This window comes from Eubalaena glacialis, chromosome 18, assembly GCF_028564815.1.
Source record: "Eubalaena glacialis isolate mEubGla1 chromosome 18, mEubGla1.1.hap2.+ XY, whole genome shotgun sequence".
NCBI lineage: Eukaryota > Metazoa > Chordata > Mammalia > Artiodactyla > Balaenidae > Eubalaena > Eubalaena glacialis.
In genome coordinates this window covers 30,855,564-31,432,279 of record NC_083733.1, presented here as the reverse complement: position 1 = coordinate 31,432,279, position 576,716 = coordinate 30,855,564, and the positions used below count along the sequence as shown (strand labels likewise).

The 576,716-nt window shown below is 40.0% G+C and overlaps 3 protein-coding genes across 3 annotated transcripts; 2 read left to right on the top strand and 1 right to left on the bottom strand.

The window, feature by feature from the left end:
- Positions 1-89,507: 89,507 nt before the first annotated feature.
- Positions 89,508-185,001, bottom strand: RPGRIP1L (RPGRIP1 like). The gene is made up of 26 exons (XM_061172844.1): positions 184,981-185,001; positions 182,282-182,373; positions 180,395-180,539; positions 173,817-174,115; positions 170,458-170,560; positions 169,000-169,143; positions 159,960-160,065; positions 157,850-157,996; positions 156,475-156,548; positions 150,435-150,574; positions 145,614-145,720; positions 145,294-145,344; positions 144,434-144,613; positions 143,799-143,916; positions 137,283-137,735; positions 134,321-134,472; positions 129,802-130,180; positions 126,392-126,579; positions 126,196-126,276; positions 124,811-124,912; positions 124,214-124,376; positions 123,099-123,172; positions 106,265-106,448; positions 97,829-97,913; positions 92,370-92,503; positions 89,508-89,891 (listed from the first exon to the last, which is right to left on the bottom strand). Exons 2-26 carry the CDS (start codon positions 182,364-182,366, stop codon positions 89,779-89,781), a joined length of 3,807 nt encoding a protein of 1,268 aa, XP_061028827.1. The 5' UTR covers positions 182,367-182,373; positions 184,981-185,001; the 3' UTR covers positions 89,508-89,778.
- HNRNPA1L3 (heterogeneous nuclear ribonucleoprotein A1 like 3) lies at positions 130,615-131,758 on the top strand. Its single transcript, XM_061173326.1, is given in 2 exon segments — positions 130,615-131,491; positions 131,494-131,758. Coding segments are annotated over 2 exon segments (960 nt in total). The 3' UTR covers positions 131,577-131,758.
- Positions 185,002-185,275: 274 nt separating the features above from the next.
- Positions 185,276-559,301, top strand: FTO (FTO alpha-ketoglutarate dependent dioxygenase). Its single transcript, XM_061173250.1, has 9 exons — positions 185,276-185,406; positions 280,204-280,281; positions 294,536-295,163; positions 310,793-310,936; positions 336,776-336,855; positions 344,385-344,528; positions 350,627-350,746; positions 393,550-393,674; positions 556,952-559,301. Exons 1-9 carry the CDS (start codon positions 185,320-185,322, stop codon positions 557,103-557,105), a joined length of 1,560 nt encoding a protein of 519 aa, XP_061029233.1. The 5' UTR covers positions 185,276-185,319; the 3' UTR covers positions 557,106-559,301.
- Positions 559,302-576,716: the final 17,415 nt, after the last annotated feature.

Genomic DNA, 576,716 nt, shown 5'->3' with positions numbered 1-576,716 from the left:
GGTCCGGCAACGGGAGGAGGAATTCATAGAGAATCAGACTTTGAAGCCTAGTGGGAATTGATTGCAGGACTTCGACAGGACTGGGGGAAACAGAGAACCCACTCTTGGAGGGCGTACACAAAATAGTGTGTGCATCGGGACCCAGGGGAAGGAGCAGTGACCCTGGGGGAGACTGAACCAGACATAACTGCTGGTGTTGGGGGGTCTCCTGCAGAGGCGGGGGCTGGCTCTGTTTCACCGTGGGGACAAGGACACTGGCAGCGGAGGTTCTGGGAAGTACTCCTTGGCGTGAGCCCTCCCAGAGTCTGCCATTAGCCCCACCAAAGAGCCCGGGTAGGCTCCAGTGTTGGGTTGCCTCAGGCAAAACAACCAACAGGGAGGGAACCCAGCCCCACCCAGCAACAGTCAAGTGGATTAAAGTTTTACAGAGCTCTGACCGCCACAGCAACAGTCAGCTCTACCCACCTCCAGAGCCTCCCATCAAGCCTCTTAGATAGCCTCAACCACCAGAGGGCAGACAGCAGAAGCAAGAAAAACTACAGTCCTGCAGCCTGTGGAACAGAAACCACATTTACAGAAAGATAGACAAGATGAAAAGGCAGAGGGCTATATACCAGATGAAGGAACAAGAAAAAACCCCAGAAAAACAACTAAATGAAGTGGAGATAGGCAACCTTCCAGAAAAAGAATTCAGAATAATGATAGTGAAGATGATCCAGGACCTTGGAATAAGAATGGAGGCAAAGATTGAGAAGATGCAAGAAATGATTAACAAAGACCTAGAAGAATTAAAGAACAAACAAACAGAGATGACCAATACAATAACTGAAATGAAAACTACACTAGAAGGAATCAATAGTAGAATAACTGAGGCAGAAGAACGGATAAGTGACCTGGAAGACAGAATGGTGGAATTCACTGCTGCGGAACAGACTAAAGAAAAAAGAATGAAAAGAAATGAAGACAGCCTAAGAGACCTCTGGGACAACATTAAACGCAACAACATTCGCATTATAGGGGTCCCAAAAGGAGAAGAGAGAGAGAAAGGACCAGAGAAAATATTTGAAGAGATTATAGTCGAAAACTTCCCTAACATGGGAAAGGAAATAGCCACCCAAGTCCAGGAAGCACAGAGAGTCCCATACAGGATAAACCCAAGGAGAAGCACGCCGAGACACATAGTAATCAAAGTGGCAAAAATTAAAGACAAAGAAAAATTATTGAAACAGCAAGGGAAAAACGACAAATAACATACAAGGGAACTCCCATAAGGTTAACAGCTGATTTGTCAGCAGAAACTCTACAAGCCAGAAGGGAGTGGCATGATATACTTCAAGTGATGAAATGGAAGAACCTACAACCAAGATTACTCTACCCGGCAAGGATCTCATTTAGATTTGATGGAGAAATCAAAAGCTTTACAGACAAGCAAAAGCTAAGAGAATTCAGCACCACCAAACCAGCTCTACAACAAATGTTAAAGGAACTTCTCTAAGTGGGAAACACAAGAGAAGAAAAGGACCTACAAAAACAAACCCAAAACAATTAAGAAAATGGTCATAGGAACATACATATCGATAATTACCTTAAACGTGAATGGATTAAATGCTCCAGCCAAAAGACACAGGCTTGCTGAATGGATACAAAAACAAGACCCATCTATATGCTGTCTACAAGAGACCCACTTTAGACCTAGGGACACATACAGACTGAAAGTGAGGGGATGGAAAAAGATATTCCATGCAAATGGAAATCAAAAGAAAGCTGGAGTAGCTATACTCATATCAGATAAAATAGACTTTAAAATAAAGAATGTTACAAGAGACAAGGAAGGACACTACATAATGATCAAGGGATCAATCCAAGAAGAAGATATAACAATTATAAATATATATGCACCCAACATAGGAGCACCTCATTACATAAGGCAATTGCTAACAGCTATAAAAGAGGAAATTGATAGTAACACAATAATAGTGGGGGACTTTAACACCTCACTTACACCAATGGACAGATCATCCAAAATGAAAATAAATAAGGAAACAGAAGCTTTAAATGACACAATAGACCAGATAGATTTAATTGATATTTATAGGACATTCCATCCAAAAACAGCAGATTACACGTTCTTCTCAAGTGCGCACGGAACATTCTCCAGGATAGATCACATCTTGGGTCACAAATCAAGCCTCAGTAAATTTAAGAAAATTGAAATCATATCAAGCATCTTTTCTGACCACAACGCTATGAGATTAGAAATGAATTACAGGGGAAAAAGCATAAAAAACACAAACACATGGAGGCTAAACAATACGTTACTAAATAACCAAGAGATTACTGAAGAAATCAAAGAGGAAATCAAAAAATACCTAGAGACAAATGACAATGAAAACACGACAACCCAAAACCTATGGGATGCTGCAAAAGCAGTTCTAAGAGGGAAGTTTATAGCTATACAAGCCTACCTAAAGAAACAAGAAAAATCTCAAGTAAACAATCTAACCTTACACCTAAAGAAACTAGAGAAAGAAGAACAAACAAAACCCAAAGTTAGCAGAAGGAAAGAAATCATAAAGATCAGAGCAGAAATAAATGAAATAGAAACAAAGAAAACAATAGCAAAGATCAATAAAACTAAAAGCTGGTTCTTTGAGAAGATAAACAAAATTGATAAGCCATTAGCCAGACTCATCAAGAAAAAGAGGGAGAGGACTCAAATCAATAAAATCAGAAATGAAAAAGGAGAAGTTACAACAGACACCGCAGAAATACAAAGCATCCTAAGAGATTACTACAAGCAACTTTATGCCAATAAAATGGACAACCTGGAAGAAATGGACAAATTCTTAGAAAGGTATAACCTTCCAAGACTGAACCAGGAAGAAGCAGAAAATATGAACAGACCAATCACAAGTAATGAAATTGAAACTGTGATTAAAAATCTTCCAACAAATAGAAGTCCAGGACCAGATGGCTTCACAGGTGAATTCTATCAAACATTTAGAGAAGAGCTAACACCTATCCTTCTCAAAATCTTCCAAAAAATTGCAGAGGAAGGAACACTCCCAAACTCATTCTATGAGGCCACCATCACCCTGATACCAAAACCAGACAAAGACACTACAAAAAAAGAAAATTACAGACCAATATCACTGATGAATATAGATGCAAAAATCCTCAACAAAATACTAGCAAACAGAATCCAACAGCACATTAAAAGGATCATACACCACGATCAAGTGGGATTTATCCCAGGGATGCAAGGATTCTTCAATATACGCAAATCAATCAATGTGATACACCATATTAACAAATTGAAGAATAAAAACCATATGATCATCTCAATAGATGCAGAAAAAGCTTTTGACAAAATTCAACACCCATTTATGATAAAAACGCTCCAGAAAGTAGGCATAGAGGGAACCTACCTCAACATAATAAAGGCCATATATGACAAACCCACAGCAAACATCATTCTCAACGGTGAAAAACTGAAAGCATTTCCTCTAAGATCAGGAACGAGACAAGGATATCCACTCTCACCACTATTATTCAACATAGTTTTGGAAGTCCTAGCCACGGCAATCAGAGAAGAAAAAGAAATATAAGGAATACAAATTGGAAAAGAAGAAGTAAAACTGTCACTGTTTGCAGATGACATGATACTATACATAGAGAATCCTAAAACTGCCACCAGAAAACTGCTAGAGCTAATTAATGAATATGGTAAAGTTGCAGGATACAAAATTAATGCACAGAAATCTCTTGCATTCCTATACACTAATGATGAAAAATCTGAAAGAGAAATTATGGAAACACTCCCATTTACCATTGCAACAAAAAGAATAAAATACCTAGGAATAAACCTACCTAGGGAGACAAAAGACCTGTATGCAGAAAACTATAAGACACTGATGAAAGAAATTAAAGATGATACCAACAGATGGAGAGATATACCATGTTCTTGGATTGGAAGAATCAACATTGTGAAAATGACTATACTACCCAAAGCAATCTACAGATTCAATGCAATCCCTATCAAATTACCAATGGCATTTTTTACGGAGCTAGAAAAAATCATCTTAAAATTTGTATGGAGACACAAAAGACCCCGAATAGCCAAAGCAGTCTTGAGGGAAAAAAACGGAGCTGGAGGAATCAGACTCCCTGACTTCAGACTATACTACAAAGCTATAGTAATCAAGACAATATGGTACTGGCACAAAAACAGAAACATAGATCAATGGAACAAGATAGAAAGCCCAGAGATAAACCCACACACCTATGGTCAACTAATCTATGACAAAGGAGGCAAAGATATACGATGGAGAAAAGACAGTCTCTTCAATAAGTGGTGCTGGGAAAACTGGACAGCTACATGTAAAAGAATGAAATTAGAATACTCCCTAACACCATACACAAAAATAAACTCAAAATGGATTACAGACCTAAATGTAAGACTGGACACTATAAAACTCTTAGAGGAAAACATAGGAAGAACACTCTTTGACATAAATCACAGCAAGATCTTTTTTGATCCACCTCCTAGAGTAATGGAAATAAAAACAAAAGTAAACAAATGGGACCTAATGAGACTTCAAAGCTTTTGCACAGCAAAGGAAACCATAAACAAGACGAAAAGACAACCCTCAGAATGGGAGAAAATATTTGCAAACGAATCAACGGACAAAGGATTAATCTCCAAAATATATAAACAGCTCATTCAGCTCAATATTAAAGAAACAAACACCCCAATCCAAAAATGGGCAGAAGACCTAAATAGACATTTCTCCAAAGAAGACATACAGACGGCCAAGAAGCACATGAAAAGATGCTCAACATCACTAATTATTAGAGAAATGCAAATCAAAACTACAATGAGGTATCACCTCACACCAATTAGAATGGGCATCATCAGAAAATCTACAAACAACAAATGCTGGAGAGGGTGTGGAGAAAAGGGAACCCTCTTGCACTGTTGGTGGGAATGTAAATTGATACAGCCACTGTGGAGAACAATATGGAGGTTCCTTAAAAAACTAAAAATAGAATTACCATATGACCCAGCAATCCCACTACTGGGCATATACCCAGAGAAAACTGTAATTCAAAAAGACACATGCACCCGAATGTTCATTGCAGCACTATTTACAATAGCCAGGTCATGGAAGCAACCTAAATGCCCATCAACAGACGAATGGATAAAGAAGTTGTGGTACATATATACAATGGAATATTACTCAGCCATAAAAAGGAACGAAATTGAGTCATTTGTTGAGACGTGGATGGATCTAGAGACTGTCATACAGAGTGAAGTAAGTCAGAAAGAGAAAAACAAATATTGTATATTAACGCATGTATGTGGAACCTAGAAAAATGGTACAGATGAGCCGGTTTGCAGGGCAGAAGTTGAGACACAGATGTAGAGAACAGACATACGGACACCAAGGGGGGAAAACTGCGGTGGGGTGGGGATAGTGGTGTGCTGAATTGGGCGATTGGGATTGACATGTATACACTGATGTGTATAAAATTGATGACTAATAAGAACCTGCAGTATAAACAAACAAACAAAACAACTAATACTAAACTTTCATTGGGTTATTTGTATGGAAATATGTTAATATAAATGTTTCAGACATTACATGAAATTTCTAAAAATCTTATATGTTCTGGTATAATGTTATAAGTCATAATCCTAGTTATTACTTTAAAATGTATATCTCAGAAATAACTAATTTTCTTGTCAACTGCATTATTATGAACTTTCATCCAATCTTTAACCGTGGTCATTTTTAAGTCTTTTGTCATTTACAGACAGTTCTGGGTGTACTCTGATGCTTTTGTAAATATGTTCCTATAAAAGGGTTTCATCTTCAGGAAATTCATGGAAAAGACTCTGACAAGTACAGGTTTCTGGTACCTGACTGTACTGCTGAACTGAATGAATAAGCATTTTCAGAACTCTAATGAAAAACTGATGAGCTCATAAAAGTGCTAACAAAAGATCAAGATGAAAAAAAAAATTAATTACATGGGACTGAGTGAACTGATGAGGATGAGTATAATTTTTGTGACTTTCTGGTTGAATTTAAAAAAAGAAAAAATCCCACAAGAACTCAGAGGCAAAGAATATACACATCAATTTTCACTGCAAAGTAAAGGAGCTGTTGCAGTGGAGGATTACTGGACTGAATGTCAATATTATGACATAGTATGAGTGTGTTTCATGTTTGGTAATTGCAATCATTGTTGCTTTTGTTGTGGTCATCCATGTACAATGCTTGGTGTCAGTCTATTTATCTCTTGTAAAAATAAAATACAGTGTGTGTGAAAAAAAAAATAATAATAATTCAGGGTCTGCTGTGGGTAGGACACTGTTCCTGACATAGACACCTTCCTTTCTTACACAGGTAAATAGTGATTTGTGGAAGACAAGAAGTCCCAGTGATTTTGAGAGTCTGCTACCCAAAGCAAATGACATTGTCACCATCATTTATTCCAACTTTTTATTGTAAAAATTTTCAGTCATACAGAAAAGTAGAGTACAATGACCATCCTTATACTCACCACCCAGTTTCAACAACGTTTAATGGTGTAATTGTTTTGCTATATTTCCTTTCCCTAATTTTTTATTCCTGAATCATTTCAAAAGAAGTTGCAGAGAGAGATAAGATGGCAGAGAAGGAGGATGGGGAGCTCACTTCCCCCCACGAACACATCAAATACATCTACATGTGGAGAAATTCTCACTGAAGACTAACTGGAGACTGGCAGAAAGGCTCTTGTGCAACCAAGGCTGAAAGAAAGTTCCACGCAGAATTGGGTAGGAAGGGAAGAGAAGCCATCAGATCGGGACCTGTGCCTCTGGGAGGGGACTCAGAGGAGTTCCCTCGAACTCGTTTTACACAGGTGGAGTTCCTCCCTGGGGAGTAAGCAGTTTGAGCCGCATACTGGCCACACCAGCCCTGGGGGGTCTGACTCCAGGAAGAGGAGTCGGCTTGGCTGGCTGGAAGGCTGGTAGGACTAACAGGAGGGCTGTAGGAAGCCTGGAGTCCACCTGTGAGGCGTGCATAAATGCTTGCTTACTCCCCAAACGGGGGAAAGGGCAGATTGAAACTGCCTGGGATGCTGGGTTCTTGCGACCACCCTGGCACTCAACCCAGCCTGGGGTGAGTGCCTACACCAGCCCTGCCTGTTCTGCAGCACAGCTCCATGCTACAGTGAGGGCTGCAGGGGCCAAAGGGAGAGCTCCGTTGTGAGGGACAAAGGTGGCTCAGACTCAGAGTGGCCTCTGAGTGGGGTGGGGGCAGCCACTATGGGTGCTCATGGAGACAACGCATCAGAAGCGATCAGGGACCCTGGCTGCAACCAGGACCACCACAGCTGTACCCAGACCCAGGCCAAGCACCAGCACCAGCCCCTCTGGCTCCAGCACTGCTCGCCTCTGGGACAGGGGAGCCAGTGCTGGGGTGGGAGGAGAGCACACCCTTAAAGGGAACAGAGCCAGGTCAGACCTGACTGTCAGGGCTTCTGCTCCAGCAACTTGGAACTTGCCTCCGCCCCCAAAATAGTGGTGCTGGCCACTGAACAGAGGAGAAGCCCTGGCTCACACTTGGTGCTGGCTCTAGCCACTTCATCTCCAGCCCCGCCTCCTACCAAGGTGATAGCTGCCAGAACACCCTGGAGAAAGGGGTTGAAAATGTATCTGATGAAATTATGGCTGAAAACTTTCTAAACCTGAAGAAGGAAACAGATATCCAAGTACAAGAAGCACAGAGGTTCCCAAACAAGATGAAGCCAAACACACCCACACCAAGACATATCATAATTAAAATAGCAAAGGTTAAATACAGAGAATTCTAAAGGCAGCAAGAGGACAAACAGACATATACAAGGGAACCTCCACATAAAGCTATAAATGATTTTCTCTGCAGAAACTTTGCAGGCCAGAAGGGAGTGACATATATTCAAAGGGCTGAAAGGGAAAATCCTGCAACCTAGCCTAGCAATAATATCATTTAGAATTGAAGGAGAGATAAAGAGCTTCTCAGACAAGTGAAAACTAAAAGAGCTCATCAATACTAAACCTACCCTAAAAGAAATGATAAGGCTCTTCTTTAAGTAGAAAAGAAAGGGCTATAACAAGAAGTAAGTATAGGAAAGGAAAAATCCCACTAGTAAAGGCAAATATATAGTAAAGGATCAACCTCTTAAATAAGCTAGATTGAAAGACAAAATATTGTAAAATCAATTATAACTACAATAATCAGTAAAGAGATAAACATAAAGATGTAAAATATGACATCAAAAACACAAAATGTTTGGGAGGGGAGCAAAAAGTGTAGATCTTTTGGAATGTGCTTGAACTTAAGTGAATGTGCTTAAACAAGTAGCTATAGTTTTAGGTCAACATATATGAACCACATGGTAACCACAAATCAAAAACCTACAATAGAAAAACAAAAGTAAACAAATGGGACTTAACTAAACTCAAAAGCTCTTGCACAGCAAAGGAAACCATAACATGAAAAGACAACCCACATAATGGGAGAAAATATTTGCAAACGAAAAGACTGACAAGGGATTAATCTCCAAAATATACAAACAGCTCATGCAACTCAATATCAAAAAAACAAACAACCCAATCAAAAAATGGTCCTAAGATCTAAGTAGAGATTTCTCCAAAGGCGACATACAGATGACCAAAAAGCACATGAAAAGTTGCTCAACATCACTAATTATTAGAGAAATGCAAATCAAAACTATAATGAGGTATCACCTCACACCAGTCAGAATGGCCATCATCAAAAAAATCTACAAAAAAAAAAATCTACAAACAATAAATGCTGGAAAGGGTGTGGAGAAAAGGGAACCCTTGTACACTGTTGGCGGGAATGTAAATCGGTACAGCCACTATGGAGAACAGTATGGAGGTTCCTAAAAAACTAAAAATAGAGCCACCATATGATCCAGCAATCCCACTCCTGGGCATATATCCAGAGAAAACCATAATTCAAAAAGATAGATGCACCCCAGTGTTCATTGCAGCACTATTTACAATAGCCAGGACATGGAAGCAACCTAAATGTCCATCAACGGATGAATGAATAAAGAAGATGTGGTACATACATACAATGGACTATTACACAGCCATAAAAGAGAATGAAATAATGCCATTTGCAGCGACATGGATGGACCTAGAGATTGTCATACTGAGTAAAGTAAGATAGACAAAGACAAATATCATATGATATCACTTATATGTGGAATCTAAAACAAAAATGGTACAAATGAACTTATTTACAAAGCAGAAATAGAGTCACTGATGTAGAAAATAAACTTATGGTTATCAAGGGAGGGGGGGAGGGATAAGTTGGGAGATTGGGATTGACATATACACACTACTATATATAAAATAGATAACTAATTAGAACCTACTGTATAACACAGGGAACTCTACTCAATACTCTGTAATGACCTGTATGGGAAAATAATCTAAAAAAGAGTGTATATATGTATTTGTATAAATGAGTCACTTTGCTGTACAGCAGAAACTAACACAAAATTGTAAATCAACTATACTCCAATAAAAATTAATTTTTTAAAAGCCCTACAATAGATACACAAAAACTAGAGAGAAAGTAACACAAGCATACCACTAAAGAAAATCGTCAAACCACAAGGGAAGAAACTAAAAGTAGAAAAGAATAGAGAGGAACTACAAAAACAACCAGAAAACAAGCAACAAAAAGGGCAATAAGTACATACCTATCAGTAATCACTGTGTCAATGGACTAAAATGCTCCAGTCAAAAGACATAGGATGGCTTATTGGATAAAAAACCTAGACACATCTATATGCTGCTTACAAAGAGACTCATTTTGGAGCTAAAGACACACACAGACTGAAAGTAAGGGGATGGGAAAATATATTTCATGCAAACAGAAACAATAAGACAGTGGGGGTAGCAATACACATATCAGACAAAATAGACTTTAAAACAAATTCTATAACAAAAGACAAAGAAGGTCGTTATGGAATGATGAAGGGATCAATACAAGAAAAGGATATAATACTCATTAACATATGTGCATCTAATACAGGAGCACCTAAATGTGTAAAGCAAATATTAACATATATCAAGGGAGAAATTGACAATAATACAAAAATAGTAGAGGTCTTTAACATCCCAATGGACAGATGATCCAGACAGAAAATCAATAAGGAAACAGTGGTCTTAAATGAAACATTAGACCAGTTGGACTTGATAGATATCTACAGGACATTCCATCCCCAAACAGCAGAATACACATTCTTTTCAAGTGCACGTGGAACGTTCTCCAGGATAGATCACACGCTACGCCACAAAACAAGTTTCAACAAATTTAAGAGGATAGAAATTATATCAAGCATTTTTTAATACCACAATGGTATGAAGCTAGAAATAAATTACAGGAAGAAAAATGGAAAAAACACAAACATGTGGAGACTAAACAACATGCAACTAAAACAAACAAACAAAAAAAACACAAAGAAATAATGGATGGAGTTCCCATTTAAAATCACATCAAAAAGGATAAAATACATAGGAATAAACTTGATGAAGAAGGTGAAAGACCTATACTCTGAAAACTATAAAACATTGATGAAGGAAATTGAAGATGATACAAAGAAATGGAAAGCTATTCCACACTCATGGATTGGAGGAATTAATATTGTTAAAATATCTATACTACTCAAAGCGATCTACAGATTTAATGCAAGCTCTATCAAAATACCCATGACATTTTCCACAGAACTGGACAAATAATCCTAAAATTTATATGGAACCACAAAAGATTCCAAATTGCCAAAGCAATTGTTAGAAAAAAGAAGATAGCTGGAGGTATCATGCTCCCTGACTTTAGACTATACAACAAAGCTACAGTAATCAAAACAGCATGTTACTGGCACAAAAACAGACACATAGATCAATGGGACAGAATAGAGAGCCCATAAATAAACCCACACACTTACGGTCAATTAATCTATGACAAAGGGGGCAAGAATACACATTGGAGAAAAGGAAATCTCTTCAATATGTGGTGGTGGGAAAACTGGACAGCTACATGTAAAAGACTGATATTAGAACACTTTCTCACACCATATACAAAAATAAACTCAAAATGGATTAAAGACCTAAATGTAAGACGTGAAACCATAAAACTCCTAGAAGAGAACATAGGCAGAACACTCTTTGACATAAATTGTAGCAATAATTTTTTGGATCTGTCTCTTAAGGCAAAAGAAACAAAAGAAAAACTAAATGAATGGGTCCTAAATTTGTTAAATTTGAAAGCTTTTGCTCATCAAAGGAAACCATCAACAAAACAAAAGGCAACATACTCAATGGGAGAAAATATTTGTAGATGAGATGGTCAAGGGGTTAATATCCAAAATATATAAACAGCTCATACAACTCAATATCAGAAAAACAAACAACCTGATTAAAAGATGGGCAGAAGATCTGAATAGACATTTTCCAAAGAAGATACACAGATGCCAAGAGGCACATGAAAATACACTTACCATTGCTAATCATCAGAGAAACGCAAATCAAAACCACCATAAGGTATCACCTCACACCTGTCAGAATGGCTATCATTAAAAGTCTACAAATAACAAATGCTGGCAAAGATGTGGAGAAAAGGGAACCATAGGGCACTGTTGGTGGGAATGTAAATTGGTGCAGCCACTGTGGAGAACAGTATGGAGGTTCCTCAAACAACTGAAAATATAAAACTACCATATGATCCAGCAATTCCACTCCTGGGTATATATCTGAAGAAAATGAAAACACCTATTTGAAAAGATACATGCACCCCAATGTTCATGGCAGCATTATTTACAATAGCCAAGACACGGAAGCAGTCCAAGTGCCCATCAACAGATGAATGGATAAAGAAGATGTGGTGTATATATATACAATGGAATATTACTCAGCCATAAAAAAGAATGAAATTCTGCCATTTGCAACAATGTGGATGGACCTAGAGGGTATTACGCTTAGTGAAATACATCAGACAGAGAAAGAAAAATACTGTATGATATCACTTACATGTGGAATTAAAAAAAATAAAACAAATGAATGAATATAACAAAACAGAAGCAGACCCACAGATATAGAGACCAAACTGTGGTTACCAGTGGGGAGAGGAAAGGGGGAGGCAAGATAGGGGTAGGGGATTAAGAGGTACAAACTACTATGTATAAAATAAATAAACAACAAGGATGTATTATGCAGCACAGGGAAATACAGCCACTATTTTGTAACAACTTTAAATGGAGTATATAATCTATAAAAATGTTGAATATGTTGTACACCTGAAACTTTTATAGTGAAAATCAACTATAATTCAATTTAAAAAAATAAGTTGGGGTCATCATGAACTTCACTCCTAGATACTTCAGCATGTATCTCCTAAGGTCTAGGACATTACGCTACCTACAGGGCCACTGACACACCTGAGAAAATGCTCTAAATTCGTAGCCTCATTGCATGCCTACACCTATTTAAATTGCCCTTATTTTCACACAGCATAAAAAAAGCTTTTATTGTTACTATTTTTCAAAACCACCATCCAATCAAGATCCATTCATTGCATTTGGTTGTGACGTCACTTTAATCTCTGTTATAGAACAATCCTTCCCTCCGCCCCCATAACATGGACCACTTGAACAGACCAGGATGGATTTCTTGTGAGGTTGTTTAGCTTGATCATCTATCCCTGTATTTCTTGTATACAGTAAGGGCTGAACACTTGATTAGATTTAGCATTTCCGGCAGGAGTACTTCGTGGGGGAGGAGCTTATTTTGACTCCTTGAACTATTGATTTAATAGAATTGCATCCTAATGATGACGGAAGAACAATTAAAAACAGAAACATTGTCTGCTAACACAAGTTACTTGACTGACACTGTAAACAGTAGTAAATTTTGAAGTTTCCAGTTGGATAATTTGTCCATTGCTACTTCCCACTTTTAAGGCTGACTTACTGTAAATGACTTTGTTCTCACAGGAATCAATGAGACCATAAATTGGACTTGCTATCATGGCCACTTGCTGAGCACTTAATGCCAGCCACGTTGAATCCAGTTGAAAAAGAAACTGAACGCGGCTCGGAAGACACTAGGCGGAGAAGGGTGGTTGCTGTGTTAGCGAATGTGAGCGAGGAGAAGTGGGGTCGGCGGGCGTCTTAAGGACGATGGTCATGCATTTTGCACTTGAACGTTTGCTACATCCCACCTGCAGCCAAGCCTGGGCCTCAGGTCCCCACTAAGGGGTACCCTGTAAACCTGAACGACGCTCACTTTTTTCTCTCTCTCTGGATATGACAAGGTACCAAACATGCCTTAATGTGTAGAGCAGAGAAAATAAAGACTGCTTGAAGGAATATTAAAGCCTGCTGCACTGTTGCTTCCTTTAGCAATGTAACTCTGAACAAAGGTGACGGCAGAGACCGTTACTGTATATCCTAACGTGCTCATATGAATGTATTTGTATTTCCCCAGTAACAGGCAGCAGTTTTTCCTGACACCATTTATATGGCCCTTCCCTTTCAATAGACAGTAACTAGCAAACCTTGCCCTGCTGCGTCTAATATGGCTCCACGCCCGGGAAGGCGCAGGGTGAGTAAATTACCGAAGGGGGAGTCGACCTTAACGCCTCCTGGTGAAGGGTCGAGTGCCCTCTGGTGGGCAATGGGAAGAATGCGTGCAGCAAAGCAGGAATTAATTTACCTAAGAATGTTTCTCATAGAGAATATTATATGTACATTTTAAATAGACCCCTGCTCTTAAAATCCTGCACCTACATTTGCATTCCTGAAAAAAATCCACAGCTAAAAGAGTTATATTTCCCTTACACAAAATGCTTAATAGTCTCAAGCAGGGCAGCATCTCCACCAGGGGTTTAAGTACCCAGAGATGAGGAATGGATTCAAGAGAGGTTTTTACTGAATCTTTCATTGAAGACACCTTAAACACGCTGTAAGTATTATCCCAGAAGCCATTCCCCAGGGCTGCCCCACCTAAGAAAGTTCATGCCTTTAACCCCCAGCGTCTCCCCGTTGGTTCTCGCACTTGACTTTATCCCTCTACAACTACCCTCCTCCTGCCCCCATCAAAACCAGAACTCGGAATCTTCATTCCCTAAAACATGAATGACTAATGAAAGCTGAACCCTCCCGCACACTCTACGACCCGAAGCCCGAAGTTAAAGAGATGAAACGCGAACGGGGCGTTTCCAGCCCTGACCCAGAGCACGTTGACCAATTTTATCCACCGCTGGAGGTGGTCTGGGGAATGAGGGGACGGGGGAAGGGATTAGGAGAAACGGGGCTGGGATGAGCAGGCGGCCGCTGCACCCTCCTCCCCAAGGCTCCACACTCAAGCTGTTAGATGGCTGCGACACAGTCGAGGAAAAGGCCAGCCTCGAATATGCCCACGTGACTAAGGATGAGGGCGATCAACTGGGCGTCTCTGACCAGGTTTGCGTTTAGGTAGAAATGCGGGGACAGACGTGTTCCCCGGGAGGTGCAGCACTCCCGGTGATACGAGTCACTTAAGAGTTAGGCCATCGCCTGAGGGTCATGTGATCCAGCTTCTAAGGACAAATATTTACATTAATCACTGATGACTGGAAGCTGTACTGGTTGCCCTGTTCTGCTGGTGTGGGCAGATTAACCCAGGTGATGAGTCCTCTGGGGTCAGCTGGGGAAATCCCAACTTCCAGGAGGGTCTGGGAGAAAGCCCGCAGCCCCAAACCACCATCCATCCACATCTTCACAACCAGTAACTGGGTTTACTGGGGTCTTTCTATCTTAAATCCCAGCATGGGGTGCAGTAGGAGGCCCTGCCTGCCCCCGCTGTGGGAGTCCTCCCCTTTCTCTTCCCTTCTGGAAGAGCCACAGTGACTCAACCCAGCCACTGTCCCAAATGCAGCTCTTTGGCTGATTAGAGTGTGTGTCGCTACTGCTTCCTGACCAGAAATATCACTCAGCAGTAAAATGCAAGGTCACACACACGGAGAGGAAGGGGAGCAAAGAATTATGCCACAATACAGACAATCCCTAAGTCATTCATATGCCTCCACTGCTACCACCCTGGTCCAAGCCACCATGACCTCTGACCTCTCACCTGGATGACAGCACCAGCCTCCTCGCTGGGCTCTGGCTTCCCCCGCCTCCTCTTAGTATGTCCTCAACATGGCAGGTAGAGTGAGCATGTTAAGTCTCAAGTCAGGCCATGTCACTCTCTGCTCAAACCTTCCAATGGTTTCCCATCTCATACCGACTAAAGGCCTAAGAGATTCTAGGTAATCTAGCCACCGCGACCCACTCACCTGTCCCCAGCTCCTTCTCTGACTTAATCCCCTACCACATTTCTCCTCCTCACCCTACTCTAGCCTTGATGGACTCAGCTGTTCCTGGAAATTTCCAGGCGTGTGCCTGCCTCAGGGCCTTTGCACTTCCTGGTTTCCCTCTACCTGGAATGCTCTTCCCCCAAATATCCACACAGTTCATTCTCTTACCACTTCAATTTTTTTTCCTATCCATACCCTAACCCTAGCCCTAGCCCTAGCCCTAGCCCTAGCCCTAACCCTAACCCTATTACATTGTGGGCTTTCAATGAAGATACAGGGAGAATGGTATGGCTAGTTATTTTGTTCTTAAATGTTACAAAGAATTGTGCTAAAATCTGCCTAATCTCTGCTGATACCAGAGTACTACAGTTACCAAAATACAATTGTTCAGAACACTACAATTATTTTTGCAATACTGTATTTCATTTTAGCTTACTTTTTTTTTTAAACTTTGGGTTTATTTAATTTATTTATTTATGGCTGTGTTGGGTCTTCGTTTCTGTGCGAGGGCTTTCTCTAATTGTGGCAAGTGGGGGCCACTCTTCATCGCGGCCTCTCTTGTTGCAGAGCACAGGCTCCAGACGCGCAGGCTCAGTAATTGTGGCTCACGGGCCTAGTTGCTCCGCGGCATGTGGGATCTTCCCAGACCAGGGCTCGAACCCGTGTCCCCTGCATTGGCAGGCAGATTCTCAACCACTGCACCACCAGGGAAGCCCCTGTATTTCATTTTAAAATGGTAAAATGTTTAGCCAGCCAAGACATAATTGTAACTGGATTTTTTTCAGTGTAGGATTTCATTATATCAGGGAACTAGAAATTGTTATATTAAAATTTCCATGAACACATATGCAGGAAAAGTAGTTCTGTGATTTCTTTTTTCTTTATGTTACGTGGTTTCCTTTCTTACTTTATTAAGGTATGACACACAAAAAGTTGTACATATTTATTTATTTATTTTTGGCTGCGTCGGGTCTTTGTTGCTGTGCACGGGCTTTCTCTAGTTGTGGTGAGCAGAGGCTACTCTTGGTTGCGGTGTGCGGGCTTCTCATTGCGGTGGCTTCTCTTGTTGCAGAGCATGGGCTCTAGGCACGTGGGCTTCAGTAGTTGTGGCTCGTGGGCTCTAGAGCGCACGCTCAGTAGTTGTGGGACACAGGCTTAATTGCTCCGCGGCATGTGGGATCTTCCCGAAACAGGGCTCGAACTCGTGTCCCTGCATTGGCAGGCAGATTCTTAACCACTGCACCACCAGGGAAGTCCCAAGCTGTACATATTTAAATTAAACAACTTGATGAGTTTGGAGGTAAGTATACATCTGTGAAACTGTCACCACAATCTATGCCATAAATATATTCTCCCATCCTCTCTCTTATCTATCATAATCAACACTTAATATCTACCCTCTTAACAAAAAAAAATTTTTTTTAAATATTTTGGCCACATTGCACAGCTTGCGGGATCTCAGTTCCCCAACCAGGGATTGAACCCGGGCCACAGCAGTGACAGCACCGTATCCCAACCACTAGGCCACCAAGGAACTCCCTTAGCAAAAACTTTAAGTGTACAAATTTTATACTTACAGCTCTATTGCTAACTACATGCACTATGTGTACAGTAGATGTCTAGGACTTATTCATTGTGAATAACTGAAACTTTCTACCCTTTATCAACACCTCCTTATTCCCCCTCCTCCAGCCCCTGGTAACCGCCATTCTACTCTCAGATTCTATGAATTTGACTATTTTAGATTCGTAATATAAATGGTATTGCGTAGTATTTGTTCTTCAGTGTCTGGCTTATTTCACTTAGCATAATGTCTTCTAGGTTCATCCATGTTGTTGAAAATGGCAAGATTTCTTTCTTTTTTTATGGCTGAATAACACTCCTTTGTATTTAAATACCACATTTTCTTTATCCATTCATCTATCAACAGACATTTAAGTTTCTTCTATGTCTTGGTTGTTGTGAGTAATGCTTCAGTGAACATGGGACTGCAGATATCTCTTCAAGATCCTGATTTCAATTCCTTTGGACATATACCCAGAAGTGGAATTGTTGGATCATATGGTGGTTCTATTTTTAATCTTTTGAGGAACCTCCATACTGTTTTCCATAATGGCTGCACCAATTTACATTCACATCAACAGTGTAAAAGCGTTCCCTTTTCTCCACATCCTTGGCAACACTTCTTATTTATTTTTTGATAATACCCCTCCCAACAGGTGTGAGGCTACCTCACTGTCATTTTGATTTGCATTTCCCTGATAATTTTTCATATCCTGTTGGCCAGATACATATTTATATGTCTTCTTTGGAGAAATGTCTACTCAGGTCTTTTGTCCGTTTTGTAATTGGGTTATTTTGGGTTTTCTTTGCTATTGAATTGTAGGAGTTCCTTATATGTTTTGTATATTAACCTTTTATCATGTATATGGTTTGCAAATATTTTCTCCCATAGAGTACGTTGCCTTTTCATTTTGTTGGTGGTTTCCTTTGTTGTGCAGAAGCTTTTTAATTTGATGTAATCCACGTTTATTTTTGCTTTTGTTGCCTGTGCTTTTGGTGTCATATTAAAAAAATCATTGACAAAACCAATGTCAAGGACCTTTGTTTTTCCTTATGTTTTCTTCTAAGAGTTCTATGGTTTCAGGTCTTACTTTTAAGTCTTTACTTTGAATTGATTTTTGTGTATCATGTTTTTAAGCTCCAATTTTGTTCTTATGCATGTGAATATCCAGTTTTCCCAACAACAGTTATTGAAGAAATTGTCTTTTTCCCATTGTGTTTTCTTGGCTCCCTTATCAGATATCAGTTGACTGTATACGTGTCCATTTATTTCTGACCTCTCTATTCTGTTCCACTGGTCTGTATGTCTGTTTTTATGCCAGTGCCATGCTGTTTTGAATACTGTAGTTTTGTCATATATTTTGAAATCAGGAAGTGTGATGCCTCCAGTTTTGTTCTTTTTTTCTCAGGATTGCTTTGTCTGTTTGGGGTTTTTGTGCTTCCATATGGATTTTAGGATTGTTTCTTCTATTTTATAAAAATTGCCTTTGAGATTTTGATATGGATTGAATTGAATCTGTAGGTCACTTTGGGTAGTATGGATATTTTAACAGTATTAATTCATCCCATGAGCACAGGACGTCTTTCCATTTATTTATGTTTTGTTAAATTTCTTTCATCAACATTTTATAGTTTTAAGTCTTTCACCTCCTTGGTTGAGTTTATTCCTAAGTATTTTATTCTTTTTGATGCTATTGTAAATGGGATTGATTTCTTGATTTCCTTTTAAGATTGTTTGTTGTTCGTGTATAGAAACACAACTGATTTTTATATGTTGGCTTTATATCCTGCAACTTTACTGAATTCATTTATTTCTAACAGTTTTTTTTTTATGGAGTCTTCAGCATTTTCTACACATAAGATCATGTCATCTCAAACAGAGATAATTTTACTTTTTCCTTTCCAATTTGGTTGCCCTTTATTTATTTATTTTTGCCTAATTACTCTGGCTAGGACTTCTAGTACTATGTTGAATAGAAGTAGCAAGTGGACATCCCTGCCTTGTTCCCCATCTAACAGGAAAACCTTTTAGTTTTTCACCATTGAGTATGAGATTAGCTATAGGCTTTTCACATATGGCCTTTATTTTGTTCAGGTAAATTCCTTCTATACCTAATCTGTTGAGAGTTTTTATCATAAAAGGGTGTTGAATTTTGTTAAATGCTTTTCTGCATCTATTGAGATGATCATGTGACTTTTATCCTTCATTTTCTTAATGTGGTGTATCATATTGATTAATTCGCATATATGGAACCCTCCTTGCATCCCAGGGATAAATTCCACTTGGTCATGGTGTATGATCCTTTTATTGTGCTGTTGAATTCAATTTGCTCATATTTTCTTGAGGATTTTTGCATCTATCTTCATCAATCTTTTCAGTTTTCTTCTCAAACACCCCTTATCAATGAGCTCTTTCCTGACCACCATATTTAAAATAGAAACTCCTCCCCACCCTCCATCACCTGCTCTATTTTGCCCCTTAACGTTTATACCAAACATACCTCACATGTTTATTTATGGTCTGTCTCCCCCACCTCCTTCTCTGACCCATGTAAAGCCAGTAAAGGCAGGGATTTTTATTTTTTGTCTGTTTGGTCACTTCTATAGTTCTTTTGCCTATAAAAAAAAAAGCGTGGCACACAGCAGGCAAATAATATGGGTTTAATTGTGTCCTCCCAAAATTTTTATGTTGAAGCCCTAATTCCTAGAACCTCAGACTGTGACTATATTTCGAGGTAGGGTCTCAAAGTGTTGATTAAGTTAACATGAGGTCATATGCATGAGCCCTAATCTGACTAGTGTCTTGGTAAAAAGAGGAAATTTGGACACACAAGGAGACACCCGATTCACACTCTTAGAGGGACAACCATGTGAACAGGCAGTAAGAGGGTGGCTATCCGCAAGCCAAAGGTGGAGGCCTCAGAGAAAACCAACCCTGCCAGCATCTTGATTTTGGACTTCCAGCCTCCAGACTCTGAGAAAATAAATGTCTGCTGTTTATGCTACCTAGCCTGTGGTATTTTGTTATGGCAGCCTGAGCAAACTAATACAGCATGAAATATTTGTTGGCTGAATGAATGTCTTTGGAAGGCCTAAAATAGTTGCTTCCAGCTGTGGACTGGCTTCATATGTTTTTCCCATATTAAGATGAGTGTCCACTATATATCTTTCACTTCTGGAGGGATCTGTTGGCCCCAGGGAAAGCTGGCCTGTGATTAAGGTTTCCCCACATCTGTACCAACATGTGGGGTGGGCCACACTGGAGGTTCTCAGGAGCTAACTGTACAGAGGTGCTTCTAATGATGCTTTCCCCAATGGCCTGCAGCGTGGGTCAGTAGAATTGGCCGTCTCCTACGATGACTCTCTGACCACACTTAAAATCAGAAAACCCTATAAACCGGAAGGGGCCATAAAGATCCCTGTAATAGTAGTAGCAGCTGTGGCAGTAATAGCAGCTATAGTTACTGTTGTTGCTAACATTTAGTGAGCTTTTACTCTGGGTCAGTATGGTAAGCACTCTATAAATCTTAGCTCTTTAATACTTGTGATAATCCGGTGAGATGGGAGCTTGTACTGTCCCTACCTCACAGAGAAGGTAACTGCGGATTGGAGAATGAGGCCACGGTCAGTGTTAATAAGCAGAAATGGAATCTGTTTTTATTTCCCCCCTCTTGCCAAGCTCTGCTCCTCCTCCTGCTAACAGCACCCTAATTTCCCTTGAGAAAGCACCCTCCCTAACTTGTTCTTTCTCCAGGCGATTCAGATGGGACTGACTTCCATGAAACATGCAAGAGAAAGTGGTTAACACGTAAGTCCCTTCCTTGGATGGGCCCAAGCTGGGCTCTGTCAGCAGCACAAGAGGTACCAGAGGCAGATGGCCACAACTTTAATAGTTTGACATGGGAACCTTGGTGAGAAACCCAGGTCAGGAAAGAGAGACATCTCTTTGATTAGGAAAACCTCCCTCTTCCACAGCCCTCTTGGTTTGGCTGAGGGGCTCCCAAAGGCATCCTGACTTCTGTCTCATTTATTCAGGAGAAGGATCACATTTTATTTTTATTTAGCACAGCAAAGCCATGGGCAAGTTTCCACTGTCAGTATCTACAACACAACTTATAAAAATGAGAGAACATCCCACTCGAGGATAAGAGGGTCTGTCCATCAGCTGTGGCCTTCTGTGCATCTATATACATTTTCCTTCAGTTCTGCCACCTCTTCCAGATCTGAGGGAGAATCTTGATGAACGGTTCTCTCAGAGTCAGTGCTTGGGAGGAGTGAATGGGAGCACAGTGGTGCCTGGGTGAAATTTAGTGATGCCTCAGGGAGGCCTCCACCTGCCAGAGCCTTCCTCTGGTTGGGTAGATCACTACCCTTATCTCTGCTTACACAGGAGACAGCTGACTGCATGTTGTGAAAAGGGGACATGAAAGACGTGGATCTCGGCACAAAACAGTGGTCGCAATAAACCCCTTGGTTTGGTTTGACAGTCTCGGGGACACTGAGGATTTTCTTTCTTTTTTTTTTTTTTTTCTTTTAATTTTTATTGGAGTATAGTTGATTTACAATGTTGTATTAATTTCAGGTGTACAGCAAAGTGAATCAGTCATACATATACCCACTCTTTTTTAGATTCTTTTCCCACAAAGGCCATTACAGAGTATTGAGTAGAGTTTCCTGTGCTATACAACAGGTTCTTATTAGTTAGACACTGAGGATTTTCCAGTGACAGCAAATACTTCTGCCTGTCCCCTCCCTTTTGCTAGCTACACACCCAAGAAGCCCACCCAACAGTAGAGGAAGGGGCAGGGCCATGCGTCAAAGGAGCAGCCCCATCTGAAACAGCATCGGGACAGATCACACACATCCTGGCTCCAGAGGACCCTAGGTGGAGCGTCACACATGATTTCTGCATAATTCAGGCCCAGCTGCTGCTTTGGCTGGGCTGTGTCCACAAGTTCGTAACTTTGCAGCTTGACCGACTGAAGGGTGGGGACTCCAGGCTCAGAGGTGTTTTCTGGCACACCCACCCTTGCAGGAGTCTGGCAGAGTTGGAGCCATGCTTCAGATTCTTCCATGGTCAGCCCTTCCTGAGAGCACCCACAGCTGCCTACATCCTCACATGTCATTTGTATTATTTTCCAAGACACGCTGCTTCTTATTCATGTCTCTCCACCCAACCCCTTGCTCTGGCAACGACAGGACACCTGACAACATGGCCACTTGCCTGAGTGTCCCCAGAGAAAAGTCTTTGTGCTTCTACAACTTAGAGTCTTTCTGCTCCTGAGAAAGAGAAAAATAACCCTTGGCTGCAGGGAAGTCGGGGCTGGTGGAGCTGTGGTCAAGAAGTCCATTCCCCATCACTATCCTGCCATGATCGTCACTATCAGCTGGGACATGGGTTCCCTCTCTTGCAGGAGGAGCCTCTGCTTCCCACACTGGGAACCGAGGAGACTCGTTTCAATTCCCTTGCCCCTTCCAGCTCTCAACTCGTCGGTGTTAAAGATCTCAAGTCAGAAAGGACTTTAAAGATAAAACAGTGCAATCCTCTGATTTTGCAGAAGAAATGGGGACCTAGGAAGTGAGGTTTAGTGTCTCCCAGCTCATCAGCGGCACGTGTGGTGGTGTGTAGGCCTGAGTGTGCGTGCCCGGGCGTGTTTGTGCAATGTATGTGCAGTGTGAGTGCAGGGAAGGGGCAGAGGGGGTGGGAGGTGGCGAGCAAAGCACAGAGAGAATGTCTCTTTCCTTTCACAGATCACCCCAGAGATTTTCCTGACTTTACAGGTGGAACTGAAGATAAATGGATTAGCCAGATGAATAAACATGTATTAAAAACTTTCTGAAAAATCAATTTGAGAGAGAAGATTCGGGAGAATAAAATATAACCAACTGTGTCAGGTAGCTTGAATAAATCGATGCCTGCAAGTCTGATAAACAATTTCTGATCTATGGCCACCATGGTCTCCTTGCTGGTGATAGTTACCTCGGTAATTGGACCGTGGGATGAGGCCAGGCCAGAATGAAAGGCATTAAAAATGATGTTTCTTCAAGTGAAAATTAATTTATATACTGACCAACAAAGACCAAAGTAATTTCAGAATTTTAAGGATGGCGAGACATCATAAAATTGTTTACACTTTTCATAGTGTAATTAGACATAGAAATGAAAGAGAAATGAGCCTCTCCATCCCCACACATGCTATTCCAAGCACAGAGGCAGTCAGCTACTGTTTAGAAGAGCATCTGATGGCTCCAGGAGTGGGGGCGAGGGGGTGGGCAGCATCCCACATCGGGCTACACTGAACCAATATCTGTGCGTATGGCAGGAGGGAAATCAACATGGAAAGTCAGAAAGGGCTTTCTCTTCTGCTCTGGACTTTCTCCACACAATAGTTAAAGAGAAGTAGCTTTTGGCCCTGGAATGAATCAGCCTCCAAAAAAAAAGATGAAATCCACTGTTGAAATAAAATTAAGACCTAACGCTAGCTTTTCTATATAGAATGGATAAACAACAAGGTCTTATTGTATAGCACAGAGAACTATATTCAATATCCTGTAATAAACCATAATGGAACAGAATATAAAAAAGAATATATATATATATATATATATATCTGAATCACTTTGCTGTACAGCAGAAATTAACACAACACTATAAATCTACTATACTTCAGTTTAAAAAAATTGATTAAAAAAAGAATCTAAACTCAGTGTTTATTGCCAAGTAATATCTGCTTATGTACTGCTCTTTGGATATGGCTGAAACAGGCCAAAAATTCCCTTGCAATCTTCATAAGAAATATTCAATACTTTTCTTGTCAGTAGAATGAAGTGAATGTATGAATAACTAGTTTTATACAAGTGGATATACTAGTTTTATACAGCATTAAGAAAAACTGTCATTGTCTTTGAAATCTGTAATTTCAGAAGTGTGTATACTTAGAACCTGTTGGAAATATCTAATTTTCTAAGCTCAACAACAACAAAAAGACCTAAGGCACCTTAGCAGAAAAGGAAGGTGGGATGTAAGAAGGAAATGCAAGGAAGTGATAGGCTTGGCCCTGTAACACAGGTGGCGTAGGCATGTGTGATTTCAAGGACTCCAAAAGGTCTATACGGCAGCCAGCATGATCTTCTTGACATGAATCAAAGCATCTCACTTCCCAGCTTAAAACAGTGGTGTGCTGGAGCCCCTTCTTTCCAGCTTGGAATGTTTTGTTTTGTAAAATGCCCTTTGGTACTTTCAATAAAATGAATCCTGAGATGCAAAGAGCTGTCATTTTCACCCAACGGATGGTCTTTTGTGCACACAGCTCCTCCCAGCCTCGGGTCCAGGGACCTCACTTTAGTAGCTTGAAATTGGTCATGATGGGAGTATTTCCACCATTGAAATCTGCCAACACTGCAAATCAGCCCACACGCCCAGCTGACTGTTGCACATTTACCAGTACACCATTGCTAAAAACCCTCCTTACGCTTTAAACTGCAACCAAAGACAATCCAGTCCTTCACTGTGGCCTCGGGGGCTCACCTCTCCACCGTCAGTTGGTATTTCTCTCCCTTTCACCTGCTCTGCGCCAGCCCACGAGCCTTACACCTACTCCTCGGATGTTCCCTGGATAGCCTGTCTCCTCTGCGTGGAAAGCTCCTTCCCCAGATCCTTCTCCTTCAGGCCTCAGCTGAGATGTCACCTTCCCGGAGGCCTTCTCTGACCTCATCCTCTTCACTCACTGTTACAGCATCCTATTTTATCTTTTTTGCAGGATTCACTACTCCCTAAAATCCTCATTTGTTTGCCTAGTGTTCGTCCGGGCTCCTGCTAGGACGTAAGCTTCCTTGAGTGTGGTGATCCTAACTTTCTCATGTCCTCAGAGTCCAGCGCAGTGCCTCGTACATTCATTCCAGGCTCTCGGTCAATAGTGGCTGAGTTGAATAAATGAATGAATGAATAGCACAGAGCCTCCAGTGCCACTATGGACCAGACATCCTTTTTTGGTAAGTATGGCTCCTTGATTACTGTTCTGAAAGTAAATCATTTCAGGGACAATCCCACTTCTAGTCACTAAAACCCTTGAGGGAATAAGTTTCTTGATTTATTTCCTCCTGGGCAAAGGGGCCCAGAACAGCTTGGACCTTTGGAAGAGGCCAAGCAAAGGAAAGGGCACCAAATACAGACTTTGCTCATATAATTCTTCTGCTGAGTGACATTTCTGGGTGCTGTGTTGAGAGCCACAGGCAATCTCACCTGTACTAAGAGAAATGCAAACTAAAAGTCCACTTTTAAAACTCTGAGACTGGAAAAGATCGAATAATTTGCTTACAGACTGTTGGAAAATGTGTCAAACACTCTCATATATATGGCTTGTAGGAGCTTAAATTGGTACCACCTTTGGTAATATCTATTAGAAATCCAAATGCATATGGCCTTTGACCTAACGATTCCACATCCAGGAATTTACCCAAAAGATTTATGTTCACACGGGTGCAAAATTCCAAGCGTACAAGGTTATGAATTGCGGCAAAAGATTGGAAACAACGTAAAAGTCCCTGACTGGGGGCCTGGTTACACAAATGACAGTACATCCAGAAAATGAAATACTACAGAAATAAAAAGAATCACGAAGTTCTTTATGTACTAATATGGAACAATCTTCAAGATACACTAAATGAAGAACAATAGGCCTATGATACCATTTGTGTAAAAATGGGCAAAGGGAGAAATGGGTGTCCGCACGGACACACCGATGCTTGTATATGCTAAGAAGCTCTCAGGAAGAAGGTACAAGGAACTGGGGACCAGGCTTCCCTAGTAGAACAGTGGTTAAGAATCTGCCTGCCAGTGCAGGGGACACGGGTTCGAGCCCTGGTCCGGGAAGATCCCACATGCCGCGGAGCAACTAAGCCTGTGCGCCACAACTACTGAGCCTGCGCTCTAGAGCCCGTGAGCCGCAACTACTGAAGCCCATGTGCCACAACTACTGAAGCCCGCGTGCCTAGAGCCCGTGCTCCACAACAAGAGAAGCCACCACAATGAGAAGCCCGCGCACCACAACGAAGAGTAGCCCCCACTCTCCGCAACTAGAGAGAAGCCCGTGCTCAGCAACAAACACCCAACGCAGCCAAAAATTAAAAAATGAATAAATAAAATAAATAAATTTATTTTAAAAAAAAAGAAACTAAAAAAGAAACTGGGGACCTGGGGGGCTCTGGGTAAGGTGTCAAGTGGCTGAGGGGCAAGGGTAAGAGGGAGCCTTTTCACTCTGCTTTTTGAATCTGAACCATGTAACTATATTTCCTATGCAAATAAATAAATAAATAAATAAATAAATAAATAATTTAAGCTATAGATTTGGCACCAGAGCAGTTGAGAGAACATTCTGTATTTCAGTCATGTTAATAAGTCAGCAGAACTTTTCCACCCAACTTTCCTCCCTGTAAAAGGTGATCCAGATGGGGAACAACTTCTAACCCCACTGGCAACTGACCTGATGTTGTCTTCTTTGCTGGTTTTGCCATGTGTTCCTGGCCTCCTGCCCGGGACCTCCTCTGTTTTCTTCTACACTCACTCGCTTGGTGACCTCATCCAGTTGACACACTGGTGGCTCCCGATCTGAGTCTCCAGCCTGGATCTCTGTGCCTGAACTCCAGACTCCTGCCACCAAATGCCTACTCTGCGTCTTTACCCAGATGCAGTCCTCCACGGGCTTCTCCTGTTGTAAATGGTCAGAACCTTACAGTCATCCCTCCTCTCACCCGTCAGCACGTCTGGGTCACCCCCGCTTCAACTATATGCTGAATCCAACCGCTTCTCACCATCAACCTGGTCCATCCTGGCTGACGCCACTCTTACTGTTCACCCGGGCTGTTGGCAACGCCTCCTAATCGATCTCTCCCCGTTTGCCCTGCAAACACAGCCAATGTGATCCTGTTAAAATCTAACTCAGACCACATCACTCTTCTGACCCAAACTCTCAACGCTTTCCCATCTCAGAGTACAATCCAAAGTCCTTGCAGGGTCCCTTAAGACTTAGACCATCGCCTGTCCTCACCCCATCACTGTGACCTCGCCTCCTAGCATTCTCCCCACCTCGCCTGTGCTGCTCCAGCCATGGCAGCCTCCTTGCTCTTCCTCAGATCTGCCAAGCACAGGGCCTTTGCACATGCCCTTTCCTCTGCCTGGAAAATTCTTCTTCCAGATAACTGTATGGCTCACCCCCTCACTTCCTTCAGGGCTTTACTCAAATTTCACCTCCTCAGTGAGGTCTACCCTGGTCACTTTATCTACAATCGCAACTCTTCTCCCCCCATGTCCACCAACACCCTCCTTTCCCCTGCTTGGCCATTGCCCTTCTCACCATCTACTGAACCATGTGTTTTACTGATCTGTCTTGTATATTATCTGTTTCCTGCTCATGGATATCCACTCCACAAGGGCAGAGATATTTGTCTGTTTTCTTCATGGCTATGTCCCCAGAATTTAGAACAGTGCCTGACACATAGTAGATGCTCAATAAATATGTGTTGAATGATGAATCATCCACTTGATCGGCTGTCTGGGCAGTGAGTGTCAACCTCCTTGAGTTTGTGTTACACTGTCTAAAGACAGAATTCTCAGCAGCAACCTTGATGGACTTAAGCCGCATCCCTGCTTATCACGCTGGTCACCTGTACATCACCTACATCACCGTCGACTGCCCTGACCACACTCAGCAGGCAGAGTCCTGTATATTCCTAATACCTGCTCTTTTTGGTGCTGCATTAAGGATACTGTAGAGCAGCGGTCCCAACCTTTTTGGCATCAGGGACCGGTTTCATGGAACACAATTTTTCCACGGGCCGGCGGCGGGGGGATGGTTTTGGAATGATTCAAGCGCATTGCATTTACTGTGCACTTAATTTCTATTATCATTACATTGTAATATATAATGAAATAATTATGCAACTCGCCATAATGCAGATTCAGTGGGAGCCCTGAACTTGTTTTCCTGCAATTAGATGGTCCCATCTGGGGGTGATGGGACCACCTCGGCTCCATCTCAGATCATCAGGCATTAGATTCTCATAAGGAGCGCACAACCCAGATCCCTCGCATGCGCAGTTCACAGTAGGATTCCCGCTCCTATGAGAATCTAATGCCGCCGCTGATCTGACAGGAGGGGGAGCTCAGGTGGTTATGTGAGCGATGCGGAGCAGCTCTAAATACAGATGAAGCTTCGCTCTCTCGGCCGCTGCTCACCTCCTGCTCTGCAGTCCCGTTCCTAACAGGCCACGGACTGGTTCCAGTCTGTGCCCTGGGGGTTGGGGACCCCTGCTGTAGAGCATTGGCCAGAAATCCACAGAGACTGGATGGGACACAGAAGTGAGGGACTTGAACCAGGCTCGGGCTGGGGTGAGGTAGAGGCCCAGCCTAAGCGGAAACCTCTGCCCATCTCTACCTACTGCTGCCAGGCAAGGAGAGGCTTTACCATCGTCAGGACTTGTGATTTTTCAGAGAAACTGGAAATCTGGATATTTTTTAAAATGGGAGATCTCCAAACTTCATTCTATTTTTTTCCTTTCATTTAGAATTCTTTTATTGAAGTATAGTTTTTTAAAAATATTTATTTATTTATTTATTTAAATGGCTGCACCGGGTCTTAGTTGTGGCATGTGGGATCTTTAGTTGTGGCATGCAGGATCTTTTTTAGTTGCGGCATGCAGGCTCTAGTTCCGACCAGGGATTGAACCCAGGCCCCTTGCATTGGGAGTGTGGAGTCTTAACCGCTGGACCACCAGGGAAGTCCCTATTGAAGTATAGTTGATTTACAATGTTGTATTAGTTTCAGGTGTACAGCAAAGTGATTCAGTCATACACATATATTCTTTTTCAGATTCTTTTCCCTTATAGGTTATTACAAGATATTGAGTATAGTTCTCTGTGCTATACAGTAGGTCCTTGTTGGTTATCTATTTTATATATAGTGGTGTGTATATGCTAATCCCAAACTCCTAATTTACCCCTCCCCCCCACCCCTTTTCCCTTTGGTAATCTCAAGTCTGTTCTCTATGTCTGTGATCTGGTTCTGTTTTGTAAATAAGTTCACTTTTGTCATATTTTAGATTCCACATATAAGTGATATCATATGATATTTGTCTTTCTCTGTCTGGCTTACTTCACTTAGTATGATAATCTCTAGGTCCATCCACGCTGTTGTAAATGGCATTATTTCATTCTTTCTTTATGGCTGAGTAATATTCCATTGTGTATATTTATACACACACACACACGAGATCTCCTAATTTTAAAAGCAGAAGGTTTAAAAACGCTCAAACACTGAGGGTTTGATCCACCCACCCTAGGGGTCACTGGTTGGAGACCTCTGCATAAACCTTGGACCCTGTAGAAAGCCGAACCCAGGAGACAGGGCGGAGAGGGATAGGGTCTATCGGCAGTTGTAACGTGCTGGGAAGCGTACTGTCTCTCCCATTGTTTTCTAGGGAGGGTGGATCCCAGTAACAGAAGAATCTTGTTCACTGAGTTCAGGCTTAGCCTCCTCGTCATCGTAAGGCCATCAGTCCTTCAATGGCCTGTTCTCTACTTACAGAGAACATTAAGTTCATGTGGGCAGCAGGCTTGAAGGAGCTGAGTGTGAGCTCACATGCATATGAAAGGAGCAAAACGAGGGGAGAAAACTAAGATGGATGGAGGAAGGTTTGGAGGGACCAAGAGAGGAGAGAGAATGAGAACAAGGAGGCCAGATGGAGACTTTTGTTCATCAAGCACTGCGGGTGTTCACGGCGGCCCCTTCCTTGGTCTGTGTACACAACCTTTAGTAAAACATACACAGCCGACTCCACGTGTTTGAGGGGATGGAATTTGTTGTTGAGTGGGGGAGGAGTTTGAAAAAGGAGGCAAGGATACAATTGACATATGAATCACCGTGGACAAGATTAATTTTAAATATTGATCAAAAGTTGGTGGCGATGACCCAGTGATTCTACTCCTAGGAATACATGTATCCAAAAGAATTGAAAACGAGTATTCCAACAGAAACTTGCACACGGATGTTCATGGCAGCACTATCTCCAATAGCTAAAGATGGAAACAACCCAGCTTCCCTTGAATGAATGAATGATGAACAAAATGTGGTCTATTCCTACAATGGAGCATTATTTGGTCCTAGAAAGGAATGCAGTACTGATACACACTACGATTTGATGAAGCTTGAAACCGTTATGCCAAGTGAAAGAAGCCAGTCACAAGAGACCACATGGTATATGATTCCACACATCTAAAATGGCCAGAACAGGCAAATCTATAGAAACATAAAGTAGATTAGTGGTTGCTTAGGGAGCAGGGAACCTATGGAGGTGATGGCTTAAAGGTACGAAGACTTTTTCTCAGACGATGACAAAATTCTCAAATTGACTATGGTGATGGTTGCACAACTATGAATATACTAAAATCCATTAAAGGGTACACTTTAATGGGAGGACTGTATGCTATGTGAATTACAGTTCAATAAATTTATTTAAAAATAGATAAAGCTGGGGGCACATCTGTGGAAGATTCACAATATATAAGGTACCATGACTCACCCACAAAAACCACAGCCTGAGACGTGCTCAGGCAGGAAGGAGGGCCTGGACCATGGGGCAGGGCCAGGGGTTGGATTAGAAGTTCCCTTAAAGACCCCCACTGTGACTTGTGAAAAGAACACCAGCCTCTTTGCCACCCCAAAGGAGGGAAGGATGGAGGAACAGGAAAGTCACCAGTACCCTCTCCTGCGGGGCAACCCCCTCTCAGCCCTTCCCCGTCGACTGCAGCATCTCTGTCCTCTGCAAACGTGCTGTATTTCATAAACGGGAGGCATCACCCAAGACAAAGTGTGTGTGTTTAGAATTAAGAGACTTTTAATATTAGAGACTAGGGGGATCAACCAAGAGGAGAGGGAGGAGGGACTCAAAGGTGTGACTTGAAACCTGGGATGGGCATCAGAGTAGCTAGGGCTGTGCATGGTCCGGCTGGGACGGCCCAGCTTAGCAGGGACCGATGCAGGGTCAGGATCTTTCGGGTCTATTTCTAAGCACTGAAACTTTTTAACAAAGGGCAGAGAAAGCCTGTTGGGGTCCCAGCCTTGCCTTTGAACCTTCAAGTGCTACTGACTGGGGTGATGGCTTGCTCTCTCTGGGGGCTGGTCTACAACTGGCTTCCTTGAACGCTGGACCTTCGTGGAGGACAAAGAAAGCCCAGGTCCTTGGTGGCGACCTGGTGGGAACACTGTGGTCCCAGAGCAGCTGATGGCAGCTGCCTCTTTCTCCCAGCACTGCTTGCCCTCGGGCCTCCTCCTGGCAAAGCCCCTTCTTTTGACCCCCTGTGGGCTAGACTTGCTGCTTCCAGAGCCTTCATCATCACAGCCGCCATACACCTCGGCATGTTCATTTTTTTATCAGCAGGACAAACATGATACTTATCCCAGATGCTGTGTTCACGGACATTTAATGAGCAGAGTCACGTAAAGCATCAACTGTAGGGGCTTAAGAAGTGCTCGCCTTTGCGAGGCTATTCGTGGGCAGTTTGTTCCTACCTAACCATTAATACTGAACACGGGCACGTGCAGAGGGGAATACGGTCCTGAGGATGACAGCTGCCCACGTGACCAGGCTCTAGCTACATCGGCCAGATAAAGCTGCCGAATGCACGTTTGTGCTCCGTGAAAAACGGTGTCCTCTGTGGAAGTACCAAAGCATAAGCATGCACAACTTTAACGGTGGTTTCTCCTCTGCCACAGCCTGGCAGAGTCCTGCCTCTTCAGGGGTTACACAGCAGCCCCCAGCCCCACATCAAGTCACTCCATGGCTTCAGCTGGGGCGTCCTCCCTGCAAACCTGCCTCGGCCGGCCACCCGGGGCCCTACTGCATCTCTCCAGGGCAGGTGCCCAGGAGACTCTGCTCTGCACACCCACCTGGGTGTCCAGCCACCATCGAGGTGATCGGGAAGTACTAAGGCTGGGCGCTTTCCCTTCCACCAAAATAATCACCGGGAGCCCCTTTGATTTGCAAGGAAATCGGGGCTTCTTAATGCACTTGCTGTCAGGCCAGCCCTTTGAACAAGCTCACTCCATAATTTAGAGTTGGAATCTCGTTTTAAATGGCAGTTAAAAATTGTATGTGGCAGTTCACAATGAAATTTAGCTTGACAGCTTGGACATAAAACTAAAAATAAATGACTTCACATCCAAATAATAAGTAATAACAATGTTAGGCTGCATAAGAATAGCAGAGCCAGATTCAAATACAATATTAATTTTAGGAATATGAGTGACTGGGGAGAGACAGAGGCAAAGAAACAAATCCTTCATATAGCAATCGTCTCCTCTTATCCCCCAGGCAACTGGCTGCCTTTCACCTCCGCGGCACAGCAATTATGTGGTGTAATGGAGACAGCGCAAATAAGCAGAAAGATTTTATTAAACCAAATGAGCAAATCATCTGCGTATTATTGCGATTTGATTGACACTGACAAGTGTCGAGCAGACGCGGATGTGAATATGATAAAGAAGCTTGCAGAAAAGCTCTTGATAATGTTACTCTTGATAAAGTTGCCCGGCCACCCTCTCTAAGTAAATAAAGGGGAGAAGAAGATGACGCATATTAATTCACCCAGTTTGCAGCCTGCTGGAGGACAGGAGGGGGAAAAAAAGTTGCAGTGGGTTCAGCGTATGGCATTTTATATGAATACTAAAATTGCATTCATGATTCACAGACTTTACGATAATATATTAATATTAAAACTAAAGGTCATTCCACATAACAGTTAAGCTGCCTGAGCTTCAACCTTTATACCAATAACAGACTCTGGAAAGTAAGTGAGAGATATTTGAATACTCTAAAAAAAAATTTTTTTTTTATTTGGGCAGATTGCTGGGCTAACGTTAGCTCAGGTGGCCCCTCACCCACCTGCCTTCTCCGGGGACAATTAAAGGGCTACCAGGAGGATGGCTGCATCTGAGACAGCTGGGGCTGCCAGGGAGGAGAGGTGATTAATTGCCACAGGCCTTCGGGCCCTCGCACACGGCTGCGTTCCGCTAATGATTCCCTTATGAGCTGGCGATGCGCGTTGCCACCGACGGGGCTCCACGGAGTCAGCACAAAACTTTACTCGGCTGCTCAGGGCGCTCTGAGCAAAGGGCCCCAAACGAGGCAGGCTCTGTCGAGGACGATTTACGGGAGACCTGCCTGGAGGCAGGGGGCTGGCTGCGATGACCTCTGGAGCGCCCTCCAGGGGGTGGTTTGCTCTGATTCTGTCAGCCCGGCTGGTTCCAGCAAGAGCATCCTGGCTGGGTGGGTGGGTAGGTGGGTGGGTGCCTGGACGGACTCTGAAGTTTTCTTGGAAGAGAAGAAAACGGACATCTGCTAAACTGAGGGGCTGTTGACATGGGGTAGCGCACCATTTCCATAGAGCGAGGTTAAGCCCGTGTGTCCAGAGAAGGGAGTGTTTGTTGCTGGAAAGTTTATCCGGCCCTTGGTCACATGGGCAGATGCACAGGTCTGGGCAGCTTAGACAGGAGGACAGAGAACCTGATGGCTCAGGCTCACCATCAAATGACCTCGCCGGCAGCTTGAAATCGGTGGAGTCTTTCCACCGCAGAAGTTGGCAAATTCTTTAAATCCGGGCTCCCCCTCCACCAGCCAGTTTGTAAACATTTTAGCGGCGCTCTGCTGGCTGACTCAGGGCAACATATGGGGGAGATTTCACTTCCCACAAGTAGCTGGGTTGTTGCCATGTTTACTGGCTCACATGGGCATCGAACATAGATTCTTTTTTTAAAAAAAATTAATTTATATTTATTGAAGTATAGTTGTACAATATTCTTTAAATTACAGGTGTACAATAGAGTGATTCACAATTTTTGAAGGCTATACTCCATTTAGAGTTATTATAAAATATTGGCTATATTCCTGGTGTTGTACAATATATCCTCGTAGCTTATTTTATACATAATAATTTGTACCTCTTAATCCCCTACTTCTGTATTGCCCCTCCCCCTCCCCCTCCCCACTGGTAACCACTAGTTCTCAATATCTGTGAGTTGGCTTTTTGGTTATGTTCACTGGTTTGTTGTATTCTTTAGACTCCATATATAAGACATAAGTGAGATCATCCAGTATTTGTGTTTCTCTGTCTGACTTATTTCGCTGAGCATAATGCCCTCCACGTCCACCCATGTTGCTGCAAATGGCAAAATTTTGTTCTTTTTTATGGCTGAGTAGTACAACATAGTTCCTTTCTTTTTTCTTTTTAATTTTTATTGGAGTATAGTTGCTTTACAATGTTGTGTTAGTTTCTACTGTACAGCAAAGTGAATCAGCTATACATATACATATATCCCCTCAACATAGTTTCTTTAACGTAGAAAATATCTAGTCTTTGTGAAGCCACATTTGGTGCAAAGCAAGAGGGGGGAAAAGACTAGATTAAGCCCCACCTAACATGATGATTCTAACAACTTCTCTAGGTAGTTTTCTGCCTGTTTTGAGAAAAGAATTTGGACCTCTGACTTCTTAGTCTTCCACCTGCCCAGCTGGCTCCTCTCCCAGGTGGCACTTGAGTGAATGGCATGGGCTATGGCAGGTGTCTTGAGTGTCTGTCTCTCTCTGAAGGTGTCCCTTGACCACTGGCTTCCGCTCACCTGGCTGGCGTTTTCAAGTGTTGGAACTGGAGATCTGGTCTCCCTCGGTCTGCTCAATCTCTCCAACAGCATCATCTTGGGCAGGTAGAACCCGCCTTCTGGCCTAAGTAGGCCTCTCATCTTCTGCTGTGGTGCCTCCTTGCCCCTCCTGGACGAGGGAAGCTCCTGGTGCATCCACACCAGGAGGGAATGGAATGGACGGCAGCTCTGGGAAAGTGTGGTCCTCTGCCTGACCACATACCACCCATCTCCCCTTGCTGTGGCCTCAGCCAGGCTGGTGCAGAGTCAGGTGATGCATTTCTAGGGTCCTAAGGGGAGCTGGGGCAGACGTACCTCTTCCTTTGGCTTCTCACATTCCTGTCCCTCTCCAGGCCAAAGTATGGAACAGGGGAAGAAGGACACACATCTGACTGCTCTCCTCCCTGCTCTGTCTCTCCTGCCTTCTTCCTCCCATACCTGCCAAGGCCAGTGCCTCTACCTCAGTGTCCTTGAAGTAAAGTAAGTGGGTCATGACCAGCATCAATCAAAAAGGCAAAAGCAAAAACAGAATTTTAAAAGTGAGAAAATACCACATGTAACAAGGCTAAGAATTGTTCCTTGAAATTTGTTTTGATTACATACATACGTGTGTGCACGCATGGGTGTTCTGGTTAAAATGTAAAATGAAAAGATGCTCATCATCGCTAATTATTAGAGAAATGCAAATCAAAACTACAATGAGGTATCGCCTCACACCGGTCAGAATGGCCATCATCAAAAAGTCTACAAATTCCATTGTAAAGCAATTATACTCCAATAAAGATGTTAAAAAAAAGTCTACAAATAATAAATGCTGAAGAGGGTGTGGAGAAAAAGGAACCATCTTATACTGTTGGTGGGAATGTAAATTGGTGCAGCCACTATGGAGAACGGTATGGAGTTTCCTTAAAACACTAAAAATAGAACTACCATATGATCCTACAATCCCACTACTGGGCATATATCTGGAGAAAACTCTAACTTGAAAAGATACATGCACCCCAATGTTCATAGAAGCACTATTTACAATAGCCAAGACATGGAAGCAACCTAAATGTCCATCGACAGATGAATGGATAAAGAAATGTAGTATACATATATACAACGGAATACTACTCAGCCACAAAAAAGAATGAAATAATGCCATTTGCAGCAACAGGGATGGACCTAGAGATTACCATACTGAGTGAAGTCAGACAGAGAAAGACAAATACCATACGATATCGCTTGTATGTGGAATCTTAAAAAAAATGACACAAATGAACTTCTTTATGAAACAGAACCAGACTCACAGACATAGAGAACAAACTTATGGTTACCAAAGGGGAAAATTGGGGGGGTGGGATAAATTAGGGATTTATTGGGATTGGGTTGGGGTTGGGATTAACATATACACACTACTATATATAAAATAGATAAACAACAAGTATAGCACAGGGAACTCTACTCAATATTTTGTAATAACCTATAAGAGAAAAGAATGTGAAAAAGTATATACATATATATGTGTATATATGTATATGTATAACTGAATCACTTTGCTGTATACCTGAAACTAACACAACATTGAAAATCAACTATACTTCAATTAAAAAAATGTAAAATGGGGGCTTCCCTGTGGTGCAGTGGTTGAGAATCTGCCTGCCAATGCAGGGGACACGGGTTCGAGCCCTGGTCTGGGAAGATCCCACATGCCGCGGAGCAACTAGGCCCGTGAGCCACAACTACTGAGCCTGCGCATCTGGAGCCTGTGCTCCGCAACAAGAGAGGCCGCGATAGTGAGAGGCCCGCGCACCGCGATGAAGAGTGGCCCTCGCTCGCCACAACTAGAGAAAGCCCTCGCACAGAAACGAAGACCCAACACAGACAAAAATAAATAAATAAACAAATGTGGGGTTTTAAAAAAAAAAATGTAAAATCAATTCGTGCTGTGGGTCCTTGAAGAACACGTTTGGCAGCCACATTTCTGCCTCATGTTCTCCTGCCCCAGGGCAACAGGTCGCACATCCCAAGGCCCATAGGGATGTCCTCTCCACACTGGGAGATCGCCAAACACTGCCACTTCTAAACTTGTCTCTTGATAAGCTAACTGAAAAGATAAAACAACCCAGAAAATCTTCCCAAGACAAGTCTGGCTGGCCATGCAAAACTATTTTTGAATGTCAGACCCTGAGGATGAATTTTTCTCTTGCTTCCTTCTGTAAATAATTGTGACCTCTCCTCTCTCCCTAAGGAAGACTGATGCCTCCAGCCTCCTAGGGAGAAAACACATTTGGAAAGGCCAAATTGATTAGTAATAAGACACTTCTCCTGTCACATGCTAATTGCCTAAGAGGCTATTTTGCTTTGACTCCCATCCACTGGGTCCTCCCATCACTTAGCCAACCACTGGCCCGTGGGTAGTGATGGGCCCTGAGCTACAAACTTTTCAAGAGTTACTCAGTGCTAAACTGATCCTTCTGAGAAGCCTCTGTGATACTTCCTGGTTTCGGATGCCTAGTGAGCCACGCTTGGCTTCAGTGAGCAAATCCATGTGAGATTATGAAAAAGCCAAACCAAAGCAAAGCCTTGGAGGTCCCTGCCATCAGGACTAGGCTGGGGCTGCCCTTGCCATTACTGTAGACTAAGCTTTAGGAGGGCAGAGAACATACCCACTTTACTCAGGGGTGGTCCCCGGTCCTAGCAGAGTATCTGGGGCACAAGGCAGGCCCTTGATAAAACTGTGTAAAATAAGTGAATGTGAACTTATATGGGAGAAATGCCAAACTTCCTATAATTCTTGAAAGCATCTCCATCACGGGTTCCAGGGAATATTGTTAATGGGCTACTCTGACCATTTCACGTCACTGTATTAAGACAGTCAAAAACACCTTTTGGGGAACTTCCCCGGTGGTCCAGTGGTTGGGAATCCACCTTCCAATGCAGGGGACATGGGTTTGATCCCTGGTCAGGGAACTAAGATCCCACATGCCGCGGAGCAACTAAGCCTGCATGCTCTGGTGTGCCACAACTAGAGAGAAGCTCGCGTGCTGCGAGGAAAGAGCCCACGTGCCGCGACTAAGACCCGATGCAGCCAAATAAATAAATAAATATTAAAAAAACAAACAAACAAAACACCTTTTGTGTGCTCTTTGATGGATATGCTAATCAGGCAGAAATTTAGTGACAAATTAAGTGCTTTCTGGTTTGTCTATTAATCTTTTAATAAACTGTTATCACTGCTGTTTGTTGTTATTCCAAAAGAGTCTATCTTAAGGGCTCATCATTTAAAATAAATGTACAGCTCTCAGTGTGATACAGCAGAGTATTATATGCTCATTCTCTGGGTCTTTACACACACACCGTTACTGCTAGTAAAAGTGAGATACACACCTATCAATATATTTTATGCCCTTCTGTTCAAGAATACACACAATGATAACATCATTCCCTGTTTAATTTTGAATACTGGTCTGAGGGAAAAATAAACAAGGCTATATATTTTTTGGAATAATAGGTCTTTAAATTCTAAGAAATTCCAAGGGGTAAAATCAGTCAGATATCTCTTAAATGTTAACTGCCATTTCCCTGTGTTCTTCTGTTAACAGAATTGGAAACCACCACCATCGGATATGCAGTGTCTATAAGATATGTGTGTACTAATTCCTGCTTCCTTTATGGCCCACTGCAAGCAAAACTTTATTTTGAATGAAGAAAATATTCCCAAGTTACCATCTTCAACACTATTTTCCCACGGCTGACACACAGAACCAACTTTGTAACCTGGCTCTCAAGCCTTATATAAGCCGAGCCTACAAGATTCTCCCAATCTTATTTACTCATTCATACAATCTTCCATCAGAAAATACCTAGAAAGTACCAGAACATGTGCTAAGACCTTGGCAAGACAAAGCCTTTCTCCTCCTAGAATTTACATTCCAGTAGAGGAGAGAAAAAAGTAAACAAGCAAGTAATTATAGATTGTAAGAGGTGACATGAAGGAAATGCGGGGGATGAGGGGATAGGTGCGGGGTGGTGACTTTAGGTGGAGGTGTCAGGGAAGGCCCTGGAGAGGGAGGCCTTGGATCTGAGAGCCCGCTACCAGAGGGTCAGGTAAAAGCTAAGAGGAGAGAAAGTGCAAGGCTTTGTGGAGGGGAGCACCTGGCCTATTGACAGATCAGGTGAGCAGGCTGGGAGCATCTTGAGAAGAGGTGGGAGTGGTCAGTGGCAGCCAGCTCACCCAGGGCCTGAGGACCACAGTGAGAAATCCATTTTATGTTAAGAGCATTTTGAAGTCAAAGATCCCTCTTATTTGTCTTTATTCATAATTGCCCCCAAATAGGGAAAAACTCACATATTCCTCAACTACTAAATGGAGAGATAAACTGCGGCACAGCCATTTACTCGGCAATAAGAAGGAACAAACGGCCAGTACATGCAACAAGATGGGTGCATTTCAGATGCATTATACCAAGTGTATCCATTGTCTATGCTGCATAACAAATTACCCCCAAACTCAGCAGGGGCAGGGAAATATAATCTTACCACGTATCGGAAAGGAAAATTGTAAGTATTGGAATGAGTGGGACAACAACCCATTATAAAAGTTGGAGCTATGGTGCTTCACTCCTAGAGAGAAAGAGAAGGTTCTATCATTCTTCACAAGTGAGCCTCATCCATGGAGGTTTGCAGTGTGGTAGAGATAGAACCATGTAATTCATGGTTCTTGTTAGTCACATTACTGGAAGCAAAATGTACTATTTTGTTGGGTCAGCTGGGAAAAGAGAACATCCCATGACATGACATAGCTGTGATACACATGAGACGGCGTGTGGATGACATGATCTGTGGCAGCAGGTACACAGCTGCGGAGCCCAGTGCTGGTTCCCTGCTGATACCTGTGGGACCCCAGACCTTCAATGCTTCAGAGCCTCAGTTTCCCTCACCTGCAGAAGTTGTGGCTGAGACCTAACCTCTAAGGCTCCTTCTCTATAAATTATCAGCCATCATTCTGTGATTTAATGACACACTGCTTTACGTATGATGCTCTCTCCCGCATTCCCAGGCAGAAATGGGGGCTCCTGAAGCCCTTTAGCACATCCGTGAGACTTCCCAGGGCTATTTGGGTACCACCTGCACAATTCCTGTTACATCTGCTGGCCACCTGCTCTACTGTTTACTTGATCTTTTCTGTCAAATGAACTCGCTTTTTAAAAACTTAAATTTGACTACGTTTATTTTAAAAGTAAACTTTATGTCACAATAGCAAGTGGAAGAAAATCAGTGAGACTAGTCAATTTGAAGCCAATTGTAAAATGAATACAATGATGGCAAAGTGATGTTGCCAATCGCAGCTGGAAACTTGGGTCTAAGTCTTTTTTTTTTTTTTTTTTTTTTAAAGGGGGGATCTATGTCTGCTCAATTTTTAAAGTGATTAAAGACAGCACCAAACCGAGATGTCTTCTGTGCTTTATCTAAAGGCTTAAAAGATAATTGAAAAGGGCATAACTTTGTCCTTTGGTGATTCAGTGTTATCTAACGCCATGTCTATGTGCCATCTAACACCATTGCACACCGGTATGCCCTCCATACTTTGGGAAGTGTTGAAATTGGCATGCATTATAATTATTTCAGAGTTGGTTTCCTTGCTTCCCTTGGCTGAGCTCCCGGAGACCAGGTGGGTTCTGGTTTATCCATCTCTGCGCCCTTACCAGACATCCCCTGTTAGCTCCTTCAGAGGGCTTATGGCACCTGGCACAGGTCAAGCCCTCACGGGGTGTGAGAAGGAGGGAATGAGATGAGGGCAACCACCATCACCAGGGTGGTATTTGAGTCCCATCAAGAGCTTTGTCTGAAGTTCTAAAGAGGGGAAATTAGCACACCAAAGGAGGAGTTGGCCCAAGTTCAGGTATGGTTTTGAGGTGATTTTCGTGGGTTTAAGGCTACAAAACAATAGCTACATAGAACTAACCCCTAAAAGCAGTGAACATTTTGGAGTGAAATTTTTTCAAATGAAAAGACATGGGGTTTAGGGTTTTTAATTTTTTTCTTGAAAGATTAAAGCTGAGCCTCCCCTGCAGTGGGACAACACAGGTAAGAGGTGCCTTAAAAGTCTTGAAGGTCCACATGATAACTTGTACACCGGTGCTCATAGCAGCACCATTCACCATAGCCAAGAAATAGAAACAACCCAAATGACCATAACTGATGAACAGGCAAACAAAATGTGGTCTATCCATCTGCTAGAATATTACTCAACTGTAAAAAGGAATAAAGCACCAAAACATTCTATCAATACAACATGGGCAAACTTTGAAAGCATTGTGTTAGATGAAAGAAGTCAGACACAAAAGGTCCCACATACTGTATGATTCCATTTATATGAAATGTCCAGAAGAGACAAATTCATAGAGACAGAAAGCAGATTAACAGTTGCCAGGAGCTGGGAGGATAGGACAGGACTGAAGGGTGATGGAGTTTCCTTTTGAGGTGATGAATATGTTCTAAAATTGATGTGGTATGTGAATGATATCACAATAAAGCTGTTGCAAAAAAAAAAAAAAAGTCTCAGAGGAGCACAGCTTTGTAAATCAGCTGGAAGGGTGATGGGTGCTGCCTGCTGATGAGGTTTGCTTAGAGCTGCGGTCCTCAGCCCTGGCTGCCCGTGAGAATCACCAGGGGAGCGTCAGGAACCACCGATGCCGGCCCCCCTTGGACTGCTCACATCAGAAGCTCTGGGGGTGCAAATGGCCTTCATAGTTTTGAAATCTCCCCAGGTGATTCTGAGAGGCAGCTGAGGCTAGAACACTGGCTCAGGAAACTGGCAAATAAAGAGGTAGACTCGACCCAGATGCATGCCCTTGTTCATTACCAGATTGGCCCCCTTTGTTCCGGATAATGCCCCGTCCCCTCAAAACCCCCTCTTCTCTATTTTGTGACCTTTAAAAATAAGTCAGTTGGGGGCTTCCCTGGTGGCGCAGTGGTTGCGAATCTGCCTGCCAATGCAGGGGACACGGGTTCGAGCCCTGGTCTGGGAAGATCCCATATGCCGCAGAGCAACTAGGCCCGTGAGCCACAACTACTGAACCTGCGCGTCTGGAGCCTGTGCTCCGCAACAAGAGAGGCCGCGATAGTGAGAAGCCCGCGCACTGTGGTGAAGAGTGGCCCCCGCTTGCCACAACTAGAGAAGCCCTCGCACAGAAACGAAGACTCAACACAGCCAAAAATAAATAAATAAATAAATTAATTAATTAATTTAAAAAAATTTGCAAATGAATTAATGGTTAAGTGATATAAGTCCATTCCATCTTTAAAAAAAAAAAAATTAGTCAGTTACCTGAGAAGCTACATGCTCAACATTCATCAGCCATTAGGGAAACACAAATCAAAACCACAAAGAGATACCACTTCACACCCGTTAGGATGGCTATTATCAAAAGGCGCAAAAGTGTTGGCGAGGAGGTAGAGAAATTGGAACCCTTGCGCAATGTTGGTGGGAATGGAAAATGGTGCAGCCACTGTGGAAAACAGTATGGTGACTCCTCAAAAAGTTAAACTTAGAATTCTATGTAACTTTGCAATTCCACTCCTGGGTATATATCCACAATAACTGAAAACAGTTAAGCAAGTATACACATGTTCATAGCAGCATTAGTCACAATAGCCAAGAGGTAGAAACAACCCAATTGTCTACCAGCAATGAATGGATAAACAAAATATAGCATATACATACAATGGAATATGATTCAGCCATAAAAAGGAATGAGATTCTGATACATGCTACCACATGGATGAACCTTGACATTACGCTGAGTAAAATTAGCCAGACATAAAAGGACAGATATTGTATGATTCCACATATCTGAGATACTTAGAAGAAGCAATTTCGTAGAGGTCGAATGTAGAATAGGTTACTAGAGGCTGGGCGAAGGAGGGAATGGGGAGTTATTTTTGAATGGGTACAGAATTTCTGTTTGGGATGATGAAAAAGTTCTTGAGATGGATAGTGGTGATGGCTGCACAAAACTGTGAATGTGGGAGGGAGGGAGATGCAAGAAGGATGAGATATGGGGACATATGTATATGTATAACTGATTCACTTTGTTATAAAGCAGAAGCTAACACACCATTGTAAAGCAATTATACTTCAATAAAGATGTTTAAAAAAAAAAAAAAACTGTGAATGTATAGAATGCCGCTGAATTGTATCCATTAAAATGGTTAAAATGATAATGTTTGTGTTATGTCTATTTTACTACAATTAAAGAATTAGGAACTGAAAAAAAAAAGAGTCACCTACCATGGCAGGCATAGGGAAAGCTTTCCGAACTCCACAGGGAACAGACCCATTAGAAGCAGTGGAGGGGAAGGGCATGCACCACCCTGGAGTCGGACCCTGCGATGGTGGGCTGCCAGCTCCATCTCTCTGCACCTCGGTTCCTTCATCCACAAAAGCAGGATAACAATAAGGGCCACCTGTTTGGGGTGTGGTGCAGAGTGAATGAAATAATAGGTAAAGCACTCAGCCCAGAGGTAAGTGCTCAGTGATGGCTACTGGTATCACCACCACCATCATCATCATTATCCAAACCCACATCGATGTGTCTACCTTGACTCTGACCTCCATTCAGAAGGCAGAGTGTATTTTGGGGGTGATGAAAATGCTCTGGAATTACTGGTGATGGTTGCACAATCTTGTAAATATACTAAAAACTACTAAATTGTACACTATAAAATGGCGACTTTTTACAGATTGTAAATTATATATATAAAACAGAGCAGGGTATATAATCATGTAGTAACATAGACACACAACTGAGTGTAGGAAATACATACTTGCTAAGGGCAAAGTCAGGACCACATGGCAGAGAAATGAATACTTGAGCTGCTGTTTGGGAAGAGCCCCCTGCTCCCTGGTATCAGTGACCAGCTGGGGCTGGAGCTCGGGACCTCAGCCACCTCTGTTCTCTCTAGAGCTGCCCTGTCACAGCCTAGGGGCCTGGGGGCGGGTCTGGCTCCTGAGAGGCACGCTGAGCAGGAAGGGAGGATTCTGGGCCCTTGGGGGCAAAGCTAAGGCAGACCCCCTGGGGAATGGAGCTCGTGCTGAAAGACATCCCAAATCCTCAACCTGTGCCCTTTCCCACGTCACACCTACCACCTGCAGCGTTCCTACTGCCTCCTTCCCGCAAGCTGTCTTCACCTTGGCCATCAGGACAAAAACTGCAGGGCAGAAGGGATGGAGGAAGATGTCGATAACCAGCTCTCCCAGCCGCGCTTCCTTGTTACTGACCAGAAGCTAACAACACTGGCCTTGAGAGCCTGTTGGGAGGGGGAGAGATGACGCAGATCCCTGGCAGAGGGCGGCAGGCCCCAGGTAAACGCTCAGAAGCAGCACCTGCTTCGTGATGTTAAGTAGCCGCATCTGCTTGGGTAGCGGGTGCTCCCCGGGGGCCACGCCTGTGTGGTCAGCGCCTCCACACCTGGCACCTGCTGGCAAGGTAATTCCCACCTGGAAGATGCAGCGGCCCCAACCTGATCCGAGAGCCCAGCTGGAGCGAGCATGCGGGTTCAAACACGTGGCGAGCCGTGGGAAGAGGGGCGCTGGAAGTAGAGGGCAGATTCTCAGGTTTCTCGAAACTCAGACTCTGGAATCCTACGAGCTGGCTTGAACAATTTCCTTTTGGAGCAGGAAAGACAATTCCTGCCATGATGATTGTGTGATAAGGTGGAAACCTAGCAACACCCACCCTGAATCCACCCGGGAAACAACGGATGGAAAACGTGCAAACTGTAGTAACAAAGCCAATGTGCGGAGTCTCAGGAGAGAGGGAGAGAGAGAACAGCCAACAGTCTGTTCAGTCCGGAGGTCCAAAAATAGGAACGAGGGAAAATTGTCCAAAACAATGAAAAGTTCAATGTTCTTATGATTACTTAGGAAAGCAATTATAGTATGCTTTAAATATGCACATTCTTTGTATGCCTATCACATCTCAATAAAGCATTTGAACCTTAAGAGGTTCAAAATCAACTGACCCTTGTAGTTTACTTATCAAGTCTCATTTCCTTCTCAAAACAGGGTGAAAGGGCAGATGTAAGCTACACCTGAGGTCTGAGACTCATGGTATCCAGGTGATCTGTTAGCGGTCAAAGAGCCAGGTGGCGGGGCCAGGCCTCTGATTCCAGCCCCTATGAAGTATCCACAAATATTTATGAGCCTGGACTTTCCTGGTGGTGCAGTGGTTAAGAATCCGCCTGCCAATGCAGGGGACACGGGTTCGAGCCCTGGTCCGGGAAGATCCCACCTGCTACAGAGCAACTAAGCCCGTGCGCTACAACTACTGAGCCTGCGCTCTAGAGCCCACGAGCCACAACTACTGAGCCCACATGCTTAGAGCCTGTGCTCCGCAACAAGAGAAGCCGCTGCTTGCCACAACTAGAGAAAGCCTGCACGCAGCAACGAACACCCAACGCAGCCAAAAATAAATAAATAATTAAAATCAATAAAAAATATATATTTATAAGCCTTTTGTTGGCCGGATGGTGGGGAAAGTGTTGGAAAAAATTACAGGGAGTGTTTCCATTTGGGATTTGCCCCCAACTTGCTGTGTAACTGACCAGCTGACGTCTCTTTGGGCCTCAGTTTCCTCATCTGTAAAATGGGGCCAGCAAAAAGGGTCTCCAAGACCTCTTTTTGCTCCGAGAACCCAGCAAGGATTTGTGAATAGTTTTTCTAATTTCAAAAGCAATGTTTCCTCTCCTTCTCACCTAAGTATTGGAAAGAAAGACCCATCTGTTTCCCAAGTTAAGTGGCACATTTTTTCCCCTCCAAAGATAACTTTGATTCTGCTCTGAAATCAGCTCCCTACTTCTCTTACTCAGGACTCCAAAGTTACGAATTTTCTAATTCCAATGTCTTGGCTATTTAAGTGTTAGAGAATTATCTTTCTATGAATCAAAGCAGGTTTTTGGCTTTAAGACTAAAAGGTTTGAGTATCTTTTTTTTTTTTTTAAGAAAAATGACGGATATCAGCCCTTAGAAAAATCAGCTCACTTCGAGACCTCCATGGCATTATTGCCTCCTTTAATATTGCTGACAGTCTCTTGCAAATGTATCACAAGCTGGCATTTATTAGTGTGAGGCACAAGTAAGGGGCATGTTATTTGATTTGAATAACAGCTCGGAGCTACAGTTTGAGTCCAGAAATATATTAGTCAGAAACAATCTCATTTAATAACACAGAAACTAATAAAAGAAAAGTATTCCAACTGATTCAGAATTGAATTTATGAATATTGCTTTAGCAGGATTAATGATCAAAACCCCAACCTGTTTGTCACGTTATAACTGACTTTTCCATTTAAATGCAAAACCAGAAGTCAATGAGTCCGAAGGATTGTATATTGCTTTGAAGAAAACCAGTTCATTTTACATGTAAGCTTCCAAATTGGCAATAAACTTTAATTACAGGGTCAGATAATCAAATTATAATCAAATAGCCTCACATAAAAATCTATGTTTGAAATTAATGAGATACAGGGCTGCCACTTGGTACCAATGCACCTCTGTAACTTACTAGCAGACATTTCATTTTCATTTAAAAGTCACCTTAAGGACTTTCTCCTCAATTTTCACCGTGTAGCTTAATTTGATTTAGAAAACATTTCATTCTCAGATCATACAGTCCTTCGGATTTTCATACTCATCTCTGCCTTTCCCTCCCCCTCTCACCTCGGGGGAGGTCTGTTTTATAATTGACAACAGGATTTCCAAATTGGCGCTGTTGTAAACCTTTCCAACTGCGGGTGAGTACATATCTATCTGTGTTGGAAAGAACCCTGCCCCGGTGTCAGGTGTCATCTGACAGAGGCAGCATCATACCATGGGGCTGGGTCACCTGGGAAATTTTGCCAGAGGAAAAAAAATGTGTTTGGCTTAGAAATACTTAAATTGTTTTGAAATCAACCAATCCATTGGCAAGTGAATGACGTTAACCCTTACACCTGCCTCCTTGTCTGATTAGCTATGAACAAGAAGAACGCAAAGTTGTGATTTAAAACCTCTGTACTTTAAAATCAGCAGTTTCTTGTATTCATCAGTAACAGATTTTTTTGGGAGCAGGGGGTCAGAATGATGAAGAGCCATCTTCTGGGGCTCCCTCTTCCTGGCAGGCAGGCGAGCTGGGACCAAGGAAAAAGACTGACGAGCTGAGAGGCACTGAGAGAGGGATGCAGAAAGGACAGCCTTCTACCACTGACATGCTTTCTCTTTCTAAAAATTAGGCTTTTCTTGAGCTTTTCCATATTACACAATAAATGAGGTGCATAGCACCTGACCGGGTTGCCAGATAAAAATTAATTTTTAGCATAAGTATATCCCAATTATTGCTTGGGACATACTTCTGCTAAAGATATTCATTCCTTGTTTATCTGAAATTCAAATTTAACTGGACATCCCTTATTTTTTTTCGCACTCTGGTGATCCTAGTCTGTAATGATAATAAAGCTTGGCATCTTCTAAAAAATTAAAGGATTTCTTGGGGATTCCCTCAACATTTCCCAAACTGGTCGGATCACCCAATCACAAGGATCAGCTGGGAGTTTTTTAAAACTACAGTTGCCCAGGCCCATCCTAGAAAAGCCGATTCACTAAGTCCAGGGTTTGGCCTGGGAGTGTGTATTTTGACAAGTTTCCCAGGTGATTCTTGGCATCGACAAGTTTGGAAAACACTGCAAGTATCTCTTGTCATGACATCCCTGAGAAGCAGGTGGTGATGGAGTACAGGAATTAGGACAAAATGATTCATTTTCACTTCCAGCTGGGGAAATCATGGCCCAGAAAAGTACGGGGAGTGCTCAGCTGTCTTCAGAACCTTGGACCTATCGAAGCGCCCGCTTCAAAATATTTTATTTCATTGTGACATAAAGTAAAGGTCATTTGGCTTAGAGGCGGACAGTCGAAGGTGTGTGACCACGTAAGTTAGTTCTGTCTGTGTAATTAGGATCTTTGCTGTTTTGTCTGGCACGCTCAAGGGCCCTCCTGTGAGCTACTTAAGTGTGGGGCATCGATGGTGTCTGCCTTGGCTTTTTCATCTGTAATGAGAACATCTTCCCCGCCTCAAGCCTCCCCCATGGTTTTACCACTAGGACGGAAAACAGAGAGAGAGAGAGATGAACTGAAAGCGTGGGAGAAGCTCCATCCATCAGGGTCCTGCCCCCAGTGTGAGGGTGGAGGGGTGCATCACACAGGTGAGCATCTCTGTCCCCCAGGGGCCCCTCTGGCCCCTTCTCCACTGCACGCTACAGGGACACATGGAAGATGCTGGCCAACACTGCAGGGCAGGTAGGAGAACACCGTTTCAGTGTGAACCAGAACCTGAGTCTCACCCTCACTCTGTGCATGACACTGTAAGTGTGTAAAAGAGAAACTGTAAGGATGTCAAGGTGATGAGGACATTGAATAAAAACAGAGAGGACCTTGGGTCACGCCCGTGCTGCCCTGCTCTGCGCAGTTATCTCCAGGGCAGGAACGGTGGGTTTGAAGTCAACCATTTATCTCCCCCTGTTCACCAGCAGAAGCATGAATCAACACAAAAGAACGAGATCTGGTTTCTCCTGCTCCTGGCTGCCCTCTTCCACCTCCCATTTTGGGTGACATCTTGCTCCCCAAAAACCAAGGCGGTCACATTTTACTTCCATGGTAAAAGCACCCTCTTTTAGGTCAACATGGAATGACCACTGGGTCAGCAGCCAGAAAGGTGGGTCTCCCTCCACCCCATCTCCTGCCATGACCTCGGGCAACCCTTGTCTCTGCCTTGCCTTCCATTCAGATTACATTTGGGTCTAACTTTCTGGAGTTCTCTGCTACATCTTCCCTTTTATTGGTAACTGATGAGAGTCAATTAGGCAGCCCTTAAGATCAAAGGAACGAAGTTTAATTCCTCCTTTTCACCTGAAGCTAGTTATTTCTGCCCCTTCTCTTTCCAAAATTAACCCCTAAATAACTTTTGCTGTGCACTCCTATCTTGTAAGATCTGCTTTTCACCATCCCTCAAATTGTTTCCACCCTATACAAGACCAACAAAGGGATAATAAGGAAAATGTTTCAATTCTAAAAAAAAAATGATCTGCAAGTCCTCCCTAAGCCAGCGCACTGACGCTGCAGATCACACCTCATGTTTGAGGGATGTCAGGATTTTTCCAAAGACCTGATGAATGCCTGATGAATGCCTCTTACACTGTGGCCTCCAGAGGAACCCAGCTCAACCTGATGAGATGTGCAGGACAAGGCAAAGCAGCCATGGGAACAAACTGTGTACAGGATGTGGAAGAAGGAAAAACAAACCAGGGGTGATAATAGTCATGGCAAGTGGTGGGGTTTGGGTGATGAAGATGAATAAAATTATCCTATCTTCCTAATCTGAGCCTTTGGTAATGTTCTGTTGACTACCTACTCACCAGGTCTGAAATGTCTTACTGCCTGTCTTCCAGAGGCATCTGAGTGTAAATCACCCACGAGGTAAGGAATTTATCAAAAACTGTTCTGAACCACTCTGCTCCCTCCACCTGTGATGCTCGGCCAAGCTCCCCTTAACTCCAAGGAGGACCACTCAGCATCATAGCAAGCTCTTTCTGGAATGGTGCACACTCAGGGCCCCTAAAGTTAGATTTTGGTTCAGATGTGATGTGAAATTCTGGGAGGTTGCTGCTGGATGGGTCTCAGAGGCCTCGAAGGTGTCCACCCTCTTTGATCCAGATGTTCCACGGCTAGGGGCTCATCTTAAGGAATATGTGTATAAAGCTTACAATTGTGGAAAACTGGGAATCTTGTATCGAGGAAATTATGGCTCATTCCTATGAAAGAACACCCTGCAGCCATTCCAAATCATGTAGAAGAGCATGCAGGGGCATGCAAGAATGTTCATCTCCTATGGTTTAGTGAAAATACAGTACCAGTTTTATAAAGACAAAAGTCGTGCAGGGCCACTTTAAACAGTTAACAATGGTCATCTTTGGTTGATTGGATTATGAATGCTTTCGATTCTGTATTCCTTTTTTTCTTGTTTTCCAAGTTTTCTGCACAAAGCTAATAATTATTTCTGTATTTTTTTAAATTGGGAAAAAGCTTATTACACTTCGGAGGGGAAAAAAAATTGAACAGGACAAAAATCTTACTGACCCTTATGGAACTGACTTCCAGCTTCCATTTTGTCATGAGTCAAAGGATTTTATGTTCACTGTGTATCGAGCTCTGCATCCACTGGTGACCTTGGACTTTCTCCTTTCCTCTTTGTTGACCCATGTGGAAACATTCCAGCCAACAAGAGGAAGTAGCAAAGTTCTCTCTGATGAGTCAGTTATGGGATGTATTCAGACCTGACTTATCCTTGTGCTTACCATGGAACCTGACACATGGAAGGTGCTGAGTGTTTGTTGAATGAATGAAAGAAAATGCCATCTTGCTCTTTTGAGGGCTTTTATTCGTTCCACCGTTAAAATAGGGGGAAAAGTGAAAAAAAAAAAAGCAGCCATTTAACTCAATTCATAACAAACAGTGGTTTAAAACAGAACTCCAAACCAATTTTGGCTGAAAGCGTTCTAGAATAATCTGAACAGCTGCTGTTGTAGATGCAGCCTGAAATAAAACTTCTAGCGTAGTTCCAGTTCTGCGTTGAATAAATGTGCACAGACGGGGGAAAGGGCTTTATCAGCATTAATTGCAGTGCAGGCCCGGCTGTTGCTCAGAGAGAAACCTCGCGGCAAGGAACCTTCTGCAGGCTGTAGATGGAGCCATAACATTACTAAACAGCATCCCAGCGCGCAGGGTGAGGGTTTTGTGCTGTGAGAGCCAGACGTTGGGAAGTTTTTCGGCTTTCGGCTTTCGTTTCTGAGTGTGAACAACCAGTAAACTCAGACCTTCTTCTTTTCTCCGAAGCTGACCGCGCTGGTCGAAGCCAAGATGCTGGCTTTGGGGTGGATTCAGCTTCCATTCTCCCAGCAATTATCACCTACTTGCACCTCCCTCTCTGACAATTTCTCTGCTCGAGAGCATCCCGGGGCTGTCAGTCCCACCTGGGCTGGTGAGTTCGTTTAGAACAGCAGACCGAGTCCTGCTTTTCACAATCTCTTGTCTTCTTCTCACAAGAGCCACTCACCCGAGGGGCCCGGGTCTCAGCTAGCCTCACCTGCTTACACCTGACCTCACCCGGCGTCCTGGCCAGAGTGGGGCTCAGCGGCGGGTTTCACAGCTACAGACGGGGCCTCCGTGAGCTGGGTGGGCGCCACCTCCTCCTTCCCACCGAAAGGCCCAAATTTGATGAACTGGAGGATCCCTAAAGGGTCTGGCTTCAAAAGCCTCCCTAGCTTGGTTAATCTCTCAGATTTCTTTCTCTTCTGACTCCTGTCTTTTCTCTCTTCACAACACCCCTCCCCCCTTTCTCCTTCTCTCTTCTTCATCCCCCTCTGCCTTCCTCCTCTCTCTCCTGCCTTCTCTGCCCCTTCTCTCTCCCTCTCTCTCCACATACACAGATCCTTGAAGCCAGGGTCTCGATACAAAGGCCATTTCACATTCGCCGCACTGTGTCGTCCCACTGGCCTGCCACATCTTCTCACGTCACTTCTTTCCTCCCAAATATTCCATGGCTCCCGCCCTGCTGTTATGCCAGGAAGTCCCACCTTGGCCTGACATTCCCAGGCGTGTTGATCTCCCTCCCCGGCCCCAGCGCCGTAAGCACAGGCCACGGGAGGCGAGGCCAACCTGGGCCCCCCATGCGTCTGCCGTGATTCAGAGCCCACCTCCACTGGCTGGGCTCTCACTCATCCCTCCAGGCCCACAGCACATGCTCTCGCCTCTTTCACGCAGCCTTCTTTGCTTGCCTCCAATGGGATTCTTCTCTCTCCCGTGAAAGGGCTTCATGATGGCACATATGTTTGCCTTGGATTCTGGCTACTGGGGTGCGTGTCTGTGTGATAAGATAAGCCTTTAAAGGGTTTTCCTGTATTCCCTTGTACACTCTTCCCAGACTCATCGTTGCAAAAGAAGGAGAGCTGTATACCAGGGTGATAAGCTGCCAAGGTGACATCCTACACCCTGTAGGGGATGGGGAGGTCCCTGGCAAAAACAATAGCTTCAGGTCACTGTGTGCTGCTAAAAGAGGACGTCTTCCCATCCCTGAGGTGAGATGACAGGTCCTCAGGCCAGGTGGGGGGAGGGCAGAGGGAGAGGTGAAGAAGATGGGAGTGTAGAAACTGCTGGGGCCTTGAGAAGGGGCCGTGTCCTTGCCCCATAGTAGGTGGGAAACTAGACAGCTTTGTTGGATCTGAGAACAGAGGGCCCCTGAGCTTGGCTTGCTGGGGGACCCTGAAGAGTCTAGAGGCAAACCAGCTATAGGACGGGTCTGGGCAGAAAAGGCCTTAGACCACCTTGCAGAGTTAGTTTCCAGTCTCCCAGCCTGGCACAGGAGAGACTTGGGGACACACAGAGTCAGGCCTTGCAGCAGAAGCAGTTGGTGTCCTCCAGCTCCTGTGGCCCTTGGGCTGTACCTTCTCCTTGCCTTCTGCCTGACCGCCATGCACATGGCAGGTCATTGTGCCGGGAAACTTGACACCACAGCAGCCCTGACCTCATGACTGATGGAGCTGGTGGATCAATACCCCAGCTCTTTCCCCTCACGTGGAATCACTCTACATTGTTTCCCAGAGTTCCCAGGCGAGACTGAGCTCCACCTGCCCGCGAGGTACTGTGATAACATGCTCGGTGTCAGCTTCCTTCCCTTCCCTGTCTCACTCCCGTACTCCCCTACTAGCTTTGGGTATCACCTCCTAATAAACTATCTCGTGGTCTGATTCTGGAGGAACCCAAACTCATACAAGCTCAAAAGAGGCTCTTGGGAAGGAACAAAGAATGCTACAGGAGGAAGCCACAGGAACGGACACCAGCGTGGGAGTGGAACTCTCTCAGATGATTCCATCACAGGCAGGTAACGCCCTGGGCCAGATATGCCCCCTTTCCCAGAGCCTGTGTCTCATAAGCCCTTTCTCCCCACAAAAAACTTCACAGCAACCAGGAAGAAAGGGAATGGGGGCTTGTGCCTTAAATTATATTGACTTGTTGAAAGAGGAAAATTGCATGTTCTTTTCATCTGAGTTTGTGGGCGCCTCCTCCATCTCTTCGTCTGCTTCCCTCTCTCTTTTAGCTGCTTGAAGGCAGGGAATGGGCCTTGCTCAGCTTGTGGTGTTCCATCCACCAGTGTCTCCTGCCAGGAAGGCTTGTTTGTTGAGCCAGATTCAGTCCACCTGGAAGTGTGACAAGAAGTGCAGATGGCCTTGAGGAGCTGAGAGCAGCCCCCAGCTGACGGCCAGCAAGGAGGTGGGGACCTCAGCCCTAGAGCCCCAAGGAACTGAATGCTGCCAACAACTGAATGAGCTTGGAAGTGGATTCTTCCCAGAGTCTCCAGATGAGAACCCAGGCCAGCTGACACCTTGACTTTGGCCTCGAGAGACACAGAGCCAAAGAACCAATCAAGCCCACCTGAAACTGTGACAACTACAACTATGAGATAATAAATTTGGGTTGTTTTAAGCTACTATGTTTGGAGTAGTTTGTTCCAGCAGCGACAGGAAACTAATCAATAGATTATTACGACCAGTGAGTGCTACTGTTTGTGGCAACTCTGATTGAAATACTGAAATGTAATCTCGATAGCAATGTTCTTTGTGCTTCTGTCCATCCTACAAAGCCTACAAAGGAGCCTGTAGGTCACATGTGAACTTCCTGTGAGGATGGCTTGTTAAGGATAATAAGTGAGTGAAGAAAGTTGCAGGCTCCTTTGGGTCTTAAGAAGGGAGAGGTGGATACGTATCTGGGGTGGCTTTAGCTGGCTTTGGTATGATGTGGGGATGACCTCTGGGGTGGCCTTTGTATCGTAGAGCTTGATGACTCTATTCTGACTTTATTAACTTCCTCGGGGTTTTTGGCAGATACAGCCCTGGGATCTGCTGGGAAGTCTGATTGCGTGGGCGTAAGAAGTGGCCCGGGAGCAAGCCTGACAGCACCCCGGCCAGTTCATCTCGCCGTCCAGGAGAGATGACGCCCTGAGGTTTACCTTCAACTTTACTTAAGTTCTCTCGCTCTTCTGCACCCAAGAACAGGGTACCTGGAGACAGGGTCGGGATTTGCTTTTGGTTCCCAATTAAACTCTGTTTTGACAGGTTTTAAGCTAATGGTCGCTATAGCTGCCAACTGGAGCTGTGCATATATGTCCCGGGGGTTGTGGTAGGGACAGGAGTTCACGCTTTGATCTCTGCAAAGAATGTAAACAGCATTTTCAGCCCCCAAGTGGAGGAAGTGGGAGCTGGTTTCCTGCCTTCATCACAGAGCTCTGGGGGATCGACTTCCTGTCTGGGATGGAAAGCTCTCGTCCTTTTGGCTTGACCGTCGTGTCTCTTGCTGCTCTATATAGAAAGACTGTGAACTAGGGAAGTAACCAAGTGTGGGCTTTGGAAAACCACCTCTGCCGAGGTTCAGGGGAGACGACTGACCATGGGGCAGGGTATGTGGACTCCAGTTTGGAGCCCGCCTCACACTCACCTGCCCTCTCTGGCCCTCGGCTCCCTCACAGGTGAAGACACTGGGCCTTAGACAGCTTCTAAGGTTCTTTTTGACTTTAGAATTCTAGGATTGAAAAAAAAATCTGGTAGAACAGACACTAACTGTTGACAGCAGTAATCTCTGGGTGGGGATGGGGAGTAGTATTATAGATGACTAACTTTCCAGGTTAAATTTTTTAATAAGACTTTTAATTAATTAATTAAATTAATTTTGGGGGACACATCGTTCGGGAGGTGGGATCTTAGTTCCCTGGTGAGGGATTGAACCTGTGGCCCCTGCATTGGGAGCTCAGAGTCTTAACCACTGGACCGCCAGGGAAGTCCCTCCAGATTAAACTTTAAAAAATAATTTTTAATAATTTGTGGATATTATGCAACAAAAACATATTACTTTTTATTGCAGTCTTACTGTTTTCCTTTCTTAAAAATATGCTTTCTGTTATGGAAAATTTCAAACATATATAAGAGTAGAGCGTATGGGCTAATATACTCCCATGCACCCATCACTCAGCTTCAACCATGATCAGCTCACAGCCAGTCTTGTTTCATCTGTATCCCCACCTACTCCCTCACCTTCTGTCTTATTTTAAAGCAAATCCAAGACATTACAGCATTTCACTCAATATAGCATGTATCATTTTGGTAATTAGAAATAAAAAAAAAAATTACCTGAGTCATTCTGAAACTAAATACCTCCACACTCTCCTGTAGAAGCACCACAATAGCATGGAAATAAAATGTAACTCTTAGTCTTTGGGGGATTTGGAAGAAACGTGTTCTCTACCCATGATTGTTAACAATGTTTAATCCAAAGGAAAGAATGTCTAATAGTGGATTTCATATATCTGTGGGAGGGACTGTATTGAGGGGCAGGGAATAGGGGACTATTGTCTCCTACTGCACTGTGTAGTGCCAGTCCTGGGAGGGAATGGCTGTCCATTATCTTTCCCAACCTTTCTTGCACTGTATATGTCAAATCCCATAGTAAGTACTGAGAAAATTATTTTAAATGATCTCTCAGGAGTTCACCAGCCTCTCTTCTCCCATCAAACAATTTTAGAATTCCTTGGCTATAGTATGCCATCACCCTTATCAGACTGTGCTGATTAAATGTCCACTTGGACTCACAGCCCCACCTGTTGCACACTGAGATCTCTCTTTGACTTAATTTCGGGGGTGAGTTTTTCTCCTGCTTTGTACCTTTTAATTAGAAACCCCGTGAAGTTCAGCTGGGCTTACATTTCTCCTTTTCGTTTTTTGAAACAATACAAATGTTTCGAAGGGATTCTGGACTACATTAGCTGATCGTTTTCAATTTTCATGTGAGACATATGGAAAGACTCACCTCCACTTACAGCTTATTCCCTGAGACGGTCTGACCCACGGCCGACATTACAAAATGGAAAAGACCTTCCAGGAAGTCAGCATTTAAGCCCATTTCCCTCCCTCGTCCTGCACTGACCTCAGCTCAAGTCAAAACTTACAGGAACGCTGGACTTTGACGATCCAAACCATGGAAACTCAGTCCTGAAGTGTGCCCCCTCCTCACCAAGGCCAGGCCTCCCAAAACTCTTAAAGTGAGATCGGGCCTGAGCCGGGGGGTGGGGAGTGGCGGTGATGCAGGGTTTCTTTTCTTTCTTTTCTTTGGTAGAGGGAGAAAGACCAGGGGGACTTGTTTTGCGTGGCCGGTGGTGCTTCCTTTTTGCCTGCTTGAGTTAATGGAGAAAAGCCATAAATTGCTATCTGCCGGGCTAGTTATGTTTTCCTTGCAAATACAAATGTAAATTGCTCTAGCACAGAGAGTTTTAATGGATAAGTAAATGCTTGACCTTTGGTAAGCTTCCAGAATTGAGGTGTTTGGGTCTTTTTGCATCATTAGGAGACGTGCTTGCACATGACAGGTTAAGGGGAGACAGCAGTGAAGACAGGCAAAATCATAGAAGTTGGGAGTCATGGGGTGGGGAGCTGGGAAATGCAGTGCTTGCCGTCAAGGCTCTTGGGCCTTTTGATATGGGGATTAGAATGGGCTGCAGAAGCAGCCCGCAGTAGGGAGAGTTTAAAGGCAAGATTTTTTGGGTGGAAGCAGATCTGGCGAGGTAGGGAGAGAGGTTTTGAGAGAGAGAGGAGAAAGAAGAGACTTAAGGCTCTTTTGGTGCCTGGGGGAGAAGCGGGGAGGGACGGGAGAGGTGGAGGAATGGATAGCAAGCAGTTCTGCGGTGGGTAAGCCTGGGATCTCTTCGGCTGTTTTTTCCCCAAGAACCCCCATGAAGATCTTGCTCTCTTCTCAATTGCTCTCAGTTGTTGCATGTGACACTGACGGGCTGTGATACCGATGGAAGCCTGGGACCTAAGGTGGTCCAGGTCTGTTGGGTCACAGAAATTGTGATGGTGCACCTTGAGGAGAAGAAGAGGGGAGAAAAGCAGAGAGCATCCTGGGAGACTACGGAGCACAGCTTTCACCAAGAAACGAGCGGTGGCCTTTGGTTGGAAGACTTGACCCTTCTCCTTTTTCAACCAGGAGTGGGTCTGGGATGGCTGCTTGGATCCAGGACCATCCAGTGTATTCCCAGCAACGTGTGGAGAACGGGCATTGCGGGAACCAGCGATCTGGTGGCTGGCTTTCTCAGCCTTGCGTTAAGAGCTGCGTGGACTCAGCTGGCTCTGCTGAGCTGTGGTGTGCAGTGCAGGCGGGGAGGGCGGGGGAGCGGAGCAATGAAGGACAAAGGCACATGTCAGCAAGTCCTTCATCCCGCAGTCCTGGGGGCTTGGCGGGCCAGCCGGAGTTTCCTGGCATTTGGTTCTGAAGTAGGGAAGGCCAGCTGGCTCCGGAGAGGTTTGTAAAAAGCTTATGTCAGTCTGCGTCTTGGAGTCCTGTTTGCTGCCTGGGAGGTGATGGTGCTGGCTGGCTGAGTCCCAGCTGTTCCTTTGGGGCCCACATGGAGGCTCTGGACTCTGATAGCATCTTTCAAGCCAGTAAAGGATGGGGGGCAGGAAGGTAGAGCTGGGGGTAGAACATGGGGTGGGTCCAACAGCTGAAGCTGGTCTCTGGGGCTAAAGCAAGCTGAGGAATTCTCACTGACCTGGAGGACAGACAGCGGGTGTTCCCCTTTTCCCTCCTGCTGTGAAGTATTCTGCGGGAACCTAGCCCTCCCTGAGGCGCTCTTCCTTATGGGGTGTGGGGCACGCTTTGAAAAGGCATCCTTGACCCAGTACACCCACAAAGACTTCTTCTCTGGAAATAAAAAAAATGCTCTAAAGCCCAAGTTTTATGCGAACACTTAAGAAGGCAGGCTTTCTGCCTCTTTGCATTACTATCATTAGACAGACTCCATTCCAGGCCCGGCCTGCGGGCAGGGAGTTTGGGGTTTGCCTCTGAAGCCAGGGATCTGTTTCAAGTGATGTGTGCGCACACTTGACTCCCATTGCTCCAGCCTTAAAGGTTGTTTACACTTGAAAACCTCAAGCTGCTTCTCCTCTGGAGTAGAGGGATCTTTTTCCAGGGGGCCTCCCGGTCTTCTAGTGCTGCTGGGAATGGAAAGACCCCATGCAACCAAGGGTGAATGGGGGAGCACCCCAGCCCCGGCTCTCAGGCACGCTAAGACGACCTGCTGCTCTGTCTGCCTCCTTCACCCTGAAAAATAAAGTCCCCGCCAGGCCAGGAGGTCGCAGGAGTGGCTGACGTGCACGCGAGCTTGCCGTGTGCCAGGCACTCTCCTGAGCGTGCAGCGTGGGGTAGCTTGGTTAAGCCCCCCAGCCGTGGTGGCCGGAGGTAGTACTATTTATGATCCTCACCCTGCAGAGGTGGAGACTGAGGCCCGGAGAGACGATGAAGTGGGCACGGGTCGTGCCGCCAGGGCGCAGGGGGAGCTGGGATTTGAACCCAGGCTCTTCTCTGACACCTGCTCAGACTCGGGGGCTTTGGCTCTGTGCTGTGGCATCAGGAGCTGAGCATCTTCTGGGGAGGAGCCTTGATGTGGGGGAGAGAGAGGGAGCTGGGGCACAAGCAGTACTCAGGGAGGAGGGGGTGGGCTAGAGCCTTCCTGAAAGCCTCTTGGGACTCTGGAACCAAAGGAGCCTTAGAATGAGCAGCATGTCGGCCGCGTGCTTGAGCGTGATTTCCCCCTCCCCCTCCCCCTCCCCTCCCCTCCCCCTCCCCGCTCCCCCCTCCCCCTCCCCCTCCCCCTTCCCCCCCTCCCCCCTTCCCCCCCCCCCCAGGGCCTGATGGATATGGCAGCTTCATCCAGCATTTGCCCTGTGCCAGGCCCAGGTCGTGGAGCTGAGGACCGCGATGAAAAAGACAGCCTTTACTACGGGTGACTCTCAGACCTGTGCACAGGCCATTAAATCCTGTATTTGATTTAACACAGGAGGAGAAAAAAGGTTGGCGCAAAAGTTGCCACTGCTGCAGCCCCTTGGCCCCTTGGGAGAGTTCCACACCAAGGTAAAATGCTTCTGGTATTTGGAGAGACCCCTTTAATGGGCCTGCGGGACTGAGAAAGGCGTGGCCAGGGCCACAGGCTAGATGAGGAGGTTTAGACAAGGAAGAGTTCAGCTGTGCGCAAGTGAAAGGATTTAGGGACTCACCTTGTTGAGAGCTCGAGAAGGAGTTTGGGGTCCTAGAAAAAGAGATGGGAGTGAAGAGCCCCCCCCAGTAACATCTTGTGTTGCCAGGAGGCAATGGCTGATGAGATCTAGGAAAACTGAGGACTAGCAACTTCCAATTTAGAGCTGTTTCTGGCTAGTGCAGTAATTATGGGCTGTGATCACCTGCTGCCTCTCTGATCTGCTCTGCCCAAGACCTTAAGTAAGTAAAAGTTGGTCACATACTATAGTGTGCTTGGGAGATGCTGGTGCAATTCCTGACACGCAGGAGAGGCCCGAGGCCGGAACGGACAGACATGAGGAGATGAATGACAACAGAGGGTCGGGCTGCAGTGACCACTGACAAGGAACAGATTCTTAACAAACCCTGTCTTCCTCCACCACCTGGGAAAGGTGACTTTTGAGAGTGTGGGAGGGTGGATGGGAGGCCGATCCTGTCACTGCAGAGTGTGTGGGTCAGGGCTGGGACAGGGTGAGGTGGGTGAGGCACTGCCTCGGGCACATTTCAGGGTGCGCCCTAAAGATAAATCATATTTTAATTCAACACTTAAACAATCAAAATACAGAGGTCTATGATGAACAAACTATCAAAATTTTAAATAAAGACAGAGCCAGTGTATTCCTTTTGCCTCAGGCTGCAATATGACTGAGCAATGCATTATTCTGGATCCCGTCTTTACTTAAAATGTTGATAATTCATTCATCATGGTTTTTTTTTTGCATTAATCTATGATTCTTAAAAACTTGCATTAAAATATGACTTATCTTGATAGCTGAGTTATTGGCGCACCTTGAAATGTGCCCAGGGCAAGTACTTCCCTCACCTCACCTTGGTCCTCGCCCTGCCTGGGGGCTTGAGACATTTTGTTTGGCTTTAAAGAAAAGCGTAATCCACGAACCATGGGTTCATGGGGAAGGGCTGCTACCTGGGTGATACACTCTTGCAGAGTACCTTCAGAGACTGGTTCACCATTGACAAATGTCTCTCCTCCTGCCCGTTAGTGCTGTCAAGTGACAAAAATTAAACAATTTAGTAACAAGTTTGATTCCTTTATTCAAGGGAAGATAATCCATGCACTGGGGGAGTACGGTGCCTCACAAGAAGTGGGGCACTCTTCCCAAGGGATTTTGGGCAACAGGGAGTTCTATAGATGTTAGAAGAGGCGATGCAGAAGCAGTGCATGATTGGCTGCTCGGGGCTTTGCTTACAAGGTGAGTGGGTCTTCTTTTGTAGGGGAAGGTGAGCTGACTAAAGCTGAGTTGGCGGATTGTGATTGGTGTATGTTTGGTTTCCTTGACAGTGAGGTGTCTTCCAGGCCACTGGGGCGGCCTTGGTACTGTGGGTCCTGGTACACAAATGACCTTCATCAGTGCCCTTACTGGGACAAGCCCATATTCACACATCACTCCAGGCAGCAAGGCTGGGGCCTCCCTGAGCACAGATGGTGGGCACAGAGCCAAGGGGCCCTGTGGTCCGAGAGGGAAGTATTTTGGGGAGGGGGTTGATTTGATTTTATGTCAATGGGAACTTTCTTTGGATCTCTGTTCCCTGACTTCACTGCACATTTCAAAACAACATTCTTTTATGAACAAGCACCAGGACATCAAATACTTCCACACCCTATGCTAGAAGCGCTTCAAGCCATGTTGCTTTTTTTTCTTTTAAATAGTTCCATGTAAAATCAGATGTTAACTCTCTCTGAATAAACCCAAGTGGAAAGGTTTTTTCTTTAATAATGCCAATGACAATCAGAACAGGTGCAAAGAATATGTGCCCCTTAACTGGAGAGCACCATGGCTCAGAAGGGAAAACACTAAGTTGTTACACATGTAACAAACAATTTTTACTTACTGATGGTGAGAAAAATGAACAACAAAGCTTCAGGGAAAGTACAGCGGGAAATATATGAGCAGGAAGCATGATTTATGTCTTTGAATGGGGCCCATTTCTTTTATAGATGTATTTTGTTTTGCATCTTGGTCAACACCAGCTCCGCCCCGCTTTTTAATTATTAAAGCTTGCGTTGGGTCCCATCACATATTGCAGCTTTTTGAAACCTCTTCAGCCAGCAAACCATGAAATAGACAGAATTCCAGGATTTATGACTAGACGGATGTGTACCTACTTCTCAGAGTCCTGCAATTACAGAACGCTGGAGCCAGACGGGATCTTGGAGGTTAACTAGTGCAACGTTACAATCCCCATCTTGGTTCCCCTACACCAGGGGTCCCCAACCCGTGGGCCGTGGCCCGGTACTGGGCCTCGGCCTGTTAGGAACCGGGCTGCACAGCAGGAGGTGAGCAGCGAGCGAGTGAAGCTTCATCTGCCGCTCCCCATTGCTCGCATTACCGCCTGAACTATTCCCCCCCACCTCCCCCGTCCGTGGAAAAATTGTCTTCCACAAAACTGGTCCCTGGTGCCAAAAAGGTTGGGGACCGCTGCCCTACACCACCTCCATTTACTGTAAGGAAAATGAGACTGAGGGGAAGGAGTCCAGGCAGGATCTCACAGTTGGCTGGTGGTGGAAATGAATTATTGTCTAAGAGATGATTTGTGGGAAGACTCAAGACCTAGTCTATGCTATCTCTGTGTTTTCATGACTGCTAGGGCTAGAAAAATAGAAAATGAAGCAAACTGTACACTTCGATAAAGTTTCTGCCACATGTAGACTAAAGCAAGTTATATGACCACACTCAACTACAATAAGTGGAATTGGCAATTCTACCAGATGCCTAAAAGGAGGAAAAGCAGAAATATTTGGTGAAGAGCACCAACGATTATGTAATATTTCATTACCTCCATGATGGTGATGTTCAGTCAGAAGTCTTTTACATTATTAATGGCAAGTTTAATGGCTACTTTCTATTCAGTATTGCTTCCCTCCAGCCGGAAGAACTTCCTTTTGTAGTGCAGGTCTGCTGGTGGCAAATTCTCTTAACTTTTATTTATAGAAAATATTTTCACTTTGCCTTATTCTTTTTTTTTTTGTTTTTTTTGTTTTTTTGTTTGTTTTTTTTTGCCTTATTCTTGAAGGATATTTGTTGATGTAGAATTATGAGTTGGCATTTTTTCTCTCAGCATTTTAAAGATGTGATTTCCCTGTTTTCTGGCCTCCATTTTTTCTAATGATAAGCCAGAGATCATTTGTAGCATTCTTCCCCTGCATGTAATATGTCATTTATCTTTGGTTGCTCAAGATTCTCTCTGTATTTTTAGTTTTCAGCAGATTGACTATGATATGATAGGTGTGGTTTACTTTTATATATCCTGTTTTGGTTTCTTCAAATATTTTTTCCATTTCATCTCTCCTCTATTTTTAGGATTCCAATTACATGTATACTAGATTTTTTATCATATTTTCCCACAGATCACTGAGGCTTTGTTCACTTTTGAAAATTTTTTCACTGTGCTCCATAGAGTAGTATCTACTGATACATTTTTAATCTCACTCTTTTGTTATCTACAATCAGCTGTCCATTTTGAATTTTGGATTTTAATTCTTGGTTCTAGAATTTCCACTTGGTTCTTTTTAATCGTTTCTATTTCTCTGCCTAGATTTCCTATTTGTTCCTTTGTTACACAAGCACACTTTTCTTTACATTACTGAGCATAGTTATAATAGCTGCTTTAAAACCCTGTCTGAGAATCCCAACTTCTGGGTCATTTTAGGGTTAGTGTCTCCATTGGTTACCTTCTCTCTTGAGTATGGATCACATTTTCCTATGTCTTTGTAGGTCTGGTAATATTGGATAATATCCTGAATAGTATGAATGATATGTTGTAAAGACTGTGAATTCATTATATTTCTCTGAAGATTCTTGATTTCTTTTTTGTTTGTGTGTCTACTTAATGAGCAGTTAATTTGGGTGAATTCAAACTCCAAATTGTATCTCTTCTGTGGTGGACAGCAACTGAAATCTCAGTTTGGTTCTTTTATCCTTAGTTGGACTGCTTGAAATCTGCCCCATGCGTGTGTAGGTCAGAGGTAGCCAGAGATCTGAGTAGAGTTTATACACTAAATTTAGGGCTCCCCCTCTGTGGATCACTTCTTTTCATGATGTTCCCCCAACTTCCCGCTTTCTTTTTTTTTTTTTTAACATCTTTATTGGCGTATAATTGCTTTACAATGGTGTGTTAGTTTCTGCTTTATAACAAAGTGAATCAGTTATACATATACATATGTTCCCATATCTCTTCCTTCTTGCATCTCCCTCCCTCCCACCCTCCCTATCCCACCCCTCTAGGTGGTCACAAAGCACAGAGCTGATCTCCCTGTGCTATGCGGTTGCTTCCCACTAGTTATCTATTTTACATTTGGTAGTGTATATATGTCCATGCCACTCTCTCACTTTGTCACATCTTACCCTTCCCCCTCCCCATATCCTCAAATCCATTCTCTAGTAGGTCTGTGTCTTTATTCCCGTCTTGCCACTAGGTTCTTCATGACCTTTTTTTTTTTCTTAGATTCCATAACTGCTGTGGTCACCCTAAACTCCTCGGATTATTCATGCCTCTGAGACTAAGCGTTTGAAGTTTACCCAGATGCATAGTAGCTGACTAAGGCCTGCCCTCAGGCAAAGAGCTCTGTGTGTGTGTGTGTGTGTGTGTGTGTGTGTGTGTGTGAGAGAGAGAGAGAGACAGAGAGACAGAGAGACAGAGAAGAGAGAGAGATATTTCTCTAGTTTTTACCTGCTTTGGGACTTTCTCCAGCGCATTCAAATATTTGGTTTTTTTTTTTTTTTTTTTTTTTTTTTAAACATCTTTATTGAAGTATAATTGCTTTACAATGGTGTGCTAGCTTCTGCTTTACAACAAAGTGAATCAGTTACACATATACATATGTTGCCATATCTCTTCCCTCTTGCATCTCCCTCCCTCCCACCCTCCCTATCCCACCCCTCTAGGTGGTCACAAAGCACCGAGCTGATCTCCCTGTGCTATGCGGCTGCTTCCCACTAGTTATCTATTTTACATTTGGTAGTGTATATATGTCCATGACACTCTCTCACCCTGTCACATCTCACCCCTCCCCCTCCCCATATCCTCAAGTCCATTCTCTAGTAGGTCTGTGTCTTTATTCCCATCTTGCCACTACGTTCTTCATGACCTCTTTTTTTTTTTTTTCCCTTAGATTCCATATATATGTGTTAGCATACTGTATTTGTTTTTCTCTTTCTGACTTACTTCACTCTGTATGACAGACTCTAACTCCATCCACCTCATTACAAACACCTCCATTTCATTTCTTTTTATGGCTGAGTAATATTCCATTGTATATATGTGCCACATCTTCTTTATCCATTCATCCGATGATGGACACCTAGGTTGCTTCCATGTCCTGGCTATTGTAAACAGAGCTGCAATGAATATTTTGGTACATGACTCTTTCTGAATTATGGTTTTCTCAGGGTATATGCCCAGTAGTGGGATTGCTGGGTCATATGGTAGTTCTATTTTTAGTTTTTTAAGGAACCTCCATACTGTTCTCCATAGTGGCTGTATCAATTTACATTCCCACCAACAGTGCAAGAGTGTTCCCTTTTCTCCACACCCTCTCCAGCATTTATTGTTTGTAGATTTTTTGATGATGGCCATTCTGACCGGTGTGAGATGATACCTCATTGTAGTTTTGATTTGCATTTCTCTAATGATTAAAGATGTTGAGCATTCTTTCATGTGTCTGTTGGCAATCTGTATCTCTTCTTTGGAGAAATGTCTATTTAGGTCTTCTGCCCATTTTTGGATTGGGTTGTTTGTTTTTTTGTTATTGAGCTGCATGAGCTGCTTGTAAATCTTGGAGATTAATCCTTTGTCCGTTGATTCATTTGCAAATATTTTCTCCCATTCTGAGGGTTGTCTTTTGGTCTTGTTTATGGTTTCCTTTGCTGTGCAAAAGCTTTTAAGTTTCATTAGGTCCCATTTGTTTATTTGTGTTTTTATTTCCATTTCTCTAGGACCTGGGTCAAAAAGGATCTTGCTGTGACTTATGTCATACAGTGTTCTGCCTATGTTTTCCTCTAAGAGTTTGATAGTGTCTGGCCTTACACTTAGGTCTTTAATCCATTTTGAGTTTATTTTTGTGTATGGTGTTAGGGAGTGTTCTAATTTCATACTTTTACATGTACCTGTCCAATTTTCCCAGCACCACTTATTGAAGAGGCTGTCTTTTCTCCACTGTATATGCTTGCCTCCTTTATCAAAGATAAGGTGACCATATGTGCGTGGGCTTATCTCTGGGCTTTCTATCCTGTTCCATTGATCTATATTTCTGTTTTTGTGCCAGTACCAAACTGTCTTGATTACTGTAGCTTTGTAATATAGTCTGAAGTCAGGGAGCCTGATTCCTCCAGCTCCATTTTTCGTTCTCAAGATTGCTTTGGCTATTCGGGGTCTTTTGTGTTTCCATACAAATTGTGAAATTTTTTGTTCTAGTTCTGTGAAAAATGCCAGTGGTAGTTTGATAGGGATTGCATTGAATCTGTAGATTGCTTTGGGTAGCAGAGTCATTTTCACAATGTTTATTCTTCCAATCCAAGAACATGGTATATCTCTCCATCTATTTGTATCATCTTTAATTTCTTTCATCAGTGTCCTATAATTTTCTGCATACAGGTCTTTTGTCTCCTTAGGTAGGTTTATTCCTAGGTATTTTATTCTTTTTGTTGCAATGGTAAACGGGAGTGTTTTCTTAATTTCACTTTCAGATTTTTCATCATTAGTATACAGGAATGCAAGAGATTTCTGTGCATTAATTTTGTATCCTGCTACTTTACCAAATTCATTGATTAGCTCTAGTAGTTTTCTGGTAGCATCTTTTGGATTCTCTATGTATAGTATCATGTCATCTGCAAACAGTGACAGCTTTACTTCTGGTTTTTTTTAATATATTTATCCAGAGGTTAGTTTAGTTGTTATTCTGCCATTACCACAGTGTAATCCTCTTTTTACCTTTTAAGAATATAAAATCTGATAAACATTCACAGTTCTTTTTCCTTCCATTTCATAAAGATTTTCTCTGTGTGTCTTGTGTTCTAGCTGTGTCCCTTCAGAATATCCATACTGAATCATTCGATTCTTCCCTTATTGGGGAGGAATGTGTGCTTGAGAACCTCTCTGTGTAAATCACAAGGGATCTTCTGTCAGCTCTGAGTCTCCCCTCTGCGGAGGACAGGGTGCTGCCAGGTTTGCTGGCTGATGTCTCTGGTCCTGCAACATCTTTCCTCTTATTTATCCACTACAAGTTACTGCCTGACTTCCAAAGTTAAGTTCTCTCTAGATTAATTGGGTCCAGTGTGACAATGGCCCTGAAACCTTACCAGCTTCTGACTGTGGAAATAAAAAATGGAAAATAAAAATAAAAGAATCACAGTTTCAAGGTGCAGGTGATTTTAGAACCATTTAGTCAAATATGCTCATATTCAGGTGGAGGTGAAATGTCCAGGAAGTTGGCCTAATTACGGACATGTGGTCAGTTAGGAGCAGAAGTGGTGAACCTCGTTCAGTGGACTCAGTTGTCTCTGTTTTCATACAGTTTGAAGCTATACTTTTCTACTGTCACCCAAGACTCTTATATGAAAGAGCTTCTTAATAACTAAACAGCTCCAGGGCTTCAAAGATGCAGAATGTGAGGAAAAAATGGTAGGCTATTCTGTAGTTTTAAAAATAGACTTTATTTTTTAGAGCAGTTTTGGGTTCATAGCAAAATTGAGTGCTAAGTACAGAGTACATAATTGTCTTCCCCCATTCCCCTTGCACATTCACAGTCTCCCCTGCCATCAACATTTAGCCTCTGAGTGGTACATTTATTACGTTCAGTGAACTTACATTGACACATCATTAAGTCCATAGTTTACATTAGGGTTCACTCTTGGTGTTGTACATTCTATGGATTTGGACAAATGTATAATGACATGTGTCCACAATTATAGTATCATACAGAGTAGTTTCACTGTCCTTAAAATCCTTTGTGCTCCACCTATTCATCCCTCCCTCCCCCCCTAACTCCTGGTAACTACAGATATTTTCTCTGTCTCCATAGTTTTGCCTTTTATAGGATATCATATAGTTGGAATCATACAGTATGTAGCCTTTTCAGATTGGCTTCTTTCACTTAGTAATATGCATTTAAGTTTTCTTTGTGTCTTTTCAAGGCTTTCATGGTTCATTTCTTTTTAGTACCGAATAACTTTCCATTGTCTGAATGTACCACAGTTTATTTATCCATTCATCCATTGAGGACATCTTGGTTGTTCCAAGTTTTGGCATTTATGAATAAAGCTCCTATAAACATCCGTATGTGGGTTTTTGTGTGGACATATGTTTTCAACTCACTTGGGTAAATATCAAGGAGCTTGATTGCTGGGTTGTATGGTAAGAATACGTTTAGCTTTGTAAGAAACTGCCAAACTGTCTTCCAAACATTCCACCAGCAATGCTTGAGAGTTGCTGTTGTGTCACATTCTTGTCAGCATTAGGTGCTGTCAGTTTTCCAGATTTTGGCCATTCTAATAAGTGTATAGTGGTAACTTGCTGTTATTTTAATTTGTTATTTTATAGTAACATATGATGTGAGCATCTTTTTGTATGCTTACCTCCCATCTGTCTGTCTTCTTTGGTGAGGTTTCTGTTCAGATCTCTGGCCCATTTTTAAATTGGGTTGTTTATTTCCTTATTGTTGAGTTTTAAGAGTTCTTTGTATATTTTGGATAACAGTCCTTTATCAGATAACTCTTTTGCAAATATTTTCTCCCAGTCTGTGGTTTATCTTCTCATTCTCTTGACAGTGTCTTTCACAGAGCAGAAGTTTTAAATTTTAATGAAGTCCAGCTTATCAGTTATTTCTTTCATGGATCATGCCTTTGATGTTGTGTCACTGGTTTTAGTAACAAAAACAATGACAATAATAAGACTAACCCAAAGTGGGATGTCAACTGCCATAAAAGCAATCATTTTATATCAACTAGAGCTCCATGGTAATGTTTTACTTGGCATTTGAGGATCCTTCCATGCAAATCATTCCCATGGACATGTAATGTGAAAACATATATATTTACAATTACTTTGTAAATACTGTAGCTATTTCAAGTGAGATGTCTGCAGTAGAAATAGATTAGGCTGCATACGTGAGTCCTGACTTGGGATTAGCAGGCAGAAACCACTCTTTGAGCTGCTGTCCCTGACATTTTGCCTGAACTGAAAGCCAGGTAGTTCTCAGCACAGGTGTTTTTCCATTCCCTTGGAAACTAGTAATAGTGTTCTATAGAATGATGCCCTCCTTCACTGTTCCCAGCAGCAGAGACCACAGCTGCTAATGACTATACTCTGCAGACATGTTAAACGTGAGGATTTGTACTAGGAGTGGCTATGCCATGGCAAGAAATGACGAGGATAGTAACAAGACAGTCACATTCCAAGGAGTTGGACTCCAGTGAAACACATGTCAAGGAGAACTTTGGGAAGAGAGATTGGCATTCCTGATCCAAGAGGTACCACAGCTGGGGTGTTTATCAGCCAGTGAGCTCAGATGCATCAGTTACGTGAAGAAGAACTCCAAGGAAATGGGGGACTTCTTAAAGGTGACATCAGGAACCTCCATAGCAGCACCTTCACGGTATTCTCCTGGTCAAAGTAGTCACAGGCACAGCCCAGATACAAGGGGGAGGAAAAATAGATCCTATCTTTATGGGGGGAGTTTGTGGCTATCATTAATCCACCACATTTAGTAATTTCTTTTTCTTTTTTTCTTTCTGCCTATTAAGAAGAGCCCAAAATAATGGCACACTTGTGGCTTCAGAGGGACCTTACTGTGTTGGGTGAAATGGTTCCCCTCTCAGGAACCAGGACCTCACAGAACCTAAGACTGCGGACATGGGAAGCACATATTCTGCAATCGGGTTACGGGGAGTGGTGGTGAAGGGGACACTCCTGCTTCTACCTTTTGGTTTCTGGAGTCACATATTTTAGCCACTGGGGACAGAGGGCCACACTAGCTAGAGATTTAGTACATAATTTGTATCCCGGAGGACAGTACCTCAACTTGCTCAGTTGTCTCCAAGAAGGAACTTCAGCTGGGCCTGCAATAGGGCATTCCTTCGTTCTCGGAGGATGGCTGCCTCTGGGCACTGCAATATTTGGTAGAAGCAGTCACCCCTCCTCTTCTGTGAAAGATATCCCTTGAGCGGAGGCAATGCGATGTGGGATCTCATCTGGTAAATCAGACATTCTGTTTTGTTTTGTTTTTTTAATTGGAGTGTAATTGCTTTACAATGTTGTGTTAGTTTCCACTGCACAATGAAGTGAATCAGCCATATGTGTACATAGATCCCCTCCCTCTTGGACCTCCCTCAACCCCACACCTCCACCCCCATCCCACCCATCTAGGTCATCACAGAATACTGAGCTGAGCTCCCTGTGCTATACAGCAGGTTCCCATTAGCTATCTTGGTAAATCAGACATTCTGTTATCCCTCCAATGGTGGTACTGGTGGAGGCATTGTGGACAGGGAAGACAAACACATATCCAGAGGAGACAGCAATTCCAGGAAGAACAAATTCCTGCCCCCTCCAAAGTGGAAAGAGTCCATCATAAGCAAGTTGCTATCAGTGGCTGGCTGGTCTCCTTGAGAGATGGTACCATATAGAGGGCTCAGTGTTAGTCTGTGCTACCGGCAGCCTGAACAGTAGCCAGGACCAGCTGTGGTGAAGGGAGGCCATCATTTGAGCCCACACACATCCATCCCTGTCCTTTGGGGCATCCTGAAGTGAGGCTTGGTGTGGCAGCAATCTATTTTGAGCTCACATCAACAAACTGGGCCTACTGATCCATAAATCAAACTCAAGATTTTTTTCTCCCTGATATCTGGTAGTAGCAAAGGCCCTTCCTGACCTATGAGACCATAGGTGTGAGTCAAGGACATGGCATTGGTGTAACCCAGTCAGGTGGCATGGGAGTTTGGGCCATTTGTTTGTAGATCTTATGAGCACTCTCTGGATTGCCTGATCCCAAAGGTATCATTTCAATCATGCAGTGGATTGCTGTAGCATGTGTACAGGCTAAGTAAACTCCTACAGGTGTTCACAGCTTTAGAGAAGTCGCAGAGCACACAGCAAAGAACACAGTATACACCTCGGGCAAAATGCTGTTACAGTGAAGTGAGTTGAAGCTGTCACAGAACTGGCCACCAAAGCCACAGCTGGAATCTGAGGTGTGGCAGCACGGATGTGAGGTGGGGCCCCAGAGGCATCCAATGTCTTTGCACCCCATCTGCTTTGGTTCTGATTTACATTCTCTGCCCCTGACTCTATCAATTTTTGGAGAAAACAGAAAGGTCAGATGGGGAAAGCAGAGCAAGAGATCTCGGAGGATCTCTAGCCATTGAAAAACCACATGACACCCATCATACATTCCCTCTGTTAGAACACTTCATGTCAAGTTTTACTTTGTTGTTTGTGGTTCCCAACTTGTGAAGCTTTTATTTCTATATAAATGCCCGATTTTATCCCCTTTTGTATTCCTGTAGAATGATTTTGGAGCTCCAAAGTATACTCTTTTGCAGTTCCTACTGATTTTTCTTTAAATTGAGAAATCTGTTCCATTTACTGTAGATCACTATACTTATCAATATAAAACCCAAGGACATTCAGTTGGTTCCTGACATCAGTCTCCAAGTCTCCAATTCCTCCTTCTTAAGAAACTGATAATAACTCTAAACTAATGTTACCAAGAGGTAAGTTATACATCCTCCTTTAGTGTTTCTCACGTTGGCCTTGTTCTACTCAATGTATGCTAGAATGTGTCCTGGTTTCTGGGTTTAGTTTCTGAGTCCTTAGTTGTGGTTTTAATTAATGCTTCACTCTTATACTCCCACCCACCCGCCTGCCCTTGTCTTCTCCCTCCACCCTTCCAAATCATTGTTAGCACTCTGATGTGCATCCTTCCGTACATTTTCCCCTTCTCCTATAATCTTTTATCTATGTATACATAGTGTCAGACAATGTTCCCATTCTTCTTTGCTAGTAGAATCCTGATTTTATTTGCAATACAATGTGCTTAGTCTGGCAATGGGTCATGATTGGCCCAACGCAATAATGATAATCTTTTCCTAGTATTTCCTGGCTTACCTTGGAGCTAGAGGTAGCCATGTGACCCAATTTTGGCCAATGAAATGTTAGTGGAAGTTAGGTGGGTTTTGCTGACTCATTTGCCCTTTGCCCTTCTCCCTACGTAGAATGTGCATATGCCTGTAGGTGCTATTCGCATCTTGTGGCCTTGCAGTGATAAATCAACATATTAAAGACGGTGGAGTAGACATATAGAAAGGATCTGGGTCTTTCAAGGCCATACTAAGCTACCAAACCAATGCTAGAAGCTGTCTACATCTAGACTACCAATCATGGAAGAAAAATAAACCCCTATTTGTTTAAACCACTGTTAGTCTAGTTTATTGTTATCTTGTATGCAAAAGCATTTATGACTGATACAAGTTGCATATGGGTGAACAAATTTTTTGCTCTTCAATTTATAAAAGTATGATCATATTATATATATTTCTCTTACTTTTTAAAAAAAATTAGCATCTAATTTTTTTTTTTAATTTAATTTATTTATTTATTTATTTATGGCTGTGTTGGGTCTTCGTTTCTGTGCAAGGGCTTTCTCTAGTTGCGGCAAGTGGGGGCCACTCTTCATCGCGGTGCACGGGCCTCTCACTCTCGTGGCCTCTCCCGTTGCGGAGCACAGGCTCCAGACGCGCAGGCTCAGCAATTGTGGCTCACGGGCCTAGTTGCTCTGCGGCATGTGGGATCTTCCCAGACCAGGGCTCGAACCCGTGTCCCCTGCATTGGCAGGCAGATTCTCAACCACTGCGCCACCAGGGAAGCCTCTTTCTCTTACTTTATGGTATCTTGCTTTAGATCCTTCATAATACATAATATAAATAAATAAATAAATAAATAAATAAATAAATAAATAATAAATAAATTCTTTGAGAATTCCCTGGCAGTCCAGTGGTTAGGAATACACGCTTCTACTGCAGGTATGGGTTCGATTCCTGGTCGGGAAACTAGGATCCCACATGCCATGCAGCATGGCCAATAAACAAACAAATACACATAGTGGTGGTCCAATGGCTAAGATTCCACGCTCCCAATGCAGGGAGCCTGGGTTTGATACCTGGTCAGGGAAATAGATCCCACATGCATGCCGCAACTAAAGATTCTGTATGCCGCAACTAAAAAGATTGCGCACGCAGAAACTAATGATCCCGCATGCCCAATGAATATCCCGCATGCTGCAACTAAGACCTGGCACAGCATAAATAAATAAATAAATAAATATTAAAAAATAAACATAATACATAATAGAAATCTCTCTAAGTCAATGGGTATAGCTCTAATTTATTATTTAATAACATTTAATTAATTATTTTGGATAGATAATACTAGCACATGGTTCAAAAATACAAAATGTATAAATGGAAAATGGTGTAGCCACTTTGGAAAACTGGTAGTTCCTCAAAAAGTTAAACATAGTTACCATACAATCTAGAAATTCCACAACTAGGTATATCCAAGAGTAATGAAAACATACCTGCACGGAAATACTTGTACACAAATGTTCATAGCAGCATTATTCATAATTGCCCAGAAGTGGGAAAAAACCTAAATATCTATCAACTGATTAGTGAATAAACAAAGTGTACTATAGTCATACAATGGAATATTATTTAGCAATAAAAATGAATGAAATACTAATGCATGCTACAATGTGAATGAACCTTGAAAATATGTTATTTAATGAAAGAAGCCAGTCACAAAACCACATATTATGATTCCATTTATGTGAAATATACAGAATAGGCAAATCCATAGAGACAGAAAGTAGATTAGTGGTTACCTGGGGCTGAAGGTAGGGAAGCTGGGAATGGAGAATGATTGCTATGTATTGGGTTGGCCAAAAAGTGCCTTCGGTTTTTAAAGATAAAAGACTCATCTTTCATTTTCACCAAGAACTTTATTGAATAACGTATTCACCCTTTTGTTCTACTACCTTCTGCCATTTTTCAGGCAACTTCATAATTCCATCTTCCCAAAACTTTTTATCTTTTTGAGCAAAGAACTGTTCCAGGTGCCTTTTACAGTCTTCCAGGGAAATGAAATTTTTTCCATTAAGAGAATTTTGTAAAGACCGAAATAAATGGAAATCCGAAGGTACAATGTCTGGTGAATATGGCGGATGAATCAGAACTTGCCAGCCAAGCTGTAACAGTTTTTGCCTGGTCATCAAAGAAACATGTGGTCTTGCATTATCCTGGTGGAAGATTATGCATTTTCTGTTGACTAATTCTGGATGCTTTTCGTGGAGTGCTGCTTTCAGATGGTCTAATTGGCAGCAGTTCTTGTTGGAATTAATTGTGTGGTTTTCCGGAAGGAGCTCATAATAGAGGACTCCGTGCCAATCCCACCATATACACAACACCACCTTCTTTGGATGAAGACCGCCCTTTGGTGTGGTTGGTGGTGGTTCATTTAGCTTGCCCCACAATCTCTTCTGTTCCACATTGTTGTACAGTATCCACTTTTCATCGCCCGTCACAATTTGTTTTAAAAATGGAACGTTTTCATTACGTTTAAGTAGGGAATCACATGCAGAAATACGGTTAAGAAGGTTTTTTTTTGCTTAACTTACGTTGAACCCAAACATCAAAGCGATTCACGTAACCAAGCTGGTGCAAATTATTTTCAACACTTGATTTGGATATTTTGAGTATGTCGGCTATCTCCCACGTGGTATAACGTTGACCATTCTCAATTAATGTCTCGATTTGATTGCTATCAACTTCAGCTTGTCTACCCAACCAAGGAGCATCGTCCAGCGAGAAATCTCCAGCACGAAACTTCACAAACCACTTCTGACAAGTTCGATCAGTCACAGCACCTTCTCCATACACTGCACAAATCTTTGTTTTACGTTTTGGTTGCGTTTTTTACCTTTCTTGAAATAATAAAGCATAATATGCCGAAAATGTTGCTTTTTTTTCCTTCCATCTTCAATATTAAAATGGCTACACAATAATTCACCAATTTTGGTAAGTCTTTTTTAAAATGCATGCTGATATGACAGCTGTCACATACAATCTAACAAAATTGTTTCAATGAACTTAAAGACAACTAAGTGCTACTAGAGCCATCTTACAGAAAAAATCGAACAAACCTTTTGGCCAACCCAATATATGTGTTTTCTTTTTTGGAGTGCTGAAAATGTTCTAAAATTTGATTTTGGTGATCATTGCAGAACTCTGAAATATGTTAAAAATCACTTAGGGACTTCCCTGGTGGTCCAGTGGTTAAGAATCCGCCTTCCTTGGGCTTCCCCGGTGGCGCAGTGGTTGGGAATCTGCCTGCTAATGCAGGGGACACGGGTTCGAGCCCTGGTCTGGGAGGATCCCACATGCCACGGAGCAACTAGGCCCGTGAGCCGCAATTACTGAGCCTGCGCGTCTGGAGCCTGTGCTCCACAACAAGAGAGGCCGCGATAGTGAGGGGCCCGCGCACTGCGATGAAGAGTGGCCCCCGCTTGCCACAACTGGAGAAAGCCCTCGCACAGAAACGAAGACCCAACACAGCCAAATAAATAAATAAATAAATAAATTTTAAAAAAGAGGTCTTTTAAAAAAAAAAAAAAAAAAAAAAAAGAATCCGCCTTCCAAGGCAGGGGACATGGGTTCAATCCCTGGTAGGGGAACTAAGATCCCACATGCCGTGGGGCTACTGAGCCCGCGCGCCTCAACTAGAGAGCCCGCGTGTCGCAGACTACGGAGCCCACGCACTCTGGAGCCCACGCGCCACAACTAGAGAGAAGCCGGCACGCCGCAACGGAGAGCCCACATGCTGCAATGAAGATCCCATGCCGCAACTAAGACTGGACGTAGCCAAAAAAAAAATTAAAAAAAAAATCACTTAACTGTATACTTTAAATGGATGAATTTTATGGTATGTGAAATATATCTCAATATAGCTGTAAATAATATACAAATGGAAGCAAAGGAAAAAGTAAGGTTTTTTCCTACCTCTTCCCCTAGCTGCCAATTCCGTTTCCCAGAAGCTACCACTTACCAACTTCTTATAGTTCCAAAGATATTTTATTTATTTACATATGTGTTTTTTTTTAAACATCTTTATTGGAGTATAATTGCTTTACAATGGTGTGTTAGTTTCTGCTTTATAACAAAGTGAATCAGTTATACATATACATATGTCCCCATATCTCTTCCCCCTTGCATCTCCCTCCCTCCCACTCTCCCTATCCCACCCCTCTAGGTGGTCACAAAGCACCTAGCTGATCTCCCTTTGCTATGTGGCTGCTTCCCACTAGCTATCTATTTTTACGTTTGGTAGTGTATATATGTCCATGCCACTCTCTCACTTTGTTCCAGCTTACCCTTCCCCCTCCCCGTACCCTCAAGTCCATTCTCTAGTAGGTCTGCGTCTTTATTCCCGTCTTGCCCCTAGTTTCTTCATGACCAATTTTTTTTTTTTTTTAGATTCCATATATATGTGTTAGCACACGGTATTTGTTTTTCTCTTTCTGACTTACTTCACTCTGTATGACAGACTCTAGGTCCATCCACCTCACTACAAATAACTGAATTTCGTTTCTTTTTATGGCTGAGTAATATTCCATTGTATATATGTGCCACATCTTCTTCATCCATGCAGCCACTATGAAGAACAGTATGGAGGTTCCTTAAAAAACTAAAAATAGAACTACCATACGACCCAGCAATCCCACTACTGGGCATATACCCTGAGAAAACCATAATTCAAAAAGAGTCATGTACCAAAATGTTCATTGCAGCTCTATTTACAATAGGCAGGACATGGAAGCAACATATGTGTTTTTACGTAATTTATTGCATAAACTGTTCTTTACCTTACGTTTTCACTTAAAAATGTATTTTGAACACATAGACACAGAGAGGAGAACGCCCTGTTAAGACAGGAGCAGACTGGAACAATGGGTCTACAAGCCAAGGAATGCCAAGGACTTACCAGTAACCACCGGAAGCTAGGAGACAGGCATGGAACAGATTCCTCCCTGAAGTCTTCAGGGGGACTATGGCCCTGCCAACACCTTGGTTTCAGACTTCTAGCCTCCAGAACTCTGAGTAAGTTTCTGTTGTTTTAAGCCAAAAATCCAACAAAAATATATCTTGGAGAGCATTCCATATAAGTCATCTTTTAAATAGTGGCATAATATTCAGTTTCATGACCATAAGATCCATAATTTATTGGATGAATTCCCAATTGGATATTTAGGGCATTTCCAATTTTTCCTTTTTAAACAAATAATGGAATAAAAAATGTTGTCCAATATTATTTCTTACATTTGCAAGTACATCTCTGGGATAATGTCTTCAAAGTGGAATTACTGGATTAAAAGACGTGTATGTTAAATTTTGATAGAATTGCCAAACTGATCACCACAGCGTTTGTGGGAAATTACCCTCCTGCTAGTAATATGTGAGTGTGCCTGTTTCCTGTAGCCCTGCTAGCACTATAAAATTTTTGATCTTGTCAATCTGGTAGTTGAAAAATTATATCTCATTGTGGTTTTTATTTGCATTTTTTTATTATGAGCATGTTGAGTATCTTTTCCATGTTTAATACCATCATCAATATCATTACATTCAATAATGTTATGTTCACCTCATTAAGTCAGTTGAAGTTTCTTTTCTGTAAACTGTTCATAACATTTTTACCCATTTTTCTACGCATTGTTGTTCTTTTTCTTACTGTTTTTAGGAGCTCTTTATATATTAAGAAAATTAGCTATTTGCTCCACTTTTAGCAAATATTTTTCCAAGTATTTCATTTGTCTTTTGATTTTATGGGTTTTTTTCTTTGGCTATGAAGAAAATTTTATTTTTGTGTAGCAAATTTATTATTATTTCATTTCATAGCTCCTGGATTTTGTGTCCTACTTATAGAGGCTATCCCCACTGGAGATTGTAAAAATAATTATTTATTTACTTCTAGGGCATTTATGGTTTCATTTTTTACATGTATATACTTATAGAATCTATTATGCTTTAACGTATGAGTAGGGATCCAATAATTTTTTTTTACTAGATGCCCTTTCATTGCTTCCAACATCATTACTGAATAGTCTACCTCTCTCCATTAATTTAATAAGCCACCTTTGCTGTGCCAACTTCTTGTACGTATTTGGGTCTGTTTCTAGATATTCTGAGCCACACTGCATTTCTGGAATAAACACCTCTTGATCATGGTGTATTTTATATATAGTTAAATGTGGTGGTCAATTCTATTTGGTAACATTTTACTTGGGATTTTTGCTTCAATATTCATAAGTGAGATTAGTTTCTAGTTTTCTTTTGAGTATGTGTGTGCAGTGTTTATTGGGTTTGCAAAGCAGTGATATATTCACTTCTTTAAAAGATTATGGAAATTTTCATTCTTTTTATATCTCTAAAACAGTTTGAATAGCATTAAAATTATATAGTCTTTGAAGGCCTATGAGAATTCATCTGTAAAACCTTCTGGGTCTAGTGCTTTTTTGGGATTAACTCTTTAATAACTGTATTTCTTCCATGGAAATTGATGTTTTAAGCTTTCTATCTTTACTAGGGTTAATTTTGTTAAGCTTTATTTTCTAGAAAATCATCCACTTCATCTAGGTTTTCAAATGTATTTGCATAGAATTGTGCAACTTAGATTCCTGACATTTTATCAATAGAACAGCCACTGATCCAGTAGTTAATCTCCAGTTGTCATGTTTTAACCTGTACTTGTGCTTTCTCTCTTTTATAATAATTAGATCTATTTTGTTGATTTTTTTCAAAGAAAGATCTTTTTATTTATTTCTACTATTTGGTTTTAAAGTCATTGGTTTTATTTCTGCTTTTATCCTTGCTATTTCCTTTTCTCTACTTTCTAGATTTCCTTTTTGTTCCTTTTCTAATTTTTGAGATAGATATTTAATTCATTTATTGTTACACTTTCATTTTGATTCTTATAAATATTTAATCTATTTTAAATAGATTAAATATTAAATTTTAAAGAGAATTGCATTCTCTTTTTACCTTTGCTTTAATTGTATCTCAAAGACTGATATATAGTGGGGTTTTTTAAAATTTTTTTTTTATTTTTTAAGCTTTCTTTTTTTTAAAAATTTTATTTATTTATTTATGGCTGTGTTGGGTCTTCGTTTCTGTACGAGGGCTTTCTCTAGTTGTGGCAAGCAGGGGCCACTCTTCATCACGCTGCGCGGGCCTCTCACTATTGCGGCCTCTCTTGTTGTGGAGCACAGGCTCCAGACGCGCAGGCTCAGTAATTGCGGCTCACGGGCCTAGTTGCTCCGTGGCATGTGGGATCCTCCCAGACCAGGGCTCGAACCTGTGTCCCCTGCATTGGCAGGCAGATTCTCAACCACTGCGCCACCAGGGAAGTCCTATAGTGTTTTTATAATCATTATTTTGAAAAGAAATTGTTTAGTTTCCATTTATATTTCCCTTTTGACTAAAGAATTGTTTGATAATTTAAAATTTTCCAGATGGAGAAGACCTCGTGCCTTTTGATATTGATTTTCAGTCTAATTGCATTGTGATAACATACTGTTGTTGGCTTGCATTATTTTTATTTGAAAGAACTTACTGATGTTTTCTTGGTGACCTCACATATGGTCAATTTTCATGAATGTTTCTTGTGTATTTGAAAAGAAGAAATATTGTCTTTAATAAGGGTGAAGAGTTCAATATATATTCATAAGATTTACCTTGGAATTATGTTGTTTAGATTTTCTATATATTTATTTATTTAGCCCATTTGCTTTGTCTTCAACTAAGAATGGATCTTACAAGTCTCTTCTAAATGTATTTCCATGTGTTTCTCTTCTATATTCTGTATGAAGGCTGCTGCTATGTTCTTTGATAGTTATTAGTAACTTCTATATCTTCACTGTGAATTATGGCCTTTAGTTTTATAAAGTGTCCTTCTTTGTCTCATTAAGCCCTATTCCCTCCATGAATTTCATCTTGTCAAGATAACAAGTTCACAGTCTCTGATTTCTTTATGTGCATTAGCCTGGTTATAATTTTACCTACCCTTTTAATTTTATTACACTTTGTTTTAGGAGTGTCTCTTACAGTACAGAGTTGAATTTTACCTTGAAGGACAATCTGAAAATCTTTTCTTGTAAGTTAGTTAAGACCATTTACATTTATTGTTACAACTTAAATACTTGATCTTATCTCTGTCTTATTGTTTTATGCTATGTTTACTAAGTGTTTTTCATTCTCTGGGTTTTGTTTTGTTTTTGTTTTTTTTTTTTGCTTTTTAGTTTAAAAAAATGTTGGTGATTAGAATGATTTGTGGTTCTTGTTTTAGTAAGTATCTTTCCACTAATATCTTTATATAATGCCCATGTTTTCTTTATTTAGGTTTCAACTATCTGATATGTCTGCTTTAAGTGATATCTTTGACTCTCACCTATAATCTATGTGAAACCAAAATGAATTATTCTACTTTCCCATTTCTTTTTCCCTTTTCCCCTCTTAAAAAAATGGTGTTATATCTACTTTGTCAGAGCACATAATTATTTGCTACATACTATTCTTCCATCTTGTCCCCACCTGTGGTTGGTCTAAGATCTATAGTTAAATACAGTCAGTGCTTACCACCAGTCTTTTAAACAGTTTCCTCATTCATCTCTTAGTTGGACAAAGGTGGTCTTCCAGTAGATTCCTCAGGAAGGACTCATTAGTACAATACTCCCTGAATCCTTGTCTAAAATTGTTTTTTCTATAAACAAGCACATGAAAAGATGTACAACATCATTAGTCACTAGGGAACTACAAATCAAAACCATAATGAGATACCACCTCACACCTCACAAGAATGACTATTAAGAATTTAATATTTTAAATCTTTGCAAGTGTTGCAAGGATGTGGAGAAGTCGGAATGCTTGAACGTTGCTAGTGGGAATGTAGGATGGTTCAGTTGTTATGAAAAGCAGTTTGTCAGTTCCTCAAGAAATTACGTAGAATTGTCACATGACCCAGCAATTGCACTTCTAGATTTATACCCCAAAGAGCTGACAGCAGGTACTCAAACAAATGTTTGTACCAAAATGTTCATAGGAGCAATTTTCACTTAGCCAAAAGGTAGAAACAACCCAAACGTCCATCAATGGATAAATGGACAAATAGTGGTTATTAACACAATGGAATATTATTCAGCCTCAAAAAAGGAACGAAGTACTGATACATGTTACAATGTGGATGAACCTCAACAACACTATGCTAAGTGAAAGAAGCCAGACACAAAAGGTCACATATTGTATGATTCCATTTCCATGAAATACCCAGAATAGGTAAATCCATAGAAACAGAAAGCAGATGAAGGGTTGCCAAGGGCTGGGGAGAGGGTAATAGGGTATAAATGCTTAATGTATGCAGGGTTTATATATTGATGGAAGCGTTTTGAAACTCTAGAGGTGGTGGTTGCACAACACTGTGAATGTATTAAATGCCACTGAATTGTTCACTTTAAAATAGATAATTTTATGTTATGCGAATTTCACCATAATAAAAATTGGTTTTCTATAGCCTTGATATTTGAAGGATAGCAGAGTTGGATTAAAAAAATCCTTGGTTCACACTTCATTTGAGTTTTTTGATGAGTATTTCACTACTCTTGCTTTTGTGATTTGCTCTTGCAAAATCTAATGCCAACCAGATTTTGTTTTCTTTATAAATGACTCTTTTTTTTGCCTGGAGGACCAGAGGACATTCTTTCTTTAACTTTAATGCCTCCTTGTTTTGTTAGGATATGTTTCAGAGTTGACTGTTTTGAAACAATTTTCATACATGGTAGACCCTTTCAGTGTGTAGATTCAGGTCTTCTTTTATTTCAGGAAAGCTTGCTTATGTTTGCCTGTCTATATTGTAGCTATCATTTTCTCACTGATTCTACCTATTCCTTTAATTTCATTTTCTTGGCTCCTTTCATTTCTATCCACTGTCATCCTTAGTCTATTTTCAGTCATATTTATTTTCCCTTAGGTACATTATAATTTAGTCATTTCAAGGTTAATTTTTTTCTTTTTCTTCAATTTCTTTCCTAACATCAGTTCCCATTTTATAAGTTCGTTTGTCTAGTTTGTTTTTAAATTCCCGATCTGTTTTTTTCCTATCTGCAATTGCTTTTTAAATTATATTTAATTCATGTTGGAATACTGTATTACATTTTCTTTTGCATCAGGCCTGGTTTTCTTTATTTCTTCTGGAGTTTTGCATCTACTGAAACATTTTTCTTAAACTTAAAAAAATTGAAATATAACATAAATTCAGAAAGTAAATATCAATAGCTGATCACCATGCTTCACTTTTTCCCCCACCATCTTAATCCACCATCATTTAAGAATCTATCACATGCTAGGGTTTATCACAACACAACTTACCATAAATCATGTCATCCTTTTTGCCATTTGATTAGTGAGTGACCCAGTTTCAGAGTCCCATCCTGATGTTCCACTTTCTAGGGCCATTTCTGGTATCTACACTTAGCCTGGGTTCCCCCAAAGCAGGGTCTGAAACAAGGGCTTGCATGCAGGTACTTTATTTGGGAAGTGATCCCAGTGAGAGGAGAGAGGGTCTGGGAGGAGTAAAATAGAAGGAAAAGCCAATGCAAAGTTGTATTATCAGGTTGTTCACTTCTATGAGTGATGGGGCTTATTCTTGCTGGAATCCTATAGAATGCACCTCAGGGTTTTCCATCAGAAGGATGAAAAGGGGGAGTATTTATCCACTGGCTCCTGACTCCTATTGGCCAAGAGTTCCCCTGGGCAGTTAACTTCCTTGGTTGTGAATAAAAGATGGGAAAGGAGAACATGAGGTAGGGCCCAAGAAATATTTCATACTATTTTCTAATGGCTTCCACTCTTTCAGTTAAGAAGTCGGCTCTCAGTCTTAGTGTTGTCTTTTGTCTCTGACTTTTAAGATATTGTCTTTGTCTTTGGTTTTCAACAGTTTTTCTATGACGTGCTTCCAGTAACTTTGTTTATCCAGCTTGAGTATACAGGATTAATTCATTCTTGTAACTGTGTAGTCTAGAAAATTCTTAGCTAGTATTTGTTGGAATATTGATTCTAATTCTTTTTTTCCTCTATGGGACTTCAATTATGTGTACAGGCCTACTTAGTTTTTTTTACTGTGCTTTGCAGACATTGTTTTTTTTCTTTTTTAAACAAATTGAAGGTTTGTGGCAACCCTATATTGAACAAGTCTACTGGTGCCATCTTCCCAATAACATCTTCTCATTTCATGTCTGTGTCACATTTTGGTAATTCTCATATTTCAAGCTTTTTCATTATTATTGTATTTGTTATGATGATCTCTAATCCGTGATCTTTGATGTTACTATTGCAAAAAGATTATGGCTCACCGAAAGCTCAAATGATAGATAGCATTTTTTAGTAATAAGGTCTTTTTAAAAAGGTATGTACATTTTTTTTTAAGACATAATGCTATTGCACACTAAATAGACTACAGTATACCGTAAACGTAACTTTTATATGCACTGGGAAATCAAAAAATTTGTGTGACTCACTTTACTGCGATATTCACTTTATTGTGGTGGTCTGGAATCAAACTTGCAAGTATCTCCAAGGTATGCCTATATAACTTTCCACACAATCCCAAGTCTATTAACTGCCCCCTCTTTTTTTCTTCAGTATTTTCCATTTTTCTTCCCATGCATCCAAATTGATATTTTGTTTTTTTTAGTTTCCTCTCTTCAGTTGTGTCTGATTTGCTGTTGGATACTGACCTAATGAATTCTTAGTTCATAGATGAAGTTCCTGGATGATGATTCCATTATTTGAATTACTTATGGGTGTTTCACTTGTCTGCTGTCTTAGTCTTCAGTCATGTGGTCTTGTCTCCTTACGCACCTAGTTAATTTTATATGTGTACCAAGCACTATACATAAAAAATGTAGAAATAATTTGAGCCTGGGGGATTTACTGGGGCTCCTAGTCCTCAGTGGACCCTAAATTACAACTTTTATTCTTCAAAGCCCTGTGAGTCTGTTGGAAGCTCTATTCAGCTTCTTAGCCTCTTACCCATGCTTTTAGATTGCAGTTGCATCTAGGAGAAAATCAGCCTTCCTGACTGGCTCACCTTCCCAGATCTTGTTCCTGTAATTCTATTTATTTATTTGTTTATTTATGTATTTATTTGGTTGCACCGGGTCTTAGTTGCGGCAGGTGGGCTCCTTAGTTGTGGCATGTGAACTCTTAGTTGTGGCATGCCTGTGGGATCTAGTTCTCTGACCAGGGATTTAACCGGGGCCCTTGGCATGGGCAGTGCAGTCTTATCCACTGTGCCACCAGGGAAGTCCCGTTGTTCCTGTAATTTCTTACAGCCTAGGTAAAATGAGCTTTCCAAGTTGTTCTTAACAAGAAGGGTGATCCAAACTATCAAATTTACAATTACTGGGGTAGAGCTCCATCCTGCTGAAAAGTTTTCTCATTTTGTTCTTATGGAATATGGATGCTGGATTCTATTTTTTTTCTTCTTCTTCTTATTTTTTTTGGGGGGGGTTTATTTATTTATTTATGTATTTTATTTATGGCTGTGTTGGGTCTTCGTTTCTGTGCGAGGGCTTTCTCCAGTTGCGGCAAGTGGGGGGCCACTCTTCATCGCGGTGCGCGGGCCTCTCACTGTCGCGGCCTCTCTTGTTGTGGAGCACAGGCTCCAGATGCGCAGGCTCAGTAATTGTGGCTCACGGGCCTAGTTGCTCCGCGGCATGTGGGATCTTCCCAGACCAGGGCTCGAACCCGCGTCCCCTGTGTTGGCAGGCAGATTCTCAACCACTGCGCCACCAGGGAAGCCCCAGGATTCTATTTTTAATTAAAAGTTGTTTTGGATTTTCCTGGACCAGCCAGGGCAGATAATCATATGGGTGGGGGAGGGGTTTGGGTGGCTTATAAGATTTCTTAGCTCAAGACTGTCCTCTTCTGTTGTTACAGTGAAGTGCAGTTTTTAAAATAAATGACCTTCTATTAATATTGACACCATTTAATGATACTATCTTCTTTCCCTGGGGCCCACAGTTTCAGCTGGTTCCTTCTTTATTTTACTACTATGCCTCCAAGGGAGACTTCCCCCTTCCAAAGTGCCTCCTTCTCTTCCAGAAGAGGTGTCTTTCCAAGGCTGCTACCCCTGGTCCTCTGCATTTCCAAGCCCCTTCCATTCACTTCCCCAGTAGCCAGAACTCTGATCCACCAGGCCACAGACCCATCCCCAGCATTTCCTCACTCAGGGTGGACCGTCTCCTGGGAGAAACTTAGTTGATGTATTATCTGTGTTCTGCCACCACTAAAATCTTGTCACAGGCTCCTCTCTTATGCGTAACCCTTGCCTTTCTCACCCTCTGGCGTGGGCTTCTGAGCCGATGTTTGATTATGTTCCCCACTTACACATAAAGTGAAGTTTGTAGGATTTTCTGTCTTCTGGTTATGATGTAAGAGTGGGTTATCCCTTGTCCTATTAGAACCCCAAACAACGATAACACATATTTTTAACTTTTAGATAAAATTATTTTTTAGCTAGCCTTTTACTACCGATTTCTAATTTCATTGCATTTTTCTCAGAGAAACAAATTATAAGGTTTTGATTCTTTGGAAATTGAGGCTTCCTTTGTGGCTGAGTACACGGTTAGTTTTTCTTTGAATGTTCTGCCTGCGTTCTACATCCATTTGAGCTTAGTGATCATACGAAGCAAATCTTCTAGACTTTTTCTTATTTTTTGATCTCTCACTCTCTGAGAATTAAACTATTCAAAAACATGTAGTCACTATAGTTCTGTCAGTTGTTGCTTCATGAATTTTGGGGCAATACTGTGAGATACATTTACTCAAGTTCACTACATCTTTGACCTGTTGCTCCCTTTACCAGTATAAAATCTTCCTTTGTCCCTTGTTTTCCACGTTGGATTCGATTTTGTCTGATATTAAAACTGTCACCCTACCTTAATGTTTACATATTTAATACATCTATGTCTTGTTTTATAGCTTGTCTTCCCTCTCTTGGTTAGAAAAGTCTCCCCAACCTCTAGGTTGTATTGTAGTCTCTTAAGTCTTCTTCCAAAATTTCTCTAATTTTCCCTGTTGTTAACGAGGCCGTGTAAACTGCGACAAAACACATTTACAGAAAATACAGCTTGATTTTAATGATACGTTGCATTAAAATTTCTTAAAAACTCCTTATGCTTCAGCTCCTTACCAGTGATTCCTGAGAGCTTTCTGAGTTTCAGCCTCGGTTACTTCACTGTAAAAAGGTACAAAAGAAGCAAAGACACAAAAATTAGCTTGTTGTTTGTTTCCTTAGTTTCATGATGGCTGACTAAGAGTGTCCCTGTCATGTTAAATTAAGAGAAGTCTTAACACAAAGGAACATTTTGGGAAGGTCACAGATGACCTTCCAAATTTGGGAAATTGTCATAGATGCTGGTATCTAAAGAAGTGGTTATAGCACCAAGAAAAGAGGAAGGAAAAAAATGTGCTTTACTAATAACTAAAAATGAGTAGGGGGATAGACAGGTGGGAGGAGATGTTGCAGCTGAATATAGGTGTGAAGAGAATAGATGACAGAAATATAAAGATCAAGATGTACATTTGGGGGCTTCCCTGGTGGCGCAGTGGTTGAGAATCTGCCTGCCAATGCAGGGGACATGGGTTCGAGCCCTGGTCTGGGAGGATCCCACATGCCACGGAGCAGCTAGGCCCGTGAGCCACAACTACTGAGCCTGCGCGTCTGGAGCCTGTGCCCCGCAACAAGAGAGGCCACGACAGTGAAAGGCCCGCGCACCGCGATGAAGAGTGGCCCCCGCTCGCCGCAACTAGAGGAAGCCCTCGCACAGAAATGAAGACCCAACACAGCCGAAAAATTAAAAAAAAAAAAAAAAAAAAAAGATATACATTTGATTTAAAAAGAAAACTGATGATGTTCAATGAACAGAGAGGTGATGCTGCTACGGGGATGAGAAAGGTGAATCTCAATAAAGAGTGAGAGAGGGCAAAAAGCAGAGGAAAAGCCCAAAGGTATCTACCATAGAAAAGAGGTCATGTTCTAAGTCTGAGGGACCCAGATTTTACTTCAGAAAAACTGAAGGAGAAACAAGGTTTAAACATATTAGTCAATGGTATATGGAAAACGAAAGGGCAAGAACAAAAGGTGTGATGACATCAGGAACACGGGCCCAATTTCCCAGCAGGTCAGACTGTAACGTGCAGTCCACTGGTGGTACTTTCCTTTGAAATGGAAGTGAAGATTCTATCTTGCAAGATAAAAGAGATTAGGATGAGGAGATGTTTTCTAATTCTGTATTTTCAGTTTTTAAAACACTTGTTTCCATAGCTTTGATACTTTTTAGCTTTCTGGTTGACCTGCAGGTTGTTTTTGTTCTGAACAAAGGGGAGGTAAAGCTGCATTTGCTCCCATTCATGGATCTAATTAGGCATGTTGCCCAAACTATAATAAATCATGGATTTAGTTTTTCTTTGTTAAGGTAGTCAGAGGCCTTCAGGCATGAGTGACTTATTAAAATGTACTCTCATAGTTGGGGATGAATGATCACCCTGGTATTGTCAATCACTCAATAATTTTATATCCCCAAAGCTCTCCCTTGGTTGTTCTGTACTACCCAAGAATGACATTTTATTCTCGTATTATTTGTTCACAGACGTGATTCACATTTTGCTATCTAGAGCATAAGGAAATCATTCTAAATTCAGCAATAGTGCCAGTTTGACTGAAAAAAAGTTATTTTCCATATCCACCGGAATGTTAATCGGATTCTTGTTAGAACATGTGTAAGAAGTGGTTTTCATTGTCACAGCTCTTGATGTCAGATTACTAAAACAACTTATGTTTTGCTGTGGGAGCGCGGGTGCACGCAGAGCCTCCCCAGTCACATGAACGCTCCCAGCCAACACTTCATAATACACAGAAATTATTTGTGTTTTGTGGTAACGACTGAATGGCAGGAACAGCAGAATTTCAACGTGGCTGTTCTTTATTTGATTAAATATATTCTCTATTTATTCTTTAAAAAAAACTAATTTAAGTTAAACGGCAATAAACCATGATAATTTAGAAAACATGTTGAAACTGAGAGTGAAGAGAAATGTTCTCTACGTAAACCACACTGTAAACCATAAAACTTATTTTTGTCAACTGCTTCTCATGACAGTGGCTAGGAATTTGACATTTCTACTACAGTAGGCAAAAAAACATGTAAAATATACTCTCCCACATACCACATCACATCTCTATTTATATTTCCAAACTAAAAGCATCTCAGCCCCCAAAAGTGCTGAGTGTACTGTGTACGTTTACACCAAGAGCTGTAAGTTCGTACAAGCCTTACCTTAAACTGGTGTATTTGTCTGGCCAGGCCCCCTGCCCAGCGCCAAGCCATACTTAATGGATCAAGCTTAGCTCACCAAGAGAAAACCATTGCTCTTGGTCCTAAAAGGTGGGGAACTTTTCAGTGAACTCTGGTCAACACAAGACAAAACAAAAAGCTATTCTCGGGCAGATTATGAAAACCATTTGAAGCATCCAAGACCACTTATCCACTTCAAAACGTGTCAGCAGCTATTCAACTACTTATGAAAATGAGTGTTGTGAAAATTCATGCAGTTTGAGGCCGAGTATTCTAAAACTAGAAAAGGAATCTTAAATAATCTGTTATGGTACACATGAAAGTGACAGAAACGTGGCTAATTCTCTAACATTAGCTGAGGTATACATGCTATACAGTTGACTAGATCTCAGAAGATTTATAATAAAAACTTCCCCTTTCCACTTAAAGATCATAAGAAGTCAGCACAATCTGGTCTTCTCCCTGCTGAAAGGGTATTTAGTTTGGGATGTAATGTTTTAAAACAATAATACAAACCTCCTGGGAGAATACCACAATAAATGTCTCAAAAACCACTCAGTTAATCCCAGGGTATAATCCGGCTGTTTTAAATTACTGCAGGGAATATTACGGCCCTTAATGACACTGTAACTGCTTAAAGCCAAAGAAAGCTAGAAAGAGAGGCCAAAAAGATGAGCTCAGAGCCAGCTGAAGTGACAACAAACATGTGGCTGTTTACTAGGATTGGAGAGGTTTAGTCTGCAGATGTTTGTGGTCTCTAGAAGGTTCCAGAGGAATGAGTTGTTATGAAGATTTGCAGAGTTTGATGAGAGCAAGATTCTTCTTGGAGATGGCAGGCCCCAGACAGGGAGGCCCAATGGTAGAGACAGAATTTATAGATTTCTGTGGTCAGATCATACTCTACTGGTTCCACAGTGTACATCAACAAATTAATATTGTACGGATGTCATTTCAAAGCCTCCTAAAGACGAGAGTCATTATTGAAGCCATTAGAGCACAGATGGTTCAAACTATATGCAGATATTCATACTTGCATTTTTGCATTATAGCTGCTTTTTTTTTTTTTTTTTTCTGTTGAACTGTAATGAATTGTCTCATAATCTATTCCATCTTCTTGCCATTAGCAGGCTTTGAATGTTCACAAATAGGAGCAAAGAACTCATTTTCCAGAGCTTTAATCACACAAAGAGGGAATGCCTAATTCTCTAAATGAAATGGTCTGTGATCACTGAAGCAGAGATTTAATATATCACGGCAAATTAGGTAGATTTTAATAAATTACTTATCTCCCTGAATACTTTACATATGCTTAAGAAGGAACATAGCCTGTTTGCAAACAGTGAAAACCCACAGCCTATAAAAATCCTTTGAAGAAAATGACAAATAAAAAAGTAAATTAAAAAATGAAATGCATTATATCCTAGACCTCTAGAGACAATTCCTTTGCAGCATTGATTCACAGCTCCATTAAAAATATCAATTAAATCCTTCAGTGAGATTGAGTAAAAGCTAGAAAATTAACTTTCTGAGCTGCTTTTCGAGGATCTGGTTATCCAGATACACCCTAGCATTGTACAAGCTTGATGTAAATTTAAAAAATGATAAAAAGATACTCCTTTCAGGTCTAACTAAGCATATCAGAATTTGAGGCATATTTTTAATATTTTCTTTCTATGTCATAAGCTAAGTTTTCAAAGTGTAAATTTCATGTATCTGTCTCTTCTTTACATACACACATTCCTGGATCCCATATTACCATTACAAATACATGAAAACAATACAAATAAGAACTGTAATTTTTAAGAAAGAAAAACAAAAAACTTGCAGTAATGTAATAAGTTGGTGCCAAGTCTCATTCTTTATATTTAATTGATAGAAATGGCATGCATCAAAGAAAATGCATACTGAGCTTTAATGTGCATAAAATGGATATTAGCATTTTAAAGAGGAAGATTAACACATTAATCCAAGTAATTTTCATATATTGCTTCTAATAAAATCTTCAGAGTGCAAAACTCTTAATGAGGCTAATCATACACATTCCATTTAGTGGGACAATTAGGGATAACATAAAAGTATTTCTTTTTCATAGGTTTTCTAAGATTTATGCTTTTTGCTTATTAAAAATAAAAATGGGAATTGCATTTCAGTTCTTCATAAGAAAATGTTGAAAATGCAAATAGACTTTCTCATGTTATCATGTAGGTATAAATTATTGAGAAGGTGTTGCCCACTGTGCAGAACTTAAGTCCTGAGGGGGTGGCAGTCATGGGAAGGAGGGAGTAGAAAAATAAACAAATGGAAAAAGTATACAAAACTTGAACACTTCAAACCCAGGCCTCCCCCCTCCCAGCTTCCCATGAATTATAGATTATATACACCAGAGTAATTACGAAAATCTCATCTAAGTGCTTTCATGTGAGCATTTACTCAGGAGTAGGAGGTGCCTCTGGAGCAGTTTCTTTCAAGCCTCCAAGTCATCTCTGTATTGCTCGTAGACAGACCGTAGGGCATGGAGTGCTTCGACAGTTACCCTGAGCTTGCCAATACCTCCACCATCTGCTCGAGCGTCCAAAACTAGGGAGAGGGTAGCAGAAAAGTGTTAATATCATTCAACAGATATTTCTTCAGAGAGCCTAGCTGCAACAGTAGTTGAAAAGATGAAAACAGCTCTACAGAAGTCCAAAGTTCACTGGTGTCTCAGAAATCTAAAAATCAAAGCTTGTCATGTGTGTATGAGTGTGTATACACATTTCAGATGTACTGCATGTATGTATACATATTGCTTGTAGAGTTAAAACTAATGATCTAATCCTGAAGTTTACCCAGTGGAAAGGCTATAGGATAATGATTCCCACAGAATCAGAATTTCTTAGTAGGAAATAAAAGTCTAAAAGGGATCAAGATAAGACAACGAAGAATTTGTTCTAACATACCATGTTAACAAATATCAGAATGGCAACTTACTGTAAAGAAATTACATGATCATAATTTGAAATGGTTACTTATATATTTTTAAAGATTTTTTTTTGATGTGGACCATTTTTAAAGTCTTTATTGAATTTGTTACACTATTGCTTGTTTTGTTTTGGTTTTTTGGCCACGAGACATGTGGGATCATAGCTCCCCGACCAGGGATTGAACCTGCACCCTCTGCATTAGAAGGTGAAGTCTTAACCACTGGACCGCCAGGGAAGTCCCCTGGAATGGTTATTTATCTTTCTAAGGAAAACATTCCATTTAAAATAGATTATATGTGAAATTAGAAAAAGTTAAAATGGCAGACCTAGAATCTTAAGGTCTATGGATTGGCTTTGAGGGTCTATGAACTGATGTTGCAAGAAAGTAGATGTAAAATTTTGAGCGTCTGTGGGCTTTTCTGGGAAGGAGGCACAGCTTTCAGTGGTGTATCAAAGGCAGACAATTTGATAATTCTCTGAGCTCAGTGGTGGGGGCCAATGGGATGCTGATTCAGACCCCAACCCTCTGTGAACAGTGATACCTACTAGTGACTCAAGGCCAGAATTTTGGACTTTGTGTAAGTCTTGACAGCACTTATGAGTCTATATAGTTTCCTATGTATTTTCCTTGTGGTTTTCCTTGAACTTTTAATATGTGTGTGTGTTTAATTCCAAGGAAATTTGTAAGGAAACCTTCAAATAAAACTTAGTATACAAAGACTTAGGTGGAGAAATGAGCAGGCAGGGAGATTGCAGGGGCACAAATGGTCCCCAGCGCACTGCCAAGCCTTCACCTCTTCTTTGGAACGTCTCACTTCTATGTCTGGCACAGAGCAACGCATTAAAAGCCCAACCTGACCAGCGTTTAATTTTCTGACTCTTTCCCAGAACAAGGCCACAATAGCTGTCTCTATCAGACCAATATGATCATTTGTGGTCTTGCAGAATGAGAAGATGGCTTTTGAAACAGCACTGACTGTAGAAAAGATAAAGAATATAAAGCACAGATAATTTTGAACATTTTTGTCAGACTCTCTTGGTTCTGGGTGTTTTTAATAGGATTTAGGTTCATATTTTAATCCTCTCATCTTTTTCTTCTGTGCCTGCCAAAGTTGTGATATGTATAGTTTATAAAATTTCCCAGAATAGGTTTCTAATTTGGTTACTTGGTCTAATTTGGTTAATTATTTGGCTTGATCCTGACTTTTGAGCACTTGACACACATCCAGGACAAGCAGCTTGACATGTGAACAACAGCTGAACTATGGTGTAAGCAGAGTGCCTGGTACTTAAGAGGTGCTCAGTTAAGTGTTCATTTAATGCATGAATAAATGAGTAAACAAACTGTGTACATTTTTCCAGTGATGGATGGCTCTGCTGACTTAAGAAATGAGATTAGGACTCAGCCTCGTTTCTTCATTTATTGTACAGCCCAGGCCATCCCTGATTATTATTTTTTAAAGTCTTGATTTCATAAAGTACAGTGCCTTCAGCACGTTCTAAATATGTTATATAAGGAAAAGGGGTAGAAATTAGGCATTGCTGGGACTCACACCTGGTGAGGTGAAAATCTAGGAGAGCACTTTTTGTCAGGAATCCCTAACTCCTCCCTGAATCCTGATGAGAAGCAAGTGACCAAAACTACTCAGTTATTTGTAGTGACTATATCACGGGACTGTAACACTGAAGTAAAGAGAAGCCTTGCAGAACACGCTATAATGATCACTCAGAATAACATGCCTTAGCTGAAATAAGGGTTGACAGCATGAGGCTTCTATAAACAACATTAAAAAAAATCCAATGTCCACATTTTTGTCCCCCACAACCCCCCCCAATACTAACAAAATGAATAATTCCTTGAGAAACGCAATTAATTATTTTTAAATTTCTGTTGATTCAAAGGAAGGCAGAGAAGGAGGGTAAGGGGGGGATGCAGGGAGAAATTCCAGCCTCGACAAAACATCAGCTTGAGTTGCATAGGATTCAACCAGTGTGTGACTCAACGTCCCTGCAGCCAGCAAAAAGAAGGTTTTAATAAAGAATTGGATTTCAGCAATTGCTGGTTGTACAGATTGAGCAATACTTCCACCCATACCATCAATACTTTGCTCGACGATGTCTCTCCCTTCCCGAAACATGTCAGCGAGGTCAACGTTAGCAATGCCGACGTCCTCACACTCCAGATCCTGCTCATCCTCTGGAGGGTCACTGACCACAGTGAAGCGAACGCTGAGAAGGGAAAGAACAGAGAACACCACTACAAAGTGAGAAAGAAAAACCACAAATGAAACAAAACTCCTGAATGGGTTTTTATCACAAACTGTGAAATCTCGAAGTTTCCAATTATTCCAATAAAAAGAAAATTATATAAGTTATTATATGAACGATTAGAATTATTATAGCACACCCAGACTTCACATGAACACTAATTCACTTTTCTAAGCACTGATTATCATTTATCACTAGAATCTGAGAAAATTACTAGGCGAAGAGAAGAACCAGATGTTCACTCTATTATACATTATCTGATCATATTTTGACATGTCTACTTTTAAGGCTAAAAGGATCAAGTGAATAAAGACCAGGGAGGTTAGGGAAGTTTTTTCAACAGAAATGTAACATTTTCTATAGAAATGCACAACTTTGGAGTTTCTACTAAGCAATTTAACCAACTGTGTTCTATTTATTCTTAATTATGTTAGCTAAATGTTGTAGCTCTACCCAATAGCTATGCGAAATGTTTGTATTAGTTCAGCAATCTTTCAACTTACAATCATAGCATCCAAGTTTTATTTTACTTTTAGACATATAATTGGAGGGTTCTGATGGAACTGATTTGAATTAGTGGCTTGTGTTGAGGCCAAACACACTTGGACTGACCAAATGACAGGAATTTACAGTTAAGTACTCTTTTGATATGTCTTGGCAGCATAGCTTAAACCACGAATGCTTGTAAACGACCATTTTAACCATTTTCAAAATCTATCCATCCCAAATCAGAAACAAAACAAGAAACTTGTTTCTTAGATAACACTGTTAGGTAAAAACCTAAGTCTCTGGGATGTCATGCCTTGAAAAATATGCACGATTAAAATCCTTTCCAAATGCTTACAGGTAAACATGACAATATTTTAAAATAATTTGCTAAAAGTATTCAACATTTCATTTCTTTACTAAGTCTCTGTTTTTCGATAGCAATAAATTCCGATCAGGAAATAGAAAGATGGATATTTTATATGATGCATAAAATAGAGAAATTAAGATTAAGTGGTTAAGGGCATCCGTTCTGGGTTCAAATTTCTGCTTTCCTATTTATTAGCTGTGTGACCTTGTACAAATTACTTAACCTCTCTGATCTCGGTTTCCCTATCTGTAGAATAGTAATGATTCACTGGGCTCTTGTGAGGATCAGATGAGATGATACATGTAAATGGTTCCTGGAACACATTAAGCACTGAGTAAATGTTTGCTCTTTTATTATTACTATTTTTAATCTAGGTAGAGCTCCTTAAGCTTCTACATTTCTAAGGGGAGAGAAAAAGAATGCATGAGAAAGGCTTGTCTCAACTGAAAACCGAGACACCCAAATTATACAATGACTGTATCATTCATTAAACAAGAAGAATGATGATGAAAGATATTGTCCTAAAAGAAGGAATTAGAAGTGATATTTGACGCACATTTTACACCCACAAGACTTACAGAAAGGATGGAGGCTACAAGATTGTAATAATAATGTTAAGTGTTATCCTTATATAATGTCTCATATCTGAGGATAATTATCTATATACTTTACAAATGCATACCATTACCTCCACTGAATATATGAGAATTCTGAGACAAAAAGAAAAAAAAAAACCTTCCAAATGCCAGAGAAAGGGTTAAAAACAAAAAATGCAATATTTCTGGTTTAAATTCTATAGAGAGCAAAATGAGAGGTCAAATACAAAATTAAGAAACTAAAGTTAGGCTCTAAAGGGAGGAAGGTACACTAAAATAATTTAAAAACTACAGCTTGGCTTAGGCTAAACTGTACATACACATACATGGACACACACAGACACATCTTATCTTACCTTGAACCCTGCCAAAACAAAGAGACGGAGCCTTGCTTTACGTGCTGAAGAGGCTTCACTAACCAGCTTAAGTGTCATCTCCTCAGGTTTGCCTTCATGTTATTATTACTTTTTTTATTCCTACTTTTTGTTTTTGGCCACGCTACAAGGCTTGTGGGATCTTAGCTCCCTGACCAGGGATCGAATGTGGGCCTGGCAGTGGTACCGCGGAGTCCTAACCACTGGACCGCCAGGAATTCCCTTTATGTTATTTTCCATTTTAGCAGCTTGTTTAGCTTTCTCTTAGTACCTACTGTAATATGTAATTGGTTGATTTGTTTACTTGTCTGTCTTCCTCAGTGGAATGTATACTCCATGAGTGCAAAGATTTCCTCTTGTTCAGCATTTTAGTTCCTGATACTTAGGTAGGGATCATAAATATTTGTTGAATTACTACATGAACTGCAAAATGGAAGTCCTAGTTGAAGGCTGGCTCATTTGGGGAAGGTTGACTGGAGAAGGCAGGCCTTGGGCTGGGCCTCAAGATTTAGACCTCAAATGTCACCTGCTGTCATTTAGGAAACCAGAAGGCACTGAAACTCCTTAGATCATTTAGCATTTTTGATTCTTTCCTCATTCTGAAATAGTTCGTTTTTATATGAAACAGGATAGAAGAGCCTAAGGGCTCACCTGTGAGTTTTACATACTGGAGTGCTGATAGTTATGTTGGATCTGTACAGTAGAACACTGTGAAAGGGAAGAAATGAAACCAAAAAGGAACCTTAAGTCGGTGTCAAAACCATGACTTCAAATAAATAATTTCCAGACTCCCGTTTCAATGTGTTGCCTCCCTTTTAAAGTGACGCTTGTATATTTGCAAATATAGCATGGGGCACAATGCAAAGGTACTATATGTGATTCATTATACAATGCACATCATCTTATGCGTGTCAGAGAAGATTGGCCAAACTTATCTAACTGTGGCTCTGTAAGTTATCACCAATGTTCAAGGGGGCTACTGTCTGAGGAAATGAATTCTTATAAACTAGGAGGTACTTTAAGTAATGTGACCTCGGAGTACTTAAAAAAGGTGAGAACACTCACTGGAATAACAGTTGTCTTTTGGTTGTGGAAAAATGTAAATGTAAACTCCTTTTTTTTTCCCCTTAAGAAAATGATACTGTCAAGGCAGAGAAGTGGGACAGGGCTATTCTCCCATGATGGCCCCATCCCTCCTGGCAGTCCGAGGAGCACGTGGCCGGCGCTCCAAGCCCTCAGCTGTCATCAGCCCCGAGCCAGTCACTCTGCACCTGCAGTGCCTCTTGCAGTATCTCTCTAAAATTACATGAACATTTGTGCCTCTGTGGGCATTAAGAAATTTTTAGGGAAACAATGATGGGAGAGTGGGAGTCATTACAGCTATGATGGACATTTTTTTTATTTTTAAAGCTCAGCTCTGGGCAGTGATGACCCAGCTTCTTGACCGCAGAGAATCAGATGACATGGCCAGTGCTGTTTAATCACTAGTGACCTGGGATACTCCGGGGGGCTGGTGGTATTTGAGGTGGCCTTGAAAGAAGCTGAAGTATACAAAGTAAGTAAAACCTGAGTGATTATCTACCGTCCTGGGAAAAAAAAACCTCAGGGCAATTAATAGGGTTTTCCTACTCTTTCTTCAGAATCAAGATCCAAGGAGGGACTTCCCTGGTGGTCCAGTGGTTAAGAATCCTCCTTCCAATGCAGGGGACACAGGTTTGATCCCTGGCCGGGGAACGAAGATCCCACATGCTGCGGGGCAACTAAGCCCACGTGCTCTAGAGCCCACACACCACAACAAGAAAGCCCACGTGCTGTAACTACTGAGACTGAGTGCTGCAACTACTGAGTCTGCATGCCACAACTACAGAGCCCGCACGCCAACTACTGAGCCCGTGCGCCACAATGAAGATCCAGCATGCCGCAACTAAGACACGACGCAGCCAAATAAATAAATATTAAAAAAAAAAAATCCAAGGAAATAATACATGTATTTCAAGGAGTTAAAGAAAAAGCCACTGTCAGATCTTAAGAGCTAAGAATTTCAGTTTCATTTCATGAAACAGAAGATCAGATGCTAGTTTGGAAGCTCTTTTGAAAAATATAATGTCATTAACGTTCACTTCCTGACCTCTAGGAAACAGATGAATCTCAGTCTCTTTCTCAGGTGGGGGAGGGGTAAGTGCTGGTTTGACGCAGTGAGAGGCTGTGTCACTGATGGGCCATAAAGGCAAGGAGAAGAGGACAATGGGGAGATAAAGGGTCCACCCAGGCCAACGGGGACAAGCCAGCAGAGGGGCGTTGGCGAAGCCCAGCTCAGGGGTTGATGGGCAGCACTTCGATAACTCCTCAGACTGCATGGATGGGAGCTCACTCAAAAGCACGAACTTATTTATTTATTTAAATTTATTTATTTATTTATTTATGGCTGTGTTGGGTCTTCGTTGCTGTGTGCGGGCTTTCTCTAGTTGCGGCGAGTGGTAGCCACTCTTCATTGCGGTGAGCGGGCTTCTCATTGCGGTGGCTTCTCTTGTTGCGGAGCACAGGCTCTAGGCACATGGCCTTCAGTAGCTGTGGCTCGCGGGCTCTAGAGCACAGGCTCAGTATTGTGGCACACGGGCTTACTTGCTCCGCAGCAGGTGGGATCTTCCCGGACCAGGGCTCGAACCCGTGTCCCTTGCACTGGTAGGCGGATTCTTAACCACTGCGCCACCAGGGAAGTTCAGCAAGAACTTATTAAGATCAGGTTTTTTTCCTTCTCGAAAGGGTGTAATTTCTCTACTGACCAAAAATGCAAAGTGTCCTGTTCAAGTTTGCCCCCAAAAAGCATTAAAAATAACATGAAATGATGAACTATTAAAAAGTGCTAGTGAGGTAAAAATTAGTATGAAAGGCTGATGAGCTATTACAAATAATATTACTACTGCTTATAATGACTGCAATGAATACTTACTGTGCACTTACTCTGTGTCAGGCGCTATTCTATTCATCTTACACATATCATCTCATTTAATCTTTACAACCACCCTGTATTATCTCCATTTTACAGATGCAGAAAGTGAGGCACAGGGTGGTTGTCTGAGGTCAGACAGCTAGTAAGTGATAGAACAAGAATTTATATTCCAGCCATTGAGTCCAGAGCCCCCCCTCCTGGCAATCACTGTTAGGTGCTTTACAGTTATACTTGACTGACAATGGGATACTTTATGTACTACACTGTACAGTCTTTTGGTTTGCAAAGCACAATAGGATCTTTACAGTTACTCTGTATGGTAGGCAGGGCTATGATATTTCTAGGAGGAAAGAGACCCAGAGAGGTCACATACTCATTCAAGGACACTGAGTGAATCAGGGAAGTCAGGTGTTCTGCTTCCTCATCTTGTGCTTTTTTTCCCCCACCACACCAGGCTACAGAGATCTACTTTGTATAAACCACCAGATAATTTAGAATGCTTAAATGTACCTTCTGTTAGGCATCTCTTGTTTAAGTAGTATAGCTTTTAAGATGTCTCTCTTGGCTTGGTTGTTTTCTTTATCCACGTAGATCACTAAACCAAAAAAAAAAAAAAATCTGCAAAAAGTCACTCAGGAATATGCTACATTAGTACCATTCTGTATTTGTATAAATACCTGTTTTTAGAGACACAAGTCATACCACCTCACTTGTATGCATGGGAAAAGAAAGCCGCGCTGGAAACCAGAATCAAATCTGAATAGTCATGTGATCTAATGTCATGTCACTGGCAGGTTTACGTGCACACTGTCAGAAAAGATACAAGCAACATCTAAGAGTGCCACATCACTGTCACTGCCTGTTAATGGCAGTGGCAGTCATGACAGTAAAAGCCAGCGGTCTTTATTGCTTTGTATTTGAGGGATTTACTGCATTTTCTTTCACACAAGAAGCGAGTGATATGATAATGTATGGCAGAGAGCTTGTCCTTCCTGACAGCCCTGGTAATTTAATCCTTCTCTCCTGCCACAACATGCAATAAAAGAGGCATCCTAGCGCATTGGGTTGAGGAAATCCACAGGCTGGCGCTTGCTGGTGGCTGGGTGTGGGGGTACGGGAGAGACCTGTGGTGGAAGCGAGAGAGAGGCTTTTTTAGGGTGTGAAGTTTGTCTTTGGTTTTCAAAGGTTCACGCTGGCATGCAGGAGTGTGGTTAGACTTTACTTGGCTGAAATATAAGATTAGGTAACTCATCTAAAGACCCACCAGGAAGAAGACAGTGAACACATGAAACTGTAAATGTCTGCACTTTGGGAAAATGATATCTCAGAGTGTGAACACTCTAATTTTCATTCTGATTATTTTTTCTCAGCTCGGCAGCCTTTCAGCCATGCGTTAACTTCTGAAGACATTTCTTTTTCAGGTGCCATTTTGGAGTTAAAGTCTCTCCTGTGACCAGATCTCAATTTAGAGATAATCCCTGATCAAAAACACACAAAGGGTGAAAGATACCACGACAGTTCTAAAGCCAGGTTCCGTTGGGAACAAACATATTTCATACTGAGAATGTTTCCCTGGACAATTTGAGTTCAATATCAAATTATGATGCTATCAACTCATTTAATCGTTGGCTAGTTGAGCAAATATTAGCCGAGGGCCAGGGATGGCACATGCTGGGCACTGAGTGAGGCACAAAGGTCTGTGTGGAGGTGGGCTGGTAGTTTAAGAGAAGGAAGAACCACGGTCAAACAGCAGCTCTTAGCTTTTTGCTCTTTGCACGATACCATATTAGTAAATGTGACCGATGATATAGGTTCCTGAGATTTACAGGAATCAAAAAAGACAAAGGGTTCTTGTAAATTTTGTAAATATAGTGTTTTACTTATCAATGCTAAAAAGGCATGCTTTTTAAAAAAGTCATGCTTTTCCACTAATGCTGGGAGATGGGACCTCATTTGGCCACCAGTACACCAAGCTAAATTTGAACTTTTTTTTTCCAAATCGGAATTTTTTGTTTTTGCTGTTAATTACCAATTCAAGATATGGTAGACCATATCCTTTCTGACTTCAGAGTTCTAAAGCTTTTAAGCCATAGTGGCCTACATTTCTTCTGTGATCATTTTTCTCAGTTTTACTGAGATATAACTGACATATCACATTGTATTAGTACTAGGTGTACAACATAATGATTTGATATATGCATATATTGCAAAATGTTTATCATAGTGAGTTAACATCCATCACCTCACATGGTGACAATTTTTTTTACTCTCTTAGCAACTTTCAAATACACAATACAGTGTTGTTAACTATAGTGGTCTACATTGCTTGAAGACAAGGGTAATCTCAGTGATTTAAAAAAAAAACAAGACCGAATTCAACGTCCAGCATCCAAATAGTCTTTCAATTAAACTAGACCAGTTCTGATGAATCTCAACAGCTTGAAAAAATTTTTTTAATGTGATAAAATATACATAAAATTTACTATTTTAACCATCTTTAAGCATACAGCTTAGTGGCATTCAGTACATTCACACTGTTTTGCAGCCATCTCCACTATCCATCTCCAGAACTTTATCATCATCTCCAACTGAAGCCACGCCCACTGAACAGTAACTTCCTACTCCCTCCTCCTCTCAGCCCCTGGTAACCACTATTTTACTTTCTGTCTCTATGACTGTGACTATTCTAGATACCTCTTAAAAGTAGAACCATATAATATTTATCCTTCTGTGTCTGGCTTATTTCAATTAGCATAATGTTTCCAAGGTTCATCTATGGCATGTGTTAGGATTTCATTCCTTTTTAAGACTCAATAATGTTCCTGTATGTGCATGTATATACACATACACACACATACATACAAACACAGCACATTTTGTTTATCCATTTGTCTTTTGATGGATATTTAGGTTGGTTTCACCTTTTGGCTATTGTGAATAATGCTGTGATGAACATGGTGTACAAACATCTGTCAGAGTCCTTGCTTTTAATTCTTTGGGGTACATTTCCAAAAGCACAATTGCTAAATCTTTGGCAATTCTATGTTTCACTTTTTTAAAAAAAATCTTTACCATTGAAATTGGTAAAAAAATGGTATAGTTGTGACACCTTCTGCTTCATCCAGTTGACCAGCACACTGTATATCCTATTCTCTTAACGAAGACAAAAATAGTGATGGCCACCATTTATTGAGCGATGTTTATTATGTACTATGTACTACACTCAATACTTTCCTTACTGCAATCACATCTGTTAAGAACCATGCTGACCCACATTTTACAGATGATTAAGCAGACCCATAGAAGGTAAGTAATTTGCCTCAGGTTACCTAGTTAGAAAGTGGCAGAGCTAGAATTTGAATCCAGGAAGGTCTGCCCCATGGCCTGCCTTCTTAACCTCCATGCTATACTTTCTCCTTCTTCCACATGAAGCCAGAACTCTTCCTGCTGTTTAAGCTGCAACCATGTTGTTAGCACAGACTGGAATGTGAGAGAGAATTCCATCACTGTATCAAGAGAAGCCACCTCACCCTCCTTTCACTCTTTCTTAAAGAGATATTGCTTTAGATATTTACATCTGGTCCAGGTGCGTTAACCAATTCTCTTGACTGAACACTTCCAAAAATTCCTTTTCGACAAATAATAAACGCTGGAGAGGGTGTGGAGAAAAAAACACCCTCCTACACTGTTGATGGGAATGTAAAATGGTACAGCCACTATGGAGAACAGTATGGAGGTTCCTTAAAAAACTAAAAATAGAGTTACCATATGATCCTGCAATCCCACTCCTGGGCATATATCTGGAGAAATCTATAATTCAAAAAGATACATGCACCCCAATGTTCATTGCAGCACTATTCACAATACCCAAGACATGGAAGCAACCTAAATGTCCATCGACAGATGAATGGATAAAGAAGATGTGGTACATATATACAATGGAATATTACTCAGCCATTAAAAAGAATGAAATAATGCTATTTGCAGCAACATAGACAAACCTAGAGATTATCATACTAAGTGAAGTAAGCCAGAAAAAGACAAATATCATATGATATCGCTTACATGTGAAATCTAAAAAAAAAAAAAAAAAAAAAAGATACAAATGAACTTATTTACAAAACAAACAGACCCACAGACATAGAAAACAAACTTATGGTTACCAAAGGGGAAAAGGTGGGGGGAGGGATAAATTAGGAGTTTGGGATTAACAGATACACACCACTATATATAAACTAGATAAACAACAGGGACCTACTGTATAGCATAGGGGACTATACTCGATATTTTGTAATAACCTATAGAGGAAAAGAATCTGAAAAAGATATCTATCTGTCTGTATCTATCTATCTATCTATCTATCTATCTATCTATCTATCTATCTATCTATCTATAACTGAATCACTGTGCTGTACACCTAAAACTAACACAACATTGTAAATCAACTATACTTCAAAAAAAAAAAAAATTCCTTTTCGAAAAAACTCAAGCTACTTACCGATGAGTTTGGTTCTCCAAAAGTGTACCAAACTAGAACTACACAGCTCTCCTGCTTGCACAAACAAGGCCTAGACTGGGGATCTTAATCTAGCCTAATGGTTCTTAGTCTTTAATGCGCATCAGAATCCCTGGAGGACGTGTTAAAATGCAGATTACTGAGCTCACCTTCAGTTTCTAATTCAGCAGGTCTGGGGTAGGGCCTGAGAATGTGCATTTCTAATATCTTCCCAGCTGCTGCTGCTGCTGGTCAGGGTACCATTGAGAACCAACGTTTAGGCCCAACACTCCTTTGCCTGATTTTTGAAAAGGATCAGGAACTAGTAAACATTTTTTTCGTGTTAAACATGTGGGAGATAGAGACACTTTGGTTACCTCTAATTAGGTCATGATCCCAAGGACATCCATTTGGTGTTCTGAATTAGATGGTTAAAAAAAATCTACAATTTCAAAACTTGAAATACATCCTTTAAAAAGCAATTCTGGTGATTATGAAATGTATCAGAACTCTCCAAAAGTTAAGCTATTTACCTTTCATTCTCATCAGAAATCACATTTGTTTAGGACTTGCTAGATTTTGACATAAATTTACTGAAAGCATATGTCTCAAACAAGATACAAGCCAGCAGTCCAAATACTTGAGTTGATCTTGAAGTGTCTACCATTAAAAACACATCCCTCACTTCTGCAGGCTGGAGAAATCCTTATTTTCTTTATCAATGTCATTTGGCAGAAGAAATGCAGATGGTTTAATTATATAGAGGGTTGATAACCTTGAAGATAACTTTTGTGTTAAAGTGTTATCCCCCCAGTCCTTATCTTTGCCAAGTTTTTCCTCCCATTAGTAACAAAATCTAAAGTTCTGCATCCTTTTCATCTTCTGCATTAAACTTTAATTGTTCCAACAGATAGACCGTTCAATGCTCAGAGACTAAAGGCCTAGATCTGTATAAGTCTCATAAAAACTTTGGACGATTTCATTAATCTTTTTTCTTTCCACTGTCAACTCCCTAGAAGACTTTATTCAGCCCAGACAACATTCTGTAGACCTACCATTAATCTTATTCTTTTCCAAACTATTTTCTTGCTTTCTCAGCGTTCTCCAAGCAAATTTTTCAAGCCCAATAAAATACAAGTGTTTTGTTCTTGCTACCAGTGTCTAGCAAGCTAATTCAACGTTGATTCTTTTTTTTTTTCTTCTAGTATTAGTAGCCCTAAGAAGATATATATTTTGTGTATGTGAAACTGGTATTAACACCTCTTAACAAAGAGACTGAATTAGGCTATGAATAATCCTGGGGATCACTAGTCTAAATCTCTCATTTTATGTACCTAATTTAGGCCTCAGTATACAAATCCCTTTTGAATAGATTCAAGTCATAATGCAGGGTAAAAATCATTGCAAGGTTTGGTTAACCTCTCGCCTGGTATGGTGTTCAAATAGGAAACAGCATGTACTAACTGTCCTTTAAATTTTCTGTCTCAATTAAAACATCAGTTTGGAAATAAAACTACTTTCATTAACATTTAATAAGATTTGGAAGATGTAAGCCTACATTTATATTGACCTTTTATATCAAATAACAAGTGAATGGTTAATCATTACAATAATTAGATGAGTGAGATAGTTACTTATTAACCAAAGATTCAAGGAGATTCTCCTGCAATGAAGGAGATGCAAACATAGTAATTTAAAAATAAACACTTTCAGTATGTCCTACTTAAGTGAAAAATAAACCTTCTCCAAGGTTAATGTTATTTCTCAAATTTGCTGATGATCTAGGACTTCATTTTTTCAGATACAGTAGATATAAAACAGCATTAATTTGCTTCTAAGCACAAAGTACATTCCTCTCCCTTCCCACCAGATAAATATCCTTAAAATTCTTTTCAATTAACCTTGAAAATTCTATATAGTCAAATCTCAATACGTAAGAATAGAAGCTGCAGAAAGGTACAGTAAACACTTCTAATGAATTAAATTCTAATGGATTACTGGTTTCCTTGTTGCTATCAAATGACTAATTCATTAGAAACATAAGCAACTCTTAAAATACCATTTAGATAGTAGGGTATCTTGCAGTAAAAGGAAAACATTTAAAACAACCAAATCAATGTCAACCAACCAACCAATAAACCAACAAAAAGCCCCAAACAGACCTAGGTCACCATGTGAGAATGTACAAAATTCAGGATACTTGAGCATGTATCACAGGTTTCATCCAAAGAATGATTTGCATTGCTCCTTAAGCAAATGGAAACCTCTGTTCTGCTGCATGGCCAAGTGTCTCAATGTACAACCAATTTCTAAAAAACAATTTTGTTGTCAGTCCAACCAAACAGTCTACTGCTGCTCTTTACAATGAATAATACAAAAACCAGAAGAGCTTGTCTCTTTTCTTGGGTGGTACCTTCGTTAAAATTAGTTGACTAGGGACTTCCCTGGTGGTCCGGTGGTAAAGAATCCGCCTTCCAATGCAGGGGACGTGGGTTCGATCCCTGGTCAGGGAACTAAGGTCCCACACACCGTGGGGCAACTAAGCCCACTCTCAACAACTACTGAGCTCGCGCGCCTCAACGAGAGAGCCTGTGTGCTGCAAACTACAGAGCCCACGCGCCACAACTAGAGAGGGAAAACCCACACGCCACAACTAGAGAGAAGCCTGCACGCTGCAAGGAAAGATCCCACATGCTGCAACTAAGACCTGACGCAGCCAAAAAAAAAAAAAAAAAAAAAAAAAAGAAGAAGAAATAATTTAAAAAAATTGAGGAATATTTCAAAAAAAATTAGTTGACTAAACAGTTTTTTCATTACTAATAATATTGTAATTATGGCTTACTTTTCTGCTACTTTGCAGTTAAAAGATCTCTAGGAAGCTTAAGAAAATATTTTTGGAAATGTTCTATTAGATCAAGTCAATGATAGGAAGGAGAAATCAGATTCTTGTCCTGACCACGTTACTTATTTCCCATGTGACTTCTCAACCCACCTGTTACCACAGAATTATAGAAACTGAGCTGGAAGGGTTCTTAGCACCTTATTCAATAGATAAAACAGGGAATCATGAAATTGAAACATGTTGCCCAAGTTCTCGTAACTAGTAAGAATTGTAGATACGAGGAAGACTAGAACAGATCTCTGGATACTCATGATTACTGTCTAAAGCAATGAGCATGTTTCTAAAAATGCCAACTGCAAAACAAACAAACAAACCATGAGCATTTGTAATCCTAGTGGTACAATAGCATGATTATACATGTTGATTAAAATGAAATTTATAAAACTGGTGAGAAAAAAATATTGGTGTTCAACTAGCATGAGATGGCCTGTTTTGCTAAAGATAATGCAACACTCCATCTTTCTGGTTTGTTTTAATATAGGGCTTTTGAAGAACTTAATAAGCACTTTTAACTCAGGGTCATGGCAGCTTGATATGATTTTTTTACTCCCCTCTAATTATACACTGATATATACTGTCCTTAAAAACGTCTTAAAGTTGGTTGATCTAAGAATTTACAGGGTGCCTATTGGGTCTATACTGATCTAGCAGACTTTCATATCAACTAGCTGATAGGTAAAGCCCTAAAAGAGAAAACCTGCCTGCTGCTATGAAGGGATGTGTGGGCTAAAAAATGAAAAGGTACTGTAAGAACTTATATCACTCAATTAAAATCCTGAGCATCTAGACACTGGGAGAGATATACATGTATATTGTAAAAACATCTATGTGATGACATTGAGCAGAAACGCAGAAATAATTAGGCCATTAAATTGTTAGAATCATATGATAAAAAAACTAGTACTTTTATTCTCCTTGAAATATCATATTTTTCGATTAAATTCAGTTGTAGACACAGGTGGCATTTTTCTATGATATAGCAGGAACATCTAGAAACATTGTTTTCCCACTGTTTTCGTTTTCTTTTAACTTTAGCATTACAGCTGTCCCTCAGTATCAGAGGGGGATTGGTTACAGGACCCCCGCAGATATCAAAATCTGAGGATGCTCAAGCCCCTTATACAAAATGGTGTAGTATTTGCATATATAACCTGTGCACATCCTCCTGTATATTTTAAATCATCTCGGATTACTTATAAAACTTAATACCATGTAAATAGATGTAAATACAATGTAAATACTATGCAAATAGTTACCGATGCATGGCAAATGTAAGTTTTGCTTCTTGGAATTTTCTGGAATTTTTTTCCCCAAGTATTTTCCAACGTATTTTAGTTGAATCTGAAGATGTGGAACCCATGGATACAGAGGGTCAACTGTACCTTAAATTTAATTTCTTAATCCTTATGCTACAGGTTTGACTATTATTAATCTATTCTGACAACACTTTCATGATTTTATGTGAACATTAGAGAAATGTACTTTTTCCTTGTTCCTTTGGCTTCCTTCCTTCATAGATAAAAGTTTATATTATAAATACCATACCTACCATTGCTATAGTTATAGTAGACCCACTGCCCACTCTTGGGTTTTGGAAGTGACACAGGTGTCTCTTCAGCAGGAAGACTGTAGAATCGGCACTCAATGAATAGTCGCTGGATAGTATCATCTGCAGTTACTGGAGAATCATTAAGGCTTAGAGCTATGATCTCAATCCGAATTTTTTCTGATGGCTGTTTAAAGAGCAAAAACAAAAAAAGATACAGAACAAATAAAACGAACAAAAAATCCTTCACTCTTTTCCACTATCAATTTTAAATAAAACATAAAGGCAGTGGCCTTCACTGATTTCTTTTTTGGAAGGTACTGTACCCTACTGTCTAGTTACACATGATAGATTATTCACGACGGAGAGAGACAGAATGAGCTTCTAATGCCCCAGGGTTTGAAGTTAACAGTGTCATGGCAATAGTCTCCTGATTTACATTTGAGGCTATAAATACCCCACTAGTAGTCCATCAGGAATGAAGATTATGAGATCTTCATCTCCGATTACTTTCAGAATGACATGTATCAGTTGGCCTTGTTTCAAACTATGTAATGAAATACATGTTTATCACTGCTTTTATTTACTCTATGGTACCTGAGAAAGTTTTGGTTATTCAGAGATCAAAGCCTGTTGAATACTTTATAGCTACTATGCTAACATAAGTAGCTATACGAATCCATATTAACTAGGGCTACAGTTCATTCTCTTATATATTCTGCCATAACATATTTCATTCAATAAGTAGTAAGTTTTCAAACAAAAGAAAGAAAATTTTTATCAAATTTAACACATTTTCTTGTAATTTATTTTTATCTCATTTTTACAGAATTAACTAAAAATATATATTTGTGTAATTTTCATCTCAATCCTTATTTAATAGATTTTGGTGTCACAAACATTATATGAGAGTCACATATGCCTCCTTGAGTAATAATTTAAAACAAATGATAGACTATGACTTAAAAATTAGATCATACCAAGATAATTCCTTGGTTAAATGTTTACATTTAATTTTAAATGTTTACAATTTAAAATTTGTTCTTTATTCCCCCTTACTAAATCTCTCTTTATTAAATTCAGAGGCATCCTACTATAAATTATATAACTTAAAATAATAATTAAAAATCCTGATACTAAGACCTGCTTATATAAACAACTTTTAGGAATTCATTGTCAGATGTAAATCAGTATGTAAATTCACCATAGTGATTACTATTTTGATATTTCAAAGTATATAATATAATTAATCAAATTGAAAAGCATAGGTACCCTATTGTAAAAATATTCCCATAAAGAACAATTTCCATTGCTAGCAAACCCCCTCAATATTTGATGAAGTAATTTTACCCCCTTCTTTCAAAAGACATTTTCTTTTATTATGTATTCTAAGACACTTTAACTAAAAACCTAAATCTGAATATTTCAATAAGGTTATTTTATTATTCAGTAGATTCATGGAAATTTTACTAGGATGACAGAGAAAATTCCACACCATTCTGTCTCCACTAATACAGGTACAAGGCTGCAGCTGGCAATATTACTAGGATTAGCATAGTATGATGAAATATTTAAAGGAAAATTTTTTCTAAAACCTAATAAATCAAATGACTGCCAAATGTCATTAAAGTGATGGTCTTTGACTTGAATATGCTTTTCATATTCAAATTTGAAAAGAAAGAGATGAAAGCCTGGAAAGGTTACTCGGTTTCAACTAATAACCTCAAGCCCTCTCCGTTCACGTGCATAAAAAATGAAGTTGGCTCTATTGTCTAATCTCACTTCAGAAAAGCCCTTCTCTGCTTGCCGAAGACTAACATGGTAAAGAAAGTATTTTAAATGATATTATTTTTCCTTAAAATGTATTGTGGTTGTCAAAATAGCATGCACACACATATTTTATAATTCTGGCTCAACTGCAGCACAGTGCATAATTAAGTCTTTTACATAACTTGTAATTTGACAAACTTAGAATTGTTATGACAATAGCATAAAACATTCCTGCTTCTGCACAAAAGAATCATTTTTAGAAAATAGCTATAAAAAGGCAAAAGAGGTATACATGGTTATTTCTACATTGTGAGGAGAGGAATTTAAAATTTATCACAGAACCCAATGAAGAGACAAATTAACTTTTAAATAGCAGGGGAACCAAATTTATTTAAGTGGTTTTTAAATTAATAATATATTAACTGTACAATCCCCATATGAAAACTTGCATTACTGTAAGAACGAACTTGGGCTGTCAAATAAGCCTACATACAAAATATAATTCTAAATAAATGTAGATACTTGGATCACAGTCGGACAAACAAAATACCAAAACCAAATAAATAACCAAAAAAAAAAAAGGTTTTAAAATTATTTTTAGGATGTCTATCTTCTTTCTGGTCTAGATTTTTTTTTCTTTTTTTTCTGTTATTCCCCCCACCCCGACCCAGCCTCATTACCTCTAGCATATGTCCTTTTTAATTCTCTAACTTAACTGACAGAGTTATTAGTTATCATTTCTTTGTTCCTTTGATGCTACATGAATCAAGCTAAAATAAATCCAAAAAGGGATAAGTTCCAAACAGTATATATCTAGGGAAGCACACCCTGAATAAACAATTTCTAAACATTATAAATTTTGGCTAATTGGGCTAGCCAACTTATTTTTCAACACTGGAACAATTCTGGTTGTTCTCATAGCTCTGTGAATCAAAAGTTCAACTAGATTATATATGAAGATTTTCAAGATTAAGAAGCACATCAACTGACTAGCAGACAACTCCAACTTAGTGTCAGAGATGAACTCATGATCTCTTCTCTCTCCCAGTCTCATTCATCCTCTAGATATTCGTTATCTCAGGTGATGACATCACCACCATCCACCTGGTCACCCACAACCAGGAGACCTTGGAGCCATTCTTGCCAATCTCCATTTTCACATCCACCGTATCCTACAGATCACTCATTCCTGTTCACTTTACTTCCTAAATATTTCAATGTTTCACTGAGTTACAGAAAGCTTAAGATATTTCAACATTGTGTCAGCTACTGGAGAGATAAACACAAAACAAGATGCGTTTTTTTTTTTCTTCTCATTTTTATCTCTAGAGAAACTCCTTCTTTATGTTCTCACATGATCTGAGGAAGGAACTAATTCAACAGTTTCCTAGTATTAGAAAGTAGTTTTATAGAGTAAGAAGGGAGAAATCGGAAGGAATCATAAAGAATAACTGGTTGGCAGAACTGTAGGCAGACAGGTGGGTGGTACGAGGCTCTAAGTTCAGTTACAGAGGGACTGTTATCTTGCTTATGGCATCACTGGTGTGGTATGCAGTACACACTCAAAAAATAAGTGGCTCCATTCTCATGGCTGTAAGAGAGGTGAGGCACTCCTGCCTCTCTACTTGCTTGCCTGCAGCCTCAACTCTTCTTCTGGTGGCAGAGTTCTTTCCCTAAAAACAAATCAGATGTCACCTTTCTGCTTGAAAACCTATTACCCTACACTCTCGCCATTTCCCCAGACCTGTGGTGTACTGTTAATATTGCTGAGCTTTTGCATCTGAAATCTTCTCTATCAGACAAAATTCCACTTATTTGAGGCCCTGGGCCATGCATGTACTCCTTTTATGAGAGCATGACTGATTTCCAAGACTGAGTTGCTTCCTCTTCTGGGCCCTCACTGCACTTTTTAGTCACATTGTATTGCATGGATTTGTTTACATATGTGCCTCTCTCTGTAGACTGTGAGTTCCTGGAGGCCAGGACCATAACTTATTCATCTTTTGCTATTTAACATCCTCTCTAGGATCTGGCTCTCAATAAATACTTAATGATATAGAGTCAAGGGACGCTGAATGTCCTCTATCTATTCAGGATATCTTTTATATATTGCCAGAAATATGTGAGGCTGCAATTATTAGTGTTTTCACCTTTAACAAATATTTATTGTATCTACTACGTTTTGGGAGGTTGGTGATTATTAACTGTTGAAAAGTGTATAGAAATCTTGCCATTCTAGATTTTAATTAAATAATACTATTACAAACACTGATCAATTTTGTAGAATCTATGGGTAGGGTACTGTTGTTAGTTCAGCTTCTCTGTATGTTTGAAAATTTTCATAATAAAATACTGAAAAAAAGTTCAATTAGGAGAATTGGAGGGGGTAACAATATACTGTTTCAAATGACAGTGACTGAAGCATAGCCTTTTAGATGGATGCAGAATAATGTCTGTTCAGGATTACTAGAGGAACACAACTGGTCATACCTCTGTATTACACCCTGCTCATACATAGGTTAGCCAGCCAGTATAGGCTTTGGGCTTTTCTTGTTTTGTTTCTTTTCTGTGCGTGTGAACATGTTACTAGGTGTGATGCTACTTCTCAGTACTGTTTTTGTCCTCTTCACCAGTTATCCTATTAGCTTCCCTAGTTAGCGAGATGTCAGCATCAACATATAAAAAGAGCATTTAAAATTTCTGATTGTGGTGAACAGCAGTAACAGAAATCACTCAAATAAGAACTGTGTGCAACTTCTTTTCAGTTGTCTGTATAGATGGACACTATACTTTATGTGATTGAATGATCTAGAAATGTGATGACAGCTTGTATTACTCTCAGAGAAAAAAAACATTAAGAGTTCTCATGATTTTGGCTCAATTCCACTACTGCTTCCTGACTGATGTTATAATTCACATTTTAGGCCATATTTCTCTATAGTATTTACTTGGGCTTTTATTGGCATGCTTAAATTTTTTATGTTGTACTTCAGAAGATCATGCTGAATTCTTCCTCTGGTTTCAACCATCACAGCAGCCACAATGGGGTTGGATTGTTAGGCTTCTAAAAACTAATTCAACTTGACAGCCCTTAAACACAGTATTGCTTAACTGAGAATAGCCTCTGATAAAGGTTTGGAACTTGCTTCAGTCAGTTAGATTTAAATCTCACTATGGTGAGATTGCATGTGAGTTTTATTTCATTCTTAATTCTACAGTGAATAAGCATTTCTTTAACTTTTTAAACTATAAAGAAAATAATTTGGCATATTCAAGTACTCAACATCTTAAACAGATGTTACCTTTTTGCTGTACCTGATTTAAATCTTTTTGCTGTTACCGTGGAAGAAATAAAATATTTCGGATACAGGGAGAAGCGGCCCTCCCAATTCCTTTCCCCTTCTTCCTCATTTCCCCCAGAGGTAACCACTATCCTGAAGTTGGTGTGTATCATTCCCAAACAAGCTTTTATATTTTCTACTATGTATGTATATATATATAAACAACATATTATTTTCTGTTTTTAGATTTTATATGAATGGTATAATTGTCTATTAATCATTCTGCAATTTCTTCACTCAATACTATATTTTTGAGATTTATTCATGGTTATAAGTAAAATCTAATTCATTAATATTAACTTGTATAGAATTCCATTTATATTGTCTATATAATCTCTAGTTTATTTATTTCTCTACTGATGAACAATTAAGTTGTTTAAAATTTTTTGCTATTACGAAGAATGTTGCATTGAACATCCTTTTATGTTTTCTTGTGTATGCGAGTGGTTCTCTTGGCATTGCTGGGTGATAGGTATGAGAAAGTCAACTTCGTAGGATTATCAAGTTACTTCCCAAATGGTATATAAGTTTACATGAGTATTATTTTATCAGCATAAAAATACTTTGTATATGTGTATGTGTGTGTGTAAATAAATATAATTAAAGCCTACCTACAGGAGCAAAGGTATGTAGAACTTGGTACTTTATAACAAAACAAGAGACACAAAATGGAAATGGAAGGTGATGATCTATGTCTATGCCCTTTAAGAATAAAAGTTTAATTGAAGTGAGCTCTAAGACAAGCTCAAAATAGTTGGTTCAAAAAGTCAAACTGGGACTTCCTTGGTGGTGCAGTGGTTAAGAATCCGCCTGCCAATGCAAGGGACATGTGTTCGATCCGTAGTCTGGGAAGATCCCACATGCCACGGAGCAACTAAGCCCATGGGCCACAACAACTGAGCCTGCGCTCTAGAGCCCATGCGCCAAAACTTCAGTAAGCCCGCACACCCTAGAGCCCGTGCTCCGCAACAAGGGAAGCCACCGCAATGAGAAGCCTGTGCACCGCAAGGAAGAGTAGCCCCCGCTCACAGCAACTAGAGAAAGTCCGTGCTCAGCAACGAAGACCCAACGCAGCCAAAAATAAATAAATAAAATAAATAAATTTATCAAAAAAAAAAAAAAAAGTCCAACTCTCCATTGGTACTGACAGAGCCATACGTAAGTAGGGTAGGATGCATAACGATTAATGGCGATTCTTACAACTTCTCTTCTTCAGGCTGGGGGCTGGCACAGTCATCTCAAAGACTCAAAAAAAGTCCCCTAGACCTCACACTAGGCTCCAAAGCTTCTACATATTGGGAATCAAATCCACTCTTCATACAAGTTTTGATTGAAAAGTCTTTGATTTTTAAAAAAATAATAGCTCTTTGGGAGAAATGAGAGTAAAGAGAAATACCAACTGTTGAAGTAATAATTTTTTTTTTTTTACAGAGATTATTCCATTTTAATAGTTTTAATAGTTAAGTATTTATTTATTTATTAAGTGACACCTGAGCAGCTGATAAAATGACAGCATAAAACAACAAAAATCATACATTGCATGTTGAATACTCTACCATTATAAAATTAAAACACAACAATTAATACAGAAGTAGTAATTTAATACATATTTCCGACATACTGCTTACTATTTCTGTGATACTTTAGATCCCTACTTCATTTCCCAAATTGGGAATTAACACACACACACACAAATAATGGTAATAATGTTTTTAACAAACAAAACAAACCTAATCCAGTTTCCATTGGTGACAGTAATCTTTCTTTTCTCATATGTTCTGTTAAAAGATACTATGTTGAACAAATAATATAAATAGTGAAAACTTCAGTAATGGAGATCAGACTCGTGCTAGGGTTAAGAATGCTTATTTTTAGAACACTGTCTCCCTTATATACCATGTAAATTACTGTATCTGTAATGGTCAGCAAATTACAGAAGCTTGTTACCGCATGTTCTAAAGCGATGATTGGAATATTTTTTCCTGTCCTAATACACCTGAGGGATATGACACATTTTCATCATTAAAAGTGGCTTACTATGGCAGTACTGTGAAGGAAGGAGAGAATTTTAAAAATGACCCTCAATTTCAGGTTATTTTGATATGCTATTCCACTTTCACCATCATTGAGAACAGATGTTATAGAACAGTGGTTCTCAATTTTGGCTGCACATTAGTACCACTGGGGGAGTTTTAAACAAAATTCTGATCTAACTGATCTGAGTGGAGCCTGGGCCCTGGCATTTAGAAATGTTTCCTAGGTGGTTCTAACATGCAGCCATGGTGAGAAGTACTGCCTTTCCCTAAAGCTGTGGTTCTCAGATTTTAGCACACCCCAGAATGACCTGAAAGGCTTGATAAGACACAGATTTCTGGGCTCCAGTCTCAGAGCTTCTGATTCATTAGGTCTAGTGTGGGGCCCAAGAATTCGCATCTGTCACAGATTCTCAGGCGATGCTGATGCTGCTGGTCTGAGGACCGCACTTTGAGAAGCACTGCTCTAAACCAGAAAAGATTCACCCTGTATTTGCTGGCCCTTTCTATTTATAGAAAAGCTTCTACAATTCATATTAAACTGTTCTTTTATTTAACATTTTAGTACAGAATTAGCTAACAAATCATTTCCTTTTTAGAAGCAATCTATATTCATCACTAAAAATAATCCAACAATATAAATCCTAAAAAGTAAAATATAAAAGTTCCTTGTTTCCACCCATTCTTTAACTCAGGGATTGGCAAAGTTTTTTCTGTAAGGGCCAGACAGCAAATATTTTTCGCATTGCAGGCTATACGGTCTCTGTTGCAAGTACTCAACTCTGCTCTCGTAGAGTGAAGTGGCCACAGACAATATGTAAATGATGAGTGTGCTGTGCTGCAATAAAACTTTATTTAGAAAAATAGGTAGAGGGCTGGATTTGGCACATGGGCCATAGTTTGCTGACCCTTGCCCTGACCCATGTCCCAGAGATACTCATTGCTAACAGTATTTGGATTATATACTTCCAGACATTTTCTTTGCTTACATAAACCTAAATGTTATATCTGTATGCTCATATAAAAATACATATGTATGGATCCAGTAATCCCACTACTGGGCATATACCCAGAGAAAACCATAATTCAAAAAGACACATGCACCCCAATGTTCATTGCAGCACTATTTACAATAGCCAGGTCATGGAAGCAACCTAAATGCCCATCGACAGACGAATGGATAAAGAAGTTGTGGTACATATATACAATGGAATATTACTCAGCCATAAAAAGGAATGAAATTGAGTCATTTGTTGAGACATGAATGGATCTAGAGACTGTCATACAGAGTGAAGTAAGTCAGAAAGAGAAAAACAAAAATCGTATATTAACGCATGTATGTGGAACCTAGAAAAATGGTACCGATGAACTGGTTTGAAGGGCAGAAGTTGAGACACAGATGTAGAGAACAAATGTATGGACGCCAAGGGGGGAAAACCGCGGTGGGGTGGGGATGGTGGTGTGCTGAATTGGGCGATTGGGATTGACATGTATACACTGATGTGTATAAAATTGATGACTAATAAGAACCTGCAGTATAAAAATACAAACAAACAAAAAAACAACTAATACTAAACTTTCTTTGGGTTATTTGTATGGAAATATGTTAACATAAATGTTTCAGACATTACATGAAATTTCTAAAAATCTTATATGTTCTGGTATAATGTTATAAGTCATAATTCTAGTTATTACTTTAAAATGTATATCTCAGAAATAACTAAATTTCCTTGTCAATTGCATTATTATGAACTTTCATCAAATCTTTAACCGTGGTCATTTTTAAGTCTTTTGTCATTTACAGACAGTTCTGGGTGTACTCTGATGCTTTTGCAAAAATGTTCCTATAAAAGGGTTTCATCTTCAAGGAATTCATGGAAAAGACTCTGACAAGTACAGATTTCTGGTAACTGACTATACTACTGAACTGAATGAATAAGCATTTTCAGAACTCTAATGGAAAACTGATGAATTCATAAAAGTGCTAACAAAAGATCAAGATGAAAAAAAAATTAATTACATGGGACTGAGTGAACTGATGAGGATGATTATAATTTTTGTGACTTTCTGTTTGAATAAAAAAAAAAATTCCACAAGGACTCAGAGGCAAAAAATATACAAATCAATTTTCACTGCAAAGTAAAGGAGCTGTTACAGTGGAGGATTACTGGACTGAATGTCAATATTATGACATAGTATGAGTGTGTTTCGTGTTTGGTAAATGCAATCATTGTTGCTTTTGTTGTGGTCGTCCATTTACAGTGCTTGGTGTCAGTTTATCTCTTGTAAAAATAAAATACAGTGTGTGTGTGTGTGTGTGTGTGTGTGAAAAAAAATACATATGTATGTATGTACAAATATACTATGTATGAACAAATACACCTTTTTGTTTGCTTCTTTTTAAATGGAATCATCAGTGAGATATTTCTTATTCATAAATTTGACAAGAAGTGTGATATGAGGAAACAGTAATTTCTACACGTTTTGTGTAAAAATGTTATGTATAAAAACACTTAACCTGGAAATGTCTGTATTAGCAAAAACTGATAGAAACCAAAGGGTCCACCAAAAGGTGCTTATTTAAATAAATATGGTACAGCTATACAATGTAATATTATGCATATGTGAAAAAAGAAATAGAGTATACTGCTATGGAAAGATGTCCGCGGTATATTAGTAAGAGATAATTAAGTTACAAAATATAAAAAATAGTTTTAAAGGCAATTAATATCAGGAGAGTAATCCAGCATTTCTGGTTATCAAGCTTAAGCTTCCATATGTAAAACAGTGGGAGGGGCTTACTCTACCCACTGATAGGATATCATCTTTGATTCTGAAGTGATTTAACAACGTATAATACACTAGTGCTAAAAGTGGTGAGCTGCTTTATGCATTTTGCTTTTCAAAGCTTTAAAACATATTTTGCTGGACATCATTACTGCGATCACCTGGGAATGCCAGCTCATGTTGTTCAAGAGAACCTGGCATCCAGGTGGAACTGCATTTTAGTCCGATTGAATATGGCAGCTTTTACAAAACTGCTATTAGTAGGAACGGAGAAAGATGTAAATGTGCATTGCACGAAAAAGATCATTACTCTTTAGCCTGTGATCTCCCATTCTCACCTGTGGGCACACTTTAAGAAATCTGTGAGTTGACGGCAATATATTTAGTTGTAAAAATTGAAAGCTGCATTGCTTAAATGGTAAAATTAGGAATAATGTGAAAGAAGGATTGATAATTCTTTTTTTTTTAATGCTATGGCAGATGCAAATTTTCGGTTTTGATGTCTATTTTGAGGACCTAAAACAAGGCTTTTAATCAATGTATTATACATCAAATTGATACTGTTAACTTCTGATTATTCAAATTAATAAAATATTCATAGAGAAATGTCCAAAGTTTTACATTTCTCAGACTCCCCACCCCCAGTAATTATCATGCCTAGAAGCTTTTTAGTAAAAGCAGCAGTCATCAGGCTGACGGAATCTGACAGGCCAGCAAGGCCCAATTACACTGGTGCTCTGTGGCACTTTGATGTCCTGGAAACGAAGAGAGATAGGGGCAAATTGGGTGGCACATTATGTTAATGACTTGATTTAATCCAGCCACTAAACTTTATGTAGCCTGTTAAAAAAGATGCTAACACTAATTATGCCACTTTGGAAAGGAACGGAGGGGACAAGCATTTCATTCTGACAAAGTGAAGCTCATAAATGTTGTAAATGAAATGAAACAAAATGAAGTAATCTATGATTAATTATACATCACAGACATGAAGAAAAGAGGAAGAACCAAGTAATATGTCTAAGTCCTGGGAAATCTGTTAGATTCCTTTTAAGGATCAACATTTCTAAAAAATAACTGTGAGCTGTCAGATTCTGTAACATGAAAAAAAGAAACTGAATAATCTTAAGTTGCTTACACAGTGTAGTAGATAATTGAAATTCATAGCGTAATTGGCATAAATGATGTTTATCTAGGACACTACTCTCCCTCTCAATTTTGTGACATTATAGCTATAGGTAAAGGCAATTTAAAAAATTTCTACAAAGTGGAGGTAACCACAGAGTGGGGTTATTTAATTACTTTTTAACTAGTCCCTGTGCCTCTAATCTATTCTTTACTTTATTGATAGCATGATCTTTTAAAATGTGATCCAAGAGTGCAAGCTCCACGAGAGCAAGAGACTTACTCCTCTTATTCACTGCTAAATTCCCAGTCCCTAGAATAAGGCTCGGGACACAGAAAATGCTCACTAACTACCTGTTTAATGAATGACTGATCTTCTTCCTCCTCCCTTAAAAATCCTCATTGGCCGCTCGTAGAACTTCAGGATAGACTTCAACCTCCTCAGATAATACACAGAAGCCTCAATGCTCTGGACATGACTATCTTTTCCGCATATTCTCCTGGGGCTCCCCATGTGTGCCATAGGCTTGGCCCATCCTAAAACCGCTCTGATTCTCAGAACAAGCCATGCTCCACATTCTCTCAAATTCTTATGCTTTTGTTTCTTTGGCCTATAATGTCGCCTCCTCTGCTTCCACTAATTCCTAATCATCTTCAAGTCTTGGCTCAAGCTTCACTGACTCTAGGTAGCCATCCTTGATGAGGGTCCCTCATGCTGAGTTAGGCACTCCTCCTGAAGGCTCCCACAGTAGCTGTGCATTCCATTCTCCTAGCGCTGACCACTGCATTGTAATTGTGTTTGCCCTAGACTGTGAATTTTTTGAGGCTAGGGATTGTTTCTCGTATGATACACAGTAGATGCTAATGAATAAAGAATTGCTGTGAGAACTATAAGGAGATATTACATAGCATGTGCTTAGCACATATTAGACATTCAGTAGTACCTTCCCTTCCAAAGAAAGCTATGTATTCCTGTCCTGAGATTTCTACCTGAAGCAGTTCTTAAAGAGGAGACAAAAGAAGAAACTAATGAGCCACAAGTATTTTTAGGCTTAAAAGTTAATATCAACAATCAGATAAAATGACATCCTGTGTCTCCTGGTATCATGCACTGAAAAGGACACAGCGTTGCTCCTGTAGTATTCCTACCAAAACGAATAACCTGAATCACACAAATCCAAATTGAAGGACATTTTACAATATAAATGGCCTGCATTCTTAAAAAATGTCAATGTTATGAAAGACCAACTCAATGGACGGCTGAGGAACCATTACACATTAAAGGAGGCTAAAGAGGAATGAAAACTAAATGCAATGTGTGATCTGGATTTGATCCTGGACCAGATTAATAACATGCTATAAAGGATAATACTGGGACAACTGGCAAAATTTTAATAAGAACTGTAGATTCCAGTATTATTGTTCTGAAGTATTTAGGGGTAAAGGGGCATGATCTCTGCAACTATCAAATGATTCATTACAACTATGTATGTAAGAATGTGTGTTTATGATGTATACATACTGCATATAAGCATATATAGAAGAGAGAAGAGAAATGATTAAAAAAAGAGTATAAGCAAATGTTAACAACTGATGAATCTGAGTGAAACGTATTCAGGAGTTCTTTGTACTGCTTATGGAATCTTTAAAGAAAAAGGTTCCATGACTCATATTAAACAATTTGCAAAAGTAGCACACAGGAAAACTGGTATAATCACTAGAAGATGCTATATTTCAACATTATGATGATCTCTTATTTTGTTCCTGTGCTTACAGATTATACTATTTTACTGTATTTGTTATATAATTTAACAAAACTAAATTTCACCTATGAACATAAGATTCTGGTCATTACCTTCTACTAAAAGTAGAATTTTTAAAACCACATGGGAGCTGATTAATGGCTACCAAGGCATAAAGCATTGCTTAAAATAGCTGCTTGCTTTAAATGATATTCACACTTCTGAGACAGCATCTAAAACCATTATAGGAAATCACATTTTGGAATGGTAGTGAAGGCTGTATTAGGCTGTAGCAAAGTAACACAAATTACTTTTCTGGAAGTAATAAGGAAAAAACCCAGTTTACTACAAAGGATAAATATATGTGTACATTAGAATTAATTGAATATTTTAGAAGAATAGCTCTTTCACTAACCTTCTTGGTTAAATCAAAGTTCTTTATTCTTAGTTAAGAGCACTGTATAACCGCACTGAGATGCTAGCAATGTTGTCAATATACACATGATTCTGTTGAGAGTCTGATACAGGACTTCTCAACCTCAGCACTATTGACATTTTAGGCCAGATAGTTCTTTGTCGTGGGTCCTACGCTTTGCAGCATGTTTAGCAGCAACCCTGACTTCTAACCACTAGATGCCAGTAGTAGTCCCTCCCAGTGTGACAACCAAAAATGCCTCCAGACATTGCCAAAATGTCCCTTGGGTGGCAAAACTGCCCCCAGTTTAAAATCACTGGTCTAGGATGACATAATTTAGATAACATTTCTCCATACTTTGAAAGTTACTCTTAGATGATGAATACAATGTTTAGAAAATAAAATTAACTGTTGCAATGTCTCCCTAGTCTCTCTTGGATAAAATCCAAAACATTTAGTCTTCACCATTGTAACTGAAGTCTTCTATCCCTTTCTACAGAAAGGCTGCTCCAGTTAGTGTATTCTTGACTTCTGAAACATAATGTGCATCCCTGCCTGCAGTAAAAATGCACATGATTTTCTCCCTGCTGCCATATATCCGCATCTTTGAGTTGTCACAGTTAAAGCAGGACACTCCTTTCTACTGTGTGACTGGCCACAGCTGAATGGGTCAAAGGAGCACAACTGATAAAGATGGACCCAATCCAGAGGCTAGACGTGGCTCATCAGATCCTTCTCCTTGGGGCTGGGCGTTCTGTGTGGCTATCTTTGGGCAGTAAGCAAGTGAAGCAGAAAAAGTCCGCTTAAAATGAGAAAAAGCAGACACGAAACTATGAGAAAGAGGGTGGGTGAGCCAGCTTGTGGGCATATCCTTAATGAAGTCTATTGAAAAATCACTCCAAATTTCTCCTTCCTCTGAACTTCCTTAATTAGTGGCATGATTGTCAGCAAGTCAGCTTATTTCAAAATCTCAGTTTACTCATTTGGAAAATGAGGAGGATAGGCCCCAAACAGCTTTATTCTTTAGCTCAAATATCTATTAATCATTGGTACTGTCTCCTGACATTGTTTTATATTGTAATTTAACTGCCGAATTACTACTTGACTTTTTCATGAAAACATCTTCCCAATGAATGTAATGTTTCCTGAGGGCAGGGCCGGAATACTGTATCTACCTCCTTAGGGAAGAATGATCACAAACTGTAGATGGTGAATCCCTGGGAATCGCTGAGTTATAACAAGAGAGATGAGTGCTGTTTGTAGATTGGCTAGATAAATATACCCCTTGGTACTAGTCCTGTAGACCCTAGGACTGATTCAGTATCTCATATGTTATATGTTATATGTTATGTTCGAAAGGCTAAACAATATAGCCTTTCAAAAATCGTGATGAAAGCAAGCAGAGTCTTGCAGAACTATTGAGAAAGAAATGTGAACCATGTGAGAAAGAGATATCTGAATCAAGCTTGCAGGCTTACTACTCTTGATGTAATGAATGGACTGTTCTTAGTAAAATGATGTGATGGTTAAATTTATATGTCAACTTGTTTGGGCCACGAGGTACCCAGACATTTGGTCAAACATTACTCTGGGTAAGTCTGTGAAGGTATCTCTGGATGAGATTAACATTTGAATTGGCAGACTGAGTAAAGCCGATTATACTCTCTAATGTGGATGGGGCCTCATCCAATTAATTGAAGACCTGAATAGAACAAAAAGGCTGAGTAATAGGGAACTCTTCCTGCCTGACTGCCTTGAGCTGGGACATTGGTCTTTTCCTGCCCTTGAACTGAACTGAAACATCTACTCTTTGTAGGTCTCCTGCCTGCCTGCTTTCGGACAGGAACTCACACCATGGGCTCTCCTAGTTCTCAGGTCTTCCAACTCAGACTGGAACTAAGCCATTGACTTCCTTGGGTCTCCAGCTTTTGGACTGCAGATCTTGGGACTCCATACTCTCCATAATCACGAGAGCCAATTCCTTTTAGTAACTTTCTTTCTCTCTCTATATAAATATATCTTATTGGTTCTGTTTCTTTGGAAAACTAACTAATACAAATGGCTAGACAGCTAAATTCCACACAAGAGGCTCATTTTCCCATTGATTCCCATTATCAAAAATTTCCAGTAGAGGGTAGAGAATTTCTATTCACTGAAATAATTTGATTTATTTTGATAAAATAATTTAACAATTTCAGATTTGATAAAGCAAACGAATTAAACTGAATTGAACTAAATGCTGTAATTAAGTCTTCAGGCAACCATATGCAAGATTCCTTTTTTAATTTATCAATTCTGAACAATAATGATTCCATATATCAGTACACTATATGTTAGATGATGTTATTATAATTAATAATTATATAATAATAATTATAATACAACTTTGGACAGATGAGTTCTGTTTATATTTATAATCATCTGTTTGTATTTGTCAATCACAGAAACAACGGATTTCTCTATTTTATGGAGGCATCTGTGACAACTGAAACGTTCTGTTTTATGGGTTTGTTCTGCAGAGAGATTAAACTAAGAATGCGAGATTTTAAGAGTTGAAATAAGTATTGCAATTCTTAAAAATAAAGTAGGGGCTTCCCTAGTGGTGCAGTGGTTGAGAATCTGCCTGCCAATGCAGGGGACACGGGTTCGAGCCCTGGTCTGGGAAGATCCCACATGCCGCGGAGCAAATGGGCCCGTGAGCCACAACTACTGAGCCTGCGCGTCTGGAGCCTGTGCTCCGCAACAAGAGGCCGCGACAGTGAGAGGCCCGTGCACCGCGATGAGCCCCCGCTTGCCGCAACTAGAGAAAGCCCTCACACAGAAACGAAGACCCAACACACCCCAAAAAAATAAAATAAATAAATTAAAAAAATAAATAAATAAAGTAGAAATTCTAAAGAAAAGGAATACAATGAATCATTTCAGGAAAATTAATGTAGATGAATAGAAAAAGCTAGCACTTTACTTACATTTACTTTATAAAAACTTTTTCTCCCCTTACAATGAAAAATGCTCTGGTAAGTGGGACACTTCCTATGTAAATTAAAGTATAATTTTCTTCTCAAAATTTCAATTTACATACTACTTTTCAGCAATGTGCTATAAAACAAGCGAAGTATACCTATATGAAATTAATTACCTTCTAAGGGTTTAATTTTTTGGCAGAATGAAATAACTTTAATAGCTTATCAGTGACATATTTAGATAACTTACACATGTGAATAGTCTATGAATTCATATGTGTAAGTTATTATAGTTTTAAATGCAATCTCACATTTTGAATTCTTTAAAGTTCAGATTTGATTTAATACATCTTTGTATAATGGTTCTGAAAAGGAGTCAGAGAAGTCAGCTGGTTTTAGCAAGTAACCATTGAAGCTACTGATGTCAGGTACTCTTAAACATGTAAGCAAAAATAACGCTTACATGTTACGGTCTGTTACATAATGAAAGTGTAAATAAAATTTTCTTGTACTAGATGATTACTTGGATAAGATTATGATAACACATTAAAATTTTTCCAGAAATATTCTGCCTTAAGAGTTTCATATATGAAGATTGATAAACTATGAATGAAAAGCAGCTTTATTTCAGAGCATTTCTGGTTGATATCAGGTTACTGACCTGTTTGATGTTCTTGGCGATAGGACCTGGAATAATACACTCATCACTGTCAGAAGCTGATCTGTCTTCTTCATCTGTTAAAAAATAAAATTTTATTGGTTTAAATCTGTTAAACCAATTATATTTTCACCTTGTGACATGGAGAGAAATAAGCATACATTACAAGGATAACCTTAAAAGAACAACATGGTAATCATGTCTGGATTTTTTTAGCAGTAAAGATATTTATATTACATTTTAGAAAAGAGAAAAAAATGACTGAAAAATTCCAGGTTTAGTTTTAGCAGAAACAAAGGAAATAAGAATGTAGCTTGTTCTAGTACAAAATTAAAAAAAAATTTTTTTAAAGAGAAGAACATGGTAATACTGTCTAACAGTCTAACCAATAATACTGTGTAAAAATCAAGTTATTCCTACTATTTAAAAACATTTTTAAAGGTTTTACAGCTTTGTTGCAGTAAACTGACATATAATAAACCACACAAATTTAAAGTACAAAATCTGTATTTACATTCTGAAACTATATATTTTGACAAATATGTGACTCTGTGAAACCACCACCACAATTAAGATAGTGAACATATCTATCACCCCCCAAAATTTCCTCATGCCCCCTTGTAATCTCTTTCCTTCTGCACCTTTCTAGTCCCGTTCGTCCTTCCCTAGGCAACCACTTAAATGCTTTCTGTCACAACAGATTAATCTGTTTGCCTTTTCCAGATGTTTATATAAATTAAATAATGATGCAAGTTGTCTTTTATTGGTCTGAGTTCTTAGTTTTAATTTTTAAAAAGTGAAGTCCTCTAGAATAACCCAGATAATAGTACTGAACCCAAAGAGGCTATAAAGTCACTTAAAATATAAACTGGGAACATGGTCAGCCACAATACTTGCATTCTGTTGTGGTGCTCCAAGTTGAAATAAGAAGATATGCAACAATTCCACCTGACCACAGCTGACTAGACTGACCTATATATCCCATCATTTCTGTCAAGAAACAGCTATCAGGAAGTACAGTCACTATTAAATGAAGATGTTCTATGAGGCATGCACGCTCTAACAGATTAAATAAAACAGAGTTAAGGAAATAACGTTAATTTAAAAAAGAAAGTCACCTTCTGGTTCCAGTTCTTCAGTTATTTCTGTTTCATCTTCAGAAGAAGTCAAAGTTCGTTCCGCAAGCTGACCCTCAGAGAGTAAAGACACATCATCATCTTTTCCTTGTTGGACTTTCTCTGTATTCTCTTTTACCTTATCTACACTGCTTTCCTGAGAAACCTGAAGAAATAAAAGCACGCTGATATATTATTGCTTAGATCACATTTACAGCATTCTTGCTGAAGCACTTGAATGATAATTAAGCACGTAAATATGCACTACATGCACTATATATATGAATCATTAGAAAATAATCACTGAAGCTGTATGAATGAAAATATGCAGATAAATTAAAATGTGATTATAAACTAAGAATAAAAAAGCATTAATCTCGAAATGAATTTTACATTAAACTTTAATTCACATATGTATTTACTACCTACTAATGTCTGCTTAATTGTAACTGTTATACTTGTCTTATTTTTGACATTTCTATTCCAAGGAAGTCATGTATAAAAATAGGATCAATGATATGATTTCTTGATCCATGTCAATGCAAAGACAAAGTCTTTAAAAAATAAACCTTTCAAGATAATTTTAATACAAACACATACCTCAGGAATATGTGAAACAGTTGGCATATTAATTTCTACTTCTGGCGTATGTTCCACTTCTGGTGAAATTTCCTTCGTATCTTCAGGAGGAGTACAGGTCTCCTTACATTAATGTGAAAACATGCATGTATGTTATTTTGTATTTATTATTAAATCCCAAATCATGATAAGACTTTTTCACACACACACACATGCACACGCACACTTAGGATTTACTCTCTTAATAATTTTCATATATAAAATATAGTAGTGTTAATTATACTTATCATGATGGACATGACATCCCTAGTACTTATTTATCTTATAACTGGAAGTTTGTACCTTTTGATCACCTTCATCCAATTGTCCCTCCCCCATCCCCTGCTTCTGGTAACCAGAAATCTGATCTCTTTTTCTGAGTTTGTTTGGTTTTGAAGTATAATTGACTTACAACACTATGTTAGTTCCTGTTACGTAACACAGTGACTCTCTATTTCTTTACATTTCAAAATGAGCACTACAATAAGTCTAGTTATGATATGTCACCATACAAAGATACTACATAGCTACTGACTATATTCCTCACATTGTACATTTCATACCTGTGACCCATTTATTTTACAACTGGAAGTTTGTATCTCCTTTCCTCTTTCATCTATTTGTTTCTCCCCCACTACCCCTCTCTCCTCTGGCAACCACATTTGCTCTTTCTATCTGTAACTCTGTTTCTGTTTTGTTATGTTTGTTCATTTGCTTGTTTGTTTTTTTGGATAAGATCTCTTTACTTAGATACAGATTGAGAAGAGAAGAGGTCTAGGTCTGAAGCTTGACTGCTGAGGTACTTAAACATTTAGAGTTATGGTCCAGGAGAATGAGAAGAATAACTGGCTTAAATTGGAGGAAAACTAGGAAGGCATGGTATCCCAGAGGCCAAGAGTAAAAGGAGCAAGTATTCCACTGTGTCAAAAGTTACTGGGATATTAAGATGGAGACTGAGAATTGGCCACTGTGAAAAGTGGCAAAGTGAAAGTCATTGTGACCTTAGCAAGAGTGGCTTTAAGGAGGAAAAGTTTTACTAGTGTGAGCAAGGAACAGTATGAGGAAAGGAAGATGGAATTAAGACAACCTTTTGAAGAGTTTTGTTCTGTTTTGCTTTATGGTAAATGGGGGCAGAGGATTCGGGCAGTATCTGGAGAGAGATATGGGGCCAAAGGAGGGTTCAGATCAAAGAGTAAGAACATTTAACACTTACATACAGTGCCAAATTACAAAGGTAACATTTTAAGGGAAGAAGAAGTATTTTATTTATCTGTTTCCATTTAAATCAGGGAGGGTATACTATATCATTTATTCCGAATATTTGTTATGGGAAAAAAAAATTAGTATTTTGAGTGTTTACTACTTACAGAACGCTGATGTGGTGTGATATCCACAAAAGATACCTTCTTATCTTTAGGTGTTAAACGTCTTGGCTTAGGTGTTGGTGCCTAAGATAAACCAATATGTCAAACTGAGAATGATTAACATACCTTTCAGATTTTTTTTTTTCTCTTTTATGTGGCTATTTACTTTTATAGGAAATTCAAAGTCACTGTTACTCACTACTAGTGTGCTAACAGAGGATGTTGGAGGTAGTCTTTGAACAACTTCAGACTCTTCTTTGTGTACGAAATTCCCTAAGTCTTCAGTTGTTATGGATCCACTTGGTGGAAGGTAAGCAAATTTCCATTTCAATATAACATGGATGCTTCCTGCAGGATGCTTTTTATGATCTGTTAACTCAAATATTCCTGTCAAATTACAAAAAGAATTTTAATTAATGCTAGAGTGAAGTTTTATTACCATAAAAATTAAAGAAGAGCAAAAAGAACTACCCACAACTTATTAAAAATAAGTCTGGCTTTTACTCACAAGTCAAATGACTTAAGAGAATAAAATAAGACAAAAAGATCTATGATAGGTTCATCTCTCAAGCAGACTGCTTTCAGAAGTTAAGGCCTCAAAGATAATACTGATTCAAAGATGAGATAATTGACTTATAAATATTTTAATTCACTGAAATTAAATTCAGAGATTCTTCAGAATTCTTAGCCTTCCACTAAGATATTATCTGGATTATAGCTCAGATAACAAGCTTCATTTTGACTTGATATTCTTGTGTGTCTGTAGAAAAATATATTAAAACTTCAAAATTTCAAATAATTTATGTATCCTAAGGAGTCTTTATATTACTACATAATTCTAATTTTAAATACATTTTACTGGGATTTGTTAAATTATTCCAAATTAATAGTAGCACAGCAAAAAAAGTCCATAAAATAAACAAACCACCCAAAACATATAGCAGTAACAAAAAGTATCACCTAGCTGAATACATAATATTGAGTCACAAATTTTAATGATTATACTAGAGTTTTCAGTATGAAAATCCCTGACGTGAAAAAAACAAACCTACATTTCAAGCATAACTTTTGTTTATGGGTATCCATTACTTGGTTCTCAAGTGTTTGACACTTCTTTTAATGGCTGGCTAGGAAAGAAAAAACTAAACAACTCTAGACTTTAGGTAGCAAAAAGGATATAGGTGGAATATAGGGAGGTGAGAAACTTCTACTACCGGCACAGGTGAGACTTACAGAATGGCTGGGTGAAGAGATCAGTAAATATATTCCACAAAAAGCAATGATAACACTGGATAAAATGAACAGAAATAATCATTTAATAACTCTGGAAACTGATCAAAGGTGTACAGCAAATTAAGAAGCATTTATTTAAGAAAATCTACTGAACCTCAGTAAAGACTGTGGGAGTCAGAAAAGACACTAGTATGCTACTGGACACTAGTATGTCCCTGGCTGAATGTGAGACTTGTAGACTGTCTGAACTTTGAATGCATTACCCAAGCCATACACTGATCCATAGGCAAAGGGTAGAAGCCTGACCAGCTCAAGTTGTTTAAACACAACTCTCAACAACCACTGGCTGACCACTAAACTATGTTCAGGCTTAAAACTAAAACAAGAATAAAACAAGCAAACAAAAACTTAGCAGAGACATCAGTGGCTATAGTGAGGGAAAAAGACTACAGAAGTAGTCCAGGCGAGTCACCAAACAAACAACAACAGCAACAGCAACCCTGTGGAGGGCTGCAATCTAGAGATGCTACAATATAGTGTCCTAAATGTCCAATTTTAAACAAGAACAAAAATTCATGAGATATGCAAAGAAACAGGAGACAAAATGTCATCCACAGATACTTTCTGAGGGCATCCAGATGTTAGACTTAGTAGACAAAGACCTCAGAGCAGCTATTACAAATATGTTCAAAGAGCTAAAAGAAACCATATTTAAAGAATTAAAGGAAACTGTGATGACAATGACTTATAAAACAGAGAATATAATAAAGAGATAGAAATTATAAAAAAAGAGAACTAGAATATATTGTACAACACAGGGAATATAGCCAATATTTTATAATAACTATAAATGGAGTATAACCCTTAAAAATTACAAATCACTATGTTGTAAACCTATAACATATAATATTATACATCAACTATATCTCAATAAAAAAAGAGACAGCTAAAAAGGAATTCTGGAGTTAGAAAGTATAATTACTGAAATGAAAAAATTCAACAGAGGGGCTGAGTAGGAGATATGAGCTGCAGAAAAAAGAATCAATGAACTTGAAGAATGATCAACAGTGATTATCCAATCTGAAGAGAAAAAATTAAAAAAAGTCAACAGAGCCTCAGAGACCTGTAGGACACCATTAAACATATGAACATATGTGTAATGGGAATGTAAGAAGGGGAAGAAAGGGCAGAAAAAATAACTGAAGAAGTAAGGGCAGAAACTCCCCAAATTTGGTGCATAACAGCACCCTACACATAAAGAAGCTCAAAAGATTCCAAGTAGAATAAGCACAAAGGGATCCACACCTAAATACATTACAGTTGATTTGTCAAAAGCCAAAAAAAAAAAAAAAAAAAAAAAAAAATCTTGAAAACTGTATCATGTAGAAGGGAACCATAATAAGATTAACAGATGATTTCTCATTAGAAACAACGGATGCCAGAATCAATTGTCTGATGTACTCAAAGTGCTTAAAGAAAATAAACCTGACAACTAAGAATATGATATCCAGCAACACTATCCTTCAGAAAATAAAAGCTAAAGTATAAAGACATTCCCAAATAACAATGATTAAGTGAATTCATTGCCAGCAGACCTGACTTACAAGACATATTAAAAGAATTTCTTCAGGCTAAAAGCAAGGGACACCAGATGGTTACTCAAATCAACATGAAGGAACAGATGTGAATAAAGGTAATTACATAGGTAATAATAAAACACAGTATAAATATGTTTTTCCTCTTAACTGATTTAAAAAACAACTGTATAAAACAATAATTAAAAAATTATAATCCTGGACTTACAACATGTAAAGATAAAAAAATATATGAAATAATAACACAAAAGAGGGGGAGGAAATAGAGCTATTTGGAGTAAGAAAATGACACCAGACAGTAACTCAAATCCAAATGAGGAAATAAAGAATACCAGAGATGGTAAATATGTAAGTTAATATAAAAGTCTCCTATAATTATATATATTCTCCCTTCTCTTAAAGGACAAAGTTATATAAAGCAATAATTATAACATTGTACTGTTGGGTTTATAACATATACAGGCATACTATGTACATATATATGACAACAATATCACAAAGGAGGGGGGAGGGAATGGAATTATACTGGAGCAGACTTTCTAAATTTTAATGGAGTTATTAGCATTAAGTTTGACTGTGGCAAGCTGAGGTGCATACTGTAATCCCTGGAACAACTACTAAGAAAATAACTAAAACAATACAATATTATGGGCCCAAAGTTTAAGATTATCTGAGAAGGCTAGGAAGATTGTTACAAACAGATCATATCCATAACACTGAGGTATAATTTAGGTGGTGTTTTTTTTTTAAACAATTTCATGGATTCAAGAAATAGGCTTACCTGAAATACACCTGTCATGTGCCAGTGAAATCAGAGGCACATTGACTTTTCCTATGTAAATATCCTCCTGGGTATCACTATCATCAAACACATAAAAACTCAGAGACTCTGACTTAAGGTATCGATCCAAATCCATATTCATTGGCACTGGGAAACACATATGATCATCAAACTGTGGATCACTGCTACTGGGAATGATGGCTGTGTCATGGTCTGCAAAGTCAGAAAACTTGTACACAACATATGGGTGTGGCTGAAGGTGGCTTGCTCGGGACTGCAGGCGGCTGCAGCATCTTACTGTAACATGAAGTTCATTTAAGTTGCCATCTGTGGAATCAGTAGAACCGAGCTGAGCAGTTTTGGGTGCTTGCTGACTTAACTGGAAAAACATACATATTTATATTATAGTAATAATACAGTGAAAAGTAAAAAACAGCTGCCAACCCCCAAACAAAATAATTTTGTAGATGGACAAAACGCTGCAGATTTTCACTTCAAAGTGAATTTCTCAGTAAAAGACTCTTGACTCTTATTTAAAACCAATATTCTCTAGAACGTATGTACGGATGCTATTAGCAGCAAATATAGAAGACTGAGCATACATGTAGAGATTGCTGTTAAAACCAAATAAAGCCAAGAAAATAGTTAATCTGATGTTCTTTAATTCTATTTAATAATTAACAGGTAAAGTGAGCAGTTAGGTCCAAGACAAATGTCCCCTAGTTCACAATTTTATTAAGAGCTACTACTTCCTTTCTGCCCGTGGACGCCACCAGGTAAGCATCGTTGATGTCTCCCCCCTCCACTGCTGTCATGTCTAAGTCAGAGTCACCCAAAGAGCCCGAACAGCTGCGGAAGCTCTTCATCGGAGGTTTGAGCTTTGAAACAACTGATGCGAGTCTGAGGAGCCATTCTGAGCAATGGGGAGCGCTCACAGATTGTGTGGTAATGAGGGATCCAAACACCAGGTGCTCCAGAGGCTTCGGGTTTGTCACATACGCCACTGTGGAGGAGGTGGATGCAGCCATGAATGCAAGGCCACACAAGGTGGATGGAAGAGTTGTGGAACCAAAGAGGGCTGTCTCAAGAGAAGATTCTCAAAGACCTGGTACCCACTTAACTGTGAAAAAGATTTTTGTTGGTGGCATTAAAGCAGACACTGAAGAACATCACCTAAGAGATTATTTTGAACAGTACAGGAAAACTGAAGTGATTGAAGTCATGACTGACCGAGGCAGCGGCAAAAAGAGAGGCTTTGCTTTCATAACCTTTGATGACCATGACTCCGTAGACAAGACTGTCATTCAGAAATACCACTCTGTGCATGGCCACAACTGTGAAGTAAGGAAAGCCCTATCTAAGCAAGAGATGGCTAGTGCTTCATCCAGCCAAAGAGGTGGAAGTGGTTCTGGAAACTTTGGTGGTGGTCACAGAGGTGGTTTTGGTGGGAATGACAACTTTGGTCGTGGAGGAAACTTCAGTGGTCGAGGTGGCTTTGGTGGCAGCTGCGGTGGTGGTGGATATGGTGGCAGTGGGGATGGCTATAATGGATTTGGTAACGATGGAAGCAATTTTGGAGGTGGTCGAAGCTACGATGATTTTGGCAATTACAACAATCAATCTTCAAATATTGGGCCCATGAAAGGAGGAAACCTTGGAGGCAGAAGTTCTGGCCCCTATGGTGGTGGAGGCCATACTTTGCCAAACCACGAAACCAAGGTAGCTATGGTGGTTCCAGCAGCAGCAGGAGCTATGGCAGTGGCAGAAGGTTTTAATTACTGCCAGGAAACAAAGTTTAGCAGGAGAGGAGAGCCAGAGAAGTGACAGGGAAGCTACAGGTTACAACAGATTTGTGAACTCAGCCAAGCACAGTGGTGGCAGGGCCTAGATGCTACAAAGAAGACATGTTTTAGACAATACTCATGTGTATGGGCAAAAAAACTCGGGGACTGTATTTGTGACTAACTGTATAACAGGTTCTTTTAGTTTCTGTTCTGTGGAAAGTGTAAAGCATTCCAACAAAGGGTTTTAATGTAGATTTTTTTTTTTTTTTGCACCCATGCTGTTGATTGCTAAATGTAATAGTCTGATCATGATGCTGAATAAATGTGTCTTTTAAAAAAAAAAAAAAAAAAAAAAAGAGCTACTCCTTCAACCATTCCAGTTATTCTGATCATATCACATTCTTAAGCGAGAAACCAATGAATTTGATGGTACCCACCCACAGAGATGATTTTGTTATATTTGGGTTGGCCCTCATCCTGAACCAATGTGATCTGGGGAAGCAGATACCTGACGCCAAGGAACAAGAAAACAGAGTGAGAGATAAACCTTGGAGGGGTAAAACCTTGGATTGGAAGGACATTTCAGAAGAGAGATGAGCAAAGGGAGTTGTCAGGTAGGGTCAGAAACTACTCTATGGCCCTTTTTGGGACTATTACTCAGGCAGTCAGTGCACAAGGGTTCTAGCAAACACCTGCATTGACTAACTGCTAAGCCTTCCATAGCTGATGTGATCTGGGACAAAGAATGTAGTGTTGCAGTGCCTTGTGGTGTTAGATAATTCTCCACCTTCCACACAGGGACCCCTCTTTCACTGCAATTTTGAATCTGGATTGAACATATGGAACTTTTGATTCTAGAGAAGTTTATTGGAGAAGGAAAACAGAACCGAAGTCATAATCTCCTTGGTGGAGACATCTGGTGGTGTGGAGAGGGGAAATCTGAGAAGGGAATCACAACACTGCTTTCCCAGGGCTCGTTTGCATCCGGCTATAGGAGACTGAGTGGAAGGATTTACAAAGTACCCCCTCCGTTTCTCCCCCCCGCCGAGTCCACCCACAAAAGCTGAAATTCCAACAGTAAATGACTCATTCAACCCATAAACTGGGAGTCTAAAACTCTTTAAACCACAAAAATTAATAAATCATGTGGTTTCTCTATCTCTAATTCCCTTTTCCATAACAGTGTTTCCCAAAGTGTGTTCTGAAGAATACTAGTCCAGAAGGATGATCTCTGGGAATCGGGTGCCATTCTTTAAGTTTCGGAATCAATGTGATATTAGTCATGGTTCTTTTAATTGAAAGTTATGGAAACTAATTCCACCCAGCAAATACAATGAAAAGAGACTTTTATATAAGGCTACAGGGTTATTTCATAGAACTGTGTAGCAGAAATGTGGTTGTATCTAAGGAAGGTAACAGGACTGGAAAACTACAGGAATTTACTCTCCATCTAGTTTCCATTTTTCTCTGTACGCTTGCTCATTATTCTCTTTCCAGTCCCATTTTCTTTCCTTTGCCATTTAACATGGTAGCAGATGGCTGTCCCACAGCTCCCAACTTTACACGTTCCAGGCATGGAGAGTCTTGCTTTCTCTTGATCTCAGAAAGCAGAATCTGATTCGCTCAGCTGGGGGCAGGTGGATATTCCTGAATCATTAGTCATAATTGGGTGGAGTGGGAGAGAACAGGATCACCCAACGTAAAGCTGGCCACTGGGGGCCCAGCCCCACGGATTAGAAGAGGGCAGGTCCAAATGAAAAAAGAGAATCATGACTTGAACAGACATTCCAAAATGTTTCTACTATATTCTATCCCTTTGTTACTTAACGTAAGTGTATACTTTATGCTTCCTCTTGAGATTCACGTTATACATGAGAAGCCCTAAAGTCAAGGATCCTATTTAATGCTTCCCAATTCAGTGTTTTCTGCATTTATTGGATCGTGGAATTCTTTTGGAAATATGGCTATTAAGACTCCATGAAACATAGTTTGGAAAATGCTGCTCTGAGGAATTGCATTCATACTTCTAATTCTCAGGAAAAGAATATTCATTTTATATTTTACTCTGCATTTCAGAAACCTAAAAGTTTCTGAAACAGCTTGGAAGAAGTTGGAAACAGTTGGAAAAAAGGAGACTAACTGAAAGTCCAATAATAGCTATCCATTTCCTTAACAGTAGGAATTGTAATGAAAGTCACTTGATGTGTAATAATAGTATTGCAATTCTCTTTTTCGAAAGTGGCCTGGATAGCACAAGGGAGTTCCTTTGTGGTAAAAGAGCAATTCTGTATCTTGATTGTGGTGGTAGTTACATGATTATATACACATGATAAAACTGCATTGAACTCCGCTTCTTCCTACACACACACACACACACACACACACAAGTAGTCGTGCACATGCATGCGCACATAAGTGCATGTAAAAACTTACAAAATCTGGATAAAGTCTGTAGCCTAGTTAATAGTACTGTACCAATATCAATTTCCTGGTTTTGATACTACACTATAGTTACATAAAATATTATAATTGGGAGAAGCTGGGTGAAGGCTACACGGGACCTCTGTACTATTTTTGCTACTTCCTGTAAGTCTATGATTATTTCAAAATAAAAAGTTAAAAAAAGCCACTTGATGGCTGTGAAAGAAAATGATTTCGGTTTAAAGCATGATAATATAAAGAAATACTATAAAATTTCTGTGTCATAAAAGGGTCGTAAAGTCAAACAAGCTTACCCATTGCATTTGCTCTGGCCCCTTAAAATTTGATGTTATATATCCCAAAGCCTTTGCCCGTTCTCGATAAAGTCGAATTGCTTGATCCATGGGAACTCTTAATCGGAACCAGTATTCCACTGTGCCAAAATTGGGGATGTCTCCTTTAGTTCCTACAAACCAATACATAACTCACTGTTAAAATAGTCCCATAAATCAAAATCTATACCAGTAAAAAATACATCAATGGTATTATACATTAAAACTATAAATTTTATACTGAGTAAAATAATATATGACTTGCACAAATGATGTGTGATTGGCAAATAACAGAGATAAAGAAAATAAAGTTACTTCTGCAAGTACGAGTTCCACCGTATGTTAAATATTATTAAAAAACTATGTCAAACTACATTTGAGGTAGTCCGGTTTATACTATTTCAATCTTTCTAAAATATAAAGAAAAATCTAAACATTGAGTCAAATACTCCACGGATTCTTTCTGATGCTTTTTCTTTTTTAACAAGTTGCACTCAATGTAGTCTGACAGATACAAAATGAAACCTCAAAATTATGAATGGAATATGAATTCAACTTTCGAGAAATCTTTGGCACTTTCCCATTTTCCTACTGTGCCGTAAGTATAGGGAAAAACACCATAGCTATGCCAAATCTATACCGTATGTAATATACCCTCGCATGTCTGCCCTGTACACCCTCTTGCTGGGGTTGTAGTTGTAGTACGCCTTCTAACTCAGGCAGCTCTTTCTCTCTCTTCCTCTGTGACGATTTCCTCTAGGGCTCCCAGGAGACTTAAGAGCTCTATGCTTCCTTTGCAGAAACGAAGAAAGATGTCCTCATTAGGGCACTGACTGCTTTGGCACAATTGGCAGTTCACCAGTCTACTTCTCCACCACACTAAGCTTTTTGAGGGCAAGTTCTTCTGAACCATGTGACTATATCACCTATGCAATCAATAAAATAAAATCCCTCCCCAGAACCTGAGTCACCCTCCTTCCTTTTTTTCTTGGTCACTTAAAAAAGTTTTCCTTTTTTAAAATTTATTTATTTTTTGAATTTTATTTTATTTTCTATACAGCAGGTTCTCATTAGTTATCTATTTTATACACATCAGTGTATACATGTCAATCCCAATCTCCCAATTCATCCCACCACCCCCACCCCCGCCACCCCGCCTTGGTGACCATACGTTTGTTCTCTACATCTGTGTCTCTATTTCTGCCTTGCAAACCGGTTCATCTGCACCATTTTTCTAGATTCCGCATATATGCGTTAATATACGATATTTGTTTTTCTCTTTCTGACTTACTTCACTCTGTGGGACAGTCTTTAGGTCCATCCACGTCTCTACAAACGACCCAATATCGTTCCTTTCTATGGCTGAGTAGTATTCCACTGCACATATGTGCCACATCTTTATCCATTCATCTGTCAATGGGCATTTAGGTTGCTGCCATGACCTGGCTATTATGCACCCTCCTTCCTTCTTGAAAAGGTTTCTTCACTTGGCCTCTAGGATACTGTATACTCTTGGTTTGTCTCCCACCTTACTGGCCACTCCTCAGTTTCCTTTGCTGGCTCTTCCTCTTCTTCCTGAACTCTAAATTTTGGAGTCTCCCAAGGCTCAGTCCTTGGTCACCTTCTCTTCTTTATGTATACTCACTCTCTATGTGAAATTATCTAGGCCCAAGGCTTAAAATATATTCTGTATGCTAATGAATCCCGCTTTTATATTTCTATCTCTGACCTTCAGACTAGTATATCCAACTGCTTAGGTGACATTTCCACTTGGCTGTCTAATAGGCAGGTCAGTCTTAACCTGTTCAAACACAATTCTTAGTTTTTTTCCTCAAATTTGTTCCTTGCCCAGGTCTGTCTCGATAAATGGCCTCATCATTGTCCCGGGTGCTCACACCAGAAATTCTCGCCTCCTTTGTTTCCCTCATTACTCTACATTCAATTGTTGAGCACGTTTTCAAGGAAGAGTTAATCAAATAGACACTGAATATAACAAATTCTTATCACTACTTTCATTACCGTCGTAATCCAAGCCACCAACATCTTTCCACAGATTAATGCAATAGCCTGATAATGGTCCTATCTTCTTGCTTGGCCCATACAGACTGTTCTTCCCACAGCACCCAGGGTGATTTTTCTAAAACCTATGCGTGATCACGTTACTTCTCTCCTCAAAACCACCCAATGACTTGCATCACTCAGAGGAAGAAAAAGTCCAAACACCTCACCATGACCCACAAGGCTCTACAGTGAGACCTGGTCCCTGCTTATTGCTTTAATCTCATCTCTGCTCTAGCCACTGGCCTCCTTGCTGTTCCTCCAACATGGCAGGTTTGTTCCTCCCTCAGGCCTTTGTACAATACTTGCTGTTTCCTCTGCTGGAAACATTCTTCCCCTGGATCCTGACGTGGATCTTTATTCAGGTCTTTACCAATGGCACCCTGTAGGGAAGCCCTTATCTGAATTAGCAACCTTCCATCTCTCTCTTTAGCCTCTTGCCCTGATAATTTTTCTTCATATCTAATGATATGTATATTTGTTTTATTGCCCATCTTCCCCTCTAGAAGGTAAGCTACATGAAGGTAGGGGCTCTGTCTTATTTACCACTGATCACTGTATTCCCAGTGCTTAGTAACGGTGATAACATGATAAGCTCCTTAAAAAACTTTGATAAATGTACTACAAATGTTTAATCAAACAAGGATATCAACATGGTAAATAAACATTTGTACTAATAAGCTTTAAAAAATTAATAGCCATTGTACTGACATTATTAGTGACATTTAAGAGAGTCTAATCAACTGTGGGCAGCTATATCAGAGAACGCTGTCCTTACCCTAAAGGCACCTTGAATCTGAGAGAGAAGATACTAATGTGGAACACCATATTAATGTATAAACCAATCAGTGCTTCAAACAGCCAAAGTTTATATGATTGTACTCACCAACCAAACTTGCTGTGCAAAATATTCGACCGCTTTTTTCTAGAATTTCATGGAATCTCAATTGACATGCCGCGATTGTTTCATAATCTGTGCTGTAAGCCTGGTGGACCTCAAGAGTAATAGTATTTTTCTGAATGTATTGTAAGAATAAGTCATTAACATGAACGAGATATTGAGAAGTAAAGTTATATTCTGGGTGAAGGCCCCGCACTATGGGAGTTGTCTGTAGTTCAAAATCATAGAAAGCGTAGGTACAGAAGGTGACAGGCTCTTTATCTCCAGATGCCTGTAAAACTTCAGAAGAAAAGGTTACTTTGTTGATATGGATTTCAAATAGGTTTTCGCCTCGTTCTAAGTGAATGGTTTCATCAAACTCATCAACGGAGTCATCTGGCATGATTTCTGGTTTAAATTTGTACTGCTTGGTGCCATAGGCAATATCCTTTAATTGGGCTGCAAGAGAAGACACACAGTTTAGAGGTTTTAAAGTATTGACATATAAAGATACAAACTGGCTTTTGAAGTAGTAGGAAGTCTGAGTGCTTTTGGTGTAGAGTCTCAATCTTAAATTCTATGACTACACTGTTTTTCTGTAAATGATGCTGTATTATAAAGAAATCATTTATTTTGACATCACTTATTTAAAAAAATTACAACTTAAGGGGTTATTCAGGCTATACCAGAGAAACAGAAAAAGAAAAAGAAAAAAAAAAAGGCCCTTGAATGAACAGCTGAGGTAAATATTTAGATTTCATTGCTCCTTTGCCTCTGCTCTATTATCTTCTCTCCTATAAAGTCAATTTCTCTTTCCACTAGCTCCTTCCCTTCAGGTTATTAAAATATATATTTTTCTACTTTTGGGGAATGATGGATATATTGGTTATCTTGATTATGGTGATGGTTTCACAGGTGTATACATAGGCCCAAACTCACCAAATTGTGCACTTTAAATAGTGCAATTTAAAATGTGTTCATTATACTTCTAAGAAGCTGCTTTTAAAAAAGATATATCTCTTTCTAGATTAGAACATTCCCTCACACCATATAGAAAAATAAACTCAAAATGGTTTAAAGACATAAATGTAAGACCTGAAACCATAAAACTCCTAGAAGAGAACAGAGGCAGAACACTCTTTAACATAAGTTGTAGCAATGTTTTTTTTAGATCTGTCTCCTAAGGCAAGAAGTAAAAGCAAAACTAAACGAATTGGACCTAATTAAACTTAAAAGCTTTTGCACAGCAAAGGAAACTATTGACAAAATGAAAAGACAACCTACTGAATGGGAGAAAATATTTGCAAATGATGCAACCGACAACGGGTTAATATCCAAAATACATAAACAGCTCATACAACCCAGTATCGACAAAACAAAAAACTCAGTCGAAAAATGGGCAGAAGACCTGAATAGACATTTCTCCAGAGAAGACATACAGGTGGCTGACAGGCACATGAAAAGATGCTCAACATTGCTAATTATTAGAGAAATGCAAGTGAAACCCACAATGAGATATCACCTCACACCTGTTGGAATGACTATCATCAAAAAGTCTACAAACAGGGGCTTCCCTGGTGGCGCAGTGGTTGAGAGTCTGCCTGCCAATGCAGGGGACATGGGTTCGAGCCCTGGTCTGGGAAGATCCCACATGCCGCAGAGCAACTGGGCCCGTGAGCCATAATTACTGAGCCTGCGCGTCTGGAGCCTGTGCTCCGCAACAAGAGAGGCCACGATAGTGAGAGGCCCGCGCACCGCGATGCAGAGTGGCCTCCACTTGCCACAACTAGAGAAAGCCCTCGCACAGAAACGAAGACCCAACACAGACATAAATAAAAAAAAAAAAAAAAAAAAAAGTCTACAAACAACAAATGTTGGAGAGGATGTGGAGAAAAGGGAACCCTTGTGCACTGTCGGTGGAAATATAAACTGGTTCAGCCACTGTGGAAAACAGTATGAAGGTTCCTCAAAAAATTAAAAATAAAACTACCATATAATCCAGCAATTCCATTCCTGGGTATATACCCAGAAAAAAATGAAAACACTAATTCAAAAAGATACACGCACCCCAACGTTCACAGCAGCACTATTTACAATAGCCAAGATATGGAAGCAACCCAAGTGCCCACCAACAGATGAATGGATAAAGAAGATGTGGTGTAATACATAATGGAATATTACTCAGCCATAAAAAAGAATGAAATTCTGCCATTTGCAGCAACGTGGATGGACCTAGAGAATATCATACTTAGTGAAGTAAGTCAGAGAAAGCACATAGTGTATGATATCACTTATATGTGGAATCTAAAAATGATACAAATGAATGTACAAATAAAACAGAAATAGACTCACAGATATAGAAAACAAACTTGTGGTTACCAAAGGGGAGAAGGAAGAGGAGGGACAAATTAGGAGTACGGGATTAACAGATACAAACTACTATATACAAAATAGATAAACAACAAGGATATATTGTATAGCACAGTGAATTATAGCCATTATCTTGTAATAACTTATAATGGAGTATAATCTATAAAAATACTGAATGACTATGCTGTACACCTGAAACTAATAATGTAAATCAACTATATTTCAATAAAAAATAAATAAAAAGATGTATCTCTTTCTAGATACACATTTCCCCTGCCACGTTACATCCAAATTTCTAAAAAGAGTAATGTATACTTGTGTCTCCAATTCCTCATCTAACAGACACTCTTCAAGTTCCTGCAAAAAGCATCTGCCTTATTTTTCTCGTGAAACTACTCTAGAAAAGGTCACCGATAACTAACCAGTTTCTAGATTGAATGGTCCTTGTGTTATTTGAGTTCTTTGCTTAATTGACACTGATGACCACATCCTCTTTTGTGAACTTTTGTGAGCTTTCATGTCATCGTCTGCCCTGCTTCTCCTCCTACCTCTCTTATTCTTTAAGGGTTTCTCTTTCTCTGCTAGTTTGCTGGGGTTCTGTTTTTATCCTCTTTTTAGTCTACATATTCTCATGAGTAGTTACATCCCCTTTTATTTATTTGAAATATAGCTGATTTACAATGTTGTGCTAATTTATGCTGTACAGAAAAGTGACTCAGTTATACACATATATACATTCTTTGTAAAATATTCTTTTCCATTATGATTTATCCCAGGAGATTGGATATAGCTTCTTGGGCTACACATTCGGACCTTGTTGTTTATCCATTCTAAATGTAATAGTTTGCATCTACTAACCCCCAACTCCCAGTCCATCCCTCTCCCTCTCCCCCTCCCCCTTGGCAACCACAAATCTGTTCTCTACGTCTGTGAGTCTGTTTCTGTTTTGTAGATAGGTTAATTTGTGTCATATTTTAGACTCCAGGTGTAAGTGATATCATATGGTATTTGTCTTTCTCTTTCAGACTTACTTCACTTAGTGTGATATTCTCTAGTTGCATCCATGTTGCTGCAAGTGGCATTATTTCATCCTTTTTTATGGTTGAGTAGTATTCCATGGTATATATGTACCACATCCTCTTTATCCATTCATCTGTCGATGGACATTTAGGTTGCTTCCATGTCTTGGCTATTGTGAACAGTGCTGCTATGAACATAGGGGTGCAGGTATCTTTTCGAATTATAGTTTTGTCCAGGTATATGCCCAGGAGTGGGACTGCTGGATCATATGGTAGTTCTGTTTTTAGTTTTGTGAGGAACCTCCATACTATTTTCCATAGTGGCTGCACCAACATACATTCCCACCAACAGTGTACACGGGGTCCCTTTTCTCCACACCCTCTCCAGCGTTTGTTATCTGTAGACTTTTTAATTATGGCCATTCTGATCGGTGTGAGGTGGTTTCTCATTGTAGTTTTGATTTGCATTTCTCTAATAATTAGTGATCACAACCCCTTTTATGACTTCTGTTACTATCAATATACTGAAGACGCTCATATTTCTATTTTTAATTCAGATTTCTTTCCGCAATTCCAGACCCACACATCTAGTGGCTTGCTGAGCCCTCTATCTAGATATCCCCTAGGAACAACAAACTCAATATACCCAAAGCAGAATGGCTCATATTGTCTTCTAGTTATTTCTGTACCTTGAATTTCAAGTGATGATGTTAGCCTTCATCCAGCTGCCTAAGCTAGATATCACAGTGTCATCCTAGGTTCCTCTTTTTTTTTTTTTTTTTTACTCTCCCCACATCTGTAGGATCACTGCTATTCAAAAATATTTCCTAAGTCTTTAGCAAATTTGTCCCTGTCCTCTGCATCTCCACTGATGCTACCTTACTTACACCCTCAGTGTTTATTACCCAGATTATTAATGGAACCCAATTCCTTCCTTCCTTCAAATTTTACTCATTCTTCCCAATACCTACAGCATAATCTCCAAAATGAAGTTCTGGGTGTACTACTCCCTACCTAAAAAATTCCTTGGTGCTTCTCTAGGTTAATAAGGTTCAGACTCATCAGGGTGGCAAACGGGGTCTTCAGGATTTGGTTCTTACCAGCCTTAAACCCAGGTTCTTCTCCATTTACTAATCCTGAGCTCCAAACAGACAGATCCACATGCATTTTCTCAAAGGAATGGCAGTGCTTCACATTTAGGGCATTTTTACCTGCTTCATCTACTCCCTGGAAAGCCTTTCATTGTTTTTACTTAGTGGTGAATTCTGTCATCTTTAAAGCTTCCAAACCTACTGTGTAGGGTCTTCCCTGAATCTTCAGGTATAAATAGGCATTCTCTCCTCAGTGTTTCCTTGGTAGCTTTTGCATTTTTCTAACTTCACACTCTTCACAGTAAAGTATAACTGTCTACTTACTTGTTCACAACTTACAAGTTCCTGGAGGAAAAAGCCCGAGCTTTTCCCCTGTTTGTATTCTCACTGCCTAGCACTTTGCTTAGGACACATTAGGAACTTGAGCATGTTTATGGAATCAATCAATGAATTTAGGACACAGATAAAATATATTGGTAAAGACTTAGTGAGGCTTGAAAGGAATGAAAATCTCAAACTATGTGACCTCCCTGTTATTCAGGAAAATTTCATTAAGTGAACTTTTATTGAGTACTACTTGAGATAAAAGGGACACACTGCTCTTTGGCTTTGGAAAACCCTGTTCAGTCAGATGAAGATAGTTACTGAACCCTTCTACTTAGAGCAGTGGTTCTCAGAGTGTGGTCTGGGAACCCCTGAGGGTCCCTGAGACTGTTCTGGAGGTCTGTGAGGTTAAAACTATTTTAAAAATAATACTAAGATGTTATTGGCCTTTTTCATTCTTAGTCTCTTACAAGTGTATAATAGAGTTTCCCAGAATCTATGTGATGTGTGATATCATAACAGATTGACTGCAGAAGCAGATATAAAAACCCAGCTGTTTTCTATTAAGACAGATGCTGAAAAGATTTGCAAAAATGTTAAACAATTAAACAAATTTAAAACCATGTCGCTTGTCTACTTTTTTGGTATGGAAAATATACCTATTAAAAAATAAAACTGTAATTTATGTTAACATGTAATGGGTTAATTATTATTATTTTAGCATGCCAAATATTTTTTAAATTTCTCATTTTTAATTTCTAATATGATAAATATCATGAATATAACCCATATAAACATAAGGGCTTTTGGATTCTCAGTGATCTTTAAGAGTGTAAAATTACTGCTGGCATAGATCACTGAATTTAAGTACTGTATGGCAGGGAACATGAAAGAGAGACAAAGTACTTATCACTGTAGAACTTACTATGTTGCAGTCATAGAGAATATGCAAAACTGCACCGGTGAAGAACACTTACATAATACAATCCCTAAACATATGTTTTGAGTACATGAGAGTAAAAGTGGCAAGTGCTGAGGCAGTGTTTTTCAAAGTACAGTCTTACACCTGCATCTGAATTGCTTGGAATTATTTCTAAATATATAGAATCAGAGACCCCAAGATCTCCAGGGGTAGGGCCCAGGAAGCTACCTTTGAAACAAGTTCCCCATGTAATTTTCTTACTTGCTAAAGTCTGAAAACCACTGTAAGGGCATTTCAAGTAGAGGGGTGGCTAGCAGTAATTGTAGCCAGCTTTCTGGCATGGGCATGCATTTAGTTAGATTTTGAAGCAGGGAAGGGTATATCTTGGAGTCAGAGTAGAAAGGAGGTTCAGATGGAGCAGACAAAGCCCTGGTGGTGGGACTGAACAAGATGAATCTGACAAAGAGAGAGCAGACTTGTTTGGCTGAGATGCCTAGTTTGCTTAGAAGAGAAATTAGAAATGATGTGGTTAAATTTAGTCTGTGGTACTTTATGAAGTACTTTGAAATCTTGCCTGCAACACCGAATTCAAAAAGCAGTAGTGAATTACTAAAAATTCTTGAGTAGAAAAGTATCAGATAAAAACAGCCTTTCTGGTAAATTATTATTATAGTTAATAAATTGGGGAAAAAAAAGAGCAAAAAGAAAGTGTGAGTGTACATTTGGATGACATTTTCAACTGTTGTAAAAATCCACTCCTCTAGTTACTGTGGACAAAGAACTGTGCACGTTGTACCTTCTAGTTTCTGGATGCGTGCAGCCCTGATATCAAGAAGGTGGACATACTGTTCCACTCTGAGTTCATAATCTTGCTGCAAATTTTCCATCTTCTGGGTCACTGCCTCAACTTCCATCTAAAAAAATAGAGATAACAAGTTTCATTACTCAGGATTTGTTCCATTTTCATTTGTTAAAGCAACTATGATTCAAGCATTTTTTAGATCCTGGGGATACCGGGAGCTATAAGCCGTTGTTTCCTGACTTCAAAGAGCTTACAGTTTAGAAAATTATGCTTGGCAGTGTTCATTAACCAGCAGTAAAACCCACAAAACTCTGGGTCCCTTTTAAGGAGTGGTGCCCCATTTGTTAGAAGCTAATATAACAGGCGGCTGGGGCAGGACCAACTGCAGAGCATGCCGGCGGTGGTGAATATGTCGCCATGATTCATTCTCTAAAACCAGGCACTGAAAAAATTACTTGTTTTAGAACTCGTTAGTCGGGAGTATCTAGGTACAAGGCTAAATTCCAGGCATGTGGTAACACATGATAATAGATTATAACAGACGCTAATACATGATACTGCTTTGAAATGTAAATCATCAGTAGAATATTATGGGAAACCTATTCTCCCGATTTAGTGTATTATATTACCTGATAATCTTTATTAATTTTATGTTGCATAATTAGCATGTTTCTTGTCTTTTCAAGCTCTTGCACTGTTTCTGCATGAGTTGCTTGCAGCTCTTTCATGGAGCGTTCTAGATCTTTATTAATTTTACTGTCTACTTTCTCTAAAAAAGAAAGGTCTCCATTTTTTTGTGATTTTTGAGCCTAAAACAAAAACATATTTTATTACCAAAACAAGAGTTTCTAAAATGTAACTGTGAATTAATATGGATATAGTAAGAAACAATCATTAATTGAAAACAGATATATTTCCATTTTCCATTAGGAATAAAGCAGTCCTGATATAGAATACGTATTTGGATAGACATTTGGGACAATTACAGAGAAATAAAAAACAGTTTATTACTTCACGAAGTAAAAAAGAATCATGTACGTTTATTTCTAGTCTTCATTTGATTAAAATCTATACCATGATGATCTAAAAGGAAAGAAATGTACTTTCTGTGTCTTCTTGTAAATAACAGAATATTCTAGAACTGGAAAATATCTTCTGGTGACATATATAATTCAATATTTTACTTAAGATAATAGGGTGCACCAAGGTCTCTTAGGACAGAAAATTGCTGGTTAGTTTTATAGTGGGGCATATAAAAGTAAAATGTTTGTTACAGTTGGGGAAAGTGCTTTAAATAAGAGTTTTTGAGGTCTACTTTAATGTAATTTTGATGTCATTATGAAATATGTATATGCTGTAACTAAATGTCACCTGACCACTTTTCCTGAATAATTCATTCTCCAAGTATAAAGGTTACAGATAAGGGTCATCATTATGCTGAAACAGTTATATGTAGACATGAAATTCATGATGAAGTTTAGAAAGTTACCTTTATAAGCAAGAGAGCTTCACTCAATTCATCAGCATTAATATCACTCTCCTGCAAAAGACAGATAAGTAAAAGCTCACAATGGAAAGTGCAAGAGACATTCCAACTATGTAGATTACCCTCATGGAACATAAACTGCAAGATACCATGAATTAATAAACTAAGTTATCTATTTGTATTCTTTTGCTTTGTGGTATAGTGTTTTCTTTACGTATAAAATATTTAGATAAAAATCTGGAGTTCGTTTCCTAAATAAGAAAATAGTTCACCTATTTAGATAAAAATCTGGAGTTCGTTTCCTAAATAAGAAAATAGTTCACCTGGTTGTAAAACTTCATGCGGTTTTTAAGTTCATCAAGTTGTTGCTTTTGTTCCAGGTACTGTAACTGTAGTTCTCTATTTTCTTGAATGATTTTCTCATTTTGGTCTTAAAAATGAAGTAGACACAATTTGAAAGGTAAGTGAGAATGAGGTATAAGAACACATTTTAAATTGACTTAATTCATGATACACAGCAAGCTCGATCTAGCATTGTTCTGGCCAGAGAGGAAATTGAGCTAGCACCTTAGACTAAGGCAGCAGGGGAATGAGGAACAAATGAACACCATCATGTGTCTACCATATGATTCACTTGCTTATCAAAAACTTAGGACTTAGTTTCACAGTATTAATATAAGGAAATTGTGGCCTCTGGAACTTCAAAGGAACATTCTATCTAAAATACCTAAGAAAATATGTTTCTAAATCCATGATTTTTACTTACTTATTAAGGGTCCTGAAAGGCATGCAAAAATTTTTTTTTCTCTTTTAGTTTTTTCTAATTGACTTCCTTGAGTTATCTTTTCCTAATTCAGCATAAAGTCTTTTTATTAAAACAAGATAATTTCTCTGATAATAACTCTGGAATTATGGAATTATAATCAACCCCATTTTTAATAAATCTGTTAAGAGAGGAGAAATGGATTCTCAACCAGTGCATGGTAGTATCAATAATAATTCATGTGTGTTCTTTATTCACAGAGTTCACACTATTAATTAGGAATGGAGACAGGTTACGTTTGCCTATGTGCTCATTTGCCATGACCCACAAGCAGGCGTATAGGGTAGAGCTACAGAGGATGGCAAATCCATAGAGAGACTAATTTTTCACTCTCTGCATTAAACATGCTTAACTGAAAAAAAAGAAAGCATAATAGCTAGCTAACAAATCTACTCTTTAGTCCTATGTTCTTAAGTGTACTTCTTTACTAGAGTTCGTTGTGGTGGTCAAGTATTCTCCTTTGTTGGCTCCCTGTGGACTGACTCTAAACCATGTTATCCAAAGTGTCTCTACTAATTTCATCCTGCTCACAAAGATTTATGATCATCATTCCTTTTCTTAAAAAAAGGGAAATCAACGTATTTGCCAAGAATTCTTTACATGAATACATTTGCACACTGACTGCATTTTATACAAAAATATGTTTCTGACTTTTATAAAGCTTTGTGTTCCCAAGCCATAAATGCTATATATAAGTAAAAACTGTAAATTACACAGTTAAGAAAAAATGAACTAAATTTGAATATTTTTAATATAACATACTTCTGGCAAACTAAAAAGTAAAAAAAAAAAAAAAAAAAAAAGTTACCCTAGGGTATGTAGAGCCATTTTAATATCAAATATGTAAATATTTTTCTTATTGATAAGAGGTTAGAAGGTTATCCTAGAGTACAAATTACTAATATTCAGTGAATTAAATGAAAGAATTTCCAAATGTGAACAATATTTGGAAATTTTTAAGGGAAAGATCAAACATTTATCTCTAAACTAAAAATTAGGATTAATAATAAATATGAATTCTTATGAGATAAACTTGCTCTTTTGGTTAGAGAGTAGAGTAAGAATGTGGAACCCTTTATTTGATGTTGATGAGGTTAAAACAACATCCAGATAGAATGACTAGGTAACAAAAAAGGAGGTGAATGTAGTCAGCAAGAAGTAAAACCAAGGTCCTGAGGATAATGTAATTTCCTTCTCTGGCTAGTGAAACTTTTAGGGGTTCTGAGGGGAACCAAAAGTGTAAGGACATGACTGTTCCATCTTCATCCAGACGCAGTGTATATTATTTCTATGCTGTCTTCTATTCTTTCAATTTTTCAGAGTAGAGTCCTGAGAATAATATGCTACTGGTATAAATGAACTTACTCAAATATTTCTTCCTTTTCTGATTTTTCGTTCAACAACTATGTTCCCACTTAACTGGTATTTTTAAAACCAGGGCTTTATTAGTGGGAAGATAACTTATTAGTGGGAGAAGATATTACTGAGCACCAGTAACTTTCTCTCTACTGAATTTTATGTAGAATTATCTACTATATTTTTTCTTTCTTAAACTGTTTACTGGGGATGTCACTCCTGGGACTTTAAAAAGTATGGAGACATTATAGTTCAAAGAGGAAATAGACTTGCTGAATTATAATATGAAAAATCAAAGCACCCTGTACAAGATGAAACATAACCTCCTTACCTTATGATTTGACAAAAAGCAGGTTAAGCTAAACAGCATTTTATTCAAATGAGATAACATTTCACTCTTTTAAAATTATGTTCTTCAAGCACACCATTAATAAGCAGAGTGCAGAGAACAATTCAACTAAACAATTTTCAGAGCTCCTTTGTGCTAATACTTCAGCTGTGATCAATATAACCTTATGCATTATGCTGAATTATGCACTTCAGCTAAAGATAGAAAGGAACTTTCAAAAGCAGGCCCTTAAACACATGCAGTTAATTTAAGCATTAACCAAATGCAAACTGCATTTACATATCCTTCCCCCACATATTTGCACAATCTGAAACTAATTTGTACCTTGAATAAAGAGGTGAGTATTCTCTAAAAATAATTTGCCAGTTAGATGAATGACTACAAGAAGCCAGGGAAACATCTTCTGGCAGAGAACACTTGATACATGAAAAGGTAAATGTGTGAAGAGACTTCAAAGTAAAATTAAACAATTTTGAAATCTGTAATACAAAAAAGCAACTTTCTAAATATTAAAAGATTTCCTTAAATAGACAACTTCAATTTTTTGTTTAGTATTTTCCTGGAAAAAATTGTTTAAAGGCTGTATTATTTTTCTTATAATCTATTTTAACATTTTCACAAAGAAACAAAAACTGAAATTATTAGACCTGTAAATTTCAGGTATGCAAGCAAAAATAACTAAAATAACAGTTGCATTAAAAAGAAAGATTCAGTTCTAGCAATTTTTCTTAAGAAAATAATCAGATAAATGTGTAAAGATTTGTGTAGAAAGATGTTCAGGGTACTTAAAAAAGCGGAAGCTATTTAAAAATTCAACAAGAGAAGATTGTTAAACAATCTATGGTACATCCTCACACTGGAAAACTATGACACCCGTTATAAATGATGATGATGCGGATTTATATTTATACTGAAGGAACGATTTCACAATACAGTAAATAAAAAAGCACATTATAAAATTGTATGTATACATATAGAAACAACTCTGGAAGGACATATATAAAAATATTAATAGTGATTACCTTGAGGGTTGTGGGACTGAAAAGAACCCCTAGAATTAATCCAACAGTAATAAATAGGTTTTAAAAATAAAAGACCACCAAGATTCTATCCTCTTAAGAGTTTCTTACCAGAGACCAATTCAAATGTGTAAAGATAAGAGTTTTGGAATTTTTGATATCTAGGGAAGTACAGAAAGCACAGAAACAAGAAAGGTTTATTTCATTTCTCTTTCCTTAAGAAAGAAAAGAGAGAGGAAATACAGAGCACTTCCACTTCGGTGGAAGAATTTATTGAGCAACTACTAAACAAAGCACTCTGTTAGGTATTTAACACTACCTATTAAAGTTAGGAACTAAGAATCTTTGACATAAAAACTTTAAAATATCCACCCAGTCAGAAATCATGTCATCATTTTATTCTACTCACAGTCTTCTGGAGAAAATTTCATAAACCATCTGTCATCATTTAAACCACTTGGTAAATAAATACTGCACACATATTTCATTGAACTTAAGACCCCACTGATTATAAGATGTGTTCCAATTTCAGACTTCTTAAAATGATAAAAAAAGTTACACCATAATTTAAAAAATGTTATCACCTATAAGATGCTTCCCAATTTCAGAGATATTAAAATGGGAAAAAAAATCTTTAGAGTTAACGAAATACGGCATTGTGATCTAAATCAATATAGAGAGTACTGACTAGATATGTAATTGTTTTTTTAACTGAGTCTGCATTAAACTTTTAAATGTTCTCATGCAACTGAATTGCAAGTGTTCAAAAGGAGCAACCTTATTATCACATCGCTGGGTTTACCTACTGGCTGAGCAAACAGATGCAACACTTGGAGTGATTAATTCACTTCCCTGATTGTGCATTTGTGTGTATATGTGTGTATAATATAGTAGAGCAGACATCTACTTTAATTATAATTATTTTACTTCTGTGAGACAAGAAGGGTGAGATCTGGGAATCATAACATGTAACTTGTTAATGATTATTATTTTAGCAGGGACATCTTGACAAGGCTTCTTTATTTAAGTTCTCTGTCACGGAGCAGAATTAGCCATCTCACTATCAGATCAAAAACAGCCAAGCAAGACTTCTGCCGTCCTCGGCTGTCTTACACTGCCTTTGTTTTTCCTCCACTGCACCTGCCACCACCTGATGTATCACATATTTATTTACTTACTGCCAGTTTCTCCCTCTTGCATTTATGCTGCGTGAGGACCAGGTCTTTGTTTTAGTCATTGCTGTATCCCCAGAACTTAGAATAATGCCTAGTTAGCACCACATACTGGTGATTAATAAACACTTGTTGACTCTTGAATAAATTCAGGAAAATTAAACAAATTAAAGACAACCTGAACAAGAGGAACTCTGAGAAAAAATAATTCCTTTGGCATATACGCTAAGCTGAGTAAAGGGAAGTTTAGAGCAATCAATAAACTCATAAAAGCGGATGACTGTTAATATAGGCTGTGTCCCTAGTACGCAGCAAGGTGCCTGGCAAAACAGCAGGCACTGTAATAAGTACTTATCAAGTCAGTGAATAACAATGAATAACACGCATGTCTGAAACGAGTAAGTCAGTAGTCATTTTATATGTACCTCTTTCAGTTTTTAATCTGTCAAGGATTTCAGTTTTGTCTGCTAAATCGGATTTTAAGGCAGTCTCGAGTTGAGCAATCTGTACTTTCAGCTGCTGTTCCTTTAGCTTCCATTGCTCTTCATGGGCAGCACTGAAGGCACTGCAAAACACACGCGACAGGCAAGGAGAGCTTGGAAATCAGCTCCAACCGAAAATAATAAAGAGAAAAGCTTTTAGTGGCACAGAGACCACTATCATCATGTCTTAGGAATTAAGTAAACATATGCTGGTCTGCTGCTGTTGAAACCAAGGCGCCTTTCTCAGGCTGCGGTTAGGGAACATGAAAGAGTTTGTGGGATGAGCAAAGGAACTGGCCTTAATTTAGAGCTCTAAAGTCAGAAAAGTTGGCAGTGTGCAGCTTTTGTGGAACTAGTAAAGGAATTCAGATACTGTACATACTCCAGAGGAATCCACAGTTCCAAACCTCAGCAGCAGACATCGGACAAAACCATTCTCCCCACGAATAAACCCTAATACAGAGAAAAGGGACTCCCCACCTGATCTTTAATTCCAGAATTTGAAACTTTTAAAGAGTCTGTGATAATAACATATTTACAAAATACTGGCCACAAAATGATAGCGTTTTGAATTATAAGACGGCGATTCTGATATTAAGAAGCAATGATCATGCAGTTTTTGTCCTAAAAAGCAAACAGCAATAGGCTAAGGACAAACGGTTTTACTCATAACACATGACTGGGGTGAAAACCCAATAAGAACACCTTGATAAGAATGATGTAAATAGAATTATTATTCCTCAATAAAAGTGTAGCAGTTTAAACTATCATGAAAATCTACTAATGATCAGACCCAGGATGTTGGAAGAATCAGCTGAAAAATAACTAAATGGTATGCAGAAGCTATACAGTAAACATTCGTTTAGGCCAGTGGTTCCCAAATGCTGGCCTACATGAAACACTGGTGCTAGGTTAAAAAATGCAGATTCTGGGGCCCAGGGATTCATAGTTTTCCCCAGGTGATAGCCAGGTTTTGGAAAAACTGATCTTGATCTGTATTTCAGCAGAAAACTATTATCTGTGAAGCTTGATATGACTGAATAATTATCAGCAGCTTTGACCCTTCTACTTATTTTAAACCCAGTAAAGGAACCAGAAATTTACAAAATCTGGTTTTGTACCGATGATGAAGTAAATGGAAAAGAAACTTCTTATTGAAAATTGCTCTTAATGTTGCTCCCAGCTAGTCTGAGGTTTTATTCCAAAAGAGATACTTTTCTGGGAGGCATTGCTTTCAAAAGAACAAAAAACTGTGTATTTATTTTACAGTCTGAATGTTTTTACTGCATTTAAAATAACATGACCTTAAAAATAAATGGAATTCTAGAAGTTTCTCTAAATATGACATCTGTTTCTTCGATCAGTGTTCTCATTTCACGTATGGAACCTTAAAAAAATACATGGATCTGGTATACCAATGTTTTAAGCTAATTTTATCAAAGGTAGAGTTACCTAGGTTTAAATGAAATCCAAATATGTACTTTAAATACTAAAGTAAAGACTATTCCCTTACATTTTCATTTTTTGATAAAGAACAAATATATTTCAAAGTATATATACCAAACACATACACATATATACATACATGTGAGTGTATATGTGTGTATGCATGTGTGTGTGTGTCTCTTATTATTAAAAGTATGTACTACCAGGAAAAAAAATTAGCATGATGAAATAGGCACAACCATACATTATATCAGCCGCTAAAAATTAGAAACAGTAGTGTTCCAACAGCATTAGTACCAGCAAAAAAGATCACCAACAGTTAATCTGGCAGAAACATCAGAAGCTGTATGTGTTTAAATTAAGAACAATTTAGCAGCCTGGTTTTTCCAAACCCACAAAATACTAGTGTAAATCAGCATAAGTCACTCTGAATTTAGTCCACTGCTATCTTCCCTCTAAATTTAGGATTACATTCCACTGGAGTTTCATGAGGAATTCCTTTTGAATTTACTGTATTCCTCTATGCTTGGAGCCATCTGTGTAACTATAAATGGTAAACCACATCTGGCTCCATTTTCTTTGTAGAGGCTGTGTACATGATTAAATCTGCATATGAGAACAGTCTTTGAGAACCTTTTATTCATGAAAATGTTTTTGTACATTGCCTACAGTGACAACTGAGGAGGGGATCATAGTTGGTCTTTGTGCACATTTCATTGTTACATTATGTTGCTGGAGTGATAAAATATCAATCTGCAGTGGAATGCCCATTGGTTCCTGTGGTCATTGGCATGTCCATTGGCAGTCCATTGGCAGTCATGGGTCAGCATACTGTAAATACACACCCTTGATCAACAACGTGATAAGATAAAAAAAAGAGATGAAGAATTCATCTCCACCCTAAGGTCTTTTTTCTTATGGAAAGAATTCCTTTTATTCCAATGTTCAAGGGTATCCTAATGTGAGAGATAGGGAAGAATAAGCTCTAATCATCCATAAAGAAATCCACAGGTACTTTAGTTAGGCCTAGTGGAAATTAAATGCGTATTAACATGGGGATATTTCACTTACTAAAGGAAAAACGATGCCCCAAATGTACTCAGTTTGATTTCTGGGAAGCACGAAGTGCTCATTTAGGATCATATGAGCTTTCATGTCTCCTAGAAGATTGTAGGGGACAGGTGTTCGCGTTACAGCAGCGGTCCCCAACCTTTTTGGCATCAGGGACTGGTTTCGTGGAAGACAATTTTTCCACGGACAGGGGTGGGGGGTGGATGGCTCAGGTGGTAATGTAAGCGATGGGGAGCGGCAGACGAAGATTCACTCGCTCCCTGCCGCTCACCTCCCGCTGTGCGGCCTGGTTCCTAATAGGGGGTTGGGGACCCCTGCTTTACAGAAATGGAGCACAGAGAGTCTATGGGTGGTCAGCAGTGCTCCCTTAAATTTTGGATATTAGATGACTATCACATTGTAAAAACCTGAATCATCCAATTCTTAAAACAGTTAATATCATCTTCAAAAACTGGACCAACTCTTCTTTTAAATAGTTATTAGATTAGTGTCTCTCAGGAGTTAATACCTTAAAATCACCTTTAACAAGAGTCTCTGGATTTAGACTCAAATTGACTGAATCTGAATTGGATGGTATTGGGGGATGGGGAGGAGGGCAGGTAGGGAGGTTTCACAGGGTTGGTGAAACCTCCATTTTACTGTTTTTCAGGTTACTGATATACATTATAGTTGAAGGACTATTGCATTCATCAGCTATATCACCCTAAAACTATATACTAACTTCAAAAATGGGACCCAGCTGTACTATATTATAGTATAGAATTTCTCTCTGACCAAATAGAAAGACTTAATTGCAAAAATTTTATTCTGAGCTTTTTAAATGAACATTTCTTAAAGTTATACTTATTTCTTGGCATAGTATCAAACATGCTATAACATATTAAAAAAGGCTCATACCAAATACTAACATGAAGATTTTACCTTACCAGATGATTCTCTAATATGTCATATGTCAAACAATAAACACATTCAAAATATCATTTGAAAAAGGAAGATGAGAATGCAATCTGCACATCACATTTTTCTCCTGAAAACTAGCCAATTTTGAATAACAAACAAATGCTCTCCTTTTAAAAACATGCTATCACTATGACTAACCAAACAGGGAATACATGTAGTTTGTGATGAGCATTAGTTATTTGGCAATGATGAATAACACTGCCATGAAATACAAGAGCTGTAAAGAATCTTGGGGAGGATGTTGATTTTTGTAGAGTTTTTCCAACTATGCTTCTGAAAACACATTATATATTTAAAAAACTGTATTAGAGAATTTTATAGCTCTATTTACTATCACATGTGCTTGCTGGGTTTTGTACCTAAGTGACATTTTTTTTTGACACAAATGTTTTGACACTCATTTATACACATTTACTTCCATACACCTCACACAAAATTCAAGTGTAAGCAGCATAATGAAGTCTGTTTTTAATGTGACAGGAAAAAAAAGGTTGCTCAAGCGCAAAACATTAAAAATAAAAACCCTTCAAAGTCAGATTTACACTCTTAGATCATCTTCTAATATGGAAAGATAAAGTTCCATGGTGATAAACTAAATATGAGAAAAACATGTCTTTCTTAAAATTTCATTTATGCATTATTCCCAACTAAGTTTAATGTTTTTTATTACAAGAAAGTACTTTCAGTAAATTCTCAAACTGAGGGGAAGTAGAAAATGTATAAGTAATGACCAAATGGCACTTATATTCATGTATTAAGACCATGTTAAATTACTTGAAATTACAAGATGTTAAGATAAATATAAATCAATAAAAATTTCTAAATGTGTGACCATCCTGTTATTGCATGAATGTTTCCCTTTTGCATATACAATCTTCCATTGCAATTAAAATCAGAGATAGGCACAGAGAAAAAAAAATTCAAGTTTTAGAGTCAAAAGAAATGGGTTTTAGTCCTGTACTGGAGTCTCAGCAATGCTGTGTGACTCTGTACAAGTCTCTTAATTTTTCTTGAGTCTCAATTCCCTTATTTATAAGATATGGGGATAACATTATTTTCTCTGCCATATAATATGGTAGCGGTATGATCTCTCCGTATAATGAAATTCTAACATTTCAAACATACAACTACTAACTACTTAGGTATATATCACTATAAACCTATGCATTGTTCTATAGAGACAGAAATACCATAAAATAGGAGGTATAATAAATGCTTTAGGTAAAATTAATCAGGGCCGATGAGAGTGGGACCAGAACAAAGCACTGAGGCCAAATGATCTGTGAGGGGGTGCAAGGCAAATTCCACATAAAGCTGTTTAGCCAGTCTATCCTTGCTGGAGAGCACAGGATGTTACTTTAACTGAGGTCTCAACCCGCTATTGGTAACCCTTAATATAATGAGCCCCTGTGCAAAGATAATCAACACTAGTATAAGCAACATACATGATACATACCGCTGGAATGATGCGTAACATTAATTTAGTTATCTCTTCAAAGTAAATCAAAATAAAAGCCTCTCCCTACATTCTTTGGTATAATTTGTTTAATTTATAAAATGTAAATTTAGTTTGCAAAACATATCAAACATAAAACATGGTTAAAAAGTTAAAGATATAACTGTAGATCAGATGGCTATTTTCTGATGTTTCCGAATATGATCAATTAGAAGCAACTGTTGAATATCAGCTCTAACATATATATTTCAATATATATAAAATTTACTTTCACGTAAACCTGTATTTATCATTTATCAGTATCATATACTGAAAAGACTTAAAAATACACACACATCTGTATCATTTAAGTAAACTTCGCTGTGGAGTAGAATTCTGTTTCTAACATTACCAGAAGGGATTAATTTTTAAAATACCATAATTATGAAGCAGATAAAAAAAGAAAAGTAAAGCAGCTCTTTAAAATTCATCTTAAGATAAAGATGCGTGTGTTTTTCGTTTTAAGAAATAGAAAAAATTGTAAGCAAATACCTTTGCTTTCCACCAACAGAATCACACGAAGCTAATAGGCTGGGTAGCCCAGCAGAAGAAACAAGGGCTTGGAGAGACCAAAAGAGGTTCAAATACAATCTCTACTACTTCCCAGCTTTAAGAATATAGGCAAATTTACTTAATTCTGTTTTATTTTCATTGTCTGCAAAATGTGCATTAATAATACCTACATTTCCAAGCTGTTGTGAGGAATTTATAACGATGTATGCAGAGTATTTAGCATAGTGCCTGCTAGCTTACAGTTTGCGTTCAATAAATGATAGCAGTTGTTACTGACAACAAAGTGATATGGTTTTCTTAGTAATAGACTGCTGCTCAGGTTAAAGAACTTATTACCTATCTCTTAAAAAAGCTTATTTTTCTTTTATAACATACATAGATTTCTTGCAATCATCTGTTGCTAATTCTTTAATCAGTATTAGGTATTCTGATATCCAATGTTTTGATAGAAAAGATCTCAAACAAGAGAAGGAGAGAACACACGGAATCATGATTTACCTGTTATAAAGTTTATCATAGTTTTCCTTTAAAAGTTCCCGTTCCTTTTCTAAATCATTAATTCTATCCTGCAGCTGAAATGAAAAGAAAATTACACATTAGGTGTATAAAACCATGTGGGGATTAAAAAAAGCATGTGAGGAGGCTAACACGTCTTGATTTCTAAATTGCAGCTGTGAACTAGTCCAATTATATCATCTGTATTTAATTTAGCATTGTTTTTCTTCCAAGTTGTTAAGTAAACATGAAATTAATATTTCTGTTTTAATTTAGTAGGAACGTATGCACTGCTTTATGGCAACATGTACCAAAATTCAATAAAGAACGTGTTAAAAGCTTGCTATTAAGTTTGGGGAAACATAATATTTTTTACTGTCCTCTGCGATGAATTCCATCATTATATTCATTTTGTGTTAATTTCCAGTTGGCTCCCCAAAATAAAAGGATTAACTTTTCTTTTGGTTTGTGGTTCAAACAACTTGTGTCAATCACTATTCACTCTGAAAACACAATTTCTCATGTTACTTGGAATTTACAAAGAGCCAGTAGTACATCCTTCAAATGAATGAACAAATAAAATCGTATATCTTGTTTTACCCCAATGAATAATATTTTTTGAAATAGACTCAGGGTAATAATTATATCTTGATAACTAAAATGTAGCTTTCTGTATTTATTTCTAGTATTTAAGTTTCATTCACCAGTATATTTTGTTGTTACAACCTTTTCCCATGGATCAGAGTACTCTTAAAATTCATTCTCTTCTCAAAATTCTTTTGATGCTAGTGAGACACTGTAAAAGATTCTTCCAAGATGAGAACAGAATGTAGACATCTTATTTCATTTCCATTCTGTTTAAGGACAAGTTTAACAGACTGCAGAAAAAGATTGCGCTAGCTGGGAAACATGAGAAGCAACATGAATAGGAAGATGAGTTTTGAAACAACTTCCTAGAAAAAAAAAATTCTCAAAATTGCTGATGTTGGAGGGCAGAACATCCTTCTCCTTAGAGACAGATCTATTCCTATAATTGTTCTGACATCTCAAATGACTAATAAGCTGTTAAGGCTGAGAAAGTTAAGTTCCTCAGGTAATCTGGCATTTGTTCGTTTAAAAATGTTATGGTTTGCTGTCTCCTCAAGGATCCTTAATCCTTTAGATAAACAGTGGATCTCAGCACATTTGCAAGTATTTTTAAGTACTGATTTGCCATGCACATAATATGTTGACTATATTTTGCTGTGCTCAAAGTGCCATGCATGTAGTTTAGGATTTTTAAGTCAATATAATATTTAAAATGTCTCTATTTTACTTTTTCAAAACAGTTACACAGAGGTGTTAATGCAAAGGATGGTTAAACTTTTTGGGAGCTTACCTCTTCTATTCTTCTTTCAGAAAATGTCATGGAACGTAACTGTTTCTCAAGACTGCAGCATTTTAAACGCTGCTCTTTAAGCTGCATGTTTAGCTGATCTCCATTTGCCATCAAGGCATCATGGCTGATCCGGAGAGTTTTTTGCTTCTAAAAAACAAAAGGAAAATTCTTTCAAAACTATTTTTGGATTCTGCTTTGAATGAATGATTACCATTCCATAAATGAATTTACTCCTGAAGTCCATGTTATATTGTTTATTCTTTATCTCACAAACAATGTATATGTGCTACTGTATTAATGTGCCATTATACAATGTATAATGTCTCCATAAAGGATACTCTTGGCCAAAGTGTATCATGAGGAAGAAAATATTTTAGCACAGAGTCACACAATGTAGGCTGTTTTTGTCCTTTATTTTATTTCCTCCTGGTTTTCTGACTTGTTGATGGTGACCAGTGAGTAAATTAGTTTTAGTAAGTAATTATTTTTTCTTTTTGCTGTGGTTACAGTGGTTGGACATGCTGTCTAAAAATGCTGCTGCATGGGTTAAAAATAAATGCTGACCATAGATATTCAAACTGAAAAGATCTGTCACCACACCATATAAATAGCCTTGGAAGGTTAGCTTCTAATTGTAATACAATTAAGAATTTCAATTCAGTAAAATAGTTACTGAAGTCTTCTTAATTTTCAAAATTGACCTATTTATGAATATGTTTTAAATTCAATTTTACATACTTACACTAAAGTCTTTTCATAGAGTCCATATGACCATAACATGTAATGCCTTATCTGCTAATTAAAATCATTAAATTTCTATTGAAGTTCTTCAATTGTTTAAAAGAAACACGGCTATTGAGCTACTTGAGTCCAATTTTTGTTAATCTTGCTTATAATCACAGAACAGTATCTTTAACCAGCTTTCTCTGTGCTTCATATCTCGGTGAAGCTGTTGGTCTGAACCTCTCAAATCTCTACCCAAAAGAGGTACCTGTGCTACCGAAGACACTTGATATTCATGGTATTTAAACAAATACCTGGAGTCACTGTTAAATGGAAATCAAAACAGTCAAAGTGATAAAAGAATGCAAAATCACTTTTTAATTCCTTTCTTAATGCTGCCTTTTAGAGATGGCTTTCAGCTACATGTATTTTTAATCTCCCTCTTCCATCCATCTGCAGACAGTGTTATCAATCCCATTCTCTAATTAATTTCTCTTTCATACACCGTCATATTTATATGGAAGGTAGCGTATTACTTGACATTAAGGAGGTACCTGTAGGATGGAAAACATGACCCAGAGTATGGCTGAGAAATATTTATCTAATTCAATAGTGAATTTAGGCTTCAGATGACCCGCTTTGCATCAATTTACTGTTTTCCTTGTTTCAGTACTTCAAAGAAAGTACTGCTTAATATGAATTCTGCTCATCTGGAATGTTTTGGAGTTCATTAATTCCAGAACCTATGTTAATTATGCAGTGCCAATAAACAGGAGTCCTCTGATGGCACATTCCTGTGCGGCCATAGTCCTTGGTAAAACAACCATGGGGATAAGAGTCTCAAGTACTGTCAACCGAAAGGTTAGGATTTAAAATAAATACACTGACAGTTGACATGAGGGGTATTCAAATATTTTCTGATACTGGTAGTGACAAAACAAAACAAAACACCACATATCAAAAAAGATTTAACAAAACTTGATTATTAATCTATTCTTAACATTGATCTATCTTGGATATTTCAAAATGCTTAGAACTGAAGATATACGCAAATACATCTAAATCTTCAGTGTTATGTGCCCATATGATTCCAGATAAAAGGAGTTAAAAATAAATTTTCTTGACATGAGATGCTTTATGATAAATGTGTTTATTATTTTAAGATGACACAGATATTTATAAAAAGTCCAAGCAGTTAGTTATTTCTTTAGTTATTAAGTTATAAATAGCTAACCATACAGGAAGTGAAATTATACACACTTGAGAATAAAAAGAGCAAAACTACTTTTTAGTGTTATGACCATTCTACTTAAAAAAAAAAAGTTGAACACTATTTTCGAACCTTTGTATCTATGTATCACCATAATAAAATAAATTATCACGGTACCTCTTGAAGCTGAATAAATTTTCCTTCCATTACTGAAAGAGCATTGCTTTTCTCCACTAGCTGCTTATGAAGCTTAATCATTTCTACGTTGTCCCGAATGTTTGACCTTCAATGACGTATTTAAGAAAAAGAGAGAGACAGAATAAAAAATGCAAGACAAAAGGAAAAAAATCTGTGGTGGGACTACAATTTTTCATTGAATGTTACATAGAAAAAAATTTACACACTTGCATATCAGTCACTGAGGTTTTTAGTTTATTATACACTTAGGATAGACTTACTATTTAAAACCAACCAGTAGTCATTCCTGAACTTTCATAAATGCACAGACTCTCAGAGTTTGAAGGGAGCCCCAAATTTGACGACTTTTGTCACTTCTACAACGACTGATAATATGAATTTAGTATCATTTTACAGTGTCCTGAAACTTGGTACAGAGGACATCAGTCTTTAGCACAGCCATTGTTCCACCACCAAACTTCAGACTTATTTGAAGGAGGACTATCATACTATTTTTCACTAAATGAAAAATATGCCATACAGCCACTCATCTTCCCACCACTCCCTCGAAACAAATGGCATCATAAGATTACCATTTATTGGAGTTTCCTCCTGGAGTTCAGACTTTTCAAAATATTTCCAGAAAAAGTGACTTAGCATTTTATACTAATAATGCCCAAAGCTGGCATTTAAATATGTTGCAGATGTGCCTTTAGCTGTAAGAGATCATTTGACGTCCACAGGGTATATAGAAACTCTATATGCTGCAATACTAGTTTGTATTTTTCCTACTGAGATTAAAGCAAACGTACAATTTAACAGGAAGATCTTGTTAAAGGTTAATCATAGATCTAAATGAATACCTGTTTTCAAAAGGCATTTATTTTCCTGACAGAGAAAGGTTCCTTAATTTAATACGTTTTACTTTCAAAAGTATTTTAAAAATTGTGAAGCTTGGTTTTAGACTTCATTTTCTAAGAAAAATAAACATAAAAATTTTAAGTTCGGAAAATTATTTCAGTATTTAAAGTAAGTAATTTTACTTCCAAAACTTATCTAGTATACACATATTGGAAAAATTGTCACAACGCCCTACTGGAACCAGAAAATGGACTACAAAGCTCACACATCTGTAAACCAGCTGAGGACCTGAAATACTTAATTTTCCTCTTTGATATTTGAAAGTTCATTGTATTTTGGCGTCGGACAGTTAGTTGTCCTCACACAGAAGATAAACAAGTCCAAGAACCTGGATCTTGCCCAGGGTACAGTCTTAACACGATGTTAAAATAATTATGTGTCTAAAACATGCTATCTAGTAGTACTGAGCACGCATTCAACAGTACACTCACCAATAGTCCCCTCAGTATTATTTTTACTCACTAAAAAAAAAGAAGAAGAAGAAGATGAAGGGTAAATATATTTTGAGTAGATCTCAAGAAAATATTCATATTTTTTCATATTTATTAGTCAAAGTAGAACTTACCCGTTTTCCCCAGAATTACTTGGTTTGACTGCTCAACAGTGAGTGACATTTACTGATACAGAAGGATAGAATACTATTCAAATAATTTCAAACCTCTTCTTACATTTTCAGCTGTACCTGATATTTTATTTTACTTGTTTTTAAGCATGTTAATATTTTCAAAAAGATATATACATGAGATATGTTTGAATAGTAACTATTACTTGATGACATTAACAAAAAATTAAGCCACAAGAAACCATTCAGTCACATAGGGTCATAGAAACAGCAGGTTTTAATTTTGAATTTTCTTTGTAAGGCAAAGGCCAGTAAGTTGCAAAAACTTTCAGTGGTCTAATTGGTGGATGCTTTCTTGAATATTTTCCTAAAGTCCTCGGAGTTTAAACTTTTCAAAATATTGGCAAGTAAGGTGATTTAGTATTTTATACTAATGATGCCCAAAGAGTGGGCACAGATACAACAGAAGTAGTATTTATAAAAGAGCAATAACAATGCGGTACTTGAAATAAAAAGTCAGTTCGCTAGAGAGCATACCTATTTTGGGATGACACAACACCTGCAAGTCTTTAATAATTATTTAAAGTGTCAGTTTTAGGGCTTCTATACATAATAGTCATTATTATGATGGGATAATTTTGATGGCAACAACGCTGTTAAGTTGAAAGTGCAGAGTCAATGACATAAAGTACATAAAAGTTAAAAGCAACATTGTGATGAATGTGGCCTGGTCTTCAGGAAGGTGTGCAATGAAAAATCATCTCAAACCTGCCAATCAACATTTTTACACAGATGAAATATGGTAAAACAACGAGGGTGTACGTGAGAGAGGAAAGAGGGAAGGAGCTGCTACAGAAAAGTGACAAGGATGTTGGAGGCAAGAGGGAGCTAGAGTCATTGCTAAGTGGCCTGTCCTAGACCTCTCTGCATGTGAAGGAAGGCCTCAGGTTGGTTTCCTCTGAAGAAGAGACAGGGCTAATTTTATGAGCAATATTTTATGTGACCTCCACATAGTATTTTCCTGCCCTGTTCCATGCACTATGAAGGGAACATCAAATCTTCAGGATGATGACATTCGAACAGAAAGAACAATGCACAGTAAAAACATTCAGATGAACTCTGATGGTCATGTACCAATTCATACATGCTGCATTACACATGGTGAAATGATCTGCAAAGGGATATCAAGCATACTAATTAAGAGCTTTGTAAAAACAAATTTCTCATATTTTTCAACAAGGATTTTGAAAAAAACTATAAAAAATTAAGTTGGAAAATGTGGTTTTTTTTCTTTTTCTTTTTTTAACAGACATTATTTAGAATTATGCTCAAATCTTCTAAAACTATGAGAAGAGCTGTTGGCCCATCTCTAAGATTAAAAACAAACTGAAATAAATTAGATTTTATCTTGAAAAAAAGTAATCCAGCTCAAAAACCTATGTGCCAAGTTTCTCTCATATAATTTGAAACAGTCAAGCAATAAACTCTGAAAGAGGAATTTCTAATGGAAGCCTTGAAAACACTTGACTCCAGCTTTGCTACTGGGTGCCATAATAAATCCAGAAACTTAAAACCTCAGATATACTGGAGAAGGAAAAACTTTCAGTGGTGCTATGTAATGTATAGTCTAATATGAAAGCTTAAGAAGCCAAAATCTTTGCTCCAGTGAAAGTTTCTAATACTTCATTTCCCAGGCACACAATTCCTCCCCGCCGCAACCCCCATCAACATTTCATTCTTTGCTGCAGTAAGGATTATGAATGCTAAAAAAAGCTTCTTGATCTTTTTTGAGGCAAAAAATGTTGTAATATAGTACTTTAACACCACTTAGAAGGGAAGGTTTTAGAATACAAAAGGTAGGCTATGAGACTCTGGAAAGTTGTTAGGTAAGATATTTATGAGATAGAACGAAGAGGTTCTTTTTGAGTAACAGTTTTAGGGTGACTAAATTTGGGGGATAAGGTTGAAAACAATCTGAGGATTAAAAAAAACTCTACAGTTGTGTTTTTTTTTTTTGGGGGGGGGAACAGTGGCAGACTCTCTAAGTATATCGTTGAGAGAAGTGTAGGTCATTCATAGCTCTTATTAGGGATACACAGATAACAATAAGGTATCACTTATGAATAGAATTATATGAGGTTGCTAGTGAATTAAATGGAATAAGCTTCACTAAAATAGCCAAGCAAAGTCTATTTGAAAGGTAATGACTTTGCTCAAAACGGCTGCTTTAGTTCACAGATGAAAATAATGCTCCCTGATTTAAGATTGCATAAAGGAAAACGTTTGTATGTGTATGTTTATTTGCCTCTGGATTGTATCTTTCTTGTGGTGTTGGGTCAAAATATAAATCAGAACTCAATATTTTCTTATTCTTAAACACGCGCAAGGAATGGAGGGGGACAGTTATGTAGAGCTTTCTACATGTACATAATCTCACTCTTCTGAAAACGGAGGGCGCGCTCCCGAGGACCGGTTGGGGACAGGAAGAACCCAAATCCTGGCTCATCTTCTTCAGGGGCCATTTTGAAGGTCAAGTTTAATGGATTCTGACTAGTAATGGGAATTTGAGAATTACATTAAAAATATCAAAAAGCCCAATGAGAAATGTAGACTCACTGGCAAGTAAGCTGTAAAAGCGAACTAAAGGTTTTATATTGTTTTTACTTTTGGATAGAATTATAGCAAATCGGTGCAATAATACAGGCTATTTCACAATTATCAGAAGCAATGATTAGCATGAGACAGGTCTTGGATGAAAAAAAAATGCAAAATTTATTAAATTAATACATACTGCTTACTTAGGAGGCAAAATCTTTCAGAATCCCAAGGTCTCTGGGGATAAAAGCATCTGGTTTTAAAAGGTAGGGAACCACTTACTCCATTTCAGCCTCTTCATTTCACAGTTAAGGTAGCTAAATGAGCCTTAGAGAAGTAAAGAATCTGGCCAGAGTTCTTATATGAGAGAGCCAGGTCTAAAGAGATAAATTCTTCCTACTCTTGTAAGTTGCTTCCTTTCTCTGGGATGTTCCTAAGTTTTAGCTTTCTCTCCACTCTCACATACACACTAATACACTAGTTACTATTAATTTTGATAATTTCTGTGGTTTAAATAAAGTGCTTGGGAAACATGCCAAGCAGCTATCACAAAAAAACTTAGATAACATTAATAATAAAAAACTTGGGGATAAAAGACATAGTATTTGAGTGTGATAACTTTTCATTAGGCAAATTCTAAGGTATTCAAAACAACGGTAGGAACTTGTTGGATATATTTTTTAAAAATGACAGATTACCTCCCTGTATAATAGTAATGTCTGCATGGTTATCCCTCGCCCCAGTTACCCTTCTATCCAAGAGCCAGATGTGCCCTCTAAATTAGGGGGCTGGGCAATCAGACAAATCCAAATTGAGGGGCATTCTGCAAACAACTCTCATCAATGGGCTGGAAAAGACTGGAGAACCACTCTAGAATAAGGGAAACCTAAAAGTCATGACAATTAAATACAATACATGACACCTGATTGGACATGGGATTAAAACAAAGAAAAACAAAACAGGGCTTTCCTGGTGGCGCAGTGGTTGGGAATCCCCCTGCCAGTGCAGGGGACACAGGTTCGAGCACGTGCGGCGGAGCAACTAGGCCCGTGTGTCACAACTACTGAAGCCCGCGCACCTGGTGACCATGCTCCACAACGGAAGAGGCCACCGCGATGAGAGGCCCACGCACCGCAGAGAGGAGTGGCCCCCGCTTGCCGCAGCTAGAGAGAGCCTGTGCGCGGCAATGAAGACCCAACGTAGCCAAAAATAAATTAATTAAAAAAAAAGAGAAACAAAACAAAAATAGCAATTAAAAAAACAGCTATAAAGGCCATTATTGGGACAATTGGGAAATTTTAATATGGACTGTGTATTTAGATGATGCTACTGGTGCATTCATTGTGAAATGTCCTGAATGTGTGACAGCTGTACTGTGGTTATGTAGGAAGATGTCCTTGTTCCTAGAAGGTGCTTAGAAATGGAGAGAGGGTGACATGATATATGCACCTAACGCTCAGAGAGAGAGAGAGGGAGAGAGGGGGAGGGAGGGGAAGGGGCCTGTGCCTGAGTGGGCAGAATGCAGAACAGGCTGTGTCATTCACAAACATGCCAAGGGGTGAAAGGTATGTGTGTTCACACTACTATTCTTACAACTTTGCTGTAGGTTTGCCATTTTTCAAAATGAAAAGCTGGGGAAGAACTTTGAGTGCCAGGAAGTAATCCGCGTCTGTGCACAGCTGGAAAGATGGAGCCCCTAAAGCCAAGCTGCTTTGTATACTGTGCGGCTGCAAAAGGCCTCTGTGTTTTATGACTTGACAGTGTGCTGTCAACCAAAGGGAAGGGGGCAAGTCAGTGTCTGAAATATTTACGGGTTAAATTTCCTCCACTGGGACATCATGGCACTTACATGATTTCTAATTAAGAAGGTAAACACCCTAACATTTACTTAAAAAAACACTTAGTACAAACTAGTTACACATTTGGTAAGAGTATAAATATTTTTGGAGTTGAAAAAGTCAGTAAAAGGTAAAATCATCCTGATTTTAATGTTCATGTACATGTGTTCACTGGTTACTGCTTTGCAGTTAATTTAAGATGGCCTTTTTCATAAGCAGAAAATGTGCATTTTTATATTGTTTAAATTTTAATATGGATTTTTGTTCAAAACAACACAGACATTCAGGCTACTTGTAAATGATACAAGATTTTTTGCTAATGAGGCATTATGTAGAACATATGCAAAAATCACAACTCAGTCTTCCAAAATAGACCACAATAACAGGAAAAGACATGATTTTAATAAAAAAGAGCAGCACTGGGTTTTTACTTCAAAGCAATTAAGGGCTTTGGATAACCAAAAGTTTATGTCAAGCTGATGCCAAACCAAACTGGTCTATTAAACACATACTACGAAGAGTTTCTGTAATATTCTATGAAAAGGCTCTTTGCCATAAATATCAAGCACCGCACTCTGAAGATTACAACTACGTTAGGTTCATGTTTGAGAACAAGGAGTCCAACATTCAGATCAGACTTCTAGAATTTCAAATCTGAAATAATGTATCCATGAAAGAGAAGTTTAAATATGTTTTCCATTTTGTGATTTTTCTCTACAGTAAATTATACCAAGTTTTATATTCTCCCCAACATTTTTCAACAGTTTTCCATTAGTCTCAAAAAAATTTCTGTTACACATAAAATTTTGAGCTATGTGTAAACATATAAGAAAAAAAAAAGACTTGAAGACCCTTATTTGAAGTCATTTCTTCAGTTTTCAACAACTGTACTTCAAGAAACAATATGTTATTCACCATAGGTACCCTTCCTTCTAAGCAAATAACCAATAATTTTCAATTTTATAAAATCTGTAAGGTAGGGTACAAATTGCTTTCATTCTTTGGCCTCTGCAACAAAAGCTTCTTTAACCGTAATACTCATTTTGTCTCTGCTTCTAATTCTTGATGTGACAGAAAATAGACTGCTATGGAGTGAATAACATAATCCCCTAAGGTTAGCCTTAGTTTAGTTTTTAAGGTAAACTCTTCTATGTGTATATGCTGATGTCTTCTGCTGAAAATACTTATACTAGAAAATATGCAGACCCATCTATGACTCTAGTTCTTCGGCTGTTCTAGTCCTAGGACTGAAGAACTTTTGGATTTCCCTTTCAATTAACACAACACTCTAGTTCTTAGATGATCATATGCCTTTGGAAGAAGGAACGGCCAACACAGGGTCGATCTTACTCTTTGGCAATTTAAGAAATATAACAGAGAAAGTAGTCTGATAACCTTGTACTCAGCTGTTGAGGAATGGGCTCCAAGCCTGGGCTTGGCCTAATGCAGAATTTTTATATTCAGATAATATTTTAAATATGGCTGTTGGCAATTTATTAAGGTCACCATATTCAGTGTTGGGGTCTTCAGCACTGTTCCTCACAAGGAACCATTTATTGGTTTTCTTAGGGGGAACATGGATAACTCCTAGGTATTTAAAACCCTGATTCAAAGCCAGGGTTCAAATTACATTCCCTATTACAAATATAATTCTCAAAAATATTCATTTTTCTTTTGCCCTGCACTTAGAAGGGTATATTAATGTCACAAAATATATAGAATTTCATTACATAATTTAATTTTACACATAACTTTTTAGGAACACAAATTAGTAGAGATAATATTAACCTTTTAAATCTTTGAAATAAAAAGCTTTTCATATATTTTTAGCCCACTTTATTTTTTTAAAACAAGTCTTCTATTATGCATCTTAGCTTTTTCAAATATTACTATGTAAGGTTTGTTTGTGAAAGAAGAAGTAAACTCTGATTCTGAAATGAAAAAGTGGAAAATCATACTTGGTTTTTCTAAATGAGAACCTACTCACATAAGTATGATATCACACTTGGTAAGGGAAAAACAAATAGAGGATCTAGGTCTGGTTTAAAAAAATGTTAAGAGAGAAATAAAAGAGACATAAAAGATATAACAATCATATGCAATGTGTAGACCTCATTTGGATTCCAATTCAAACAGCAGGAAGTCATCGTTACAGAAGTTTGAATATAAACTAGTTATTAGATGGTATAAAGGAATTGCTGTTAATTTTGTTAGGTGTGATAATGGCATGGTGATTACATTAAAAAAATTCTTTATCAGACAGCGATATATACTGAAGCATTTACAGGTGTGATGACATGATATTTGGCAGGGGCTAATTAATTAAAGAAAATGAAGGTGAAGGGATAGATGAAACAAGATTGGTTAGCATGTTGATAATTGTTAAAGTTGAGAGATGAGTACATGAGATTTCAGTATACTACTCTCCGTACCTTTGAGTATGCTTGTTCCAAACAAAAAGAAAAGGGCCATAAAGGAAGAATATGGTAAAGAAAGAATATGGTAAAAAGATAAAATCTTGTTGGAAGCACAACGTGGAAGCACAAAATGAGAGAAGAGGTATTAGGAACCAACAAATGACAAAGGAGGACGGAAAAGAAAATACTGTATATTATCCAACATCAAAAATGAAGAGGCAGCAAGGAGACTACTGAAGGGCCCCACTGTCACCCATAACAATCAGCAGAATTCGATGCAAACTTTGAATATTAGGAGAGGTAACATCTTTATGGGATGAAAAAAATGGGGACTGTATTATGGAATGTACTACCTTTTAAGGTTGGGAAAAAAACTTAAATAAGGTTGGGCTTATTCACAAGGTATGCCAACAGCTGAGTCCTTGTCACACATATTTTTCTTGGTAGGTACAATCAAATGGTATCAGAACTTCCTACCGGCTTGGTAAATGAGCAGAGGAAACAAGTGAAGGCAGAGTAGGTTAGGGAAAAATGCCCTTAGACTTGAGTTGTTGATAGCAGTTAGTAGGTCTAGAGCAGGCTTATATGAAGAATGTTAAGTAAAAACATGATTTTTAAATAGACTAGGCTTATCCTTCTGTGGCACATGATAAAGTATTTTAAACTAATTTTGACCTTATCAAAGTGATATTTCTGTTTTAACATACCTTTGATCTGTAGCCTGCTGTTCTCGAAGCTGAAGAAGAGATAACTCAATTTCATTTTCTTTTCTCCTCAACTGAGTTTTCAGGATCTCAGCCAAGTGCTCTAACTCTTCTATCTGGCCTCTCTGTGACTGAATAACATTTTCTCTGAAATAAAGAATCTTTACAAGAATTTGCAGCTTGAGGGAAAATCTGCAGTATATAAGAGCAGTACAAAGAAAGTGCTTCATAGTAAAGGGCAAGCAAAAGTTAAAAATTTTAGCTTAAGTGCCCCGGCACATAGTGAAATAGTAGCAGATTAAATGTGATGATTTGGAAGTACATATGGAAGAATTCAAGGTATTGCTTTATATAAGATAATGTCCTAGGCAACGGACTGGACTGTGGTTCAATTCAATGCAGTATTTATTGGTCACCTACTAAGTACTCTGTGATCTGGTCTTCTTCAGGTAATTTATGTGCCTTTGTTCTTTCATATGCACAGCTGCTTATACCACCCAAATTAACACTTCATAGAGAGAAGGCAAGAAATTTGCAAAACATAACTTAGTGGTCTCTGGTTTATATTTTATCTCTACCATGTCTGGCAGCATCCCAGTGTACCGAGCCTCAGGACTGGTCTGAACCCTTGCTTTTCCACTGACTAACAGGAAACAAGGTTAGGTCTAGTCTTTTAGTTTTATTCTTTCACAGGCAATCATTACTGTAACTGGTATTTAAAATATTCAAAAGTAAAAATTTAAGCCAATATTATTCTTAAGCAGCTATCGAAAGTATGATACTCTTTGTCTCATGCTTTCTCTCCTCATTCAGAATTGTTGCTTTTTGATGATCCAGGTGAAGGCCTTATCTTCATTTGTGTGACTTACAGACACTGAGATCACCATGAGGCTTTGATTAACTGGAAAAGTAAGCTAAACGTGGCAGAAGTAACTTTTTTGAAACCACAGTATGATGAAGAATGCGGTACCATAGAATCAGCATGAAACAAAATCTGAAATCCATATGTATTTGATAGCTCCAAACTTTTAAGCCACTCCCTCCAATTCTTTTTTCTTTTTTTAAACCACAGAAAGGCTAATTAATTCATGATCTAAAAAAACCCAAAAAACAAAAAAAACTACCTGTAATTCTTCTGAGAATGAAAATGTTGCCTCTAAAGCTTATACTATTCTAAATGACTGGGCTTTATGCCATTCCATTGAGGGGGAAATTATAATAATAAAGAGGACTCTTCTCTAAACGCTTCCACTGATGCAATTGGTTACGTTTTTCATTTACCTCATTGTACTGGAAAGATGTTATATAATATCTGTTCTTACCTCACAGATCTAGCTGTATTTTAATGGAGCAAATTATTTGTACACAAACCAATTTTGTTTAAAATAAAGGCAAGGGAGGGATCAAAAAAGACATGATCAATATACAGTGTTCTAAAATGACCACAAAAAGAATACATACAAATTTCTTATTTCTCCTCTGGCTTCTTCGAGTAAACTGTTGCCATGTTTTGTAGGCATGGGTTGCAGAGTTTCCGCTACATCTGTATCTTGGAATTTAATACCTAAAAATAAGTTAATAAGATTATTAATTAGTGAAGTTGTTTAGAAAAGAAGGACCCTTGACTTGCTATCGTAAGGAAATATGCAATACAATAAAGTCTCTTAAGTACTGAGAGATATGCGCTCCATAGTACAGAGAATCAGACGTACATTGCCAAAGGAACTGTTAGATCTCAGCCACCAGTTGGCATTAAATAAAACACAGCAGCAAGTATTGCTCATTTAACAAATTCTACTATGGAAACCAAATTACCCAGAAATAGTTTTATTCAACTTAGATTTAGAACTTCCAAAGTAAATTCTGAAAGAACCAAAATTTTAACAGGTCTTTACAATATAAACTGAGGTATGAAGGAAAAAGTTTTCAAAACCGTGATTTTTTTTTTAGTATTTTTGATAAAGGTTTTTTGATTTTTAAATTACTCATTCACACCCCTTGACCTTACATTTTGAACCTTATCTTCATTTGTGTGATTCACAGATATTGTGAGCGTAAGTCAAAATGTTTCCTGTACTTTGATTTATTCTACCTCAATAAGAAAATCCATATTTAAACAAAGGTAATTTGAGAAGAGATCATCAATAGGATTCCTTTAAATAAAACATTTTGCTGCTGCACTTCAATATAATTTTTCTTATAAAAATAATTACAATTTTTTGTAACTTACAATAATTTTGTAAATATTGTAAATTACAATAATTTTTACAAGCCTGGTCCCATTGTTAAAAACGAGACATTCTTTTAATTATAGGAGTTACTTTACACTTATAGAATAATTAGGTTATTAGTTTTAGGTAAATGAAATATGACAAATAATTTAGATTTTTAAAATGGAGAATAGTTCCAGACATAAAGGTACAGAAAAAACTCATTCTCCTTATAAAAGTTTACTTTTTAAAAATGAGAATTTTAATTAGGAAAAATGGAACTATCATTTGCTATTTCCAAAACTTTCAACATTTATTGCTGTAATCCAGAGTAAAGAATGGAACAGGCCCTGCCTAAAACATTACAATAGTTTACCGTGTTAAAATTTGCCAATTATATTATTTTGGCAGTAATACTAATTCCTAAGCTTTTCCTACATAAATCAAGGAAAAACTAAACATTACTACTAGAATTTAAAAAAAAAACCACTTATACTCAAAACATATCTTAAAACTTACAGTCTCATGGTGATTTTCCAATGGCTATATTTAAAATGTATACACTTTATAATCTTTCTACTGGTTCTTCACAATAGGAATTGTTTCTACACTACATTGATCACACCTTAAGCCAGTACTTTCTATCCTTTATCCTGACAAGGTACAAATAGGAAACGATAATATTTGTACAGCAGCTTTCGGGGGCAAGACTGCTTGTGGCCCAAGAGGGTCAGGGTTCTTGCCCAGCCCCTCAGGCTGCGGTATTTCTGACAACTCTGGTCTAAGTCCCAGCCTCAAAGGCGGTCTTGAAGAGTCTATTAAGGCTACTAAGGTAGCGATCTTGATAATGATGCCTCAGGTTTACACAGAAAGATAGAAGTTAGGAAAGTATTCATTACTATTTAATCCTTTGTGCAACTTCTTATGTCCTAGATTCTGTACCAAACAGTGAAAAAGTTCTGAATTACTAACAGTGTAAATATAAGGAGAAATTTAATCTATGTAAGTAACATTTTAAAGGCTCTTCTGTTCTGTGGCTCTTCTACAAGGAGAAACTTCCATCAAACTCTTCTATTTAAACAGCAATTCATAGCACTAGATTAGCTTGCCAATGTTAATCTAATATTTGGGCATCGTTTTTATTTAGCATAAAAGACCTTGCAGACCACAGGGATCATCTTGCCCAACTGTAGCCACAGATGACAAAACTAAGGTTCAGAGAGCATAAATGACTATTTAAAGGTAAAATATATTGTTGTGGACCTACCATCTCCTGACCTTTCTTCTAATCTGGTGTTATCATTCCATTTTACAGGTGCGGAAAATGAGGCTCTGGAAAGTCAAGTGCTCTCTTCCACATAAAAAGTTAATTAGCGGCAGAATGTATTTTTGATTTATAATTCATTATGATTACTTTGGTTATATTCAAAGCCTACTGCCAATCTCACATAGCTAGGAGTAGCCAAGCTCTTTTATCCTGGAGCTGCCTCCTGCCTACCGTGGAGGCCTTACTGACTTCAAAGGAACTCTGTCTAGGGAACATATAGTGTTAACATTTTGGCTTGGAGAGAAAAATAGAACAAATTTTTCTCTTTTTCTGTTCAGATAGTGTTTTTTGTTCCCTCAATGAATTGAAAGTTTTACATGATTTTTTTATTTCCCTAAAGATGTTTGGTCTTTAAGTGGAGCACATTCCAAACAAAGATGAACTAGAACTAAAATTCTATTTCCTTCCCTAGTAGTTGAAATGAAAAAAGTATTCCTTAAAATATTTATTGACTTTTTGCTTCATTATAAATAAAGTTTGTCTGTGGGTGGAGGGAATTGGGAATTTTCATTAGAAATACTTAGGTTCTGTCTACAGTTCTGAGTCTTCTATATTCAATTGAATTGCTTTGTAAGCTGGGTAGGTTTTAGGTGATTCATTTTCAAGATGAGAAAAGTGATTGACCAATGATCATTTTCTGAAGATGGAAGAGACCTTTACGGTCGCTTGCTCAAATCCTTTTATTTTATGTGTAAAGAAAACTCAAGTTCAGAATGATTAGAAGACTTGTCCAAGGTCACCAGACAGCAAGCAGAGGAGCAAGAACCCAACTTTTTAAACCCCTAGTTATGTGCACACTCCACTGTCAAGCTGCCTCCACACAATGAGGAAGATTTAAACAATTCTGTAAAATTTATAGAAGGCCTTTGGACGAAGAACCTAAGTGTGATCCTTCAGAAAAACAGTGTGACCATATGGGCAAATTAGTGGTTTCTCTGTTTGCCTGAGTCAACGAGATTTCCATCCATAATATAAAAAAACCAACTCAAACTAAACTAAACCCGTAATTTATGTAGTTTCATACATGCTTCTTTTATTAGTTAGGATGAATAGTTATGTTCAATGTTTTACTAGACAAATTTGAGCATGATCTAGTGATTCTTATATAAAATGATCTTCATGTTAATGTGATTTTATCAAAAAGTCAAAAAATGATTTCTCTCTTTCTAAAGACACTCAAAAACAAGAATAGTACAGAAATAAAACTCTGTGCGTATGTACGTATGTGTGTGTAAAACAAGTTATTAACTTAAATTTAGGATTTAAAGTAAGCTTTAGTTTACCTTTCCTGGGGCATTCCTGTAAGCCTGCATTTTCATTCACTTTTCTACGCCCAGTGTTAACACGAGATTGCACATAACTGTATGGAGTTTGCCTGTGACCCTGGATCTGAAGTTGCTGTTTGGTTGAAATTAGTCTGTTTTTGAGGACTTCATTTTGTCTTTCAAGCTCATGAACTTTCTCTTGCAGCCGCTCAATCATTTCTTCCATTTCCACATCTCTTCCCAGCCGCTTGGGGCCGCCACCAACCCGTTCATATCTTTTCTTGTCATTAACTAGCCGTATTAACTTGGTGGCCATTCTAGGGAAATAATAAAAAGATGAAAAGGAATGTGAGAAGTCAGCATAAAATGCATTCTGTTGAAAGGAACATAATCACTGTGAAGACTTCAGTGCAGAACCTGAATAATAAATTTCAGGTTTTGATGTAACTATTACTGCCTGTGAAGAATCCTTTGATGATAATTGAAACCACTGGGCAACAATCTGCTTTATAGCACTGACAAATAACAGTTTCCTAAGGCTTATCATTTAAGGTTAGTAAAGAGAGGACACATATTTACTCCATATGTTCCTCAAATGCAATTTTTAACGCATGACCTTATGTAGGAATGCTGTATGCACTTAAATGTAGCTACAGATTGTGGATATGGTGGGTTATATCTGCAAGCCACAGTAAGTTAAAACTTTTCAAAATTGTATTAAGACTATGCAGCATTTAGGTGATGTATTGTTTTCAGTTTCTCTAGGATTAAGACATATTACAAATATAAAAATGTTAAAATGCATAGATACATACATATTAAAAGCCCAATGAAAAATTCAAAAGAAACCCAAATGCACCATTAAATGTTGCTTAGTGCTCAAGAAACATGCCTGTTTAATGGTAGAACTTAATTAGGTACAGAATGTATTATTTCAATGGTACTTTTAAATTTAGACATACATTGTGCTTTTGACATCTCAGGAGTTTATACCTTTGATTCTTTTAAGTTTTGATAAAAACTGGTTAGACAGAACAAAAGACAGAAAGGGCACATGGGGGTGATGTAATATACACGTACAGAAAACATGCTTGACAGTGAATGGAAAAATCTTGGCAGTACAAGAAAGAAAAGGTGGCTTTGATGAGAGACACAAGTTCAAGACTTTACAAAATTGGTCGCACATCTTCAATAGCTGATTCTAGTTTATAGTGAATCTATTTTTATAAAGACCCAGACAGGAGATTGAAAATAAAAACACACTTCATTTTTCTTTAAACGGGGTTTTGCTTTATTTTAGCATGGTTATGGACAGAAGCTTTTACTTAGGAGAACAAAAGTGAAATAAAAAAACCCCTTAATAGCTTTGGGATGTCATAGAACAACCTTTTTTTGCCCTAAGCAGAGTCCTCTGTAAAAGCAGTAGTAATACATGTCTATCTACACTTCTGGCTACTCGGTCTACAGCATGCGGCATCAGGGGAAAGCTATGCATAACATAATCAGTTAAGATTGTTTTCTTTTTCCCTTGAGGCACATCTATTAAACATGCTTTATAAGGGATATAGGATAATAAAAACCAAGATCCAAGAGTACCACAAACACCCTAGTAAAGTAATCAATGGATTAGTTCCTTTTCCACCTAATCCAGAGAAGGATATATCATTGAGGAATCTGGGCAGGTATCATAGCCCAACAGAGCCACACACTCTACCTAGCCCTTTAGGACCCTGAGCCCCACCAAATGGCTTATCCATAGAAAGATGGTAGCCATTTAAATGAGATGTCAACCTAAATATCTGAATCTTCTGTTACACAAAGACTTTCACACAGATAGAGATTACATTCAAAAGAAGGACATAGATTTAAGCAAAGATCAATAAAACTAAAAGCTGGTTCTTTGAGAAGATAAACAAAATTGATAAACCATTAGCCAGACTCATCAAGAAGAAAAGGGAGAAGACTCAAATCAATAGAATTAGAAATGAAAAAGGAGAAGTAACAACTGACACTGCAGAAATACAAAGCATCATGAGAGATTACTACAAGTAACTCTATGCCAATAAAATGGACAACCTGGAAGAAATGGACAAATTCTTAGAAAAGCAAAACCTTCTGAGACAGAACCAGGAAGAAATAGAAAATATAAACAGACAAATCACAAGCACTGAAATTGAGACTGTGATTAAAAATCTTCCAACAAACAAAAGCCCAGGACCAGATGGCTTCATAGGCGAATTCTATCAAACATTTAGAGAAGAGCTAACACGTATCCTTCTCAACTCTTCCAAAATATAGCAGAGGGAGGAACACTGCCACACTCATTCTACAAGGCCAGCTCCACCCTGATACCAAAACTAGACAAAGATGTCACAAAGAAAGAAAACTACAGGCCAATATCACTGATGAACATAGATGCAAAAATCCTCAACAAAATACTAACAAACAGAATCCAACAGCATATTAAAAGGATCATACACCATGATCAAGTGGGGTTTATCCCAGGACTGCAAGGATTCTTCAATATACGCAAATCAATCAATGTGATAAACCATATTAACAAATTAGAAGGAGAAAAACCATATGATAATCTCAATAGATGCCGAAAAAGCTTTCAACAAAATTCAACACCCATTTATGATAAAAACCCTCCAGAAAGCAGGCACAGAGGGAACTTACCTCAACATAATAAAGGCCATATATGACAAACCCACAGCTAACATCGTTTTCAATGGTGAAAAACTGAAACTATTTCCTCTAAGATCAGGAACAAGACAAGGTTGTCCACTCTCACCACTATTATTCAAGAAAGTCTTGGAAGTTTTAGCCACAGCAATCAGAGAAGAAAAAGAAATAAAAGGAATCCAAATCAGAAAAGAAGAAGTAAAACTGTCACTGTTTGCAGATGACATGATACTATACATAGAGAATCCTAAAGATGCCACTAGAAAACTACTAGAGCTAATCAATGAATCTGGTAAAGTAGCAGTATACAAAATTAACGCACAGAAATCTCTTGTATTCTTATATAGTAATGATGAAAAATCTGAAAGAGAAATTAAGGAGACACTCCCGTTTACCGTTGCAACAAAAAGAATAAAATACCTAGGAATAAACCTACCTAAGGAGACGAAAGACCTGTATGCAGAAAACTATAAGACACTGATGAAAGAAATTAAAGATGATACAAATAGATGGAGAGATATACCATGTCCTTGGATTGGAAGAATCAACATTGTGAAAATGACTCTACTACCCAAAGCAATCTACAGATTCAATGCAATCCCTATCAAACTACCAATGGCATTCTTCACAGAACTAGAACAAAAAATTTCACAATTTGTATGGAAACACAAAAGATCCTGAATAGCCAAAGCAATCTTGAGAAAGAAAAATGGAGGAGGAATCAGGCTCCTGGATTTCAGACTATACTACAAAGCTACAGTAATCAAGACAGTATGGTACTGGCACAAAAACAGAAATATAGATCAATGGAACAGGACAGAAAGCCCAGAGATAAACCCACGCACATATGATCACCTTATTTTTGATAAAGGAGGCAAGAATATACAATGGAGAAAAGACAGCCTCTTCTATAAGTGGTGCTGGGAAAACTGGACAGCTACATGTAAAAGAATGAAATTAGAACACTCCCTAACACCATACATAAAAATAAACTCAAAATGGATTAAAGACCTAAATGTAAGGCCAGACACTATAAAACTCTTAGAGGAAAACATAGGAAGGACACTCTATGACATAAATCACAGCAAGATCCTTTTTGACCCACTCCTAGAGAAATGGAAATAAAAACAAAAATAAACAAATGGGACCTAATGAAACTTAAAAACTTTTGCACAGCAAAGGAAAACATAAAAAAGACGAAAAGACAATCCTCAGAATGGGAGAAAATATTTGCAAATGAAGCAACTGACAAAGGATTAATCTCCAAAATTTACAAGCAGCTCAATATCAAAAAAAAAACAGCCCAATCCAAAAATGGGCAGAAGACCTATATAGACATTTCTCCAAAGAAGATATACAGATTGCCAACAAACACATGAAAGGATGCTGAACATCACTAATCGTTAGAGAAATGCAAATCAAAACTACAATGAGGTATCACCTCACACAAGTCAGAATGGCCATCATCAAAAAATCTACAAACAATAAATGCTGGAGAGGGTGTGGAGAAAAGGGAACCCTCTTGCACTGTTGGTGGGAATGTAAATTGTTACAGCCACTATGGAGAACAGCATGGAGGCTCCTTAAAAAAATAAAAACAGAACTACCATACGATCCAGCAATCCCACTATGGGCATATACCTTGAGAAAACCATAATTCAAAATGAGTCATGTACCACAGTGTTCATTGCAGCTCTATTTACAATAGCCAGGACATGGAAGCAACCTAAGTGTCCATCGACAGATGAATGGATAAAGAAGATGTGGCACATATATACAATGGAATATTACTCAGCCATAAAAAGAAATGAAATTGAGTTGTTTGTAGTGTGGTGGATGGACCTGTCTGTCATACAGAGTGAAGTAAGACAGAAAGGGAAAAACAAATACCATATGCTAACACATATATATGGAATCTAAAAAAAAAAAAATGGTTCTGAAGAATCTAGGGGCAGGACAGGAATAAAGATGCAGAGGTAGAGAATGGACTTGAGGATATGGGGGAGGGGGAAGGGTAAGGTGGGATGAAGTGAGAGAGTGGCATGGACATATATACACTATCAAATGTAAAATAGATAGCTAGTGGGAAGCAGCCACATAGCACAGGGAGATCAACTCGGTGCTTTGTGACCACCTAGAGGGGTGGGATAGGGAGGGTGGGAGGGAGATGCAAGAGGGAGGAGGTATGGGGATATATGTATATGTATAGCTGATTCACTTTGTTATACAGCAGAAACTAACACACCATTGTAAAGCAATTATACTCCCATAAAGATGTTAAAAAAAAAAAGTTTGAAGCAAAAAAAAAAAAGAGACAGATTTAATGTGAAAAAGCAGTCATCATCTAGAGAAAAACAAACAACTCCAATTTTTAAGGCAAGAAGAGCACATCCATAGAGAGGCTTAAAATTCCTTCAAAGATATGCAAGTAAACTTTGCCAAGAAAGGTAAGATTGCATTTTTTGTCCAGTAATAGCAATAATTTTCATTTGATTATTTTATATTAATGAAATAAGTGTTCGGGTAAAGTTTGAGTACTTCTTTAGAAAGGTGGTTTATCAAATCTACATTCATACTAAAGTAAGTGATTCTAATTATATCTTAAGGATAAATTTAAAGGTAGTTCTATCCATGTATCTAGGTAGTGTCAGTGGTGTGAACCTGAGAAGGAAATTAGAGCTTTGGGTCATAGTGGTCATTGGATCACTACCCTCAGGGCTGAGTAAAATAAAATTCCAGGAGGTTAAATGGCTTGAACATACCATAGGCGAGTGGCAGAGAGACAAAGAACACATGTACACCACTTGACTCCTAGCCCAGTCCTTTTCCCATTAAACTACATAGCTCATTATTAAGTTGTTTTCTATTTTCTGGCTAGGACAAATTACTAATGAGGTCAAGGCTGTGAATTTAATTCTTTTACTGACCAATTAGGTTTACAAAGGAAAAAAACTCTTCAGTGGTCACAGACTAAATGCCTCATTCAGACAGGGTGACGGCTGTGTTAGTGGTCAGAAAAAGAAACAGGCAAGTGAGTCTTGAAAAAAGCCATCATCACGACTCAAAAACCAACTCAAAGTAAAAGCTCTGCACAAAGCAGGTCAGTGGGTCATTAAAACAAAGTCCATAGAATAGAAACTGACTAGAATCACTCCTTTAGAGGCTAATTTCCAAGCGGAAGAAAAACCCCCTATCTTCTTTGTTCAATCCTTGTCTCACCTTTCCATTGAACCTAGAACATGAATATGAATACAGATCTGTTCATGCTCACAAATGAGAATGAACTTTTAATGCCACACATTCAGAAGACAGTCACTGTTCCTGAACAAGAAGGAATGAAAGCTATCTACTCTTAAGAAATAATCCCTGCAGAAATTTTTTGCATACAAAAGTGACCCTGTTTCCTCAGAAACAATAGATTCTTTGAAATAAATACAGATTCTAGATTAATCCAAGCAAAGTAAAATATGTTCCAGATAGTGAAGTGATGTTCTCATTAGTAAACCCCAAATCTTAAAGGAACATGCATCCTAACAAGTTAGAATAGCTAATTACTTTTTAAAACTTTCATTTTAAAATCAAGACGTTTAGAAAACAGATGTTTTGGCCATTTGCTTATTAAGCTATAAATATTAGAGCAAAAGTTATTTAGAGATATGATACACTCATGGTACTCATAGCTATTAGCTCTTTCTTTCAAATGGCAACTTCAGACATAATAAACACTCATAATCTTCTTGGTTTATTATCCTAGTTTGTAAGATTTTCCATTTTTAAAAACTGTACTGATTTATAACCTGCCTTGCTCCAAAAAAGATTCAAGGTGGGGTTTTCAATTAAGTTTATAGAAAAGCATATCCTCCAAACTTTACAGAGTCAGGAAAAAAAAGCTAAAAGCTTTTTATCATAACCTTTTAATTTTATCCTCTTGCTTGCGGGCATGCTGTTTAAGTAAAATGTTCTCATCATGCAAACGTAAAAATCTGTCTTCCAGTTCCTCACGACTGATACGTGACACTGCCTGGCGAGACTTCATTGTCCGTGTTGTTGAAGTTTCTGCAAAAATGCCAAGGTAGTTAATAGGAGGATTACTTAAAATAGCCTCTAAAAACAATAACTGTTGATATTAACATAATCTCTGATGCACTCATCTCAGGTTTTTTTCTTTGTGATCTACAATTAAGACTGCTTTAGAAAATGTTATAGCATTGTTCACGCCACTGATTGGAGGTAAGAACAAAAGTCTTTGCTATTAATACTTTATATGCAATATTAAGGATTTGAGCAACAATCGTTTCCAGTCAAAAAATGTATTCAAATAACAATGTAAGACGGAACTTACATCAAATAAGAATGAAAGATGCAACTCTGATCCAATAAAGACTTTTCAATTTATATGCTGAATGTTGAAGAAACTAAATAAAAAGTCAGGGTATCTGGAAGTATTTTTTTTCAAAGGTAAGAGTTGTAACAATAACAATATGATTAAGATATTTTTCTGAGCTATGGCTTATAGAAAATAAACAATAAAATCTGCAAGACCAAGCAAACAAAAACCTTCACAAATCATTTATAAGCTATCATATATTTTTAAAGAACTTTTACACCTTTTAGCAGGTGTGTATATTTTTTTTACATATGCTTAAATCTGATATTTTCCTGTGAAGCTGGTCAATTTTCAACAGTCCTCCAAAAGAAACAAGGAACAAATGGACAAAGATTAAAGCCCTATGAGGAGGTTACTGAGGGCAAGAATTGAACTTAGGGTATCAAATACTAAAAAATAGCCTTGTACACTTAAAATTATTTGTATTTTAATCCCTGATACTCCACCAAAGATCTAAAGCAAAGCTTATACATTCTTTTTACTTTTTAAAATTTTTCTTGTTTTTTATTTTTTACTTTTTTTTTAAACATCTTTATTGGAGTATAATTGCTTTACAATGCTGTGTTAGTTTCTGCTGTATAACAAAGTGAATCAGCTATACGTATACATATATCCCCACATCCCCCATTCTTTTTACTTTTAACAATAAAAGCTGTATAGTCAAATTTATCTTTTTCTGTGGTAGTTCAAGGTGGCCACTTGCAGTGTTTTGATTAACAAGTGTATGAAGAAGCCTTAGTGGAATATATTTTACATCACAGCCTTCTCAATGACAAATGCTATGGCATGACAGAATGGCTGACACACTGTACACACAAACAAAAACACAGCTCTACACTCTATATTGTTCCTTAAAGCAGTCCTTTTCTTTCTCAATTTGAAAGTGCTTTTTAGCTCTATAGCAACCACTAAGTGATAAAAGGACAAAGAAAACCTCTAACGTGTATTAATTTGATAAAACAAAGTCAATATCACTTGGCTAAACAAACCATTTTGAGATACTCTACTTGAAAGGCAAAAATTTTTAAATATGGCATTTCCTCCCATATAAAATTTAAGCCTAAAGAAACATTTTAATGGCGAATGTGATTTAAACCAGGCAATTTGGTTTGGAGGCTTGGTACTCTCTGTGTCGTTTCTACTGATGTGTGGAATTTTAAGGAGATGATTTATAACAATTCTTTATCAGAACAGAGGGGGATTTTACATTTTCTATGAGCTGTTGATAATTGATGCAGGCAGTAAAATACCATATGTTGTTCTAAATTCTCCATCCTCTTGTTTAGTCCAATCAAGACTATATAGTTACTTAAATGGCTTTGTTGGTACGAATATCAGAAATACTTTAAATTAAAAGTAAAGAAGTTACTGATCAAAGTTCATAATGGTAATAAATAACAGCTGGCTGTACCTTGTAACCCTCCCATTCCAAAGAGATTTAGACCTGTATCTTTCACAGGCAGGTCTCCTGCAGTCTCATCAGTTGGACCAGACATTGCGTATCTGTGGAGAAAAGAAAATTCAAACAAAATCTTTCCAAGTTGTAACATTAACTATGCAATGGAATGAACCAAATAAAATGAATAAGGCACTAGAACTTTAATGGACATCTTATTGCCCACATGTGCTGCTTGAAGAAGATGAAAGCTTCTATTTTAAAAGTAATACTACATTCAATCATGGAGCCAGTGGTCCTTTCAACAGTATATTTCCTATAGTTTGCTTAGGAAATGAGGTAAGATTATCATTCTTCCTTTTCTCTTCTTCTTCTTCCTCTATCTGAAACAAAAACAAACTCCCCCAAATTTAAGAAATACCTCCTCTCCATCCTCCATCCCCTTCTCTGCTCCCCAAAGAAAGCAGGTATTTGGAAAAAACTCAAGTCAGGAACTTGATTCAAATGGTTGTTTCTATTACTTACTGGCCGGTCAAGTCACCTAATCTCGCTGAGTTTCAGTTCCTTAATTCAAAAAATGGAGAAAACAATTCCTATCTCACAGAGTTATTTTAAAGGTAAGTGAGATGGCAAATTAAAGTCATTTAGCACATTTGCCTGGGATGTTAATATCACTTGAATATTAATCTTCAGCTTGATGCACAAAGGAGTGGGTAGTTCCAAGTTTTGTGAAAGAGGTTTCATAAATTCACCAGCTGGGTTTGTTTTTGTTGTGTCCTTTGTTGCCATGAGGCCTAGGTCCCTACCTCCTAGGAAGTCCCAGGGCTTCCTACCTCCACATACATGCTGTCCAGCTAATTCTGGCATTTTTACAGTTTCTATTCTTTACAGAGATGCATCACAGTAACTTAGTTTTATATGCGGACGTGAGTGGTCCATGCAATGTTTAGTAATGCAAAAAACTTAGGACAATGAAGATGTCCTAAGGCAGAGGTTCCCAATCTCTAGCACATTGGTCCTAGAATGTAAAGTCTGAGAGAGTAGCAAGCTGATTTGTCTCGTTTACCTCTGTATTCTCAGAGGTTGGCACAGAGCTGGGTGCATAGCTGGCATTCACTAAATAGTTGTTGAATGAATGAAAGAATGAACGGAGCCCTTGGGGCTTCAGGGTCTGTGGAGCCAGAGATGGTTTCCAAAATCTTGTATGCATATGTATACATGCATCATCTTTTAGAGAGAAGGTTAATAACTTTTATTATAACTCATCAAAGATTTCAGACCAGTGCATTTTTACTGTGACATAAACAACTAATAGACATATGCCTGGGAGATCATCTACTTCTTTTGGAAACACTGCCACAGGAGAGGTCAATTTAGGAACCAAATTAGCAAGAAGTTTAAACAGAGGACACTTGTGAAAATGATAACTTTTCCATGATAGAGCTATGGTGGCTTTTATAATAACAATGATGATGATGATGGTGTTAACATTTATTGAATGCTTACTAAAACCTGCCAGGCACTCTTCTAAGTGCTCTGCTTATGTGAATTAATTAAATATCTCACAATATCCTTGTGAGGTTGTTACTCAAAATGTTTCCTACTTTACAAATGAAGACACTGATACACAACTTAGGTAACTTGCCCAAGGTCACACATCTAAGAAGTAGTTGTCTGATCCTATTTTTGACTGTCACAGCTGGGAAGCAGGGGACCAGTGTTACTGGCATGTAGAGGCCAGAGATGATGCTTACTATCCTATAACGCACAGGAACCACAAAAAAAGAATTATCTGGCCCCAAATGTTAATAGCGTGGAGGTTGAGAGACCTTGCACGGTGCTGCGATGCCTCACCAACACCGTGTCATGCGATCTCTTCTGGCTCACTGTGTGCCACTCACACTGTTCTCTAGGTTCTTCAAATCCATGGTACCCTTGTCTTGCTCAAGGCCTTTGCACTAGCTGGCTCCTCATTCTTTGGGACTCAGCTGAAACGTCACTTTTTCAGAGAGGCCTTCCCTGAGCATCCTATGTTAGAATACTCTTCCAATTACAGCGCTGTTTATTTCTTTTACAGCAATCATCTCGATCTGCAATTATCTAATTTACTGGTTCATTACTACTTCCTCTTCACTAATAGAGTGTAAGCATCTTGAGACCGGCATCAGTCCTGTTCACAGCTGGTCGGGAACAGTGCCTGGCACAGGGTGGGCGCCCACATTAATGTTTATGGAATGAATAAATGAATACTTGGCACTGAGACTAAAATAGTAAACAAAGTCTCCACCTTCATGGAGTTAAGAGGCTATGAGGTCATCACGATAAACAAATAACTGTAAAAATTAAGCAAACAATAGGTCACTCAAGAGGCTTAGGGTTTCCCAACCAACTCCTAATCCAGGGCAAATAAGCGAACTGTTTGTGTGACCTTCTACTTGAAGAAGGACCTGGAGAAGCACGGAAATTAGCCTCAACGCTCATCAGCTAGGGTTTAGGGCTGGGACAGAAAATTTCAAACCGGTGCTGGGGGTGGGGACAATGGGCGGGCTGTGATTCGGGCCTGAGGAGGTGGAGGTGTCTCAAGCCTGGCTTCTCTTCACGCGAACAGAACTCCAGGGCTTCTCCAGGCCGTAGAGCAGACCCCAGGACCCCGGCCCGTGCTGCAGGTAGAGGGGCAGCAACCTGCGCCCCATCTATTCCCCGGGAGTACTCACCTCCACTCTCTCCCCGCCGCTAGCTACCGTTGCTATAGCGCCGACGGCGTGTGGGGCGGCCAGCCGAGAGGAGCACGGGAAAAACATGGCCGGCCCCGTTGCCTCCTGGGAAATGTAGTTCTCTTCGGGCCCTAGCACGCCAGCTCGCTGCGCAGGGGACTACGCTTGCCCAGCTGTCGGAGCCGGGAAATTCTCTTGCTCCCAACCCCGAGGCGCATTCCGGCGTCGCCGCAGTGCATCCTGGGAGTGGTAGTTCCCGCGGCTACGAGGGAGAATGGCGGCAGGCGGGAGCAGGACGCAGAGAGAACTACATGGAGGAGGCGGGGTGTAGGGCGAGGAATGTACGCGACTAGCAGTGGCGAAGGCTGCTATATCGGCAGCATGAAGCGGACCCCGACAGCCGAGGAACGAGAGCGCGAAGCTAAGGTATGTCGGGCTCTCCGGAGTCTGGGATCTTTCGGGCACTTGTAGCTGGGGGCTGGGAACCGGAAGGGCTTGGTTGAAAGGCAAGCGGACCACGGTCTTAAGCCAAGGGATGACAAGGCCTTGTCAGCAAGGGAGCCAGAGACTTCGGGGGCTCTAAATTCGTGCTGCTCGGGATGCAGGCCTGGTCCTGTTGGACTAGCTCACATGAGAATCAAGACACCATTTCCTTGTCCTGCTTTTGCACCTCATTCCTTGGTTAAATTTGTAGCTACCCTTGTGCCTCAGTTTACCGGACTCTCAGATGCCTGTGATCATATCAGTTGTGCTTTCCACTTCGGTATTGATTTCTGAGGACTGACATCGGTTTAGGTGAAATAATCTGTGCGGTCAGATGTGTGTATTTGAACAGTTGTCTTATGTTGTATCTTCGGCACAGCGGATATGGATCTTTAACTACAATCCCGTTTTCTACTTTTGGGGTTCACCCTGTGGCATTTGCTCTTCCATGAGATTACAATAGTAATAGTCATAGAATTTTTCTTTTTTTAGCATTTATTACGTGTCAGGCTCTGCGTTTTCATAATATTTATATTATTTCATATTCTTATCGCAACAGATTGCAAAATAGATATTATACAGGTGGAGTATCAAGAGTCCTGTTTTACAGGTGAAGACTTGAGGCTCAGAAGAATTGAGTGTTTCCCTCATTCTGCAAATCAGGTCCTATTGATTTGTTTAAATATAGTAATCTGGTCACTTGTTTCCATCTTCACCACCTTGGACCAAGCTACCATTACCTCTTCAATGGACCGTTCCAGTAGTCTCCTTATTAGTCTATATTCACTCTACACCCAAACACTCCTTGCTCCCCTTCTGTCCCTCCTTCCACACAAGACTCTTCTATACACTGTGGTGTGTGAGCTTTTCAAAATGCAAATCTAATCATGGCCCTTTCCTTCCTACATCCTCTGCCAACCACCTGTTTAAAAATATTTCATGGAATTCCCTGACAGTCCAGTGGTTAGAAGTAGGCACTTTCACTGCGGTGGCCTGGGTTCAATCCCTGGTTGGGGAATTAAGATCCAGCAAGCCTCGCAGTGTGACCAAAAAAAAAAAAAAAAAAATCTATCATGGTTTTCTGTTGCTCTTAGGATAAAGAGGAAACTTCACATGCCCTACACTGTTTTGCATGGTCTAGACCCTACTTGCCTCATCCACAGCCTCAGTAGACATGACACCCTCCCTGCTTTCTGCCCATCGTCCACTTTGGCCTTCTTAGAAGTCCCTCTGTCCTGTGCTTTATCTGGTTACAGGGCCTTAACACGTGCTATTTGTTGCTCACTCTGTATCAGGCAATTATTGGACGTGAGAACCATTGGTAAATGAAATAGACACTGTTTGTGCTCTCATAGAATTTAGAGTCCTACAAGTGAACTCACTTTGTCTTAGGGCAATACCTCTATGGAGTTAAAACATAAAATGTGCTCTATTATGTCCTGAGTTATAGCAAAGTTTCACCAGGGACCTGAAGTTTCCATGCTTGAGTCTGTATGTGATAAAGGCAGTGTATAAAGATGGGTACAAAGGGGAAAGATCCTTCTGCATTAGTCTACAGCAGTTCCAAGAAACAGATGTCACACAGTGATATTGTGTGTGATGTCTTTCTTATCTTTTGGGTTTACAATGAAAGTTATTTATTTCTTCTGTAAAGACTTATTTAGCACCTATTATTTGCCAGACACAGGGATTCTGATTTTGGCTAAGATAGAATCCCCGCACAAAGGAGCTTTTATTCTATTGAAACCCTAACTGTTGCCTGTGAGGTAGTTGTTAATGTCATTCACACTTGATGGATGTTGAAATGGAGACTTGTAGAAGTTATAACTTGCCCAAGGCCACTTGGTTGCTCTGTGAAATGAGGTTTTCTGAGTCCAAAGCTTTTTTTCCATTTTCTGCTTGTAAAACATGTTGAATGATACAGCAAGTTGTCTGCCTGTTTACTTTAAAAATTTCTTTGATCTTTATTTAAAATTTATTTATGAAATATTACTGGTTGGAACAAAGTATAGGAAATTAAGTTTTAAATCTTAAATATAAAACGATAAAATGTTCATTTACTCATGAATTATCATCTCTTTTTCTAAAGGAGGTGTAATTTACGTACCGTAATGTGCATCCGTTTAGTGTACAATTTGATGAGTTTTGATGGATAAAAACACCTGTGGAACCACCACCACAATTGATACAGAGAACATTTTAATCCCTTCTAACAGTTTCTTCTTGCTGGTTTGCAGTCAGTCTCTTCCCTCACCTTGGCTCCCAAGCAACCACTGATAGGTTTTCTCTCACTGTAGATGAAGGTTGTATTTTCTAGAACTTCATATAGGTGGAAGTATACTGTATGTATTCTTGGGTCCGTCTGCTTTCAATCAGCATAATGATTTTTGCGATTGATTCATGTTGTTGTGTGTATCAGTACCTCATTTCTTTATATTGCTTATTAATTGTCTACTGTGTGGCTCTGGCCCATTTGTTTATTCATTCACGAGTTGCTGAACATTTGGATTGTTTCTGGTTTGGGGCTGTTATGAAGAAAGCGGCTATGACCATTCATGTGTAAGTCTGCATTTTCATTTCTTTTGGATGAACACCCAGGAGTCCACTTGGTGCGTGCTGTGGTAGTTCTGTGCTTAACCATATAAGAAACGGCTGAACAATTTTTCAAAGTGATTCTCCCATTTGTATTAGTTTCCTAGGGCTGCTGGCACAGGTTCCCACAAACTTGGTGTCTTAACACAACAAAAATGTGTTCTCTCACTGTTCTAGAGATATGTCTGAAATCAAGGTGTCGACGGGGCCTCTGAAGACTCTAGGGGAGAATCCTTCCTGGTCTCTTCCAGCTTCTGGTGACTCTAGGCATTCCTTGGCTTGGGCTGTATAACTTCAATCTCTGCTCTAGTCTTCCATGGCTACCTTCTCTGTGTTTCTGTGTCTTAAATCTCTGTCTCTTTTCTCTTATAAGGACACTAGTCATTGCACTGAGGACCTACCCTAAATCCAAGATGATCTTAATTTCATTATCCTCAAGGTGCTTAACTTAATTACATCTGCAAAGACCCTTTTTCCAAATAAGATCACATTGACAGGCACCGGTGGTTAAGACTTGGACATATCTTTTTGGGGGATGCTATTCAAACCCACTACACCATTTTACATTTCCATCAGCTGTCTATGAGAGTTTTGGTTGCTCCATAGCCTCACCAATACTTGGTATTGTCCGTCTTTTAAATTTTAGCCCTTCTAGTGGGCGTGTGGTGGCATCTCATTGTGGTTTTAATTTGCATTTCAGTGATGACTAATGAGGGTGAGTATCTCTTTGAAAAGCTTTTTTCCATGTTGTAGTATCAGTACTTTGTTCCTTTTTATTACTGAAAAATGTACTATTCCAGTGTGTGAATGTACCACATTTTGTTTAATCCATTCGCCAGTTGATGGATAGTTGGGTTGTTTCCACTATTTGACTATTATGAATAATGCTGCTATGAACGTTGCGTTCTACTTTTTATATGTACAAATGTTTCCATTTCTCTTGGGTAGATATCTAGGAGTGGAATTGCCGGGTCATGTGGTAAATCTGTGCTTAACATTTAAAAAAAACTGCTGTACTGTTTGTTATGGTCTGAATGCTTGTGTCCCCCTAAAATTCTCTTGTTGAAATTCTGACCCCCCAGGTGATGGTATTAGGAGGTAGGGCCTTTTGGAGGTGATTAGGTGGTTAGGAATGGAATTAGTGTCCTTATAAAAGAGGCCTGAGAGACGTCCCTCGCCCCTTCTGCCATGTGAGGGTACAACATTAAGTTGGGAGTCTACAACCAGACGAGGGTCTTCACCAGAACCCAGCCATGCTGGCACCCAGATCTTGGACTTCCAGCCTCCAGACTGTGAGCAGTAAATTTCTTCTGTTTGTAAGCCACTTAGTCTATGGTATTTTGTTACAGCAGCCTGAATGGACTAAGACATTGTTTTGCAATGTGGATGCACCATTTAATATTCATGTTTGAGGGTTCCAATTTCTTAACATCCTCAATCACTTGTTATCACTGTCTTTTTGAAAGTGGGTGTGAAGTGGTATCTCATAGTGGTTTTGCTTTTCATTTCTCTGATGTCTAATGATGCAGAGCTGCTTCTCGTGTGTTGGTTGATCAGGTATATATCTTCTTTAGTGAGGTGTCTGTTCAGATCTTTTGCTCTTTTTTTTTTTTTTTGGTTGGGTTATTTGTGTTCTTAATATTAAGTGTTACGAGTTCTTTATATTTTCTAGATATAGGTCCTTTGTCAGCAATATGTATGGTGAATATTGTCTCTCATTCTTTTAGTTTACTGAATAGTCTTTTGACGAGCAGGAGTGTTTAATTTTGATATAGGTCCAATTTATCGATATTTCTTTTTATGATTCATGCTTTTTGTGTCATATCGATGAAGTCTTTACCTATCCTAAGGTCACAAAGATTTCTTGTTTGCTTTTTTTTTTTGGCTGCATTGGGTCTTCGTTGCTGCGTGCAGGCTTTCTCTAGCTGCGGCGAGCAGGGGCTGCTCTTTGTTGCGGTGCGCGGGCTTCTCATTGCGGTGGCTTCTCTTGTTGCGGAGCACAGGCTCTAGATGCGCGGATTTCAGTAGTTGCAGCACGTGGGCTCAGTAGTTGTGGCGCCCGGGCTTAGTTGCCCCACGGCATGTGGGATCTTCCCGGACCAGGGATCAAACCTGTGTCCCCTGCATTGGCAGGCGGGTTCTTAACCACTGTGCCACCAGGGAAGTTCCTCTTGTTTGCTTTTTAAATTAAACTTCTTACCCCTATAATGGGTAATTGCTTTTGGTTTTCCTTTTCTCTTTGAAATAAGTTAGAATATATTTTCTTCTTGTGATTACTTATGTCATAGATTTTATACAGTTTCCAAGTCTGGAGGGTGAATAAAAAGGTTGGATTAAATAGTTAGCTTTTTATGATAACATTTATTTAATTTGTGTTAAAACATGAGGGTACCAAAGTATATTCATGCATTTTTAAAATGAATTTTTTTACAAGGCATGTAGTGGAATAGTCCAGATTAGTATTTGATAGGCTGAGTTAGAACCATGGCCTCTAAAATTTTTTTTGCTGTTGGACAGAGAGTTGGCACCCTGTGCCTCAGTTTCTCCAGCCAGAAAATGGAGTCAAGAATAGCTGCTTCTGTGAGTTGCTGTGAGAATCTAGTATGATTAGGTTTGGCCATTGTGCCAGGGACAGAGTAGGTATGGCTTTGATTGAGGGTTGCCCAAAGAACCCTTTGCTGACATAAGGCTGCCCCCATTTTTTTTTAGATGATATAATTTATTATTTTGAAATGATTTAAAATTGATAGAAGAGCTGCAAGAGTAGAACAAAGAGCCCTCACAAACCTATCATCCAGATTCAGAACTTGCTCACATCTTGCTACATTTGCTTTATAGCTCTCTCTCTCTTTCATATAAATACATGAACTATTATTATTATTTTTTTATGAACTATTACAGAGTAAATTGGAGACATCAATCCTCTTTACCCCTAAATACTTCAGCATGTATTTCCTAAGAACAAGGATGCTCTCATATATAAACATAGCCAGTTGTCAATTTCAGAAAAAGTTAACATTGATAAAATACTCTTATTTAATCCAAAATTCATATTTAAATTTTGCTAATTGTCCTAATAATATCTTTTATAGCTTTTTTTTTTTTTTTCTGGTCCAGGTTTCAATCCAGGGTCATACGTTACCTTTAATTGTCATGTCTCTGGTCTGTTTTAATCTCCTTCAATCTGGTCTCCTTTAATCTCCTTTAAATTGGTTCCTCATCCTTTCTTAGTCTTTTATGACATTGACATTTGTGATGAGTAAGGCACTGACCTTTGTGATGAGTACAGGCTATTTTGTTTTGTAGAATGTCCCAGTATTCTTTTTTTCTTTCTTTTTGCCTTGCCGTGCTGCATACAGGGATCTTAGTTTCCCGACGAGGGATTGAACCCGAGCCCTCTGCAGTGGAAGCACAGAGTCTTAACCACTGGACGGCCAGGGAAGTTCCCCTGTATTCTTATTTGATATTTCCTTATGATTAGAATCAGAGTATGCATTTTTGGCATGTATATTTTTAAGGAAACATAGGGGCCACTAGAGATCACAGATTTACAACTTAGACATTCATCCTGCCTATGAAGGTGTTTTATTTGGCCCAAATGAACTATGTTTGAAAGTTTCCAAATTATTTTCCAATGTTTAAAAGTTGAGAGATTTCACGTAAAAGTCTGGATGGCTAGCTTTCTTGAAAAACTAGACTATCTGGCAACACTGGGCATACATTTCATTAACTAGAGCTGAACAGTGGCTGCCTCTTTAGATGAGAATGTACTTTCCATTCTGCCACACTCCAGCATTGCCCATTTAGTCACAGTAGAGTGGTTTAGAGTGTGAGGCTTTAGAGGCAGATCCCGGAATAGAATCCTGCTCCATCATTTGCTTTAAGCAACTTGACTTCTCTATACCTCTGTTTCCTCATCTGTAAAACTGTGGTGCTATTTATGATTGTGATGAGGGTGAACTGAGATATAGGTAAAGCACCTAGAACATTGTGTTGTTGTTATCACCGTCATCTCATTGTCATCATCATTACCACCTGTCTAATCCCAGTAGATATTTAGCCTATATTCAGGCCATTCATTCTGTGAACTTATAGTATATGAGTGTCTAATCGGGCAGATTTTCTCTACTGGGGTCACACTAACTTCTTACCCATTCGTCCCAACTGGTGCTAGTGATGTACCACCCTTGGAAGAATTGAGAACATAGTCAAACTATTTTCTGTGTTCCTTGGTTCAGTTGAGGAACCCGGTTAAAAGTGCCAAGTAGGGTACTCAGCACTGGGGACACATGGGTAAATATGGCAGATTTGGTCCCATGGGACTGGCTGCCTTTCCATGGAAGATAGATAATTAAGCAAGTACCAGCAGTAGAGTGGTGCGTTTTACCATGGGAATGGGACATGGTAGCAGGGAGGATCTACTGTTGTATGGGGGTCATGGAATTCCTTCCTCAGGAAGATCTATTTAACGTGGTCTAGGGGTCATGGAATTCCTTCCTAAGATCTCTTTAAGGATGTATCCTTATGAGAGGCCCAGGACTCCTTTAGAGGTTGTTCAGAAATATTAGAACTGTTCTTTAGTTCTGGAATGAAAAGATGTGGATGTTGAATTCCAAGCTAGTGTCAAAGGTTCTTATGCTGGCTTGGGTGAGATCATCATTTTTTAAATTATTGAGAATAGAAACAGTTTAAATTTATTACTGAGAGGGTTATATACTTAATGGGAGCATAATAATTTTGTTTGAGAAATGTACATTTTAACTTTACAGTGGAGAAAACCTGGCAGTCACTACCTCAGTCAGGTGATCAAGGTCAACATCATCAGTGGCAACAAGTCATGTTGATGACATGACCCCTTGATCTGTTTAATTAATAATAAAGTGATTAAAATGGTAAAAAAAATGTATATTTTTATTAGTGAAGGAATATATCCAGAATAGATAAGCCTGCTGTTTCAAATAAAAATCCTTTAAAAAGGCTTCCATTTTTGGTGATAATTGTCTTAAGATCATTTAACAAGATAAACCTTAAGTTATAAGGTGTAATGAGTTATAAATATAATAACGCAATAAAAGGAAGTTTGTTATTTATGTATGTACCCACTGGGTTTTTTTTTTTTAACCTCAATTTATTTTATTTTTTGCAGTTTGGCACTTTAGTGAAGTTCTGAGAAGGTTCTTTTGGCCCCTACCTTCCTCATGGGCCATCCTGGATTATTTCACCAGTTTATCTGATGGTAATTTAGGAAACTAAATGTAGGACATTTTTGGTGGTGGACCAATGACCAAGGAACTTAAAAAATTGAAACTTCGCCTGACAAATTCTACTCTGTGTTTTTTCCCCCCAAATCCATCTTTATCTTTTGCTTGATCTTTCTTCCAGAGTATGGGTCAGCCTTTAATCATCATTTAATAGTTTTGATTACCTTCTCTAGGTAGAAGAAAGGTTAGTATTATTTGCTCATAGTTTTGAAACCACTTTAAATACCTTCCTTGAGTAGTTAAACCATTGAGTCACAGTGAGCTCTTATTACTTTCTATTATTTCCAGGTCTTTTTCTTTCTTTTCTTGTCGTTTTTTTTTTTTTTTTATTCAACTATAATTGATTTACAAGGTTGTGATGGTTTCAGGTGTATACAGGTCTGTTTTTTAACATTCTTAATCTTAGAGTTGGTTTTGAAAACTAAACCTTGTCATTGGAAAAAAAGTCTTAATACACTTTCAACAATCATTAGCTTCTTTGAAGATAGTGCATTGGTGTCTGATTCATCCTTCGATCTTTCCAGTGTACCTGGTAGAGGGTCTTGCACATAAAAGAAATGTATAAGTATCTTTTGAATGAAGAGTGAATGGTCGAGAGCCTCAGGAGTCTGATACATGTTACATGTGACCCTTAATAATTATCATACTGGCTCCTTGGCTGCTGATTGGATTTACTGTGGCTGAGTTTAGCAATACAGGTTTTGGCATTTAGACTGCAAGCATCAAGAAAAGTTAAAAGAAAGTTAGAGACCGTGTCTTTTTACTTTTGTTATCACCATTGTATCCCTTGTACTTAACATGGTGCCAGGCACATAGTAAGTATTCCATAAATATTTATCAAATGAATGAATGGATTCCCAAGAGCATTGCCTGTTATTGGTTGTTAGGCTTTCTACCAGTGAGAGAGGGAACCAGAACCTGAAAGAAATAAGGGAAAATGGTTAAATACTTACGAATTTCAAAATTACTTAGCATACCATAGATATAGGTATTAATTTTGAGAAACAGGACTCTTCAACACATGCAACTTTCAACAGTTGTTTTCTAGTATTCTCTTTCAAATTTTAAATGCTAGCTTACCTTCCAGGTTTAGTGTATTTTGTTGTGGTTAGTTTATTACGGTAGATTTCTTGATTAAAGTTGTTTTTCAAGTGTGACTTTCTAACATCTCGAAGAAAAGAACTTTATAGTTGAGATGGTACTTTTGGAGCCTTAAAAAAAAGGCACAGTTTGGAGAAGGTGAATTTAGAGTTCTGCTAACCTCATTCACTTATTAACCTTTGGTTATAAACTGATTTTGGATTATCTTACAAAATTGTCTCGCTAGTTGATTTTCTAGTGTAAGCTGGGAAGAACCTGGGGGACTGTTGGGTTGGGTCAGGACATGTTCAGGAGATTAAGATGTACATTGGTAGGAACTTGTCTCCAAACATTTGCCCTTGGCATTGTGTTTCTCTGCAAGACCAGCACGTGTTTGAAAGCTGAACCTTGAGCATAGGTTTGAAAGCCTATATAGGCTTGTATTTTTGTTTATGCTGCAAGCATCTGTCCTGTTGCCATGCCCATCATGTATTTGCCCTGTAGTTTTGGAAAGGACCTGCCTGTGAAGTGATGTGCCTTCCTTTATGTTAAAGAACCACCCTGTGGATAAGGGTCTAGGTTGAGACCTTTTACATCTGGTAGAAACCACATAGAAAACTCAGTTTGAAGGACCAAATTATGTTGCATCCGGTCTGAGGAGGAGATTTGTTGCCAGTGCGTGAGTGTTTTCATAACTGTTTGTGATCAGAAAATTCAGAGCTCTGATTTCTGCATTAGCCCTAAGTCTGCCCTTTGTCACCTTCATTTAGCGACTGGATCATTCAAGGCTGAGCCTCAAGGGCCAGCATATCTCCAGTAATAATATAAAATGGGCTGATGTGGCAGCCTTAACTCACTCTGCTGAATTGGGCATGATTAAAGTCTCAAGGCTGCATTAATATGGATTTTCTCTTTCCATGTACAGCAGTCCTTTATCTCACTGTTTCCCAGTTTGCCATTTTTTTGAAAACAGAGATGGAAAATTTTGCTGATGATATTTTTTTTTTCTGTCAGCACGAATGTTCTGCTATTCCTTTCTTTTTTTCCTTTTTTCTTCTTCTTCTTCTTTTTTTTTGCTTGAAAATAGCACCAGGCAAACGAATGCAGGCATTACAGTTTCCGTGGGCTCCAGCCTGTTGTCATGTCAATCTTGTTATTTAGGTAAATAGTGTGCCATTTTTCGCCGACTCAGCAGCCAATATGCTGCGAGCAATTTTTGTTTCAGTCACATGATTGGCTGGGAACACTATAAATGATACAAATAATTGGGAAATCGTAGTCATTGTTCTCATAAAACCTGATCCTGGTGTTGGAACCAGCCAGGCAGAGGAGTTGCATATGCAGCCCCGAAAGGAAAGGATGGGTAGCCAGGGTGCCCAGCTTTTAAATTCATCAGACCCCTGCTGCTTAAATTGCCCCAGCTGTTAATGCTGGAACCATTACAGTAATGGACTCAGCAAATGAAGGGGAACGGAGACACGCACACTTTATTACCAGAGGGGCAATTTTCTTTTCATCTGTAATAGCAGCGGTGCCTCGTATTGATCAGCCCATCAAGATACTAATCCTCTGTAAAATTACTCGTTATAACTGAAAATGTGTTAATCCAAATCAGTCTGTGTCCCGACTGCCTACTTACTATTGAATACAGACTATCAGATGGTTTATTTTTCGTGATTTAAAGCCTCTGCCCTGGAAATGGTGGGCGTTTCCCCGCAACACCAAGTGCTTAATCTTAGCTCTAGCCCAGGGTTGTCTTTTTGTTTTAAACAGAACATCACCCACTTAATTAAGGAGTGAGTGTCTGTCTTGCTGTCTGAGTTATGCTGGTGTTTTACGTTCTTCTGGATTTATTAAGCATCTTGTTTTACATTCCGTCTGTGGTTTGTGCTGTAAATAAAAATAGGCCCATCTTGCACACATTAGAGATTTGCAGGTAGCAAAATGTCAATAAGTAGCAGGGATGGAAGCTTCTTTGATTTACACTTCAGGCACCAGGTTGTGCTTTGTCGATTGAACCCATAGGCAGGATGCATCCTGGTGTCTGCTGTGTAGCAGATGTGTTTTTGCATCGTTATCTGAGAAAGTTTATGGTTATTTCTGCCTCCTTGGTTCGGTAGATTGCCTTTTAGACAATGAGGCATAGCTACTCCGCACCCCCCCCCATTGTGTTTTGTGAGACATGGCTATAGCTAGATATTATTTTATTATAAGAAGACCTGTTAAAACTGAGTTCTGTCTTCCTTGATATTCAGAATTTTAGGAGTTACTCCTTAAAACTTTCATTTTTTTATTCATTATAGTCTTCATGTACATATATATTTATTTGTAGACAGACTCTGATGCCCTCTTGGCAGTATTTTTATTTTCTCGAATATATTGTCATTGCTCAAAGCATTTGTGTGGCATTCTTCATAGAGTTCATTCAGAAATTCTTAATGAGGACTTTCTTTGCCAGGAATTGTGTTAGGGGCTGGAGATTCAAGGATGAAAAAGAGACAGTCTTTGCCATTGAGGACCTTAGCTCAGTTGGAAGATAGGCATGTGAACAAATAATTACAATAATGTAGTATTGTAAATGTTAAAATCCACTTGTGAATGTAGTTCCTGGGAGCAGATATGAGTTATGGGCACAATAGCAAAATCAGCTAATCGATTTTTCTTGCTATGTTACCAAAAGCAGAATTAAACAATTTAATCACACTTTAAGACTTGCATCTGAATGATTCCCAGCTGTTTGAAAAATCTCATCTTTCAGGAGACTTGTTTACTGCCCTCTGGGGACAGTCAAAAGAAGGCTTTCCAAAAATGTTATGCTCAGTGACCGCATCTTTGGCTATGTGTAGAGTTTCCCATGGAGACGACTTTAAAGCGGATAGTGCTTATTTGATTGCTTATGTTCTGGCATTATATTATAAGTCAGTCTTGTTGCTTTAGAGTATAGTTTATCAAGAGAGACAGTAACCTGTCCTGGTTAAGAGCATGGATTTTGGCCAGCCTGCCTTGTTTTTCCCCTAGCTTTCCTTATTAGCTGAGCAATCTTGGGCAAGTCACCTAATCTTCTTGAGCCTCAATCTTCATCTGTAAAATGGGGATAATAATAGTTGTGAGCATTAAATGGTTTAATATATGTAAAGCATTTAGAATAGTGATGGGCATATATAAGTGCTATGTATATAAGCATTAGCTATTATTACCGTGAATGTGACTGTAGGTAATGAAATTATTTTCCACATGTGGCTTATGAAAGGCAACTTTGTAAATGTATGACCACAATATGTGTGGCATATAAGATGGTGAAGCATTTCTTATTTAGAATACTATTTTCTTCCTGATTACATAATTTGTTATTTTAGAAAAATTTAAAAATATGGAAAAATACCAAGCAGGGAAAAAAAAGTCTCCTATAATCCTTTAGAGATAACCACTGTGTTACTTACTGTATTAGTATATTTCTTAGAATATTATTATTATGCCTATTATATATACAATATGTGCAGTATGATCCTAATTTTATCTAAAATATATTTATGATACATATTTATACAAGAGATATTTTAAACAAAAATTGGAATCATAATGTGTATATTTTGTACTCTGGTCTTTTTCACTTACCAGTATCCAGTATATTGTGAATATTTTTCCATGTCATTACAATTTTAGTATAGTATTTCATCATATGGATTTTCTTTCTGCTATTATAAATTATCCTTCAGTGACCATTCTTGCACATAAATCTCTGCGCAAATCTCTGGTATTTTCTGTAGGGTAAATTAAAGGAAGGTGAATTGTCGGGTTAACATTTGTAAAGATTTTTGGCTTGTATTGTCAGATTGCCACCCAGAGGGGTGATGCCAGTTTCCACTCTAACAAGCAGTGCATGAGAATGCATGTTTGGTACATCCTCTCTAACACTGGGAACTGTCATAAGATAAAAATATTTGCCAATTTGGGAGGGATGAGTAGGAGCTCATTGTAGAACTAATTTGTATTTTCTTAATTACTAAGTACTGTATGGTTGAATTTACTCCTATTGTGTTTATTGGCCAGATATAGTTCTTTTGTGATTTGTTTATTTATATAGCCTTCATTCATTTTGCTAATGTATGTCTTTTCTTATTGATTTGTAAGAACACTTTATAGATTAGGGATATTATCATTTGTTACTCATGTGCTGGAAATATTTTTCCTCGTTTGTTTATTGCCTGCCTTTTACTTTCGTATTTTTGTTATTCAGATTAACGGTCACTTATACGTCCTTCTAATAATTTTACATTTTAATTTTTTTCATATAATTCTTGTAATGCATCTAGAATTTAGTTGGTGTATGATATGGGATAGATGTCTAATTCCTCCTAAATGATTAGCCAGTTATCCCCACTGCATTTATTGACTAGATGGAATGCCAAAATACTCAGATCTGCTTTTTATTCTGTTTCCTTTGTTTTGTCCGTTATTCCGACACACCATTTTAATTACCAGAGTTTTATGATACCTTTCAGTATCTGGCAATACAAGGCCCCCATGATTATTCTTTGTTTTGGAAGTTCCTGGACTCTTGCACTGAGAAGGCAACTTAAAATTTTTTTACAGAGAAAGTTAAAAATCACTTTTTCAAGGTCTCCTGTATATTCCACCAACCCTTTGGTATTTTAATTGTTATTGCATTAAATTTAGAGTGTAATTTGGAAAGAACTGAAATACTTATGGTAAATAAATTTTCTTATTTAACAGTGTTATCTGTCTTTACATTTATTTAGGCTTTCTTTTATGATCCTCAGAAAGTTTTGTAATTTTATTCAAGTAGGTACTATTTATTACCTTCTGGGTTTATTCCTGGGTATTTTACATATTGGAGTACTATTTTTGGTTACTATTGCAAATGAGATATTTTTAAATTATATTTTTTAAGTGGTACTTGAGAAAGCTTCTCTTGTATGCTATTTTTATAATTGGCCACAATATAGAATGCATCCTTATCATTCTAACTTTTTTTTTTTTTTGGTTGATTTTCTTGGGTTTTCTAGGTATAGTAGGTAGATAATTTAATCATTTGCAAATATAACTTGGTCTCCCCACTTTCAGTAATTATACTCTCCTCTCCTTTTTTTCTCTTGTGTTATTACGTTGTCTGGAACCTCTAGTGGCTGTAGCAGATAGTCATGCCTTTAATAGTGATGCTTTGGGATTCTAGTATTAAGTATAATGATAGTTGTTGGCAATAATCTTTGATTTTTAGTTTATTTATTTTCCCCCCTAAGGACTGAGGTTGAATTTTTATTGAATATTTTTTTGACATCTATTTAGATGGTAATGTCTTTACTTCTTCTACGGATAAGATATAATCTCTTAATATTGTTTCTAATATTGGTTCCTTGTGATAAATCCTACTTGGTCACATTATATTGGCCTTTTAGCATACTACTGAATTCAACCTTTTTGTATTTCAATTAGGAAAGTAAGATGGGTCTGTAGCAGTGATTACCAAGGAAGCTGGAAGGTGGTACCCCTAGGGGGAATATCATAATCTTCAGTGAGGCATATTTAATATACATGTTAAGGTCATTATTCATACTAGAGTTAGTGAAACTTAATAAAGCTCTTTTGGCTAATGTAGAGGGAGGTAAAATGGGTAAAAATATTGAGAAATATTCCTTTTTGTGGTTTGTTTCGTTAAGTTTTGATGCATAGTTAAGCCTGTCATAAAATGAATTGCACCATTTTCCTCCTGTGCTTTAGAGCCATTTACAGAACACCAGCATTATTTGTCCCTGGAAGTTTGAACTAAATTAACTTGTAAAACTCATCATGTGATGTTGGGGAAGATAATTTTTGGATAACTTTTTCAATATCTTTTCTAGTTAATGGCCTATTTAGTTTTCTTTTTGAGTAAATTTTGGTCATTATGTTTTCTCAGAAATTGAGGTTTCAAATTTATTGGCATGGTATTCAACATAACATTCTCTGGTTTACTAAGAGTTGAGCATAGTTTCATAGTTTAAAAATTCCATATTCATTTTATATCTCCTTTTTAATTATAACTTTCTGTACACATATATTCTCTTCAAAAATTGATTATATTTGTTTTAAAACTAGCTCTTGAATTTGTTTATGCTAATTCATTTATCTCTGCTTCTTTCGTGTGTCCTTCCTTATGCTTTTCTCAAACTTTTTGTTTTTATTTTACTAAATTCTTGAGAGGAATATTTAGTTCATTTATTTTCATTCTTTTTTTAATATGGAAAGCACTTCAGAATCTTAAAAATAATTTTCTGTGTTTTTATAGCAATTTATGCATTTTTTTAAGCACTTGTCATTCACTATTGTACTGATTTTTTTGTTAATCTCTTTCTCCTCTCCTTAGTTTTACAGACTACATTGTATTTACCTTTGTACTGTAGTGCATGTAAAGTCTTGAACACAACACTCCCTAAATAACGTTTCTTGAATGAATATCAACCTCTCCCATTCTCTCCTTCCCCCGCCCACAGGAATTAACCAAGTCCCAAACTTTTCATTGTGTTGTGCAGACTTCAGTAGCTCTTTACATGAGGTAGTAGCTGCTAAAGTGGAAGGAGCACTTCACTGGTAGTTAGGAGGCTAAACTTCTGGTCTTAACATGTCACTTACTAGACATGCGTTACCTGGTGTGAGTCCCTCAATCTCTGTGATGTTTCCTCACCTTTAAAATGGGGATGATCATCCTCTCCCCTCTCTGCTTCATCTGAGTTGTTGTCAAACAATAATGAATGTAAAAGAACTTTGAACATGAAAAAAGTTATATAGATGTAAATATGATTTAAAATAAAAGGCTTTTAGTATTCTTGTCTTATCCACCACTCTACCAGCCCCACTTCCCAACAGAGAAATTATCAAGATTTTTGGAGCAGAAACTCTTAAAAAATATGTGTGTGCATTATATATATTGTATAAAATATATATAGTGTCTTCTGAATTATCTACCACAGAACTTTGTTGGAAAATATAGAGTAAATATTTGTTGATTGAATGTTTTCTGAGGCTCACTTTTCAACTGCTCATTACCGAGTGATCCTTAAGTTTGCGAAGACCAAGGAGCCCTGTACCCAACCATGGAATTTCTAGTTTACTATGAAACAGAAAGCTTCTAGTTTATTGCAGTGACCTAGACAGTTGAATCAACACACAGTTAGTGAAATGGATGTGCATTGTTTGAGGACATAAACTTTTTGTACAGTCCTATTTCCTCTGCAGAAGAAAGCTGCAGACATACTTTCTTCCCAAACTATAGACTAAAAAGCTAGTGTAATCTACATAAATTGATAACAAATTATAAAATTGATAAAAATTCTTTTCCATTTTCATAAGTCTGAGAGAAGTTGTTTTAAAAAAATTCTTATTTGATGGAAAAATAAATGTATGATTATTTCTTCCCTTTCAGTTACTGTTACATTACAATTTCATTGCTTCCCTTGCACTGAGATTTATTTTTAACTTATTTTGTTTATTGCTATGGAGGGGTGATATTGTGTCACCGTCTCTTTCACTTAAGACTTTATCATTGTAAATCAGCTTATACTTCAATTAAAAAAAAGTGAAGTAAGTCAGACAGAGAAAGACAAATATCATATGATATCACTTATATGTGGAATCTAAAAAAAAATGATACAAATGAACTTATTTACAAAAGAGAAATAGACTCACAGACATAGAAAACAAATTTATGGTTACCAAAGGGGAAAGAGGGGGGGAGGGAGGGATAAATTATATAGGTAAATTTTATCTATATATAAAATAGATAAACAACAAGGACCTACTATATAGCACAGGGAACTATATTCCATATCTTATAATAACCTATAATGGAAAAGAATCTGAAAAAGAATATATATTACATATATATGTGTAACTGAATCACATCCCTGTACACCTGAAACATTGTAAATCAACTATACCTCAATAAAAAAAATAGTCTTTACATGTTCTTTGAGGAAATGAACGTCAGCTCATAAGTCAGTCTTAGATGAACAGGTTGCTTTTAAATTGCTAAATGCCATCCAAATACAGAGTGGTAGTATTTTTCTGTGTAATTGTTAAATATTTTCTTTAAAAATAGCACTCACTGAAGGGTTTCATGAACCATTGAAATTTTAGTATCGTGGCTTCTAGTGGAGCATGTGAGCATATAGTACTCCTCCTATGCGCTCCACTCCCCCCCTTTTTTTTAACAGTTCATTGCAGCTGGATAAAGTTCATATAACTTTAAAAACACAGATACCCTTTAGGCTACTTTTAAAGATTCCTGTGAGACTTTATATGTCAAATAATTGATGGCAAATTCTGTTTGGTTGTTTTTAAGCTCAAACTCTGAGGATTTACAAAAAAAGTTTCATGTCGGAGAACTAAAAACTAATGTGATGATGATATATTAGATCCGCCCATGCCTGAGGAATTGTCTCAAGTTCCCCCTCTTTCATGATGCTTTTGAGGATTAATCTCTTCATCTCTTCCTTTCCTGACCTTATTTCCTATGTCAAAATGTATGGTAACAACAGTAGGTATGCCTGTGGTACACTTGTTGGTGTGTGGTACACTTGCTGGTGTGTGGTACACTTGCTGGTGTATGGTACCCGACATCTTGGCATTTGGTCATATTAAATTTGGCATTTTATTATTAATTGTATCTATTAGTGTTTTATGTAATTATCTTTTTCCTAGGGAGATCATAAGCTCCCTCTGGCCAAGAACCATGGTATAAATTTGTTTTATGTATCTCACAAGGTACTAAAGATAGTTGGCATTCAACATTTCTGGTCAAATGGAAGCATGTACGGACTGAAAGGTGAAGTTGTTTGTTTTTTAAACTTTACAGAGCATTTATTTATTTTCACCTCTCGATTTGTTCTCTATCAACAATAGAAAATATTTTGTTTAGAAACGTTTTGTGTAAAACCATATGACAGAATAGATCTCAGGGAATTGTATTTGTGGACTGTAGGAAAATCTCAGAGTTTGGTGGCCCTTTACCTGTCACTGTGTTTTTTTAAAAGAGTTAAATCCGAACCACCTATGTGTCCCGATTCATTTTGCCATTTCATCTACTGCTCTTCCTCCTGTTTTTATTTAAGACTATAAAGTTACTTCAGTGTAAGTGCTGCTGTCACCTTTGCCCTTAGCTAATCAAATAGTTTACCTTGAGGGAAACATTTATCTCCCACTTTCATTATTATTATTTTTTCAGCTGTAAAGATATATATTTTATGTCTGCAGAAAGCTGTAACAGTGAAACGAGGTATTGATCTGCTGTATTTAGCAATTTCTTTCCACCTTGCCATCAATAGCATGTCAGCATCTGTCTGTACCGTGGTTGACCTCACAAATGGCTCTTTATGTTCCCGTTGGATTCAAATGATATAGTATGCTGAAAACTAAATCAATGAATGATTATAAAGTTTTTAGTACTGTTTCATGACCCAGAGGCAACCGGTACCCTTTGCAGATGATAGTTCAGTGTACAATGAATACGGTCAAGTGTGTGTGTCCGGCTGTTGTTCAGCCGAAAGGAGGAAAGCAGGGCACCCGCTTGGGTTAACTCATCTTCTCAACCAAGGATCTCACAGCACTTAGGCTCTTGAGTGAAGCATCTCGCCTTACAGAATCAGACATAGAGAAAGCAGTCCCTCCCTTTAGTTTAATATTCCCTGCCCTCCCGCCTGCATGTAACAGTGTTTCTAAAATTATTTGAGCTTTAAGCATATAGGTTTTTGCTTTCATTTATAAAAGAAAGATAAAATAAAATGGTGTGTCACTATATCACTGAGGACCTAACAAAAAAGGCACATAGTAAGAGGAGGGAGAGTAACCTTGGTCTAGGTCTAATGGGACTCTCATCGGCTGCTATCGGCACCTGGAACAAATACCAGGATACTGCTGTCGAAGCCACATTCTTCGGCCTTCATCCTACTTCTGGGAGGTGTGCTCACCTTCACTGATCTGTGGAACTTTGAAATAGTAGGAGTCACTAATTTGCTTGTGAATGTTGCTGAATCCAGCAACATTTAAAAAAAATATTTTTTTATTGAAGTACAGTTGATTTACAATGTTGTGTTAATTTCTGCTGTGTAGCAAAGTGACTCAGTTATACACATATATATATTCTTTTTTAATATTCTTTTCCATTATGGTTTATCCCAGGACATTGAGTATAGTTCCCTGTGCTATACAGTGGGACCTTGTTCAATATTTTTTTTGAATCTTGCTGAATCTTATTGTATATATGAAAGAACCTTTTAGATATTGAAATTTGGGACATGTGGAAAGGTGGGGGAGGATAATAGGGAGTGAATGGAGAAAGCGGTACAGAGCAGTTGTCACCCTGATCTTTTCGGGATGTGAATCAAATGTATTTCTTTCCAAGAAAATGCCATTTTGACGTATTCCTTTGTTCATCAACCCAGTAGAAAGTTTGACAAAGGGTCTTGAGGAATTCATTTATTCATGCATTCCTTAGACATTTATTGAGTATCTACTATGTCCTGGGCTAGAGAGATTGGAGATGAGGGCGAGTCCTTCTTCTTGAACGTTCGTGAAAGACTGTCATGCTCAGCTTTATTAAACCCAGAATGTGTGTGCCTGCCTTACCCCTACCAACCGCCATTACTCTGCTCTCCCCCCATAAGATATTTGAAGGGGGGAAATAAATGACGGACCACAGGTCGATATCCTATGTGTCATCTGCATGAAAGTGGGGACCCCTTCATTCAACATCACAGAGCAGGAAAGCCTGAGGAGGGAATTTAGCCTAGCCCTCTGAATCTGGGGTTGACAACGACAGATTCAGGTATCACACCCTCTTTTTCCTATAGTATTGACTTTGCTGATATTGTAATAATTCGAGCATTGGACTTATCCATGTAAAGTTTTTCTTGGGATCTGGTCAAGGATCTGCCTCTCCTGAATTCTTAGTTTACCTTTGTTACTCATTGTGAATCTGTGACTGGTTAAGCTGCTAATCTGTTTTTGAAGCCATTTAAATGTTGGTTCTTTATTATCCCTTAAGAATATGAGTGCCATTAGTTGACTCTGTAGAACCTAAAGGAGTATTTCCTTTAATGTGTCCTGTATCAGTTCACATTAAAGTTGGAGATTTGCAACCCAGGTCTAAAATAAAAGGATATGGGGAAAGAAGTTCCTGTCTCTGAATTTAGTCTTTGTGATTTTGTGTACCATACATGCCTGAGTACAAAGTAAGGGATTTTCCCCCTACAATTATCCCTCAGGAAATAAAAGCCATCTCATATTCAAATTCTTATCAAGTCTCTTGTATTGCAGAATGCTCACTTGGTTGCTTTATTTTGAACAACGATAGGTAATTGTGGCTTGAAATATTTTTCTCAATCAGAGCTATATACAATAATTTAAGTTTATACACCATGATTTCTGGTTTTGCCTGGGAGTGGAAGGTTGGTACATGCTCATATATTACTTAAAATAACTTACGTTTGGTTATGTGCAGCTCTGTATTAGAGACTAGGTATGTTCTTGTTGCTATAGAGCAAAGGGCAATTAGTTGACCTCTGTCTGTACAAGCTTTAATATCGGGGTGTCTTTGTAAGCTTTGTTCTTTAGAGTTGATAGGTTATCTCCTCTCCCCAGGCTTCATTAAGGAAGGGTGGGTGATAGTGATCAGGGCTTAAAGACTGACTTTAGTGCTGCAGTTGGTGTAGACCAACACCTTCATAGCAGGTTCATTTTCAAGTTCACACCTCTAAGGCTGTCTCTGATGAGGGCCACTTATGGCTCTATTTGTGGATAGAAATCCTATTGTTGGTGAAAAGGGTGTAAGAAGACCTGTTTAACTTAATTCTTGATCCTAGCCAGTCACTTTTAGTGACAGTCCTATGGCTTCTGAATAAGATGAGACATTTCTTTTTACTCAATAAAGATAAAGGAGAAATTTCTTTGTTAATATGTGTTAACACACACATCTGAGTGGGGTCACATAACTCCACTGTATAAAAAAGCAATAAGATCTCAAACTTAGAATTGTAGAAGGATGTATTTGTGTTGTGTGCTAAACTCGGAATCATTTGTGAACTATATTCTTGGAACAAACTCAAAAAATTATAAAATGTTTTGATAAGTTACTGTGTACTTAAAATTATATTGCTTTCATTAAATAAAATTCTCTCTCTATACAGTTACATTCTTATGCTCTCATAGTAATATGATATTAAGCTGAAATAGTTCCTTTTTAAGATTATTTCCTTTTGTAGACACTTAGGAACTTAACTAGAAAACTGGCACCTGGGTTCTTCTGTGCCATTTTGAATGATATACTTTATTAGAAACTACCTAAAGAAGAATAAATTAATTTTGCATTTTCTTTCCTTTTTATAGGCTCTGAGAGTGTGTATGTGTCTGAGACTACATCGGTGTCTAAAAGCCTAGCATGCTTAAAACCATGGCTGGAGAGTTATGCTTAACTGTATACTTTACATGCATTTGTGATTTGAAATAGGGAAAAAAAGTCAAATCGGAGACAGCTTGAATGGCATACTGTCAGTTTGGAGCTTCATGAATTGGCAGTGGTCTCATTTAGGACCTTCAGATGTGTCTCTGCCTGGACAGAATGAGACCGTTTTGCATGTTCCAGAGGAGACAGTCACTCCTTGCTGCTTCACAACAGGCAGTGGTGCATGACAGTTGCCCTTCATTGCTGGCTTCTTGGAGCTTAACCTCTGACCCTCCACTTAGTCGCTGTGCAGCGGTTGGAGCAGGTTGGAGATGTTGGTGAATGACGGGCATTGGCCTGCAACGTGCTTGTCATTATTTGACTGTCAAAAGGAGCCTGCCATTGGTTTCCATCAAGGTTTGAAACCTCTGTGCAGCAGTCCATTTTACTTAACTTCCAAGGCTGTCAACAGCATGATCAAATGTGCATAAAAAATCAGAGTGCTGAATATATCTTCAATCAGAAGATCGGAAGTTTTTCCCTCTTCTTTTCTCTCTCTCTCTCTCTTCCTCTTTTCAGTTTTCTTTTGGTTAAATATATTCAGATGACTTTCACAGGCCCAAGAGGTTGAATCTGTTGGCCACCGTAAAAAAAGTGAACTGTTGTCTCCGGTGGTCTGAGTTTCATATGATAGCACGATGTGAATCTGAGCAGCTCTGCCAGTTAAACTCTCAGACTTGTCTTGCATATTCTGTCAGCTTTCGGCCATTGGTTTAAGGGAGTGGATGCTAGCCCAGTGGTACCTGGGGTTAGCTGACAGGATGAAACGTTTACGTGTTTATGTAATTTTGGGTCAGTTGGTATGATTTGTAAAGCAGGAATTGAAATTTAAAATAAATAATGAAGGGAGGATAAGACTTTTTTTTTTCTCGTCATGGTAAAGAAGTTCAAACACAAGAATTTAATTGGCTGTGACCAAGTCTTAGAAACTTCAGAGGTCAGTCTTAGGCAAGGTGTTTCTTAGATAGAAAAAAATATGACGGTGAAAGCCATCTTTTCTTATAAATCTGAGACTCTGAATTAAAAAGCATCCTAAAGTGGAGAAGGATAAGGGAAAGCCTAACAATATTCTTAAAGTATATGAAAAATTCTGGTAACTAAACTTGGTTTGCTTCTAGCGTTGTGTAGTGAATGGGGTGGGAATTCTAATTTTGCTTCTGCCATATCCAACTGTGTCACCTTGGAGAAGTAAGTTAACCCTTTAGTCTCAGTTTGTTCATGTGCAGAAATGGGGGTACTAATGTCTGGTGAGGATGAAAGGAGATTCTGTGTGAAAAGTACTTGCTTTTTTGCAGTACTCTGACCACCCCCATAGGTACTTCCTGATTTCCTTTTTGTCCTTTTGTTTGCAGGGAAGATTTATTAAATAGTCCTAAGGCAATGCTTGGGCAGATAACATACTCTAGAACTCAAGACAGTCAATCTTTGTGTTTCAGCTCTTTCCACCCCACATTACTGATTTTAGTTCATAATATCACATTTTAGTCAAGCACTCAAGTCACAGATCTGAGCGGCCTGCCTGCCTTCTCCCTCCTTCCCGCCTTCGCTCACTCCACAAATATTTTTTGAGCTCTACCTGTGTGCTGGGCCGTGTTCTAAGTTCTGGAACACAGCCATGAACCAAGCAGACTGGATGTACTTGCCTTCATGGAGCTCAGATTCTGCAGGGAGAGACAGAAAATAAGTAAGCAAATAACTATTTTTTTTGGTAGTTCTATATGCTGTGAAGAAAAATAAAGCAGGGTTGTTTGGGTTGTCGGGGAAGAGCTCTCAGTGGAGGGGTCTTTCAGCTGAGAACTGACCTGGGGAGGGAGAGGGCCCTGGGGAGATGGGGGAGGGGCTTCCAGGTAAAAGGGGGCCGCACTTCTGTCTCCTGCTCCTCAGCCAGTTGGTCACCAAGTTTTGGCCTCTGTCCTAATGTCTTCCTGCCTCCCCCCCTCCCTCCTTCCCCCCCTCCCTCCTTCCCCCCCTCCCTCCTTCCCCCCCTCCCTCCTTCCCCCCCCTCCTTCCCCCCTCCCTCCTTCCCCCCCTCCCTCCTTCTCCCCCTCCCTCCTTCCCCCCCTCCCTCCTTCCCCCCCCCTCCTTCCCCCCCTCCCTCCTTCCCCCCCTCCCTCCTTCCCCTCCTCCCTCCTTCCCCCCCTCCCTCCTTCCCCCCCTCCCTCCTTCCCCCCTCCCTCCTTCCCCCCTCCCTCCTTCCCCCCCTCCCTCCTTCCCCCCCTCCCTCCTTCCCTTCCCTCCCCTCCCTTCCCCGCCCCTCCCTTCCCTTTCCTTCCCTTCCCTTCCCTTCCCTTTCCTTCCTTCCTTCCTTTCCTGTCTTCATCTTCCTGTCACTCCTGTGTTCACGCCTTTTTTATTTCCTTAGGCTCCTAGCCTGCGTCTCCCTTCCATCAAGTTCCTCTTTCTTGCCATCTTTAGACATGTAAAGTGGCCATAACACTCTACTATTTACAGTTTCTCAGAGATTTGCCACTGGCTGCCTGTTAAAAATTCAGGCCCTTGGGCTGGGCTTGCCATATGAGGTCCCTATTGTTTCAGCCTCCTTCATTATCTGGGCCTGACCCCTGGCTCCCACCCTCTCCCGCTACAACTTCACACCTGATACCCCTGCTGTAAGAACTGTAAGAACACGACACCTCCCTGAACATGCTAGGCCTCTGTGCCTTGACATATGCCTTTCTCTCCCTGGACTCTCCTCCGCCCTCATGGCACCTAGAAGATGAGGAAATGAGGTTTCTTTCAGCAGTTTCCTCGAGTGCCACCTCCCTCTTCTGAGGCTTCTCTGGTTCTGCCGCCCTCAGTGTTTCATATACTTCTTAGCTTTGACCTCTCTATACCTTTTGTCCATTTAGATGACTAGTCTTTGAGCTCCTCAAGGGCAAGGACTGTGTTTTCATTCGCTTCTTGTATTTTCAGTATCTGGCATAGTGTCTGGAACAAAACAGACACTCAGTAAACTGTCATCTGTTGTGGAGTAATCTACAGAAATACTTAGGGACAGATTTATCATGGAGTTTATGTATGATCAGAGTGGATATATGCCTTTCGAAGACATCTTAGGTCCAAATATTCCATTATTTGGAATTGGATTTCTTCCCTCAGTCCTATCTCAAATAACCAATATCATATTAAAGGGAAAGGAAGGTGAAGCATGGACACATTAGAAAACAGAATATTATATTCATTTCCTAATAATTACAGTAATACTAGTGTATAGTGTCAGCGAGTAAGTTAGCTCCAGATAAATTTTTATGTTGCTTTTTTAAATAATCCAACATGCTATGTGTCTTTTGCCAAGGCAGATAGTACTAAATTTAGTATCCAATTCAATCAATAAGTAAATTTTATAATTTATCTAATCCATCCATTTATCTTTACATTTTCCAGATGACACTGCAAAGAGTTGTCACGAATTTTTGCATTTTTTTATTATATTAGAAGCATTTTAATGCCAAAGCATGGTAGACCCATCATATGGGTCTAATAATTAATTAAACAGTTCCTTATTGTTGACCACTTGGCTTATTTCATTTAGTTTTATTAGCATAAATAATGCTGTGTTTGTTCAGATGTCTTTATGTGCATTATTTATTTATCTTTTAATGAATAAATTCCTAGAAATAGAACAATTCGGTCAAAAGATAGGACTATTTTTTAAGGCCTTTTGATGCATATTACCAAATTATCTTCTGGAAAAGGTATATAAATCACTGTCAAGATAGGCTGTAAAAGGTATCTTGTTTGTGTGTAGTGTGTTTCTTAGATTACGTACAAGTGAATTGGGGAATCTCATTGGGGGTTTTAAATTTAAGAGGTGATCTAGAGGAGAGTGCAGTATGGCTATTAAGAGAAGAAAAAAGAAGAGAGAGAATGAAAGAACAAACAACAAAATCTCAAGTTTTACCCTTTTCAAAAGGTGTGTAGGCTCTGATGCACTGATTTGCAGACTGTGTCCTGGGCACTCCTAGGACTCTGCTGCAGGAGGTGGAGGCCTGCGAAGAGCTTGGCTTCTTTTTTTTCTTTTTTTTAAATTTATTTATTTATTTATGGCTGTGTTGGGTCTTCGTTTCTGTGCGAGGGCTTTCTCTAGTTGCGGCGAGCGGGGGCCACTCTTCATCGCGGTGCGCGGGCCTCTCACTGTCGTGGCCTCTCTTGTTGCGGAGCACAGGCTCCAGACGCGCAGGCTCAGTAGCTGTGGCTCACGGGCCCAGTTGCTCCGCGGCATGTGGGATCCTCCCAGACCAGGGCCCGAACCCGTGTCCCCTGCATTGGCAGGCGGACTCCCAACCACTGCACCACCAGGGAAGCCCCCGAGCTTGGCTTCTTTTTATGTATTTTTTATGTTTATACTTTTGGGTAAGATTTCTTTCAAATTAATGGTTCAAAACGTAAAAAGTTTGAAAGCTACAGATTAGTAGACCTCTGAGTTCACTAGTACTATTTTCAGACAAGTGATTCAAAATGGATCTTGTTCCTGCCTCTGCTTTTTTATTTGAGGAGTAAGTGTCCTGATTCACTGTTGCTTTCTTAAAGGAATCATCTTGCTAGCCTAAATGAGAGAGGAGTAACCTCCTGAGTTAGGGTCCCTCCTGCGCTTCGCGGCTCTCCCGATACCTGGTTGACATCTGTGTGGTTAAGGCCATGTGGTGTCAGATCACTTCCTGGTTCCAGCTCCAGAGGAGGAGCTGGGAAATAGCTGTTTTAGTCAAGGTACGGGTTAAGGCACCTTAAAGCCAGTGACATCTTATCTTGCTTTTATTAGCAGTGGTGTCAACATGCACTACAATGTCAGGACCTATCCTCCTTTCTGATAAAAGGAAAATGACCTGCCTGGCCTGGATGGAGAGAGAGGTGCCCGAGGCACACTGTCACCTCTCATACTAACAGCAGGCATTAAAACAAACAAAAAGGCCAGCAGATTTTGTGTTTACCCACGGAAATGTTTGACATTTTTGGCTCCCAGTGAAATGTGCTGGGAGGGGAAGAGGGAACGTTGTGATGGTGGAAGGAATGAATGAACGAGGAAAGGAAGGAGTCTGGCTTCTTAAAGATTTGAGTACTCAGAGGGGCTCAAATCAGAACCTTGTAACAGTCTGTTGGCAGAATCCTAAGACCTCAAACCCTAGAGGGAGTTCCTCTTTCAGTCTGTGTTTTATTTAACCTTCATTTATTTGGAGCCAAGATCTCTAACATGGCTTGGCTGACTTCTCTAAAGATGAACTCAATACAGAGCTACCTGTAGAGTTTACAGCCCTGGAGGAGATGCCCGCCTGGAAAAGTAGACAGCGAAGTACCCATCCTCAGAGAAGGAGGATTTTTTTCCTCAGTTAAATGTATTTTACTTACTTGGGTTTGAGGACAGAATCTGAGAACTCTTGGAAAAAGCTGTAGCTATTTGGAGATGTTTGATGTAATTTAAGGCTTTTTTAAGACAGTAACTGTGGTTTAACCTGTCATCTTGAAATATGAGTTATATGGAGATAACACAAAAAGTGATACGTGACACTTCTAGGTGTCTCGGGAAAAGGCAGAGTTTGTCTCCTGTCTACCACGGCAACACTCTTGAGGTGTTACTAAGAACGTTATATAAGGATTTCCTCTAGAACTTTAAATCTTAAAATGAAACTTACTTAAGCCAGAATAAAAGAGTTTTGTATTAATGGAAGACTGATTGGAAAGAAGGTAGAAAACACACAACAATAACAACAATAAAACAGATAGTACTTAAGCCGCGTAATAGAAGCACAGGGATCCTACAAACTGAAGGTATTTTTGGAAGTTTATTTAATTCCCTCATTTGAATCAACTCATGACAAATCTTAAAAATGTACAGAATGGAAAAGTACTGAAAGAGCATCTTTTTTGGTTTAGTGGTATTACCAGGTCAAGTCTAACAATGAAGTTCCCCGCCCGACCTTTTCTTTCTCCTTAGTTTTGCACTTGTTAACATCATTTGTAAGTGGTAAAAAAGCTGGATAATGCCACAGCTTCAGATTCTTGATTTCTGGTCTATTTATTTAGGTTTCTTATGAATAAGAGATTGAATCTCTTATTTTTTAAAGGAAGTAATTTGTATTCCTAGCACTGTCTATTCTGTTCTTCATGTTATGAGCCTTCCATACAAAATTTGAGAGCAATAAACATTCTGTGGTGAGGTAGGGACTCTTTAATGTTTCCAAAATGACAGTTCTCTTCCCCTAGAATAGATGAGTGTGGTGTTCACTTGATTGCAAATCGCAAATGTCTACAATTCAGGTTGAGTGGCCAATATCACATTAGAGTAGATGTGCGTTGAAGAGTTTTGTGCATTTACTCAGTATGAATTTGAAAAACATTGGCTGCAAGTAACAGAATTCCCATTTAACAGTGGATTAAATAGGACTTGTCTCACATCATAAGCTGTCTGAAAGAAGGAAGTTCATCTGGAGCAGTGGCTTAGTAATATAACCAAGGATGCTGGCACTTTCTAGTTTTCTGCTCTCCATCTTTAGCACATGGACCTTTTGGTCTGCTTAACCTAGTGATCACAGGATGGTTGCACTAGCACCACTCATTGCATCCTCATATTGAAAACTGGAAGAGGGTGGGAAGATAAAAGGGAGTTTTTATATTAGGTGGAAAATCTTTCCCACAAAGCTCCTAGCAGACTCCTCATTATGCCCTTTTGGCCAGATCTGGATTGCTTGGCCATGCCTGGTTGCAGGGGAGGCCAGGGAGTCTAGGATTTAGCAAAAGGGAATGATATTTCCATGTATTATGGGTGAACGTTTGTGTCCCCTCAAAATTTATTTGTTGAAACCCTAACCTCCAATGTGTTGGTATTTGGAGATGGGGTTTTGAGGAGGTAATTAGGCTCAGATGAGGTCATGAGGATGGGGCCCTCATGATGGGATTAGTACCCTCCTAAGAAGTGGTATCACAGAGCTCACTCTTTCTCTCTCTGTGCATACACAGAGAAGAGGTCATATGAGCGTACAGTGAGATGGGCTGCCTACAAGCCAAGAGAAGAAGCCTCAGAATGAAACCTACTTTGTCAGCACCTCGATGTTGGACTTCCCAGCCTCCAGAATGCTAAGAAATAAAGTTCTGCTAAGCCACCTAGTCTGTGGTATTTTGTTATGGCAGCCTGAGCTGACTAAGATACCATGCCTGGCTTGGAACTCTCATGATCCATTTCTTGGAGTTGTGCTCATTGCTGCTCTGTTAGGGGCAAGGAGAAGGAAGAGCTGATGAGGAAGCAGCCATGGTTTCTGCCACACTCAATTAATATATGACTGGGAAAGAGATTTTTATCTTTTATTCCAGAATGACCAAGGGGTGTGGCCCTTGTTACCATATAATATAACCTTTTGGGACAAATACATATAAAACCAGGATTGGAAATTTGCATCAATCATTCAGCACATTTAATTAGCACTTTCAGGGGGTACCAGGTTGTTGCTCAAAGCTGAGGATCTTGTAGTGAATAATATGGACAGTCCCCAAACTCACAGGGCTTATAGACCAGTAGGACAGAGATTAGGAAATAGTTTCAAAATAGTGGCATTAGTGCTCAGAATGGGGGCCAGCAGAGTTTGCTGTGCAGTGAGTGGAAATCAGCTAATACAGGCTCAGGGAAGGCCTCTTGGAGGGGGTCACATCCTCGCCCACGTCCTGAGGCTCAGGACTCAGTTCATCTCAGAAACTGATGAACTGACCACCCTCTTTTTGTGTAGGTTCTCCTGGAAATCAAGGCAAAACAAGTTGGCTGTTCCTGTGGACACAGTGCCATGGAACTTGAGAATTCCATGCACTTCTTGGAGTGGGCGATTCAGTCAGCAGCTCTGGAGGCAGCATAGCACAGTGGAAATAGCATCGCCTTTGAAGCCAGACAGATTAAAGATGCTGCCTCTAACTAGCTGTGTAAGAAACAGGGTTTCCCTGAGCCTCAGTTTCTTATTCTAGAAAATGGAGTTGATACATCGCTGTGTAGATGCCATAGTAGAAATAGTAAGCACCGATAGGGCACTTAATATGTGCAAGACACCTTTCTAAACACTTTATCTCACTTAATACATGTGTTATCCCTATGAAATAGGCCTTGTTATTATCTCTGTCTTACAGATGAAGAAACTGGGGACAGAGAGATTAAATCTTGTGCTCAGAGATCTCCAGCTAGTAGCTGGTAGAGCTGGATTTGAACGCAGGCTGTCTGGCTCCTGAGTCCATGCTCTATGTTGTACTGAGAAAAGTCAGTTGTACTCTTCTATACTCCATTCTATTGGGACAAACCAAGTCAAACCCCTAGCTTAGTGGCAGTTAGTAATTTCTTCCCTTGCCCAAGTCAGTATTGCTTCCTTTCCGGAAATCTTGGGTTACCCTTCCTTTCTTTCGCCATCTATCTTCAGTCCGTGACTGTCTTTCAGTTTGTCAGCAGCTGTAAAATCTGACCCCTCCTCATTCCAACCGCCTCTGCTCCAGTTTAGATGATCTCAAAATACCTCCTTCCAGCAAATTTGCAGCAGCTTCCTAGCTGGTTTTCTTGCCACTCTCCTTCCCTTCTTTTCAGCATCCACCCCCTCTTCTTGCCAGTCCATCTTTTACTTAGCTAACAGAATGGATTTTCTTATTATTTGACTCTGGTCTTAATTCACTGTAGGTCTTAGTTAAATGCATTCCTGTTGCCTATAGGATAAAGTCCAAGTGCCACAGGTGCACGCGTGTCCTTTTACTTCCAGGCTGCTATCTAACTTAACCTTCCCCTCCCAGCTCTGCCCCTCTCTGCCTCCTTCCTTCCAGGCCCATCTATTTACTATTGATTGTCAGGGAGACCCCCTTCAACTTCACTTCATCCCTCCAACCCACTGTCCTCTTCCCTCCCTGCAGTTCATCTGGGGGAAAATCCAGTGCCTTCTCAAGATTTCGTTTGAAAGTTTCTGCCTCTGCAAATCCTTCCTTCTCTTGTGCCCACTTACCAGTTTAGTTTCTGATCACTTTCACTTTGTACTTCACCATTGCGTTGGTGTAGTTGGTGGCTCTTTGATGGTGAGTCCTGGGGAGCAGGGACCCTGTCTGCATGTGTTTCTATACAGCACAGCACAATTTTTGCCAACAGAAGGGCTATCCTGATACTTAGGGAAGGGTTGGTATGATGTCCTGAGAATATATTTTTCATTTTGCACGATGGACATATTTTACTTGTTTCTCTGTGTGAGGGAAATTCATATGTGTACACACACACACACACACACACACAAACACGTGCGTGAGGGTGCTCCTTGTTACCCAGCAGCAATATGACCATTTATTTTATGTGTGTGGTGCCTTCTAGGGAAACATATGTTGTTCTCTTAGGTTGACTTTATGAGGAAAGAATGATGTCTGTACCATTTTGCATGTACTTTTTCCAATGATTTTTATTTTTTCATCTTATTAATAACATTCACATGTAAAATATAATCACATTGTACAGAGGGATTATGATGGAAAATAACAACTCTCCCCCTTATTCCTCCCCAACTTCCCCACTTAGAGATGACTATTCTTTTTAAAGGAAAAGAACTTCGTTGAGATATAATTTGCATACATACAGTTTACTCATTTAAAGTATACAGTCCAATGTTTGGGGTTTTTTTGGTCTATTCACAAGGTTGTACAACTATCACCGCTGAAATCTAACTTTAGAACATTTTCGTCTCCTTTGAAATAAACCCTGTACTCATTAGCTGTCACTCCCCATTCATTCTTTTTTTTTTAATATATTTATTTATTTATTTAGACTGCTCTGGTCTTAGTTGCGGCATGCGAGATCTTTGTTGTGGCATGCAGGATCTTTTCGTTGCGGCATGCAGACTTCTTAGTTGTGGTATGCGAACTCTTAGTTGCGGCATGCGTGTGTGATCTAGTCCCAGGGATTGAACCCGGGCCCCCTGCACTGGGAGCGTGGAGTCTTACCCACTGGACCACCAGGGAAGTCCCCCCATTCATTCTTATATACCACTTATCCCCAGCTCTAAGCAACTGCTAACCTACATTCTCTGTTTATAGATTTGACTGTTATAGACATTTCATATAAATGGAATAATATAATAAGTGGTTTCTTGTGACTGGCTTCTTCTACTAAGCATAATCTGTATGTTTTCAAGGTTCATCCATGTTGTAGAATGTGTGGATACTTCATTTCTTTTTATGGCTGAATAATCTTCCATTATATGGATATACCACATTTTATTTACCCATGCATCACTTGATAGACATTTGGATTATTTTCACTTTTTGGCTATTATGAATCATGCTGCTATAAACACTTGTGAACAAGTTTTCATATAGACACGTTTTCATTATTTTTGGGTGTATACCTAGGAGTGGAGTTACTGAGTTATATGGTAACTCTGTGTTTAACTTTAAAAAAAAAAAAAAAATTAATTAATTTTTGGCTGCATTGGGTCTTTGTTGCTGCGCATGGGCTTTCTCTAGTTGTGGTGAGCAGGCGAGCAGGGGCTACTCTTCGTGGCGGTGCACAGGCTTCTCATTGCAGTGGCTTCTTTTGTTGTGGAGCATCGGCTCTAGGCACGTGGGCTTCAGTAGTTGTGGCTCGCGGGCTCTAGAACACAGGCTCAGTAGTTGTGGCGCACGGGCTTAGTTGCTCCGCGGCATGTGGTATCTTCCCGGACCAGGGTTCGAACCCGTGTCCCCTGCATTGGCAGGTGGATTCTTAACCACTACGCCACCAGGGAAGTCCCTATGTTTAACTTTTTGAGGAACTGCTAAACTGTTCTGCAAAGCAGCTGTACCATATTACATCCCCACAGCAGTGTAAAAAAAGGTTCTAATTTCTTCACATCCTTGCCAACACTTGTCATTGTCCATTTTTTACCTCTCTCATTTAATTCCCACAGTTCTGAGTTAGCCAGAGAAAAATATTCTTACTGTTATTTCATAGATGAAAACTTCAAGTCTAAGGACAGATGGAATGAGATGCCTAGTATGTGTGTGAACAGAGGGGAGGAAGAGGCATGGATAGTTCAAAACAGCAAATCATCCACAAATAATTTAGAAGTTTTTGAATTAGCTACTGCTGTTGGAGATCACATTTCCCATCCCCACTTTTTTTTTTTTTTTTTTTTAATATCAGCATGGTTGTATTATTTTGCCTGTGGTAAAAAATATTGAGGCATAATTTACATAACATAAAATTCACCATTTTAAAGTGTATGAGATGACAACTCTTATTCATGCTTATTTCTTAGTCCTTCTAATAGTTGTCTTGAAAAATATTTGCATATGCTTAAAAATACGTTTTTTTGTATTAAAAAAGAGGGAGAAATACAAGGTGTGATCTCCAGGGAGCCATCCTAGATGTACAGAAGGGACAAGAATAGAAGGACCAGAAGGCAAACAAAAGTCACCTGCTTTGAAGGAAGTTAGATAATTATGTTGACTTTCTTCCATACCTTAGATAGAGCCTTTTCAAAATTAGAGTGAGATGCCTGCCTTGCGTTCTGACATGAATATTTAGCACCGTCATCTCTAACCCCTAGGATCATCTGGTAAATGTTAACAAGAAGCACCCGAACTTGTGTTTTCCCCGTCGTACTGTTTTTCTACAGGAACGCTGACAGCTAGAATGGCTTTATGACATGGTGCCTACAAAGCTGAAAGTTACACGTGTAGTTACCTGGGTAGGTGTAGAGTGTATTTTTTTAAGCGCTGGACCTAGTGACTGGATGTCATTAGTTACATCAGTTTTATAATCCTGAAGAATTTTACATACAGTTTGACGAAAATTGCAAAGAAGAACTTTATCGTCAATTATATTTTCATGTTATGCTTCCACTAAGTGAATAGAATATTTTCTGAAAATATGAAACTTGTAACGTACACCCAGGATTGAAGAAGTGCTTTATGTTATATTTTCCGGTTTTTCTCGTGTTTCTGCTCAGCATGGTAGAGTTATTTTTTGTGGGGACACAGCACATTTCTCGGTAGGTTTCCCCAGTCTGTTTCAATGCTGCATCTCATGTCGTTTGTTTGCAAATGAATACATGGTTTCTCTCCACTTTGGAGAATCACTAGGGCCACTGAAAATGTTACCTCTGGCTGAGCTGACAGTTTTTATTGCTCATCTGGTGGGACCCAGGTCAATAGACTTTTTCAGTGCATTTCAAAGTCCCAGTGTCTCCCAAGAAACTTTGTCCTCCTTCCCCTGCCCACCTCATAGGGACAACATTTACAGATGAAGAAGCTAAGGCCCAATAGTATTAAGTAGATTGTTTAAGGAGCACATTCCACTGGTGTGCCTTGAATGGGTTATTATTGGTTGTGGAGATAATGGTCCCCTTAGCTCTTGGAGTGGGTAGGTGGGGACTTTCAGCTCTGGCCCCAGCAGCCTCTTTTGGTTACTCCAGTGTGCTTTGCAAATATCCTAATTTTCTGCGTGCTTCGTGTTGTGGAAGAGGTTAGAAAGTATTGCTCAACGAGTAGGAGGCAGAGCTGGAATTTGAACCAGATGTGTATAACTCTAGAAACCTGTCTGCTTTCCTTGACTGATTCCGTCTCAATCTGTAGAAGCAGTGAATTTTAGTTAGGCTGATATAGGAGTTAAAATGCAGCTTCATTTAATATGTAAAGTATTATATTTCTTTTATACTTAACGTTTCTCTCTTGCTTTTTTTTTTTATTATTATTTATTTATTTGGCTGCGCCGGGTCTTAGTTGCAGCATGCAGGATCCTTTTTTTTTAGTTGCGGCATGTGGGATCTAGTTCCTTGACCAGTGGTTGAACCCGGGCCCCCTGCACTGGGAGCGAGGAGTCTTAACTGCTGGACCACCAGGGAAGTCCCTCTCTTGCTTTTAATTGTCATATCACATGCTAAAAAGAGGTTTTCTTGGATTATAAAGTTATTTGACATTATTTGCTGTTTAACTGTAGCCTGAATGGAAGCTCACTTGGCCACTAGGTGTCTCCTTTTGGTTCTGTCGCTTCTGTTGCCACACTCTTTGAAGGAACCCGAAATGGATGTAAGGAAGATAGGACAATAAGAACATTAAGAAATGAATGGGACCTGCACTTTGATCATCCCAGGTGCCTGATTTTTTCTCCTCTCTACTTCTGTTTCTCCTTGCTCACAGGCTGATATTTAGTTAATAGATTAATTCTCAGGAATCTGAGTCTTTGATATCTGTTTCTCATTTATAAAAGTAGTAAAGTGGGGGGGGGAGAACTTCTGTGCTCATCTAGATAATAAAATAATTGTAACATGTTTGCAGAGAATTTTAGGAACAATTTTAATATCATGGGAATACTTGTGTTACTAGGCAAATAATAATCGTATTATTAATGTTAATTTCCCTGTTCTTTAATATGATAATACTGGCTGTCACTTACATATATTATCTTCTGTGATCCTCACAGGAACCCTACATGGTTGCAGTTTCCCCCTGATTTTACAGATGAGGACAGTGAAGTTTAGAGAGATTGGTTAATTTGCCCCAAGTTTAATGGAGCTTTGTTACTTTCAGGTTTTTCCCCCTCCATTTGGAAGTTGTTAATTCATTATAGCGGTGGGGAGAGTTTGACTTAAGCACTAAAATTTAAAATTCCTATAGAATAATTCAGCAGAAAGCACTTCTGGAACCATGGTTGTGAGGGCAGAAATCCATTTTCTGCAGTTGTCTTGTAGAAGCGAGCTCCGGATGTGGGCTCCCTTCAGGAAGGCTACAGGCTCTTTGCAGCATTACAAATTGCGTACATTCAGGGATCACTTCCTATCACTTGCCGACAAATGCAGCACCCATTATCATAGAAACAGCTGGGCATTTGACAGCTCAGGTTCAGACCTGGAGCTTCATAGGATGGAACATTCTTCTTACTCAATTAGGGGCACACTGAAAAGATGGGAATGCAGCTAGGCCTGTGGTTTTCTGAGACTGCTGGCTGATAGGATCTCTTTTACCTGAATTTAGATTCCACACTGATTTCCGGAGTTGTCCAATTGTCTTAAAAAAAAATCAGCTCATGCTAGGTTTTCCTTAGTCTCGAATAATTTAATTGTGCATAGTCTCTCTCCATTTGACTCCCCAGTTGTGCTGGTGATTTCTGCAGACCACAGGAAAATGTATAACAAATGTGAGATGAGAGAGGCTTGTCAGGCAGGGAGCACTTTCTCCGGGAAGTTGGAGCTGGGAGTGGGAGCGGTCTCCAGCACTAACAGGCACACCCCCAAGATCTGCCCCCAACACTGTCAGCTCTCTCTCTTTGTTCCCTTTCCCAACTCACTTCCTGCCAGGGATTTGTGACATATTTCCTAGCAGATCAAATGAGCCCCTGACACCTGATTGCCGAGTGCTTCTTGTTTACAGTTGCTTTCCAAGGACACCTAGACAAGATGGAAAGCTTAACGCACAGTAATTAAATTTGCATCTGCTCTGTGACAGGACTCAAAAGAGTTTTTTCCCCCCTCCACATATGAATCTCATTGTAGAGCTCCTACTGTCTTTGACCATACAACATCTAAAAAGGCAAGATGTGGACAGGTAAACAAACATTGGTTCAGTCTACTGCCTGTCATTATAATGATGAATATTAAATAAGATCACGGAGATCCCTTTCTTACTTGACTTTCTACTCTTCACCTACTTGTTTAGCCAGATTTATAACTGGTTTTAAATATAAGAACTGTAGCTTGGAGGTGATTTTTTTTTTTTTTAATATTTTTAAAGGAAAACAAACATTGCTGAACAATCTGGATTGGTTTAACACCCTTTGGGTTGTACATTTCTCACTAATGCTAATGAATAATTCAGCAAGGCCAAACACAATCTGCTGGTGGTATCCAGTGGTATTCACACTCGCTAATGAATAATTCCTTTTGGCTTTTATAGAGCAGCTCTAAGGAGTGACTTCTGAGACTCAGATGGGTTATTATTGGGCTATTTGTCAGTGTCCTTGGGGCATTGTGAGCCAAAGTCCAACTTGACTACCCACTCCACATACCTTCTCTGATTCTTCTGGCAAACAGGCAGCTCTTTCTGTCCCAGCCTTTTAGCTCTCAAATGTTGCTATGAAAGAGGCAATACTGTAACAGGATTCAGCTCCACCATAATTTCATTGATTCAGTTCCTTCAGTATTTCATTCAAATAAAGAAGTGTTTATTAGGCACCTTACTCGATACAAAATACGGAGCATGGCATTGTGTGTAAAGTAGATTTTGTGTGATGTGTCCTCAAAGGGGACATAGGGCATATGGGAGAGGCATGGGGTCTGGTAGGAAGATCTCAGCGTCTTTCTGTCAAAATGATCAATTACCATTTTCTCATCATGTTCTCAGGTATGCATTTCAATGCATATTTGCTGTTGCTGGTGTTGTGTGAAGGTTTTATTGCTTTGGATGAGCCTAAAATTTGATTAATATTGGAACTGCTTATGGGATATGCCCTATAACATCACCCCAGAGCCAACTGGGTAAGTGACCGTTGTTCATTTCTGCTGCACTGAAGTCAGGAATGTGGTATGACTTGGCTTTACTAGACTGAAGAGTCTGAGGATGGTGAATGGGGATTGATTTATGCCTGAGTAGTCTATATACCATACCTCAGCAATCATACTGCATAATGTATAACTGTGAGATCAGTGAGTCACACCCAGCCTTGGTGAGGTTGTCTCTGGCATCCTGTATCTGCTTCAGCTTTTTCTATTCAACTCCTAGTTTTTGCTCTTCTTTGTAAGCGCACTGGAAGGTCACAACTTCCAGCTTCCTTGCAGTTAGGTGGAATTATATGATTAGTTTTGACCAATGAAATGAAGTGGGAGTGATAAGTATCATTTCCTGGTCAAGACATTTAAGGGCTGGTGTGCTACTTGTGTGTTTTCCCTTGCCCTGCTACAGTGACCTTGGGGGCTGTGTATTCCAGATGGTGGGATCTCCATTAGGCTCGGTCCATGAATGACTGTGGAGTCGAGCCCTCATTGGCCCATATTGGGCAGGGAACTTGACCAAGAAAGACCTTTATGTATTAAGTCCCTTAGATTCGGGAGTTTACTCACAGTGTAGCCTAGACCATTTTCACTAACACAGAGGGATTAGTACAGGAAGAGATGTGTGTGTGCATGTGTATGTATGTGTGTGTTACCTAGGGCCTGGTATTCAAGGTTTCAGTTACTTTTACCAAATGTAGTTTCAGTTGGGAATTGAAGGGTAGACCTAATTTAGGGACAGGAAAAGAGTTTATTTCATCAATTACCAAGGCATCTGTGGGAGAAAAAATACTGGTATAAAGAGAGTCGTGGAAATAAAAGGATAATTAGTGAGAGGAGCCAGAGTTGAGTTGAGACTATTATAACTCACAGTAATGAATTTTAAATTGTATCTAGCATGTTTAATTGGTAAGATAGTGAACCTGTCTTACCTGTGTAATTTTCCTCTTTGCTTATAGTTTATACTAGGGCCTGGCTCTTGAGCTAAGAATAGTTTTCACATTTTTAAAAGATTGTAAAGGAAAAAAAAAGAAAAATGAGAATATTCAGTAGGGGCCATATGTGGCCCACAAAGCCTAAAATATTTACTGTCTGGCCCTTTATGGAAAAAGTTTGCTCTCCCTTGGTTGATACCCTTAAAATCTCTGCATACAAAAAAGTGTCACACATTAAAAAAATGTGAGTTCCTAGAGCATGGAAACTCAAGGGTTTTATTAATCTTTGTGTCTTTCGGCCTAGCAGGGTGCATAGAACATAGTACAAGCTCAGAACAAGTTTACTTTATTGAATTGTACACAGAACATGGGAGTTAAGACATTTCAGAGGATAAGAAATGAGAAGAAATCATGGAAGGTCGTAGATCTGAAGGAATAGAACTTTACCTCCTCTGTTCACTTGGCTGGTGACATTTCTGGATTTGTTTAAACCTAATAAGTATGGACATTTATTTAATTTTCATATTCATTTTCAAATAAATGCCATCTTATTTAAAATGTCATTTTAAAGATACTGACGTCTACTCTGTCATCAAAGTACTGTTAAGAGTCTTCTTGTTAATCTATCAGGTGTCAATGTTTTGTTTTCTTTCCTGGGCAACGTTCACATTAAAAAAAAATTTTTTTTATGCAAGTTTCTATCGGTTCACTCACTCATTCACTCATTTGCTCACTCATGGATACATACCCACAAGAAATGAAAACATGTCCACCTAAAAACTTACAAATGCTCATAGTAGCATTATTCATAATGGCCAAAAAATAGAAGCAACCCCAAATGACCATCAACTGATTGGATAAACAAAGTGTTGTGTAGCTATATGATAGAATATTATTCTGCAACATGAAGGAATGAGGTACTGATACATAGTACAACATCAGTGAACCTTGAAAGCATTACGCTAAGTGAAAGCTAAACACGAAAAACTACATATTATGTGATTCCATTTATATAAAATGACTACAGTGGGCAACTGTATAAAGAACAGAAAGATTAGCGATTGCCTAGGGCTAGGAATGTGGTGAGATGGGAATTGTGGGTGACTGCTAATGGGTACGGGGTTTCTTCTTGGTATGATGACAAAGTTCTAAATTTAGATTGTGATGATTGTTGCAAAATCTGTGCATATACTAAAAACCATTGAATCATACATTCTAAATGGGTGAATTTTATGTTATGTGAATTATATCTCACTAAAGATATTAACAAAATTATTATGCAGCCAATTGCTCATTTTCTAGTAATGCTGCTGATTATACACCCTCTTATTCAAGCAACAGTCAGGGTTTGACTCTTGTATTTTACCTTCTTGAATTAAAATCTCCTAGAAACAAGATTAATTTATATTCAAATCCCCTTTGACCCAGCTATTCTACTTACATGAATTTATTCCACTTTCTTTACTGGCACATGAGTACAAAGACATATGAACAAGAATATTCATTGTGGCATTATTTGTAGTGGTAAAACATAAGAAAACAATCTAAATGTCCATCTGTAGGAGACACGTTAAAAATATTAAGGAAGATGTAGCCGATGAACTACTCTAGTACCATTGACAAGAAACAGTTCTATATGTACCAATATGAAACAGTCTTCAAGATATTTAAATTAAAAAAACAAGGTGCAGAATACTTGTTACTCTTTGTGTAAAATGCTTACATAAAGGTAGAATATCTCTGGAAAGATTCAACAATAGTTACTTCTTTAGGAGGGAAAGTTTAGATGTTCAAGTAATAGGAGAGAGACAGACTTTTGCAGGGTTAGACTTTTTTTTATATACTTTTCCCCCCCATAGTAGCAGTATTCATAATCACCAAAAAGTAGAAACAACACAAATGTCTGTCAGCTGATGAATAAACAAAATGTGGTATATCCATATAGGCATGTAAGTAGACGAGCTGGGTCAAAGCGGATTTGAATAGAAATCAGTTTCGATTCTAGGAATTGTAATTCAAGAGGGTAGTGTTCAAATATTATCAAAAAACTTTGTGAAAAGTTGATTTCTATACTACGGCTCAGCAACCAGCCTTGTATCTGTTTGTGCCCATCCCTTTTCAATCCATGTGGAATAATTTGTTTTAAGACTCATTCCCGCCCCCCCCAACCCTACCCCTCAGCCACTAATGATGGAGCAATTATGTGGTTCCACAGTAATTTTAACACCATCTTCTAACCCAGCTGTGTGGTGGCAGTGTATCTGCAGGGCAGGAATGTGGCTTACAAGGGACAATATCAGGTTGCCCACAATTATTTTAATGTCTCCTGTGAAATGATAAATGAAGTTTACAGTTATAATAAAAGTAAACCAAGTTCCCCCAAGGTATAAAGAGTTTGCAAGGAAAATTCATGTAGTCAGATATAACTTTTTTTATTAAAGCATCCTTCATTGGGAGTTTGAAAACCTATCTGCAGGGTTTTATTTTTGTTTTTTTTTAATGTAGGCATTTATTTGATGAAGCCCAGTAAGGATGAATAGAGTATGAAAATGTTATAAGATTTATAGCTCCTCCTCTAGGAACTTACACTTTTTGGGGTTTGGTATAATTGAAAAAATTCTTCCAAGTTTTGCATCTGTGTGCATGCTTTATAATACTAACTTCATGTAATTTACAAAATATTTGCTGGGAATTTTCCTGGTCTTAGGAGGTCCCATAATTTGGCTGTAACTCCTGCTTTTATTATTTAGTGCCACTTGGGTTCTTGTCTTTCCCAATCACTACATCCTCCAGTGAGCCCCACACGTACTAGGTAAGACTGCCATCTTGGGAGGTGAGCGGTTTCCATTCACTGTATATTTGATACAGTGCCCACGCCTATAATTTAGATGTCTCTTTGAAAGAGAGCACATTGGGCTCAATCTCACCATTTCCTCAGCTGGGAAATGTGGCACTGTAGAAGCAGTGACCCTTCTCCCTATATCAGAAGCTTTCTGCTCTCATATAAAGCTAGGCTTTCCATGTTGTGTTTCCTTCTAACTGTAGGCAGTCTGGCTGCTGTGGTTTCATTTAAAAGATACTCCCCTTTCTTCATGTTCCTGCTGCTTGCTACCTACTGACCCACAACTAGAGGCTGCTCTTGCTGTGGTTTATCTGTTTGCATGACAGGGCACCTTCCCTTATGCCACCAATGTCTTTGTTTATTTTTTATATCATATTTGTATTGTTAGTGAACTGAGGTGGGAAGTGTCCATGACTTAAAGAAACCCTGCTGTGAATCCTCTTATAATCCCCTCTTTCAGGTAGGTCCTATTGACGAATTTGATGTTTAGATAATTATTATTGTATTATTATTAAGTGTTATCACTTATGGGTTTATACAAACCCATCTATATGTACTGTTGAGTCTCTAAAGAACCACATGGCTTTTCTGAGTCAAACTTCCCCATAGTACAGCTGAGGCCCAATGAAGCGCAGAGAGTTTGTTGGCTTCTTCAAGATTACGAAGCTGCTTAATTACAGAGCTGAATCTATAGTATGGAATTCCAGATCCAGAGCTTGGATGAATTATGACAAACGGCACTCCGTTCAAATACCTCAGCAATGAAAGACTTTGGAAAAAAATGATGTTTAATTATTTAAAATTTTATTTACCTTCATTATAATCAAAGGAAGTAACAAATCTTCCTGTAAAATATTTCTAATAGTCTTTATCTTTCAAAATTAATTAATTAATTATGGGTGCACCGGGTCTTAGTTGTGGCACGCGGGATCTTCATTGAAGCATGTGGACTCGTAGTTGCGGCATGCATGTGGGATCTAGTTCCCCGACCAGGGATCAAACCCGGGCCCCCTGCATTGGGAGTCTTACCCACTGGATACCACCAGGGAAGTCCCTAATAGTCTTTATTCTTCCAGGTGCCTCTACAACTTACCGATAGTCTGACAATATATTGCTGATAGTGGCTTTTCCTTTTGATATTATTGTTAGATGTGACTGAAGACGAAGTTGGGCTGGAACAGTTGTGCAAACACCGTTTCAGACAGCTATAGGCAAGCCAGAAGCCACATCTTTCCTAAGTTAAAAGGGCTGACCTTAGTTACTACTGCTAGTTGGTGTGTACAGCATGTTTTAGAAGTAGTTATTTTTAGCCGACTGACTATGACCAAGATTAATAGCTCTTGAAAGGGCTATAATGAAAGGCTGCCCCAACTGACTTCTACATTATTCTTTATTTATCCTGCTCTCATCCCTGTCACCTTTAGGCATCAGCCAAATGTCATTTGTGTGAGATTTGCCCCTTGGATGTGAAAGGCCTCTCTTTCTTAATGATGGGAGGTGATTGGGCTGCAAGGCTGAAGTACTTGGACAGTTGACACGACCCAGGGGAGAAGCTTCCAGGTCTGTGGGAGTCACGGGAACAGGACACTCACTCCTGGGGTGGGGGTGGGGAGAAGAACATGAGAATATTCAGCTGTCTGATCCAGATCATTGAGATAGGGCTCCGTTGTCAGGTCCGTATATCTCAGTGGCTCTTCTGTTTGGAGCATTTGCAAGTTCCTTATTCTGAAGAAGATTTTTTGCTTGACATTATCAACTATCTCTAGTTTTATAAAACTAGGAAATCTCTTTGTGGTAGTCACTGCAAATTAACTCCCAAATCCCTTCTTGCCTCCTTCTGTCATGGACTTTTCAGGACAGTTGGCTGCCCGGAATACAGACTGCATTTCCCAGCCTCCCCTGCAGCTCGGTGTGGCCACTGACTAAGAGGATGTAGCCTGTGGTCGTTTCTGGGATGTTTCCTTCAGAGAAAGCTGGTGTGTGCCCTTTGCCCTTTTCTTCTGAGGCCCTTTTTAAATCCTGCTGCTTGGAATGTAAATGCTGCATTTGGATCTTGAGAGTGAGGGCCAGTCCTTAAGGTGGTGAGCTGGAAGGGGCTTGAGTCTCTGAGGACAGCATGAGAACCACCATACCAGCCTGGTGAAGCCACTGCCATTTTGGATTTTCTGTCACTTGCAGCCAAACCTAATCCTAGATCATACACGATTTCTACACATTGCAGAAGAGGAAGAGAAATCCCAAGCCCTTAGATTTCCTTCTGTCATCCTGAATATTAATGTCAAAATTCAAACAGATCCCTAACTCTTCCTTCTTTCAACTACTACAAATTAAAACAACCTGTGACAATGATAATGCATTAATTTATTTAAGAACTAAAGACCTGAGAGATATATGAGTATGAAAGATATATGAGAGATAGGGTAGCACAAAGACTGGAACAGAATGTAACTCATTTAGGAAAGTGATAACCAGGGCTGATCTTAATGGCCTTCTGCAAGAGTCAGGTCAGGGAGTCCTCACTGCCTTCCAGTGTTGAAGCAGCAGCAGCTTCTTTTTTTAGGTTATTGGAGGGCCTTAGGGATGTAACTTCATCTGCTTTCTTAAGGACTTGGGGAGCTTTTTAAAATTTTAGGTTGCAGTGTCAAGTCTATTCAGTGCTTTCAGTTCCTTTGCTGGATACCACTGTTTATATTTTGCCTGACTCATTGGTTTTAGGCCATAAAATGTGCATGTAGCCATCCCTTCTCTAATATGATCTATATTAGATAACATGTACTATATTAGCTATTGTGCATTGCAAATTATTATTAACACACCCTTTTAAAATAGATGCTGAGATGTATAATTACTTTTCATGATTTTTTAAAGTTTTGGAGGAGAAAAAAAACAGCTATTTGGTTCAGTTCTTATTAGCATTTGTAACGTGAACCAAGAGAAAGGTTTTCTGTGCCATGTTTTTCCTTGCTGTTTCTTTCCTTTTCATTTGAAGAATAGCAGGGTCTTGTCTTTTGTTCACACAAGTAAAAGTCCATTCAGCTGGAAAACAGAATAGTGTGCTCTTTGTGTACTCAGAGCATCTGAATGCTTGTGGTCCCACACTAGTTGCTGTTTAACCACAATAAAATTGTGACCAAAGGAGATAAACATTTAAAGGATAAATGACAGGGCTGTTAATCCAAAAGCCAGTTTTGTAGCATTGTTGTTTTTAGCTAATAGGTATATAGCCAGGAGTCACGGAGATGACTTTTAACTCAGAAACAGAGTAAAACCTGTTTTCCAACCAGTTAAAAAACGTCACTGGATATTTTTAATGGCCTATCATTTTGTGTTTTAAAAAGTCACTTGAACATGTCTAAACTGTCTTCGGAAACTTCTAGGAATTTTCCTTATGTGTTTGCTAATCTTGGTCATGTCATTTCTATATATATATATTATGGAAAATATATAAATTCATATATAGTATGACATACTCTATATACATATATATATATATATATACACATATACATATACATAAAATACCAAGTCTATTATCTAAGAAAAGAGACTTTAAGGCTTTTATAAGTCTATGAATTCAAAACTTGATCTGTCTTTACCCCTATAAAGCATGATTTGCCTACCCTTTGGTGAAGGAAAAGCATTTTTGAGAATTTCCTTTCCCTATCAGAATGCAAAGGACAAATCTCTGTTCCTTTCTCTCATGCCTCTCTCTCTCTTCCGTTTCCCCTCTTTCCCTTCCTTTTTTTTCTTTCTGTCTTCTCTTCTCCCTCCCTTTCTCTCTCCCCCTCCCTTCTCTCTCTGTCTCTCTGTGTCTGTCTGTCTGTCTGTCTCTCAGCTGAAGTTCTGCACTTGGGCATATGGCCCTTTGAGAAGAGCTGATTCTGGTTGTGGTGAGGGGACTCAGGTTTTGGAGGGAGGTTTATTTTGATACAGGGTTTCACTTTTCCTTTGTTGCCGAGTGCTGGGGTCTGTTTTGTCTGATTTTACTGTTGTTCCATTGGCTGGATTATTCAGTCAGCTCTTTTCCAGGATATCCCAGAATAAAATAAAGCAAAGTATATTTTACAAATGTATTTTCCTTTTATGCAGTGACATCTCATTATAGCAGGAAGCTTACGCTTTACCTACCTAGGAGGGACAGCAGGGTCTGGTGGTGCCAGTGTAAGAAGTAAGAAGTACATATACCACCTACAGGGGCCAGCTGCAACTTAGCTTCAGTGTGTGAATGTGGGCCCAGTGTTTGCAGATACTCTGATTTTTCGAAGGAAGTTAAAAATGTGGATTTTTATTTGAAAGCTCTTTATTTTAAAGAGCAGTCTACTAATTGACATTTCAAACCATATGGTCCAAATATACCATATTTACTTCCTCAGACTGGAAGCCAATGAGGGTCTGCCCTTTGTGGTCTCTGTTAATTAGAGAGATTATATAATTGATGTCACCAGAGAAGGAGATGTGAGGATTCCTTTTCAAGGAAGTTGACCAGCCCAAAGAAAAATATGTAGGTTGACATTTGGGGATATCTAAAGAAAAGGCCAGATTCCCATCGTATAACCCTACAGCAGGGTCCACCAGTTGACAAACTCATTTTCTGCACACAGTGCTTTCAGTCCCATTTGGTTTGCCTCACTTGAAATTATGAACGGATAGGCAAGGATCACGAAACACTGTGTGGAACGCCTCCAACAAGAATGACAATACAAAGCAAACAACAGAAGGAAGGGAACCCAGAGAAATATGACAGTGTGGAGAACAGAAGACAAAACTTCAAAACAAATGATGATTAATATTTTTAAAGAGATGAGGAAAGATGCTACATATATGAAACAGGAATAGGATATTAATAAAAAGGAGCATTCATATTGTTAAGTTTGTTAGTTGTGGTAGTGTATTGTGATTATATTTTTTAAAAAAGGTTGTCCTTATGTATTAGAGATACATACCGAAGAATTACAATTGAATTATGACGCCTGAGGTTTGCTTTGAGGTAATTCAGAAGGAAAGGTAGGGTAAAGGAATAGAGAAGTTAAGATTAGGAAAATGTTGATAATTGTTGAAGCTGTGTAATAAGTACCTGAGGGCTTATTATTTAATTCTATTTTTGTGTGCTTGAAATTTTCCATTGTAAAATGTTAAAAAGTGGGGGGAGAGCCTTTAGAGACCCAATTAAAAATATGATAGCAAAAGTTAAAATTTCAATAGGATTAGAAAATAAAGTAGAACTCAGAAAGTAGAACAAAAAGACAATGCAATGGAAGATTAGAGAGGAAAGATACAAAATTAGGGTCAGTCCAAGTGGTCCAATATCTGATTATATGGGTTGTAGAGTAAGAACCAAAAATATCAGAAGGGAAGAAATTATCAAAGAAATAATACAAGGTAATTTTCTTGATCTATAAGACTTGAATTTTGAAATCAAAAAAGCCCACTGAGTATCCAGCCCAAGAGCTGAAAAATGACCCTAGCAAGACCTTTCTTCATGAAGCTACAGATACCCAGAGAAGACGAGAAGGCCCTAAGAGCTGACATTCAGGGCTCAGCTGGGCTGGGTACTTAGGCTTCAGAACTCCCTGTACCAACTGCTTTCAGACAATAAACCATCTTTTGCTTGGTCAGGGCTGTGCTGGCTACCTGATGATTGGGATTCAGAGAAAGGACATGCTGTCTAATTTCTGTTCGTAGACTTCTAACCAGGCTTCCTGTTTTCAGCTCCACTTCTGAAATGCACCTGCCATCAGAGGTACCTGGTCGCTGTAATTCCTGAGCCTTTCTGGAGATGGTGGAATGAATCAGCTCCACCCTTATTCATCTTCCCCTTTCCTTCCTCAACCCCTGCCCTGCCAGTAGGCTTCAACTTTTCCTGTTCTATTACATTAGTTAACACTCCCTTTTCATCTTCCAAAATGTGGGGCTGACATCTTTTATCTGCTGTTATCTTTTCTCTCATTCGCTTTGTCCTTGAAGATTTGTGTTGTTGTTTTTTGTTTTTGTTTTTTGGCTTATTTTGTTTTGATTTCTTTACAGGCATTTTCGTGAGATTTTGGGAGGGAGCTAAGAGCATGTTTTGTATCTGCCATGTTCAACCGGAAGTTAATTTGTTGTGTTAATCATTCATCTGGGTATCAGAGTTTCTTTTCCTAAGGTTTATTTGAAAATCAAATTAAGAAAATAAAATGTAATAAGTAGAAAATAGTTTCTTCCTTAGCGTCTTCCTTGACTGCTGTTGCTCAGATTGGCTTGGGTCTACCTACTGTGGCCCTCGAAGACTCCCGCTCAGTTTAGCAATGAATTTCATTCTGTTCTGGGTCTTACTCTATGCACTCAATGTGTGCTTCACCACCTAACTAGGTTTTGTAGCCTGTGAACATAGGATGATGTTGCAGTCTGCTTATGTATTCCCTATGGCTTCTGATGAATTTGAATTCAGTACTTGCTGGTCAAAATATATACTCAATTTTTTTTTTTTATTACTTTGCTTCTATATGTGTTTTATGTGATTCTGTTTCAATGTCCTCTCAACCTATTGCTCAGAGGTCAGTAGGAAGGAATAGGCATAGTGAGTAGACTTTGGGAGTAATATCATTCAGTTAAAAATATCATTGGCTTACAGCTTCAAAAGTATTTCACTGAAATTGCAAATTTTCAGTTGTATTTAGAAAGAGGAGAACTGGAGACCTGACCAGTCATTATACTGAAAAAGGGGAAATCTGGGACTTGAGTTCTGATTTTAGACTTCCGTAATAGTCTATTTCACAGTGCGTTTGCTTAGTGACTGTTACCTGTAACCAGGTACTTGCGTTCATCTTAGCTCATGCCTCTCAGCCTAGGATAGCTTCAGTTGTTGAGAGTATGCCCCTCTAGTATAAGTAACAATTCTGTCATTTTCTCTATAAAGTCACCTTTTTTATTGAAGAAACTCTTTAATAGTTCCACATATTCTGTAGTTATGCATTTCTGTGAGTGCTTACCAACCCCAGCACAGTGTTTAATAAATTACTGAACTTTGAAGAACCTTTGAGAAGCAAGGGCTTTATGTGACTGAGCAGCAGGCATGCAAAAACTCTATCCTCCAGAGAATCTAACGGACAGAAATAGAGGCTTGATCAGACAATATAAGCATTGAGTGAATCATGGTAATGCCATGAAATATTTACATCCGGAGAGCATGCTAGGGTGGGAAAGAGAGTGGGTGGGTTTTTGTCGTTTGGGGTTGAACCTGATGCCAAATGACTCACCACTCTATGATCGTAAAAGCAAAACAGAAAGAAAAAAAAAAAGAGAGAGAAAGGAAGAAAGGAAAAAGAAAATGAAGGGAAAGAAGAGTTGTTGATTTGGTGATATTTTGTTGTTTGCAGTAGCTTTTCACAAGAGCAAGGCTCCTTTTGTAGACAGTAACCTTACAAAAAGCCAAGTTTTAATCAGTCCTTAAAAGAGACTAAAAAGTCATGGTTTCTTTTTTTTAAAAAAAATTTATTGAAGTATAGTTGATTTACAATGTTGTGTTAATTTCTGCTGTATAGCAAAGTGATTCAGTTATACATTTATATATTCTTCAATTATATATATATTCATGACCATATAAAGTCATGGTTTCTTGCCATCACAAGTTTAAATTTAATCAATATCTCATTATTAAACTTGCCTTAAAAGCCCTCATTTTATTAGCTGTAAAAATAGAGACTTGACTAGCAAAGAACCAAATATCCTAATATGTTATTTTCAAACAATATATGTGATTTATCTATTTTTAATGCAATGCTATTTTAAATAGGCTTGTGTTGTATTTATTTAATAATGATCCACAGAGAAAGTTAATATAATGGCAGCAGTATATGGATTACTTAGGAAAGGTTTGGGAGATATTTATCTGAGCTGATATATTTAGAGAATTTCGAATAAGTTCCAGTATAGAAAAGGGCTAAAGTGAACATGCCAAACCAATTTGTTTTGCCACTCTGCCAGTACTTTGCATGTAAATTTTTCTTATAGTGATAAACCTTTTTAGATTTCATGGTATTATGTAGTATTATTGAAAATATTTATCATTGATGATGAATAAATGTTGACAGGAAATAATTTGATTTATTAAATTTAATTTTACACATGGTATATGTAAAAAAAAAAACCCACAGATTGTGTTTGGGAGCTATTTTAATGTAGTGTTTTTGCTTTTGGTTTTTAGCAGTATTAGAATCGAATCATGTATTAATAAGGAAGCTCAGATTGACCACAGACATTGGCCTTTCAAGGGGATCATCTGACTTTGGTATCTGTCATGAGCTCTCTGGATGTTTGAGATGAGTTATGCTAAACAAAATTATTTGTCCCTGTGATCACATTGTCCTAAACTGACAAATTTCTGTCGCTTGTAAAGTCAAGGTAATAATGTTGGAAGGGAAATTTGGTGAAACTTTCCTTTACAACTGTAATATTGTGTCCATAGATTATAAGTAAGGGAACTTTTAAAGGAGTTTTCTATTTATAATGCGGGATTCCATTGCATACAAAGAAGTTTATGGTCTAAGGATCCATTATCAGTGAAATGTGGTATGGACCTATTTGTGAAAGGATGTGTTAATCCCCAAATTGAAACAGTAGAAGTAAGATAATATTGGTATGCTTATTATTTTTGTTGCTAAAATGATGACTTGGCAAGAATTGGGATTGTAGGGTTTGAATGATGTGGATTTAAATCCTGCCTCTGCCACTTATTTGTCTTCTGGCAAATCATGGGCCTGACTCAGTTTTCTCATCTCCGAAAGTGGGGTAATGATAATTTACGTCCCAGTGAAAAAGCTTCTAAGCATTCAGCACAATACTCGGGACGTGGGATATACTCCATAAACATTAGCTTCTTTTCCTTTCTTCTTCAGTTAGACCCAAAAGGTTTTATCTAGGAAGTGAGGAAGTGAGACATTTAGAAGTTCTTGATTGATGGAGGGAGATCGAGATTGGTGAGAAGTGTGTGTGTGTGTGTGTGTGTGTGTGTGTGTGTTGTGATGGACAGATAGGGAAAGGAAGGATTGAATTCACTGATCTGTAGAGGCAAATGTGATATTGGCAATTTGAGACTTCTTCTGAACTTCCACTGTCATATTTGCTGCTCAGAATTGGTCTAGAGAGCATATGCACAGTTGAGAATTTATTTCTTTGTGCGTCTTCTTGAACATCTCACTCTTCACATGCAAAATGTTAGAAATGTACGATATTTCTATAGGGCACGTATAGGGCACGTCAAAGGTTTACCTGTTCTTAAATTCCATCTCTGACCATATATGCTCAGTGCTATACTGTACTCTGGGAATTCAGTGGTGACAAACAGACCAAAGTCCCTCCTCTGATGGAGGTTAACATTCTATTAGAGGAAGAAAGGCAATAAACAATATTTAAGATGATAATGAATAAGGCCATGTTTACTAGATAAACAGTATGGTACAATGACTGAGGGAAGGGACCTGCGGTGGAGAGAGTGGTCTGAGGTTGGCTTTTGATGTGAGATCTGCAGGATAAGGAGGGTGTTCATTCCAGCCACAGGGCCATGGCATGTAGGAGGAACTCAGATGCTCAGTGACCAGACGTTAAGGAGAAAGAGACAAAAGAGGGAAGGAATGAAGCCAGATCACTTTAGGGCCTCTAGGCTGTAGTAAAGATTTGGGTTTAATGCCAGACCTGATGGGAACCCATTGGAGGGTTTGAAGATGGAGTTTGTGTTCGCGTGCGCGCGTGTGTGTATGTGTATGTGTGTGGGGTGGCGGCATCTGATCTGCATTTTGTCAAGATCACTCTGGCTGCTGTGTGGGGAATAGTGGAGGGCCAGGGTAGAATTAGGAAGAGAAATCAGGGGGAGAGCTAAGCTGATAGCTTGGCCCAGGTGGTGATTATAGAGGTGGAGAGAAGGGGGAAGGATTTAGAATATATTTCAGAGGCAAAGCTGACAGGGTTTGAAAAGGTTTTGAAAGAAAAGAGGAATCAGGGATAAATTCCACGGTTTGAGCTCGATGGATTGCATTGTGACCATTTACTGAGATCAGAAGACTGAGGAAGAAGAAGCCGTGGCTGTGAAATCAGGTGTTCTCCTTTGGACGTTCACATATCTGGGGCCATCATTTAGGCTGTGGCGCAGGGAGAATCTGGAGGTCGGGGCTGGAGATAGAAATTCTGAGTCATCAGCGTAGAGCCGATGGGTTTAAGCCTGGGAACCCCTCTCCTCGTGAATCCTTGTTCTTCCTTAGGTTGTAAGGAATTTTTAGGACCTAGCTTTCCTGAGCTAGTGTTACCCCTTCACCTTTCCTGTCTCTGGATTTCAGTACCAGACTGTCTCCAAGCCCCACAAAAGCATTCCTCCCAGGCAAAAACAGAAGATGACACACACCATGAACCAGATTTTCCATGACGGACTTATAAGGAACAAGATCATCTCATTGTTCCTCCTGCTACTTAAAATAAAGGTAATATTGATTTTAGAGTAGCAGTTCAGGTCCTAAGGCGTGATATTGATTAGGTGTCTGATGAGAATTTGCAGGGTAACCTTCCCCAGACCTACAGCTACAGGGCATCTCCCCACTGGGTCAGGCCTCTGTGCTGACCTCCACTGTTACAAGCGGTGTTTTTCTTAGGAATTCTTGGCCCTGTTTAGTCTAGGCACTGTCCAGAAGCATTTATTTTACCTGATGGATGGCTCAATCCAGCCTGTCTCTTACCTTAATCTGACCTCAAAGATGGGAACTCTTTTGTTCTTAGTAAAAATGAAGACTAATTTTGACACTGTTCAGAATTACTTTCTTCTCAGTAGCAGTAGAGTTCATGTTGAATCTTTTGCTGTGAAACTTCTTATTAAAATGCTGTATTCTCACTTTCCTTTTTTTTTTTTTCCTGCTACTTTGGAACAAGGCTCACTTTATCTTTATGGATTTTTTTTTTTTAAACAGGAAAAGGTGCCTCTTTTAAAGATGCCATTATGAAACCCATGAGACTCCTCAATTTTAATGTTGCATCAAGGAAACTAGTTTCCTTGTGGTTATTGTGATGTGGTGGCGTTCAACATACTGCATTTACAGGTTAGGTTTTATAATATTTACAAGTCAGGTTCTGAGGATATTTTGAACAATTTAGTAACAATCAAGGGATAAATTGTTTACTGGCCTAAAGGGTATAAAGAATCCCTAGAAATCATCCAAAAATAATAGTTTCATATTAAAGTTTTGACTTTCTACTGTAATAAGACATGTATCAATATTTTCCTCCTGTGTCTGGAAATTCTTGCCGGATTGTTCATGGGGTTGATTTGAGGTTTAAAAGTGTTAACATAGGCTAAGGCACTTAGTATAGTGCCTGACACGTAGTAAGTGCTCACTGATGTTAGCTGTTATTAGCTGCTATGATGAGATGTTAGCTGCAGAGTCCTTTTCTGTCAGCCCCAATAGCCGGCACAGGCCTAGGCACACAGTATTTAGGCCTAGGTACAGTATTTAGGTAGATGTTCAGTGACTGATTAATGTCTCTAACATTTGGGATTTCCTTCCACACTTGCAGTGTCAGAGCCAATTTTATGTCTTTTCTAAAATGATCTAAGTACCTGACATCCTTGGGTCCTTCACTTGGTTACTCACAAAAGCAGCTGCATGAATTTTGGCCATTTCCATGTCCGCCTGTCTTCTCTGTTAGCTGCCAGGTAGAGCTCTGGTTTCAAATTCTTTGCAGTTAGAAGAGATAATATATATTAACATTTCTAGTGCAGTACTGGGCACGGGAATAGGTAAATGTCACTTGACTCAGCATCATGGCTGCTGGTCAATTCTGCCTTTAGGGAGGCAGTTCTGGGAAGTGGGGTTGTGGCTTCCTTTGAGGTAGAAGTTAGATAGTTATGTCTTATCCTAGTAGTTGGTACCAAGGGGATCTTATACTTCTTTTAAATTCTCTGGTTGTTGCACAAAGGGGCAAATCTGTGCAGCAGAACGTTGGTGGAATGGACAGGCAGCTTCGTAAGTGGAGAAATGGCCTCTGTTTGGCTCGTGAGTACAGAGTCATTTTGGGGGTGGTTCATGAGTCATCTGAAATATGCATTGAATCTAGACTTGTGGCCTGTTGGTGAGGCTGCTGCTTTTTTATGATCTCAAATGTCTTGTCTATGTCAAAACTTGCCTTATTTCTCTGTTTACTTTGAATCAGGAAAATGTTCACGACCACATTTGGAATTCCTCATCAAGTGTGTCTTCAGTCACATCACCCCTGGCTACCACCAGTACATGACTGTTTATTTTGGATGTCCTTTTGTGATGTTCAGCTAATTTAACCCACAATGAAGTTAATCCTTGCTTCTTTGGAAGAGTACAGATTTACTTATTAGCTGCTTCCAGAGATATTTGCATTTTCATGCCAGTGAGTATATAATTCCACTGACTTTTGGACCTATCTACTCACATATGCAGTGGATGGCTTTTTAAAGTCAGGATTTAGATAGAGCAAATCATAACTGTCCTGAGTTATCTGAAGTCCTCTTGAAGGTTAAAAATGAACATGTATGGGACAAACATGGAGGAGTAGTGTTGAATATTCTTTTGGCCCATTTATCTTGCCTTCTTGTGCAAGAGAGAGAAGAAAATCAAGCTACTTTGGAATTCAAGTTTTTACCTCTTTCTCCATGTTTATAGCATTCTGACTAAAAGCATAGATGCCACTTCCATATACTACTTGGCTTTGAGTCCTGGCTCTGCCACTTACTAGTTGTGTAACCTTGGGCAGATTACTTAATTTCTTTTGACCTGTATCATTATCTGTCAAGTAAGGATAATTATAGTAACTACAAGGAGGGTTGTTATGAAGATCAAATGAGTTAATTTACATAAAGCATTTAGAACCAAACAAAATACATGGTAACTGCTATACAGTGTTAAATATTATTTTTATTAGGAATTAGTAACTGCACAAATAAAAAAGGTGAAGATGTAAATCATTAAAGAGGGTCATTTATCTATGAGACGTTTAGGCATTGTGTCTAGCCTTGCGGATTTATGTTAGTTAAGGTAGGTTACCACTGTAACAAAAATCATATCAAAATACTGTATAATGGCTTGAACATAATCAAAATGTATTTCTTGCTGATGTATTTCTATTGCTGATGTAATGGTAATGAGTAGGGGAACGGGTTGGTGGGATGGCTTCCTGCATGCGTTCATTTAAGGATGCAAGCTGAAGGAGGTTCTACCATCTTCAGTACATTGCTTGTAAGGTCACCTGAGGTTATCTCAGGTGACCTTATTCTAGCCACTCAGAAGGGGAAGAGAACATGCAGAAAAGTGCTTAGGAGTTTTGTGTGGACCAAACCCGGAAATGGCACTCATCACTTCCTTTCACGTTCCATTGGCCAGAACTCAGCAGCTACCAGTCTCGGCCCCAGAGTTTTTCGGGGGTCTATAAAAATGTACAAGACTTGAAAAACATGCGTTGACTCCAAATTACAAACATAAAATTGCAGAATTGAAATGAACATGTGTTTCATTCAGTGTTTAAAAAAGGTAGCCTCTGTCAGCTCCATAAGTTGTTACATTTAGTATTCATCAAATGTTATTAAATTTGAGATTAATTTGTAAGTTGGATTTTCTGATTTCTCAAGAATTCCCAAGTATGCCCGATGATTGTTGAGATTATAGTCAGTCATAAATGAGCTTCTCAAAGTCCAATGAATTCAAATGGAAAATGTTAAAAATCCCCTCATATTTTTCTATTGCAAAGAAACTTTAATATGACATATGGTACAACTTAATATGTTTATTTGGCTGTTGAGTTGGGGCCTTCAAAAGTATTAGTGATCATGGCTTAGATGATCTTAAAACAGTCCTGTTGTTGAGTCTTAGTGTATGCTGACACATTTTAGTTGCTTTGAAAAGGTATGTGATGGGGTTGACTAAACACATTTTGCATTTTGAACTCATGTTTTACCCTTAGGCTCTTCTCTCCACCCCCTTCATTTCTAATAAAATATTTGTTGCTGTGATATCTAAGAACATAAATTATACTGTATTTAATAACCCAGGTTCTTGGTCTTGGAGATGCCAGAGAGGAAAAGTGCCTTCTCTTTTTGCCAGTCATATTTGAAGGCTAGGGTTGGATTGGTCTTCCTTTTGAGTCATCCCTGGCCTCTCGGACCATGGTTTCCTCTTCCTGAATTTTCCGGTTCTTCCAAAGTGAGGCACTTCTGAATGGGCATTTGGGAGATGTAGGGTTTTTTTTTTTAATACTTTTTTTTCTTTTGGCTGTGCCACGTGGCTTACAGGGTCTTAGCTGCCCAGCCAGGGATCGAACCTGGGCCCCTGGCAGAGAGAGTGCCGAGTCCTAACCACTGGACTGCCAGGGAATTGGGAGATGTAGTTTCATAAACCACTTCTTATGATGGATCTTGTCATGAGTTATTTCATTGAAGTAGCTTTCAGTTCTTCTGTTTTTTTGCTCAGTCCTGCCAGTTGGAATTTGATTCGTTGATTACAAAAACAAAATGTCCAGAATAGCTCAGAAGAGACTTTGATGTAGGTTGGAGCTATGGTATAGACCTTCTTGAAAGGGATAGGCAAAATAAGAAATAAGGCCGTTGCTTCTGATCAGGCATTGCAGGGACCCCTGTGAGTGGAGCATGGGGGAACTTCCCTCCAGGAAGGGAGTGGGAAGTGAACTCATATTTCTTGTTCCTCCTACAGTCATCTCCACTTCAGTGGATGGCAGTTTCATGCTTCCAGTTGCTCAGGCCAAAAATCTCAGAGACATCCTTGACTCTTCTTTTTATATCCCATGTCTTATCTGTTAGCAGATTGTCTCCTCTGTCTTCAAAATGTATTTAGAATCCAGCCACTTCTCACAACCCCTACCTCTGCCATTCTTCTCCAGGCTACTGGCATCTCTCTCCTGGATCCTTGCCATGGCTTCCTAAGTAGTCTCCCTGCATCTTTCCTTGCCTCTCTCTATGTGCAGCAACCAAAGCAAGTATTTAAAAAAAAAATTCACATCATATCATTCCTCTGCTCAAACCTTTTTATGGTTTCTCGTAATGTTATAATCCAGCAGCTCCACTCCTAGTTACCCAAGATAAATGGAAATGTATGTCCATACAAAACTCACACGTGAAAGTTCATAGCAGCATCACTCATAATGCCAAAAATGCCAATATGCCAAAAAATGGAAACAACCCAAATGTCCATAAGTGATAAATGGATAATCAAAATGTGGTATATCCATACAGTGGAATATTTGGCAGTAAAAAGATGAAGTACTGACACATGCTACAACATGGGTGAATTTTGAAAACATTATGCTAAGTGAAAGAAGCCAGTGACAAAAGGCCACATATTATATGATTTCATATCCAGAATAAGCAAATCCATAGAGACAGAAAGTAGATTAGTGGTTGCCAGGGGCTGGGGAGAGAGGAATGAGGAGTGACTGCTAATGGTACAGGGTTTCTTTTTGGTGTAATGAAAATATTCTGAAATTAAGCTGTGGTGATGATTGCATAACTCTGTGCATATACATTCTGAATTATAAACTCTAAAAGGGCAAATTATATGGTATGTGAATTACATCTCAATGAAACTGCTATTAAAAAAAAAGAAAAACAACCACAAACCCTTCTGGCTTTCTGTATGATCTGTCCCCCTTCCATTCTGTTGTTAGACAAGGCAACTGCTTCCTGCCTCAGGGCCTTTGTACTTGCGGTTCTCTCTTAGAACTTTCTTCCCTCAGATATTTGCATGGCTGGTTACCTCACTTCCTTTTGGTCTCTATTTAAGCTTTACATTCTCAGGAGGCTTTCTCTGATTACCCTAAAAGAGCACTGTCCATCTCATTGCCTGATGGCCTTCTTTATTCCCTTTACCCTGTCTTATTTTTCTTGATGTCCTTATCATCATCTGATATAGTATATATTTTCTTGTTTGTTTTTTGTCTATCTTCCTCTATTAGAATGCGAACTCCAGGAGACAGTGACTTTGCTTTGTTCATTACTGTATCTGCAGCAATGTAGTTCAGATCTCTTTTCACCATTAGCCTGAGAAAGAAATGGATTTCTGTGGCACTGTTTTGGGAATACACTATATTTGTATGGAGTATTCAGTGTATCTATCTGGTACAATGTTAGAAGTTAACAGCCTGGAAACAGTCTCTGTGGGAAGGGTAATTTTGGGTCAGAGGGTGGAATGGAACTCCTCAAAGTTATTGTCAGATAACTCTTCCTATAGATTGGTAAGTTTTCCTACCTTCTTAAAAAATCATTTGCATTATGCTAATATGTTACGTAGAGTATGCTAATATATTACGTAGAGTATGCTAATTTTCCTGTCTGCCTTATGGGTTCAAGGCCTTTGGTTTTATTTGGTCTTAATTTACTACCCCTCTGCTATCTTTTCCAGAGGTGGAGAAAAAAGAAAAGAAAAGAATATATGTGTGTTTTAAAAAGCAAGTATTTAGTTTGAGAGGCCTTCAAAATTCCATATCTTCTATTCCTGTTTCCTTTTCGTACTTCCAAGCTTAGGTTAAAGGTATCGCCAGTTGCCCTAACTCTGCAACTTAAAAGGCACAAGTCACTAGATGGCACTGAAGCATCGTTTTTTCACATAGCAGGGTCCTGGAACCCTTGTGTTATTGCTTCAGCCGACTGGCTTTCTAGGTGTCAGGGAAATTGTTTTATTGGTAGAGGGCATAGTGTAATATATTCATCTCCACCCCTAGGCAGCTATTTAATACCCTGAAACATGGCCCTCTTGTGGCCATGGCCTGTTAACTATGCTTATTTGGTGTAATAATTAGCAGAATTTCTCACTAACAGGGGTACTTACCAACACCTCACATCTTCCCTGTACGTGATGGATTGTACATTCTGCGGGAAAAGTTGGGAAGGTCAAAGCTTAACCTCTTTCTAACAGGGCTACTTTCTGCACATTTGCTCAGAATCGGTTTATATTAACTTGGCTTTTGAGCTTCTTCATACCGGAGTTGTGAGTAAGGTAAACATATTTGAGCTTTTATGTAATAGCCCAGTGACGGTTTGTAAACACAACACTGTTAATTTTCCAACTCTTAGAATGATAGGAAAATAAATGAATAGCTGCCTGAATGGTTGGATGACACTTGCTACCCAGACTGTGTGTGTTGGAAGTGTGTCATAGGAACAGTGGGTCTGCCACAGACACCACATTTTAGGTTAAAATTGGAGAAGAAAATTACACATGGGATTTTAATTTTTTCCATGGTTGTAAGTTAGGCCCCATTGAATTCTCTGCGGTTTTACAAGCCCTCTTAGGCTCCTAATATTTCCACACCAACAATTTTAACATTTACTTTAGGACATGGTTAGAGTTAACTGACAGAAGACCAAACAAGAGAAAATAGGTTTAAAGCAGGAAATACTTTAGTTGGACCAATAACTTACCACCTCTCTGACCTTAGGCAGATTGTTTACCTTCTCTGTGCTTTGGTTCTCTCATTTTTTAAAATTAAGATGATGATACCCACCCTTTTGGTATCCTTTGCCAGGTAAAACGAAGAGAAAACTCTTCAAAATGTCTTTACTCATATTCGAAGCTCCAGATAAATGTAAGATGTTGATATAATTCCTTAAGAAAGCTAAGAGGATTTTTCTTTGTTGATTCCCAAGATGAGTTGTGGAAATCTTAGAGACTGGATTAACATAGTCTGGGATCTCTGACTGCTGCATCTGCGCAGGTAATACCTATTTTCTATGCTCTGCCTGGCTTTGTTCCCAAGTTTTACCTACATTTTTAAAACTATGCATCAAATGCTTTCACTTAGTTGTTCTGCCCTTATTTAAACCCACTTACGTGTCTGCATTTAGCTGCAGGAAGCAGAAATCATGTAAGATAGGGAAATAGATTCTTACAAAGTCATTGAGAGGACCAGAGAAATGGAAGGCTGAACCTCTGGAGGTGGCCTTCTGAAACAGACTGGCCTACCAGGTGGACTGCTAATCTGTCACACTCAAGAATCAGGGATCAGGAAGCCATTGGATAACCTCAAAGCTATTGGCCAGATCCTGGAATGCTGTTACAGAAACCTTCAGTGTTTCCACGACTGTGTTGCCTACAGAAAGAGTCAAAACAGCAAGAAGATGGCCTTCATTTTATTTCTGCCTTCTAAGTCTCATATGGAGCCTTGTAACTGGTAGAGCCATATCCTCATCCAGAACCCCTAGCTGCAAAGGGGAAATGTCGTTTTTAGCTTTCCATCCTCTGCAGCACAGGAAGGCACCGTGATAGGAGATTGGAAGGCTGCTGAGCGCCAGTCCGTCATATCCGTACCCCTCTCCCTCGGCATGTTTAAAATCTCATATCTTTACCTCCAAATGCGTATTTCATTTACAGCCTAGCACAGCAAGAAGTTTAGTAGGCCTTCAGTAGATGTGTTGTTAGTGACCTTGACTTCTTTATTTCTGTGTATGGTACCACCTTTTTTTACACTCTTGGCACCAGATTAGGTTCCAGATTTACCTACCTCGATGTAGCTCTTGGTGCTTTTTCATTTCCATCGCTATCTCCTTGTTCAAGCCCAGCTCATGTCTGTCTGTGCTTTTTAGTCTCCTTATCTGGCCCCCCAGCCTCTTGTCTTGGTTTCTTTTAACTAGACCGTATTAATAATAGATTAACGTTTAAAAAACAAAACAGCAAATAAAATAGCTCATTTCCATTGTGTTCCTGTCCTTCTCAAAAGCCTTTTTGTGGCTCCTCATTACATGTAGGATAGACTCTAGACCAGTTAGCCTAACTTTCAGGACCTTCCATAATCTGGGTACAATCTATCATTTTAATGTCATCTTCCATTTTCCCCCTGTTGAAATGGAATTTTAACCAAAAGGTCCAATTACTGACGTCTGAGAATGTCCTATCCTTTACTAATTTTTCAGCTTTGCTACCCTTAGTGCCTGTTTTTAATTTTCTACTTTCTTCTTCCCATTTATTCATTCCCTTGGTCATGTTGGTGCGTATTTTTTTTATTTTTTTTTATTTTGTCCTTTCTTCACACTTACACAGCACAGTTTACTTGGTCTTTTTTTTTTTTTTTTTTTTTTTTAATTACCGGTATTGTTAGTTTTCTTTCTGTGACCATATATGTCGTCTTTTTTTTTTTTTTTGTCACGTAGACAGTATAAATATTTGTTATGGATTGATTGACTTGTTGATTCTTCATGGTTTAGACATTTACTTGCCTGGGAAAAGGGGGATGGTGAAGGGTTAGTGCGGAGGCTGAAGCAGTGCTCTAGCTGTGTGATTTTGTCCTTTTGATTTCCTATGAAAGGACAAATTAACTATTTGCTTTGAGCAAGCTAATGCCATGTTTTGTGGATTTAATGTTTGAAAAGGGCCCTTGGCTGGAAAGCCCTGGAGCTCTTTCTCCCTGTTTGCCAGGCTGGATGAGCTCCATGTCTATACCACTGCATGGCAGTTTGCTTAACAGGGGGTTGTGAAATAGCAATGGAATTTGTCTGTGGTTTCTTGCCAGAGAGGAGGAGGAGGAAAGGATTTGGAGTAAATCAGACATGCAAATTAGCAAGGCCCATGGGCCTTAAGTAAATTGCACAATAGAGTCCAAAGAAATTCAGTTTGTCTTCTTTCTGCTTTTTGTTTGTGCAGGGTGTGTGTGTGAAAAAGGCAGCTATTATATATTTGTGGTAAGCCAAAAATTCTTAACTTACTGGCTTCAGGAGCCTTTTAGACTTATATAGTCGTCCCTCAGTATCTGTGGGGGATTGGTTCCAGGGCCCCCTGCAGGTACCAAAATCCAAGGATGAGCAAGTCTTTATATAAAATGGCGTAGGTTTTGTATATAACCTAAAAATTTTGCTTTTTGGAACTTTCTGGAATTTTTTTTCCCCCTGAACGTTTTTGATCGGTGATTGGTTGAATCTGCGGATGCAGAACCCATGGATATGGAGGGCTGACTTTACTGCTAAAAATTATTGAAGACCCCAAAAAGCTTTTGTTTACATGGGCTATATCTATTGATATTTACCATATTAGGAACTATAATTGAAAAATATAGACATATTTATTAATTCATTAAAAATAGCAAAAAAAATCCACCACATGTTAACCTAAATAATATTTTAATGAAAAATACATATTTCCAATACAAAAAATTAGCAAGAAGAGTGGCATTGTTTTACATTTTTGCAAATCTCTTTAATGTCTAGCTTAATAGAAGCTGGCTTCTCATTAGGTGTATTTTGTTGCAGTGTGTTGGTTTGGTTGAAGTATATGAACAAAATCCAGCCTTACACAGACACTGATGGAAAGGGGAGCATATTAACTGCTTCCTCAGCTATGAAATGTGAATATTCTTCTTTGATATTACACCAAAATTCAACAAGTCATAGTTTCTTAAAGGTTATTCTCAGCGTAGAGTCTGAGACCATAGCAATTATCGTTTCCTCCTCTGTTATATTGCCTGTTGATCTGTTTCACACTTTGGATGGATCTCTTACTCATGCATGATTTTGTAACATCAGGCTTTAGTCAGTTGGAAAATTACTGGTTCACTAAATTATGCAGATCTTGCACATGTGGACACATTTCATTATACAATGTCAAAAGTCACATTCATTAATATCACCACTGATCTTACCAGAAAAGTCTTTAAGTATTAGGAAGTTGTCAAGGGCAAGGTGAGAAATACAGATTTTCAAAATTTCCAGTTTTTGCTTGAAAACTCAGATTTCATCATTGGCAGCAAATGTGGCCAGTTGAAATGACAGGCTCACTTCATTAATTTTTTTTAATTAATTAATTTATTTTTGGCTGCGTTGGGTCTTTGTTGCTGCTCTCTAGTTGCGGCGAGCGGGGGCTACTCCTCGTTGCTGTGCACGTGCTTCTCATTGCGGTGGCTTCTCTTGTTGCAGAACACGAGCTCTAGGATGCGTGGGCTTAGTTGCCCCGTGGCATGTGGGATCCTCCTGGACCAGGGTTCGAACCTGTGTCTCCTGCATTGGCAGGTGGATTCTTAACCACTGCGCCACCAGGGAAGTCCCTCACTTCATTAATTTTTGAGAAAATGTTTGCCGGATTATAAAGTCTGACTAACCATGTTTTGTTTGTCAGTCATTTTCTCAAGTAAAAATGGTGTTCCATGAAAAAAGTGGCTAGTTTAGTCCACGACTCAAATAATCACACAAGTACTTTTCTTCGAGACAACCATTTTACTTTGAAGTGCTTCTGTATACTTCCCATTTTGTCACACAGAATACTAAAAAGAAAGACAGCTTACTTCACATATGAGATTTAATAAAGTTAATATTTTTTTACTGCTTCATCAGGGGCATTCTCAAGTGAAACTAACTTTCTTTTCTCTTTTTACTGGACTGCATGGTGTGAAGAATACAGTGATTACCAGTGCAGTTTGGTGCTCTTGGCTTGGTTTGTGCTAAGGTACCTGCAGCATTACTCACCATTCTTTTGAACCATCTGTGCAAACATCAACACAGTGAAAAAAGCAAATGATAGTATTATGAAAATAGTATTGATCTTGCAGATCTTTTGTTGAACCATTGCGCTAGAGCAATTAGAAGATATGAATGGTTAAAAATTCAAAGAACGGAATAAGAGTTTTATGGGTTTTATTGTTTTTAAATTTTATTTATTTATTTATTTATGGCTGCGTTGGGTCTTCATTGCTGCGCGTGGGCTTCTCTCTAGTTGCAGCGAGCGGGGGCTACTCTTCATTGTGGTGCGCCGGCTTCTCATTGTGGTGGCTTCTCTTGTTGCGGAGCGCGGGCTCTAGGCGCGGGCTTCAGTAGTGGTGGCGTGTGGGCTCCGTAGTTGTGGCTCATGGGCTCTAGGGCATAGGCTCAGTAGTTGTGGCGCACGGGCTTAGTTGTTCCATGGCATGTGGGATCTTCCCGGACCAGGGCTCAAACCCGTGTCCCCTGCATTGGCAGGTGGATTCTCAACCACTGCACCACCAGGGAAGTCCCGTTTTATGGGTTTTAGCTTCAAGGCTAATTTGTTCTCCACTCTGGAGCTTTGCCTGAGTGAGGCAGTGCAGAGGAGAAAATTTCTCTCCTCTTCTGGGCTTGCTTTCAGCTGAGGGTTTAATTCCTGGAGCTTGAGTTTTTTGAGTTTAGGAAGCACAGGGAGATTCTCTATTTTCGGTGATTATTAATGTTTACCTTAGATCAGTTGGTTGTGGTTTTTGTTGTTGTTAGAGAAAAATATATAATAAGTGCTATTTTTGAGATGACTGAGGTCACCATAGGACTGCCTGTTTGGGACATTTTTGAGGCAAGGCTTCTCTAAAAAGAACCTATTTTGGGCAACATCTGAAAATTATTTCAGTCAGTTGACCTCATTGACAAGCTTCTGATTGTTGTATTAGCTTGTTTGCTTCTTTCTTTTCTTTTTTTTTTTAATACTTGGAAGGTAATCTTTCTGCTTCTTGAATTGCTATCAGGCTGTCAGATCTCCAAAATAGCATCGTCCCATCGCTGGGGTGAATATAGCCTACACTTGAGACAGCAATGAACCGATCCTGTAATAGAAGAATCCCAATTTTCCAGTTTCTTTTTTTTCCTTTTTTTTTTTTAACTTCTTGGGTGGTTGGGGCACATTATTGAGACAATTATTACATTTACTCAAGAGTTTGTCTTTTCTATTAAAAAAATTTCCGTCTAAGTGCCTCACGGTGAAGAGGAGGAGATTGTGTAACTGGAGTCTCCTCTTAACTGGTCTTTATTGTTGAAGAAGACTAGTTCCTTTGTGTTTCAGCTTGGCACACAGAAACGGTTTTAATTTAACAGTCCAGCTCCTTTAATAGATCAATTCTCCATTGTGTTTTGAACTTGGTGCATTCCCAGGGTACTCTCTGAGCTATGGGCTTCTTTGGAGAAATTGGGGCGGGGGTGTCAGGGAGGCTTAGTCATTTGGGGTATGATTTATAGTTTTATCCCAAGCCTCTTACTCATTCCTGTTAGACAGGGAAGGTAATTAACGTATGTAAATGTCTGCTGTGTGTCCGATACTCTACTAGGTGTTCTGTCTGTCCTCATCTAATCCTCATGGCGTCTCTCTGATACGTCCTGAGCTTGTGCACTTTTTCCCACCTTTATTATTACTACTGTAGATCAAGTCATCATTTATCTCTTGCTTGGACTTCCATACCCCCAAACTGGTCTCCCCACTTCAACTTTGCACAGGCTTCTCCTTCTCCACACATCAGTTGGACTCAGACTTTAAAAATGTAAATCAGATTGTGTCACCTCCCCACTTAAAGCCCTTCCGTGACTCCCCATTGCGCACAGAGTGAAATCTTTGTGCTCTGGCCGACAGCGCCCCATGCCATCTGGCTTCTGCCTGTATCTGAGAACTCATCTACCGCACTCCCCAGACTCGTCCACTGTGCTCAGACCCACTGGGCTTCTTTCTGTCCCAGGCTGGTTGTTCCTCAGGGCCTTTGCACCAGCTGTTCTTCCTGCTTGGAACACCCTCTTTAGATCTTTACTCTGGGCCTGGCTTCTTTTTGTGACTTGTGTCTTACCTAAAATGACACCTGCTCAGTGTAGCTTCTCTGACCAGCCAAGCTGCAGCAACCTCCCTCTATTTGTGTCATGCATTTTATTTGCGTTAATTTACCTGGTGTAGGTGTAGAATGAGGTTCTGCTGCTGTCAGATGGTCTGGGTTTCAGTCTTGGTTGGCCCTGCCACTCACTGGCTGTGTGACTTTGGGCAAGTTACGTAACCTTTTGGTCTTCTCCTCTAGAAAATGGATATAATAATCTTATGTCCCTCCATTATGAGAATTAAATAAGTCAAGACATAATAGTTTCTGACACATGTATATGCTCAAGAACCATTAGCTATTATTATTTTAATGTGACTAGTGTTATTAAAATGATTTTATATTTTCTTATTTATTTATTTGGCTATTTTTCTCTTCCACCTAGAATATACACTTTATGAAGGAAGGAACCTTATCTGTTACATTTGCAAATGTACCCCTAGAGCTTAGGACAGTGCATGGCACAAGTAGGCACTCACCAAAAATTTGTTGGTTATTAAAATCTGAAACATCATTATCCCTATTTTAGAAATTGTATAATCAGGGTTCTGACAGGTAATGTTACTTACCCAAGGTTAATCCTGATTCCAAAGACCACGTTCTGTCCATTACACCAAAATACATTAGTGTATGTTTCTTTCCTCCAAATTCTGTCATGTTTGATACATGATTTTCAGGTTGCCTTTTTATACATCCTGATATGACTCATGAAATGAAAACAACCGTTTCTGTGAATATGAGGGGTCAAGGCCAAGAGATGAACCCAGAGGAAAGTTCAGAAGGTGAGATATACACAAACCCACCAAATTCAAGGGGTGGGGAAAAAGTTACCCGACTCCTGCCTTGGGGATGTGCAAGATAGTGACCTTGGGATTGGACTGCCTGAGGAGATTCATGTGCTTTGACTTCTTCAGGGAAAGAATCTCTGAAATCATAAACCCCTACTTTGGGCTCTTGTACTTCTTCTGTCATCTTATCCTAGTGGGGCGGAGGCAGAAGTTGAGAAATGGCAATGTTGGCTTCTGCAGCTTCTAGGAAATTGTGGGCTTGACTCTGCCTTTGCCCCTGACAGAACATGATGATGGTCCTTGGGGGCTTCACTGACTCATTCTTTTCAACAGCCTTTTTCTATTTATTTTTATTTTTGGTAAGCTATGAAAACAGTGTGAGAGTGCATGACATGCAGGAAAAAATACAGACTTTGGCCATGGTCAGATCAAGGTTCAGGTTTCTGCTGGGCCACTTCTGGGCTGCGTCTTGGCACGTTAACTTCTCTAAACCTCAGTTTCCTTGTTTATATAAAGGGGATTCGCATGACAACTCAAAGAGAGACCTTGCCTCAAGTGTCTTGTGTCCTTCTTCAGTATGGATCATCGACCCTTTTGAGAATTTAATGAAAGCTATGGATTTTCTCCTTAGAAATATGCCCAGACACCCCAAATTTGGCATTTAATTTCATAGGGTTCATGGAGCCTTTGAAACCCAGGTTAAGCATGTCTGCACCAGACCAGGGTCCTTATGGTTATGGGAAGGGCGTGTGTGTGTGTGTGCGCACGCTCGCTTGCTTTTTTTCCTTAGGAACCAGACCAGTTTGCTTCCTGCAGTCTCTTATTAATGTTTGTTGAATGAGGGAATTTAACTAATTTCTGAATTCCTTAATCACCTTGAGCTTGATATTTGGTTTCCTTTGCCCTAGGGCCGGTGATAGTGCCAGCTTCATAACTTCGTCTGGGCACGCCAGTAGCCACTGCACTGTGGCAATAAATATCTGAGCTTGTGGTTTTTGCCTTAGGTAAACTGTAGAGGTGGAGTCAGGAAACGCCTAGAAAATATCCTTGATTTATAATAATGTGTAAATATCATGAGCCAACCCTTGAGGGGTGGTACCTGAAAGTATTTGGACACTAGATTGGGCCTGACCATCACAGTATGTGAAATTTTGCCCATACGTAGAATGTAGAATATAAAATCATAGGGCTAGAAAGTCTTAGAGACCATTTAATCTAATTCCTCCAGATCGATTAAGTGATTTGTCCAAGGTCAGTCAACTGGTGTGGTGGCAGAGGTCAGGGCATGAAACTCTCCACCTAAATTCGTCCTCTACCCCCATCAAGAGGGTAGTCTTCACCTCCTCTGAAACCAGTATCCTCCACTGTCTTCCGTGTGGTTTAACAACCTTTGAGACTAAATACAGCCATGTTAATGCTGAGTAGCATCACTGTCTGAAATTGCCTTATTTATGAATGTCTATTCCCTGTCTCTTTCTCCTTCTGCCCCAAACATCAACCCCACATGGACAGGAATCTTGTCTATCTTATTCAATTCAGTATCCTTAGAGCCTTATATACATAGTAGATGTGTAATAACTTTTGGTTGAATGAATGAATAAGGAGTTTTCCTGGCAGTTCTTTTAATAATATCAGAAGAGTTGGGATTTCACCTCATTTTCATCAGTAATTTAGCAAACATTGATTGAACCTACTGTATGTCAGACACTAACAGGCCCACGAATGAATGAGATATGGTACCTAGCTTCAAGAAGTTATAATCTAAATACAGAAATAACAAAGTCAAGAACAGCAAACCAAATTTGGCCCACGGTATTTTTTTTTTCTGAATATAATTTGAATGCATGCTCCATTATTTCCTGTGTCTTTTACTCACCTGCTTTGCTCATTAAACTGCCTGGCTCCTGATGGTATTTGAGTTCACGTTTTAGGTTCTATAGATCAGTAGTTTCTAAGTATGGTAGATCATCACTTTATCTCAGAAACAACACACACACAGAGGTACCCAGACCCTGTCCCTTTGGGCTGGGGCCTTGGAGGCTGTACAGAAAAACAGTAACTCCGTAGGCAGTTGAAATGAGCAGCCAATCTAGCTAGATACCTCTGCTTTACAGGTAAATATGAGCACTTGTCTTAGAACCCAGACCTGATATTCTACATTAATCACATTTCCTCTTCCTCAAAGATTTGTATGTTCTTTTCAGTACATGCTTCTGTTCTAGGGGCCTCTGGAACAGTCAGATCGTGTGTTTGCTGTCTGAACACTTACACTCTGAAAACTCCTTGAAGTCATGTAGACAAATGAATGTAGACATCAAACAAATAATCCCTGAACTGGTAATAGCCCCATTTGACTCTCCTTGTGTCTTTTCATGTATGGGGGTTATCTCTTTGACTAGATGCCAGCATATAAATTGAGCGTGCGTTCGTTACGTGGAGACGTTCAAGAGTAAATCCTTTTTTTGTGGAACAAGGGAGCTGCATTTGTGGTTTTCCAGGATTCCTCTTCCTTGACTTGGCAGTCCTATCTCAGCAGACCTGAGAATAGGTGAGCTGTCAAGGTGTTGGCAGGGATAGGCTCCTCTGGGTGGGACTCAGGGCATCCTACCAGCCAAAAGGAGAGGAAGCTTAAATGATTTCACATTTGGGCTTTACTTATTATAATTGCTGCAAGTGGTAAATTGGGTGTGACAAATCTAACAGGTAATTGCCAAGGGGGTTTCATTACCAGCCATGGAGTAGATAAATGATGTTCCTTATGTTAAAAAGCAAAATCAAACTAAAGAAAGAAAAATTAGACTATATTTGGAGTGAGAATTCAGAAATTGTAGATATGTTCACGCATATCAAAACTGTTTCAAAACTGGTAACTCAGTTCGCTTCTCCCTGGCAGGGTGGGGTGGCGCAGAGAAGTTGTGATTGATGAGAAACTGTAAAAGAGGTTAGGATTGGTAAGCAAAGTTTCTTCTTCTAGGATTGGTACATATTAAGTAGCCTTTGAACAACACTCAGCTCTAAATACCTGTGTTAGAGCTAAGATTTTTGACATTATTATCGGCTGTGTTTTACTTATATATATATATGACCAGTCTCAATAGATTTCATTCATTGGTAACTTGATTGGCTTAATGAAAATATTTTTAAAAGGCATAGTAAAGCACAGCAGTACAGCTTGAGGATCACATGACTGCAATGTTTCATTCATTCAATAAATATTTGTTGAGTGCCCACCTTGTACTGGGTATACAGTGATAAACAAGGCAGGATGGCAGCATATAAGGAAAGGGATTTTTGCCTCATTGGTTTACTAGTAACCTAGCCTTGCACAAAATAGATACAAAATAATTACAGATGGTCCCCAACTTACGGTGGTTCAACGTACGATTTTTTGACTTGACGATGGTGTGAAAGCCATACACATTCAGTAGAAACTATACTTCGAAGTTTGAACTTGGATCTTTTCCCAGGTTAGCCATATGTGGTACGATCCACTCTTGTGATGCTGGGCAGCGGCAGCGAGCTGCAGCTTGCAGTCAGCCACGCAATCACGAGGGTAAATAACCGATACACTTACAACCATCCTGTACCCAGACAGCCATTCTGTTTTTCGCTTTCAGTACAATATTCAATAAATGACATGAGCTATTCAACACTGTTATAAAACAGGCTTTGTGTTAGATGATTTTGCTCAGCTGTAGGCTAATGTGTTTTCTGAGCACATTTAAGATGGGCTAAGCTATGACGTTTGGTAGGTTAGGTGTATTAAATGCGTTTTTGACGTGATGTTTTCAACTTAACAATGGCTTTATCGGGATATACTCCCATCATAAGTTGAGGAAGATCTGTCCTGAATGAAGGAAGAAAGGAAGATAGACTTGATCTCTGCTTTCATGGAGCTTACAGTCTAGCGGGAGAGACAGACAAAAAATAAGCACGAATAAATAAACAGAATATATGATAGATAGTGCCTGGAGTGAGGATGCTGATTTTGATAGGCTGGCCAGGAGTGGGCTGGTTTGGGAAGAGACCGATGAGAGAGAGACAGTCTCGCAAAGGGGAGGAAAAGTGTTTAAGGAACAGAAGGAAGACCTGATGACTGGTGAGTAGTGAACGAGGGGAGGCTTGCGATGGTGTGGAAACATAGGCAGGGGCTGCATCGCGATAAGGGGTTTGGATTTTTTCTGTGTGTACTGGGAGCCCATGAAGAAGGTAGACGATTTTAAGCAAGGGAATGATCTGATCTGATCTGATTTTTTAGAGAGGTTGCTCTGACTGCCGTGGAGAATAGACCATAGGCGGGGAACCAGAGGAAGACCAGGAGGAGGCTCGTGGAGCGTGGTCGGCGAGAGGTGGTGGTGGCTTTTGCCCCAAGGGCGTAACAGTGGAAATGGAGAGAAGTGGGTGGATTTGGAATGTATTTTTGCAATAGAGAAAATTGGTCAGCGGTCTCAGAGAGTTGCATGAGAAAGTTGGCACACACAGAGGCACACATTCTCTTTTCATGATGAACATTCTTTAAAAAGCATTTGTTGGATTATGGGATTATTATTGCCATACATGAGAAAACGACTGTTTTTGAAGTATGGAGAGCCCTAGGAGAGGAGAAAGCTAGCCGTGCGTGTTGCCCAGGCTGGTACACAGCTCTGGTTCTGCGGGTCCAGACATTTTTGACAGCGTGGATTCAAGGAAGAATGGCAACACACACTGTGTATCTTTCGGCAGATCAGAGCATAACGAAAATAAAATCAGAAAATTCAACTCTGGTTCTTGAAGGAAATAGGATTCAGAAGAGATTATCTCAAATCTAGTTTATGAGATAATGTGCTCTCATATAAACACAGACATCGGTTATGCATTTGGAATGTCTGATTTATTCCTCTGGATTCTTTTTGACTGCTGTGAATTCAGTGATCCACTTGGATAGTCTCTGTTACTGTGAAGTTTTAATAGGTAACAGTCAGAAACGGAGGGGGAGAACATAAAAGCAAACTGAAATGCTAATAGCTGGTACTCTGAAACCATTAACTTGAAGCCGGTTCTTCCTGACCTAATGTTGGAACGTAAGGTGGCAGAGAGGCTGAGTGTAACTTGTGCACTGGTTCTTTAGAAACATCATCCTCAAAAGAATCACTCACCTTCAGTTTCCAGGGCAGCAGCCTTTGCTTTACAACTTGCATGTCTTTGTGGAAGAGCTTGAAATTCACACCATCACCTTATGGATCAAAGAGTAAAGGTGAAAACAGCCCTAATGTTGTTGGAAGAGGCAAAGTAAGACAAGGGGTTCCTCTTAATGGAAGATGCAACCAGTATTTGCTACCTAATTTTGATTTTGGTGGTCATAAAAATCAGCCCAGAAGCAATCCCAGATAGAGGTCATCTACTACCACACATTTTACAGATAAGGAAACTAAGGGTTTGCCTGACATTAAACATTAAGTATACATGGACCTGTTGGCCCAAGGAAAATAGAGCAAGTAGAATTTTAAAAACAAAATTAACTTTCTTTTGTGTTAGATTTCATGCAAACCTCATCGTTCATTTCAGGCTGACTCATACAGTTTCAGCAGATTAAATTTGAGACCTAATGCTGAACAGAAAGGGGAATGACATTGATAAGAATGGATGAGATTAATGCTATGTTGGCAGGTGACATTTTTTTCCTAAGCTTTTGAGTTTTTCTTCTTCCCCCTCTTTTAGTTCATCTGCAAGTCTGGCATATTAACTAATCATATAAACATCTTTCATCTTAAGTCTAAGTCTGTATAGTGTGTCCCTAGCAGACTAGGTGAGTCAAGTGAAATTATAGTTCAGTCAAGCCAAAAAATAAAATATCAGAGCGAAGACAATTGAGTCTGGACTCCATAGTTGAGTGGTGAAGGTTCAGACCGGTCAAGGACACTGAATTATTCATTGTTGCTGGTTTATGACAGAGCAAATCCAGATATGTGTTACGCTGATTCCGTGTGATTGGGTAATTCTAGGGCTGGCCCCTCTGCTTCCTGTCCCACTTGAGTCTCCTTGCTTCCCTTAACCATAAATTGTGGGTATTCGGAAATGCCATGCTTTTGTTGAGAGTTAGCAGGATTGGCGTGAAGATCAACAAGAAGCAAAGTGGGTCACGTTTCCTTCCCTCAAGTGATGTTCTGTCAACATTTATAGAATATGTGCACCGAATTAGAGTCAACTGTACAGATTCCTGAGTTTAGGAAATTATAGTCTGATGGGTCTTCTTCAAATTTAAACCTTAACAAAAGTTTGTAAATTCTTTCTCTTTCATCTTTGCTCTTTCTTTACTCTCGACCTCCTTTTACCTCTTGGGCTACGTGCTGTTCTGCTTTTGATACAAAATTGACCTTATTCTCGTTCACCCTCTACCTCCATTTCCCTGTCTTCCTGGAAAATACTTGGTACTGGATGCTTCTTCAGTCTCACGGGGGCAGTTACCTCCCAGGGAGTAGGGAGAGCTTGGGCATGTGTCTCTTACTTGTTCATACACTGTGCTCTCTCAGTCAGTGTGCAAATACATTGTATTTTCCTATTCAAGCCTATTGAGTAAGTAATAAGAACTAGGTGCTGGAATAAATTAATCACAAGCCAGATTTCATTTTGGAAATGAAATATTTTGGTTTAAGACTGTAGTACATTTGTAAAGCTGTAATATATTGCAGTGATGAGAGCATCTTAAAATCTGTTAGAGCTGTGCACTTTAAAAATTGTTCATTACTATTTGTTTTTTGTATGTGTGTGTATGCTTATTTACATACATACAAATGTATGACTACGTCTATGCTCATTTACATACTACATAAATAAAGATATTCTCTGAGCCAGGACTTTATGTGCCAACTTTAAGCCTGAATTGAATTTTACGGATGAGAGAGATACCCTGAAAATGGAACCATTGGCATAACCTTGTGTGTAATCCTACTCGCAGGCAGAGCTGTAATGATCTGTAAAGTAAGCTCAAGATCTACAAAATGTTCAGAGAACACAGGCAAAAGCCTTCCGCCCACTCTGCCCCATGAGCTAGGTTGTTCTCCAAAAGCAACAAGTACTACTTGTCTTTTCAGAGAGCTGTGATGAAGCCCTAAGACTCTTTGTGGTTTAGACTTCATGTGAGTATGATTCCTCTGTACCCTCAGCCTAGAAAAACTTTACAGGCTCTTGGAATTTGATGAAAGTTTCCTAACTTTGAAGCTCGAGAAGGCTCTCATTTCTGATTAAGCAATTGTTAACATTTTTTTTTTCTGGCCTAATTCCATGATGCGAAAAATCATATGTGGTTGCTCTATTTGGAGAACAGTATGTGGCCTCAGATGCTTAAGATCATATCTAGTTTAGAAATCATGTCAACTGAAAATGTGTGCTTTTGGTCCTTTTTTCCCCAGCCTTCCTGAACTTTTTGATTTCTTCAGATTCTCCATATTCTTTTTTTTTTTTTTTTTTTTTGCTTTCTGACCTTCACACATACTTTTCATAGTATCTGGAACACTTTAAAAAAATTGTGGTAAAATACACATAACATAAAATTAACCATCTTAACCATTTTTAGGTGGACAGTTCAGTGGCATTAAGTACATTTGCATTGTTGTGCAACCATCACCACCATCCATCTCCAGAACTTTTTCATCATCCCACACAGAAACTCTGTACCCATTAAATACTAACTCTCAATTCCCCCCTCTTCCCAGCCCCTGGAAATGACCATTCTATTTTCTGTCTCTATGAGTGAGACTCTTCCAGGTACCTCATATAAGCAGTTGTCCTTTTGGAATGGCTTATTTCACTTAGCATAGTGTTCCTCAAGGGTCATTCATGTTATAGTAGTATCAGAATTTCCTAACTTTTTAAGGACGAATAATATTCTATTGTATGAATATATCACATTTTGTTTATCCATTCATCTATTGATGGATACTTGGGTTGCTTCCGTCTTTTGGCTGTTGTGAATAATGCTGCTATGAAAATTAGTGTCCAAATATCTCTTTGAAACCCAGTTTTCAGTTCTTTTGGGTATATACCCAGAAATGGAATTGCTGGATAATATGGTTATTGAATTTTTAATCTTTTGAGGGATGGCCAGACTGTTTTCCATCACGACCTGCACCATTTTACATTCCCACCAACAGCGTACAAGGGTTTCGGTTTCTCTACACTCATGCCAACACTTGTTATTTATTTATTTCTATTGGTAATAGCCCTTATCACTGGGACGCTTTTGACCACCTTTCCCTCTGCTTGGCTAACACCTACTGGTGTTTTGGTTCTCAGCTCAGATGTTACTTCTGGCAAGCCTTCCCCCAGAGCTCTGTATCCTATCTTTTAAGTTAGGTGCTGTCATCTTTGCTTTCTGTATCGTAGGACTTCCTGCATTTGATTATAGTTTGCTTGTTTAATTTTCTGATACTTCTACCATGTGTTGGGTTCCATGATGGCAGGAATATCTTTCTTGATAGATCTGACATGATCACTATTACCTCCTTGGGACCTGGCTCTCAGTAGAGACAGTGGTTGGAATGTGCATCTTTAAGTTTAAAGAAATATTCCCAGTGTACTGTATTATGCAGCCCGGGTTTAGTAGATAAACATGTGAATTCAAATCCTGGCTTTGACCTTTACTAGCTTTGAGATCTTGAACCAGGTATTTTATCTAAGTCTTGGTTTTCACTTCTTTAAAATGGGGGAAATGATATCTGCTTCATCCTCATAAGACTTTTGTAGTGATTAAAAGTTAGCATGCCTATTACAGTCAATAACCATGAATGAAGTGAGTGAGAGGAAGCAGGGGAACAGAACTCCAACATTTTCGGTCTGGCTGGCACTGACATTAAGATGAAAAACAGGAGAAACAGACTTCAGGAAGTTAGGAAAGGAAAACGTTGACTTTGATTTTGAGCTTATGGAATCTCGGGTGCTGGTGGGGACTTTCATGTTGTAATATCCTGGAGATAATTTGATGTAGGTTTGGGTTAGAGATGAGGATTTGAGCGTTATCTGTAATGAACTCATTTTAAGAAGATGAGATTGCCTAAAGGAAGAAAGTTTTGTTGAGGGGGAAGAAGGAGAAGGGTAGGGGATGTCTGCTACTCAGAGCAGAGGAAGAAAGACCTGAAACAGAGACTGAGAAGGAGGGAGGCTAGGCTAGAGGAATAAAAGGGAGGAGATTTTATAGAAACCAAGGGAAAAAGAGGATTTTGAGAAAGGAATGCATGTACCTAACTATGCCCAGTGCTTCCCAGATGACTGAGAGGATGAGGCTGCATTTTAGCAAGAGGAGTTGGTCACTGATCTTGGGAAGAATCGTTTTAGTAGAATGACAGTGGTAGAAGCTAGGTCATAATGGGCGTTAGGGCAAAATGAGACAGTGAGAACTTGGGTCATTTATCTTAAATGGTTCTTCAGGAAGTTTGGTAGAGAAAGAAAACACATTGGGATGGTAGCTGGGGTGAGAAGTAGGAAAAGCCAAGGAAAGGTTTAATTAATTAATTAGCTAAGTAATTAACAATTTCTTAGGGTGGCAGGATTGTTTTTTTTAAAGTCTGAGATAATATAAGCACAAAGGATGAAGAGAAGAGACCTGTGGAGAGGAAGAGGTTGCTTGAGGATATAAAATAGAACTGTGTAGACAGGCACATGACCCCAAGGAAAGCAGGAAGGAATGGGACCATGAGGACAGGCAAAATTGTTGGCCTTTTTAATCTATTTTTAAACTTTTATTAACATGTGAAATTAAATAAAATGTATTAAACACATATAGTGTTTATTTTCTACAAGGAATTGCACACACATTTGTTTCTTTACAAATAATAACCCATTTAATTTAATCTTCATAACAACCTTGTGAGGTAGGTACGATTACTATATCTGTTTTATAGATAGGGAAACTGAGGCACAGAGAGGTTAAGCAACTTAATCAAGGTCACCCAGCTAGTAATTGGCAGGGGCAAGATTTGAACCAATAAGGTTTAGAGCTTGTGCTCTTAACCATTATTTTAGGCTGTGTCTCCCGCTTTTTTGTCTTGTATTTGGAGAGTACTTAAAGAAGTATCTTTATGTCTGAAGTTAAAATCTGAATAACTAAGTAGGAAGACTGGTCCTCTGCTTATTATATCTCAAATTGGAGTTTTATATATATTTTACAGCACAGTGAAATTAACACATGTGTTGGTTAGGTTAGGTTGCAAGCTTTAGTGTATTTGCAAAAGAAGAATAACTTTATTAGAATTATTATTTACTTTTTATCAAGACAAGCCAGCAGTGGTAATTTCTCCTTAGTGATATAATCGGAAAAGGAAACTTGCGAACATAAAATGCACATATTGAAATAAGATTAAATGCATGCTGATGAAGTTACAGAATTTTGCTCAATACCTCAATCAAGAAATTTTGATAATAAAGAGTGTGTATTGATTCTCCGGAATCCTGGGAATTCATAAATGAAAGCAAAAAGAAATATCTACTTTGTATTATAGACCTATAAAATAGTTATTAAATAACTTATTCTTTTAGGTATTTTTTCCTTTACCTTTTCATCACTGCTAGGCAAAACTAATACTTGCTATAGCTGTGTCAGCAGCTAAGGGATTTCTATTGTTGTTGTTGTTGAAGTAATATATCATGTCTTGTATAATTCAGTTGTGGCTACACAAGGGGAAGTGTTTAATGTTTGTTTATGCCGCACTTGCTGTGGAAACCACAGAGATCCAGAGAGGGACAGTGTAGGGCTAAGGATAATTAAATGGACAGTCACTGAGGTCAGTTACTGATGTCTTTACTGCAGCACCATGTACATTCTGCTTTCCCATGGCAGGTTGTTTGATAATGGTTCAATAGTTAAAGCTTTGTAAAATTACAAAGAAGTCAGAAATCCTACTGGTCTCAAGTGTTATTATTTACAGTTGGACTGCTAGCAGGAAAGTGCTTAGTTTGATCAGACCAGTGCTAAGCTGGGCAAGACACGTGGTGAAATCTCAGAGCTCTGTCCTCTGACCTTGGAGTAGACTACTAAGGTATCAAATTTCCAGGTGGAAAGTTCCCTGAAGATTGAAACATGATTGAGAGAATTTGACGTTTTCAACTAAACAGGTGTGGCTAAGAGGAGAGTTTTTCTCCTCTTGGAAATGTCAGGGGTCCATTATTAGGTCCTTGGAGCTAGAATGAAGGTACAATGGCAATGAAAGAGTTTTAATTAATCTGTTATCTCTCTTATGGTTTGGAATGGTATTGCCCTTGCTCTTGTATTCACTTAAAAAATTATGGGCAGTACTTTGTGGAGAAGAATCTTGGGTAAGTGATTATCTCTGTTTTCAGTAGAATATGTGGAGGTGGCTCAAGGAAATTATAGTTTATAAGGCAGCTACTCCAAATGAAGTCCAAAGACGTTAGAATTCTTCTAAGTCATTAACCCTGAGTGAAGAACCCAACCTTTTGTTAAAGGTACTTATTGCTTTGATATTAATGTTATATTCTTCACATGTGTAAACTGCCCTTCCCCCAAAGTTCCAGTTCATTCCCCAATCAACTCCCAACCTTTATTTCTTTTAAGATCCTGTTTAGCTGCTTTTTATCATAGAAATTTTTCTTTTCGGGAAACTTTCTTCCCTTTTGAAACTTGGTCTACATTCTTAAAATTGATGATTATAGGCGGGCATTTAAGATCAAGTTGGTGAGGTAAATAGGTCTTGATATTCAAATTATTATCTGAAGAGCTAAAGTATATATTTTTATACCTGTGGTTTCACTTATTTAAAAAAATTTTGCCTCAGAGAGTAATTTATGAGATCAAGGAATGCTAACTTGGTGGAATACTTGGGAAAGTATGAGGTGTAGGGAAAGGTGCTGTCTTAGGGAGGACATTTAAAAAGTGCTGAAAAATGTAGTTTTATAGCTTGATGCAAGAGAGGTGAACTCCTCTCTTGCATCAATTTGTTAGAAAGGTGCTCATAATGAAAGAATGAAGGAGAAATGAATTCTAACTAATCAACTTGCATAAGACCCAGATTCATTGTCTTTACATGGACACAAGTATAGATTCTTAGATTTAGAACAGCAAAAAACAAAAAAACAAAAACACACACACACAAAAGACAAAAGACGAGCAAGCATTTCACAAAAGAGCTACTGCAAACGGCAATTAACGTATGAGAAGTTACTCAACCTGAATAACAATCAAAGAAATATAAATTAGGATGAACTTGTTTTTTCATTTGTCAACTTGATAAAGATTTAAAAGTTTGATAATAACTGGTATTTGAGTATATGAAGAAATGGTTATTGTCTACTGAGGGGATGAAATGGATACCGTTTTCCTGGAGGGCAGTTTCACAACCTGAATCAAGAGGCTTTAAAAGAGCATACCTTTTGACCTAGTGAATCTCTTGCAAAGAATTGTTATCATAAAGAAATCCTCTGTGCCTTCTTGTTAAATGGTGCAGTGAAGCTCACGGTTTATGTATGCCCTTCTGCTCCAAACAATGTCAATGACGGATAACACATTGAAAGAATAAAGGGTAATAAAAGAGTCATAGCTGGGCTTACAGGGAGGATATTGTTGACCAGAAAGAGAACAAAGCGTAAAGGGATAAGCCGGATTGGAACTATGGTCCTGCAGGGCTTCTGGTGTGGAAACAAAAAGTGAATTTAGGTCCTATGGGTCATAGGGACTAAGCTTTACCACTTGAGATGGGACCAGAACTACGCTTACTGTGTGAAGCCAGGGGTGGAGGTGGAGTTGTACTTCTCATAAAAGGAGACTGAGGGCTTCCCTGGTGGCACAGTGGTTAAGAATCTGTCTGCCAATGCAAGGGACACGGGTTCGAGCCCTGGCCCGGGAAGATCCCACATGCCGTGGAGCAACTAAGCCCGTGCGCCACGACTACTGAGCCTGCACTCTAGAGCCCGCAAGCCACAGCTGTTGAGCCCACGTGCCGCAACTACTAAAGCCTGCGTGCCTAGAGCCCGTGCTCTGCAACAAGAGAAGCCACCGCAGTGAGAAGCCCACAGACCGCAATGAAGAGTAGCCCCTGCTCACTGCAACTAGAGAAAGCTGGCGCACAGCAACGACGACCCAACAGAGCCAAAAATAAAAACAAACAAATAAATAAATAAATTTATTTAAAAAAAAAAAAAAAGGAGACTGAAAAAAGACCACGGTGTCAGGAACATAGCTTATATGGAGCTAGGGATTTTGAGGGACAGAAGATAGGTAAACCTTCAAGAGTAGAAATTGAATCAGACTGATTGATTGTGGAGTGATGGGGGGAGAGAATGTAGTGCTCCAGAGCACCATTTGTGAGGCTTGGTCCTGGACTGGTCATATAGGGTCCTAGCGGAGGAAACTGCTGAACCACTGTGGAGGGAAAGGGGAGCACATGTGGAGGTGGGGGGGAAGCAAAGACAAAAAAACTGTCCACTCAGAATTAGCCTTCAAAACAAAATACTGAAATAATTAAGGAAAACAAGTGCAAAGAGAATCAACAATGTGAATAAAAATTCATTCCAGATGAGATTAATTTTATAGAAAAGTCAGTCAAAGACTGAAATAATCATGTTCAAGGAATTCAAAGGGATAAGAAAAGGCATCACATTGATAAAAATGAAATTTAAAAATGCCCCCAAATGCAGAAATGGAACAGGAACAGCTTTACATGAAAAAGAGCCAGGTACAAACTTTGGAAATGAAAAGTATAGTCATAGAAATAACAAACTCAGTAGATGGGATGAACTTTAGCCCTGATACAACTAGAAAGAGAATTGATGAATTGGGGGAGACTACTGAGGAATTCACCCACAATGTAGCATAAAGAGACAAAAGATTGAAAAGAAAGAGAGAGCAGTTGGGAGACTTGGAGGATAGATTGAGAGATTCCACCAAATGTCTAATAGTAGTTCCAGAAAAGTAGAATGAAGATTATGATGGAGAAACAAAATCTGAAGAACCAAGAGTTGAGAATTTTCCTTATTTAAAGAAAGACATGAGTCTGATACTCTGAGCAATACCATCATGTTGAAACTGGAATGTGAGGGATATAAAGAAAAAAAAAATCCCTAAGAGATTCACACTCCAAAAATGCAGTTTATATACAAAAGGAAGGTTCTTATTAGTAACAGTAGATGCTAGAAGACAGGGGAATAAAGTGTTCCAAGTGCTAAGGGAAGATTATAGTTAATTTCAATTTTTAAAATCCCAGTAGTATGAGGAAAAATTACAGATATTTTCGGCCATAAAAAAGACTAGGAGAGTTACCCTCTGACTCTCACTAGGAAAACTGTTATATGTTGCAATTTAGCAAGAAGAAAAGTGAACCCAGAGGGAAGGTTTTTAATACAAGAAAAAAGGATGAGCATAGAAATTGATAAAACATATTGGAAAATTCACTTAATTATTGGTTTAAAATACTACTTTTCTGTTTTAAAGTAAATACAAAATCAGAACTGTAGGTAACAATTATTAATGAGAATGTGAGAAAGGAGGAAGTAAACCATGTGATCCGATATCAGAGACTCAAAAGAAGACACATTACTGGTATCACTAAGAATAATATGAAAATATGATACATTTGAGAACTAACTTAGGTGAAATAGATATCTAGAAAAATATACATTACTTAAATTGCCTCAAGTAGTGGAAAGTCTGACTAAAGCAATGAAGGAAACTGAATGATAATCCAAAGTTTATGCCCCAGATGACAACAGGTCCAATTTTGCATATGCCATATTATCCTCACTTTCCCCCTTCTCTTTTTTAAAAACATTTTCTTGATAAGTGTTCACACGTGTATATACTTTTTAAACCACCACCAGAATCAAAATGCTGCACATATTCATGACACCCTATAGTTTCTTTGTGCCTCTTGGTAATCCTTCCCTCTTCCTTTCAACCCTGGCCCCAGGCAACCACTAATCTGCTTTCTGTCACTATTGATTAATTTGCATTTTCTAGAATTTTGCATGAATGGAATCATGAAGTATGTAATCTTTGATTTGGCATGGCTTCCTTCACCCAGCATAGGGTTTTGAGAGTTATCCATGTTGTTGTATGTATCAATAGTTTATTCCTTTTTATCACTGAGTAATGAATTTTTGTATTGATATACCACAATTTCTTTTTGTTTTTCAATATACTACAATTTCTTTATCTCTTCACTTGTTAATGGACATTTGGGTTAATCCCAGTGGGTTGGCAGTTACAAGTAAAGCTGCTATGAACATTTATGTACACGTTTTTGTATGGACATGTGCTGTCATGTTGCAGGTATATGCCTTAACTTTTTAAGAAATTGGCAGATTGTCTTCCAGAGTGGTTGGTACATTTTATTTTCATGAGAGCAGTGTATTAGAGTTCTAGCTTTGAGAGTTTTGAAAGTAGAAGTTGGTGAATTTGATGAAGTTTAGTTTATTTTTCTTTTGTGGATTGTGCTTTTGGTTTCATATCATCCAGAATACAAGAAAACTTTGCCTTTGATTACCCTAAAGTCTCAAAGAATTTGTTATATGTTTTTCTACTAGTGTTATAGTTTAGGTTTTATATTTATATTTTTGGTTGTGTTTTATATTGATACATTTATTCATTTAGAGTTAATTTTTATATATAGTACAAGTTGTGGATTAAAGTTCTTTTGTTTTTTAAATATGGATATCTAATTCTTCAAGTACTATTTGTTGAAAAGATTTTCTTTTTCCGTTGAATTAACTTTGAATCTTTGTCAAAAATCAATTGACCATAAATAGGATGGACTATTTTTGGATTCTCTTTGTTACATTTATTCCTAAGTATTTTCCAGATATTTCATTGTTAGTGTAAAGAAGCACTATAGATTTCTGTGTGTTGATTTTTTACCCTACAACCCTACAGAATTTGTTTATTGGTTCTGGTGGAGTGTTTAGGATCTTCTGTACATAAGATCATATCATCTGCAGAGACAGCTTTACTTCTTCCTTTTCGATTTGGATGTCTATTATTTCTTTCTCTTGCCTAATTGCTTTGGCTATGGCTTCCAGTATCATGCTGTGAATAGGAGTGGTGAGAGTGGGTACCCTTGTCATGATCTTAGAAGAAAAGCTCTGAACCTTTAGTATGATGTAGCTGTGGGGTTGTCCTATATGGCTTTTTTTTTTTTTTAATAAATTTATTTATTTATTTATTTATTTATTTATTTATGGCTGTGTTGGGTCTTCGTTTCTGCGCGCAGGCTTTCTCTAGTTGTGGCGAGCGGGGGCCACTCCTCATCGCGGTGCGCGGGCCTCTCACCGTCGTGGGCTCGCTCGTTGTGGAGCACAGGCTCCAGACGCGCAGGCTCAGTAGTTGTGGCTCATGGGCCCAGTTGCTCCGCGGCATGTGAGATCCTCCCAGACCAGGGCTCGAACCCGTGTCCCCTGCATTGGCAGGCAGATTCTTAACCACTGCGCCACCATGGAAGCCCCTATATGACTTTTATTCTATTGAGGTACATTCCTTCTATACCCAATTTTTTGAAGAGTTTTTATAATTCAGGGATGTTGTATTTTGTCAAATGCTTTTTCAGCATCTATTGAAATCATCATATAATTTTTATCTTTTATTCTATTAATGTGGTGTATTACATTTATTGATTTGCATATGCTGAACCATCCTTGCATCCGAGGGGTAAATCCTATTAGGTCATAGTGTATGATCTTTTTAATGTGCTGTTGAATCTGGTTTGCTAATAATGAGTTTGGGAGTATTCCTTTTTCTTTAATTTTTGCAAGAGTTTGAGAAGAGCATTAATTCTTCTTTAAATGTTCGATTCACCAGTGAAATCATCTTTGTTGGGAGGTTTTTGTTTACTCATTCAGTCTCCTTACTTGTTGTTATTGGTCTCTTCAGATTTTCTATTTCTTCATGATTCAATCTTGGTAGATGAATGTTTCTAGGAATTTATCCACTTCTGTGTTATACAGTTTGTTGGCATATGATTAATCTTAGTAGTTCTATGATCCTTTGTATTTCTGTGTTATTATTTGTAATTTCTCTTTTTTCATTTCTAATTTTATTTACATCTTCTCTCTTTTTTTCTTAGTAAGCTAAAAGTTTGTCAATTTAGCATATCTTTTAAAAAAACCTCTTGGTTTTATTGATTCTTTTTGTTTCTATTTTTTTTTCTTTTCTGGTCTCTCATTTATTTCTGCTCTGATCTTGGTTATTTCCTTCTTTCTGCTAACTTGAGGTTAGTTTGTTCTTTTTCTAGTTCCTTTAGGGGTAAAGTTAAGTTGTTTATTGGAGAGCTTTTTGTTTTCTTAATGTATGCATTTATCACTATAAACTTCCTTCTCAGAAGTGCTTCTCCTGCATCTCATAAGTTTTGGTATGTTGAGTTTCCATTTTTGTTTGTTTCAAGATAGTTTTAAAATTCTCTTTTTATAGCTTCTTTGATCTATTGGTTGTTCAGGAGTCTGTTTTTTAATTTGCACGTATTGGTGTATTTTCCAACTTTCCTTCTGTTACTCCTTTCCAGTTTCATACTACTGTAGTTGGAAAAGATACTTGGTATGATTTCAGTCTTCTTAAATTAGCTAAGACTTGTTTTATGGCCTACCATACATCTGTCCTGGAGAATGTTCTTTGTGTGCTTGAGAAGAATGTGTATTCTGGATGGAATGCTCTGTATATGTATGTTAAGTATTAAAGTATACTTAAAGTATAGTTCATGTCCAATGTTTTCTTACTGATTTTCAGTCTGGATAACCTATTGTTGAAAGTGCAGTACTGAAGTCCCCACTATTGTTGAATTGTTGTCTGTTTTTCTCTTCAGATCTGTTAGTACAGTTGACCTTGAACCACATGGATTTGAACTGCACAGGTCTACTTTTATGCAGATTTTTTTCAATAAATATACAATCAGCCCTCCATATCCACAGGTTCTGCATTCACAGATTCAAGCAAGCATGGATTGTGTACTAAGTTTGTAATCTGTGGTTGGCTGAATCTCTGGATGTGGAACCCATGAGTACAGAGAGCCAACTATGGGACTGGGAATACTTGGATTTTGGTTTCTGAGATGAGTCCTAGAACCAATCTCCCATGGATACCGAGGGACGACTGTATTTGTTTAATATATTTAGGTGTTCCAATGTTGGGTATATATATATTTATGATTGTTATATCCTCTTGATGAATTTACCCATCTATCATGGTATAATGACCTTCTTTATCTCTTGTTGCTGCTTTTGAGTTAAAGTCTATTTCATCTAAGTATAGCTACCCTATACCCTAAGTATAGCTCTCTTTTTGTGTTCTTAAATCTTAAGTGAGTCTTTTGTAGGCAGCAAAGAGTTGTGTATTGTATTTTTTTAAATCCATTTGGCTACTCTGTGTCTTTTGTTTGGAGAATTTGATCCATTTACACTTATTTATTTATTTTTAAAAATTTATTTATTTATTTATTTATTTATTTATTTATTTATTTATTTATTGCTGCATTGGGTCTTCGTTACTGTGCGTGGCTTTCTCTAGTTGCGGTGAGCGGGGGCTACTCTTTGTTGCGGTGCATGGGCTTCTCATTGCGGTGGCTTCTCTTGTTGTGGAGCACGGGCTCTAGGTGCGCCGGCTTCAGTAGCTGTGGCTCGCAGGCCCTAGAGTGCAGGCTTAGTAGTTGTGGCACATGGGCTTAGTTGCTCCGCAGCATGTGGGATCTTCCCAGACCAGGGCTCGAACCCATGTCTCCTGCATTGGCAGGTGGATTCTTAACCACTGCACCACCAGGGAAGCCCCTCCATTTACATTTAGAATGATTATTAATAGGGCTGGACTTACCAATGCCATCTTTTAAATTGTCTTCTGGCTGTTTTGTAGTGCCTTTGTTCTTTTCTTCCTCTCTTGCTGTCTTCCTTTGTGAATTGATGATTTTCTGTAGTGGTATGCTTTGATTCCTTTCTCTTCATGTTTGTGTATCAACTGTAGGGTTTGGCTTTACGGTTAACATGAGGGTTACATAAAACATCTTATAGATGTAACAATCTATCTTATGCTGATAAGTTGCATATAAAAACTACCCTTTTATTCCTCCCCTTTTATTTTTCTGTTGTCAAAATTTGCCTCTCTTTGTATTGTGTATTCATTAGTAAATTATTGTAGGTATAGTTTAAAAAATATGTTTACTAAACTATTTCAGTCTTTATATTAGATAAGTGGTTAGCACATCACCATGTTACAGTATCAGAGTTTTGATTTTTACTATGTATGTTATCAGTGTGTTGTATATTTTTGTGTTATTAATTTAGTGTCCTTTCATTTCAGCTTACAGAATTCCTTTCAGCATTTCTTGTAAGGCAGATCTAGTAAAGATGAATTCCCTCAGCATTTGTTTGTCTGGGAAAGTCTTTATTTTTTCTTCATTTTCGAAGGACAACTTTGCCAAATAAATTCTTGGTTGGTAGTTTTTTTCTTTCAGCACCTTGAATATATCATCCCACTGTCTCCTGGTCTGTAAAGTTTCTGTTGAAAATCCAACGGCCTTATGGGGGTTCCCTTGTAGGTAATAGGCTTCTCTTGTTGCTTTTGAGATTCTCTCTTTGTCTTTGAGTTTTGATAGTTTTATTGTAATGTATTTTGGGTTAGATCTGTTGGGGTTGAATTTGTTTGGGGACCTATGAGTGTCATGAATTTGGATGGCCAAATCCTTCCCTATATTTGGGAAGTTCTCAGCTGTTATTTCTTTAAATATGCTTTCTGCCCCCTTCTCCCTCTCTTTCCCTTCTTGGACTCCAGAGGTTCACAGACTGCTTCTCTTGATGGTATCTTATAGTTCACGTAGGCCTTCTTCACTCTTCTTCATTTTTTTTCTTTGCTCTCCTCTGACCCGATAATTTCAAAAGTCCTGTTTTCTCTTCACAGATTCTTTCTTCTGTTTAATCCATTCTGCTGTTGATACTCTCTGTTGCACTTTTTATTTCATTCATAATTTCATACATTCAGCTGTATTTTTCAGCTCCATGATTTGTTTGGTTTCTTATCATTTCTGTCTCTTTGTTTAACTTCTCATTTTGTTTGTGAATATTTTTCCTAATTTCTTTGAATTGTCTTTCTATATGTTCTTGTAGCTTATTGAGCTTCCTTAAATCAACTGTTTTGAATTCTTTATTGGGCAAATCGTAGACCTCCATGTCTTTGGAGTCAGTTACTGGAAAATTATTGCTATCCTTTGATGGTGTCCTGTTTCCTTGATTTTTCATATTCCTTGAAGTCTTAAATTTGCTGTCTTTGCATTTGAAGTAGCACTCACTTCCTCTAGTCTTAACTGACTGACTTCCAGAGAGAAATTCCTACTGTCTGCCATGATAGGGATTCTGAGGCTTTCTCAAACCTTCTTGGATACCCCTGTCCCACATTTCTTGCTCCCTTTTGTGGCAGAATTCTTAAGCTTGTATACCTTCTCTCAGTCCTGCAAAGCACCAGGCTGAGTACTGACAGCCTCCCTTTTGCTTTTCCAAGGCCAGTGCTGAATGCTCAGATTTTGTGGTCTCTCTCCGGTCCACAGATTCAGAATGGCTTTCTGAGCATGCTCACTAGAGAGCATGCAAAAGCTTGCTCTCACCACCATCAGGAGTGTGCATACCTGCCACAGAATGGGAGAATGGAAGTGTTTGTGAGTGAGGCTTATGGAGAACTGGCAGTGCCCATGGTCCAATTGGGGGATCAGCAGATGGGACAACCCTAGTGTCTTGTGAGTGGGCCCCTTGATGGAGTCCATGATGTGGTTAATAGGATATATGTCCCTTTAATACATTCATTCCAATCCCTGGCTGCTGTTCTCTCAGCCTCTCACGCTCCCCCCCCACCCCCCACCCCGGTCATGCAGCTCATGATTTAGTGAGAGAGAAGTGTGCCTCTTTGGTAGCATCCCACACAGCTGGAGGAGCTGGCTACCCACTCACACGGTTTCACTTTTTACTGTGGGAGAAACCACGGGCCAAGACGGATTCTCTTAGCACTGAGCTGTGCTCCCTTGTGGGAGGGATGACGTTGGTAAGTCAAACCATTCCTCTTACTCTCTCCAGTGTGTCCACTCTTGGATATTTTTGCTCAAACACTGTGCTGGAACTTCTCCACTGAACTCCTAGACTTCCACAAAGGCTTTCTTTTCTGTGGGTGATTGTCTAAGTCGGTGTTCCCCAGGGCCTCCTGGACCTTGGCTGAGAGGAGCTGGAGCCCATTCCTGGGCCACTTCAGGGTCCACAGCTGGGATCGAGGTCTATATGCCTATTTCCTGACTCACAGGTTGACAAGACTTCTCCTGGGTCCCTGGAGTGTGATGCTGGATCTCACAGCTCCCACAGAAGGCACTTTTGTCTGTGGTTGGATGCCAAATTGTTTTTGTTGAGGGGGGGCATACAGTCAAGTGATGTCTTACTCGGCCATGTTCCTGACATCATTCTCCCCCAGGCAACATGTTTTTTTTAATGATTTGAATCCTTTTAAATATAGTGATATCAAGATATGGTCTGTCTTGGCAAATGTTCTATGTGTATTTGAAACAAATGTGTATTTTGCTGTTTGGTTAACTGTTATATAAATGTCAATTAGGTCAAGTTAGTTTATGGTGTTGTTCAGGTCTTCTGTACTTTTACTAAGTGTTTTGAATACTTGTTCTGTCAATTATTGAGAGAGGGGGGATATTGACTGTAATTGGGAATCATCTACTGTTGGCCCTTGAACAACATGGGTTTGAACTGTGTGGGTCCACTTATAATGTGGATAGTTTTCAATAGCAAATACTATAGTACTACATGATTCTTGGTTGGTTAAATCTATGGAAGCAGAGGAACCATGGATACAGAAGGCCGACTATAGGTTATATGTGGATTAACCCCTGTGTTGTTCAATGGTCAAGCATATTTCTGTTTGCTAGTCTATCAATTTTTGCTTAATGTATTTGATAGATCTGTTATTAGTTGCATAGATATTTAAGACTGGTATGTTCTCTTGATGAATTGATTCCTTTATGATTGTGAAATGACTCTTTTTGCCTCTAATAATATTTTTTGCTCTGAAATCTATTTTGTCTAGTGTCAGTATAGCTACTTCAACTTTCTTTTGATTAGTATTACTGTGGTAAATATTTTTTTTCATCCTTTTACTTTTTAAAATCTTTTTTTATTGTGATAAAATATGCATAAGACTTTTTAAAGTGTACAGTTTTGTGGCATTAAGTACATTCACATTGTTGTGTCCATCCTTTTACTTTTAATTTGTTTCTTTATACTTGAGGTCAATATCTTATAGGCAGGATATAGTTGGATATTGATTTTTAGAATTTAATCTGACAGTCTCTTCTTTTTAACTGAATTGTTTAGACTATTTACATTAAATGTGATTGTTTATATGGTTGGATTTAATTCTACCAGTTTACTTTTTGCCCTTTGTTCTCTTTTATTCTCTATTTCTGTCTTTTTGGTTTGATTTTTCATGATTCTGTTTTATCTCCCTTGTTGGCTAGTCTCCTATAACTCTTTGTTGTTATATTATGGTTGTTTTAGGGTTTCTAGTATCCATCTTTATCTTAATAGATTCTTCCTTGAAGTAGTACTATTGCACTTCACATGTAGTTTAAGAATCTTACAATATACTTCCGCTCTGTTTTAACTGTTGTGTTATTGTTGTTATATGTTTCATTTCTACATATATTATAAACCCAGCAATGTACTATTATTTTTGCTTTAAATAGTTGTCTTTTATAAAGATTATATAGTAAGGAATAAAGTCTTTTCTATTTCAAATGTAGTTATTATGTGTGATGCTTTTTATTCCCCTGTGAAGACTCAGATTTATCTAGTATCATTTTCTTCCTACCTGATGGTCTTCCTTTATCATTTATTACCATGAAGCACTGCTGGTGTTGAATTTCTACTTTTATATATCTGAAAAAGTATTTATTTTGCCTTTGTTTTTGGAAGATATTTTGGCTTGGGATAGAAACTTAGTTTGACAAATTTTTTTTTCTCTTAGTTATTTGAAAATGTTTCTTCACTATCTTTGGGTAACATGCTTTCCATGAGATATTTCATGTTATGATCTGTTCCTGTGTACTTACTATTTCTTTTTCTCTGACTGCTTTAAAGATTTTCTCTTTTTCACTGATTTTAAGTAATTTGATTATATCATGCCTTAGTGTTATTTCCTCATTTTGTGTGTGTGTGTGTGTGTGTGTGTGTAGTTCTCTGAACAACTTGAATCTGTGGATTTATAGTTTTCATCAAATATGGAAAATTCTTGGCCAGTATTTTTCTTTCTCCCATTCTTTCTCCTCTTCTTTGATGACTCTAATCATATGTGTTAAACTGCTTAAAGTCATCCCACAGCTCACTGATACTCTAATAATTATTTTTTGCCTGTGTTTCCTATTGGATAATTTCCACTGCTATGTCTTGTTTTCACTATTCTTTTCTTTTGTGATATCTAACCTGTTTTGAATCCTATCCAATATATTTATATTTCATCTCAGACATTGTGGTTTTCCTGTCTGGAAGTTTAATTTCTTTTTCTCTATTAACCATGTTCAGTCTTTTCCCAACTTCTTGTACTTATGAACTACAGTTATATCACTATTTTTAATGTACTTGTCTCCTAATTCTGTCATCTGTGCCATTTTGGGGTCGATTCCAGTTGACTGATTTTTCTCTTCATTATCACTCATGTTACCTTGCCTTACAGTCTTGTCTTCCTTTCCATGCCTTGTAGTTTTTGATTAGTTTGATCTTTTCAGTCTTACTTTTAAGCTGTTTAGAAAGGAATAGAGCAGTAGTCCAGGGCTAATTTTATACCACTATTGAGGCAAAATCCTCCTGAGAATTCTTCCTGATTTGTGGATTATGAGTTTTTTTTTACTCTAACTGGATTTTTGGTCTACTACAGCATAGGCTCCCATTATTAAGAACTGAACAAGAAATGCTAAAAAAAAAATTCTTGAAAACATTGTAGAGCTACCAAAGCAACCAGGACTTGAGAGTCCAAAAGTAGTGGTTATAAGCATTGGTTTTAAATTTAAAAAATAGAATTGATTTTAATTAAAATTACTTAAAATGTTTACATTTACATGTGTTTTTTTAAAGTGAAAGATTGAACACTTCTTGAAAGATCAGATTTCTCTTGTTTCAGGGTTGTGTGGTGGAGTGTAGTGGAAATGACCTTTATACTTAGGGAATGAGATTATGAGTTGTGACCAGTAGTGTAATTTTTTGCCAGTCACTTTGTATCTCTGGATGGGGCTTTGTTTCTTCATCTGTTCTAAAATTTCACAATAATTTTTATTTTTATCACCAGTGTAGTTAATCGAGGCATTTTATATATATAAAGTTTTATGGAGAGTTTTTATACAGTTCTGCTGTAGTTCACCCAGGGAAATTAATGTCTGAATTTCTTATGTATATGGCATAAAGTATAATTTGATGGGTTACACATAGGATTGCTTATAAATAATTCACAACTAATAAATAAAACTGTCCTTTTCAGACATGGGTAAATAACAGTAGCAAGTGGTTGCCAAAGTGTATTGAGGGTTTTTTAATGTGCTTGGCAATGTTCTTAGATCTCTACATGTACTACTTCATTTATACGTCACAGGGAGATACACCAGTCCCAAATCATATATGTACGCTGTTAGTACTGGTGTTAGAACTAACAGTTAGGCTTCTTAGATGCTCATGCTTTGTTATAGACCGCTTCCTCCATTTGAATGCCATTTGCTTAATATCTGCATAGTTTATAGTTTATAAAATGCACTAATATATATGATTAATTTTATTTCATCTTCACAACACCCTGTGAAACAGGGTTTTACAGATGAGTAAAGTGAGGTTTGGAGAGGTTGATTCAGGTGTGGTACCACATCTAGGAAGTGATAGAGTCGGGATACAAATTCTACTCTTCCCTCCAAATTCTGTTTATTTTTACCGTGCCATATTTTCAGTGAGTAAAAGAAAGCGAGTGCTCTTTGTTGAGATACTTTTTTTTTCTTTTTAAAAGCAAATATGGAATATGGGTATATGAAATATTTATTTATACTTCTTTTGGCTTAGCTACTTCTCACTCATCTTTCTGGTATTAGTTTTGATGTGTCTTCCTTGGGGAGATTTTCCTTACTTACGCTCTGCCCAAGGACTAGGTCAGTTTTCCTACTTACTATTTGAAACCCTCAGAAGATCAGGTGCTTATTTTTATATTGAACATTCATAAGCCTTTATTTGTGATTGTATTTTGAAGACTCAGACAAAATTAATTTTTTACTGAACCTGACAAAATATGATTCATAGTTTAAAAATTCTGTGGAAAATGAAAAATGGATAAAGAATAAGGGCTGTTAGCATAATCTGACGAGGCTGAAGAGACAGCAGTGGGATGGAAAATACACTTCATCTGTGAAAGATACACCTTCACATTATGAATCATGATCCAGTTAATCTTTTTAGGTAATAACTAAGATTCGCAAACTATATACCTATTTGACAAGATATGGAAGCTCAGATACAACTTAACTTTTCACAGTGAGTCAGTAGCTTATTAGGGTTAAAGCTTCTGACATCCAACCTTTATGGTTTTGAGTTGCAATGTGTTTTACTTAAGGCCTTGTGTCTGTGTACCCTTTCCTTGCAGGAGCTACGGAGGTGGTTGTAGCCCTCAGGGAGGGGTCTTCAGTGCTCCTCCTGCAGGTGGGAGAGCCGAGGCTTTGCACTCCCTCTGGCTTTCTGTGTGGCATGTGTGAACAGCTTGATGTATTTGACACCAGGGTGACAGCAAAGAAGCTGTGAGCAGAGCAGTGTGCTGTAGGGCCCAGCTGTGTGGATTTATCTGCATCTCAGGCGGAGGAGCAGCAGTTAGCCAGATCTGACAGTCAAACATGAGCCCCTTCTGCCTCCACTCCAGAGTGCATTTGAATGTCGTGTGTGTTTACTGACTGCTTGACATTTGACACAAAGAAATTGTCAGAGCTGTTTCTCTTCCCCCTCTTCACTCTTTACTGTGCTAGTCTACAAGTCTACCCCCGAAATACTTTATCATGCATCACAAAAGTATGCACTTTCTAGTGTAAAGCCCAAAATCATGTCATGTCATCTTCATCTTTGTATTGAATTCCACGTGAAGAATTAATAGGTAATATACTTGAGTTGATAATTGGTAATATGTTGAATAGGCGATATGTTTACAGAGTTCAAAAATCGAAACAATACAAAAAGAAATACTTTGTATAGTCTTACTCCATCCCTGGCCCCTTCTAGTTGTTTCCCACCTCTGCCCCTGAGAGAAAACCACTTGAGTAGTTTGTCGCATGTCCTTTATGTTTCTTTATGCAAATACAAGCAGATATTCTTTCCCTTGCCTTTCTTTTCCCCATGTGTCCTGGAGAGCTCCTTGTTTCACTAAAGGGAGCCTCCTCATTCTTGTTTACTGTTGCTTTGTATTTCATTGTGTGGATGTACCAGCATTTATTTAACCATCCTCTGTGGATGGACACTGGCACTGTTTCTAATCTTTTTTTTTTTTAGTTGGGATATAATTCACACACCATAAAATTCAACCTTTTAAGTATACAACTAAGTGGTTTTTAATATGTTTCCAAGCTTCTGGTCTACAAATAGTGGTCCAGTGAGTAAACTTGTACATACATTCTTCAGAACATGGTACAAGAAATTAAAATCCTTAGAAGTAGGATTTTGGGATCAAAGGGAATGCATTTGAATTTCGATAGGAGTTGTCAGTTGCCCTGCATGGGAATTGTACCCTTGTGCACTCCTGAGTATGAGAGGGCTTGTTTCTCTATAGTTATGCTCAAAGTGACTATGCCTTTTTATAAAGCAATCTTAATTTTTAGGAAATGTGTGATGTTCATGAACTACCAGTTTAATCTAATAATCATTCCTGATTGACTTCACCAAGGCAAATATGACCAAAGGTTCTTTTTAAGTTGATAAATAGTGCTATTTATAATTGATCTCATTAGTTAATCAGTAGAATTACAGGTTGTGAATGTTGATGTACAGAGCAGATTTCATCTGTGTGGCCTTAAGTTGAGTGATTTCCTGACCCCATTCTCTCCTGTCATAGAGATATAACAATGCTCACAGTATTAAAATTAAAATTCCCAGTGGAAAAAGACCACTTATATTCTGCTTGCTCTACGGTAGGAACATTCTTGTAGAATTTTATCCTTTCGGATACCTGCACCCCAGTGTTCATAGCAGCACTATTTACAATAACAAGACATGGAAGCAACTTAAGTGTCCATCAACAGATGAATGGATAAAGAAAATGTGGTGTATATATATATATGTGTATATATATATGTATGTGTATATATATATATATACACACACACACAATGGATTATTACTTAGCTATAAGAAAAGAATGAAATAATGCCATTTGCAGCAACACGGATGGACCTAGTAATTGTCATACTAAGTGAAGTCAGACAGAGAAAGACAAACATCATATGATATCACTTAGATGTGGAATCTTAAAAAAATGATATAAATGAACTTATTTACAAGTAGAAATAGACTCACAGTCATAGAAAACAAACTTATGGGTTACCAAAGGGGAAAGGGAGGAGGAGGGATAAATTTGGAATTTGAGATTAACAGATACAGACTACTATATATATAAAAAAGAATTTTATCCTCTTGATACAGCCTTCCAGGTTATAATGTTTTCTGTCTGTCTGATGCACTGGACCTCAACTGAGCTGAGAAGTGGTTGTTTTTATAATAATTTTACTGAAGTATTTATTATAAGTGGAATTTCAGCCTCCAGTGGTGCTTGTTCATCTTTGGGACAGGTCTCTTGCTGTTTAATCTGGTCAAGGTGGAATATGTAATTCCTAATAGAAATCTGTACCTTTGTGTTCCCTCTTATATGCAGATTAGCTTTATGGACTCTCCTGAAGAGATTTTAAGGTGGTATTTGTAAGGTGGAGCCATCTCAAGGTCTGAGATACCATGTACATTTTAATTGTTCAAGCCTTTAACATTTTTTTAAACATTAAAACTTTTTTGGGGGCATGTAAGTGTTCTGTCTATAGAAAGGACTGGTAAAAGATTCATAGGAAAATGCAGGCTTTCCTGAGCCTGAAGTGAAAATTGAGGTATAGGTTTTGTTTAAGTTCATGATGGAGTGCATAAATGTGCAAGTATAGGCATGAAAACATCATTAGTTCTTTCTGTGTCCCAAATAATGGCTAATGTGGAAAACAGATAAACCTCTTAACCAATGATTTATATAAACCAATGGTTTGTGTTAGTATTATAGGTCCTTGTAAAGGAAAACTCTTCATAGCTTAACTGGTAAGCCAGTCTTATCATTACAAATGAGAAAGTACCTTTTAGACAAAGCAGAAAGCTTTAATTATATAAACAGACTAGAATTTTGCATAAGAGTAAAGTTTACTCTTTTGCCTGTCTTAGGTCAACTGGTTGCTATTTTTCTATTCCCTTTTTTCTTTATTCACTTTGGATAATTATACAAAAGATCCAGAAAGGACTTGAGTTCTGCCTGAAGGGGTATTTGCTCTGGACTACTCTGTGATGGGTTGGTGTGAGAAGGCTGCCCAGAGATGCGAGAGGATGGTTCTCAGGGCCACCATGTCTGGTTGAGCAGGTTGTTCACTGCATAAAGACAGTGCCCATTGGGACAGGTTGGGGCTAAAATCCAGTTTGTGTTCTCCAAATCATGCTGTAGGGAGTAGGGGGGCATCAACCCAGAGTAAGGCACACCATTTTCTAATTCTTATAAAAGTGCCTTAGTGGCTGACAACAGCCTGAATAACGCATTGCAGTTTTATTTGTTTCTGCCTTTTCTGTTTTTTTTCTTTCAGAAAATTTCTATAGTATATAGATGATTTCTATGTGTATGTGTGTCTGTGTACACATATATATATGCTATTTATATGCCACGTACACACACACACATATCACATATGCTTGAATATAAGGTTAGATATTCTTTGAAAAAATCCCTTATAAGGAGGGTGTCATCTTGTATGTATTTGGTTCCTTATAAAGTACTTTATAATGCGGGGTCCTCTCTTAGTTACCTTGTTTGAACAGCACGGGTACTATTTGGAAGACATAGTAGCTTGAAATGGCCTCAGACAACACTAGTTGTGGGTGCTTGAAAAGATTTCTTTATCAAATTGGAAAAGAAAAGAAGCAAAGATATTCAAGATACATTTAGTAATTATTCTAGGGATGAAAGGTCACTTTTAAAAAGTAGTGTGTAAGTGGATATGATCTCAAATAAATGTATACAGGATGAATAAATTCTCCAAATACCCTGACGTTATGTAAATGGATACTTGTGGCTTGGTTGGAGAGTTTCAGTGATAGTAAGGATTCGAAAACTGCTGTGTCTCAAGCAGATTATACAGACAGGAAGATTTGTTCTGGAAAACTGATTGGATAACTCAATTTGAGTTTGATTGGATAACTCAAAAGGTGACTCTAGTGATGAAGAAAAAGACCCTGATGTTAAAGATACACGTCAAGAGTGAAGCAAATTGCTTCCTGAAATGTGAGAGTGAATAAAATGATTAAGTCTAAGTTAATATGATGTATAATTTAAATGCATGTAATTAAATTAATACATTTTATAATTGACTTTTGACTAATTTCTCTCTTGAAAAGTTTCTACATTCAAGTTGGCTAAATTTTGGAGGGTAGTCTCTTATGGGAAAAAATAAGGGATTGTCTTATGTTTTGGGTCAGTTTATATTCAGTCACCTGTAATCATTATTATTTTTAAACAGAAACTGAGGCTTCTTGAAGAGCTTGAAGACACTTGGCTTCCTTATCTGACCCCCAAAGATGATGAATTCTATCAGCAGGTAAGGTCTTTTAATATTTGTCAATCGGCACTGATTTTTTCCTGCTCTACCTTATTTTACCTATGAAGCCACTGTGGTCTAGAGAGGTTAAATGAGAGGTGAAGTGGTCTGAGTTGGTCATCCAGTGTCTCCTCACCCCCAGAATATATAAATTCCTGCACAATCTGCTTTCTGCTCTGGACTTAGTGCTTTAGCACAGTCAACTGTCTCTTCTTCCCCAAGCATTCTGAGTTCTTCCTCACTCCTTGCCTCCTCTCCTTCTGTTTCTTCTGCATAGAGTATTCTTTTGCCCCTTATCCTGTTGCCAGATGACTAATTTTTCGAGACTTCACGTAAACATCGCCTCCTTTGTGAAAGTTTCTTTACTTACCTTACCTCCTAACAGAATTGATTGCACTCTCCGCTGTGCTCCTTGTACCTTATAAATAACTTGATTGTACCTATCACATTGTATTGCGGTTGTGCGATTCTGTGTCTCTCCCCCTGAATTAGTCAGCACTCTTTCAATTACAAGTGACAAAATCACAAACAAATTCATTGTGACAAAAAGGGGAATTTATTGACTTACTTAACTTAGATGTCAAGGAGTACGTGGCCGAATCCAGTTTCTCGAAAGATGTCATCTGATCACTGTTTTTCTGTTTCTTGGCTTGGCTTTTTTCTGTGTGGCTTCATGCTAGATAAGCTCTCCCCTGATAGTACAGGAGGACTCTGACAGCCCAGGGGGTATGTGGTCTTAAGCACATAGGATCTTAGAAGAAGGTTGTGATTTCTTTTTTCCTGGTCTGTCTGATTCCCCCAGTAATGGTCTCGTTGGCCTGGTTAGAGGCATGCGCCTATCCCTGAATCGGTCATTGTGTTCAGGGGAGTGAGATGCTCCTGTTTGCCTGGCCTAGTTTCTGCACCCGCTCGTGGCGTAGGGTTGGAGTATGACCATTCCCACTCACATTGCATGGAGTGTGAGTCAGAGATGGATGGTTTTCCCAAAGGAAAATTGGAGCCCTGTTCCAAAGAAGGAAAGAAAGGCATGCTGAGCAGTAAAAATAGTACCTTTTCATCTCTTCTTTCCTACTAGAATGTTAGCTCTTGGGGTATAAGAATTGGGCCACATCAGCTTGGTTTCTCCAGCACCTAGCATATGCTTGTCGTGCGTATAGCTGATTCTCAGTAACCATGGAAAGAAAAGAGGAAAGAATGAGTTTACCCATCTAGGATCCCAGGTCTCCCGTGCATTCTCAGTTCCAGGACATCATCTGTCATCTCCATTGTCATTAGAACTTCACTACCTTTCACCTGGTCAGCCCTTTTATGGATTGCTCTAGTTTTCTTTGCCCCTCTTTCTTAATCCTTAAAGCTGTAGTAGACTTTTTTTTTTTTTTTAAACCAAAACATAAATCCAAGCATGTCAGCCTTCTGCTTCAAATCCCACAATGGCTGTCTGTTGCCCGGCTCCTGCATTTCCAGCCTCGTCTTCCCCATTTTTTTACCTTTTTACCCACACTGGGTTTTGGCAGTAGCTCAGACTAGCTGTGCAGTATTATATTTTGGGTCTTCCTGCTACATCCTTTCCATCTTCCTTCCTTCGTGAACTTCTGTGTTACCTGTTATTAGTAACAGCTCACGTGTCATCTCCTGTAGGATGCTTCCCTGACACGTCTATAGCCCAGAGGTTGTCTCTGCTCCCTCTTGTGTGCACTTGTAGTACTTCATGTGTACCTTAATTATCTCAGGTTATTGTAATGATTTCTTTATATGCTCCTTTCCCTCATTCTCTGTACTGTATATAGGGCCTGGCACCTAGTAGGTATTTAATTAGTTTGCTTGAATGGATGAATGAATTAATGTATGCATTAGCTCATTTAAAAAGCAAGACATATAATAATATCTGGTGTGATTTTAATTTTGTTTTACACACAAATACTCCTCCCCAGGGAGGTGGCCTCTAGAACAATCTGCGGGACTGATACAGAAATGTTATATTCCAGGCTGGTAGACTTTTCTCTTTCGAGCTTTTCTAGTTTTCCAAATTATCTAAATGAACATGTATTCTTTTGTAATCAGGAAAACAATAATTTTAAAAAGTATCCTTAAAACAGGTAAACCCCCCAAATGTAATCAGTTCTTAAATCCTTGCTAATATTTTCATAGATAGGCGCTTTCTGGTACGTGATAATGCACATTATTACAAAGCAACTTCTGAGCCTTTTTAGCTTTTGTATGGTGAAAGTAGTGCATGAACGATTAAACACCAAGGACAGCCCAGGTGCTGTGAGCCAGCCATACGCTGAGCCACAAAAGGAGACTCCAAGGCAAACAGAACAACTATCAAGGCTTCACTTTTTAAAAAATTTTTGAATCTTATTTATTTTTTTATACAGCAGGTTCTTAATTAGTTATCCATTTTATACATATTAATGTGTATATGTCAATCCCAATCTCCCGATTCATCCCATCACCACCACCGCCCCTCCACTTTCCCCCCTTGGTGTCCATACGTTTGTTCTCTGCATCTGTGTCTCTATTTCTGCCCTGCAAACCGGTTCATCTGTACCATTTTTCTAGGTTCCACATATATGTGTTAATATACGATATTTGTTTTTCTCTTTCTGACTTATTTCACTCTGTAGGACAGTCTCTAGATCCATCCACATCTCTACAAATGACCCAATTCCATTCCTTTTTATGGCTGAGTAGTATTCCATTGTATATATGTACCACATCTTCTTTATCCATTCGTCTGTCGATGGGCATTTAGGTTGCTTCCATGACCTGGCTATTGTAAATAGTGCTGCAATGAACATTGGGGTGCATGTGTCTTTTTGAATTATGGTTTTCTCAGGATATGCCCAGTAGTGGGATTGCTGGGTCATATGGTAATTCTATTTTTAGTTTTTTAAGGAACCTCCATACTGTTCTCCATAGTGGCTGTATGAAATTACATTCCCACCAACAGTGCAAGAGGGTTCCCTTTTCTCCACACCCTCTCCAGCATTTGCTGTTTGTAGATTTTCTGGTGATGCCCATTCTAACTGGTATGAGGTGATACCTCATTGTAGTTTTGATTTGCATTTCTCTGATAATTCGTGATGTTGAGCAGCTTTTCATGTGTGTCTTGGCCATCTGTATGTCTCCTTTGGAGAAATGTCTATTTAGGTCTTCTGCCCATTTTGGGATTGGGTTGTTTGTTTTTTTAATATTGAGCTGCATGAGCTGTTTATATATATTGGAGATTAATCCTTTGTCCATTGATTCATTTGCAAATATTTTCTCCCATTCTGAGGGTTGTTTTTTGTCGTTTGTTGTTTCCTTTGCTGTGCAAAAGCTTTTAAGTTTCATTAGGTCCCATTTGTTTATTTTTGTTTTTATTTCCATTACTCTAGGAGGTGGGTCAAAAAAGATCTTGCTGTGATTTATGCCAAAGAGTGTTCTTCCTATGTTTTCCTCTAAGAGTTTTATAGTGTCCAGTCTTACATTTAGGTCTCTAATCCATTTTGAGTTTATTTTCAAGGCTTCACTTTTATCTTGCTAGTAAGACCCACAACAAACCTGATACCAACATCTAATCACTTTAAGTTCACCTAATAATAAGGGAGTGCTTCAACCAAACCTTTGTAAAGTAAATCTGTTCTCTTAAAAGATGAAGTAAAAATACTTTTTAATGACATGAATAAATAAAAAGTTTAGACCTGACATTGGGTCCCTTAAACAGGTCCTAGCCGCAGGAATGCCAACCCAGCTGCCAGTCATAAAAACAAGACTTTTTGCAGGGTCCATATTGGGTCTGTTTATTGACCCTTACGAGGTGCCAGGGACTGTGCTGTGTTGGATGAAGGCTGTCACATTTCATCCTCACAGCAGCCTCATTCATTCATTCCACAAATATGTATTCAGCAGCTACTCTTCTTCAGGCTCAGGGTGTTTAAGGTAGATACTGTCATTCCTATTTTACAAATCTGGCAGAGCTTGAGTTCAAGCCCATATTTTTTGACTCTGAGGACCCAGGCTCTTTCTGCTATACCGTATGCTTCCCAGTATACCGTGCTCAAATTCACAGTGCCTTCAGAGAAGTTTTTTGGTTTCTTCTGATAAGGTTGTAGAGAAAACCAATGAAAGAAAACAACAACAGCAACAAACTCAAAGCAGAAGAGCAGAGAGGACCTCTGTTGGTTTACTATAGAGCACAAGGAAATGAATTACATAGAAAACAACCTCTGGATTCCAGATATAGGAGTGCTACCTCTCTTATCCTGAGACAGTGCCCCCCTCCTCAGCATTCCCCGTTTTGTGCTTTCCATCTGCCAGCTTGTCCTCACTGCTTTATATGTATTTGCTCATTCAAATCTTATCACAACCCTCTGAGGCAGGTTGTTTTTAAAACTCCATTGTAGAGATGAGGCTCAGAGGCACCGAGAGGTTTAAAACTTTGTTCAAGATTTATAAGCACGAAGCGTCAAAGGCCAGGATCGAGGCTGTCTGGGTACTGGGTCTGACTCATAAGCACTGTCCTACTGTATCTCTTGGTGCTTCTGGAATTGCTTTGATTTTATCCCGATGATCCCAAACCTCTGTGTCCATCCGTTTTCGCTCTTGTGACCTGTGGGGCTCCAATTCCAGCTGCCTGCTGGGCGGCTCTACCCAAAAGTCTTGCAGAGACATCTAACTCAACGTGATCCATATGCATTCATTACTTACTTAATTCAACAAATGTATTTAGCTCTCCCACTCTGTGCCAGGTAATGTTCTAGACATTAGAGATGAAGTTGTGAAAACCGACAAAAGATTCTTGCCTTCTTTGGGCTTATTTTTTGTGGAGTCTGGTAGGGTTGGGGGGTGGGAGGGAGAGAGGAGAGATTAAAGAAATAACTGAAAGATAAATATCGGAAGGGAAGACTGGTATGGAGATAAGTAAAGGAGGTAAGGGGGGTAGAGACTATAGGTGGGGGATTGCAACTGGGGCGGTCACAGAAGGTCTTCCTACAGTGACATTTGAATGAAGACCTTATGGAGGTGTGGGAGCAAGCCATGTAGATACTTGCAGGAAGAATGTTCTGGACAGAGGGAACAGCAAAGCCTCTAAGATATGTTTGAGGACAAGCAGCTGAGGCTAACACATCTGGAGGGAAGTGAGAGAGCTGGGGAGAGTAGAAGGAGATGAGATCGGAGAGCAGTGGCCCGACTCTACAGGAACTTGCCGTCTACAGTGAGAACACTGGCCGTGACTGAGTGAGAGGAGAAGACGTGACAGGGTTTGGAGCACAAGTGCGACAGGATATGACTTACATTTTACAGGGATCCTGCCTTCCATTCATTCCCTTCTCTACTGACATCCCTGTTGTCCAGTTGTTCAAATCGGACCCTTGCTGTCCTCAGCTTCTCTCCATGGCTTCCCTAAGCCCTAAGTGGTTTCTTCTTTTCCAGTCCCACCGACACTGTGTGAAATCAGTTCCTCATCTGTCATCTTCCACAAGCACAGTTTTAAGAGTCTCCTAGTTGGTGTTCCTTGTGCCCGCCCCAATGCCATCAGAATTGTGTTCCGATAAATATGGCAGACTTGTCACTCCTTGCTTTGTAAATTTTGTTGGGTCTGTCTTGCCTCTGAGGTCAAGTTCAAACTCCTCTGCATACCCTACAAGGCCATTGACTGTATGGCCCCAAACAACCTCCCTGGTCTAGTCTCCACCCCATTCCCTGACATAGTGTCCAGCCTCAAACTCCTGTCACACAGAGTTTCTCACTACACCTTGGCTTTGCTGTGCCTGTCATCCTTTCATGCCCTTGTACCTGTTGTCCCCTGGGTCTAGAGTACCCACATCCCCTTTTCTGTCTGGTGAGTATCTACTCATCCTTAAAGACTTTGTTTAAATACAGTCCCTTCTGTGATGATACCAGGAAGTCCCACTTGTGTAACTTTCAGAATATATTAAAAATTGGAACGCTTCTCACTACCTCTGCCATGTGCACCGTGGCCAGAGCTACCACCATCTCTTTCTCAAATGGTTGCCATGCCTAACTTCTTCTCCTGCTCCCACCTCCAGACTGTTTTAACATAGCATCAGTAGTAGTGTTCTTCTTAAAACATATATCAGCTCACTAGACTTGCTCAGAGCCCTTCAGTGGCTTCCCATCTTTGCAGAGTAAAAGCCTAGGCCCTGACAGTCACTTACAAAGCAGGGCAAGATCTGGCTCCTGACTGCTTCTCTTCCCTCATTTCCTGCTTCTCCCCACCTCCTCCTCTTCCCACTCTGGCATTCTTGCTCTTCCTGGAATAAACCAAGCACACTCTTGCCCCAAGGCCTTTGCACTTAATGTTCCCTCAGCCTGGAACTCTCTTCCCCCCAGGTATCTGCAGGGCTTGTGTGCTCATTTCTTGCCTTTCTCAGCTCAGATGTCACCTCATCAGAGGCCTTCTCTGCCCATCCTGTGTAAAATAGCGACAATCACCCCTGGCACTCCTATCTTACTTACTTGGGTTTGTTTTTCTCCATAGCACATATCACAATCTAAAATACATCAATACACAGTAATACAACAATACACAATATAAAATATAAAATAAATATATTTCATTAAACAAATAAGTAAATACTAAATAAATAAGTAAAATTCTATATATGTATAGAATGAACTATGTATACTATATACTTTTACTATATATATAAATATGAGCTCCCGGAGAGCATACAGAAGTTTTGCTTTCTCTGTATTCCCAGCACCTTGTGCTTTGCAAATAATATGTGCTCGATAAATATGTATTCAATAAATGAGAATTATCCAGACTCCCTTCCTAATAATTTATTCCCTGCTCCCATAGTAGTATATTCATACTTCTGTTGTGAGAAGTCTCAAATCTCTAACTCTTTGTCCCTATTTCTGTTTCTACTGTTAAACTATGAGATGCTATGGAACAGGACCTAACTTGTTTTTATCATTATACTTACGGCACTTATACAGTGTTTGGTACAAATGGATATTCCATAAATTTTCCATAAACAAAAAATGAACTACTGAATGAATGAGTGAACACACATTTTGTGTCACTTTGTAGCACATGACACGTGATCACGAGACTCCCTGTGAGAGCTGTAGCAAGGCCTGGGCAGTGACTTGGGAAGAGTGCCTGCTTCTTTTGGGAGGCAGCTCAGCATCTTGCAGCTGGGGGCTAGGCCAAATAAGTGTCTAGCCCATTTGTCTTGGGATGGCTGCCAAGTCATAAGCAATTTACAATGAAAATTATATAGAAAATATGATGACTGATATAGTGCGAATTTCTATAGAGTGCAAAATATAAAGTATGTTAACCAGCAAAATCTGTTAACAGCCAGATTAGAAATATACTCCCATGAAATCAGAGTATCCTAGCACTTACATGAAGTGCATTTTCTGGGTCACTGGAAGATTTTTAAATTTTATTTCACTCTCTGAAAGGTTGAGTTCCATTGGGCTTCATTTAGGTGAGCCTCCTGTAAACTGGTATCTTATTCATTTAATGCCATGTCTGGCTTCTCCATATGATGAAATTGTTTCAGAACCATCCCTTGATGTGAGAGGAGGAAGTAGAATTTTTATATAATGATTTAAACTAGGTAGAAAATAAAGCTTATTCTCCAGAGAAGCTAACATTCTGTATCTTTTAGCCATTGATAAAGGCTTGGCATGTTGGCAATTTATATCTAAAATACCATTCCAATTTACAAAACAGAAATAGACTCACAGACATAGAAAACAAACTTATGGTTACCAAAGTGGGAAGTGGGTGGGGGAGGGATAAATTAGGAGTTTGGGATTAACAGATACACACCACTATATATAAAACAGATAAACAGCAAGGACCTACTGTATAGCACAGGGAACTATATTCAATATCTTGTAATAACCTATAATGGAAAATAATCTGAAAAAGAATATATACATATATATGTATAACTGAATTCACTTTGCTGTGTACCTGAAACCAACACAACATTGTAAATCAGCTCTACTTCAATTAAAAAATATACCTTTCCAAATACTTATTAAACTATATAATTGTCATTTATGTCATAGAATCTTTTGTAGAGCTCAAGAAATATATTATGTGACCAGACAACTACTAATATAATTGCATGACTGTATACTCCCTGGAAAAACTTTAATGGGATTAAACAAAAAAAAATTCTAACATATTTGAAAATGTGCCAACAGCTGTTCCAAATTATCATGTGATATCTGATGTTCTACCTGTACCTGTCCAAAATGGAAAGTGAACTTATTTATTAAATAACTAATATTATTTAATGTTCATTTCTTTTCCAGAGTTACCTGCTGTTGTCTTTAAAGAAAAATTTAACAAACACCACGTGGCACTTTTATGTGCCAGGCACTAATCTAATAACTTTATATACCATAAAGGGCATTTAAGCTTGGGGATTTTCTCTCTTGCATTTTTTGGAGATTATGACAAAATTATCCAGTTATTGTTATTGGTGTTCCCTGTGGTAAAATCAAAATTTCCTAGAGCATTGAGCAACATTCCAAGTCACATTTAGACAGTAGCAGAAGTTATCTTGAAATTTTTTTAAAATTTAGAGTCATCAGAAAGAATCTCTTGGCACATACGAGAGATGTCGTGAAATTAAGAATTTTCTAATGTAACATCTTTTCTGATTTAAAAAGTATTCTACATTTATTTTGGAAAATTTGAAAATTATACAGATGTCTAAAGAAGAAAATTAAAATTACACCCAAGTGCATTACCCAGAGATAACCACCAGAAACTTTTGGCTGTATTTTTTTTTCCAAATCTTCTTTTCTATGAGTATTTACATATATACTTTTTTTATTTTTATGAAACTACGACCTTATTGTCTAAGTATGTTGTTACTGATTTCTTGTATAGCAGTAGTTTGTTACTTAACGTTTCTCATAAAACATATAAAAATTCTTCTAAAATGTGTTACGTTAGTATTTCATCACATGAATGTACCATTTTCCTCTCTTTGGGCATTTTGGTGGTTTTCAGTTTTTAATTATTATAGATAACAGTATGGTGAATATCCTTATAGTCTTGGTACATTTCTCTAATTATTTCCCTATGACAAATTCTTGGAAGTAGAATGACTAGATGAAAAGATATGAACATGTTTAGGTTCTGATAGATCTTGTCCAATTGGCCTTAAGCAAGGTTGTAATAATTTGCCTTCCTAATTGCAGACTATCAGAGCATTTGATTTTGTTCTCAGCAACAATGTGTATTACCATGATAAAATTTTGTTTTTTGCAAACTTGATAGGTAAAACTAAACTAAATGTAATATAATACAAATACAATATTATAATACAAATGTAATATAATACAAATATAATATAATATTAATTTGTGTTTTTTCTGACCTGGTGCAGTTAAGTTTTTTTTTTCTGTATTTAATTGAGAGCCTTCTCAATTTATGTGTGATTTTTTCTGTTGATATAAATCTATATATTTACATCAAAGAAATCAGGAAACACTAAAAATCAAGGCTGATTTTTTTTTTTTTTCCCCAGAGAGCCAATTGCTAAAGATTTGGGCACTACTGTATATGCTCAAAATTTGTTACTGGCGGGAGTATATGATCAAAAACATTTGAACGGGAGAAAAGATCCTTCCTATACTGGAATAGGCTGGAAGGAAAAAGCAGATTTAAGTTCAGATAAGATTGTAAATTTGATAATAGGTAGATGACTGAGTTTCAGGGGGTCTTGCAGGGGTGAAGGAGGGACACTTAAGTGAAAATATAAAACGAATCACTAGCTAAGAGTGTGTGCCGATCATTAGGGCTGTTTGCCAAATGGTTCTCCATCCCTCCCCTGTCACCCAGCTTTTGGGTCCCAAAGTAGAATTACAGTTCTGGGCCCTCTCATATTGGATGAAACATGTGACTATTTCTGTCCAGTGAAAAATGATAGCCGTCACTTCTAGCCTGGAGTGTTTCATTGCCAGTGCCAGGCCCTCCAGCACACTCTTTTTCCGTTTGCATTGTAACCATCTGGTGGCTGCTTGGACCCCTGCGTTACTACTTTAATGGGTAGTGACTCTCTGCCAACCCACAAATAATATGTGAAGTGAACAAGAAATATTGTTGGGTGAAGCCACTGAGATTTGAGGGTTGCTACTACAGCATTGTCTAGCCTATTCTGCCTGATCCAGAATGCAAGAAATAGTAGAAAGGATGCAGTAAGTTTGAGGAAGTACAAAGAAGAGAAATGAATTAGTCAAGTCTGAATGTGGGAAAATGACTTTACTAGGAAAGCATAGTAAGACTGCCCTGCTTCTCAGAGTGCCTGTGTGAGATGTGTGATCATAAAGTGACAAAAAGCAGAGTTAGGTGGCACTACTATCAACTGTCATTGAGACCACCAGGGATCCATTTAGGATTTCTGGTTTCTATACCTCTTTCATCCCAGTAGAACAACAGAGACAGAAATATACTTTCTGTTTACACAATTCATGAAGAGTGCAACGTAATCTAGTAGCAAGAGACAGAACATTCTGGAGCCATGAGCAGTAACTCTAATTTTGTCGCTAAACTGGTGATTCTCGGAGCAGGTCCCTGAGGCCTCAGTATACTTGAAGGCACATCTAACTAGCAGCAGTGATTAAAAGGAAATTTCTCCGTACTTTCTTAACAATTCCAGTGTTCTTTAAATAGTCCTTAGTATGAAATATTAAAGAAAAGTAAGATAATTCCCAAGAACTTGGTTTTGAAACACATTCCCTCTGGGACTGAGAGAGGAAGAAGCCTGGAAATAATACAGACACATATACATACACTCTTGCTGCTATTGTTCAGTACAGACTGGGCCTGGAGACTAGCGAAGATATATTTAATACAGGGGAATTATAACTCTAAGGACCTGGGAAAGTCACGTAACCATATGAGTATCACATGTAAATACCTTAACATCAAAAACAACACTCTAAAAATAAAACAATAATAATGACATGGGAATGTATTCAAAAAATTTTTTTTTCACTGATAACTCATGTCCCTCTCACCTCTGACCACATCTGCTTCTTTTCCTATCGGCCTCAAGGGCCCAGCAGTTCAGTAATTCATCTTCAAGGCAGGCTTTCCCCCCCAACTCCATACCTGGCAGGTCCTTCACATCCTCTTGGTCGCTTTCCCAAAGAAACCTTCCCTGAATTTCCAGCCTCAAATAGTTATCCCCCTGCTCGAGACACTCAAGGACTTTGCTCCTGTAGTTAATCACCGTCTCTTCTGTACCATCAACCTCTTCTTCTGGTGTCATTCCCATGAGTATGCTGGCAAACCCTAGAGTACCCTTCCGTCTTCCATTGTTAAAGATCGTCCCTTGGTCTAGCGTTCCCTTGCATCAACAGCTCCATTTTTCTCTTCCCTTTCATAGCAGAATGATGCCAACAGACATATAAATGCCACCTCCACCGCCTCCTCTTTCGTTCCATCATCAGCTGACTCTCATCCCCCTCACTCTGCTGAAGTTGCCCTTGTCATTGTCATCAGTGATTTCCGTGCTGCCCAAAATAGTGGATAATTTCTGTCCCCATCTCACTTGGCTTCTCAGGGGCAGCTGACATAGTTGACTCCTCCATCTTTCTTGAGGTGCTCCTCTCCATTGGCTTCTGCGATAATACACTCTCCTGGTTTTCTACCTCAAAGGTTTCCTCTGTTGAGCCTTCCTCCGTGACTCAGAAAATGGCTTTGGGTTCGCTTCTGTGTTTGTGCTGTTCCCCTAGGAGACCTCAGCCATTCCCAGGTCTTAAATATCAACTGTGTGCTGTGCTGACAGCTCCCACCTTGATTTCCCTAGCCCCACTGTCTCCTCTGGGCTCCAGATGTATCTATCCATTTGCTTCCTCATCTCCATCTGAAGATTTCATTGCCATCTTAATGGCTACAGCTTCAAAATGGAGCTCCTCATTCCTTCCTGTTCTTCTCCCTGTTTTGTTTTGCCCCAGTCTTTCTTATTTTAAAAAATAGTAGGGCTTCCCTGGTGACGCAGTGGTTAAGAACCCACCTGCCAATGCAGGGGACACGGGTTCGAGCCCTGGTCCGGGAAGATCCCACATGCTGTGGACCAACTAAGCCCGTGTGCCACAACTATTGAGCCCGAGTGCCACAACTACTGAAGCCCATGCTCCTAGAGCCCGTGCTCCACAACAAGAGGAGCCACCACAATGAGATGCCCTCGCACCGCAACAAAGAGTAGCCCCCGCTTGCCACAACTAGAGAAAGCCCGCGCACAGCAACGAAGACCCAGTGCAACCAAAAATAAAAAATAGTAAATAAAATAAATTAATTTAAAAAATAGTAAATTGTTTATTCAGTTATTAAGTCCAGAAATCTGGAAGTCATCCGTAATTTCTTTCCCTTCATCATCCCTCACATCTAATTCATAATGTGTCTATTTGCTCTGCCTATAAAATATGTATTTTAGCTGTCTGTTTATTTCTGTTTCTATTTCAGACCATCATCACTTTTCTCCTGGATGGTTGTAATAGCAGCTGATAGAATTTTCCACTTTGACATTTGCCTCTTTCCAATCCATGCCCAATATTTTAACTGAGTGATTTTTATAAAATGTAAATCAAATTGCTCTTTGCCCTTTGAAGTCCTCCATTGCACTGAATCTGGAGTCAAATCCAGATTCCTTACTTTGACCTCCCAGGCTCTGTGTGATCCAGCTCTGCCTTCTTCTTCATCCTCATTGCATGTCACTCTGCCTTTGGCTCTTTTGCTCTGGTAAAACTGGTCTTCTTTTTGTCTCTGGAATAGGCTGGTCTCCATCCTCAGTGCCTTTGTATTTTTTGGTCCCTTTTATTGGAAGGTCTTTCTCTAGTTCATCATGTGGCTGGTGCCTTCTTTTCCTGAAGAGCTCAGCCTAAACGCCAGCTCCAAGTGAGAGTTTCCTACTCTAATGACAGATTTCCCACTGGTTTGTTTCTGTCCCAGTACTTAACACAACTTGGGATTGCTTTTCTTTATTTACCTGATTTGGTAGAAAGCTCTGTGAGGACAGGAACCTTATCTCTGTCTAGTGTTTGGTAGGTGCTCTATAGACATAGTTGAATGAAAAAAAAATGTATGGAAGAATAATGGTCTTGCCCTGTTTATCATATGAACGATTACTGAATGAAGATATAGAAGAAAAGTGTCAAAAATGGTAGGCAGCACAATACTAAAAAGGTACCAGTCAGATTACACTTCATAGGGGTAAATGTGAAATCCTGTGCTTTGGTTTTAAAAAAACTCAGTTTCACTGTGTAGAATCAGGGAACTCTGGCTTGATGCCAATTCACATGTTAGAGCCAGAAATGGTAGCTGAAAAGTTAATGAAGTCCTAAACTGCATCAGTAAATCCCTGTGTTTCTGTATTAGAGGAGGGCATTATCTTATAGTACTCTCCTCCAGTGACACCAGTAGAATTATTACAACTTTCTAAATTGCAGTGGGATACCTCATTCATTCATTCATTCATCCATCCAGCATTTACCAAGTACATTCTGGGCACTAGTATTATAGCTGGGAACAAAATTATCACGGCTGTTGTGTTCATGGGACTCAGTGTCTAACTCACAAAGTGAAGTGATTTCTCTTTCAGTGGAAGCGTTGAAGCAGAAACCAGTTCGTCATTTACTGAGAGGCCATGCAATCTTGTAGTTAAGAACTCACGCTCTGGAGCTCGACTCTGGGGCCCCGGGGCTTCAAATTCCAGCTCTCCTATTTCTCAGCTATGTGTGACTTTGGGCAAGTTTTTAGAATGTCTCTCTGCTTCAGTATTCTCATCTATGAACTAGAGATAATTATAGTACCGCCGCATAAAGTTGTAAGAAGTAAATGAGTTAGCGTGTATAAATCATTTAGAAGAGTACACAGCACTCAGTAAGCACTTAAAAAATAGGTATCAAGCAGTTAATGAATAATGTTGTGTTTTTTTGGAGGACCAAAGGCTGGAAGACAGGTTGAGGTTGGGGAGAAGTGGTCATAGCGGGAGCTGGGGAGACCAAAGACCAAATTATTATCATTTTGTTTATAATTGTTTGCAATTGTTCAAGCTTGGACTGAAAACTCCTGGCTGGAGAGTTGATGACATTTGTTTTATTTAGTTTTCTATTTTAGGCTAGAGAGGTATGAATCCTGTTTAGAAATACCCCGCGACAGTCCTTTTTTCTCCTAAAGCTTACAAAGAAACACATACTTTTGGAATTAGTAAAATTATAGCTATCCATAAATGCATATTTTGCTTCACTTTTGTTTTAGTGGCAGCTGAAATATCCTAAACTAATTCTCCGAGAAGCCGCCAGCGTCCCCGAGGAGCTCCATAAAGAGGTTCAAGAAGCCTTTCTCACGCTGCACAAGCACGGCTGCTTATTTCGGGACCTGGTGAGGATCCAAGGCAAAGATTTGCTCACTCCAGTCTCTCGCATCCTCATTGGTAACCCCGGCTGCACCTACAAGTACCTGAACACCAGGCTCTTTACGGTGCCCTGGCCAGTGAAAGGCTCTGATGCAAAGTACCACGAGGCCGAAGTAGCTGCCGCCTGTCAAACCTTCCTCAAGCTCAACGACTACCTGCAGGTAGAGACCATCCAGGCTTTGGAAGAACTTGCTGCTAAGGAGAGAGCCAATATCGATGCCGTGCCAGTGTGTATAGGTCCGGATTTCCCCAGGGTTGGCATGGGGTCATCCTTTGACGGACAAGATGAGATAGACATGAAGAACCGAGCAGCCTACAACGTAACTTTGTTGAATTTCATGGATCCCCGGAAAATGCCATACCTGAAAGAGGAACCGTATTTTGGCATGGGGAAAATGGCCGTGAGCTGGCATCACGATGAAAATCTGGTGGACAGGTCAGCGGTGGCAGTGTACAGTTATAGCTGTGAAGGTACAGTCTGCTCTGTGAAGAAGCAGCCCCGAACGTAACATGACCAGAGTTGCGCAGGCTCTGGAGATACATGTGGTCGTGTGTGTGTGTGTTTGTGTACATAGGTGTTGAGTGTCCTTCTAAGGTTTGCCACGCCCATATATCTACAGAATATGCCTCTTCCTCATCCAGCTGTGCTGTCTGGCTCATCGTTATACTGTGCTCAGATAGCATATTTTCATGCGTAAGCACTACTGTCATTGTCTTTCCCAAGCCCAGGAGAGCAGCATCTTGGTTTCACACAGCCAACTGCCTTTCTCTAAAGCTCAGAATGGATCGTACAGTTGCTATAATTAACTTGCTGATAAAGGGCCGGGAAAACAAAAATCTGTCAAATCCTTCCAGATTCCCACAGGTGTACATTTCCAGCCTTGCCAAAATATTTTATTACGGTCGACATCACTGTCTTGAAGGGAGTGATTTGTCAAATGTAGACTTGTTCTTGGCTTCCTACAGTTTTCACTACTGTCCTTACTCTCCAGAAGCAGCTGACGTGGGTTTTATAAGCCGACAGGCCTCTATTTTCAGGAAACTCTCCAGCCCCACCTCAGTTCTGCAGTTTTAGACCTGAGAGGGTTGCTGTGGCCAACTCGTTCTTGCAGTTTCTGAAATCTGGTGCCCTTGGAACAGAGATCACAGGCTACCTTTTTTATGGTCTGCCCAAATTTTCCTTCTTTGCTTGCTCAGGTTGTGTGTCCCCATTGCTTTTCAGAATAGGGTTATAAAAAAGGTAGGTGAACATATCAAAGACAGAGTGACCATTGCTGACTTTCTCTGCCTGATCATTTGGCAAAGGAGTACAAGAGGTAATATTGGCTCTTCTGCCTGTTTAATCTCTTCCTGTTTATTAAAAGGTGCTTGGAAAAGCAGAGTTCTGTTGGGTTGGCCAAAAAGTTCGTTTGGGTTTTTCCGTAACATCTTGTGGAAAGGCCCGAACGAACTTTTTGGCCAACCCAATAGCTATCCCATCAGGGAATCAACTGGAACTTTTAAGGGTCATTGTTTTCTGAAAGCTAGTTTTTAATTGGATTTTGTTGTTATTTGACTCTTATTTACTAAAACGACTATTTTGGAAAAGGGATTTTAAATAAGAAACTCTCCTGGCTCTCTCTAAATATCTTACCATTTCCCAGTCTCAAAAACTCTCCTGGCTCTCTCTAAATATCTTACCATTTCCCAGTCTCAAAAATGTTTTCTAACTTTACCTATGTCTTCGGCCGGAAACAAGGAACTAGTTTAGCGGTTAGAAATTTCACCAGTTTCCCCAGCATCTCAAATAATGATGCTGACCCAAGAAAATTGCTTGAAGGGGATTTGATACTGTCCTAATGGAAAGAACCGTGATCCTCTGATCTTTAATAAGGCCTTGCCAGGGATTTAAGAACTATCACATCCAAGAACTCTGATGTGAACGAACAATGGAGTTTGTTAGTTTCTTTCTTAAGGAGGCAACTCTCTGAAACCGAGGTGGTGGTATGTGATAGCCCAAACAGCTACAAAGATGTCTTTGTGCTCCCACAGACTTTCAGCCCTTCTGTTTAATAGTCCTATTGTACTTCCAGAGTGTGGGTGATCAAATAGTTTTTGAAACCTGGAATATCTTGCAGAAAGGAATGAAAAATTTTAATGAATAGTTTCTGTGATCGGGAGTAGTTAAGATTGATAAAGTATACAAATATACATAAATACATAAAGCTTTATCCTTGCGGTTATCACCTAGATGAGGGAACTGCAGAATTTGAATCTGTAGGAGCAGGGTAATTCCTTCGTTCTCTTAACCCCCGAGGGTCCCAGAACTCTATCCCATAATAATAGCAATACTGGGAGCTCTCATTTATTGAGCATCTACTATGTGCCAGGCACTGGTAGAAGCATTTTACATGTATTAACCCATTTTATTTTTACAACAACCCTATGAACAAAGTACTACTGTTATCCTCATTTTACAGATGAGGAAACTGAGACACAGAAGGATGATGAACTTTTCCACGGTTATACAGCTATGAATTAGCATAACTAGGATTTGAATGCAGACATTCTGGTTTCAGAGTCCTAACAGCTAAGGCTAAATGCCTTATGAGCAGGTATTTCCTACCCCTTCAGTGTAGTTACCTGTGGGAGTTTGGTTTTTAAAATGTCTACCTCTGGAAAGGTTACGGGAATGTTCTACTTGCTCTTGTTTGCAGGTTCTGATGCCCTCCCTTCTCCCCGCCACCTCACTGCCCTCTCCCCACAACATCTGCTGTAGCTTTCTGTTCCTCCTCTCAGATGACTGGGATGCATTAGACTACGAAAGGGAACCTCTCTAGGTCTCTGGCTGTGTATGTCATGTTGGGTCAGATGGTTTAAAAAGCATGTGCCTTGAAACGTTTTGCTGGGTGCATTTCTTCCAGGTGACAAGTGCTATGTTTAATTCTCTGGCCTCTTTAGAATCCTGCCAGAGGTATGGTAAGGGTGAGCTCGAAGGGAACCATTTCAGTTAAAATCATGATTGGGGTTGGGAAGGGCCTAAAGGGGGCAAAGAGAATGGAAATTTCAGACAACTGTACTGTCTTCTGCATCCTTGAACATGTTGGTTGAACAGTTGCTAAGGGAGGTTCAGGTAGCTGTTCTAGACAGTATGGAAACCCCAAAGGTGAATCAAGTGCCCTTCTTGCCTTGAGAGGATAGGTGAAGTAAGGTGTGCTCTGGTGGTTATAATTATGAAATGATGAAGTGTCAGATCCGGAAGGGACTTCTGAACTCAACTAGTTCAGCCTCTCATTTTGCAGATGAAAACACTGAGGCGGGGAGAATGGGAGTGATTTGTCCAATGTCACATGGTTACTTAGTGAAAAGGGAGTGTTACAGCCACAGGAGAGGTTCATGTAAAATACACTGGGTATCCAGAAACAGAAGTGATTACTTCCTGCTGAAGTTAAATTCAGTTGAAGCTTAAGATCTTTCAGGACTTTGCTCTCAATACCTTTTCCCAGTGAAGTCTTCATGTAGATTTATAATGAGCCAATCATCCCTCCTTGGTTTATTTCTGCCAGTAGAGGTCATTGAGAAGTAATTGGTATAGGATACATGTATCATTAATTATATACTAAATTCATTGACTTCCCAAGCAGTGCTAGTTAATGGCTACCTCCAGTAGGAGGATTGAAATAGTACCGTTTTTAATCAGGAATGGCTTTAGGGAACCATGTGTAAATAGGCAGAGTATTTGATTTTCCTATTCTAGCTTTGCTGGCAATTGCTTGTTCCTCCGAGATATAAAAAAACAAATCTTGCAGGGAAGATATTAACAACCCATGGTTTAATATAGTCCTACACCTTGTTCTTTGATTTGAACCCCTTCAAAAGGATCACCGAAACAGTTACTATTGGTTACTATTTTTGTTTGTTTGGAAGGAAATATTTTCTGTGATACGGTCTTCATAGAAGAAAAGCACAATTCTTAAGAATTTTAACTAGTGCCAACTATTGCAGATTCTTGGTATAATTTCCCAGGTTTCCCATGAAGGACAAAGGAGGAAAAGGAAGAAGAGGCCCATGACTCCTGTTGAGTATGTAATAGGCTAGAAAGCAGGGACTTGGCAATAATTTTCTTGAAACTCTAGGATTCCCATTTATGTCTCTGACTCCGGAAAAGTTGAATCCACTGAAGGATGGAAATTTGTTTCCATAATTCTTAACTCTATTTCGAAATGAGTAGCTTTATATTTCTTAGCAGCCTTTGAGACCATGAAAAGCTAGAGTGTAATTGCAACTAGAAGTTTTAGAGCACTCATAAGTAAAAAAAATGCTTTTTAATGTTTTTATTAGTTTCCCAGCAGCCCTGTCTGTGGTCCCAAAGCTCATTTGATCTTGTTTGTTTCAGTGTGTCATGCCTTATCTTTGTTATTTTTGAAGTCACTTACACTGCTCAGTAAAACTTGTTTGATAAGTCGCATTTTTTTAACCCCCGTGCAATTATTGATATTTATTCAATTAACAGTAAGCATCTACTGTTTGCCAAGCACTCTTCTAGATGCTGAGCATGCAGCAATGAACAAAAATCCCAGCCCTCATGGAGCTTATGTTTTAGCAAAGCGAGACAGGAAAGAAGCAAGTAAGCCTGTATAACAAGGGTGAGGCGCAGGCTTACAGTTTTAAATAGGAAAGTCAAGCTTCATTTAGTTGGGTAACATTGGAGCAAAGACTGGAAGGAGTGAGTGAGTGAATATTGAAGGCTCAGAGATGGAACATGACTTTGGGATGTTTCAGAAGCAACAAGTGTGAATAGAATAGAGGCAGAGAAAAAGAAAAGTAACGGAAGTGAAGACAGATAGGCAAGACTAGGGGCGGGGCGTGGCGAAAGATAGGGCCTTCTAATATTGTACAGTAGTCCCCCCCTTATCCACGGGGGATGCGTTCCAAGACCCCCAGTGGATGCCTGAAACCGCGGATAGTACTGAACCCTATGTAGACTATGTTTTCTCCTATGCATACCTACCCATGATGAAGTTGAATTTATAAATTAGGCACAGTAAGGGATTAACAACAGTAACTAATAATAAAATAGAACAGTTATAACAATATACTGGAATAAAAATTCTGTGACTGTGGTCTCTGTCTCAAAATTTCGTATTGTACAGATTTAATACCTTGCCTGTCTTAATTAAACATTTATTACGCACTGTCGCCGTAACTTTTGCAGTTTGCGGTGCAACAGCAAAACTAGTGCGAATTTCTTTTTCCTTCTTCACACTTTCACAGATAGAAAATTTGTTCTTACCATAGATGTTAGCAACCTCAGCGTACAGTTCTTTTTCTTTCCATACTAAGTCGAGAACTTTCACCTTTTCACGTAAAGGAAGAACTTTACAGCTTCTCTTTGGCATGTTGGAATCGCCAGCATCGCTACTCTTATGCTTCGGGGCCATTGCTAAGTAAAATAAGGGTTACTGGAATGCAAGCACTTTGATACTGTGACAGTTGATCTGATAACTAGAGGGCTGCTAAGCAGGCTACACTGGACAAAGGGGTGAGTTACTTTCCAGGCAGGACAGAGCCAGATGGTGCACGATTTCATCATGCCGCTCAGAACGGCGCGCAACTTAAAAAACTTATGAATTGTTTATTTCTGTAACTTTCCATTTAATATTTTCAGACTGCAGTTGACTGCGGGTAACTGAAACCACAGAAAGTGAAACCGCAGATAAAGAGAGGCTACTGTAATACAAATACTGGGCTTATACTTGGAGTGAGATGGAGAACCGTTGCAGTTTGGAGCAGAAGGGAGGCAGCAGTAGAAACAGGGGAGCTGCAAGAGGCCATTGGGTAATCCAGACTAGAGATGGTGGACCAGGTTAGAAGAGGCAGAGGTGATGAGAGATGGTTATATCGAGTCCCATATCTTTTCACCAGAAAAGAGTGGCAGTGTCCAGTGCCCGTGAGAAAAGAAGCCTAGCAGTGACATCTCCTAATTGTCAAGAGAAGGCTAGGCCAATAAGAATGGCTGAACTTTTTTCCCCTCTCTCCATAACTTTATTGGGGTATAATTTACATACGATAAACTGCACATGTTTAAAGTCTACAATTTTAAAACTTTTTTTTTCCCCGCAGTTGCATTTTTTAATTAATTAATTAATTAATTTATTTATTATTTTTGGCTGTGTTGAGTCTTCGTTTCTGTGCGAGGGCTTTCTCTAGTTGCGGCGAGCGGGGGCCACTCTTCATCGCGGTGCGCAGGCCTCTCACCGTCGCGGCCTCTCTTGTTGCAGAGCACAGGCTCCAGACGCGCAGGCTCAGTAGTTGTGGCTCACGGGCCCAGTTGCTCCGCGGCATGTGGGATCTTCCCAGACCAGGGCTTGAACCCGCATCCCCTGCATTGGCAGGCAGATTCTCAACCACTGCGCCACCAGGGAAGCCCTAAAGTCTACAATTTTAGAAGTGGGAGGTGAAGTTTGAGGTGGCTCATCAGAAAAGACCAGCCCAGGTGTTCCCTCTGGCGTTATCCCTTCATCATAATCCAGTCTCCTCTGTTGGAGTTTTCAGATTCCTGTATCCCATGTCCGTCTCTTTCCTGATTTGTTTCTTTATTTTGGTGGAGCATATCCTCTAATGGTTTCTTGAGAAAGGGTGCTTAGAAGGTAAATTTTTGAGACCTTGAATGTCTTAAATTATCTTTATTCTACATTAACATGTGTAGATACTTTAGGTATGGAAATCTTGACAGGAAATAATTTTCCTTCAGAATTTTGAGGGCATTGTACCAGTGTCTTTTATCTTCCAGTGTTCATGTTGAGAGCTCTGATTTTTTTGTTTATCCTTTATGTGACTTTTTTGTTGGATTTTTTTCCTAATGTTTTATAAGTTTGCAGTGATATTTTTTTCATCCATTATACTGGCATTTGGTAGGTCCTTTCCATCTGGAAACTCATGTCCTTCAATGTGGGATATTTTCTTGAATCACTGTGTTAATGGTTTCTTTCTCTCCAGTTTTCTCTTCTCTCTAGAATCCATATGGTTTGGTTCTCGAACCTTCTGGACTGTTTCCTCTAATTTTCTTACTTATTCTCTTATTTTTAATCTTTTTGTATTTTTCTAATATACTCTCAGAGGTTTTCTTAACTTTATCTTCCAACTGGTCTATTGAGGTTTTTCTTTTTTAAATTATTGAAATATTACAAACATCATAAACATGTAGCTCGGTGAATTGTCACAGACCGAACATATCTGTGTCACTAGCTCCCAGATCAATAAAGAAAACATTAGTACCCCAGAAATGCTCCCTTCCAGCATATTCTTTTCCCCAACAGTAACCATTGTCTTGACTTCTAAAGCCATGCATTAGTTTTACACATATTTGAATTAGAATTGTAAGCTCTTTGAAGGCATGGTTTGTGTCTTGATCCTTCTTTGTATGTGCGTATAATGCAAAATCAGTAAGTATTTTTTTGCCCAAAATCAGTAGGTATCTTTTGTTCTTGAGTAGTTTGTGCTGTTCAACTACATTGTGGCCACTGTCCAATAACTCTTCTGATTTCTGCAACTATGATCTCTGTTTAGTATTAGGATTCTTTTGATTGCAGATAGCAGATACTTGACCTAAACAAGCTTAATTTAAAAAGATAAGGAATTCTTTTATTTAATACTAAGTCTCACTGGCTTCAAGTGGACCTTATTTTGACAGTAATGTGTGGTCAGTTTCAGACTTCTTCCTGTTCATATTTTGGCTCTTTTTGAGCTGTAGCTTTCTTTTCTTGAGGGAAACAAACTTCTCATGGTCCCCAAATGACCACCTCCAGCTTTTGTGGCCACTCTCTTTTTCAGGAGCTTTGGGAAGGAGAGAAACTGGGTCTTGGACATGTATTTTGAACCCTGGATAAAGCTTTGCCTGAAGCTGGGTTAACAAACCATTATTCTTTTTTGATTAATCCAGTTTGATTCTGGTCTTCTATGCTGTTTACAACATCAGGGTTTCCTCTAAGACTCCATGACTCTCTCTGTACTTTCCTGAGGTTGCCCACAGAATTGCAACCTCTATTGTTCGAAGCTTTGGTTCGGAGAATGTATTATTTGAGAAGTCTTTCTGCTTCCTCGCCTCATTTCATATTTTATTTCAAATAATGTCGTGGTCTTAAAGCTTTAGCCAAGAGCCCCCACAGCAGTTTTTCTCTCCTTTTCTCACTTTCCCTTTATTCCCCCAAGTCCATGAAACATGATATAATGAGGTTCTCCTATGTATGTGAATATTTATATCTTAAAAAAACTTTTTTTTTCAAATGCTTTATCTGAAAACTGACAGAGACAGACATCATGTTGAAAGGCTTCAGATTTTTCAGTAAAGAGTTTTCAATATTTCTCCTGAAATCCTAGAAAACTTATAATTAATTTTATGATTTATCTGTGTCAGGGGACTATGTTTGTCCTGATTGCTTGTTTCGAGACATGTTAGAGCAGCTTCTTGTTATAGATTCTGAGCTGAGACTGATTAGGGGGTTTTTGTTTTTTTTTTTTTTTTTCTTCCAACTTCTGAATTCTCCATTTCTTCAGACCGTTCATTCCTCCGTGGCTGAGTAATATGCTCTGTGTTAGCAGCCAGCTTGACTGCTTGTTCCTCACAGCCAATCAAGGAAAGCGTTTTTAAATGGTAGAGCTCTTTCAGGAAGGCTTCTTCCTGACCCACCCTTCTTTCTAAGGGATAGAATCCTTCAGGAGTGTTTCCCAAATGTTCTCTGGCTTAGGCCATTTGCCATGACTTTGGAAACCTCTCCAGGACAGTTATCCAAAGTCTGCACACAGAAGCATCTACCTTCCCGGGGGATCATTCTGAAAAACAGATCTGACCCTATGAAAAAGTCATTATCAGTGTCTGCCACTGCCCTCAGTATAAGTCTAGCTTGCTTACCATGATTCACAAAACCCGCCATGTCCTGGCCTCTCGCCACCTCTCCAGCCTCTTCACTTGCAAATCCATGTCCTTCATGTAATACTGTTACAACTCAGAATCAGTTATGTTCCTAAACACCCACCATACCATTTCCCTTCTAGAATGTGTCTTCCCAACTTCATACCTTCCCCATTCACTTTCTGTCTCCATTTTTTTTTTTTAATTTTTATTTATTTATTTATTTATTTATGGGTGTGTAGGGTCTTCGTTTCTGTGTGAGGGCTTTCTCTAGTTGCGGCAAGTGGGGGCCACTCTTCATCGCGGTGTGCGGGCCTCTCATTATCGTGGCCTCTCTCGTTGCGGAGCACAGGCTCCAGACGCGCAGGCTCAGCAATTGTGGCTCACGGGCCTAGTTGCTCCGCGGCATGTGGGATCCTCCCAGACAAGGGCTCGAACCCGTGTCCCCTGCATTGGCAGGCAGACTCTCAACCACTGCGCCACCAGGGAAGCCCCTCTGTCTCCATTTTTAAAAATGATTTCTTGTCCCAGGCGCTGGAATGTCATGGATCAGTGCTGGACAGAGAAAGCATCCTTAGGCTCCGTACACCAGCTGACCCTCTGCAACTTCTGGGTTTCTCCTGCCTCAATATCTGTGACATGGATAGGAAGGGACCTGCTATTTAAGCCCCTCTAGGTATAGGGTTAAGGAAACAGAAAATAGTTGCCAGGTCCAGAGTCTTGGAATTTTAGCACTTGGCTAAGGGAATAGGGAATAGGAAATAGGGCTATTTTTTAATGTGTGGTGATGATGAATATATATTTACATAGCAGGGAAATTATTGGCATACATTATTAATGGTATATGCTGTTAAATGTGGTAGAAAATTTCAAGTGATATGTTTTACTTGATTAGAACTGTCATCTCTTCTTTCGTGCCCAGGCTTCTATCTTTGTTTTCTATGCGACACTGTTTGCATACAGCTTTGTGAATGGAAAACAAAATATTTGATGGCATTTATCTTTTATTAAATGGAATTAATTTTTTCTCAAAAACTAGTTAGTATAAATAAATCAAACTGGTTAACTTGGCGGGGGCAGTTTTGGACATTTTAAACTCGACGTTTAAACTTAGTCTTCTTTTGTATTTTGTCACATCTTTCACTTCTTTAGTAGTTTGGTTAGTGGGAGCTGGGAATGCACCAAACACATTGAGATATTTAAAATCGTTTCAACGTTACTGAAGTTCAAAGGCAAGTAGGAGCCAATTGCCTCTGCTTGTTTCCAAAATAACATAGGGGAACAGTAATCAGTTGCAGTTGCTATAGGTAATTACAAGTTGATTTTATTGAGAAAGTGAGCAGCACTGTATTTATGCAAGAAAAAATTTATCAGACGTACAGCTTCCCTCCTCCCTACCCAGCTGACGGAGGAAACAAACTTTCAACAAAACATTATTTTAATGAGCACATTGCAAAGGTGCTGGATTTATGGGAGACATCAGGCAACACTGATTGCAATTACTGTCTCTGTTTGTTGTTCAAGACTTTATTGGTGCCATATTGAGAAGAGTGTGAGGATGAGATTTAGAGGGGAAAGTAGTCAACCAGTCTGTTAGCCTATAAAGATGATCCCTTTTTAGAACGTCCACACTTGGTGGCCTTAAAACTACCTGAAAATCATTGTCTTTGTAGTTTAAAAATCATTTGTTTTTAAAGTTAAGTTGTCGTTGATTTGACCAGAGAGGGACATATGAAAAGTCTTCTTAAAATGTCTCTATTCTTTTTTCTTGGGCTACTTGCTACATCTGTTATCATTAGGACCCTCTAGAATGAAGCGGCCTGCAAGCCTTGGGGTATCACACATATAAATATTGAGTTCTTATATCAATATTCTTTGGCTAAATTGATCTTATCAAATAATTTAGCATTAAACTGCTTTATTATGTTGTATGCTGGTATTAGTCACATGACATTGCTGCCAAAATCTTGGCTCCCTGTACACCAGTGCCGAAATGAGATACGGAGACAGTTTTGGAGGGGAAAGAAAGGGTGGCTTATTCTTTGCCAGGCAAAGGGGGGAACACAGCAGTCTAGCTCCTCAAGAAGTGTGCTCCCTCCTTGGGGAATAGGGAGAGGTCTTATAGTCGGGGCTCGTGGTCAGGGGTATGCAATAAGGATCAAGGCAGTAACAGTCTTGCATTCTTCTTTCTTCTGCAGAGTTTCAAAAGGGTGGGGTTGCTGACGAGATTAGGGTGTGTGCAGGGTCTCCAGTGGTCTCCTAATCTTGATGAGCTTCTCTGGTCCCTTTAGTCTTGCCTCAGGTGGTTTCCTGGCTACTCCTCCCTTGATTTGCAACTGTTTGCATCTGCCCTTTGGAACTCAGGGAAGGTAGGTCATGGAGGCTGGAGTCTTGCCTATAAGAAATGGGGGACAAAAAGGCCTCCATGCCTGGGAGCCCCATAGGGCCCCGCTCGGTTTCAACATTAGTACGTGTTAGTCACATTGCATCATTATTACTTTATTCAGCCTCGGCTTCTTCACTAATATGTGCTGTAGGCATCTCTATCAAATCACAGATATCAAGACTCTAGAGCAGCAGTTGGCAAATGTTTTCTGTGTAAAGGACCAGATAGTAAAGATTTTCAGCTTTATGGGCCTTATGGTCTGTGTCTTAGCAGCTCACCCTTGTTGTTATGTGTGAAAGCAGCTGTGGACAGTATGCAAATGAATGGTCCTGACTCTGTTCCTGTTAAACTTCATAAAAGCAGGGGATAGGCCTGATTTGCCTGTAGGCTAGAGCGAGGTTCATGGACTTGAATGCCTGTAGGGGCTAGGCAGGTACTGCAAAGGAGTCAAGTGGCTGACTGGGGACTGCCACTAGTGCCTTGTCTAAAACGGGCAGCTACTTCTTACCTACAGCCACCTGTGACTGCCCCAGTGATATTTGAGCTTATAATTCAAGAGTAGCTGGAAACTGGTATTTTTACACAAAGCACTTGTATCAGTGGGCAACTAACTTTAGATTTGTTCAGAAAATATAGTGAAGGTCAAGCTATATATCTTCGTGAGCTCTTTTCTGGTCCATAGGATCTAGTTTTGCAAATTCTGGTATTTTCAGGTGTAACTGTGTATTATGTATAACTATATATTATGTACAGGAACTTCCTGGAAAATGTCATCAGACATGGACAGCAAATATCTAGTTCTGATGCTGCTAGCTCCCTTCAAGTGCCTGTGACAGACATCAGTAATCAATCATACCACTCTTTCCTGCTGAGCCTAGAGAAAATTTCAGAGTGATTCTACACCAGTCCTCAGAAAAGCCACAACCAGTGAATTCGTTGTGTCCTCTGATATATAAGGTATTTGTCACTCCTGTTCCAGAGGACTCTCTTTAAAATGTTTTTGGAATTAACCTAGAAAATGGCTTTGGACTTTTTAATTCTGTGACTTTAAAGAAATCTAGCTAAAAATTGCTCTTAACTAAAGAGTATTTGAGAAAATATGTATCAGAAATAACGCATATGACAAAAGGTAAGATTCTGTTCCTACGGCAGTATCAGATTTTATTTTATTTTATTGAATAAATTTATTTATTTATTTTTGGCTGCATTGGGTCTTCATTGTGGTACGCAGGCTTCTCATTGTGGTGGCTTCTCTTGTTGTGGAGCACAGGCTCTAGAGTGCAGGCTCAGTAGTTGTGGGGCACAGGTTTAGTTGCTCCACGGCATGTGGGATCTTCCCAGACCAGAGCTTGAATCCGTGTCCCCTGCATTGGCAGGCAGATTCTTAACTACTGTGCCACCAGGGAAGTCCCAGATTTTAGATTCAAACTTAGAGAATTGAAGATCTCCACAGTTGCATGTGTCCGTAAAGGTTCTGGTAGCATTCCTTCTTTGAAGAGGCCATGAACTTGGATTTCTGGTCTGATTTTTTTTCACCATACCTGTGCAAAGTAATGGGAACAAATAGTTATAAAGGGGAGTTTCTTTTTCCTTTCTCTTACTGCCTCTGACCCTGGTGCACATTTACTGGAGAGTAAGATGTTCAGAATTTAGGGACTCTGTATGTGAATATGTGCCATCTGGGAGCACATGCTTTTGGATTGTGTATGTGGCATGCACATGATGCAGCCTAAGTAAAACATGCTTTATTGTCCATTTTGATGGCATAAAACTTTACATCTTTTGTACTCTGCCCTCTGTGAGTCTAAACCATACTTGTCTTTCAAGTTTGATCTTCTCCAAGAATTCTGCTCTACCCATTCTAATCCTCATTGAACCTGTCTCTTCTCTAGATTTCTTTAATATTGAGAACTGTCCTAATTTAGCAGTGCCACGCTTTATTACATTATTTGATTTAATTTGCATTTGTTTCCCCCCCCCCATAATTAACATTTTCTTTTCCTGCCATCTAGCATAGTAAGGACCGTGAATGGTGTGAACTGAAAGAACATTTTGTTTTTAAGCAGGCAATTTAGTACAGATGTTCATTGGATGCTTTTTACATGCCAGTCACTGGGGCTCTAAATGTGGATGAAACAGAAAAATGGACCCTGCCCTTGAAGACCAGAGTCTAGTGGATTAAAGTCTAATGGAATTTAAAATGTTCCCTTTTTTAGTAATCAGTGATGAACATTTACAACTCCCCTGGAAGGAAAGCTCCCCTGGGCCTAGGTCTTTGTTTCATTTACTGATATACCCCAAGTGCCCAGGTCAGTGCCTTGTATACAGTAACTGCTCAGTAAATATTTCTTAGGTGAACTTTTACAAGTTTTTATGTAAGTGCAGGACTATTAGTGTAGGTGAACCATAGTGTGTGCCTTCCACTTCCTTTACGTCTCTCCCACTCCTCATCCCAGCCATGTAGTTCTCTGCCCAGAAAAGTCAGTCTTGACTTTCCTTCCAGAAACATTATGTGTACGTATACTTACATGCGTGTTTGTATTTTTTACACAAATTATAGCCTATTCCTTTCTTTCCCTTAAAAATATATCCGATAGTTCTCTATCAATGCATACTCATATTACTTTTAGTGGCTATATAGTATTTATTACTTGGACATTTCATAATTTGTTAAACCAGAAACTTATTGATGGATATGTAGGTTATTCTGATCTTTTGCTCTTATAAATAGTATTACAGTAAATATCCTCGCTCAATTTGCGACCTCTGCAAGTAGGAATTTTAGTATACATTCCTAAAAGTGGAATTGTGGAATTCTTATAAGTTCAAAGGGTTTATGTATTTGTAATTTTGATAGGAATTGCCAAATAGTCTTCTACAGAGAATATGAATGTGCCATTTTGCTGCACTCTTACTAACACCATATTTTATCAAGGTGCTTGATTTTTTTTGTGATCTGATAGGTGAAAAATAGCTATTATGGCTTTATATTTCTCTTACATAAATAAGTTTGAACATCTTTTTATATGTTTACAAACTCATTTCATTTTATGTGTTCTGTCTTTATAACTTTTGCCCATTTTTCTATGTGATAATTGATCTTTATCTTATTGATGTGTAGGAGTTCTTTGTATAGTTAAAAAAAAAATTCCATGTCTGTGCTTGCTTGTTTATATTTCTATGTGAATTATAGAATCAGCTTGTCTAGTGACCTGCCCCACTCACCTAAAAAATCAATCCTGTTGGTATTTTTGTTGTGTCTGTGTCAAATTTATAGATGATTTAGGGAGAACCGGCATTTCTATGATGTTTCGACTTATTTCCCAAGAACATAATGTGTCTTTACATTTGTTTAAGTGAGTCATTGTTGTGATAAAGGGCATTGTCTTAACTTTGGGACTGTTTCTAATGTTTCCCTATTAAAATATGCTGGCTTTGGGATTGAGATAGATCTGTACTGTATCATGTTAAGGAACTAGCCACCCATTGCTATCTTACTGAGGTTTTTACCACGAAAGGATATATTTTGTCACATACTTTTGTGTAATTCTGGTGACTCATGTATCTGTTGTTTGTTTGTTTTCATCTATGAATATGATGAATTTTAAGTATAGACTTTTGCATATTGAGCTATCCTTGTACTCATGGAATAAGTTCTACTTGGTCATGGAAAGTTATCCTTTTAATATGCTGCTGGATTTGGATTCTGTTTTCTTATATAGATCTTCCATGACTTACAATGGGGTTATCTCCCAATAAGCCCATTGTAAGTTGAAAATATCATAAGTCACAGCTGCATTTAATACACCTAACCTACCGAACATCATAGCTTAGCCTAGCCTGCCTTAAACCTGCTCAGAACACTTACATTAGCCTGATTAGCTGAGCAAAATCATCAAACACAAAGTATATTGTAATAGAGTGTTGAATATCTCATGTAACTTATTGAATATTGTACTGAAAGTGAAAATGAGAATGGTTGTATGGGTACAGAATGGTTGTAAATGTATTAGTTCTCCACCCTTCTGATCACGTGGCTGACTTGGAGCTGCCTCTGCCCAACATCACAAGAGAGTATTGTTCTGCATGTCGCTAGCCTGGGATAGGATGAAATTCAAAATTTGAAGTATGGTTTTGACTGAATGCATGTTGATTTCACACCATTGTAAAGTTGAAAAATCGTTAAGTTGGGGACCATCTGTACTGTATTTCAGAATTATGCATTGATTTTCAGATGTGAGACTGGTGTGTGTGTGTGTGTGTGCGCGCACGTGCGTGCGTGGGCTTGCTTTGGATTTTGATACGTATTTTGTCTTTATGAAAAGAATTTGGACACTCTTCCTTTTCTGTGCTCTTGAACAATTTACAGTGGATTGAAATTACCCACTTCTTAATTTTTTGATAGAATTCTCCTTTGCAGCTCTCTACTCCTATGTTCTTTGACAACTACCCCTATACCTTCTTTGGCTTTTTTTAGCTTTTCTACCTCTTCTGGGGTCAATTTTGGTCATTAATGTTTTCCTAAAAACCTATCCAGATTTTCTAATTTAGTTACATGGAATTGAACAAAATAATCTTCTTTCATTTTCTTTGGTATCTGTGGTTATTTCCTCACCATTTTCAGATTTTTTTGATTAAAAAATAAATGACATGTTAAAAATGTTCTAGAGAATGTGTTTTTTAAAAAAATATGACGTAAAAAGAGTATATAGTTCACTTATCCATATTTTATTAAAGCCTCAGTTATTCCTAAGGTAACTGTTATGAAACCCAGAACTTTAGATGAAACATTTCCTTTCTGACAACCCTCTTCTCTTTTGACAGGCCCTGACGAGGAAAGTGAGGATGACCCTCAACTCGAAGGCAGAGATCCTGATATTTGGCACGTTGGTTTTAAGATCTCATGGGACATAGAGACACCTGGTTTGGCGATACCCCTTCACCAAGGAGACTGCTATTTTATGCTTGGTAATTGGGAGGATCAAAGCTATACTGATGCTCTAGTGTCTAGGTTTTAGATTATTGGGTACATATTTTGCATATGTCTTTTGAAATAAACTTTTCAGGTTTTTTATAGTGATAATAAAACATCTACATGTGACTAGGTTTTTTTAAAAGGTACTGCTAATTTTTATTTTTATTTTTTTGAATTTTATTTTATTTTTTATACAGCAGGTTCTTATTAGTTATCTGTTTTATACATATTAGTGTATATATGTCAATCCCAATCTCCCAATTCATCCCACCACCACCACCACCCCGTCACTTTCCCCCCTTGGTGTCCATACGTTTCTTCTCTACATCTGTGTCTCTATTTCTGCCTTGCAAACCGGTTCATCTGTACCATTTTTCTAGATTCCACATCTATGCATTAATATACGATATTTGTTTTTCTCTCTCTGACTTACTTCACTCTGTAGGACAGTCTCTAGATCCATCCACGTCTCTACAAATGACCCAATTTCGTTCCTTTTTATGGCTGAGTAATACTCCATTGTATATACGTACCACATCTTCTTTATCCATTCATCTGTCGATGGGTATTTAGGTTGTTTCCATGACCTGGCTATTGGAAATACTGCTGCAATGAACATTGGGGTGCATGTGTCTTTTTGAATTATGGTTTTCTCAGGGTATATGCCCAGTAGTGGGATTGCTGGGTCATATGGTAATTCTATTTTTAGTTTTTTAAGGAACCTCCATACTGTTCTCCACAGTGGCTGTATCAATTTACATTCCCATCAACAGTGCAAGAGGGTTCCCTTTTCTCCACACCCTCTCCAGCATTTGTTGTTTGTAAATTTTCTGATGATGCCCATTCTAACTGGTGTGAGGTGATACCTCATTGTAGTTTTGATTTGCATTTCTCTAATAATTCGTGATGTTGAGCAGCTTTTCATGTATGTCTTGGCCATCTGTATGTCTTCTTTGGAGAAATGTCTATTTAGGTCTTCTGCCCATTTTTTGGTTGGGTTGTTTGTTTTTTTAATATTGAGCTGCATGAGCTGTTTATACATTTTGGAGATTAATCCTTTGTCCATTGATTCATTTGCATGTATTTTCTCCCATTCTGAGAGTTGTTTTTTCATCTTGTTTATAGTTTGCTGTGCAAAAGCTTTTAAGTTTCATTAGCTCCCATTTTTGTTTATTTTTGTTTTTATTTCCATTACTCTAGGAGGTGGATCAAAAAAGATCTGGCTGTGATTTATGTCAAAGAGTGTTCTTCCTATGTTTTCCTCTAAGAGTTTTATAGTGTCCAGTCTTACATTTAAGTCTTTAATCCATTTTGAGTTTATTTTTGTGTATGGTGTTAGGGAGTGTTCTAATTTCATTCTTTTACATGTAGCTGTCCAGTTTTCCGAGCACCACTTATTGAAGAGACCGTCTTTTCTCCATTGTATATCCTTGCCTCCTTTGTCATAGAATAGTTGACCATAGGTGCATGGGTTTATCTCTGGGCTTTCTGTCCTGTTCCATTGATTTATATTTCTGTTTTTGTGCCAGTACCATATTGTCTTGATTACTGTAGCTTTGTAGTATAGTCTGAAGTCAGGGAGTGTGATTCCTCCAGCTCCATTTTTTTCCCTCAAGACTGCTTTGGCTATTCGGGGTCTTTTGTGTCTCCATACAAATTTTAAGATTTTTTTTGTTCTAGTTCTGTAAAAAATGCCATTGGTAATTTGATAGGGATTGCACTGAATCTGTAAATTGCTTTGGATAGTATAGTCATTTTCACAGTATTGATTCTTCCAATCCAAGAACATGGTATATCTCTCTGTCTGTTTGTGTCATCTTTGATTTCTTTCACCAGTGTCTTATAGTTTTCTGAGTACAGGTCTTTTACCTACTTAGGTAGGTTTATTCCTAGGTATTTTATTCTTTTTGTTGCAATGGTGAATGGGATTGTTTCCTTAATTTCTCTTTCTGATCTTTTGTTGTTAGTGTATAGGAATGCAAGAGATTTCTGTGCATTAATTTTGTATCCTGCAACATTACCAGATTCATTGATTAGCTCTAGTAGTTTTCTAGTGGCATCTTTAGGATTCTCTATGTATAATATCATGTCATCGGCAGTGACAGTTTTACTTCTTCCTTTCCAATTTGTATTCCTTTTATTTGTATTTCTTCTCTGATTGCTGTGGCTAGGTCTTCCAAAACTATGTTGAATAAGAGTGGCGAGAGTGGACATAATTGTCTTCTTCCAGATCTTAGAGGAAATGCTTTCCGTTTTTCACCATTGAGAATGATGTTTGCTGTGGGTTTGTCATATATGGCCTTTATTATGTTGAGGTAGGTTCCCTCTATATCCACTTTCTGGATAGTTTTTATCATAAATGGGTGTTAAATTTTGTCAAAAGCTTTTTCTGCATCTATTGAGATGATCATATGGTTTTTATCCTTCAGTTGTTAACATGGTGTATTACATTGATTGATTTGCATATATTGAAGAATCCTTGCATCCCTGGGATAAATCCCACTTGATCATGGTGTATGATCCTTTTAATGTGTTGTTGGATTCTGTTTGCTAGTATTTTGTTGAGGTTTTTTGCATCTATATTCATCAGTGATATTGGTCTGTAATTTTCTTTTTTTGTAGTATCTTTGTCTGGTTTTGGTATCAGGGTGATGGTGGCCTCATAGAATGAGTTTGGGAGTGTTCCTTCCTCTGCAATTTTTTGGAAGAGCTTGAGAAGGATGGGTGTTAGCTCTTCTCTAAATGTTTGATAGAATTCACCTGTGAAGCCATCTGGTCCTGGACTTTTGTTTGTTGGAAGATTTTTAATCACAGTTTCAATTTCATTACTTGTGATTGGTCTGTTCATATTTTCTGTTTCTTCCTGGTTCAGCCTTAGAAGTTTATACCTTTGAAAGAATTTGTCCATTTCTTCCAGGTTGTCCATTTTATTGGCATAGAGTTGCTTGTAGTAGTCTCCTACGATGCTTTGTATTTCTGCATTGTCTGTTGTAACTTCTCCTTTTTCATTTCTAATTTTGTTGATTTGAGTCCTCTCCCTCTTTTTCTTGATGAGTCTGGCTAATGGTTTATCAATTTTGTTTATCTTCTCAAAGAACCAGCTTTTAGTTTTATTGATCTTTGCTATTGTTTTCTTTGTTTCTATTTCATTTATTTCTGCTCTGATCTTTATGATTTCTTTCCTTCTACTAACTTTGGGTTTTGTTTGTTCTTCTTTCTCTAGTTCCTTTAGGTGTAAGGTTAGATTGTTTATTTGAGATTTTTCTTGTTTCTTGAGGTAGGATTGTATTGCTATAAACTTCCCTCTTAGATCTGCTTTTGCTGCATCCCATAGGTTATGGATCATCGAGTTTTCGTTGTCATTTATCTCTACGTATTTTTTGGTTTCTTCTTTGATTTCTTCAGTGATCTCTTGGTTATTTAGTAACGTATTGTTTAGCCTGCATGTGTTTGTGTTTTTTACGTTTTTTTCCCTGTAATTGATTTCTAATCTCATAGCGTTGTGGTTGGAAAAGATGCTTGATATGATTTCAGTTTTCTTAAATTTACCGAGGCTTGATTTATGACCCGACATGTGATCTCTCCTGGAGAATGTTCCGTGTGCACTTGAGAAGAAAGTGTAATCTGCTGTTTTTGGGTGGAATGTCCTATAAATATCAATTAAATCTATCTGGTCTGTTGTGTCATTTAAAGAGTGTGTTTCCTTATTAATTTTCTGTCTGGATGATCTGTCCATTGGTGTAAGTGAGGTGTTAAAGCCCCCCACTATTACTGTGTTACTGTTGATTTCCACTTTTATGGCTGTTAGCATTTTCCTTATGTATTGAGGTGCTCCTATGTTAGGTGCATATATATTTATAATTGTGATATCTTCTTCTTGGATTGATCCCTTGATCATTATGTAGTGTCCTTCCTTGTCTCTTGTAACATTTTTTATTTTAAAGTCTATTTTATCTGATATGAGTATTGCTACTCCAGCTTTCTTTTGATTTCCATTTGCATGGAATATCTTTTTCCATCCCCTCACTTTCAGTCTGTATGTGTCCCTAGGTCTGAAGTGGGTATCTTGTAGACAGCATATATATGGGTATCGTTTTTGTATCCATTCAGTGAGCCTGTGTTTTTTGGTTGGAGCATTTAATCCATTCACGTTTAAGGTAATTATTGATATGTATGTTACTGTTACCATTTTCTTAATTGTTATGGGTTTGTTTTTGTAGGTCCTTTTGTTCTCTTGTGTTTCCCACTTAGAGAAGTTGCTTTAGCATTTGTTGTAGAGCTGGTTTGGTGGTGTTGTATTCTCTTAGCTTTTGCTTGTCTGTAAAGCTTTTGATTTCTCCATTGAATCTGAATGAGATCCTTGCTGGGTAGAGTAATCTTGGTTGTAGGTTCTTCCCTTTCATCACTTTAAATATATCCTGCCACTCCCTTCTGGCTTATAGAGTTTCTGCTGAGAAATCAGCTGTTAACCTTATGGGAGTTCCCTTGTATGTTACTTGTCGTTTTTCCCTTGTTGCTTTTAATAATTTTTCTTTGTCTTTAATTTTTGTCAATTTGATTACTATGTGTCTCAGTGTGTTTCTCCTTGGGTTTATCCTGCCTGGGACTCTCTGCGCTTCCTGGACTTGGGTGGCTGTTTCCTTTCCCATGTTAGGGAAGTTTTCGACTATAATCTCTTCAAATATCTTCTCAGGTCCTTTCTCTCTCTCTTCTCTTTCTGGGACCCTATAATGCGAATGTTGGTACGTTTAATGTTATCTCAGAGGTCTCTTAGGCTGTCTTCATTTCTTTTCATTCTTTTTTCTTTATCCTGTTCCGTGGCAGTGAATTCCACCGTTCTGTGTTCCAGGTCACTTATCCATTCTTCTGCCTCAGTTATTCTGCTGTTGATTCCTTCTAGTATATTTTTCATTTCAGTTATTGTGTTGTTCATCTCTTTGTTTGTTCTTTAATTGTTCTAGGTGTTTGTTCGTTAATTCTTCTAGGTCTTTGTTAAGCATTCCTTGCATCTTCTCGATCTTTGCCTCCATTCTTTTTCCGAGGTCCTGGATCATCTTCACTATCATTATTCTGAATTCTTTTTCTGGAAGGTTGCCTATCTCCAGTTCATTTAGTTGCTTTTCTGGGATTTTATCTTATTCCTTCATCTGGTACATAGTACTCTGCCTTTTCATTTTGTCTATCTTTCTGTGAATGTGGTTTTCATTCCACAGGCTGCAGGATTGTAGTTCTTCTTGCTTCTGCTGGCTGCTCTCTGTTGGATAAGGCTATCTAAGAGGCTTGTACAAGTTTCGTGATGGGAGGGACTGCTGGTGGGTAGAGCTGGGTGTTGCTCTGATGGGCAGAGCTCAGTAAAACTTCAGTCTGCTTGGCTGCTGATGGGTGGGGCTGGGTTCCCTCCCTGTTGGTTGTTTGGCCTGAGGCACCCAACACTGGAGCCTACCTGGGCTCTTTGGTAGGGCTAATGGCAGACTCTGGGAGGGCTCATGCCAAGGAGTACTTCCCAGAACTTCTGCTGCCAGTGTCCTTGTCGCCACGGTGAGCCACAGCCACCCCCTGCCTTTGCAGGAGACCCTCCAACACTAGCAGGTAGGTCTGGTTCAGTCTCCCCTGGGGTCACTGCTCCTTCCCCTGGGTCCTGATGCGCACACTACTTTGTGTGTGCCCTCCAAGAGTGGAGTCTCTGTCTCTCCCAGTCCTGTCGAAGTCCTGAAATCAAATCCTGCTAGCTTTTAAAGTCTGATTCTCTGGGAATTCCTCCTCCCATTGCCCGACCTCCAGGTTGGGAAGCCTGACATGGGGCTCAGAACCTTCACTCCAGTGGGTGGACTTCTGTGGTATAAGTGTTCTCCAGTCTGTGAGTCACCCACCCAGCGGTTATGGGATTTGATTTTATTGTGATTGCGCCCCTCCTACCATCTCATTGTGGCTTCTCCTTTGTCTTTGGATGTGGGGTATCATTTTTGGTGAGTTCCAGTGTCCTCCTGTCGATGATTGTTCAGCAGTTAGTTGTGATTCTGGTGCTTTCACAAGAGGGAGTGAGAGCACGTCCTTCTACTCCGCCATCTTGAACCAATCTCTCCGATACTGCTAATTTTTAAAATTGCTTTTCTTTTCATTCCCAGTGTTTATGGAGTTCCCCAATTATGCTAAACAGTTTTCAAGACTTTTCATCAGTGCTACTAAATCATCTAAGTCAACTTATCAGTGTGAAGTTTTAAAAATATTTCCCTATCTATATAGGTTTTTGGTGAAAGTTTTTTCTAGTTTTGAATTTAGTTTCTTCTCAAAAACAGCTGACCTGACAACACAGCCTCCCTCCCACCCCTCACCCCCCACCCCAATTGAGTTTCCCTCATTTCCCTCATTTAGTTCTTTGGGAAGCAGTAATTCAGCTGTGGTCAGGCTAACTGAAGCTGTGGAGTTTGTGGAGCTTTGCTGTTTGTTTCTTTGCTCTAAGTTTTTTGTTTTATTTTTAGACTTTCTCTTTGTTTTCTGATGCACAGTGTGCAAACAGTATCCTTTTTTCCGCGCAAAGCTTCTCAGGGTTTATTCTGTCCTTGGCTCTGATCTCCTGATTATTTAGGGTTGATCTCACTCTTACCTGCCTGGGGGAATCTACTCATGTGTTTGGTTTTAGAGCCAGGAAGCACCAAGGCTCAAACCGAGTATTTATAATAAGAATTATCTCCCAATTAATAGAGTGTTTGTAGGGGGTCCACTGTGTTCTATGTGCTGCATAAGGTTCTGGAGTATTGGAGATGGATAAAACTTGGTCCTTGCCTTCTAGGAATTATGAGTTTGGAGTGGCCTTTTCGGACATTACATCATTAAGTGTTTTCCAAATTTCAGTCATTCGCACATCAGCTTCATGGTTTTTGCCATATCCATGTGCTACCCATGCTATTATTACTTATGTAATATTTCTCTCTAGATTAACTCAGTTTTTTTTCTTTCGTCAAAATGAATTTATTTTGGGAGATTTTATATCACTATCTTAAATGGAAAACCAGTATCACTTGACATAATTAGAAGAGTTGTTAAAAAAAAAAAGAGTTTATAGAAAGAAAGTAAAACAGAATTAAGTGCCCACCGTTTTTGTTTGCTGAAGGTCCTGAGCCTCAGTCCTGTTCTGTTTTTAGTAACTGTTATGAAGAGGTGTTAACTGGATCATGGTACCAATCTTGGACTTTGTCCTTCATGTCGGCAGGAAGATTGGAAGATCATTACGTAGGGAATTACTTTCTCCTCGTACGATTCAGTGGTAAATTCTACAGTTCTTCTCTTGGATGAGTCCTGCATTTGTTGCACACTGATCTAAGTAAGCCCTAAATCTCTTGCCTTCCATTTGCATGTTGCTTTCCAGTTTACAGATCAATTTCACATAAGCAATTTCATTGAGTCTCCAAACAGCCTTGCCAGGGAGAAGGTGCAGGGATTGTTCTGTTCTTTTGTAATTTGCCGAAAGTCACTCACTTCATGTGAGGCAGAACAGGGACCAGTGTGGGTTGCAGGTTTCATATATGGTGCTTTTCTTGCTCTAAAAGAGACCATTTAGATTGGATCCCAATTCACTGAAATCTCTAGGTGGGAATGCTTTTAGGGTTAAGGTCATCTCTTTGCCTGCCCCTCCCCTGCTTGCCTCAGCATCTGAGTTTGTATTCTGAAGTCTTTACCCTATTGTTTTGAGCATTATTTGTAGATAGAACAGATTATTAATTCATTTTTTAATATACCACCCGGATGTGGATATTTACCGTGAGTATAAACGGGTGATAGTTTCAGCCAATAAACCACTTTCCTTTTGGATACTCTGTTGGAGTTTCTATGAATATTTTGCACCTTTAAAAGAAGTGAGAGTCAGAATGGTGCTATTTTTAATAGCTTTATTAATTTTCTATATACAAAAGTAGTAAATACACATGGTAAAGGCTCAGCTACTTTCTATTAATAACATCTCATATGTTCTTTTTTGATTGAAAAAGTAATACATGCTCATTGTAGAGAAAAGAAACTCTGAAAAGTATAAAATGAAAGAAGAATATAAAAATCAGGTTTATGCCTATTTTAGTACATTCCTTTTCAGTCTTTTTCCTATGTGTGCATATATATGTATCTGGAATAACAATAGTATATGAATAACTGCTATGTTTATTGGGGACTAATGACAAGTCAAGCCTTCTTGGAATCTTCTCAGTAACCCTGAGAAGTAGATGTTAGCTATATTGAGAAAGAAAAATTTAAGGTTAGAACGATGTCGTTACTTAGCCATGGTTACACAGCAGGTAAGAGGCGTGGATTGGAACTTGTCACTTTAGCCCACTTGGGCTCTGACACCTGTGTCAGGCCATCCCCTCCCCACCACCTGGAGTCCCTCCTCACCCCACTGCGGCGCTGACCCCTGCTTTGGGCTTCTGCGCCTTCCTCCCCCTCCCTCAGCGTGATGCCTAAGTTGTTCGGAAGGGCACAAAAGAAGGTGACAATGGTGGTGTGTTTGCGTCTTTCTTTTCCATTTCCTTTTTTTAAAAAATTTTTTTAAATTAAAAAAAATTTTTTAACATCTTTATTGGAGTATAATTGTTTTACAATGGTGTGTTAGTTTCTGCTGTATAACAAAGTGAATCAGCTATATGCCTATGTATATCCCCATATCCCCTCCCTCTTGTGTCTCCCTCCCACCCTCCCTATCCCACCCCTCTAGGTGGTCACAAAGCACTGAGCTGATAATCCCTGTGCTATGAGGCTGCTTCCCACTAGCTCTCTGTTTTACATTTGGTAGTGTATGTTATGTCCATGCCACTCTCTCACTTCGTCCCAGCTTTGCATTTCTTTTTAAAATTATGTTTTTCTTGGCTCAGAAAAACATTAAAAATGAAAATATTAAATAATTATGTTGTCCTTTGACTTATATATTATAATGAATATACATTTTAAAATATACATTGGTTCCCTTTTTCTGTTGTAGGTGATAAACAGAAGAAGTGTGTTATTATTTTATAGGAGCTGATATCCAAGACATACTATCTAGTCCTGATTTCCCAACTCCTGCCCTCAGATATAGGTGAAATAACTGATAACCTACTGAACTGGGCCAAGCATAGCCCACTGTACCCAAAGTTTGTATTTAGAATCTATTTTCTTATTAAGGTGTCATGTTTGATTTCTAAAATGAATTTTCCCACACCTCCTCTTAGCCAAAACAAGACAAAGATAAAAGCAACTGTGGTCGAAAGCTACCTTTTCTCTTTACTTTTTAAAAGCCAAATACTATAAAGAGCCTTGTGGAGGGACCCCAGCCCTGTGCTGATATCTGAAATCTGAACTTCATAGCACTTATGAAAAGGAAACAGTTTAGCTCAATTTATAATAATATATTGGTCTGCAGAGGAAGTGCAGACTGAACCCTGCTGTCTCAAGTAAATACTCCAGGGGTGTCTGATGGGGAACGTGTCGGGTGCCTGTAATAAATCCACTGCCTGTGGAATTGAGTGAAGGCCCTGCTTGCAGTGCCTGAGGACACGCTTAACTGGGGTTGTCACGGTTTTACTTTTAAATTGGAATCTTTGCCCTAATCTCAGAGTTAGACATGACCAGATTTGCAAACAGATTTACAATTTTCACTAATTTTCCAACCAGGACTTCAAAACACACTTAGAGAAGAAAAAAAAACACTCTGGTTTTTCTCAGAGTAGGATGATTTACTTTGCCACAGATGTTTTCCATAGACTGAATGCAGCCAGGGAGTTAGGGACTTAAAGGTGGCTTGGAGACAAACTGTGGGTTTGTTTTTTTGTGGAACAGATTATACAGTTCAAGGGGCATCAGCCAAATTATGTTCATTAACCAGGAGCTGAGTGTGGAGGTGGGATGGTTCAGGACGAAGGTGAGGGCTAGGGAAACATTTTGGGCAATGCCCCCCCCCATTTGTTATTATTTTTTACATGACACTCTTCAAGACTCTGTTCTATCTCCTCTCATTACTTTTGTTTCCTCAAATCCAACTACACCTCATTTTCACATATGTGTCATTACTATACCCATCAGCTATTTCAAAGCTTTAGTTGCCAAGTAAAAATTCCATGGCAAAAAAAAGAAAACAGCAATATAAATTGAAATGCACAGTATTTCTTTTTTGGGTTGGCATTCCCTCACCAGCAGTTCAGGGTAGAATAATGGAAAGGCCATTTCCCATCAGGTGACCAGGTTCCAGACTTCCCTCTTGTCCGTTGGCTGTGCATTGTTAGTTCCCCTCTGAGCCTCTGCCTCCACTGAAAAACTAGTGCTTCACGATACTTGCTTCCCAGGGTTATTGTGAGGCCAAATCAGAAAGTATATGGGAAGGTGCTTTGTAAACTACGACTTGAACATGGAGACTCATTATGAAGACTGGGACCTGGGTCATGACGTATTGGAGACCCAGTGAGGGAGGGGGTGACGGAAGATTGCTGAGTCTTGTGTTCTTACCCTGCTTCATGCCCTGAGTTTAGCCAGCTTTGCGTTCCATGTATATATTTCCATAGCCATATAAAGGAACTACAAGAAAGGGAAATCTCCCCAGTTGGTTCTTGAGGGTGAGAAGAGTTGACATCTGGCCATTGCTGAATCAGGGCTCTTGGTAAGCACAGTCTTACTTTGGTGGGGGCCAGGTTTACTTACAGAGCCTGGCCCGTGGATTTTTCTAGATGAGGTTCACCTTCTCTGAAATACCTGTGTCTTAGAGCAGCAAGTCCCAGCGCACCGTGAATGTTTGATGTGGTATAACCTGAAAATGTGCCACGCTTCTATTTCTGGAGCCAACCCGAGCCCTCGAGTTGGAGCCCGTAGCTCTGCGAGCAGGAAGAACAGAAGCCTCTCAGAGTTTACCTGGGGCTCCTCTGGGACTTCGCTTGGAGACCATAGTATCTTTGTAAATCCTCCAGGTGTCCCTCAATCCTGCCCTGATTTAGACCTTTTATTCAAAGGAAAAGGTTTTTGTTATTTCTTCCTCTGACCCCATTCCCTTCCTCCTCCAACCTCTGACTGACCAACTGAAGTAAAAAGTACCTCTAATATATGGCTTAATCATAAATTCTGAATAATTATACTTTATTACCTCTCATGGGTCTTGAAACCGTAGGTGCTACATTTTGCTTTCTGCCGAGGCACGGGAATAATACAGAAACAGTAATAAATTAGAACTTCAGGCTGCAGTCAGTAAGCTTGAGGAATTGGCATTTAAGTGGAAAGTGCTTGAACAGCCAAATGAGCACCTGTCATGTTTATTTTCGCTTTGAAAAGTAGGAACATGACAGTATAGTTTCAACCGCTTGTCCAATGTGAACTTACTGTGTTCTCCTTCCCTGCTCAGCAACTACAGTATTTGCTTCTTGCTGTTCACTTTTTACAGGGTTGAGGATGTGTCTCTTCTCCTGAAACTTTCGCTCTAAAAGATGCCCCTAAAGGCTGACGTTTTCAAACTTGGGCTTTTTTGACTTGATACCGGATTTTTTGGTATTCAGTTGAATTGGGGAGAGGGCATAGCTGGTGTCATAGGCTCTGAGGATAGGAACCTGAGTGTGTTCCTAGGTACTTGGAAGGATTTGCCTCTCTTACACTTTCTTATCATATCCAGTCTTTTTGCTTATTTCTGTAGTATTTATGTTGTGAACTTTACTTGAAGCGCATGTGATGAGTACCTACTGAGGGTCAGGCACTGTGCTGGAGGTTTTGATATATTTCATTTATTTCTCATAACAAGCCTGTCAGGTAGGTAGTTGTCCCCTTCTGAGCCCCATTTTTTTCCCAGCAAAGAAAATCGATGGGGATTGACTGCTAGTGTGTACCTGGTTTCTTTCAAGGGTATGAAAATACTCTGAAATTAGTCTGTTGTGGTTGCCCAGTCCTGTGAACACACTAGAAGGCAGTGAGTTGTTTGGTATGTGGATTACAGTTCCATGAAGGTTTCTTTAAAAAAGGAAATTGAGGCTCAGAGAGGTAAAACCACTTGTTCAAGGTGACATACCTAGTGAAGCTTGTGTTTGAATCCAGGTTTTTCTGAGACCAAAGCTGTTCTTTCTTCCACTTGGCTAGCTCTACTAATTATATAGTCATGGAATCTTTTTTCGTTAAAAGTGTGGAAAAAAGAATATTAATTGAACGATTAATAGATGAATGCACATATATTCTGCACATACATTCTTAGATTCAAACAATATGGAAGTGTATAGAATAAAATGTGGAACGACTCTTTTACCTTCCTCTATCTGGTCCTTTTGTAAGCCTTAACATAAATATAGTTATGTTAAAATATTTACATCTATGATACTGCTGCTTTTTTAAAAAAAACACAAATGGGACTTTATATGTGTGTGTGTGTGTGTGTGTGTATGTATAGATACATTACTAGAATACTTGCTTTTTTTTTTAACGTAATATGTCCTGGAGATCTTTCCTGTCAGTACCTCATTCATATTATTGTTAGTAATATATTAAAAATAATACATATACTAGGAAATAAAAATTCAAACAGTGGAGCTTGATCTAAAATGTAAAGTGAAAAACTCTTTGCCATCTACCCCCAAGTTCCATTTCTTAGAAGTAACTACTTTTCACTGTATTTGCATTTTATTCTTTTAGTGATTCTCTCCTTCTTAACTCATAAAATATGCTTAATACTTCAGTATTTTCATCCAGCAACTTCAAGGACTATCAGTTTTTTCATGAAGAGAAATGTGGAATCGGCTCTCTTATACTCTTTCTTATTCTCGCTAACTTTTGTTAGTTAACGTTTTAGGGTTTTTTCTGTTAATTGATTACCTTTGTGCCAAGATATAGGTGCTCTCTCTTGACTTCTGGTATTTCAGTCGTAGCATTACTTTCACATTTTTGAAGTTCATAACGATTACGTACTGATCTGTAATTTTGATGGGACGGCCATGCTTCCTTTGTATATGGATTCTGAAATTTGAAAACCGGTACCTCACAGTGCTGATGTGTGTGTTATTAACTGTAGAACCAAATGGAGTGACTGGATGCATACATAGAAGTTGTCATCCACTGTAATTATTAAACCTCTGTCAGATGAGAGGACACGTTGCAAATGTCAGGTCGAAATTTTCTACCTCATCAAAAGCTCGGAATCATGCTCCGTTCTTTAGCTAGCTTTGTATTTGAACTATGACTTTCTTCTGTAGCTCTCCCTTTCCCCGGGACTTCATCATTGCCTTTCTGTATTCTTACTGATGGAAGAGTCGTGCCATAGTGATAGCTCTGTGCCACTAGATGTTTTGTCATACTACTTATTTAATGCTTTGATAAACACTGGCTTCTTCAAACCCACCTGGCACAGTTTTCATGTTGAGATTTCTTCTCGTTGCACTCCTTGGCAAATTCCATTTTTACTTGGGTCCTGTGTCTTTTGTCTTTTTTGGAATTTTCTAAAAATGCCTTCTGTCTACTTTAGATTCCAGAAAATGTGTACCCTCTACAGTACCTAACACAGTACTTTGAATATGGTAGGTTCTTTAATAAATATTGAATCAGTGAGTGAAATGAACGAACCAAGGGTTGGCTTTTCTCCCCTTCATTCATGGCAATACAGGCAAAAGGGAATATTTATTCTATCCTTGAAAGCTCCTGGCTGCAAAGGGTTTTGAAGACCCTCTGCAAAACAGATGACCATTCATCTAATACTCTGGGGTCTCCAGAGACAGCTTTTAGAATCTTCCATGACAGTCTATTCCTTCAGTGACCCATGCTTTACTTCCTTGTGGCTAATCCAAATAACCATGTGGCAACACAGAATTTTCCAAAATGACACAGTGTCTGGGTCAGTCTGTACATTCTCCTTCACGTTTTTTATAAGAAAACCACCAAAGGTAACAAAAATGTGTTTGTTTTTTTTAACTGAGGATGGATGTGTTACTATGAATTATGAGGTCCTTTTATTCTCTATGGTTCATTCAATCAGTCACACTGTATTGAGGTAATTCTACATCTGGGTTGGGTAGGTGGAGTTTTCCCCTTTGGCTGGCAGTCTTAATATGCCCTCTTTTTTTTTTTTTTTTTTTTTTTAAAGATTTATTTTTTTATTGATTGATTGATTGATTGCTATGTTGGGTCTTTGTTTCTGTGCGAGGGCTTTCTCTAGTTGCGGCGAGTAGGGGCCACTCTTCATCGCGGTGCGCGGGCCTCTCACTATCGCAGCCTCTCTTGTTGCAGAGCACAGGCTCCAGGTGCGCAGGCTCAGTAGTTGTGGCTCACGGGCCTAGTTGCTCCGCGGCATGTGGGATCTTCCCAGACCAGGGCTCGAACCCGTGTCCCCTGCATTAGCAGGCAGATTCTCAACCACTGCGCCACCAGGGAAGCCCTTAATATGCCCTCTTTGGCTATTATGTTATCTCTGTAATATAACTCCTAAAAGCACGAGCTGTGGGAAGGAAGTTTTTAGGCTTTTAATTTGATTGCATATCCTGTATGCCCTCTTTGCCACTTCTGTAAAGGCAGTGGAGGAATGACCATGAATGAAGCCTTTAAAAATTTTTATTTATTTATTTATTTTTATTAAAATTAAAAAATTTATTTTATTTTATTTTACTATTTTTTTGGCCATGCCACGCAGCTTGTGGGATCTTAGTTCCCTGACCAGAGATTGAACCCAGGACTAGACCAGGAATGAATTTGACTTTCCTGAATCAGTCAGTCCTTGCAACAGATTTCAAGGCCAGACTGTATACCCTATGATGGCAGATTCATTAAACTCTTCCTGTGGAATAATTCTTCTAGGCCCAATAACCATTTAAAATTTTTAAAAAGATATAAATTATAGTCCTTGGTAAGTTCATTATAGTGGCTTTATCCTAAAATTGGTCCTGGCACAAACCTTTCTCCTTATATTTGTTCTTACTGTTCCTTCCACCTTGTCATGTTTTCCCCTTGTGAGTTTACATGTGTAACTCACCTATTTAGGGGTGACATTAAAAAAATTTAATACCCACAATGGCAGGGGCACCAACTATTCAGTGTGTTTGCCATAACTCTCTTTCCCCTCTGGACTGTAGCAATTGATACAGAAGTCTTATCTACTAGAGCTAAGCTTTTTCAGAGCCAGTATTATATTATATGTATTCTTGTGCTATACACAGCACTTAGTACCTTGTGCAGAATAGGAACTTGCTGAGTATCTGGAGAGAACAGCCTTTTTTTCCTCCCTAAGTGTTAACCAGAAACCATAACTATCTTCCTCAGTTGTCAGGGTAAAATCAGATGTGAGATAAGAGTGACTAAAGAGAGAAGTCAAAAGGTATATGAAGGAACAGAACTTAGAGGTTTAAGTGGCTGCTTCTGTTTCATTCATTAACTTCATTTTGGAAGTTCTGGTGCCCAGAGTTCACTGTAGTAGAGGGTGATGTGATGGTTCTGTGTATACAAAATAGGGAGAGAAGAAACTTCATTCAAATTTTCTGTTATCCTAACCTCTGTTCCTTCTCGTCTCTCCATTTCCACAATCCCCTCTGCCCTCCTGTCTCTTGGGAAGAGTTGCCACCTGGAAGAGTAAAGGCAGCCCTTCCCAAAGTGGGATTAAAGTTCTTTTTGCCTATTTAGAAAGCAAGAATGAATGATTAACCTCAAGAATGTATTCTCTTCAAAGCCTAATTATAAACTAAGCATTCCGTAAAAGTTAATTTCAAAAAAAAAAAAAAAAAAAAGAGAAAGGTGTGTACCCTGAGGTCATCTTCACCTCTGTACTTGTTTTAATGAAAGAGTTTTTAGTCCCCTGGAAAATTATATTGGGGTAGGTTTAAAAAACTAACCAAAACTCTTATCACCCACACTGACTGCAGTGTTCTGTCATTTTTATTTGGGGAATGAATATCTCTTTTCTGAGGATCTCTTCATTGAACATTTCCCTTTGGATTTTTAAAAAATCATCATACTTACTGTTCAAGTTTTTTATTGCTAGGTACAAAAGTAATAATATATGTCATCCAGTCAAAGGTGCTATCAATTTTAAGATGTATTCCAAATTCAGAGATGTTAAATATGAAGAAAAATTAGAATTGATGGTCATTGTAGAAAATTTACAAACTATAAGAAAGTATAAACTGGATAACAAAAATACATCATAATATCACCACAATGAGATAACATCATTCAAAACTATTTGGTCGGGCTTCCCTGGTGGCGCAGTGGTTGAGAGTCCGCCTGCCAATGCAGGGGACACGGGTTCGAGCCCTGGTCTGGGAAGATCCCACATGCTGCGGAGCAACTGGGCCCGTGAGCCACAACTACTGAGCCTGCGCGTCTGGAGCCTGTGCTCCACAACAAGAGAGGCCGCGACAGTGAGAGGCCCGCGCACCGCGATGAAGAGTGGCCCCCACTTGCCACAACTAGAGAAAGCCCTCGCACAGAAACGAAGACCCAACACAGCCATAAATAAATAAATAAATAAATTAAAAAAAAAAAAAAAAAAAAAAACTATTTGGTCTAATTCCTTCTAGTGTTTTTTCCTATACTTGGGAATATATGTTTATTTATTTTTTTAGAAAATTAATATCATGTTAGGTATAATGTTTTATATCTTGTTTTTTCCAATATTTTTATATCTTGAACATTTTTCCCTATTAAATATTCTTTGAAAATGTGATTTTTAAAAAATGCCTTAAATAGTAATCCCCTAGTTTTGTCATGCCATTCATTACCAGTGCTTTGGTATCCTATATATCGCCCTGTGAACACCTTTGTATATACATCTTTGTCTGCACCTGTAAGTATTTCTCTAGGAAAAGTTACCAGAAGTGGGATACCTGGGTGAGGGTGAGAGTGTCGATATGTAAAGACTGTCAGACGGTTAATCAGAAAGACTGTTTTCAGTTTACCTTCCTACCTACAGTATATGAAACGTGGTTATCAGTTACTTCTACCAGCCTATTTATCTCACCCTAGGCAACACTGGGCATTACGATTTAAAAATATTTTTGCCAGTTTAATGAGTGAAAATAACATGAGTGTGACTTACTATACCTACACATATTCATATCTCCTTGAATGGATATAGGATTCTTGAGTAACAAGCTTTCCACCTTAAAACTCTATAGATATTGTCCCCTTGACCTCTGATGTTTGATGTTAGGGAGATGTCTGAGATCATCTTCAAATTGATTATATTGTGGCAAACTGTGTTTTTTTCCTGTGGACATTTGTAGTATTTTATATTTAATTTTTGAACAGAATATGTTTGTATACTTGGTCAGCCATTTTGTAGTACAGACTCAGGCCTTTTCACAACTTTGGAAAATATTCTTCTGTTATTTCTTTGATTATTCTTTCATTTCTCTGTTTTCTGCTTTCTTCCCTAAGATTCCTGTTATATCTGTTTTGGCTTCCAGAATCTGCCCCTCATGTCTTATTTATTCTGTCACTAGTTTTTGTTTTCCCTCCGAGTTCTGGGAGAATTTCTTGAGTTCTCATTTACTTCGGTAATTTGATTTTTCTGCAGCATGCCTTCTATTGTTCACTCCAGCTATTATCATTTTAAATGAAGCCATACGTATTAAAAACAAGTCAGCTCCAAGCAACCTTTCCTGATCTCGTGCTGTTCCATCCTCACAGCTGCTTGCCCCATTTTCACAGGTGCAGTGCCCTCTTGAATCAAGCGGCTTCTTGAAATACTGAGAATTTTACAAAATATTTTTCTGTCCATTTGAGTAACACTTTTTCGGAAGAGACAGCTTCTGTCAAACTGGTTCCTTTCCTTAGAACTGTAATACTTTTGCCTGAGTCTCGTGATTTTTCCTTGTCTGTTTTTCCTTATGGAAAAAGGACTAGCACCGGCTGATAGGCAGGTCGGTGTTAAGATTGGTTCTGTGAAAACTTAGTATAGGTTCCTGACCAAATCCTTCACTTGAAGGAGGAGGAAGAAAATGTATCTTTGCAGGGCCAGGTGAGAGAGTTGATGAACTGGAGTGTACTGAATAACTTGTTTTTGTCTTTGCGTGCTATAGATGCTCACAGTATGAGCAAACCCCTGGCAGCTTTTGGACCATTCCTGGCATACCTGCTCGCTCCAGTTTCTTACCTCCACAATGCCTGGTTCTCTTCTCAAAACGATGACTTGTGCCAGCAACACGTCTGGGAGTCTATGGGTCCCACAGGTTGTGTGCATTTAATACCGTCCTGCAGAGGCTACAGGCCTCGGGGTGCCCTGTAGCCTCTCCTTTCCTTCTGCTCTGCACCTTCTGAGCTAGAGGGGGAGTACTCCTCCCAGGATCTGTTTGATATATTTATCAGGATGCTGCCCTTCTTTTCTTTTTTTTTTTTTTTTTTTAGTCCCTCTTTGTTCCTCCACTATATCCCATGGCCAGCTCTGTTCTAACACTTAGCCAGTTTCACCTCACTCATGTCATGGTAAAATCCTTACGGACAAGATCATGTCATTCAGCTCTGCATCTCCAGAACTTAGTACAGCTTCTGCCATAAAGGGATGCCAGATAAATAAATTAGGGCCAAATGAGTGCTCTTGAATTGGGGTCCCCAAATGATACACAAGCAGCTGCTTTGGTCAGCATTACCCAAGGACAGTGCCCCTCAACCCTCCTCTGCATCAGAATCCCCTGGGACAGTTTCAAGAATACAGTGCCTGGGCCTCAACTCTAGAAATTCTTTTTTATTATTATTATTATTTATTTATTTTTTGGCTGCGTTGGGTCTTCTTTGCTGCACGCGGGCTTTCTCTAGTTGAGGCGAGCGGGGGCTACTCTTCGTTGCGTGGGCTTCTCATCCCGGTGGCTTCTCTTGTTGCGGAGCACGGGCTCTAGGTGCGTGGGCTTCAGTAGTTGTGGCGCACGGGCTTAGTTGCTCTGCAGCATGTGGGATCTTCCCGGACCAGGGCTAGAACCCATGTCCCCTGCATTGGCAGGTGGATTCCTATCCACCGCGCCACTGGGGAAACCCAACTCCAGAAATTCTGATGAAGCTAATCTGTTGTGGGTCCAGGGCGTCAGTATTTTTTTTTTTAATTGAAATATAGTTGATTTACATTAGGGTGCTGCCCTTCTTTAATCTCATTCCACTTATACTGTATCTAGCACAATTCCTTGTAATTTCTGGCGTATTGAGAACCTTTCCCTGATGTTGAGCACTGAAGGAAGTCTTAAATTCTTTTACTATTTCATTGATCGTCTCATTGGGAATCTAGGAATGGGGTAGGTAGAGGCCTGGGTCTCTACTGTCATCTTGCCAGGAAGCCTCCCCTCCCCCCCTTTCGTTGGCTATTAAATTCTGAAAACGTTCTCAGTCATGGATGTCCCCAGATCTAGGAAAAATAAGGTCATAAATATTAAGATTGAGGACTGAGAATGGACAGGTGAGTAAGAATGAAAAGCTTCAGTGATTGTGTGCACCTGGGAAGATTGGATTTCAATATTGGGCTTATTTAGCTCAGGAGTGCATTTAGCCAAGCTCCTGATTGTTACTTTAAGAAATTTGGGGATGCAGTAGCCTCTGGTGACACACTGGACAACAGAACCGGGGAAATAAGGGCTGGGTTAAACTTAGCGTGGCCAACTGTCCCAGATTGTCTGGTGTGGGAGTGGGGATCTCAGGATTCGGGCCTTCAGTGTTACAACCAGGAAAGACCTGGGCATGAATTGATCACCCTAGCGTCAATTATGCCACTGCATCTGTGGTCTCTTATATATGAGATGAGATTTCATGCTACAGTGAACGTCCAGAGTTCTCCCTCACCCACTGATAGAGCACGCAGCATTTAGCCTGCAAAGAGTAAGAGCTTTTCCATTTGTTTTGTTGAATAAATTCTACAAACTCTGATTCCACTTGAGTAGAGAGTCAGTTTTTAGCTATATTCTGAGGTAGCTCTGGAAAACTGGCATTCTTTAGTGTTTTCTTTCTAAAAATTTTTAGCATTAGTCTTTAAAGCTGGGCATGTCTTTAGTGTATCCTTTGAGACGTGAGATGTACAATCCGTGAGGCTTGAGCCACTTTCATAGACTTAGAATTTTAGATAAATGAGAAGCTCTTCAGTGAAAATTACGGGGTTCTTTCTAAAAGTCATAAAGGATTAGAGACATTTGGGAGCAATCTCAAAAGAGTTGTTTGATTAGAGAGTTGCCAAGGATTTAAATAAAGGTACAAGCCTTGGAGTATTACTTCTAATGTTGTGTTTGCCACTTGGCCTGCCTCAGATTAGTGGCCCCTCAGTGGAACAAAAGCACTTAACAGATCTGTTCATTAAGATGATTTGTTTTTCCTCCTTACGATGTCTTTAGAGCCTACTGTTAATAGCCTGGGAGTGATAAGGCTTTTATTTGGGTAAGTGAGAATGGCATCTATGTATTTCTTTTGTTTGTTTGTTTGATCTCCTTTTTAAATTTTATTTTATTTTTGGCTACACCACGCAGCATGTGGGATCGTAGTTCCCCAACCAGGGATCAAACCCGCACCCCCTGCGTTGGAAGCACGGAGTCTTAACCGCTGGACCACCAGGGAAGTCCCCAGCATCTATGTATTTCTTAGAAATTGTTTCAACTCTTTATGAGCACCTGGGCCTGGGGAAACTCCTCCAACCCCTGCTTTTTGTTTTTGTTTTGTTTGTTTGTTTGGCTTTGAATCCCCCTTTAGATAAAATAGTTCAGATCGACCAGAAATTCTCAGGTGTGTCCTTAAGCAGGATCCTCAGAGAGAGCAAACTGGGGAAGAGAATGGACATTCAGTCCTCTTCAGGCCTTAAGCCACACTTCTGAACCCAAGTCAGCAGAGGTTGGATCTGTTCTGATCCTCTGTATTAGCTTTCCTTGTCTTTACATTTGCCTTTAATACTCCAAATGTATCACTGCTGTTTTTATCCTCACCTTTCATTGCATCTTGTGCTATTTGTTCATACAGTGTCCGAATATTTTGTGACTTACTCATCTTCAATCTGTTGTTCCTGTGAAAAATCCCAAAAGTTGCTCTTAATTTCACTCTTTCCGTCCCTTCACTTACCCATCCATTAGCAGGTCCTATTATTTTCCTCTAAAACATTCTGAATCTGATCGCTGCTCACCGTCTCCCCTGCTGTCACCAGGGTTTTGTGGGGACATATTTTCATCTCATTTAGGTGAACATCAAGCAGTGCGGTTGCTGGGTCTGATGGTAAGAGCGTGTTTAATTTTGAAAGAAACTGCCAAACTGTCTTCCAAAGTGGCTGTACCATTTCACATACACACCAGCAATGAATGAGAGTTCCTGTTGCTCCACATCCTCACCAGCATTTGATGTTGTCGGTGTTCTGGATTTTAGCCATTCTAATAGCTGTGTAGTGGGTATTTGTTTTAATTTACACTTCCATGACAAAGGTGGTGGAGCATCTTTTCATGTGCTTATTACAATCTGTCTGTCTTTTTTGTTCAGGTCTTTTGTCCATTTTTTAATGAGTTGTTTGTTTTCCTATTGTTGAGTTTTAAGAGTTCTTTGTATATTTTAGATAACAGTTCTTTATCGAACATGTTCTTTGCAAATATTTTGTACGAGTCCAAGGCTTGTCTTCTTAATCTCTTGACGGTGTCTCTCACAGAACAGATTTTAATTTTTATGAAGTCCGGTTTATCAATTTTGTCTTTCACGCATTGTGCCTTTAGTGGCACCTAAAAAGTCACTGTCACCCTCAAGGTCATCTAGATTTCCTCTTAAGTGTTTTATATGTACACGTTTTACATTTAGTTCTATAATCCATTTTGAGTATATTTTTGCATGTAGATGTACAGTTGTTCCAGCATCGCTTTTGAGGAGACTATTGAAGTCTTCCCTTCACTTCAATCTTCTGGAAGAGATTGTAAAGAGTTGGTATTATTTCTTACTTAAATGTTTGGTAGAATTCAGTAGTGAACCAATTTGGACCTGGAGCTTTCTGTTTTGAAAGGCTATTATTTATTGATTCAATTACCTTAGTAGCTACAGGCCTATTCAGTTTGTCTGTTTCTATTTGTGTGAGTTTTGGCAGATTGTGTCTTTCAAGGAATTGGTCCATTTCATCTAGGTTTTCAAATTTGTGGGCATAGAACTGTTCATGTTATTACTTTATTTTCCTTTTAACATCCATAGGTTCTGTAGTGATATCCGCTTTTTGTGTGTTCTGTCTTTTTTTTTTTTTTTTGCCTGCATAGAAGCTTATTGATTTTATTGATCTTTTCAAAGAATCAGCTTTATTTCAGTGATTTTCTCTATGGATTTTCTGTTCTTGATTTTATTAATTTCTGCTTTTATTTTTATTATTTCTTTTATTTTGCTTACTTTAAATTTAACTTGCTCTACTTTTTCTAGTTTCCTAAGGTGGAAGCTTATTGATTTTAGATCTTTCTTCTTTTCTAACATGCATTTAATGCTACAAATTTTCCTCTTGGCACTGCTTTTACGCATCACACAAATTTTGCTATTTTGTATCGTTATTTTCATTTGGTTAAAAGTATTTTAAAATTTCTCTTGTGATTTCTTCTTTGACCGTGTGTTATTTAGAAGTGTGTTCTTTATTCTCTGAGTATTTTAGAATTTTCCAGCTATCTTTCTGTTACTGATGTCTAGTTTACTTTCTTTGTGGTCTGAGAGCAGACATTGTATGATTTCAATTTTTAAAAAATTTGTAAAGGTGTGATTTTTGTTCAAGAATGCAGTCTATTTTGATGAATGTTTCACATGACCTTGAGAAGATTGTGTAATCTGCTGTTGTTGGATGAAGTAGCATATAGATGTCAATTAAGTTGATTGATGGTGCTCTTGAGTTCCACTATGTCCTTACTGATTTTCTGCTGATGGATCTATTCACTTCTTTTAGGGGATGTTGAAGTCTCTAACTATAATAGTGGATATGTCTGTTTCTTCTTGCTGTTCTATTAGTTCTTGCCTCACATACTTTGATGCTTTATTACAAGACAGACACACCTTAAGGATTGTTACCTCTTCTTTGAGAATTACCCCTTTATCATTACGTAATGCCCTGCTATATCCCTGATAATTTTTCTTGCTTTGAAGTCTGCTCTATCTGAAATTCATATAGGTACTCCAGCTTTGTTTTTGATTAGTGTTTCCATGATATATCTTTTTCCATCCCTTTACTTTTAATCTATATGTGTCTTCATATTTAAAGTGAGTTTCTTATAGACAGTATATAGTTGGGTCTTGTTTTTTCATCCACTCTGACCATCTCTGCCTTTTAATTAGTGTACGTAGGCCATTGACATTTAAAGTGATTACTGATATAGTTAGGTTAATATCTATCTTATTTGTTAATGTTTTCTATTTGTTGCCCTTGTTCTTTGTTCTTATTTTTCTCTTTGGTCATCATTAAAAAAATTTTTTTTTCTGTCATTCTCCCTCCTCTGAGACTCAAATTACATTTATGTTAAAATGCTTAATATTGTCTCATAGGGCATGGATGCTCTTTCAGTTTTTTATAGTGTTTTTCCTCTGTGTGCTTCATTTTGGGTAGTTTCTGTTCCTGTGTATTCTACTTCACTTATCTTTTCTTCTGCAGTGTCTAAAGTGCTGTTAATCTCTTCAATGTGATTTTTATTTCATTTACTATATTTTTCATCTTTAGAAGCTTCATATTATATATATATGAAAGATATGTATATGAAAAAAAGAAAGATATGTATTTATCTTGTGTATCATATATATCATATATCTTTTATTTCTCTCTGCTACTTTTTGGTTGAATACTGGATATGGCAAATTTTATTATTGGTGCCTGATTTTGTTTTTATTTGTCTTTTTTTTTGAACCTATGGGTACTGAGAGCCATAGGTGATTTTTATTTTACTTTATTTATTTTATTTTTAAAAATTTTTATTTATTTATGGCTGCATTGGGTCTTTATTGCTGCACACGGACTTTAGTTGCGGCGAGCGGGAGCTACTCTTCATTGTGGTGTGTGGGCTTCTCACTGCGGTGGCTTCTACTCTTTGTTGCGGAGCACGGGCTCTAGGCATTCGGGCTTCAGTAGTTGTGGCTCGTGGGCTCAGTAGTTGTGGCTCGTGGGCTCTAGAGCACAGGCTCAGTAGTTGTGGCACATGGGCTTAGTTGCTCTGCGGCATGTGGGATCTTCCCGGACCAGGGCTCAAACCCGTGTCCCCTGCATTGGCAGGCGGATTCTCAACCATTGCGCCACCAGGGAAGTCCCGCCTGATTTTGTTATATTCTTTTAAGTAGTGTTGGACTTTGCTCTAGTGAGTAATTAAATTATTTGGAATAAGTTAGATTCTTTTGAGGCTTGCTTTTAAGCTTTTAAGTGGATCTAGGGCAGCCTTTAATACAGTACTTATTTAACCCTACTACTAAGATTATGCTTTTCTAAAGACTCTATTGTCTCAGGTAGTAGGAACCATTCTGGCTGCTGAGAACACAGAGTATTCCTGGCCCTATGTGAGGTCTGAGATTTGTCTAGCCTATAGCTTTCTGGAACTTCTTTTCCTGCCTGTGGGAAGTTTTCGTTCACACATGCACAGATGAATACGTAGCCAAAGACTTGAAGGAACCCTTCTGTAGATGTCCGCTTACTCTCTCCCTGTGTGGGTTCTTCTGTTCCAGTATTCTGCCTTACAAATCCTTGCTGCCTTGGCCTTCCTAAACTGTAGTCTCTGTCTTCACAACTCAGCAAGAGAGAAAACTGAAAACTCTGAGTTCTGATATCCCCATCCCTACTCTGTGACTTTGAAACTGTTTCTAGCTAGTAAACTAAGGCTCACCTATTTTATTTCTCCGATCTTTGGGGTCACTGTTTTCCAGTGTCAGAAACCTTTGTTTCCTATTTTTGGTCTGTTTTATAGTTTTTTAGGGTAAGAAGGTAAACCTTGTCATGGTTACTCCATAATGTCCATAAGCAGGAGTCCTGCAATTGGCATTTTGCATTTCCTTTCTTCTGTTTAGAGGTAATTCTATAGGTTGTTTTTGCTGACATGTAGGGGGTGTGGTGGTCTTTGCTTCCTAGTTTAAGTCATTGTCTTTCTTAGTATCTTGCTAAGAAGCCTCTGTTGCTTACATAGGAAATCATGTGTTGCTGGGGACAGTTTGGTTCTCTTCTTTGTAATAGAGGACGCGATGTCCTAAGCAGAGGTGTTACAGATTTTGCCTCACATGTGGCATCATTTCTTAGAATACGCAACAACTTGGCCATTGGTTTTTCTCCCACTGCATGTGGTTTTAGGCATATTCTTCAGCTGATGAATTCACCACCTTCTCCATTCTTGGGTCGTGAATCTGTAGGCTTGAATTCTGTTCTGAGAGCCAAAGCTTTGCAACATGCTGAGTTGGTTGGTTTGCTGCCTGGAAAATTGTTAGGGCAAAATTGATACTTTGACTGGGGAAGGAAAGAGGCAGATTTTCAGATGAAAGATGTTCAACTCCAAATAATACAAAAAAATTTTGGCTTATTCTAAAGGCATGGGTAGAATTAGGTGTATCATGAGAAAGGGAAAGAAGTTCAGCCCATAAATAGTGGTGAGTGGGTCTCATAAGACTACAAATAAGTAGGGTAACCCTATAGCCTGTTTGCTAAGGACAGTCCTGGTTTATGCCTGTTGTCCTGCAATAATTATTAATAACATCCCCCTTCACTATTGAAAGTATCATGGTTTTTGATAGTTTTATACCATATGACTATATATATATATATATGTCATCCTACTTACAAAGAATGTTTTAAAGAATACATGGTAATTGTTAATTCTTTGGTTCTTGTCATTCTTCCTGAGTGATGGATTTACTGTTTACTTTGTATTTTAGTGAAATAGTATTCAGTGACTGGTAAGTGTGTGTTGGGTGTTTTTGGTTTTTTTTTTTAATTTTTGGTATTTTTCCTGCAGATGATCTCAATGCCACCCACCAACACTGTGTTTTGGCTGGTTTACCACCTCGATTTAGTTCCACCCACCGAGTGGCAGAGGTAAGTGTAAATAAAAATGTGACTCAAACTTAATTGGATGTGACAGAAGTGGTTGCATGAGCAATTTATCATAGAACTTTGGAAGAATATTTGATAGGAAAATTGCTTCCATCTAACTAGACTTTAGCCTCTATTTACTTGCTTTTTTAGCTTTGAGTTGTGTTGGATCCAGTTTTTAAAAGTGTGTTCACAGCCTGGGATAAGTATATTTTGCTTCTTTGGGGTTATGTTTCTTGGAAAAGGTGCCAGCAAGAGGGCACCTTGGCAGGTGTTGCTGGTTAGAGATTTTCTAAGGGGTTTGTATCTGTCAAGGTCAAGGGCAGGAGATGGCCAGAACAAAATAGTAGATTTGTGTGCTTGTGCATGTGTTAGCTGTGACTGGGCTCAGATGGTTGAGAATTTATATTTCCCTTAACTTTTGGGTCAGGCTTCCGGGCATGTGAATGTAAATTAAGGAGAAAGTAACGGTGGTGCCAGGGAATTTCCAAACTCCCCAGTTGTGTTCCTAACCCAGACTTTATTGCTAAATTCTGCCACCACTTGCAGTGGCTGATAGTCAGCTGATTAGACTAGTTCAGAATGGAAACTTAAGAGATGAGGGAAGCCTTTAGTAGTCACCCTGGAGTATTGTGTGTGCTCAGTTAAGAAGTGTTCCAGAGGGCAGGGGAATGATCATGAAAAGGATTACAAGTTGACCTCGTATCCAAGCTTGTTATCTGTGCTTTGCTTTTATAACTTGACTTTTCATTGTACCACAAGGGGACCAGTGTGAGAAAGTTGGGCAGACGGGATACAATAAAGTGTCAGGGAAACACAAGCACAAAACCTTTCCAGTCCTGAGACTGTGTGAGTCTATAAGGCAGTGTCATGTCTTTTGGTATTTAGGTAGCTTTTCTAGTGGACTGGTCATGTTGCTAGGTGGCAGAGAGGACACGAGTGTCTGTTTAAATCAAGATGCCAGCAAGCCCATCAAGCGTTCCTTCCCCCTTTTCTCCCTTTCTTCTCTCTTCCATTCAATCATTCATCTAAATATTTGAGTGCCTGTTCTATGTCCAGTAGCACTAGAGGCATGAGAGAGAGAGAACCATCAACATGACAGGTATGGCCACTAGCTTTGCTGAACTTCCATTTTAGTTTGAGAGACAAATATTAAATAGATAAAAACACAAATAATTATCTTAGAGACCTAAAAAAGTAAGTTCTGTTAGGAAGGAAGAAAGGAAGGAAAGAGTGAGTGAAGGAAGGCAAAAAAGAGTGAGCAAGCATTTATAGAGCATCTAATATGTGCTTTGTATTGTACAAAAAAGACTTCATTTTTTGTATAATACAAGATGATATAGACATCTGTCTTTCTAGCTAGAACTCTCCCAAGAATTCTTTTGAGTATGTGGCTACTTATGTGTATCTTTGCACCTTTCCTAATCCAATCTGGAAAAGTGGACAAGATGATTAGTGCTGTGCTCAGAGGGTTGGTACAAAATGATGAATAAGAAGTTTCGCAAAATGTATTTGATAAGGATAACAATCATATCTAATTCATAGGGTTCTTGTGAGGATTAAGTGAGTTAATACGTGTAAGTCTTTTAGAACAGTGGCAGGTATAGAGTATGCATTCAAAGAATGTTAGCCACTACTACTATTATTAAATTACTACTACCTGTATTACTACTGCTGCTGCTGCTGCTACTACTATTACTACTACTGTCTTTTCAGTTATCCTGATGAAAAGCTAGTAGGAGACAGGAACAACAAAAGCTCTTTGTGTGGAAGGCTATTCTGTCTCCATTTATACACTAAAATGTACGTAATAAAGCAGGAGAACTTGAGTCATCAATGAGTCTTAATTGGAAGAGTTGCTATTAACTGAAAGCTACTACTCAGAAGAAGGGAAGTGATTTTAGTTCTTTCATCCATTCTGCAAACTTTCGTTGAAATTTCCAGTGCTCAAGGTATTCTTTTAGACACTTGTGAACAGGTAGAGTGCAGAATAGAGAGTAGCAAACAGCATAAGCCTTCACGAGTGAGATGACATGTAAGACTTGAACATGTAGGGATTAGGGGATTTTAGGACATTTTAAGACATTTAAGAGTCCTCATCCCATTAGGTGGAAATCTTGTGATCGGATGGGATGGGGATACAAAGGGAGTACTGAGTGGCTCAACTTTGACTGAATCCCAGGATGCCAGAAAGGGAGTGTTGGCAGATAAAGGCTGATCCCTGAATGACCGGATTGTGAAAGATCTTGGCTATCAGGTTAGGTGTGTTTTAACTTAAGTTGGTTCAGGTGGGGGTTATTGATGATTTATTTATCGCAGTAGTGACATATTGGAGATATCTTTAAGAAGATGAAAATGATAGAGACATCAATTAAACCTGTTGGTCTGAACTAAGGTCATGGCAACAGGAAAAAAGATGAAATTCCCTTGACTAATGTAGGAGACATAGTGACAGACTTGGCAACTGATTGAAGTGGAGGGAGGAATGTAAGAATGAATGAGTGAGTGGATGAATGGATGAACAAATGAGTGAATGAGTGAATGAATGAACACACTAACCAAGTAACTCTTTATTGGATGCTTGTCATGCACCGGGCTTTTGGGTGACTCTGAGGTTTCAAGCTTGGGTGATTTGGAGATGACATTACCATAAGTAGAAATAGGGATCTAAGACACGAGGGGAAGACAGTAGTTCAGTTTTGAACAGGCTGAGTCAGAGCTGCCAAGAGGAGAGGTCCAGCAGACAAATGGAAATTTGGGACTAAAACTTGTGAGAGATCAGGAAACCTTTCCTTCTCCACCTCCTATGATAAATACACACATTCAGAATGCAGTTTGAAAAGTACCCCTCTGGCCTTATTTCCTTTTTTTCCAAGTGGACCATCTTAACTAAAGTAGCAGTGCTTTCAAAATATCCTGAGGTTTAGCTTTCTCTGCTTTAGTCATAGCTGTATTTGTATCTTCTAATTTTTAGGCAAAATTTTGAGCATTAATTAATTTTTAAAAGAGGTGGGGGCTTCCCTGGTGGCGCAGTGGTTGAGAATCTGCCTGCTAATGCAGGGGACACGGGTTCGAGCCCTGGTCTGGGAAGATCCCACATGCCGCAGAGCAACTAGGCCCGTGAGCCACAACTACTGAGCCTGCGCGTCTGGAGCCTGTGCTCCGCAACAAGAGAGGCCGCGATAGTGAGAGGCCCGCGCACCGCGATGAAGAGTGGCCCCTGCTTGCCACAACTAGAGAAAGCCCTCGCACAGAAACGAAGACCCAACACAGCCAAAAATAAATAAATAAAAAAAAAAAAAAAAAAAGAGGTGGATATGCATAGTGATAATAATAATAATATCCCTAATCTGTATCTTTTATATTATCTCTACTTCAGTTCAAGCTTATGATACTTTACTAATTAGACATACATAATGTGAATGATGTGACTATCCTGCTTTCTATATTATAGATCAGGGTCAGCAAATTCTATGGCCTTTGGGCCAGCCAGCTCTTTTTGTAAATAAAGTTTTATTGGAACACAGCCACGCTCACTTATTTACGTATTGTTTATGGCTGCTTTGGAGCTACCATGGCAGAGCTGAGTAGTTGAACACAGACCTTATGGCCTGCAAGCCTAAAATATCTACTATCTGACCTTTTTAAGAAAAAGTTTGCTGACTCTGTTTTACATGATCCTGTGTATACAGGCTTTAAAGTTAAAAGGAATTTTTTAAAAAAATCATCATTTTAAGGTTAACTTTTTATTTCTACCAAAAGTCAAAAATGATAATATTCAATGCTGGTAAAGTTACAGTGAAACTGTATATTCATACACTACTGGTAGTTTTTCTAATTAGTATATTTTTTGGAAAGCTCTATGGGGATATGTGTAAAGCCCCATAAAAATATTCATATCTTTGATCTCATAACACTGTTTTGGGGAATCAAACCTAGGAAATAATTCAATGGAAGTATATATAAAAAGATATTTATCTAGTATGATTAACAGTAGTGAAAAGTTGGACAGAACCTTAATGCCTTTATATTATGTGACTTGCTAATTAAATTGTTAATATCACCTCATTGAGCAGCATTGACCATGGTAGTTTTGAATACTTATGTACAAACAGTGAAAAGTAGCATGTACATTGATATGTATATATTCATTACAGCTGTGTGTGGATGAAGAATTACACGCAATAAAAATAATTAAAATAGAGTATGGCGGCAGGATTATGTTTTTATCTTATTTACAACTTTTAATTTCATCTTATATTATTGTTTTCAGTAATAGAAGAGGGAAAAGATTTTTTTCTCCAACACTATAGTTAACGTATTGTTTCCCTCAATACAGAGAGGAAAAAAATCCATGCAACTTTATAGCCCTCACTTGTTCTACAAATGTCCTTTCCTTCATACAGTATTAAATTAGACTTCTTTTCTGTGCCAAACAAAATGATTCGCTATTTTCTGCCTGTTCACAATATGTAGGAAACAGATTGTCTTAAGGAAATGATGTTCTGAAATTCATTTTAGTTAATCAGAGAAGAAATCTATTCAGTTTTTGGTTGCAAAAATGTGCCTAGAGTATGTCTGATGACTCTCGACCTTTATTTGATTTTAGTTTTTTTCTGGTTGTGACAGAATGTTCTTGGGATGCAACACAGAATATATGTTTTTTTAAAATTTAAATTCTATGTATAATTATATTTTGAATAGGTAGTTACTCAAATGGTTCAAAACTCAAAAAGTACCTAAGAGTGTACAGTTAAAGCCTATTTCTCCTCACACCAGCCAGCTCCTCTTCCCCAGAGGCAACCAATGTTATCAGATTTTTGTTATCCTTTCAGTGATACTTAATACATATATAAGCAAACACATATGTAATTTTAAAAATTTCTTATATAAATGTTAGTCTACACACTATTCTGCCCTTTTTGTTTTGTTTTATTTTAGTAAACCTTGATGATAATTACTTAGCAATATGCAATTCTTAGAGTAGGGAATTTTTTTTTTAAGATATGATACCAAAAGCATAAGCCATCAAAGAAAAAATAGGTGAATTGGACTTTATCGAAGTTAAAAACTTTATGCGTCAAAGGGTACCATCACAAAAGTGAAAAGGCAGAATGGGAGAAAATATTTGCAAATCATACATCTCACAAGGTGCCCATATTTAGATTTATATAAAGAACTCTTATAGCTCAATGATTAAAAAGATAAATAATCCAACTTTTTAAACAGGTAAAGGATCTGAATAGACATGTGTCCAAAGGAGATATACAAGCGGCCTATAAACACATGCAAAGATGCTCATCATCATTAGTCATTGGGGAAATGCAAATCAAAACCACAATGACATACCACTGCACACCCGCTGGAATAGGTATAATCAGAATCACAGTGACAAGTGCTGGTGAGGATGTGCGGAAATTGGAACCCTCATACATTGCTGGAGGGAATGCAAAATGGCACAGCCACTTTGGAAAACGGTCTGGCACTTCTTCAGAAGGTTAAATTCAGAGTTACCTTATTGCCCAGCAATTCCATGCCTAGGTATACACACCCAAGAGAAGTGAAAACTTGTACGTGAATGTCCATAGTAGCTTAATTCATAATAGCCAAAAAGTGGAAACAGCCCAAAGGTTCATCACCTAACGAATGGAGAAACAAAAGGCAGCATATCTGTACAATTGAATGATTATTTGGCAATAAACAGGAACAGGGTACTGACACATGTACAACATGGATGAACCTTGAAAATATACTAAGTGAAAGAAGCCAGTCACAAAGGACCACATATTGTATGATTTCATTTATATGAAATATCCAGAGTAGTCAAATCTATAGACCCATAAAGTAGATTAGTGGTTGCCTAGGGCTGGGAAGGCTGGTAGAAATGGGAGGGGGTGACTGCTAAAAGGTACAGCGTTTCTTTCTGGAGTGATACAAATGTTCTAAAGTTAACTGTAGTGATGGTTGCACAACTCTGTGAATATACTAAACGACATTGAATTGTATGCTTTAAGTGGGTAAATTTTATGACATGTGAATTTTATATCTCAATAAAACTGTTACCACTCCCCATGCCCTCCCAAAAAACTAGGCCTGATTATAGGTTCTTTACATCAGATGAACTCTAATCACCCAGGAAAAATATATATATTCCCCCCTCCTTTTTTTTGGTTGCAAGCATGGCTCCACCAGAGTTCGTTTAACTGGTCTTTTATTGATGGGAAATTTTGTGTAGTTCTTAATCTTTTATTATAGTAGATGGCATTTCAATTAATTACCTCTTATGTAGGTTACTCCATACTTGGGAAAGTAAAGGTGCAGGTAGAGTATGTTGATAGACAGAATGTCATTAAAAAAATGTTGTAGGGTTGTCTGTGGGACAAAAGTGAGTGGTAATTCATTCCCATTTTTTGTTTTTTCTTTGTAGTAAATTGGAGCCACTGCCCTTCTGCTCCCCACACTTTGGGATCTTCATATTAAAATACATATTAGTCAAGCTTCTGTTTTTGGCACAGAAACTTCATTTTTTTCCCCCAGGCATGCCCAGGTCACATTGTATAAAGTGGCAGTAACTGTGCAAAGAATTTTTGTACCAGGGGATTAGCCTTCAAGGTTATTTCTAAGGGATCCATTTAAATTGTAAATATTAAAATAAAAATACTCCGGGGAGACATTTCCCTCATTGGGTCTAAAGGATATTTACAGCGGGCGTTTTCTCATTCTAGGAAATCGTGTCATTATCAAAACAAACGGATGCACACTCCACCTGCATCCTCTTCTTTTCTGACATATGCTCATTCAAAGAAGGAGTTTGTCCATTTGACCTCTGTTTTGCTCTCACAGACTTAGAGAGGGATGGACTAGTTATCTGTGCCTTTGCTGATACCCAGGTGCTAAGTTATGCCTTTCAACATGCCTTGAGAGTACGAACCACATATTCTCCATTATTTGAAGAATCTATTCTGCCAAGGCAGACTTGCAACTGCCTAGTGTATGCTTTTTGCAGAAAAGGAAAATGAGTTCTTTGCCCTGTGTTTATAACTTCATTTTTTTCCCCATTGCTGTTCTATTTTGTGTGCTTTTGAACCAGTTCTACAGTCTGGTTACCTTTTTTTCCCCATTGTTAGGTGCAGGGCACTTGAGATAAAGTCAGTGTTCTTGACTTCTTGGTTAATTAGTTATTCCTCCAATAACTACTTATTAAGTTTCTTTTATATTTAAGACTCAGTTCTAGGTGCTGCAGTATATGTATAGTATATACATTTTGAAACAGGGCTTTAGCCTTCAGGGAGCCTACTCTTTGGAGGTATGAAGCCCATGTAATAAAAAGCAGCAAGATGAGTGACCCAGGTGACGGCCAAGCTGGCAGCACAGAGCCCAAGGAGAAAGCTACTGGAGTCATTCTTAAGTTGAGAAGCATAGGTTGACCTGTGAGGGCGACAGGTCCGGGAAGGGGACAGATGTCCTAGGAAGAGAGGCACGGTAACCTTGGAGTTTGCTTACCATCTCGGTGGCTGGTTCTATCTCTGCAGTGCTCGACGGGGACCTTGGATTACATCTTACAGCGCTGCCAGTCGGCCCTGCAGAATATCCGCGATGAGGCGGACAATGGTGAAGTCTCTTTGAAATCCTTGGAGCCAGTGGTTTTGAAACACGGAGAAGAAATCCACAACGAGGTAAGGACTTTCAAGAACTGTGAAGATTCTCTCCTACTTGCTAGCTAACAAGTTATTTGGCCACAGTTTGCTATGAATATGAGACAAAGGATGGTTCATTACTTACAATAGCAGTAGCCAGGACATCAGCATTTTTGCGCCAGTTCTCCAAGCCTCTGTTTCCACAGGATAACGCACAGTGGGCTGGATAGCATGTGCACTTGGAGGGGTTGTGTTCTAGAAGAGGAGCCTGAGCTGAGGTAACCCAACTCTTCCATGATGGGCAGTAGGCATGTCTGTCGTTTGCTCTAGATCAAGACACAGCTTTATCCTCCAAGTCTGTTAGCAGTCCTACCCTTTATTCTGGAGGGAGAAACTCTATCTTCCAAGCGTGTTCACTATAAAGACATCCTTGCAATGAGAGTGTGAAGCAAAGGGCAAGACATGTAGAAACACAAACAAGAGACCCATGAAGGATAATCTTCCAGCAAGGACTGATGGAAACTGAAGGTGGACCCTTGGAGCAGGTGGACCCTCGGAGCCTTGCCTTTTGTTTAGGAAATTAGTAGCAATTCTGAAGTCTGTGGGACCAGCATGTCTGGATCCCATGAGTCAGTGTTTCAAAAACTTTGTTAGTTTCATTAATACGTTTTCAATTTTTGCTCTGTCTTTGGACTACATATATTGTTATCTCTTCAATACTTTTAAAAGAATCAACTCATTTTTTATGTAAATAAAATTTTTTAAAAAGGAGGCTTCATATTACCACTTTTAAGTGGAAAGCTGGTATCACTAGCCAAAAGAAAAAGTAACCAGAAAACTCTAGCCTGTGAAAACAGCAATGTTGTACTATTCCAGCAGATGCTTTTGGCTGGAGAAGGTTCTGAGCCTACAGTCTCTATTCTTCATGTTAAGAAGGAAGATTAGTGCACAACTTCCTACACTTTCTAAAAGTCATTGAATTCTACACTGAAAATGGGTGAATTTTATGGTGGGTAAATAATACCTCAAAAAAAAAAAAAAACCATTGAAAGTCAAAAAGAGATTACCAAGTGGTAGAGAATCTTTGAAGATTATCATCAATCAAAGACTTTTTCTTTGATATAATTAGAAGGATTGGTGGAGAATTGGAATACAAAAATGTTCTCAATCATCTCAATAAGTAATTGCTGAGCATGCACAAGGCACTCTTCTGGGTGCTTTCGGATATGTTGGTAAATAAAATAGACATTCTAGTGCAGGGAGATGACAATAAATAATAAACACACTGCATCAGTTTATTATATAGTATGTTAGAAGTTGATAAGTGGTACAGGAAAAACCAAACAGGGCAACGTAACGGAGATTGAGATAAGCAGAGAACACTCCCGCTGACAAGATGTCCTTTGAGCAGAGACTTGAAGGAGGTTGAGGAAGGGAGCCATGTGGTTATCCGGGGAACAGCGTTTCAGGCCGAGGGAGAAATCTGCAAGGGCCTTGCGGGTGGGAGAATGCCTGGCGTTCGTGGACTAGTTCAGGGACGGTCCGCTGTGAGTGGTGGGAGTGAGGCTGTTAGTTACAGGAGATGAGGTCATGGAGGTGGTGTGAGGGGATGGGGAGCCGCAGATTGTATCAGTCGTTGGAGGTGTCTGTAAGGACAAGGACTTTCCTTTTTACTCTGAGGGTAATAGGGAGCCATTGAGGGTGTTTGAGCAGAGGAGAACAATGTTCCCACAATGCCATGTAATATCTTTAAAAAGATACTTACTTATCTTATGAGCTGCTCCTCGGTGTGAATAGAGAGGTCTTGAATCTGAGTAACATGTGTGCCAGTCTTCTCTAATCCCCCAGTCTTTGATTCTTCAAGGTCATCTTCTTACTTTCAGAATGAATTCCACATGTCAGGGCACATCATCAGATGCTGTCCTTTTGCCTTGCAAGTTGGCATGCTCATGCTCTTCTGGGTTCTGTTGTTGAATGAGAGCACACGTGTCTATTATAATCCTTTCCACGGTTCTTATTGTTTGCTTTCCTCTTTCTTAAAGGCCATGTGCCTTTGCTGGACTAATTATAGGATGAAGCCCTTGGTTTCACATCTGCAGACTTTTGGGCTGTGTCGGTTTAGAAGTGGTTGGTTTTCCTTGTCTTAGATAGTTTCTAACTAAACAATTTGGGGACTTTGGAGATTGGAACTGAGTACCTTAAGAAGATTTTTGTTTTTCCAATTTAAGATGCATAAAAAGATTTTTGGTCAGGTATAAGCAGAACCTTCCTCTGTGTTTATAAAATAGTCTGTTTTCCTTCTTAAAAATCATAAAATATGGAATTCAGTCTTGTCACCTAGTAAATTTCCCCTCGGAAAATGTACGATTTGATGTCACCATTTGGTTCTCATTTTGTTCTGATCAGACCTGCATCTTCCTTACAGCTACTGGGAAAGGGCTTTCATTGGGTAGCTCTTTGTAGATTGGACCTTAGCATCTCTTCCTGGTCTAATGTCTTTCTCCATGAAAAAACTTATTTCATTTATTACAGTGAGCACTGACCCCAATGGGCATGTTCCCACATCTCGAGGGAAATGCATAAGCTGACCTGGGACCAAATCAAGAACCCAAACTAACTTGGCGGAAGTAGGTGTCATTTGCTTACCTGTAAGAGTGTTGGAAATGATTTCCAACTGTACAGTGATGTGGTGACTCAGAAATACGGTTTTGGAATCTTACAAACTTTGCTCCCCAGTGTCTAAGTGTCCAGTGACTAAGGTTCAGGTAGGTGGGTGGATTCTGTTTGTGCTTCCCCTTCAGACTTTTTCTAGACATTTCTAGGAGAAAATCTTTTCTTGATTGACCTTTTTCTTTTTGACTATTCCATGGAGAAGGCAGGTGCAGGTGAAATAGGAAGGTTCTAGAGACGTTTCTCTGGGTCACAGCTACGTAACTAACACTATTGTGAACGTGTGTTCATTTTTCTCTGATGATTCAGAAGGCCCTTCAAGATCCTGCAAGTTCCCTAGGCTGTCAGTGTGCCTTCTGATACCTGTGGGCATTAGGTATCTTTGCATTGTCACTGCACCAAAGATTGAATAATAGTGAATTTCCATTAAGTGCATGTCTGAAACCTGGGAGTTTGTTTTAAAAGCATCATGAACCCTGAGAGCACCTCAGGAGAGTTCCGGAAGCTGTGAGCCTCCCGGGAGGGTCTACACTCTGGAGAAGGGATGAAGACCCTCCTCCTGTCATGGCTAGCACGTTATCAGTCAGTCAGTATGGTGAGACTGTGATTCTTTTTAGCCTTGAAGTAATAAAGCTGCTGTTCTGTTCTGAATCCTGACCCTTTGGTTTTCATGCAGCACCCACCCTGCAGCTGCAGCTTTCCTTCCTCATCCCCAGAGTTTGCACACCTTTTTTTTTTGGTAACTCAAACTGAATCAAGCAGCTGGAAATATTTTTTGCTTCCTTAATTAATTTTAAGGAGGGAGGCAACTGCTTCTCTTGGCAATGTTAGCACTGGTGAGGGTGGCATTTGATGAATATCCTGTAATATTTTTTGCCCACAACATTGAAGTGAAAAAGTCAGGTTATGGAGTTGATTAAAATACATGCCAATGGGTTTGATGCCCACAAAGATTGTATCTCATGGGCAGTACTTCCACCCCTGAAAAAACACTCTGTTGGGAATAAGTTTCAGGGTTGAACTTTTCTGACTGGCCTCAGTGGAATGGGGGTGAGCATGAATTGACATGATTGTTAAAACTTCTTGCTCAGAAGATTTCATAAGATTGTGAGATTCTTGAGGACAGTAAGTGGTGGGCCTTGTGGCCTCATTTGGTCTGTTTTCTTAGTATCTACCAAGTGCCTGGCATATGGTCGGCTGTTCATTATTAACCCACTTAATCCTCACCACAAACCTATGTGGTGATTATGTAATTATCCTTATTTTACAGATGACAGAACTATTCAGTAGTGGAGCCCAGATCTGAACTGACTCCAGAACCCTTATTCTTAACCATGACACTGTCTGCTTCAAAAGATAGTTGGGCATCTAAGGAGGAAGATAAAGTCATTAGTTACTAAAATGGACAGGGTCTTTCTTTGCTCTCTTGTCCAACAGCAGAGTTTCCAGGTATGCCCCTCTCCTTGCTTCTGAGTTTTCATTTACTGAAATCCAGACTCTACTGTACCTTTAAAGGCTGAATGAACTAATTACATATGATAATTATTTTGTTTCCTGGGATATCATGGTTGCCAAGGTTTATATGTTTTGTTCTTATAATGGAAAAAACCAGCCCAAAGATAGAAAAACCCTTTCAGCTCTCCCAAACATAGGGCTTGATGCTTTGCTGACAGGTTGTTCCTATAGTGTAAACAAATTTTATGTGAAATCTATTAAAAAGAACTCTTTTTTTCTTGTAACAAATAATGTTGTTAAACCTGTATCTAAAGAGAAGTTGAACTACACTTGTATTCATTTTCCTTTCAAAGCAGTTAAGTTTACCTCTGTTAACCACTGTCTTTTAATACCGCAGATAAGGTTTAGCAACTATTGTCTGAATATTGTCTACATTCCTTTTTTTTTTTCTGTTTAAACAGCTTTAACTGAAATCAGTTCTACATATCAAACAAACATTTAGTTAATGTAAACTAAAACCCTTTCATATGACTTGGTGTTCTCAGGTTAGTTATTTGAGCCATTTTCACCATTGTTAAATCTTCACAAGTTGCTTTTGTTTGCCTCATGAAAGTTCAATATGGATAAACAAACAAAAAAAATTCTTTGTGGTAACAGGTGAAGATTATGATAGCTCTGTGCCTGTATATGGAACATGATTACCTTAGCAAAGCCAACCTTACTCAACATTAAGCTGTGAAAGCTCTACATTTCTTTAGACAACAGAGGTAGAAAGAGCTTTGGGATGAATGAAGTTGTACTTTGATTGTAAAATTTGATTTTCAAGTTGGAGATGAGTGAAAGAAAATAGATAGGAAACAATTTCTTATTCTTTCAAAGCTTTACTCAGCCTCTCACCTACACATATTGGGATTATTTCAACTGCAGGAAGCAGAAAACTCAACCCGAACTGGTTTAAGCAAAAAGGGCTTCAGGAATAGCTTGATCAAGAGTCAGTTGATGCCACCAGGACCCGGTTTTTAACTGTTCATCTTGCAGCTGCTGCCTACTGTGTTGCCTCCATTCTTCCCATTCTGCAAAATGTTTGAAGAATCCTCTTCCTGTATCTTCTGACAGTCTCAAGACTTATTCTGACTGAACGTATGCCTGTTTCCCCCAAACCCAGTTATGTGACTAGGAGAAGTGTGGTGGGCTGATTGGCTCAGATTGGGTTGCACGTTCCACTCCTGGTATAAGAGCTGGAGCTTTACCCAGACCACATGGACTGAGATTGGGGAAGGGAATGGATTATCAAATGAATAATGGGGTTTGGCTAGAATAGAATGATGCTAAGGAGGCACATATTTGAAGTTTACCATAGTAGGTTCATAGGAAGGAAAATAAATTATTAGTGTCTTTACTGTTCTTTTTACCTATTGTCATTTGCCCTGACTGAACTGAAAGTGACAATTTAAATGGCTCCGTAGGTTTTATGCCGCCATAATTAACTTTATATTGTTCAAGTTATCTGAGTTGACGTTATCACCAACTCCTCCTGGCCCATGGGTAAATTCTTTGTTTATTTTAGATCTAAGAAACTTAAAATTGATATCTTCTAATATGTGGCTGTGTTTTGCTCTTAATACTAGTTCTTTAAGAAAGATATTTAATGAAAACATATTTTGTTTGATTATATCTTTCCCATCCTACTCAGTGCAGGCTGCTGTCAACTTTAGGATCTCAGGATTTGTTGTTGATTGACTTATAGTTTCCTCATGTCTGAGTGATGAATGTGACTGAAAACCCCCTCCGCAGCCTGACCTGGGTTGCCTCAGTAAGCTTTAAGACTACTCTCTTCCTGATTTGCAAAAAGGCTCAGGAGACTCCAAGTTATATTGGGAACTGGTTAGGCTGAGCTTTTCTCACCCTATGGCTGTGAAGTTACTGGAGGAGAACTGAGTGACGAAGTTTACTGTCCTTGATTGTCCATCACGGGGGCATTATAACCACAGGCTTGTCTTTATGATCCCCAGGTCGAGTTTGAGTGGCTGAGACAGTTTTGGTTTCAAGGCAATCGATACAAAAGGTGCACCGATTGGTGGTGTCAACCTATGACTCAGCTGGAAGAGCTGTGGAAGAAGATGGAAGGCCTGGTAAGTATCCGGGACCGGATTTCCTGGGATGTTGTGCTCTGGCAATCCTCGGCTGCCTAATTTGCATGGGTAAATGCAAGAGAAAGACAAATATCATATGATATCGCTTATATGTGGAATCTAAAAAAAAAATGATACAAATGAACTTATTTACAAAGCAGAAATAGACTCACAGACATAGAAAACAAACTTACGGTTCCCAAAGGGGAAGGGGAGGCGGGGCTGGATAAATGAGGAGTTTGGGATTAACAGATACATGCTACTATGAATAAAATAAACAACAAAGACCTGTGTAGCACAGGGAACTATATTCAATATCGTATAATAATCTATAATGGAAAAGAATCTGAAAAAGAATAGATTTATTTTTTATTTTATTTTATTTATTTTATTTTTGGCTGCATTGGGTCTTGGTTGCTGCGCGCAGGCTTTCTCTAGTTGCGGCGAGCGGGGGCTACTCTTCGTTGTGGTGCGCAGGCTTCTCATTGCGGTGGCTTCTCTTGTTGTGGAGCATGGGCTCTAGGCTCATGGGCTTCAGTAGTTGTGGCTCACGGGCTCTAGAGCGCAGGCTCAGTAGTTGTGGCGCACGGGCTTAGTTGCTCCGCGGCATGTGGGATCTTCCCGGACCAGGGCTCGAACCCGTGTCCCCTGCATTGGCAGGCAGATTCTTAACCACTGCGCCACCAGGGGGGCCCTAGATTTATATATATATATGTATAACTGAGTCACTTCGCTGTGCACCTGAAACTAACACAACATTGTAAATCAACTATACTTTAATTAAAAAATAAATAAATAAAGACAAAAATTTCTAAATTAGTGAGTTAGGTTACTCTTGGTAAGGTAGTGGGAACAGCCAGGGATTTTGTCAGTACAAGCTTAGTTCAGTGCAATGAACCTTTATTGAGCGTTTCCGACATGTAAGGCACCGTGTTAGACATACACTGGGAAGCGACGATGAGAACAGTACAACTCCTAAACTTCATTTGCATTTTTATATGCACCAGGCACTATTCTAAGAGTTTTCCCTATATTAACTATTAAAGTTCTTACAACAGTCCTGTGAGATGCAGAAACTGTTATGAACCTTAATTTATAGACATGAAAACCAAGCCCTAGAGAAATTAAGTGCCTCGCCCAAGGTCATGGAGTAAGTGGCAGAGCGAGATTGAAACCCAGGCAGCCTGGCTCTGTAGCTTGTGCTCTTAACCACTACATTCCGTTTAACAAGGAGAGAAGCATGAATATAGCCAGGTGTTGCATTAGCTAAAATGAAATCCTGTAATAGAGATTTAAAAAAAAAATCACCATCCAGAGGCCGGAGTATTAAATTCGGAGCACTGGAGCTGGGACAGTTGTGAAACAGCAGATGTGGCTTTTGGGGACCTTGGGTGGGGAGAAGTAGGGTCGGATAAGGCATTCAGAGAGAAGCATTAGGCCCCAGGAACTGTAAAAACAAGATCAGGAGTGGGGAAGTACAGTGTGATCAGAGCACGGGATTCAGGGGATGTGTAGTAGGAAATGTAGCTAGAAGGCAAGTTGGGGCCACTTGGAGTAAGTCTGAATTACAATAATAGTAATAATAGCAAATACTTATGTGATACTTGTTAAGTACCAGACACTTTTATTTAACTTTTATGACAACCCCATAAAGTAGGTATTTTTTCCCCCATTTTACACATGAGGAGACTGAAGCACAAAAGGTTGACCTGACTTCCTCAAGGTCATACAACTAAGTTGGGGAGCTGGGATTAGAACTCAGGAAGACTGGCTCTAGGGTCATGCCGTGTACCACTCACTGTTCTACCTCCAAATCGTCAGGTTTGGAATGTAGTGGAAAAGTGATAAAAGCCTGCTAAACTCTTGAGAGAGTACCACTGCACAGACTTTGAGATGTGCTAGAAACAGTGAACTGATTTGCAGAAATGGGTAGTTATTGCTAATCCCTATTTTATAATAATGAAAATATCAAGTCACAACCCTGAAGGGGCCCCAGTTTGAAAGTCTGGGTCAGAATCCAGAAGTCTCTGCTTTTCAGACATTTCCTTAAATCTTTAAACCGTGCCTTTTCATGAATATATGTCGGGGGGAGGAATATTATAATCCTTTTAGTGTACTAATAGTATCACAAAAATGGATTTCTCCGAAGACTTGAATCAGTGCAAAACGGAGCCTTGTAAAACTGGGTTTGGAGGTAATGAAAAGTTCATGCTGAAATTTCCTCAGTTAGTTCTATTCCTAAAATTAGCCTGTGTAGCGTATGCTCCATTTTTATGGGATGTATACATAAAGGCAGCTTCATTTTTAGGGAATTTCTTTTTCACTGTGTAATTCTGGTTTTGTTTGCATCTGAGTTAGAACTTCTTTACTTGCCGAACCTTGACACTAAGACATCAGTTTGACTTTGGGATTGTAATTTGACAATTCTTTGAATTAGAGCTGGCAAACTCTAACAATTAAACAATTAGAGTTGGCAAAATAAGAAAGAAACTCACTGATTTTTTTTCTTTAATGTTTTTGTATTGCTTTTGTTCAAGGGCTTTTATTTTTTTTTTTAAGTGAAATCTTTGGTTTTGTGAGCTTACCAGTGATGTTCATTATGAATTCACTTAAACTATTTAGTTATTTATATATTTTTTAATTTGGCGGTGATGGCACATTAGATCGACTGTCTCCCTTTATAACCCTCGTGTAAAAATACTAAAAAGAAGAACAGTCTTGGGAATTCTCCAGAGCGAGTTTCCTTGCAGTTGGTGTGGCATTACTAAGTGTTCTGAGTGAAATCAATGGCCTCTGTGTCTCAGCAAGTCTCAGGATGATCGTTATCAGCAGAGTGAAGGTTTGGGCCAAGATAAAAGGAATGGCACTTCTAAATTAAATTTCAGCTTCAAGCCTTTTTTTAAATGACTTTTAGCAAATTCATAATAATTTACTTTTGCTATTGGAAGAGACAGAAGAGAATAATCTTTGGGCAGGTCTACGGTTCTGTGGCTGTTAGTGCAGTGCCATCTGGTATTTGTGTGTTCTGGGTGGAATTGGCACTGGCTGGTTACATTCCTACCTTGTCCCAGCCCACCTCATATTTTTTCAGTTGTGAGCAGTAGGGGGCAATGTTGAGCTACCAGTGTGAGGCCCCCAGATGCTAAGCCTTTCAGGAATATGCAGACAAATGCACCATTAACTGTCCAGAATTATCCCTGTTGCTTCAAGTTAGCTGTAATCTCCAAGATTCCATAACACAGGAAATCAGTTGTGGGTTAACAAATTCAACAGCAATTTAACATAAAAAGTGCAATGTTTGGTGCACATTTGGATTCTATAGAGTTAGACTAAGCCAAACGGCCTTTCTGAATGTACTCACTTTGCTTCTAGGGAATATACGACTCAAAATGATGATCCTTTTAGACAAATGATTCTTCTTTATCATTATGCTGTTTTGAATTGTGAAAATCACATGTGTGTTGTGGAAAGATTTCTCTAATTAATGTATTTTGTCTGTTCTGCAGCATAGCATTGATCTCTTTTGGCGAGAAAATAAAACAAAAAACCTCGGGCAATATGTACGTTACTTTTCACCTTTTGCCTGTGATTAAAGCAACCTTTGACAGCCCTCATACCAGGGAAGAGACTTGTGTTGTAATTCCTCTCTGTCTCTGTGTTCATTTTTTTCCTTTGTGGTTGGAAAGGAGTAGTCTCAGGTAGGATATAAAAGAAGAACGGAAAATGAGCTTTGAAATCACATTTCTTCCATTAATGGTAATTGCTTCACATGTCATAACCAGTCACATATTTTAAAAAGTTTAATCAGCTGTCTCTAAAACTCCCCTAGCCTCCACTGCCAATCCCCTGTTCCAGCAAGCAACGTTTTTTTATCACACTGTTTATTCTTGCCGTTTCCCTCCCCGAGGATAGTTTTACTCTGGGCATGCTCTTGTGATGTAAATGTTAAACCTTATATTTGAACGACATCCTGATAAAATATCACATTTTCCCTGAATATTACCTCATGAAGTTATGAGCCATTAAGCCCAGAGCACCAGAACCCTTTCTTTCAACCTAGGAAGTTAGCCTAGTCTTTCCTCTCATTTTGCTATTCAGGAAGGTATTATGACACTAACACTATTCAAATATTTGTATTTGTGTTTTATTTTTTTTTTTAAAACCAGCCCACCACCCCACATCCAAGATTAGCGTATTATGGAGAGACTGTTCAGGATAAGAGAGAGTTACCATTTGAAAGAAACTGTACAGGCTTTGCTTTCTGGGTAAAAAATATGAAAAGCCGAACTCTCCTGTGAGGTGAGGAAGTCTTGCTGTAGCCAGAGATTCAGCGGATAGGCCATTTGTCTCTTAGGGTCTGGTATCGCACTTTGCAAAACTGACATTTATTTTACCTATAAAAATGTTTTAACACTATTGAATTCACAGTGATACAGAAAAGAATGCTAGGTGTGATGTCCTCTAAATTGATGACATTTATTCATTTCCTTTTGACCTTAAAAAAAAAAAAAGGTCAATTTGGTATAATTCAATAGAATATTCTAGAATACTTTCCAGAGTAAACATTTTCAGACGTACGGATGATTTTTGTACTAGAGAGAAATTTCCTCTTTCTTTTTTCATTGCTTTTTTTTTTTTTTTTCTAGAAGACAAGGGTAGATCTTGATCATTTTGAATGTTTTGAATTGCATTTCCTGTCTTGACAGTTCCTCGTGCTGGGGTAGCAGTGCATTTACATGGCAGTTGGCCTTAATAACCTTTATTGACTTTAGTGGGTCAGAGCCAAGACTGGATTATTTTAATGTATCCGTTTTGAAACAGTGTAAAACACAACATATAATTATGTTAGGTAAGCTATCAGCTACATTTAATTCTACCCATTTGTGTTAAAATTTGGCAGGGGAGAGCAGAGAGATGTGGAAAATGAGTAGGTGTTTTATTTAATACTGTAACCAGTTTCTTGTTGTTAAAGTTTTAAGAGAGAAAGATACTTAAGAATGTGAAAGTTGTCCTTTACCAGTTAGTTGTAATCGTTTAATTTCAAGATGAGTCATGCCTTTCAGCTTGTCATTCTGGCCTGTGTAAATCATCTGGGAAAGCTCAGGCCATGGAGCCTGTCCGTTGCTGTCTGGCTGAGCCCTTCCTAGTATAGGTTACACTAAGGTGGGGAGTGATTGGGCCGAGGAGCAGTTTGTTTGTTTTTGGAGAGATTAATGAAGCTATCATCACAGTGCTTTAGATTAAATTCTTTGTAACTGAATAGAGGAACAAGGCTGCTTTTTCACATACTGAAATATATGCGAGGTATACTGGTTTTTGCCATCATATTATAGTTCAGTTAGCTAAGTTCATTTTAAACTTTCTTCCGAGATTAAAGATTTTTGGGGGTGTGAGGAAGAAAGTGATGTAAATATAAATGTTAATTTTTTGTCCATATTAACAGTGGAGTCATCAACTTATATATATATATGTGTGTATATGTGTATATATATATATTATATTTATATATCTCTCCTCTTTAACGTTAATGTATATACTAAATTATATTTGCTAATATTAATCCTGTTTTCCATTTTTCAGAGTTAGCATTTCTGATGTAGGAGCAAAGTATATTATAGTAATTTAGGATCTGGTGTGAAATGTCGAGTGGTTTTAAATGAAGATTTAAACTCCCTTTTCCCTTTTTTGACTGGTACAGTGCTGAGTGGCTCAGGAGAAGCACGGATTGGAGGCAGGTAAACAGTCACAAGCACCCAACAATTCAAATTATGTATGCAGACTCTGATCTCTGGGACCCTCTATGTTTGTTTAGCTTTGGAAATTTGGAGAAAAGAAAAAAGCCACTTTTCAGCTATAGTGGCTTAAAACCCTTGGCTCACATTTTTTCTTACCTTAAACGTGTTCACTGAAGGTTGGTTCTTTTCCATATGCCTCCCTCTCCACCCCTACTCCAATTCCACACCTCTGTATTATTCTATTAAGAGTAAAATATCTGGGGGGAAATTGTACATATAATTTAGCAATGAATTTCGAACAGGTTTTGATGCCTTTGATTGCCTTCTGGATTTCTCTCAGATTTTTCCAGTTTTTTCCTTTGTTGCTGCAGACTTAATAATGAATTAAGAAAAAAAAAAAAAAGTGTTGTGAATCCTGTCTTTTTGGGAAGAAATTTACAATTCCAAGAGAATTCAGGCTTAAGCCTCAGAAACAATGTGCATGGAAAGCACAAAGGACTGTGTTTATGATTCTCTTTGAAGTGTTTTTGCAACTGGATAAGGAAAATTTCAGAAACCGTCTGATAGTGTTCAGGGTAAATACTTAAACCCCTTTAGAGAATTTCACACACAGATACTGTGCAGCAGAAAAAAGGGATACTTATGTTTCTTAAAGCTACTACAGCCTACAGCTTTGTACTTAAAGACAGAGGTGTTGAATAGAATTCTACTGAGGATACATCCAGTGACAATATCTCCAGGAACATCAGAGCAAACCAGTGGGTAGGACTTTCTGTTTTTAACCCTTCCATGAACTGTGTGAGAACTGAGCTTTATTGGTACCAAGGACTAGGAAGTGCCTGTTACATTCCAGGAATGTTAAGAGGATTGTTCCAGTGCCTCTGCTCTGCTCACCATGAGAGCACGGCTAAAAATGCTGAAGATGGTGAGACAAAGCAACAGGAGCCGGGAGATTCCAAGGGAAAGCCTTGCCATCTCTCGTAACTCTTATTAGTTTGTGGAGAGAAAAACGGAATAAACAGCCAAGGTTTCTATGTGAGCCTGGTTTCATAGGCTTTAGCTAAATTTTGTTAGCATTTGTTACTAAACACACAGACACACACACACACCCATTTCACATATGTTCGATATATTTTTTAAGTAGACAAATTCTATTGTTAATATATAATTTTAACTACACTGGAATTCAGATGGATGTAAAGGTGTGAAGAGCCCACTAGTTTTCCCTGGGGAGCTATTGGAGCCTTGGCTGCTGGAATTTATTTTGGATTGCTTTGACTAGCAGACCATCGTAGCATTTCAGATGTGAATTCAGAAACCTACGGACCAGATTGGGATGGTAGGAATTTCCATTTTTCCTAGAAAAGATAGAGCATAAAACAAATGTATGCTTCATTTCCTCTGGGTTTTTTTGGGGTAGGGAGTGGGACAGTAAATTCAGCTCTAGTCTGTCATTTATCTTTTTATAAATATCTTTGACATATTCTAGAAGAAGGTCAGTCTAAAGGAATGAAATGATTTAAAAAAACAAAACAAAACAAAACAAAAACCCGACAGGCCTACGGTTTTGCAAGGGAAGCAAGATTTCCAAAGGCTATGTACCAACTGTTGGGAATATTAATCAAGGTCTTAGGATCTTATTTCCCAAGGTGGTTATTGAATGGCCCTTAAAACTGTTCCCTTCTGAAGAAAAGTGTTTTGATGATCAAATGAGAGAGTTCGTAAAATATAAAAGTACTATACACATGCAAGTCATCACCAGGAGTGATTTTAGAAGGAAGTGTAAACAGGTGTCAATTTTGGACCCCTTACTTAGAGGTCATTTGACTGAGTCTCCTTAGTGCCAGCATCCCTCACTGTTTCCCATTTCCCTTCCTCTAGAACTAGGGTCAGTCCTGGAGCTAAAGGGACTCACAGTGGTCTGGAGCTCAGGGCTACTCTGGTAATGTTTCTCCTTTACTGTGGGCTAAATACTTTGGGAGGCAGGGCTGGGAATCTTTCCATATTTTGCAAAAATGTCTCTATGGACAAATGTGCTCCAAGTGCCAAAATCCCAGAGAGCTCTGGGAACACATTAAGTCGACTCTTTTGTACATTAAGGGTAACATAACCATCATCCTGCTCTCTTCTTGTTGACATCTGCAAAAAAATGACCTTTTTTTTAAACCAAAGGAAACTGATATGTTGCCTTTTCGGTCTTCCTGAAAGAATCTCTGTGATCATTTGTAGATGATATTTTTAACACAGTCTTTTCCCTAACACGTAAATTATGATCAACTTTTTGGTATTTGCTTACACAATCTCAGCCCATCTGGAACCATCTGTGACAATCTCATTTGTAAATTTTTCCTTGATGTGTATAAAAATCTCAGATAATCTCCAACTTGGTTTTGATTGATTGACAAAATTAGCCTTCACATAAAAATCTGGAGTCTTATGGCCATATTCAAAATTAATTTTCAGTGTTCAAGACAAATCTGCTCTGGTTATAAAGACCTGGAACAGGTGGTAGCTTGATAATATATATCCCACTAACTTAAATGTTATTAATTTAAATGAGCACTTATGAAATTGCCCAGAATTATGCATCAGATCTTCTTTAACAGATGTTGAGGGATTAAGAAGGCTTGTATTTTATTTAACGTCATAAACTTTTCATGCAGTTACCAGTGAATTTTTTAACGGATGAAAGTAGTGGGATATGCCAGTCCTTGTAATAAATTAGTATTTTCTTGGTACTGGGGTCTCATATCTTGGGCCACCTGAACCGTAGTTGGGAAAGGTGTGCCCTCTTCAGCCATCTAGTAATAAGTATCTCAAATGTAACAAATCCAAAACCAAACTCTCGATTCCCATAACTCCCCCTAGCCTTTCTCCCAGTATTGCACAGTATTGCACAGCCAGAAACCTTGGAGTTGTCTTGATTTATCTCTTGATTTATCAGTGAATCCAGTTAGCTCTATTTTCAAAATAGATTCATGATCTAACTACTCTTTACCACCCTCTCTGCTACCACCTTGGTGTAAATAACCTCCCTATTTCTACCACTTATATGTTCACCCCTGTTAGAGTGTTCCTTTCAAGTATGTCAGGTTATTTCACTGCCCTGGCCCAAACTCACCATCCCGTTCAGAAATCCAACTTCCTTGTGAGGGGCCTAGTGCCCTCTAGGATCTGTCCACCCACTCCGTCCTCTCCCCACCTAAGTCTTTTTCCCCCTCCCCCTCCTAGCCTTCTTTACTGTCTTTAGAACATGCCCGGTTTCCTCCTGCCTCAGGGCCTTTGCATTTGCTGTTGCCTCTGTCTGGCACATTCTTCCCTCTCCTGACTTACTCTGTCACTTCCTTCCCAACTCTCTGCTCCTGTCCCTCCTTGGAGAGGGTTTTCTCTGACCAAGCTCTCTCTGGTTGCAGAGCAAGAGTGACATTGTTCTGCTTTCCCTCCTACTCTCTCTCCTGCCTGCTGTGATACCATGTATGTGTTTACGGTCTGCCTCTACTTATAGAATCCTCACGAGGGCAGGGACTTTGTTTTATTCACTATTGTTTCCCCAGCTCTTAGAACAGTGCCTGATATTTAGTAGGTAATCGACCCCTAACTTGTTAAAGAAAATCAGGAGTTTGGGATTAACAAATACACACCACTATATATAAAATAGATAAACAACAAGGATGGGCCTGCTGTATAGCACAGGGAACTATATTCAATATCTTATAAATAACCTATAATGGAAAAGAATCTGAATAACAAAATATATATACATATATATATATATAACTGATCACTTTGCTGTATACCAGAAACTAACACAACATTGTAAATTAACTATACTTCAATTAAAAAAAAAAGAAATGGGGAGTTCCCTGGCAGTCCAGTGGTTAGGACTCCACGCTTCCACTGCAGGGGGCTTGGGTTCAGCCAAAACAAAACAAAACAAAACAAAAAAACGAATTCATGTTGGGTCAGCATTCCAGCCTTGCCATTTCCTCACTTTCAGGCTCAATAGCATAGCCTTCAATACATTCTTTTTAACTCTGTACATTTTCCTCAAATGTTAGATCCTGCTTCACAGGAATATTTTGGGGTTAGTTTTATTTTTAAACCAACGTAACCCTCCTAGCAGTACCCCCAAAACATCTTGAACGTTAAAAAGTAATAATAATATCAAGAGCACAGAGGATATACCAGAATGTTCTGTTTTATGCCTTTGGCATTTGCACTGTGAAGATGGAGTAATCACTGGCGAACAACTTATGCGAATATGAAAACTCTTTTTTTAAAAAATGAGAGATGTAAGTAGGTTATTAAGTTTCCCCGAGTAGTAGTGCTGTGAAAACTTAGAATCATGGTGTTTTTGCCTCATTTGTTGGCATTCTTCGTATTTTAGATTTCCCTATTCTTGAAAAACTTAATAGAGTACAGTTGTCATAAAATTAAATGAGTTCCCCAGCAGAGCTTGGACTTTTCATGACTAATTTCCCAAGTTAGATAGGGAAAGTGGCGTGAACTGGACAGGTGTGGGGTACAGAACTAGGGAAATCTCTGAGGAGCAAACTGACTTCTGCTAGACAAGCTGAAAACTGATTAAAATATTTATCATCCTTTGGGTATGCAATAGCTTTTGATGATGGAAGGCATGTTAATATTCATCTTTGCTGCTTGTCTACCCTTCAGACAGATCCCAGGAAAGGATGTTCAGATGACCAGTTTTCTCTCCTCACCAGGAGTCCTTGAGACCCAGTACAGCTTGGAACCAAGAAATGCCTTGTGATGTGATTGAGCTTTTCCTCTGGGGGATGGGGATGGGAGGAATACAAACCAGGAGAGACCTTTGGACTGGAAAGCTTTAAAGGATTACTGATTTCTCACAGGAAGTCTTTTGCCAGAACAAAGGGAGAAGCTTGGTCATTTTATAAGCAGCAGAACTGCCGAGGCCAAGTCCATGAGGCTGACTTGGCTCCTTGGGGCGATCTAAGCCTTACAGAGGATTTTGGGGTAAATGCCATTGGGGGCTGGAGATTCCCCTCTCCTTCCCCCTTCTCCCCTGTCTTTATTGAGGAAGTTGTTTGCTGCTGATGCCTAGGTCTTCTGACTGGTTCTTCTGGAGTGCGCCATCTCGTTCTCATCTTGAGACGGAATAAGTATAGATGGTGTCCACTTAGGCAGGCACGCGCAGCATAAGGTGGCCTGCTGCGGTTCTCAAGACCTGTCTTTTTTTTTTAATTGAAGTATAGTTGACTTACAATGTTGTGTTAGTTTCAGGTGATTCAGTTATATATATATATATATATATATATATATATATATGTACACACACATACATATATATACACATGTGTGTATATATATATTTTTTTCTTTTTTAGAGTCTTTTCCCTTATAGGTTATTACAAAATATCGAGTAGAGTTCCCTGTGCTATACAGTAGGTCCTTGTTGGTTACCTGTTTTATATATAGTAGTGTGGGTATGTTAATCCCAAACTCCTAGTTTATCCCCCCCCGCCTTCTCCTTTGGTAACCATAAGTTTGTTTTCTATGTCTGTGGGTCTATTTCTTTTTTTTTTTTTTTAACCTTTTATTTTTTATTGGCGTATAGTTGATTAACAATGTTGTGATAGTTTCAGGTGTATGTGAGTCTATTTCTGTTTTGCACGTAAGTTCATTTGTATCTTTTTTTTCTTTTTTTTAGATTCCACATATAAGCGATATATGATATTTGTCTTTCTCTGTCTGACTTACTTCACTTAGCATGATAATCTCTAGATCAAGACCTGTCTTTTAATTTTTTCTTTTTTTTCTTTAATGGGAGAAAGAATCTGGCTTATTAGTTTAGTTAATGAAGCAGTGTTGTTTTCTGTCTTGATTGGAATAGCCTTGATTATATTTTTGAAGGCAAGTAAGAGCCCTGAAAGAAGCTGACCTTTTTATTGAGTTGTCTGAAAAACCTGGCAATTGAATAGAATATTCTGGCAATTGAATAGAATATTCTCATAAAAGCAGCAGTATGTGAAGACACTTAGTTTCTGTCTTTAAAATCTGAAAATTCAGAATCTTCCCCCTTTTGCATTTTAGTTTCTATTATTCCATGCTGAGATATTTTTATGAAAGATACCTTAGAAAATTGGACAATAATGATATATTTGAAAACTCTTAAAAGAGTGAAAAAGAAATGTTTTTCTTCACCCTGGTCATTTAATCATTCATCTGCTCCACTTTGCATAGTGTGAAGTTATACAAAAAGCGAGGACTTGTGTCTCCCAGGTTGATAAGGCACAAGGCAGTAAGTAATTCAAAGGGAGGAAAAACAAAGGAGAAAAGTGAATTCTGACAGAGGCCTTTGGGAATACAGAGGATTTTGATAGCTAGAGCCAGGTAGAGTCTGCAAAGATGGCCGAAGCAGAGACACTGTAGTGGGAAAACACAAGCTCTGCTCACAAATTTGATTAGACTGGATGGAGTGTGCTTTGGGTGAGTCCAGTAATGAGAGAGATTAGGAAGCTTAACAAGGACCTTCTTCTTCTAATGCATTTCTCTGTAAGGTAAGGCGCTCTCACCCCTTAATAACTGGCTTCCTATCAAAGTCATGGGAAGCAAAGTGCTAAACATGCACAACTAAAAATAAAATGAAACTATTTTATTATCTTGCATTTGCAAAGATTTTACTTGGGAAACAAGTCAAGATTGTATTATTTGCACTGACTCCAAGACCTATTTGCATCCTGAATGCAGCGAACAAGCAACACTACATTTTCAGAAGGAGAATTACAAATGAGTTGAGGCTTTTTCCAACCAAGGTCTTTTTTTGTCTTTTTTTTTTTTTTCCTCAAAAATTGAATACCGGACCTACTGTATAGCACAGGGAACTATACTCAATATCTTGTAATAACCTATAATGGAAAAGAATCTGAAAAAGAATGTATGTATATACATATATATATAAATAAGTATGTATATATCTGAACCACTTTGCTATACACTTGAAACTAACACAACATTGTGAATTAACTATACTTCAATAAAAAAAAAAAAAAATTGAATACCAGCCTAATCATTTTGGACTTTGGTCAGAGGAAGGTCTTCCCTTGTGGGAACCACCTGTGATTCTCTTCCGTGTTTAGGAACCTTAGGTGTATTTCCTTTCTTTTCTTTTCTTTTTTTTTTTTTTGGATATTGGAATTGTGGTTTGGAGGAAATGACATCTCCACTGCCTTTTCTAGAGGCAGCAGTCTTGAAGATGTAAGTACTTGCATAGAAGTATTTTGAGATACACTCAGAGTGTCATTCATGAGTTACTTGATTTGGTTCAGGATAGCAGGTGTGGTAATCTGTCATTTCCACCGCTGAAAAAGAGCATTTTCTTTCCCACGCGTATCTCCCCATTCTTTGGCTAATAGCTCCAAGTTAGTGATTGTGCACTCCACGCTGTCCTACATTTGCCATTGCACTTTGGCATGTCAGTCACACCACTTGAAAGACAGAGTCAGTGTTCGGAATGTAAATGGTGGCTGTTCATTCTGGTCTCTCCCACCTTTATCTATAGATTTCTGCTAGACGTTCACTTTTTCCCTCTCTGTGATGTTTTTATTTTCTAGTGACTACTTTGATTACTTCCAAGGCACGAGGTGTTAATTCTTGAGTGATTAATAACTCTGTGTGAGTTTGTTCTTCAGAGGTGAGCTTCTGCAAGATTGCCTTTACTTTGATTCTGTTCGGGAATCTAAGGTCTTGAGATAATGTAGGGGCCACCTTATTTATTAGCGAGATGGAGAAATGGCATTATAGGGCTACTGTTTGTGTACCAGAGAACCTCATGAGAGAGTCACACCCAGGTGGCGCTTTCCTAGAGAACCCAGTGGACTTTGTACTTTTCAGAATGCCTTCTCCTTTGATATCTCTTTTTTCCTCACAGTGCCAGAGAAACTGGTAGCAGAGATGTAGGCAGATTTGTCATTGTCTTTCCAGGCTGGAACATTAATCCCGTGCCCTTTATTTTTTGACTGTACCGTGGTACCCACACTGCTAGGCTCTGACAAGCTGAGGTCAACTGCCGCGGAATCCTGGAGCATCAGAGTTGGAAGGAACCCAAGAGATGGTCACCGCATTCTCTTCTTTTTGGCAAAGGAAGGGCTCAGGAGGTCTTGGGGGCAGCAGAGCCAGGTACTGATGGACATAGAACCCAGATTCCCCAATTCCCAGTTCAGCATTTTCCACCATACGCTAAGTCTCCCGGTGTTTATGCCTTCTCTGATGCATTCACCAACTTTCGGCTGGATACTAGTAACAAAATATGATAAAAGGAATGTTTCTGTGGAGTCTTTTCTCTGCCTGTGTTTGGGCCTGGCATATCAAAATTAGGCTCTTTCGTGTTGAGGGAAACAGTTGTTTCTGTTCATCCAGCGTCCGTTCCTCCTTCTCTAACAGCCTCTGGATGTTCTTTTGGGGACCAGCTTCTTTTAGTGGATGCAGGTGGAGTTGCATTGCCTTCGTCTGGCTACTCCACAGCATGTGACCTGAACTAGGTCTTTCAGATAAGCTCTCCCAGGACTATTTGCTGACACGTGCACGTGGCGCAGAATTCAAAAAGTATCAAAGCATATACAGTGCAAAGTAAGTCTTTCTCTCCACTCACTCTCCCAGACACCCATTTCTTTTTCCCCAGAGGCTAGCGCTATTCACAAAAATTTTTTTGTACCTTTCCAGAGATATTCTGTATACTTACAAATATTTATGTGCTTTTTTTTTCAAATGAATAAACACTGTATCTTAGAGATCTTTTCATATTTGTACATTCATTTAAATAGCTGCATAGCTTTTCATTGTATGGTGTCATAATTTATTTAACCAGTCTCCTACTGTATTCAGTTTTCTGCTTTTGTAAATAATGTTTTAATGAATATCCTAATATAGGCATACCTTGGAGGTATCGTGGGTTCAGTTCTAGACCACTGCAATAAAGTGAATTTGCAGGAAAGTTAGTCACTCAGGTTTTTTGGTTTCCCAGTGCATATATAAGTTATGTTTACTGTAGTCTATTACGTGAATATTTTTAGAATCATGTCTTAATTTAAAAATACTTTACATACCTTAATTTAAAAATACTTTAAGGCTAAAAACTGCTGACTATCGTCTGAGCCTTCAGTGAGTCATACATAATCTTTTTGCATTAGTAACATCAAAGATCGCTGATCACAGATCACCATAACAAATATAATAGTAATGAAAAAGTTTGAAATATTGTAAGAATCACTGAAATGTGATTCAGAGACACCAAGTGAACAAATGCTTTTGGAAAAATGGCTTGCTTGATGCAAGATTGCCACAAACCTTCAATTTGTAAAAAACAATTATATCTGCAAAGTGCAATAAAGCAAAGTGCAGTAAAATGAGGTTTCCCTGTACATAAGATTTCCACATATAACATCTATGATAATACCTAGGAGTAGAATTGTTGGATCAAAGAATATGTGTATTTTCAATTTTAAGAGAGATGGTCAAATTGCCTTACATAGGTAGAGTGTATAGCAGAGTTTGTGTGTGTGTGTGTGTGTGTGTGTGTGTATTTATGCCTGTGTATTCATATGTAGAGTTTATGTGATGCAGTGCCTATTTTCCTTACATCCTTACCAGTGGCAGTATGTTAACACTTTTTGCAGATATGATTGATGAAGAACGGTTCCTGTTTTGTTTATGAAGAAACTGAGGCTCAGAGAGGTTAAGTGACTTTGTTAAGGTCACAGAAGTAGTGAACGACAGAACTGGGGTTTGCAGTTAGCCGAGGCAGTCTGGTTCCAGAGTCTGCTCTCTGAATCACTATAATAATCTTAGCTAAAGCTCCATTCTGTTACTTGCAACCAAAGAATCCTGACAGATTTCGAGGTTCCAGCAAGGAACACTCATATTTCCTTGGCTGGTAAATGTGGGAAATTGTTCTTTCACCCTGGAGTTGTCTGCCAAATCAGCTGAATCAGTCCAGGTGATCAGAGCAGTTACTCTGACATCCAGTGATAGCATTATGCAGTGGAATTGCGTTTTATACGGGAAGTAAGTGGCCCTTTACCCTGCTGAGTCTTAGGGTCCAATGCCATAGCTGTTTTCATCAATTGAAGGGAAAGGGGGGTGTCTCCTTGCCCCTGCAGACATGGCACGTTACCTGATTTTCTGTTTAGAGTTACATTCCTGTTGGATTCTATTCAGGTCTGAGTTTCGGTGGTTATGTTCTGCTGTGATGAGCCTCCTTGGCCTCTCCTGCTCACCTTCATGCTTCCTCCACCTGTCAGGCTTCATTAGGTCATTTAAACGATGACTCACTTTCTGTTCTGGGCCCTTTTCTGCTTGGCCATGGAACTGTGAGTTCAAGTCTTCACCCTGCACACACAGTTTCTAGGTAAGAGTTTATTGCTAGAAGACTTTGGGGAGGATTGAGATGATTGGGGAGTGGTTAGAATTATATTTCCAGGTAAAGGCAAGGATGAAAAGGGGTCTCAGGAGGGGTAGAGAGCTCTCCTTTGACCCTTTCATAAACTGCGTCAGTAGACTCTTAATTCTCAAGAGTTGGGTGGGGTCCCCTCTACCACTCTGGGCCCTGCTGGGTCACATCTCTTGCTGTGTTGTAAAGTCAGGTTCTACTGCTGATAGCATGGTGCATGGTATCAGTCACCAAGTCACGTTAATTTGAGCCCCTTCCCCTTTGAAGTAGTCAAGCTTACTTTCGGGTTAAGAGCTTTAGCTCTCAAGTTAGTCGAGTGTGAGCCCTGGCTCCATCATTTAGGAGTGTATGATATTGGGCAGTCACATGGGGAGGCTCAAGTTTCCTCATCTGTAAAATGGGCATGGTGAAAGTACTGCCCTATCGGGATTGTTGTCTGAAGTAATAGGTGTAGTGTTTTGCACATTGCCTGGCATATTTTTAGCATTATTGTTTTGAATCTGTCCTCTTCTTTCATTCCTCCTGCCATCTGCTAATTTACTGCCCCCTCACCTCTCACCTGAGTCATCCCTCCAGCTCTCGCAGACTCTCAACTCATCTTATGGTTACATATGCCCTAGAATCGATGCTTTCCATTCACATCTCTGTTCAAAAGACAGCTCAGAGTGGCCCTTTTCTTTCCCTTTTTACTCTGCTTTATTTTTCCTCAGAGCATTTATCCCTATCTGAATGGACGTCTTATACATTGATCTGTTTCCTATGCTAGAATATAAGCATCTTGAGGGCAGGGACTCTGTTTTGTCTCTGCCACGTTCTCAGTGCCCATGTGTCAGAACACAACACCTATTTGTTGGGAAAGTGAAGACACACATGCTTTGTGGGTGCAGGGTCTCTCTTAGTCACCTCATTTTATGTCTTTAGTGCTTCGTACGTGGTATTTGTTGAATGGCCTGCTGTCCCTTCTTCTGGACTCAGTCCATTTTACAAACTCCCTTGTTTAAAAACATTCAAGAATTATCCATTACCAACTGCAGAAACCTTATCTTTTCAGTCTTGTATGGAATGTGATTTCTCTGCATTCGAGGCATTCACCATTAGGTTGTACATGAGAGACACCTATGCAGCTTTTCAAGGATGTGAGTACCATCTCCAGGGACTTGGGTTCAACAGATGTAGCTTTCAATCTTGGCTGCACGTTTGAATCATTCAGGATTAATTTTTTAAAAACATCACGTGGGTTCCACCTCCAGTGATATTGATTTAATTGGTCTAATCTGTGGGCCCAGTGGATTCCAGTGTACAGTATTGCCAAGTTGCAGTAGGTTTAAAAAGCCTCACAGGTGATTCTGACATGGGTTCGGGGCTGAGAAGTACTGTTCAGCAGGTAAGTATCTGACCTCTCACCAAATTTGATTTGATTGAATGGACAAATACATGAACGTATGAGCCAATTAACAGGAAAGATGTCTCACTTTAAACCAAAACAAATGTATTGAGTGCCTGCAGCATTTCCTAAATTCTGTGGAGGACTCAGAAGGGAAACAGCCATCTTTATAATTGATATACAAGGTGGAAGGAAGAGGATGTCGGTCAAAGGTACAAACAGAGATGTGAAAGCTTGGAAGATGGTGGGATACACGTGGATGGGTAGGATTTCGGAAGTCTTCTTGATCAGCAGGGACTTCTGAATTAAATCTTATAGAATGGGGAGAATTTTGGCAGATGGTGATGGGGATGGGAAGAGAGTAGACATCTCCCATGGAAGGAATAGCATGTGTAATGGTTGAGGATGGGAAAAGCAGGTTATAGTCAAGCCTCCTAAAGTGGGGCTGGCAGTGCCCCAAAGCTAGTCTCCTTCTAGAGTTCTCTAACTCAGGAAGTGGTACCACTACCCACCTCGCTCTTCATGAGAGAAGCAGGGAGTCATCCTTGAGACTTCCTTCCCCCTTCCTACCCACCCTACATATCCGCTGTGAGAATTTTATTCCTGAAATATCCACTTTACATCTCTGGTGCTACCAGTCTGGTCCAAGACACTATCACCACTCCGCTGGGCTCTTGCAGTAGCTGCTCTCTGGTTTCCTGTGTTCTTCACACAGCAACCAAGGGCAGTGTTTTCAAATGCAAATCTAATCATGCCCCTTCCTGTGTCAACTCCTCCATGGGTTCGAGTCGCTCTCAGGGTAAAGATTAAAATATTTTATCCTCAGCCCACCTCTTCTGCCTTTCCTTCCCTCCAGCCACTTCACTCTCCGTATTTCTCACCACCCTGGCATTTTCTCAACGAAGCCAATGCATTGTGCTTCCTTCTTCTTCAAGGCCTTTGCACACATTGTTTCCTCTTCCTGGAATGTCTTCTTTCACCAAAACATAGGGGTAGATTACTTCTACTCTTTTTTCAGATCTCAGCTCAGTTTGCCGCTTCCTTAGGAAGGACTCCCTTGACCTGTCCAACGAGTCCGGTCCCTGTGCTGGCCTTTCCTGTTACCTCCATGAAAGCCACGCCCAGAAGCTCAAGCTTTATTCTGGAGGCATTGAGCATTTATGGCAGATAAAGCTTAGGAGCACTTATCAGTTTCATGAAGATCCAGTGCCGCTAGAGACATTAAAATAGATGAAGTGATTTTGGGTGGTTAATTTGTGAATCTCATTAACCATCATCCCTTGGCAAAGAACAGGGAATCGTTGATCATATTGTAAAATAGAATGTGAATAGCCATGTGGTTTCTTTGTACAGATTCCTCCCAATTATTGGCATACAAGCCAATTCCATAGTATTAATTTGGGTACTGTTCTCTGCAATAAGACAGCCCTCGCCAAATTTTCTTTGTAAGAGGCAAGTCGAAAATGTACAACCATTCCGGGTAAGCCTCCTGGTGAAGCCATTGCCCAATTCTTAACAATTATGAACAGATGAGTGAATTGATGAGGATGAGGGGAGGATAAGCTGCCTCTGGGTGAACCTCAATTATGCCTTCTGTAACTGTTCCTTTCCTAATTTTAGTATCTTCCAAACGTCATTCACCTTAGACTTTAAGAAAGGCCAGGGTTCCTAGGGGTGGTCACATTTTTCTCTCCCTTGCCAGACATAAGCAACCCAGGAACCTTGGCCACCAACCTCTTCCTGTCAGAAAGGTCAGGAGCCTTTGTCCTTGGTACTGCCCTATGCTTGTCTAGGTTGAGAGTCATGTGACAAATCAGGAAATATCAAGGGCCCATATATTTTGGCACTAGGAGCCATGCAGAATCTCGACAGTCGTTTCAGCAGTGTCATTTAGGTGCCATTCTTTCTTCTTCTTCTTGTGTTGATGCCCAGAGTCACCATCCAGCTTGAAGGGACCAGGAGGGTCTCTGGTCCAGGGTATCCTTGGCACAGATACAAGAATCCTCATGCTGACTGTGTTGGAATCTCCTGGTGAGAAGTGATTTGTTGTCCTGATTAGAATGTAAACACTTGTTGCAGTTGAGTTTTGTCTCTCATGTGAGTTTTATTATAGCCTTCTGTGTTTATAAACATGTCTCCAGTGAGGGAGAAATGTGGTAACTTTCAAGCCCCCAAGAGAGTATCCATTTGTTTTCTCTATGGCCTGAAATTAAGATAACTTAGCATCCTTCTCTGAGAGTCCCGTATCCCTCTTGCCTTGACCGGCTGGCCTGGGATGGTGCCCGGATTGCTATTTCCTAATTGTTCCATCTTCTTCTAGTAGGGTCTGTAAAGTTTTTTGACAAAGTACTTTTTGTGGTCAGTTGGCATGTACTAGAGGGGTGCAAAGTCCAGGTCAGGCTTCGGCCGAATTCAGCAAACAGATACTGAGTTTTTTGTTTGTTTTTTAAGATTTAACTTAGCAAGCAATGGAGAAAATCAAGAGTTGCTACACCTGTGGAGCTTACCTGCATGTTAAGGAAATAGATGTACACATATATAAGGCATGATGTGGAATGTCAAATGAGAGGTGGAAACAAAATGTTGAGAGAGAGTGCCCTGGAGAGTATAAGTCAGATTGAGAAAGCTGGGGTAGGCTTCATGGAAGAGGAGGTTTCCTTTTCATTGTACCTTGAAGAGTGAACTGACTTTTGATAGGCAGAGTTTTTGCAGGTGAAGAGGAGGGATGGGCCCCATTTTAGGCAAGGGCTAAAGCTCTAGAATACTAGGGCTCAGCTCTAGAACAGTAGGGCGGGCTTGCAGAAATGACAGAGTACGTTGTCACCAGTGCTTTGAGTACCTATTGGGGGTGGAATGGAAGAGAGGGGCAGCTGCCTAGGAACTAGAGAGCAAGTGAAAAGGAGAGAATGGGGCCAACTTATGAAGAGCCTTGAATGGCATGCTTAGAAATCTGGCCTTTATTCTGGAGATCACGGCGGGGGGTGGTTTCAAAGATTTATGAAGAGGATTCATTTTTCAAAAGTGTAACTGGCAGCAGCACAGTGGGTAGATTGTAGAGAGGAGAGGCTGGGGACAGGAAGACCTGTTGCAGATATCCTGGTGAGCAGTAACGAGGTTCTGAACCAGGGCAGTGATAGAGAGAATAAAAAGAGGGATGAATTCCAGGGTTTTGTTTTGTTTTTAGAGAGGTACATAGAACTTCATAATTGGATGTTAGGGATGAGAGATGAGGAAGAGTCACGGGCCATTTTGCACGATACCGAGTCTTAGTTCCTAGATGGATGAGGATACCATTTACGGAGCGAAGGAACAGAAGAGGAGGACGTGTGGGGCCATACTGAGTTTGAGGATCCAGTAGAACATCTAAGAAGATCTGGAAATCTCAGAAGGTCTGAAGTGTGGTCGAGTCAGACCCAAGTATAGATTTGGGAGTTGGATTCCTGTCTTCAGTAGGCATTCCTTCCGCGCCTGTCACGTGTCAGGCGATGTTCTCCCATATGTTCATCCACGCTTGAAAGCTCCTGACACACGGCAGCCATCTACATGGAGACACAGTGGAAGGAAGTGGAGTGAGGGAGCGAGAATGTAGGTGAAAGATTCAAGCAGCATCACAGGCGGAGTGTGGGGTGACCTAGTATAAAGGACAAGCACAGGAGAGCCAGTGAAACAACCAGAGATGGCAGTCAGAGAGGTGCAAAGAAAACCGGGAGTAGATGGTAGAATTGAAGGAAACATCCCGTGGAGAGATGATTAGGGTCAAGAGCGATCCTACTTTTGAATTCAGCATGGAAAATGCCGGTAGGACGGTAAGGGCAGAAGGACAAGGGGCCTCTTCTCAGGCCCCTCAGTTTGACCTATAGCATCCCTGGAAGACAGAGCTGCTCTGAGAAACTTCCTCTCAGATCAGATCACAACAATGTACAGATGGGGCCTTGCAGTTAGCCGTCAGAATTCTGAGTCCCTCCGGCAATCAGCCTGTAGACCTGCAGTTGCCCAGTAGCTGACTAAATAAGGGCTGACTTAAAGCCATGAACATTTTAATTTGCAAAACCATTGTTGTATTCAATCACAAGTGGGGGGCAACTTAGCAATGCATCTCCAAAATGGCACTGGGCGCTGGCCATGGCTTTTACAATTTATGTTGAAAACCAACATTGACCTCTGTGGCATAAAAAAACAGATTGTTGAATATTGTGATTAATTTGGTCTCTAAGGCCAAGGAAACCGTTCATGCTGTATATCAGTTGTAAAGTTGTGGTGGTAGTTGAGGGGCAAAATGAAAAATCAATACCAGAACTACAGGATCGCTCTCTTAAAATCCAAGGGGCGTTTTGTTGCAAATTGCATGGAAGAAACTGACCCCCAAAGGGACAGACATACCTTCTTTATTGCACAAGTGTGTGTCTGTTGTGGAAAAGCCGAGGAAAAGGGATGGGTCTTATTAGAGTGTAGCTGGGGTACTAGGAGAAGGATCAGATTGTTGCAATTTCGAGTAAAACCTCACTTACAGTTATGTGTGTCCTAAGGCAAACTCAACTAGTAATCTCCAGAAGGGTTGTGTGGCCAGAAGCCAGGATTACCTGGGTTACACTTTAGCCTCTGCTAATAACATGCTGCTGTTAGACAAGTCTCTTGCCCTCCCCAGTGTGTTCTGTGGTTTTCTGTGTTACGACTTCAGAGATGCATTGACATACTTGAGTGGAAGAGGAGTGTCTTCCATTAGCATCATTATGAATGAGACACCCAAGGGGCTTGTTTACGTTTTCCATGCCTCCAAGTGGGAATATACTTCTTTTCTGTCAAACCTCTGTGTTTAAGGGAGTGGGTGGGGGATTCCTTTTGGTGTTTTTGCCTTTTGTTTTGGCAAAAGTGACTGATCCCTGCTTGCCATGGCAAAAGAATCATCACCCACAGACTATATTAGACACGTAGGATGTGGAGGGTAGAACCCTATTTAGGTAGATAGGAGTGTTGAGAACCAGGAGATGACCTGCTCATGGGTCCAAACGTTGGCAACAGTGCCATGGCGAGAAGAAGAAATCTCAACATCCAGGGAAAGGTTCATTCTGGGAGCCTCCCTGCCATTTTCGTAAGTCAAGCAGGAATTAATTAAGTATGATGCATGAGCCAGTTGAAATTTACTACCAGCTTCTTGGCCTAGTACCTTATAAAGTTCTGTCCTTACAGATCAGGTTTCACGTTGAGGTCAGAAGAATAAGATCCAACTTAAAGAAAGAAGAGTTAGTGGAAATGCTAAGAGCTCCTTCCAGTAAACTGTACCTCTTTTGGCCCCTTTAAACCGCTTCTGTTCTACGCGACTTACAGTTATTTGAGTGCTAGGGTTTGTGGTGGGTTGCCTTGATGTATGGACCGAGGTGATGATTTGTTTCTTTTCCCATCTACTTTGCGTCTCCTCATTTCAACTTAAGAAATGAATTGTGTGGCCTTTTATAATATAGAGATTAGTGCAGCCATTTTTAAGTCCCTTTTTGTGATCTCAGGAGCTGACTCTTTGCAAAAGAAACACTTCTGTCTTGTCAGAATGACAGTGATGACCCCACAGTTTGGAAAATCTCCAGCATCTTTGTTCCCTGAAAAGAACGAACTTGATTTGACGAATAAAATTTGGGTGTATTTGATGACCCAGAGGGCAGGAAAATGTCCTTGTCTCCGATGAGGCTCTTACAGTCAGACACAGCGAACATCAGGGAGAAAATAAACCTTAATCTCCGAAGGAAAAACCCTGGAGCATGAAACTGTTCCCACTAGAAATGCTGTAAATCTTGCAAACCATGTAGGTTTTCTGTTTGGGGCAACATCAAAGGCCAGCGACTTTAGAGATTAAAGTGTGTTTGACAAACAGAACTTTCCCCTGCCCCGCTCTTTACGAGATTTGGCCTGTCTCTTGCCTTTGCTTCACCTCCATAGGGCTTCCTTTCTTCCCAAGATGTGGGAAGTCTCATCTCCTCAAATCTGGGGCAGGCTGCGATGGTTTGTGCCTTAAAAGGCCGTTGTAGGCCCAGGTGGCGGGCCCTCAGCTTTCCAGCATTTTCCCGCGCCAGTGGTGGACAGCACCTTCTCGTGGTCACTTCCCAGGGACCCTCTTATTTGTGGAAGAGTTTCAGAGCCTTTTGCTGACTCTGAAAGATCAAACAGCAGGAAGACAGTGGTTTTCCTCAGCTGAGACAAAGGAGTTAGTCTTTTACCTCAGAATTTCTGTTTCTTTTCAAACCGTCTTCTCTGCTGTCTCAGAAGAAATACTTGTGTTTTTTGTTTGTTTGTTTGTTTTTTCCTTGACCTGTTTCTGTGTTGGGGATGTCTCCGTGCTTTCTCTTTTGCAGATAGGAAATAGATGACTGACTATATTTTTGTTCAAATAAAGAAGAGTTCTTTTCGGATAAATTATCTCTTAACAGAAGAAAAACTCTCCTTCAGTAACATCTTTTTTGGAAAGTAGAGTGTGATAAGATTTTGCTTTAAAAAGAAAAACAGAAAACAACTATTTTAAAGGAATTGGGTTCTGTCAAGTCAAACGTTCCGGCCTCCTGCCAAGTCCCCTGTAAGGTCTGGCCTGGGGCTGCTTCTCAGGGGGGTCAGATAGCAAGTGGAGGACAGACTGGGGAGGTAAATGGCTTTGAGGGTAAACCCCACAGCATAAAATCTCGTTACTGGAAAAGCACTTTGTGGTTAAGGCTAGGTACTCCCAAGTGGAAGGATGGCGATGGTGAATGGTTAAGGGACTCACTAAAATATCTTAAATTGTCTCCGTTAAACACGTAGCATCCTTAGAGGTCAGGCAGAGCTGAACCTTGGACAGCTGTACGACAAGCATCTGAGATTGTTTTTAATTGTGTCCCCTTTCTCAAACAGCAGTAATTCTTGTTGATATTGTCAAGAACCTTTCCACCGAGCACAAGCACACCATACTTGAAGGTCAGATGCTTAACCCTTCTGCATGGTTACAATGAAAATGGACCCTTTTGTTTTCATTAATGTATCCCCCAGCCGCATACACGGGGAGAATGGGGGCCTCAAGCGCTCACCAAGCTGAAGTAACTTATTGTCAGGGTGCCACAAAGAGAGCATATTTTCGTTTTCATCCAACAGTTGCTTCGCCTTGGCCTGTGCAGCCAACCACGAGACAGTATGCCCATTTATCAATGGGCAGAATTTTTGGGTACCATTTTGTTCCTCTGACCTGTGTTTCTTTTTCCTGACCCGACCAGATTGCTTAAAAATTTTCTCTTTCTGCTGTCAATGTTTAAAGCTGCTTAATGTCTCTGAAGTGATCCCCCCCACCCTTTTCTTCTAACACTTTACATTCCTGTTTACCACAGCACCTGTTACTGTAGGGAACCACAAAATTGCAAATGTTATGAGACTCTTAGTGACCGATAATACTTTATGAAATATAAATAGAGTATCTGCTGACTCCGGGGTGGTGTATGAAGGTGAGCAGGCCGATGATTCATGTATATTTATTCACATATATTTGTTTGTTGGGGGCCAATCAGGAAAGTACGTTGGTGTGTTTGTTTGTTTGTTAGGCAAAAAAAAAAAATCTCTCTTTTTCTGCTCCTTAAGGGTTAACCAAAACGAAAGGGACCAGTTCAGCAAACATTAAATATGAGCCTGAAACATGAAGGCTTCATTGTTACTGAAACAAAAATACCGCAGCAGGTGGTAGACTTGAACAGGAGGGGGGAGGAGGTTCAGTTGTTGCCCATTTTTCTAATCCTTTCAGAAAACCCATTGTCTAAACCCCAAAGTTAAAGTGTCCCTGCTCAGTCTCACGGAGACAATTTCAGCATGAAAGGACTGTGCCCATCACCGGTTTTCTACCACGGTTTAATCTTTGGGTATGGAATGTATAAGCGCTAAACAAGGCAGGAGAGGCAATTATCTCTATGAGATGCGCCAATAATATCTGCTTCTCAAAGCATAAAACTGTCCTGAGTGCAGCCAGTTAGAGTGAAGTAGGGATTCGTGCCAACAGCAGTAGTAGTATTAGCAGGTTTTAGATTGTATCACTCAAGACAGAAGTGTGGTTTCTGTTGTCTTTGGGGCTCTCAAAGCAACTTTGTGGTGACCACATTACCTTTTTAAAGCTAGGGTTAAGCCCCTCACAGTCTGTACCTGTTTATATGAAGGTATTTCATTGAGGGTGTAGCTTTTAAAAGGTATTAATTGAGAGAGTGGCATGGGCATATATACACTACCAAATGTAAAATAGATTGCTAGTGGGAAGCAGCCACATAGCACAGGGAGATCAGCTCCGTCCTTTGTGACCACCTAGAGGGGTGAGATAGGGAGGGGGGGAGGGAGACGCAAGAGGGAGGGTATATGGGGATATATGTATATGTATAGCTGATTCACTTTGTTATAAAGCAGAAACTAACACACCATTGTAAAGCAATTATACTCCAATAAAGATGTTAAAAAAATTAAAAAAATAATAATAAATAAATAAAGTAAGGCACAGGGATGTAATGTACAGCAGAGGGAATATAGTCAATAATATTATAATTACTGTGATGTAAAATCCGTAAGAACATTGAATCACTATGTTGTACACCTGAAACTAATATAATGTTGTACGTGAACTATACAGTATTCAATACCAATAAATAAATATATAAAAAAATAATAAAAGGTATTAACAATTGAAGTTAGAATAATTGCTTTCTTTCCCTAAAAATGAATGGAACGTAGTTTCTAGCTCTAGAACTCAGAGTTCTCTAAATGGGAAGCATTAAAAGATGAGTTGAAGGGGGGCTTCCCTGGTGGCGCAGTGGTTGAGAATCTGCCTGCTAATGCGGAGGACACGGGTTCGAGCCCTGGTCTAGGAAGATCCCACATGCCTCGGAGCAACTGGGCCCGTGAGCCACAACTACTGAGCCTGCGCGTCTGGAGCCTGTGCTCCGCAACAAGAGAGGCCGCGACGGTGAGAGGCCCGCGCACCGTGATGAAGAGTGGCCCCCGCTCGCCGCAACTAGAGAAAGCCCTCGCACAGAAACGGAGACCCAACACAGCCAAAAATAAATAAATATATAAATAAAATTAAAAAAAAAAAAAAATGGCGCTAGTCCCTGTGACCTCAGGTCCTCTGTCTCTGTGTCTAAGTGGAACTTCAGACAATCAGGAAGTGAGCCACTGCTTCTTCCACAGCTAGAGACCATTTCTGAACCCTAGTCTGTTACTGAAATCATTGTCAAAAACTTAACATCGTTTACCCCAGTTCTGCTAACCACCCTTACTCTGCCACCCCCTGGCAATGAGATCCTGGACCACTTATTAAGCACTGGTAAAATGGGTTTGTAAATGATACCAACCAACCTTGTAAGGTTGTTGGAAGGATTAAATGAGATGCTGTATCCCTGCCTCTTAGGAAGTGCTCCAGAGTCATTACATAGTTTCATGGGTAGGGGAGTGAACTCTGCTACCAGCCTGCCTAGGGCTTGAATCCTGACGCCACCACTTATCAGCTGTGTGACTGAGACTTAATATTTTTGTGCCTTGATTTTCTTATCTATAAATTGGGATAATAATAAAACCTGCTTCACCGAACCGTTATGAGGATATAATGAGGAATACATGAAAAGTGATCAGGACGGGGCCTGGCACGTGGTAAACGACCAACTAGTGACAGTGTTTGTGGTTGTTTTCGTTATTGTTATTAATACCTTTATGATTATATTTTATGTAGCCACTGAAATGTGTTTTTCTTTTCATAGCTACTATTAATGCATTAGTAATATGTACTTAAATTGCTGGTATGATAGGCACTTAAATAGATACTGAATTCCTATTTGAGAACTATATCTCCCAACTGTGTGTGTGTGTGTATGTGTGTGTGTTCTCTGAGTAGCTACGTGCCAAGTAGCAAGTAATGCTGACGCTGAAGGCTTGGTAGACAGTGGTGTTTACAGAGAGTGGTCCAGGCAGGGACTGCATTTGTCTTGAGTAGATGTTATCTGAGGACAAGTGCAGCAACTCTGCCCATGTGACTTGAACTGAATTATCTTTCCCTACCAGATTGTTACTTCATTTAGAGTTTAAATAGTCACATTGTCAATAGCCTGAGCTGCTTCATTACAGCAAGACATAGCTCTGACCTCAGGAATCTTAAGAAAAGTAAGATTTTTTTTTTAAGGGTGGGCAGATATACATGGTGGAATTTATTGGTTCTCTCTTTGTTTTTACAGGTCCACATTTTAGTTTTCATTGCCTCAAAATGAAAAGGATAAGAGTACTTATTAGTAGATCAGGATTAAATGATAATGTTAAGGTTATGCTCAGTCATGAACAGGACAGTCTAGTCGAGTGGAGTAACTGTTTTATTAATCAAAATCAGTTCTAAGAGCTTTATTGAATTTGGCAGTTAATTTAGGTAACCCCATTGGTCACCCTCCAACCCACGTATATATTTTATTTACCTACCTAGATCATAAGCTCCTGGGGGCCAGGTACGGTGGCCTTGCAGATGACCGCCTTATAGTAGAGACTCAAGTTGATTGATTTATTACATGGAAATTTGCCTTCAGAACAGTCTGTTCTGTGTGTTCTTTGTGTATAAAATGTGTTGGGCCCGGAGTTGGAACACCTGATTTCCAGTCATAGCTTGACTCCTATACTAATTTTGATATTGAATGAGTTATTTAATGTAGCTGAGCCTCAGAATTCTTATCTGTAATAATGTGGTTAATAATACTTGCTCTACCTAACTCACGTAGTTTTTATGAGGATTACACGAGATAATGTTCATGATAGCACTTTGTAAAGTGTCAGTTTATACATGTGTTAGCTTTGGTCCCTGGAGCCTGAGGCACGGGTTAGGTTTGGCTCTATTGCTTACTAATGGTGTAAAATTTGGCCAATTACTTAACCTTTCTACACCCCAGTTTTTTAAATCTGCAAAATAGAGATAATAATACTTTTATCTCATAGACTTATTTTTAGGATTCAATGATATGATGCATGTGAACAGCACCTGGCATGTAGTAAGTGCTCAGTAATGTTAGCTACTGTATCATCACCATCATCACCATCATCACCATCATCACCATCATCACCATCATCACCATCATCGTCATCATCATCATCATCACCATCATCGTCACCATCCAGACGGCATCCGGGTTAGAGATACTGGCTTAACCGGTAGATGGTTAACACTGAACAGGGAGAGAGGGAAAAATAAAGGCTGAGGTAGTAGAAAAATGACGATCAATTTTAGTAGCTTGGTCAGGCACTATTCTTTAAGGGCCTTATGTATAAAAATTGAATCCTGTTAACCCTTTGAAGTGGGTGCTAGAAATACCCTCATTTTACAGATGAGGAAACTGAGGTACAGAGAGGGTAAGTCACTTGCCCCTGGCCAACTCAGCCACGAACGCAGTTGGACTCGAGAGCCTGTGTTCTTTCTCCCCATCCTAGAATCCACAGGGGAAGAGAGACCTCCTGACTTGCCCACTGTAACATCCTCTTCATTACCTGCCCCATCTGCTTTGCTTAAATTTGAGTTCGGTGCCATCCAGTTCCCAACTCAGATAGGATGACATTTAAAGTGCAGAATGGGGTGTATGTGTATAATTTCCCCCGATCTTCAAGTCTGACATACATGTTTCTCTCATACTCCATACCCCTGTCTGCTAAATGTCCCACTAGCATTTCCAGCTTCACGTGTCTAAAACTGGACTCTTCCCTAATTTACTCTCTCCGTGCCTCAGTTAAAAAATAGAGGTGCCACTTACACAGTTATTTTCTCAATGAAATGAGATCATGTTGATAAAATGCTTGTTGCGATGCCTGGCACATAGTAAGCACTAAATGAATGGACCCCGTGCTCTTACTACCACTTTGTGGGGAGCAGTTCTCAAGGCCTGGGGGCAGTAGAAGTGGGACAGTCTGGCTTCACTCTCCAAAGCAGTTAAATTTCCCATTAGGGCTTTGGTTTGGATATTACTGAGAGAGGGATGGGCAGAAGGTGGGGTGGGGGGAGCCGATATATACAAAGGAGTGAATTACAACAAAGAGCCTTTTCTGCTTCAGTTCTTGTGTAGAAAACATATGTTCAGTGATGCAGGCAGCAGTTGGGTTAAAGACACACTGTAGGGCTGCAGACAAAAGCCCCACACTCTTCCTGCATCACAATGTTTCCAAACATATTCACTTGTCTCACTTGTTAGCGACTGAGCTGTCAGCTGGATCCTCTTGCAAGTGTGATTTCTTTCTCCCGTTCCCTTTCAAAGGCCTCCCCCCTCCCCTCCCTTTCTCCCCCAATGTTTTACACTTCATATAATCCAGTGTGCATGACAGACAACTTCAGCCTTTGTGCTACTGATGTTTGGGGGAAGCGGGGAGCTGATCTGATGGAGATCTTGGGTACCTTTTCACTGGCCCGAGGATTGGAAGGCGCTAAGCCACTTTTAGGCCAAACATCATCCGTGGCTCAGTTGCTTAGCGCTTGGTGTAGCTAGCCATTCTTCACCTTCAATTAACAGTTCTGACAACAAATAGATTAGTGCAGTGAGATCCTTAGAAGTGGCGGCTGGGAATTAAGGGCATGTGTATGTCGTGGCGGCACTGGGAGAGTTCTTGCTGTTATTTGTGGAGTGAATACATTTTGACGAAAAGACAAAGATAAGGCAAGGCACTGCTGAAGTAATTGGAGAGAAGTTGGCTGTCATTCTGGTATTCATTATGTGAGATGTATGTATATGTCCGTACTGAGTTCTAGGTCCAGGTGGTATCGCTCTGTGCCATGGCTGTCGTTTAAACCTTTCCTTTTTCTTTATTGAAGGTTTTGCAGCAATGGTAGGTTTGTTTCCATGGATGAGACTTTAGAAAGGTACTTTTATGTGTATTACTTTTTATTAGGTATATGTATGTAATATAAAGTATTATACGTAATACTTTTATGTATTATCTAGTAGGGCTTCCATTGCGGTGAACAGTCAGCTAGAAATATAAAGAATTAGCACACTAGCGCTTCTGCCACTGATGTGTATTTACTCTTGGGCATTTCGCCTTCCCAGTCTCAGCTTTCCCCATCTATGAAATGGGAATCACACTAACATCACACATTATAGAGCATACTATAGTAAAACAAATCACTATAAGAATGGTCAATGAAAACACTCTCTTGTCTTTGTAGAAATCTTGTGTTGTGTCTCCATTGCCACACCACTGAGTCACTTTCAAGGCTTTCGCTTCTTCTTTCTTCCAAGAGTCTTGCTCAGACTCTCTTGTGTCACGATACTGTTTATTAGTTGAGTGGCTCATCCTAGAAAGCACCAGCATCTTCCGAGGAAGGCGAGGCAGCGGGGAGGCAGGGAATTTCCTATTGGCTTAGAGCTCTACATGGGCTATTAGCTCATTTCAGTGGGAGAGGCAATTACAACCCTGCTAATGAATAGGCAGTCAAGTGGAATTTCCCATAGATGGTGTCTTCTGGTGTGAGGATAATTTCAACACCTCAAAATCCTGAGACATGAAACATTACATAAATATTTTCTAATGAAAAGCGCCAACAAAGTCATCCCCGCCAACACATGTCAGAACTGACAAAGGAAACTACTGATGGTATTACAATTTTTAGTGCTGTCATTTGAAATTCCTTGAAAGAAAAACATTGTGGAAATGTATATCTATTCCCCTTAGAAAGTTAACAGTCTGCAAAGATTTTAGTAATGGATAAAGCTAAGAGGCTGTAAGTTGGGATAGAATTGTACCTGAGGTGGCACCTTCCCATGTGGCCTGGAGGGGAGTGTCACCCAGGGCCAATAGTAGAACCACTGGAAAATAAATGGATTTTCTTTCCCACATTGAACGGATTCATTTCACAGAGTGATGGGAAAGGGAGGTGAGGGTAATAAGAGTGTGTGTGAGAGACTTTTCCCCCTAGTGTATAGGTTTTGTTTTTTTTTTTCCTGTTTTGAAGGAAAGTGAATGCTTCAGAAGCTAGAATGATTCCTGGGCTCTCTTGGCAAGAATAATTATGCTGTTTCTTTCACCTCTCTATGAATCAGCTTTATTATATAGACTGCACGTAATAGTGACTAAGTGTAGACTGTACTGAAATGAACAAATCTATTAGGGTCCTTGGAAAACAGGGGGAAAAGAACAATGATTTTGTAAACTCCATAAAGGTCAAAAAAAGGCTTTCAGTAAGTATGCAGAGACTAGAAATCAAATCCCATTTCCTATCATAAGAAGCCCGTTGTTTTAGCCCCAGTAGTTAATGTACTGTACGTGAAAGATTTAAGACTGGTTGGAAAGCTTGGCTTCTGTTTTATTAGGCTGCTATTGAAAAGCCAACAGCATAACTTCGACTAGGTGCTTTGAGATTTCTTAATGGGCTGTCAGGGGCAAGACACCAGGGCTGTGCCATACTAGCTCTTTCCTGTACATTAAAACAACGGGGGCCAAGCGATCACATACAGAAGTATGAATGACTTGATGCTTTCTCTGTTCCATATGGCCAGCCACGTCTTTGGCAATTAATCACGTACAAAATCAGTCGAGTGCTCTCTGAAGCCTTGAAGTCAACATTTAGTTGTGCCCGTGCCAGCGGAGGCAGTGGGGTTACAGGCGTAAAATAGCAGGATGAGGGCTGCTGGCGCCACGGCCCAAGCTGCTGGCTTCTAGAAGCAACACTTCCTTTCCTCTTCACCTTTTTTTCCTTTTCTTTCTTTTTTCTCCTTCCTTCCTTCCTTTCTTCCTTCCTCCCTCCCTCCCTCTCTCTCTCTTTCTTTCTTCCTCTTTCTGCTTACTTTTTTCCTCTCTCTGTTTCTTCCCCTTTTCTCTCCCCTTTTCTGTCCTTCTTTCTTTCCTTCTTTCTCTTTCCTGATTTCTCTCCTGCTTTCTTTCCTTCCTTCCTTCTCTCTCTCTTTCCTCCTTCCCTCCCTTCCTTCCTGTCTTCTTGCCTTCCTTGACAAACACCTGGATCATTTTTCACCACTATCTGAAACCCCAGAGTTGCCAGCTTGGTTCTGAAGTCTAGCTTCTGCTCACTGCTTCGGCATCCCAGGTTCAGCGTCTGGGGCAGGCTGTCTTTTTCTCCAGCAGCCTGGCCATCCCAGCGGTCACCCACACGGCTGTCCTGAGAGTTCATGCAATACCAGACAGGCTTCTGTGGCTCTGGAGCTTTTAGTGAAACACATCAAGTGTAGTGATTTCTATACTGGTAGGAGGAGAAAAATGGGAAGTACTATGAAAGTGCTTTGGGAAGAAAGTTAAGTAATTATGCAGATTCACTGCTGTGGTATTTTAGGATTTTAAAAAAAATCGGTATCCATTATCTTCTGTGATCTTTTTTCCCCATACAAAATGCTGCTGATGACAGTTGTAACAATTTCTAATATCTGTTGACCATTTTGTATATGCCAAGCATTGGGCAAAGTGCTTTCGATGGGTGATCTCATGTAATCATCACAAGAGCTCTAGGTGTTATTACATAGACCCCTTGACAGATGAGGAAACTGATCAAAGAAACGTTTTCCCTGAATTCTTTCCCCATAGACATTCGTGATTATTCTCAACTAGCTCCCACATCCCAGTAGTACACAATGGAAAAATGCCAAAATATGTCTTCCAGGTACATTTTTGAGGATTCATTTGGTAAACTCTGCTGAGATGTTCATGCACATAAAGTGGGTCTTTGAGATGAACTGAACCAAGTGTCTCTTTAGGTGGAAATAAAAGGCCGCATTGTTGGCAGCCTCTTAGAGACCTCTGCCTTTGTGCCTTCCTTTCAAGACAGCCTAGCTTATCTCCTGCTTTCCTTAGTAAGACTGGGAGGGGTGGGGGAGGGGAGGGATGAAGACGGCAGCCTTAAGTAGTCCAGTAGACGGGGCACCCAGTGGTGACTTGGTGTTATCTCTTAGCCGAGGTCATCCAGGATGTGTCTTCTCAAATTCAGGAAACAGGGGGAAGAAAGTTTGAACATTGTGTAAACACTAGCACCCCCAAAACCTCTTGCTCCCGGAGAGGGAGATAAAGTAGGCAAAAAGGCTGAGAGGAATGTTTATTTGTTCTGCTGGGCTGTGGATCCAAGCATGCTGGAAATCTTTGGCGGTACCCAGTCCAGTTTAGAAAATGTGAAGGCATCACTCAGCATTGAGCTGCAGAGGCCTCACAAAAGAGCCATCTGAAACTGACAATCAGTAAATGAAGGAAGACCCGAGATCGACCTCTCTTTGATGGGACTAAGGGCTATCTCAGTGGGTTCTGTGCCTTTCTTCTTTTTTTTTTTTTAAAAAAAAAAGGAGGGGAGGGGGAAGAAAGAAAGAAGAAGAAAAAAAAAGTGTTCCTGAACTTTTGAAGAGGCAGCCCTAGTTGGGTTTTTGACAGCCCGTGGCAATGTTGATGTGAGGAAATAGCTTTCCCAGCTGATAACATCTTAAACCAAGTTTCTTCACAAGTTGAACCTTTAGCCCTCATTATCAGTCAGAGCATATCTTTGTAATTTGTGTGTGCAGAGGGGAAATACAACCCTAACATGAGGCAGCTATGTATATAAAAAGTGTTAGGAACGGCATTTTTCCCACCGTGACAGTAGGACTTTTTTTGGTGGTGGTGAGGGTAGGGAGATGCTGGGAAGGTGGGAAAGGTATGCACTTCTGGCATCCTGGTGTTTATATGGCTTTTGAAATTGGGATAACAGCAGCAGATTTTTTTTTTAAAGTAAACTAAGCAGAGGGATCACCAGCCATATTTGTAGACTGCCTCCTGTTTTACCAAATGAATCCTCAAAAATGTACCTGGAAGACATATTTTGGCATTTTTCCATTGTATTTTCTTGGACAAAGTTCTCTGATTTGTAAGAAGGATGGATTAAGATTAAGTCTAGGTTTTGGAGTTGAAGGCCTATTGGAAGCTATTACTCCAGATCAGAAAGGAACCAAAAAAATTAAAGACTTATAAGTCTTTACCATTATTAGTAATGAGTAAATACCGTAATGCTCCTTTTAAATCTCAGAGTGATTCCTGTCTGAAAACCTTATATGCTACAAATTCTGCATAATGCATGTATGTTCATATGTGCTTTCCTTATGATACCCTACAACTAGGACATATTGAAAGTTACTGAACGTAAAAATATAGCCAACAAGAATTAGGTGAATTGCTCAGTTTTAACTGAATGAATTCCGAATTGGGGGACTTTTTCCAAGAAAGATGTGAACTTACACCTAAAATTTAAGCCTTCTTAGAGCCTTATGTTGGCTTTCCTTTTCTCATTCTTGATCAGTCTCTCTCTCTCTCTCTCTTTCTCTTTCTCTCTTTCTGGTTCTGGATTTTTTACTTAATCTTTTATGCATAAAGTTTTGAGCCAGGAGAAGCTAAAAACACTGTGGAATTCTTGGAGGTCCTTAGAATGCTGTGGGTTGCCAGAATCCAAAGTAGTTTTCTCTACTGAAATGGACAGAGTGAGACTTCTTCTTTTGGTTTATCAGGAGGGTATGCATGGATTAAATGTTATCGTAGCATCATAGTAAAACTATCTATTTCTAGATACATCCATCCAAATGAATATTGCCCTTCTAAGTAGTCACCTAGGGATTGCAAATACTTAATTTTTCTTGATGCTTTTGTTTAAAAATAGGTTTTGTAACTTTTTTCTTAGATCTATCTTCAGGAATAGTTTGAATCAAACCAAAGCTTGTTTCACATATTGTTTTTTTTTATCTTGAATAGTACTCTGTGACTGGATTGTTCATCTTATTCACCAGACATGTCATTTGGCTTTACTTGTTCAACAAGCATCTATCAGGAGTCCACTTTCATGACCTGACACCAAACTTGGTACCTTGGAGGATATTAAGAAGAAATGGGTATGGACCCTATCTGTTCTCATAGTGCTCACACTCTGGAGGAGGCAAGCTCTAGTGAATAATTAATTGCAATGGAATGTGACGTGATTTGTGAGATGCTCAGGGGTGACACATAAGAAGGGGTGACCCACTCTACTTAATGTGGTGGAAGGTCGTGGTTCCTGCAAGACTTCACAGAGGAGGTGTTATTTGAGATGTTTCTTGAAGAATTAGTAGTTACTGGTAAGTTATACAACCAGGTACAGGAAATATGTAGTCTAGAATAGTCATGTATTTTCAGGGAACTGCAATTAGTTTTATATGGAATAGAAGATAGGAGGAGCTAAGATTTGAGAAGTGAGCTGGGCCTATATTAAGATGAGTTTTTTTATTTTTATTTTTTGGGGTTTTTTTTCAGATTAAGGAATCTAGGCTTTAAAAAAAGTAGTTTTTTGTATCTCTCAGATGCAATAACTGAAGGCTACATGAACAGAGCTGCTCTGGCTTAGGTGGGGTTTTGGAGGCTGAAACTCCTTGTCTCCTCTGACACTGAGATACTCCTCTTGTAGGAGGTAAATTCATGAAAGGGGTGAGATTGACCCAGAGACGCTAGTTTGGATGCCATTTCATGGTCCAGATGAGAGATGGCCTGGACTAAGCCTATGGCAGTGGGGAAGAAATAAGTCTAAGTCATATTGAACAGACAGGAATAATAGGTGTTGATGTTTAGGTATAGGGAGGGCAGAGAAAGGAAGAGGAGGAGACTGGGGTGATTCCTACATGTCTAGTTTGGATGACTGCATTGATAGTGGTGTCATTCGCCATTCTAGGGAAGTAAAGGGAGAAGAAGCAGGTTGATGGAGAGCAGAAATTGCAGTTCAGACGTGGATGAGTTGAGGTTGAGGTGGCATGTTGGAGGTGTATGTTGAAGGAGAGCTAGCTGGTGGTTGGCTCTATGGGGCTGGAACTCAGCAGAGAGGTCTGCTTGTAGGTAGAAGTCTGCATGAAGTCGTTGGCCTACAGGGACCTGTAAAGCCATTGGAGGGGGAGGTCACCCACAGAGAGCGCAGGCAGCAGAGAGGAGAGGAGAACCAAGGGCAGAGCCCTGGGCTGACTGCAGTTGAGGGTTTCAGAACGAGGAACCCCCCATAGGACACTAAGAAGGACAGGACAGGTGTTGGGTAGTGGCCTCAGAGAGAGACAGGTCTACTAATGGAGTGGGGTCCAGTGAAATCAGGACTGATTCTAAAAATAAAACCCAACCTCCAGGGATCAAGATTTTCTCCCACTAGGGATACGCAAAGGAGGATGCCTCTGGCTTCTGGTAGAGAGGCTGTTCAGTGGTTGCCTGATTTCCTTGAAATTTTTTATTTCAAGTCGTAGACACTTTAAGGAATCTTCTTGCTAAAATAGCAGAGCTTAGCACAAGGTTGATGAGTGCCTTTAAGATGAAACTAAACAATCATAATCACAGTGGCGCAGGACTGGGCAACTAGTCCTCACAGGAACCCGTAGGGAGGCTCTGTGGTCATCTCCATTCTGCAGTTGTGGGAGAGGCCACAGCTAGGAAGTGGCAGCTGGGATTTGAACAGCCAGCTCTCTTTAGAATATTCTTAGTCTTTTCCTGATAGGCCAGCATTTCCATAGATTTTGATTGAAACAGAATCACTAATGAAAGGAAATTTAACCTCCAGAGCATGATCCCTAAACCTATGGTTTACTTTCCCTATGTTTTGGGGGGAGGAAAGGGGGAATGTGTTTCGGTAATAGCATACTGTTTAAAAATTGGTGCTTGTTTGAAGACAGTTTATGTTTCTACTGATGGTAAAATGGGCTATTAACATTTCCTGTGTAAAGCCAACCCTTGACGAGCCAACACTATTATAAGGATAAAAATATCACTAGTAATTTTTATAAAAAGAATGCCCTTTGACACTCTGAAATTTCCTTTTGTGCAAGGACTTCTTTTCTCTTAAATGTTATGAAATATTTTATTTTAGGGTCTGAATGCTCAATCTAAGTTCACCCATCCTTTTCCAATATCTAAAAAAATATTTTTTGTAACAGAATTTGTTTTGTAATCCAGATATGTTTTTCTATATTTTTACTAACTACTTATCTTTTAGACATATTTATATGTAAACTTGTTCTCTACATTCTTTCTTGTCCTAAAAATGTGATGAGAATGAATTTTAAAAATTAAAGTTTATAAAATTTACATACAATAAAATCGACTTTTTTGGATATACAGTTCTATGAGTTTTAACATATGTATAAACTCCTATAACCACCACTACAATCAGGATACTGACTAGTTCCCTCATTCCAAAAATTCCTTCACTGATTTGCTCTCTGTCCCTATAATTTGCCTTTTCCAGAATGTCAAATAAGTGGAAGCATGCGGTGTTTTATCTTTGGAGACTAGCCTCTTTCACTCAGCATACTGACTTCGAGATTCATCCAAGTGGTTGCATATATCAATTGCTCGTCCCTTTTATTTGGTGAGGAGTATTCCATTGTATGGATGTATCACAGTGTGTTTATCCATTTACCCTTGGAAGGACATTTAGGTTATTTCCAGTTTTTGGCAATTACGAATAAGGCTGCTATCAACATCTTTATGCATGTTTCTGTGTGAACATAAGTTTTTATTTCTTTAGGTAAAGCCCTAGAAATTGGATTGCTGGTGATATATTAAGTGTGTGTGTGTGTGTAACTTTATAAGAAACTGCCAAACTCTTTACCAGAATGACACTCTTTTGCATTCCCACCAGCAATGTATAAACTTTTAATAACCTGAATACTCTTTTAAACACTCTTGGCTTGAGGTTGGCAAATTGTGTTTCACAGTTCCTTAGGCTTTTGAAGAGATATCCCACGACAAAGGGAGGACCTCCAGGTCCTCCATACCTTCAAAGCTTCAAAGAGAACTGCTCCAGTTTGTTTTATATATTGAATTTCATATAAGAATACATTTAGGGAGAAAAGAGGTTTATCTGTGAAGTACTGGAAAACCATTGAGGTAGGGCAGTGCATCCAGAGCATGGGATGTGGACCATGGTGTTACCCGGGGTGATGCTAGGTGGCGCTCCAGGACTCTGCCCATGGTGAGGACAACTCGGAGAAGGTGACTCCCTTTTCAGCTCCTTTTCAATTCCTGTAATTGTGGCAAGGAGGTCTTCTTTTAGACTGATATGTCTCTAACATTCTCCTGTACTTGTTCATGTCTTCTTTTACAAAGAGGAAGCTGGCTTTAGTCTCAGAGCCTTCAGCAAGCAACAGTATCCATCTAGAATGAAATAAACGTATAACTTTGATATTAAATATTATATACTTTATGTACAAATATGGCAAGAATTATGAGACTGAGCTAGAATGACTAAAGTTTGGGAAACTCAGAACTAGGGGAGCTAGTTATTTAAATAGACCAGGAAGTGAGTCCTTTTGTGAAGTGAAGAGAGCTCCTTGGTAGAACACATGACTGTCTCTTAGTTTATATATTTTATGAGTTTTAAGCCTATATGATAGTAATTTCCTAAAAGAAGACAGTCTTCCGTTGCTCTTTGTTTTTGCAATACTTGTTTTTCAAGTTCCTGCTTTTATTACCGATTTGACAAATATTTATTAAAAGTCATTAGGGGAGCAGTGGGGATACAGTGGTAACTAAACAGACACGGTCCCCTGCCCTCATGAAACTCACTTTCTTCAGTCCTTCCTCCTTCCCCTCTTAGAGGCTCTTCAGGATCCTTGGAAAACAAGGGCTTCTGGATAAAATTTAAATTATGTGAAAGGCAGAGAAGAGATAAATGACTTTTTTAAAAAGTTATTTTAATACAGTCAAATGGAGAAATAATTTTATTTTCATCATGTCTTTGGAGCCATCTAGATGTATATTTTGTTTTCTGTTTGAAGCATTTTTAGGTAAAATAATATGTACCTGCAGACATAGTGATAAACTACATGACTTTTTGAGGTTCCTTCCGACTTTAAGTACGTGAGGTGGGGTGTCACAGACAAGGAGCAATGCTGTTGTTGGAATACCCGTTGATGCCAGGACCTCTCCGAAATTAGACATCTTTTACGTTAGAGGTCGCAAATTGGCAGCTGCCTGAGTTCTGTTTAGCCATTGTTGTTTCTTGTTTGGCCCACATGGTATGTAAAAAAATTTTGGGGGGAGGGAGGGGCGATATAGGGATGGGGGAGCGGGAGGTACAAACTGCTGGGTACAAGATAGGCTCAAGGATGTATTGTAGACCATGGGGAATATAGCCAATATTTTGTAATAAATGTAAATGGAAAGTAACCTTTAAAAATTGTGTAAAATGCAAATCAGTACTACAGTGAGGTATCACCTCATACCAGTCAGAATGGTCAGTATCAAAAAGTCTACAAATAATAAATGCTGGAGAGGGTGTGGAGAAAAAAGAATCCTCCTACACTGTTGGTGGGAATGTAAATTGGTGCAGCCACTATGGAGAACAGTATGGAGGTTCCTTCAAAAACTAAAAATAGAGCTGCCATATGATCCAGTGCATATATCTGGAGAAAAACATAATTTGAAAAGATATATGCACCCCACTGTTCATGGCAGCACTATTTTCAATAGCCAAGACATGGAAGCAACCTAAGTGTCCATCGAGAGATAAGTGGATAAAGAAGATGTGGTGTATATATACAATGGAATACAGCCAAAGAATGAAATAATGCCATTTGCAGCAACATGGATGGACCTAGAGATTATCATACTAAGTGAAGTAAGCCAGACAGAGAAAGACAGATATCATACGATATCGCTTATATGTGGAATCTAAAAAAAAAAAAAATGATACAAATGAACTTTTTTACAAAACAGAAATATAGACTCACAGACATCGAAAACAAACTTATGGTTACCAAAGGGGAAAGGAGGTGAGGAAGGATGAATGAGGAGTTTGGGATTAAAATATACATACTACTGTATATAAAACAGGTAACCAACAAGGACCTACTGTATAGCACAGGGAACTATACTCAATATCTTGTAATAACCTGTAATGGAAGAGAATATAAAAAAAGTATATATACTTATATATATATATGTATATATGTATAACTGAATCACTTTGCTATATACCTGAAACACAACATTGTAAATCAACTATATTTCAATAAAAATTTTAAAAATAATAAACCAAATTTGTATAAAAACTAAAAATTTAAAAAATTAGTTTCCAACATTTTAAAATTACAAGTTTTCACATTTAAAAAAAAAAACAGATTTCTTATTTATTTTGAAAATTCGTGAATCTGGCACTGCCAAAACAGCTTTTCTGAATGGCAGAGTTGGCTGGGACTGAGTAGTGACTGTCTTTTTAGATAGAGCATATGCTCTCTTCAGGAGCCTTGCTTCACTCATTCATGTTACCTTTCTGGTCCTAATGGCTATTTGAATTTGCAACCCTTCTTTAGATATTGGGAGCCTGGGCTTCATGCCATAGAATCGCCTAGAGAAACCCAGCATTCCTCCCTGTGCTGGGGGGCTGAAAATGTTGCCCTGGGAGCTCATAGAGTATCCAGTTGGTTATATCGCCGGTATAGTAGCCGTAATTCTGGGTCCAGGAGGAAGAGATCAGGGTCCTTTTTCCTGGCTAATTCTAGTCAGGTTATCGTGGATCCTTCCTTTACAGTGAAGATACTACTTCCTGTGTTACCTGTTTGTATCAGTTAGGGTGCTTGATTGTAAGCAACAGAAACAGATTCTGGTGAATTTGAACAAAATGGAACTTTATTGAAAGGATATTGGATAGCTCAAGGTATCAAAAGAAAGAATGATCTGGACTCAGAAAGTTCAGGAAACCAGGAATACTTTGAGGACCATGGGTGGTAGAAACTAAGGAAATAGATAAATTGCCTCCACATTTGTTTCCCCTTTCTTTGTCATTCTTAAGTGTCTAAAGTCCTGGAAAAGAGAATCAGGTTGGCCTGACCCACATCCTTGTTGGGGGAGAGCAGGACACTTTGGTTGACAGTGATTACTGTCACTTCTAAGATTACGTAAAAGACTTCCCCACAAGGAGATCTGGGTGCTTTTATAGGAAAGGGGGACTGGGTATGGATGAAAGGCAACCAAAACAGCAAATGTTCACCACACCTCTTCTCAAGGTTGTCATGAAGATATTAAATATACACTGTAAAATGTTATAGAGGACTAAGTAAGTAGTATTTCAAGATCCATGAGAATCAAATTTTGAGTGCGCTTTTCAAGTAAATGAAGGTATTGACATCAGTTAAATAAGAAATACACTGAGTAATGAGAACAGAGGAAGTGGCAATTTTATTCCTTTTGGCAACTGCTTTGGTTATAACATCTCCAAAGAAGCCCCGCTACCTTTATGTGAAAAACAACATTTATAAATCTTAAAGGTTTCTACTCCATTATGTGAAGATAAATACATGTGATGAAAAGTTCTGTGATTAAAACTTGAAAGGCATTTGCTCACTCAAATTTCAAGTACCAGTAGAATACTTTCCATTGTTTTCTTAATTGTTTTTCTAGTGTCACATACATTTGCATGTTTAAAATACACATAAAAAGAGCCTACAGAGGTGAGCTGTAGATAAAGTTGAAATGACAGTTTCAAATTTGAGTTTTGATGTAATGCTACTTGTTAGAGTAAGCAGGGTGTCACGTGCTTGTGCTTTGACTGCTTGAGTGTTTTTTGTACTCACCTGTGAGCCTAATTTTTTTTTAAGGACCACAACAATAACCAAAGAATAAATGATTCTTCCTCAAATCATAAGTCTACTCTGTATAAGAATCCCTGTACCTACTATTCAAAATATGTAGTGGATTTTCAAAGCTGGAAAGATATTCATGGAGATACACTGTTCTCTGATTCTTGTGCTCTTAGTGTTTCTTTCTTTGCAAGCTCTTGATTTGCAACAAGCATGGAAAATGAGTGAACCCCCCCTCAAAAAAAAAAAATTCCTGGCATGGATGGAAATAGAAATTAATGATTCAGATAAGAAAGACAGTGCAGTAAGCCTTAGCTGGGTGGCAGGAACGAGAGAGAGGGAAAGTCAGGGACTGCTCTTTTTTAAAAGGCCAAACAAAAAACTCATGGTAAACTGTACGTGAAAATTATTTCTAATAATAGCTCGTGGTAGGCAGTTCCCAGGATAAAAAAGTCGTTGGTGCACTGAGAAAATTAGAACGAGAATGCACAGTATCTTGATGTGTTACTTAAGGCAATGGAGCTTTAGAGTTTACCTTATGTGCCATGTACATTGATTAAATACAAAATATATGCTGGCCATTTTTGACCATCATTTATTGTATTGATTTGTTAGCAGGGGAACTGTAATAAAAAAACCATTGATTTACTGTCCTTATTTGCTTATGGGCTTTTTTTTTATTATTAATTTTTTTACTTTCTCTTTCTCTTTTGGGGGATCATTTCTTCTAGACAAATGCTGTGCTTCGGGAAGTTAGAAGAGAGGGGACCCCTGTAGAACAAAGGAATGAGATCTTGACGGCCATCCTCGCCACACTCACCGCTCGCCAGAACCTGAGGAGGGAATGGCACGCCAGGTTTGTTTTATTACGAAATGGGTTTTGTTGTCCCTGGAAAACAAGAGCTTTCTTTGGCTAAGCCCTTCCTGGCGTCTGGTCTCATCCCTCTCATTGGAGGGGCCATGAAAAAGAAGCAAGTTACAGATGCTTTCAGCCAAAGTTAGCTTTCCTACACATGGTACCTACATTAATTGTAATGATCCATGATGTCATCTGTATGCATGTATGATTTATCCCCGAGTATAACATTTAGCAGAAACGTTTGCATCTTGAGAGTACTGTAATTTAAGTACCTGATGTTGAAGAACCCTTTTAATCAACCATCTAAAAGACGAGCATTGCTGTTTAGTTAGAGCAGATGTCTGGGAAATCCACACGGTACTCTTACATCACTCGGGAGGCAGATCGCTTGAACTTAGTCTATTCAACAACCCCATTTTCAGAACTGACCAAATAGAAATGACTTTGGCTTCAGCCTAGTTTCTTTGCACATGGACTTAGCTGTGGTTAGAAAGCTGTTACGGGTAGCAAGTTTCTACAGACCATCAGTTTTTACAGAATTGGTTCTTGCATACTAAATGCCACGTTATCGTGCTCTTCTTCGCACAACGGTTGGTTGGTTGATAGAAGCCTGGAACCAGTTCCCTCAAATGTTAGAGTTATCCTTCAGATGCATAATGTGTATTGTTGAATTACCATCTGTCTCTAAGCAAGAGGTAGAGGAATCAGGAAAATTATGCTGGATTTTGTGTCAGAGTCTTATTCGATGCTTAAAAATTCTGTGTGCCTGGGAGTCAAGAACATTTATTGATAGCCATAATATTCTCCAAATGAGTTCATGCCACAGAATTACAATAATTGATGGCTTTACTAGTAACAATTCTCATAAAAATAGATTTGCCTGAACAAGGCTGAAGAGGAGCATTTTCCAAGGAAGGAGACAGCTAAGAGTATGAACTGTCCATTCTGATTGGGTATCAGAAAGCTGCTCTTTCACATATGTGTATTGTCTCTGAATTTAGACTTGCATTGAAACCATAATTTTAAAATTCCCAGTGACGTTCTCCCCTTGCCCCCTTTTTTGTAGTGTGGTCGGGGTAAATGACAGTTTCAACTACAGTCATGAAATGACTTTCAATCGAAGTTTCAATAATTAATTTTAACATTTTCTTTGTATTACAGTTTAAGTACGTATATTCACTGAAGTATGGATATTTTATTAAATAGCGGAACATCCATGAGGGGACATCTAAGAGGCTTCTCTCTCTCCTTGACCTTTTATATCTTTTCCCCTGGTGATTTTTTTTTTTTTTTTTGACTGCACTGTGGGGTTTGTGGGATCTTAGTTCCCTGACTAGGGAGTGAACCCGGGCCCTCGGCAGTGAAAGCGTGGAGTTGTAACCACTGGACCACCAGGGAATTTCCCTGGTGATTCTTACTAAATAGGAAAGGAATAAAGAAAGAGAGAGGTGGCGGGGGGAGAGAGAGAAGGAAGGAAGGAAGGGAAGAAAGAAAGAGAGAGAGAGACCCCTGTAAACTCTCTCCCATCCCCCCAACCCCTCCAAAGACAGCACAGCTAGAGGAAATGTTGAGAATGGATGTCTTCAGTTGAGTGCATTTGGTTTGTTAACAATAATTTCCTAATACACCAACTCATCAGACAGCGTGGCCAAAATGGCCTGTTTAAAAGGAGTCTGGTTTCAGCATTTCTGGCCCTTAACTGCTAACAATTTAATCAGGAGCTGGTGCCAGAGCTGAAGTTGATGTAGTCTAGCATCTGAAACAAAACTTCTCGAGTCCTTTGTGGTAGGGGAGGAGACAAGAAAGGGCTTAGCAGCTGACACTCTGCAGACCTCCTTAAAACTAAACACCTGAAAGAAGATTTCAAGCGGGTGGTGTCTTGAGAGCTCAGAAGGAAGTGTCCTCAGAGTATTAAATAACCATAATCCTTCCCCCTACCCCTTCGCCAGCGCCATTTGATGTTTGCCATCCCGGTGACCTATCTAAAAGACTCATCCATATGATCTGTATAAACAGACAGTTACCATACACCTTTCTTTTCCTCATCAAAGCTTCCTCTGGCCGTCTGGAATCGGGCATCGCCTCGAGTAGCCATCAGGCGTGTGGTGGTGAAAGTTATAAAACATCCACTGCAGCGCTGACCGAGCTGCCAGTGTTTCAGACGCTGGCCTATTGTGTACCTTGGAATTACACGAGGAAAAATGTGCTTTGAGAGATAATAATTAGCGCTCGCCAAAGGCCAAGCAGTGGGTTACGGTATTTTACTTTCATCAAAGCTATCAGGGGATCCTTTAGATTTAGATAATAGAAATTTTTTCCTCTGAAAGTTTAATGCAGATGACTCTAATTACCTGATATTGCACGTTAGAGAACGCATTAGGAAGAGTACAACTTCGAGAAATTTAGGTCACCTGAGACTCCGCAGCTGGCGGTAGCTTTAGTATAAGTCTGTTGTAGTAAAGGTTCCCCCCACTTCAGTAGGTTCGTTTATGTTAATGATATTAGGGAGACTATATTAAGTGCAACTTGTAACTTGGTTTTAAAATATTTGTCTCTCTCTCCCCGGCCAGGAGCCGAGCCATTGTTTGGGACTCACTGAAGTCTCTTAAACTGAAAGCATATGTTCCCTGTAATTTAGCTTTTGGAGGAAAGTGTCAATTCTGCGTGACTCGGGGTAACTGAGTTTGTCACAGTGTCACACAACCCTGGGATTCTAGAGGCACATCTGAGTGCTGTGGGTTTCCTTCCCCAAGCCCAGTAATCCCATAAACAACCCTCTCCAAATAGGCTTATTAGGGCTGTCTATTCACTTCCCCAGAGTTGAATGATCCAAAGCACTTCGGGAGAAGCCGTGTGAATGCAGGGTAAGTGTTAACAGAAGTGGTACAGAATTTCTGAAGATTTGGCTTTGTTTATACAGTCCACTCTGCCTGATGGACAGCTTGTTATAGCTTTTAAAGAACTGGGCAAGCCCTCTGATCTGACCCCTTCTTGACCTCTGCAGCCCAAAGGTCAGTCTGCAGCTAATAAACTCAGAGGTTCTTAGGGTCTACTGTAGGAAAAGGCAGAAAAAGAGCAGCTGCAAGGGCTGGGTGTCTCAGGATAGGCTGCTTTCGGGTCACTCTCTGATAATGAAAATGATTACCAAATTATATGGAAGTTTAACCGCAGTAGTGAGTGAGAGGAGGGTGGAGCCCAATGTATTAGGTTTGATAAATGAACTGTGAAGAGGCCCATCTGGCCCTCAACATCTTTTCTCCCCCTCTTTCCCTACCAAGGGGAAACATTTTAAAATAACAGCAGTACATATAGACTCAATGACCCATGCAAGGAGCTGGAATGGATTAAGATTTAATGGTGACAGTGGAAGAAATTATCATTTGAAAAGTGCACTAAAGAAAAGGTACAGTTCAATGTCCAGGCCTGAGTTGTTTTTCTAAATAAGAAATAATAAAAATCAGTGCCTTTGTTTATTTTGCACATGTCACAATGAGAAGCAAATTATTTTTTTCCTGCTTGCATGCATAGTCTAGAGAATGTAACTAAGTCAAACACTAGCAAAAATGCTTTACAAAAAAATTGTGATCTGTTTCAGCATCTGGCCACTGAAGGTTATACATTCTTTTTTCTTTTTTTTTTGATCCTTAATATACATGTGACTCTTGCACACTGTTTTACTACCACACTTGGCAGTTTTTCTGTAAAAATAAGAAAACACCTAATGTTAATTGAGTAGATAGTCTGTTCCTTTATTCCTTTTTCAAAGAAACATCATAGCGATGCTCATTAGTGCCAACAATGGGTCGGTCACAAGCTATATGTTCCCTTACTTGTTAATGATAAGAGTAATCTATTTAAAGCTCTCTCCCAGCTTCCTGTGGGCATTGAGGGTCCTGGTTTCTGACCAGTGACATTGGCATTCACAAATCTCCGTGCTCTTCTTTGGGGGCACATGCCATGCCTCTACTTTCTGAAAGAGAACGATTTTATTCCATGAGTATTTTTGTATATTTTGTATGCCTACTATATACAAAATACTGTGTGAGGTGCTGTGTATGAGATAAATTCTTAAACTGTGCTCAGCGGCCAATTTAAGAATTTATCCGGGGATGAGAATTTAGCAAGTTCCTAGAAAGAAGCTGTGAAAAGCAGTGGGAAAGAAAGTGGTGGAGCCCTCGTGACCACAGCAGAGTGGCATGGAATACCAGGAAAGTATTTAACTGTAGATGTCTCTGAAGTCTCTGAAGTCTAGCATCGCCGTACTGTTGAAAATTCCTTATGTTGAACTCTATTGTCTACATCATACAAGCCTCACCCAGACAATACTTATGTTTAAAATAGAAATAAAAACCTTCTAAACATTACCCAAAGTTAGCATTTTTTTCATCTTAGGTTTTGACTCAACTGTGTATGTCCATGGGGATTTACAGTGAGCAGAAAGCTGGGTGAAGGATAACTCGGGGAGCTGAGGAACGCTTCTAGAACGAACTGTGCCTTTTAACTTTAAAGCACTCTCCTTTAAATTTTTGCTCAGTAAGGTGCAAATACAAAAAATAAGACGAAAGCCAGGCCATTCGGGGGTTTTTGAGAAGCCAAATTGAGATGTAATTCATATAACATAAAATTAATCATTTGTAAGTGTACAGTTAAGTGGTTTTTTTGTTTTTTTTTTTTAGTATATTCACAAGATTGAATAGCCATCACCATTATTCAGTTTCAGAGCATTTCCATTACCCCGAAATGAAACCCTGGACCTGTGAACAGCCAGTCTCAAGTTCCCCTTCTCCCCACAGTCCCCATCAACCACTTTCTGTCTAATCTGTTGTACCTTCTGTCTCTATAGATTTGCCTGTTCTGAACATTTTCTATAGATGGAATCATATAATTTGTGACCTTTTGTATCTGACTTTTTTAATTTAGCGTAATGATTTCAAGGTTCATCCACATTGTAGCATGTATCAGTTCTTCATTCCTTTTTATTGCCAAAAAAATATTCCATTGTATGGATAGAACACATTTTCGTTGATCCATTCATCAGTTGATGGACATTTGGGTTGTTTCCACTTTTTGGCTCTTATGAATAATGCTGCTGTGTACATTTATGTACAAGTTTTTGAGTGGCATGTTTTCACTTCCTTTGAGTGTAAACCTAGGCCTGGAATGGTTGGGTCACATAACAACTCTATGTTTAACTTTTTGAGGAACTGCCAGACTCTTATCCCCAACTGCTGCACCATTTGACATTCCCACCAGTAGCACACAAAGGTTTCGATTTTTCCACAGTCTTGCCAACACTTGTTCTTTTACATTTTTTAGATTATAAACAACCTAATGTTATCTCATTGTGGTTTTGATTTGCATTTCCCTGATGACTAATGATGTTGAGCGTCTTTTCATGTGCTTGTTTAACACCATTAGTTTTTTATTAGGAGATTTTAAAACATGACAGACTTAAGGACTTATTCCTTAAGTGGTAAAGAAGTCATGAGCCTATGAGAGGTATTTGGCTAATAAGATGGATGGAGTTCCAAACGAAGCTGGCATGAGTGTGCAGCTGTGCCCATCTCCCCATTTCCATGGCTAGGCCTGGCCCTTTATTTATTTGCAGGTGGCCCACGTGCATATTTTGTTTGTTTGTTTCTGTAGACCCCCCACTTCTCCCTTCTACCATTCTCTTTCATTTCTTTCATTGTAGAATCTCTGAGCATTGCACACTGGATAGGAATGTAGCCTAATTAAGTGGAAACTCTCCACCTAAGTTCTTAACTTTTAGGCTCAAACAGGGCTTACTATATTCCCGTAGTAGACAACTTCATTTGGGTCCAAGGAGCTTAAAATGGTACTGAGAAAAGTTTTTTAAACATGTTTATGGCAGTTTCTTAGCAAAGCTTTTAGAACTACTTCCTTCTAAGAGTTAAAAGTAATTCTCTAGACCTAGACGTCTTTATAGACATGTCTTCCCCATATTGGGCTTTGGCTTCTCAAAAAAAACTGCCAAGTTAACATCTTTTCTAGACAAGTAAAACAACCAAACATCTTCCTATTGACCATCTTGCTCTCCTCCACAGCCCCAGCCATCACCCCTTACCTCCAGGATGGATCCACTTTGGACACCTTTGTTAGGGCTCCAAAATCTAGTTGTCATAACCCAGACCTTGTAATGAATAGGATTTACTTTTCTAAGCGAATCAGCTTCAGAACCCTGATCTGGGTGCAACAAGTCTAACGCTTTGTGTAAATGACTCTGTGGATCGACTCTGGTTCTAAGGCCAGCACATTACGGTTTTCTCCATGGTTATCTGGTCTCTCCTTTTGTCTCCTGGCAGGATTGAGTTCTATTCAAAACTGACAGGTTGGCCCAGTCCAGTTGCACAATTATAAACTATTATTTACTGAGTGCTTGTTATGTACAAGTTAACTGTGTTCGATGCTGCGTGAAGTGGCAAGATGAGTATGAAACAGCCTCAACTCTGAAATAATTTATAGTTTAATGTAGGGGAGGGCAAGGGGAGAATAATAAGAACACAGTGGCTAGCATGCAGATTTTCATTCTTTTTTTTTAAAATTAATTAATTAATTAATTTACTTTTGGCTGTGTTGGGTCTTTGTTGCTGCACGCGGGCTTTCTCTAGTTGCGGGGAGCAGGGGCTACTCTTCGTTGCGGTGCGCGGGCTTCTCATTGCGGTGGCTTCTCTTGTGGAGCACGGGCTCTAGGGCACGCAGGCTTCAGTAGTTGTGGCACACGGGCTCAGTAGTTGTGGCTTGCGGGCTCTAGAGCGCAGGCTCAGTAGTTGTGGCACACGGGCTTAGTTGCTCCACGGCATGTGGGATCTTCCCGGACCAGGGCTCGAACCCGTGTCCCCCGCATTGGCAGGCGGATTCTTAACCACTGCGCCACCAGGGAAGTCCCCAGATTTTCATTCTTTTTTGTGTGTGGCACTGTAGGAAACTGAAGGATGACTTAGCAATGGAGTCTCGTCCAAGGAACTTACAGTTTGATAGAAGCTTATGAGAAGGAGTAACCCAACATGTATTATATATGTACTTGATTCTGTGTTTACATGTTTGTCTCTCCTACCAGAATGTAAGCTCCTTGAGATTGGGTATCAGGCTGTGCACCAACTATAAAACCTGTACCTGCTCACTGTCTCCTCCGTTAGAACGGTGCCCTGTGTGAGCCACATCCTTGCTGCCTGATCATCTCACATCCCCTGTGTCTAGAACAGTGCCTGGCACTCAGATTGATTCAGTGGCTGACTGAATAAAAAAAGCTTTCTCCTCAATCCACTCCTGTATTTATAAGTATATATGTGTTTCTTCTTAATTTGAAGAGGAATGAACGTTTGAGACACTGCCAGCGGTGGAAAACTTGAAACTGGATGTAAGGAGAGCTCTCTGATAGGCACTTCTCTGGTATTTAGCTCCCAACACAGCACCTCTGACCCTTGCTTCCAGCATGAGGGAGGAAGGGCGCCATGGGCACAGGCTGACTTGGGTACTTGAGGAAGAGCCCAGGAGTGAACAGCATGGAACTGAGCTGGGTCCAGGACAAAAAGACATGGTTTCCTCCCTGAACCAGCCATTCCTGAGTCCCTGCCCTTCCTGGAAGTGAAATAGAATGAATGAAGAAAGGAAGAACAGGGGGAGGGGGCAAGGCCTCCCTAGGGGCATTTCTCTGAATAAAGGAATAGGTTTCAGGCCAGGAGGGACAAAGCTGAGGCTAAATATGGCTTCGAGTCCATATTTCAAAGGACAGCTGCTCCCTGCTGGTTATCTGCTGACATCCTGATATGGCTTTGATGGTATCAGTACAGTGATGAGCTCAGTCTTGGCGACTAGGCATTGGGGCCAGAATTTGTTTTCCATCCTAGAAGTTGTGGTCACAAAAAGTGGAACCACCAGCCTTGAGGATGGGCTATGGGATGATGAGACTGACGTAATTATCTTCTGAGACAACACGTGGTGAGTCATCTGACCATGTCACCTGCTGTCATTCATGCTACAGAGAGTGGCTGCTGCTTCTGGCCAGTTATTTGGGGACCAAAAGCTGTGGCATTTCCAGTTCAGTAGCTGTCTCCTGCAATGAGCTAAATTTGTGTGCAGCATTGTGGGTGGGAGTGAGGAGTAAACGAAGAAGATCCCAGGGAGCAGCGCGGAGGCTCTGGCCAGCTAGTTGCCATCCATGTCTTTCTTTTTTAATGCATCTGCCCCATCTCCTTTAATAATTGCAGTTTCTGCTTTTTGCTGCCCTTAGCAGAAGAATGTCCTTTGTGTCTCTGAACCAGATGACTCCATAAAATCCAATAACTCCATAAAACCTCCTCATAAATGTGTAGGAATTGAAACATTGTATAAATTTAGAGCAAGGATTAAATGAGTCTAGAGATAGGGTTACCTTTTTTCCAAGATACAGCGACTTATCTTAAGGAGACAAGTGTTGTTAATGTTATTACCATTGTTACTGTCATTATTTGAACAGTTTTACGGGGGACAAAAGCCAATTGACTTCTGCGCATCTTATTTATAAAATCAACACCTAGGCTTCGGTATGAGCCCTGCTTCTGGCAGCTTTCTATGACTGGCTGCTGGCTGTTTCTTAGAGGCAGTGCTTCTTCAACTTTTTGAGAAAACATGGATTCATTCATTTATTTATTCAACAAATACCTATTAAGTGCCAGCTATTTACGAAGCACTGTTCAGGGAGTTAGAAACACAGCAATGAACAAAACTGATGAGAATTCTTCTCTCATGGAGCTTCTATTCTAGTGGAATGACAAAAAGTGTTTTCCTAAGTGGAACTCTGAACATTTCTTTTAAAAAAAATACGCGTAGTTGCCACGTCCTGCCTATTCAAACACTCAGAAGAACCAAAATGTAGTTATTCAGTGGAGATAGAGATAAAATTTTCTCTTCTGATCTTCCTCCTAAGGTGATCACTTGTTTTAAAACTTGCAGCTTTAGTTCTAGTGGGTCAGATTTGTGAGATATTAAGGGAATATCAGTGTTCTGAGGCTCACCATCCTTGGGAGTCCACAGCATTAATTTCTCCTTAGATAGTCCACACCTTGGTTCCCAGTGACTTTAAAACAAAAGATGTGTCACCTTAAAGATCTTCACTTTAAGGAAGCCTTAAATTCAGGCCACATTATATTCACAAATATCTCTTAAGAGCGAACGGGAGAAGGTGTACGCATCTCATCGGTGTTGGGGGGGGGGATTCCAAGTGACAATGCACTCCAGCACTTGATAGATGGTGGTCATGGTCACTGTGAGTGTGCTGTCAGTCATGCACTGATTCTGCAAATATTTGTCGCGTGCCTACCTGGTACCAGGCACTACTGTAGGCCCTGAGGTTATAGAGCTGAGTAACACTTCACTAGGTGAAAAAACAGCATAGTCTTAATAATGCAATGCAAGAGATTAAGTCAGGATTTTGGGGAAACCCTTGTCCCAGGGATGAAAGTGGCCAGTTCTCCAGAAGTGTTCTTCTGCGACTCATCATATGCCTGGCCTTTGTGAGGAGCCCTGCTCCGTTGTGAAACTGTGATGGCTACAAGTGCGTAAGAGCTGCCCGTCTCCAAGTGTGAGTGAGAAATAGGGGAGAAATCTGTATGTGATTATGGGTCATAGGATAAATTCTGGGCTATCTTCTCTCCAGAGAGTTCTCCATGTTAAATGGGGAAAAAAAATGTATAGAGGTATAGAGGTTGGGAGCATAGATGCTGAGTCAGATGGCTTGGGTTTGAATCTTGGATCCACTTCTGTGACTCCAGGCAAGTTACAGTGAACTCGACAAGTTACTTAACCCCTCTGAACCTCAATTTTTCTCATTTGTAACTTGCCTGAGGGGATAATAATAGAACCTATTCTTTAGGGCCGATTAAGGGATTCCACGGAAAACACCTAGAGCAAGCACCTGTCACATACTAGGTGCTCAATAAAAATTACCCCTCTTCTTCAGATCACAACAAACAAGTGAAGAACAGTTCGAGCCAGACTCACCCAAATTGGCCTCTCCTTTGAGAGAGTGCCCCCATGTAAAATCCAAGCCTCCTGGTATGGGCTTGATATTGCTGAGTTGGTGAAGGAAGGAGCATTAGACAGAGCTCATCCTGTGTCAGGCCCTGTCCTAAGCAAGGACTGTCACATTGAATTGACAGACAGAGGTCTGAATACCAGTTTGAATCCCGTCTCCAGCTGGCTGTAGACTCTGGGCACGTCACAGACACTGGATGTCAGCAACTTCATCTACACAAGAAGTGGCTTGATCCAGGTGACCTCGAAGGCGTCTTCCATCTCTGACAAGGTGTGACCCTCTAAGTTAGATCCCAGGGAGTCACTAAAGGTGGGGTAAGTGTCACTGCTGCTGGCTTCACCTTTCTACCTCCACCATCCTCAAAATCTGCAGTTGTCCTAATTTTAGCAATACTAGCAGCTAACATTTAGTGAGAACTCACCAAGTGCCGGACAGAGTCGTAAATGCTTGAGGAAGTGAGAAAAGGGAGGCAGAGAGATGCAGAGTCATTGCCCAAGGCAGCACAGCTAGTAGGTAGTGGAGATGGAATTTAAGCCAAAACAGCCCAGCTCAGACCTCTGCTGTGTGGCCACAGCCGGAGCAGTAACAAGGCTTTCCTCTCTGTCAGCCACTCACGTGTTCTCGCAGTGCTCGACCTGGGTCTCGCAGTGTAAGGGTTAGAAACTTCCCAGGATCCTTCCCAGCGTGGAGATAGGCAGGCGTGTATCTGTAAATGTTTATTTCCTCTGGTACCTAAACACGTTTCACACTTTTTAGTTGTGGAGGCATCTCTCTCTCTCTCTCTGAGGAAGTAGTTTCCAGCTCATACTTTATAAATCTCCCTACCATAAATCTTGTAAAGGAAAGTTACTACCTTTGTAGCTATGTCATCTCTTTTATACTGGTTACAATCTTTTAGGAGGTGGAAGAGTAGGGGCCCAGATGAGAACATCAAAGTTTAGCCTCCAAGAATCTGTAAATCCTCTAAGTGGAGGAATTTCGGAGCCGGGTTATAGTCAAGGCTGATTTGAGTAGATTCCCTTAGGCTGAACAGGTAGGATTTATCTTCTCTATAATGGGTTAATCACCGCTGTACAGTATGTTTATATCTGGGAAACAATTTACCGCACATGAAGAGCAGTAATTTTATTTTATCTCAGGGGTGTCCCCAGTGTATTTTACAACTTTCCTCTGTCAGGTATATTCCGGGTTCTAGATAAAAGTTTAACTCTGGCCTTCAGTTGAGGAAGTGAGGGCAGGGTGGGGCGCGGAGGGGGTGAGGAATAGCTCTGTCGGCCTGTAGGGGACACTGTTGCATCATTTATCAGAATGATTTTCACCATCTTGTCCCAGGACAAAACAAAACAAAACAGACAAATCAAACAACAAAAATAGATCAGTCACCTTAACATTGCTTATTGAAATTACTTGAGTGTTTCTGGTGTGTTTAGAATATTAAGTGTTTTGGTGGTATAGCTCCGGCAGCTTATTATCCATGCAGGAAAGGGATAGTTTAGTGTTTCTTTCTGAGAGGGGAGTGATTGACACGCCTTTTCTTACTAGCTTTCTGTCCATCCTCTTCTCTGGACAGGGTGCTACTTTGTAGTTTAATAAACTTGAAGTTTAGTGGACCATCTTGATTTTTTTACAAAGATAATGCCCACGTTAAATTGAAATGCTTCAATTCTATTGTGTTCTGAACGAATATCATAAGCCTTGGGAGGGCATTTTGGAAGTTCTGATTCCCTTCTTTTTATCCAGATCTTTATCTTCACTGAATAAGATGTGGTTTACTGAGAAAATGAAGTCATGTCTACGAGACAGGCTTGTGGAGGGCCCGGTCTGAACTCTGAGAGGCACCTTCCCAGATTCTCGGCCCGCTCTGGGTTCGGCCTGCCTCTCTTTCCAGCCTGCCGACAGCCTCTGCATCCGTGTCCAGGTGCCCCGTGGCCTTGCCAGCAAAATCTCCACCCCTCCGTGGCCAGCTCTGGCCTCTTCCCTCCCAGAACAGGAGACCTGGAAGGCGATTGTAATTAACCCCTGGAAAGCATCAGTTTTGCTAAGGCAGCGTGTGCCGTAATGATACTGTTAGCTCGCCCCCTTTCCAGTTTCACCATCAATTATGCCATGTGTTTCCTCCAGTTGGTGCTACCCTCCCAGTGTTAATTATAACCTACAAGACTGTTACAGTTAATTTTATGGCAAGCATATTGTCTTTTCAAGGCTCCGGAGCAGCTCATAAATTATCTTGAAGGTAAAATGTAACTTGGGGAACCAGTTATGAAAATTCCATCCATCTCGCTTAGGAGCTGCAGCTGCTACTGTCAGCTGCCTCGCTGCCGCATTGTGAAGGAATTACGGTGGGTCAAGTTTAAGAGGGGAGGCCCAGGCTGTCACTGAGGAGGAAGGCTGTCCTGGCCCTGTCAGACAAGTACCTTCTGCCAATCCCTGGTGGTTCCACTTTGCAGGCAGGAAGAGGCAGGCAGCACAGGTGAACGGTCCCCAAGCTGTCTGTATTCATTACTTTACAGAAACTTGTTGTAGGCAGGCAGGTCCGGAGACCTCGCCTCTTCTCTGTTGTCTTGATGTTAGGCATCATCTGCAAAGTGTGAGAGAGAGAACTCTATAACTAACTCTGGGCTTGGTTCCGGAGAGCCCGGGAGGAGAGAGGCGGGAGGCACCAGGGGCCGTGCCTCCCAGCAGCCTCGCGCTGGCCTCTCCGGGTGATGCCCGTCTGGCCAAAGCCCTTGGCTTCAACATGCATTTTCTTTGTGGTTATTATTTTGTATCCAATCTGATCAAGTGAGATTTTGCTGTGAACAAACGTCCTCCTAAAATTGCCTACTAAATAAATTAGCAGGTTCTCTTATTGGGATAATAAACACCCTCCTTTTCTGTTTCCTCACACTAAGTAGAAGCTTTACATTTCAGCCCTTGGGGCTTTGGCATTATTATTTTTAATGACTTGAACACAAGCCTTTCATTTAGCTTGTTTGTATAGTTACTGTAAATGATCTTTCTGCTGTTGGGTCTTCATTTGAAATTCTGCATGTTATGCTCCCTTTAAAAGCTTTGAGGGGGCCTCTGAGAATTGGGAGCCATATTAAGCACAGCATCTTCCAGCAGCACTGAGAACAGACCGTGGCAGAAAAGTCAGAGAGGTTGTATTAAGAAAGTACGCGTGCATGTGGAAATCTCAGGGTGAGCGTGAGTGAAGCAAACACAAAGAGTGCCATCTCGGTGCAGGGTGACAACTCTGCATGGTAGGTAAAGTAGGCCTTCCCTAAGCTGTTGATTTCTCCCTGTGTATTTTGGAGCATGTTCTGTGTGTTCACACAGGTACTTGCCTTTGTACCAAGGGCCCCGAAGACCATTATACCTGGGCTGCATGACTAAGAGAATGAGGCCTGGTTTTTGTTTGGTTTTTGTCTTTTTTTTTTTAGGTACTGTGATTCTTTTTTTTTTTTTTTTTAAGTAGAAGTATAGTTGATTTGCAGTGTTATTTTCAGGTGTACAGCAGAGTGATTCAGTTTATATATATATATATATATATATATATATATATATATATATATATATATTCTTTTTCAAATTCTTTTCCATTATAGGTATCACAAGATACTGAGTATAGTTCCCTGTGCTATACAGTAGGTACTTGCTGTTTACCTTTTTATATGTAGTAGTTTGTACCTGTTAATCCTAAGCTCCTAATTTATCCCTCCCCTGCCCTTTCCCCTTTGGTAACCATAAGTTTTCTGTCTGTGAGTCGATTTCCATTTTGTAAATAAGTTCATTTGTATCATTTATTTTAGATTCCACATCTAAGTGATGTCATATGGTATCTGTCTTTCTCTGTCTGACTTCACTCAGTATGATAATCTCTAGGTCCATCCATGTTGCTACAAATGGTGTTATTTCACTCTTTTTTTATGGCTGAGTAGTATTCCATTACACAGACACACACACACACACATCCCACATCTTCTTTATCCATTCATCTGTTGATGGACACTTAGGTTGCTTTCATGTCTTGGCTATTGTGAATAGTGCTGTTGTGAACATTGGGGCACGTGTATTTTTTCGAATTAGAGTTGTCGTCTTTTCTGGAGAGACCTGATTTTGAGGAGTTAGGAGGGCACATGAAATGGTGAAATCATGCCCGAAGAGCCACTGGGCTTTCTCAAGGAAGTGTTCTTCTGTTCTTCTTTCTCAAAACAATAAAACAACTTAATACTTGGGTACTTGTGAGTTTTCTAGTGAATTCAGACAAGAGGTTGCAGACTCAAGTGTCTACAGGGCCCGGCAGATAATCTAGACAAATGAAGGCAGAGAGGTGGGATTGAAGTGAATGCGGAAGTTCACACCCTATCTGAAGTGGGCAGCAAGGAGGCTGGACCCGTGTTACTAGGTCTCCTACATTTGCAAGAGAAGGGGAAAATTCAGATCATGTGTGTTGGCTTATGAAGTCTCCTAATGATTTGAATGTTAGCAATAATTCAAAGATTTGTACCTGTTGTTCAAGCTGATCATTACATGTCTGCAGTCTGGATGGTGTGGTGGCTAGGATTCTGACAGAATGCAAGTCCTGCCTGCTCTGAGTGAAAAATACCTGCAACCTTCTCATACTTCTAGAGAAGAGAGGCAGTGACCCTGGCCGGGAGACCAGGATGCAATCTGGGTACTGCCTCTGCGACCTTGTAACATTGTTCTGCTCTGTGTCGGTTCTTGCTTGGAGGAAATGTTTGCGCGTACTTTTTGCCTTTAACTTGGCAGTCTTTCATCTTTCCTTTTACAGAGGAAGCATATGAGAGTTTTCAAAAGTGAATGAGGGGTATATGGTGCTCATTGTCACCATAAAAAAGGCATCTGCAAAAATGTTGGCCGTTTGGAATCCAGTGAAGAGTTTGGTTCTCAGGAAGGAAGGGCAGGGACTCCATTGCTGGTGATCACCATTTCTCCTATTACACCCTCGAGTGTATGCCTTATCCCCAGCTCCACCATGGGGGAACCCAGCTGTTCCTTCATGGCACAAAGATGTCATGTGGTCAGAATAATCTTTCAGTTTCATAGCTCAGACTGATGGCCACATGGAAGTATGGTCAGGGAAGTTGTTAAATACATGTGGGTTTGATCTTCTGGAGAAGAGGAAAACATAAAATGATTTCTTTCCTTTAATAAAAAGAAAAAGGTAAGCCTAAACCTTGGCTGCCGCGAAAGTCAGCTGTTACGCATGCGTGGTTCAATTTCATTGTAAATATTTCATAAGGGTTATTAGAAGGGAGCCCGGCTGACATCACAGCCCCAACTCTACCAGAGGAACCATTTCACTAAAATAAGCCAACGTTTCTAAAGAAACACGAATTTCTAATGTAAAGTTAACATCAGGTCGGAAAACCCTCTGGAAGAAATGTCTGTATCAGTGTTTATAATCTCTGCATTTATGGATTTGCAGTTTGTACAAAAGACTCCCAAAGAGGCTTTATTTTGGTTAAATAAGACCAGCTTGTGAAATAGTCTGTATATCCAAATCCATCCTAACCCAGTGTCTTGGCAGGCTTTTATATAAATAACGTCTTTTCCAAAATGTGTGTATTTGAAAAAGGAAGAGGAAAATTAAGTGGCAAACTGTGTCTCTGGGTTGCCATAAACTGACAGAATCTTAGAAACAGAAAGCAAAGGCTGACAGCTCATTCATTCTTTGAGCAAATTACAGAGCTGTACATTAATTTATGGATTTTGTTGATGCATGGAAGGTTGCAGTGAGAGGCAAAATGTTTACCCTAACTACTTTTCCTTTTTTTTTTTTGGAGTAGAAGTTTGTTTAAGCTTTTTGGGGGGGGCTATGTCACACAAATTATGTATGAGTTTTAGAGGCATTTGGCAGAAAAAAAATGAAAGGATATTCACATTTTGTAAAAACTTAATCTGCGTTCACAGATGGTCGTGTTCAGGTGCTATTTTAATTATGAGGTAAAAAACAGTCCCACACAGTAGGAAGTCATCTTAATAAATGGAGAGACGCTTTTGTCTTCAAGCGTCAAAGAGCCTTGTTACAGAGAAATTTAAATACTTTGTGCTACAGGGGAGAGTCTCAAAATGACCAAGATACGTGGAGAAAGCAAAATGATGGACTCTTCCCGAGATCAAAGGAGTCCACTAGACATGTTTTACCAGCATGTAACTTTGAACCTCCTTAACACTGGTCATTTTAGCGATGGCTTTTCCAGTGATAAATGTCCACCATGGATATCTTCATGTGATCAGAGGGAAAATAAATAGAACAAATTGCAACTATATCTTTAAAATTTTAATCCCAAATGGAAGTATTTCTTTACGGTTCTTCAGCTCCAAGGGCTGTTTTGCCCTTCAAGATACAGCGCCCAGAAAAACCAAGAATAATTCAGATGCTGCTGTAACTTACAGCTTGCATTAATAACACACAAATAGAACAGTCTTCTTATTAAATATCAGTAATATATTATAATAATGCTTTACTGTCCTTCCCTTAGTGGGGAATTATGAGGACCTCATGTTAGGACCTCAGTGTCCTGACATAGTTAATTATCCATGGATAATGGTTTTCAGCCATCGCTGTTCTGAGGGATGCAGCTTTGTTGTTGAGGGCTTATTAAGTGTTTGCAGACTCAGGTGCAGTGCACCTATGCACTTTCCTACAGAAGCAAACAGCTGTGTTTTCTTTACCATATTATACATCACAGAGAGCATCTCATTTATTATAGCTGAGCTAATGGTACAAGTGCAAACCTTTATGTCCTGTCCTATACAGCGATAATATATTTGCTGTAGAGATGTTCGCCTGATTTTCATAAGTAATTAATCTTTTCTTGTACCAAATGTATCACAGGAAAATGGGTTAGCACAGGGTCAAAATACATTTAATCCGGTCTGCAGAGATTGGAGGAGACCTCTTGCGTATAGCGTCGTTTTTTCTTTCACAAGGGCCTCCCCCTGTTCGCAGTCTCCCCATCAGCACAATGCTCGCATTACTAGGGACTTAGGCTAATGAAAGGGAATTCTTTTCAGTCCTTCAGCACCGAGACAGGATTCAGACTTGAATATGCGCTAAGTGAAGTAAGCTTAGTGACAGTCACCCACGTTGGGTCCCTTGACAAGGCTGTGTATTGTCCACGCAGATAGTGGTGGTGGTTTCTGTCAAATCTGAGATGTCTCCCAGTTCATGCAGAAGTGTGCCCTTCGAAAATGTGCCAAGGCCTCGCCCAGAGGCCCCTGAAATGTAACACGCAGTGCACAGGTGGCACGGAAGATGATTTTGTAATATACCGAAGAATACTTTGTATTTTAAAAGTTAGGTATTTTGCTTTAGATTAGAAAAGTGTGATTGACATTTGGATCCATGGTTCCCAAGTCATATTGTTGAGGACAGGACTAAAGTCCGTCTTTAAGTTGCTGTCTTTTTTTAAGTTGGTTTAAAGAAAAATTCTGGAAATATAATAGTGAGGGTGGTTCATGAATATCGCTGAAAATCATGATGGTGGATCACATCATCAAAGGTTAGGAAGTGCTGACCTTACAAACTGAAGGGATTAAGAAACAAGTATCTTAATCATAATTATGCTATTAGTTATGAAGTAGATGATGATGATCATCATCATCATCATTAATAATAGCAGCTAACTTCTAATGAATCTTTACTACATGCCTGGTACTATTCTAAGTGTTTTCCCCATATTTCCTTGCTTACTTTTCATGCCAACCCGTATGTAGATAGCTTGAAACTCAGAAGGTACCTCAGTTAAGGTAGCTAAGACCCAGAAAGGCTAGGAATTTACCCAAGATAACACAGGTTGTAAGTGACCAAACCAGGACTTGAGCCCAAGCAGTGAGGTTCTGGTGTCTTCTTTTTAATCATTGCCTTTTCTACATCTTGATGGGTTAAGAAATATTTTCCTCTGTTTGTTTTCTAAAGAAGAAAGGTAGAGAAACATGAAAACATGTAACACTATATATAATTATATATATAATGTAAGTAATATTTAATTTGTATATATTATATATATATGATGTGTATATATATATGTGTGTGTACATATATATATGTATATGTATAATATTATAATGCAGTAGTCACCCATGTTTTGTGAAAGCTCTAACCTATGCTACTGATTGGGCCCTGCTTTGTCTATATTCTGAGCCCTTGGCTTAGCTAGCATCCTGGATGCTTGAACAGATGCCTTAGAACTTGAAATTCTTTATTTGAATGAATGAAAAAGGGGGGGGTAGGAAGATTATAACCCTATTTTTTCAGTTACTGCCATAGAAGCCTCTGCATATGTACTATTAGGGGATAAGTGATACTTATTTCTTACCAAACAAGGGCCTAGGGAGCAAAAAATCTTTGGCAACTTCTCATATTTCCATACTTAGAAAAGCATCATAATTCTTTCACCCGTTCACTTCAAATATATAGAAACAATGTCTAATCTTGTCCTAAACTTAAAATAGAACTCCTCAGCAAATAGCATGGTGAAAGACAGAGAGTTAACCTGTGACAATTAATCTCAACTCTTAACAAATGAAATGAATAGAAGATCAAGCCCTCAGGACCAAGATGTAAGTAGGAATTAGGTCTCCTAGGTCCCAGAGCAAGACTGAATGTGCACATTTGACGTTCTTTTGTGACTCTTGGTTTATCTTGACTTCAAATTCCAGAAAGATGCTCAAACAGGCAAGAATTCTCATCTGATATTTTTCTGAGCCAAAGTGCTTCATTTTTTTTTTAGTAGTATTTATGACTAGTCACATTGCACAAGGAAACTTTACTTGGGTGAGGTGTTAAGGTGCGGAGAAATGGGTAATTGGGCCACTTAGAAAACTGTCCAGTAAAAGTTTCCAAGCCAACATCCCCAAGGGCCAAGAGTCATCATGAACAATTACTTGAGAATTGTGAGGTGCTCAAAGAGGAAAATTGCAGAACAAAATGGGTTGAAAGAATGTGTACTCTTGTCATTTCACGTTGAAGCCAGGGGCTAAAACTCATGCCTTGCACCATTGTAATCTACAGCCATTTAATTTGCTAACAAGACTTAACTCATCGGGATCCGCAGCCTCCTCCTCCAGGATAATCAAAACAAGAAGCATTTGGCTCTGGAGGGTAAACGTTGTCCATCTTTTATTGTCCAGCCCCACCATTTTCTTTCTGGCAGGCAGAGATGAAACAGAAAGCTGATATTTGGAGCCACTGGAATTGTAGGCCTTGTAATTTAGAAATATCCATTTTATCCCGTGTAATTTCTTCCCTAAGATTCCTCAGTCTAAATCTGATACAGGTAGGAGCCAAGACAAACAGTAACCATTTATAGTCATCCAGACCAGTTTGAATTTCACCCTAATGTAAAGCAAAGAGAGTTTTTGGCTTCATTTCAGGTGTGTAACAGGGGTAGAAAATGCATTTAAAATTCAACAGCAAATGTTACCATATGTTTCCATAACAACTGCAAACTTTTGTGTTAGAAAAGCAATAATATAAACATGGAGAAATCTTAGAACAGTAAACTATTAATTTACCAAATATAAAAAAATCCAGCATGAAGGGGCTTTTACAGCCATAGAAGCCATGAGGGGGCCCAGCATCCTGTGAATTTCTCCATTATGTGGCAGAAAATGCTGCCGGTCGGTTTAAATGAGCAAATCTTTTAAAATTATAGGTACAGTGTCAATTCTCCACAGTGCATTTTTCTGAAACAATGTGTGATGGTGCCAGCTATGGCTGATTTCTTTTACCATACTGAGCTAGTAAAATACCCTTTAGTAGCTGCCCCCAATGCACATCTATAAAATAACTGCATTTTTTTCCTTCACCCATAGCGTCAAACTTAAAAACGAAGGCTAAGGTCCTATAGAAAGTGTAGTGTCCGGGAGCTGACTCTAATGCTTGTCAAGGAAAAGGGGTTTATCGATTGTTGATATATATGAAGAAAGTTCACAGTTTTCTCTCTAACTCATTTTGGAATATCAAAGAGACAAGGGAAAAGGGGGAAAAATGGATCTACATGACCACATCTTAAGAATAAGGAGTTAGTTGAGTTAGAGTTGTTGAAATCACTGCCAAAGGAAATGCATAGTTCTCTGATTTCTCTGGGGGGCAAAGACACATCTTCTAAGGGTTGTGTCAGAAACATAACAATGTGTGGATGGGTCTTTCATTCGAAAAGAAGCATGATTTTTTTTTTCCCTGAACCTACCTCAGAGTGTGGATAGGGTTTTGAATCTTCTCCTGGAACAAAACAATGTTACCTTGTCATTTAAGGGAAGATGATGCACCTTGCCCAGGCTTGAAACCTGGGATGATGAGATAACTATCATTGAACATACTGATCAGTGAAGGTCAAAGAGAAAAGAAGGTCAAAGGGCGGTAGGCTGCCCTAAAAATGAAGTGCAGAACTCCAGAGAGGGCGTGCATCCAGGAAGGGCCCTGATACAAGTTCGAGAAAGGGCTAAAATTCTCAAAATTTCAGGAGGTGGAGTAAAGAGCCTCCACCGTTTCAGCTGGGGTAGGGTGTGCGGCTTGTCCTCCCTGCAGCCTTCATGATGGAACTCACAGGCTGCTGAGCCAGAAGGGCGGCAGCAGGGGCTTTGGTTAAAGCAAAGCTCAGAGTGTTAGTGGGCCAAGGAGAAGGCAGAGGCTAATGTTTAAGGAGCTGAGGAAACCTGGCCAAGCAGGAGTAAGGGTGAGAAGCATGACCAAGGGGAGAAGAAGGTGAGATGGGGCTGGAGAGGCAGGAGGGGTCAGATCTTAGGGTTGGGGTAAAGATTTCATTCCATCATGGTGTTTGCTGTCTCCAAATAGAAATGGATCCAAATTCCATTTACAAAGCATTTGGAAAGTTTCCACTATGTGTCCAGTGCTGTGATAGGTCTTCAATCAAGGTTTAAGGTAGTCATCAGAAAGCAGACAGAATTGATTGTGAGATAAATGCCAGATTAAATGGCATCAACCATAAGTAAATCAGGAGCTGTTTGAAATAAGTAGTCATTATGAGTTGGGAAAGTTTTTATGGAACGAAAGAAGGAGTCAAAATGGAGCTTAGCAAGTATTGAGCACCTACTCTGTGTTGATGCCTTTATATGTATTTTTGTGTTTATTTCTCCCAGTAATCGTACAAAGGTTGAGTACTACTGCCTCCATTTTATAGATGATGAAACTGAATTCAGAGAAAATTAAATAAAGATGGTTATGCACAGAACTTCAACTCAAACCGATTTAACATGTTAGAAGAGCATCAAAACCTAAAAACCACTAACCTGAACTAAAAGTGTTATGGGTTTTTGAATAGCCCTATGATGTATTCATTCTCTCATTTGCTCAGTCACTTGCTGTTCATGTGCTAAACTGTCAAAACAAAAGGATCTGTGTGTTTGTTTTTAGGGACGTGGGGAAGAAAGGGGACTCTAGGGAGATGGTGGCCCATTATGAAGCCAGTCTCTGGGAGAAAATCCTCTCAAATAGAGTAGGCAGTGGCAGCTACTAAGTGGCAAGGAAAGCAGACCTAGTCCCCGGAGGAGGAGAGGAGAATTAATGGAAGAAGTAGGTGTCAGGTGTGACCTTGTAGGGTTGAGGAGAGCACCGGGGTGGAAAGACCCGGAAGACATTGGAATGTAGAACACATTATCACTGGTGTTATTTCCTGGAGGCAAGCAGAAATGCCATAAAAGGAGGCATAATACAGCCATGAATCACCAACATTTTCCTCTTTGGTCTGAGAATCTCTAAACTACCCTATTTAAAATTTGTTTCCTAGGAAGTAGTTGTTTGCTTCAGGGGTCCTGTCCTTAGGTTATCTTTTGAGGGGCGGCCCTGGGTGGTGGCAGGTCAGCCTTAAGGTGACCTTTTTTTCAACTGAGGCCATAGCCCCATAAACATTTTCTTCTCCCCTGGCTTCAGCTGGGCTGGCATTTCTGACAGACGTGTAAACAGATGCCAGCATTGTTGCTAATGACAGGTGATTATAAGAGGCATGGGGGCCAAGGTAATTAAACCACGATTTGACAGGAACATTTGGCCATGTAATATTTCAGCATAAGAAATATCTTTGCAATGTGCTTTTTCCCCACTTGGTTTGGTAAATAGAATTCCTTTTTATTCTTCAGAGCGTGGTGCTTTGAGATCTGAAACTGTCCTGCCCGAATTTTTCATGGTTCATTGTAGGGCTGCAGAAAATGGTCACCCTTGGACTGCGTGGGGATCTAGACAGGGGCTAAGACTCTAGCCAAGGTCTGCTCTACAGCAGTAGTGGGAATAGAGTCTGTGACCCTATTGCTAGGATTGTACTTGACATACTGTTTTGTCCAGTTTGATAGTGGTAATGCCTTGAGAGAGAAATGTGAATTATTTTTATACCACTATCATTTCAGCTTCTCTCCCTATTGCCAGGATTTATCTGATGTTGCTTCCAGGGATCGAAAGATAGCTTCTTCCATTCTTGGGTCCCCTCAATTCCCACCACTGGAAGTAGGAAAAAAATCTGGAATCACCACTAACCTGTTGTTACAAGGAATGATAGTAGAAACAGTCATCAAGATATGGAATTTGTTCATTTATTCATTAGATTTAAATGTAATATATTTTTTTAAAAAACCACTGCATTCTTTTTGCTGCCAGGATATTAGCAATGCCTGTAGAGACACTTAGAGACGACCTCCTGCTAACTGCTGATGGCTTCTAGCTTATGATTATATGTTTGAGGGAATCTTATCTTCTATTGGATAAATAGCAGACCTTCCTAGACTTAATATTTATAGTTTTCACTACTGTACTAGCTATATGAGTCTTATTTATAGTACGTGTAGTAGCATGTTCTCTTTTAATAAATAACAGCCAACATTTACTGCTTATTATGGTCCTGGCGCTTGTCTAAAATGGGAACTTTTCCCAAGCAGGTTAGTTCATTCCTTTGCTGCAAAACCAGCTTTTTAATACTCTTGGTGTAGTGTGTACCTGGCAATTTTAAGAGATCAATGAAGCAGACCATTCAGAGAAGGCCAGATTACTGGCTGGAGAGCTATTTCTTTTCTTCAGCCAGTTTTGATTTTCTCAGGGGAGGGGTAGAGGAGGAGATGAACTGGTGAGTACAGTTTGGTTTATGCCAGAGGAGAGCTGAGTGATTGTGACTCTTTGTGGGCTGGCCCCCTCCAGTGCGGAAAGCTCGCGGCCAGCTTTTACATTCTGCTTCAGGCTGCAGTCAGTTTCTAAGTAGAGGCTTTTTTAAAGCTTTGTCAGATAGGTTAAAAGGTGTCCCACCTCCAGTGTATTAAAAGAGAGAGACAGAGATTAAACTCACTAAGCCTGCCATGTTCCCTGTAAAATATCAAGTCAAAATGATTTTTAAATCCAAAGTTACTAGGCTTAGGGGGTGCAACCTTTAGTGAAAATAGCCTCCGAACCGGGGAGGAGAGATCTGTGCAAAAGACAATTGGCCCACAGGCTAGTGGCCTTGGGAAAACTGCGGCTGAAGCCGAAGTGAGTTGTCTTGTTTCTCTGCCTCAAGGCCAACAGAGCACCAACCCCAGATAAATAGCCAGCCTGCGTCCTGGGCCTCTGGATTCACCGTAGAGTTCCAGGTAGCAAAGCCTGGGCTCAGCTCCTGGGGGCTACAGGGGTGAACAAGTCACGGTCTGGGCCTTCGGGAGGCTTGCATCAGATGAATACTACTGCCAGGAGTAACACTTATTGAACTCCTACTAAAGCATCCAAGTGCTTTACATGTATCAGTAATGCTTTTAATCCTAAATAATATTACTACGAGCTAGTTCTTATTGAGTGCTTCTCTGTGCCAGGCATGAAATTTTTAAGTGCTTTATGTGAATTAATTCAACTATTACAGCGGTCAGTATATATATATATATATATATATATATATATATTTCTTTTTTTTTTTTTTAGCATCCCTAATTTTAACAAGGGGAAGCCAAGGAAAAGGTTGTTAAGTAACTTTCCCAAGGACACAACGTTGGGAGGCAGAGGAGCTGGGGTGACAGAGCAGGAAGTCAGGTCACCAAGCCCGAGCCCAGGGCCAGTGTCCTCAGGACCAGCATCAGGACCACCTTGTGGGCGTGTAAAACAGGGATTGCAGGCCCTTTCCAGGTGGGGCTTGAGAATCTGCACTTCTGACAAATTCTCAGATGCTGTTGGTGCCCACAGCTCTATGCCAAGTGGAAGAGCACAGTGGAAACCAGCAGAGAAAATGAGATATTGTATTACTGATATAAACAGAGTGCTTTGAGAATACCAATAGCAGTGATAGTATTATTGTTGTCGTTGTTTTATCATCGTCATCATCATTGTCATTAAAGCAGGCATTGAGTGCTTGCTTTTTACTGGGCACCGTCTTGAAACCACGTAAGCATTGTAACTGTTACTACGGGCTATCTCATTTAATCCTCACAACAACCATGTGAGGTAGGCATTACTGTTAACCCCATTTTATGGCTGAGGAAACTGAGGCACAGTGTACAAACTTGCTTAAATGCCAGAGTGAGGATTCACACTACCCCGGGGTCATTCCAGAGCCCAAGCTCTTGACCACAAAGAGGGTGATGAACGGCTAAGGGGCATCAGCCACCTCCATAGAGCAGGGAGCCCATGAGTGGGGCCCCGAAGGAAGAGGGAGTGGGGGAAAGGCTTCCCAAATGGAATGGAGGTGTGCAGAGGCCCAGGGGCTGAACGTGCGAGGCGTGATAAGGAATGAGTAACATGGAGCGTTCTGTGTAAACTGTGTGGGAAGAAACGCAGCATGGTAAGGCTCGGAAGGTAGGCCGAAGGCCTTGAAAACCAGGAGTCGCTGGCACTCCAGAGTGGACTTGGAGCTTTTGAACACCTGTCAGGCACATCCTTTTCTCAGAACTCATCCCGAGACTTCCAAACAGTGATGGAGTCATTCTTTGTTCAAGGTGCTGCTGGGCCTCCCCTTCTCTGCCTTTCATAGCCTGAAAGTGTCCGAATACGTTCCGAGAAGAGTTTCATCTCTAAGGTCTCTAAGGTTAGCGACCCCGTGACAGTGACTCATGCCCTGCCAAGGGACAAGTGAGTTCTGTACACCAGCCACGTCAAATACAATCGGGCATGCGCATGTGCATGGCTGTAAGTGTGTCGGTGTATAAATCCACTAGCACACTTAGAAAAGGCCTGCCGTGGCACTGGTGCAATGGTATCGTCGGAGCTGCCAACTTGTTTTATTTCTGATCTCGCCTGGCAGCCCCTGGAGGAGAGGAAAGTATGAATTTTTATCTCCCATTGACTAGACTTTCATTATATCATGCTTACAGACACAATGTCAGCACATAAAATGTTAAACATCACTGGTCTGATAGAGGCTCCCATTGTCTTAACTCTGGTGCTGGGGAAATCTTGCTAGCCTTGCCGTAGTGGTTCTGTCAGTGTAATATGACATGAAGCATTTCTCAGTAATGACAGACATTGAATATGAGTGACAGGAACTCTGACCGCCAGGAGTGGGTTCAATTACCAGAGACGGGAGTTAGCTGAGATAAAACCAAAGGGCCCACTTGTGCTTGGTTTCGACCCCTTGACTCCCAGATCCAGAGCAGCCAAGACAAATGGCTGATTAACCAGCCCCTAACCCTCTTTTTCAGTGATAAACTTGTTTGGATTTCTCTGTCCGGGGGGAAAAAGAAAATCTACGGGTGGCGTGTTTCTAAAGGAAATATGATCAGAAAACAGTAGGGCTGCTTGGTGCTGGCCAGTTTTGTCTCTCACAAGCATACAACCAACAACTGTCACTCTATCTTGGAATGGATCTAGGACACAGCGTCCAGAAATCAATACAAGATCAATGATGGCTTGGCTGTCTGAACGCCACCTTTCTCTGGCGCGGCTCCGGTGCACCTGTAGCCAAGGTGACGCCAGTGTCAATGAGAGATCCTGCCATCAGAAGCTCTCCTTTTATCTTTCCTGCAGGCTGCTTTGCTCAGCTTCGGGTGCCACTTTATGCTTGTTTAGAGACCACTGCTTCTAGCCCGAAGATAAGAGTTCTAGCGAGCTACCCAATTAAACTGTCGCAGGCCGCCCTCACTTGACTAGCTCTGCAGAGTCATTTAGCCAACAGACATTCCTGACTATTAAAGCTCGTAGCAGCATGTCTCCAGAGCTGGAGATAAAATGAATGAAATTTGTTATTCTGGGCTGACACTTGATCCCAGCTGTTGAACTAATGCTGTTGCACCTGAAGTTTTTCTTTATGGTAATTGCTGTCTGTGTTATTATTTCATAGTCTAAATTGGAGAAAATTGCAACAGGTATTAAATTCTTGGAACTAATTCATGGGAGTTCTATTGTGCATTCTTCCAAGGTAGATTCCAACTTCTGTTCAAGGCTGGGAAGATGGATTTTGCTAGCCAGATGCACGGGCTTGTGTTTCATTATTATCAGAGGCTTTCCAATTTTAGGTCTGGTCAGGCATTTATCAGCTTTACCTGAAATCTGTTGTTCAATCTACTTTTGTTATTAATTCAGTCAGCATATGTTGGGACGGGCCCTGGGGAATTGTTACGATGCCCAATATCGTAAGTGATTTGCACCAGTCTGATCCGTGACGCATCCTTGGTGGTATCACTGAGTCTCTTGCATCACGTATGCTTAGGTAAAGGGCAGTGTGAAATAAGACTTCTCACAGGGCACCTTTGGCATCCACCACTCTAAAGTGGTAGTTCTTGAACACCTCAAATAGTACCACTTCCATGAGAACTCATTGAAACAAGTATGCTGGAGATGTGATGTCCAGCAGCCTCCCAGCGCATCTGAATCACTGGTCCTCACTGCCCGTTCATGTTCACTGTCACCTTATTTGTGTTAACCTCTTTCACCGGGTCTCTTCCCAGAGTTAGGGGAAATCGTTTAAATGTAGACTTTCCATAGTAGCATATGAACCATATTCAGAGTTTCATGTAATCCCCGAGGGCTCTGTTTCTGTAGTAGATAGTACAGGAGACCATTTCTTTTAGAGCGTTTACTTGTTTGCTTAGCTTGTGGTCAGAGCTAATGGTGAAGGCTCCAGACAGGACCCAGAATGAGAATTTGGATCTGATTAGTCATAAAAGTACCATGCTTGCCTTCAAGTGAATGCTTTGGGGGAACAGAGACCGTGATGATGTTGTCACTTTAATTTCTCCCCGAAGACCATGACATAGCAGGGCTCTTTCAATTTCAGGTACATACTCATATCTTTAGAATCCAAAGACTTTGTCACTGTCCCCACTAGGAAGCAGTAGACAGGCTCCACTCCATATTTTGACTGAAGGCAAATGGGAGAAGCTTGAACCTCAAAGTAATGGAAGATAGACATAGGGATTTGTGATTGTCATGATTGTGCTTCATCATTCTACCCCCATTCCTAGGGGTAGTCTATAGACTAATTCATGGGTCCCCTGATAGAAGGATATCTGGGAGGCCCATAAAAATTCATCCAAAAGTCCTATCAGGTACTTTCTCTCCCCATGTAGGCATCTGTACTTTGACTGCTGATGGCTAGTATCAGACTGTCTGTGGCAGAGGATTTATATTGCAAGTTGAAGTCCGTTTAGTTCGCGGGATATCAGACATGCTGAATGTATGGTGGTCCACATTATTTCAGATATGCATCAGCTTTATTTAAATAAGCTATTTTGAAAATTCAAATCTGCTGGAATTGATTTACTGTAATTTATAGCAAAGTTCACCATGAAAAAACCTGCGTTTTCTTTCCCCACTGAGAAAATGAAAAAAATATTAGTCTTTCATTGGTATATGAAATGTATAGCATATGCGTAGAGTATTAAGTATAGAATATTTTTTTAAATCCTAGGAGATTTCTTTTCTCGCCATCAAATCCACTAGGAAAAAATGGGCATTTTCATCAAAACTAGACCAAGACTAATCTTTGTTGTATTTGCTTAAATTACCAAATGTACAGTACAACAGTTTTGGGTATTTTTAAGCAATATATTAACAGGCAAATATTGACATTCATTTTTGTCTTTGGTATTTGAGGATCTTAATGATACCACAGTAACACAAGTAAAAGCTGTTATGTAATAGCCGCACGTGTGCATTTCAGATCCAGAACTCATGCTTCTTCACATTTCTGCCTCTGTATCTCACTAGCGTGAGTGATAAGCTGTTCTCTCCAAATCTTACCTGGACTTGTTGTTCTATATCTTTTGAATTACTGTCGGGGCCTTGACTGTTTGGCCTGTTTTGTGAGGATTGCATGGGGAACATGGTGGCAACCTCAGCCAGTGAGCCTACCTAAGAGCTCGTTTGACAGCTGGTTATTCTAACAACGTATGTAAAATAGGAGTCAGAATTTGGAAGGCTCCCGAGATGAGGGCAGCAGAGAGGCTGACTGAGATTTGGGCTCTCCAAAGGCGAAATTAAAGGAAACCAACCCCCTTCTCTGTAGTACTAGGAATTCAGGCACCTCTAGACAGGTCACTAGAGTAGAAAGATTCTCAAGATGGCAAAGATTTGGATGAGGGGACACTAGTGCATAAACAGGAAGGACTCTTGAAAGTTTATCCTGCAAATCCTGAAATGATTCCTTTCTTCTCTCATAGACTCGAGTTAGAGAGCGTCAGGCCTTAGGTTAAATGACTTGAATTCCCTGTCACAACTCATCTCATTCACCTGAGTTCAGAGAGGTTTTTCCTCACTTTCCCAATGAAGAAACTGGGTCTCAGAAAGCTAATGTGGAATAATTCCCACCTCACATTTTTAAAGTCATTTTAGCAGGTGGGACTCAAAGCTGGGTCTGTTGCTTCTGAAGCCATGGTCACCAGTTTTAGGTTTGTGCCTCTGTGAGAAGACTTGCTCTTATCTTGGAAAGTAGTAGAACTTTCAGCAAGGAACTTCAAGCAGATTGCTAAAATTCCCCCTAGTTGTTCCTGATAATAATGCCAACCCAGTGCTAAGCTTTCAGTCACTGCTGTGAAAACTAAACCATGCCAGGATATAAAACAAAGTGTATTTCTTCAAATATAAACTTTAAGCCAGTTTTCATAAAGGTGAGTTCTTTAGAATTGGCAGGGATGCCACGTGGATCACAGTAGGTCTTTGTCAAGGCCAGAGGTTGGCAAACTTTTTCTGTAAAAGGTCAGATAGTAAATATTTTAGGCCCCATGGGCCACTCAGTCTCTGTCACAATTGCTCTACTCTGCTGTTGTAACGCAAAAGCAGCCATCGACAATACATAAATGAATAAGTGGGGCTGAGTTCCAGTAAAACTTTATATACTAAAACAGGTGGCAGGATTTGGCCCTGTTTGCCAACAAACAGGATTTGGGCCTTAGTTTGCCAACCCTTGGCCTAAGCCTTGAGGAGGACTTATGTTTAAGGGAACCAGAACACAACCAATGTTTTATTCTCTTTTCATTTATTAGCTGATATGTAGATTGCTGGTGAGGGAGATGTCCTCTCAGCATAGTTTGAAACCCTTTCCGTTGGCTTGGATTTTAAAGTTGTTTTCTTTCTTTTCTTTTTTTAAAAAAAATCTCTTATTTAAGCACATGTTAAATATGTCCATGTTCTTTCCATTAAGTATCTTGGTTGCCTTCCCAGACTTCAAATTGCAGTGAATTTATCCCCAAAGGATGTTTGGTATCAATTCTCAAGATGCAATTTGAATGTAGTCTGTTTCTATAATGGAAGCAGGATTCCAAATCTTCATTATTTAAGTTCCAGAGAAAATAATGAATCACTGAAATGGCTATTACTCAGCACTGTTAAGATATACTGAATCCATTGTTTTCTTGTCTTATAGCTTTATACCAGCTCAAGAATAAAGTAGTATAAAGATTTAATTTTAGGGCTGCATATGAAGCATTAAATTATGATTTCTAGTTAAGCCATGCTGAATTCAGTTTATATTATAATGAAACTTTTTTTTTTAACTCAGCATTTTCCATAAGGTAAAACTAAAAACAAACAACAACCAAAAAAAACCAGTTTATGAGTCCCAGAATCATTTACCCTAACAATTGTAATAGTTTTGGGTACTCCATTCCTATAATAATGACCCCCTTTTATAAAATATTCCATCATGTTGTCACCGTATAATAGGGGTTAGTGGCATCATCTTCTTTGACAAAGAGGGAATTAGTAGTGGTACTAGTATGATAGCGGTAGTATTATTTAACTGGTGGTGTGCTTGGGCAGTTAGCTTTGCTCTTTGAAACTCCTAATAAAGGCATCAGTGGTATCCTCATCTTCCCCACCCAAGGGCAGCTATGTTGGGGAGGAGGGAAGTTTTTAGAAGGAATTACATTTCAACACCTTGACTTCTTGCTACCTGCCGGAAGTGCACGCTTGCTACCCCTACTATTACTGTAAAGTAAGGTACTTATGTTCTCCTGATGTATCCAACACTGTATGCATGAAATATTTAGTTACCCTCACTCTGTCTTTCCTCTGTGTTTTCTAGAGCAATAACACAGGGCAGTATGCATTTTGCAGTGAAAAACCCTATTATCTTGGATGAGCCATCTAACTTGTCTGACTTTCAGTGTCCTCTTGTGTAAAATCAGAAGAATGATACCAACCTGTAATACCAAACTTAGTGGGGATGTCTATTTAAGTGCTTTGTAAATTGTACTTATCACCTATGAGTTATTTTTGCTGTTTGACTAGCTATCTGGCCCTGCATTGTTTAGGAGACTCCTCTACCATCATTAAAATAGCTAAATCCATAGCCTATTCCTCTTGGAACATACTGCATGGAGTTGCCCATGTGAGAAGCAGTTTAATTGCAAGTCAACCAGGGTTGCTCCATAACCGAATACCAGGGGGCACTGTTCCCATTGTGTTGAATACGTGGTACCCCCAGAAACACAATTTCAATACTAAAATCAACGAGTAAAATTCCAAACACCTGCCCTTGTAACTTCTGATTTGGAGCTCATATTTGAAACTACTGTTTGTTTTCTCAGCATACGACATTTTAATATATAGGACAGAGCTTTCTCTGTTACCCCTCTTTCAGGATCTTTTGTTGATCTTGGTTTCTGTTGCTCTGGAGAACAACTGCCTTCCAAAGCGCCTTAAAGTAAATTTCATGTATGCCCTTAGTCTATATTTAGAGTTGGAGCAAACCAAGAATAGCCTCTAAGTTGGGTGACCGACTGGCTGTCATTTACATGTGATGTGACCACAAACAGAAAGAAACTTAATTTTAATGTATGTAGATGTGAGGGACAGGTGGATACAAACCGTAAGACTCTAGTACCTTCTGCCCATATCAGATGAGCTTACACCCTTCCCAAAAAGCCAGCCAGGAAAACATATGATACCATTTGCAATGGTAGAATGTTGCACGCTGTTCTTCTGTAATTATAATGGCCTGATCCATGTGGGGTGGGTGAGTCTTGCTTAACAGTCATTAATCTACTGAGTCTTAGTATCAGCAGCCCATCTTGAGGAGCAGCGGTACTTGGCGGGATGAGTAGGGCTTTGATTTCATTGTAATAAGGATAGCTTTGTTAAAATTCTGCTGCTCGGTGGTACCCGAGGATTCTGGGAAGAGAATCCTTGTCTTTTTCTTTTCTTCTTTTTTTTCCCCTTTTTCTGCGCGGTGGGGATGAATGGTTTCTGTCTCTTCCATTCCCTAGGTTACTATTTATGCTCTCCCTTGATCTCCTGCTTGTCCCTTTATTTCTCCACGTTGTGAAAGTTTCTTTCTGTGTGACCAGGAGTCTGTTTAGCAGACCATATTGTGAGTGAAGGGCCAGCGTTTGTTGCCTGATTTTGGCAATGCTGGGCAGTCAGCTGGGATGTAATTAAGACTCTGAGAACAGGCTGTCTTCTCCACGGGAAGGGCATGTTAGATGGTGCTGGGATTTGGGGCTGTCAGTTTGGCCAAGGCTGGAGACAGAGAGCTAGGGACAGAGATATTTCCTTTCATTTATAATCCCTTTATGCACAGTGTATGCACTTGGCGAAGTTTACATATAACCTAGTGGCTAGAGCTTACAAGCCAACGCAGTGCAATTAGCATATGTTACATGTATATTTTAGTAATATTTTAAAGCAAGTGCATATTTCCAAAGTGAATTATGCATAGATGACAGCAATAGGGTTGTGTTGCACTGGGTGTCAAATCCCACAACTTTTTGTCGAGACCGTGGATTTTACACTAAAAAGGCAGAAAGACTAAACGAAGTAAAACAGTTTTAATTTTTAACAGTTTGGTTCGGCCCAAGGAGCCAGTCTGTGACAGATATAACTGACATTTGAATAATTGGATTAATTTAGAGAAGGGCAAATCCGGTTTTGACGGTTGCGCTTGTGTGTATTTTTTTTTTTTTTTTTTTTGCAGGAGTGGAGTTGTGTGGCTTAGATATGCACTTTGTGTGATGCCAAGCAAAGCTTGGGGAAACTCCACAAAATGATTAAAGTTGTCATTTAATTAGCTTGTTCGCATATATATGTGTATGTGTGCGTGTGCATTCTTCATATGTTATATAAAAGAAATCTGCAGTATATACTTCACCTCTATCAGTGGCATACATATATATATATATAAGCAAATTATATGTGCTCTTGGGAACTTAGGAAATAGTTTGAGGAAAATATACACCATTTCAGAGACAGTGTAGAAAACGTGCAGACAAGGAAACTCACCATGACATTGGCAAGCCCTTTTCCTCCCCGTACCCTTGTGTTAGAAACCATCACAATGCAGCAGAAGAAAAGCCTAATTTGGTATCTGGGGTGATCAGTAGCCAAATTCCATGTGGTTAAGTCCTCGACCCTAAATTCCTTCAGCTTTAGGTGGCTCTTTTAGCTTCTTGTGCGAAGATCATCTCAGCAACTTGAAACCAAGTACAGCGCCACAGCACCCCCCATCCCCCCGAAATTCTGTTACTGAAACATGCCATCTAAAACCAGCACGCTCAGGCTAGACCTTGCGGCAGGCAGTCTTGAATTGTGGCTCTGGGCTGGTTCTAAGAGCCTTTTCCCCAGCAGGACATTAATAGACATTAACACCCAGGCAAGAAGTGTTGATGTGCGGTTTATAATGTTAGCACCCGGTTAGGCAGGTCTAACACATGCTGTAGGAATCTTGTACCGACACATGTGTGTGGGGAGTCAGATTAATGAGGACCATAAAAGGAGAGACATTCCACACGGGCTGGGGACCTCATCCTAACCTCCTTTCACCAAGCAAACCTGGTGCTCGCCTGGCTGGAAATGGCCAGTTGGATGTTTTCAGTATTAACAAAACATATATACACTACTGTATATAAAATAGGTAAACAACAAGGACCTACTGTATAGCACAGGGAACTCTCCTCAATATCTTGTAATAACCTCTAAAGGAAAACAATCTGAAAAAGAATAGATATATATATGTATAACTGAATCACTTTGCTGTACTCTTGAAACTAACACAACATTGTAAATTAACTATACTTCAATTAAAAAAGAAGAAGAAATAGAAAAAAAGAGGAGGTTTGGAAGTTGTGTTTTGCTCTCTTGTTATGTGATCATGGAGCCCAGAGTGCTAGTCAGCACTTGCCATTAAAACCCCTTCTCATCAGGTGCCCTTCAGGCTGAGAGGAAAGGAAACTTTCACGCAATTCACAACCTGACTGCGAGGCAGACCTTATTATTTTCCTCCTTCGGCTTTCTCCGGCTCTTCTTCAAGTGTTTCTGGATGGTTCGGAGACACTTTCTGGTTTACTTTGTAAATGGGGCAATGAAGTGTTCTTGTCTCCTGCCTGGCTCTCCTTAGGGGATTCTCAAAGCCTTTTAAAATTGTGTGTTTTTCTGGGGCAGCCTTGAAAGTCCCAGGAGTGAAGTTGCCATCTGTCCTTTATATTAAAAGAATCTTCTGTATTGTATACCTGATGGGCTTGTCCCAGAGATAGATGTTGTTAATTAAAGGACAGCATTTGTCCTTTATCTGAAATAAATCTTCCCTCTTGCCTGAAGAACAATTTTCCGAGCTTTAGGAAACAGTTAAGGACATTCTGCTTGGAGTCTTCGTGTTTGCTAAAGGTCCTCAGTCCAGAATCACTCCCTTGGCTTTTATTTGATCAGACATGTAGAATAGTAAAGTAAAAAAAAAATTTTTTTTATATTTTTTGCTCGTTTCCTAACTAATTTATCTACCAAGATTCTAGCTTTGGCAGAGGCTTATGTAAATGAGTGTAACGTATAGTGTTAGTGGTAATTTGTGACTTTTTGGTGGAGATTTACAAACAGCAAGCTCCCGGCCATTCTTTTCATGCTGTATCTTTATGCAGTAGATATGATGGCACCTATACCCTCCAATGCCCCCTCTCCATTTTGCTACTGCACAGGCTGTGTTCCTATACCCTCTGCCCCTGGGAAAAGAAAAATGCCAACATCTGCCCACAGCAAAAAGAGCCAGAGTTCTGTCAGATCACAGCTCAAATACGTACAGGGAGAAAGAAAGCATCTTCTTTAACCTGCTGGCTCTCTGTCTCAAGAAACTCAGAAAATAACTTGGATTTGTAATGTAGAAAGGCATCTCGGGCAGGGTGGCTGTGAACTGGTGTCTAGTGTGTTAGCCTCTGTAGTCCTATTAAGCTTAGAGAAGGAGGGTGGCCAGAGCCTTGCAAGGGACTAGCTTCAAGCAAAAAAGGAGACCAATTATAGTGGCAGAGACATTGCCCGAGGAACACGGCCAGGGTCAAGAGTCGAGATGGGTCCAACTGCCCTTTTGTTGGTTCGAAAGACCCCGGAATCGCCTGTGCTGTGCATGGTGAGGAGAGTAGTGGATTGGACCGTGATTTTCTGGTGATGTAATGGTCCAACCAAAGCTTAAGCTTAATATGCAATGATTCACCTTTAAAGGGGGATTCAAGTTAGGTACCATTTCCCATCATCTGTTCTTTTTCTTTTTTCTTTTTTCTCTTAATCATACAGAGTAGGAATCGGGCAGGTGACATGATAGAGTGAAGCAGGTTCGGTGAAAAGACAAACAGGAGTTGTGGCAGCCGTGACAAACAGGCCAGCACTTACACTGTTTGCAAGGGCCAGTCGCCTCTTCACTCTGACCAGTTGTTACCTTGTGGGAATGTGAAGAATGCTCAGAATTTTCAGTAGAAGCTGTGGATGTCAAACTGTTTGAATTTTTTAATATTGGCAGATAATTCACTGTTTTAAAACCGTATAGGCCAGATCAAATCATCTATAGTAAGATGTGCTTTCTGGGTTGCTAGTTCATACAAACTGATACACATAATATGGTAACCTTATCAAAATGGGGGTATCCTAAGTAACAAATGGATTAAAAAATAGAAACTCAGACACAAACAACTATTAATGTTTGGGGGATATTTCCCTTTGAGTCTTTGTCTCCCGCATATGCATTTTATATGCATGTTTTAAAATAGTTGTAATCATAGGAGCCTGTGTTTTCTCTTACAATTACAGGCAGTTTCCTTATAAGGCTACAGGATATTCCATCAAGGAAATGTACTGAATATGCAAAATCATTCCCCTGTTGGACATTTAAGTTGCTTTTGATTTTGACACCATTACAAGTAATGTGGCAATTACATATTTACTCATGCTGCATTTTCGTTATTTTGGATTAGTTCCTTAGACTCTGAAAGGAGGATTGCTTAATCGAAAGATACGAATGTTTTTATGGTTTTCAGTAAGTATTGCCAAATTGCTTTCCAAAAGTGTTGCACCAGTTTGCACTAGAATCAGCAAAATCGGAGTATACCAGTTTTCACTGTATCCTTGCCAGCATTATTATATTTCAGAGATTCCCCCACCCCACCCCCCAATTGGTGGGTGAAAATTAGACCTCATTGATGTTTGAATTTGTCTTTATTTGAGGGTTTCCCATAAATCTGTTGACGAATTGTATTTGTTCTTTTAATATCTGTATTTTCTAATACAGATATTAAAAGAACAAATACAATTTGTATTTGAGGCTAAATTTTGTTGAGGTTTTGTTTGCTTTTGTGTGTGTTGTTTAAAGTTGTCTCTGTTAACAATTGATAAGTAATTTGGGAAGAGCCTCCTTGGCCCGGCCCTCCTCCAGGGGAAGCCCTATCTCAGCACTGTTGCAGCTGCTACTTTTAACTGTGCCTTAACTTGGACTTGAGCCAGGGCCCAAGCAGGGTCCCCTTCCTGAAGAGGGGCTCTTGTGTGTCTGGTGAACCACAAGCTCAGGGCTGTATCTGCCAATATGTTTTTGGCAGAGCCCTCTAATAAAGTCCCATCTGCACTCTTCTATGAGATGCAGTTGCAAATTTGAATGATGATTACCTGAGGCCCTTTTTGGGTAACAGCTAATCTCCACGTCTTAGATGGTTTTTGTCCGTTGCCTTCCCCGTTCCGTCCTTCACCACTGGGCTTCATGCGTGTTCTGACTACAGCATAGATGATGTATAATCTGAGTTTCTTATAGCATGGTCTAATGGAAAGGGCCCTGTGCCAGTAATATAGAGACAGGGGTTCTGTTATTGGCTCTGCCCTTTGTTTAATAATAGCTTACCAACAACAATTTATTGAGTGCTGCAATACTTTTTAGCATTCTTCATATATTATTGAATCTTCATAACAATCTTACCAGGTAAAAAATATTATTATTCCCGTAGGGGTGAGGAAACTGAGGCTCAAAGAGATGAATATTTGTCTAACATCAGACTTCATTTTTCTGGACGAAAGTGAGTTTTTCATTACTCAAGGTCTCAGTCTTCTCATCTGCAAAATGGAGTTGCTTCTCTTTACCTCATAGCGTTGGCATGGAACCAAAATGATGTCCTATATATTATTAAGTTGCATTGAGTATTGAAACCCAGGACGTGTAAAAAAAATTGTAGTTATTAACTTGTTCACCTCTCTGGCCCTCAGCTTCTTCATTCATAAAATGTATCTGCTGGACCAGATTAGTTTCATTGGTTACTTTCAGCTATAGCATCTCCTCACTGGCTGCAGACTCAAATCTTGGTGGGGGCAAAACAAAAGCCTATGTGGTTCCTGGAGGCTGTGCTGTGTTTACGATTGCATCCGAAGTCACCTCTGCATGCCAGGGCTATCCATCCCTCTGAGCCATTTTTCTTGGGAAGGAAGTACAAAGTTTTAAGAAGGAGGAATTACACTCTTTGCTGTGCACGGAGAGTGCAGGAAAATTCTCATAATGGGGTAGTTGAGGTACCAGTATCCACTGGCTGCTTTAAAGCCATATGGGACTGCTTACTTTGGCTCTGAGGATACTGCGACTTCTTAAATATAAAAGTGGGAATATACCTTATTTCTGTTTTTCCTCATACCTTACCCTCAGGTGGGAACTTGATTAACCAAAGTGGTTAATGGAGAAAGAAAGGCACTGAGTCAACTCCACACAGAAATGCATTCAGGTTTAATTTCATACATATCATTTTTTTTAAAAAAAAACAGGGGTTCAGGATCCCATAGGGCGCTTAGCCTCCTAAACAAAGATCATCAGCCCTAGACGAGAAGCAGGTGGCCTGGCATGGAGAGCAGAGGTTATTTTTGCCTCTGGGCTCCTGCCATTTCAGAGTTTCACAGTGGCGAGGCTACACAGCAGGAGGCTGACCCCAGATGCTCCCCCTTTGGTAGGGATGGAGCAGGCCCATTGCCACTGCCGGGTGTAAACTTGCTCAAATCTAGGTCACAGTAGCCCTCCCAGAGAAGTGTCTGTCTAAACTTACTCGCCTTTGCTACTTAATTGCTACTTCCAAACCTGATTCATTCCAAGTGAAGGCACAGCCTTAATTGTTTCACCCATCCCGTGTGCCTCCTTAAAGCCTGTGATGATGATATTTTGGCATTTTCTTTCAGGTCAACTCTTGGGCAGCAGGTTGAGAGGACTTAGTTTTGAGGGTGGTATTAGGGACCAGAAGTTTGGGAACTTCGCTTCACCTTCTGACTCTGCCTCTTCTTAGGGTTTAGTTTCCTGACTGGAGTCTGAAGAGATTTTTTAAGTAGGTCAGGAATTTCAAATTCAAATGCTGATGGGCAGGTAACAAACAGGAGTGAGAAGGGAAGAGAAAGAAGAGGGAAGTGACTGTAAAGGAGCATGAGGGAACTTGGGGGATGGGGTGGACATGAATACCTTGACTGGGTGATAGTTTCATGAGCATATACATTTTTCAAAACTCATTGAACTTATTACTTAAGATCTATGTGTTTTATTGTAGGTAAAATAATTGTAAAATAAGTAAAATGGACTACGTAGTGAACTGGAGAACACATACTTTATTTAAAGGCAGCAGTGGAAAAAAACCACTATAATTACAGCATATTTTTCTACTATTTAATCAAATTGAGAAAATAAAAGTAACATTTGATTCTAGGTAAATTTATGTTTATGAATAAAAATCACTGATGAAGAAAAGTTTTTTATAGATTTATTTAATTTATTTATTTAGTTTTTGGCTGTGTTGGGTCTTTGTTGCTGCGCGTGGGCTTTCTCTAGTTGCGGCAAGCAGGGGCTACTCTTCATTGCGGTGCGAGGGCTTCTCATTGCGGTGGCTTCTCTTGTTGCGGAGCACGGGCTCTAGGCGCGCGGGCTTCAGTAGTTGTGGCACACAGGCTCAGTAGTTGTGGTTCGCGGGCTCTAGGGTGCAGGCTCAGTAGTTGTGGCGCACGGGCTTAGTTGCTCCGCGGCATGTGGGATCTTCCCGGACCAGGGCTCGAACCCATGTCCCCTGCGTTGACAGGCGGATTCTTAACCACTGCGCCACCAGGGAAGCCCTGATGAAAATTTAAAAATAAATAAATGAAGGCGACAGTGATGAGCTCTAGCCAATTGCTTCTCTGCAGAAGGTGGGCCTAGCGTGGCTACATTTTCAAGAAAAGTCAGAAATTTAGATATTTTTATAAAATCTCAGGATGTATAGATTTGTGGGCCCTGTTTGGTCAAACAGAGCATCAGTTTGTGCTCTTTGAACTAGAGGCTTCTTAAATTTACCCTAAGGATCATTTGAGCTCTAATATTGAATGATTCTGGCTGGCTATGAGACCTTGAACCAAAAAAATTATACTTAAACCTTAAATTGAAAAATGAAAATTAAACTTCAGTTGTCTTCACCTATAAAATGTTGATAATTCATGGCTAATCTTACAGGGATCTGGTGAAGAGCGTATGAGTTACCTTGTCCAAAACCGCTTCGAAACGTGAATAAGCAGCATATAAATCCATGTCATTATTACCTTTATTGTTATTCTAAAGAATTATTTAAATTTTTAGAATTGCTACTGTTCAGAATTGAAGCACTGAGCTTCTTCAAGGTGGCTAGTAAAAACATCAAGAATTCACCAGGGGTAAATATGGCTTGCCTGCAAATGAACGTGCAGACTTTTCATTATTCTTGGAGGGGAGTGTTTCTGTGGTGTGTGAGAAAAAGAGAAGGCGTTTCATTTGTGCAGCTGCTCGTATAAATTGCAAAACCTCTGGGAGCTGAAGTCCAGGGTAGGGCAGTAGCATATAAGGAAATGCAGTTGATGCTGTATTAAAGATTCCTTGTCGCAGGCATTTACTGCCCAGGAATCGGAATGCTCTATCTTGTCACTGACATTTTGTGAAAAGGCAGCCTGTATTGGATGGTGATAAGTGGATTATCTTAAATGTCATTCTGCACTGTTTTAGAGTTGCAAGGAGAGTTTTGATATTGAGTTGTTGGTTAGTATATTCTATACCAATCCTTTATGATGAAATAATCTCCTCAAGTTACATCCAGAAATGTCAAAGTTGCTTATTTCTTCAATCACCCATAGCAATGTTTCCATTACGAGGTATGCAGAGAAGATTGTGTAATAATGTCAAACTATTTATAGAAACGTTTCCTAGGAATCTCTACTCTCCTTGAGTTGTTTGTGTATTTAATACTAGAGATTTGTTTTTATATTTATGTATAGTTTTCTATTTCTAAATTGACTTCAGCTGAGGTTGTTTCACTAGTCTTTATAGAGAGTACGTTTAAAAATTGATATTAGCATTCAAAAACTAAAACTAAGGCCAGCCTAACCTTTTTAAAAATATAAAGATTTACTTCATATGGTTTCAAATATTGTAATATTCTTCTGCGTGTGTGCATGTGTGTTACAACTGTGTCCTAAATATTATATGGATGTTATAGTCATAACAATTTAAATATGCTGTTTATTTAGGATCAAGTAGTATATAGTACTTTGACCAAAAAAATCTTTTATTTATTTTATGCTAATTTATGTATCATTTCAATTTGTAGTATTTCTTTGAAATTCCAGGTTTAATCAAATTAATACTATTACACAGAATGTAGTCATTTGTATAAAGATTTGATCCAGTGGATTTATCTGGAAATACGTACAAAGTAGATTTTGAAAGCATGTCTCAAGTTTTACCTGGCAAGGTTATTCTAAATGTTGGCTGTCTTCCCTAAAGATAAGATCTTTCTACACACAGATATTGAAATTATTTAATATGAAATTATTTAATATGTAGTGACTCCCTTTAGCCCCTCTGTACTCTACTAATCTTACCCCTAACCTTCTTCCTCCATGATCCTTTAAAAAAGACATGCAATGTGTATTTAAAAGAATCAAAATATATAAATAATAACATTAAGTTGAACCATATAAAATTACTATTTTTGTAGATCAAAACAGTCACATAGCAGCAATTTTATACAACTCACCCTAACCGTTAATATTTGTATTGTGTTTGCTATATGCCAGACATGTGCTTGATGTATATTAATTCATTTATTGATTATAGTAATCTTATGAGTAGGTACTATTATTACCCCGACTTACAGATGAATAGCTGAGGCACAGATTGATATAAATAACTGTGAGAACCAGACAGCCTACCTCCAACGTTTGCCTGTAATCATTGTTCCATGCTGCCTCTGCAGAAAAGCAAACTTCTTTTGGCTCCCCCACCAAATGTATTGATTTCCCCTGCAAAAAGTCACATAATCAGCTTGGTGTGTATCCTTTTAGAATAGATCTGCCTCTTATGTGCTTGCTCACATTTATATATGCACCAATAGAAAATACATGGTATTATTCTTTTCATTCTTTCTTTTTTCTTTCCTGTGCAATGTCTTGTCTTAATTTCTTCCTTTCCTCATTCATTCCCTCTTCCCCTCTTTCTCTGTTTATTTTTTACAAATAATGCAAACCATATAGTTCTGCAACTTGGGTTTATTCGCTGTAAACTAGCTTAGAAAGCTATTCATGTTACTACATAGAAATCTAATTAATTCATTTTGACTGCTGCACGATATTCCATAATATGGGTGGTATATCCTACCTTATTTAACTACCTTGCTATTGATGATGTATGAATTCTTTTCTTTTTTTCTTTTTTTCTCTTTTTGCTGTCAGAAGTCATATTGTAATCAATGCCCTTCTTCATGCCTCTTGGTCCATATATAGACCATATATTTCTGTGGTGTAGATTTCAAGAAATGGTATTAATAGGTTAAAGTGTGGACACATTTAAATTTTTAGTAACTGTTAAATCATCTCTAAAAGAGCTGTGCCAATTCCTATTCCCATCAACTGTGTATGAAGAATTGGTATCAGTTTATCAATCCTGATTATTTTTGCCACTTTGATAGATGAAAAATTCTATCTTGTGGCTTTAATTTGCATTTTCCTGATCACTAGTGAGCATCTTTTCACATTATTATTGAACATTAAAATTTTTCTTCTCATATTGCTTGTTCATACCCTTTATGCATCTTTCTGTTGCTTATCTTTCTCTTACTCATTTGTAGTTCCTTATATGTTCTGTATATTAATTCTCTTCTGTTTGCTGTGTTTCAAATATGTTCTCTCAGTCTGTCACTTATTATTTAATTTTGAAAATTTTATTATGTCATCTTTTATTTTAGATGTGTCTTAATATATTATTCATTTCAGATACTCTTGTCAAATATATTATTCTTTTCCTTTATAGTTTTTGCATATTATATCTTTCTTAAGACTGCCTTTCTTACTCCATATTTTTAAATAAATTCATTTTTATTGTATTCTAGTGCTTTCATAGTTTTGTTTTTAATGTTTACCTCTTTAATCTACCAAAATTTTACCTTTGTGACTGGTTGTTAGGTAGAGGTTAACTTTACTATTTTTTTTTTTCCAAATGGTGAAACCAATTGGCACAATAACATTTTTAGAATAAACCTTTCTTATCTCTATTAATTTGAAAAGACACTTTTATCATATACTAAATTCCCATAAATGTGTATGTCAGTTTCTGCACTCTCAATACTGTTTGATTTATATTTTTGCCTAATTACCAAAATGTTATGTTTTGATATATTATAGGGCCAGTGGGGCCCCCCCCCATTTTTTTTTTATACTTTTGTTGATGTTCTCATGCCTTTTTCTTCCAAATGAATTTTAGGATCAGTCAAATTTCATTTAAAAACGTCCCATTGGCATTTTTATTATGAGTGCATTGAATTTATATATTTATATGTTAGAGAACGTTTAAAAAATTAAGTTTCCTCATCCATTAAGATGATGTATCTCGTATTTATTTATGTCATCTTTTGTGTCCTTAAGTAAAGTTTTAAAATTTTTCTTCACATCTTCTTAAGTTTATTTCTAGATATTTCATAGTGTCTGTTGATATTGTGATGGAATTACAAGTATGTAAGCTGGCTGTTGATTTTTTATGTTTATTTAGTTACCTTATTAAACTCTTTTATTAGTTCTAGTAGTTTTTCAGTTGATTCCCTTGGAATTTCTAGGTAAGGAATTATCTAAAATAATAATGATGTTGCCATTTTCTTCCCAACACAGGTACTTGTAAATTTTATTTTTTCCTCTTAGCTGAAATTTTCAGAATAATGTTGAATAGCAGTAGGAATAGTAGTCTTTATATTTTTCCTGTTGGTAATAAGAATAGTTATAATGTTTTACAAGTAAGTTTGAGATTTGCTGAGATTTCTGTTTTTAAAATTTGTGTACCCTATCTTTTTCACAGAAAATATATTGTTACCATTTTCTCACTCTCCCTTACTTGATAAAGGTAAATATCCTTTATCAAGTAAGGGAACTTTTGTTCTCTTTAGTGGATATTGCATTTAATCGGATCCTATTTTTTTAGGAGGAGGTTGTCTATTGAGATGATCATATATATATTTTTCCTTTAATTTGTAAACGTGGTATATTAGATTATTAGATTTTACACTGTTGAACCATCCTTGCTCTCCTGGAATAGACCTTACTTGATCCTGATGTAATGTACAGATGGACTTGATTTGCTGGTATCTTATTTACTATTTTTATATCCATATCCATAGGTGAGATTTCCCTATAGATGTGTTTTCCTTGTAGAGACCCTAGTTAACAGGCCTCAGTAGAGCTCACTCATTCCTAACCTTTCTGTGAAGTTGACCTGTTTAAAGTTTGTCCAAGGCTTGATTGGCTTTTGGCTATTTTAGCATCAAGGCTTTTGCATGCAGCTTCCCTCATGTCTTTGAACTTTATTTCTATTTATAGCTTTCCAGAGTCAAGGCATGAGTTTGCTCTTTCAACTTTTTTTGCTCTTGCCTCCCAGCTTCTTTATGGAGAGAGAGTGTATTTCATTGAGTGTATCTGTATATTAACTGCTTTATTATTTATCCTGCTTGAGGCATGCAAATCTAGAATCTATGGGTCATCTTTAATGAACATATCCTTAATTATAATTCCTTCAAATATTGTTTCTGGTCTATTCTCATCTCTCCTTTTGGATCTTCGATTACGTATATATTAGACCATCTCACTGTGTTCTATATCTCTTACCGTATCTTCATTATTTTTCAACTTTCTGTCCTTTTGTAATTCATTTTAAATATTTTCTTATGATCTGTATTCGTATATGGTTTTATATATAATTTATGTAGGTTTGTAAATTGTTGTACTGATAAAAAAATAGTATTTCATTGAAGCATGATGCTGCACCTTTATGAAACCTGTAATTGCCCCTTTTCAGTTGGACAGTATAAATTTTTCTCTATCTTCATTCTTTCCTTATTAAAGCTAGTTTTATTTATTCCTAATTTATATCAAATGTTTCCCTAGGAGTAGACATTTCCTATTTTATAGGAACAAACACCCGGTTTGGAGAGGACAGTATTATGTAGTTTTTTTTAGGAATGTCAAACATTTGGCATGCCTGGCCCTACACCCTCTTCTCCTGCCCACAGCTGATATCACTGATCTTAATGCAGGTTTTCCTCCTGAGCTTTCTCAACAGCTGCTACTGGCACTTGAAATTTAGATGAAACCTATTTGCCGTTCCTAGAATCATGGAAACGGCGTAGATTGGAAGGCAGGAGTCCTAGGCTTTTAGACTCTAACTTGCTGTGTGGGATCAAGCCATTGCAATATTTAATCTTCGTTTCCACATCTATACAATGAAGAAAAAAATTGGGTGATCTTTAATGGATCTTCTGTTTAGAACATTTTCTGATGCCTTTTACACACTCCTTCAACATTATTTCAGGGCCCCAAATGTATATATCTTGAAGATTTGTAAATCTTCACCCAAATGTACATTTGTAATTTTGATATCACCGTTTTCCTGTTCAATTACACATTTTTGAGATTCTAAATACACCTGCTCTTTAGCTAATTCCTTTTTTGTTGTTTAATACTTTCTGCTACTCTTAAGATTGATAAATGCTCATTGTAGAAAATTTGAAAACTATAGAAAAACACAAGAAGAAAATAAAAATCACCCATACACATGCTATCCAGAACTGTTAACATTTGGTGTAGGATTAGGAATGTTTCTGTTTTTAAAATTTGTGTACCCTATCTTTTTCACAGAAAATATATTGTTACCATTGTCTCACTAATAATTTCCCTCAAAACATACGATTTATTTAACCACATCTCTTTTGTTTTTTACTTGTAAATATTATGACATCCTTTTATAAAAATCTTTGATCCTTTATTGAACAGATTTCTAGATATGAAGTCACAAGGTGGAAGGGAATGTACATTTTAAGTCCCTAACAAATCATAGGTACTTCATAAATAGGTGTGCAGTGAATTTTTGAATAAAACATTACCAATTTGATTTCCAGAAAGAGGTACCAATTTACATTTTCATCAATAGTTTTTGAGACTGCCTCTCCCTTCTCATGTTTGGGAGCATGGAATAGTACCATTAAAAAACTTTTTTTTTGCCGAGTTTATGGGCAAAAGTAACATCTTATTTCTTTATCGCTACTGTGGTTAAACATGTTTTTCATGCTTATTGGCCATGTTTGTGTATATATGAATTTCTTATGCCTTCTGCCCATTTTCTCCTTCCTTTGGAGACATACATGTTAATGATTAATAGCTACAATGGCTCTGAATGCATTATCAAGGTGCTACTGTGTAATTTACAGTTGGAGCTAATCTTGGTCTGGGGGGTGCTGAGTCGGGGGTGGTGGAATTCCCAATATAGAGGTACAGAAGAAAACTTAAAAAGTCTCTGTACATCTGGTAAGACTTTACTGTCGCTGAACAATAGTTCTATAATTAAGGAGTAATAAGATGGGGATTAACGTATACACACTACCATATATAAAATAGGTAACTAATAAGGACCTACTACATAGTACATGGAACTCTTCTCAATACTCTGTAATGAGCTATATGGGAAAAGGATATAAAAAAAGAGTGGATATCTGTACATGTTTGACTGATTCACTTTGTACAGCAGAAACTAACACAACATTGTAAATCAACTATATGCCAATAAAAATTTTAAAAAATAAAAAATAAAAAAAATTTTTTAAAAGGAGTAATAGTAGTCTTCTAGCCAACTCTTGGTAAATTTTGAAGCTCCTTCCATGCTTGCACCCTTCCGGGAGGCCTTCAGTTTGCTGTCTCCTTGGGAGCTTGTTTGATTCCACAGGAAGCATTAAGCCAAAGCATGTTTCCTCACTAAGTCAGATCTCAGGACCTTAAAACCTGGCTTCCAGATTTATGATGCTCACCGGTAGAACTCCACTCACGGCCCTTTGTGCCAACGAAAGAACCAAATCTGCTGATTTCAGCTCCCTGTGTGCCCTTTATGAGTCAAAATATGAAGAAGACAGAAGCAGTCCCACCCTGAACTCAAGAAGAACTGGTTAGTCACGAAGCGAAACCACATGATTTTGCTCTTTTCTGTTGTGTCTCCTAATTGTTTTCAAAATAGAATCTCTTGATTTATTCCTCATTCTTCTAACTTGGTGCTATTGGGGTCATTTTACCAAACAGTTGTGAAACAGTCACTGACCTCTGCTTTCTGGTGAGATTATTTGACAAGACTTGCTACCTGGAAACCAGAGTGGCTGAAAAGAGACCTCTTGATGCGTCTTTCAGGTTCAGTACTAGGCAAACACGTTAGACTCTGCATTCGGGCTCCCAGCAGAGGGGGTGCTGACATGAGGGGGCAGGGGCTGAAATCCAAGGCACCCTCCCCTCTGCAAACTGGGACTCTGTTTGCCCACATGGGCACCTTTTGCTTTCTTTCTTTTCTTTTTTTTTTTTTTGAATTTTATTTTATTTAGTTTTTATACAGCAGGTTCTTATTAGTTATCTATTGTATACATATTACTGTATATATGTCAATCCCAATCTCCCAGTTCATCCCACCACCACCCCCGCCCCTTTCCCCCTTGGTGTCCATACGTTTGTTCTCTACATCTGTGTCTCTATTTCTGCCCTGCAAACCGGTTCATCTGTACCATTTTTCTAGGTTCCACATATATGTGTTAATATACGATATTTGTTTTTCTCTTTCTGACTTACTTCACTCTGTATGACAGTCTCTAGATCCATCCACGTCTCTACAAATGACCCAATTTCGTTCCTTTTTATGGCTGAGTAATACTCCATTGTATATATGTACCACATCTTCTCTATCCATTCGTCTGTCGATGGGCATTTAGGTTGCTTCCATGACCTGGCTATTGTAAATAGTGCTGCAGTGAACACTGGAGTGCATGTGTCTTTTTGAATTATGGTTTTCTCTGGGTATATGCCCAGTAGTGGGATTGCTGGGTCATATGGTAATTCTATTTTTAGTTTTTTAAGGAACCTCCATACTGTTCTCCATAGTGGCTGTATCAATTTATGTTCCCACCAACAGTGCAAGAGGGTTCCCTTTTCTCCACACCCTCTCCAGCATTTGTTGTTTGCAGATTTTCTTATGATGCCCATTCTAACTGGTGTGAGGTGATACCTCATTGTAGTTTTGATTTGCATTTCTCTAATAATTAGTGATGTTGGGCAGCTTTTCATGTGCTTCTTGGCCATCTGAATGTCTTCTTTGGAGAAATGTCTATTTAGGTCTTCTGGCCATTTTTGGATTGGGTTGTTTGTTTTTTTAATATTGAGCTGCATGAGCTGTTTGTATATTGTGGAGATTAATCCTTTGTCCGTTGATTTGTTTGCAAATATTTTCTCCCATTCTGAGGATTGTCTTTTCTTCTTGTTTGTAGTTTCCTTTGCTTTGCAAAAGCTTTGAAGTTTCATTAGGTCCCATTTGTTTATTTTTGTTTTTATTTCCATCACTCTAGGAGGTGGATCAAAAAAGATCTTGCTGTGATTTATGTCAAAGAGTGTTCTTCCTATGTTTTCCTCTAACAGTTTTATAGTGTCCGGTCTTACATTTAGGTCTCTAATCCATTTTGAGTTTATTTTTGTGTATGGTGTTAGGGAGTGTTCTAATTTCATTCTTTTACATGTAGCTGTCCAGTTTTCCCAGCACCACTTATTGAAGAGACTGTCTTTTCTCCATTGTATATCCTTGCCTCCTTTGTCATAGATTAGTTGACCATAGGTGCCTGGGTTTATCTCTGGGCTTTCTATCCTGTTCCATTGATCTGTATTTCTGTTTTTGTGCCAGTACCATGTCTTGATTACTGTAGCTTTGTAGTATAGTCTGATGTCAGGGAGTCTGATTCCTCCAGCTCCGTTTTTTTCCCTCAAGACTGCTTTGGCTATTCGGGGTCTTTTGTGTCTCCATACAAATTTTAAGATTTTTTTATTCTAGTTTTGTAAAAAATGAGGGGCACCTTTTTATAATTTGCCCAGAGGTGCCAGAAAGGCTTGCCGAAGCCCTAATCAACAGTCTCTACAACTCAAGGAAGAACCTCTTCTTCCAAGCAGGTTAGGATCCAAAATGCTGTCCATAAAACCTTGTGTTTGTAAATCCAAAGTGGAATGAGACAGCCACTGGTAATACAGTCTGTTGAAGACATAATTTTGCTCTAGTATTTAGGTTTGTTCTTATCAGTAAATCTAAATAGAAAGTTCTTAAGTTCTAAATACAGTAGAAAGTTTCTTAAGAAACTGTATTTAAATAGCTCAATATACAACCGGTATATTTTTTATGGCAACATTGGGGCTTTGTTTGTTTCCTGAAGCGACCATAACTAACACAGGATTAAATGCAAAAACTGTTTTCTGCTACAGCTTGGCATTACGACATTCTCAGTTCCCACAGAGTCGTGTTATACACAAGTCTAAACAGTGTGTAGCCAGTTTTCCTCACAATGAGATAGCAGGGTTCTCCACAGTATTTTAGGCCTGGCAAGCTACGATTAAATTTGGAAGTAAAGTTCTAATGGCATCTACAAGTGAAGGCCCATATTCCTTTGTGTTCCCCAAATCGTCACACCAAAAAAGAAAAGAAAAAAATGAAGCCACTTTCCCCTGAGTAATGTCAGTAGACATGGAGGAAAACCTGAAGCCTTTCTGCTCTTAAGAGCCATTCTGAGCCTAATTTCAATATCGCAGTCCTGAATCTCATTGAAAAATTAAGCAAAGGCTCACCCCCACCACCCTCTGTGATTAGAAAGCATTAGGAGGGAGGTATTGGGGTAAATCTCAACCTTATTCTTGAGGTAGGTTGAGGGTCGCACTCTTATGAAAGAGCATGGCACGCCTCAGGCGTACCATTTTTCTTTTGTCTGTCCAAGTTGGTGAATATGATGGAGTAGAGTGCTTTATGTGAGACTCACATTTTCCTTTTTCATGGGGGAAATTAAATTTTAAGTCATTTTTAGTAGGCGTTTTGTTCAAATACCATAACCAATGAACAGATGAAGAAAGACTTATCTTGATGGTAGTCATGTGCTCTCATGTTATAATCAGAGGGGTTTCGGTGAAAAAGCTTGCCTTTAGGGGTCAGGAGGCTTCATTCTCTCCCACACCACATCCAGAAGTTACCGTTATAACACCTGCTCATGAGAACTTGTTTAGCCTCACTGGTACAAATTCGCATCTTCCAGTGACATAAGGCTCAGAAATATCACTCTCTTGGAAGCTCTGCCCAGGAAACAGTTTTCTAACTGGGCTTTGCAGCTGTTGAAACTTCATCACCTTTCACCTGAATGTCTACTATGTTTTGCAAATGAGGAGCCGGTGAGAAAGATATGCAGCTCGGAGCTGGCAAAGTTTTAAGTAGGTAAAGCTTGTAGTGTTTAGATCATAGCCCCAAACTACTTAAGGCTTCTGCTAACATGGAAATCAGACTCTTTACTGCTGAGAGATTGGATATTCAGATAGATTTTTTTATGAAGGAAATAAATATTTCAACATGCAAACACTACCCAAGCGGGTAGTGATGCTTCAAAACAGGGTCAGAGGTCAGGTTTTTTTCTGTTTGCTTTTGGGGATGAAAAGTTGAAAGGTATTGCATATTACTACCTACCCCGAGCCTCACATGGTAAAACAGTTACTGCTAGCTGGTGCAAAATATGTACATGCATTTCTGTGGTCAAAGATCCTGAGATTTCTCTCTGCGTTTTTTGTGGTCCTCATTATAAAAAAATATATCATGAGGAATGATGGGGTTTTCTCCATCATAAGTGTAAAAGAGTCAGGCTGAAAATTCATGTCGGATAGTTCAACTTTTAACAAACTTAATTTCGGAATAATAAGTAAGAATAAATAAGAATACGATGGATTTTTCCTTTAGAGAATAGTATAGTTCATTTTCATGGTTTGCCTTTAAAACATGCACCAGAGCCCTAGGGTACTGGATCCTTTTTAGAGGAGCCGCTGACCTAGTGGTCAGCCAGTCTGAGTGGATGGGGGCCCAGGATGTCTTCAGGCAAGCATAAGGGACGGTGGCACCTTGTTCCGAAACTCAAGCACGGATTCAGTGGAGTGGAATTTTGGTCATAGTTGGAATTGCTAGATAGGACTTAGAGCTTCTGAAATCCTTTTTTCTCTGCCTTCAAGTAGGGAAAAGTAGTACTGGCTGCGCAGTTAATTAGTAGTCACACAAAATAACAGAAATGGTAAGCTGGGATCCATACAGGAGCCAGCAGGCAGTGTCAGTGAGGGAAGCAGGCCAGGTGCCATGCGACAGGGAGTTGCGGGGACCAGGCGGAGCCAGGAGGCGCAGCTTCGCTTTAAAGAGGACAACCAGCTGCCCTGAGGGAGTGCGGGCCCACTGTCGTGGACTTGCCAGGTTTCTTTTTTCTGACGGAAGCCGGAAATCCAGATTTTTATATGAAATGTACTTATATAAACATTTTGGCAACTAATTTTTTTAAATGTTTTTAAGCATGTTGAAGGCTGGAATTTACCTACAAGCCACATGTTTGTGACTTCAGCTTTCAAAAATTACAAAATGTGGAGTCAGGGGCTTAGTGGCAATACCTTCTCCTTCTCCAGGGGAAGTGTTTATAGGCTGGTGTATTCAGAACGATGACTGTTCTGTGGTTTCAAACCTTACCGCAAAGAATGCAGAGTTACTCTGAGATTGAGAGCAGCTTGTCACATTTACATCGTTGCTTTTTAATGACATAGGTCTTTTGTCAGGGCCGACTTAAGGGAGTCGAGTTCCAGAAATGTTTATAGGGCAGAGCCGCCCTCAGCTTTCTCTTCTTACTGACTTTTAACCCATCACAAAGTAATTACTTTCTCTCCTCCTCCCTCCCATCAACCTTTGGAATGTGGTTATTCTTCAAAGTTCATTCAGAGGCAGGACATTATTCACGTTTCCTTTCCCAGAGCCACTAAGCATCAACAGAAGATAGTGTTTGTACCGCAGTCAAACAGATAAATCATCACTTAATGTGTGCTTTTGAGTAATGACTGGTTTAGTAATGATCAGATAGACAAGAAAAGACCTTGGCTAAGTCAGTGATGTTATGACATGATTATTTTAATAATTGTTTCTTTTGGTTTCTTTTGGGATGTCTAGCTGGCATCTGAGTTTCTTGGGCAGAGAGTGTAGTGAAATATGTTTGTTTTTCAGGGCAGAGAGGAGTGGTGGTGAGCAGTGAAATTACAGTGTGTCCTCAGCTACCATTGATATCCTTCCAAATAGATGAAGTTTAGTTTAAAACCTGCCATTAATTCTTGGCCTCTGGCAAGAGTGGTACAAGGTTGCCTGTTTGTTCCAGTGAGTGTATGGGGGTGGGGAAGGGGGAAAGGGCAGCAATTAGTCAATGACATTTATGACCGATTTATAAAATACAAATGAAATAATTGGTTACAAAATCATGACAAGCCTTCACTTGCCTTTTGCAATTGTGTTCTTAACACATTGTGAAACTTTATGAACAGCCTTTGCGGAAATCAAACAGCAGCCGGTCTGAAGAGATCAAGCCAAGGCACTGGACTTGGGGAATAGCTATGGGACAAGAAGATTCTCAAAGTATGTTTCCCGTCCTCTTCACAAATACACCTCACTGTTATTTTAGATCCAGAGACAGTCTCAGACAGGGAGTCACCACAGTTTTGGTGTAGCAGGCCTAGCCAGGGAAAAGAAAAAGAAAATCTTTTAAATGCATGGAAGCCCTTTGAAGTCCTTGCTAAGATTGAAGTACAGGGTGTTTGTAGAACCTTAGAGAGAGACAGTATCCATGTCCGTAGCCCTTTCTTCACCCATTAAAATGTGTGAGGTGGTGTTGAGGAAATAAATGCCAAGGTTGACACCAAATTTGGGCCCTGGGTGATTTTTCTGTTTTTCAGATCTCCTTTCAGATCCTTACCTCTAACCCTTAGTCTGTCCATCCTTTCCCACCTTTAGAGAGAGGACATTGGCTGAATAAAATGAAAAGGGGAGCCAGAAGCTAATTATGTGTTTAAAGGTATATTGAGGTATAATTTGAAGCTCATTTTGAAAAGAATTTGTCCATGTCTTTGTAAGGAAGTTCTCAGCTTGAAGAGTATAACCCTCAATTTTAGCAGAGATGTTCCATTTAGTGCTTTTTTTTTTTTTTTTAATTCTTCTGAAACATTTTAGACCCACGATCAAAAGGGCTGACTGGATCTAAGTCTTTTATTTTCTACACTCCTGAGCAAAATTCAGAAAAACTGGCTGGTCTAGTTTAGAGAAGAAAGCTAATGGGGAGGGGGGGGTGGTACTTTCAAAATGCAGTCCTACTCTAAATCCTCTGCTTTTAGTGATAGACTGTTCTAATTTTGAAATAAGTTTATATTGCTCTAACACTCTAAAAGTCCAGTTTTCGTCTCCGACTCCTTAAAATAACAGATCATCTCCAAACGCCTGAAATTCCCTTTAGTTAAAAATGTGATTGAAATTGAAAAGGGAAAGCTAGGACTGGACATTACCCTGCAAATCTAGGTTAAACCGGGTTGAGTTTTTCCAGAGTCCACCGTTTAGGATTTCAGCCGTCCCAGACCGGCACGTGGTGTTTCCTCTGCTTCTTTGTGAAGACTGACCATGTGTTCCCTTCCCCGTGCTCCTAAGCTGAATATCATCGCAAATGCTCTGGATCCTTCTGCGGAGAGCCTTTGTGTGGCACACAGGAAGGGATGGGTCATGAATATGCAATGCCTGATATGTAATGTTGTCTTCTTTTAAAACTACAAAAAGAGTGTTCTGATCTCCAAGTTGGGAGCTGATTTCTGATTTCAGCCTAGACAGGTCTGCTTAAAACTATAATCAAGCTGATTGTATTGCCCTGGAATTCTAATTTCCAATTTAGGGTTTTGCTATATAATCTCTAGTAGAGTGTGTCTAATCTTCATGAAACCCAGAGTCTTTATAAAAACTCGGTGGATTTTCTTCCACGGGTCTAGGCTGAGCTGTAGAGACATTAAATTACTGAGTAAATGAAGGCAGTGTTGTTATGTCACTGTCTTTTTGAAAGACCAACTCAAATTCTATATGCTGTAGCTTTGATCCTTTTCATTTAATTCTAAGTACACTTGTTATTATAGTAACTGTTGTTTGTATGTTATTTTAGCTTTTTACTTAAGTAGCTATTTAGCAATTTAAATGAAAATGTAATTAGGTTACATCTGTTTTACATGCATGTAATACCACGCAGATGTAAACTTCTATTAAAGCCATATTTTCTTTTTGGCAAGGAAAGGCAAAAACAAAATTGCACCAATCATTGGAGAACATCTTGCTCTTAAAATAAAAGAACTGTATATACAAAGCGCTACGCCATTATTTACATGGTGGTGAGAGTACATCACTTCAGTTTTTTAAGTAAAAGAACAAATGCCTTCTATTTTGTCTGGATACAGAGTCTAAAATGACAGTGTAGCTTCCCCCATTCTGTGGGTTTGTGCAGACAGGGTTGCACCCATCTCCACATCATAAACACTGGCTCCTATAATCCCACGTGCTGTGGAGTCAGAGAGCCGCAAGAGTCTAACTTAGCTCTGCTTTAACTGACTTTGGTGAAGCCACTTTACCCTTCTCTATTATTAAAAACAACCCCAAGAGTAATAGTGTTTTCTCGACCTGCCTCATAGGCTTGTTGTGAGGATCAAGTGAGATAATGAGTGAGCATGTATTTTGCAAAGTATAAAATGTAATTGTTAGAGAGCATTATTAGTATATTAGTCCAAAGACAACATCAACAATAAGCCCCCCTCCCATTCCCCCCACATTTTTGTGTGTACAGTGGGGATTGAACTCAGAAATTAATTCTCTTGTTTTGGGAGCCATTGCCTCTCTTACAGCCTCTTAATAGGATTTATAAAACATCATTTCAGACAAAGTCATTTATCTTATTTGCTAACAAGACACAAAATTTGGACTGTCTGGAACCAGGTAATGTTTTAAGAGTTGCCCGTTTGTTCCATACATGTTCAGCTTTTCAGTGCAGTCATTTTTAATGGTGGTTTTTATAGCATCAATAAAAATATTTTCATATAATTCTTCCTTGTAAATATGGTTAAACTTTTAGCTTTCTGCTACTTGGTAACATGTTAAATAACTTAATGTACTTTCAAATTGATTGTTCAATGCCAAGACAGTAAGAAGCCAAGAGGAGCCAGCTTTATAGCATTGCTCTTTTACACTGAGGCCCTAAGCTGAGCTATGAAGGAAAAAAATTCCAGCAGAGTTTGCAATATCCAACTTGTTAGAGTTTTTCCATCTCTGATTTTGAAAGAGGGAGCATGGGTTATATTGCTAACATCTCTCTCATACCTGCTTTAAGAAGATAGTATTTTAGATGGCAAGGAAAGGAAATCTTCCATCCATGTAATGATCTGTGTACCATTTATTGAGCACTTACTGTATGCCGAGTGCTATTCTAAATGCTTTGTATATTATTTCATCCTTTAGAGCGAACGCATGGAGTAGTTACTGTTGTTATGCCTCATTTTTTAAATGATTTTTTAAATTTACAATGTTGTGTTAGTTTCAGGTGTACAGTAAACTGATTCAGATATATATCTATCCAGATAGATATATATCTATGTATCTAGATATATCTATATATCTATATCTATCTATCTATATAGATATCTGTCTATATCTATGTACCTATCTATATCTACCTATCTATCTATCTATATTCTCTTTCAGATTATTTCCCATTATAGGTTATTACAAGATATTGAGGATAATTCCCTGCGCTATACAGTAGGTCCTTGTTGTTTACTTATTTTGTATATAGTAGTGTGTATATGTTAATCCCAAACTCCTAATTTATCTCTCCCCCCTACCCCATCCCTCATTTTTGAGGTGAAGAAATTGAAGTCTAGGGAAATTAAGAACTTTCCCAGGGTTATATAGCTAATAAGTGGTAGAGCTAGGATTTTAACCTTGGCAGTCTGGCACCAAGGCCTAGATTTTTACCCACTCTACTTCTCCATACCTCATGTAGTACTAGGGCTTTTGTTGTTATTGCTATCTCTTTGTTTTTACTGGTTCCATCATCTGAATCAAGCATCTGTGACCTAGAAAGACTCTTAAGAGAAGACTTCCCTTCCTCCCCAGATCCCCTTTTTCCCAGTTCAGAAAACCGTATTTGAAAGACATAGGTGCCACAGAAATAAAAATAAATAAGACATGGTGCTCATGGTACTTAGAGTTTAGTTCGTGAGGGGTTTGGGTAAGGGATATGGAGAAATAGACTGCCAAGGAGGATGGAATACATACTAAAAAAAGATTCAGCTGATGCGCTCAGGGAGCACGGGTCAGAGAGTCATCAAGGTCAGGGGAAGACGCACTAGACCTGGGCCTGGAAGAATGTATACGATTGTCATAAGCAAAGGACACAGGTGGCATTTCAAGCTTCAGGAATAGAATGAGCAAAGGCTTGGAGAAAAGAAAATGCAAGCTGGCCTGCTGCAAGAGTTAAAGCGAGAGATGGTGAAGCCTCAACTTGGGCACCGGCAGGAAGAGCACAGCTCAGGAAATAGAATGACCTTGCAAGGGTAGGGGGATGGGATATGGCAATTGATTAAAGAAGGAGGGAGAGGGAGAATTTGAGGAGGTTACTGGGGTCTCCGGCCCAGTAGGCTGGTGGTAATGTTCATCATAAAAGGCAACTCAAATTCAAGAAACACTCATATAGTTAGAGAGGCAGAACCAGGTAGAAGGTAAGAACATGTACCCTCTATTCAGAGAGTCCTGGGTCGGAATCTGTTCTCTACCACTTACTGGTACAGTGACTTTGAGCCAGTTACTTGTTTCACTCCCAGTTTCCTCATCTCTAAGATGGAAATAATCTTAATACTTACCCTGTGATGCTGTTGGGGAAACGCTAATAGCTGTAGAATGCTTAGCACAGTGCCTCATAGCACACGTTAAGTAAATATCTGTTACTAGCCTCTTGCTTTGGGTGAGTAGGCTTTGAATCCCCATTTGATAGATGAGGCTACCAAAGTCTGGGTAGGCAGAGTCACTTTCTAAAGTCGTGCATTCAGCGAGGGCTTGCCAGGGTGAGTAGTGACCTATACTCTTGCCTCTTGGTGCAGTGCTCTGTCCTGCTAAATTCTAGGTACCTCACACTCAGTCAGTGTCAGGCTGAATCTTGTGGTGGTGTGACTTTGACCTTCTTTCCATAGAGGATGACGTAGCAGAAGCAGGTACTGTCTCCTCTCATACCTTTACGGCCATTGGTTGAGCGTGTATTATGTGTCTAGTGTGCTATTACATGTTTTGCCTACATTTCTAATGACGGATTATAGATTTAAATGTTCTCCCTTTGCTTTCTTTTATAACTTAGGCATTCACTTTTCCAGAGTCGTTTGGGTCCACCGAAGGCAGTTGTATCCTTCTGTGTGTGCCCTGCAGAATGTTCATGACAAAATAAATTGTATTTCTTGATAACTTGCTGGTGCAGGAAGGCCACCCAAAGCGTACCCTCTTCTGTACCCTAAATCTCAGTGTGTGTCCTTCTTTTTCTCCTTTTGTGCCCAAGTTAAGCTATTAAGTAGGTAATACACTGTTAAACCCAGATCATGGTGCTTGGGAAAACAATGCCCGAGACTCATGAATAGTCCTCACTGTTAATTGTTAAGCCGCTTCTGCCGGGTGGCTGACCTCGCAGCGTTTGTGTTGTGACCGCTCGTTTGCGTTGATGAGGTGAATGCCTATCTGCCATGATGGCAGGAGTCGGATGAGTCTGGGAAGCCTGGACACAGTATCAGATCATGTTTCACCCAGAGAACAAGATTGATTGATGGTGTTACATGAGGGTGAGGTGGACCCGGCACCACTGTACCACATGCTTTTTTATTCCCTCGTCTGTTCAGTATGCAAGTACAAACAGCTTTAACACAATTTTTTACCTAGAAAGGAGCCTGGGGCTGCATCCAAGTACATTTAACATATGAAAATTGAGCTGCTTTGAACTTGTATGTTTTTGATAACTGCTTGGTATGCTTCCTGGAGGATCACCTGTAGGCTTTTCTTTCCAAATCCTAATCCCTTTGATTGAGTGCCAGGATAGATAACTCTCATTGAATCACTCCAGTCTCATAATTCTTCCTTCATTCAGAGTTGAAAGGGAACAGCTCCAGATTCAATAGGCAAATCCTCAGATTTAGCTAAAGTCATTCAAACACTTTAAAACTAAAATGGTTTTGTTCTAAAATAGGGTTCAGATGGGCTACTGAATGTTTGCACAAGCTAGTGGCTGCCACGCACTGCAGGATGGGGTGGAAAAACACCCTCGTCTCCGCCTCCACCGCCGCCCCCCTCCCCTTTTGCTGCCTCCTTGACCGAGGATTAAAAGGAGGACAACTTGGAGAGTTTGAAGTTTCAAAGCAAGTTGACGTGATTGTTTTTCAACGTGGGCATGAGAACAAGCTAGACGTTTCTTCTTTTCTGTCCTCCCTAAGACCAGGCTAAACATTCCTGCCCTCTCCTCCCAACCCCCTTTAGGAGGAAGGAAAACAACCGTGTTCTTTTTATCTTTACAAATGTGCCTGGTGGGGACTAATCTAAACCAGTTCAAGATGCTTTAATTGAAAACTGTTTAGAGGAACGGAAGGTGCTGCAGAATTAGAAAGAAAGTGGCATCTGGGCCTCTTTGCCGTCCTGCCCCTGAGCTTGCTGTCTGTCTCTGTCTGGCCCTGTCTCTGTCTCTCTCTCTGTCTCTGTCTCTGTCTCTTTCTCTCTCTCTCTGTCTCTCTCTCTTTCTCTCTCTCTCTCTCTCTCTCTCTCTCTCGGCACTAACCTGGATTTCTGCTGAGATCTCTGTTTCGAGTCTTTTCAGGGATCATGTTTACTCAAAGATGGTTCCTTTCTGCTGAACATCCTGTGTCTGTCCTATTTGGCCAGAGTGCTTCTGTTGGGAAAAGCCATCCTCTTTCTCTTTGTACCTAGTGCCCTATTTCAAAAGGAAGCCTGAAAAGTCATTTCCAGGTCTGTGTGTGATTGGGTCCTGCGTGGCTTATCAGAGTGAATGTTCCCTCCTGGGTGAACAATCCTTCCCCTTCTCTTGGCCACCAGATGAAGAGATGGGCCCATTGTCGGAGTACTGGGGATCTGAGGCGAGACTGGATTTATTCTCAGGTTGAACTTGAGGCAAGACTGGATTTATCCTCCCCTGGCTAGTTTCCCACTTCCAAAATGAGGCTACTTCACTAATCGTTGACACCTAACCTTTGTCAAGAACATGGTGTATTAGTAAAGTGAAAGATGTTATGTGGTTATGAAAAAGGACAAGACTGGAATCTACCCCATAAGGGAGGACAAAATGATTCAACAGTGATCCAGACCACTCCTCATCTGAACCCATTTTACAGTCTCCTCTTGGACTACACGTTCCATCCAGATCTGTACTAGGACTTGACCTTGCCTAGCTTGTGAATTTCGACCCATTGATGGTATAAGTTTATTAACAGCCTTGTTCATTAGATCCTTCTCCTGTTTCTGCTTTTCTGTTTCTCTCCCTGAAAGGTCTTTATGACATTGTAATCATTTATAATTTTAAAGTGCCTCTAATAATGCCTAAAAACAGCGCTTGATTTTAACGAGTGCCGCTTAACCATAGAAGGGTTGTGTCTGCATCCCTGTCAATTCTCACAACGATACTTTGGAATGAAAGTAGAAAGTTTATGACACGTTTTATTATATTCCTAAACGTGAAAGAGGATTCTAATTTCAAAATAAGTGGCTATACTTTTTAATTCTTATTTAGCCTCTGTAGCTGTTTTAATATCCCTTTTATGGTTGACTGGTCAAGGTTTTAAAACAAGTTCTTCGGGGACTCCATGCCCATTAGTCCCTGGCCATAAAACCTGAACTTGACTAAAATAAAACATGATGCCATGGAGCAATTAAGAGGAGAACTTTCAGAGATGACTGTGAATATGAAATGCAGTGATTTATTTTATTAATGGATTTGGGGGAAAAACCAGCCCACCTCTTTTAAGCTCAACTCTGTGTATTTGGGGATTTTTATATTTTTAATTTATTTCTTTGTTTCTCTCAGGGCAATAGGGGGTTCCATAGCGGGCTCTTAAGGTATAGCAATCCTCCTTTTGTAACCTACTACTTCTGAATATGAGCCTTTATTTTTTTACTTTATGTGGAAAATGGGGGTGATGTCACTTAGGAAAACACTTTTCCCCAAAGTGGTTTTGGGAACCAGAATCTGGTGATGTGTTATTTTAAAAAGCGATAATGTAGTAAAGCTAGGCTTTGTGCTTTAAATAATTGCAGGATTTATGGGATCTATCCCTAACCTGTTCAGTTTTATGGAAGGACAAAATACAGGTTTTCATTTCATCAGAGTTTCTTAAAAACCTAGAAACGCAGTTGACAGTTATTTCTCTTACATGATAATAAAGTCTTTGTTTATTAAACATAGTTTGTAATCTTTTAGGAGTGCTGCAATTTAGTAGCCATTTAATTTGCAAATGGGATTGGCCTCTCTAACCTTTGAAGGAAAGAGTTACTTTTAATGCTTTAAAACTTTCATTGACTCTCAGTTGCCAACTAAAGGTTAAGGTAGGTTCAGGTTGTAAGAAGCTTCCGTGCCTTCCAGCCTCCTCTCTGTTTCCTCTGCTACTGCCCCCACCCGCCCCCCCATGCCCCAATGGTAGGTCTGCTCCAGAGCATTTACTGTATCCCAGATTTTCCATCTACTGTACTCTTAGGTTTCCATTCCTCTGCTCATGTTTTCTTCTCTCCTTGGAATCCTTCCTTACTTTGTCTCCTCCACCCCACCCCACCCCCAGCAAACTGCACTTTTCCTTTGCCTCCAGTGCAGATGTTTCCTCCTTTAAGAGGCCTTCTGGACTCAGTATTTAGGGCTTCCTCCTAACCCCGTGCAACACGTGTAAAATGTATGTGGCCGCCCTGTAGGCATCCTTCCCCTGCCCAGCAAACTGACCACCTCTCTGGTCCATGGCACTTTCTACAGATCTTAATTCTTGCACTTACACGTTAAGCTTATTAGCTGTTTGTGTAAATGTTTGTCTTGTTCACCCGAAAGTAAGCCACTTGAGGGCCGAGGTGGCCGTAACTCTCTCTGTGACCCAAACTGCCACAAGGGAGAGGCACAGTAACTCTCAAATGAATACATGAACGAATGTTTTCTTGCCTGAAGAAATGTCAGGAGATGCCTAACCTAAGAATTTGGGTGGACAGAAGCACTTTTTTTCCACCTGTTTTAAAAGTTATTAATCAGCCCACATGACACTGCTGAGGAAACCTCATATTAGAGCTAATGAACATTAAACTCAGAGATCATCAGGAGCTGGCCAGGAACCCAGGGGTGGCCAGTGAGAAACCTCGGCCTAGAAACTTGAATCTCTCCGTTTCACGGCCAGATCCCCTGGCAACCGCACCAGTGTTGTCCTGGCAGGCACACTTTGTTGCCTGTCTGACAGCCAATCCCCTATCCCTACCCTGCTTCTTCACCCCGCTAAGAATCAAATTTTGTTCGGCTGGTGGTTAGAGGGCCCTTGATTTCAGGGAGGGTCAGCCCCTCTGCCAGCCCCAGGGGGTACATCAGAGTTGGGTTAAGCAAGCCATGGCATTAGATGCTCACTCTCCCAGCCTCCCTTGCAAGTAGGGGACCATGGGACAAGTTCTAACCTATGAGTTGTAAGGCAAAGCCTGCTAAGGCTTCTAGGAAGGATTTCCTTGCTGGTAAAAAGACAGAGCCTTATCCTCTGCCCTTTCGGAGGCTTCCTGCCTTGGTACCCAGTGAGAGGACACGATGTTGGAGCTTCAACAGCCAGCTTTCAACCATAAGGGGACAAGTATGAGGGCAAAAAGCTATTGCACTGGTGTTGGTGGAATGGATGGTCAGAAAGAGCCCGGATCCATGATGAACAACGTCAAAACCCCACCTTGGGCTTCCCTGGTGGCGCGGTGGTTGGGAGTCCACCTGCCAATGCCGGGGACACGGGTTCAAGCCCTGGTCCGGGAAGATCCTACCTAGTTGCCGCGGAGCAACTAGGCCCGTGTGCCACAACTACTGGGCCTGCACTCTGGAGCCTGTGAGCCACAACTACTGGAGCCCATGCTCTGCAACAAGACAGGCCACCGCCATGAGAGGCCCGCACACCGCAACTAAGAGTGGCCCCCGCTCGCTGCAACTAGAGAGAGCCCATGTGCAGCAAAGAAGACCCAAAAATGCAGCCAAAAAAATAAAAGAACAACAAAAACAACCTCCCACCTCCAGACTTCTTCTTAAATAAATTAGTATCCTGATGGTTGCAGCTTTTGAGAGTGAGTTTTCTGCTCCTTGGAGCAGAGCACATCCTAGCTGATTCAGTTGCTTTTAGAGGGAAAAATAAAAATGAAGACAGCATCCTAAGAGGAAAGATAGTAGCTGGATAAAGCGTGGAGAAGTCTTGACAACATAGTAGCCGAGAAATTTGATGGCTTGTACACCTGTACACTTCTATTAAGTGCAGGGGAGACCCACTGAGAAGGCCTGGAACGTTCATCATTCAAGAAACATGAAAGAGTGATCTCTGATATTCCTGGCACTGGGCAGGAGGTGGACAGGTTCTATCCTTAAGGAACTTTTGGTGTCTAGTAAGGGAGACCGGTGAGTAAGCAGGCAATTAAGAATGTGATCGTTGCTATCTTTTGATAGGGGTGCATTCAGGGAACTTTGGGAAATCAAAGGAGGCCATGGAACCCGTGATAGGCTGTGGAGAAGGAAGGGTCAGGAAAGGTTTCCTGGAAGTATTAATATCTGAGTCTTGAAGAAGGAATAAGATTTTGCCAGGCAAAGAATGGTGGGGAAAGGAGAGAAGGGGCACTCAAGACAAAGGGGATGTGTGCTAAGGTGAAAAGGCACGAGAGAAGTGCAACATTTGAAAACCGCAAGTCTTTTGCCATATTTGATCTAGATCTTTCTCATTAAGATTTGGCAAAACTGATAAGAGCTACAAATATTCTGTATACTTTTGGTATTTGAAAATATTCTATAATAAATTTTAAGTGAATAAATAGGAGGTGAGAGATGAAAGCGTCAACTATAAAGCATCATTTCCCAATGCGTGCCCCTCATAACTCTCAATCCTTGGGATGTTAAATGATTTTTTTTTTTTTTTTTAAACATCTTTATTGAAGTATAATTGCTTTACAATGGTGTGCTAGCTTCTGCTTTACAACAAAGTGAATCAGTTACACATATACATATGTTGCCATATCTCTTCCCTCTTGCATCTCCCTCCCTCCCACCCTCCCTATCCCACCCCTCTAGGTGGTCACAAAGCACCGAGCTGATCTCCCTGTGCTATGCGGCTGCTTCCCACTAGTTATCTATTTTACATTTGGTAGTGTATATATGTCCATGACACTCTCTCACCCTGTCACATCTCACCCCTCCCCCTCCCCATATCCTCAAGTCCATTCTCTAGTAGGTCTGTGTCTTTATTCCCATCTTGCCACTAGGTTCTTCATGACCTCTTTTTTTTTTTTTTCCCTTAGATTCCATATATATGTGTTAGCATACTGTATTTGTTTTTCTCTTTCTGACTTACTTCACTCTGTATGACAGACTCTAACTCCATCCACCTCATTACAAACACCTCCATTTCATTTCTTTTTATGGCTGAGTAATATTCCATTGTATATATGTGCCACATCTTCTTTATCCATTCATCCGATGATGGACACCTAGGTTGCTTCCATGTCCTGGCTATTGTAAACAGAGTTGCAATGAATATTTTGGTACATGACTCTTTCTGAATTATGGTTTTCTCAGGGTATATGCCCAGTAGTGGGATTGCTGGGTCATATGGTAGTTCTATTTTTAGTTTTTTAAGGAACCTCCATACTGTTCTCCATAGTGGCTGTATCAATTTACATTCCCACCAACAGTGCAGGAGTGTTCCCTTTTCTCCACACCCTCTCCAGCATTTATTGTTTCTAGATTTTTTGATGATGGCTATTCTGACCGGTGTGAGATGATACCTCATTGTAGTTTTGATTTGCATTTCTCTAATGATTAATGATGTTGAGCATTCTTTCATGTGTCTGTTGGCAATCTGTATCTCTTCTTTGGAGAAATGTCTATTTAGGTCTTCTGCCCATTTTTGGATTGGGTTGTTTGTTTTTTTGTTATTGAGCTGCATGAGCTGCTTGTAAATCTTGGAGATTAATCCTTTGTCCGTTGCTTCATTTGCAAATATTTTCTCCCATTCTGAGGGTTGTCTTTTGGTCTTGTTTATGGTTTCCTTTGCTGTGCAAAAGCTTTTAAGTTTCATTAGGTCCCATTTGTTTATTTGTGTTTTTATTTCCATTTCTCTAGGACCTGGGTCAAAAAGGATCTTGCTGTGACTTATGTCATACAGTGTTCTGCCTATGTTTTCCTCTAAGAGTTTGATAGTGTCTGGCCTTACACTTAGGTCTTTAATCCATTTTGAGTTTATTTTTGTGTATGGTGTTAGGGAGTGTTCTAATTTCATACTTTTACATGTACCTGTCCAATTTTCCCAGCACCACTTATTGAAGAGGCTGTCTTTTCTCCACTGTATATGCTTGCCTCCTTTATCAAAGATAAGGTGACCATATGTGCGTGGGCTTATCTCTGGGCTTTCTATCCTGTTCCATTGATCTATATTTCTGTTTTTGTGCCAGTACCAAACTGTCTTGATTACTGTAGCTTTGTAATATAGTCTGAAGTCAGGGAGCCTGATTCCTCCAGCTCCATTTTTCGTTCTCAAGATTGCTTTGGCTATTCGGGGTCTTTTGTGTTTCCATACAAATTGTGAAATTTTTTGTTCTAGTTCTGTGAAAAATGCCAGTGGTAGTTTGATAGGGATTGCATTGAATCTGTAGATTGCTTTGGGTAGCAGAGTCATTTTCACAATGTTTATTCTTCCAATCCAAGAACATGGTATATCTCTCCATCTATTTGTATCATCTTTAATTTCTTTCATCAGTGTCCTATAATTTTCTGCATACAGGTCTTTTGTCTCCTTAGGTAGGTTTATTCCTAGGTATTTTATTCTTTTTGTTGCAATGGTAAACGGGAGTGTTTTCTTAATTTCACTTTCAGATTTTTCATCATTAGTATACAGGAATGCAAGAGATTTCTGTGCATTAATTTTGTATCCTGCTACTTTACCAAATTCATTGATTAGCTCTAGTAGTTTTCTGGTAGCATCTTTTGGATTCTCTATGTATAGTATCATGTCATCTGCAAACAGTGACAGCTTTACTTCTTCTTTTCCGATTTGGATTCCTTTTATTTCTTTTTCGTCTCTGATTGCTGTGGCTAACACTTCCAAAACTATGTTGAATAATAGTGGTGAGAGTGGGCAACCTTGTCTTGTTCCTGATCTTAGTGGAAATGGTTTCAGTTTGTCACCATTGAGGACAATGTTGGCTGTGGGTTTGTCATATACGACCTTTATTATGTTGAGGAAAGTTCCCTCTATGCCTACTTTCTGCAGGACTTTTATCATAAATGGGTGTTGAATTTTGTCGAAAGCTTTCTCTGCATCTATTGAGATGATCATATGGTTTTTCTCCTTCAATTTGTTAATATGATGTATCACGTTGATTGATTTGCGTATATTGAAGAATCCTTGCATTCCTGGAATAAACCCCACTTGATCATGGTGTATGATCCTTTTAATGTGCTGTTGGATTCTGTTTGCTAGTATTTTGTTGAGGATTTTTGCATCTATGTTCATCAGTGATATTGGCCTGTAGTTTTCTTTCTTTGTGACATCTTTGCCTGGTTTTGGTATCAGGGTGATGGTGGCCTCGTAGAATGAGTTGGGGAGTGTTCCTCCCTCTGCAATATTTTGGAAGAGTTTGAGAAGGATAGGTGTTAGCTCTTCTCTAAATGTTTGATAGAATTCGCCTGTGAAGCCATCTGGTCCTGGGCTTTTGTGTGTTGGAAGATTTTTAATCACAGTTTCAATTTCAGTGCTTGTGATTGGTCTGTTCATATTTTCTATTTCTTCCTGGTTCAGTCTCGGCAGGTTGTGCATTTCTAAGAATCTGTCCATTTCTTCCAGGTTGTCCATTTTATTAGCATAGAGTTGCTTGTAGTAATCTCTTATGATCGTTTGTATTTCTGCAGTGTCAGTGGTTACTTCTCCTTTTTCATTTCTAATTCTATTAATTTGAGTCTTCTCCTTTTTTCTCTTGATGAGTCTGGCTAATGGTTTATCAATTTTGTTTATCTTCTCAAAGAACCAGCTTTTAGTGTCATTGATTTTTGCTATTGTTTCCTTCATTTCTTTTTCATTTATTTCTGATCTGATCTTTATGATTTCTTTCCTTCTGCTAGCTTTGGGGTTTTTTTGTTCTTCTTTCTCTAATTGCTTTAGGTGCAAGGTTAGGTTGTTTATTCGAGATGTTTCCTGTTTCTTGATGTAGGCTTGTATTGCTATAAACTTCCCTCTTAGAACTGCTTTTGCTGCATCCCATAGGTTTTGGATCGTCGTGTCTCCATTGTCATTTGTTTCTAGGTATTTTTTGATTTCCCCTTTGATTTCTTCAGTGATCACTTCGTTATTAAGTAGTGTATTGTGTAGCCTCCATGTGTTTGTATTTTTTACAGATCTTTTCCTGTAATTGATATCTAGTCTCATAGCGTTGTGGTCGGAAAAGATACTTGATACGATTTCAATTTTTTTAAATTTACCAAGGCTTGATTTGTGACCCAAGATATGATCTATCCTGGAGAATGTTCCATGAGCACTTGAGAAAAATGTGTATTCTGTTGTTTTTGGGTGGAATGTCCTATAAATATCAATTAAGTCCATCTTGTTTAATGTATCATTTAAAGCTTGTGTTTCCTTATTTATTTTCATTTTGGATGATCTGTCCATTGGTGAAAGTGGGGTGTTAAAGTCCCCTACTATGATTGTGTTACTGTCGATTTCCCCTTTTATGGCTGTTAGTATTTGCCTTATGTATTGAGGTGCTCCTATGTTGGGTGCATAAATATTTACAATTGTTATACCTTCCTCTTGGATCGATCCCTTGATCATTATATAGTGTCCGTCTTTGTCTCTTGTAATTGTCTTTATTTTAAAGTCTATTTTGTCTGATATGAGAATTGCTACTCCAGCTTTCTTTTGATTTCCATTTGCATGGAATATCTTTTTCCATCCCCTCACTTTCAGTCTGTATGTGTCTCTAGGTCTGAAGTGGGTCTCTTGTAGACAGCATATATATGGGTCTTGTTTTTGTATCCATTCAGCCAGTCTGTGTCTTTTGGTGGGAGCATTTAATCCATTTACATTTAAGGTAATTATCGATATGTATGTTCCTGTTCCCATTTTCTTAAATGTTTTGGGTTTGTTATTGTAGGTGTTTTCCTTCTCTTGTGTTTCTTGCCTAGAGAAGTTCCTTTAGCATTTGTTGTAAAGCTGGTTTGGTGGTGCTGAACTCTCTCAGCTTTTGCTTGTCTGTAAAGGTTTTAATTTCTCCATCAAATCTGAATGAGATCCTTGCTGGGTAGAGTAATCTTGGTTGTAGGTTTTTCTCCTTCATCACTTTAAGTATATCCTGCCACTCCCTTCTGGCTTGCAGCGTTTCTGCTGAAAGATCAGCTGTTAACCTTATGGGGATGCCCTTGTGTGTTATCTGTTGTTTTTCCCTTGCTGCTTTTAATATGTTTTCTTTATATTTAATTTTTGATAGTTTGATTAATATGTGTCTTGGTGTGTTTCTCCTTGGATTTATCCTGTATGGGACTCTCTGTGCTTCCAGGACTTGATTAACTATTTCCTTTCCCATATTAGGGAAGTTTTCAACTATAATCTCTTCAAATATTTTCTCAGTCCCTTTCTTTTTCTCTTCTTCTTCTGGGACCCCTATAATTCGAATGTTGGTGCGTTTAATGTTGTCCCAGAGGTCTCTGAGACTGTCCTCAGTTCTTTTCATTCTTTTTTCTTTATTCTGGTCTGCAGTAGTTATTTCCACCATTTTATCTTCCAGGTCACTTATCCGTTCTTCTGCCTCAGTTATTCTGCTATTGATCCCATCTAGAGTATTTTTAATTTCATTTATTGTGCTTGTCATCGTTTCTTGGTTCCTCTTTAGTTCTTCTACGTCCTTGTTAAATGTTTCTTGCATTTTGTCTATTCTATTTCCAAGACTTTGGATCATCCTTACTATCATTATTCTGAATTCTTTTTCAGGTAGACTACCTATTTCCTCTTCATTTGTTAGGTCTGGTGTGTTTTGACCCTGCTCCTTCATCTGCTGTGTGTTTTTCTGTCTTCTCATTTAAATGATTTTAAGCAGAATAAAAGAGGAGCGTGGTTTCCATAGTCAAATAAATTTGGGAAACATTGGGTTAAATAAAATTGAATAGTTTTCATTCCTGCAACAATCCCCAAAGCCCTTGATACTCTCGTGTTAATTGTAACTCTCCAAAAGGAGGCTACCGCCTGGAGCATTTCCCCAAATATATTTGACCATACATGCACTCTTTTTTATATAACCCTCTGCAGAACTGAGGCTTTGGAAAGGGTTGGTGTAGACTATTGCTACAGAAAGCTCGACTGAGAAAGAAAGTATAGTCACAGGGTGACAACTAGAATGGGGTCTGAGTAAAGGGAGACATTTCATAAGATGGGAGAGTCATGAGCATGTATATGCCAAGGGCGAAAAGCAGTGGTGAGGGAGGTTATAGACACTGGAGCACGGGCGCATTATCGAGAGGGCAAGCAAGGTAGTACTTGAGGTTATAAGAGGGATGGAATCTTAAAGGACTTCTGCCAGCATGTCTGTTCAAGATATCAAGATTGTTGTAATGTGTTTCCATGTTCTAGGAGCCGATAAGACTGTAGATCAGAGACCACACACACACACACACACACACACACACACGCACACCAGAGTCTCCTTACTGAATTTAGGTATCAGTTGCAAGAGACAGAAAACCCAACTCAAATTGACTTAGGTAGAAAGAGTTTAGTGGTTCACACCATCGAAAAGTGCATGGTAACTAGCTTCAGGCGTGGCTTAATGCAGGGATTAACCATATCATCAGGACCCATCTCTCTGCTCTTAGTTCTTCTTAGTTGGTTGCATTCTTAGTTTCCTCATAGCTCCTGGCAGCTTTGGCCTTTTCTGTTTGCAAGATGGTTGCAGCTCCAGACTTCACATCTACCATCACACCACTAATCCTATAATAGAAGAAAAACTTTTCTTTCTCAGAAGCCCCGGCTCCTTACCGTGCCTCCTTAGTCTGAGTGATTTATGAGTCCTTTCCTGAGTCAGTCCCTATAGCCAGGGACTATAAAATCAGTCAGTGTCCAAGCACCCGCACCATCCCCCTCGTGAATGGTGCTGATTCACAAAGGAAAACCAAGAATTCTGTATCTCAAGAGTGGGATATGTTAAAAAGGTAACTCCCTCCCATCTCCAAAGAAAGGAAGCTAACTCCCAAAACAGAGCCTTTAGATTTTACCCAAGATGATTTTAAATTCTAAATGTTGGAATGTGTAGGATCCCAGATCTGACAGCATGAATTAGATCCCTCCGTTTGGAGCACCCAAGTAAACGAAGGGTGTTGACAGCTGTCGTGGGGAATGCTGACTGATGCTTACTGAAGAAGTCCTGCAAGAAATCCTCTTTAGAAAGAAATAAAAAGCAGTTTTTGAGAACCCAGCTTTCACCAAAGACCAGAACCTGTCAGCCACAGGCAGAAGTCATTAGCAGGATTTATACATGCCCCTATCCAGCACTGAGTCAAAGGGAGATACGCCAAGGGGATTTCTCTCTTCCGGAAACCCACCAGAGGAATGAGGAAGACTTTCCGGGTAAAGTTTCAGAGAACTTAATGCATAAATCCCCTTAACAAACACTGGGATTTGGGTTTGTAACTCATCCCTCTCAGCTTAGGTCCTGTGGGGACAGGCTGTCATGGCTGCCATGGGACCAACACAACCAAACCGAGGAAGAAAGGGGTAGAATTTATGGCAACAATATGGAAACTGCTGAAAGTGGTGACTTTTTCATAATGTGGCACTGGACGCATTTTTGCTTTCAGGACACTTGGTAGCCCTTGAGCTGTTGCTAAAGACCCCCTGAAAACAGCCGGTGGCTGCGTGGTAAGTGTTGTCCCCTCTCTGTGATTTACAACTCTGTGACCTTCATTTCTCCTCTGGTAGAGACTGTGCCATAAATTGGCCGGATTCTCCCAAACTCTGTGGCAAGTGAGAATGGGAAAGTCTGGATTCTCTCCATGTCTGAATCACAGAAGATATCATTAATTTGCTAAGTTTCTGCCTCACAAGGAAATTTTAAAAACCAACACACAGACATTTCCCTCCCCCCCCGCCCCCGGATTGACAGACATTCTTCCTCGAGGTACCTCTCGTTTGGAGAAAAGCAGCCAGAATTTATATCCAGACAGCGTGCCATGATCTCTCTTTACCTATTTGTTGCATTAGATATAAAGTCAGAACAAACGGTGAGTCTCAAAGGAAAAGATCCAGAATGCATCCTGACGAATAAGAGCAGGAATGATCTTGCGTGATGAATGCTGTGCTCTATTAGTGCTTTGGCCGTGGATTTGGCTGCCATTCAGCAGCCTCCACGGCCAGCTTTCTACGTGCTTTTTCTTTTCCTCCTCCTGTTTGGTTGCAAACTTATTTTGACTGAGGATTTACTTGTCACCTCATGTTTACATTTCAAGTTATTGCATTAAGAAAAACACGAGAGAAAGCAAACAAGCAAGTATATTCCCACAGGTCACCAGGCGTAGAAATCATACTCAAATTTCAAAGAAAAGGAAGGGGGTTGGGCTGGAGAATGGAGGACAGATATATTTACGGGTGAAAAAAACCCTCCTTACTTTTGGGGCTCAAGTCAGATCCTGGATTGTGGGTATTTTTCTCAGCTACTGGTGATTCCTGGGACTGCTAAGCAGGGGAGATTCTGGTCCAACTGAAGTTGCCATCCCACAGAATCATGCTACCATTCTGATTTCTCTGACTATTAGTGACTGCAACAACAAAGAGAATAACTCTGCTTTAAGAACTGTTTCCACAGTGTCTCTAGGGGACAGGTTTGCTTTGGTCTATAAATACCCCAAAGGCAAGCTGAGACGACGTAAATTAAAGAAATAGAGCCGGTGACAACCAACTCTGTGGTTTTATTTGATTTTCCAAAACACATGTCCATCAGCATGTTGTAGACAACACAATATGATTAAAGCACAGCAATAATCACCCATGTATTGCATTTTAATTGGTATAACGTGTGATGTATAGTAAAGTTGGAACCACTAGGTATACTTTTACTTTTGAGCAATTTCTTTGATTCATCAGACTTTCTAACAACATAAAATATGAGTCAGGAAGTCTGCACTCTGAGCTGGGCTCTGCCCCTCATCAGCCTTGTGACCTTGGATAAGTCACTAAATATGTTTGGATCTCGTTTTCCTCAGCTATAAAATGAGTGGTTTATGCTAGATAAAAATCTAAGTAGTCTTCCACTTTCAAGAAAGTCCAAAACCTTTTCTAGTCTCTGGAATTTTATTACTGAATTCAGTGATCTTAAGTCTCTTTAGCAATTGAGTCTCTTCCTTTTTAATATATGACGAAGATGACTTTTGTCTAAACTTCGGATTTTTTTTTGAAACCGATTTCAGTAATTGCATCACACATCACACGTTTTTTAACTAGCTTATATTAAACAAGAGAGAGAGAAAAAAATAGAATAACAATATAGTTTTTTCCCTGACATTCCATTCCATAAGCATTTGCCCTGGAGTAAATGTGAGATAGAAGTCAGAAATCTGTGCCTGCTTCTCAGAGGGTGAATATTTTCCTATATTGAGTGTGATTCTAACACCTTAAAGACGTATTCTTTTGGTGCAATATGGCCCCAAAACATAAAGCAACTGTTTGTTGCCTAATTGAACATTTGGTGCTTAACTGAAGAGCCATATCTGTTCCAGTGGTGATGGGAAACCTAGCTGTGTTGGACTTAACTGAAAAATGGTATTGACCTACAAGTGACAGGTAAATATTTGAGTTCAACTTGGAGGGATTTTTGAGTGTAATTTTGAGTCTTCATAATTTTTGCTTTCTCAGATGACTTTAGAATCTGATAGCCCTCCCCTTTGCCCTGCTCCCAAAGCATAAGATAGGACTCATCGATAAAGACCGTTAGATTTCATGCTTTTTCTCTGCTTCCAATTGGTCTGAGAAATGATAAGAGTGGAGTAAGGAATGGGAAAGCGTGTTAATCCCACCCACTGTACTTTATGGCTTTTAAGGCTACTGAACTAGCCTCCCACGACTTAATCTTTCTCAGTGTCCCTTGGGAACTTGCCTTTTGGCACGTGGTCACCAGGTTGTGCTCTCAGACAACATGTAAGCCACCAGCTTCGTGCTCAGCCTTCCAACCCTGGTAGAATTTGGCCTCAGAAAGGGCTTCCTTGAGGCCAGATGATTGGTAATATTGTGTTCCAAACACTTCAGGAAAAAGACCACAAATTTCTACTTGAATACATCCTTTTTACCACCCAAAAGCAAACGAATAGAAGAAGACGAGGAGAAGACACCATCAGGAGTACTATAGTCTTTTTATCTGGTTATGAAGCTGCATGCATTTTTAACCGATTCTAAGCAAAATTATATATTCTACTTTAACCTCTTCATCCTTATATTTCCCTGGTGGCCATTTCATGGAAGGAGATTTCTACTGCTCTTGATATTTACATTACAATTCCAGAAGCGCTTCAGATCTTCAAAGCTCTTAATAAACTGTGACTTTCACAATTATTTTTAAAGCAGTGATACTTTAAAAAATTTGTTGTGATCACTTAAAAACATATGTCATCATAAAGACAAATTATAACAAGTGTTGATGACGAGAGGGAAAAATTACAGCCCTGTGTATTGCTAGTGGGGATATAAAATGGTGTAGCCACTTTGGAAAACAGTCTAGAAATTCTTAAAATTGTTAAACATAGAATTACCATGTGATCCAGCAGTTTCACTCCTAGTTACCCAAGAGAAATAAATACATATATCTATACAAACTTTGCACACAAATGTTCAGAGGAGCATTATTCATGAAGGCCAAAAATGGAAACAACTCAGGTGTCTCTTGAATAATGAATGGTTAATCAAAATGCGGTATATCCATACAATGGAATATTATTCGGCAATAAAAAAATGAAATAACAACACATGCTACGATATGGATGAATTGTGAATTGCTAAGTGAAAGAAGCCAGTTACAAAATACCATACAGTATGATTCCATTTATATGAAATGTCCAGAATAGGCTAATCTGTAAGAGACAGAAAGTAGTGGTTGTCGGGCTGGCGTGGGCAGAAACAAATATACTAAAAGTCACTGAAATATACTCTTTAAGTGGGTAAATCATATGGAATGTGAATTATATTTCAATAAATATAATTCAAATTATTTCAATAAATATAATTAAGAAATAGGCTCAGAAAATGTTTAATTATCTTTACTTAGCATGTTACATCTTCAAGGAAATGACCCTATTAAAATTTTGCAAGTAAAAGCAACAGAATTTCCCATGTTGGGTTATTCTTTGGCTATAACTATCTTCCAAATCAAATTGAAATTGATATTTCCTCATCATTACTATGAGCTGAGCTACTGCATGAAAGTAAGATATAGCTGTCAAGTAATTACAAAACACCCATGTTAGACACCACATACTATTTAATGAATTTGCATCCTTAACCAAAGAGGAGAGAGAACAAAATGGGATGTCATACATGTACATGAGAATTTTCCCATAGGCCAGATGAACACTCTTTTGGTTTTGATACCAGGCACCAGCTCTAATACGATGAAGCCATGTAGCCTGATGACATGGAAGTTCAATGGAATGCCTTAGCATTATGGGTTATTTCCAGGCAGAACCAGATTTCTTGTCTTCACATCAAGGTAGATGTAAAAGGGAGGAGAACCTATATTTATATATGTGTGTGTGTGTGTATATAAAATATTATATTATTAGTTATATTACTATATTGATAGCTATATAACATAACTGTTTCCCAAGCACTATGCTAATATAATACATGTAGTACATATTACTTGTATATGTACTCATTTAATCCTCATGAGAGTTTTTTGAGGACAACATTATTATCATTTTGAAGATGAGAAAACCTGAAGAGAATAGAAGTTAAGTAACTTGCCATGCTTACCCAGCTAACTCTCACTCATGATTCATGAGGCATTTACCAAGCAACTACTACATACGGGCCTTAAAGATACAAAGAAGGATCAAACACAATCCCTGCCTTCAAAGAACTTAAAGAACTGTGCTGGAGAAGAATTTAGTTATGTCATTTCAGAGGTAAAGGAACTCAAATTGGGAAGTTTTTGGGCATCTGTCTTAGGACTGTATGGCCAAGATAAATTGATAACATAAATGTAAGCATCAGTGTACAAATGGGAGGAAGTGTCATGGAGAAAATTTTATTAAATGTGTCTAGGACTCTTGGGAACTACTTGTTCATTATTAAGTTCTTTGATGACACAGACCATTGCTCAAGAATCTCTTCCCAGAGAAGTTTATAAACATCAAATGGTTTCATGATGAGTAGTTCCAGAAAGGGTTAAAGTTAGCTTCTCTGGGACACATAATGGGAAAGTGGCTGAACATGATTTCAAAGGGATTTTTTAGGAGAGAATTCCAATTACAGAGAAGTAATTTCCCTTTCTAGCTTACTAAGCTCTCTTTCAGACTAATGCAGTTTCAAGATTCATATCCCTTCTCCCCTTATTTCAACAGATATTTTGAATATGGAAATCTTATGTCAAAACTTAGCCAAAGCCTTCATCAGGCTTTTGAAAGGCTAAGTAAGAATTCTGTTTCTAGGAATAAAAAGATTCTGATCAGAAAGATTCTTTGCCGGCTAGAGTTCCTTTTTTGGATGGTAGTTCAAGCAGTCTTTAATCATGTTTTTGTTGATTATTTATTAGCTTCCCTGGGAAATCAAAGACTCGGTAACGTAAAATGTGTTTTCCTTAAGATATTTTATGAATCAGAATCCCCAGTAAAGAAATAATGGAAAATACATTTCCTTTGCTAATATGGACTAATTGGGAATTAAAATACCTTCCTCTGGTGAGTGCCCCACATGGAAATGCTAAATGACCCAACTGGCCCAATTGTACCAACCACGGTTTCTGTACACCCAGACAGACACAGTTTGTCTCTGCCACCCAGATGAAACTCTTATGCCACTGCTAGATAAAGAGAGTGTTTTGTCAGTAAATCAAAACTGCAGAGAACTAGAACTAATTTAAGCGAAAGGATAGGCTCCAAGCCCAGCTGTGTGGGTAAACCCACACTGAACCAAATGGGGGAACTAATGAAACCTAAAACGTGTGTATTCCAGTCATCAGCCTAGCGGCTATGTAACACAGGCTCGCAGGGTTTGTCACTGTGAGAAGTGTGAAGACTAACTTCCATCTTCAACCATGTGGGGCTGACAGCCTTTGGCAGTTTTGGCCAATACCACGCTTGCTCTTGGGGAGCCAGCTTTGGCTAGCTTCCTGTTGGAGGTGAGTGGAATTATGAAATATACTTACTTATACAGATCATCCTGATCAAGTGGAATCAAAGGGCATTTGAAAAAAAAAAAGTCTACCAAAGTAAAACACGAAAGAAATTTGATGCATTTTATGCTGTTGAGACCAATATAGTTTTGGGAAATAAAAGATGGACATCCCTGAAAAGCGTAAAAACAATTCAGAGTAATAAAATATGTGTATGTGACAGAGGCAAGTGGACCATGGTGGTAAAGGGCACGACTCTGGAGTCAGATGGTCTGAGTTCAAAGCCCACTCTGCCACTTACTAGGTATGAGACCTGGAGCAAGTTGTTTACTTGCATCGTCCTCTATAAAATGGAGATGATAAGAGTACCCACCTTGTAAGGTTGTTGTCAATTAATAGATATAAAGGCGTTGAGAATGGTATCAGGCATGTAATAAGCACAACATAAATTGGTTGGTATTATTATAGATCAGAAGCCACAAGCTCGAATGCTTGCAATGCCCAGGAGCACCAGCACAGTCCCCACTGGCAACAGAGACATGGCCTAGTGACGTGGAGCAATGGAGAGTGGTGGGGACAGTGGCGAACTGTTCTTCAGCTACAGTCACCACTCTGCTCTGCGCTGGATGTGGCCACATGGGAATGCTGGTCCCGTGTTGCTGTATCTTCTGGTATGTCAGAGGAAGCTGGAAATCTGGATTTTATTGAAAATCTCCCAGCTCTTTTCAGTGTGGTTGATTTATTTTAAAACCCTCTACAAGCCAAATAAAATGCTGTCTGCAGGCTGTGGGCCACCAGCTAATGACCTCTTTGGTCTAATAATGAAACATTTTAATGTAGCTTATGGAAATCCATCTGATGAATTTATTGTCACACCATGAAACAGGTTCATTCTGAATTCCGGAACTATCCATCGGGCTTCTATTAAGTGTCAGACCTTGTGCCGGTGCTCAGGCTAGAGTAGAGGCGAAGACAGATAATCCGAGGAAGGCACACACTTTACAAGGTTTTTAAATGAAGAGAAAGCAACACCTGGCACTTAATAGATACTCGATAAATGTAGCTTCCCAGCTCCTTCCATTACCTCTGATAAGTCTAGACCTGATCCACTGAGTGTTTGGGAGCTAACCTAGGTTTCTGGGTAATAATCGTGTGATGCAGTTAAAAACAAATGAACCTGCCAACACTACCACAGAAACACTCTACTAAAGCGCTGTTCCTCTTAAGTTTCCTGCTTTTTCTTTGGTTCATCATCCTAACTCTTTTACTTGATAGCGCATCAGTACTTAGGAACTTGGGCTATGATATTTTACAGTTATTTGCGCGTTGCTCCACAAATTTTTCTATTTTCTTCGAGAGTACGAGCTTCCTTCACGCTTCCAAAGGGTGTCCCGTGGGACACTAATCCTGTGAGCTAATCCAGTGTCATTTGAGAAATAGGGAATATTATATATCCCCTCCTCTTTCTTGGAGATTCACAAAGCCCATTAGCAGAGCCCACTTAAGGCTCTGAGGAAAAACTGCAATTTCGGAAACTACTTGATAAGCATTGTCTCAATTACTGTTTCCCAAATGTATCTGACCAAGGAACCCCTCCTCCTTTTTCCCCCCAGTTAATGCATCTGAATATGCCTGGTTACTGATACTGTTTGACCCATTGGGGGAAAAGCTGGATTGCCAATTATAGTTCCTGTTAGAACTGTAGTTTCCTCCAATTTCTTCCCCATGCCAGCATCCACAGATAAAGGTATCTCCAAAGGCTCACACTTTATTTTCAATTTGAGTGTGGCAGTGGCCATCTTGTTGCTGCCTAGCAATTGAATGGTAAATTCCTTGAGGATAGAGCCTGTCACCCTTGTCCTCTCCCCAGCACCAAGCACAGGGTCCTTCCACAGTGGGTGTTTAGTAAACGCACATTGAATGCTGTGAGACTCCTTTTGTCACCATGGTGTTTTAACCAACCAGTGAATGGCCCCAGCAAAAAAAAAAAAAAAAAAAAAAAAAGCAATATATATCGCAAGAGATGTTAACAATAAATGAATTCCAGTAAAGAGTAGGTGGGCGTTTGGGGGTCCTATTCTTTAACTTTTCTGCACATTTAAAATGATCTCCAAAATTTAAAATTCCTTTCAATTCAAACTGTGTTCTTAAACGGTGTAAATTATACCTTGATTAAAAAAAAGCAAACAAACAGATTGCAAGGTTTGGCAAAGCTGAGAGATAGGAGCAAGAAAGGAAAATGAAGGATGCCCATAAACAGGTCAAGAAAAGAGGATGGAAATTTACTGGGGAGAAGAACAAGTGAGCAATCAAATCAGCAGGTTGGGATTTTTCCAAAGATCTGTGCCTGATACTGGTTTCAAGATAGTATCTCCCAAGAGCCCAGTTCCCAGGCTGCATTCCACCTCGGGTCAGCCCAGGCCTCCCAACAAGCCTTGCGCTAGTGGTATCTGCCAGTACATTCTGTCTTCGCAAGCTGTTGAGTCCTCCACTATCGCCCTGTCCCCAGCGCCCCTCTCCCCACCCCACCCCCACATACACATCTGGCCTTTCTGCTGTGAGGCCAGCCCAGTAATCTCCTCCACCATCATGCAGCTTCTTCCGTGACTCACCCCACCCAGGCACAGTGCTCAGTGCTTCATGTCAAGCCTCAACCTGACCCTTCTTTGGAGAAAGAGGAGTTAGCGTCAGAGTTGAGGGCGCAGCTGTAAAATGGCATTTCCCACCCTCATCAGCCATTGAGGAACCAGAGTTTATTTCTGACCGTCCCTGTGAGCTTTGCGCAGACCCTAATGGGAACCCTGAGCTGTTGTCCCCATTTTTCTGAGCCTCAGTGGCTCTAATATGTCTTTTTGGTTGTGGGCAGCGTGCCGCCCATTCTTCGGCTTTAATACAATTCCTTCCCTCCTAACTCTTCACATTTGTAAATCTTCAGTAACACATACGTGGGAAATCAATATGACATGCCCCAACCCAGTTGCAATGGTCAAAGGAAGACCATCCAAGACTTTAACATCAGTCTTGTTGACACTCATATTTTTACATCCAGTCCCACTTCCTCACCTCCTGTGTTTTATGAACGTGAGTGATTTAGGACAATGAGAGTCACAGGATTTTAAATAACTTAACTCCTAGGTGTGTTTGGTATGGAAACAAAGATAACCCTGTTCAAGAGTGAATCCGTGCCTCTGGGTGAATGGCCAGGTGTTCTTTTAACTGAACTGTGAGACTAATTTCTTCCTGGCCTCTGGAAACCAGCTGAAGCAGTGGGCCAGCTGGTATATCTTCAATCTTGCATACCAACATCTTTCCCTGATTCACAGATTTCCTTTATCCCCAGCACTTCCTCTGGTATTGCATCCCTGACAGTAAGCGATATCTCTTATTGAATTTGGGCATTTTTAAGACGTGCGTCTTTTGGAGGGGGAAGTGGGGAAGGAAGGAGGGTGGATGGTTACAATAGAATATTTCCAGAGGGAACCTCCCTTTAATCTCACTCACCTCTGACTCTTGTGCAGCAGATGATCTCCACACTCATAAGGGGGTGACACTGAAGTCATTGAGGATAACATTATGCACATGAATATTTCAGTGATCTCAGAGAAAACAAAGTTAACTTACATCCAGTTGTTGTAATATCCATGACTAGGAGTATAAAACAATAAGAAAGCTATGGAGATTGTTATCTAAAGAAGTTTCTTTTGGAAATTTTCTGAGAACTTTCAGTTGCAAAGCACAGCTTCTTTTTCTTTTTCTTTTTTTTTGTATCTGACTTTCTTTTTTAATTTTTATTTTATATTGGAGTTTAGTTGATTAACAATGTTGTGTTAGTTTCAGGTGTACAGCAAAGTGATTCAGTTATACACATACATGTATCTATTCTTTTTCAGATTCTTTTCCCATTTAGGTTATTACAGAACACTGAGTAGCGTCCCCTGTGCTATACAGTAGGTCCTTGTTGGTTATCTGTTTTAAATATAACAGCATGTACATGGCAATCCCAAACTCCCAATCTATCCCTCCCCCCACCCATCCACCCGGGAACCATAAGTTCATTCTCTTAAGTGTGTCAACTGACTCACTTTCAGTGATTTGAGATTTGGAGAGGCCCAGAGATTTACTTGGTGAGTCACAGAGCAACTCTTGATATTAGGAAGCAGAAGTCTGTACCTGACAGTCTGGTGGTTCTCAGAATACTAGATCACATCCATAATTTATTTTTCCCAAATAGCTGTGACATATAAGATTCTCCATGCACTAGCAAGGCTATTTGAAGATCACGGGTAAGTGATAGAGGACCAGTGGTGACTTGAAGCATGTCCACTTTGGCAGTGTGCACCTGTGGACACTTGCAGTATAATCTGTATCCTATCTTACAAAAATTCGAAAGGAAATGCAGTTTTCTTTGCTAGTGATAGATGGGCTTTGGTTTTCAAGAGCCTGCAGTGCTTCGGTTGAAGGTCTATCTGTTTTAGAGAGGAAATTTACAGGGGCCCCCCAGTGTGAGCTGCACGAGGAGGCAAACTGGGGAACCTCCTTTAGTCCGGTGTGTGTGAGAATTTTGGCCCACCGAACTGAGTCATCACTCCCATGGCTCAGCTGGAGAATGCCATTCTCATGTCATTGGCACGAGTCTAGCTTGCGTGAATTGTGTGCTGTAAGATGTGCATGGGATGGGTTTTCAGGCATTTTTAAATGGAGAGAGATGTCCTGCATATTTCAGCTGCAGAGGCCCTTGAACTGGATGTTGTCAGATATTTCCATATTACGGAAACAATGATGTTTCATGTAGAGTATTGTAGCAACGTTCTCTCCTAAGAAGGTACATCCCCTGTTCTGTTTACACACAGAGTTGTGTGTTACAGCAGGTCTTTGCACTTGGTGACAATTGTAATTTTTGAAGCAGCACCTTATAAAGCAACAGAGATTCATTTTCAAGAGGGAATTTCCTGTGGCTAAGAACTAACAATAAAATAATAAAGCAGTGTCCAAAGCAGAAGGGACTGGGACCAGAGCAGAAAGTTTGGACCAGCTTTTAACAAAAGATTTAAAAATTTTAAGACTTTGGAAAAATTCAACTTAAAAGATAATGTGAATAATGATAACAATCATGTTTCTTGATTGTCATATGCCAAATCCTATGCCACATGCTTATGTGAATTTTTAAATTTCATCTTCACAGCACCCTATGAAGCAGGTACTTTGTTATCCCTATTTGCCAGATGAGAAAGCTGAGGCTTCACCGATTGACTTAGGGTCAGACAGCCTCCAGCAAGTGGGGAAAACAGACTTCCAGCTCACATGGTCAGCCTCAGAGTGGTTGCTCTGGGCTATTTTTCTATCTTACCTCATATATCATTTCTTCCTACCGCAGAGGTCACAAACTAAGAGCCAGGAGGCCAAGTCTAGCCTCAGGTAACAATAGTAGCCATGGAGCAATTACTATGTATCAGGATTATTTTATGCACCTTCCTTTATTCCTTCATTTCATCCTCAAAACAACTCCATGAAGTGGTGGCAATTACTATCCCCATTTAAGTGTAAGGAAAAGTGACATTCAGATTAAATAATGTGTCCCACATGTTAGCACAGCTAACATCCAACTCCAGACAGTCTGGTCCCAGAATCCATTCTCTTAACCATTATGTTAAAAAACGCAGTTGTTTGCTAACATTTTTTTTAATAAAAAATTTTTTTAAATTGAGGTATAGTTGATATACAATGTTGTGGTAGTTTCAGGTATACAGCAAAGTGATTCAGTTATACATATATTTTTTTTTCTTCAGATTCTTTTCCCTTATAGGTTATTACAGAATATTGAATATAGTTCCCTATGCTATACAGTAGGTCCTTGTTGGTTATCTATTTTACATATAGTAGTGTGTATATGTTAATCCCAAACTCCTAATTTATCCCTCCTCCCCGTCCCCTTTGGTAACCATAAGTTTGTTTTCTATGTCTGTGGGTCTATTTCTGTTTTGTTTGTAAGTTCATTTGTATCATTTTTTTTACATTCCAAATATAAGGAGTATCATGATATTTGTCTTTTTCTTTCTGACTTACTTAGTATGATAATCTCTAAGTCTATCCATGTTGCTGCAAATGGCATTATTTCATTCTTTTTTTATGGCTGAGTAATATTCCATTGTAAAAGTATACCACATCTTCTTTATCCGTTCATCTGTCGATGGACATTTAGGTTGTTTCCATGTCTTGTCTATTGTAAATAGTGCTGCTATGAACATTGGGGTGCATGTATCTTTTCGAATTAGAGTTTTCTTTAGATATATGCCCAGGAGTGGGATTGCTGGATCATATGGTAACGCTGTTTTTAGTTTTTTAAGGAACCTTCACACTGTTTTCCATAGTGTCTGCACCATTTTACTTTCCCACCAACAGTGTAGGAGGGTTCCTTTTTCTCCACACCCTCTCCAGCATTTATTATTGTAGACTTTTTGGTGATTGTTTGCCAACATTTTAAAACCTGGATATTTCATACAAGTCTGACTGCTCTTGGAAAAAAAAACAACAGAAGATTGTTGACAATACTGGTCCCCTTCCACCTGGCAACAGTCACTTGGCAGCAGTGGGTAGCTGCCCGTTTTACAGCAGATATCTCTTGCCTGATTGCTACTACCCCTCACTTTTGCTGTGTTTACTCTTTGGTTGCCCACCTGGGCTTTGGGGGCATTTTATTTTGCATTCCCGATCTACGGTCTCCCTAGTACTGGAGGTGCCTCTGCAGCCACCTAAATGTCTTTTATTGTAGCACAGGGTATTCTGTGCATTTCTCCCAAATAACAACAAATTCCTCCTCTCTGCCTTCCTCCCTGTCCTCTTCCCCCAATTCCGGCAGGTCTAGTGTTTGTGCTCAATCAGGCAGGGAGCACGTGAGGTTTATAACGTTTTCTCTCTGCCTGGTCCACGGCACTCTGGTGGTGCTTGGTTGGCAATGACCAAGGTGATAACAGCATCTCCAGGCTTTGGCACGAAGCTTTGTAGGCTGTTGTATGACACAGAGATACCCAGCCTCTGTACATGTCAGAACAAAATACAACTCTAACTTCCAGAAATGAAGAGAAAGATTTTGGCAGGTACATGCCTCCTTCTAAAACTAGAGATTTAAATATTTTAAAAGGGCTTCTCCAAGAACTCAGTCTTGATTATTTGTTTCATGTTGGGCCCAACCAATGCATTATTGGTAAGATAATGAGTGGCATTCACCCAAGAGTAATCCTTTCAGGGATTTTGATGATGCAGTAAATCATGAGTGTAAAGCCTGAGTGGTTTATGCCATTAAAACCTCAAGATAGAATTAGACTTGTAATCACCACTTGCCCATGTTTTGTCATTTATGATAATTATGGTAGTAATAATCCGTGTATTGTTGAGAAGTAGCAGTCAGAAGCATCCATCAATTTTTTATCGACACCAAATCAAGTTGATACTTCATCTTTGCTGCAGAAATGTAGATTGCACCAATTAGTCTAAAGAAATTGGGCAGTCATTAGCAATGAAGTCAACAGTTAATCTACAGGACATTTCTGGTCCCTCTGATGCCAACAATCCCTCTTAATTATGTGGAATATCGTGAGCTTCTTTGGGAGTCTGTCAATAGTGCTGTTGTTAGCTTAGAACTAGAAGAAGCATCTATGTCCCTGCTTTTATTTTTTTATTTTTTTAAATGCCCTAATACCTTGCAGTCCCCACCTTGTACCCCTCTGTGCTTCTCGGCAAATTTATTCTGAAGCAGAACACTCGAATCAAAGCAGTTGGCATTTCCTTTCTCTTATTTAGAAATAGGAATTTTCCCCAATGGGCTTCTTTCAGTGATGGTGTGTTAGCTCACCATCCCATACTTGTTAACTATTATTATTCACCTTACCCAAATCATGGAATAGTCATCTCTTTAAAAAAAAAAGGAAAGAAAGAGAAAGAAAAGTCAGAATTGAGAGGAAAAAATGCCAACTAGTTGTGAAGAAATCCTGGTGCTAATGAGCTTTCTGCATCTGCCTCAAGTCTTTTCCCCAGGCTAACCCAATCTCCCTCTCCAGACATTTTCAATCAGCGTAGCCCACAAATTGTACTAAGCAGCTGAATAATGCAGGGTGGAAATTTCGAATATATATATTTTTTCTATTTAGGAAATTTGGAAACAAAAGAACAGGCAAAAATAACTCACCCATAATCTCCCACCATGACACCAACTCTGTAACCATTTTTTTGTTACACACATGTTGAGCTCTTAAACCTACACACATGTTGAGCATTGTTGTTTAAGTGTTATTATTATTATAGTCTTTTTTTTCACTTGTCATAATTATTTTTCACTTTACTAACAGTTTTAATCATCATTTTTAATGGAGGCATAATACTCTGTCAAATATAGAGTATATATGTCTCCATGTTTTGGATTATTTCCCTGAGATAAATTGCCCAAAGTGAAATACTGGATCAAAATTTATAAGCTTCTGTATAACTCTTGATACATATTGACAAACTGCTCTCCAAGAGGATTATACCAATTTCAAAAACCCCACCAGTAATGTATGCAGATACCAATTTAGTTTTCATGAATGAGATTTAAATTCAGATGTGTTGTTATGCTTGTAGCTAAGCTAAGAATATAAATGCTAGCCTTCCATAATGGTCAAATGGGTACAGTATCAAATTGTGCTCTGACTCAAGTTGGCTGAAACAAGGGTGATGATTATCTCACATTACAGGAAGTTCAGAAGTAGGACAGCTGTAGGTTGATACGATCATAGGCCCAATGATGTCACTGAATACCTGGATTCTTCTAAGTTCTGCCACTGGAACCTTTACCCTTGTGCTGGCTTCCTTTGTGTTTCAAATGGCTGCAGCTGCTCCAGGCATCACATCCAGAGGTAGAAGCAACGGCAATGGAAAGACATCAACCCTTCTAGTGTCTCCTTCTCCAGAGTGCGAAAATGCTTCGAAGGAACTCCCAGTTGACCTTCCCTCTGGTCTCATAGTCCAGATCTGGGTCACATGTCTCCTCCTAAACCAAAGACTGGCAAGGGAAGTGGAAACACCATGATTGGCTTATTAACCAAGACTTCCTCCTGAGCTGGCATTGGAGTCCATTTGCTCTGAATGTTGAATAAAATAGAAGTTCTGTTAGCAAGGAGCAAGAAGGAAATGGTTGCTGGGGAGGCAATCAACAGTACCTCCCACAGACAGCATGCTTTTCTTTCTTCAGTCTCTGGCACACTCTCAGAACCACTGGAAATTCTTTAGTAACAGTTCACGTATTTAATGGATATATGCAAAATGTGTGCAAGTACTGGGCTTTGCCCCATACTGGGCAGTACTTGTAAAGTCCTCGTGTACGGTGGTGTGTCTCCTTTACATTTTCCTAAAAACCGACCTCAGTGCTGAGCCCCGAAGACAGAAACCGGGAACTCCTCTATTTTTATATACCTTTGGGGCCAAGGTCTCCTATGGGGAAGAGGTGGAAATTGGAGAATTTCCTGTTCGGTAGAGATTTGACATCTAGTAATGCCATAGTCAGGGTTTCTGCTGAGACTGAAGGTTTACAACCTGATGAAACAAGCCTTGCTGTCCAGTGTGAATCTCTCAGGCTCTGTGCATCTGATTCCACTGCACAGCCCAGCATGGTGAACATTTCATTCCTCATTAGCACCTCCAGGGGAAGACCAGGGTAGAAGAGGGGGATTGAGGAATTCAGGTCAGTCACATACTTCTTGTTTTATCTCCTTGCAGAAAATAGCTGAAATTCCTGCCTCAAAGAGTATTTTGAAAAGAATCTAGTTTATTTCTACACCTATTTCCCCACTAATGGTACAGATTATTTAGGAACATTATATTTTAGTGTAAAATAAATAAGAAAAAAAATTTTTTAAGCAACAACAGAAAAAAAAAAAAAAAAAACCCATGTTCCTGGGTTGAAGAAACCAGCCTAGATGCTGTATGCCTCAGAAAATGTACTATTTTGCATTTCATATATACAGTTGGTCATATGATACAGATGTTGTCTCTATATTAGTGCCTGACTTGCAAATACTGTTTGGCCTCAGGGATATCAAGGTGATCTTGGATCAAAGCTGCCCATTCCTTCACCCAGGTAGATGAGGGCCCCAGAGGTACCCATTTCCTACCACACCGTGATGGAGTCATTGCTTCAGTTGTTTTTCTGGGTGGGGATCAAAAAAAAAAAAAAAAAGGAAAAGGAAAAGAAACCCCACCTACTATTCTTGTGTGCTTTTTGTTTTACAGTTTCATAAGGATTTTTACAACATAATTACATGTTCTAACTATGAGATTACATACATTTCCACCACTTACATAATCAGGTGTAATTATACCAACTGCTTGGACAGACAGTGATAAAGTACTTGAAGCAAAAATGACACAACGAAATGCTATTTCAAAAAAGCTTTGGGAGCGTATGCTCCACATTCCCCCAAAAGAGGTGGATCAAGATGAATGTGATAGCCTTCACGTAGCTATTAGCGTTTTTATAGGTTATGACACTGAGAATGATTTGTATCATTTGGTAACTATCCTAGAGCTACCTGTGCAGAAGCTGGTCGAGTTCTGGTTTAGTCTCCTTCTTGGCCTCACCTTCTCTCCCTCCTGCCCTTGGCACTTCCTTCCCCTCTTCCCTTCCTACTCTTCTCTCCTCCTCCCTACCCCTTCCCTTCATTTAGGGGCCAGGAAAAGGGTTTGAAACTGTAGGCTAATGGAGAGAGATGGCATAGATTCCTGGGACTTCATCTCTCACTAAAGTGATCCATGGAGGAAAATGTTTGAAGGCAGCTGGCTTAGAAGGGAGAATGTGGTCCTTAAAATTTTCTAACTTACTCCCCAGAAGGTAGACTGGATATAAAGTCAAGGTCCATTGGGTTTCACAGCCTTTTTTTTTTTTTTTTTTTTTCTTTTTTAGCGTGGTGTCATTGTTATATAGGAGACAAAAGGGTCGAGAGAGGTTAGCAAACAGATTACAACGTATGTAAAATTAGGAGCCTTGGAAATGAAGAATAATAGACAATTCATTAGAAACAGCATGCTAGTTTATTATAATTGTTTTTTCCATCGCTGATAACAAAATATATTGAAAGGGTAATTTTTTTCCCAAGTCAACTTCTTTCCCTCAGATGCTTTTTTCAAGAAAAAATTTTAAGCAAAAGGTTTTTTAAATAGATTTTTAAAGTTTTCTTGGGGGGAAGGGGGGGCTCTTGTTACATTATTAGGGTTTGTCCAGAACCTTTCCATCATTCACCTACTGAATTTTTCTTTATTAAAAAATAAAATAAAAACAAATCGCCTGTCCTAAGTTTATAGTTCAGAACAGTTTTGGGGGACTAGTTCATCACATTCTCCTAAGGACAGTATCTCTTAGGTGTGCTGCCCTTAGTCCATATGGAGCAAATTAGAGAGTGAAAGAAAGGAGTTGCCACTGTTTCTGATTGGTTACGGTAGTATTGGAAAAAAAAAAATTGACTTGCCCCTCTCTGGAGAAGAAAGACGGATAAAACGCTCTTTGAACACGCTAGGCTTTTTTCTTTTTTTTTTTTCCCAGTGTCGGTACAGAAGGGTTGCATTTATATTTGGCTTTCCAGACCTGTCTCTTGACCTTCTAATTACTTTATTTGAAACAGCACTGAAGGTATAATAAACCTGGAGGTTGCCTCTCCTTTGCTTTATCGTAAATTAAAGCTGCCGGTTGGTTGAGGTGAAAGTAGAGGCAGAATGTTCATTACCGCTCAAGTGACGGCTTGTCAATAGCAGTGCTTTTTAGTTTGTTCTAGTCAGCACTTGCTGTGCATTTTGTTGGACCACTGGGAAATAAATACAACAAGATTATACATTTGGAATACCACAAGAGTTCATGAAGAAAAAACACACACGAGTGATAAATTATACACTCCGTAGAAAGTGACATGCTATCTTGTGCTATTAACAACCACAGATAATTGCAACGAATTGTAATTGCACTTTGCAACGTACAGTACAGTGTGTCCAACATCAATCTTAATAGTGAACAAAGCAATTTATATTAAAACTTAATTCACTTGGTAACTTTTTTTTTTTTTTTAATTTTTATTTATTTATTTATTTATTTATTTATGGCTGTGTTGGGTCTTCGTTTCTGTGCGAGGGCTTTCTCTAGTTGCGGCAAGTGTGGGCCACTCTTCATCGCGGTGCGCGGGCCTCTCATTATCGCGGCCTCTCTTGTTGCGGAGCACAGGCTCCAGACGCGCAGGCTCAGTAGTTGTGGCTCACGGGCCTAGTTGCTCCGCGGCATGTGGGAGCTTCCCAGACCAGGGCTCGAACCCGTGTCCCCTGCATCGGCAGGCAGACTCCCAACCACTGCGCCACCAGGGAAGCCCCACTTGGTAACTTTTGGCTGTATACGCGGGAGCTAACAGATGTAGCTTTTCAGAAAGTTCAAAGGCATTTGAAACGTGGCAAGAAATGCTAATGCAGTAAGCCTTGGAGAAATATTGCATTACTCCTTGTAATGAAAACAAATGTATGTCATTATCTCCCAGTTTGTGTTTATTTAATAAAATATGCCGTTTGCACGTTGGTGAATTCAGTGTTTCTGAATGGGTATAGAATGATGTTCTATTTGGAATCAGAGGCCAAATAGGACTAGCAGTTATGTGTCTAGTATAAATAGTCTGCTTTACTATTTTAGTAGAATGCACCTTAATGCTTCGGTGGTTTTTGTATGAGGTGTAACAGCAAACTGGCGTAACTTTATTCATGACTTTCCTTAGATTGGATGTCTTTGAAGCAAGAAAGGGAGATCTCCCGGAATTACTTAAGAGAACAAGCATATTTGTTTTGTGAGCTTGACTGATAGCCAGTAGAGCAGTTGAGTGAAATCTCTAAACTGATTAGGGCTTTAGTTCAAATAATCTTCTACCTTTTTCATTAATTTATTCCTTAATGCTATTTTGCTGCTTTTCTACCAAGGATAATAACCTCACACTCGCTGACCTCCATGAGTGGATGACCTGGAGCCCATAACTAATCTTATTTATTCTCCTGACCAGCCGAACTTCATTTACCTTGACTGGATAAAGAGCCTTGCGTGGCTAAGCTTCCCTTCCTTCGGAGCTTTCTAGTTAATCTACAGTGAAGGGGTGACGATAGACTTTCCCAATCAAGATCCAGAAGCATCCGGGGGCAGTGGAAGCTTGGTGCCATTTCTCTTCCTTTCTTGGAAGCATTTTTCCTGCGTCATTTTTCACCCTTCTTGAGATTTTAAAAATGATAGAGAAAAACCGGAGGGGGGGGGGCGGGGAGCGTTTAGCCACAGTCCCACTGTCCTAATACAACCATTTTCATTTTGAAGTTAATTTCCAGCCATGGGCCATATGAATACAACGTTGAATATAGGTGTCATCGTTGAATATGTATAATTTTGTATTCTGCTTTTTTGTTTAACACCAGTGTTTCCCATGTTGTTTTATAATTTAATAGTTATGCATTTTAATGATGATAATAATCCATTAAGTTTCAATAGTGTATTTTATTTAAGCAGTTCCCATTCTTGAAAAGTTTGGTTACTTCTGCTTAGTTTCACTCTTATGAATAATGCTGCAATAAAAATCTCTTTAGGTGTTTTCTTCATTTAGATTGTTTCCCTAGAATATATTATTAGAAGTGTACTTACTGAGTAAAAGGTATAAACATGTGTGTGGCTTTTTGCCTTACATGACCAAATTGCTTCCTGGACTAGATACAGTATTTTATGTCACCACCCGCAGTGTAGAAGGAATATACAGTTTTATCACAGCAGTGTTGAGACTTATCCTGGTTCTTCCGTGTACGAACTAAATGACATTGGGCAAGTTCCTTAACCTCTCTGCCTCATTATCCCCCATCTGAATAGAGGAGATCATAGTAGTACTTACGTCATGGATTATTATGAGTATTATATTACTTTATATATTTAAAGTTTTTGGAACAGCAAGCAACTAAAGGTTGCCTTTTATCAGTGTTACTATTATATTACTAAAATTACACTTTTCTCCTAATTTAATATCACCTTCTATTTAAGCTGCAGTTTTTAAAGGAAACGTTGTAGTAGTCCATTGGCGCTGAAGTCGTCAGTAAACTCCGTGATCTGCAACTTCTGTCCGTATTCAATGAAAAATTTAAATTGCGTAGGCACTTTAGCCATTAGGAAGAACTCTGTAGTAATGAGTATGCTGCCTATAAAGCAGAGGCTTTTGGAAGCTCCCTCTCTTACTTTATAATAATAAAATACCTCTTATTCCAGAACTCTCTAAATGGGCCTTGAAGCCTTAGGGTTAGGGTGTGCTCATTCTGCAATTCTTATATTCAGTAAGAACTCAGCTTCCCTACTTTTAGGTATTGGGCTCTGCATTAAATGATGACAGGTATCTGTTGGTTTTTCAGTAAGACAAAGAACTGGTTTCCTGGATCCCTTAATTTTGGAAAATAGATTTCAAATTTATTCACAGAAAAACCCAAACAAATTTTATTATTTCGTGGGATGATTTTGTTGTAGCAAACATGCTGCGTCCTATTGAGACTTGAGTACAGCGCCTTCCGAAGCAAGGAGTCAGAGCAGTTTGCCCTGTGTGACCCTGGAGTCCCTGGGCAGACTCTGCCCTCGGCTGGGCATTACCTTCCCCAGGCAGAGGCTGGAAATTACTTTCTTGAGACCTTCTTTTAAACAAAAGGAAAGTGGCTGCCTCGTAGTTCCCTTCTGATGATAATTTCTGAGTTAGAATTCTTTGGTGGCAAGCAACAGAAACAAATACTGGCTAACTTAAGCAAAAAAAAAAAAAAAAAAAAAAAAAGGCAGGAGGGAGAGGTTCTCTTTATGAAAGGCTATGGAGTGGTTTACAGCACCCATGAAAAACAGCTCAGACAGGAGAGGAAGCAGTGCAGCTCCTAGGATCCGGGCAGTAGGAAAGCATGTACACTTATCAGGAAGGAATAAGCTCTGCTCAACTCAAGAATCAAAGTCTGATGGGGCCCAGCCTGGATCTTGCACTTGCTTCTCAGCTGGGGGAGGCCAGAGTATCTTGATGGCAGTCCCACAAAGACTGCCCACTACTGGGGGGGAGCAATTTCCCAAAAGAAAATTGGAGTCCTATTACTAGAAGTAATAAGAAAGGGAAATGGAGGCTGTACAGCTAAAAATAACAAAGATATACTGAACTTTTAAAAGACTGTATTATTGGGAATTCCCTGGCGGTCCAGTGGTTAGGACTCTGTGCTCTCATTGCCGGGGGCCCAGGTTCAATCCCTGGCCGGGAAACTAAGATCCCACAAGTCAGCAGTGCAGCCAAACAAAACAAAACAAAAGAACTGTACTTGTAAGTTTCTGCTTTATGTATAATAAATTAAAAAAAAAATCCAGTGCTGGCTTAGCTGAAATCTTAAATAAACAAACAAATAGATAAATAAATAAATGACTGTATTACTATAGTGCATCCTCAACTATAGGAATTATATATTTTCTAATGATTAGAAAAGCAACTAAATGATTACAGACACCATAAAGTATCTGGACCACCCAGTGGCCATTGCGTATGACATTAACCCTAAAGATAAACATAACTCATTTTTATTAGTCGTTGTGACATTGAGGACTCATAATAATCAGGCATTTTGTAGGAGAAGTGTCTCATGTTTGGCTGCAAATATTGCAGACCTGAAAGACAGTGTCTTCAACCTTATAGGGATTTATATTTCCTTCATTTGAGAGAAATCCACAAAGACTAGGGCCATTATGGGTGCTCCACAACATCACCAATGTTCGCGGTTCCTTCAGTCTTTCTGCTCTGCCAGGCTTTTGAAGTGGCTTCTATTTTCAGATTTCCTTCATGGTCACAAGAGAACTGCTCCAGCTCCTAATGTCTCATCTACATTCCAGGTTGGAAGAAGGAAGAAAGGGGAGAAATGCAAATGTGTCTGGCAATGGAATCATCCCCTTCCCCCCCTTTTAAGGAACTTCCCCAGAAGCCCTTACCCAACAACCTCCACCTAGATGCCATTAGTCAGAAGTTCATCACATAGTCACACCTGTTGATACAGGAAACAGAAATATTTTTCAGCTGAGTACAGTACTGCTCCCAACAAAAGCAGGATGCGGTAAGGGAGGGGGAAGAGGAGGATGGATGGTATAGGAAGGGAACCAGCAGTTTCGGATGCAGCCCCCTTGTGGGGAGTAGACACCCTTCAGCTCTCTCCTGGGAGTCCCTGATGTCACCAGTATTATAGACTGGAAGCCAAGGGAGTTATAATGAAGTGTTTTCTCGGGTAGAGAGAGAAGTAAGTGGATTGAATGATGAAAACTTTAGGTCATCAAATAAAGTTCCAACATTTTCTTCTTGCCCCAAACATTCACAACAAACTCTGTGGAGTAGAAATTGAAGGCAAATGTGCCATGCCATTTTTCTTTAGCCTTTTTGCAATGCAACAGGGCAATCAATACAAATCTTTGCAGTAATCATATATTGATTTTCCTAGACTATAACTCCATTTAAAGCACTTTTATCCCCAAGAGTAGAAACATTGGAGGCTATCCGAGGAGGAAGTAGGTTTCCTTGACCCCATCTGCAGTGCACAATTGATTAACAGAGGGTAGTTATGAGAGAGAGAGAGAGCGAGAGAGAAAAGAAAGAAGTCACCGAAAGGTTAATACTAGCAAAAGAGAAACATGATTATAGGACGTTAGGCTTCTGGAAAAATCATAAGGTCGGGATAAGATAATGATACCGTCTAAAAGTCCACGAGATTTTGAGTACTTAGCATCCTCTTACTGTGTACCTCCCATCCCCCAACAACCACAGCTGAATTTGGGGGATTGACAAAGCTGTGAATGGACAGGAGTTGACGGATAGTTTAGGTTTGGGCTTGGGATGAGCTGGGTTGAGAGATACCAGCGGATTGAGAGATACCGTGATAGTCTTTCCTGAGTCATTTAGTCACTAAGTACTAAACTCACACTTTAATGTATATCATATGGAGGGTTTCCTTGCTTCAGACAAAGCTAAAAGAAAAAGAAAGAAAACTATTTTAAAACACTCATTGTAATCCCTTTTCTTAAGGAAACAAAACACAAAAGTACTAGTTCTTTCCCTCCTCCTCATCATTTCAATTCCTAACAATAACAAAAAATAACATCCACCTTCTGAAAATTCCAAGAGTTTAGGTCTGCTGAATATTTCTATGCACAGCTGTCTTCATCCCAGAGACAAGGAGAGTAATTGGATGGTGACATTGACAAAGGCAGGCCAATTCTGCTCTGCCTCTGGCCTGAGTAACTGGGATGTCACCAAACTGAGGGTGACGCTTCCTGCAGCAACCCCAAGTTCCCAGCTCTTACACATTCCTTGCTGGAAAGGCAGGAGGGCGCTCTGGGGTTCTCTTGTTTGCAATATATTGTTCCTAGTGTATGTCTCTCCCTTAACCCCTCCTGTTTTTGTATCAAGGCTGGGTTCTCACAAACAAGCTCTGTATTAAACTAAAAGGTGCACTGTAGCCTCATTATCGATCTCAATGTGCTGTACTTGATACTGTTTATTTTACTAGCAACTCAGGAGTTTGTGTTTTGTTTTGAGTTGGGTTTTTTTTTTTGTTTTTTGTTTTGCTTCAGGCAAAGCAACTAGTACACATTGTCAGATAAAGTATCTTATCTGTCAGCAGCACCCTTGTGAATTAATCATAATTCAATAGGCTTACTAATCAAGATTTGAGATGCATGTTTTGATAGAGCAATCAGAGATGTCTAATCTATCATTAGTTGACAGTCACTTCAGGCAGAGTGTGAACTTGGCAGTAGTTAAGACTTGTCTCTGATCCCTTTGGCTTGGCCCACCAGTTGGGTAGCATGGCTGATGGTAGCAGTGGACCCAGGCATTGAAGCTAATTAACTTCTGCTTCTCACTCCCCCCACTCCTCCCTCCCCTCCCACCAATTTTCAGAATAGGTGGGGTGGCATTCAGCTCCTGTGAACTTCCTGTTCATGGGATCAACAGATTTAAGCACATGGTGTTCCCTATGTCATTTTTACCTGATAACAAAGGTGTGCCAAGCCCAAGTGACACATCTCAAGGGTGATTTATGGTGTCACTTACAAATGGTGGTCAGAGAAAAACATAAGTGTAATCTATCGTTAACCTTTACTGATTACAACCCTTGTCATGTCATGTGTCACTAAAATCTGTACCCTATTTGACTGAGTTGTACATACTTGGGGGGGATTTACAACATAGCTTGCACATTTGTTCAATTTGATAGTCTAAATGAAAGCTTTTGTTGTAGGTTAGTATTTTATTGTACACAATGTTTTAAATTCTGAAATAAGATCCTGTAGTAGTAAGTTACACTGTGTATATTACATGGTAGTCATTCATACATTACTGTGGGAAAATTAAGGAGGGGATCATTTTGTGGAGGAGTCTTTTACCAATTTTTCTTTTCCTCCCTACATTTTTATGAGCATAAAGATACTGCTTCCTCATTGTAAAATGTTTGGAAAATTCCAGAAAAGTCTAAGGAAAAAGAATTTTAATTTCTCAGAATTCCATCAGCACTGAGTTAATATTAACAGTATATCATCCTATGAAAGTTAAATAAATAACAGCACAAATACCTCAAGGAGTGATGGCCTGACTCTGTCATCAATAAAGTATAATTCTCCCTGGCATGCTGTTCTGGAATCTGTGGAACACCAGAAGAAAATCCAAAGGAATCCAGCAAGATGAAACTCACAAGGTTTCATTTTCTGCATGAAAGGCATGTGGGAAAGCTCATTTAGGCTGTTAGTGTATCCAACATGTTGAAAGTGACAACTTTTCAATTTCACAGGCATGTCACAAGCCTTCCTAAATGAATGCTAGTCACACTTTGAGAGAGTGTAGCTTGGGTGATGGAGACAAGGAAGAGTGGAGAGTTACCTAATTAGACTCCAGGTATAATTACGTAAGGCGTTCCAGGCAGCAGTGTGCTGTGTGTTAATTAACTTTCATGCTGAATGTGCAGTAGCACTTGAACAAAGAACAGTTCACAGAGGAAGAAAAGCTTCCTCACGTGCCCTAGCTTTAGTTATTTTCTTCCTAAAACTACCTTCCCTGTCCCCTTTTATTAGTTGAGACATGAGGCATAGGGCAGGCTGTGTTGCAAGAAGTTTATCATTTGGCCCTGTAACTGCCTACTTTCTTCCCTAGTCTTAGCACATTCTTTGGAATGATCTTTTACGAACTAAAATGTGTGTGTATTCATTTATGTATTTATCTATCACTGGTTTGTAAAATCCAAGCGATTTCCAACCTTGATCTTTTGCTCTTTGTGAAACTGCCACAGGTCTCTTTCTGTGGTGAAGAATGACGTTCACTGAACCACAGGATTAGTTCACATCCCATCAGCAATCTTGTGCCCTAGTCCTCCTTGGTTGATCCCATTCCTGTCTCCAGGTAACAACAGTGGGAAAGGCACTGGTTAAAGAATATTCTTTCTTCTAGTAAATTAGTCCGTGGTTTCATTTATGCTGGCCTCTGCTGTCGATTGCTGCCCGAGTTCTTAACTAACACGATAAAGTATTGCACTCTGTAAATCCATATAAATCAACTCTACATACTTGCATGAGAAAAGATTGCAGGTAATCAATGAAGCACTGTGTACGGATAGGGGCCAATTAATTTTCCACTCCTCTCGCGGTCCTCAAGTGGGAAAATCCCATTTTGAGGTTCTCTGCTCCTTCTAATCCTGTCTCCTTGACATCTCCTGGCTTCATTTTGCTACTAATAAAGTCTATAGGATGACACACAGGACGACCCTGTTCACAGAGGAGATGAATGGTACTTCTAGGATTCTCTATACGATAGCATGAAATTAACACAGATTAAGGACTTACCAGAAATGTTAATAGGTCGGATTCAACACCTTTTTAAAATTCTGGTACCTCTTACCAGTTATGAGAAAGAAATGCTTCAATTTTACTTAGTACTAATAAACAGTCTTGATTTTTACCGTCTTATTGGAAGAAAGGAATGATGAAAACCTTTGTTGTATACAAAGCATCCTCTGGGAGCCCTGTGACTGGTTGGGAAATGTTTCCAAGCAATGCAGCCCTAGCGCAGACGAGGCTCACTCACAGTTGGACAATTTGAGTACTCCCTTTCCATAATTTTCGGTTGGATATCTAGTGAAACTGTGTCCTCATTGTTTTATTCCCCTCTAGCATCCAGTGTGGACCAGATCAGCCCTTCATAGTCAAAAACAGGGCAATCAGTTTTGACCAAGCACTTGATCTTTTCAAGATTAGGTTTGGTGCATCAGGAATCCAAAGAAGTCTAAGACATAATCCCTGTCCCCAGAGAGTTTACCATCTGTTTGGGAAGATAAGACACAGAAACATGAAAAAATAAACTCTAGTAAAGGTCTTAAATAACAGTTCAAGACAACACTAGGAAAGGTATGTCACATGACAATACATGATTGTCAGATGCACTTACAGATTTCTCTTAGAAGAAAGATATTCTTAGACCCTTCTAATAGTAGAGGCTCATAGATACCAGTTGTGAATCCCTGAAATATTAAGAAAAGCAGTACTACTCTATAAAAACGCTTTTCAGTTTCAAAATGTCACTGCTAAAGAGAAATCTGGTCTATGTAACTGGTAGAATAATTATTTTAGATTATCATTGAAATGAAGGCATACAATTTACAAATTCTGATAAAATTCATGGACCTCTGAGAAAATGCCAGGGGACCTCACAGACCCAGATGATAGATAGTCATTTCATTAACAAGGTCCAAGTTCAGATGGTGGGTTCATCTCAAGCCACGTAGATCAGATTTTCGGGAATAGTTGACTTTCCAGTTGGGTAAAACGTAGACGGTTGGGAAGAGATCATTGCAAGTAGGTAGAATTCATTAAGAGGATCAGGATAAGATAGTAATTTAGTAAACATAGCCTAAAGTAGTTAGGCTACCTGGCTAAAATAGAAAGTTTCAGAAACTTAGACCAAGAGAGAGTTACTAAGAGATGGCTGAGTTCTGGGAAGCCTTCAAAGGTTTCCAACGCTGAGAGTGACATGGTGCTAGTGATATTTTAGGAAGATTAGTTTGGTGGCAGGTGTACAATGAATTGGGTTGTTCTTGTTTAAAGGAGTGTATTTGGAGTAAAGCAGTATTCTTGAAATAACATGAGGTGGGCATGTACTAGGCAGAGCAGTGATACAGAAGAGAAATATGAATTTCAAAGGACTTCTAATGTGAGAGAATTTTATACCAATTAGTTACAAAGATGAAGAAGGGGACAGAGTCAAGGGTGATTCTCGATTTCAAACTTAGAAATAAACAGACATTTAGAGGGAGGGGGTTGTGTACTCCAGCACTTAGTTTAAGTACAGGGAGAAGTTTTAAGGATACAGCCATGTAAATAGCTATTGATAAGAGCTAAAATGCAAAGAAAGTAGCACTGCCTTGACGTTCTCCTGGTTGATAAAATTATGAAATTATCCCACAAAGGATTACTTTAATCTTCATGTCAACTCAGCGACCTGAGGTATAAGAATACTTAAAGTACAAAGCCAGTAACTGAAAGAAAACAGACTTCCAAATGTTTTCGCGATTTTGATATTTTATTGTGGGTTAATAATCGCCTTAACTATCTTCTTACAGGGCTTGTGTTTAAGGGCTTGTTGATGCTTCTACCAGTTGACAGCCAGATTCCTTCTTTGCTTCTATTTAGGTTAAGAGGTTTTCATATCACCTTGGTTTTCAGAAACTGACAAATTGGCCAATGACCTGTCAGTTCCCGAGTGACTTTCTTTCACCTGCTCACAGAGATAGTGTTGTCTCTGAAGAACTAGTGCTTTTCTCGTAATGTGACTAAGCCTCTGTAATCCTTGAAGAATTGGCTGCTTTCTGTCTAACAGAGCAACGAAGTTCAGGCTGTGGGGCTGGTAAATCTCTGGGGCAACGTCCTCAAGTTTGAAGAGTGAGGAGAAACGGGGCAGAAAAACCCTGTATTTCCTGCCAAGCCTGTTGCCTCAGTCTAGGAATCTGGATCCAGGCAAAAGGTTGAGTTGAGTACAGACAGCTATCTAGTCTAAAACTGTCTTTATGAAACTTGCACTCCTCCCATTCCAGGCAATAGGAAAAGTTCCACATTGGTCAGAAACATATGAGTCCTGTGAGCCCCGAACAGTGTGACTTTTTAATAGGTGATGGCCTTTAAAGTCCTTACAACTTTCCAAGTGTCTAACTTATGATGCATTCAGTGTTGTATTGCCTTGTCCACATTTTAGCCATCTCAGCATCACTTCTGAGTGGCAAAGGTCAAAGGTGTCTTGCACGGGCCCCCTGGCACTTTGAGGGGACATAGCAGTGCAGGCCAAATTCTGAAACCATTTAAAAATCTGAAAATAAAAGATTAAAGCTGGTTATTTCCCTTATTACTGAATGGTATATGTGAAATCACCTTTCTAAATAGACTTTACATTAAACATTGGCTTTCCTCTCTCTGGGAAGGTAGATGTTTGTGTAACAAGGAAACAAAGCCGCTCTCAACTTTTCTCACTTTTCTAATAAAAGATCCCGTTGCTTTTCCATCTTAAAACCAGAGTTTAAGAGCTTTATGATTCAAAAATGAAAAGAATTCCCTGGCTATATAAGAAAAAGAAAGAGTGATGGAAAATTTGAGCCAAAAAAAAAAAAAAAATGTGCCTCACTTTGCCATCTCAGCACAGCCTGTTGGCGTGAGCACATTGGGAGGACAAAGCATTTATTTGGAAAGAATCATTTCCAGTTCTGCTACAGTCACTATCCCAGAAGTTTCCCAAATGCTCTGCTATGTATAGTACTGTACCCTGGAACCTGTTTAGCCGCAGGTGGGGACTGAACTGAGCTCTCGAGACCAATAGGATGGTGTGAACATAAGACCTGGTAACAGAGCTCTTTTAGTAGTTTTAGGATCTTGAAAAAGGTCATTAACGCTTTCAAGCCACTAAAGTTTCTCTAATTCTTCTGGAGCTATACTTTTTTACAATCATAGTTTACGTTTTCACAGAAATTGGCTTGAAATAATTTCCAGTGATAAGCTGGTGTCTGTAGCCGTGTGTATTAGGCGCTCACCCCTCATTGGCAGTGTGTGCTTAGGAAATGAAGCACGTCGAGTCACCAGCAAAACATAATTGGAATAAATCCCTTTCACAGTAATAGTACGTGGTCACCGTTCTAAACAGAGAGAGTTTGGGATCATCCATTTGATATCATTTTTGTGTGTTACTGTAACCACCGAGGTCAGAAAATGCAGAGTTGGTTCCGAGTTTCTTCTTGTGCTCGGAAAGAATTCACACACCTCTCAAAGGGACTGATAGTCAGCAGGAAGGGCCTTATTGACGGAACGGGATCTGATTTGTCCATTTTGTTATTTTGGCTGTAAAACATGTTCTCTTTAGTCAAATCGTCTACTTTTATTTTAAGGTATTCCTGAATGTAAACTTGCAAGATAACTTGCCACATCAGTACTGGATTGGTATAACAATTAAAGCACCAAGAAAATAGGTGTTGTTTCCAAGACCACATAGCTATCCAGACCACAGCCAGAAATGAAATGAGACCCCCTGTGAGACCTCTTCTTCATTTTGGTCGGGGTCAGTCACTGGGGTTCTGGCCCTTCAGTCGGGCTTTTGGTAACATGAAGGGGGGGTGGGGCGTTCAGCTGAATGCATTGTCGTCATTGGATGTCCTGGAACTATGTTGACACGTGACTTCCCAAAGATCTCTTAACCGGACACCGGTTCTCACAGCTCCTCCCCTGGGAGCCAAGGGTCTTTAAGGTATTTTGAGGGGGGGAGAACAGTTAAGAGGTCTAATCCATGACTCTAAACCCCCATGCTTGGGGGAGCTCATTGACATGGTAGGTTTTGAGGGCTCCTTTGGAGCCGTTAGGGTTTGTCATGCTGAGGCCCACTGGAGAACACTTAATTGTAGGTCATTGTCCCAGTGTGTTACAAGGGTCTTTAACAAAGCAGCTTCCTGCCACTTATGGGAAACCTTGGGAACGTTTTGACGCAGACAAACCCAAGAACATTCTTTACGTTTGTGCTGAAATAACTGGAATTGTCAGACATTTTTGTATCTTGCCCTCACTTCCTCCCTCTTTAAATGAAACCGCAGTTGTACATTGGTCCCCGGTTGTGGGATATATATCGAATACATTTCTTTCCCTTTCCAGTTTCTTTGTTTTTGAGGTTGGGATTTGTGGTGGTGGTGGTGATGGTAGAGATAGTGTAATGAACAAACACAGTTATCACATCCAGGGGCTGCAAAGTTTTAATTTAGAAATGTAATAGAGATCACATTGTTTCATATGGAACCAATTCCTCCTGGCTTTCTTCCCCCGAGGAGTGAAGGAAATATCTCTGCTATATGGTTAAATACCTGATAGATTAGACCTGCAGATCGGTGGGTAGATGAAGGCAAAGCACAAAAAAAGCTCATGTTTTCAGCTGTCTATCCTATTTTAAGGTTCCAATCGCCCCTCAGTATTCTGAATTTAGCACATTAGTCCTAATCTAATTTTTTTTTAAATAAGTTTATTTATTTTGGCTGCATTGGGTCTTCGTTGCTGCACACGGGCTTTCTCTAGTTGCGGCGAGTGGGGGCTACTCTTTGTTGCGGTGCGCGGGCTTCTCATCGCGGTGGCTTCTCTTGTTGCCGAGCACAGGCTCTAGGCGCACGGGCTTCAGTAGTTGTGGCACGCGGGCTCAGTAGTTGTGGCTCGCGGGCTCTAGAGCACAGGCTCAGTAGTTGTGGTGCACAGGCTTAGTTTCTCCGCGGCACGTGGGATCTTCCCGGACCAGGGCTCGAACCCGTGTCCCCTGCTTTGACAGGCGGATTCTTAACCACTGCGCCACCAGGGTCCCAGTCCTAATCTAATATTTAGCTCTTTAATGTTTTCAACATTCTGGCTGGGCTCAGTTCCCAGCTTCTGTGTTACCTATCTCTGTTAACATCCCTGCATGCATAAGAGGGCAGTCATTAGGGCTGGACTGAGGGAAAACAACCAGAAGACCAGACCCCATTTCTTGGGGCCAGGAATCCAAGTCCCTAGCATTGAAGGCAGAATGAACTGAGAGGATCCCTGGGTCATAAAGATAGATCCAAGGGTCAAAACCAAAAACTGGAGCCTCTATTTGCCCAGAAACTGGTTCGTTTCTGAAAACACTGAAGTTTCGAGCGTTCTAGCTCCTTCTCATGGTTTCCCGCTCTGTCATACAGAAGTTAAGCTGTAGGGTCAGAAATAATTCACAGGTAGTCTTTGTGCTAAGCCAGAGTCTGTGGATTGAGCTCTAGCTCAGCCAGGACATTTCCGTGTTATCTGGGTTTTTACAAGCTCATTGCCTCTGTTCCTCTCCTATAGATGGAGCAAATAATACTGCTTTGTTTCTTTCCTTTTAAATTACCAAGAGGTACGTAGATGTGCAGTAATACTGAGGACACTTCACGGAGACTGCTGACTATGAGTGCTTTTTGCTAGGTGAGCTATACAAGTGAAATAAGGGGCGTGACTGTTTTGGTAGAACTTGGTCAGGGATACAGAATATCTCATTAAACCTGATTTTAGGAATAGATGTGGGTGGAGGTTTCTGTCTTTGATTTCTGCATTTCCCTGCATGTCTGCTTGCTCCCTTCTTTCAGCACACCAACTTTTGCTGTATCTCTGTCCACACGGCTGAAAGATGGCTACCACTTCTGGAATAATCCACTCTGGCTCAGGAAGGGGGGGGATGGTGAGGCCACCCTGAACAAACATGACTGCCAGGATCCTGCTGCTGAAGCCATGTGTGTTGGAGAGGTCAATTCCCATAAGGGGGGAATGAGGGACATAACCCAGCGTGTTTCCACTGTACCACTCCTGTAAGGGGTATGTTAAAGTGTACCTGTAGTTCCTTGTATTCCTTAGAATAAAGTTGCTTTAAGGCATGAACATAAAATTTTAGAGCAGGAAAGGATTTTAAAGTTCACCCAACCCTACCCTCTGTGTCTCATTGAGGAAAAAAACTAAGGCAAAGGGAAAGTGATTAATTTCCCAGAGGTCCTAAAGCTAGGGAATAGGGTCCAGTGCTCCTGCTTTTAGGCAAAATCATCTAATATATCCTTTATTCAGTCTTCTTCTGCTGTATCACAGCTGCACATATTTCAGATGTTATTTTTTCCTATTGCCTAGAAGTTTTTGGATTACAAGGGATTTATATTTATAGTCCCTTATTTAATAGACGGTTTAAGTTTTTATAGACTCTTCTACTCTAGAAAAAACATAGGTAATGTTTATGAAGACAACATAGAAGCATGGGGAAGTGCTTATGATATGCTATGAAATGAAAACAGCCAATTAATGATTGTTTAGTCTTTATGTTCAAAAATATGTAAAAATATGCACATGAATGTCATCGAGGTTTATTAGAATGGTGGTATTATGTATAACTTTAAATTATCCTCAAAGCTGTCGTTATTTTTAGAATTTTAGAAAGCACATTTAATAAGAATACACCCTACTCTACTTCTCGTCTTAGAGCTTCCTGAACCTGTATACCTAATATTCTTGCTCACAGAAGTGAACTTGCCCTAATATAAGGCCTATATTTTTTGGCACCACTGGAACCTTTATTCCAGTAGTGAACACATCAAAAATGAAATCCTCGTCGCGGTGGCTACAGCTGCATTAAATTAGGGTCTAAGCAGAGACTTGGCCCCAGAAAGATGACCCACCAGAGGCAATCAGAGGATATTTTCAAGCACAAATAGGATCAGAATCTAGGAGTTGGGAAGAACCTCACGTCATGCAACTTGACCCCTGTGGGCTTCGGAGCCGGTGATAGAAGCATGGAACACTTCAGGTCTGTAGAGGTACAAGTTTGGCTAAAATCCAGGTAGAGGGCTCTCAGTGCAGTGGCCTCTTGGTGAAGCGCTTTCTGCCGTGACACCAGATGCGACAAGATTGTGTTCCTCTTGGGAAGGGCCTTCCCCACTCTCTCGGTTGCCCTCACCCTGCAAGCCTCGCTGTCTACTTCTGACTGCAAAACTGGGGGAGAAAATCCAGTCCCTTAGATGCCATGAGATTTTTCATCTGCCCTCATGGCTGTCCACGTGTAAAAGCAAGACAGGACAACCAGAGCAGCCAGCAGGGCTTGAGAGGGCTGGAGGGCGCACCTCGGAAAGGGGGGCCTTTTGCTTACACGCTCCTTTTCTTCTACTTGAAAAGGGCAAACTGGATTGTCAGGGAGGATGAGAGGTGAAGGGAAGGGATCAAGAGCCGAGCTGACACTACACGCGTCACACCTGTCAGGGGCCTTTAAGCCATTAGCTCCCAGACTCCAGGAACCTGCTCCTTCTAGCTTTTTCTACAGCATGTAACGGCGCCGCATGGTTGGGGCTTAATGACGGTGTTGTTAATGAATTTGATGAGGAGGACAGGTTGTCAGAGGCGCCTCTGCTTCTCCAAAAGTAGGAGAATCTTTGTTTCAGAGCTGATACAGAGGGATGGAGGAGAAGGAAAGATACTTTGCCTTCTGGAAAGAAACTATGTAGAGTTCGAGAGAGAAACCTTAACACCTCTACAGGATTATCAAGCATCTTAGCCCTACAGGAATGATCTGGCCCATTCATTCATTGACTGATTTATTCATTGATTTATGTTTTTCTTTCAACAAACTTTTACGTCTCCCACTGTGCCGAGTACTGGAGAGACAGGACCTTGGCCTCATGGAGCTTCCAGGAAGACCTGTCCTCCACGCTCACTCCACTACATATATCTTGAATGCTTAGTATATTAGGTAACCATACAGAGCTACAGACATGAACCAGACACAGTCCTCGAGAAGTACAGCTGTCAGGGAAGGATCCTAATCGTAATCTCTCCAGAGGTTTTTAGTCGCTTGGTCACTTATTAGGCCTCTCACTTCCTGTAGGAATTTGTTTTCTTAGTTGGGTTCCAATCTGCCTGCTCTAATTTAAACTTGCTTTCTTCTGGTCCTGGCCAGCCCTCAGTGTGCAGGGTTGCCATCGGTACCTGCTGTTCAAGGCACGAACCAACAGTTCTCACCTTGGCCACAGTTGCCCTTAGCGGCTCCTCTCCGAAGCTGCATTTAGCAGGGGTTTTGGGTTGAGCCTCGGCAAACCTCAATTCAAATCAGAGTTCAAACCCCCTGACTGGTGAGTGAAACCGCTTTATTACTTACGGTGAAAAAATGGACTTAAATAATCCTTTTAGGGACACAAGATGCAGTGGCTTGACCTTCTATTCAGATTCTTTTCTTTCCAGTAATAATGGTTTCAGGTCAACATCTCTTTACATTTGGTTAATTCCATTAGGATCACTCCAAAAGAGAGGTTCCATCCATGGCTTTGAAACCCAAGTGGGATGAAGAAAAATCATTTACGTGGTCAAAATTTCAGTTATACTAACCAGATTAAAGACTTTCTACTGAATTAAAGAAAAATTTGACACATAGATGATTTGAGACTAATTATTGAAGCACGCAGAGAAATCTTCCCTGAAGTTGTGTATTTCCAAGCTCTCTCGGTGCTTATGTGTCAGTGGGAGAGAGCCATGTTAAACAGATATATAAATAAGATCATTTCAGATAGTGACTTAGGAAATGGGAGTAGAAGGGTGGGTAATGTTAGAGAGGTCAGAGAAAGCTTCTCTGAGAGGTGACATTTAAGCTGAGATCTGAAAGACCTAACGACATGGAGTTAGTGTTCCAGTCAGAGGGACAGTAAATCGGAGTTTCTGAGGTAGGACTGGCCTTGATGTCTTCGAGAAAGAGGAGGAGTGTGGAAGCAATGTTCATGGCGGAGTGATAGGAGATGGGAACAGTCAGAAAGGATGCAGGGCCACAGGAAGAAGTTTCGATTGTATTGGAAGTCCAGAGAGTACTTTCGAAAGCGAGACACAGACTTTTCTAAGCCATCAGCAAAGGGAAAATGAGTGAGGTGTGTTTTATTTAGGACTGAAGAAGAAAGCGCTGTGGTTTCTCCCCTTTTTGTACCTCCACATTGAGTTACACAGATATTAGTAAAATCAAATCATATTTACAAAAGTGCTTTGAAATTTTTAGAGCACTATAAATTTAAGGATATTGTTATTAAATTGTTTAACATAATTGAGGGTATTATTACTTTACGGTAGAAGCAAATTGTCCCTGTTAGACCCACCTGGCAATTGCCTGAGGCCTACCTTGCTCTGAGGACTCCAGGGCTGTTTTCCATACCTCGTGAGGGTTTCAGGGAGGAGGAGTCCCACCATGTAGACCCACAGACGCTGAGGAGAGAATCCTGGTTTGGCGCACTGCTCTCGTCTGGGTCTGTGGGAGCAAAGGTGAAGCCGTCCTGAGGCTGTGATTCCCAGGTTGTCTCCACTTCTGGGGCCACACGAGCTAAATGGAAATTATGAAAATATCCAGGGCAAGAAGCTAATAAATAAGAAGTGACAGGCATCGCATACTAGGGGATTATTTGACTCTCCTGCAAGACCCGCGATGAAGGTTGAGGGCGTCTAATCATCCCCGGTAATGTGCTGCCTGATGAACTCCTGATACAAAAGGAAATCTGCTCTATCGAAAGAACTAACGAGAAGATTGATGTACCATGCCCTTTGACGTGGGATGTTTCTAAGAGCTTTTTTGTGACCTTTGGTTTCTAAATGTAGTCCTTGCCTGTGATCTCTAGAAAAGATAAAGGAATATGTTCCAGGTTTGTTCAGCGGTACCAGGAATAAGGAAACTAAGATTTGCGTTACAGGGGACTTCCCTGGCAGTCCAGTGGTTAAGACTCCGAGCTCCCAATGCACGGGGCATGGGTTCGATCCCTCTGGTTGGGGAACTAAGATCCCACATGCTGCACTGCCGGCCTAAACAAACGAACAAACAAACAAAAGATTTGCATTACAGGATGGTGATTACCATTCATGCTGGCTCTTGTCTGGGCCTGGCCCCCTCCGTGGAAGGCCCTGGCAGGGATGCTGTAATCATGTACTAAATGAAGGCAAGAGTCGTTTTGCTATCTTTTTACTAAGTAATTCCACCAGTGTTGCCCAAGCCAAAAGTGTGGCATAAATTAATTGAGCAAAAGAAGTGATTTGCATACAGTTGTTTTTTCTGTTCTTATTAGGATCAGAAAGGGCAATTGGATGAAGATCATTTCAGGGGAAAAAAAAGCGTATGTTACTTATTGTTTGGGGTGAATGCTTTTAGGAGAAAAAAGGGGATGCCGCGTCCTTAATAACTCTGGCACGCCACACCAATTCTGGTCGGCCTGTTAGATTAAACACGAGCACTCTCTCATTATTCCAGCAGCCTTGGCTTCCCCTCCAGCTTGATATGTATTCCACGCACAGTCAAGCCTCTGAGTTGACATCTTCTTCTAAAATTGTTTGGCCGTAATAAATATAAAACTTTCACCACCGATGTAGAGCATTGCTGGTTGGCATCATTTCCTACCCCCTTTTAATTATTCCTGACACTGTGGAGAAACATCTAATATAAATCTGTAATGTGTACTGATGACAAACTACACGGTTGAAGGACCATGTAATTTCTCCACAATTAATTAAAGTGCATGGAGATTTTTTTTCCCCCCCCTCTTTCTTGCTTTCTTTCTTTTTCCTTTTTTTTTTCTTTCCCCCAGCAGCCAGATGCCACTGACTGGCTCAAATAACACTGCTGTCAACTGTAAAAAATTAAGATCCAAACCGTAAGAAAGGTACTTAGATAAAGAAACCAGATGCCCAGTTATTTGTGATCCCCGCACACATCTTGATGTAAGCCGCCATTGTTCAACATCTGTATTTCCACAGCCTTAATTATGTACTTAACTCAGCAAGTCTGTCAGCAGTTGATTTCCACAAGTATTGTCACTTTGCTAAATCTTCTATGAAAAAATTGAACGGTGCCAATCAGCCAAGGGATGAGAGGCACTAGAAGATCTTGTGCAGAAAGAGGCTGCTGCCTGTTCACACCCGTGACGCAGGCTGGTGTTTATGGGCACGTGTGTGTGTGTGTGGTCACTCGGAGAGTGAGGGGAAAAGAAACGCTCGGCTACCACTGCAGGCTGATCTGCCACCTGGAATGGATCAAAAGCAAATTAATTTTCATTTTCAGTTAGGAATACAATTAAATCCAAAGTGGTGAGGGGGGGAAATTGTAATGTTTACATACCGCCCGGGTGGTGGGAGGGCGGGAGGGAATACCAGGTGATGTGAAATACAGGTCTTTGTATCTGGGCGTTTAATTCATTCAGGCGTTAGGGGGATGGCTGGGGCTGCCGCTGCTGCCACTGCATCTCACTTCCCCAGGAGCGCCGCCCCCTCCTTCCCCTCAAGCAGAGTTTTCGGAAAAGGGAAGCGGGGAAGGCCCGTCAGGGGGTAGAGACTGTAAGAGGTCCCTCCTTGGGGCCCTGCCCTCTTGCTCTGCCGGCTCTTTTCCCAGGATTCTGCAGCGCATCAAGGACGCGGATGTTTGCGTGAAGAGCCTGAATTCGGAAACAGGAATTTGGCTTTGCAGTCTGTCCCCAGCTTGCCGGCTCTCAGTGTCCAAGCGGTACCTGGCAAGTGGATCCCCCGTCTAAGTCTGGCCATCGTCAGAGATATTGAGTGATTGTGTGAAAGCAATCTGGCCGCTGAATACCTCGTATCACAGGATCCGAGAGCTCTTTTCACTTGACTTTTCCTCTACATTCAACTGTTGCCTTTTGTTGGAGTAACGGAGGAGGGGGGGACCTGTGGCGGGGACAGGATGCTTCCCGGCTGCCTGGGGAACAGTTGGCCCAGTGTGTTCATCACCAAGGGTGGTAACCGGGGGAGCTCTGACCCCTATTTTAAGGCAAGTCAATTATTTGTCAATTATGAGATCTAGAAATCCAGATAGGAGACTCTTGTGAAATGCTCGCCTCTGTGGTGTGGGGGCGGATAAGATAACAGTGGTCTGTTGACTCTGAAGCAGGAGTTTCCTCCCTGTATCCACCTGTCTGTCTCCCAGGGCAGTCACATTTGGCTTTGCCCTAAGCCTGCTGCTATGCTGATGAGAATCTCCCAACTATCTGTCTCTGAGATCAGCCTCTTTGAAAAAGCAGAGTGGGTGATAAATATTTCGTCATATGAATAACAATGAAGATAGCTTCAGATAATAGCTGACATCTTTCTAAAATCCTCCGGGTGATGGATTAAGAGGAAGAGAAGGTTCTGGGTCATGGAAACAGCTGCTTTTGGTGAAAGATTCTCCAAAGCAGTGTGGTGACCACAAATCCCCAGCGCTCCGGTCCATATTTTACTCCGTGCGACCCCACCTTCCTCGTCCCAATGCAAGGGTTTACGTTACCTCCCTGCATGGTATTTGTGCTTTAAAAGAAGATTTTATTACTTATGCTACAGTGGAATTTCTCTCTTTACTAGACAGTTGGCATGACCACAGCCTGAAACTGCGTCGGGGTGGTCAGCATGCTGGGATCCGTTTTTCCCCCCTTTAAAGCTATTCTTTTCTTTTCTTTATTTTTTAAAGGGGGGGGGGGGAAGCTTCAACAAAACAACAGAACTATTAACTGTCTGATTTATTTGCTAGAGAGCAAAAAAAAAAAAAAAAAACTCAATGTGAAGTGACAGAAACACCAGAACAGGCAGTAGGAAAACATTCTACGTGCAAGATTCCAACTGAAATCACACCACAAGCAGTGGGTTATCTGGAGATAGACATCTTCCATTTCCTGATTGCATAATAGCAATGGGATTTCTTCTTCCTCTAAAAAAAGCATGATCCATAACATTGACATAAAAGTTTTCTGTGCTTTGGGTTCCCCAGACTCCTCCTCTCAGGAGCAGGCTTCTCTCTTCTCCATTGCTAACAGTTTTCACCACTTCTCCTTCAAGGGCAGAGGTCGGTGTCACTAACATGATAAAGGCCAGAAGAAATCTTCACAGGAGCCTGGGAGATTAACTCTGCCCACCTGGCAGATATCATGGCATTTAGTAAATAGATTCCTCCACCATCAAGCGAAATAGCACTGAGAAAATGAATCTGGATCGGTGATCTAATAATAGCTGCATCTCTCGCACACATTATCGCTTTGCACGTATCTCAGGATTACTAGTTTCGAAGGATTTGAGACTGACTGTGGTTGGAGACAGTTCAGGACGGTGTCAACATTTGTCCCAGCTGGGCTTGGGCTAGGCTTTGCAGTTAGCTGACCCGCCCTCCTCACGAACTGGCACAAGTGATGTGTGGTCTTCAAGTGCACATGTCTTCCCAATGCACTATATTTTTCCTCGCCCCTAAGTTTCTGATGACCCATTTCTGAGATGGAAAGTTCTTGGCGTTGGCCTCTAACTTACATCACTTTTGCACTTCAAACTGCCCCGTGATCTCAAAAGCAGTTCTTATTTTTAAATCACTCTATATATCAATACTTCATTTAATTTCACAGAATGTTTTAAAATTATATTTAAAAGGCAGCCTCTTTCATCTCATGTGCTCTTGGCTGGGAAACAAAGGAAGTCTCTTAAGAGGTGTTTTACATTTTATGACTATGGAGAGAGAGCATAGTTCTTTAATAGGCATATATGTAAGAGAGTTCCACATTACAGGTTTTCAGAGATTAAAAGTTCTGGAACAAGGCCGTTTGATAACATCTTTGAAGGGCAAAGGAGCAAACAGAAACCTCAGAGGTTTGGATGCCAAAACAGAACACTCCCTAAACTCGTGGGCAACAGGAGCTTTTCTGAGATCATATTATTCTCACCGATAATAGCGTTCTGCCTTGACAATGGGTGAGGGCTGTGCAAGATGGATCATTCTTGTCTTATACTTCATGGTTATGGGCATGTAATATGTTCTTCATTGAGCCAGGCAATTGACAGAGACGCCAGTGCATTTAAGACTTGAGTCTACTGGAAATGAGACTTGCATTCTTGCCAGAAATGGATGCTTTTCTGTGTCCACCACTATCACACATCTTGATATTTTTTGTAATCCTGACTCTTAAAACAATAATATCAAACAACTCCAGGGGAAAAAGAGTTAAATATTTCCATATGAAGAGCTGATTAAATTTGTATGGTTTTCTTTTCAGTAAAAACTGATACGTGATGAAACACAGTGCAGCTGGCTGACTGGTTGGGACAGAAACTCCCATGTCTTCTGATCTTTCTACCAGCAATAAGGGCCAGTGCCCAGTGACCCGCCATGCTGTGCCCGGGGTTCTGAAATGCCCATTCCCAGGGCGTCTGGACCACAGAATGCAGCCACTAAACAGAGTCAGCAGTCACCTGGTTAGGTCTTTCCTCTTAAGTCATACGGTTCTCCCCTGTCCTTTCCTTCAAGGGCAGGCTGAGTCCATGGGAAGCGTTGTGGTTGACAGTGGGCAAGTGATGTTCTATCAGGATTCTTTCACTTGAAACTGGGGGAGGAAAGCCTGGCTGGGAAGTGTGGGGAGGTAGTGGCAAAGATGATTTATTGGCTCATGTGTTTGGAAAGGTCAAGAATATCTGACTTTAGTGCGGTATGACCTTCGGTTCAAATGAGTGGCCGTGATCTGTGTTCTGCTCCGTGTAGCTGCTGCTACCTCTTTGGTGTTGGTCCCACCGTGGCGGCCAGCAGCTCTCAAGGCTCTGTCCTTCCGAGTTCATACTCCATGGAGTTCCCAGCACATGTGTTCATTTGCCTTGATGGACGCTAGGGGAGCGGGGTGATGCCAGGGCTAGGGGTGACTGCACTAGAAGCCCTGGGGCTGAGAGCCCCAGGAAAGCTTTCCTGGAGGGCAACTAGGAAAAAAGGTCACAGACTGAGTTGGTGACAAAAACAAGAGTATCCCTCACTTGTGCCAAAGGCCATTCCACCAAAACAGTAAGACAAGGAAGTAGACCTCTTGGATCAGGAAACTTGAGTGTCATGGAGAAATCGCATTCACTGCTTCTGTTTCCATTCCCTTTAAAATATGAATAATAAGAGGAAAGGGCTGCTCAGTTACTCGTGTGGATGTACAGGCTTGACTCTTAATTTTCCCAGGGTTCGGAGTGGGTAGGTCTCTTCTGCTGCTGCCAGCAGTGGCCAAAGCTGTATTTTTGTTCAGCAGACGTGAGGGAGATGAAACCATCCTGCCCTGTGTGTGCTTAAAAAACGTGTCCATCTGGCCCCTCTGCGGAGAGGAAGTTGCCAGAGTCAGGGACTTCTCTAGGCTTTGGCCAGCTTTGACCCTTGCTCGTCACACTTTCTTGGGGCTCTCCTTGACCTCTAGGATAGCAAGGCACCTCTTTTGTCTTTATTCTCCTCGTTCCTCTCTCAACCCAGCCTCTTCTCCTCCTCCGGGTTTTCAAAGATCATCTCCTGCTGGGTCTCAGCTCAAACTTAACTTGGTTCAGTGGCCTTGCCATGAGAAGCAGAAGTGCCCGGAACCACCTGTGATAGTAGTGACTCTTCCCCTGAGTGAGGTCAGGCACTCAGAAAATGGGTAGGCGAAATTTGCAGTGGGTCTCCTCCTGTAGACTCCTCAGCCGGGGATGGCAAAGGTCCTCCAACTCAGAGACTTCGATTTTGTGTTAGAGAAAAAGACAAGCTTGACTCTCAACATTGGGGAGGCTCCGGGGAAAATCGTGTGTGCCACTGAGCTATTAGAGATCTCTATTTGTCAAACGCAGTGTTTACTGTGGGCTCCCTTACAGCCCTCCCAGCCCCGCTGCACCAGGAACCTGTCGAAAAACAAAGCGTTTACCCTCTGAGCATTTCTTTCTAATTAAAATTTTCCATATACCCAGTAAACAAGGGCACGTTTGAAATGTAAATTTGTCATTTTCGTAGGCAACTTAAATCAGCTCCACCTACCTTGAGACTGGTTTCTCCTTCAGCACAAGGCTGCACATTCCTAGTTTCCCTTTAGTCTTGTGCGGCTGACACTCCCTGTGTACTTAGACCCTGGTGTGTGGGTTGTTGTTGTTTTCCTTGAACACTTTCTGCAGTTATTTGTTGTAATTATCAAGTTCATTTTTCCCTAATAGATGTGATTCAGTATATTTAGCACTGTGTAATGAGTTTTCTGCCTGGTTGAATCTTAGCTAATAAGGAATTCCTTAGCGGCATCTCTGACAGCTGCTGCGGATCCCAGGTCTGTGCGGCCACAAGAGACCCCTTCCATGAACTGCTAGCATTAGAGAAATTAACTCCATTACACTCACCATAAAATTGAGGCTGAAATTTGATTACTGATAGACCCTCAATTCAACTAGCAACTGTAGAAATGGGTGGTGCCACTGGGGAGAGAGGTGAGTGAGTGTGAAACGCCGGTGTCCACTTTTCCGTCAGTGCGTGTGTTCAGATATTTCCAACCATACCTCCAATTTACCCCCTGAGCAGGACCAGAGAACAGTGCCAAGCTGGTGGCTTTATAACCGCGCACTTTGGTGGGTATGAGAGACCGGAAGTCTTCATTACTGCCGTGATGGTGGTACCTTATTTTTAGTGCTTCTGCCTTCACTGAGCTAAGAAACCTTTTGGTGTGTTTTTGGCCATCGAAACTACTTGCCATTGTCGCAGGAGGTCCAGATTTGTAAGGCTAAAGTGCTGAGGACAATTAGTAATTGGTGACTGGCTGCTATGATGTATAGTTGCTTAGCAACAGTGTCTGAATTAAGTCTCTGGAAGGGACATACAGGAAGAGACAAGACAGGAAGATGAAATAGGTACCATTTCGATGTGTAGGTGAGTCGGTAATGAAAAAAGAGTAAAAGGTATTTGTAATCATAGAAACGGCTGAGAGGAAAATTGGGGCTCCAGGAGAGAAAAGACGGAACTTAGTTCCTCTCTTGCTAAATAAAATAAGAGTAAGTGGCAGTCGAACCAACCCCATTAATTTAAAACCTCCTCCTCTTTTTTCGACACTTCACTGTGATTCCAACACAAGCAGAACTCAGGGAGCATTCTTTACCCCAAATGCAGCATGAAAATTCATGGAAGGGAGAGATGGAGACTTGAGTTGTGCCTGATTCTTGAAATCTTTAGGACGAGCTTAATTTAGCGTTAGTTCATACCAGTGAACTGGGATTAATTGGGGGACAGGGCCCAGTTTTGATTCAGCCCTGCTGCGGTACCGGGGGGATTGCTACTCAGGAAGCCAAGAACAGCATATCCATTTCATTAGACTCAGCTGAGTTCAGAGATTCAGCCGACTAAGCCATCACCCTGAACTCCCTGATTTAGTGAGCTGGTTTAGCCTCTGAAAGGCCAGATGAGCCAAAGAAAGTGGAAAAGCAGTAAAAGACCTTGATCCAGATACGGAGCCTTGTTAAGGGGCTGCCTTATCTACACAAGGAGCTATGTCTGGAGGTCTGCAAAGGTCCGGGACTCATTACTGCTAGTGAGGGCTGTTTTGCAACTAGTGTTGAAACACTGAGATAAAGAAAGGATATATAGGAATTAAAAACAGATAATGTAAACACTAACAAAGAGTCTTAATCCCCTCAGCTGAGTGTTTTGCATGTTTACCTCTGATCAGAATTCTTAATAATATCGAGTGAGTTGCAATTCAATAAAGATTCCCTAGGAAGAAAGAAGTCGTTCCTTGGATTAAAAAAACAAAACAAAACAAGAAAAACAGAATCCCCCCAAAACTTAACACTCACTGTCTTTCTATTATTTGAAAAATAAAAATGAAGAAAATTTTAAATAGTAAATAAATGACACAGGAAGGTTTTGTTTTGGCTTAGTTGGGTTCAGATCATTTAGGGGTACAATGCAATCCCCCATTATGTAGTGATTAGAAGGGCATCTTTAGGGCTCAGAAAGCAGATTTTCTATCTCCACCTATGACTTGTTTTCTCTCTGAAAAATGAAGGTGTTTTGATATAAAGTTATTATTTTGCAATTGAGCAAGTCTTTGCCCTCCTGGCCTGAAGTTCCTCGCTGGAGAGAGGAAGCTGATAACCATCTCTGATTCTTGCCTGCTACCTATTAAGGGCTCACCCTCACTTACAATCCAGCACTCTATTTTCAGGACAATGTATAATTATTTGGGAAGAATCCAGAATGATGGCTAGGGCATAATAATAGCACGTATAAAAAGACAATCTGTCTAACGGCCTATGGTTCCAGTTTATATATCTTAAGCTAAGGGTGCCCTGTGCTCCTACAATCCCACCACTCTACGTAATACTCATATTCTAGTTTTTTAACACCCAGCTTCCCTACTGGATTGTAAACTCCATGAGGGCAGGAGCCATGTACCTTGCTTTCGACTGACCATTGTATCCCCAGCACCCAGCACGGGGTCTGTTACATAGAGGGAACTCAATAAGTGTTGGTTGAGTTCATTGTTATCTTAGAATCTAGCAGTGGTAGCCAACCTCCAAGATGGCCCCCGGTGATCCCCAGCTCCTGGAATTCACAGCCTTATGTAATCCTCTCCCTTTCGGTGTGGGCTAGACTTGATGACTTGCTTCTGACAAACATAATAAGGGAGAAAACTAGGTCATAAAAGGCACTGTGGTTAATCTCAATCTCTTTCTGTCTGGACCACTCACTCTGGGGGAAGCCAGCTGCCATGCTGTGAGCAGCGTTATGGAGAAGCCCTCATGGTAAGGAACTGAGGCCTCCAACCAACAGCCATGGCAATGAACTTAGAAGTGTATCTTCTAGCCCACATCAAGCCTCAGATGACTGCAGCACCCTCTGATACATTGACTGCATCCTTGTGAGAGACCCTGAACCAAATTCCTGATCCATAGAAACTCTGAGATAATCATGCTTATTGTTTTAAACCCCTAATTTGGGGGGTAATTTGTTACACAGCATTAGATACTGAATATACTAGCCAGTTGCCACAGGCATCACTTCATTCACTTGTTCATTCAGGGATTACTTGTTGAATGCCAGCTCTGCCAGGGACCGTGCTGGATGCTGGGAATAACAAGACAAATAAGGCAAGGTCCCTGCCTTTGAGAGTACTGAAGTGCTGTCCATTTAGATGCAATGGGCATACAAAGGAGAAAGCTCGAGCAGGGTAGGGTGGGGGGGTACCTAAGACTGACACAGTGGTCTCTTAGACACACACAAGTACACCACAGGAAACACTTTTTCCCAACTGTACCTTAGCTTAGCCCAGCTTTAGACAGTTTTAGCAAACTTTGTTCAGCATTGATCTATACAGCACTGAGTCATTATAGAGCGGGTCGGCCACTACAGAAGAAGCGTTGGAAGATTTCAGCTCTGGGGTGTGACTGTCCCATGCTGAATTTGTCTCATTTTGAATGGTTCTTCCCAGTCTGTCAGTTTTATTTATCCCTCCTTGATTTCTCTGTCACTAACGCTCTATTATCCAGGGGTCTTTTGATTAGAAACAAATGGTTTGATTATTTTTTAAAGGACAAAAAACCATGAGATTATTTGAATGCTTTGTGTGTTTGCTGGATGTACAAGTGCAGGTTTCACTGTGACTGATGGCTGAACATGGCAGGAGGAAGAGTCATGCCTGGGCTCACCAATGGAACACTTGTAGAAAATGATGAGAAGATAAAGACATCAGCCAGTATAGCCCTGATATATTGATGGTCAGTACTAAATCACAGTGGAAGGAACACATGTCCATAGGGACCCTGCTCTAATGGCCCTTAGAACGGCTGATTCATTAGTAGACCCATTTCCAGGACCTCATGCTCTAGGCTAAGCAGAGCTTGCCCTGTGCATGGATGGTGCTGTATGGCTGACCTAGGGCCTGAGGATGAGTGACACAGGTAGAGGGGAGAATTCACTTTGCAATAAAGCAGCAGCTCTGCCGGGCCTGGGTCCTCTACCCTCTAGGGGCTGGGGCTCAGGAACGAGAAGTAATAGGACCGGCTACCAGAGAACCCCAATAATACTATCAAGATGCTCCCAGGTTTAGAGATGACTCCAAGGAGGAAGGAAGCCGACATATTCTTTATCCATTTGCTGCAGGCCGCAGCGGGAAAGCAATAAGATGCTGATACCATCCTCTTGCAGGTATAACTGATCTGAGGGGGAAAAGGGAGGCAGTCTAGGAGAGACAGCAAAGATTATTTGGGCTTTTCCCACCTCCTCTGCACAAACAGGAGGATGAAGGAACAATTGGTGATATTCAGGACCTTTATTTGGATTTTTTCCTCCCCTTAAAAAAAAAAAAAAAAAGCTTCCTTTGTATGCTGCGGCAGTGTCTGTTTTTGTTGTGGTGGTTTGTTGTTTTAAATAGGAGAACTTGTGAAATGAGACTGCATGAAAGATGGACTTGTTTTATATATGGGATATTGCCTGTCCTTCAGATCTATGTGTCTCGCTTATGGAATGAACCAAAGTAGGAGAGATAAACTAATATTTTGTATAAGCTCAGCCAGACAATACAGATGATAAAGATGTTTCATCTTCTTATGCATGCAGAAAATATGAAAAATCGTAGTTTACACATATTTGCTCAATTCAAGTGTAAAATTGGGCCCCTCGATTGCCCTGGGCCACGGTGACTGTGTTAAGGAAGCTCGATTTACCTTGCAGCCGAGTGAAAAATGATCAGAATATTAGACTCATCTAGCCCACATTAAGGAGCCATTGCATTTCCCGACAATTTTATGCTATCTCAATATGAAAACAGAGCAATTTCAACTCATATCAGGTTATGATCGGCAATTACAGTTGCATAATTCACCTAGTTGCCTCTTTGCAGGGCCTTTATTTTCCCTCTTGGTGACATTCCTGAGAAAGTGCCTGATAAAAATGTCATATATCATCCCAGCTTTAGAACTCGTGAGGGGGTAATCTGCTGTGCCTTGCTGAGTCCATATTCATCACTGGATTTTTGACTTGGAGGGGTCATGACACTCATAATTTCCTGTTTGATATTGTCCTCACCGGCTCTGACAAGGGCTGTAAACGCTGGGTTGTAGGCAGTGGTTAAGCCCTGTTCCAGTGGGGCTCATCACCAGCAATAACAGTGCCTTACTGTGGCTCGTGCTGTAGTTGGCCGTTTCGAAGATAATTAGATTTGATGTCAACATTTCTTTATCACCTGCATCCTTTTGTGCATCTGTGTGTCAAGTTGTTATTTCCGGATTTATTAGCACCCTCAGAGCTCCTCTCTATCTGTCAGCCTGTGTGCTGTTTGTGGTGACAGTTGTAAAGTTAATTACTAGTACTAATGAGCACCGAGCTCTTGGTGGACATGGCGTTTTGGACATTTAAAACTATAATTAGTTGTTTTTTTTTTCCTTGTGTAGTGCTTCAGTGCAGGAAAAAAAACTGTTTAAAAAAAATACCTTCCGTTCCATTTTGACATTCTGTGTGCAGTCAACTTATCTTTTATTCAAAGGCTCCAAAAATTCAGTTCTGTTTATTTTTCAAATAGACTTCCTTTCCATTGTAACTCCATGAATAATTTCTCTCGTTCCTTACTTCTCTTTCATATGACCATTTCATATGGCTTGAGAATTAAGGCTAGTGATGGTGGAATGATCAAAAAACATACTGGGAAAATGTTGACCTCCACCCAATCAGTAGGCTGCAAATTTTCACCTCATAACTCTCCTCTTTTCGAATCTTACTCTGGATTCAACTGGAGGATTCAGTGACTGGCGAAGACTGGATAAAATTGAAAGAGCAATAGATAGTTCTCTGGGTGGCTGGATCCTACCTAATAGCCAGTGTTTATGTAGTATTAATTCCATGGCCAAGAATCATGGTACAGCTCCCCTGGATTCATCCTTGCAGCAAAGCTGTGAGATCACTACTATTATCTCCATCTTAGAGATGGGGAAGCTAAGGTTGAGAAAAATTAAGCAATTTACCCAAGGTCTCACAAGTAGGAAGTTGCGCCGAGATGTGAATCCAATCAACGTAGCTCGGAGCCTGTGCTCATAACTACTCCTCTAAAGACATCAAGTATGCTTTCACGAAAAATTAGCACACTCCTGGGGCATGTATTCTAGAACAACAAAAAGCCATCACTTACTAAATCAGATGGGCTCATTTGTATTTCACTCCCAGTCATCCAGGGATGCTAGTTTCAGTGTAATGGCAATTATCTGTGGCATGTACTTTATGGAGGTATTTTGTTTGGTCTGCTGCGGCGGCAAAGCACCACTCCCTTGCTGCTATTCATATTTACTTTCTATTCATCATTATCTGCCATTTTGCTAAATAACTATCCTTCCCGGACATAAATCATCTATAAAAATACTCTGGCTCAGAGAAGATTTCGCCCTGGCACTGCAATGATGAGATAACTATTTTCATCTCTTGTTGAAGCATTGAGATTTATTGGCTTTCGATGGGCAACAGACCAGGCATCACTCTCTGCTAAACAGACTCCCACTTGCATTTATTCTTATTGCATTTAGCGATTCAAAATGGAGCGCTCGGAATCCCTCGAGGGTCCGTTCCCAGCCTGGGTGGGGTGTTATTACTTTATATTAGATAAGGGAAGGACACACAAAGAAACATGTGGCGATTTGGATGATTTTTTATTTCCGTTTAGCAGTGATGACAGAATGTCATAGTGAAATGACTTCAAAAGTCATTTTTCCCCACTGCCCTGGTTCTGCAGCCCTGTCCCTTGAGGGCTCTTCCATTGTACAGTGTTATTAATTCTGCTAACTTTCCGACTTCATTGCTGACAACAGGCCTCTTGGCTTTCGCAGCCTATTACATTAAATTTCCCATCAAACCATGTCAGCCTCTGAGGTCACAGATTTCGAGAGAAGCTTTAGATATTTTGCCATCTGACTTCACGGGCAGGTGTTTTCTGAATTGCTTTTAGGTTTGTTTTTCCAGTGTCAGAAATCAGATTGAACTTATTTAAAAAAAACTCAAGACAGTGAGCGCTCATCAGGGTGAGAACAAAGCAGAGCGCAAGGCACGTCTGAACTGGCGCGTTTGTGTGTGTGCGCGTGCCCCCGCCGTGCACTGGTATTCCAGTTGACCTTTCGGTGGGAAAGCAAAGCCTTCCAGCTAGACTTCATCCCCGACCCCACCTGGTGAGTAGCGTGTCTTGTTGACTATCTATTTTTTATTTTTTTAGCAACTATCGAAGCCCCCAAATCATAGTGTGACCGCCCTGGTGAGAAGAACTAGGCTCCACTGGCCTTGATTTTGGAGGGATCTGTGAAACTGTTGGGTGGCATTAGAAGGTCACTGGGCGGGCCAGTGAAAGGATTGTGGGCCTGGTTTAGGACCAGCATGGCTTAATGTGGAATCCTCGAGCAAGTTCCCAGTGGCAATAAAAGCTCCGTGTTCCCCTTCCTGTGTTAATTTCGCCGTGCTGTTGTGGGATTAAAATAAAGGAAAAGCAGAAACGTTCCTTCCGACTTAACATGGCCACAGGCACCATGTTGCTGTCAAAATTACATTCCGAAGGAAGTGTGTGTGGAGGAAAATGGAACCGGGGCTCCATCTCAAGACAGAAAAGAAATGAGATGTTATTTTTGAAGCAGTCAGCTCCCGAAAATGATTACAAATCATTTGGCAAATCCAACCTGCCCTCGAAGTTCTTATTTATTATTAGTTCCAGTTAATATTCCTGCTCTAAAAATGACAGCATTCAGATCTCAGCTTGCCATGGCCGCGCAGATTTACAGGCTTGGCAGGGAACAGCCTTGTGGTTCCCTCACTGTGTGTTGTATGTGTGCTGGGGAGGGTGGCCAAGTGACAGGCCTTGGGAGGAGAGGGAAGGGATCCCCTGTCGGGCCTCCGCAGTGATAGATGTTCAACACTTGGGTGTCCCACCTCCGCGCAGGTGACAAGAGCATGGGTGCCTGGTGGGAAGGGGTGAACGCTAGCCCTGGCCCCTTTTCTTCTCTATAATTTTGAGAGATCACGCATCTCCCCTGAACCCATCATTAGCTAGCTGTCCCTGCAGGAGGAGGTGGTGGAACCAGGCTCGGGCCGGAGAAGGACGGGCAAGGCGAGGTAGTGTCACCGCGCTTCCCCTGCTAGCAGCCATAAGGTGAGAGAATCATTTGTGGCACTCTGGGGACAGTTTTGTCACCCTGACAGTAATGCTGTTATGCGCTGGCTTGACACACAGGATGAATCCATAAAGACAGATAAGTAACTGTGAAAGTGGCTGGGGATCAGGCTGAGTGCCACCACTCACCTGCAGTGACAAATAGATAGTCATGAAGGATTGGAAATCCTGCCCAACACAGAGATCTGTCAGCAAAGAGATGGACGGCAGCCCCGCTGACACCGGTGGCTGGAGTGACGCGTGCGTGTGCACGTACGTGTCCCTGCAGGGGGTGCCAGGAGGTTGCGTTCAGAGCCTCGCCGGGAAAGGGGGGAGGCTTTTCCCAGAGGGGTGTCTGTTGGTGCGGTTGCAGGGGGAGAGGATTTCAGTGCTCCATCCGTATTTTTCTTGGTGAAATGGAATTGTGCGTGTTGTGTCTTTTTATTGGTGAGTTCAGGCATATTTGGTGAAGGAGGCTGTGTCTAGTTTCCATTTTCCCTGGGATTTTTTTTTTTTCATACCAATAGGGGTCCCCATCTGCAAATCGAATGAATCCAAGTTTTGATAGTTAGCAAAATATGACCGCTAAGCTGTCGGTGTGAGGGGCGCCAGGCAAAGGGCAGGAGGAAGTGGGGGGGCAGGGGGGCTCAGATTTATCTTTTATGCTGGAGAGGTTTGTTAGTTCTGGCTGAGAATCTGCTTGTCCTCACTGAAAGAAATTCGGAGGGAATCGCTGGCCAAAAAAAAAAAAAAAAAAAACCAGGCTGTATGCTGGGACTGCTATTTCCCAGTTGGGCTGGAGATGCAAACAGCACTGTGTGCTCCAGTGCTGAAATCCGGTGTTGTTACCGTGCAGGCTGTGCCATCCTTGTTTTAATTATTCTTGAGGTCATGAATGCCTGGCTGTGCCCTATCGTCTTCCTGGATAGTTATGAAAGAGATGTGAAGTGACAAATAAGCATACATGATAAGAGTAAAGACCGCCTTGGGTCACCATCAGGGGTTGGAACAAAAGCCATTTAGAGCTCTTGTCTTTCTTTTACCTAGAAGGACGATTTTGATCCCAGGGTTGAGCGTAACCATACCAAGTGTTTCAGACAGGGTGGGTTCTGTGTCTTACGTGCAGGTCGGCAGGAGAGGGGAAGGAAAGCAGACCGGTGATCAAGCGTCTGTTTTTCTGTAACGGTGATCAGGATTGCTGGTGTTGATAAGATACTTGGCTACAGGGTATAGAGACTCATCTAGCAAATCCTTGTTCTGACTGTTTTAATGTAATCATTTTTGAAAGAAAGGAATTACCATAATATGCTCTTTCTCCCCCTCCCCCAAATGAGTCCTCTTGACCTGTTCCTTTGCTGTCATTTTTGCCACCTACCTTTGTCACAGGTGGAAGTGTGCTTGATTCATCTCACCTATACCTACCTACCCTGTTAATTTTACTTCTAGGAGCTTAACATAGAGCTCCTTCTATTTCTGGAACTCTCGTTTCCTCAAAAATGGTTACATGTAGCTTAAACTATTACTACTACTAATGCTGCTTCTACTACTCTGATTGCTACTACTTCTATCTGAGCTGTATTGTATATATTTAAACATTTATTCCCCTGTCCAGGCAGACTCTTGCAACCAGATTTTTCCTTAGAAAACCCTGGGGCCTATTTGTTGGTTTTAAGATTCTTTATTTTAGTTTATAATTTTGGGAGGCTAAGGATGTTTTTAAGCCATTCAGCTATAATGAAAACGGTTTTGTTTTTTTTTTGACCCCAAGTTCTCAGTTTGACATGTTCTGACCCTATCATTCTAACCGTGATTTAAATTCTGAATTTCCAGAAGCCTTATTAAAGATGTCAATTTGTGCCCCACAATGGTAAATGTTCCTGTGAACTTTGACTCCTAAAGGAAACTCTATTTTAAAAGAATAAAAGATTTTCCTGATAAATATGTTCCTCATTTTAGGCTAATACTTTCAGTCTGAATGCTGGAATGGGGAAGGGCCAGCCCATTCCCTGACCCCACTTGCTCCCTCATTTTGTGATTCAGTGCTATTTTACAACCCCCGGCATTCGATTTTTATTTTGCCAAGATCACTTTTGTAATGGGATATAAATCTCCCAGTGCACACCTGATTAAATAGGCCTGTACATGAATTATAAAGAGGGTAGGCCACTTACCATCACAGGGCTACAGGTGAGCCTGCCAGATACCCAGAGCTCAGGAGACTGAAGGAAACTCTTAGCTCTTTTTGTTCACTTGGGAGCCAAGGTCACACTGCTTCTCAGGGCCTTGGCGATGAAATGCGAGCCGGGGGCCTTTCCCTGGCTACAGATCTCCTCGCTCTGGATTTGCACAGATTCTCCTGGAAGTTGTCCAGCTCCTACCCCCCTATTCTCATTGGATGACCACAGTGGCCACTGCCAGTGGGACCCTGAGGCCAGGGACAGCTGAGTTGTGCTAATGCTGGTCACAGTTACCCTTTCTGTTCTCCTTCTATCTGCTGCTCTTCTGTCTATATGCCAACTTGATGGTCAGGACGCTGACCACCAGAATGTGTCAATAAAAATGTGTCAAATGATGCTAGTTTCCTCAGTTTTAGTTCCATACCCAACTTCTTAATGAGAGTGCTTTGGGAGAGGAGTTTCTTCCGGAGAGTTTAACTTACCCTATCACTGACTCTTCACCTGGTCAGACTACTAACAGAGATAATTCAGCCACCTTTACTACCTTCCCAGGAATTGAAAAGTTCGTTTGGTATGAAGATATAATTTTTTTAAACTGATGTGCCCTACCCATTTTTGTATCGTGCCCATCAACACTTTGCATTACCTCAGCCTCCTCAAATCCTCTTCACCGTCCCCCTCTGGTCTGAGTGATCGTCAGGGACCTTGGTGTATTTGGAACCCGTGGACCAGCGGCGTCTTTGGAGACTCTCAGGGGGAGACCTGGTTCCAATAACTTGCACAACAGTGCTCTTCAGGGTTGACTAACCACTTTTGCACACATTATTTCTCTCGATCCTCTTTAACATGGTGAGGTGACTAGGCAGACATCATTGGCCCTGCTTTACCACAGGAAAATTCGGAGGTGGAGAGGTCCCACTACTAAGTGGCTGGGCTGGAATTCACCATTTTTACTGTCCCAGGAGATTTGTGGGCAGTGTTTCCCAGAGTCTTTATAGCCGTCCATGCAGTAGGTGGGACAGGTGATGATGACCCACTTTGCAAGTGGGGAGGCTGAAGCTTAGGGAGGCTGACTCGCTCTCTTGGGAACACAGCAGATGACAAGTGACACAGCTGGGAAACATATCCCAGACCTTCCAACTCTTAGACCAACACCCTTTCTGTTACACCGTGATTAACTCCACAAACAAGAAAATCTCAAGAACAAAACTACTCTTAAGTCTTTGTAGAGCTTCACCCTTCATATGATTCCAAATTCCCATGTCAATCAAGCTGCAGTTCCCTGGGGGAGATCTCGCGAGAAGAAGGTCTCCTTGGGCTGGCTGTTCAGACCAGACCGGGGAGGGCTTAGCAGCGTGCCCCACACCTAGGGGACACTCACCAACTTGTTGGCATTGGAGATGCTGAGGATCTGGACCCACGTTCTGGCACTACTTGCCTTTCGCTGACTCATGCCCTGAGCATTTGCAGAGTGCATGGGCTGTAATGCAAAGATGGCATGGATGAATGAAAGAAGAGTGTCAGGTGTTGCTAACGACTGGCAGGAAAGATGTCTGCGTCAGTGCGGACATGTCGCAAGCACAGCCATCTCTCAGAGCGGATACTGAAGGCACGAGAGAGAGCGAGCTGGGGAAACCTCCCATCCCTAAAGCCCTTGCTGGGGTTTTATATCTCAGGGGAAGCTGCAGCAAGGCACAGTGTGCTGCATTTGCAAAGGTCAGGCTTTAATTACATGCACAGTTAAATGGAAGTACTGCAGAGAGGTCACACTCATATTTCTTCGGCCTTCATTAATGTTCTTGCTCTGTCACTTTCTCTTTCCTTGGGTTTGTAAATGAAAGTTCCTTTAAGTACATTTAAAAGGATTATTTATTTTTAATTGTTTTACCTCTGGAGGGAGAGGTTACCTTTTTTTTTTTTTCTTTTTTTGAGCAGTTAAAAAAAGAAACTTCACCTATGCATTTCTTGCTAATTTATTTCAAAGGCTGTGCTTTTTATAGTCTTATCTACTAATGCCTTTGATTAAAACACAAGCAAAAACCAGCCAACATGAACAGGTTGAATGCCACATCTGTGCAGAAGATAGCAGCTCACTTATTTATGGCTCAAAGAAATGGAGCCTAAATTAAGCTAGCTATTGCTGGAGAGTGGATAAGCGGCCATTATGAATTATCCTTAATTATAGCGATTTCCTAAACTAATAAACCTGCTAAATCTTTATTGCAAAGGTTAGTTTACGCAGTGCGTATAAAATCCGCATGTGCTTCACATCAGACACCAGCTGTCTGACAGTGTGTTCCTATTTCCGTGAGTGTTCACATAAATTTTATGTAGGTTATATTAACAGTCAGTCCATATCACTACCCACAGATGCCAGTAGACATAAAAATTGCTCTCTAGTGAGCCTAAATATCCCTAGAAGCTAGTTGTGTCTAATGTTCCATGTAGTATTTGTACGTGAAAGCACCAGATTGGAGGGTTATTTACAGATGAATATTTCAATCCAGTTAGTTCATATAGGCCTCCTTAGCCTTCGTTGCTGGTTTATTTGTATGCTAAATAATTCACCAAAGGTTTTTGTTTACTTTCTTTAGTAGTTTCTATGAAATGCAAACAAGGGAGCCAACTTTAGGTTTTCAAAAGGCTAAGCATCTCTGTGTTTAAATGCAGGTCAGAGCAGCAAATGCAGTCTTGCCGACGGGCTGTCACTCAGTTTTACCCATTCTTCTCCTTCTCCTTCTCCTTCTCCTTCTCCTTCTCCTTCTCCTTCTCCTTTTTCCTTCCTCCTTCAGATATGACTGGAGCTTGCTACTTTCATAGGAATTTTTGGCTGGACTATCTTTAGTCTAAATGTATCTTTTTCAATACCTGCTATAGGCTGCCTTCAGTTTACACAAGTAACCACCCAAAGCCAGCAGCAACGAATGCCTCCTTGGCTTCGAGAAGCTTCCCCACAGTCCTCTGGGCTGACAAGAACAGGTCAATTCTCGGCTACTGAATGCCCTTGTTTTCTCCTCTTTTTCCTTTTGCTTTCTTTCTTTTTTCTTTTTTTTTTCCCTCTTTTTCTCCTCAATGATTTTTTCTGGTACATTTCCAAATCTCAAGATTTGAAAGGACAGCAAGTAAGACCTTTCTCTTTTCCTGGAAAGCTCCAAGCCAGACCCACCTCTGTCACCCTGAAGGACAGAAGGGCAAAGTCCACATCTAGATGATGTAGCCTTTAGTGGCCCTCAGAGCATATGTCCACCTGGGTGGGAAGGATCGTTGTCTTCCATGGTGACAGTTACCTGGCCCTATTGTTCAGATGTTCCCGTGGCTCAGTTTTTATGTGAAAAATACCTCTCTGTCCCCCACATTCTGCAGATGTTTCTGACCCTAAACATTTGCCCCTGAAGAGATTGGAAAATAGCCTCCTTCATTTTCAGCCAGGCGCTGCCAAGATAGTGAGAGGGTTCAATAGCAGTGCTAAGTTTTTATTTAATAATATTGATTTTATCATTTTTACTACTTACAATGGGGACTGGTCTGCTGATAGTTATTTGACCTCCCTTTGTGCATGGCTGTGGAGTGCTTCGTTAAAGCTATCGACATACCTCTCTCTTCCCCCCATCCTCTTCCAGCAGCCCATCTCGGCAAATAATATTGAATGCAGTAACTGTTGCCTGATATTGATTTCAGACTGTGTTCATCACACCCTTCCCAGGGCCAGGCAAAGAGCCTCAGCCTCCGTTCTGTAAACCCTTGACTGCTGTAGGCTGAAGTATCATTTCCATCTTCTAAGCAAGAATATCAACCATATATGTTTCAAAAAAAAATTACCCAAGAAAATGAAAGTGTTTTTTGATCTTGATTATTTTTTTGCACATACATAATTAAACTGATCTCTTCAGTTTTATGCTGAGCTCTTTCTGTCTTTTTTTTTTTTTTTAAGGAATACTAAAAGATCCAAGGATCCCTGAGCTGGTAGAAGGAACTCTGATTATATTTTAAGCTTCTGGGATTCAGAGTTTGGCACATTCAGCCAGACCCAGGGCCTCTTTGACCTTCAGTTTTCAGCCAGCTGGGGCTGTTCTCAGCACCTGGGCCTAAAAAAAAAAAGTTCCAGGTTTCACCTCTGTGGAGTCAATTGAGGTGGCAGCACATTTAAAAGAACCAGGGTTTCACATTCAGGGAGTGGCCAACTTAATATGGTGATTATAAACATCCATAGGAAGGACATGACATGTAGTCTGGGTGGGTTTGTATATTCATTGAGAAGAACACCAAACACCAAGCAAATAATACTGGAAATCATAAATTTTATAGACAAAAATAAATAATAATAATAAGGCAATAGAGAATTTGCACCAAGAGTGATTATATCTGGGTGGTGGCATTATACATTATTTAAGTTTTCTTCTTCAGGCATTGGGCATTTCTACATTTTCTACATATTCTTTTGGAGTTAGAAAAGGAACCCTACTCAGAAGTATTATTTTTCAAAATGGAAAGGTTACTAGAAGGATTGGAACTCCAGAAGACTCCTGTCTACCAAAGTAAATACATTAGCCAAGGTTGAAATCGACTCAGTGGCCATGCTAATCTCTGCTCCGAGGGAAGCACAACAGGCATGACTCCTATCACCGTGCACCTGCCAGTTTGTATTTTGTGAATCCGATAGGGATTGAGCCAGCCTTTGCCACTGAAGTGTAAGGGCAAAATGGTTAGGAAGAAGGGCTTTGGAGTCAGACAGACCTGGGTTTGATTCCTGGTTCTTTCTCTTGCCAGCTATGACTTTGAGCAAGTTAACTTACTCTGTACCTCACTCTCCTCATCTGGAAAATGGGTTATTGAGAGGATGAAATGAGATTCTGTGTGTAAGCTCTTTTTTTTTTTTTTAATAAGTTTTTTTAATTTATTTACTTACTTATTTATTTATTTATTTATTTTTGGCTGTGTTGGGTCTTTGTTTCTGTGTGAGGACTTTCTCTAGTTGCGGCGAGCGGGGGCCACTCTTCATCGCGGTGCGCGGGCCTCTCACCGTCGCGGCCTCTCCCGTTGTGGAGCACAGGCTCCAGACACGCAGGCTCAGTAATTGTGGCTCACGGGCCTAGCCGCTCTGCGGCATGTGGGATCTTCCCGGACTGTGGCACGAACCCGTGTCCCCTGCATTGGCAGGCGGATTCTTAACCACTGCGCCACCAGGGAAGCCCTGTGTGTAAGCTCTTAACATAATGCCTGGCATCTATTACTCAGTCAGTAAACCGTAATCGTCATGAATGGCATCTGTATAGCAATTTCCTTATCAAACCAGAGCCCGTAACGGAAATTAGCATACTCACAGTCTACAGAATGGTGATTTTTTTTTCCCCCTTAAGCCCAACCAGGACTCAGATGAGATCTACCCAGTGTCTAATACATATCAGATTTCCAGGACAACTCTGATTTCCACTCTTTGATTAAAGGCAATTCATTTTTTATTGTATATCTAAAAGAAATTTTGTTTTTATGTTTTCGTTAAGATTTTAAAATAAATAAACATTCGTATCAGGAAATAAAAACTTAAAGGTCTTTATTTGTGGTTCTGAGAATATCATCACCATACTGAGAGTTCTTTAGCATAGAATGTACCCCTCCCCCAAACAAATGTACACGCCTCCTCTCTGAAGCGAGGATTCTTCCAGAGAAACGCTAGACAAACGTAACTGGAACCCTTAGACTATCATCTCATTTTTGTCATAGGGTCAGTTTTGCTATTCTATTTGTACGGTCAGAAACACTCTCTAATACCACGGATGGCATAGGATTCTTCCCTGCAGGCAGCTATCTTCAGGGCTGAAAGCAGAATATAAAAAGCAGCTAAATTAGAGACTTTACACAGTTGCTGGAACCAGCTTAATGAGAGAGAGCGAACATTTTGCAGGCTGCTGAACTTCTGAAATGTGACAATCCAAGCAAATGAAATCATGGTACCTCTCATTGTAGTTTAATTGGACTCAAACTTGGCACGAGGGGCTGCTGAAAGCTGTATTCCAGGAGATAGACAGGAATCGTGCACCAACGAATTGAGCCCACACCACGCATCTTACAACCGTCTGAGCTCCACACGGCTCTCAGGACTGACTCTTGTGGTCAAGAGAGAGAGAACTGCGGCGAATAAAAGCAGAGATGATAAGGCGGGCCAAATGCTGGCCTGGTGAATGGCATACCTGTCACCCTGAGTTACGCACTTGAAATAGCTCAGCCTCGTGGCAGCCTGTACAGGCCAATTTATTTTAAAGAGGCAAAAAGAAGTGAAACAAACTTAGGCCCTCTCTTCTGCCTGTTAGGGTGTCAAGATATCAGTGTCAAGGAGTCCTCTTAACAGAAGGGTGAGAATGAGTTGGGCATAAACACTAACAAGAGAAGAACTAAGCACGGGCCTCCTGTTGAGTGGAGCTAAATGGAATCCCAGTCGAGTTACCCAAAAAGCAGAAAATTACCATAGCTGTCAGGAATGGGCCCAAAATCCTGTCAGGCAACAGTCAAGGGAACGGAAACTACATGAGGGGAAGGTGCATTTGGAGGAGGGAATGATCTGAAGAAGCAGATCGTTTTAGGATCTGCCTGTCTGGAGTCAGGAGGCCCTTGGAAAGCTTAGAAGGGTCTCTGGGCTTCCTTGTTTTGTTGCTGTGTCCTTTGAGTTCTCGGGGTTGAAACTGATTGTATGATCCCAGCCTCTTCTGGTATAACCATCCCACCTGACCACTTGAGTCCATGTTTACTGTTATTATGGCTTTAGGTTTTAGCCGGTAAGGCTAGGGGAGTGGACAAATTGGGTGCCGGCATGTAACAGACCATCCTGGACATTGATTTTTGAAGGTTCATTAGATAAATGCTGACATCACAGATTGATGTCTCTTTAAACCAGTACCTACTGCAGGACCGTCTAGGGAATCAAAAATATTGATGTAACGTGTTTGAGCGGAAGGCCCACTGGAGAATTCCTCTGCCCAAATGGGATCCATCAATTTAGGCTTTCTTTAATTATTCTAATTTGGTGCATCCCCTGAGTTTGTTTGCAGATCTGGTTTTTATGGGGAATGCTGCTCCTACTTTAGGGGCCAAGGAAGGCCAGACGGGGTGTGCGTATCTATTTTTCATTGTTGTTTTGAGCCGCTGTTTAGTAATTAAAATTTTTGATCATAGCCTAATTTTCCCATACAGTGTGGCCATGGAATTGACAAGGGACTGATTAATGGGCCGACCCTGGGGCCAGGAGGCTGCTGGGTTGTTCTCTTGTGGAAGGCATGCCGGCAAAATAAAGTTGATGGTTTTGTTTGTGTTTAACCCTTCACCTTGGCACCATCAATAGATTGAAGACATCATTTGTATCTGCAAGCGTTTCTTTAATTAAGACCTTCTAAAAATCTTTCCTATTGATTCATTCCATTACCCTATTGATTAACTGCAGTGGATCATGTACTTGGTCTTCAGTGGAAGGCAACAGTCTGGGCCGGCTGTCATGACTACAGATGCAGACCACAGGCGGCTAGCATACAGTGCCCAGGGCTGGCGGGAGTGCCTTGCGTTCTAATGAGGCATCGGCAGTGGCTCGGTGGGGCTCGCTGGACACCACGGAGAAAGCCAGTTGTCTCCTGCTGGAGGGCTGGCCAGGCATAAAGTATTCCTTCTAATCAGTTATAAATGTAGCCGCTTAGCGAGCTGTGGGGAGGGGGGGTAACAGGCTTGAGAGGGGAAGGGAAAGATGGATTCTGCTCTGCATCTGAATTTGGAAATTTGAGCTTTGAAACAAAAGCAAACTCAGAAATCTTGGTGTGAGTGAGGCATGGCTCAGAGATGGACTGTTCATCTTCCTTTGCCCAGGCTACACCCCTGTGCCCCCTCCCCCATGTTAATCAGCCTCCTCGCCCGACTGGCTACAGGTGCCACAATGGGTTTCCTGTTTTAGAAGAGCTCCCCATCTCCTTAGTTCAGAAAGAAGAGCTGGCCACTTTTCCCTTCTGCCTAGACGTGAGTCTGAACCATCCCCCGGTATTAAAAATGAAGAAACCTGCAGCTGAGCTAGTTTTTAAACTTTGCGTTTTGAAAGCTGCCTTAATATTGATGGTCATAATGAATTATCCTGGCTAGAGTAGGAGGAGAGAGGACTTTACAAGGCTGGGGTTTGGTATTCTGTGATACGTGAGATTAATGAGATAATACACAACGTGATAAAGCATTCAGCACATAGTAGGTGCTCAGTCAATAAACCAGTAACTGTTGACCTGCCCAAAATTCATTTTTCTTCCTCTCGTACGTGTCCTATTCCATTCCTCATCTTCAAATAGACCAGAATAGATGGCCTTCTCAAGAGTCAGGATGCCTTTCTTCCCGAATGGAATCCTGCAGAAAAGAAAAAATGTAGAAGCACAGTTGCTGGACAGCAGGCAGACAAAGTTAGAGAAGATAATAGGATGTCTCTGTGCTCTGACTCTTTAGTCAGCAACTTAATGAATTTTCACTCTCAGAGTGAAAAATCCTAAGACTTCGAAACATCTCACCTAAGCAAGGTCATAACGGTCTTCATCTTCACGGTCAGGCTTGGCCTGGGACTTCAGTTCATGTGTGTGGTCCCCAAGTTCACGCCAGGGCTTTGTAGGCCCTGAAAAAAAGAAGTCAGAAAGTCCCTGTGTGTGTGTTTTGGGGTTGAGAAGGTGGGTGTGGGAAAGCTGACGATGGCCGGGAGGAACTCTTCTTCTGAATATGAGTATTTAAAATAAGAATTTCCCCATTGATAGAATTTTTAAATCAAAATTACGCCCAAATCCCTTGCTGATTTGTGTTTCTCCTGTCGACTGTTAGGACAGCCAGTTGTTTGTGCCAGACCAAATGCTCAGTTTCCCTTGGCACCAAAGGTCATGTTTCAGGTGTCCTGCATTCCGTCCAGTGCGTTAACATTGTAAAATGAACAAACTATTTTCTCAGGCCTGGGGCCTGACCATCCTAACGGCCAGTTCCACCCTTGTCAACTTTGAAAAATGCCTTATTTCCACGTATCTGTAAAATTTACCATCGTGTAGATACCCCAGACTCTTCCTCTTCTTCAAAGAAGAAACATATTTAGATCTAAGTGTATGTTCCATAAGGGAAGTTATTTCGAAAGTAGGGTAGGAAACATTTTAAAATAAACAATATTTCTGAGTTTGCTTTTTCAGTGAGCATGTTTTAAATTATAGCATGTAATCTGCACTCATCGAAATCATTTTCCTTTTTAATTTAAAGATGTATAAAACAGAAAAGAGACGCCTCCTATAATCCCACCACCTTGAGGTAACAACTATGCATATTTTTTTAGTGTATCGTCTCCCAATCTTTTTTCAATGCATTCATACATACATATGTATATACTTTTTAAAAAATGGAAGTATAGTTGCTTTACGATGTTGTGTTTCAGGTGCACAGCAAAGTAATTCAGTTATATATATATATATACACGTATATATATTCTTTTTCAGATTCTTCTCCATCATAGGTTATTACAAGATATTGAATATAGTTCCCTGTGCTTTACAGTAGGTCCTTGTTGTTACGTGTATACTTTTTAAAGCAAAATTAGGATTTTTTTCACTTACTATATCATAAACATTTTTCATATCTTTAAATATTCCCTGGGAACATGATTGTTCATAGAAACTAGGATTCCCTTGTATAGACATGCCATATTTATTTAATTTTTCTCCTATTGTTGAACACTTAGGTTGTTTCCTATTTTTTCCTTATCATATAAAACACTGGGATGAGTATCCTTGTATAAAAATTTTGTGTGAATTTTTATCACCTTAGGATGAATTCCTAAGAATTGAATTCCTGAGTCAAACAATATGCACATTTTAAAGGCTTCTGACACATATTGCTAAAATATTCTTCCAAAAGGTTGAACCAATTATATAGCGTCCACCAGTAGTCTATGAGCAAGCCTGTTTTCCTGTGCCTTTACAACAACACTGGTAATTGTGTAAGTGTCTGTGTGTGTTGTGTGTAAACTGTTTCAATTTGATAGATTAGGAAAACAGAGTCTCCTTGATTTCATTTACATTCTTTTGATTACTAATGAAGTAGCAGTGTTTTCTTCTATTTAAACGGCTACTTACATTTCTTCTTTTGTGAAATATTTGTCCAGGTCTTTTGCCCATTTTTATTGAAGTGTTTGGCTTTTTCTAACTGATTTGAAGAATTATTTTCTTTTTCATTAAAAACTGTGGCTCCTTTTCATAGATAATCAGATGAGATTGTTATAGATAATCCAGTCGGATTGTTCCTGTAGACATTAAGTTGTATTTGGAATATCTTGATAATGGCCATGTTATTAATGCACTTTTTACTTTTAAAAAAATGACTGTTTGCCTCTGATAAAAAAGATACATGGGAAAGAACCTGACAGTGTCAATCCAGCTCGAGTTAACTATCCCAGGACACTACCAACATTTTATTACAGTTGTCAAAAAAAAAAAAAAACCCAACAATTTTATTGTTTTGATTATTGAGATCCAGCCACACATCAACTGAGCAATTAAAATCTCTAAATAACATTCTCTGAATTGTCAAACAAAGGATTCGTTCCCAGTGGAAAGGACTTTTTTTGAAAGAAGATAGTTTTCCCTGTAATGTCTGTGCCAATAAATGGTCGCACTAATTGGAATATACAGAAATATTTTACCAGTTTAACAATGCATGACACCCTAATAAGATTGTGATGACAAGCTTTTCTTTTTATGAAAGGTGATGTTACTGCATGCTTCTAATATACATGGGCTCGTGTGTCTTTTTATGACATGTTATAAATGAAATGTTTAGTAGAAATTAATCTGCTTTCCCCAAATCTTTCCTGTATATGAAATTATTTTTTAAAAGCAGGACAACAGAATCTTGAGTTCTGTCGTTTTTATTTAAGTACTTGGAATAATATATTTTAAGGCATCTTGGAATGGAATAGAAAAGGATCACAATTAAATGCATATTAAACTGCTTGTCCCAAATCCCACTAATCTGCCACTAGAATGTGTGAAGCCAGATTCCCCGTCTTGCCCTAGCTCAGGTGGCTGGCTGAGTGCAGGCTTGGGACAGTTAATGACAATCTTCCAAGACAAGCAGGACTTAACATCAATATCCCTCTCCCAGATAGTCTATATGCTCTGGAGGTGGTGAGCTCTGTCAGGGTTTTGATGATTTTATGATGGCTTGTGTATATTTACAGTGTGTTTAAAATGCTCTTTTTAATTATCATTTGAGTGACAAAGCTTAATCTTTCGATCTTTATCTGCACCTCCTGCTGATGTATGTTTGTTGGGCAACTAAAAAGCGGAAATTTACTAACGCCCGAGCTCTATGCCGGTAATAAGACTGAGGAGTCAATAGATGATTAACCTGCCTTTCTCCTCGTTATGAGAATAAAGGAGTCACTTTATAAAATCTTTGAAGGTGGCCCAGATTTTTCAAAGCAGCATCCTAGAAACATATAACAGCCATACAAAACTGGGCAACATTTGAATTGCACAAAGCAAGTATGTATGGTAAAGAATATAAAAAAGTCATTTGAATACTGTTCTTCAAACACACTGATATAAACCCCCCATCGAAACTATGTCCTATGCATTTCATATACACATATATGTTTACATTTATGAATATATACAACACATGTATGTATATATGTGTGCTACATGTATGTTATGTACATACAAATTATCTTGTGGAGTTAGGCAGCATGTTTGATTGGATACGGATATTTTGTTAGATTTTAGGGGCTAACTAAATAGGATACAGTCATCATTTAGCCTAACATAGCTGCATCTTAAAATGTTCCCTTTGTAGTATTTCATTTGAAATGGGATGAAAGGCTGGGGTTATTATCCCTTGTTGCAGATGAGTAAAGGCACATGTGTTAATAATGGATGCTGAGGATTTAGAATTAAGTATTGAACCTCTGTCTTGGTTTTCCAGAAAGATGAGGCACAACCACTACCCTTTTTGAAAGCTCTTGTTTCTGATAATATTTATAGGTCAAAATTTTAAGCAAAAGCAGAGGAAAACAATTTCAAGTAGCTGGCCTGTGTGATTATTGACGTGCAAGTCTCTGATAAAATTAATGAGCATCATGGTCAGCATATATAAAGGAAACTGCAGGCTGCCTAAGACTCCTCTGAAAAAATCTTAAAAATCGTGGATTGATTTGCAGATTTAGTGGGATATTAAAAGCTGATGTTGTGCCTGAATAAGATAAGCGTTCTATATTAGACTGTCCTGGAGAAAGCCCTCACGTGGCTAGGTGATTTTATTGACATCTCAGAACTAAAGACCATAAATTCTGCTATCGGGCAATATACTGTCCTAAGAAATAGACATCATGAATGCCAAAGTCGCCTCTGGGAGCCCAGCAGACACAGTGTGGAGTCAGATAAAGCATTAAATCCCAGAGCCAGCCCAACACCTGCAGCGTGGTCACCTCTTTTAACCTTGATATTGATAAGCTTGGCCGCCATTTGTAACCCGTCCATTCCCGCAAGCAGTTGGTCGCTAGCATCCCCGGTGAGTCATACTCAAGGCCAAGTATGCATCCCTAGCTGCCCCCTCTCCACCTCACCCCACAGCTACTCATATCAAAATGATGCTTATCCTGTGGTTGCCGCTTGGAGTTTTAAGCAGCAGCGGGATGCTAAGGAGTTTGTGCCAAAGAGTTCAGCTAAACAGGAAAGAAAGCTTATCAAGTCCCCTCAGTCAGGCAAGTGTTCATGTCCAGAGAACTCGTGAAAGGCAAAGGATGGTGAGATGAAAAAAGCAGACAGCAAGGGCACAGGTAGGTGAAGGGTTTGGTATGGTGAGCTGAGTCCGAAGGAAGAGTCAAAAGGTCTGGAGGCCAGAATGGCAGGCAGTTGGATCAAGAATCCAGATTTAGTGGATTTCGGAAGAGAAGGTCAAAGACTCCAACTAAAGTTCTAGGCCAAAAGGGGTCTGGAAACTGGACCAGAACGTCTTAACCACGAAAAGCCGAAATCAAGTTAAGAGCTGGGCAGTGACGAACCAAGGGTGGGGCAGCGGGAGGAATCCACCCCAACTCTCCCTCTCCACCCCCTTCCATGCCGGCAATAAGGGCCTGCGTTGTCTGTAGAAGATTGAAAAACAATAAGAAAATGGACAAGAGTCTGTCTGCTTTTCGATAGCACCATTCCCTGCCACTTCTAAACAACAGGCACGTTAGAATACTCACTCCTCTCTAAAAAAAAGCTTGTGTTGGTCTAACATCCGTACAATTTCTGAATTACTCCTGAAGTTTACTCATGTATATATAAGCTTTAAATTAGCACGTTTTAGGAACATATCGTTTAATGAATATTGTATTCTACATAGACATTCATTCAGAGAATTCTCATTTATGCAGTCAACAACTGACACACATGGACTCAACTGCACCTGTTCACCTCAAGACTAAATGCATTACTGGGGACTTCCCTGGTGGTCCAGTGGGTAAGCCTCCCTGCTCCCAGTGCAGGGGGCCTGGGTTTGATCCCTGGTCGGAGAACTAGATCCCGCATGCTGCAACTAAGACCCGGCGCAACCAAAATAAATGATTAATAAATAAATAAATAAATATTTTTAAAAAAGAGTGAGTTGATTACCATTTAGAATTGATTGAACCTCACTTCAGGTGTGGTGTATGTCTCCAGCCACTATGGTGCCACGTATTTCTGCATCTAAACAGTAGATGGGAAATAAACAGTAATAGACAAGAGAAAGAAACAACAGTTGGGGTACTTAAACTCTGCCATACCATGTGACCACTTGAAGTTTTTATTTTTGTTTAAAATTTAAAACAGTGAAACCGTTTGCAAACCACTCTGTGTAATAGTTTTTATTTGGTAAATGAAAATTTCAGTTCCCTATGTAAAATATTTGACTGAATTTGAATCATATTTTTAAGTTACAATGTATTCTTTAATTGTTCGTTGATTATTTTAAATTGAAGACTAAATCAAGGAAGTTATTATTACTGATTATTATATGATAGTTATTGAGAAAATTTTATGATATGGAGGCAAGGGGTGTGAAAAATGGTCTGCTTCAGCTGTCAGATATGCTAAGTGTGTCCCTGGAGATGGGATAGTGTTTATGAGTACCTCGTGAATTAAATGCCTGCTGACATAATCAGTGATAATAAGGAACCATAGGCACAGGATGACCAAACCAAGAATGAACTTGATTCTGGGCTTTGTGATCTGATATCTCCTGATATTCTCTGAGTCTGAACTGACCTCCAAGTGGAGCCAGGGCTGATACCACGGAAGGAAATACATCCATCAATTTGCCTAGAGTTAGAGAACGTAAACAAATGATGGACAGACAGGCTGATTGTTGTTGATGGTCACCCTGGGAGAAACATGTAGAATCTACCAAGGAACTCCTGTGGAGTGGGGCCACTCATGAGACAATACTGAAGCCCTTCTGAACCAAGACCCTTCTGAACTGAAAATTCAGAAAGCAAAATGGCAGCATCGTGGAAGATGCCAGACAACCAATGGATGGCTAATGGCCACAGAAACGGGCTGGCTCTTTTACAGCCGAGTGACTGGAGTAGGACCTGGTAATAGAGATGAATGAAGCAGGCCAAGCATGGAGAGGTGGGGTGTGATTCACACTGGAGCACGTGTGTCCAGTCTAAAGGGGGCAGCCGCTACTCAGCTCCCGCCTATTGCCATCCTGGGGGAATATTGACCCAGATAAGCAGATCTTTCAGTTTTTCAAGCAAAGCCAAACATCAGGATTGTTGAGCGAAATCTCTAGGTTTCTTTTTTCTTTTCTTTTCTTTTTAAATAACTAATTCACTTTTTTTTTTTTTAAAGTACAAAAGCCAAGACTGTCGGGACCAAAATAAGTGTCTGGGAGCAAAAGGTCACCCTTGAGCCACCATTTTCTCCCCTCTGCACTGGAGCCTTAAATTGTTTCAGGTGGCTTTCACTACCAACCATAGGCTGACCTTCATGCTTTGGAATACTAGAGAGGGCTAAGAATCACGTTTAGGAGAAAAGTAGAGGCACTTTTGACTAATGATGGAATGACTGTTGCAAAAACTGTCACAGCGTGCAGCCACCAAGCGCCAGGGAAGATAATACACTAAGAATAATAGCTGTCATTGATTGAGCTAGTGCCTCTGTGCCAGGCACTGTGCTATTACACCCTTCACACCCGGGACCTCACTGAGTCCTCACAGCAGCTCCATGAAATAGGTATTTGTATCCCTACTTACTGATAAGGACACTTAGCAAGGTTTTGTCATCTTCCCAAGTTCAGTCACGCAGTCAGGACTCCACCCCACGCCTCTCTTGGACTTCAAAGCTCAGGGTCTCAACCACTGAGGTGAAGCTGTCAACAGTGAGGGGACTCGTAGCTACGCCAAGACGTCGGAGCCGGGTTGCCTTGAATATCAGTTTGAAGCGCCCATCACCCAGGAGCTTCCCCGGCAACACAAAGATAACAGGCTCGTTCTGTGGTTTTTGTCACCTGGTCAATAATTGTTTGAACACCAGAGCTGGCCATTACCCTTGTCCCGTTATGGAAACTTCTCTTTAACAAAACCAACGGGAGAAGGGACCGACTTAGGCGCAGTTTGGCCCGGAGCGCTTGCGTCAGTGTTCTCCTGCAAGAATATGCTTTTACTTACGCATTGCTTGCTTAACAGACCACAAAAGTCAACATCCCTCTGGAAGAACAGCTCGTGCTCAGAGGCGTCACAGGCTCCAAAAGATCCTGTTGAGGCACGTTGTTGTGTGAAACCCACAAGTGGAGCAGAACCCCATGTCTCCTCATTATAATGTTAATATTTAAGAAAGCTTCAGAGATGGCCTCTGTGCTTTCTACCAAAAAATGGGTTGGGATTTTTTTTTCCCCCTTTGGCTTTTCAGACCTGGAAGCACATCAATGTTTTTTTTTTCAACAAAAAAATGTGTCTCTTGTCCCTGGGCATGGCAAGGCTGCAGAGAAGGAGAAGCCAGCTTGTAGAGGGGAGGGAGGGGAGGTGACTGATGGAAGTTAGTGCCCCTTGGAAAGAGATACAGGCACAGGGGCTCGCGGGGCTGTCTCATGCCCCCCTTCCCAAAGGAGGCAATGAGATCTTATTTCAGATGGTTTTCTTACTGTGTCCTCATTCCATTTTCCAGGAACCCTGTGGCAGGTCCGTAATTTCTCTTGTCCTCCAGCCCAGTCTGGGGTTGGGCTTGTGTGAGTGGCCGAGCCAGCCGTGCAGGTATCAGCGTGGCAGACACAGAAGTGAAATCCAACCTGCCACCCAACCAGGACGCATTCTTGAGTGGCTGTGTGGCCCCAAAGTGCCCGGTAGCAACCCCCCCCCCCCACTGGCTGCCGCTTGTGCACAATGTATTGAAATAAGCGCTGACCATGTTCAGTCCATGCCACGCCCTGCCCTGGTGTCAGTAGCCAAAGAGGAATCAGATTGGAACCAAAAATAACAAGCACTATAAATCATCAGATGCCCCCAAACACTGAGGCATTGTTTGGAGCTTATGGCATGCCCAGGATAGTAGGAGGCATCTAATCAGAAACTCAAAATGAACAGCCCTGCGGAACAGATGGGCAAATTCTATGGACTTTCCTTCCTTCGAGAGAGGAGGGGCCATTATTTAAATTTATATACAGCAGAACCCCATCCTGATGATTAAATCTGGATGATCGCAACATCCAGATGCATTAAACAGCGACCTTCTCAAATCAGACTTGAGCAGAGATGCCACATGGCCATGGCCAAGGACACAGGGTTCATTTCCTAGGCATGTGAGTTTTGGTGCTGGGTCAGTTAGAGACACAGCAGAAAATAGACTGATTATCACCTGCATCTACGTGCCCCCTTCAGAGCGGGGGAGTTAATGCTTCTACTTCAGTTAAATTCCACCCCCGCTCTGTGTATCTGAGAAATTATTTCAATCAGAGCTATGCAATGTCAAGTAAAGAGACATGGCATATAGGAAATTGCACTGTTGAGTCCCGGGTGGTGTCACTGCCTCTAAGGTATCCAACTGCTTTCACTGAACCTGTAGAAAGTAGATCACCGATGTTTCAAAAAGTTTGGCTCCAGTGCCACTTAATTCTTGCTCCAGAGGCTGGGAACTTACACGAGCAGCTTCACGTGGAAACCAACATTCCCACCAATATAAAAGTTTTATGTAGGAGACGTGACCTCAAAGGATCCCCATATTGAGTGAAATCTGGGGGGCTCGGGACGTCCAGTTCAGGATTCTGCGTCTGGTTAAAATACTTAGAAGCTTAGGCATATGCTCAAAATGTCCTTAACATCACCTTCGTATGTGCTCTTTTTTTTTTTTTTTTTTGAATTTCAGGATTCCCATAGTCTATAATGGTAAAATTACAATTGGATTTAACAGATTTAGGGGCCCATGTTGTTTCTCAGACAATTTTAGGAATCCTTAAAAGTCAGTTTCTCATGATCAGCAAATTTTAGTTTAAAAAGTTTATGAGGTGGGAGGGATCACTCTTCATTCAGGTTCAAGGACCCCTTTTGGTTGCAAAAGACAAAAGAAAGCCTTTAAAAACAAACTTTATGAGAAGGGAGAAAGGGTTGCAGTTTGGGGGCTTTTTTAAATTGGGTTTGCCTTCTTAGCTCTTACCTTGAGCAGAATACAGAACACGTCACGTCCACCTATTTTCTTAATTGTAAAAAGTAAATACTCTAAAACGTATTTTTTCAAATTGTGATTACGTTCCAGTGGTTTCTGTGTAACATAGATTAGATTTTTATTAAGGGTTTTATTAAATAACTGGTGTTTCACCAACATCTAATTAAATCTTCTATCTAAATTGAACAGAAAATTAGGGGGCGAAAAGAAAGCATTTGTAGCAGACTTTATTACAGATAAGACTATTATTTGTTCATCTTAAGAATTTGAGATCAAATTTACACGCAGCAGCCTCATCAAATTTCTTTTCTGGGCTGCTGAGCCCTGGCCCCTTGAAAGCAGCCCATTATCTTCCCGCCTCCTTTTTATTATAGTGTCCTGGTTGTTGGCAACACGCCCGCTGTTTAAGGTTACTTTCATTAATTAACCGAAAGTTAATTTCTTTGCAAGCAAAATCTCTGATCTCATTATGTTGTCTTTAAAGCTGAAAGCTTCAGGTTTTCTGGTCTCCTTTGATGGCACAATAAAAAGCATGCTCTTTATCTTAAGGGAAACTGTCTCCAGGGTTTAATTTAATAGTCCTTGAAGTAGTTACAGCACAGCCAGGCCGACTACAATAATATGCCCATTTTAGAAAACCTTGGCTTTGTCATGGTTAAGAGAGCCCCGTGACTGGTACAGATGTGGACTAGGAGGGCTCCGTGTTCACATAAGTTCCGCATTTTACCTCTTTTAAGTCCCATTTTTACACCCCCGTTCTACGTCCTGTTGCAGAATAGAACAAACACCAACAGCAGTGTTCCTTCCAAAGTGTGCCATCTTATTCTCTGGGAGTTTGGGGGGTTGACATTTCGTCTGTTTGCCTTTACTGCATTTGGTAAGCTGTCTTTTGTTCCGCTGGTAGAAAGGAGGCAATGTTGGGTGGTACACAGAGTTTGGGGTAGTGGTTTGGAGCCTGGCAAGCCTGGATTTGAATCCCAGTCTTTCCTTGGAGGAGCTCCATGTCCTTGGATAAGTCATTTAGCCTCTTTCTCTAAGTCTCAATTTCCTCATCAATAAACTTTAAATGATTATGCAGAGTTAAGAAAGTTAAATCAAGTAACTTATCCATAGCAGAGACTTAAATGTTCAGAACAGTCCTGTTCTAGTCTTTACCAGCTACAAATGTGTTTCTCGATTTGGGGTTCATCCTGTTATTTGGGAGCTGCCATCCACATTGCTACAGCAGAAGCAGCAGTTTGGGGGAGATGGTCAAACGCCACAGAGCGTGTTTGGTGTGGATTCAATGAGTTGGGTTCTGCCTTGCCCCGAATGCTCTTTTGTAGATGTGGGCACGTGAAGAGCACGTGTTTTCTTTGTCTCTCTGAGTTAGCCTTCATCCTCAGTGAAGAAATCTGGTTACTTTCTGGAGCATTAAATTCAGTGAGTTGAGAGGGGCCAGAATGTCTTTTCAGAGCCGCCAGGTGTAGGTCACACAGAGGGAAGAGAACTCTTCAGGTGGCTCAAGTCTCAGGAGCCATACAGGTACACAGAGAAGCCATTTGTATTCCACTGAGTCCAGCAATGTTACACACACACAACTGGGATTTACAGAGGCTGGGAGGGAGGGCTGCCGAGAGCGGGTAATGGCATGACCCGTCATGCTGCTTCCGATGCCTGGGAGACTGGGTCTGCGCCACTTGCATGTGTCCCCCGTACCTGTTCCTGATGAAGGATGCAATTGACTCAAGTCAAGCAGGTCAAAGTCACTTAGGCAGAAAATCCCAGGTCTTGGGAAGAAAAGTCCTGTGCCTCTGGGGCCCTTGGCAGAAGTCAAAGGCCCAAGGTAATGTATTGGCAAAGATCCTGTCTGCTTTGGTGCCTTACTTACTGCTCCCCCATGCTTTTAGGCAGAAATGTTGTCAATGCTATTGATTAGTTGATCTGATAATCCGGCAAGCTCCCTGATGTGTTAAATTTCCTACTTTTGGATGACGGTAAGTGTGGGCAGAGCGTATGCTTCAGTTGGGGGGAACTCTCAGTGGACCTTGCTTAGACACCGCTTCTACAGTGAGATTGCTACAGGCATGACAGTTCCGATTATTCTTTTGGCTGTCACACTTAACCCTTCCCGAGACCATTTTTCCCTAGTTATCCACATTTTCCAGCTTTACTTTAGATTTGGAACAACACTTTGCCTTCTCATTGGGCCTCTAGGGTCTCTTGATTTTTTTTAGTGTTTATTACATCTATGTGTTTAGGTTTTTATTTTTCAGTTTTCTTTTCTGTTGTGAGTGCACTCTATTCTCTTCATCTTCCCCTCCTTGACACACCCTCTTGACAATCCTCTGTGACAAAAATCATCTTTGCCTTTCTCCTCATCCCGTACTGATCTTTAAACATTCCATCAGCCATATCCCTCGTTTAAAAAATGCATAGCAACTTGATGAAAGGGATATGATGTGTGGTGTGTAGGTATCGAAAGAAAGTCTTTGGTAAAGGCAGTGGAGTTTTCTATAAGGAGCAGAGTGATGGTAAATAAGCTAGCACCACATCGTTGCAATTTGTTTATAAGTTGTTTGTTTAGATCCTGGTCTGGAATAGCTAGAAACTTTACTACCCTCTGATTTGTCTTTCTTTACTTGTTATTCACCCGACCCTCTCTTTGGCTTCTGTCTCCAAGCTCTTCAACCTTGTTGAAAGGGCATCACGGTACCCTTGGAAATCCAAGCCACCACTTGGATAAATTACACCTTCAGCTGTCGGGGTCCACGGTGCTATTTGTTCTGCCTTCCAGCTTACTGTGCTTAACATCAATTGCATTCTCCGCCTTGGCACAAAGAATGCAGGATGACTACTTTCATCCCCTTTGCAAAATAATAAAAACAACAACAACAGCAATAAGACCTCTGAGCAGAGAACGTTAAGCCTCATTCAGATTTTGTAAAAGTGGAAAACGAATCATAAATACCTGAGAAATGAGGTTCATAATGGAAGCCCCAAGAAGCCCTTTAACCTGGGCAAAATCCTATAGCACAATTATATACAATTTCACACTTGACTGGGGCTGTTATTTGAGCAAAAATAACCATTTTTCTGCTCGCACTAAATGAGCCACGAGAGCCACGTATCCAGCTGCAGAAAAATGTGGGATCGCCCGTTCAGTCTGCCTGTCATCAGCGTACTTGATGGCAAGGACGTTGTAGGATCAAAAGAGTTAATAATTGAATCCTGCCCACAGCTACCACACACACAATTAAGGGCAAGATTAACAGAGATGAAAAATTTATTGTGAAAATGCAACACTGGTCTGCAAAACAAAATGATTTCAACCGAGCAGTTGTTCTGTTGCCATAATCCTAATGATCAACTCTATTACACTAGTAATAGGAGAAAAACTAATTGCAGCGAGGACAGGACAAATCTTTTTTAATCTGCGTTGTCATCCCAACTAAGTCCCAACCCATTTGTATTAACCTTTGCTGACAGAGTCACATGATGGACATAATTTCTTATAATTTACCAGCTATGGATCTAACCTTTCTTCATCAACTATTCATAAAGGCAGGATTCTCAATGATTTTCTGTCTCTCTTCATATTTACAGCTTGTTGTCTTCTTACTTTCTACAGTAATTTGGACACAATTGAAGTCAAATGGAATTAAAGTTAAATGCCTTTAACAACTAAGGTGCCTGAAATTAGAGATTTGGGGGAGGGGTCGTGAACTGGAGGGGGAGAGCTTGTGTTCCTGAGACCCTTCACATCCCAGAGGAGTTCCAGTGGGCTGCCCTTCCTACAAAGGGAAAACGAAATCAGCCGGAGAATAAAGTGCCATTGCCCTCGCTTGGCCTGCTGAGCATGCATGCACTCTTGGGCCTGTAGTTCGGGGTGCTCTGAGGCTGAATTGACCAGGAGCCCCATGCCTTCCTCTGTGCACAGGGCTTGCTGGGAACCTAGGCTGCCAGGACCAGGCTCTGTCTGAGCATGTGTGCCCAGAGGGGCCCGAGAAACATGTCAGGGGCTGTAATGGTGGACAAGAAAAGTTGGTTGGTACAGTTACTTAGAAAACACACATGAATATATGAAACCATTCCTGAGAGCATTTTTGGTAGAAAAACATCTGTTTCCACTTTGCCTCTTTGTTGCTTTGACAGTTTTCTTAAGAGACATGTAGATGAAAGAAGTTTTATAAAGCTTAGGTGTTTAAAGTAAGTATAGCCACTGGTCCTTTATTTTTCCTCTCCCCCTTGAAAGGCTTCAGTTTCAGTGAGATGGCAGAAGTTTGGGGAAGATGAGATAGTCTAGAGAAATCCCTTTTCTACTCCAATCCTCAGAGGACCCTACCTTTACCAAAACAGCTAACAATGTTGTAGGTAAATTCTCCCTTAAGATGCAAATTAATTGTTTTACCTGGTTGACTTCAACTTCCTATATTGACTAAGCCAAGAATTTGCTTCTTGCTGAGTTCCCAGAATTCTGATTGGTAGAAAGGAAGTTAGACCTGAAGGCAGTTATATTTTTAACAGCTGATTCACATTGCTAGCTCTAAGGTATCTGGTTTTCTTCACCATCAGTTAGCATCTGTATTTTAAATTACACAAGGAATACACAAATACATATACTTTATAAAAAAATTAAAACTTTATAAAGTACTCTTTGACCACTACCCCCAATCTCAGACGTCTTGCCCTTTCACATATTTTTCTGTGCATTTATAGACATATAGATGTACTGTAGACAAGTATGTTTTCTTTGTTTTATATAAATGGTCATTACAAATAACCATTGCCTCTATAAATCAATACTACCCAATTTGCTTTTGTTCCTCAATCATATATCTAGATCTGGAAATCTTCCTATGTTAGAACATGTAATATAAATCTGTTCTATTTAATTGCTGCAGAGACGTCCATAGGTTGGATATACCATAGTTTAGTACCGTTCCCACGATAACGGACATTTAGATTGTTTCCAGTTTCTGAAATTATAAGCAATTCTGCAAAACACCATTAGCTGTTTGGAACTGAGGTAGAGCATGTAATTGTTTTAACAGCATGCTGGCTTTTGCAAATACAGTTTTGAGAATGTTTATAGTGACCCGATAGCTCAAAATACTTTTTTAATGTTTTCTACCAAGCCAAGTTTCCTTTCTGATGGGAAAGACCAAAACAATTATGAGACATTTGGTATCATGAGTACCCCACAAATAAATAGACATTCCAGACAGCAGTGAATTATATGTTTTCAACAGGGGAAAAAGTGATAATCAGCTGTCAGAAATGCCCAAGGAAAGCTTGTTATACAAGGAGACTATCATCGTGGTGAGTTTCCTGTTATACAGATTGAGTTATACTGAAGGTCAGACGATGTCCCCTGAGCTGCAGCTGCATCCTGGGAAATTCTCCTCCATGGTACTGGGTTCTCCCTTTGCCTTGTTCGCCAATACTCATGCTATAAAGAGGTGTCCATGAGTATGATAAGGATGGCTTGCCAATTAGGATATGCATACATGCATGGTCTTAATAGCCATTCCTAAGTCTCTTACAAATCCAATAGAAGATGGCAGGAAGTTCTTTTAAAGGACCAAAATCTTTTGCCAGAAGGTTTGAGGGGTACGTCCCATGAAAATTTTTCCTAGGCATCTCAGATACTGTCATTCTTCTGGACTGGAATTGGATAGACGCTGAGATGCCCACCAGTTCCCTCTGGGTTAATGGAAGAAATAAGGCATGTACACAGTCAGACTGTATACATTTGTAGAAGTGCAGAATGGAAACTTCCAATCTGAGTGAGTGTGAAGATTCTAAATTATTTTTTAAATAGTTCACATTAATTACTGTTAGGTTTAGGGAATAACTCAAAGTTGGGTTAACAGTGTTGTCAGGTAGAGGTTTTACTTTGGCGAAAACCAACAACTGACTTAAGAATGGCACATAGATGGAAAAGATCCTTCAAGAGTTCATAAAACATTGGGTACCTCTTATTCCTGCAACTTCGTTTTCAGGGCGTTAACTGGCTCAGTCTGTCATTCTATACTGGGCATTCTCATCCTTATCTTATAAAAGGGGGAGTTGAAAGATTCTGTCAAAGGTTAGTAGAACCTAAGAAAAAAAGAGATAAATTCATCAAAAATTAAAAACTTTTGTGCATCAAAGAATATTGTCAAGAAAGTGAAAAAAAACCTACAGAATATGAGAAAATCTTGCAAATCATGTATCTGATAAAGGTTTAATATCCAGAATATATAAAGAACTCCTAAAGCTCAAGAACTAAAAGACAAACAACCCAATTTAAAAAAATGGGCAAAGGACGTGATTAGACACTTCTCCAGAGAAGATATACAAATGGTAAATAAGTTCATGAAAAGATGCTTAGCATCATTAGTCATTAGGGAAATGTAAATCAAAACCACAATGAGAGACTACTTCATACCTACTAGAGTGGCTATAATAATTTTTTAAAATAACAAAATAACAAGTGTTGGCAAGGATGTGGAGAAATTAGAACCTTTGTATGTTGCTGGTAGAAATGTAAAATCATGCAGTGCCTTTGAAAAACAATTTGGTGGTTCCTCAAAAAGTTAAACATAAGATTACCGTATGACCCAGCAAGTCCACTCCTAGGTATAAACCCAAAAGAATTGAAAACAGGGACTCAAACAGATGTTTGTGTACCAATATTCATCACAGCATTATTCACAATAGCCAAAAGGTGGAAACAACCCAAGCGTCCATCAACAGATGAATGGATAAACTAAATGTGTAATATACATGCAATAGAATATTATTCAGCCATAAAAAGGAATGAAATTCTAATACATGCTATAATCTAGATGAACCTCGAAAACATCATGCCAAGTGAAATAAGCCAGACACAAAAGGACAAATATTGTATGATTCCACTTATATGAACTATCTAAAATAGACAGAACGTAGATTAGAGGTTACTGGTGCTGTGGAAAGGGGGGGATGGGAAATTGCATAATGAATTTCTGTTTGAGGTCATGAGAAAATTTTAGAAATATATACCGGTGATGCTTGTACAACATTGTGAATGCAATGAATACCACTGAATTGTACACTTAAAAATGGGTAAAAAGGCAAATTTTACATTATATAGTTTTTACCACCATAAAAAAAGTTAATGGAACCAGATATAGAATTTAAGCATATCATCTAATGTTCCAAAGGTATCCAATTAAGGAACTAAAAATACAGAAAAACACTATTTGCTACATAACAGATCACCCCAAAACATAGCGGCTTCAATCAACCACAGTTATTATTTCTCATGTAAGTCTCTGTTCTTCTGTGGGTTGACTCATCTGGATAGAAGGTTCTTCTGCTGGCGTCACTGAGGGTCTTACCTGGGACTGTAGTCAGGCAGCAGCTGAAGCAGAAAGGCCGGGTTCAGCTGGGGACTCTGGGATCGCTGGACCTCCATCTCTCGACGTGGCCTTTCCATGTGGTCTCTCCTGCAGGATGCCCAGACTTCTTGCAGGGAGGCTCAAGATTCCCGAGAGCACAAAAGCAGAAGCTGCCAGGCTTTTTAAAGGAACTGTTCTAATGTCACCCGTGCTGCAATCTGTTGTTTAAGTCAGAGGACAAGGAGGGCCAGCTGAGCCTCAGTATATGGGTGAATCCTGGAGGCGTGGTCCGTTGGGGCCGTGTTTGGAGGCTAGTTACAACAAACACCATTCACACGTGCACAGAATAAGGAGAATCCAATCTTCATGTCACACTGCAGGAAGCCAACGGATAATATCTGAAGTTGGAAAATCAAGGAAAATAGGAGTGTGTGCCTATTAGTGAGAGATAACAGAAGGTAACCACCGTTGGAAACAAATCCAGGGGTGGGATGAACTAGAGTTGGGGACTCTTGCTTTTTCACTGTATAAACCCTTCTATATCATTAGGTTTAAGACTGTGAGTGTGCACTGTCTCAATAACATGGTAGGGTAGTGGTTGAGAGTATGGCTCTGGGACCAGACCGCCTGGGCTCATGTCTTGGCCACATCACTCACAACCTCTGTGACCTTGGGCAAATTGTATTACCACTCAGTTCCTCAGTGTTCCCATCTGTGAGATGGGGATAAAAATCATAACCTCATAGGGTTATGAGGATAAAGCACTTAGAATGCCATCTAGCAAAATGTAGATCCTCAAATAATGTTAGCTGTTAACAATTATAACATTAAAAAAGAAAAAGCAAGCAAACCCACAGTTGAAGTAGGCATCCCAAGATTCTAGTCTCCTAACTCTGCCACAGATGAGTTGAGCAAGTCTGTTAACCTCACCTTAAAACTGAGAGGGTATAAGCTAAGATGAGCTCCTAAGAACAGAAGTTCTGTCAAAGCTGAAGTCTAGAAGAGCTAGCCATGACTGTCAAAAATTACCTCGCTGAAAAATGAGACTCCCCTCCCTTTTAGGAGAGAGCTTCAGATTCTTTACAGCTGAACCTGTTCCTTTATCCTCATACTCTACCCACTATGGAGGCATAATTCACAGCCTTACTCGCTGCCTGTCCAAGAACCTTTCTCCTGGGAAAGAACTTTATAAATCATTTTAAGTTAGTGGCCATAACTCCCAGGTGCTTACATGAGACCAAGTGGAAAAGGACATTAACTTGGAACTAATTAAATCACTGCTAGTCTGTATTTGCTGTCCTCCTGAACGAATCTCTCCCAGAAGGCTGGTCCTGTGGTCAGCCCTGGGTGAGACTGTAAAGAAGGTAAAATTGGGCTCCCGAGGAACACCACCCCCCGTTCCTCTCACCCCAGGGAAGTCAGAGCTCATGTGTTTCTCTGCCCTATCAGGAAGCAGCATGATCTCTCCGCGAGGTGACTTAAAATAGTCTCCTCCTTAGAAGCAGTTGCATTTTAAAATGCCTTTCCTTCTTTTCCCCGTACACTTGGTGGGGGGGTGGGGGGGGGGAATGAATGAATGGTACACTTTCTGGCATGGGCTGGAGGCCAGAGCAAGAATTGTTTTCGGAGGGAAGGCTATCCTGGAACCTGTCCCTCGCACCACGTGGGCAGGCCACCTGCCGATGATGGCACTTCCACAGACGACCCTGGCCCTGTAACTTACAGGTGGGTGCCTTTGGGCACTAGGACCTGGGCAAGTCCATCTCCAGCTAGAAAGAGCAATTTAAATTAGGAACAGCAAGTTCCTTCCCATCTCACTCGAGCTCCCCTATCAGCTAGGGCTGCGGAGAAAGCATAATGGCCCCTCAGTCTGTGCCAACTCCCAGGTGGTCTTGACTGCAAGACCATTCTTGCAGAAAGTGTAAATTCTAACTTAGCAGTCAGCTGCGAAGCCTGGCTCCCTGGCAGGCCAGGCATGGGGACAGGAGGTGACAGCCGCTAATCAGGTCCTTGCTGTGCCGTCCTGACTCACCGCCGAGCCCTGGCCTGTTCCTAGCTGACCCCACTCCTGTCATGCTCAGCAAGAAGCTCAACTTCTCCATTAATCGGCCTGTTCGCAGGAGCCGGAAAGGTGACTCGTAGCAGTCCTCCTGTTCCCAGCCTCCTCTATAATGACATTCTGCACAAGCAGAGTCATTCTTTGATTCCCTGTGACCTTCTGGATTTTGGCAAATGAGAAGGCGCCTGGGATCCGCAGTGAGGGCCTAAGGGTGTCTTTCCTGCAAAGAGACACTTTCCTCTTCCACCCCCGCCCCCTCCCCCATCTCTCACTGGCACGAGGCAAGGACGTGGCCTCACTCATTTTCCCTGTTGGAAAAAGCCTTCTTCCCGGAGCCAGGGGGCTTTGGGGTGAGATGGCCGGCACTGGTCCACACATGAGTATTTACCAGAGGTGACTCCGGGGGTCTGTGGCTGCCTCGCCTTGACAGATGAGAAAATGCTGCCTAAGTGCCCTTGCCAAGGTCACCCCACAAGCAATCACTGGTGCTGGGAGAATGCGCTCACCCCAGACAGCGAGGGAACTACAGGCCCAAGCTGTCAGAGCCCTGGAGTGGGAGACTGCACCAGCCCGTGGAAGACGAGAGCGTACAAGACTGTAAAGTAATAAATAGATGATGGCCGGTCTCTCTGCCTTGCTTGCGCCTCGGAGATGCCCGGGTGGGAACGTGGTGGCTGTGATGATTAATGAATCAACCCACCCAGTTAACCTGCAGTTTGGAAGCCACGTGCAGCCCTAAGGCAGTCTCTGGGCAACTCATCCTTCCTCTCCAAGGCGCCAATGGGCTTTGGTCTGCTGCTGGCGATGCCGGCAGCCCAGCAGAAAATTCAGTTGGAGGATTTCAGAATTTGGTCCGCTTTCTACTGAAGTGCAATTTTTTAAAAAGTCCTTTCAAATCCAGTCATTTTAGAAGCAACCCCTGCGCTGACTCAGAGGTCTGCTCAGTCTTGCATGGCTCTCAGCATCTAGGATCACCCCTTCTTCCTCAGCCTGAGTCCACGGCCCCCAGAAGTAAATGAACAGCCTAAATTGGATGTGAGTTGCGTTCTGAAGATACACATCAGGTGAACTGAGGAATACAGGGAGGCTTGGGCGGTACTTCTTCTTTTCTCTTGCAGCACAAAGGGGAACAAGGCGTCAAAGCTGTGGGGATGGTCAGGTTCAGCGCTGCCCCCTCCCTCTCAGCCGGCTTTGGGTCGGGGGGTGGGCATCAGGCCAGGGAAGAGTCTTAAGGAGGGTATTTTGCTTCATCCACAGAACACCACGAGTAGGGTGAGCATAGACGTTTACTCTCATGAAATGACCCAGTTCCTAAAGGAGTAAGAGGTTTTCTGCAAACTATGGGACTAGATCCTGTCACTTCCCCGTTTAAAGCCTCCAGTGCTTTCCCATCTCGCTTAGAATAAAATCAGTCTGTACAGTGGCTTCCAAGACCCTGGTCCTCTCTGACCCCACCTCCTTCCTCCCTTGGTCACCCTCCTTCAGTTACAGTGGCCTCCTTGCTGTCCCTTGATCAAGCCTGACTCATTGTCACCTAAAATCCTCTTCCCCCGATAGATGCCTACTGTTTCCACTCCAGCCACAGCCCTTCCTGCACCCCCTCCGTTCGCTCACTTATTCATTTCCTGTTTGAATTGCTCCAGAACATTGATCTCTAGAAGACATTACCTTAATATCTATTTGCTTACATTGTGTGGCAGAGAATACTAGTTTCTCATCCTGCCCTCATCCCTTCCTTCTTCCTGAGTATAGAATCCCAGTTTTGATGGAGGAAAGAAGAGGGTAGCACATCCAGTTAAAAACCTACAGGGACTTCCCTGGCAGTCCAGTGGTTAAGACTTTGCACTTCCACTGCAGGGGGCATGGGTTCAACCCCTGGTCAGAGAACTAAGATCCCACATGCTGTGCAGCCAGAAATAAACAAACAAAACTGTAAAAAAACCAAAAAACAAACACACAAATAAAAAACCCTACACTTCCCAGCCTCTTTTGCAGCCCAGGTACTGAGTTCTAGTCAGTGACATAGAGGTGGAGGTTGGTTGGCTGTCTTCCTTAGAAAGAGGAGGTAAGGGCATATTTTACCCCTCTCTTCTTTCTCCTGCTCCTGCCTGGGAAACCAGATATGGTGGCTAGAACACCTGGACCATAAGGTGACCTCAAGGATGGCAGCCATGAGCTAAGAATGGCAAAACAAAAAAATAGATGCAGCAGCCTGGGTCCTGGATGTTTCAGGTGTACAGCAAAGAGATTCGGTTATACACATATATATGTATATATCTTTTTTTTTTTTTTTTTGGCCGTGTTGGGTCTTCGTTGCTGCACACGGGCTTTCTCTAGTTGCAGCGAGCGGAGGCTACTCTTCCTTGCGTTGCGCAGGCTTCTCATTGCAGTGGCTTCTCTTGTTGCAGAGCATGGGCTCTAGGTGCGTGGGCTTCAGTAGTTGCAGTGCATGGGCTCAGTAGTTGTGGCTCGCGGGCTCTAGAGCGCAGGCTCAGTAGTTGTGGTGCACGGGCTTAGTTGCTCCGCAGCATGTGGGATCTTCCCGGACCAGGGCTAGAACCCGTGTCCCCCGCATTGGCAGGCGGATTCTTAACCACTGCACCACCAGGGAAGTCCCTATATATTTTGTAAATTCTTTTCCATTATAGTTTATTGAGTTTTCCTCCTTCTTGATCACTGAACCCAGCAGCATAGATATTTATGTGGGTAAAAGAAATTTTAATTTCTAAATGTTAGCTGCAGAAACAGCATCATTCAGTTCCTAGGGATATAAAATGCAGATTTGCTTTGGCTTTAAGACGAGGAAGTTTCTGACATCTTTGGAGTTCAGCGGCCTTGTTAGCATAGCAATCCTGATGCTACAGTTGCTTTGACTTCTTGCCCTTCTACCAAAGAGCTACACTAAAATATAGTTTTATTCCTATCATAAAACATCCATAGGCAGATGGAGCCGTTTATTATCTCTAATCTTGAAATGGCAGCTTAGAGAATCCAAGGATTCTTGGGCTAGGGTGGAATAGTGCCCAGAGGGGTCCATGATACACATATGTTATCTTGAGGGGATAAGAACTTGCCTGCAAAAATACTTTTTGAGTCAGAGTAACAAGGACTGGTAGTACTTCCAATTCTACCAATAGAGGAAGTGCAGTTTTGTAGAAAAAATGCTGAACTAGCAAATGACCTAAGTTTCAGTCCCAGCTACGTGTCTTAGCAGCCATGTGACCTGGAGCAAGGCCTCCACATCCTAATCTCCCCAACTGGGACAGCACCTTTATTTCCTACCCTAGTAGTGAGGGTCACATGAGATAAGGTATGTGAAGGTAAACCATAATATTTATGTATAAAATCTCAGTTTTTTAAAGATGGGAAGAACCTTAGGGATTGTCTAACCCAACCTTTCATTTTACAGATCTGAGTACTGGTGGCCAGAAAGTCAAGGTTTTGCCCAAGGTCACAGGATAGGGTAGTGGTGGAGCTGGGTCTTGAATTCCCAGGCCAATTTTCTTCCTCTCATCTCATCCTCTTTGTCCATGGATGAGATATTGTTATTATTTCTCCTTTGGTTGTGCCTTGTACATTTACTGTCATTATCATAAAACTGGTGATATTGCAGAGAGATTAGTCCTACCTTAAGGAGGTACAGTTGGAAGTTCAGACGCAAGTTGCTTTCAGTCATCTGTGCATCACACCATATTTACTGTGGCTACAGTGGGCCAGACTCTAGGCTTGGAGGATATAGCAGTGAGTACATCAGAAATCCCTGCCTTCAGGGGGCTTATCTTACACACACACACACACACACACACACACACACACACACACACCCTAGATGGTATCAAGTGTTGTAGAGAAAAATGGGGCAGGAAAAGAAGATGGGGAGTGGGGAGTGCTGGGTTGGGTAGGTAGGAAGGGGAGATGCTGGTGTCTTACGTAGGATAGTCAAGGAAGGCCTTACTGATTGGATTATGTTTAAGTGGTGACCTGAAGGAATAGGGGAGCGAGCCACATGGATATCTTAGGGGAAGAGTGTTCAAGGCTGAAGAAACAGCAGGTATTGGAGCGCTCTGGAATACCTGAGAGTATTCTTTGCCTGTTCAAGGAAGAGCAAATCAGCCAATACGACTGGAGCAAAGTGAGTAACGGGACAAGTGGAAGGAGAGGCCAGAGGATGGGGGGTGGCTGGGGGGACAAGGCGTAGGTCATGAAGCGACTTGCGGACCATTGTAAGAATTTTGACTTGGACTCGGCTTTTAAACGGGTGCAAAGCAGAAATTCTTCAGAAGACTGGGATGCCCTTGATCAATTGACATTCTGTTTTGACCCACCATTTTCTCTCTAATTCCTCATTGGGACTGCCCCCCCACCCCAGTGGTTTGCGGCTCCACTGAGTTTTCTGTGTAAGTGCTCTTGACCTGTTAGTGAATGTTCTTAAAGGAGAGAAAAGAAACCAAGGCCCAGTAGCTTCATGTTCTGTATAAGGTTAAAATAAACTTAGGAGATGCTTCTCGGCATCCAAAAACCAATTAAGCAGGTTACTTGGAAGTATTTCTAAAAACAGCAGCACAGTGGAAATAGACTTGACAGGTGAGCAGATGGGAGGACCATCAACTCAAATTTATGCCACAGCTTACAACTCAAATGAGCATTCCAAAGTCAGAACAGCTGGCCTTTTATTCTGTAAGCCACTGTTCTTTGCTTTGCTCATCTCTCAAGAGTAGGAATGGATTATGCTCCAATGGAAGTCTGTCCACCGGTCTTTGACTTTGCAGGGGAAAATCCTTTGTAGAAAACAAGTTCTTGATGTAAATCAGATTTCTCTGTAGTATCTGCTTCTTTCATGGGTTATGAAGTTTCTGGATTTTGGAAATCGATGGCGTTGGCCACTTAGCCTTCATTTCCATAACTGTATTCATTACCTCCGTGACTACTGTTATCTGATTCTGAGTAAATGGAATTTAACCAAGTAATCAAAAAGCAAAAATCTTCAGGTTTGCAAGAAGAAACATTTTTTAAAATGTTATAGTGCATCTGAAAATCACAGCTGCCTTGAATTTCTGATTGTAAGTTATTCTGGAATCTTTCTGAAGTTTGAGACTGTCCCGTGCAAACTTTGCTTAAGTTTCAAGCAACAGGGAAGTCACGAAATTTGGAAAGGGTTATCTTTTGTCAATCATGGTCCTTTGTGGGGTACTGTGCTGACAGAGGATGGAGGAGAGACCGTATTCTATGGCTGAAAGGAGGGCTTGATACTACCCAGTGGGGATTTTGTTCCAATAATTGCATCAAATTGGAACTTCTGCCATGTTGCAGGTACAGCATTAATATTACTCATTAAGTCATATGCCTGTAGGCTTCCCTCCCAATGGCAGAGGCACTGGCAGAATATATTTTCTTCCAAAGTGTTTGTTTTCATTGTTGCCCTTTAAAAATAATGAGTTCATTCTATTCCCTTGCAAGGAAAGTTACTCTAGACTGCTTTGAAATTGTATATCTTTTGTTGAGCACCTTTCTGCAGTGGTTCCATAGCTTTGTGTGCTGGGGAACCCAACCCGGCCTCTCTTAAAACTCCCAACGAAGCTGCCTCAGACTTGATTCATATAATCGTCCAGCCGATTTGACCTTTATATTGTTACCCTTGGCCAGGTAGAAGTCATGCAAGTTTCAGATGACCCTATCATGTGACCAGAGATCAAAGGTCAGCAGCTCCTAAATGTTCAGCTGTCAAGGTAGCCCATTCATCACTCTCATTATGTAACTGACAAGCTGACAAATGAACCTGGGGATAAAATTGTTCTCAACTCTTTACCTCCTGGATTTACACCCCCGTGTTGGGCCAAGCAGTCTCCAATGTTAAGTGGTTCCACGGGCCTGCTGGAGTCCCTGAAGTAGGGGGAGGGACTCCAGGAGGCCTGTTCTCTGTGCCAGACCTTGTGAAGTCACCAGTTACCTACTTAGGGAGCCAAGTTGCAGGTCTACAAGAACTGACCCTGAGCCTGGTGTCCTCTGAAATGGAGGTGAGTTTAATGTGAGTCCTCTGTGGACCCAAAGACACCCACGTGTCCCCCCCCAACCCACATACCACCTTCAGCATCTTTGTGGTCCTTTGTGGCAGGTTAAGATGGTGAATGTTTTCGCAAACTGGCTCAGTCTGAAGAGTCACGTGTGAAAGTTCCCGTGGACAGGACCCTCCTCCCGGGAGTCTAGCTTGGGGCTAGGTGCCTTTGGAAAACTGTTTATAACCAGGACCCAAACTGATTCTCTTGATGTCTATATTTTGGAACAGTACAAAGAGCTTGAGATTAGGAATCAGACAATTTTGCCAAATCCTGACTCTATCCTTTCTTTAGCTGTGAAATCTTGGACAAGTTATTTAATCTTCTGGACCTCCATTTTCCATTTGAGGACATACGTTTAATTAGAAGACTTATACAGTGCCTGACACTTAGTAGAAATGATGGGCTATTTTTAATGTTTCTATCGGCATTATTACTATTCCTTTGGTCTGAGAGGAGATGTCATCAGGGAAGCATTGGCATGAGATAGAATTGCTTTATAGTATCTCCCATAGCAACAAAAACCTCTGAAAAACTTATAAGGGCAGAACAGTAAGGAGATGTGAGGATTACACAGTATAATGACGCGGGTTGGGAAGAAACCCTAAAGAAGGCAGCATATAGTACAGTAGAAGGGAAAAGGGCATGGCATCCCCCTGGACCCCGAAAGAAAGAACAGACATGCCTATAAGCCATTCTGTTACCAAAAAGTGTCCCTGATTTTTATACCAGTAAGAGGTCTTGTGACCTTGTCTCTTCATCTCTTGACCCCTTGGAGGTACTATCTGAGCACCTTACCCCTCACCCCAGGGGCCTCTCTTCTCTGATGGAGCCTTTGCCACAGGTCAGAGGAGCTCTTAGCAGTGATCTGGAGTGGGACAAGGCCCTGGTTCCATATGCCAGGAGGACAGGGAACCCTGGTCACAGGAAATTTGTTCTTGGATCCCAAGTAGGAACTCTAAATGTTCATTTTCCTTAAACAAAACCAGACACCCTGCTACTCATGGCTACTGGGCTATATAATATATTAATATTATATTTCAGAGAAATTATAGGTAATATTGGTGTTGAGAAGAATTAGGAGCGATGAGAACCATTATTTACATGGAAAATGGTGAGTTCCAAACAAATGTGGAGAGCACAGCTATTTGCAGCAGCTGGGCTTGGCCTGGGCTATTCTCTGTGCTACTCCCTTCTCCCAATGAGGGAACAGTATAGGTTCACAGTAGGTACTCCATAAGCGTGCTGATTGATTGACTGAGATCTAGACAGCAGGGTTTATCCATACTGAACAGCACAATGATTTCTTGCAAAATGGCTGGTTATCCAGATGGCTGAATGGCATTATCCTGGTATTCAAAAGCATTTGGGGGATATTTGGCTTTTAGAGCAGCTAAGCAAGCTCTTCTGTCAGGCTTCTCCCTTCTTCCCTGAAATGTGAAGCCAAAAGTAGATTTTTAAATAACCAGAAGTTAAGTCAAGTCAAGCTTCTCAAGTGGTCATGGCTGAAAAAATACTACCTGCTAAAAAGGTATATTGACCCACCCCATCCCCCCAAAAAAAAGCTGACCCATGGGCCAAAGTGTGGCTTTTCCTCACTCTGATGTGTGTTGACTTTACTGATCTGAGAACATTAACGTGTGAGTCAGAGGCAAGAGGTTAAAAGCCTTTCAAAGAGAAAGTGAGAGTGTCCTTTGTTGGAACTCACTCAGGAGTTGGTCTGCTTAGTGGTTCTGCAGTAGGTAAACTGAGTTATACAAATCAAACAAGCTGATTTCATACAACCACCTTAGTCAAAGTAGACCATCGTGATTCGTATGACAGGGCAGCTCTTTCTTTGTCACGTTGTCCACAGAGCCATGATGGCAGTAACACAAAGTCCAAGAAGACAAATTATAAATTCATTCACTCACTCTTCTCTTTTCAAAGCATTTAGAGTCTCAAGGGTAGATGATTATAAACAGGTCTGCATGCTCGCCTCACCTCTAAGACAGATTATTTGGAACAAAGCCTGGTGAGACCATGAAAAACAGTACAATGGAGTGGCCTCTTACTCAAAGTGAGATTTGAAATGTGTTGTTTAATGTAGACATCATGGAGAGTCAAAATTATTCATGGAATCCCTTAAATGGTACCTAAAGTACTATTAGGGAGTTAGATCCCGTGTTATATGAAAAAATACTTCTCTCTCTCTTTTTTTTTTTATAAATTTATTTATTTTTGGCTGCGTTGTGTCTTCGTTGCTGCGCGCGTGTTTTCTCTAGCTGTGGCGAGCGGGGGCTACTCTTCGTTGCGGTGCACGGGCTTCTTGTTGCGGAGCACAGGCTCTAGGCGTGCGGGCTTCAGTAGTTGCAGCACATGGGCTCAGTAGTTGTGGCTCACGGGCTCAAGAGCGCAGGCTCAGTAGTTGTGGCACACGGGCGTAGTTGCTCTGTGGCATGTGGGATTTTCCTGGACCAGGGCTCGAACTCCTGTCCCCTGCATTGGCAGGCAGATTCTTAACCACTGTGCCACCAGGGAAGCCCCAGTACTTCTGTTTTAAACACTGGAATAACTCTGTGTGGCAAGATGCTGCGATTCTACTGGGCCCAGAGAAACTACGAACGGAGAACATGCAGGTCCCACATTGGTCTCGAGCTCCCTCCAAAGCATAGAAGGCCGTTGAGATCGTTGCCCCTTTACATCATTATTTCCCACTTTTTTCATGCTGGTCCTGGCAGTTGTGTTTTGCAGGTTAAATGTAGGTTTGATGTGATATCACATCAGGGTTTTCTACTTGAGTGAAGCCTCTTAAGCCTTGGTGCTGGTTTACACTGTTTGAGGGAATGTATTGTGATGTGGCTGATACCCTAAAACAGCCTTCTGTTTGACATGAGCCAGGATGACAGTCAACTCCTCACTGTAAATGAAAATTCCAGAAAAAAACTCTGACTTGGAGAAGACTGGATATTTTCTGATGAAGTTGTGAGTCTAAATTGCTCTAGTCTTTTGGGACTTTCCTGGCGGTCCAGTGGTTAAGACTTCGCCTTCCAATGCAGGGAGTGTGGGTTCGATCCCTGGTCAGGGAACTAAGATCCCACATGCCTCGTGGCCAAAAAACCAAAACATAAAAGACAGAAGCAATATTGTAACAAATTCAATAAAGACTTTTAAAACGGTCCACATCAAAAAAAAAAAAAAATCTTAGAAAGAAAGTGTGATGTCTCTCACACATTTTTTTTTAATGCATTCTTTTTAAGGGCTATGTGATATTTCATTATCTGGATGCACATAGTTTATTCTTTTTTTTCACACTTATTTTTAAGCATTACAAGCCCCCGGCCAACGTTGCCTAATCCGCTGTGTTTTAAAAATAGGACTTGTGTCACATAGGAAAGGGCTACATTTGTGCAGTAGTCTACATATTTTAAAGGGCTTTTATATACATTATTTAATTTTTATCTTCACAAAGTCCAGTGAAGCAGGGAAACATGAACTTCGTGTAACAGTTGAGGAAACTAAGAGGTTGAGAGATTTTTCTCAGGGTCACTCCAGGAATACAGTTGAGCCTTGAGTAAATTTGAACTAAGAAGGTCCCCTTATATGTGGGTTTTTTTCAATAAATATACAGTCAGCCCTCTGTATCTGTGGATGCAGAACCCAAGGATACGGAGGGCCAACTGGATGGGATTTGAGCATCCATGGATTTTGGTATGCAAACGGGGGGTCCTGGAACGAGTCCCCTGAAAATACTGGGGGATGACTGTATAATTAGAAGTAGTTTATGCTCTTAAAAGGTGGAGATGTATCTTTTACTTCTGTAGATGATAGATGCTTACGCTATGAGAACCTCAGAGTCATTAGAATGAAGAGAAAGTTTTGTCAGTCATTTGCTGTAATTATTGTCACAGGAACATGAAAAAAAAAAAAAGCGCATTTTGCTCCTTTCTTTCCCCGGAAATGGTTTGGAATCTCCTAAATATCTATGTTTGGCAAGAATAGCTAAGTAATCAGGGGATAGCACCCATTTTGGTCTAAATGGGAATCCATGAGAAAGATGGAATGTGGTGGAAAGGGCAGCCAGCCAGATGTCCAGGGTCTGCCCAGCCCCCGCTCTCCTACCTGTCATTGGATTGTCCTGGGGTAAGGTAGCCCTCACGTCAAATGTGGTTCAGATACCTACCTCCCCATCTCTCTCAGGTTATTGTGAAAATTGAATAAATCAGTGCTGTATATTAAGATTCTTCGGGACGCTTAAACAATATACAGAATGTACTAATTTTAATCAGGAGTTACTCTCTTCTTTCACATTAAAGAATTCTCTCTTAGGAGTTCGTTTTTCTTGTCTCCTCAATGACCTGCGCTTGTAATATTTCTCTATCAAGTTCTAGTTTTTTGTACTTTTTTTTTTTTTTAACGCTTGTTTATCCCAATGAATCTTTTAGCAGGAACCATTTCTCCCGAAATCTTTATCATTTCATCAAGAGTAATGGAAATGTTACCTGTCCTTCTTTATTTGTTGCAAAATTTAGGGACGAGGAGGAAGACCGGACATGTTTTCTTAAAATCAATGGCCAGCACATTACTGTAAAACCTATTGATTAAAAACACAAAGTATAATGTTAGTCATTTAGTCTGTGAAGTGATGCAATAAGGGAAGAAATTTATTCTCTGGCTCTTGCATTAACCTTTTATTGACTGCTTGCATACCCATAATTAACACACACTTTAGCTAAAGTGGTTAATTTCAGCATGGCGACCAGTGTTCACTAATGTAGCTGCGGTCCTCATCCTCCAAATGTTAAGTGTAGCCCTGGGGGAATCAGCAGGCAGTGGGGCCCTGCGTGAGTTACACCTGGGAGAGGAGAGGAGGGGAACCTCTGGACAGTCGGCTGACAGGCCAGCCAACGTGACACCTTTCAGCTGCTTCCTGTTACGTCACTAGGTCATTCAGGGAGAACCATTCCGAAGTAGCAAGAGTTTTGAGGGTAGCTATAGAGTCCTTTGAATTGAAATAATGTGAATTTGGGAGGGAGAGAGATGAAGCATATATTATTTTCCATTGCTCCCCTTGCAATGCTGCATAAAAGGAGCAGGGTTTTCTGAGTAGATCTGAGTTTATTTATTTGTTAACCCTTTAGGATGGGAGTAGAGCACAAGGTTGAAAGGGGAAACTAACTTTCTTACTGTTTAGCTGAGTTTCTTACTGTTTGTCTGGGTTCAGAATGATCTGCTATCCTTGATAAGGAAATTTTTAGGGAAATTTTTTTAACTTTCTTTAGAAAGGTCATCCAGCTCTGGTCATTAAAACTGGCTTATTTTTGCGCAAAGGCCAGTGTGGATGACACCAGCGCACTCTTGTTTTCTGGGTAGAAATTTGTCCCCAGTGGAAATATTATTCGAATCAAAAACAAAAGCCAGGGATTTCATGCTTTCAACTCAAATGATCTCTGCACACACTGTACTGTATCAGCAGCATCTCAGTTTGGAGAGAGGACTATCAACATGCACTTGGCAGGCAGGGCCATGGCAGTGGATGTTGTAGAAGGCAGGAGGTCACTGAGGGGTGGGATGCGTGGCCAGCATATCAGCCAGGACTCTTTGGGTTGCAAGTGACAGAAAAACCTAACTCAAACAATAACAAGCTCATGCAACTGAAAAAGTCTAAGCATACCTAGCTTCAGGTGAGACTCAATCCAGCTACTCCAACCATATCACCCAGGACCCAGCCCCTTGCTGCATGGTAGCAAAATGACTATGGTGGTTCCAGATCACACATCCTAATAGTTCACAGGCCAGGAGATAAGAAAGTCTTTTCCCTTAGTTCCCAGACCAGTCCTTTGATTTACTCTCTCAATCTTGCCCTGGAGTGGGTCATGTGCCGCCCCGAACCTACTCCCTGTGGCTGGGAGAGTAGGATGTGCTGATTAGATTAAACTAGTCAAGGCTCTCCCCTGGCTGTAGAGGTGGAGCCAATCAGACTCAAACCACGTGGCCAAGCATAGGGATGGGACGGATTCCCCACAGGAAACTTAGCATCTTCTTTGTGGGAAACTTGGGAAAAGACACAAGACAGCCAGTGTCCACTACCGTCAGGATTCCTAAAACATTTCCTAAGAGAACTCAGGGCCCCTTGATTTTGCGAGAACTACAGAGTATGCGTGCTGAGAAGCAATCCAACTTTATTTCCTAGAAATGCCAAGTCAATCTGAAACAACTGCCGCTCAGACAGTCCAACGACAGCACCTTTTATGAATTCTGGGTCTTCAGGAACAACTGCTAAGTCTTTCTGAATCTGAGCATTTTAGCCTGTCACTGGAGAGTTGTAGCAGCTTGAATACATAAGCCTCAGCGTCCTGGAATGTCACATTGTGATAGGATTCAGCCACAGGCTCAATCTGATTCAAGCCAGAAAGAGCTGCTTCTGGATCTCCAGAGCTTCCCCCAGGCCAGAGGCCACCCAGTCAGTTAGCTGAAGGGAGGGGACAGTCACAGGTACAATAGGCAGCCCTCTTGTTGGCATCTCCCATTGTCACTGGTACTCGTAGTAGAAGTAACAATAGCAACAATAGTATTTAATAATTATTGAGGGCTTACTATGTGCCAGGCACTGTGCTAAGTATTTCACATGTATTAATCCATTTAACCTCCACAACAAGCCCATAAGTAATGTACTATCATCATCATCACCATCGTCAGTATTCCCACATGACAAGTAAGAAACTGAGGCTTGGTGAGGTTAAGAAGCTTGCCCAAGATGTCGTGCCCCAGGGAAGCAGCAGCTTCTGGTGTCCAGAGAACGTCTTTACCACTGTGCTTCCGCATCTTAGGAAATTAAGATGGAAGAGAGGCAGAATGAGTGAATTAAGCAGGAGAAATTGAAACCCAAAGGGAGATACGCCTTCAAGTCATTCTCAAGCCTTTTCTTTTTCAGTCCCACCATCCGGCATGATGTTGAATTGGACAATGTGCTTTGAGTTGGGGGCGACTGTCCTTCCTCGCAGGTGAATACATTACCTCAACAGCAAGCCCTCTGTGGGGCACAGTCGTGACCATTGAGAAACTGGCGAGGAGCGCTGGGCATTAAAGGAAGAGTTTTAAAGTGATCTTGAAAGATCTGAATTAAGGCCCTGAAGAGACCAAACAAGGGGTTCTAGCTCTAGCCCAGAGGGAAACAGTGGGTGGGTACGCACAGCTCCTAGCCTCTCAGGGCCGGCATGAGAAGGAGGTAGTACCCACACCAGCTGGTCCTTCCATGGGAAGAACAGTAGAAAATCAGAGCAACTTCACCCAAAAGAAAACTGAGTGGGCTTGGGAAGCTTGTACAATACAAGTGTAAGCAAACTTCTGCAGCAGGTGTTAACGTTTTTAATACTTTCTCAAAATGAGGGGGCAAAACCCACTGACAGGTGAAAAAGCATCTCTGTTGACTTTTGACAAACCTTATGCTATTTGAGGTACATCAACACTTATCACAGCCCTTTAATCTGCCAACCAGGGTAGTGTGTGCACAGATCATTTACCCGCCGTGAGATGGAAATGCTCAATTTGGAATAACTCTCCCTACCTGGTAAATTGAGCCTTACCCTCTGATTCTGAGGCAGAGAGAAAGAACAATTTAAAAAGCTTTGCAGAGTTCCTTTGTAATTAGTCGCAGCTTCCCTTGAATATTAATTTCCCCCAGCCCTTTCATGTGATTTAGAGACTGTCTCTAGAACTGCAGAGATGCAGCCACTGCAGTGAGTGGCAATGTCTCAAACACCTATTATTATTAAGTAGTTTGCAGAACGTGCCTCTGTTCTTCAGTTTTGTGTGGGCTTATCAGTGCAAACAGTTTAATATTTATGCTAAGAGGATTGTCAAAAGCAGCTTCTGTTGCTTTAATTCTTGTTTTAAATAAATAATGAGAACATTTAAACACATTACTCTTCTTGGGGCCCTGAGGTCAGCTAATCTTATTATTTATGAAGTGATGTGCTACATAATAGTACTTAGTGCATGTTAACAGACGCTATTATCAGGGCCCGATGCGGAGAGCTGAAGATATATTGGAATGTTATGTGTAATGTACGACGGATTGAGTGCACAGGATGCCGGTATAGCAATTAACCACCCGAGAAAATAGGTGTAAAGTTGAAGTATGTTTTCCCGTGGGGATCCCCTCACCATTAATAATTCCCCAGAGGAGAAGATGTCCTTTAGTTAGGAGCCTTCTCGACCATCAGGCTTGGAAATAGGTCCAGGATGGTCCGTTCTTCGATCTCTTCATCATAGTTAGTCCTACATGGAAGACAGAGGATGGGTAGGACCCCTTTTTAATTGATTTAGAGAACAGTGCCAAGAAGGTCGGGTGGGGTGGGGAAGGACCATGTAACTCTCCCAGATGTACTCAGAGTATTTCTCTTTGGTGCATGCGCTGTCACCGCCATGTGCTCCAAGAGAGTAGAGAAATTGTTCGTTTCTTATTGCGATTTGTGTTTTCTTCTGTCTGATCCTCACTTTTCAGATACATAAAGCCAAAGCCACTGAGTTTTCCCAGACCAGTTTCCAATAAGCTGTGGTCTCTCGGCAAGGTAGATGCCTGCCAGGGTGCGATGATGTCGCCCCAACTTTATTCCTACGAGGCTATAATTTAGTTGCATATGATAATTAATTTCTCTACTATTGATGAATAATCCATTTAATAAAAACCGTGATTTAAGTGTTTTCCTTAGGGAGTCACTCTTGCTAGCCTCTTAATTTAATTTTGTGGAAGTTTTCTCCACCTATTCATCAGTGGAAATGATTATTAACCTCTATTTGCATATATCCTTATAAATCGGTCTCTCCTTGGAGTGCCTTTTTCTGAGCACAGCAGGCTGGGACACTTGTAAATCTCCGGGATCTCCAAAGTCAATCCCGGTCTGTAATATTGTTTAATCTATTCTTGGACGTTTTAATGCAGTAAATTCAATTTAATCTTTCCCAGTAATCTAGTAATACATGGAAATCCCACAAACATTTAAATCTGATAATGGCTTAATCACACACTTTAAATAACAGTCGAGATAATGAAAAAATAATTCACCATTTTAAAGGCAAAGTAACTGAATTTCCCCGATGATTGGCTTCTACAAAGCCATTAGAGGTAATACAAATCTGGGCATTGGAAAAAAAAGAAGTTCCAGCACCATAAAGAACAATTCTTCCTTCTTATAAACACACCTGCTTTCTGCCGCCCAAACTCCCCCTTGTGTATCATCACCGCCATCATAGCGGATCATCACTGGGGCATTTGGCAAGGTCGCCCCAAGTTGCCCATGGGTTTGGGTCTTCCAGGCATTTCCTCCCAGGGATTAACTGCCTGTTCTTAACTCTTTCAGGTGCCAGTCCCGAATTGCCCGAACTCTACCCGCGGATCAGAAGCCAGAATGCCGGCCGTATTGGGAAAAGGATGATCCTTCAATGCCTCTGCCGTTTGATCTCACAGATATCATTTCCGAACTCAGGAGTTTGCTTTTGGAAGCCAAACCCTAGAGAAAGGGCACAAGTCTTAGGTGGAGGAACAAAGGCTGTTTCTGACTTCTCTCCTCCAACCTTGTCATGGGCTTAGGCAAGGGGATTATGGGTAGACTGGGCCTTGGGATTGTAGACCCTGGGTCCCAGTTGGAAACAGCTAGGGAATGGAGCCCATGAATATTAAAATGTTTAAAAGTGACACAGTGTTATAGTGATTTGGTATTAAACAAGAACCTCCAACCCCCAAAGCTATTCCCCACTTGGATTTTTAATGTGAGCCATTCCACTCCCGAGGCCTGGGAAGCGACCAAGGTGAGCCTGGCCTGTGGCAAAACCTAACCTACTTTCCTCCTTCCCAAACCTTTGCAGAGACTCTGCAAGGGGATGACTCTCAGGTCATCTAGGGGAAGACCGAATTTAGAGACATTTAGCCCATTTTCTCACCACACCCTTTAGAGGCTATGCTGTTCGGTATGGTAGCCACTAGGTAGATGGGACTTCTTAAATTTAAATTCTATTTTAATTGTAATTAAAAATTCAGTTCCTCAGTTGCACGAGCCACATTTCAAGTGCTTAGTAGCCATGTGTGGCTAGTGACTGCTGTATTGGACACAGAACATTTTCATCATTGTAGAAAGCCCTCCCAGACAGCACGTCTATCAAAAGTTTGAGAGCAGGAGATTCTGTTTTCCCGTTCTCTGTAGCTGCTCTCCCCACAGGCAAAATAAATTAAAAGAGAAATGCCTCGTTGAAGAATAGCCTCTTTCCCTTCTCTAGGGCAACCTGGGTTATGAGCCCTGTACTCTGCACATAAGAATGGAGCAGTGTTGAAGATTAAAATAAAGTTGACATCCTGTCTTTAGGAAGTTTTCCTGATCTAATGAAAGAGACAAAATCCTATTTACATTGCTTCCTGATTTTAGCCAGCATACTACATTTCTTTTTATAATTCCCCCATTCGCACATAACGATGGGTAGAATTGAGGCTTGAAGAACCCTAGTGCCCATCCTGATGATGTTGGAGCACCAGAGAGACGATGAAGAGGTTAAAACTTGGGCTTTGGTTTTCGAGTGCCTGGATCTAAATGCCCAGTAGCTTGCGACTTTTGGTGTGTTACTGTGCCTTGGTTTTCTCATCTGTATAATGGGGATACTATAGGCACCAACTCATAAGGTGAAGATGAAATGAAATAACTTAGCTGCAGACTTAGAACAATTTCTGACACATAGTTAAATACCCAGTAAATATTAGTAGTATTATATGTCAGTAAGTGACCTGCTGTAGGCATTTTCCCCTCCCTTCCTCAATCTTGGTGCCAGTTTTGTCTTGTGATGCCATGAACCCACCTCTCCCTTTTAGGCCTGGCTCCCACCCTTTGGTGACCCTGGAAATCATGAGAATAGTTAGCCCCTCTCCCCAGCCTGTCACCTTCTTTGTAGTTGTTTGCAGTAGTTGGGAAGCTGAGGTGCTTTTTTGCCCATTGAGAGGTGCGCTGAGAACCAGGCTCTCTCCCGCCAGCAGAATCTCACTGGTTCAAGGTATGGGCTCATTCACAGGGAGTTAACCCCAGGGAGTTCACGTCACACAAAGCAGGCAGGGTTTCCTCATCTTGAGACTCTTAGTAGACATTGGATGAATTCCCTGATGTCTTTAAGCCTCAGTCTCCCCGTCAGTAAACGATGAAGCGCTGCCTCTCAGGGTTGTGGGAGAGATTAAATGAAATCACGTAGGTAAGGAGTGCAGGGCACGCAGAAGTCACCGACGGGGCGGCCTCGGGACCATCTAGCCTAGTGTTTTCACCTCCCCCCCCCGCCCAGTGTCTGTTCCTTGTCACTAGGTGCCAGTATTTAAAAATTGGGAGATTTCATGTAAACTAAAAATGTGTGCATCCTCTTCAGAATTCAGAGCATCTGGCAGCCCTAGGCCTCCATCCTGGCATGGCAAAGAGCTAGGTAGCATCCCCTCAGGCAGGGCGTGAACCCTCTGTGGCCCCCGTTGCTCCCAGTTACCATTTATTGTGAACCTGACTGGCGTTACGCCTTCGTGTCAGCACCCTCCAAACCTGCTTGCTTGCATCCCTAGAGTAGAAATGAATAATAATGTTGAGTGCTTACCCCAATATATGTGTATTACCATCGAGCTATATTTGTGGACTGCTTGTACTAATAGGTCATGTACATCATAAAACATGCATAAACAATAAAAATACCGAAAGGATGAGATAAGAAACCAAGAGGGGTCATGCTGTTTTCTCCTTGCACAGCAGCGGGTGGGCCTGCTTCCTTGGCCTGGGGGGCGCCCAGGTGGACGGAGTCCTCAGAGTCCTGCAGGTGGAGGAAGAGCCAGGGGTTGGAGAAACCACTTCCAGGAGTGAATCTGAAAGGTGAGATCACATTTGCTCAGAAGAACTGGTGGCTTTCGCTAAGCATGAGCTCATTGTGTTTAAGGGTTACATACACTCTCTGGGGAAGTTTCAGGTGGGTAGAAGGAGGAAGGGCAAGAGATGATTTAAAAAAAGGGGCTGCTGGGGATGCTGACACCTCGGTTCCTGCTCCTCCCCTGGGAACTAGTAAAGGACTTTCCCTGGGACAGGGGCCATGTGGATGGTGGAGGAGAGGGAAGCTTTGCCCCTGGGACCACCTTGAGTCAGCGGTCCCCACTGCTTCCTGTAAGGCTTCCCCTTCCCTCAGTCCCAGCTATCTTCAGAAAAGTGATCTGAGGAGATAGATCCCTTTGCACTAAGATGCTACTGACTTCCCCTCCCACAAACCTTTCTTGACCGCCTACCGCAGCTCAGCAGCGTGGTGAGCCCTGGGCATCCAAGGACAGGTGCCTGCCTTCCAAGGGCTCCCGTGTACCTGCCCCCATGCCAGTGCTGGGGAATGTAGTGACCTGAAAGATATTTAACTCTGTAGTGGGGAGACAGGCAGTAAACCACCAAATAAATAATAAGACGGTTTCAGATCATCTTAAGTGCCAGAAAGGGAATCCACTGGGTGAGGGGACGGAGTATAGCTGGGGACTGAGGAAGGGTGGCTTGGATTAGGAGGTCAGGGAATGAGGGTAACGGGGGAAGAGCCTCCCAGGAAAGGGAACAGCGGGGGACGAAGGCCCGAGGCTGGAAGGTGCTTAGAGTAGGATGTTCAAGGAAGAAAAAGGACCACTATGGCCGAAGTAGAGAAACAGGGGAGAGTGAGGGAGATGCAGCTGGAGAGGAGGAGGACCAGCCTTTGGATTTGATGTCAAGCGCCCCAAGAAACACCGAGGGCTCTATGGGGGAGAGGTGGGAATAACTTGATGTGAGATTCTTTTGCTTTTAGATGATCGCTCTGGCTGCTGTCTGGATTCCAAAGGGTCTCAGTCCAAAGGCACTGCTTTCTAACTGGGAATTTCCCGCATCCTCGGGCCAGATCTTGAGATGGGGAAGATGTCCTGCCAGCCCCTCCGAGTGCATGAGGTGGTACCCCATCCTCCTTTTGCTTCACTCCAAGCAGCACCCACAGCTCTGCACCCACCCCACCTGCTTTCACGGGCAGCCTCAGCCCAGGGGAGTTCACTAGACAGAAGAGAGGGCGGGGTCATGGCATCGCTCGTGACACAATTTTAGTAATAAGCTTCCAAATCCGTCACTAAACGAATCGAGGGATGCTAGAAATGGTATTCCATCGACCCTATTGAATGGACACTCCACATTCAGTAGGGTTTTTTTGGTGTGTTTCTAGGGAAGGTATTTTTGAATGCAACTTTTTTTTTTTTCCCTGCTCTAGTTAAGGCTGATTTTACCACTGGGCAAATGGCATACATTTGGATCCATGCCACGCTAAATACTGTTTATTTTGGAGATCTGTCAGAGGCAAGCCCATGGAAGACAGGGGGATTCTTATTTGAAAAGGCAATTCTCATCCAAACAGATTGAGAAGGAGACGAGCAGTGCAGATTAAAATACACTGAAGTGGTAATGCCGTTTATCCAGTTTGCCTTTGTTACTTTGTGATTAAATGGTATTTTTAATTAAGTTTCATTGGGAGCCATAGGTATCTCGGTGGGGAAATCAATTTGACAACCATAAACGGGGAGGGAAGGCCGAAGAGTGCTGTAGTGATTGCGGCTGCAGGGAGAGCCGGGCAGCTTTAAGAGGCTGGGGCAGGGAAGGGGAGAGGCCAGAGAGACGGCCAGGGATGACTTCCTGCATGATGGCCAGGGTGTCCATGGCTGCTGCTGCTTCTGGGGAGCCGATTGCAGGGATTGTCAGGAAAAGGGATACACCTGGCGCTCTTGCTTACCCAGGAGACCCCAGTAGATTCCCAGTCTGCCGGGGAACTCCAGGAAAGGTCCAAAGGGTCTGTTTCTCGTTTCTCGCTTATTAACAAGGAGAAAGGGTGAGCGCCCCCAGACCCCGTGCTGCAGCCTGGAAGGACCAGACCTCACCCCAGCCTGGCTCCCGAACAGGGCTGCCCCACCATCCTTCATCCCATCAGCCCCTGTTCTCACGGGACAGCGCCCCTTCCTTTCTCCCAGTACCCTGTCAAGGCAACACGATCGATCGATTGATCTTCCAGGTATCAGGCCCAAATCCTCCTCCGACGATTGAAAACTAGTCCCCTCGGCACCCCTGCTCTATCTATCCTATCACCATTGATCAGGTTTTCAGAATCTTCTGATTCCTGGGTGGCAGGAGAGGCTTTTGGTTGCAGAGTCCTGGTTCTATATGTGATCCTAAGGCCAGCCTCCCTTTCAAGCCTTTGTTTTCTTGTCTGCAAAATGGGGCTAATAGTAGTGTATCTACCACCTAAGGTTGTTGTGAAGGTTAAATAGTTGATGTGTGTATAAAATGCCTCCAGCTGTGCCTGGCATATACCGGTCTTCAGTGAAATACCAGCTCTAATGATTATTATCCCAGTTTCCTGTGATAACAGTTGTAGCTTCATTACTCGGGCAAATCACTTGACCTCTCTGTGATTCAGTCTTTGTTTCTGTAACGCCTAGCTCGTTGGACTGTTCTGTCACCGCGATGATTCACATTGTGTCTCCTACTTAGTACCAGAACAATATGTTACCATCCCATTCTATCCCATTTGCTTCTCACAGCTTCCATTTTTCTCTCGGCAGATGGCGTGGACCTTTTTATAAATGAGATACTCTGAAAAATGATTCCTTCGTACTCCCCATTACTACAACAGGATTAGGTCACCCTTTGCAATTTTAGATTTGCTTTAAAAATTCTTGCCGTCACCTTTTAATGGATGATCTGTGTTCAACAATTGTTTATTGACTCTGAATGTCTAAGTACCAGGGTCAGTCTATTTGCAGGGGAGGGAAGCATTAATTAACTCCCAGCATCCGATTCAGTGATTCTTTTCCAATGATGCAGTTTGTGACTTTGCTTGCATTTTCTTTTCATCAGTCCTGAAAGAATCGAGGTAAAATAGTTCCCCCGCACATGAGTGTCAAGCTAAATGGATAACAGCAGATACTGATCTGTTTGCCTGTCTGCACTTGCCTTTAGACAAAATTCATCAATTTTACAAAAGCTACTGACTAAACATGGCACCAGTACAAATAATCGCTTCTAGCATGAGGGTTTTCCCGTTGTTTTTAATCTGGTAAAGTGCTGAGGCTTCCTGCTGAGAGATGGGAAGTGCTGGCTTAGGACAGCACTGTGCCCCACAGATGGGGACCAAAAGGTCAAGGCCATTCTACGGGAAGTTTAGGAAAAGCCCAGTGGTTCCGGACCCTGTGTGCTCAGAGTAATCCCAACCCACTAGGTTAGTGACTGCCACAGGAAGCTGCTCCCCACTCTCATATTAAAGATTAAATAGAGACCACAGATGAGCTAGCCTTTAGTGATGCCAGTTTCAAAGGTACCCTTGCTTGCCCTTCCCAGCATCTGAGACACCAGAGGGTCTGCAAGCTGCATGAAACTGACAGGAAATACAAGCGCTGTGAAGCCAGCACCTCTCCCGACGGCGACAACATTTGGAAGGACTGTGTAAACACCAAAGCCCTAGGCAAATCCAAGGAAGGAGGATTATTATTATTTATTTTGTGAGACCAGTTTCATTTGGGCGCGTAATGGAAGAGTTTGCGTCCGTTTATCACTTCTGATCAGGCAAGGCCAGTCTGACACTTAGTGACCTATGGCTCCCTTTTGAGGCCACAACAAACAGCCAGAGCGTGGCTGCTCTTGCACAAGAATAGTCTCAAAGAATATTGTTAAGGCCTCTTCTAAAATTTTTTCAGACACCACGCACCCCGCGAAAACACCTTTCCTGAGTCAAGGAATGTTCAGCCCTTGCTAAGGTAAGCTTGGGGCCTCGGGACGCACGGATACAGGGAGCAGACTTTCATTTTTTCTTTGCAAATCTGCCGTCCCCAACTGAAAACGCTTTTTATCCTTTCAAACAGGGAATTCAGATTTTCACTTTGGAGCAAGTGCAGTTAACCTACCAACCCCGGAGCCCTGAAAGGGCTGAGTCAATTTCTCAGGGCAGCTCCAACTCCTGCTCGTAACTCATCCAACACAGAAAACAGTACCTCTGGTCACCCTCCCGCCCCTGCCCCCAGCTCTTCAGACAGAGATTTCCAGTTGATTACGCCTTGATTAGAGTCGGGAAAGAAGCAAGCCAGGTATATAGGATTCCCATTGTCCTTCCCTCCTCTGCTCCTGACCAGGGTCAGGCTGAGAGGGCTCTCAGTGAACACTGAACAATCAAGCCCTGTTTACCACGGACGTTTAGTTTTCTTTTCTCCAAATCAAAACAGAGTTTAGTAGGCAGCGTATTTCATACATGCCTCTTGATCAATGGAATGATCTGTCAGAAGCCATTAAAGCCCCCATTAGCTTGAATGCATTCAAAGCTAAGCTATTGGATCATTTAAAGGCCGCGGTGATTGTTTTTAATATACTGTACATTGATTTCTCCCTGTGAGTGGCAACATAAGTTTGAAACTAACTGTGTATGACTAAGGCTTCATTTACTGTCTCCAGTCCTCTGCAAAAAGCATGGTTTCACTTCGACCAGAAATGTCTGTGTATAGTTTTTAAAGAGATGCAGACCCCGGTAGATTTCCCAAGGTTTAGACTGGGTTGGGTTGGGTTTTTTCTTTTTTTCTCCCCAAGCTTTCTCCCATTTCTTTGTGCCCACTAAGTGAGCTGTGCGTGCAGAATGGGAGAGGCATCCCTGCCAAGGATCTCAAGAGAAAGACGGTGTGGGAAATTTTCCTGAAAGCATGAAGCCCCAGTTGAAGCCAAAATCGAAGTGAATTTGACAGCCTTGGGCCGGCAAAAGTCTGTGTCCAGCACAAAGCAACAGAAGTGTGACTGTGTCGGGGCATCCTGGCTGGGGCATAGTTTGTTGAGTGGAAGGTGGAAGAGCCCGCCTTTGGCTGCCACATTGCCATCTCTTGGTAGGTTGACCCTTCTGTGCCTTAGCCAAAGTGGATTCTTCTAACAAACGCTCAGTGATTCGTTCCTAAATACCAGACTCTGTGCTAGGAGCACGAGGTTCTGTCCTCAAAGTCCCATTCTTAACCAGCATTTCTGGTCTCAGTCCCCTTGCTTATTTTAATACAGAGCCTGAGAATAAAAGAGTATTTTAGTCAAAGAAACAATAGTTACCATATTTGCAAAGACATGTAGCCCAAAGAAAAGTTTTTGTACTTTGCACCCATTTTACAGATGGGGCAATTAAAGCCCGGATGAGAGAAATTAAGTTATTTAAGAATTACAGAAATGGGTTTTCAAGTTTCTGGTATATCTTGAGGTTTGGGAAGAATATGAACATTCTTAAACCCACTTCCCAAATAAATCTAAAGTATGTGGAAGAAGAAAGTGGTTCCACCTTCTTTACAAGTACAAGAATGGCCTACCCTTCCAGTTGCAGCCCAGAAAGGAGAAATTTTGTGAGTCTAGAAAACAGTTTATGTGCCATTAATTCTTTTTCTCTTGGGCCACAAAGGTCCACAAAATTTTGGTGATATGAACTACCCAAATAAGCCATTGGAATTTATGGTGCAGGATACTAAAATCAGAGGCCAAGTTTTATCATCCCAAACACTGGCAGGTCAAGCAAAAGTCACAATAGTAAATTCTAGGGCAGGAGTCAGCAAATTATGGCCCACTGCCAAATCTGGCCCACCACCTGTTTTTATAAATAAAGTTTTATTGGAACACAGCTACACTTGTTTGTTTACATATTATCTATCCATGGCTGCTTTTGCACACCCAGGGCAGAGCTGAGTATTTGTAGCAGAGACACGAAGGCTAAAATATTTACTATCTGGTCCTATACAGAGAAGATTTGCTGACCCTTAGCCTAGCTCAGAGGACTGCTCTGTCACCTATGATCCTTCATGTTAAGTGATTCACAACATGTCTGGTACTTAGTAATTACTCAACACATATGAAAGATGATGATAAATCTTATTATAGTGTCCCAACCAAAACACTCATGCCAAGACCACTCTCTATACAGCAACGTGGAAAAAAGCATTCAAGGGCAACACCGTTAAGGAATAGAATAGGATAGGAGCAAAACCCATGACTCTTCCTGAATTAAAGGAGCCCGAGTGATGCAGGGAGGGGACCAGGGGAAGCCATCACGAGAGGATGGAGCCGCCGCCTGCGTTTCAGGGTCAGGCAACTTGTCTCAAAAGAGGAAAGGTCTTCAAGGGGAGCGAGCTGCATCCTGATATTCCCTGAACAGACAGGTAAAGAATCTTTCTGAGTACTCCCGAGCACTCTTGCTCCTGTAAAAGTGCTAAGATTATTCTAATGCCTCATTAGGAGAGGTGGTGATCTGGTCTACGATTTTTCTTTTTGAAGGTGGGTAGCGGGAAGCAGGGGGGTGGTCTGTGCTTTCTAACTTACAGGGCTGACTAATGTGTCATTATAAAGGGTCAGTAAAACACAACTACTGCTTATTCTGTGGTTGACTTATCACCCAGGAGGCTCTAGCTCTTAGAGTTTCTATGAAGGAATTCACAAACGCTCATTTTTGTTCAGACGTTGTAATTGTAACGAAGTTGTGAGGTGAGCCTGGCGGTCCATTGATTTCTCCTCCATCCGGGTGCTATCCGTTCTTTTCACTTCCTTAAAGCTTTTGCGTTTTGCCCCTGCCGTCCAAACTCTCCAGGAATGCCCTGGGTCTTTACTGTCACACTGCCTCTCTTGCCACCTAAATCCCTGAGTCACTTGTAAGTCACTCCACTTTCATTTGTGGATCATTTTCCTTTGTTCTGTCACCAGCGTGTTTATAAATACTATTTCACCTGTCAAATTCGGTTTCCATATTGAACTATAAGATACCAGAAGGCAGAGCTCACAAGAGCCAATGTTTACTTCCATTTTATTATATTCCATGATACTCAGAATAACACTTCATATCTCCCAAAGCATTTAATATTTATTAGCTATCAATCCAGCTAAGTTTTATCTGACACATAATAGGTACTCAATAAACATTTGCTGGCTGGCTGTTTGCTAGAGCAAAAAACTCTATCCTTATCATCCCCTGCTTTAAAATACCCCCCAGACCCCCTTCCCCTAAGATTTTCTGGCCACAGCTTACAAGGCTATTTGAAATTTACCCCCAACCTCTCTTTCCAACTTCATCTCCCAAATCTTACTTCTCACCTTGTTCAAGCCACACCTATTTTTCTACCGCGTCCTGAATTCTCCCATGGCTCTGGCCCTGTGTCTAGGTGAGCTGGCCTTGAGCATGGTGGGACTTACCTGCAGGCAAGAGGATAGAGCTGAGAAGGGGTGGAGCTGGGAAGAATTTGGTCAGCAAAGTTAGTGTCCCAAAGGGGCATTTGATCAAGCAGGCGCTGCCATGAGAGCCAAGCATCTGAGCTGGTGGCTGGGACGTGGCAGCAGGGATTATAGGGGGTCTCGTTTCTGCCTAGGATTAAAGGGGGCAGAAGAAGCACCCCCAGGAAGGAGCAGACAAGCCCTCCATGTGGGGTCAGGGCCCGGCCCAACTGCAAAGCATTCAGTGTAGGGATCCAGGCCCAGGGCAGCTGCGAGAGCGAGATCACAAAAGACAAACTGCCTTGGCCAACGGAGGTTGAGGGAAGCCTGGAAGAGCTCAGTGGACATGGACTTGGGGCACTGAACTTGGGTTGGTAAGATTAACTTCAGATCCCGTTGGCCTGGGGGCATAAGGCTACTCTACAGTGGTGTCACATCATAAACATTTACTCAAGAATTCAATTCTCCATGCACTGCAAACACACACAAACAAAAGGGAAAGCAGCATAACGATTCCATCCCCAAATGGCACTCAGTAAGTGAGTAGCCCGGAGTGTGGGGAGATGGGGGACCAGAATCCTGTTTCCTCTTTTGGGAAGGTACCTCACGGCTTCTAAAAACAAGCCAACTGAAGAAAATCACGATCTGTTCCAGCAACGGTAGGAAAAACTGTCCAGACATTTCACCAGAGAGGACGTATGGGTGGCAAATAAGCCCATGGAAAGACGGTCAACACCATTAGCTATCAGGGAAATGCACACTTAAACCACTGCACACCTACAGGAACGGCTATAATTTTAAAAGTAGTGATAACTCCACATGTCGGCAAGGATGTGGAGAAGCTGGGGCACCATCCGCTGCTGGTGGGAACGTGAAATGGTACAGCCACTCTGAAAAACAGTTGGGCAGTTTCTTGTAAAATGAAACATACAATTACTACATGACCCAGCAATCATACTCTTGATCATTTATCCCTGAAAAATAAAAATGCCTATGACTGTTCATAGCAGCTTTATTCATAATAGCTCCAAACTGTAAACAAACTACAAAGGGTGTAACTTGGGTACATCCATGCCATGGAATACTTCTAAGCAATGAAAAAGGAATAAACTGTCGATACACACAACAGCTTGGATGGATCTCCAGGGAATTATGCTGAGCAAACAAACAAACAAACAAAATCCGATCTCAAATGGTTATATGCTGTGAATGTATGTAAATAAATGATTCCATTTCTTATATAACCTTCTTAAACGCACAGAAGTATAGAGGTGGAGGGCAGATTGGTGGTTGGCAGAGGTCAGGGATGTGAAGTGGCTATCAAGGAGCAGCACAGGGAGACTTGTGGTGATGGGACAGTTCTGTATCTTGATTGTTGGTGGGGGGCGGTCACGTGAGTCTACACACAGGATAAAATTGTGTAGAACTGTTTACACACATGCACACACAACTATTGAAATCTGAATCAACTCTGTGGACTGCAGCAATATCGATTTCCTGGTTTTGATATTATAGGACAATTTGATATTGTATTACAGTTATCTAAGGTGTTACAATCCCGGGAAACTGGCTAGAGAGCACAGAGGACCCCCTGTATATTTCGGGGTAACTTCTTGTGAATCTATAATTATTCCCAAATAAAAAGATTTTTAAAAGCTGGCCAGGCTGGACAAAATAAAAGGTAGCGTGCCCATTTCCAATGTGCCACCTCCCTAGGGAACTCTCAAGAGTAATTGTCACCGTAAATGATTTCTTGTACATAAGCTACGACTGCACTCTTGAAACTCATAGGTCGCTCATGCTTGTACCTTAGAACAACACCCATCCCTCGGGATCTGGCTTCCATTGGGCATTGCTGCCATGTTCTTATGAATCCTTCTGGAAGGAGACCCCTCTCCCCATTCATTGGATGAGACTTTCAGACAAGGTCACAGGCACATCTAATAATCTGAAATGACCTTTTAACCAAACATATTTGGGATACACGGGCCTAGACTGTGCTCCTAAGTGTCCTTTGAAACCCATGGCCAGAAACAATACTACCATATGGGCCAGGCACTGTTCTAAGTATTTCACATGACTGTCTCACAAAATTTTCACAGCAACCCCATCTGGTAGTTACTATTGTTTAACTCCATTTTTCCAGGTGAGGAAATTTAGGCACAGACAGGCTAAATAACTTGCCCCAGATCACACAGCTTGTAGCTGGCAAAGGCAGGATTCCAACCCGGGGAGTCTAGCTCCAGAGCCTGAGCACTTAACCTCTCTTTCCCAGGTTGACCTTGGCACCATTCTCAATTCCATCCAAGTTATTGGTTCCACCAAACATAGAAGATACCAGATCTGGTAAAGGCAGGAGCCAGAGTTACTTCCAGCCACTGCCACATAAGAGCAATGCTTTATAGCGGAGTGGTTAGATACCTGGGCTTTGAAGGAAATCATACCCAGATTCCAGCCCCAGCAGACCTCCACTACACACACACACACACACACACACACACACACACACACACACACACAGGGCTGTGTGACCATGGGCAAGTTGCTTAACCTCTCTGTGCCCCAACTTCCCTTCTGTTAAATGGGACTACTAACAGCACCTGTGACATAGGATTGTTCGAGAGTTAAACAAAAGAGAGAGAGTGCACAAAGCTCTTAGCATAGCGCAAGACTCAGAGTAATTGCTCAAAAAAGAGAAACCTAGATTTTCGAGGCAGAGACTTTGCTCTTTAGTGCTGGGGAGTAACTAGGGAAGGGGGTCAGGTTTTCCATGAGCATTATTGTATAAAAGAGCAATTTCTGATCCCTGATGAAAAAAACAAAGGTACAGTCTCAAGGATCCAGCACTTTGAAAGCAGTCCAAGCGCTTCGTAGTGTGGCAGTGGTCTAATGACCATGTCCCCTCTGAACAAAGTTGTCAACTGCTTTGGATGGGACCACCTGTAAAGATAGCGGGGATGCTAAGGTCAACTGATTCATAAACCATTCAAGAAGCTACTAAGGTAGGGTTTAGGTGTGAAATTGATAAGTAACCCACACCCCAAAAAATTTTTTAAAGAATATTCTTAATATTCTTTTAAAATTTTTGTTCAACTTCATAGAAAACTGGAGGAAACTTTTTTCCCCTGGAGGAAACTTTTTTAAATTTAATTTTTATTGGAGTAGAGTTGATTTACAATGTTGTGTTAGTTTCAGGTGTACAGTAAAGTGAATCAGTTATACATATACATATATCCACTCTTTTTTTTAGATTCTTTTCCCATATAGGCCATTACAGAGTATTGAGTAGAGTTCCCTGTGCTATACAGTAGGTTCTTATTAGTTATCTATTTTATATATAGTGGTGTGTATATGTCAATCCCAATCTCCCAGTTTATCCCTTCCTCCCCCGCCCCCCACCATCCCCTGGTAACCATCAGTTTGTTTTCTACATCTGTGACTCTGCTTCTGTTTTGTAACTAAGTTCATTTAAACCCTTTTTTTAGATTCCACATATAAGCGATATCATATGATATTTGTCTTTCTGTGTGTGACTTACTTCATTCAGCATGACAATCTCTAGGTCCCTCCATGTTGCTGCAAATTGCATTATTTTGTTCTTTTTTATGGCTGAGCAATATTCCATTGTATATATGTACCACATCTTCTTTATCCATTCCTCTGTTAATGGACATTTATGTTGCTTCCATGTCCTGGCTATTGTAAAGAGTGCTGCAGTGAACATAGGGGTGCATGTATCTTTTTGAATTAGGGTTTTCTCAGGGTATATGCCCAGGAGTGGGATTGCTGGGTCATATGGTAGCTCTATTTTTAGTTTTTTAAGGAACCTCCATACCGTTCTCCATAGTGGCTGCACCACTTTACATTCCCACCAACAGTGTAGGAGGGTTCCCTTTTCTCTGCACCCTCTCCAGCGTTTCTTGTTTGTAGATTTTTTGATGATGCCCATTCTGACTAGTTTGAGGTGATACCTCATTGTAGTTTTGATTTGCATTTCTCTAATGATTAGTGACGTTGAGCATCTTTTCATGTATTTTTTGGCCATCTGTATGTCTTCTTTGGAGAAATTTAGGTGTGAAACGTTTATTTTTGCTGTCACCTCATTCATTTCATCTTCTATGACCCTCTCCACCTGCACTCCTGCCCCTGGTTCTCTCTCTCTGCATCATTCACTCTGGCTTCCCTGCACAAGTTCTCACCCACCCCAGGGACTTTACACTTGCTCTTGGCTATGCCGGTACCCTCTTCTTCCAGATACCCACACAGCTCCCTCACCTTCTTTAGGTCCTTCTTCTTCGACTGTCACCTTCAACACGAGGTCTTTCTTGACCACCTTCTATACAATTGAGTATTAGGATTTTCAGCATTGGGTCCAAACTAACGTTTTAAAATAACAGCTTTATTGAGCTATGATTCATATACTGTAACCAAGATAACAATTTTAAGATTGATGTTAATCTTTCCCTCATCTAGTTTTATGGATTGTATTGAGTGAATTCTAAAATACCTTTTTTTTTAAAAAATTTTATTTATTTATTTATTTATGGTTGTGTTGGGTCTTCGTTTCTGTGCGAGGGCTTTCTCTAGTTGCGGCAAGTGGGGGCCACTCTTCATCGTGGTGCGCGGGCCTCTCACTATCACAGCCTCTCTTGTTGCAGAGCACAGGCTCCAGTCGCGCAGGCTCAGCAATTGTGGCTCACGGGCCTAGTCGCTCTGTGACATGTGGGATCTTCCCAGACCAGGGCTCAAACCCGTGTCCCCTGCATTGGCAGGCAGATTCTCAACCACTGCGCCACCAGGGAAGCCCTAAAATGCCTTTTTTTTTTTTTTCAGTTTTAACGTCTCTGACATCAGAGTGCATCTCATGATGGCATGTCATAGTTTAATTAGCAGCATTTTATTTTTTCTTTCGTAGCGATACATAAAATAACAGTGTAGCTTGTAACCGAGGGCCTCTTTGCATTGATGAAAAGTGGCATCTAAAATTTCCATCACCATTTATTCCAAAGAGCTCAAAGTATGAGCTTCAGCCAGACTGCTGATAAAGATGTAAAGTACATTATTAAATTGCAATAAAAAGAGATTCCATTTGGGGTTAGCATCATTGGGGTGGAGGCATCGATTCCGCAGTTGCTTCTAAGTTCATCTGTGCTGGAGGGTGGATAATGTTTTGTTAATTTATGAGTCCTGCTCTTCTGTTTAGAATCTTTTCCTTGTCTTTCCTCCTCTCTCTCTCTAATGCTTGCTGGGGGATTTCTTTTCTTTTGAGAACGTTAAAAACAATCATAATGAAAAACCTGCACAGTGATTCAGTCTTTGAAAACTGACATCAAGGTGAAAGTCTAGTGGAAATTTGGGGCTTGCTGGGCTGCCACGGGCTGTTTGCATTTAAACAAGTTGTGACTTTGATTTAAGGATTTGACTTGATGGGTAATATATCCAAAGCAGGAGATGATGTATATACTGTTTCCATCAGAAATATCAAGTTCTGTGTGTGATGTGTTTATTTCTCTAAGTGGTTATATATTTAATAAATAATGTGTTTCAGTGGGTATTATTTTCATTTCAGTCTGTAATACCTCCACAATATGTCTCAAATTCGGGGGTGAATGACATGTCATAAATTATGAGCTGTTATTAGCTGCTTTCTCATTGCATCTTAATTATTAGGCTGCAAAGAGAGGGCAGACTTTTATAAGCATTCATATTTTCTGTTTACAAGGCTTTTACTGACGTCTAATAAATTTAATTACCTCTAATAAGAAGAGGAAATGAAGTTCTATTTAGCAAATTCATAGCTTTGAAATGCATCTTGTGGCTTTATGAGCAGGGCAAGCTCCAGGAAGGTGAATGCCGTTTAAGAAGCCGTTGCTGGGTTAAACTAACTGCAAAACTGTTAAATTATTTTTGTTTCCATTTTATTGCTTAACCTCCAGGGTAAACTTCAGGCTACCTGATAAAGCAGCCACTCAGGAACTTTAAACTTTACATGCTTTGTCCCACAGGGCCGAAGCCGACTCTGGTATTAAAGGTACATTTTTCAAACATAATTTTAGATTTGGAAATTGATTGTGTCTTGACCTACTTATTTCCAAGAGCTGTTCATTCCTGACTCCTTTGTTTTGCTCATATTATAAATCTATTGTTCTTTCAGGAGGGCTCGCAGCTGGTAAGGGGGTGGAGGGAGGGGATCAATGCGTGAAGATGGACTCATTCTGCCAACACTTTTATCATTTGAATCAAATCCACAATTAACCGGACTCGGGCTGCAGAAAAGACAGGCTGTGATCTCAGATCAACTGCTTCCTACAGAGGATAGGAGCAGAGTAGACGGCTGGCTTATAAAGATTATGTTTGAAGGAAGAGGGATCCTATAAAATATTTAAAGACTTATTATATAAGACATCAGATAGTTAATTTGGATTTCTTTTTTGGTCGGACATTTTCCCAAATAATGTTTTTTAGGCGTCTAGATTTTCATTTATTGTAGCATATTGGCAGACAGACCCTTTGGAAAAACCATACTACTTCTTAGTGATTAATGCTTTGCTTTTCTTGGTCTTTCTTAAAACCTAAAAACAATCCAGAGGTTAATAGGAAGGCCTTGTGAATGAATAAGTGTCTCTTAAAGGTGCCCTCGGGCCTGGAGTCTCTCTCTCTCTCTCTCTCTCTCTCTGTGACTTGGCCGAGCTGCTCTGAAGCACTCCTTGGGGCTTGTCCTCAGGTCTTTCTTGGTCCTCACCGCACACTCTCCATCCCACCATTTGGTGAGTCCTCAGCCTCACAACAGCCTCAGAATCCTGTTCTTTCTCTATTTGCTGACCCCTTATTTCTGCTCCTTGCTATTTCCCCTGGGACAATGGCAGCAGCTTTCCCAGGGGTCTCTCTTCCAGTTTTGGCCCTTTTAGTCTGTTATCCACAGCAGTGGCCAGAACCAGCTTCCTCTAAAAGAATAAACACTTGTGACCCAGCCCTATCGGGTACCAAAACGCCCTTCTAGTCTCATCTCCCATCTCTGCACCCGACTCCTCTCCTCCCCGAGTCCCGCCAAGCCTCTGGTTCCAAACGAATGGTGCTTCCTGTTTCCCAAATACACCTGGTCCTTCAGGGAACCAAACAGATCCCATTGGTACATTTGCCAGAGAGGTTTCAGTGGAGATTGATTGCAATGGATTTAAAAGTGAAGACACAGTGGACACTGTGGGTAGACCATTTTTCTGTTTCAAATAATCTGTATTAGAAAAGAAGAAAAGAGAGGGTTAAGGAAGGGTATTTTTAGCATGCATTATATGCAAACCGGTCATTTCAATTTCTTCTTCTGAGAATTGCCTTTTCCTATCCTTTGTCATTTAAAAGAAATCAGTCCTTTTTAATAGATTTCTTTGTATATTTTGGATATTACCCTTCTCTTGTATGTGTCACAAATATTGTCTTCTGGTCTATCATGTGTCTTTTAATGTTGTTTATGGTATCTTTTATCATATATGACGTATTTTATCATATATGAACATTTGCATTTTTAATATAGTCAAATCTGTTCATATTTTCCTTTATTCTTTCTGTCCTATAAGCTCTCCCTATCACAAATTACTCTTTGTTTTCTGCTGGTGCTTTGTTTTGTTTTGTTTTATGTTTTTATCTTCAAATCTTTAATTCATCTAACATCTATTTTGGTGAATGATGTGAGAAAAAGTTCTGGCTCTTTGTCCCCTCCCCGCCAGTGTGTCCACTTGCCTTATAACCAGTCAATGGACAATCAGTGATTCCTAAACTGATCTGAAAATTCATCTTTGTAAAAATTCTAAATTCTAATTTTTAAAGGTGAATCATCTTGAGTATGTTCACACATATGAAGCGAGGCCCTTCGGACATCCTTTTCCCTCTGGCATGTGCTGCTGTGTCAGCTGGAGTCCCTGAATTAGGATGAACAGAGTCCCCCTGCTAACCCATGATGGATGTGCAGCATGAGCGAGAAATTTAGGGTGTGTTTGTTACCTAGCATAACCTAGCCTATCCTGATAACCCATGATGGATGTGTAGCATGAGTGAGAAACTTAGGGCATGTTTGTTACCTAGCGTAACCTAGCCTATCCCAACTGACACACCTTCTGCTCTCATCTGAATTCTGATCATAACTGTATTCCTAGAGGAAAGGGAAGGGAAGCTTACTTTTCAGTTACTGAATTCCTTTTCTTTCCTTTTTAGAAAAAAATTTTTGTAGCAAAACATACATAACATAAAATTTACCAGTTTAACTATTTTTAAGTGTACAGTTCTGTAGCATTAAGTACATTCACATTGATGTACAACCATCACTACTGTCCATCTTCAGAATTTTTTAATCTTCTTATACTGAAACTTTGTACCCATCAAGCAATAACTCCCTATCCTCCCCCATCCCCTAGGCTTTGATAACCACTGTTCTACTTTCTGTCTCTATGAATTCAACTATTCTAAGTATCTCATATAAGCAGAATCATATAGTATTTGTCTTTTTGTGCCTGGCTTATTTCACTTAGTATAATGTCCTCAAGGTTCATCCATGTTGTAGCATGTGTCAGAATTTCCTTCCTTTTTAAGGCTGAATAATATTTTGTTTATCCACTCATCCATTGATGGACATATCTGTTCCAGTCCCTGCTTTCAATCATTTTGAGTATGTATCCTTAAGTGGAATTGCTGGATCATATTGTAGTTCTGTTTCTAACTCTTTGAGGAATTGCCATATTGTTTTGCATAGCAGCTGCACAATTTTACATTCCCACCAGCAACAAACAGGATGCCAATTTTTCCACATCCATGCCGACACATTGTTTTCTATTTTTTTGTTTTTGTTTTTGTTTTTTATATCAGTCATGCTAATGGGTACGAAGTGGTATCTCACTGTGGTCCCAATTTCTTTTTGACTCGTTCCTTGCCACAGGAGAATGAAGCCATAGTTGTTGTCCCTACAAATGGGAAAAAATGCATTCAGCTTGGCTCTAGATATGAAAGCAGCCCTTAGCAAAACTCTGATATGGCTGAATTCAGTCTTTTATCCCTATTCTTCCTGTGTTTTTTGCCTCTTTCCAAATGCCCCTTCTGACAATCCCTCTTCCCCACCAAAGTACTCATTCATACTAAGAAGAGAGTGAGAGTGAGACCTCCCGGGAGTATTTGTTGTTTAAACACAGCGAGGGGTTCACCCAGAGAAATACATTGCTGAAGGCACAAATACAAAGTTCAGTGAGGGAGATGTTTGAGGCACCCCTGAAATCACACAGACAAGAATGCCTCGCAAAAAGGATGCCTCATCCCCACAAACCACATCCTGAACCATGACTCCATCTAGTCCTTGTGCTGCTGTTTTGTTTACTGTATTTGGAGTTAGGCTCTCTTGGATGTGCTCTTTATTTTGGGTTTGGTTTTTTGTTTTTTTTTTTAGAATTGAGTTGTTTAATCTTTTTTAAAAAAATGAGATAAAAGTCACATAGCATAAAATTCACCTTAGAAACCATTTTAAAGTGTATAATTCAGTAGTTTTGAGTATATTTGCAATGTTGTGCAACCATCATCACTATCTTATTCTAGAACCACTATCTGATTCCATCACCCCCCCAAAAAAAAACCCATGCCCATCAGCAGTCGATCCCAATTCCTAATCCTTTTTTTCCCCTTTTTTTAAGTTGAAATATAGTTGATTTACAATGCTGTGTTATTTTCTGCTATACAGCTAAGTGATATATATAGGTATGTGTGTATATATATATGTCTTTCTTTTATATTCTTTTCCATGCTTTTTAAGTGACAGCACGATTATATGACTTTATCCAGAAGTTTCCCTGTGACCACATAAAGCTCAACTATAAAACTCAGCATCTTTATTGGAACTAAGCCT

Excerpts from the sequence above, each read along its gene's own strand:
- RPGRIP1L (XM_061172844.1), bottom strand. The coding sequence starts at position 182,366 with ATGTCTGGTCCAACTGATGAGACTGCAGGAGACCTGCCTGTGAAAGAT. Across the intron at positions 126,277-126,391 it reads CCTCTGTTAGCACACTAGTA|GCACCAACACCTAAGCCAAG; the intron begins GTGAGTAACAGT and ends GGTTTATCTTAG. Across the intron at positions 92,504-97,828 it reads CAAGAGATGCCTAACAGAAG|CGTTCGCTTCACTGTGGTCA; the intron begins GTACATTTAAGC and ends TTCCCTTCTCAG.
- FTO (XM_061173250.1), top strand. The coding sequence starts at position 185,320 with ATGTACGCGACTAGCAGTGGCGAAGGCTGCTATATCGGCAGCATGAAG. Across the intron at positions 295,164-310,792 it reads GTACAGTTATAGCTGTGAAG|GCCCTGACGAGGAAAGTGAG; the intron begins GTACAGTCTGCT and ends CTCTTTTGACAG. Across the intron at positions 336,856-344,384 it reads CCACCCACCGAGTGGCAGAG|TGCTCGACGGGGACCTTGGA; the intron begins GTAAGTGTAAAT and ends CTATCTCTGCAG.